This window comes from Carcharhinus amblyrhynchos, chromosome 1 (assembly GCF_965287045.1).
Source record: "Carcharhinus amblyrhynchos chromosome 1, sCarAmb.v2.hapA, whole genome shotgun sequence".
Lineage (NCBI taxonomy): Eukaryota > Metazoa > Chordata > Chondrichthyes > Carcharhiniformes > Carcharhinidae > Carcharhinus > Carcharhinus amblyrhynchos.
The window spans coordinates 151,232,758-151,809,473 of NC_137324.1; the positions used below are offsets into that span (position 1 = coordinate 151,232,758).

The 576,716-nt window shown below is 42.0% G+C and overlaps 1 protein-coding gene across 1 annotated transcript; it reads left to right on the top strand.

Moving 5' to 3' along the window:
• The first annotated feature begins 91,833 nt into the window (after positions 1-91,833).
• Positions 91,834-409,350, top strand: fat4 (FAT atypical cadherin 4). The gene is given in 19 exon segments (XM_080193732.1): positions 91,834-94,983; positions 102,994-105,882; positions 239,027-239,158; positions 247,399-247,660; positions 253,315-253,665; positions 263,025-263,944; positions 264,773-264,947; positions 312,824-313,004; positions 322,358-322,608; positions 327,531-331,898; positions 341,199-341,303; positions 359,930-360,237; positions 374,241-374,326; positions 385,746-385,925; positions 386,932-387,056; positions 392,793-393,010; positions 394,566-394,827; positions 406,460-407,290; positions 407,293-409,350. Coding segments are annotated over 19 exon segments (14,931 nt in total). The 5' UTR covers positions 91,834-92,751; the 3' UTR covers positions 408,348-409,350.
• The last annotated feature ends 167,366 nt before the right edge of the window (positions 409,351-576,716 follow it).

Below are 576,716 nucleotides of genomic sequence, written 5' to 3' on the forward strand. Positions count from 1 at the left end.
GTGGGTGGTGTTCTCTCGTACCTAGGAGCTGGCCTAACTGGGGGAGCCAGTAGTCCTAATAGTCTCGGGGACCATGTATATGGTGGCGGGGGTCTTGAGTGAAGTGTCCTGGCTGCCTGCAATTAAAACATGTCCCTCTATCTCTCCCCAGGGCTGCTAAGGTGGAGCTGTATTTCTCTGGTGTTGGTTATCCCCTCTACCCTCGTTTTTCCAAACTGAACCCTGGCTAGCCCTCATTGGAAACATTTTCACCTCCCTTTCTCACCGTGACATTGGGACTCCCTGAACTTCCTGTTCCCAGACTTGGGCTGTCGGAGAACCCATTCTTTCTTTGTGTGTGGTCTCTGCAGGGTCAAAATTAGGGCAGGCTTTCTTGCCTTGCTCTATGGTGTGCGAGACTAATGTCCTAGCCCATTTGGATTAAACAGCCTCATTTAATCTAGCCCGATCTAATTCCCCAAATACTCCCATGAAGTGGATCCATAAGTGACCGGCAAAGCCAGTCAGATGTTCCCCTTTCCTCTGTCTGTATTTATTTAACCCATCTACAGGATCCCCTTTATTAAACCCTACCACAGTCAATATCACTTCCTTAATTTCATTTAAGGTTCCTGAAACTGGTTCAGCCGATGGCTCAAACGTTGTGATCTTATTTGTGATTTTGGCCAATTGTGCCACCGTAAACAGGGTCGTATGTGTAACAGCTGGGTCCTGAGACTGTCCTACCTGATGTTCAATCGTCACTGGGTGCATCGGTAGTGGAGGTGAATCTGGGGGCGCAGTGACAATGACTTCCCTTAGGAAAGATGGTGGTGGACCCCAACCCTCGGTTTGCATAAAGTCTGGCCTTCTCCTTTAACTCTCCCCAATCCGCACTCTCTATCCCCTCTTCCTCTACTGTCCTGAAGGTACACATAAATCCATTTTGAACTGATAATAGGGATTCCAGCTGTAAAATTTCTCACTGGCATTTGGAGTGGTCAGCAGTTGCCTGTCTCTGTTCTTTACTGGATTGAAGTAGTGCTTTTATTGCCGCCTGCAGATTAATGCACTTGGCTTCCAATCGTGCTACCACCCACTCGGCTTTACCTTTGGCCAAGGCAGCACACTGGGTGTCTTGGTAGGCTCTCTCATACTGGGTTTGAAAATTGCCCAGATGTAATAAATTGCCTGGTTGATTCTCTTTAATTCATCTACGTCTCTGTCCTTTTCAGCTCTTATCTGCCCTATCCTCTCCTGCTGTTGTTCCTTTAGTTTCTTAATCTCCTCCTCTTCCTCCTGTGTCACTTCCATTCCTCCAGTTCCTTACGAACTGTGTTTAACTTCTTTTCTGTTCCTAGCAGCTGTCCTAAGCAGCTCACATTGGCAATTTCTTTCTCACTTTTAAGAACATAAGAACATAAGAAATAGGAGCAGGAGTAGGCCATCTCGCCCTTCGAGCCTGCCCCGCCATTCAATAAGATCATGGCTGATCTGTCGTGGCTCAGTTCCACATTCCCGCCCTCTCCCCATAACCCTTAATCCCCTCTCTTATCAAAAACCCATCAACCCGCGTCTTAAAAATATTTAGCGAGGCAGCCTCCACCACTTCAACGGGCAGAGAATTCCAGAGATTCACCACCCTTTGAGTGAAGAAGTTCCTCCTCAACTCCGTTCTACACCGCCCCCCCTTTATCTTGGGGCTGTGCCCCCTAGTCCTACTATCCTTTCTGAGCGGGAAGAGTGTCTCCACCTCTATCCTTTCCATCCCATTCATCATCTTATACATCTCAATGAGATCTCCCCTCATTCTTCTAAACTCTAACGAGTACAAGCCTAGTTTATTCAGCCTCTCCTCATAGCTCAACCCCCTCAACTCCGGCATCAGCCTAGTAAACCTCCTCTGCACTCCCTCCAAGGCCAAAATATCCTTGCGTAAGTACGGCGCCCAAAACTGCACACAGTACTCCAGCTGCGGCCTCACCAATGCCCTATACAGCCGCGGCAAGACCTCCCTACTTTTATATTCAATCCCCCTCGCTATGAAGGCCAGCATCCCATTCGCCTTCCTGACCACCTGCTGCACCTGCAAGCTGGGTTTTTGCGACTCATGCACAAGGACCCCGAGGTCCCTCTGCACCGTCGCCTGCTGCAGTTTTTCTCCACGTAAGTAATAATCCTTCCTACCATTATTCCTACCAAAGTGGACCACCTCGCACTTGCCAACATTAAATTCCATTTGCCAGTTCCTGGCCCATTTGCCCAGCCTATCTAGATCCTTCTATAGACTCTCCACACCCTCTGCACAATTTGCCGTTCCACCAATCTTTTGTCTGCCCGTTTTCCCTGAACTTTCCTTCGGTCATCCCAATACTTCTGCCCTAGGGATCCCAGTCCCGTCTCAGTATTGGCACAAGATTCTGCCCATAGAGGCTACCCTTTCTTCTTAATAAATTCCCTGATTTTTGTTTCCCATATGGGACACTTCTCTGTCTCTGTGCTGTTTCCTGCCATTCTATATTCAACGACAAGGAGTAGGGAGTTGATCGGATTGTGTGTATGGCTTTGGACTATGTTCCGGTCCTAATTCCTCTGGATTCTAATGTAAACGTATGGAGTTTACACTATCCTCCTCATTAGTAACAATAAACAATTTCCTGAAAGCAGTTATTTATCTAATAACGAGTTTACACCTGTTGGTTCTAAGTTTTAAATTATCATTTAATATAGATTCTGTGGGATTCGATATTGGAGCAACAAAGTTACTTCTTGTCGAAGTCCCAGCAGAGTCACCAATTGTTGTGCCTGCACAGTTTGTTTTAAGCCTCATACGGTGGTCAAATAACCGCGAGTTGACGTCTTGTTAGTACAACCAATATTTATTTAAGACACACAATCAATAATCACCCACCCGACCAACAGTAAGTTATTGTTACAGAAAATACTAGAGTTCAAGTCCAATACAAGACCTTGACTTAACTTTATGTGACTGGTAAGTACCCAAGCAGATATTGGCCTTTATCTGTGTGCTGGTCTTGGTAGTCGTCTGCATAGTCTGGTCCTTTGGTCTGGTCTGGCATTCTGGCTTTGGTCTTCCTTCCTTCTCAGTTGTGGTGGCTCTCCTTGTGCTGATGGTCGCTGGTGATGGTCACCACTGTTGTAGCTCATTGGTGAGGTCAGAGAGAGAGGGAGATTCTTGGTTGTGCAGCACCCTTTATAGCTCGTTGGGTTTTGTCCTCCTTTTGGCCATTGCCAATCAATCGATCAGGATTTGATCACCCTGATCGATAAAGTCTAATCGGATGCTGCCACACCAATCTCTGGGTGCATCCCAACGGCCATGTCTGCAGGTGCTGGGGGCACATAGAGTTCACACCTCCCTCCCAAGTATGGGGTTATGGCACCCTTCTGCCTGGTAAACAATTCAGTTTGACCAGAAAGTCTCTTTGTCCTGCAGATGACCCATATCCTGCGTATTCACCCATCTGGGTTGCAATCTCTGTCTTTTAGGCTGCAACCTGTTGTTTTAGTTCTTGCCCAATTGTTCCAGAGTGCTTTACAAATCGCCATTTTAGATGGCCCATTTGGCCACACTACTCAATCTCTTCTCATAAACCGTCTTTAAGTTCAGAATCATGATGAAAGAAACTATGGAAAATCATTACCAATGGATGACCTTATTCAATTCAACCTGTCCACTAACAAATGAGTTGATTCTAATCTTACTGGGATGTGCTAGGCATCCCCAGGGGAGTAATTTTTAAAGGCAGACACGTCATCATACTGGAAACTTTGTGACCTGATAATCTTTGACAACTTTATCACTCACACCTGGGTCAGTGACTGATTGGTCAGTCAGTTATAAATAATGACATTGAAGAAGAGCATTTGCCAAGTCAACACAAGAACATTGACTCTATATGAAGTTCCTAGCCATCCTTGGTCCAAAATTACACCTGACCTCTTTCATATCAAGAGCACTAATTTTATCATCATCGTTGACTACCAAGTATCCCATTATTCGATAATTGCACTATACATCCAGTGTACCTGTTGTCCACATTCAAAGTGCTATCTTGAGTTTATTTGCTGTGCCTAGGGAGATCATTAACGGTAATTGTTCCCAATTTATTGATAAGCGATTTCAAGAAATATTTGAGAAATAAAATATCGATCACACTACTGTGCCACCTCATTAGCCTAGCTAAATGAATGATCCGCACAAATGGAATTCTTAATTCTCAGATATAGGCACAAGAAAAATCTGCACATTTCAAAGTTACTTCTGAGAGTGACGCCTTCAATGCAAGTATTCTATCATTGACAATGCTCAATTTCAGCAGTACCAACTTGTCCATTCTTACCCATTTTACTTTGTCAGAAACTGGACAGCATCTTTTAAAACTGTAAAAAAAGACCAACAGGCACAATAAAAATGCAGGTATAGAATTGCCAAGTTTACAGCTGGAACAAGTTCACATCCATGATCCTACAGAAGACACATAGCAACTAGTCGATGTGGCAAGGATTTGTTCGGCAACAAGGTCCTATGTAGTCATTATGTAGAAAGATGCAACAGTGAGTCATAACCAAGGACAAATCAAATCTATTCCAGCTCCTCAACCACCACACAGTCCTAATGCATTGAGAGCAAGATCTTAAATGCAACCAGGAGCACCATCCAGGAATGATAACCCCACAAATCTCTGGGAGCAATTAAAGAAACCTCCAGGCAACATTACCATTACAGGATTTGGATGTATTTGGAGATTACCTCAGTGCTTTAGAGACTCAAAAACTCATTTGTTCTCTATGCTTATGTAATAGTAACTAAATATGACCATTTATTTTAAATAGTTATACTTCTTTAGAAGTGCAGGAAGTATCTTTAAAAAGAAAGGTAATATACCTTTAAAGGATAGGAGCATAACATCACTAGAAGGGAAATGTGTCATGCGATCCAAATTGGTTTCACTTTTGCCTTTAAGCAGAGTACACTCAGGCACCTCTGCTGCTGATGTGCCTTCAAGCTTTTTCCTTTTTTTTAATAAATGTTGCTACATGTCTCCTCCCATAAATGAAAACACAACATGTTATTCAATCCTTTATGAATGATTTGCACGATTATATCATTCAAAAACCACATGTTATATTCAACTACTAATTTAAACACCCTCCAAGCATTTCAGTTTAATGTGGCAAACAAAGACAGGAGTCAACCCTTAATTCTTTTAACAATCTCCCTTTATTTAACACTTTAAGCACCAACTCAAACTTAACTAGTTGCAACAGTTATTCTTTTACTGAGTTTTAACTCTTAACTAAACATTAACTCTAATTATTTAAATGAAAATAGATACCACCGGGTTTTGGGGAACCTTGGCTGGGTCTGTTCCCAGTATAGAATCTATCCTCGTAGTCTTCTCTGAAAATGTTCCTCTTGGCACATTGCTGTGAAGGTGAATCTCTAGAGTTGGAGCTAGAGACAAAAGACTGCACATGTCTTTTATCTACATATTGCTTCAGCCATTCCAGAAAGTTCTTGGGCATCCAATCAATTGTGTAACTGGAAACCAATCACATGACGCAAAGAGCCAATGAAATTTCTTGTAAACGACACCATGGTGCTTAGTTCAGTTTGCTCATGTCACCTATAAAACTCAATGCCATAGAGCCTAGCTCCAGCTAAACAACTCTCCGTATTTGATCAACATAGGAATTTTCAGGTCACAGTTCCCAGACCAGGTAATTTCTCACAGCAACTTTACGACCTACATCTGTTTTTAATTATAAGTTGACTAAAATCCCAGCATGCTTATCTCTCAGCCAGAATAGCCCTTTAAGGCCAATAGGATCTCTTGTGTCGGCCTGCTTTTGTTCTCTTTCACAGTCAAACCTTGCCCTTTTTGTACCAACTGCTTCAATTTCAGACCTGATTTACTCCTTGTCGATCACCACTTCAACTACCCACATATTTTGTATGTTCTTTTATTTCCATTATTTGTATTTTTCCTTACGTAACCATCATAGGCATCAAACTATTTCCTGTTATTCTTTTAAGGGTTCCATGGCCAGAATACTTCAGCCATTCATGCCGGTGGGATTCTCCAGTCCCGCCGGCAGTGCATCCTAGCCCGTGGGTTTCCTGTCAGCGTGTGGTGACCTTATTGGGAATTCCCATTGACAGTGGTGGGACCAGAGAATCCCGCTGAAAGCAAACAAGGCGCCTCCTCAGGCTACCGGTGGGAAATATGTGACTGGGAAGCTGGAGAATCTGACCCGATGTCTCTGCTTTCCGTCTCATTCCGCCTTTCTCATTTCTATGTTTTTTCTTCATTTTTTTTAGTTCAACACTTTAAAACATTAAACCGTTTGCAAGATGTGGACTGACCTTTTGTATGTCTTTAGCATGTTTAATTTTTGTTTTAGAGATTTAGTGTGGTATTTTAATTTTCACTATCTTCTGATATTCAAATACACAGGGTGTTCCATCAGAGAATAAATCTTTCTGGTTAAAGACTCACATATGATTTCATTAAATTAATATACAGGTGGTCGTATACAATACCAAGAGACATAATTAGTTTCATACCAGGACCAGAACTTGCTATTATCAAAACAGAAAATGCTGCAAATACTCACCAGGTCTGACAGCATCTGTGCAAAGAGAAACAGTGTAAATGGGTTCAGGTCGATGACCTTTTGTCAGAATGGGAAAAGGTAGACATGTAATCAGGTTTAAGCAAGTTCAGAGGCAGTGAAATGGGGAGATGGGGAAAAAATAAAGGGAAGGTCTGTGATAGATTGAAAGACAGGAGAGATTAATGACAAAAGGAATGAAGCTGCAAGGCAAAAAGGTGCGCTAATGGGACAAGAAGTGATCATTCTTCTGTACGCTTTAGGGTTAGTGTTTAGAACAAATTGAATGAAAGGCAGCAGTGCTTATAAAAGCATTGTTGATCATTTTATGACATAGGGTGGCATGGTGGCATAGTGGTTAGCACTGCTGCCTCACAGCAGCAGGGCCCTAATTCAATTTAGGCCTTGGGTGACTGTCTGTGGGGAGTCTGCACTTCTCTCTGGATCTGCGTGGGTTTCCTCCAGTTGTCCCAGTTTCCTTCCACAGAACAAAGATGTACAGGTTAGGTGGATTGGCCATTGTAAATTACCCATCAGTGTGGCAGATGTGCAGCTTAGATGAATTAGCCATGGTAAATGTGTGGGGTTATGGGGATAGAGTGAGGGGGAGGACCTGGGTCAGATGCTCTGTCAGAGAATCGGTGCAGACTTGATGGACGAAATGGCGTCTTCTGCACTGTAGGGATTCTATGATATAACATAAATACAGCAATATTTTCATTACTGGCAATTGCGACATTATGTATTTTATAATTGAAGGTTTCTATCCTGTAGCATCTATCAACTTTCTTAACACCAGTACAAATAGCATAATCAAACAAATTATATTAAATTTAAATGTTAACCAATGAGTTTTGAAAATTAGGCTCAAATAATATTGGTTGTTCAAAATGTTTCTGCAAAACATTACTACAAACCATGAATTAGAAGGAAGTAGCACTTAAAAACTAATGATAAATTGGTGTCAAATTTATCAACTACTTTGCTTAAATTTGAAAAAATGGGGCAATCATTTTTACCATCTACGAATCTCAATTTTTAAAGCTAAATGTAAATGTTTTAAAAAGATGTCTATCAGTGTATTTTATATGTTCAGAATTATCAGCAATGCAATACTGGACAGAAGGGTCAGATAGTGATTCCAGTGACCTATTCAGGAGCCTTGGTTTTCTCAAAGGGGTGGAGATGCCGGCGTTGGACTGGGGTAACACAGTAAAAAGTCTCACAACACCAGGTTAATGTCCAACAGGTTTATTTGGTAGCAAACACCACTAATTTTTGGAACGCTGTTCCTTCGTCAGGTGAGTGGAGAGTTCTGATCACAAACAGGGCATATAAAGGCACACACAGTATACAGGATACTAATTAGAGTGCGAGTCTTTGCAGCTAATAGCAGATTAGCCCATTTTGAAATCCATGGTCCACCCATTTTAAATCTGTTAGAAATACAGAAAATAGGAGCAGGAGTAGGCCATTCAGCCCTTTGAGCCTGCTCTGCCAGTCTTTTTGATCATGGCTGATCATCAAATTCAATATCCTTCTCCCGCATTCCCCCAATGTTCCTTGATTCCTTTAGCCCCAAGAGCTATATCTAATTTTTTCTTGAAATCACACAACATTTTAACTTAGAATCTTAGACTCTGACAGTTCAGAAACTGGCGCCCATTGAGTCTGCACTGACTCTCTGATAGAGTATCTTACCCTGGCCCTATCCCCATAACCCCATTTATTTACTCTTCTAACCCTCCAAGCTACATTTTTTGGGACACTAAGGGGCAATTTACCATGGCCAATCCACCTAAGCAGCACATCTTTGAAATGTGGGAGGAAACTGAAGCACCTGGAGGAAACCCACACTGACACAGGGAGAACGTGCAAACTCCAACAGTCACCCAAGGTGGGAATTGAACCTGGGTCCCTGACACTGTGAGACAGCAGTGCTAACCATTGTGACACCACGCTGACCCTAGCTACTTTCTGTGGTCACAAATTCACCACTGTCTGGGTGAAGAAATTTTTCCTCACCTCAGTATTAAAAGGTTTATCCCTTAATCTCAAACAATGATCCCTAGTTCTGAACTCCCTCACCATCGGGAACATTCTTTCTGAATCCACATGGAGAAGCTGAATCATATGGCTTCCTCCAGAGACTCTCAAGAGGGTGAGGCTGAAGTGGTTAAGCTGCTTCTGAAGAATGTGTAATTTAGTGCAATGGAAAGCAGACCGCTTTATTCTGGCAACCTACACAATGTTTATCATGACACTGATTGGCATCACCATCATTTGAATATCAGCAAGATCCCCATTAATTTATGTAGCCAAGTATCGCTTAAAAAAAATTTCTTTGCATTTCATGTTCCTGAAATAAAAGGATGGCATGGTGGCACAGTTGTTAGCACTGCTGCCTCACAGCGCCAGGGATCCGGTTTCAATTCCCGGCTTGGGTCACTGTCTGTGTGGAGTTTACATCTTCTCCCTGTGTCTGTGTGGGTTTTCTCCAGGTGCTCCAGTTTCTTCCCACAGCGCAAAGATGTGCAGGTTAGTTTGATTGACCATGCTAAATTGCCCCTCAGTGTCAGGGGGATTAGAAGGGTAATATAAGGAGTTACGGGGATAGAACCTGAGTGGGATTGTTGTCAGTGCTGGCTCAATGGACCAAATGGCCTCCTTCTGCACTGTAGGGACTCTATGATTCTTCATAATGTAACATGCTGTTAATGTAATTGAATATCATTTTAGCATCAAAACATTTAACTTTCATATTCTAAGTAGAATATTCATGTAAGTACCCATTTCTGATGAATGTATTGGTTCAACTTAACTTTGAATCAAAGGAGCATCAATTTTAGGAGAAAGGAGAGGTTTTCATAGTAATTTCATTGCAGTGTTGGTGTAAACTTACTTTTGAAACTGATAAATAAACTAAAAAAAAGGTTGTTCTTCAAATGTATTCCATACTAATGCGATTCATTTCAGCAATGACTATCAATGGATTATCACTATGTGTCTTCTCCTTCAAAACATGTGGGTTGACATCTGTAGCTAACTAAGAAAATGTTGTTCATCACCATTAAATAATGTAACCAGGGAACTGGAGGGAAGCAAACTTGTTCCTCAAAAAAAAATCAAATCGTTTGATTTCAACCACAAAATGTTGTAGCTGAAGTCTAAACCTGAAAAAATGAACTGAAGTTTTAAGTTGCGCAAAATTGACTTTGCCAAAGCACTCTATAGTGACCATTCAGTCTGTCCACTATTGTAATCAATCTTAATGTTTACTATGTTGTATAGAAATATAATCAATAGAAAATATAGACTTTCATTCAATAGCTGAGAAGCTGAAAGAAAATAGTGATTGAAATATAATTGCAGCGTTCTTTAATACTTCCAGCTAAGAATCAAATATGTTCAGCTATTATTGTGCTATGAAAAGTACAGCTGTTAGGAAATGTGATACCTAAATCCCTGTAAACCCATTCATGCCTGTGTGCCGAACTCAACAAAGCTGTAAAATGGTAGTAATCCACGGAAGATTGAATTTGAGTTGTTAATGTAAAAGTATCCTTGATCTTAAACCACCTACTCAGCTTGTAGGTCACCTTTCTTTTCATACCTGAGTATATCAAAGCCTTTTGACTGCAGATATCAAACACTGCTCTATTCCAAGGATAAACTGCAGATTAGATTCAGTGAAGCATTAAAAGTAAAACTGAACCTAAGTATCTAAGAAATGAAAAATTCCACTGCCCTGCCTTATTTTATACATTGATAAAAGTGGCCAACATAGACAAGAAGCATGCTGACGCTTGACAAGAATTTCAAAAGTAAGTAAAGTTCAATGGCCCATAATTGTATTTTCTCATGTGAAGATATGAACTAATTTACTTCACATTTTCAATACGTTATTAAGTGGCATAAAGTGGTGCAACTGGAGTAAACTATAAAAGGACAAATATCACATAACTTTAACCTTGGTGTTCAGTGACTGGTTCCAGAACTCCAAAATCCTGTTTCTCTTGTATGCATTTTTTTCAAAGCTGTTATTTGGTTCACTGCTAATAACAATAGAATTAGCATTTTCCCTGCCTCAGAACCTATATTTGTTGGATGCAGTGGGGACCTGAGAAATCAATACTAAACTGCTGCTGCTAGAGGTCAAACCTCTTGAACAAGTCAATACAGGCTGCTCCAAAGGCCTGTATGTGAAGAAGTATGAGCAGCAATGGGGAATTTTCCAACATGAAAAGAGAGAAGAATCACAGAAAATGCACTACTGCAGATACTCATTGATAGAACCCAACAGCACAGGATGTGTGGGTTGGAAAGTGATCTTCATAAGCTGCATTTGATCTGGCAAACATGTTCTGGTACAGCAAAAGAAGTACTTGTGTGCCTTACATGGCAGAATGTATAGAGAAATGCCATAGTAAAGAGCCAGTCAAGGGTACTTTTTATTATTTATCGATGTTGAAGTATCTCATGTTTAACTGTAAATTGAGATCAACAGAAGAAACAAAGAAGAAACAAAGAGCATTTTATGTAGTACTTTACACATCACAGTTCTTCGGTGTCTCAAGTTAACTTTGTTAGGCAAATTCAACAGTCTATTTGTGCACAAAATATAAAATAAGATAAATGACCACGTAATCAATTTTTTGCTGTTGTTTGAGGGACAGAAGCTCACAAGAACTACCTGCTTTGCTCCAAATATTTTTATTAGATCTTTTACATCCAACTGAACAAATAGATTAAACATAGGGATATGGGAGCCTTCCAACCCTGGTCTGACATTTGTTTAGATCATGTCCAATCTGTTTTTTAACTCCATTTACCTGCCTTCATTACATATCCTTTATTGTGTTTGCCAAACAAAATTCTACCTGAGTTGTTAAATTTTCTATTGACCTAGTCTCTAGATAGCTGCAGCACTTTGTGAGGGTTTCTTGACATAAACCCTAACGCTCAGACTGTACAGTCACCTGTGACCAACGTCAGTCTGGTGTCCAATTTGGAATAAAGAGGAAAGTCTCAGGTTGGTACCCTTCAGTTGTCTCAGTGGTAGACAATGAAGTGGGTTATTTAAGACACTGACCTACCAGTCCCTGCACATCCCATCTACACCATCAATAACAGTTTCTACCAAGGCCTCCCAAGATAATGGGGAAGAGCAGTAAAAACAATATGAGGGCAAAAGCAGAATGTGTTTGAGTGCTGGGCATTACCAATGAACTCTGCAGCAGTTGCAGCCTGAATGGGATCATTTTGGATGCTGCTAAGAACTACTGCTGTTGCCTGATATAAGGTAACAACTTTCTGATGTGTTACATCCTTATTCTTGTCACTGTTCATCCTTTGATATCAAAGAAAAAAAGCCAGAAAACCATCCTTTTTTTTAGAATGAATTCTTTGGTGAGTAATGTGACCTAATTTTTCGCAGAATGATCTTCCCCTGATGAGAGGTGGATCCCAGATACATATGAGTGGGAATCTTAATTTTTCAAATGACACATTTGACTTGATTGAATTTGATTAAATATTGCCACATGCATTGGCATGCAGTGAAAAGTGTTGTCTCTTGCACACTATACAGACCAAGCACACCGTTCATAGAGAAGGAAAGGAGAGGGTGCAGAATGTAACAATATAGTTATAGCTAAGATGTAAAAAAAATCAGCTTAATATAAGGTGAGTCCATTCAAAAGTCTGATGGCAGCAGGGAAGAAGTTGTTCTTAAGTCAGTTGTATCTCTTTCCCGACGGAAGAAGGTGGAACAGAGTATGTTCAGGGTGTGTGGGGTCCTTGATTATGCAGGCTGCTTTTCCAAAGCAGTGGGAAGTGTAGACAGGGTCAGTGGATGAGAGGTTCGTTTGTGTAATGGACTGGGCTTCGTTCACAACCCTTTGTAGTTTGTTGCAGTCTTGGATAAAGCAGGAGCCATATCAAGCTGCGATATAATCAGAAAGAATGCTTTCTATGATGCATCTATAAAAGTTGGTGTGAGTCATAGCTGACATGCTGAATTTCCTTGGTCGTATTGAGAAAGTAGAGGCATGATGCCACTTTCTCAGGTAACATTAATATTTATCATCAATGGCTAATTTTATAGTAAGAGGGACTTTCGCGTCTACTTTTTTTGCAATACTTTATGATCTTGAGCAAGTTTTCTCCACTTAGGGACATCTATTTGCTCAAGGTAATGCTCAAGAGTCGCTTTTGAACAGTCTTCACATTTCATTCTCTGACCATCATCAAATCGTTTCCCAGTCCTCGATTCCTCTCCTCACCACTCATTCGCCAAGTACTGTCAAACAACTGTCACATACTTGTTGGGAATATCATATTAAAAGCATTAAAGTGCTATAGTCTCAATTCAGTGAAGTGAATGGTGCTTTGAAGCACAGGCAGATTACAGAGTGACTGCATGATATGCCTTAAAAAATTACATATCTGTAGTGTTTAGGTGATCCACAAGATTATAGAGAGAAAGGGCCTATATCAGCTCACACTTGTGCGTGGCATTTTCAGATCAGATGGACATTGAAATAACATTTCCTGAAGAGAGAGGCCAAAGGGAGAAAGTGATGTTTCAGTATGAGTGTTCAGATGATGTCATCAAAAGTTCTGCGACAGGTTTCAGTGAGATTCTTTCCTTTCATTAGTTGTTACAGCTGTTAGCAGCCTGAACGAAAGATAGAACTCTTCCCAGCTGGAACTCTTTTACAGTTTGTTTTGCTTTCCTGCGGCTTAAGAGAGATGGGAGCATCATAGATGTGAACACCTTAAGTGAACAGTGTTAACTTTTGTCACAAAGTGGATGACATTGTTGCTGATGATCTCAATCTTGAGATTCATTCAACTATTGACAGTGGGACATATTTGTCTACAACAGCCCTGTATACTGTCAGAAGGTTGTGGATAAAGTAGTTTCAGAAATCCATCGACTATATGATGAAACTCTAATTTCAAAATGTTAAACACATCTTGATAGATGGTGTGTTCAGTTCACTGCTGGAATTAATGATATTACAAGGAAAACTTGGATCTCTATCCAAATTTTAACATTGAATTACTGCTTCTTTTGACTACCTGTGTTACCATAGACAGAAACATTTCAGGTTTGTTCAATGCTAACAATTATTGAATAAGATCAGTGTTGCAAGGACACTGCATAATGGTGTGGTTTATTCATCCATTGATTACACTGCTTGCCGTAAGTTCAACATCCCTAGTATTCGGAACTTTTTAATCATTTATTTACCCCTTGTGTGAACGTTTTTTTTCCAGGCAAAGTTATAGTGGATGTCATCCAATTGAAATTAGGAAAACAAAAATGAGAGACCCATGCCTTAGCTACTGATTGGTGTCTGCAGAAGTATAATGCCTGGACTGGTTGGAGGCTGATGAGAAAAAGGGTGATGTTTGTTATGCACTAGATTAATTGCCTGTTGTGCCAGCAGCTCAGCCCAGGTAAAGCCAGTCTTGTTGGCAGAGATCAGAGGTCTGAAGAAAAAAGGAGCAGAAATATTAAACGTGGTTATGTCGGTCACAAGGCACACAAGTACTGTTCCCTTAAAAATACTTGGATGCTTTTTCAAAGAATCATACATACAGTGCAAAAAGAGACCATTCTGCCCATCAAGTCTACACTGACCACAATCCCACCCAGGCCCTATCCCCACAACCCCATGCATTTAATCTAGCTAGTCACCCTGACATTAAAGGGCAATTTAGCATGGCCAATCCACCTAACCTTGGAGTATAGTGTTCAATTCTGGTCGCCACACTACCAGAAGGATGTGGAGGCTTTGGAGAGGGTACAGAAAAGATTTACCAGGATGTTGCTTAATATGGAGGGCATTAGCTATGAGGAGAGGTTGGAGAAACTTGGTTTGTTCTCGCTGGAGCGATGGAGGTTGAGGGGAGACCTGATAGAAGTCTATAAGATTATGAGGGGCATGGACAGAGTGGATAGTCAGAAGCTTTTTCCCAGGATGGAAGAGTCAATTACTAGGGGGCACAGATTTAAGGTGCGAGGGGCAAGGTTTAAAGGAGATGTATGAGGCAGATTTTTTACAGAGTAGTGGGCACCTGGAACTTATTGCTGAGGGAGGTAATCAAAGTGGATACGACAGTGACTTTTAAGGGACATCTTGGTAAGTACATCAATAGGATGGGAATCGAGGGATATGGTCCCCAAAAAGGTAGGGGGTTTTAGTTAAGTCGGGCAGCATGGTCGGTGCAGGCTTGGAGAGCCGAAGGGCTTGTTCCTGTGCTGTAATTTTCTTTGTTCTTTGTTGTTCTTTGATCTTTTGGGAGCCCATGTAAGCTTAATGATACAAGAAAGCCAGGAATGGTAGTTAGGAAGGCAAGTGCAATGTTAGCATTCATTTTGAGAGGACTAGGATACAAAAGCAGTAATGTACTACTGAGGTTTAATAAGATTCTGGTCAGTCCACATTTGGAGTGTTATGAGAAATTTTAGGCCTGGTATCTAAGATAGGATGTGCTGGCCCTGGAAAGGGTCCAGCAGAAGTTCACGAGAATGATCCCAGGAATGAAAAGCTTGACATTTGAGGCGTGTTTGAGGACTCTTGGGCTGTATTCGGTGGAATTTAGAAGAATTGGGTGGGATCTCATTAAAACTTACAGAGTACTGAAAGCCTGTCAAAAATGGACATGGGGAAGATGTTTCCATTAGTAGGAAAGACTAGGATCCGCCGGCACAGCCTCAGAATAAAGGATGACCCTTTAGAACTGAGATGACAAGGAATTTTTTCAGCCAGAGGGTGGTGAATCTATGGAATTCATTGCCACAGAAGATTGTAGAGGCCAGGTCATTGAGTATATTTAAGTCAGAGAGAGATAGGTTCTTGATTGGTCAGGGGATTGGTATGGGGAAAAGGTGGGAGATTGGGGTTGAGAAACTTAATGGCCATGATTAAATGGTGGAACAGACTCAATGCGCTGAATGGCCTAATTCTGCTCCAATATCATATGGTTTTAATGCAGTGATATAGCTTGATTCTTCATGTTCAGTCAATCATTGTAATGAGATACGAATAAGGGTTTGCGTAGGGGTTTACATAGCTGCCTTGTGAAGTATTAGCATCCTATAAAAAGCAAAATGTTCCACATTCATGGAATCCAAATCATCACAGGGCAAATGGCTGCAAGTTGGGTGGAATATTTTGGTTATATAGTATTAGTGTTTGTCTACACTAATCACTGCTTTAATAGGGAATGTCTTAGTAAGGAGGTAGCTCAGGAAGTTGAAAAACGGGGTGCAGTGCAGGCTGATCTAATGAGACCAGCACAAACAATGGCAGATATCACTGACTGTGCAAATGAAGGTGAGTGAAATGGCAGCAAGTGGTGCATCATATGATTTTTCTCCTCATAAATTCAATTTAAAGGAACACTGTGTACTGAACTGATAGTTTCACTGTCCAGACATGTACAGGAAGCAGGTCCGCACAATTCTTTGTACAGGAGGAAATCTTTGTGTGATGATAATGTCTTTAAGGGAAACACAGCAGAGTATGTGTCACCTGTCCTGGGTGACCAATAGGCCTCAGAATGTGGAATCACCCTATGGTGAGAAAGGCTCCTAGGCAGATACATTTTGGGAGCTAGTTATAGCCCTTACAGCTGCTATACAATTCTTATTAATAAATACACTTTGTGTTCACAAATGAAGTCTGTGAAAGTACATTTTTACCCTTTTTCTTACCTACTTGAGGTAACATCATAAGAAGCCATCTACTACATCACCAACTGAAAATAATCATTGGGAACAACTGGACAAGAAAAGGTGGTCTATGGAGGATCCCAGAATCATCAGTCAGTACTGTCCCAGAACAAAACTAGGGCTTCATAATGCAAAGGCTGTAATGGCTGCTCTGACAATTTGCATTTCCCTGGGCAGTGTAAGGATTCCTTGCCACGCACTGTCTGGAAGTAAAGCGAATGCAAGGGGTCAGAGGCAACAATCACAAGGGTTGCTTGTCTTTTTGAAAGGTTTTAATGTGACTTGTGGGCTTCCTGGGCACAAGGAGATTGACAGGCATGATAACTAAGCTAGCAATGGGCGTCTGAGTCATGGAGTTTACACTGGAGAAAAGACAATGCTTCAGAATTGCAAGTGGGCATTCGTATATAACCTATATTGGCACAGGCACCTTCCAGACTCCATGCAAATGTGCCTACATTTCCACTGACCCATCACAATTGGATTGGGTCATCTCTAGAGGACATCAACAAATATAATTTAGGGTTCTCTCTGTGCATCTATGTCAATGGTCTGAATTTTTATGCATAATAGCAGGATGACTTAGTGCTGACTGTTTTAGGGGACAAATTAAATAGTCCACACGTGTACATATAAGCACAGAAAGCCAGAAGTTGCTGCTACAGGAATGCTGTTATTCCACAGGGTGCAGTTTTAATCCACATCGATTGAGTCAACATTGAAATTACTGCAATGGTGAGAAATTCCATATTTGTTGTGTTTTACAAATAGTTTAAGTGGTTAGAACTGATGATGCAGGAGTAAATGGATTTCTTTAACCCCACTCTTATCTCAGTTCCTTTATTGCAGAAACCCTCACCCATGAATTTGTTGTTGTTCATCCAACAATAAGGATACTCCTGCCAAAACAATAAAAGAACTAACTTCACAAAGTAAATCAAAGAAAAGGTTTAATAAATCAACTTCATTACACCATCACATAGGCCACTTCCTGGGACACAAATGCCTCCCACAATCCCCATCTGCTTTCTATTTATACTGGGTCAGCTGACCGCCATACCACTTTTGATTGGTTACATTGTCTGGTCAGCTGACCCTCACAGCATGTTATCATTGGTTACATTATAACAATTATCTCTATCTTTGACAATTCCAATGTACTGCTCACTGGTCTCTCCCATTCTATCCTCCAGAAACTTAAGGGAATCTAAAACTATGCTGCCCATATCTTAATACTCAGCAAGTCCCATTCGTCTATCACCCTTGTGTTCACTAACATGTATTGTCTCCTGATCAAGTAATGTCTTCAGGTTAAAATTCTCATCCTTGTTTTCAGTCTCCTCCATGGCCTTGCTCTTCCATATCTCTGTAATCTCCCCGCAACCATCTCATAAATCTGCATTCCTGTGATCCTGCACTCTTGTGCATTTCCAATCAGAATCATACACCATTGGTGGCTATGCCTTCAGTAGGTTCAGCATCAAACTCTGGAATTCCTTCCCTACACCTTTCTGCTTCTCCACCTCACTTTCCTCCTTTTAAGACACCTTCAAAGCCTAACCCTTTGACCAAGCTTTTGGTCATCTGATTTATTGGCCCATAATTTCCAGTGGAGTGGCAACTGAGTCGAGTTGCCATTCCGCTAATAATTTCTTATCTTTAAATCTAAAATCCTATCTCACACCATCTTCCATCTCAGTCTGGGTGAGATCCATGAATGTTTTGTGCTCCCATGACCTATCATCAAGAGTAGCTCTGTCAAACGTAAATAGGCCATGCCCCCTTTTTTGGCAATAGTACATAAAATAAGTGGATAGATTTGTGGGGGTTGAGAGGACAGGGGTTCAGTCAGGAGAGGGGGTCTGTCAGGGGGTGTCAGTCAAGGAGGTCAGTTGAGATGGGCATCAGCAGGGGACATCATCTGAGTGGGGCGTCGGTGGTTAGTTAGGGGGATTTTGGGTAGTCAGAGGGGTCAGTTGGGGGTTGGGGAACAGTGTCTGGTAGTTAGTATGGGTCAGTTGAATGAGTAATTCAAGGGTTCAGTTGGGGGTAGTCAAGGGAATGTAAGTTGTTAGAGTTGGGTATCAGTTGGGAGATTGGGTAGTCGGGTGGGCATGGGGTGAGTAGTCAGGTTGGGTGTAGTCAGGAGTTCCTGCGTGGGTTAGGATAAGTGTCAGGGAAGGTGGAGGGTAGGTGTGGGGCCTTGTGCTGGTCAGAGGAATGTTGGGTGATGGGGTGGTAGTTGAAGGGTCCCAATGCAGGGTTGAGGGATCCTGTGGGTGTTGGAATGTTCCATAAGGAGATTGAGTGGTGAGAGGTTATTATGGAGTGCTGGAGGGATTAAAGTAGAGGGGCAGGGACTCAGAAGTGGTCAGTATAATAGTCCAGGTTAGAAATGGTTTAATTCTTCTAATTGTTCTGAGTAAGAAGTTTGCGATTTAAATTGCATTTTCAGCTGATTCTCATTGCAGGATTATTGTCCATCAGAAGTTTGAACTTTCAGAGAAATTGCTATGTCAGCTGGGAAATTCCAGAGAGATTCCCTAGTGCATATTTGGGATAACCTGCAGATATGACGCCCTGGAGCTTAGAAATTGTGAACCAAATATCTCCTTTGTGGCTCAGTGTCTTACTTTGTTTTATAATGGTCTTGTGAAGAACTTTGGGACATTTCGTTATGGCAAAGATGGAGTTCTCTGGACTCGTGTGCCCCGCTTCCGCTGTCTGCAAGAACAGATATTTTGGAGCTCTGTCAAAACTCTGTTCACAGCAGCAGGACCAGACAATCTCAGCTGTGGGTGAGGTCGGAGAATCCAGCCCACTATATAAACATAAGTTGTTGTTATGTCTCTTTCTGGTTTAAATTTAGTGAGGAATCTTTAATCTGACTATTAGCAGAGCCTCACTCTTGCTTATTATTATTTTCAATGATAGTACAGCAACTAATTTATCATGTCGAGTGAATATAACCAGTGAGCTACAAAATAGCTACATTAATCAAGTAATAAATATCCAGCACAGCTCAGTGGGAGGACTGAAAGTATGTGCCAGTATTCAACACATCATTAATTAAACATGAAAGCAGTATTTCATACCAGACCATTCCAGCTTAACACAAGGTTTATGTCATTCTTGGATCTGACATATTAGATATGAAGACTGTTAGTTCTCAGAAAAAAGCTATTTTAACGTTACATTCATGTTGAAGCTAGCAATGGTGTAAAAAGTATTAGAAAATTAAAGAAAGAAAAACTTACATATATAGTACCGTTCATGAGCTCTGGATGTTCCAAAGTGCTTTAGAGGGCAGCACACTGGCACATTGGTTAGCACTGCTAACTCACAGCTCCAGGGACCCGGATTCAATTCTAGCCATAGGTGACTGTGTAGAGTTTGCGTGCGTTTCCCCCAGGTGCTCCGGTTACCTCCCATGGTCCAAAGATGTGCGGGTTATGTTGATTGGCCATGCTAAATCGACCATTAGCGTCAGGGGGACCAGCTAGGGTAAATGTATGGGGTTATAGGGATAGGGACTCAGTTGGATTGTTATCAGTGCAGGTTCGATGAGCCAAATAGCCTCCCCCTGCACTGCAGGGATTCTATGACTTTACAACCAATGAAGTACTTGGAAGTGTAGTCACTGCTGTACTGTAGGAAACGTGGTAGTCAATTTAAACACAGCAAATTAGCACAAACAGCAAAGTGAATGGGTAATGATGCTGAATGAGGGTTAAATATTGGTCAACACATTGGGGATATCTCCTCTACTCTTCTTGCAAATTGTGTCATGACATCTTTTGTGTTCACCTTGGAAAGCAGATGGGGCCTTGTTTAACATGTCAGCCGCAAGAATCATTCCTGGTCTCATTCTGCATCAGCGGGCCGACACAATGCACATTTCTGCCGCCACATTTTTGAGCATTTTGTTTTTTTAACGGTTGCAGTGTGTAATAATTTTGATTCCAGTGGAAGAAAATAAACATGTCTGACAGATTCAAAAGCTTGGCACAACAATGGAAGGCAGCTCAAATCCAGCTGCTGCTACACTGGTACCGCGATAAACATCAGAAATACAGTCTGCATCCTGCTCCCTCCGTGGGAAACACCAAGAGAGATCTGCTTGTCTTAACACATTTACATAATAAAATGCAACTAGAGGAAATTATACAATGGAGCGCAATAGGGTAAAATAATATGTATAGTGACCTTCACATAAGTAATACCATATCGACATTTGATTTTAAGTTCTTGAAAGTCTCCTTAAGTTGAAATGATTTCAAATAGTTCCAGTGAAACGAAAGCTGTAACATGCCTGTAGACTGTTGTTAGTCCAATTATGAAATAATAATTTCTCCATTGATTCAAATAATATAGCAACAGCTTTTTAAAAGAAGAACTGTCATAACATCCTATAATTGTCTGGATCAATGTTTCAGGACTGATGAATATAGAGCTTTTCACTTTAAATTCAGGCTTCAGATGTGCTTTGACATGAAATATGTGTTATATTGATTAGCTTAGAACCATTGCATGTAGATCGGATTAATGCCAACAGTGCAGAATTCAGTCCATTGCCCCTTGACATTCAATGGTATTACCATCAATGAATCCCAACATCCTGAGGGTTACCATTGACCAGAATCTGAACTAGACAACCCATAAAAATATTGTGCCTACAAGAATAGGTCAAAAGATAGGAATCTTGCAGTAAGTATTTCACCCGTGACTTCCCAAAGTCTGCCCTCCACCTAAAAGGACAAGTTAGGAGTATGATGGAATACTCCCCCCTTGCCTGGATGAGTGCAGCTCCAACGACACTTCAGAAATTTGACACCATTCAGGACAAAGCAGCCTGCTCAATGGGCACCCAGTCCGCAAAGATTCACTCCCTTCACCACTGATGCACAGCGGCAGCAGTCTGTACCAGCTACAAGATGTGTGTGCCACCTACAAGAACTCAACCAAGCCTCCTTAGACAGCACTTTCCAAACCCACCACTATGTGGTTTGATTATATGGCAGGGGTGAGCCATGACTTCCGGATTTTGCTGCATTTTGAGCCTCCGCTACCATTTCCATGGAAAGCTCAAAATCCCCCATTGTTGCACAATTAGGACTTTCTCCCCATTAGTGCGATGTGCACATTATTGGCATGCCCGCATTCATTGGGAAAGCAGCGGAAAGCCAGCTTCCTGGGATATTGCAGTACATGTGGTGCAGGTACATCTACAGTGCTGTTAGAGTTCCAGGAATATGATGTTGGAACAATGAAGAATGGTGGATGAGAAAACCAGAGGAAACCCACACATGTCCAAAGATGTGCGGGTTAGGTGGATTGGCCATGCTGAGCTCGGGCATGACCCCAGTTGGCTGGACACACTTATTATGGTTCAGTTTGTCCTCCAGTGATACAGATAAGGAGAATGCTGATATTTAAGGTGGTGGTGAGATGTGGTAGGCATGGGGCTTGGATGGAAGCTGGAGTGTGACAAGCATAATAACTATTGGGGGAACATGGTGATTGTGGTGAAGGGGAGGGGGAGCCTGGTGTTGGCAAAGGCCAAGGTGGCTGAGTGAGCAATGGAGTTGGTTGTGCGAGAACTGTGCGAGGGGGTGCAGAGGGGAAGCTGGGATGGTTTACCTACCCTGTCTGAGTCAAGAAGATCATCCATCTGCTGTCCCTTCTCTTCTGAGGTGCACCTACACTGACCAGGGCTGCCACTGCATCCCAGACAGGGATGATGACCCTGCTGGAAGGGAATCTCCTGGAGCGGGGGTAGAGTGTGTCCCTACCCCGACTCCATCCAGCAACCTTGTGAGGATTCCCCCTGAAAAGTAAGGTGTGGGTATCTTGGCTGCCATCTCCCGCAGTCATTTTGGAATTAGTGCTGGGAAATGGTTTATGTGGAGTTGCCCAGTGCTTGCAACAGTTAAACTGTGGCAAGGCAGATGAATCAAAGGATATGGATTGCCAGAGTGGTGTGAAACTCGTAGGTATAAAAATTATTACTAATAATATGTCTATGGGAACACTGCAGCAAATTGCCAAGGCCCCTTCCAAACTGTGACCTCCACCATTTAGAAGGGGAAGGACAGCCGATGCATTGTTGCATCATCATTTGAAAATTCCCTTTGTTGTGCCTGCCGCACAGTCTGTTTTAACTATACGGTGGACAAAGAATTGTGAGTAGATTTCTTGTCAGTACAACAATATTTATTTACACACACAATTAACAATCACCCATCCAATCAACAATAAGTTATCTTATAGAAATACTAAAGTTCAAATCCAATACTAGACTTTGACTTAACTTTTATGTGACTGGCAAATACCCAGGCAGATATTGGCCTTTATCTGCATGTTGATCTCCTTAGTCCTCTGCATAGTCTGGTCCTTTGGTCTGGTCTCACGTTCTGGTTCTGGTCTTCCTTCCTTCTTGGGGTGTGGTGGCACTCCTCGTGCTGGCCGTTGCTGGCGATGGTCACCGTTGTTGCTCATTTGTGAGGTCAGGGAGAGAGAGAGAGAGAGGTTCTTCTGTTGCGCAGCACCTTTTATACCTCATTAGTTTTCACGCCCTTTTGAGCCATTGCAATTAATCGATCAGGACTTGATCAGCCTGATCAATAAAGTCCAATCTCTGGGTGTGTCCCCAATGGCCATGTCTGCTGGGGGCACGTAAGTCACACACCTCCCTCCCACATAAGAGGTTAAGGCACCCCTATGTCTGGTAAACAATCTAGTTTGACCAGAGAGTTTCCTTTGTCCTGGAGATGGCCCATACCCTGTGCACTCTGGCTCCTGCAGCTGTAGCCTGTCTTTCTTTAACCAATTTCTTTTGAGGCTGCAGCCTATCTGTTCCAGCGCTTGCCCAATTATGCTAGTGTGCTCTTGCAAACCACCATCTTAGGTGGCCCGTTTGGCCACAACTCTAAGACACACATTGTGACTTGGAACTAATCACCATTCTTCACCGTTCCAACATCAAATTCCTGGAACACTAACAGAACTGTAGATGTACCTGCACCACATGGCCTGCAATGTCTATCTCCACACAGACATGGGGATAGATAATGTGCAAAGTCCACACAGTCACCCAAGGCCAAAATTGAACCCGAGTTCCTGGCGCTGTAGGACAGCAGTGGTAATCACTGTGCCATTGTTTCACCCCAGTTATATCACATTTTGTACATGGACATTGCAATTAATATCTATTCAGTCTTATAATCAATTAAATTTTGGGGGAACAATTCAGTTACAGGGTTGAATGTTTTATTTGGGTTCTTGCTGCGGTACAAGCTTTCAGAGGTTAACCCATAATTCCAAATCAAATATATTGGTCTGATGAAAGATGTAATGTGAAATACTTCCTGCAGTAAAATGGCAATGGGTTATTGTTCCTTCGCTCTTGTGAGAGTAGGAGAAGTAGGAAGTGGTCTTGACTGTCAGCTGAACCGCTGATCATCAATTCCAGTGGGGCACGTGCCTGGGTCATGATTCCCTTGCGGGTTGAGGTAATTCATTTGAATGAGCTGAATAGGATCTGGGAAGTGCTGCCAGAATAGATGGGAATCTTTTCAACTTTCCTACTGGCTGCAATACTTAGAGTGTGATCAGGAGACTCGTGCCCCGAATCTTTAATTCAAGTCCAGCTTCTTGTGTAATCATGTAGCATGATTATAGTTTATTTTGCTGGAAAAATAAATGTCTGGAAAACTACGTCATGCCACAAAAACAGTAAGAAGTCTCACAACACCAGGTTAAAGTCCAACAGGTTTTTTATCACAACACATGATAACGCAGAGTTGCTGAGCAGAGACTGATAGCCAAGTTCTTGGGTTCTTGGGTTCATGTCACATTATCTGTAACCCCCATGATTTGACTGGGCTTGCAAAATCTCACTAACTGTCCAGTTTGGAGACAATACACATCTCTTTAGCCTGTGCTTAATGCTCTCTCCACTCACATTGTCCATACCTTTAAGATTTGATTACCTGTAAAGACTCACATTCCAATCATTATTTTGTAAATTGAGTTTGTGTCTTCATATGCCCTGTTTGTGAACAGAACTCCCACTCACCTGATGAAGGGGCAGCGCTCCAAAAGCTTGTGGCTGGTGCTATCAAATAAACCTGTTGGACTTTAACCTGGCGTTGTGAGACTTCTTACTCTGCTCACCAACACCGGCATCTCCACATCATGCCACAAAAACCTAGACTCTCTCTTGGGAACCATCCTTTCGAACTAACAAAAGAATACATCATAATATGCATAATATACAACTGGATAAACCCAAATAAGAAATAAAGGGAGGTTTTGCACCACTGTGATATATTGCTACATAGGAAAATATCACAAGACAAAAAATATATTGTCGAATAAGGTAAGAGTATTGAAGTACTCTCAGATCGCAAAGAAACTCTTACGCATAACATTGCCAGGGGTTGGTTTAGCTCAGTTGGCTGGACAGCTGGTTCATGATGCAGAACAACAGCATGGGTTCAATTTCCGTACTCATTGAGGTACATCATGAAGGCCTACCTCTTCTCAACTTTGCTCTTTACCTGACGCATGGTGATCCTCAGATTAGCCACCAGTCAGCTCTCCCCCTCAAAAGGGACAGCAGCCTTTGGTCATCTGGGACTATGGTGACATTAACATTATCCTTTTTTATTGAAAAGAAATTGAGAATTCCAAGTCATTAATATGTAGTTCCCTGGCATTAAGAAGAAAGGTAGGGTGGTTTGACATCCTGGCTGTATTTAGCAGGCAATTCAAAGAGATTGATGAGTATGTTTGTCAGTGTATATTAGTTATAGTTGTGTTAGTATTACCTAGCTAAATTCAGAAATTTACAGTTAAGATATTTGGAAATATACACATGCAGGAATACTATTTATTATATCATTAGCCTCAAAATCAACTTCTATCTACCAATTGCCAAACAAATCAGTGAGTTTATACATATAACTTTTGAAGGAACTGTTGATAAGCTGGAAATAATTGTTAAAGATGCTATTATAGGGGAGGCAATGGATGAAGATTTATTTGCTGCACCCAATGACAACATTGCAGTTGACACTGAAGTGATGCAGAAAGACTGAATAATCCAGCAGGGATTCATTTCCCTGGATCTCTGCTTAACTTGCTTCTGTCAATTTAGATTGACCTAAACTGCACTTTCATAAAACCTGCAATAACAGCTTTAACATAATCTTAAATTCACCAAAGATCCTTAGACAGCACCTTCCAAATCCACGACTAATTCCATTTGGAAGGACAAGGGCAGCAGATACCTGGGAACAACACCACCTGCAAGTTCCCTTCCAAACCACTCACCATGCTAATCTGGAAATATATTGCCGTTCCTTTGCAGTCACTGAGTCAAAATCCTGGTATTCCCTCCTTAAAGGCATTGTGGGTCAATCCACAGCACATGGACTGCAGAGATTCAAGAAGGCACCTTCTCAAGGGCCACTAGGGATGCGCAATAAATATTGGCCTAGCGATTTTTAAAAATTCAATCACGGGACATAGATTTAAGCGACATCTATGTCCCATGATTGAATCTTTTAAAATCTGCTATTTTCCTTTCGAAGTGAACTTTACAGATTATTTTGTGCATCAGGACAGCTGTAGACTGTTATGTTAATACAAAAGTAGCTGATTATTGTCGACAAAATGACCAAAAAGTTGAGTACATTGAGGACCTGCATTAGAATAGGTAGTTATCTAGTGAAGGAGACGTCTGAAGGGTGATGTTAGAATGCAATTCATTACTTCACTTCACTTCAAGGACGACCAGCACATATAACCACAAGCTGCAGCATCCTGAGTCATCAGAGAATTCAGTTTAAAGTTAATGATGGGGTCACTTTTAAAGCAGTAAAACTGTAATATTTACTTACAAGAGGGAACATGATGAAAAGGTATACACTAAGAAGTTGGAGAAGATTGACAGAACTGGATTGTCCATTACCCACTAATATGTCACAAACTGCATTTGTAGGTTATGGAATACTTGTCTCTCAATGACTTTTAGGCAGACAGGTCTTTAAGGACTTGCAATTAATGTAAGTATAACTGCAGCCAATTTACATTACGCGATGAATTTTCCCATTCTAGCCGCCATGGGAATCATAGTGGGTTTGGGCAGGCCATAGAATGGACTGTTGACCCTGGGCAGAATTATCCAGTATCGAAGTGAGCGCGGCTAGTAAATTCCATCCTAAATGTGTGACATTACATGTGGCAACCATCTACTGCCCTGATGCTTTCTTCCTTCATTTTTTGCAGGATAGTATTTGATGTAGCTGCAGTGTCCGTCAACTTATTGCTCACAAATGGCCAATGCATTGATGTGTGGACGTAATACTTTAATTCCTTTTCCCACTGAATAGCAATCAAAGTATAATTCAATTACCCAATTCAACCTTCAAAAAAAAAGCAGTAAAATCAGGTGAGGAGGGGTCAATGGTTCCTCTTTTCTCTCTCCTTGTTTGACCTTTCCAGTTCAGTGAGTGTTTAACTGTTTAAGCATCGTTAACATAAAAGGCACAATTAAATAGGTTTTCTTGGGTTTCAAAAAAGGACAGTTTTTATTGTACTTAACCCAGTCGAAGTAAAATACTAAAATGCATTCCAACTTTCACACAGACACAAACCTGATGATCATACACCTACATACAAATAGATTGCTGAAAGGGGTGGGTGAGACCCCACTAGGGACTTCTTCCTTCCATATCTCAGCTGCTTGTGTTGTACTGTAGAGAAAGCAGGTGCTTTGTTATATATTAAAAAGGGTTGCATTTTTGCTTTAAGATCAAGTGATTTGATGTTGATGTCATTAGGGTGTTGCCAAGAATGCTGTTTTACTTTCAGTTTATACTCTGCACAGGTCATGGCTTAGAATAAATCTGTCATTGTTACTTTGAATCCATGTGTGCAAACAACGTTTTCCTTTGGTTCAAAGCTGCGAGTCCTAATATAGTTCGGACACTACATGCTTAAACACGCAAGGGGTGGTTTTGTCAAATTAATGTCACCCAGTGATTCAAATACGGTCATGGTGAATGTATTCCAATGTAACTTAATCAGTTCATGTCTGAGGCTGCTCTAGGTTCCCATTTTCCAAGTGATTAGATTTAATTGCTTGTTGCCACCAAGTTGAGTACCCCAAGTGGTTGTCTTGATGCTTTGCAAATGGGACAGGACATGTTATTCACCCATAACTCTTCCGGTGATGCCCACCCAGGACAAGAAATCCCAACCCAATGTCAGCGGACCTTTAAATGGTCCTTCACATTTTCCATTCTGCCTGCGACAATTCCTGCAGCAGGTGAGACCGGAATATTTGCCCGATTGTCTTTGATAAATTTTTGCAGACTCACATCTCCATCTCAGTTAGCTGGAACGTGAGAGGTACAAATTGTTTGGCCATCTTTAGCTGAGAGTGAAGTCACACTCCAGCCAATGCATTCAAAATCATTATTTGATGTAAAGCATGTTTTCCTAACAATAACAATTCCTAACAATTGATGTGACTTGGATTCCATTTGCTTCCCCTCACCTAATGCCACTGCTTACATGTGCACTTTCATGCATTCTACTATTTTGTAAAGCTCACAATCTAAATCCTCTGAGCTATGTGCTGATTCTGGCAAATGTTGGTAGTAAACAGGGCAGTGGGAGGTGCTGATGAATTGCGCACACTGATATGTTGCTTTACCCACGTCTAGAACAGGAGCATATGTTGGAACACTGTTTCCAAGAGGTACCTTCAAACACAGCTTATTTTGCAAAATATTTTATTTTCTGATTGGACCACCACAATTTAAAAGCACAATTAGACAGAGATTGGAAAAGTCAGCAGAGAACTTTTTTTTCTGCGTTTCTGCAAGGGTTGTCCAGATCTCTTGCTATAATTTCAACAAGAAGTCAGTCAAACCTCTGCCACCAACCACATGCTATCCTTTCCAACCCTGACCTCCCATCTCACTCTTCATCTACCATAGCATAAGCAGCTGGAAACAATAGTTTAAAATGTAAATTTTATTTAATTTTTTTTGACGCTCAGTCAATCACTTCTCCTGATGTTAACTCACACTGAAATGAAGTTACTGTGAAGGTGGAAGTTTGGGTTGGGACTCAGAGAAATTCAGGCCATGATTACAAACAAGAACAGCAACTGAACAATTGCAGCAAATTACAAATGCTCTTATACTGGGAGCACGATCTTACTGGCCATTCACGCCATGCTCCTACTGCAGTGATGTTGAAGAATTTGGCGCCCAGCCAAATCTCCATTCACTGCAGCGGGATGAGAAAATCCCATTGGCATGAACAGCCGTAACATTCAGGCCTGGATTTTAGAAACATAAAAACATAGAAACATAGAAAAACTACAGCACAAACAGGCCCTTTGGCCCACAAGTTGCACCGAACTTGTCCCTACCTACTAGGCTTACCAATAACCCTCTATCTTACTAAGTTCCATGTACTTATCCAAAAGTGTCTTAAAAGACCCTATCAAATCCACCTCCACTACCACTGCTGGCAGCCGATTCCACGCACCCACCACCCTCTGAGTGAAGAACGTGCCCCTGACATCTCCTCTGTACCTACTCCCCAGCACCCTAAACCTGTGTTCTCTTGTGGCAACCATTTCAGCCCTGGGAAAAAGCCTCTGAGTATCCACTCGATCAATACCGCTCAACATCTTATCCACATCTATCAGGTCATCCCTCATCCTTCATCTCTCCAAGGAGAAAAGACCAAGCTCACTCAACCTATCTTCATAAGACCTTCGTGTCGTCCGCAAACTTACTAATCAACTAGTTACATTTACAAGGCAACAAAATACTTGTAAATCTCCTCTGCACCCTTTCTATGGTTTCCACATTCTTTCTGTAATGAGGCGACCAGAACTAAGCACAGTGCAACGCTTAATTACATGGAGTAGAACAAGAACAAAGAACAAAGAAAATTACAGCACAGGAACAGGCCCTTCAGCCCTCCAAGCCTGCACAATCATGCTGCCTGATTGAACTAAAATCCCCGACCCTTTCAGGGACCATATCCTTCCAATCCCATCCTATTCATGTATTTGTCAAGATGCCTCTTAAAAGTCACTAACATACCTGCTTCCACTATCTCTCCTGGCAGCAAGTTCCAGGCACTCTCTATGTAAAAAACTTGCTTTGTAAAAAATATCTCCTTTAAACCCTGCCTTTTGCACCTTAAACCAATGCCCCCTAGTAATTGACTCTGCCATCCTGGGAAAAAGCTTCTGACTATCCACTTTGTCCATGCCTCTCATTATCTTGCAGACTTCTATCAGGTTGCCCCTCAACCTCCGTTGTTCCAGTGAGAACAAGCTAAGTTTCTCCAACCTCTCCTCATTGATAATGTCCTCCAGACCAGGCAATCCTGGTAAATCTTTTCTCTACCTTCTCCAAAGCCTCCAAATCCTTCTAGTAGCGTGGCAACAAGAATTGAACACTATTCCAAGTGCGGCCTAACTAAGGTTCTATAAAGTTGCAACATGACTTGCCAATTTTTAAACCCAGTGACCCGGCCGATGAAGGCAAGCATGCCATTTGACTTCTTGACCACTTGCTCCGCCTGCGTTGTCACTTTCAGTGACCTGTGTACCTGTACAACCAGATCCCTCTGCCAATCAATACTCTTGAGGGTTCTGTCATTTACTGTATGTTTCCCATCTATATTAGACCTTCCAAATACATTACCTCACAATTGTCCGGATTAAACTCCATCAACCATCTCTCCTCCCGAATCTCCAACCAATCTATATTCTGCTGTATCATCTGATGGTGCTCATCGCTATCTGCAATTCCACTAACTTTTGTGTCGTCTGCAAACTTACTAATCAAACTAGTTACATTTTCCTCCAAAACATTTATATGTATTACAAACAGCAAAGCTCCCAGCACTGATCCCTGAGGAACACCACTTGTCACAGACCTCCATTCAGAAATGCACCCTTTCACTGCTACTCTCTGTGATCAAGCCAGTTCTGTACCCACCTTGCCAGCTCACCTCTGATTCCATATGACTTCATTTTCTGTACCAGTCTGCCATGATGTATCTTGTCAAAGGCCTTACTTAAGTCCACGTAGACAACATCCACTGCCCTCCGTCATCAATCATCTTAGTCACTTCCTCGAAAAACTTGATCAAGTTAATGAGACACGACCTCCCCTTCATAAAATCATGATGCTGCTTGCTAATACATCCACTTACTTCCAAGTGGGAGTAAATATTGTCTCGAAGAATCCTCTCCAATAATTTCCCTACCACTGATGTAAGGCTCACCGGCCTGTAATTGCCTGGATTATTCTTGCCCCCTTCTTAAACAAAGGAACAACATTGGCTATTCTCCAATCTTTTGAGACCTCCCCTGTAGCCAGTGAGGATACAAAGATTTCTCTCAAGAAATTTCCTCACTTGCCTCTCAGTATTTTGGGGTATATCCCAGCAGACCCTGGGGACTTGTTTACCTTAATGTTTCTCAAGAACCCCAATGCCTCCTCCTTTTTGATCTCAATGTGACTGAAACAATCTACACACCTTTCTTCAGACTCATCATCCACCAAGTCTTTCTCTTTTGTGAATACTGATGCAAAGTATTCATTTAATACCTCGCCCATTTCCTCTGGCTCTATGCATAGATTCCCTTCCCTACCCTTAAGTGGGCCAACCCCCTCCCTGGATATGCGCTTGCTGTTTATATATATCTAAAAAGCCTTGGGATTTTCCTTAATCCTGCTGGCCAATGGCTTTTCATGACCCCTTTAGCCTTCCTTACTCTTTGCTTAACTTTCTTTCAATTTCCCTTGTATTCCACACTTGCTTTGTGTATTCCCAGCCTCCTAGCCTTGACAAATGCTTCCTTTTTCTCTTTGGCTAGGCTCACAATATCTCTTGTTAACCAAGGTTCCTGAAACTTGCCATACTTAGCCTTTATCCTTACAGGAATGTGCCGGTACTGAATTCCTATCAACTTATACTTGAAAGCCTCCCAATGTCAGATGTTGATATGCCCTCAAAAATCTGCCTCCAGTCTATATTCTTCTGTTTCTGCCTAATATTGTTGCAATTAGCCTTCCCCTGATTTAACACCTTCACTTAAGGGCTACAATTATCTTTATCCACCACTACATTAAAGCTTACTGAATTGTGGTCACTGTTCCTAAACTGCTCCCCTACTGAAACATCGATCATCTGGCCAGTGTCATTCCCCAAACCAGGTCTAGTATGGCCCTTCCCTAGTTGGACTATCTACATACTGTTTCATGAAGCCCTCCTGGATGCTCCTGACAAACTCTGCCCCATCCACACCCCTAGCACTAAGTGAGTCCCAGTCAATACAGGGGAAGTTAAAATCTCCCACCACAACAACCCTGTTACTTCTACACCTTGCGAAAATCTGCCTATGTATCTGTTTCTCTATCTCCCACAGGTGTTGGGAGGCCTATAGTAAACCCCCAACATTGTGACTACATCCTTCCTATTCCTGAACTCTACCCATATTTCCTCACTGTATGAGCCCTCCGAGATGTCCTCCTGCAGTACAGCTGTGATATTCTCCTTAACCAATAGTGCAACTCTCCCACCCCTTTTACATCCCCTCTATCCTGCCTGAAACATCTGTATCCTGTTAAGCTGCCAATCCTGTCCTTTAGCAGAAAAAACATTCTCCTGGGTAAGCCCAACTGGACAATACTGACGTTTAACAAAATAGAATTGTAATTTAACAAAGAAACAAAACATTGGAACACCAATGTGGCTGACTGCTCCAATAGGACACAAACTTAAGGTAAAGAGTTACAGAGAATGAGATCAAGTCATAAGATTCAACTCTAGCAAAGAAATAAAGAAAACTCAAGGCAATGGGTCTAAGTGCAAAATATGTGGCAGGACTGGGGCACATAACGCCAATGCAACAATTCTTATTCCAAAAGTCTTTTGATAAATCTCGTGAAATTCTATACGGAATATAACTTGCTGCCCAAGTTGTACGCAAAATGTCCCAGAGACATAGGACTGAATTTTTACCCCAAGACAGAGATGGGTTTGCAATTAGGAGTGCCAGTGGGGTGGCCTCCTTCGGCCAATTTTCAGAAAGGTGACCTTTGAGACAGTGAAAGTACTCAGCTGCCAGTGGCAGGTAGCCAATTAGGCCAATTAATGTGGTAATTGAGAGCACTCCACACATCATCTAGGTTTGAGTGATGTCGGATGGCCCCCACACCACGCCTGCTCCACCCCTCACCACTTGTCCCCAGTTGTAGCTGGACCCATAGATGGAATGATGGTGGCCTCCTGGCACTAGGCCAGGGTTAGCCAGAGGCACATCCTCCAAATCAGTCCAGCAGAGGGCCACAGTTACAGCCACAGGTCATTTTGTGGAGGGGTCATGATGGCCTGACACCTTTGACCATAATGTAGCTAATCCATTTATACGCCTTTAGTGGCATCCTCCCTCCTGAAATGTCCTTGTGATTCCTCACTTACAGTGGCAGCACTTCCCTTTTCTGATGGGGACTGCCAACATCCCAAACCCTTGGATGCTCCCATTGTTCCTTCCATCTGTGGAGTCCACCCGCTGTAATTAATTAGTGGGGAGACCTGATTTTGTCTTTTTAATTGTTCACCTTCTTGAAAATGAAGTCAACCCAGTGTCAGGATTGAGAACCAGAACTAACATTCAGTCCAATTAAAATATTAGTTTCTGTACAGGTCTGAGAGATAACAAATTATTCCCAAACAAATCTGTTTCCCAAAATATAATTAGTGCGATTAAGTCAAAACATTCCAACAGAAATCCCCTATAAATACAAGAATATGATATACTCACAATCATTTTCCATCTTAAAATGCACTCCACTGCTGGAATTGCATTGATACATGAGAGAAGCTGAGTATCTATCCCTTTGAATTGTGCATGAAAGGGCACCATTCAATTACTATAGTTCATTCTAAAAATAACAGAATGCAATAGAAGAAGAATTTGTTGGGGAGTGATATTGCCAAAGCAACAGTTCTGAGATTGATAGGCTGGCGCGATGCATTGAAGGGCAATGATAATACACTTGGAAATTAAAATTTGTGCTGGCCTATCTTTTTGTTTGAAGCTATGGACAGATAGCCCAGAGTTATGAGGAGGCACACAGCCAAGACCTTTGCTAAGGAGCTGAATCCCAATAATTAGTCCAGATCTTTGTAGTTGTCTCATTTAATCTTTCAGAATTAATCAGTTCAACTGGCATAAGCTCCACTATTAAATCTGTCAAGTTTATAAGATTGAGCATTGAACTTGTCTTCTGGCTTCCAGTAATGAACGAGTTAGCTGCAATCAATGCCAGCTTCCACATATTTTAGTGCAGAACTCCCGTTTTTAAGGCGGTTTCCCAAGAAGCATTTAATTGGAATGTCTCAAGTAAGAACATTGAATCGTTTGTGACCAACAGTAACCTGTCAGAACAGTGCTGTTTGTAGACATTCCCATATCATATATATTAATGTGCTCACCAGTCTTCTCCACCTCCCACGCAACTCCTCATCAGACAGTAGGGTTGGAATTCTCCAATTTTACCTGCAGCTGGGATTCTCCGGTCCCGCAGCTGTGAATGGAAATTCAGCTGAAACCCAAGTTCTCCTTTCTCACTGGCAGCGAGGTGTATGAGATCTGAGAATTCCGGCCTACAGCTCTGTCCATTTTGATGGAAATGCAATGACCTTAAAATGGATTATTTAACAGTAATTGGCTTTATATCTTTTAAATAAATCTTTTGGAATGATTTTCTGGTTTTATGTGCCAAATACGTGATTCCAGTTTCATGCTCATAATTGCTGTTAAATTATCACTTTGTAAGCCAATTATTTTCTGCTATATTTTTGGTACAGTGCAAATGATGGCATACTGGAGAAATATAACTACTGTGTTTGCAGTATAGTTGTTATATATACAGAGGTAGGACATTCAGCAATGAACTATTTAATTAAATTACAGTTCATCTGTTCTTCAACTCAATTTGCCTATCTTTTGATCCAGATCCTTTGATATTCTTACCCAACAAAAATGTATCGCTCTTTGCCTTGAAAATTTCAGTTCTTGCGACACTGAAAGCCTTTTGGGGGAGTGGGTAAGAGATTTATATGTCCATTTGTGTGAAAGAGTGCTTCCTGATTTCACTCCTATATGTCATAGCTGTAATTTTATGTCTGTACTGTTCCAGGCAGGAGGGGGAATTCGTTTAAATTGCCCTGATTTCTCCTCTCACTGCCCAAACAGAAAGGTGTTTTTTTGATTTCCCCCCTTTATAAGTGGTGTACTTTCCCCAATCATTCACCTATTGGATCACTGGAATGATCCAATCCTCTGTCATTAACCTGACAGCAAACCCGAGATAAGGGTCGGAATTCTCTGATGTCGTATGCCCCGCACATGGGCCAACTAGAAAAGTTGCATGACATCAGGGAATCTATATCATTTCTCCGTAAAACTGGATTCAATAACAGTTTGGATATGTGAACATATTTCTAACATTGATGCCACTTCTCTGAGTTTCTGACAATCTTCCATTGAAGTTATAGCAGACCCATGATGCTGACCCCTGCAGAAATTCAGAGCCTCAGTGTCTCGGGTTATAGTTGAAGAAAGTCCACTTGGGTGAAGTACTGGGGAAAGGTTAGTGATTACTGAAACTATAACCTCGCCAAAGAATTTGTATTTGGGATGAAAAATGGAACACTGGCGGGAAAACAGCAAATATTTTCAATTGATAGTACACAAATTTTGAAGAAGTCTTCACAGCCTTTGGACATTTTGATCTGAGTTATTTTCCCTGGAATCACTCTTCCACTTAAACAATGAATTTTTAATCTTCTGTTTTTCTTTTTTCAGTTTCCTCTATTTCCTCCTGAATCTGGTGATCTGGCTATGACTGACAGGTTTCTTCCCAAGTAGGTCAGTCTGTGGGACATGAACTGGAGACCCTTTTGGTAACGGTAAGCTTGCTGGTAATCTGTGCCCGCTGTTACTGCTATCCACTCTGATTATATCTATACATTTTAATGAGTGAAATTAGAAGAATTAAAGGAGAAAAGTGTGGGCAGGCGCAACTAAAAAACATGAAAAATAGGAGCAGGAGTAGGCCATCTAGCCCTTCGAGCCTGCCCTGCCATTCAACAAGATCATGGCTGATCTGAAGTGGATCAGTTCCACTTTCCCGCTTTCTCCCCATAACCCTTAATTCCCCTATCAGAAACCTATCTACCCATGACCTAAATATATTCAGCGAGGTAGCCTCCACCACTTCAATGGGCAGAGAATTCCAGAGACTCACCACCCTTTGAGTGAAGAAGTTCCTCCTCAACTCCGATCTAAACCGCCCCCCCTTATTTTGAGGCTGTGCCCTCTAGTTCTACTATCCTATCTAAGCGGGAAGAATCTGTCTACCTCTACCTTATCCAACCCCTTCATTATCTTATATGTCTCTATAAGATCCCCCCTCAGCCTTCTAAACTCCAACGAGTACAGACCCAGTCTACTCAATCTCTCCTCATAGGCTAACCTCCTCATCTCTGGTATCAGCCTAGTGAACCTTCTCTGCACTCCCTCCAAGGCCAATATATCCTTCCGCAAATGCGGCGACCCAAATTGCACACAGTACTCCATAGGGCTGAATTTTATGTTCCAGATGGTGACCGTGCTGTCCTGCACACATGTGAAATCTACCATGATAACATTGACTCACTTAGCCAACATCAATGTGCTGCACTTCAATAATGTGGAAGATGATCTGGAGACAAAACCAGCTTGCCATTAAAAAAAAACAAGCTGTTAAACTCGTTAACAAGTCTATACTGTTAAGGAGCAGATCAGAAACTCCAAGCTATGTTATGAAGTTAGACTAGACATCAGCTATTTTTGATTTTAGCATTAGTGTGAGGATGAGATATTTCACTCCAGGTCTGGTTATATTGACCGTCTGTGAAACATTTATTTAAAAACAAACTTTATTTAACAATACAGTTTAACTATAACAACCAGAATTAGTGTAACTTTTATCAATGGTAACGTTACTTGTCTTGGAATTCATTCAAATTGGGTGTCCCCTCTCCCCCTCACTCCATTAAGACCATCTATTATATCTCCTAGATCATCCTCTGCTTACTTTTGTCTGCCATTTACACATTCTGATCTCTTAATAGACTGCTATTAGAACCCTTCTCAGCCTTTACCACCACCATTTGCATCCCCTTTGTTTTTTTGTCTATGACAAGTTTGTCAAATCCTTCACCCTTAGAGTATAATTCTAGTCCTATTTTCTTTGGCTTCAGCTCTGACAATGGGTCAACCAGACTTGAAATGTTGGCTCTATTCTCTCCCCACAGGTGCTGTCAGGCCTGTCGAGATTTTCCAGCATTTTCTATTTTTGTTTCAGGTTCCAGCATCCACAGAAATTTGCTTTTATATATGGTGGCTGTCTTACATCCAAAAATATATGTCTTTGATTCAAATATGATTCATGCCACATTTACAGCATCCTCACAAAATTACTTGCATCATTTCTTTTCATGAATTTCTGATATTTGTGCTTGGTTTCAGGGACAAACACATCAGACAGACCTGATGTCAACCCTTGGGAAATGTTTTACATTTTGAAGTTTATCTCATCAGTCACCACTGGTTTGAAATATTTCTGTTTACCTCAGCTGTCTTTGAAACATTCTGAAATATGAACAGACTTGGCATTGCATTAAGAACAGACAACCACTCCGTCACCCACCTGACATGCGTCCCCACCCAGTCTCTACAAAATGGCTGTGCCTGTTTGTAAGTCATCAGTAAAATATAAGGATAGGAATTCTGAAAGAATGTTCCAGCAGTTTTCAGTGGGCTAATTTCCTGGGTGGTTAGAATTGTCCAGTCTGATATCTCAGCCCAGAATGTAATATATTAGCCCTATGATATGCAGATGCTTGGAGCTATATTGAAAATATACCCCAGTGCGTTCTTTATTGACTATATTGAAAATATAAAATATATTATTTTGATTACCAAATATTCTTTTTGAACACATTTTTAAAATAATTCAGGGATATCATTCCATAATCAACCTTGCTATTACTTTCAGATCTGTTTGGAAACTGAATTAAAAATATGTGACAAAGGTAATTTTAACTAGTCAATACACCAGTACACACCAGGTCAACATCTGGGCTAAAATTCTGACTGTGTCACTGCATCATCAGAAATGGGGTGGAACAGACTTCTCTTTCTCTGCTATTGCTGTAGCCCATTAGTAAGTTGTATAAATATCGGTGGTGTTGATTCAGATACGTGAGGTTCGAAAAAGATGGTGGGAGACGCGGGATGGGGGGGGCACAGGTAATAGCACAGGGGTTTAGCCCCTAATGGGCCACGAAACAGAAGAAGGCCAGAAAATACCTGGGAGTGAGGGATAAGGGAGAGAGGTATTCTTGAGGGCCAGACTGGGTGGGCCAAACAAATGCTTGGAGGGGAGGTAATGATTTGCCAAAGCCGTCAGATATTTTGATTTGATTTATTATTGTCATATATATTAGTCTATTGTGAAAAGTAATTGTTTCTTGCACGTTATACAGACAAAGCATACCATTCATAGAGAAGGAAAGGTGAGAGTGCAGAAGGTACTGTTGCAGTCACAGTTAGGGTGTAGAGAAAGATCAACTTAATGGGAGGTAGGGCCATTCAAAAGTCTAATGGCAGCAGGGAAGAAGCTGTTCTTGAGTCGGTTGGTACATGTCATCAGACTTTTATATCTTTTCCCCAATGGAAGACAGTGAAAGAGAAAATGTCCGGGGTGCGTGGAGTCCTTAATTATGTTGGCTGCTTTTCTGAGGCAGTGGAGAGGGTAAACATTCTCAAGGGGTGGGAGGCTGGTTTGAGAGATTAACAGGGTTTCGTTCACAATCTTTTGTAGTTTTTGTGGTGTTGGACAGAGCAGGAGCCATATCAAGCTGTGATACAACCAGAAAGGATGCTTTCTATGGCGCATCTGTAAAAGTTGGTGAGAGTCATAGAGGACATGACAAATTTCTTTAGTCTTCTGAGAAAGTAGAGGCATTGGTGGGCTTTCTTAACTTTAGTGTCGGCGTGGAGGGACCAGGACAGTTATTGGTGATCTGGACATCTAAAAACTTGAAACTCTTGACCATTTCTACTTCACGCCATTGATGTAGACAGGGGCATGTCTTCCACTACGCTACCTGAAGTTTTTGACTATTTCCTTCATTTTGTTGACAGTGTGGAAGAGATTATCATCATCGCACCAGTTCACCAGATTCCATATAGGCCAAAATTCACTGCAGCAAGTGTGCTTTGGCTGAGCGTCAAACTCAGTTTTCTCACTGGCAGCACTGGCAGGGAGAATGAAAGCGGAGAGTTCCGGCCAGAACGCAATGTTAAGTAAAGGGGCAATGAGTGCACAGGTGTAGCTCCAGGCAATGAGAATGCTATCCAGATCCAGAATCAGACTTATTTCAGAATGGATCTATCTAATTTAAACACCAAGAGGGTGATTCTCCCATCCCGCTGTGCTAATTTATTAGCGCCGCAGGTCGGGAGATTTCAGCAGGCCCGGGTTAGCGCGATCCACATTAGGTTTCAACCCCGAGTGTCTCAGTGTCAGCTCTGTGCTGGAAATAGGTATGGAGCTGCATTAGGTATGGAGGGGGGGATTTTAATGTAATTTCAATGTGATTAGCGGGCCCAGAACTGAAGTCTCCAGACCCACTAGCATCTCCCCCCATCCCCCCTCCCACCCACTCCAGCGGGGATTGCAGTAATTCCCCACTTTTGGGGACCTAGCAGCTTGACCCCGCTGGAGTGAAGGGGGGCAATCAGAGCCCCCAGATGGTTGGGCACAGGGATGGGTGCATAGGGATCGGTGGGGAGGGAGGCCAATGATCAGAATGGGCTGGAGGTGTGTGGGTTCAGCCAGGCAGAAGTTTGGGGTGGGGTGGGGGGTGGTCAGCCTGCTGGATAGGGACTACAGGGATGGGGGGAATCGACTGGGGGCCAGGAATGTTCAGGGGGCAGAGAACCAGCTTTGCGGGGGTTGTGGGGCTGGCCAGCAGTCAAGCTGGCCAGCGGCCGGCAGCACAAGGCCACATGCTTGGCACTGACAGATCGGTGCATGCGCAGTGGCTTGCTCAGCGTGCTGGTTTCGGCCTCTCCAGTGAGAATAGGCTCCGTCCCCTGAAATGTAATGATATTCATGCTGGTAGCCTCTGCAGTGCACAGAGTGTGGGAAATTCTTCTCTGAGCTCCCACTGAAAAAAGCCAGCATGAATTACTCTAGTTTTCACAGGGATCCAACGCTTAGAATTTTTTTGGGAGAATTCTGGTCTACGCCAGAACTACTTCACTATTTCCACCATTTATAAAACAGGGGTCTTTTAAATGCATTTTGTAAAAATGTGTATTGAAACATTCAGCTAACATTACCATATCTTTCAACATGATACAAGCATGCTTTGAAATGGTTGTTAGATGAGGTGAATAAAGTTTTAATGATTTTACCAAGTTTCTGTCTCCTTAAATTCCCATGAAATAGAAAGAGTTTAGTTATAACTAACTCTAATGTTTCCCTCTTTAATCTTTGACAGGATCTTTTGATCTTTAGGAGAAAAAAATCCTAGCTTAATGCGAAACAGTAATTCCTAATTGGAGACGACTCACTCGGGTAACTTTTCAACGTTGAGGCTCTTGCTTTTATGAGAATTTGAGGCTATACATATCAGAGATAAAGGTAAGTGAACTCTTAAACTTATTGAGGGTACCCAAATTGGTGAAAATGTAAATGTAAGTCATCAAAAGTGCTATAGACCCTACTGGGACGATAAAGTTTCAGACAGACCTTAGTCTCGCCACTTATTACACTTGACAGGAAAAAAGGACTGAAAAAGAACTGTTAAAAGGAAACACTGTATTAAGATGATGTTGATAATTGCAAGGAAATGCTGTTTTGCCAGAATTGTGGTTTTAAATCAGAGTTAGGGAACTTTATTTTCAATAAAGAGACAGTGGGCCCGATTTTACCAAAAATTCGCATGCATTTAAATCGATTTAATGAACCGCGCGCCCAACTCTCCCACCAAATCCCATTTTATCTTCTTCTGGTCTGTTCTGGATCCGCGCTGTAAGCGACCTGCAAAATAAAAATCTGAAGCCAACTTTTATTTTGCAGGGGGACCTCTGAAGCGGCTTCACAGCCTGCAACGGCTCTCTGACCCTGATCGTTCTCTTTGGAGCAGAGGGGTGGGGGGGTGTCAGAGCATCCTCGGAGGGGAGGAAGGAGGGAGGCGGGTCAGAGCATCCTCTGGCGGTGGGGGGGAGGAGCGAGAGGGCTGATCGTTGTCTGGTGGTGGGGCGGAGGTCTGATCACTCATCGATGGGGGGAGATGGTGTTGGGGGGGGGGGGGGGGGGGGGCGGTGGATGGATCTCTGGTAGGGAGGCTGGGGGCAAGGGTGTCCGCTGCTACTCTGTGGGCGACTCCTCCTCCCCACCGGACTAACAAATCCTTCAAAAGGAATAAATGGTTTAACTTCCTTTTTTGCCTGCATGACGTGTGTGTTGGAGGGGGAGGGGCGGGGGGGTAGTTACTATTTGTAGGTAGAGAGGAGGATGCCCCATTTTATGAGGGGTTGGTGTTGTTATACTGGTCAACGGGTGCATCGTTTCTTGTTTTGTTGGGGGAAAGCGTGTATCTGAGCACAGAGATTTAATCTCTCAGAATATTGTGGCTGGCTCGCGAGCTTCTGAAAATGAAAATATTGCAGCCATTCTGGGAGGAGGGATTCGTTCCTCCAGTGGGGAGGAGGGGGTCGCCCGCAGAGTGGCAGCGGACCCTCCTGCACCCCCCCCCACCCCCACCAGAGATCCATCCACCCCCCCCCCCATCAGTGAGTGATCGAGCCACCCCTCCCCCCCCACCACCAGACAACGATCAGCCTCTCACCGCCCCCCAACAAGATTCATCTCACCTGCCTCCTGCCCCCCCCCCCCCCCCCCAGAGGATGATCTGTGTCAGAGAGCCACTCTCTCCTCCCCGCAGAGGATAGCCTGTGTCAGAGAGCCGCTCTCTCCCCCATACTCCAGAGGATGCTCTGACCCGCCTCCTCTTCCCCACCCCCAGAGGATGCTCTGACCTGCCTCCTCCTCCTCCTCCTCCCCCTCCCCACCCCCAGAGGATGCTCTGTCCTCCTGCACCCCGCCCCCCCCCCTCCTAGAGGATGATCTGTGTCAGAGATCCGCTCTCTCTCTCTGCTTTGTTTCTCTTTCCTGACATGGGCACGCTGCTTCAAACTTTTTCGAACTGCGTACGTAGCGTTCCGATCGTTCCGGCAGTGTTAAGCCCCACCCACAGCATGAATTGGACAGGAGAGGGCAAAAAGCGTGTGGATGGGCTGCGAAGAGGATTCCGGGCTCGGATCTGTATTATGCCCACATCCAGCCCTTAGAATCCAAATGGTAAAATCGGGCCCAATGTTAAGCAAAACTACAGCTCACTCGTTTGAAAATGTCTGTGTGAAACAATATAATCCAAAAGATATCAAAGCAAAATCAGTTGATATTTACAACTTCAACAAATTATGGGCCGGATTTTCCGACCGCTCTCACCCCAAAGCTGGAAAATCCCGCTGGAAGGTCAATGGACCTTTGCATGGTCATGTCCCGCCCGCTACGATTCCCGTGGCAGGCAGGATGGGAAAATTCTGTTTTATGAGTCAGCAAAGGCAGCAGAGTCCCAGAAATTGAAATGCAGTTGAAAACGATTAACCAGGATATTGTTAATAAAGACAATTTTTTATAGAGGTTCAATTGACTTCCAACATTTCTTGCTTCATCGATTGACAATGGGTTTTGCCTGAGGCCCTTTGGTAAATGAGACAATTTAAGAACTCATTCGCAATAGTGTTTACAAAAATTGAGAAACTGGAAGGCTCATAAGACCTGAATTTTACACTTGGTGTGTGTCTGAAGTCAATGATGTCGGGAGCAGATATGCTCCTGCCTGAGATCACATTGTTACAGTGATACTACGCTGGGTGCTCAATTAAGGGCCACCCTGAGTGACTCTCATTTGCTGATGGGGTCTGCACCCCACTGGGGTGGGGGAAATGCATGCCAGGTCCAATGGGCAGAGGTGTTTGAACACAGAAGATACAACTCCCTGAAGGTTGCCTGTGGTGTTGTGGGGCACTAAAGGAGCTGCCTGGAATGACACCAATAACTGCAGTCATGACCTCAGCCTCTGGTGCTCAAGGAAGGCAGGGGGACAAGCCAGCTAGGCACTCTGGCACTACACCCCCCCACCCCCAGCCCCACTTCTCAGAGTGCCTGGGAGTCTTGGTGGAGGTCAATAGCAAATGGCACACTCTCATGCCCAGCTGCTGCAAGTGAAGTTCCCTCCCACTTGGCCAAAAGGGCTGGGCAAAGGTCTCAGCTCAGGACGGTGAGCGTAACATGGTGTGCCTCATGACACTTCAGTGCTGCAGGATCAATGATTTCTACAGATGGCAAGAGCAAGTGCAGTGATGGCATGGACTTCTGTGGAGAAGTATATTTGGGTGCCTGTTCCCATGTGCACTCAGGGGTCTGAGTGTGTATGCCAATTAGCCTGTCCTGTCAAGACTGGAATGTCAGCATGATTGGCCTCAGTGCATTCGAGGGTGAAATGGCCCATTTTATGCCTGGGTGGAGGGAGCTGGAATGTATCTTCAGGGAGGTGAATAGTAATGAACTGTTTAATTTAATCAAAGAGGTTCAAAGTGGTCGGGCAGCACCTACAGCTCATTCAGGTTACAAAGGGGAATCCCCATAGCGAAACTTACATCTCCTATCAATCAGAGTACTTCAAAGGGGTCTGATCACACCTGGGGCTTCTGAAATCACCCAAGGGGAATCCCTTCCATAGAACAGAATGTTGCTGTGATTGCAAAGGCTTCCAAATGCTCAGGGGGTATGGTTATTCATGTGACCAGGACACTTCAAAAGTTTTACAGACACAGACAACAATAAAGATTTTTAACAGAAAGTTACCTGAAATCACCATGCTAAGACTGTTCTCTACACTTCTTAGGGCAAGAAGGGGAAGTACAGCCATGTTACCTGGGGAAGAATTCTGAAGTCAACCCCAGCCTGAACCCACCCAACCCCCCATAAAAAGTTTATTTATTTGTGCCACAAGTAGGCTCACATTAACACTACAATGAAATTGTGAAAGTCCCTTAGTCGCCACACTCCAGCGGGAGAATTTGGCATGGCCAATACACCTACCCCCATGTCCCCTGGGGGAACCCTCCCTCTGCAGCCTGGCAGCAGCAGAGGGCCACAGGGGCACAGTACTTTTCTTCTTGCCGTTTCTTGGAGTGTAATGTGCCTGGTCCACGCTTGTCAGGACCTGCAGTAATTGGTGCCTACCAGACTTCCCACTGGGGGGGTGGAGGGTGAGGGGAGGAGGAGGAACATACCGGGAGCCCTGAGCTTCCAGCTTCAAACCAGTAATTAGATTTAAATGAATATTATTGGATATTCATCAGAGTTTCACCAGCTCTGGGCAAGAAACTGATCAGGGCAGACTCGCAACGGGTTTGACTCCCAGTGGGAATCCTGTTTTGACCCTCACGCCCAATTCAATGGGCCTTCATGAATTCCACCTGCAGTTAGTGGCCCTGGAGTATCATCCCCGCCAGTTCCTCCACCCCTCTACCAGTGACTGCTGCATCTGATGATGCCACAGTGACTAAATGCCCAGCCATGAGGATGTACAGAGTCTCCCAAGCACAGTCTATTCAGGCTCCGGCAGCCAGAGGATAATCGCCACAGTTATCATGGGCACCAGGACAGCAAAGTTAGCAGGCTGCCTCCAGTGCCAGGGAGGGAGATGGGGCACTAAGGCACAGCACACGCAGATATAATTTGAAGACATCTTGAGCACAACAGGTGACATTACTTGATCTCATTATTTTGAAGTTTGCGTTACAAATTTGTGTATTCTATTTCTGTTATAAGGGATAGTTCTTATTACCCAGGAGCCATCCATCCAGTCATGCAGGAGCTATGAACATTCTTGGTACCCATGAGCGCCACAAGAATCCCTGTCCATTGCTCACAGATGATCTGAACGTTTATTGAGTCAAATCCCTTTAGTTTATGAAAGTTCCTGGCTCACCCGCTGGTGCCTTGATGATCACATAAGTGGAAAATTGTAGTCAACTTTCTATCTTTCTTTAAAATCCTCATCAAAATTAGGGATTTACAATAGGAACAGTTAATTATAAATGGATCTCCATGCCTGAATCAAACCTAAACTCAAAGCAGAAGGTATCAAGGTATTAGAATTAGTAAAGTAACGCCTAGATAATCTAGGTGGTATCAAGCAACAAAAACAAAATTTCAGCTGACACAACACTGGTACCTCATTTCTGGCAGACCATGTTTGGCAGCTTTAAGGTTAACATCTTGATTTCTTACACATGCTTGGCTCTGAGGAGAGCATAAAGCGATCCACAAAATGAGGAAAGAATCCAAAGTGTTCTTTTTGAATTTATGATGCAGGAACTGGACTTTCTATCTGGCACATCTTGAAATCCATAGTCTAATTGTGTAACTACCTGTTTAGTTACTCAAATCACCAACTATCTCATAAGCTCCGCAGGGAAGTATTAATTGATCCAAAGACAAATACTAGCTAGTCTACAGTGTCATTTATCTAACTAAGATATATTTAGCCTAGCAAAGAAATAGTTAAACTGTTACATTATGTTTTATATTTTTAACAGGTCATGTTGGTCAGTGTTCAAGCTAAGCTCCTCCCCCTAATAAAACACCATTTTAGCAAAAGCCAATAGACCGTCAGGACAAAATTATTAATACTCGAATGAAACAACAGGTCCTCTCTCTTGCTTCACCATTAAAAAGGGCCAATTCATACTTTCAAATTTCATGAGAGACAATGATCAATCGCTAGACTATTAATCCATAAACTCAGGTAATGTTCTGAGGACCTGGGTTTGAATCCTGCTCCGGCAGATGGGTGGAATTTGAATTCCATTACAAAAATCTGGAATTAAGAGTCTACTGATGACCATAAACTATTGTCAGAAAAACCCATCTGGTCCACTAATATCCTTTAGAGAAGGATATCTGATGTCCTTACTTGGTCTGGCCTACATGTGAATCCAGAGCTACAGCGATGTGGTTGACTCTCAACTGCCCTTGGGCAACTAGCGATGGGTAATAAATGCTGGCCAGCCACTGTCCATGATGCCCATGTCCCATGAATGAATAAAAACAAATTCATAGATAGATAGGCTACAGTTTTGTCCTCAGCCAGAACTACATAGAAATTCTTCAAGTTTTTTTTGGAATTATTGTCATGATTGCTCCTCTGCTCCCTTTTATGATCCCATGCATCTCACCGCTCTGTAACACTCTCCCACATAATTTCCTATACTCTTTAATAATGTAATCTCTGGCTTATATCTGTGAAGGAGTTTAGGGACTCCCTTCTCTTTGTCAGCACTGTGTGTGCTGGATCATTGCTTGTATCTTGCCAATTTGGTGCAGCTGAAATCTGACAATCAAAATGCCTCAGACCTCTTGCCAAGGATGTTGAGTGGATGGTTCAATTGCTAAACAAAACACCACATTGATCAGTCCTGATGGTCAACTGGGTGATGATTTCAAAGAACACTGAAGCCAGCAAAAAAACTGCAACATGAAACTAAAATCTCAGAATAACTGATAGTGTATCCAGCAATATCCATGTTAAAAACTCCCTAAACAGGAGGTGAATTGTGAACCAGAACCTTAGCAAACAGCATACACTACATTAATGTGCTTAACCAACAACTTAATAAAATCACTGACTTGGAGGATGGTTTTCATTCTAGGTGGACATTGGGCAGCAGATGGGAGGAGCAATTGAACCATCCACTCAACATCCTTGGCAAGAGGTCTGAGGCATTTTGATTGTCAGATTTCAGCTGCACCAAATTGGCAAGATACAAGCAATGATCCAGCAGACACAGTGCTGACAAAGGGAGTCCCTAAACTCCTTCACAGAAATGAACCAGAGATTACATTGTTAAAGAGTATAGGAAATTATGTGGGACAGTGTTACAGAGCGGTGAGATGCGTGGGTGTCTGTGTGGGTTTCCTCCTGGTGTTCTGGTTTCCTCCCACAGTCCAAAGATGTGGGGGTTAGACGGATTAGCCACGCTAAATTGCCCCTTAGTGTCGGGTGATTAGCTAGGGTAAATACATGAGGTTATGGGGATAGGGTCTGGGTGGGATTGTTGTCAGTACAGGCTTGATGGGCCAAATAGCCTCTTTCTGCCCTGTAAGATTCGATGATTCGATTCGAGATGGGTTATGAGTAAAGGATGTGAATACTGTAGTCAAATTAGGAAGAGTAATCATACTCCTTGTGACCCCACAAAAAACATTAAGACAATAACATTTTAATGGGTCCTTAAAGTCACTTTCAACAGTGTCTTTAAGGACCCATGAGTCATCGATTCTGTATCTAGGATCAATGACTAGATCAGATACATGGTCAGACCATAATTTGTGTCAATTAATGAGCCAATCATCTGGAACAGGCATGTGGTCAGACAGACCATTTCCAGGACCAGTAACAAATGGCGGTGAGCGGGAAGGGAAATTCTGTGCCACAATTTTTGGAGCGCTACGCACTCATTCTTTCAAGGTTAAGGCATTAAAATCATCCCCAGTAGAAATAATGCCCTATGAGGGAAAAATAATGCAGATGCTGGAAACCTGAAATATAGACAGGTAGCGCTGGAATTACTCAGCAGGTCACACAGCAGCTGTGCAGAGAGAACCAGTTAACAGTTCAGCCTGGTGATCCATCTTCACAACTGGAAAGTGTTGCAGATGTAAATCATCTTCAGCAATTACACAGGCTGAGAAAGAAAGAAATGGATAAATAACAAAAGAGCAGGTCTAGGAGTGATACGGTGGCACAATGGTTAGCACTGCTGCCTCACAGTTCCAGGGACCTGTATTTGATACCCAGCTTGGATCACTGTCTGGGTGGAGTTTGCACATTTTCCTCGTGTCTGTGTGAGTTTCCTTGGAGTGCTCCGGTTTCCTCCCACAGTCCAAAGATGTGCAGGTTAGTTGATTGGCCATGCTAAATCGCCCCTTAGAGTCCCAGGGTGTGTATGTTAGAGGGATTAACATGGTAAATACGTGGGATTTCGGGGATAAGGCCTGGGTGAGATTGTCGGTGCAAGCATGATGAGCCCAATGGCCTCTTTCTGCACTGTAGGGTTTCTGTGATTCCTGTGACAGGGTGGGAGGCAGGAGAGATGAATGAACAGTAAAATCAATACCTGAATCTGCTGTCCACAAGAAGTGTTTATAATCTGAAATTATTGAACTTGAATTTGATTTGATTTGTTATTGTCACATGTATTAGGAGATAGTGAAAAGTATTGTTTCTTGCACACTATACAGTCAAAGCATACCATTCATACAGAAGGAAAGAAGGTGCAGAATGTAGTGTTCCAGTAATAGCTAGGTGAAGAGAAAGATCAGCTTAATATATGGTAGGTCCATTCAAAAGTCTGACAGCAGCAGGGAAGAAGCTGTTCTTGAGTCGTTTGGTACCTGACCTCCGACTTTTGTACCTTTTCCCTGAGAGAAGAAGATAGGAGAGAGTACGTCTGTGGGGCATGGTGTACTTGATTATGCTGGCTGCTTTTCCAAGTCAGCGGGAGATGTAAACAGAGTCAATAGATGGGAGGCTGGTTTGCCTGATGGATGAACAGTTATGACCCTTCGTAGTTTCTTGTGGTCTTGGGCAGACAACAGCCATACTAAACTGTGAAACAACCAGAAAGAATGCTTTCTATGGTGCATCTGCAAAAAGTGACAGTCATAGTGGTCATTGCCAAACTTTCTTAGGCGCCTGTGAAAGTTGAGGTGTCGGTGGGCTTTCTTAACTATAGCGTTGAGTCTGAAAGGCTGCAAATTTACTAATTGAATGAGGTGCTGGTCCTCAGGATTTCACAGTGCTTCACTGGAACAGTGAGAGTGGCTGAGGATGGAGGGATCAGAGAAGCAGCAGGATAGGGGACCAGAATTGCATCTGCAGAATGAATGGAGGCGTTCAACAAAACGGTCACCCAATCTGCGTTGGGTCTCCTTACTGTAGAGGGCATTGCATCGTGTGCTGTTAAATGTGCTAAATTGAAAGCAGAAGAAGTAAGTTACTTTTTCACCTGGAAAGAGTATTTGGGCTCCTGGTTGGTGGGAAGGGAGCAGATGAAAGGGCAGCTACTGCACATCCAGCACTTGCATGGAAAGATTCTGTGGAAAGGACAGGGGGTGATGGAGAAATGGACCAGAGGCCCCTTGGGAATGCTAAAAGATGTAGGGAGGGGTAGAGATATTTGCTGGTATTGTATGATGATCTTAAAGTTTTGTTGCTGTAAAACAATAATTTTCTTTTGGATCTTGACTGCAGTAGTTATATAATTGCAGTATAAATCTCATGTTTCAAGATTGCTGTATACAAATCATGTGGTGTCATATCACGTGGTTTGAGATGTGAGCTTGTAAGTTGTTTCTGTCTGTTGTAATAACATCTGGCACAAAAAAAAGAAAACTTAGCTATACAAAATGGCCAACAGAAGGTTCTCCAGTAATGATGCATTAGCAGCGCCACCATCAGAGGTGGGAGTTTTTAACGTGTGTGAGGTGGCACTGTGGCACAGTGGAAATTGAGAATACAGTGGGTATTGCAGCAGGGTTGATGGGATGTGAAGATTCAACACTGCCGTGAAGAAGGAAAAGTAGATACCATGGTGGGGGCAGGGTGCAGGGGTGAAAAGATTACACTGCAATGAAATGGGGATGTGAGGACATCTCAGCAATAGGTAGTGTGTGTGGGTTAAGGTTCCACTTTGCTTATTTGATGACTTAACCCCTGACTTTGATGATGGGTTAATTTTAAGGTCTGTTGGTTTATTGAAATGGAAAATGCATTGGAGTGAATTTCTATCTTACTGTTTACAACATCATAGCAGCTTTTTATTTAAACTTCCAGTATAACAATACAAAATAATAACTGACAGAGGGCAGAAGTGATGTAATGAACCATAAGAGAAAAGCACCATCAATTTATGAATATCTGTCTGATGCTATGATGTCTAACTGCTTTTGACACTCTGGTGTGGGTTGATCTGCAAATAATAAAGAAACACAGTGATCTTCTGCCTTCATCATTTTGTTGTCATCAGGGACAGCAGGAGGCACAGTGATGGCTCATACATTTTGAAGCTGGAATATTCCAATGTATTAAGTAATGTCATCCTTTTATTTCGTATTAACCTCTTCTCTTCCTCATTTAGATGCTGCCCCTTGGAGACATAATTGGGAGACATGGGCCAGAATTTTACTGCCCCACCTGCCACAAGGAAATCAGATCGGGTGAGGGTCGGACCATGTAACTGTCTGTTGACCTCGGATTGGAATTTTACAGTTTTGAGGCAAGTGAGGCCGTAAAATCCTGCCCATGAGGTCAGGTACCACATACCTGTTGATGACATCCATTTCTACCTGACCAGACAAACTAGCAAGAGTAAATGAGGATATAAACTCCACGTTTGGCTGGCAGGCACCAATGAGTAATCAAGGAAATTATAGGAAAGGCACTAGTTTATATATACATAACAATTCTGTAGTTGATTTGATTTATTATTGTCACATGTATTAGCATACAGTGAGAGATATTGTTTCTTGCACACTGTACAGACAAAGCATACTGTACATAGAGAAGGAAAGGAGAGAATGCAGTAGTGTTGAACAGGTAGTGCCAGAGTACTGGTGCACAGCTAATATTGTTTCTAAACACAAAAGATAGAACAAAACCTGGAAACAATCGATTGGTCAACTTACTGGTTGAAAAGATACTGGAATCTATCCTCATGAAGTGGTAGAAGAGCATCTAATGAGAGAAAATACAACAAAAAGTAATCAGCATGGATTCAAAAATGGTAAGTCCTGCGTAACAAAACCAATAAAATTATTTGAAGGGGTAATGGACAGAGTAGACAAAGGCAATGTAATAACTGTCTTATACATCGATTTTCAAAAGGCCAATAATAAAATATCACACTAGGCTCATTAAAGTCAGGGGTCAAAGATGTGGATAGATAACAAATTGACTAGAAAATAGTAAGCAAAGAGGATGGGTAGTTGTGCAGATTGGAGGAAAATGAAAAGCTGTGTTTCACAAGAATCAATGCTAGAACCACTGTTAATCAAAACATACATTAATGATTTGGACTGAGGAATAAGTAACTTAATGGCAAAATTTGTAGATGTTACCAAACTGACAGGTCTATCCAACACAGGAAGAATGCAACATAATACAAGAATACATCAGAAAACTTGCAATCTGGACAATTAAGTAGAAAATGAACTTTAACTTAGATGATATACTTTGGTCAGAAAAATAAACATATCGCCTATACATGAGAAAATCAGGGACTGAATAGAGCTGACAGGCAAAAGGATCTAAGAATGCACTCACACGTTAGCTGAGCAAGTAAAAAATGTTGACCAAGCATTTTGATTTATTTCTATTGCTATATAATTCAAATGTGTTGCAGTTATTTTAAACTTGTGTAGGGACATGCGTCAGGTTCACTTATTAGTCACAAGTAGTCTTATATTAACACAGCAATGAAGTTACTGCAAAAATACTCTAGTCACCACGTTCTGGGGCCTGTTTGAGTATGCTGAGGGAGAATTTAGCATGGCCAATGCACCTAACCCGCACGTCTTTTGGACTGTGGGAGGAAAGCAGACCACCCGGAGGAAACCTACACGGACACGGGGAAAAGGTGCAGACTCCACACAGACAGCGACCTAAGTCAGGAATCGAACCCAGGTCGCTAGGGCTGAGGTAGCAGTGCTGACCATTATGCCACCATTCCACCCCTAGCTTCAAGAATTGCGTTGAATGTTGGTCTTCGGACTCTAAAAAGGACATGATAGCACTGAAGAACCAGAAAAAGGATTTACAAGAATGGTATAAGAACTGTGAGATTACAGCTATCGAGAAAGATGGAGCAGGTTGAGGCTTTCTTTTTAAAAAGGACAGATTTGAAGCAGAGGTAACATAGGTCTTTAAATACTTTCACAAATAAGAACACATGTGAATGCAACTGATGCAGGGGAAATAGGAAAAAGTGGGCTCAAAAGGCCAGATGGCTTTTTCTTATTCAATGCCTATTACATAAGGCAAATATTCATTTTTCTTTGAGTGAACCAGTAGCCACAGTTAAAAATTAATGATATTGTGTGTTGTAGATTTTTTGTAACACAGTTCATTTTGAATGTTTGTTTTAAGGTGATGGTATCCTGTGGGAGGGATGGCAGATTGTGATCGTCTCTTCTTGCCTATTAGCACTGAAATTGACAATAACAAGATTCCCTGCAATCTAAAATAAATGGCGCTATTTGTATTCAGCCTAGAGATTGGTGCTGCCTCCTCACTGACTCTTTTAATGAATAGGTCACTGAAAAAGCGGAGTGGATAACCCTGCCTTTACATAGCATATTGAACATACTGAATCTGATCATTTACACAGCATCTTCACATCCCTGGAGTAAGGCATGTGGTGGGTTGTATCAAATTACTGTCTGGTGAACGCACTGGCTTGTACAACAGGGACAGCAATCTTACGGGGGATTAAAACCAGGTTGTTTGCACAGATCTTACTCAATTTTTTTTTCTGTGATTCACAGTTGCTTTGAACCCAGCTGAGTGCAATTTTGCCTCTTTTCTTTCAGAGTAAAATGAAGCCGTCAAGTTTGCATTTTTACGGGGAAATAGATGTAGGCTGAGTTGAATAGGAAAACCAAATTAGCAGCTACGACATTAATCAATAGATTGCAAGCTTACTGCCTGAAGTGGACAACACCAGCTGCCAGGCAGTTTTGATTGAAAAATCTCCGATTGCAAAGCATATGGAACAATACGATTCCATCCCTGAAATTGTAAACAACAGTGAAATTAATTCATGTCAAAAGCACCAAGGATTTTGGGATTCACAGAAAGTCAGGATTCATTTTGTGAGGGAACTGAATTAGCTGTTAGGTGTCACAACAGCACCCTCCAGTGTGCCGTGATATGTAGTGGTGCCAAAGGACATACATGTCACTCATGTAAGATAGCTATACCATCTAGAACTTTCTGAATATTGTAGTAATTTAATTTTTTTGAAACTTTGGATGGGATTTTCTGGCCACGCTCTTCCCAGATGGAAAAATCCTGCCTGAGGTCAGTGGATCTTTGCATGGTCTATGTCATAGAATCCCTACAGTGCAGAAGGAGGTCATTTGGCCCATTGAGTTGGCACCGACCACAAGCCCACCCAGGCCCTAAACCCATAACCCGATGCATTTATCCTAGTTAGTCCTCCTGGCACGAAGAGACAATTTAGCATAGCTAATCTACCTAACTCGCACATCTTTGGACTGTGGGAAGAAACTAGGGCACCCAGAGGAAACCCACGCAGACACAGGGAGAATTTGCAAACTCCAGACAGAGACCCAAGTCGGGAATCGAACCTGGGTCTCTGGCACTGTGAGGCAGCAGTGCTAACCACTGTGGCACCGTGCCTGCCCACTACGATTCCGTCCTTTGATTTTCTTTTGATGAATGATTCTTTTTCTAAATATGCTGGGGATTTTTAATTTCTCCATATTTTAAAAACATTTTGGGAACATTGTCTTTTCAAGTTTTATTTCCAAGTGTAGCATTCTATTTCCAAGATCTTTCAATATTTTATTTCTTTTTCAAGCCTTTTTTTCCCACTATATTCATTTTTTCTTGTTCCACTATCAGGAAATAAGGGCACATTTCTTAAAAAAAATTAGGAATTACTACTCAATCTTATGTCATTGAACAATATTATTGCCTCTTGATGACTGAATGGATAAGGGCATGGCTTTGCAGGAGATTCAGCTGTGCAACACCACACAGCCCAAGGGTCAGCCTCTATTAAATTTGTTTCAGACAGGGAAAGGTCAAGAATATATATCTGGGTGCGCGTCTGTCTGTGTCTGTGTTTCTGACTTTAAAAATTTCTGATTACATTTTTCCAGAATAATTTTCCTACATATTCCTTGGTAGTGCTTTAATTATCTTATTCATGGTTATTTAAGTTTACTCTTTTGAAAAAGTCCCGCAATGTTATTCGCTTGCTTATTTTCTGCCATCTTCTCCATTTTTATGAATTCTTGTACAGCCTACAATGGTTTGCATTGTTTCCAAACCTTTCTCAGTTTTACATTAACATGGCAAACCCATGCGATATTCATTCTGAAGAGCTGTTCATGTGCAGTTCCACATCCAGAAAAGTATATGTAAAGAGCAATGTTGTCTTTTTCGCTGGCAGTGCACTGGATAAGTTGAATCTCAGGACACAAAACAGTCTGACCTTTCTGGATGATTAACTTGCTTGCTTCACCAGAGAAAAATCAAAGAATTTTTTGCCTCTTAATTTATTGTTTCTGATATCAACTTGACACATCTGTATCACATTGCCCCATCCACAATACTAACAGAGGCACAGACCATTTATTTTAGATAGGTTAATACCTCTATTGTGCAAAGTTAATCTACTCCAGTGGTTTGACTTTTAAAACATTTCTAGACAAAGATGATTGACCTCCAATAGCCACAAGCATCTTCCTTTGTGCTAAGTATGACGCTAGCCAGCTGAGAATGTTTTTCTCCTGATTCCCATTGATTTCAATTTTACTAAGGCCCCACAACGCCATCCTGAGGGAGGCATTGGGGGAGGGGGATAATATACTTTACAGGATGTAGATGAGTTTGCTTCATACCAATATTTCAAAGTGTAAAAACAAAAAAAGAATAATATTCTAATCAAACAACATTTAGAAATTAGCCTGGGTTTGCTTTCATTCCCAGGCTCAGCACTGTGGAACCAATGTGTACCTGGATCTTTAGGTCCAAGGATATTTGGATATAGATCTTCAGTGTTTATTGTCATGACTGGCCTGAACAGCCACATCTGGTGATGCCTCTACGGGCAGCTTGCTACAGCAGTCATCCGTGTTAGATGACTTGCCTTGCTGCTACTGGTTCTCAGCTAGTCTCAGAAATAGAAGTGTTATTAACATGACTTACAGCATGAAGGATGGATTGTCATTCCTGTGGTCTTACTGAAGCAATCCTACTTCTTCTAGTTCCACAAAACTGCATTTTGTACCAACCCAAAAATCAACCTCCCTGGAATTAACCATTGCCAGACTGAGAGAGGGTTGGCCCAATGCCTGCCATACCCATTGCTGACTAATTTCATTACTGGGTTCTTCTTTATTTACTTAATAGGTTTAATGTTTGTTTTAGGATTGTCTACCTTAAAAAAGTGTCTACAACTTCAGCCACACTTGTGCAGATTGGGTGCAGGTTATCACTGCAAAATCGGTACATTTCACACCTATTTTACACCTGAATAACACATGCTTCAAAATGAATTTCCAACTCACCAATTCTCTAAAGGAAAAGTTTGGTTGTTGACCCTAACCAGTAGTTTGTACAAAAAACCTCAGTGGGATAAATATTCAACACTGCAGTTTTACCATTAAAGCAGATTTTTTCACTGTAATATGCCTTTAAGGGATAGCAGCATGCCATCACTAGAGGCGAAGTACGGTGAAGTGATTCAAGTCCAAGTTCCACTTTGGGGTGTGAGCAGAACACAGCACACACAGCTCTGCTGCTGATGTCTTCAAACTTCCTATCTACATATATGTTCTTGTGTGCCGAGTTTCAATTAAAAAATCCACAATTTGTTTACCGAATCCCTTATGAGTGATTGTTATCTTTTTTATCATTATAAAAATATGACACTTGACACCTGTTTTACACATTAAAAGTAATGTTTGCAGATGAATTTCCAACTCACCAATCCTTTGATCTTTCACCCTAATCAGCACTTTGAATAAAATACCTCAGTCAGATAAATATTCCACACTACTGTTCTACTTTTAAAGCAGTTTCATTTTTCTTGACTGTGCTTATATTAAATTTATATTTCCCAGTCATTTGGTCAATGCTAACCTATGAAGAGTTCATAAATCTTTGATTAGGCGATACGCCATGTATTATTAATTTGCAATAAGCCCTAGATATAAAAGATTTAAAATTGTACAGCTGTGACAATTACATTCACCGTCTGTGGCTGACCTTTCCCGTTCCAAACCGTGACGAAAAGTAGAAACATCAGCGAGTAATGAGCAATCATAATTTAGACGTGCTGGAACAAATCATTCCAAAGAAAGAGTCCCTCATTTTAACCGTCCAATATATTATCAAAATCAATGTACAAATGTTCAAACATCTATAACATGGTATCAAATTATTTGTAGTAATGTGTCTGACGATTAAAATGAATGGATGTCCTTGTCTCATGATTTTATGGCATAATATGGTTTTCTAATAGATTATTAAAGGTATGAAATTGTGCCTCTGCTAACTCTCCCTAGATTTTTTTAAAGTGCACCAAGATGATCTCTCAGGATTAGGGGTTTTATCTGTTTGAGTTTGGTTAGGTTAGTTAGTATTGTTCCTATTTTGTTATAAATGTGGTTATATCATTCCTAATAGCATTTTCTGTGATCCTGTTCATCTGATCTGACCCCATAATTTGTCTACATATTCTTTCCTTCATCTCTCATCCACGATCCTTCACTCCCCCGGCTGCTAGCTGGTGATGGTCTGTGCTGGTGGGGGCATGGGGGTGTGGGGCCTGGGATTAGATTAGGAGTGGAGGAATGAAGTGATGAGGTCAACGTGGAGGCCTAGAGGGCGCCGAGGATGGTAGGGGAATGAGAGAGATGCTGCTGGTGTTGAGGAACGGGTGGGGTAGTTTGGAATGAGAGGGTAGGGAGGGCCGCATTGGAGACTGAGTGTGGAGGGCAGGGAGATGGGGGGTGTTGCAGTATAGGTGTGAACTGCCATGGGAAGGAGTGATGATGTGGATATGCCGGCGTTGGACTGGGGTAAACACAGTGAAAAGTCTGACAGTAAAAAGGTGTTGTCAGACTTTTTAATGGGAAGGAGTGTGCAGGAGTGAATGGAGATGGGGGAGTGTACAGGTGCCTGGTTCCTCAAGGGGATGGAGCACCTGGAGGGAGCTCTGACATAGCCCAGCAAAAGCTCACCCATTGATAGAGTGTAGTTCTGTGCACACCTCCGGCAGAAACAGGGCATTCTACTGGAACAGCTTCTCCGTGGCGTTCGCCTCCCTCCGTGCACAGGTCAACACAAATTTATCAGAGAGCACGGGAAATACTCCTCTAACTCATGTGCCACTCTGTTGAGGGCCTCCAGCACTTCTGTCTGATGTTCCCCTGCCTCTTGTAGCTTTCCCAGCATCTGGTGGATAACCCACCTCAGAGTCTCATCATCTAACTTGGACGTTTCAGATACCACTTCTCCAGCAGTCCTCTGAATACTGGGGAGCCTCGCTGATCCTGCATTCTCCTGCTGTGACATCTGTCCATGTACTGACCACCAGTCAGTCCCAGTCTGAACTACATCTAGCACGCACTGAGGGCGTATGTTTGCATTGGTGGAGGGTGCAGGTGACTCCTATGATGCCTCTTTGGTGCATTTTTTTTTCTTTACTTTGAATTGATTTATTATTGTCACATGTATTAGCATACATGGCTTGCGCGCTATACAGACAAAGCATGCCATCCACAAAGAAGGAAAGGAGAGGGTGCAGAATGTACTGTTACTGTCATAGCTAGGATGTAGAGAAAGATCAACTTAATGCATGGTAAGTCCATTCAAAAGTCTGATGGCAACAGAGAGAAAGATGTTCTTGAGTTGGTTGGTACGTAACCTCAGACTTTTGTATTTTTTTTCTGATGGAAGAAGGCGGAAGAGAGTATGTTCGGGATGCATGGCATCTCTTCCTGAATTTTCTGGGTCATCTGTGGGCTGAATAAACTGCTGAACTGGATTTCCTCTTGTTCCCATCTCCTCTTCCTGGAAGTGAGAGGTGGAAGCAACTGACTGCATGAGCTACCACCAACATGGAGGAACTCAGAATCCTTAGGTCTCTGCATGACATGTATGGATCCTTACTGGATGGAGCACTGCACCCCCACCTCCCCCAACCCAGACCTCTCCATTATGGAAGGCTCTGTCTGGTTCCTCCCCAGCCAGCTTGAGATGTTGCTCCTCGACTCCGTAAGGTTCTTGATGTGAGGCCCCCTCCCATCTTATCTCTCTCCTGTTGCACCTCAACTTCTCCTGTGCAAGGAGAGATGATGGGGTTGACAGCAATTAGGTTTCATGTATCCTTGTCTTGCTTCCGGTCTTAAAATAACCCATTGGATTGTGTGCCATCTGATTGATGAACTGCAGGTTTCCACAAAGGTCCAGGAGCAGAGCAGTAAAGCCATGTAGATAGATGAATAAGGCTCACAAAGTTATATCATCAATGGTGCATACTGATGCCCTCACCACTTCTCCCCCCACCGCCCCCGGCTGACACCCAGACTGCATCTGAGCTCATGTGTGGAAGGGTTAGGGACCCATGTGCAAACAAGATGGACTACGTTGGGCAATGAGGCATTATCTTATAACACTGAATCACTGTTTTACTCATGGGGCCATGTGGATGGTGCATTTGCTTCTGAGGAATATGTTCCCCTGTGCCATTCAGTGAGGTGAGCGTGAACAACTGAGGGTGCATTTACCCTGGCAGTGCAGATTATGTCATTCATCTGTTTGTGGCTCTGCAGGGCAATCCTCTGGTGAAGGCCCTGGACTATGATGTTCCTGGGGACTTCCTCCCATACTGGGTTGGTGTGATGGTTCCGTCTCCTCCTTCCATCCATTGGATAGAGGACAGCCCTTCTGACCTCCAAGAGAAGGATTTCCAAGGATACATCACTGAATCTGGTGGCCAGCGGTCCCTGTGACTGGCAGGCCATCACCCCCTTCAATGATGGGTACATGTGGTGCCTGGGCACCTTTTAAATAGAATGTCCAAATGTGATTTTGGGGCATGTGACATCTGGCCTGCCTCGCTGTAAAAACCACTGGTAAACCTCCAACTGCATAATTAATGAGGCTGGCATCATGCAACATGATTCAAGCTCTCACCAGCCTTTGTGGAGGGAAATGCTCCCAGTTCCTGCCACTGCCACAAGATTTGGAGCAGAATTTTCTGGTCCTCTCCCACTGGTTCATGACTGGGTGGACCTGTTGTAAACCAGGCTGGCAGAATGTCATGTCGGCGCAGTTTGAAAATATGCTTCAGACTTAAACGGTGAGGGGGGAGGTCTTTAATAATTTGTTAACGTATTGTCATGTATTTAAATCAGATTCATGCCCATTGTGGATGTGAACCTGATTATGTTGCTGGTGAGGGGCCGTGAAAATCAGAAGTCACGATCTTGCCAGTGAGCAGAGTTTCATCGGATCAACAGCCCCCACCAGCATCCTCGCTGTGGGGGAGCATCAAGATCACTTCCATGACTTACAAACAAGGGTTTGACAAAATTAACAATATGACTATTCTCCCCTCATCCCTGATTCCAGATACAGGTTGTCCCCGTCCCGGGATATGCCCCTATGCACCCAATTGGCTCTGCTTCCCACCTCAACACTCCACGGGGTCCAACCTGATCACATGGCGCTCAGGGTTCATTCCCTGCTTCCCACCTCAACACTCCACGGGGTCCAACCTGATCACATGGCGCTCAGGGTTCACTCCCTCTTCCCACTTCAATACTTCACAGAGTCCAACCCGATCACATGGCTCTCAGGGTTCACACTCCTTCTCCTCTCACTCCAGAATTCATCTATGGATGAAAACAAAAAGAACATCATTAACATAGGCAAGCAATTTACAAAGGACATCAGTAATACCCTAGGGATACTCCTCATAAATTAAGGTGATCTGAGAACCCAGAACATCTCAATTCTGTGGCATGCTCTTCTAGAAATGAGCTATCTGATTGAGGAGTTGTGAAAGGCAAACTCATCAATCCGGCGTCGAAGTCCTCCTCTGTAGCTACTGTATTCTTAGCCAAGAAACCGCTGGCTGCTCTGGTTCCACATTTACAACCAGGATCCTAGTAACCAATCCCGGTGAACCCAAATCTACTGCAGGAGTGGCCTGTTGATCCCCTGTATGAGGCATTACTCTCCTCCTTAGATGGTCTACATACTTCTTGACACAACAACTTCGTCTCTCTACGACATTGGAGACCGGTCCTGTTCTTTCCACAATCTTTCTAGCCACCAATGACGTTCCAGCTGCAAAATTTCAGACCTGGATTAAATCATCAACTTTGGGGGCAATCTTGCTGGCTCATTCCGCTGGTCGATTGGCATGGTGAGCCAGCAAAATCGGGCGAGAGGTGAAAAATTAGGTTCACACCTGGTTTCTCGCCTCTCACAATGTTACTGGTCCTGTTTTGCCAGTGAAATCAATTTCAGTATACATACTTAATTTAAATATAATTAGTGTGTCCTGGATGTTATCCTGGGAGCTCACCCAAAAAATGGGTACAATGCTCATTTGACACTTCGCACTTAGAATTGTTTTGGCAATATCTCCCTCTTTGTCTTTTTCCCGAGTTATGATTTCCCTTCTGGGAAGTTTGCCGAGCCTCCACCCTTCCATGTTCATAAGCAGCATCCCATTAGCAACTCGGCTGGCATGATCCCCGTGGTCATATTTGGCTGATATTGTTTGCCAATAAGAAACTGGCTATACACAAAAGTAGAGGCCAATAACTTGTCTGTTTAGTGATGATTTGAAGATTTGTATAGCATGTTCCACTCAGCCACTACAGGCTGGGTGGTAAGGTGCGGACTAAACATGATGAATACCATTGGATTTGACAAATATTTGGAACTCCTCCACTGTGAACGATGTGCCATTGTCTGACACTAAGACCTCTGGGATGCTAAAAATATTTGTTGATTTGTCAGTGGTGACAGTGATCATTGTGGGCTTCATCAATTTGATATACAATGATTTAGAATGGAAGAAACATATGACCAATAAATGGTCTGGCAAAGTTGATATGTATTCTTGCCAGGGCCTGCCTGGCCACTCTTAAGGATGCATATTTGCTGGTGGCAGCAAAGCCTATTCAGTTTCACAATTGGCCATTGACTGACCATTCTTTTGTTTGCTTTATTGATGCCTGACCACCAAACATAACTTTGGGTGAGTGCTTTCATCCTGCTTTGTCCTTTGTCATACAATTCCTGTAATAAAAGTAATCTCTTTTGAGGTAGGGTTATAACACGAGCCTGTGTAACACACCATCCTCACACGTTTTCTCCATTCTTCTGTGTTGATAGGGTTTAAGCAATTCTGACTTATCATACAGCCATGCTTGCATCACTATCTTCATAGCTTTTGTTCATACTGGGTCTCTTCATGTCCATGTCTTATATGTGTTTAGCTGAGTCTGGCAAAGTCTCTTTGAGGTGCAGCATCAGCAGAATGGGACCAATGGTGATGCTACTGTCTGCGGTAAGGGCAAATGACTGAGTGCATACACATTTGATATTTGTATCCCTGGGTGAAGCTGGAATGTATAACTGTACACTGCTAACAATAGAGCCTATCTCGACAACCTTGCGGAGGCAATTAGCAGTACTTGCTTAGCTTCTCAGAATAAACCCAACAATGGCTTGTGATCTTACACTATTGTGAAATGTCATCCATAAAAATGCTGATGAAAGTTTTTGACTGCATAAATGATTGCCTATTCTTTCTCTATTTTTTTCTGCAACTGATAACATTCTTGACACAAAGGCAATGGACCTTTCTACTCAAGCATCCTTTAGGACAAAATTGCTTCCACTCCACACAGTGATGCATCATAAGTTATTACCAATGGCTTGGCTGGATCAAAGTACACCAACAAGGTCAATGACTGCTGAGCTTGCTTAAATTTTGTGCCTTGCTTCTTTATGTTCTTCCCCCATCTCTAATGCTGATGTTTCTTTAACAATAGGTGAAGTGGGGCTCAAGTGGTAGATACATTTTGTAAAAATTTACCATAATAATTCACCATGCCCAGAAATGACTGCAACTCTGATACGTTTTTTGGCTGTGGAACTTGTTTAATGGCTTCAACTTTATCTTCCAAAGGATATAAAGTTTTGCATCTACCCTAAAACACAAATATGTAACTTAATTTGCCTGGAAGCTGCATTTCTCCCATTTCAACCTAATACCTGTTTCTTTAAATCATCTTAAAAACTTGCTCCAATGTTGACCTTTGTTCTTCAGATGAGGCTCCTGTAATTAGAACGTCATCAAGATAAACCACTACATTAGAGATGTCCTATAATAAACTTCCCATCTCATGCTGGAAAAGGGCACAGGCTGATGAGACTTCATAAGGTAAATGTGTATACTGATATAAAACCTTGGGGGTATTGGTAGAAACCAAGCTCTGTGAGTATTCATCCAACTCCAGCTGCTGGTAGGCATAACTGAGGTCTAACTTTTTTAAACCCCTGGCCAGTTTGGCATAGAGGTCCTTGATTCTCGGAATGGGGTATCTGTCTGTCTGAGCTCTCCTATTGATGGTTAATTTATAATTGCCACATATTCTTTACAGTAGGATCCAGTTTGAGGTTAGGGACTATGATGATGGCCCATTCAGAGAATTGTATGGGCTTCATAATACTTAAATCTTCCAGTCTTCTGAGCTCTTCGTCTTTCTTATGTAGCACATAAGACACTGGATGGGCTTGAAAAGATTTAGATGCTGCACCTGGATGCAGACAAATTTTGGCTTTAGCTCCTCTTATATGTCCTAGCTCATTTTGGAAGACCTCTGAATATTTACACAACAGCTCCTGAAAACCTCCATCTTGTAGCTTTAAAATTTCCAACTAATTTAATTTTAGCTGCTTGAGACATCCTTGACCCATTAGGCAAGGTCTGTGGCCTTCAGGAAAGGTAGCTGTGTCATTTGGTTCTTGGAGGATGCAGTAACAATTGTTGGCCCTAAAGTCTGCAATGTCTCTCCCATTTATGTAGACAATATGGCCCCTGACACATTCAATCTCAATGACTGGAGACCTTTAGGAAGGTAGTGAAATGCCTCCTCCCCTATGACTGGAGCCACAGACGCTGTATCGACTTCCATTCTGAGAAATCTGCCATTGTCAGGGCTATTTCTATAGGGGGCACTTTACTTAGCTGGACTTATATTAGGATGAATGACTCAGGTCCTTTGTGGGCTTCTCATCCAGTTTTTTTAAAGGGGTTAAGCTAACCATTGTGAATTTTTTTTCCTCCATGTTCTACCCTGACTGCTTCACTCTGCACCAGGCTTGCAAATGATCCTTCCTATTGCACCTGAAAGACACATAATTCCTGCATTGACAAGCTTCTGGACAGTGTTCTCCCTGACACCAAAAATAAGCTTCCACCCTATTTGCTGTCCTCCCTCGCTTGGGCTCTGCTGTGCCTGCATTTTGGCTGTTATTCATTTCAGCTGTTTCCTGCCACAAACAGTTCACCTTGTTGGACATGTCTTGCAATTCACTTACTCCCAGCTCAGTCCATTCAGTCACCTGAGCCAGCACTGCAGCTTTATTTAAAGAAATTTTGGTCTCAGCCAGTAACTTATTCTGTATGATGAGGCTGTTTATACAACAGAACAAATGGTCTCTTAACATTTCTTCTAAAGCTGGGCTGAATTTGCAATGCCTCGTTAATCCTTTCAATCTGGCCACAAAGTTTGAGATTGTCTCCCTGACTCTCAGATTGTTGAATGAAATTTGTACCTCAGCATAATGATTGCGGGAAGGGGTTGAAGTGATTTTGTACAAAGTCCACTATCTGCTCAAAAGACTTTGGTCGGAATTCTCCAGCCGTTCACACGCCACCACTGCTGCAAGTGAGGATGGAGAATTTGGCGCTCAGTCAAATCTCCATTCAGTGCAGCAGGACTGGAGAATCCCGCTGGCATGAATGACTGGAGAATTCCGACCTTTGTGTCTGGAGTTTCAGGTGATATAGACTGCTCACTAAGCTGTAAGTCTGTGAGCCACAGATTGTGAGCAGAATAATCTTTTGCTTTTCTTCAGCTGTTATTTCATTTGCTACAAAGAAGTAATACAGTATTTCTATATGCTGTCCTCAGTTTTCTACTTTGGGATCAAATGGTTCACTCTTTCCAATCAAAGGCATTTTAATTTGTGTATGTACTTTGCTTCTTCATAGTTTAGATGCTCAAGTCTCCTCGCCGTCCAGCTACACACTGCAATCCACAACGACTTTGAAACTCATCACTAGTGTAATGAAGTGAGGGCAACTTGCTGTCGCTCAAGATATAAAAGGGTTTATTGCCAATGATAAATAATTATTTATAAACAAAGGTCTGACAGAACTAACAATGTGACTATTCTGCACTCCGTCCTGGCTTCAACTTCAGATCCTCCCCAACTTGGGATATGCTCCTATGGACCTGATTGGCTCTGCTTCCCACCTCTACACTCCATGGGTTCCAACCCGATCATGTGGCCCTCGGCAATCACCCTCTTAAAGGGGCCACACTCCCACATCTTATATGTGTGATTGTTACTTTATTACTTTTATCTATTTCCATGCGGATTCCCTATTTATTTCATTGATAGCTGCATCACTTTTTTTCCCACTGTCATTACATTATCTCTCAATTGCAGTTACTTCACCTCCTCTTTTTTACTATTGTTTATGAATCTGTTTTATTCTGCAATATTTAATTCCCAGTCCTAATTTTTCTGAAGCCATGTCTCAGACATATCCCTACAATATCTGGTATCTCAAAATGCATTGCTGCCTCCAGTTTCCTGCTAATTTATTTATGGACAGATGGTTCAATGCATTTTGAATAGCAGTTCCTCCTATTTTATTTTTAGCCATCTTTAAATATCCTTACCCTATAACTCTCTTTAGTCACTGGTCAATTGTGTACCTTCTTGGTTAAATCCGTTTGTTTATATCTAGACTTGTTTCATTTCTTGTAGATAATTCTCTGAATACCGTCAGTTTAAAACCTTTGGCACCACCTATTTACTCTTTCTGATCAGAAACTGGTATGATGTTATTTCAGGTGGAGCCTGAGATTTCACCCTGTCCCAGTCAGCATCCAGTCAGTTACTTCAGGACATCTTCCAGAGCAGGCAGCTCGATTAGTTAGAAGCATAAAACCATCAATAAATTACAGCACAGAAGGAGGTCATTCAACCCATTGTGTTTGCGCTGACCAAAAAAGAGAGGAAAAAGAAACAAGCCACTCATTTTAATCCCAATTCTAGCACTTGGCCCATGGCTTTGGAGGTTATCGGCACAAATCCAGGTACCTTTTAAATAAGTTGAGCATTTCAGCTTCAATTTAGGCAGTGGATTCCAGATGCTCACCACCCTCTGGATGAAAATGTTTTTCTTCATATCTCCTCTAATCCTTCTACCAATCATCTTTAATCTATGTACCCTGGTAACTGTACCCTCAGCTGAGGGAAACAGGTATTTCTTGTCTACCTTTTCTAGGCTCTTCGTAATTTTATATACCACAATTAGTCACCCCCTCAGTCTCCTCTATTTTCAGGAAAACAACCACAGCCTATCCAATCTTTCTGCATAGGTAAGCCCAAATCTCTCTGCTGACTGAGTAGGTGGCTGCTCCATGCATTTGCTGTCTAAAGATTCCCATAGAGAAGTAAGAGATGGAGAGAGAATAAACAAAACATGATTGGGAGACAGAAGCAGAGATGCCAGAACCAGTAGCAGACAAAGGTGAAAATGGATAAGAGCAATCAACTTGAAATTTTGCTGTTAGATTATCAGGCCAAGAACACTTCTGCATTCCTAGGTAACTCCACCTCTATTTTAACAAACGTATTATCCAATTTAAAATAAATTGAGGTGAAACAGACATGATAAATCAACAGCCTAATTTACACCCAATCTAATGTTCTTAGAAAGTGATTTATGACCATCCCTTTACTTACTACTCTCTAGTGACAATGGAGGCAGAACCAGAATGCTGTTGTGGAATAGAACCTGCCTCTTTCCTCATGGAAGTCACAAGCCACCAGTACACTTACTGAAGCACTTAGGAATGTGGGGTATTAGATTTTAGTAGAAAAGTTGTTGAGATTTCCAGTGGAATAACCTCAAGATTTTCCAATACTAGATGGCTCTTCATAGTCAAGCACAAGCTAATATCATAAAATAGGGTGGCATGGTGGCACAGTAGTTAGTACTGTTTCCTCACAGTGCCAGGGACCCAAGTTCAATCCCTTGGATCACTGTCTGTATGGAGTCTGCACATTCTCCCCATCTCTGTGTGGGTTTCCTCTGAGTGCTCTGGTTTCCTCCCACAGTCCGAAATATGTGCTGGTTAGGTGCAATGGCCATGCTAAATACTCCCTCAGTGTACCTGAACAGGTGCCAGAGTGCAGTGACAAGGAGATGTTCACAGTAAGTTCATTGCAATGTTAATGTAAGTCTGCTTGTGACATTAATACTTAAACTTTAAAATAAATGTTAAAGAGAGCTGAAACCGCAATTTGCCTCATATTTCCTGTCTGTGCAACTCGCTGATTAGAGAATGTATGGAACCTATTTAACACAGATATGCCTGTTTAGGAGCTACAAATATTTAATCCCAAACTTTAATTTCATTTGAATGCTTGAAGTATAGGTCACTTGTGAAGATAAAAAATATATTTTCTTGAAACAAGCAGAGGGCAGGCCTTAGATGTTGCAATTCTAAATGCTGTTGCTTGCAATGTGTAAAACTGATAACATGGCTCCTCCTGCTGGAACAAGCAAGTGATTCTATAAGAGGCTAGTGTTTCTTTCACTGCAGTTCTAATCACAATTCAATGCATCTTATGAAACGGAATATTAATTCTTCAACCAAACTATAAAACAAGCAATCTCTGTACCTCCATAAAAATCAAATAGTGAACAAGCTTGTTTGAAAAAGGGTGTCAAATGAATGTTGTTTCATGACTGGTTTAAATAGTTCAGTATATTTGCATACATGCTCTCAAAATAATTGTGCTGGCTATACTTAGCAATTTGATATAAATGTTCCCCTTCTAATGACATTCAGAGCACAATATAATTAATAAAAGGGGTTATGATCAAACTATGAGATCAAACTTAATTGCTAGTTTTTGCAATTGTTGGTGGTTAAGGTTATTCGAACAATAAATCACTGAGGCAAGATTATTAGTGTAGTGCAGTCACCTAATGCAGTGATACTAGAGTAAAATTGTATTGGTAATTGCATTAATTGCAGTGGCAAGTTAAGAATGATCGAACTTAAGGTCACATAAAGCCTTACAAATCATTTATGAAGCACATGTTACAAAATAGTGCTTTAGGAAGAATTTTACTGGATTTTCTTTATATTAATTTGTTCATGGGATGTCGGCATTGCCAGTGTTTATTGTTAATTTCTAATTGCTCTTGAGAAGGTGATAGTGAGCTGCCCCTGTCCATGTAATGCTGATATTCCCACATCACTCAGATTGGACTCACAATATTTTAGGAAGGTGATGGCTTAGTGGTATTATTACTGGACTAGTAATTCCAGAGACCCAGGGTAATGCTCTAGGGACATGAGTTCAAATCCCAGCATGATAGATAATAAATTTTGAATTTGATCCGAGATGAGAAGTCTAAGAATGACTATGAAATCATTATTGATTGTTGCAAAAGCCCATCTGGTTCACTAATATCCTTTAGGGATGGAAATCTGCTGTCCTTAACTAGTCTGGCCTACATGAGACTCCAGGTCCTCTGAAATGTCCTAGAAGGTCACTCGGGGCAATAAGAGATGGACAATAAACACTGGTCCAGACAGTAACCCATGTCCCATGAAGGAATAAAAATGACGCAGTGATAATGAATAGTGATCATATCTCCAGGTCATTATTCTGTGAAGCCTAAAGGGGAACTTGTAGGTGATGATATTCCCATGCACTGGCTGTCTTATTCCTCTAGATGATAGACGTTGTGGGTTTGAAAGGTGCTGCCAATGGAGCCTTGGTGAGTTCTACTGTATCTTGTAAATAGTACATGCTGATGCCAATGATGTAGGAATGGATACCTAAGGAAGTGGATGGCGTGCCGATCAAGTGGATTGCATTTTTGTGGATGGTGCTGAGCTTCTTGAATATTTCTGAAGAGGGGAAAGTGAAGAGTATTCCATTCCACTCATCCCTTGTGCTTTGGAGATGGTGGAAAGACTTTGGGGACTCAGGGGTTGAGTCATGCACCAGGAGTTTCTTTTTAACACATTGTATTTGTGTGGCTAATCCAATAGATTTCTGGTCAATGATGCCACTCAGGATGTTGAAGGTAGGAGATTCTACAATGGTAATGCCTTTGAATGGTACTGACATTGAATGGTACTAGGGGTTTTTCAGAGATGCTTCATTGCAGTGTTAATGTAAGCCTACTTGTGATTAATAAATAAACTTTAAAAAAAACCTTTACTTTAAAGGTGGTTAGACCTCTTCTGTTGGATTTGGTTCTTTCCATGGTGTAAGTATTTTTTCTCACTTATCAGCTCAAGGCTGAATGTTGTCCAAGTCTTTCTGTTCTAGGGCATGGACTGCTTCATTAATTTGAAGATGAGGTTCCACTAGGATTGTGTGGTGGTCACTCCTACCAATACAGTCATGGACATATGTATCTGCAACATGTAGATTGGAAAGGACATTGAAGACTCCCACACAGTACATTCTGGGCCCGATTTTACCATAAAGTTGCGCCCGAAATCGTGGTAAATTTGGGCGTTGGGCCTTCAACGCCATCTGAATCCAAATCTGAGCAGATTGCAACTTTACGAACAACCAATTTGGGCGTGGATCCGGTCCGCCCCCGAATCGGGCGGACCAACAATTTAATTGCATTAACAAGCATTTAATCAATTTAATGAACCATGTGCCCAACTTTACCACCAAATCCCACTTTACCGTCTTTGGGTCCATTCTGGATTCACGCTGTAAGCAACCTGCAAAATAAAAAGCTGATTTTTATTCTGCAGGGGAACCTCCGAAGCCCATTCTCCTTGACCATCCTTCCCAGAGCCCCTGCTAACCACTCCGGCAGACCCACCCCTCCCGCCAGATTGGAACCCCCTGGGAGGCAGGACCTCCTTGTCAGAAGCCCCCCCCGAATCAGACCCCCCTGGGAGGCAGGCTCTCCCTTGGCACAGTACACCCCAAAGTACCTCGATAAATGGTCTCCCTCCACTATCCTTCTCAACCATCTTCAGTCCTTTGAAAGCCTGCAGCATCCTCCTGGCCACAGACTCGGAGCCACAGCTAAACTGACTGGGTTTCACACTGGTCCGCTGGTGTCCTGGAGGAGGAAGGGGCTCAAATGGATCTCTGGTTGGGGGGGGGGGGTAGGGGGAAGGAGGGGGCACAGATGGATCTCTGGCTTGGGGGTGCAGGGGGGGTCCACTGCCACTCTGTGGCTGATCCCTTCTCCTCACCGGAGGAACAAATCCCTCCTCCCAGAGTGAATGTGCGGCCATGCCATCCCAACAAACCTTCAGGATCAAGCGATTCCTCGCTAAGAAGATGAAGTCGATTCCACAGTGGATCCGCATGAAAACCGGCAACAAGATCAGGGACAACTCCAAGAGGAGACACCGGAGAAGGACTAAGCTGGGCCTGTAAAGGGATACACCATCATTGGTATACTACCAACCACAGATTACGCATAGAGGCGCACTGGAACGAGGATTCCGGGCTTGGATCCATATTACACCCGGATCCAGCCCTTAGGCTCCAATTGGTAAAATCGGGCCCACTGTGTCTTTGCTATGCTCGGTGCTACTTCCAAGTTCAAATGATGTTCAACATGCGGGTGTAACGTCTTAACAGTTGTGAGACAGTGCCAAGTCATAATCAGCAGGAGTTTCTGACTATGCCAAATGACCTTGTGGAGGTCAAGGTCAATATTGAGGAATCCCAGAGTCCCTTCTTGTTAACTGTACTGCCACCCCATGATGGGTCTGTGCTGGGCAGGACATGTTCAGAATGTTAATGGAGGATTCTGGGATGTTGGTGTGTGATAGGACTCAGTACTGAGTCAAACTGTTGCAATTCCAATTTTCGCATAAGTTCCCAGGTTTGCCCATTTAGTTTTATTCCTATTTGTTGCAATTTGATACAATTGAATGCCTTGCTTGGACCTTTCAGAGAGCAGGCAAGCGTTAACCACATTGCTGTGGTTCTGGAATCACACATAAGCCAGACAGTTGAAAGGTCTGACGAAGGTTCATCCAGACTTAACGAAGGTTCACCCATCCATAGTTCTATGATTCTATGAGACTTAACGTTGGCTCTATTCTCGTACCACTGATGCTGTCAGACCTGCTGAGATTTTCCAGCATTTTCTGTTTGTGTTTCAAATTCCAGCCTCCACAGCATTTTGCCTTTAGTTAAGGATGATCTATTTCCTTCCCTAAAAGATAGTAGTGAACCATACAGTCTTTAAGGATAATCTGGTAGCAACTTCACTGTTGGCTTTCCTAATATTAACTTTTACTAGCGGAGGGATGCAGAACCACCATGATTATGTTACAGAAACTAGTAATCCAGAGGCCAGGATCTTTGATAAATTAACAGGGATTATATAAGAGGACAGTTTGACATCACAGGCCATAGTTGACGGATAAATTATACTTCAATTGAAATGTTCACCTGCTAATATGTAATGAATTATACATGAGGATCATAGGGTTAGGCAGCTTTGAAGTATTAGTGCAGCAATAATCAATTATTTTAATATTCAATACTTTATTCCTTGCTGAGATATTTAACTAAATAGAGCCAACCATTATTAAAATAGCACCACTTTCTGGTTTGTGTATACACTAATGCCACCTCATCATATTGGTGATTTCGACAGAAACTGAACATTGTGTACCCATTGCAACCACATAGCTTCAAAAGTGTATTGGTGATACAGCATGGCAGTTATATTACTGGAGTAGTAATCCAAAGGCCTATATTAATGATCTAGAGATACGAATTCAAATCCCACAATGAAAAGTGGGGAATATAATTCAGTTAGTCCTTTGGTAGTACAGAATTTGAGTGTTGTTGAAAAAAAGACAAATTTGTTGCAATGTTTCATCTTGCAATCATCAGAACAATTTGCAAGAATACTAAATGCAAAAGGAACAATCTATACTTGAGACAAGAAACTGCTGATTGGTTGATAAGTGGTTTCTGATTTTTGAGCCATTATCATGGAAAATATACAGTTAACTAAAGGCTGACAGTTAACTGCCAAGCTTTATCTAAATTCAAACCAGGCAGTTGATTCTGATTAGTCAAGACTTTGCCCCGGGAAATGAACCAGAGAATGATTGTCACCTACTTGTTTAGCTGAAAAAGGCCTAACGCCTGTGTATATTCTTCCTGTATATGACAAACAGGGCCTTTTGCATTAATATGTGTAGCACCTAGCATGTGTAAGTGCGCCACACTGTGAGCCTAACAGATTATGTTATATGAGTTGTCAGTGTAATTCTTGGCACACACAGGATTGTTCAACAAATGTTGTCCAATCGTGAATCACATCTAATGTTGGACACTGTTTTGTGTTTTACAAGCATGGGCTGTTTGGGGTACGCTCAGTACCTTGTCTGCTGTGAACAGCCAAAGGGACATGAAGTTTGATACGAACAACTTTGGGATGGATGGCCTATATACTTAGTATCACACTGGTACTGGAATTCACATACCACATTACTCATTTATGTGAAAGGCAGAATGTATTTTGGTTGGCGGCAGCATCGTGGTAGTGGTAATTACCACTTAGAATCATAGAATCCCTACACTGCTGAAAGAGGCCAATTGGCCCATTGAGACTGCACCGACAACAATCCCACCTGGCCCTATCCCCCTAACTTTACACATTTACCCTGCTAGTCTCCCTAACACAATGGGGCAATTGAGTTTCGCCAATCAACCTAACGTGCATATCTTTGCACTGTGGGAGAAAACCGGAGCACAGGAGGAAACCCATGCACACGCACAGAGAATGTGCAAACACTACCCAGACAGTTACCTGAGGCTTGAAATGAACCCAGGTTCCCTGCGTTGTGAGGCAGTGATACTAACCACTATGCCATCATGCCCCCACTTGTTGTGGTACTTCTTAGTAGCAGTATGAAATGACCTATTACTCAGACCTTTCAGATACTTTATCTTTCTTGGGTATTTTGAGGTACACTAGGCACTGTTCAGGACTAAAGCTGATAGCTTTAGCCCTATTCATGTATTTTCCTGATATACAATAATCTGATCAGGGTAGCCAGTATTCCACTGGAAGGCTTTAGTGAGCTCCACTTCAGCATCAGGCTTGCATAGTTAGCAAGTAGCTTGAGACCTATTTACATGGTTGCCAAGAAGACCAATTCTGTACCATGTGGAACTATAAGAATGCCAATACGTATACTGACCAGTGAAGGTGGGCTTGCAATAGACGGTAGTAGGGAACCTCCTGGCAGATTTCTCGACCAGCACTTCAAGAAAATGAGCACATCTGAATGTTCCATTTCAAAAGCAAATTTGAGCGCAGGGTGGAGCCCATTAAGGTGCATTAGGAAATTTCTACATGTTGCTGCAGATTTAAAATTAGCAAACATCCACATGGGGACATATGAAATGGATAGGAGGTGGGTATCATTCCATTGAAGATGAATTTCTCATGGACCTGTCATCACTGGTCCTCGGGCAAGGACCACCCCACCCACCCTCGCAACTTTATCTTGATTCTGGATGGGATGCCCCAAATTCTTATGTTCCTGAGTGAAGAGAGTTGATCTTTATTCAGCAACCACGAGAAAGTTAATTTAAAAAAGATCCCTTTCCTCATGGATGCATTTTCCCAGTCCAAATGAATTTATGTTTTAGAAAGAACTCTCTTGAATTAAAGAAAGAGTGAGATTATTAGCCACCAGAGCACAAGAAGAAAATGTTAAACTGCAACACATATACACAGACATTAGAAATGAGAAGTAAGTTCAAAAACAGAAGTTAAGAAGAAAAACGAGTAAGTCTTTGGCTTGTCTATGAGGAATAGATGATGAAATGTCATTGTTGTTAAATTGGGTGATTCCAGTAGCGCTGACTTCAGTAGCTGAGTTTATTTAGACGTTCTTAGATCTGCAGGTCAGCTGAAAAGGGTTGCCTTGCTTCCTTTTTGATTATGGCTTTGCTGACTTGAATTGCTTTCAGCAGAGCGAGAAAGAGAAGGTGACTTTACCTTCTAGCACAGGAGTAACCAGTCAACGTTCTTCAACTGAGATTCTCACAGAATATACCAGCACAGTAGAACTAGAACACCAGATTAGTACGCAGAAACCAGAGCTGCAGATGGCTTTTAAGCCATTTTCTTGTGTATTCCTGAAAAGGAAAAACACCAACACAGCTGGGACATAACTCATAGGAGATGATCCTTGCTGAAATGGTAATCAGTTCTATTAACCCCAGAGGAGATTACGGTTCAGTTTGCATTGCATCTCTTCCTTTGAACTGTCTCTGATTGATGGAGCATGCAAATTCAATTGTCACTCTTGGGAATGAATAATATCCACATAGAGATTCCAGTAAGTGGTTACTTTGCAGTCTCAGCCAGTTTTTGCTTATTTGGATTTTTAAAAACATGTCTTATTTAAAAGCACAATATGTCCATTTGTAATTTGGGGCAGTGATCCATTGCCATGCCAAACACAACAAAGATGTTTGTGAAAGCTAGGTCTCAAGAAGATCCTATGACATCTATTTGGGTATCCATTGTGTTGCTAAAACTGAACTCAACTGCATGAATTGCTGACTTCATAATTTCAGTGATAACTGATTCACACGATGGTAGTAAGCTGAGGAAGTGTCATGAAAATATCAGGGAAATCCAGAAAAAAGGAAAATACTCTGTTGGTCATATATTTTAAACTTTGGGAATATGCGAGTCAGATAATTAAGGAGGGGACAAATTTACAGTGTGACTGGAACCAGTGCATTTGAGATGTTAATGAGCTTATCAGCACCACATAAGTTTACTTAAAGAATTAATAATCACACAAGTTTAAATATCACATAAGCTGCTATGAAAAAAAGGCTTCTCATAAGTCTTCATAGTTAAGTACAAAGGCCAATAGTCTAAGAAAATTCATTGAAGCAGGCATCTGTAACTGGAAAAAGGGAGTGATATACAGACACAAGCACAAGCTGGGACAATGATAGTCTGTAACAATGATCAATTAAATTTTCATGCTAATTGGATATTATAATTCAGTAAGTGTAAGGTGATTGTGATTGGTTTTAATATCTGGTGTAACTTTAATCAATAACTCTGAGTGGATAGAGATAACTTCAATATCATGATTGATATCTGCTAATTAATTGTAATTGAATTTGCAGCTATAATGGCTTGTGTATTTCTGAATTCTGCACTCTGGCTAGCTACATACTGTGACTTTCCAATGTCTGAGCTATATAGCTGGATTAAAACAGCTGTTTAAGACAACTCCGTGACTTGGTCTGGTTACTTGAAGGATAAAGTCATGATCAATTAAAAGGCTGACATTAAAACCTGTGACATTTACCTAAAGGATTCAAAGGAAGAGATGCAAAGTGTGAAGGGAAGGTATCATAGGTAAGCTCTAAAAGATAAAATGGGGAAATGAAAGTAATTAAGTCTGCGAGAGGACAACTCTACACAAATTAGGTCAGATAAGGGAAAGATCAAAGGAAAAGATGTACTGAAGGGGATACTGAAGTCTGTGGAGGAGAGCTTCTTTTGTTTTGGATCTTCACAAACAGCAGGAAGAGCTGTTTGGCTCCCAGCAAGCAGTGTGTGTGTGAAGAAGCCAGGTTTAAAATGCAAGCTGCTGATTTATTTCAGAAACTATCCCAAGAGATGTAAAGGCACTGTGTGGTAACAGTTAGTGCATTTTCATATGTCTTAAACACACTTGAGGATAGTTGTTTCAAGTTTCCCTCTGGGAATTTATCACATGGCATTTACCAGTAGTACATCCTCCCTGGCCTGCTCTACATGTGATTCCAGCAACATGGTTCACTCTTAAATGTCTTCCAAATTGACTGAGCAAGCCACTCAGTTGTATCAAGAAAGTAAATAAAGAGTGAAGTCGACAGATGACCCAGTATTGTCTGAGGTACCAGAAACCAACAATAGCAAATTTATAAAAACAAATACTGTGGATGCTGGAATCTGAAACCAGAAGAGAAAATGCTGGAAAATCTCAGCAGATCTGGCAGCACCTGTTAGGAGAGAAAAGAGCTGAACTTTTGAGTCCAGATGACCCTTTGTCAAAGCAAAAGGCATAGAAAATGGGAGATATTTATACTGCAGGGTGAGGGAAAGAAAGATGAGTCATAGCCACAGAAACCAAGGAAAAGGGCTGCTAATGGCTGTCGATGGAGAGATTGAAGGCTGTGAATAGCCAAACAGCTGTGAAGCTAAAATCTGAGGGTAAGCTGTGTCAGATAAAGAGATAAAGATGCCGGGGGGATGGAAATGGGACAGAGGTAAAATTTAGAAAAGGGGAAGCAAAGGGGGAGAAAAGTAAGGGAAGGGTGGATAAAGTAGAAGAAAGAGTGGTGGGGGAAGAAAAATAAAGGAAGACAATAAAGAAATAAAAGGTAGAGAACAGTACAAAATTAAATAAAATGAAAACAAAGGGGGGGGAGGTGAGGTACAGTTAATCATCTGAAGTTGTTGATTTTGATGTTGAAACCGGAAGGCTGAAAAGTACCTAGCCAGAAAATGAGATGCTGTTCCTCCAGGTTGCATTGAGCTTTACTGGAACATTGTAGCAGGCCAAGGACAGGCATGTGAGCATGGGAGCAGAATTGTGTGTTAAAATGGCAAGCAACCAGAAGGTCGGAGTCCTGATTGCACACGGACTGAAGGTGCTCAACAAATTGATCACCCAGTCTACGCTTAGTCTCACCGATATACAGGAGACCACATTGGGAGCAGCGAATGTAATATACCAAATTGAAAAAGGTGCAAATGAAATGCTGCTTAATCTGGAATGAGTGCTTTGGACCTTGGATGATAAAGCACAGAAGAGGTAAGGGGGCAGGTGTTACACCTTCTGCAATTGCATGGAAAAGGTGCCATGAGTGACGGGAGAGGTGTTGGGTATAGTGGAGGAGTGGACTAGGTTATCCCGGAGGAATGGTCTTTGCAGAATGCTGACAGAGTGAAGGGAAGATGTGTTTGGTGATGACATCAGGCTGGAGTTGGCAAAAATGGCAGAAGATTATGCTTTGCATGCGGAGACTAGTGGGATGAAATGTGAGAACAAAGGGGACTCTATCCTTGTCCTGGGAGGGAGGGAAGGGGCTAAGGGTCATGGTGTGGGAGATGGACTGCATGCTGTTGAGGGCCCTGTCGACAATTGTAGATGGGAATCCACAGTTGAGGAAAAAGGAGCACATATTAGAAACTTTAGAAAATGGCATCATCAGAATAAATGCAAGAGATGAAGGAGCTAAGAGAAAGGGATGGAGTCCTTACAGAATGTAGGGTGGGAAGAGTTGTAGTCCAGATAGCTGTGGAAGTCAGTGGGCTTATAATGGATATTGATAGATAGTCTATTGCCAGAAATGGAGACTGAAAGGTCAAGGAAGGGAAGTGTCTGAGATGGACCAAGTGAAGGCAACGAAGAGGTGAAAACTGGAAGCAGAGTTGATGAATTTTCAATGTCTAGACGGGAGCATGAAGTGGCACCAAAATGGTCATCAATTAAAGAAGTTGTGGGAGGGGACCTGGGTAGATTTGGAACAAGTAATGTTCCACATACTCCATAAAAAGACAAGTGTAGCTAGGACCCATGTGGGTACCCATTGCTACTCCTTTGATTTGGAGAAAGTGGGATGAGTTACAGAAGTTGTTAAGAGATAGAAAGAGTTCAGCCAAGCAGAGGAGTGGTGGTGGGTAGGAATTGTTCAAGTCGCTTTTCAAGAAACAAGCGAAGCACTCTCAGGCCATCCTGTTGTGAGATGGGGGTGTAGAAAGATTGCACATCCATGGTGAATAGGAGGTGGTTAGGGCCTGCGGACTGGAAGCTGTTAATATGAATCAGTGCATCAGAGGAACTCTGGATGTAGGTGCGGAGGGAATGGACCAGGGGAGTGAGGATGGAGTCAAGGTAAGAGGAAATAAGTTCTGTAGCGCAGGAGCATGCTGATACAATTGGCCGATCAGGACAGTTCTTTTTGTGGATTTTGGGAAGCAGGTAGAAGCAAACTGTCTGGGGTTGGAAACTGTGGGGGGAAGGCACCTGGAGGAAATGAGGTCAGTGACGGTGTTAGAGATAATGGTTTTATGTTCAGTGGTGTGATCATGATCCAAGAGGAGGTAGGAGGATGTATCTGAGAATTGGCGCACAGCCTCAGCGAGGTAGAGGTCAGTACACCAGGTGACAACAGCACCCCCTTTATCGGCAGGTTTTATGACAATGTCAGGGTTGGACCTGAGGGAGCGAAGAGCGGAAAGGTCAGGAAAGAGGTTGGAATGTATGAGGGGGGCAGAAAAATTGAGATGGCCAATGTCCCGTTGACAGTTTCCAATTAAAAGATCAAGGGCAGGTAACTGTCTCGGAGGGGGTGTCCAATTGGAGGCAGAATGTTGGAAGCAGGTGAAAGGATGTGTGGAACGGGGCCCAAAGAAGTGGGCACAGAGACAAAGGCAAAAGAAGAAGAGTTCAACATCATGTCAAGCCCAGAATTCATTGGGTGGGGACACAAGGGTATAAAGCTGATCTCTTTGCTGATATTATTTAATGGCAAATTTATCTCTATTGTCACTGCTTATTAACATCTTGGGTTTGTGCCAAAATTGGGAGTGCTGTCTCACAGACCAGCCAAGCAGCTGCCTGACATAGTAATATACACAGAATTAAACCTTACAGATAATGTCCCAGACATCACTATCATCATCCTTGGGTATGACCCATGCCATCAGCAGAATAGTTCCACAGAGGAGGCTGCACAATGGTATACAGTCAGGCGAGAGTTGTCCTGGAGTCTTCAACATTGACACTGGATCCTAGAAATCTCAGGGCAACAGGTCAAACATAGGCAGGGAAACCTCCTATTGATTGCCACATGCCACTCCACATCAGCTGATAAATCAGCAATACTCATGTAGCACTGAGACTGGAAAGGGCACAGAGTCAGAGGTAGCCCTCATGAAGAAGACACTAAGTTTGAGAGATGGCAGAGCTTCAAGCTCAGCGAACCAGACATGGCAGCTCAGCCAAGTTCACTGACATGGGTACAATCAGAAATCTCAGGCAGACAGCATAAAGTATTAAAGTTGTAATGGGAATTGAGAGTTGTTTTCATACAGAGTTTGTGTGGTAGGGATTTATTAATAAAATCAGGTTAAACTGTAAATCAACTCTTGACATTTGTTCATTTAATGACTAAAAGTACCTGGGTAAATGAGTTTTAGCATGAACTGGTCAAAATATCTAGGATTGCTGCCACAGCTGACAAGTGGCAAGTAACATTCGCACCTCACAAGGGCCAGACAATGACCAGCTCCAGCAAGAGCAAATCTAACCACCACCTCTTGACATTCAATGGATCACTTTTGCTGATCAAGATCCTGGAGGTTACCATTGAACAGAAACTGGATTAGCCATATAAATAATGTGGTTATGGGAACAGGTCAGAAGGTAGGAATCCTGCAGCAAGTAACACAAGTGTATTGTATTTAGACTTCCAGAAGGATTTGATAAGGTGGTATGTCAAAGGTTCCTGTGGAAAATAAAATTGCATGGTGTAGGAGTAACATAGAACATAGAACACTACAGCATAAACAGGCTCTTCGGCCCACAAGTTGTGCCGATCATATCCATACCTACCAGGCCATAGAACTATCTATAATTCTCAATCCCATTAAATCCCATGTACTCATCCAGAAGTCTTTTAAAAGACCCCAGCGAGTTTGCCTCTACCACCACCGACGGCAGCCAATTCCCTCAACATATTCATGGACAAAAGATGGCAAAGTAACAGGAAACAGACAGCTGCCATAAGTGGGTATTTTTCTGGTTGGTAGGGTGTAATGAGCGGTGTGCCATAGGGATTAATGCTGGGGCTTCAACTTTTTACAATTCACGTAAATGACTTGGAAGAAGAAATAGATGGTATGGTTGCTAAGTTTCCTGATGACACAAAGATAGGTAGGAAAGTAAGTTGTGAAGAGGACATAAGGAAGCTATAAAAGGATATTGATAGATTAAATCAGTGGACAAAGATCTGGCAAATGGAATATAACGTGGGAAAAGGTGGAAATGTTCATTCTGGCAGGAAAAATAAAAAGGAAGCTTGTTATCTAAATGGTGAGAGTTTGCAGAGCTCTAAGTTGCTGAGTGATCTGGGTGTCCTAATAAATGAATCACAAAAAGTGCAGCAAGTAATTAGGAAGGGTAATAGAATATTATCATTTGTGAGAGGAACTGATTACAAAAGTAGGGAAGTTATGCTTCAGTTGTGCAAGGCAGTATTGAGGCCATGTATGGAATATGTACAGTATTGGTCTCCATATTTAAGGAAAGATGTAAAAGTGTTAGAAGCAGTCTAGAGATGGTTTAATAGACTAATACCCAATAATATATGGTATGGTTTGCCTTGTGAGGAAAGGTTAGACAGGTTAGGCCTGTACCCACTGGAGTTTAGAAGAACGAGAGGTGACTTGATTGCAATCTTTAAAGATTCTGAGAGGTCTTGATAAGGATTGTTAATGGAGAGGACATTTTTTTTATTGGAGAATCCAGAACTAGTGGTCAATGTTTAGAAATAAAGGGTTGCTCATTTGGGACAGAGGTGAGGAGAAATGTTTTCTCTTAGAGGGGCATGTGTCCCTGGACCACTCTTCCTTCTTCAGGCAGTGGAAGCATTGATTTATTTTTAGTATTTTTAAGATAGAGCTAGATAGATCTTTATTAACAAGAGGGAAACATGCTATTGGAGTAGGCACAAATGTGGGGTTAAGGTTACAATCAGATCAGTCATCATCTAACTGAATGGTGAAACAGGTTTGAGGGGTTGATTGGCCTACTCCTAATTCATATGTACCTTCTGACTCTGTAAAGCTTGTCCTTTGTCTACAGGGCATTAGTCAGGACAGTGATGGAATATTCTCCACTCAAGAACCATCCAGGACAAAGCAGCCCACTTGATTGGTATACCGTCACTGAAGCACAGTAACAGCAATGTATACCACCCACAAGATACACTGCAGAAACTCATTAGTCAGCACATTGCAAACTCACAACCGCTCCCATCTAGAAATACAGGGGGAACAGATATATGGGAACACTACCGCCTGAAATTTCCTCTACAAGCACGTCATCCTCATTTAGAAATATATCATCACTTCTTCAGTGTCACTGGGTCAAAATCCTGGAACTCCACTGCTAACAGCATTGTGAATATACATTCATGAAGTGCAGCAGTTGAAGAAGGATGCTTACCAATAACTTCGCAAGACCAAATAGGTATGGGAAATAACTGCTGGCCTAGCCAGTGATGCCCACATCCTATGAATAGAAAATAAATCCTGTAATTACCATTTACTAACCACACCCCCCCCCCCCCCCCCCCCGGAGGATCGTAATGGCACAAATTATACTCTGGCTTGGGTGTTTAATGTCCTTTACCAAGAATAACTTGGCAGCACCACGACTAATGGAGATGGGCAAGTTCTGAAGGACACAGTTTCCAGATTGGGCTACAGGTAGATGGTAAGAGTAGCAACAAGAGGGTAAACCTACAAAACCTTATCTTCTCCAGTCTACCTGTTGCAGATGCATATTTTTGATAGTATTAGTAAGGAATGGCCACTGTACCATCCTTGTGGAGATGCCATCCCATCTTAACACTGAGGACAACCTCAATTCTGTTGTGTGCTATTGTCACTGAGCTAAGTTGAATAGGTATAGAATAGATCTGACAGCTCAAAACTGGACATCCAGGAAGTAGTGCAGACCATCAGGAGAAGCAGAATTGTATTCAACTACAATCTGTAATCTGATAGCCTGACATCTTCATTTTACCATTACCATCAATCCAGAACTCTGGTTCATTGAGGGGTGAAGAGCATGTCATGAGCAGTATCAGACACAACTAAATGAGCTGCCAACTTGTGAAGTGACAACACAGGACTATATGCATGCTATCAAGAGCTAAGCAACCCCATAACAAATGGATCAGGTCAAAGCTTTGCAATGCTGTCATATGGGCTGCATGGTAACACAGTGGATAACACTGCTGCTTCACAGCTCCAGGGACCAGCGTTCAATTCCGGCTTGGGTCACTGTCTGTGTGGAGTTTGCACATTCTCGTGTCTGCGTGGGTTTCCTCCCACATTCCAAAGAAGTGCAGGTTAGGTTGATTGGCTATGCTAAAATTGCCCCTTAATGTCCTGAGATACATAGGTTAGAGGGATTAGCAGGTAAATATGTTGGGATATAGGGGTAGAGCCGGGATGGAATTGTGGTCGGTGCAGACTCAAAGGGCTAAATGGCCTCTTCCTGCACTGTAGGGTTCCTATGGTTTCTATATCCTGTTGTGAATGATGGCAGGCTATTAAACAACTAACGGGAGGCAAGCCTCCACAAATCCTCCATCTGTAAAGCAGTACATCAGTGCAAAAGACATGGCTGGAGTATTTGCAAGTCTTCAGCCAGATGTCCCATGTGGATGATTCCTCCTGAAGTCTCAGCGTCACAGATGCCAGTGTTCAGCCAACTCAATTCACTCTCTGTGATCTCAAGAAGTAACTGAATTCATTTGATAAAGCAAGGTCTTGATGCATCCTAGTTTCACAAATAACAAATGGGGAATATTCTGTCTTTATCAATTTCATCAAGTTGCTGAATGTGTTTTACCTTCTGAGAATCACATTTCCAAGGGTGTAGGGTTTAATTGAGAAGCTTTGGAACCACGTCATTATTTTGCAAGTGCTGTTAACAGTTGGGCTATAGGTGTTTAATACGGCAACATAGTCACTTAAATCTGATTGGACACTGACCATTGTGATGTCTGATTGCACCAGCTATTTCTTAATAAATATATTGATGAATTCAATCCATCATATCTATGTCTCTAAATAATTTTGATTCAGCTTCCAGCTTGTCTTTGAAAGTTACATTAAAAGTCCCACTGGTTCTTAGTTCAAAAAACCTGGCCCGTTTTAACAATTTTCAACTTACAAACTCCATTCACACTACAGCCACTTGACCTTTAATGTCAGCTCCTTTTAAGTTGAATGCATTCTTACTGAAGGACTGGTTTCAGACTTCCTAAGCACCTGATGTTCTGACTCCTCAGAGGATCAGTTATTTTAAGCCAACAGCTTCTGATCTTGTTGGAAAATCTCAGCAGGTCTGATAACTTCTGTGGAATGAGAGTAAAGCCAACGTTTTGAGTGTAGATGACCCTACATCAGAGCTCAGAGGAAAGAATCAGCAGAGATTTATAATATGAGCATAGGGAAAGTTGGTGAAATTGGACAAAAACGTAAATGAGCATGCAGAAGGCTGAGAAGGTGTTGAAAGCGTCCATTAAGTGATCAGAACGTGTGAATGGCAAAACAAAGGTACAGCTTGGTAAAGAGCTGCCTAAAGAATGTGGCAGTTGACCTGAAGAAGGGGTGTGGGGGGTAGGTGGAAAAAAAGCAATAAAATGGAGAATGAGATGAAATAAAACAAATGGAAATGGAGTGGAGAGTTCTTGCTCTGAAGTGGTTGAATATTCAGTCTAGAAGGCTGTTGTGTCTAACTGTAAGTGCAGAAATGCTAGTCCTACATTTCTACAGTGCAGAAATGCTAGTCCTCCAGCTTGCGTTGGGGCTCATTAGAACATTGCAAAAGGCTAAAGACATGTGGGTAAATCTTTGCTCTTTCTTCCCAGCTCTGACGAAGGGTCATTTAGACGTGAAATGTTGGCTCTATTCTCTCTCCACAGGTGCTGTCAGACCTGAGATTTTCCAGCATTTGTCTATTTTTTGTTTCAGATTCCAGCATCTGCAGTATTTTGCTTTTAGGTCCTGATCTTCCTGAGCCAAGATATCATGCAGTAACTTTTCCTGTTGCTTCTTCTTCAACCATCGTTTCTCTGCCGTTGCCAGAGATGGTGGCACAGTGGTTAGCAGTGCTGCCAGACAGCACTAGGGACTTGGGTTCGATTCCCGGCTTGGATCACTGTGTTAAGTCTGCACATTCTCCCCGTGTCTGCGTGTGTTTCTTCTGAGTGCTCTGGTTTCCTCCCATAGTCCAAAAGATGTGCTGGTTAGCTGCACTGGCTGTGCTAAATCTCCCTCAGTGTACCTGAACATGTGCCAGTGTGTGGTAACTAGGGGGTTTGCAGTGTTAATGTAAGCCCACTTGTGACACTAACAAATACACTTTAAAATTTAAACATGGGCAGAGATCACAATGATCAACTGGATTGTGAGCCACACAAGGTATGATTCCTATGCAAATATTTCTCTCAACTGTACTTCCCAATTCCATAACTCTTTCCATCATGAAATAAGTGTGTTTTGTTCCTCTTTCCTTACCTCACTTAATAATTGTTTTAATTCCTACAATGTATGCTGGATTACATCAAGACCATGCAGTAATTTACTTTATTCTGAATTTCAGTTTCAAGTAGAGCTATAATCACAGCTAAATTTACAAATTCCTCTATGTTCAAATAGGAGAGTGGGTCTGACACGTCAACATCAGTTTTCTGTCTCAGGTGTAAAGTTGTAGAATCCTATGACCTATTAATACCACATGAGGGGGCTCAATACAAAAGGTTGGTTGTATAACTGGGCATGTCAAGTTATTTTCATCAATATTTTACAGTCGAGGTTACACAATACATTCCATTCAGTCTCTAAACAGAGTTAATAACCCTATGTCTTCCTGATGCAGATTGCATGGTACAATTTGCCCTCTTCCCAGAGAATTCATAAGCTGATCCTTCATGGTCAGATAATCTATAGGAAAAAAGTCACCAGCTGACATTTCACCAGGTCTGTGGGAATCCACCTATCCGCTCCACTTGCAGAGACATAGGCTACACATAAGGAGCATTGTCTTGATGCTTTCCCGCTATTTGAATTTCATACATGCCCTTTATTTTTTAAGCAGATAACATCCCGATGGTTTGGAGTTCTGAGAGGGAACTTCAACATATTTTCTACCACTCCATCACCAGTAGATCTCTCATATTTATGAAACTATATGAACGTTAATCAACCTTCTTAACCTACCTATACTCACACTAAGTGGATTTCATTATCAGTCAACTGTGTTAAATCTTCATTGTTAATCCAATCAGACATGTATAGTTCAAAAATGGAGACAGTCTTTTCACAGCTCTGTGTACTGAATTACATGGAATAAGAAGCTAATGAAGACAAAGGAAGAGCTGGATTTAGAATGTCAACAGTGATTTGTTGCAACATCCTAGGGATTACTATTGACCAGAACCTGAACTGGATTAACCATATAAATACTGTGGCTACAAGAGCAAGTCAGCAGTATGATGGAATACTTTCCACTTGCTGAACGAATGCAACTTCAACATTCATGAAACCCAACACCAACCAGTACAAAGCAGCCTGCTTGATTAGCACCCCATCCAAAACTTAATATTCACTCCCTCCAACACTGATGCACAGTGGCAGCAGTACACATTATATATAAAATTCACTGCAGTAACTCACCAAGGCTCCTTATCCACAACCTCGACCACCAAGAAGGACAAAGGCAATAGATCACCTACAAGTTCCTCTTCAAGTCACTCACCATCCTGAACTGGAACTGTATCACTGTCCCTTCACCGTGAATGAATCAACATTGCTTCCTAACAGCACTATGAAAACGCCTATGCCATATGGCCTGCAGCGGTTCAAAAAAATGGGCAACAAATGCTGGCCTTGCCAGCGATGCCTATATCTCATGAAAGAATGAAAAAAATTAAAGGAACTATTTATAATGTAAATTGTTATTGATGATCAGAACCTGGGTTAGGTTCCTGTGTACTATGCCCATTTTTGAAATCATACTTTGAAAAAGAGTGAATTGGATTTAGAAGAGAAGGTGTAAAGGAGATTTACTAGAATGGTACAATGGATGTGGGACTGAGTTATGTGGAGAGACTAGGAATTATTGCTGAGCACCAAGGGAAGAACCAAACTTTTCTAAAATAGAGCAGCAATGAGAGAGAATCCACAGTGAATGGGAAGGCATAATTAGTTTGATTTATTGTTGTCACATATATTAGTATACAATAAACAGTATTGTTTCTTGCATGCTATACAGATAAAGCATATTGTATACAGATAAGGAAAGAAGAGGATGAAGAACATGGTGTTACAATCATGGCTAGGGTGTAGAGAAAGATCAAACTTAATATAAGGTAGGTCCATTCAAAAGTCTCATGGCAGCAGGGAAGACGTTCTTGAGTCGGGTCATTCATGACCTCAGACTTTCGTATCTTTTTCCCAACAGAAAAAGGTGGAACAGAGAATGTCCAGAGTACATGGGGTCCTTGATTATGCTGACTGCTTTTCTGAAGCATTGGGAAATGTAAACCGATTCAATGGATGGGAGGCTGGTTTGCTTCATTCACAACCCTTTGTATTTTCTTGTGGTCCTGGAGTAGCAGCCATACCAAGCTGTGATACAACCAGAAAGAATGCTTTCTATGGTGCATCTGTAAAAGTTGGTGAGAATCGTGATGGACATGCCAAATTTCCTTAGCATCCTGAGAAAGTGGAGGCTTTGGTAGGCTTTCTTATTTATAGCATTGGCATGGAGGAACCTGGACAAATTATTGGTGATCTGGACACCTAGAAACTTGAAGCTCTTGACCATTTCCACTTCATCACCATTGATGTAGACGGGGACATGTCCTCCACTGCACTTCCTGAAGTCAATGACAATCTCCTTCATTTTACTGACATTGAGGGAGAGATGTTTACAGAGAGCAACAATGAAGAAAAATCCTGAGTCAGTACAGGGCACCAAGGGAGAAATCCTGCAAGTTTACAGAGTAGCACTGAGGGCGAATCCAGTCAGCATCGCACACTAATGTCCAGGCAGTTGGAAAAGGAACAACAGTGAGAGACAGAATCTCTAATCTGTGCCAAACACTCAGGAAGCAGCTGTCTAGCATAAGCACCAAAGGGCTGTCAGAATTCTGAAAGGGTAACGACACAGCAAGTATGCAGGTGGAGCTTTGAGAGTAGGTAAACCAGATGAGTAAACAGAAAGTAATTCATTTCTTTCCTGACAAGATCAGAAAGAGTGAAGGAGAGTAGACCTATAGGAATTTTGGGAGTGAAGCAGCAGAGAGCATGAGCATCAGGTTTGATTTATTATTGTCACATTTATTGGTATACAGTGAAAGGTATTGTTCCTTGTGTGCTATGCAGCCAAAGCATATCATTCATAGAGAAGAAAAGTAGAGGGGGCAGAATGTAGGGTTACAGTCATAGCTAGGGTGTAGAGAAAGATCAACTTAATGCAAAATACGTCTATTCAAAAGTCTGAGAGGAAGTCTGGTTGGTACTTGTCCTCAGACTTGTATCTTTTTCCTGATGAAGTGGAAGAGAGTATGTTCAATGGGCACGGGGTCCTTAATTATGCTGACTGCTTTTCCGAGGCAGCTGGAAGTGTAGACGGAGTCAATGGGTGGGAGGCTGGTTTGAGTGATGGACCGGGCTACGTTCATGACACTTTTTAGTTTCTTGCAGTCTTGGATAGAGTAGGAGCCATAGCAAGCTGTGATAGAATTAGAAAGAATGCTTTCAGTCGTGCATCTGTAGAAGTTAGTGACAATTGTGGCAGACATACCAAATTTCCCTTGTCTTCTAAGAAAGTCGAGGTGTTGGTGGGCTTTCTGAACTATAGCGCCACAGATCCTGGAGATGTGAAATAAAAACTGAAAGGGCTGGAAAAACTCAGCAGGTCTGGCAGCAATTGCAGGAAGTGTATCACCTGCCCTTTTATCTCCTCACTGGCCAAGACGCCAAACACTTCTCCCAGATGAAACAGTGATTTAATTGTACTTTTTTCAATTTAGTCTACTGTATTCACCACTCCCAATGTGGTCTCCTCTACATTGGGAAGACCAAATGTTGAATGGGTGATCACTTTGTGGAACACCTCCACTCAGTCCATAAGCATGACCCCTATCTTCTGGTCACTTTCATTTTAATTCAGCATCTTGCTCTCATACCCACATTTCTGTGCTTACCCTGTTACACTGTCCCAGTGAAGGCCAATGCAAAATGGAGGAAGAACACCTCATCTTCCAATTAGGAACTTTACAACTTCTGGACTCAGCACTGAGTTCAATAACTTCAGACCAGAACCGTGTCCTTTATGTTGGATACTTTCCCCAGTTCCTAGTCTGTATCTTGTTTTTGCTTTCAAAGAGTGCTGAGTCTTTAATACTAACATTACCACTGCCCATGTTTTATGTTCCATGACATCGCTACCATTTAATCTCCCTGCCCTCTGTTACCTTTTGTTCTGTCCATCCTCTTCCCATTTTCAACAGCATAAAATCCATCACATTCTCTCCAGTTCTGAAAAAGTGTCATATTGGACTTTAAACATTAACACTGTGCAGAGGTGATAGCACAGTGATAGTGTCACTAGGCTGGTAATCCATAGATCCAGGTTAATGTTCTGAGGAAATGTGTTTGAACTCCACCACGGCAAATGGTGGAATTTAAATTCAGTTAATAAACCTGGGAATTAAAAAACTAGTCCCGGTAACAGTAATAGCAAAACTGCTACAATGTCCACAAAACGCAATGAAATTGGACGGATCACCTGGCTGGCATTGACCTAGGCACCAGAAACAATGACACCATCACCATTCCTGGGTATGCCCCTTCCCATCAGCAGGATAGATCCAGCAGAGAAAGTAGCACAGTTGGGGGAGTTACCCTGGGAGTCTTCGACATTAGCTCTGGACCACATTAAGTTTCGTGGCATCAGGTCAAACATGGGCAAGGAAATCACCTGCTGATGACAGCGCAATGTACAAACTGCCCCCATCCACCAATCATCTGATTAATCAGTACTTCTCCATGTTGAACACCACTTGGGGAAAGCACTGAGAATGGCATGGGCAAAAAAACGTACTCTGCATACAGAACTTCAATATCCATCACCAAGAGTGGCTCATGAGCATCGAGCTGGCCAAGTCCTAAAGGACACAATTGCTGATCTGAGTCAGTGGCAGGTGGTGAGGGAACTAACATGGAAAGAACCTACTCAATTTCATCTTCACCTGTGCAGCTGCACTGTTCCATTACAGTATTAGTATGGCCTTTGTGCAGGCAAAGTTTCATCTTCACATTGAAAAGACTCTTAATTATGTTGTCTGGCATTACCATAATGCTAAATTCAAACAGATCTAGCAACTTAAAACAAGGCATCCATGAGGCATATAGAATGAAGGGCAACCCCAGGCACATCAAAAAAATGAGGCGTCAAACCTGCTGAAAGGGCAACATGGGGCTACTTATGTGTCAAAGAGCAAAGGCAACATGCAATAGACAAAGCTAAGTGATCCCACAACCAACTGATCAAATCTCAGCATTGCAGCCCTGTCACAGTGATGAATGGTGGTGGATAATTAAAACTAACTGGAAGAGGAGGTTCTAAATATCCCCATCCTCAATGGAGCCCAGCATATCAAGGGTGAAGCGTTTGCATCTCTCTTCAGCCAGGAATGCTAAATGGATGATCCTCAGTGTCCTCCTGAGGTCCCCAGCATCACAGATGTGGTCTTCTGCCAATTTGATTCACGCCACATGATGTCAAGAAATGACGGAAGGCACTGGGTACCACAAAGGTTGTGGGACCTGATTCCAGCAATGGTACTAAAGGCTTCTGCTCCAGAACTTGTTGCGCACCTTGCCAAGCTGTTCAAGTACAGCTACAATATGGCATCTATCTGGCAATGTACAAGTCTGCCCATATATGTCCTGTACACAAAACCACAGCCAAATCTAACCCAGCAAATGACTCAACTTTTGATCACCATCAACAAAGCGATGGAAGCGATCATTAACAATGCCATAAAGTGCCCTTTACTCAGAAACAACCTGATCACTGACACCCACTTTCAGTTCCACCAAGGCCACTCAGTTTGACCTTATTACAGCACCAGTCCAAACATGGTCAAAAGAGTTCAATTTAAGAGGTGAGGCAAGAATGACTGCCCTTGATATCAAGATAGCATTTGAACAGTTGTGGCATCGAGGAATTTGAGCAAAGTTGGAGTCAATGGGAATCGGGGGAAAACTCTCCGCTGGTCGGAATCATACAGCGCAGAATCGGCTCTTTGGCCCATTGAGTCTGCACCAAAACATTAGAAATCCCACCTAATCCCATCTGCCAGCATTTGGCCTATAGCCCTGAATGTTACGATGTGCCAAGTGCTCATCCAGATACACCGCCTCCACCGCCCTCCCAGGCAGCACATTCCGTAAAAGAAATTTTCCTCACACCCCGCCAAACCTCTTGCCCTTCACCATGAACCTACATCCTATGTCGCCTCATGACTAATCCTTCAACTAAGGGAATAACTGCTCCTTATTTTCTTCGTCCACGTTTCTTGTCATCTTGTACACCTCGATTAGGTCACCCCTCAGTCCTTTCTGCTCCAACAAAAACACCCCAAACCTATCCAACCTCACTTCATAACTCAGAGGTTCCACCCAGACAGCATCCTGGTAAATCTCCTCTGCACCTGCTTCAGTGCAATCACATCCTTCCAATAATGTGATGACCAGAACTGGACACAGTACTCTAGCTGTGGCCTTATCAAAGTCCTATTCAATTCCAATGTGACTTTCCTGTTTTTGTAATCTATGCCTCAATTGATTGAGTTATATGTAGCACAAAGAAAGGTGGTGTGGCTGTTGGAATTCAATCACCTTAGTCAAGGAGAACACCTCACGAGCTCAGGTTAGTGTTTAGGCCTAACCATCTTCAGCTATTTCATTAAAGACCTTCCCTCCATCATAAAGTGAGAAACAGGGATGTTAAATGATGATTGCATATTGTTCAACTCCTTTCATGACTCCAGATATTGAAAGAAACTATGCTCATATGCAGCAAGATCTGCACAACATTCAGGCTTGGCTGATAAGCAGCAAGTAACAATCGTGCCCCACAATGACCATCTCAATAAGAGATCTAGTCATCACCCCATGACATTCAATGGCATTACCATCGTCAAATCCTCCACGATCAACATGCTAGAGGTTACCATTGACCAGAAACTGAACTGGAACAGCAACCTTAATACTGTGGCCACAAGATCAAATAAAAGGCTTATAATTCTGCTGCGGGTAGTTCACTTTCTGACCTCCCAAAGCCTGTTCACCATCCACAAGGCACAAGTCAGGAGTGTGATAGAATACTGTCCCCTTGCCTGATTCAGTGCAGCTCCATCAACACCCAAAAGGTTCGACACCTTCCAGGACAAAGCAGCCTACTTGACTGGCACTCCATCCACTACCCCAACACTCACTCCTTGCACCATGACATAGTGACAGCAGTGTGTGCCATCTACAAGATGCACTGCAGCAATTCAGCAAGTCTTCTTCAACAGTGTTTTCCAAACCTGTGAACTTGATCACCTAGAATGATAAGGGCAGCTTCTGCATGCGGGCATCACTACTTACAAGCCCCCTTCCAAGCTGCATTCCATTCGGACTTGGAACTATATTGCCATTACTGTGGCTGGGTCAAAATTCTGGAACTCGCACCCAAACCACAGAGTGTACTTACACTATATGGACTGCAGTGGTTCAAGACCGCAGCTCACCACCACCTTCTCAAGGGATTTGGGATCGGCAATAAAAATGCTACCTAGTAACTTCCAGATCCGGTATATATATATATATATATATAGTTTCTCTATCCACAGAGGTTACAGGATCTGCTGACTTTCTGTTTTTATTCCAGGTCATTAATATTTTGTACAAGACACAGGTGTGAGATAATTCAAGTATCAGTCATTTGGGAAGGATGTTGGTGCGCACTGAATAGATCTGGAAAGTCTTTGCTTCTCCAAGCACCTTCTGCAGCTGTAAACAGAGGTGAAGCAACCAAATGAAAACAAAATCTGGATTTTTCATAAAGACCCTGTCCTGTGAAAATGAGAAAAATTGAGTGTAAAAGTCTTAACAGCATGGTATAAAGGAACTTCGTATTGCTTTCTACTCGTGAAACATTTTATGCACGTCACCCGGGACATTGGGGCCTTGAGCTCACATGATGCCGGATCTCCAGCCATGCTCCAACTTCTCGATTTTGTTAGTCTGCCCTTGCAGCCCAAACAGGTCATACCTGTCTAAAACGTTATCCATGAGAATTTTAAGATCCGGATTGCTCCAGACATTGGTTTGCTCAACTGTTTTCCCCGCGATACAGGTAGACTGTGTGCTTTGCAGCAGATTACAACCTGGAGAATTGGGAAAATACATTTCATTCAGCTGCTGTCCGGCTACTAAAGGTCCAGGTACGCAGCAAAAATTGCTCCAAATCATGGGACCGAAATATTCAGAGGGACGAAGTGCTGGATGTCTCTAAAGCGCTGTCCGCTGAACAAAACACTGGAGGACGCTGTTGTATTGCACAGAGCGAATTCTCAGCTTTGCTGAGAAATGTCCCAACCAGCAGAAAGGCATGGCATCCCGCTTGATTATTTTTGTAATATGGTACTGTAAGTGTCCGAAAGTTGCTGCTGCTGCTTTATAAAAATCTAAATTCTCTGCGATGGTTTATAACTTTTTTTTCAGTAGTCAAAATCTGGCCTTGATTAATCACCGTTCTAAAGTAGTGAAACTGACTCCCCTGTTAAACTAAGGGCGGGGGAGGGGGGTTCGATACTTTCGTCTTTAATATGCCCAAAGGAACGTATTCTGTAAAATTAACAGTTGAAGGGGGATTATTTGGGGGGTATTTTCCGGGCAAAACCGGGCTTGCGGACTTAAAATGGACAGGCAGTTGACAACTCCAACGAAACTGATTGTATGGGTCAGCTCGGACAGCTGAGAGAGTTTGACACCTTTCGTTGTTTGAACAACTATGTGAAGCATGTATATGCCCTGCTCACATTCAGCCATCTAGCTGTCAAACGCAGCAGGATAGCAGAAGTCGCTCGTAATAGTTATGTACATGTTACTCCGGTACATAATTGTAAACTCGTTTTAAAAGTACTATCCCTCCCCTTATGAAACTCTGCAAGCCCTGGACTTCAACATATTATGCACAGCTCGTTGCCACACCAGCCAGAGCCGCAAATCCCTGGAGTTATTCTTGGTAACCAGCTAACGGTTCCAAGCACACTTTAAGCTACACCCCTCTTCCTCCTCCTCCTCGTTTCTTACCCCTCACCTCGCAAGTCAGTTCAACCTAGCTTCCCTTGGGGAGGGTCCAGATGCCACTCATTGTGATTGACAGGGGCATTGACCACAGGGGGCTAGCCCTACGTGGGAGGGGGTGCGGCGGTCCGCCAGCAGCGGCCAATGAGAGGCACGGTGGCCCTGATTTTGGGGGGGAGAGCAGGCAGGCGGAGTCTTGCCGTGCTCCGGAGTTTGGTTGCGTTGGGGGCGAGTGGGAGAAAGCAAGATCCCGAGGAATGACCAAAGCGAGTCATGCCTTTGCTGGTGCCAGAGCGAAAGCAGCAGTGCGCTGAAACTGTATTCCAGCACCCTCTCCCACTGCAAGCTGCGAGTTAAAACATACAGGGGAAAAGAAAGGGGAAGAAACTATTAAAACAAAAGTTGGATTGGGTCAAAAAGTTTGCAGAAACTTTAGGAAAACAGCTTTGGAGAAACGTTAAGAAATCGCTTAAAGCATCTTTGGAGAAACTTTAGAAAATCGCTAAAAGCAGCTTTGGAGAACCGTTAGGAAAACGCTAAAAGCATCTTTGGAGAAACTTTATGAAGATAAGCTGTGGAGGAAAAATACATTAAATATATATATATAAATCGTGTTGGTGCTCGAACAAGCTAAACTAAAGGGTACCTTTGCTGGAATTTCCCCTCCCCGGCTCCACTCAGATTTGATGCATTTGGGAAAAAGTCTGTTAAGTTGGGAAGGTGGGCTCGCAACGCTCCTCTCACCATGGTACCGTTAGGTAGAGGCTGCCACTCGCTCGCCGTCTCGCTGCTGTTTCTGAGCTTTTGCTGGGACGCCGCGTCCGACCAGCTCCGCCAAGTGTTCCGGATCCGGGAGGAGCAGCCGCCGGGCACGGTGGTGGGCACCATCCCCACCCGGCCCGGCTTCACCTACCGCTTCAGCGAGCAGCACCCGCTCTTCGCCCTGAACGGCAGCACGGGGGTCATCTCCACCAGCGCGGTGATCGACCGCGAAGCGCTGCCCGGCGGCGACCTCATCAACATCGTGGTGCTGTCCAGCCAGCCCACCTACCCCACCGAGGTGCGCCTGGTGGTGCTGGACATCAACGACAACGCGCCCGTCTTCCCGGAGGCCAGCATCGTGGTGACTTTCCGGGAGGACGATGGCAGCGGCGGCGGTGGCGGCGGGCGGCAGGTCCTGCTGGACACGGCGACGGACGCGGACAGTGGCTCCAACGGGGTGGACCACCGCTCGTACCGCATCGTGCGGGGCAACGAGGAGGGCAGGTTCCGCCTGGACATCACGCTCAACCCGAGCGGCGAGGGCGCCTTCCTGCACCTGGTGAGCACCGGCGGCCTGGACCGGGAGAGGCAGCCCAGCTACCAGCTGCTGCTGGAGGTGGAGGACCGGGGCCAGCCCAAGCGCTCCGGTTACCTGCAGGTCAACGTCACGGTGCTGGACACCAACGACAACCCGCCGCGCTTCTCGGAGCCGCACTACCGGAGCAGCGTGCCCGAGGACCTGCCGGTGGGCTCCAGCGTGCTGCGGGTCAGCGCCAGCGACCCGGACCAGGGCGAGAACGGCGCCGTGCTCTACTCGCTGGACGAGGGCACGCCGTTCGCGCTGGAGGCCCGCAGCGGCCTGCTCACCGTGCGCGAGGCGCTCGACTACGAGAGCCGGCGCCAGTACTCGCTGGTCATCCGCGCCCGGGACGGCGGCAGCCCCCCGCTCAGCGGGCGGGCCGAGGCCACGGTGCGGCTGCTGGACGTCAACGACAACGACCCGGTGGTGCGGTTCCGCTACCAGCCGGCCGGCGCCCGGGCCGCGGCGGTGGACGAGAACGCGGCGGTGGGCACGGTGGTGGCCCTGCTGACGGTCAGCGACGCCGACTCGGCGGCGGCCAACGGCAACCTGAGCGTGTCGCTGCTGGGCGGCAACGAGCGCGGCCACTTCGCCGTGCGCCGCTCGCCGGTGCCGGGCCTCAGCCTGGTGCAGGTGGCGGCGCCGCTGGACCGCGAGCGGGTGCCCTCCTACAACCTGAGCGTGCGGGTGCAGGACTCGGGCCTGCCCCGCGGCCGCTCGGCCCTGGCCAGCCTGCTGGTCCTGGTCAACGACGTCAACGACCACCCGCCGCGCTTCCAGCGGGACTCGTACCGGGTGTCGGTGGCCGAGGACCTGCCGGTGGGCAGCTTCGTGGCCGGCCTCTCGGCCACCGACCCCGACGCCGGCCTCAACGCCCGCCTCCGCTACTCGCTGGTGTCCGGCGACCGCCGCGGCTGGTTCCGCCTGAGCGAGGAGAGCGGCCTGCTGACCAGCGCCGCCCGCCTGGACCGGGAGAGCGAGGCCCAGCTGACCCTCAACATCAGCGCCCGCGACCAGGGCCTGCAGCCCCGCACCTCCTACACCACCCTCAGCATCACCATCCGCGATGTCAACGACCAGGCCCCGGCCTTCCCGCGGCCCTCCTACCGCCTGGCCGTGCCCGAGCACTCCCCCGCCGGCACCCAGCTGGCCGTGCTCACCGCCCTCGACAAGGACCTGGGCCCCAACGGCACCGTCCGCTACCTCCTCGACCCCTCGGGCCCCGCGCACCACGCCCGCCTCTTCCGCCTCGACCCGCTGTCCGGCCGCCTCAGCCTGGCCGCCCAGCTGGACCGCGAGGAGCAGCCCGACTACACGCTGCTGGTGCAGGCCCGCGACAAGGGCAGCCCGCCCCTCTCCTCCGTGGTCCGGGTCACCGTCACCCTGCTCGACATCAACGACAACCCGCCCGCCTTCTACCCCGTGCAGTACTTCGCCCACATCAAGGAGAACGAGCCGCCCGGCACCCACATCACCACCGTCTCCGCCACCGACCCCGACCTGGGCGCTAACGGCACCCTCAGCTACTCCATCACCGCCGGCGACACGCACAGCTTCCAGATCCACAGGGACACCGGCCTCATCACCACCAGGCTCTCACTGGACCGAGAGGAGAAGACAACTTACCAGCTCCAGGTACCTCCGGAGTTAAAATTGCACTTCCCTTTTGGTACCACATGAGAAACTGCTGCCGGAAGTCAGCAGGTCTGACAGCATCTGTGGGGAGAGAATAGAGGAACAAGTCTCACAACACCAGGTTAAAGTCCGACAGGTTTATGTGGTAGCAAACACCACTAGCTTTGGGGGCTTTGCCCCTTCCTCAGATGAATGGGGAGTTCTGATCACAAACAAGACATGTAAAGGCACACACTCAGCGCAGAGTTGCTGAGCAGAGACTGAAAGCCACGTTTTGCACACAGGAGGACAGCCTCAACCGGGATCTTAGATTCACTTCACACTACTTGTAACGCCCACAACTTCCCTGGGCTTGCAAAATCTCACTTACTGTCCTGTGTGGAGATAACACATAAGAACATAAGAAATAGGAGCAGGAGTAGGCCATCCAGCCCTTCGAGCCTGCCCCGCCATTCAATAAGATCATGGCTGATCTCTTTAACACACATCTCTTTAACCTATGTTTAATGCTAAAACCACTCACATTGTCTACACCTTTAAGACTTGATTAGCTGTAAAGACTTGCATTCTAATCAGTATTCTGTAAACTGAGTGCGTGCCTTTATATGCCCTGTTTGTGATCAGAACTCCCCATTCACCTGTAGAAGGGGCAAAGCCCCAAAAGCTAATGACATTTGCTACCAAATAAACCTGTTGGACTTTAACCTGGTGTTGTGAGACTTCTCACTGTGTTTACCCCAGTCCAACACTGGCATCTCTCTACATAGATGTTTGAGTTTATTTATTGGTGTCACGAGTAGGCTTACATTAGTAGGACAATGAAGGTTAGGTGCATTGGCTATGTCAAATGCTCTCTCAGCATACTCGTGCTAAATGCTTGCTCTCTGGGGGATGTACCTGAACAGGTGCTGGAATGTGGTGACTAGGGGATCTTCATAAATAACTTCATTGCAGTGTTAATGTAACCCTACTTATGACAGTAATAATAAACAAAAATAATAATTACTGTGGAGTGGCACAGTGGTTAACACTGTTGCTGCACAGCGCCAGGGACCTGTGTGAAGTGTGCATGTTCTCCCTGTGTTTGCATGGGTTTTCTCCGGATGCTCTGGTTTTCTTCCATACTCCAACGATGTGAGGGTTAGGTGGATTGGCCATGATAAATTACCTGTTAGTGTCAGGGAGATTAGCAGGGTAAATCCATGGGGTGATGGGGATAGGACCTGGGTGCGATTATTGTCAGTGCAGGCTCGATAGGCTGAATAGCCTGTCGTCTTCCTTACTGTAGATTTTCTTTCCTTACTATGATTTACAGTACTTTGCCTTTATTTATTTTTGGTACTTTAATTCTAATCAAAAAAGCCAATTCAAATTAAGTCCAGTCAAGGTCCTCACATAAGGGACAAACCAGATCTAAGCTGACAAGACAAGACATTGCATTCCATCTTGGGCTCAATCAAACAAGATCCAAGCTGACCGAATGAGGCATCGCACTTCTTTCCTTGGCTTGACCTAATGCTGCATATTAGCCAAAAGACTGAAATGGCTTTCAAACATTGCATCAGGTAAAGCTTGGATTTAAAATCATTGGATACCCTGATCCTTTACTCTACCCTAACATGGACAAACCACCATTTCAGGCATCTGCACACCCCAAGTTCAATTGCTTAGCCTTGTTCCCTGCCTGATTATACTTTCACTCCTGCCATTTCCAACTTAGATACAGGATTATAGTAACTTAACAGTGGTTCGTCTGATTGTACTCATGTATGACACTAGGGTCAGTGTGAGTTGACATTTCCCCAGACTGGGAAAAATCCACTTTCAAGGACGTACAGCTGTTGTCCCTCCTTCTCTCCTCCCCGCCCCCAACCATTTTTGGAAAAGCTCCAAACATATTTTCAAGGTATGTTTATCTGAACATGTGCAGAACACTTTTTCATGGAGATTGGCCAGAACCAGGCATTACATTTTTCACTGAATGTTACATCTTGTGCCAGAAACTGCTTCAGTCAGAGATAAAACTGATCTAGTTGGGGGATGAAGGACAGTCATGAAGAAGGGATTTTGGAATTCGGAGATGATTTCAGTATTATTAATCTTACTTTTGGAGGACTTAGTTTGCTCACTGTCTTGCTTATACCAGATATTGATTTTGGGCCCTTTCCTAAGCTGCTGATACGCAGCTTCCACAAAGAGCTGTCATAATCGTTCTCTTCATTTTCACTCACACGCTGCAGTGAAGCATCTTATCTGGCTGGGATAATATTAAGAACCCTAGCAGGCTGTGAGAAACAGTATTAGTGTAACAATGTTCTCAATCAATGGAACATGATTCACATTATTGTCGGGAAAAAAATAACTTTGAAAGAAAATCAAGATCACAAAAAAACATTTATTTTTGGGAGATGTACACCATACTTTGCCAGCAGTTCCTTCCTCAGTGATAACTCTGGGTCATGTACTATTGGAGAGGGTCAGCTGACAGCATATTTCAGACTGCCACAAATGTTGAGATTGGCCTGTTGCCAGGAATTATGTTGCCTGCTTATTACTGAGCTGATTTTCCCATCTCTTCTCCAGTGAGGTGCTCCACTTGGTATCCTTCATTTGGAATGACCAAAGTTAGGTGCTCAGAGATTAGTGAAAAGATGAACTTCCAACCCATCACTCATACCACACTGCTGGTGCTCCTATGCTCAAACTGCATTGTTCCTTACTCTTACAGTTTTAATATGTCAGTGTAGAATTTTGCCTGATTGTATTTTCTGCACCAAACATTTTAAGAAATTGAGATAATAAATGAAAAGTTTTTTGACTACCCTTGTTGGTTATGATCTTGTTTAATATTGTGCATTCTTACCCTGCTTTTTTGTTCCTTTTTTCTGGAAAGCAGTTTTCTGTACTAAGATACAATGCTATAGTCTGCGGTAATGCTCTGGCATCTCATCCAAATTTACCAATTTTTCCAGCTCTTTGTTGAGGGATATGAAATTAGCTGGTTCATCACAGGCTAAGGATGAAGTTGTTTGCATAACTCAGTAACAAAATAGACACAAACACATGAAAAGATGTTAAGTTTTTTTGAGCATATAGTTAACTTAAGTAGGACTTGATTTATTTTCACACCACATTGAATCTGGATCTAATTATGATATACCAGTCCTGATATTCTAATCTTGGAAAGCAAGATTTTTCACAGTAGAGTTGTGGCAAAGCATTTGCCACATTCTTCCACAAATTTAACGTATAGGATTTCATCTCGTCTTTTTGCAGCATTAAGTTCATAAAAATTTGTTTCCAGAAGGGGGTTTCCATTTTCTTCCAAGCTGCTGAATTCAAAGACAGTGCTACGTGGAAGCATGGAATGAAATCAGGCACTTTTTCGCCAGGGCACTGAAAGAATGTTGCCAAGCCTCAGTTACAAAACTCCCAATATCAAGCTTTAAATTATATTGAAGGAGATCTGGAGTGATTTTATTTCCCTTTGGAATGCAGGAAATTACATGGCACCAACAGTTCTAAATAGGAAATTTAAGGAAATAAAAGAGAGAAATTTTATGCATTAAGAATGTCTATAATCAACATCACTTATATTTTTACCTTAGATAATGCATATTATTTGGAGTAAATGTATGTAAAATCTCAGATATAAGAGCAAAACATATAATTAACGCAATCACAAAAGATAACAATAATATTTTGTTAAGCAAAAAAATCAAGAAATATAACTTATTTTCTATTCTCTTGCGTATAGTTGTTTGATTTGGGCACCAGTCGATAGGTTAACTGACCAGATTTTTCACGTTCCTTAGAATATATGAATACATCCCAGTTATCAATTAATATCGGATTACTGGTTGAAGATAAATTAATATTGCTAGATTATATTCAATTTCCCTATTGCTTAGATTGCTGATGACATAATTATGAGTACAGACTACCTAATATTTTAAAATACTTTTTTTGTCAAAAGCAAGTAACAGGTGTGGACATTGTTGAAAACTTTCAACTGAGCCTTGAAATCAAACTCTATGATAACATCTTTTCAGTACTTAGCATGTTGGCATGAAAATCCTTTGCTGCTTTAATAGAGAAACTGAAAACATCTTTGTTAAAATAACAATGAAATATCCAAATGTATTTATTATTTAGTACTCGTATCACAAAATGCAATTTCAAACCATTGGTTTCCGTAGGCCTCCTTAACATTTGTAAGATTTTCCCCCATTTAGAAATAGAGGGTGAAACTCTGTTTTTCACTGATTTTGGTGAAAAAGTCAGTGTGCATTCAAGGTTGGACAGTGCCTTGGTTTTAGGAAGTGTGCCAAAAGAGTAAATAATTTACCCTGAGAACCTTTTTTTTTGTTCTAGAAACAATTGAAAGTAATTTATAATTATATTTGTCTAACTTGTCTAGAAAGTTTGTAGTTATCAGTTTCTGGGACCATGCACGTGTTTGGAGATGGATATGGCCTTGAGCTCTCCCAATTCCATTGTAATATTAGACAGGTTTGGACTGACATTTCCTATTCTATTTCTAACATGAGCGAAGTGAACATATAAGGTACAGCTACTATGATGTTATGCATGCTGCTGTGCTTCAAATTGCACGTACAGAACTGTTCCCAATCTCAAACAATTGTAAAATTTGTAGTAATTAAGAATTGCTTTATATGGAGATCACACAGCATTTCTTTTCCATTGGCAAGACCAACATTTATTGCCCATCCCTCACTTGAAAAGGTGACGATGATCTGCTTTCTTCAACTGCTGCAGTTCATGCATTGCATATGCATCCGTAATGCTGTTAGGGAGAGAATTCTAGGATTTTGACCCAGCAACAGTGTAGGTACGACAATATAGTTCCAAGCTAGGGTGACATGTATCATGGAGAGAGACTAGCATATGGTAGTGTTCCATGTGTCTGTTGTACTTGTTCTGCTAGGTGGTAGAAGTTGTAGATGTGTAAAGTGTTGTTGAGGGAGCCTTGGTGAGTATATATTCTTCTCCCTTGTACCCTCTTTTATGAATCTCTTTATTCTCTTTAAGCTCAAAAAGTAATTTTGACTTTATTACTAGCGTTAAATAATTATTTTTATCTTTATGCTTTCCAATTTTTAAACACCTTCCCTAAACTGAAAATGGCAGATAACATAATAGTGAGAATAAAGTATGTGTACATGACAGACTAGGCTTGAGGGACCAAATGGCTTACTCCTGTTTATATTTTTTATTTTCTTATATATAGGCTGATTGATTGGGTACTAAATTGTCCCTAAATTGGACCTCCCTGATCCTCGCACATTAGGCGTAGACTAAAATCATGAATAGGTCACTGAGACAGTGGGACGGCGGCGCGGGCTCGTTGGGCCGAAGGGCCTGTTTCCCGTGCTGTGTTGTTCTTTGTATATAGGATCGTTAAGTTGGTCACAGCACAAAAGGAGGCCATTTGGCCCATCATGTCTGTAGTTATCCTCTAAAGGAGTTCAGTCCAGTATCCAGTGCCTTCCCCTGTCTTTTCCACTTAGCCCTAAATGTTTCCTTTTTAAATAATAATCAAATTTTTTTAAAACCTCTGTTGACCTTGACAGCATTGCACTCTCAGGAAGTGCATTCCAAATTCTAACCACTCGCTACATGAACATGTTCTCCCTTCTGACACCATTACTTCTTTTGCCAATTATCTTAAAGCTGTGCTGCCTAATTTCTGATCCTTCGACCAATAGGAACAGTTTCTTCCTATCTGTTCTGTCCAGACTCCTCATGATTTTGAATACCTCTATCTATCCATATATAAACAAGTTTTGGGCTACAGTTTTAGGAAAGATGACATGGAAATAATTTTTCACTGCCTAATCAGTTCCCTGAGCCTTTTTGAAATTGCATTTTCTCAGCTACACTGCATTTTGCCACAAGTAGATGGGCAACAAGTTTGTTCCACAATTTTCCCCTACTTCACCCTACTTGTTGCTGATACCCTTATCCAATCTTTTGTTACCTCCACGATTAACTGTTTTAATGCTGTCCTATCTGGCTTCCAATCTTTCACCTTCCATTAACTTGAGATCATCCAAAACTCAAATACCCCCAACCCGCACATTTTATATACACTCACCACCTCTGTACTTACTGACAAATGTTGGCTCCCATTCTTCAATGCCTTCGTTTTATAACTCAGTGGCATTTTATAAGTCTTTGAAACCTTCTCCAGCTGTACAAATCCTCAAGGATCTTTGCATTCCTCCAACTCTGGCCTCTTGAATATCTCCTTTCACTGTGGTGGCCAGGCCTTCAGATGCCTAGGCCCTATACTTTGGAATTTGCTCCCCAAACCTCTCAGATTCCACCACTTTCTGTACTTTTATGATGTTTCTTAAAATATACGAATTTAATGAAGCTTTTAGTCACCTGTCTAAATACCTCCTTCTTTGACCTTGTGTCAATCTTTGCCTTATTAAGCTTATGTGAAGTCTTGAGATTTATTTTGCTATCTGAAGCCATTATATAAAGTTGTTGTTGCCGTTGCAGGAAAGTGCCAAAGAAAGGACAGGGGTATTTTTCATTTGGGAAAAGAGTCACTTTCATCTCTTTCATATATCACGCTATCTTGTCTTATCATGACTAGTTTCATTGTAGCACTGATGGAGTGTTGGAGGGCTGACTCGGATTCTTCAAGCAGCAGATTAGTAATATATCAATTCAGACAGAGAAAGAAATATATGAAAGTAAGGGTGATGAATGGAATATGTAAGGTAATCTGTTGAAAGATTAACTGCTGAGATGATTATTTTTGCACAACTGAATAATGTCCCCATTTAGTTATACTGCATGGAGCCAAGGATAAGGGAGGACACAAATTAAATCTCTTATGAAGAGGTAATGTGACCATCAATTTAAAAATGACCCAAAGGAGACTCAGCAGTATAATGAGTTAGACCCTGGTTTTTCACTTTTGACACTTGGGTTCCCATCAGGTTCAAATTGACAGCACATTTGACACTTCTCACCAAGACAAAACAGAAATTGGGGAGAATTCAGACACTTTCTCATCTCTGGCAATATGCATATCCCTGCCACGATCAAATTTTAATTGACAGGAATCATTAAAAAAAAATTATGCCATCTTTCATACAATTGATGTTTGCCTGCTAACTGTAAAAATTAGGTGAAATGAGTTAATCTAGTTCCAAATAGATATGGGACTAAGTCAAAAACAGTCCCTAATTCAGAATTTATCAACAATGTTGATAACAATCCAAAGATGTGTGGGTTAGATTGATTGGCTATGCTAAATTGACCTTGGGGTCGGGGGATTATGGAAATAGGGCTTGAGTGGGATTGTGGTCTGAGCAGACTCAATGGGCCGAATGGCCTCCTTTTGTACTGTAGGGATTCTATAAATGTCACTTGCTTAGTGTGGAAGTTTGAAATATTGTCACACTTGCTTTTTTGAGGTTGTGGCAGACACGATGCTGGGGCAGAATAAAATAAACTTTTCTCTGCATCCTGCTGTGCTATCTCTGACCAGGAAGTCTAACGTTGGGTGAAATGGAATCAGTTCCTTGCACATTAGCATGCAGAGCCTTCCAGTGGGAATAGGGGTGGAAGAGGGTATGGTAATGGGTTGGAGTAGAAATACACCAGCAGGCTTTCAGAATGTGTCGATCTGTTCTTCTTGGTTCATTTCAGTACTACATACGCTGTTCCAGATGTATACATTTTGGACCTCCGGGAAATCCTGATGCATTGTAGTGGAATGAGAAACCTGATGTCATGTCAGATTATACAGAAAATGGATTACTTCATGAATTCCAGTTAATAGCTTCATTTAATAGATTGAGTCAAATATGAGTTGATTATCTTAGTTTTTTTATTACTAGTTACAAATCATCAATTATAAAATTGTTTCACATGAATTAATCTTTGTCATTTAGTCATGAATCACAATATATGCTTGTAATTTTAAATGTGCTCTTCTAATTTTTTTTGTATGATTTTTGGTTGCAGGTTGTTGCCACTGATGGTGGAAATCTCCGCTCCCAGAATCCAGCTATTGTAACCATCACAGTTATCGACACACAGGACAACCCTCCATCATTCAGCCAGAGCAGCTATAGTTTTGTTATTTTTGAAAACATTGCCATTGGTTCTCTTGTTGGCACCGTATCCGCATCTTCGCTTGATCTTAATACGAACATTACTTACCTTATTACTTCAGGAGACCAGAAGGGCATGTTTACCATTGATGGATCGACGGGTCAAATTAATACTGCCAGCGCCATAGACAGGGAAGAACTAGCGTTTTATCAGTTAAAAGTTGTGGCAAGTGGTGGCACTGTGACTGGAGAGACCTTAGTGAATATCACTGTCAAGGATCTGAATGATAATTCTCCACGTTTCCCCCATGCAGTTGAAAATATTAATGCAGTTGAAAACTGGAGTTCGGGACACACAATTTTCCAGGCTGACGTAAAGGATCCTGACGAAGGTATTAATGGCATGGTTTCATATTCCTTGAGGCAGAATCCTAAAGGCCTCTTCCACATTGATGAGAAAACGGGAATCATAACTTTAAATGGACCTCTTGACATAAACACAGGCTCATATCAGGTGGAGGCAGTAGCATCTGACATGGGTGTTCCCCAGCGTGCATCTAGCTTAATTTTGACTGTCTACGTGCATGATGTGAATGACAACTCTCCAGTATTTGACCAGCTTTCATATGAAGTCACAATTTCTGAAGCAGAACCTGTGAACTCTAGGTTCTTTAAAGTCCAGGCTTTGGACAAAGATTCAGGAGTGAATGGGGAGATCACATATGATATTGCACAAGGAAACAGAGAGAATAAGTTTGGTATTTTTCCTGATGGGCAGCTATATATAAAGGCGGAATTGGATCGTGAATCTCAAAGTCATTATGTCCTGATGATTATTGCTGCAGATAGAGCAGTGGAGCCTCTGAGTGCAACTGTGAATGTGACAGTAATACTAGAAGATGTAAATGACAATAGACCTTTATTCAACAACACAAATTATGTATTCCATTTTGAAGAGGAACAGAAAGCTGGTTCATCAGTTGGTTATGTCAATGCTGTTGACAATGATTTTGGATTTAATGGTGAAGTGAAATATTCTCTTGAAATGCCCCAACTCGATTTTGACCTGAATACAGTGACAGGGGAAATTACCAGTATACACCAATTTGACCGAGAGGCTTTAATGTGGCAACGTGGGGCTGCAGTTTTCACCTTTAAAGTAATTGCATCAGACCAAGGATTGCCAAAACCTCTCCAAGATCATGCCACTGTACAAATATACATCAGCGATACGAATGATAATGTACCCAGATTCACAAAAGACCTGTATCAAGCCACAATATCTGAATCAGCAGGAAATTTAACACAGGTGATTCGTGTTAGTGCTTCGGATGTTGACGAGGGAAATAATGCATTGGTAAATTATTCTATCATTAAAGGGAATGAAGAAGAGCAGTTTACAATTCAAAGTACCACAGGACAGGTGACATTGGTAGGAAAGCTGGACTATGAAGCTACAGCATCCTATTCTTTTACTCTTCTAGCAGTGGACTTGGGGAATGTACCTTTGAGCTCCACATGTACTTTAATCATCAGTGTGCTAGATGAAAACGACAATACTCCTTCATTTCCTAAGTCTGTAATGTACATTGATGCATTGGAAAATATGAGAGTTGGAGAGCTTGTAGAATCTGCAGCTGCCACTGATTCAGATTCAGGGGATAATGCTGAGATCCATTATAGCATTACAGGAAGTAACAACCATGGAACATTTAGCATTAGTCATAATACAGGTAGCATCTTCCTTGCAAAGAAAATGGACTTTGAAACCCAATCTGTTTACCATCTGAACATAACAGCAAAAGATAATGGAAGGCCTCCAAGATCCTCAACAATGTCGGTAGTGATTCAAGTGAGAGATTTTAATGATAATCCACCTAGTTTCTCTCCTGGAGATATTTTTAAATCGATAGTGGAAAATATTCCAGTTGGTACATCTGTATTGACAATAACTGCCCAGGACCCCGATGCTGATATTAATGGAGCGTTACAATATTGCATAGCCCAACAAATACCAAGAGGAAACCATTTTATAATTGATGCGTCCGATGGGACACTGCGAACCAACGCTGAGATTGACCGCGAATTTTCTAATCTATTTGAACTCACCATTAAAGCCATTGATCAAGCAGTTCCACTAGATTTCAGACGTTTTGCTTTAAAGAACGTAACCATCTTAGTGACAGATCAAAATGATAATGCTCCTGTATTTATATCGCAAAATGCTTTAGTTGCTGATAGTGCTCTTGTGATGGGTTCCATTCTCACAACTATCAAGGCTATAGATCTAGACGAAGGACCAAATGGAAAAGTTGAGTATGAACTAATCAATGGAGACAGTGACACCTTCATGATGGATCGATATAATGGAGATATTAGAGTAGTAGCGCCTTTAGTTCCTTCCAGACTCACATATCATCTTGTTGTGTCAGCTGTAGACTTTGGACCAGAGAGAAGGACAACCAGCACTGAGCTGACTGTTATTCTTCAGGGTCTAGATGGACCTGTCTTTACTCAGCCAAAATACATCACAATTTTACGTGAAGGAGAGCCTGTGGGCACCAGTGTGATCTCTTTAGAAGCTTCAAATCCAAAAGATTCTTCAGCATTATTGGAGTATTACATTGTTTCAGTCCGTTGTGGGGGGCGATCTGTTGGACGGCTTTTCACAATAGGGCACCACAGTGGTGTCATCCAAACGGCTGCTGTACTGGATCGAGAGCGAGGTCCAAATCTATACCTTGTGGATGTTTATGCAGTTGAGAAGTCTTCTACGTTTCCCAGAACACAAAAAGCAGAGGTAAGTGGATGTTGCTTAAATTATAAAGTATAGGCATAATGGGTTATTCTGTGCTGACATTTCTATTATTCTGTTTGCCTGCCTTAGTGACAAAATAGATTTTCTACATATTGAAATAATTGGACTAATAGACATCATTTTAAGCCTCATGATAGAGGAGGCACTTTGGTTCTTTAACAGCATATCTTTTCATATTGTAAGTCTGTCTTTTAACAATTGGAGGAACACGTTAGCCAGCACTATGTGAGAATGTTTTACATCTAAGGCTTAATGTAATGAAATATTATAATTACGTTTCATTTTTGATACCCTTACTCTTTGAATTAAGGTTTTGTAAAACTGTTTACTGTATTCCACTTTCTCAGTGTCCTGAAATGTTCAACTACAAAACTATTTGTTTGCATGCTTGCAGCTAATCTGCTTTGAATAATTTAACCATCTGTAAGACAGAAGATTTTGTCTGCCAGTGAACATTTCCATTCACTCCATCAGGTTGCTATCTTTTTTGGATTGTCCTTTCTTTATCAATGCAAAAGGTTTAGCAGAGGAGCATCTTAACTGTTATTCTGCATGTGAGTGCCCTGCTTCTGCAAATTGAAAATGGTGATATAAATAACTGGTAACCAAGGTTTGACATGGTGAAGAATATGAATTTAATTTTATCCCATGAGTCAATTAATCCCTATAACCTACAAATGGCAAATCCACAAGTGAATCATCCATGTTGCATAAATCTAGTTCTCGCTGTCCACTGTTGTATGTTGTATTTTCATCCTAGAGTGAAAAAATAAACAGAACCTTTCAAACACATTAATGGGTTGCTTTTAGGTCTATTGAATGAAGGCAATGAAATAGCTTAGTGACACCAAAAAGTTTGTGGTGGCATGCAAGGACAATGTGGCATCAGAGCAAATAGCATGAAGTTGTGAAGGAATTTACATTTAGGAAATGTGTACACAATATAGTACAAGTAATGCAATGTAGGGAAGCAGATGTCTGATGATGGAGAACAAACAATGGCGCAGGAGGAGTGCTGCCAGACTTTTGACAGGAAGAGGTCTGAAGCTCATGAATCTAGTTTGTACTGTTAGGCATAGTGTGTTTGAGAGTTGTGAATGGCATTTCAACTTGTAAAAGCAAATCAGCCATCTGAATCCTGATTCTGCTTTATAAGGTGAATAGACACTTAATTAGTTTACATTATGGCAGCTAGTTTTTCCCATGTGATTCTACGTCAGAACACAAGTGTTGTTCCTGACAAAGTTATTGCAATGTAATAGAATAATTAAACTACGGGAATTTTACTATTGTAATATTCTTGTATATTTATAAATGTATGTAATGATTTCAGTCAGATATTGAGGAAGCATTTTCAAAAGCTTTATTTTCTATTGTGCAATATAAAGCTCTTAAAAGTGAGTGCTTTTTCCATAGACTGCCTCATGTCACGTCTGTCACATATTGTTATCTCAATGCCATAACGAGAGTTCTTGCTTTTTTCTGAGATGTGATTTCAATCACAATCCAACATCATCTTGTCAGCAACTATTAAGCTTAGAATAAAATATTATAACTGAGTTGTGCATGCAGGATCTCTATTATTAAGATGGTGGATGGCTACAATATTGTGAAAGTGCACTTTGAAGTGATGGTGGAAGGGGCATTTAATACAACCCATTAAGTACAGCGAGACGCATCGTGTGACAGCTCCACTGCACTCAATGGGTATAAACACCGCATTTCAGCTCATGTTGGGGGAACACCACAGAAAGTAACTTAACAAGTTTTGTTGACGCTTATTAGCTTCTTATCAGAACCCAATGAATTGATCAGAAACATGAGAACTATACCTCCTGTTATAGTTTGACCCAGATTTTTCATTATCCCTGGACTTTCTTTTTATTTTTTCGTGGATGTGGGTGCCGTTGGCTAGGCCAACATTTATTGCCCGTCCCTAGTTGCCCTTCGTACGGTGACATAAGCCACCTTCTTTAATTGGATAGAGTGTCACTCAAACAGATTACTTTGTCCTGGATCCTATTTGATTTGGCACGGAGGCACAGTGGTTAGCGCTGCTACCTCACCAGGGACCCCGGTTTGATTCCCGGCTTGGGCACTGTCTGTGTGGAGTCTGCACATTCTCCCTGTGTCTGTGTGGGTTTCCTGTCACAATCCAAAAGATGTGCTGGTTTGGTGCATTGGCCATGCTAAATTCTCCTTCAGTGTGCCTGAAAAGGTGCCGGACCATGGTGACTAGATTACTTTTCACAGTAATTTCATTGCAATGTAATAAACTTAGACTTTAAAATTTTCTCTTTGCTTCCCACATTGCTCTTCCCATTTCCCCCTACCACTTTGTTCATAACAGCTGAATAAATGAGAAAAGTATGAGCATTTAACAAAGGCCAAAATTTTCCAACCATTCCTATTGGAAGGTTTTTTCAATCCTACTGATGGCAATCTCCCATAGCCCTGATGATGGAGGGTGCAGGACATGCTAAACCTTGCAGACATCGGCGGGGCAAGAAGATCCCATTCCTGGCCAATGGGAGACCGTCTCTGGAAAATACGCGATGGGAGAGCCAAAAAAATCCCAACAAGGCATTGGTGTTGTAGTTTCAACTTGGCTTCACAGGACCTATAGACAATAATGGGGCAATTAGGTGGAGCTAGCAGGCAGAAATACTTGGAAATTTCACAAGCAAGAAGCTTACATCTGTATGAGCATGCTAATACAATTTAAACCATTTAATAGAAATTCTGAATTAATGATATTCAAATGAGAGATTTTTACATTATTTAAGTATTCTTATATTCTTTGGGGGCCTGGAGGAAAATACTTGGTGATGACTTTAATGATACAATTTGAAATTATTCAGTCAGCTAGGGTGAATCATGGCAAATGAACACCTGTTTAGGAGCTTGTCACTGGAAATTAGTTTGTGGGAAAAATCTCCTTGCAAGATCCCATATCAACAACAACCCCAGCAGGAATTAAGGAATCATCATGGAAAGTAATGGGAAGGAAAAATAAAACCCAATCAATTATAATTATGTAAATAATCAAGAAAAAGAAATGAAAGAGAGAGAATGACATAAAATGTAGCTTGTATTCCATGCAAATATTATAAATGTATCTTGAGAGGTCAAGCAATGATTTTGGCTTGGAAGAACAAACAAAATTACGTAAAATTTTGTGTAAATAGTGATTATTATTGTAAATTAACTCATTTGGCTAGTGTTATAACCTTGTTGTGACTACTAGCATTTTGTTTAAAGTACAGAAAGTTTGAAATCCTAGTTACCCACTAAGAGAATAAAGTCACAAGATTCTGCAGTTTTAAACAAAAGTAAAATAATATGCAATATCTATATATTCTTGACATTTTGAATGGCCATGAGGTAAATGTGACTTAACATACTGTCAGTTGCACTGCATATTGTCTTGGTAACTACCATTTAAATTCTACAGATTTCCAAGCAACCCACCCAGACATCAATGACCACTTCAGAATCACAAAATCTTGATAAAACTCTGCCTCCCTCATGACAAATTTCAACTGCTCATTTTCAAAGACCTAGCCTCTGAATTCCCTCAAGCTACTCCAACACGGACTGCTTCAATGACTTTTCATTTCCTGATGCAGCGATGTCTCCTGGGCCTGTGCTCCACGTGATTCACAAAGTTACACTCTGACCTCTAATTGCTGGTGCAACTCCAACTCTCCCACATACTTAGCTTCACTAAGCTGACACTGCCCTCTCTGAGCTCCAGCTTCCTGACTGCACCAATCTATAAATGGCTCCTAGAGCTTCTCTGAGCCACAATTGCCTGGCATAGTACCAGTGACTTTCCATCAGCTTGTCATGGCTTCAGTGAGCCCTAACTGCCTGGAGCCTGCTAACAGTCCTTAGGGCTTCTCTGCGAACTGCAAACCACACAAGGTCTAAACTGTAAGTAATCTCCTTTCCTAGCAAACATGGAGAAACCAGAGCGGCTTCTTTGACGCCACATAGCATTTCAGGGTTCACTGAATGCTTTTAAACTATTTTAACTCTTAACTCCCAAGACAATACATGGCTCTGGATTGCAGCCAGTTAAGATAACATGTCTCCAGCTTTCTAACTAAGTAAACTTTTTTTTTAGGATCTTTCTTTTCTAGTTGTTAACCCTTTAAGTTAACATGGATCCAACCTTTTAAGTGTCATAGATTGCTGCTTTAGTTGCATGTATCCCATTTCTATAGTTAAATTTTAACCTTCCAGAACTAAACATTACCTCTAAAGTATTAACATAAATCACGAACTAGATCTTTGTAATACTAGAAACTCACTGGTTTTAACTTAAATGGCATTGTGTTTGATTTTACTTTCCATGAAGTCAGAAGATGGAGTGTAGAACAGGCAACCAATCAAATCCTATCAGCTTGCTACTGAGTGAGTTAAGTTAAAATTACTCCAATATCACAGCTATATTTATAGCTTTCATTTTCAGTGAGGTGTGCAGTATTTTTATAGTGTGTCAATCAGGCAATTCATTACTTCAACAAATTTGCTGCGTGACTGAAATGGGTGAAATACTTACATGTTTACACTGTAGTGGAACTGCAGTAACATCAAAAACAGCAGCTCCCAAATTACCTGCAAGCATTGCCACGGGACACTGAAAATACACAATAAAGGTTCTTGCCATTAATTTCTGCAGAGTTTCTTCTAATCATCTGCTTTAACTTTGCCAAAGGATTCCAGGGAACCCCAGAGAAATAACAGAAATGGCACCTGGTGGGCTACATTTCAATATTCACAAACTCCTATCCTCCAGAAATTCTTGGTATTTCAAATCCCTTGAGTGTACTGTAGAAGAAAATTGATAGTGAAAAGCTCTGAAACTGCAAAGTAAAACGGACTCTTGCATCTAGCTTGTAGGGAGTACTTTACCTAAGAATTATTTTTGGTTGTAATGGCCTTTTAATAAACATATTTACAGGTACAGTACCTCAACTCCACTGTCCAAAAACTGGAGTTAACTGAAAGCTGGACTCTTCTATAATCTTCCGTAAATCAACTTTAATTGAGTAAATTTAAAAACAAAGTTTATCTGGACAATTTGGCTAGGCCCTGCATTGGTGTGGTTTGGCGCCTGACTAATTATCTGCTTGGCGCTCTATGCCATGTCCCAAGTGACCCTTGACCCTAGCTAGCCTGGCTTGACTCAAACTGCATACAGCTTGAAGTATCTGACCTGAAATCCAGCAATATCGGAAATTTGGCGCAACCTCAATATCAAGGTTGCTGGGTTGAGGTAATGTACCTGTACCAGTATTTGTGGCACTAATCTTAAATGTGGTTGTGACTAAATTCAGATGTGTGCAAAAGGGAATCCATACACCTGCAAATGTACAAATATCAGGGAAAAGATGCATAGGAATAGTACAAAAATACAGAGTTCATTTTGATAGAGAGCAACTGACACGTAGCAGCAACACAAAGCTGCCATTGGCTGCTATTCTTTTATACAAAGAGTAGGAGAGACAACGAGATAATCAGGAAGCGTGGGATTAAAATGCTGGAAACCCTCCAAGGTTTGGTAACATCTGGGTAAACAATGGTTAGTTTTTTGCGTCGATGATTTTTGATATGTGGCATTCACAATTGATCAGTATTGATTTGAAACACTTGAGAAGGAAGAGGTCTCAAGTTTCATGCGCAAATGATGAATAATTGGGGCTCAAAATGTGGCCACAAGTTTGATTGCATCTGTTGTGTAACTGTCAGGTGAAAGTTGAGTAGAACCTGGTTCCCTGTGATGAGGAAACCAAGGAATTCTGATTGGGATGGGGAGATAATGTAGATATTCTGTCTGCTTCCCCATCTCATGTTGTTGTCTCTGGAGGAGCTCCTGGGCCACCTTAGAAACTTCTACTCAGTATTCTACTGTTAGGCCAATGGAGCATATCTGTAGGAGGCTGTGGGGGACAAATCTTGTGCCTTATTGGCTTCCTGCACCATTCAATTTAGACAGAGAGCCATTTCAACATTTGGGGCATGGCCTCTCACAGATGCAAATCACCTCATCATGTTCATGATCCCCACCTCTGCAAATTGGGATGGTTCAGTTTACCTGGAAGTCAATGGGCTTAGGAGTCACTCCACCATACTTGTAGAGCTGGGCCTTCAGAATTGTGACCACTTAGAGTAAGCAAGGATGCTATCACTCCTGGTTTCAGCACAGTGAGAATGCAGCGTAATTTTGGTCATGCTGGATAACTTGTAAAAAGATTGAAAAGCAATAATTATGCAAAGTGTTTTCCAATTTGTCAGCTGCTTCTGTTTATATGGTCAAATTTTCTTCCTAGCAGCCATTAGTCATTAGGATGTTATCCGGCTTGGCATGTACACCAGTCACAGGGAATTCCAGAAGTGGTCAATAATTTAAAACTTTGGCATCTGCTGTGAGTACTGAAGTTGAGAGAAGATAATGTACCCAGAAAGTCAGCTGTTACTCATGTTTACATTTTACCTGCTACCAATGACATAGACTGGAAGACACGCAGATGCGATCATCAGAGTAGGTACAGACTGTTACAAAGCTCGTGGTGAAATAGACAACTGCTACTTAATTTCACATGAAAAATGATGAGTTTGGTTAAAGAAGAGGATGACAGGCGACATGTATATCTGTACTCCCAACAATAGGCAGCACTTAAAGCTGTAGGTGAAACAAAATATGTTTTGAAATTAAATGTCCCCGATGCCTTTTTTTCATAAGAAAAGGTGTTGACGGACCCTAAATTCCTTGGTGACACTGTGGTTGAGTTGGAAAATTTATGCTGTTCACCAGCAGAGGGAGTTACACACAAGTTTCTTTGGGTAAGTTAATTTAAATATTTTGGTTGCAGCTTTGGTGTAATAAATGCAGTAACGTGTGAGTTTCTGATTTCATGCCACCCTACACCTCTTGCTATCAACCAGGAAACTGCTGAGCAACAGCATAATCTTTAACAGCGTGCTTTTTGCTTGTTTTGGTGCCATCTATGTCCACTAGACACCACACCAGCAGGCACAGCTCTTATACATTGCACAAGACAGGAAATGCACAGCCTTAGACCTCTTCTTCCTTAAGGTGGGCATCATCATCAATTGTGCTGACTGCAGAGAGCTATTACTGGCACTGCTTCTCAGCTCTCTCTCTCACTCAGCACTGATTGACAATGCAGAAAAAAATGAAAGCAGGAGCAGTAAAGTTATCCTGTCACCAAACAGTCCCTTTTCTCAAACCATTACATTCTGTATTTCTGAATGACTCCTTATACACATGTTCATCAGCTTTTATTAAAATAGTGTTAAAATTCACCCTCCATTCTATGTCTCTTCCCCCTCCTCCCAAGTCTTTACCCTTATGTTATTAAATACACATCCTCCTGCACCTCCATGCAAAGTCTCTATTTTTAAAAGGGATACTATCTTTGGTGGTGTGCAGAGTTTGTTTTGGGGTTGCTTCGGATCTGTTGACTCAACTTATTTCGTCGGAGTGGTCACTTCTTGTTTCCTTTACTAATGATTCTGCAGGTGTGACGTCCTGCTGAAGATTCGAGTAGGCAGTCCACCTCATTAATGGTTTCCCATTCATTGAAATCAAGGCATTCCTGTTTCTTCAGATGATACTTGGTTCTGTCTGAACCAGGTACCATCTTGGTTGTTGTAACTTCTCCATTGAGGTCCCATCTTACTGCTGGTCACTAATCCCACACTATCTCACTCTTTCAAGAAATGGAAAGTTATTAGCCTTGTATTATTGGTTGAAAGTGCAGGCTTGACCTGCTCTGTAACTTTATTCCTATTGTCATGACCATAGTTTACTCCCATGATGTTTGGTAAACATGCAGAATAGAAAAGGCAGTTGTGTTCTTCGCCTCAGTTTACATGGAATGAAACCAGTCTGCAACAGTACAGAGTGATAACTGAGCAGTGCTAGCTCAGCGTCTTCATTTTTTTCTGAGGAGATCTTTAATGATCTGTACCACTCTCTCAGCTTCTCCGTTTGCAGCACTGTGGGTGGACTGACACCACAGGGACAGGAGTAATTTAAGAAGGTGGCTTACCACCTTCTGATGGGCAAATAAGGATGGCCTACGAATACTAGCCTTGCCACTGATGTCCATATCCTATACATAGGAAACATCTGCTCTCTGATGCCTCTGGCAGTGATGAGTGAGAATGTATGTGGTTTTCATGAAAAATATGCTGATAGCCCATCCTATTGGCATATATCAATGGTTGATTGGTGGTTCCCTCATTGCTATGTGCATGCTTCTGTGAGAGCTTACAGCCTGTGGAATTTACCTATCATGTAGAGGTCTGAGGCTCTGTACCTCTGGTGCCTGGGGAGGAGCTACGATAGAAGTTCTTCAACTTCCCAGTGAAAGTGGGCATCTGTCACCTTTAGGATAGTAAAAAGTCTGACAACACCAGGTTTTAGTCCAACCTATTTATTTGATAATATTCTCACAAGCTTTCGAGGGGACAGCCTCTTCGTCAGGTGACGAAGAGGCTGTCCCCTCGAAAGCTTGTGAGAATATTATCAAATAAATAGGTTGGACTAAAACCTGGTGTTGTCAGACTTTTTACTGTGTTTACGCCAGTCCAACGCCGGCATACCCACATCATGACCTTTAGGATACCCAGTCTAGTTAAGTTGCACCAATCCCCTGTGTCAGCTTGGACAGAAACAACTCAGTCAAACATGAGATAAAAACAGAAGATGCTGGAAAAATTCAGGAGGTCTGGCAGCATCTGAAAAACTGAGTTAACATTTTGAGTCCAATATGAGTCTTCAGTCAAACATGAGGGCTGTTGGCTACTTTAATGGCAACAGAGGAGATGTTAGAGGAGCAAGTGTGCGAATTGTTGTGATGAAGTTGAAGATGTCCAACATCATCCTTCAAGTGATATAGCCACCAGATACTTCTTGGAGAAGTCTTCTTCGGATCTGTATGACTTGTACACGAGTGACATCTGGAGAGTTGCTATCCAAAGTCATGTTGCCTGATTTTCAGCACGGTTGCATGTCCAAGCAGAGAAGAACAGGTGCATATCAAGTTTTGTGAATTGATTTGAAGTTATCTTCAATGGCACTATGGCTATATGATTAAAGATTGATAATTCCTTTTTTGACATGAGGTTGGTGAGCATTCCAGACTTTGTGGCTGATTTTGTTGGTGCTTTTCACTTTCACCTGCGCTCGACAGATGACTGGCGTATTGTTCTGACACTCTGGCAAGTTCATTCACTTCTTTTCAGACATTCAAAGAGACAGATGCTCAGGATGTAGCATATATTTCCCTCTCTCATCCCCCTTCCCCTCTGTCTCGGGTGTGTAGATATGATGTATTTGTCATCAGTCAATCTGAAGATTTACTGTTAGAGCTTGTGTTCGCCCAGATGGGTTGTAATACTTTCAAAAAAAAATTCTTCTTACAGCTTAAACATCACCTTCAAAGAATGTCAGGTTCCTAGGGTCAGCTTACAACTCCTAGGTTCTCACATGCTGATGGATTCTCCATGTTTTTGAAAAGGATGATCAACTAAACTGATTTTCAGGGGAACCTGGTTATCAATTTAAACCTCAATACATAGTGGCTTAAGTGATTTTACACACTACACTGTCCTTAAGTCTGGGATTCAAATTTAAATGTAACTTTATTTATTGGTGAGACAATGTAATGGTTGGAGTGAGGAGTTCACAACAAGAACCTTAATTGTGGTCAGTGGAAAGATGCCATCAGACCAACTGAGTTTCTCCAGCATTTTCTGTTCCTGTTTTGGAATCCAGCATCCACGGTATTTTGCTTTTACATTGACAAGAACTCCTGCTCACCTGACGAAGGGGCAGCGCTCTGAAAGCTAATGGCTTTTGCTACGAAATAAACCTGTTGGACTTTAACCTGGCGTTGTGACACTTCTTACTGTATTCAAATTTGAAACCCTATTGACAGGTTGAAAGTTGCTTTTCTCTTTGTGGATATATATTTGAAGTGTGCCTGAACAATGTCAATTTATTTTCTTGTGATATTGGTTCACAGTACAAAGTTGCTCCTAATTTAGAATCATAGAATTCTTACAGTACAGAGAAGGAGGCCATTTCACCCATCGAGCCTGCACCCACCAAGGCCCTATCCCTGTAACCCCACACATTTACCCTGCTAATCCCCTGACACTAACAGACAATTTAACACGGCCAATCCACCTAATCCGTGCATCTTTGGACTGTGGGAGGAAATTGGGGCACCTGGAGGAAACCCATACAGACACGGGAGAACATGCAAATTCCACACAGACAGTGACCCAAGCCATGAATTGAACCCGGGTCTCTGGCGCTGTGAGCCAGCAGTGCTAACTATTGTGCCACTGTGCAGCCCCATTGGCTAGAACTGACTCGACTTCTGGCTCAAATTTTGGTTACACTGCCTCATTCCTTTAGGAACATTTGATGACTTCAAGGAAGTTGGAAAAGTTTTAGTAGTTTGGTACTGCACCATAATGAGAGTAAAAATTCACCAAAACAGCAATATTGCATGAAAAACAACCACAAAAATACTCTGATGGATATACTTTTGCAGATTATATTTATTTTTGTAGGTTAGTCTGACATTATGGTTTCAATGTTATCCTTGGAATACAAAATAGTTCTTGAAACTTGACTAATGTGCTATAAAATTACAATTCAAAAATAATAAAATAATGAGTTATGAAGTACTAAGAACGAGATAAAGCTGCACAATCTTGAAAATCTTTTTAAGTTGTGTTTTATGACATTTCCGAAAACTAGCATACACATCCTTGCACATAGATGGATGTGCAGAGTAATTAAGTGAGATCAATGTTCTATTCTTGCTTGTTGCCAGTTGCAAAAATGAGGCTATTATTTGCACTGTAATTTGAATAAGGAACAAAAATGAATGTGCGGTGGGGCAAAGTGATTTAAAGATTGACTGTAATCATACAAGTGATGATGACTAAAGCCCCCATATTTTTTTCAAACTTATTGAGGACTCGTGCATTTTGGGGGATGTATTTTTTAATAAGATTTATACATCATGTTATATCCAGATATACGTAAAGAATTCAATCAAAGCCAAATCAACTGCCTTTCAGGCCAATAGTTTCCCACATTTTAAACAAAAACAGCAAATGTTGGAAAATCTTAGCAGATCTGACAGCATCTGTGGAGAGAGAATAGAGCCAACATTTCAAATCTGGATGACCCTTGATCAGAGCCTGTGTGTCAGAGCCTTGGCTTTGATGAAGAATCATCCAGATTCAATGTTGACTCCATTTTCTCTCCACAGATGCTGTCAAACCTGCTGAGATTTTCCAGAATTTTCAGTTCCCATCATCCACAGTTTTTTGCTTTTATCCCATATTTTAAAGTTACTTGACTTGCTTTTTTAAGAGTATTGGTGTTAATCAAAGATGAAAATACCAACTGTTATTTGTAGAGTAATGCAAATCAAGGAATGCATTTTAATTCAGAGCATGTTTCTAACAGGAAACTGCTATGGTAACCTTATTCTCTGCATGGCAGAAGCAACAATTTTAACTGGCAAACCTTATTGAAATACCAAATGCCCATTTCCCATCCTAAATGCATGTAAAGAGGGTGCAGACTAGATGCCAGCAGGTGAAGAATGGATGCCCCTTGGCTACCTGCCAGTAAGCCGTATTGAGGGACGTTTGGAAAGGTCTAAAGAGAAGACGGGGGCATGAATCCGTGAGAGAACCTTCTATGTTTACCTGAAGGGTCTCCCTGTCTATAGTTCTATCAGGTGGAGGCTATAGGCACCAGTTAAAATGCCATTGAGGTCCAATGAGTGTCACAAGTACCAAATTAGTATTTATGTGTGAAGTTCCTGCCTGATTTCCGTCTGCAAACTCTTCTGTCACTAAAACCAGCTGGTTAAAATTAGCAGGTACGGTGCAGCAAATGGGAATGGTCAATTTACCTCCTTGCCCACTCCGTTTGTGCTGAATGGGGAGAGTAATGCCTCCTTCCCATTGATCATTTTCAGCTTGTTCTGAGTAACGAAGGCAGGAGTTTCTATTAATGATACTCCCAGTTTTTTGAGCATTTGAGAACAATGTGATCTTTTCAAGCAAAAAAAAACAAAGTGGAGTAAATTTGACACTGAAGGGTTGGTTTGTGTTTCAGGTTGACAGAGCTGTACGCAGCAAATAATGAAGGCTGCTATGGGCAGACTGAAAGGATGCAGATGGCCAAAGCTGATAAAAAGTAATCAAATTGCTATTGTTTTCTTAGATCAGACTCTACTGCCCCTCCAGTCTGTCTTGCCCACCTCAGGAACTTAAAACGGAGACTCAGTGAATAATAAACCACAAGAGCTTTCTTTGATAGTTTAAATGGTTTTGTGGTCAGAAAGACTTGCCAACAAATCACATGGATGAAAATAAGCCTTGTCACAAGTCAAAATGGAAACAAAAGATTTTTTTTAGGAAAAATAAAGTCTATGTTTCTCATTTTTTATTTTCAAGTGAGGATTAGACCAATATATTAAATGTAGTATTATTATAGAATTTAAGGAAGCATTGGGCCCTTGTTTGGGTAATGCAGATTGGTTTCTGTCAAGTGTCAAACCTACAGACTATAACATCAAGGATATTGAGAAGAGTAGGACCAGATTCCTTTGGCATCAATATCTAGAATAGCTTTCTTCCAAGCAAGCTAGTCTTTGCATCTTCCAGCAAAGCGCCTTCTGTAAAGAAGAAGGTTTGCATTGTGCTGAAGAAGACGCGCACGTCACATCACTGGACAAAATGTCTCAAAACCAAATGATATGAATCTGAATGCAGCTCAACATTTGCGCATGAGACTAATCCTAAAGAAAATAATGTGCTGAAAGCAGAATTCTTTATCCCCAGGGGCTGACTACAGTGATTCAATGGAGAGTACATGCCAGTCAGTAATTGAATAGCTTGGTTTTGGGGAATAAAAGCTGGGTATATCATCATTCTGTGGTAATTGGCCAGAAACTTGAAACTAAGACATGAAACAGTCTTACCCAATGCTTTACAGAAGCCCTTTCTGTAGCTGAAAAAACACCAAAGTTAGGCAAAGTCTGTTTATGCTGCAACCTTTTAATCTTTTCGGAGTAGAATCAAAGTGAAATAGGAATTTAGGTTTCTTGTGGCTTTGCCATAAGTTACCAAGTGTGCATGTTATGCACAGTATCAATTTGGGATAAAAAATGATTTTTCTAGATTTTACTAGTTTCATTCAGTATTACGAGGATTTTGGAGAAGGCCAGATTGTTTTTTTTTCAATTGCATGGACTTTTTTTTATTGCAAGATGGGGGCTTAAGGTTGATTGTTTAAGAACAATATTAATGGGAAAGAATTAAGAAACGTCGTTGCTAATATATGCCACTAAGCTCGAGTTTTAAAGTCGGTTTCCACGTAACATGATCTGTACTGAGGAAAAGGCCATTTGGCCCTTTGAGCTTGCTTGCAATTCACTATGATTCCACATTGATATGGATGAGATGGTGATCGTGCGCTGTGGGTAATCTTGGGGAAGGGTAAGACTATGATTCATTAATGCAGGAAGACCCTGTGTCTGAATAATGTGCTGTAGCATTCCTTCACTTTAACAGTTGCTCTCATGTAAGAAGAAACTGGCAAGATTGGTTATGTGAGGAGGATATAGAGTCCCTATGATTTTCATCACTGTCTCTGAGCTGTCTCCTTTTATTTCAACTGAACAAAGGTGGCAAATATGAATGAAAAAGGAAAGAATAATGAGTAAAAGTGCGGCTATTCACAAGCAAGAAAAAGAAACTTGAGTTGTTTGAAATTGCTTATTTTAAAAAAAAGTTGCACATCATTTTCCATTTATTTTCTAACTCAATGAAAATCCTTTTGGGATGACTATTGAAACAAAACTTGCTGCTGTTTCAACTGTTTATTTTTGTTCCACACCAATTCACAGTACATTAATCTTTCTGGTTGACTTTTACATTTGTTTTAGGTTTCTTCATCCTCCTTAGTTTCCTCCACTGTTGCCTCCTGCCGCCACACTTCCTTCTTCAGGGTGGGACTTTATGTGCCACGTACTTCATCATGGCCACCATCAATGCCAGTTCATGCTCCTGCTCGTTTTTCCTTCCCCTGCCCCAAGGTAAATCATTTCACCAGTATAAAAGCATTCTATTTAACTGCTGAGGTGAGAACTCCCAAAAGAGGCTGAAATAAGGGCTGTTGGAAAGACTGTGGAACCTGGAACTGGATTTCAGGCCTGAGGGTATGGCTGTAAAGTTGTACTTGCGCAACATGATGAGATTATGTTTCTCTGTACAATAATGGAATGAATGTAATTCAATAGATTGTAGCTCCAGTAGAGAGAGGAAATTTGTCGGTGAAAGTAAAATTCCTAATTAGCCTGAATTCTGCCCACATTTTGGAAAGTAATACCCTCGAGTGCACCTCTAAAAATTGTGTTATGACATCTTCAGAACTCCACTATGACTTCATACTTTAGCAAAGGCTTAGTAATAGTCTTCACTCTTTAATTGTTTCATTGTGTTACTTTTTACTTGAGCTCAGTGCTCTGGTTATAGCTCAGTTGGAGATGCATGTAAACAAAGTGTAGATACTTTGGAGTATTCCATGGGTTCGGCCTCTGTCGTTGATAACATATTTCAGGAATTTGAAGGTTTGATTCTTGGAAACATCATTCATATTCAGCAAACAATATATTCATACAAGAGAGAATAATCTGCTAATGCCTCTTAGTCACACGTGAATTGAAAAGCAATGGTAGATTAATATTGATCATTTCCAACTGTACCAAAGAATACTTACACCTGCAATTTTGGACTTCAGAGTAGGAAGAGACAGGTAAGATCACTATGCTTGCTATGACTTTAAACAGTGAATAAAAGAAGAGCAGTATACTTTTTAATATAGTTGGATTGAGGTCTGGTTAAATTATATTTTCCCATATCACTAATAGTTCACTAACCTCCTTCAGGGAAGGAAATCTGCTGTCCTTACCTGGTCTGGCCTACATGTGATTCCAGAGCCGCAGCAATGTGGTTGACTCTCAACTGCCCTCCAAGGGCAACTAGGGATGGGCAATAAATGCTGGTGTGGGTATGCCGGCGTTGGACTGGCGTAAACACAGTAAAAAGTCTGACAACACCAGGTTTTAGTCCAACCTATTTATTTGATAATATACTCGCAAGCTTTCGGGTTAGCCCCTTCACCTGACGAAGGGGCTAACCCGAAAGCTTGCGAGTATATTATCAAATAAATAGGTTGGACTAAAACCTGGTGTTGTCAGACATTTTACAATAAATGCTGGCCCAGCCAGCGATGCCCATGTCCCACAAATTAATAAAAATATATTTATTAATTGCTGAATTTATGTTTGCCTCCCAATTCAGACATACCACTTCAGGTTTAATAAAATCGCAACTTGAACACTGCAACAAGTCAGAGAAGGTTAATATTGAAATGATTACAGTGCTAATCAATACGGGGTTAAACTATCATATCCATTACATAAGGCTTCTTGTTGGTCTTTAGCTTGACAGCGTACTCATAACCAGCGATCCTTTTAAGCATTATGTGTTAAAACTTCAATGTGCCAGATTGGGCATCCCCTCCAGTTGACTTGACCATAGTTGCTTAATGATTTCCATATCCTGTTTCCCAGAAAAAGAATTAGCCAAAGAAGCCTCCCTCTCACAGACGCTCCCATCCTTTCAGAAGATATTCATAGCAGAGCCAACACAGAATTTGAAATAGATGATCTCCTGTTATCAAAAGCAAGAATGTTTTCCTGCTGAACAAGAAACCATAGGTTTTCACTCCAGTTTCTTCATTATATCCAAGAAATTGAGAAATATTTGCCCATTTTCAAATCAAAGGAAATGGAGTCAGTTCCTATGTTGAGACTTATATTTCTAAGAACGATGGTTTGTGTAATGCAAAACATGATTTTCCTACTGCTGGACAGATTTTTGGTGTTCTGGGCTCTCAATCCCCCCACCCCTTGCGAAAGATTCATATCTCACAACTTAGGTTACATATATGTATAATCAGACTAATGTCAATGGCCATCTTCATTGTTTCCAATTCTGTCTTTTATAGTGAAGCATTTCAGTTGAATCTGCTGACACATTTACTTTGGCCTGTCTAGTAGTATAGATAGTCATATGTATTAAGAGTTCCTCTTCAGCTGATTTCCCAAAATGAGGATGACGGTGGAAGTGTTGCTACTGGCTTGGAAAGCTCATCTCTGAAACAAGTGCCATTGAAGATGTTTGACGGCCTAATTTCACAGAATTGCCAGTGTTGTGTGCATAAGAAAACTGAAACGTCGTTCCAAGCCTTAAGCCGAGAGAGTTAATCAGTACCAATACACTAGAAAAAACTGGGCTGAGCAGAAAGGACATTAAAGCTGGAACAAGATGTTGATGGCACAAAAAATAAGAAATAAACCTATAAGTGAGATAAATGAAGAACAAATGTCATACTCAAGGACATGATATAGTGGGAAGACAGCAAAATATATGTCCAGAGAAAAGAAGAAAGTAACGTCAATCAAATTGATCAATTTAAATAAAATCAGAATCTGTAAGGAATCAAAAATATACTTATCAAATATTGAGAGCTTTAGACCAATTTGTTGGAATTTTTTTTAATTAAATTTTCCTTTTTGAAGAATTGACTGGGGAAATTATAGTTTTACCAGCAAGTATCATAACATTTTATTGTTCTGATTACTCAGGAACTGAAGCTTTGTAAATTTACTGCTATTTTTTATAAAACAAAATGTAGGGTTGTGCCAATGTGAATTTTATATTTTGTTACCAAAAATAAAAAGGCTTATACTGGCCATTCAACAATGTTGCATGCCAAATTCCTTTTGGGAAGTTTATTTTTAAATCATGGGCAACTTTACTTTCTAACGTATTTCTGACTGTCAAGCCTCATTAGCAATCTGTGAGTCCACATATGGTTAGTGTACGCTGTTACTGCTTGGTGCATATTTTCTTCTCTGCAGGTCACCTGTCTATCAGGCATTGGTATGTGTGACTACTAAAATAAGGCACCTATGGGGAAAATCAGCTTAGAACTGCTTTTTTTAAAACTGAAATGTTTCTCTTTGATTTTCATTGTTGAGTTTAAATATCCTCTGTGAATTTCAGAATGTGATTTTTTTTTTGGCTGGAATAGAATTAACTTGCACAGAGATTTTGTGAATGTCTTCTCCTAAGGAACAAGGTTCATGATGGGATGAAGGATTCTTCTGTAAGGTTCCCATGTGAAGTGTGTTGGTCAGTTTCACCTTTAGCTGCTCGAGGCGTAAAGCTGTTCTAACTTGGGACTCTTGGCGCTAAAGCACACTCATGAGATCACGTGGGCAGGCAGTGTAGGAAATGAAAGTGCAGTAGAAAGTGTTCTTCTGGGCTTGTTGGATTTAAGAGATATTACTGAAGGATATAGAGGGAGCATTGAATCACATCTGCCCTGCGCAATCTTTGATCTGGATGTACTTCTTCCTGCACAAAACCTGACCAAGAGGTCCAACTGTAATCCATATAATAATGCTGAGAGTCAGAGGAACATTTTGTAAGGAAGGCTAAAATCCCAAAGTGCCATTCTTAGCTTTGTTTGCATATCATCCAGTCACTTCCGTCACATATTTGCTGAGCAATACTTATTCAGGTTACTATGCTTTTGAAATATATTTTAAACTATCAAACCTTGGCATTGCGGGATTGATCATGATGAACAACTATTGTACTGATTGTATCGAACCTTATTTTCAAAAAAGACAATACAGGCGCATTGAACTGTTAACATGTGATTCATGAAGCTTAGGGATAGAGATTTGATCATTTCCTTTCAATCAGACACTTGTCTGAACAGTGGTGTTGAGGAGGGCCATGTTCCTCATTGTGAGGGTAAATAATCATAGAAAGTGAGTCATTGCTCACTGCAAGTCCTGTTCTGCCTAAGTATGTGACTGGGTCACCCCCTTGGCTACGCAAAGAGGGAAGAGAGACAGATTTTGTTTGCACTCTCTCTCAAAAAAAAGACAAGGGATGTTTCTGCGAGGTAATGATATTGGAATTAGTAACAATGTATGGTAACAAAATGTAATGTAGTTAAGCAGTTACATGGAGAAACCACAGTGGGTATAATTGTGATTAAAGGTCTCTGTGTTATTTAATGTTGGGATAGTGGCAAGTAAAGCTCCGTCTAATATTTATATTTGGCAAAGGAGTAACTTGCTTCTAACTTGTAAATTCTTGTTGCAAAATTCAGTCTTAAGTTTCTGCCCCCTCCAAAGCAACTTCCTGTCTGCTGTTTTTTATTTTTCCTTCCTTTTGAGTCACTTCTCCTTGGAGAAAATACTTTGCCCATAGATTTATATCCTCCATAGTTCCACCTATAAATCTTTGTTTTATGCACTGGCGGGAAACCTTATTGTTCACTTCCTCCCCAGTTCCTCCCTCTACAAATCCACAAATCTTTATCTTCAACAAAAAGTACAGCAATAATCCACATTGAAATAACTTGATGTAAGCTGTGTTCAGTTTTAAAACAAACGGAGAATGAAGAAAGTCTGTTGAAGTGCGGGTTGGGGGGGGTAGTTATCCTTGGTGCTACACTACCTGTTCAGTTATGCAATGTATTATAAAACACCGTATACATTACCTGTAACTAAAGACTGATGATTGAGTCAAGTAGATTTGAAAAGCATGTTGGTGCTGAATATTTGTAGATAGTCATGAACCTTGGAGTAAAATTTCAATTAAAGTAAACCAAGTATTCTTGCTGCTAGTTGTATATGGAATGTTAGTGCAGTCTGATGACGGGAACTGTGTATGTTAGAGGAGGGTAATATTTAAAGGTAGTGGTTCATGAGTAGAAAGGAAATGTGCTAATAGTTTATGGGATGGAGTATAACATGCATAAAACATTTCAAAATAATAGGTTGACATTATGTGCTCGAATCCTATCCTATCCTTTTACTCTTTGCACATTGGCTCCAACCCACCACTGGGGCAATTTGGAAAAAAAGCAACACTGGTAATTGCTGACATTCACTCCCAAGTTCATCAAGCAGTGGTCATCAGTCAGCAAAGAGCACGAATATAGCCCAGAGCCCTAATGCTCAATTTAAAGAACACCTAATTTTAGCTCTCCAAAAGCTGTGGCTTTTTTTGCTTGGAGCTGTACAGAGCAAACCTTTAGGCAGTTACTACTTCAAGCCCTGAAAATTAGGTGGAAATTGAATAGTTCCAAAGAACTGAGTGGAGCATCAAGTGAACAGCAAAGCCCACCCACAACACACAATTACAATTCTAATTTAAAAACTGTACAGCAACATAAATATAACATCTCATTTCAATTGCAAAGCCTCCGGGAGATGGAATTGTTTTCTGATTTAATTCTCGGGTGAGAGAAAAATCAAGCACCCGACTGTACTTGGCTGCTGCCAGCTAGTCAGGCACCTTTAATGATGACCCACCTCCATAATTGTTTTGATTAACAGGGTGGTCACAGAAGAATTTTTGCCCAGTTCATGGTGTATGTAAGTAAGATCTCTGGTCCAAAATTTTCACATTGACACATATGATTCAAGTTTATTCCCTCATGTCTGAAACACCTTTTTAAAAATAATGTTGTCCTGCACTTAAAAAAAAAAGGTGATGGCAGATGGATTTTTTTTGCATGACCTCAGTGAAAACATCCCTTTGTAAGTTTTATGGTTTAGCCTTCCCTCTTGGTGATAATGCAAAATATTTTTTTTTCCTCCATTCCATGCTGCTAGCTGCAACTTTGAAAAATGGCTGCCGTTTTGCCAGAAGTCCCTTGTCATCCATTAGACGTTAATTTATAGTGGTAACTGGCAGAATTGCAGAAGTGCTACTTTATTCGCTCAGGACTAAATCCCAGGCTGCACTGATTGTTCACATCTTTAGTGTTGCGTCCAGCAGCTATCATGCAGCAGCTAAAAATGAAGGGTTACCAATGTGAGACAAAAGCTACATCATTGTTTCCCATCTGTCATCCCTGATAAAGATATGGTCAGAATGCATTTACAGTTTCTTGTGGGAATTAAAATGAAAAATGAGTTTAAAAATATTAACTAGTCTTATATGGCAGACATTTTTTTGTATGCATTTGTATTTTTAAAATTAGTTTTAAGTTTCAAAAAGAACAAAAGAATACAGAGCGATAGATATGAATGGTTTTAGACTTGAAGGATTCTGACTAAGTAAAGGAGGTTGAGAACCGAGGCTATTGATTTTGAGTTAGGGAGACTCTGTGAGGCATAATCATAAAGACTGAGACTTGATTCTTAGATTCCTGATGTATTCCCCATCCTCCATATTTTTACCGGTGCGAGATAAGAGTGAGGACTTCTGTGGGTTGCAATCCTGCATTGCCAACCTGGCTGGCTCAATTACAGGATATGTATGTCCTAGTCATCCACAATTTTCATGGAGTTGGACCAGCTCTTAACAGACTTGTGGTTCGGGGCCCCTCAAAGGTGTTGCGAATTATACTCTGGGTGAGGGACCCTTTTAAAAGTTAAGTTCTAAAGGCCTTACATGTGCAACCTCCCCCCCCCCCCTCATGTGAAACCATATCCACCTATCAGCCTATAAGTGCTCATCACTTTATATAGCAAGATATGCCCATCAAACTACTCCCCAGTGTTACATCAAACTCTCTATGCTGACATATGCCCCTGTACTCACCCTTATGCCACATCTACTCTCCATACCAAACAATAGTTGTTCCATTCCCATTCACTCACTATACACACTACAGAGCTAATGAACTCCAGAGTAATAGTAGGATGTATGACAAAGTATTAGAAAGCACTCCTTCATTCATAACTTTCTACTTTCTTAAAAATCAACTCCTTTCACTGCAGTCCTATAAAAGTCTCAATCATCCAACACATTTGAAGTATTAAAATCTGAAACTGCAAGTACTTTAATTCTTCATCTTGTGTAAATAAATGTTGTGCAATTGACAGAATAGATCAGAGAGCAAGAGTTAATCGTGTAACGTTTTCCTGGGGCAAAACTTTCCATAGTCTAATGAATTTTTGGGCTCCCAGCTAAACCTCATTATGCAGTCTTGTCTGTGAGGGGGCATTGGAAGTATATGAAAGAGCATAGGTTGGCAAGAAAAAAACATGGGTGGTGTGAGGAATGAGGTCTAGAGGTCTGCTCTTTTATTTTTCTGTCAGGGCACTGAGGTGGGCCTTTCAACAGTCTGAACTGGCACTTGCTAGTACCCATAGCTACCTTTGAACACTTTCTGGCGGCAACAGGACTTAACTCCAGTTAGTGACACAGAGGTACAGTGGCTTGCATTGCTGCCTCGCACGGCCAGGGACCAGGATTCAATGCTGGGTGATTGTCTGTGTGGAGTTTGAACATTCTCCCTGTGTTTGCATGGATTTCCTCCAGGTGCTCCGGTTTCCTCCCACAGTCCAAAGATGTGCAGGTTAGGTAGATTGGCCCTGGTAAAATTGTTCTTTAGTGTCCCAAGATATTTAGATTAGATGTATTAGCCATGGTAAATACGTTATGGGGACAAGGTGGTGGAGAGGGCCTGGATAGGATACTCTGTCAGAGAGTCGGTGCAGACTTCTGCACTGGAGAGATTCGATGATTGCACCCACCCCCTTCCCCCAGGATGAAAATCTAATTTTTGATGGCACTTTTTCAAGAGACAGATGAGTGGATGTGCTGAACCAGTAAATTTCCTGACTCCCACTACCTGCCTCTAGGATAAAAATCCAGCTCATTATGTCAGGGTAAGCTTACTGGAGAAGGACAATAAGTGCTAAGCATTTGCATTTTATTTTGAAAGCAGTACTTTAAGGGTTCTCTGCAGAATTCAGAAGGGCATCCCCCTTTGGTTTAATAAAAGTCAGGCAGACATGCCCATGACGACCGTCAGGGATATTCCCTTGGAGAATGTTGCATGTCAAGAGTTGGTATTGAGTTGGACCTCTTCCAGGGCAATTGTTTTTTTTTAAGTAACTCAGTTTGTGTTGAGACCTTTCTATGTTCTTCTTTAAAAGAATGCGTTGGTAAGAAACAACTGCAGCGATAGAGAGCATGAGAGACAAAGATCATAGTTAAGTTATGATCTTAAGCCAACGTGTGCTGCTTTAGAGTCAACTGAGTAAAACCATTTCATGATACTATTCGTGATAGAAACAGCTGCTACAGATTAAGTCAGTTGAAGTTGGTAACTTTACAGGTTACTGGTTATATGTAGTACTAACTGTTCTCTCTTTGTTAATGACTACTTTTCTGTCTGCATTCTGCCCAGTGCTAACTTTTATTCTGCAAACAGCAAGCAGAATACTTCTGATTAATGGGCAATCGTACCCTTATTAAAAAATAAAGCAGAAGCTTATATGTGAAGAGTTTTTCTTGGTCGATATGTAACGAATGTGGTTGTTTATACAGTTGCTGCCAATGATTTCAAGGTCTCTTAAAATGTCAGCTGCAATCATCTCAACTTACTTACCTTTGCTATGTGGATAATTCAAAATACCCATGAGTATGAGAAAAAGACAAAAGAAGAATTTTAGTACATTATCTCCGGAGGTTATCTATGCAGAAGTTTTATTGTGATCTACCACAGGCAATGTGTCTCGGTGTCATGTCAGCACACTTAAAGGGCTGGTGGGGGTGGGGGGGAAGAATTTGTTCATGTAGCACCATTTTGAATGTTGGTTCCAAAGTGATTCTGCCCCCAGGGGATAGTAGTCTATTCAGCACTGTTAAGCTTGTTCTGTCATTCAGTTGTATAATGGCTGATTTACCAGCATTAACTCCTTATCCTTTGATAACCTGTATAAACATAATCTATATTGCAATTGTCCATAGCCTTTTGGGGGGGGATGGGATGAGGTGAGGTCATGGTGGGGGTGGCAGGGGATATGGGGAATCATGGGGGGAAGGTAGTTGCCTGCAGGGATGTGAGAGGGCAGAGAACTCCAGATTTCCACAGTGTTGTGTGGAAAGAAAATGCGCCCGTCTGAATATCTGGCTATCATTTTAAGATTATTTGCTTTTTTTTTCCCCTACCAGTCAAAATATTTTCTCTGGGCTGAATTTTTGCTCCAATCTCAGATGCGAAGAGTTGGGAAAATTCCCAGGCAAAATTTCTTGTGTGGCTGGGTTTTCACTCTGAACGGTGGGGCTAACTGGAGTTGGGCCCTCTGCCGCCGGAGACAGTGCAGAGGCAACCTCAGGTGCTGCTGGTTTGTCGGGGGGGTGTCGTCTTGTTTAAGTGGTCCACCTCAGTGCTGTGGAGCTGAGTTATAATGTCCCAGTTATAACAAGAACAATAACGCACTCTACCACTCACCTACACAACCACAACATACTCCCCATACCCTATTCATGACAACTCATGGTGCTTCATACCCCCAATGCCAGCTTATAACTCTCTATCGACACACCATGTTCCCTCATGTCAACTTGTACTCCTCTATCTACCCTCCCCATGGCCCCAGAGGTACTGTGTGCCAATCGATACACCATCTACCCACCCTATCACCCTCATAGCCTCTAGATGACAGGGTGTCTGACTACCTGACTACTCTACTGCGCAATTTGCCTGAAAACTCCCGACTGCATAACTAATGAGCTCAGCATCATATGACACAGTGGATTTACCCACCAGGCTCTGTGGGGGAAGTTCCACTGATTCCTGTCCTCACCACAGGACTTCGGCCCCGACTAGAAAATCTTGAGCTCAATCTGTGTACACGTATAAATAACCAACATCCATTATTTTCTGCTGTACACTTTGAGGGGGGGGTTGCAAACTGAGGGAGTGCATTCTGTACTATTGTGAATTACAATAGCTTTGGATGACAACTAGTTGTGATTTAGAATCCCAAACTGTGTGTTAGCTATTACTGTGGTACTTTGTGTGGTTATTGGGGGAGGTGTGAATGATCTTTTATGCTCAGAATCACCTACAAAAGAAAATACAGTTATATTTTCTTGACTGCAGAGCTGTGACTTGCTAAGTGCTCTCTGCCAAATGTTGTCTCTTGGGAAATGGGGCCTCCTTGTTGAGAATAGTATCAAAATGTGTATTATATTGTTCTGATTTTACATAAGAAAAGTTACTTTAATAATGATACCCAAAATGATTTGGAAAAACATTGCAATGGTTGGTATACTGCCAAAAAAGACTAGCACTCTTAAATCATATTGCTTTTTAATCAGTGTTTTTTCTTGGGCTGTTACAGCTTTAATTTGTTCAACGTGTGCCTAATTAATATGGGTTATAAATAATCTGTTCAAGTTTATGCTTCCCATAAAGTTGGTCAGTTTTTTTATAAACAACAAGAGAGACACGTTGCTGAAGCTTTTTGTCCCACACTCATCAGGACAAACACAGGAATGCCAAGTTTTAGACAATCACAATAATTCACAGAAAAGAGGAGGGGTGCTGTTGGTCGACCATGATTGGCAAGGCAAAGCAATGAGGAGGCAAGTCTTATAGTTCCCCATTGTTTTCTCCATGGCAATGCCTCAGCCATTGTCGACCAGACAGCACCCCTCTTCTCGCATGAATTATTGTGATCGTTTAAAACTTGGCATTCTTGTGTTTGCCCTGATGAATATAAGACAGAAAGCTTTGACAGCATGTCTCTCTTTTCAAGTTCCATATTACCAAATAACTTTTATTTTTCACACAACATGTGTAAGTACTTGAGCACAACATTTCTATTACTTAGCATGGTTTCTAGTTGTTGGATAACATGGATTCAAGAAATAAACAGCCAGAAAAAGTCTCTTTCCAACTACAGTTCTGAGATTTACCCAGTTGGTCCACCGGGGGAGGGGACGGGGACTGCCTGGGCTGGGCTGGGCTGGATTGTAACTCAGCAGGTTTAAAGGCAATGTGGGCATACAAGATCCAGTGAGCATTGTGCCTGCACCCACTGCAATGAAAGGGAGCTGCTTGGCAGCCAGCCCTCCATCCCTCCCTCCATCCATCCCTCCCTCCATCCCATTGAGGCCCTTAAGTAGTTACTTAAAAACCACTTGAGGGTCTCACTCCACATTGCCAGTAGTAAACGTACAGCGGGAGCAGGTCCATGCTGGTACATCCCTTTTGGGAAAGGGAGTGTGGGGCGGGGGTAGGGTGTGGGGGCACCTTCTCTATCCATTGAAGACCATTCTCCCTTTTACTGGTCTCTGGAACCAGGCTTTCCATCCCTCACCCCTCCCTTGCCCCCTTACCAGGGCCTCCCAGCACTGACAGACATACCTGTTCAGTATGGTGGGACTGTCTGTAGTCCCAGAAGTGATGAACACTGGGTGGAGGTGACACACTGGGGTTGCAGAATGGCTGGCCAGCTGGTTGGCTGGCAGCTCTCTAAGGCAGGATTTCCTCCTGTGAGAGGGGCAGAGGTCTTGCCTCCAGCTGCTTAACACAGCTCCCAGCATCAAAAAGCTGTGGGTCAACCATTAGTATCGTGGGTGGGCTACTCCTCGACTTTTTAGCGGGGTGACAGGGACTACAGCACCCCATTGCGTTCAGCCCAAAAATGACAGTAGTACAAACACTGATTTTTAGACCAGTATTACCTTAGAATGATACAGTGTCATCAGATTGAACTTACACTGTGTTACTTTTGACTGAATTATTAATTTTGGAGAGCTTCTAGCAGTGCTTTTGAATCCTATACTGTATATAAGTGGCTAATTGTTTGCAGATGGAGAACTTCACTTGCAGTTATTTGTGAGTTCATTAAATTCAAATGTCTGCAAGAAGTTAACAACAGAAATTCCCTTTGATAATACATTTTTTAATTTTTAGAAGGTCTTTAGACTATTAGTCGTTTGACCTTCATATGGGTTGCAGTTATGTGCCATTGCGTGATTATTTGTTGACGATTGTCTGTCACTGCTTGGCCAGATTGATTCTCATAACATTTCTAACATAACATTTTTGTCCATCTGACAATAAAATTGCTTCATATTGGTGTAAATTGTTCAGTGTATGGTCAAATGGGACTCCTTTCCATTGTAGAGCCCCCAGGGTGGGAATACATCAGGTATCATCCCTGATGCCAACCCACCAAATGTTCAGTCCCGCCCACTTCTTCCCTCGCATCCAGCAGGGGCAGAAGATTCCAGCTTGGTGATCAGTTCTGTGCCCCTGGTCACCTTGCATCTTGGCAAGCTGATTTGGACATGCAGATCTTGACACAGTACTCAAGATGCCATTTGATCAGAGCACTAAGAAGTTTAATCGTGTCTGTTCAACTGTTTTGGCTATGTAGTTTAACAACATGTTGGTTTTGTTGATTGCTGCCTTTATTTGTCAGAAATATCTGTTCAGATTCCTTGTTCCCTTTGAACTTCACCTTTGGGTATTTTGATGCCTTTCATGGAGTACATGCATCACTCATTTCATATTCTATTTGTAATATTTTTACATTTCTCTACATTAAATTTCAGCTGTTGTTCTGTACTTATTTAGATTCAAATATAAAAAGACCATTGATTAGAAGTAGCTTGTTGTCGAGTAAACTCTGAGGACTTTGCATTTTTCTCTTGCTGTTAGCTAAGCTATGTTGGGAAACTACTTGAGTTGCTCCTGCAATACAGACATTATTTCAGTGGAAATGCAACAGAAAGAAATGGGCAGTTCTTGAGAAATTTCATGACCATAAGTTTTTGAAAAGAATCCTAGCAGCTGATGTAGCTCACACTACGACACTGCAGATCATGCTCTGATCAAGAAGACCGTTCTCTTTGATTCTGCATGACACATTCCATCAATTTAATTTGAAAGCAATGATATTTCCTGGGCTCTAAATCTGATACTTTGATCTGGAGTCTGAATGTTTGATTTTAGGGTTTAAAATATTTATAGCTGATTAGATTGTGACACAACTTGTCAAAGTTAACCTTTCGCAGGCCCTTCCAGAGACTGTTTCAGTTTGTAATAGAACATCACTTAGGAGAATCACAGCTCATTATTTCAGTTTACCAGGTATCAGTCTGTCATTTTAATTTAGCCTCACTTTAATTCTTATCAGTTCTGTTTGTGGGTTGTATCATTTTTGTGGTGGTGATTTACGAAAAGATGTGCTATCTGTGGTAATAGTTGATGTGAGCCCCACATAAACTGTACAGATGTTTTGTCTGCATCCTTTATATAAAAAAAAGTTTTCAAATGTTTTTGCAAAAATACCAGCAAAAGCCCCGCAGCACTAATTCTAGTGACACTAATTCTTGACACCTGTATGTGAAACAAGATTGTCACAGGAAAGGCTAACAGCAGGAAATATGTACAGAGTGCATGTTTAATTCAGTTGAAATGTTGTGCAAAATTCACCATGAATATGTTCATTTTAAACATGTACTGATTGATTTACTAGAAATCCAATGCTGAGCTAAAACTAGCTCAAACTGGAGTATAAATTAGTGACATAAAATTCCAATTAACATGTGCCCGCTGTTTTCTGACTACGATAAAAGTTGGATTGGAGAGGAGTTTTCAATATTATTGGAGCCATTTTCAAGCTCATATGTTGAAAGGAAATATATTGTTGGAAATTAGGATTGCACCTGGACTATTATTTTAAGCCGGACAGCAATAGTGTTTACAGAAATCCCAGCTATGTGACTGATAACATACTGCTTTTGTATTTCAGTCGCACTCTGGAATACTATGGGCAAGATTTTCCAGCCCTCCCGTGGCATGTTTTCTGACTGCAGAGCGACTTGCAATTGGCTGCTGGCAGGAGTTTCTGGTCCTGTCGATGTCTATGTTGTTTTGCGTGACTCGCTCATCCCACCCGCTGTGGGGAATCACCTTCAGTGGGACCAGAAGATCCTGCCACTGGGAAGGGCTGGAAAATCCCACCCAATGACTATCACTTGTTTGACAATGTTATCTTTATTAGAAATCTGTTTAACTGCATCCAACATATGGCCATCCATGAGTGCCCAGCCTTATTTCTATTTGGACAGATTTTTCAAAAGGTATTATCAAAAATAAAGTAAGGCAGTACATGGGAGGTAAGGATTATCAATCTTTAAAAAGTGTAAATTTCAGAAAGGTTTACCAGTGTCACAGTTAAACACTTAATAGTGTTGGTAAGAAGCTAATTATGACTTTTGCAAGAAACAAGAAAGAAACACTGGGCCTACTTCAGCTCAATGTGAGAATCATGTGAGAGGTACAAGGCAAGCGACAAACCTCTCCGTCCTTGCGAGCATGAGATCCAGTTTGTTTTAGTTCTGATGCCTCTGATTTGCTGCCTCCAGTGTTCTGTGGCACAGCAACCTCAAACGCACTGTGCATTCAGGCCACTCACATGAGCAAGCTCGAGCAGGGCAGGACTGGAGCATCAAGCTCCAATGACAGCGGTGTGAATAGTGAAAGACAGAACTGGAAAACATGCAACTGTGATTGGAGGAGCGTGAATGCGGGAGAGAAAATGAATTTGTGTTTGGAGGAGCAGAGGACTTGAGTGCAGAGGAGTGGGAGCTGTGTCCAGAAGTGAGTAGTGGGTAACAAGAAAAGCATCAATTGAGATGCTGGCTTGGGCTTTAGAGCACTGGAATGGTCTAAGCTTCAGAGGTGATGGTGCTCCGGAATCACTAGTGAAGCATAGGGACTGGGGAGATGTTGCCTGGAACCAGTTGACCTGTGAATATGGAGGGTTGGCGGGGGGGGGGATGCGGCTGTGGTTTATGCAAATGAGTGGTCACAAAGTATCTGGTTGCCATCTCTGAATCAGAGGAGACCTGAGAGAGTTTTACACTTCAGCAGCTTTCCAGGACTCACGCTGGAGCCAAAGTCTCAGAAATGCCCACAGCAGCTAAAGGTCACAAACCCAGTCTGCATGGCAATAGTGCTCAAATAAACATGCACAGTAAAAGGTGAGATTGACTAGTGATTTTATTATTAATGAGAAGCTCATTAACGGGCAAACTTATGATGACGATTGGATTATTGATCATATATGCAGAGCGTGGCCAACCAATCTTTAAGCATAGGCTGAGCCAAGTATAACAGCCTCTGACAGCACCTTCCAAACCCTCAACTTCTACCATCTAGAAGGGTAAGGACAGCAGATGCATGGAAACACCACTACCTACAAGCTTCCCTCTGAGCCACTTGCCATTCAGACTTGGAACTACATTGCCATTCCTTCTCTGTCACTGGGTTAAAATCCTGGAACTCTCTCCCTGTGGATGTACCTACGTCTCGTGGACTGCAGTCATTCAAAAAAGCAGCCATCCTTGTCGAGCAATTAAGAGTAGTCAATAAAAATGTTGGTCTAACAGGTGATGCCTACATCCTGTGAAAAAATTTTTTAACTTCAGGTTAATTAAAGCTGTCTAGGAACGTTAATAGGTAGTGGAAGAGTGCTCAGATTAAGTGAGTTTCATTTCAGTTTTGAGCACGATGATGGATTTTTAAAGTTCTTATGATCCAAGCTGATACTTTCAGTCTGTGCACATCCCTTGCTCCTTTTACATCTCATAATCTCCTCTGAAAGTGTGAACTCCTGTGTCAGGAAAGGAAGCTAACAGCCAAGGTGTAAGGTGTGAGGGGAGGTAGAGTGGGAGAGGTAAATTGGGATGTGTGAGGAGAGGGAGAACGGAACATGTGTGATACAATAGATTGGAAAATGTGAAGCGAGCACGAGTGGGATGTATGGATAGACACGGTATAGGACCAGTAAGAAGAGAGGTTATTTGTGATGTGCGGGAATAGAAGTATAACATGACCTGATCAAGAAGTGATGGTTTGGCAATCCTGAGAGTGGGGTTGGAGGTGGAATGGGAGCTTCAAGGGAACTAGAATAGGACTTGTGTGAGGACAGCAATGTTTTCTCAAAGATGAGCGTGTGCCTGGCTGTGCAGCAATCTGAATCATGCCGCACATTGAAATAAACAGGTCTCTCACCACTTGGTGACATTTCAGTGACTTTTAAAATGCAAACTGCCCATGGACCCAACTGTGTGCTCAGGAGGTTGTAGCCCACCTGTTACAAAGAAATTTAGAAGGAATAATTGTCAATTTGGTGGGAATGTAATTTTGAGTAACAGGAAATTGCCACCCAGAATGGAAGGAAATGTGACCAACACTCAGGAGTCAAGGTGAGTGAGTTTCAGGAGTATCTCACATTCAGGAAGTGAGAGGGCCCAAGGTTGGAAAGACCTAAACTTTACCTGTACTCTTACCCCCCCCGATCACATATGGAAATCGTAATCAATGTTTTTTAAAAATCTATCTGTTTGGACCTCCTTGTAAGAACCTTCCTCATATCTTAATCTGGAGAGAAAACAACATGGTTTCCTACTCAGACCACCACCACCACCAGCACCCCCCACCCCTAATTGTCGAAATTGCTTTCCCTACCCCCACCCGCAACTGTTGAAATTGCTTTTTGGTCAACAATATATTCCAGTGCTTTGGAGACAAAGGACGGTTGAAGATAGAACAGTAACTTACAGCAAGAGGATGGAAATTTTGATGAATGGAGTTGATGAGGGTTTTAAAAGGGAGGGGGAACCATTTATAATATCAGCTTATAAATATGATGGAAAATTGGTTATTACTGGTTCAATAGAAATGTTGAGATAACATCTTGTGGACAAAATAGGCTTAAAAAATAAATAAGGATAATGGAACAAATAGGGAACGATGTTGGTTCAAGGCTTGGTTGAGGGATTCTGGAGGAAGATTTAGCATGGTGAGGAAGGAGAAATGCAGCAGGGATAGCTGGATGGTCTCAGTTTTTGTGATAAAGAAGTCTATAAGATGACCAAATTTATTTCTGGAGATAAGGGAAGAAGAAGTTGGTTTAGAGTGGAAAAATGAAACTGAGTGTTACATTTGCTTCCTAGGGTGATTTTGGAGTAATGGGTAGTTTTAGCAGAGGAAAGTGAGGCCCAATAACACTTGATGTAGCCTAAGTAGATCTGGTGATGAATGGTTAAACGTGTTGGGTGTCAGAAACATCCAAGTGTATATCTCTTTGACTTAAAGAAATGAAGATGAGGCTATATTTAAGGAGAATGACTGATGAAAATTACTGATTTTTTTTGGGTATGAGGGAGTTAATGGTCGAGCACAAAGAAATGGGTCTACAAATTCATGGGTGCTAAGGTGTTGTGGTGACACCCTGTAATCACTTATGGTTTTTAAAAAAAAGTCACTTGGGTGTGAGTTTTGTCAGGAAAATTATGGAGGGATTTGAGCTTAGAATGAGTAAGAAGGTATGGGAAGTGCAGGATAACAGAAAATAGTTGGAGTTGGCCTTATCAAGAACGTAGAATTAGAAAGTCTTCATCCCTTGGACTTCACTTTCTGTCACTGTGTAATTGTTGGATGCTAACAACTAACTTGCAGCAAATATTTACTTATTTCAAGTGTATACATCTATAAAAAACCATTTACGTTTGGCTTCAGTGAAAAGTAAACTGGAAAATAAGAATCGAATAGGCTTTAGGAGGTTGGAAACATCTCCTTTTATAGAATAGTGTGAGTTTAGCATAAATTTATTCTAACTGATTTTCTGAGGAATGCAAGTCTCTGACAATAACGGTGTAATCTCAGAAACTCTCCACTATGTAGCATTTGTTTTTCAGAATCTCAACATAACCACAAGTAGTACCATTCAGAGGTTCTTGTCATAAGTTCAAGAGACCAGTGCTCCAACAAGTGAGTTTTGACATGTTATGTACCTCAGAAAATATCAGAGTCTTCACCAAATATAAATATTAAATATGCTTTAAATGGCCATTGAATAGAAACAAGAGCCCTTCCCGAGTACAGGAGCTTTGAAACCAAAGACAGTTCTGGTTATCGTCATACAGGATCCTGTGACCAACAAGAGGATACAGAGGAGATTTACGTAGATGTTCCTGGAACTGGAGGATTATAGCTACAGGAAAGGACAGGATAGGTTGGATTTGTTTTATTTGAAACGGAGGTGCATAAAATGAAGGGAATCCTTGAGAGAGTGGATAGGTAAAGCCTGTTTGCCTCAGTAGAGACATAATGACCAGGAGCAAATATGTGAAGTAATTGGTAGAAGGTTTTGAGTTGAATTCTTTTCACCCCGAGGGTGGTGGGGGTGTAAAACTCACTGTGAAATGGTGGTAGGGGTAGAAACCCACAACACATTTAAAAAGTACATGAATGAGTGCTTGCAGTTCTATAACTCACAAGGCTACGGACCAAGAGTTTGGAGGAAGGATAAGTCTGGATATCCCTTTCTCAGCTGGCACAGCTAAAAGGTCACCTTCTATTACAGAGCAATAAAGGAGATAACCCGCTACCCCACTGTCCTCCATCAGCCAGAGAAGTAAACATTGCCAGGCTGCACACTTGGCACTGGCCTCCACATGACCATGAGTAAATCCCAGTGATAGCAGAAGGAGTCCCTTTAATTGGTCATTAGTTGGCCACTTAACAAATCTCACATGATCCTTGGGTAGGTGGGTGGGCCTTTCAAAGTTTCACCCTGCAATGGGTAACAATTGTAGCAGCAGCGGAGGTAGGCAGGCAAAGGCTGGTTTCATTCTCATGGCATGGTGCTCAATTTTATGAATATCACTACATAGTCCCGGGGGGCTGTAAAATCCTGGCTCTTCATCCAGGTTGACATCTAGCATGGGTGTACGGTGGCACAGTGGCTAGCACTGATGCCTCGTAGTGCCTGGGAGCCAGGTTCAATTCCAGCCTCGGGTCACTGACTCTAGAGTTTGCGTGTTCTCCCTGTGCCTGTGTGGGTTTCCTCTGGGTGCTCTGGTTTCCTCCCACAGTTTAGCGATGTGCTGGTTAGGTTAATTGGCCATGGTAAACAGTCCTTCAGTGTTGGGGGAGTAGCAGGGTAATTACCTGGGGCTATGGGCATAGGGCCTGGGTGGGACTGTTATTGGTACAGACTCGATGTGCCAAATGACCTCCTTTTGCATCGTAGAGATTCTACGATTTTTCTAAGTTCTGTGTCAACATCAAAGTCTCTCAGTACATTCCCTTTCATGCTTTCTGGAGCACAACTCTACTCTTCTGGCCAACAAGGTGGTCCACCATCTGTTTCAGGACCTGTGCCTGATCAAAAACATCTTACTGGGGTGACAATACATAGCCCTGCTTTTTAAATGAAAACATTTCAAAACTTCACAACATGGTAACAAAAAGAGTTAACGGAATTTATTTTAAAAAATGACTGATTAATTGGGTTTGGAAGTTTTTTGGAAAGAAGCAACTCACCAGTTTCCAAACCACAAGAAACCCTATGCACTCCTTCAGTCTCTCAGCAGGTAGTCAGCTCTTAGCCTCTTAAAATGTTCAGAGCTAAAAGCCAACATAAATCTGCTAAGCACATTTGAAATGCTCTTGAAAACCTATATTCCTAATGGTGAGTACTGGGACCAAATAACGTTCCACAAATTGTTTTTTATATCCCATTTGGAATATCAATAATGTTGTGCAGTGCGTTTGGTTGCCAGGCAGGTCTTCCGTGAGAAAGTCTGATACATGAAGCATGGGTCTCTCTGTCTGCCAGCGAATCTCTAATGCCCATGCATAAACTGCGTAGCCCTCGTATCTGCTCATGTCTATCTTGGTTCTGCAAAAGTGAAAGAAAACATTTCACTGGTCTTGTTGAGTTTGGGAACTTACTGAGTTACAGTTGGTAATTATGTTAGTTTTTTTACTCAACTGAAAGGACTCCGGAAATTCATATTCATTTGTGCAGTAACTTTTGTTGCTATATTGATGTGCAGCTAATGATAAAGCTTCAAAGGAAAACTAATGAATAAATAGATTAAAAAGCAAATGTTAGAAACTGAGCTCAGTTCCCAAATTTTCAGTAGCATGGCAGTTAATTTAGTGACCATAATGGCAAAGGAATACAGACACAACTTGACAGCCAGTTCATCCATACAAATGGCATTTCTGCCTAGATTGAGTGAACAGCCATGTCAAATGCTGTGCATTGAAACAGTAGCCAATCTTAATTTGTTCAGGGGGTGTGGGCATCGCTGGCTGGGCAAGCATTTATTGCCCATCCTTAATTGTCCTTGAATTGAGTGATTTGACAAGTCACACATTATTTTGTGATGAATGCACAGAAAGCAGTAATTGTTACAGCCTAATACAGCCATTCTGAGGCATTCCACAAGTGACCTTGAAAAGTAGCTATGGGAATCGTAGAAGAAATTTAGAATGACAAGCACAGGAAGTGTGGGGTTGAAAAAAATCTGGGAGCAAATGGACAAGTGTCTCTGCATGTTCGAGACTCCCAAGAGCAAAAACATTTTGAAACTTTCCTCTGGACTTTCAAGTTATGCTAAATTGTTTTCAGAGCGACAGAATTTGTATCTTTTGCAACTAATATGCAAAAGTATAGATTTGTTGGGACTGTAGAATATATTGAGATACATACTGGCCGGATCTTCCCAAAAATGCACAAAGTATTTGAGAATGCAAAGCTCACAGTTCGTGCAGCTGGCCTTTCTTGCTGTGTTGAATAGCAAGCACACTGTGCAGTTTCAAAGGGGAAATGAAGTTCAGACAGTCAGCTGGAGGGGTGGGGCCGAAGAAAGCTGGCAATGCCGGAGATCTTGAAAGGGCTCCCCAAAAGCTGATTGAAATGAAAGGTCTCCCCATGGACACCAAATCCCCTTCTGGACACAGGCAACCCCTCTCCGCACACGCTGAAGGGAAACTGTGCCCCCTGTGGATAAAGGGTCCCCTGCAATGAAACTCCCTAGAGGATCACTTGGCAGTGCCAAGGGGCACTGCCAGAGTGCCAGGAGGCAATGTTTGGTCATGTTCCTCACCAACTGGGGGCTATATTTGACTGTGCACCTCTGGCATGATCATCTTGACTAGCCTTTGTTTTTGAAAACCAGCAGGAGTGTTAGGACTAGGGGATTTTCACAGTGACATTTTTGCACTGTTAATGTAAGCCTTCTTGTGACACTAATAAATAAGTTTTTAAAAAACTTAATGTTCACTGGTGTGACATCACTCTGACTGGGTGGAAAGCTAGGATAAGACGATAAAACATAGGACAGAATTGGGTTACTCAGCCCATCGAGTCTGCTCCGCCATTCAGTTATGGCTGATATTTTTCTCAGCCCCATTCTCCTGCCTTTTCCCCATAACCCCTAATCCCCTTATTAATCAAGAACCTATATCTCTGTCTTAAAGACATTCAAATACTTGGCCTCCATAGCCTTCTGCCGCAAAGAGTTCCACAGATTCACCCCTCTGGCTGAAGAAATTATGTCCAATCTATCCAGACCTCGCAGTATCCTGTAAGTTTCAGTAAGATCTCCCCTCATCCTTCTAAATTCCAATGAGTACAGACCCAGAGTCCTCGACCATCCTCAATTTATGCAAATTAGGCTCACATCATTCACGAGTGTGAACCCGATTATATAACAAGCAAGGGCAGGGGAAAGTCTCATTCTGAGACCTTGCTGGCTCGGATCCTGTTTTTGGCCTCTCACGAGATTTAGCGACCATTATAGGATTCCACGGGGCCATTAGATCGCAGCTACTGTCTGTGCCTTACCTGTTCAAAGCTCTAATTGGACCAATCTAGTTTTTGGTGGATTCCATTTGCTCCTTGATTTGATTATATTTTAAACTCTTCAATCTTGCATCAAATACAGGCACAACAATATGTCCATGCCATGATGGAAGAGATAAATTGTTGTCATCATGACTGAGGCAAAGGCCAGTGGCAGGGCTGAATCCGTTGGAGATAACGGCATGGTCATACCTAATTATCTTTCTCACATTTCAGTTCTCCATCAGCCCAGTATTGTTTCTGATTTTTAAGCTGCAGTTGGTGTAAGCTTCCATTCCATTCTCTTTACTACAACTCTTGTGCTTTTTCACCTTTGAAATACACAAGAACTGCAACACTAGAACTGGCAGAAACACATGGAAGACAGGAATTAAGCATGTTTAGTTGATGTTTGTATGAATATAACAATGTTTCATTTTGAAATTTGGATGAGAATGTTCATTGTATTGTGTGTTCATTATCTGAGCATTGTGATCTGGTGGATGTTGTGGTGGGCAGTAACAGAGAAAGTCAAAGTGTGGGACTGTTGGAGAATAGGAAATTGGGATTGCTTTCATGATATTGTCATTGGATCAGTTGCTCATGGAGAGGACCAGACAGAAAGGGGCTCTGATGGTTGCCTCTTCCCTGTTGCTTACTTCCCTCCTGCACTACCATTTCTGTTTTGTCTCCTATTGCTCCTCCTCCCCCTCTGGTCACTGTGTAGCTGATGTCAAGAGTTATACCCTCATGATGATGAGATTGTATAAGATGTAACAGACCATGACAAATCTTGAACACACTCTGCTGAATGCTTCACGGTGTATCTGGGTGTATCCCAGTGTATCTGGGATTTGTCCCTTTTATTTGGAAGACCTTTATATGTTTTAATTTCTAAATTTTAGCATTCTGACATTGGCTGTTCTATGAAGATGGTGTTTGCTCAGAGGTGGACGTAGGCACAGTATAAGGTCAGAGTCAGCTGTTGCCCATTCAGAAAATTATGCTTCGATTGAAAACCCCTAAAACAGCTGGATTTAAGGAAAGGTCTAGATAACTTTTCCTGAGCCCATTGTGTACATTGACTTGTAACAACATATCATGAAAGGTAATTAAAACAATTCATTCTTGATGCTTATGGTTAAATTATGTTTAAAGTACCTGTATTTGGATGTTAAATTACTTTAACAGTTTCCCTACTATATTCAACTGCAATTCAGGTCAAAGCAGACTGATAAAGCAGTTCACAAACACATTGCTACTTGGTGAAACTGGAATAAAGGCATAGCCAATTGCAACCCAAACCTTCAATCTGATAGCGAACAATCACTTGTGATTGAAGTAGTAAGTGGCATTAGAAGAGAGTAGAAGAAAAGAGGATCCAGAGGTTGAGGGGAAATCAATGATCAGGCAGATTCATCTTCCAGGATAAACCATGATCATGCAGATGGTTCACCCAGGCTATGGTAGAGTCAATCATCAGGGTAGCTGATGAGGTTTAACTGTTGTATTGCCTGATGCAATTTTTCAAAGTCATCTCAGCCATCCTTTTGGCTGAGATGCAGCATCAGTTCGAGCCCAGGAAAGGGTGCAATGCTTTATCTTGTCAGTTTGAATCTTGTTTGTCTGTTTTGTGGGGACCATGAATTGGATTCAATTTGAATTTTTTTTGGATGGAATGCAAATTAAATAATATAGTGGTTCAGTGCATCATCTAACAGTGGCAATTTTAATCCTTCCTACCCTGTGGAAAATGAGTTGGCAGGCTGGTAACATGGCTAGAGTGACTTATCCCTGTTTACCCTGCTGTTAAAATTTTAAATAATTATTTAGTGAATTTTTTTGGAGGGCAAGTAAGCATTTACAGCCCTCGACTTTAAATCAGGAAGATCGGGCTGCTGCTTTAAAACATGTGTTCTTAATTGTTTCATATGTGATACTAATGAACATGTAAATATTCATTAGTATTCTTTGCAAATATACTTGCATATTTGTCTACTAGAAAATAGAAGTCGTGCAAATCGCAAACCTTAAGTAAATTGACTGTACAACAGAAGCCTTTTGCTTGATATCTGCCTATTTCTAATGTGCCCCCCTCACCAATCCCCTTGCGACCAACCCCTCTACTGACCCCAAGAGCTTTGATGGATTTAAATCTTTTATTTCTCTTCCCTTTCGATCCAAATTGGTTGGGAAAGATTTAACAAAGATTTGTCCTAATACTTGTTGGATTAGTGTAAAATGTTACCCCTGTTGTTGTGACAATTTTGTGTTCGTCCATGAGAGATCCAAACTGAGGATGTATGAAAGACCTTTTTTGTTTATTGACTTGGGTTAGTAATGTGTGAAGTTGCCTGATGTAAATCAACCTCTGCTTCCATGAATGCTTTGCCACGAGAGTGATATAGTCCTTTTATAGACTAAAGAGACCTTTATAAAGGTTTCACTAGGAGTCTATGAATAATCCTTTAGCTAGAGTGCCTTGGCATTCATCAGCTTGTTAATGATGGAATTCAGTATCTCATTTAAATTATTAACCTTTATACAATTTTATATTAAGCACCTCAAACATTGCTCCACTTTCATCAGACTTGTCTGGTACTATGTGAATAACTGTACAATGGTCAATGACTATGTCAGAACTATTTTTTAAAACAGTTGGGGTCACTTCCTAATCTTTTATCACAAATGCCATACAATTATTTGAAGAATCCTTAGTCTTAAAATGCTCAGGTATGTGCGAAAACACTTAATATGCTTGTATGAAGTGTTTTATCCACTATTTTAGTGAAGATATCAACCATTATGTGGATTAACTTTTCTATTAATATAACAGACAAAATCAATTCTGCAGCAGCAATCTTTCTCATTCACCCGATATTTGGTTAGTTTCTTCATTTTTCTCAGGTTACGTTAACCATGATAAAAGCTTAATAGTTATGCGAGCACTTGCTGCAGTTTAGTCAGGTTCAAAAAAAAATTCTGTGTTGCTGTTTTTGGTGCAACTTGCTGAATATGAGTCAGTTGCAAAGAGTTGATGCAGACAATTTAATAGTAGGATGTTAGCAGATCAGCTGCCTATTTTACATCTCTCCAAGTTTCATTTCCATTGTCTTCAGTGGAAGGGAAGTCTGGAGAGATCTTTAATGGGTGACTAATCAATATTTTTCATTTTACCCTATCATCAAAATATTAAAGTCCCCTATAGGAGTTTTATTTGGTGATGTGCTGTACCTGCCTAAGAGATAACTGAATTGCAAACTGGTGCAAACTTCTACCCATTGCATATAAATTATGCACAACTAATATGAATAGACAGTATAAAAACACTGGAAGACAATGTCTCATTCTCTTACAGTCCCATAATCTTTATTGTGAACCATCATCTAAACAAAAAAGAGCAAAAAGTCTGCTCTTTTTGTCTTGCAGCTTTCTGTAAGCCATTCTTTATTTTTTTCCCCCTTTTGAGCCCTAACATCTCTTTGTGTTTAAAGTCAGTAGTTCAACTGGATGCTTGTGATTTGTATGGGACTAATCTTGAGAGAGAGTAATGAGCATTTTTCATTTAGCGAGCTGTTGACAAGGCATTTAAACTAATGCTCTTAGAGGGTCATTAGCCTTTTCAGAGTTATTCGGATAGTTAGTGGAAACACTAAAACCCTGTGTCTTCAAGCCCTGATTAGTGACACTTTGATAAAGTCATCTGAAGTTCCTTGGACTGAATTTTCTACCTTTTCTGCTGTTTCTATGGTCACTGTGAAACGACCTGTATTCAGGCTTTTATGCAATCTTTTTAAATGCAACTCGTTTAAGAGTTTTGTGTAATTCTGTGCCTAAAATTTCCCACTTGGCCTCAAAAAGTGTATTTATGAACAGCAACAACAGCATTTTTTTCCCTCCCCCTTCAGTTTTCTTAAAGTGACAGGGATTGACTAAACAGAGCCTTTTAAGTTGACAAAAGGTTCAGGAAATCTTTACACATTTTATTGCCGAAAGTTTCACAAGGGCCAAAGGAAACAAAGACGTTTCTCTTCCACTTGATTTGATAGGAAGGCGAGGATGAAGTTTGGGGCCGAGATATATCTTAACATTCCCTGAATTTTTCTAAGCAGAAAAAATACTATGGCTAATCAGTCACAATCAAATCATTCATGGCTATCTCAGATAGAAGGGATTAATGCATTATGTATTGGATAACGAGCAGACTCAACATTTGAAACACGTGAGAACTCAGTAAAAAAAATGACTGCTGGGAGTTGTTTCACAGGAGATGCAGAGTCAGGTCATTGACTTGATTTTCATGGGAAGACTGACTAAGGACTGGGAGCTTTCAGAGTGTGAGTAGCGCAGTATTGACAGCTGCAGTTTTGGGAGGGGAGTGTGCAGCATTGTGACATGCTTTGTTGAGAAAAAACAAGAGATGGTTTGAACAAAGATGTGAATGGAAACACTGGGTTCTGTGTCCCATCACTGACTGACTCCAACTTGTTACTGCTTGGTAAATCATTACTTCTCCAATATAAATTATTACATAGCAGGGGCAGTCACAAAACAAACAAATGTTTATCTGTTTGTACAAAAACAAATGCTCCTCTGCATACTTAGAGAACTGCTGGAGTTCTAGCTGCTTCTTTTGTAGCAAGGTATTGTTGGAAGAAATACTTGTTTAAAGTTTACAGCTTGCTTTGGAAACTACCTATTTTCACAGATCGTGTTGACTGGAACTTTTCTTGGCTATGAAGAAAGAAAGCTTTCTCAAGTTTTGTTCATATTAATTTATGTAGATTTTTAAAGTTTTGCTGCATAACTCATACCCTTTGTGATAGAATGTTGTTTCAAGAAAGTCTCGATTTTTGCTTGACCTTGAAGAGAAAGGTTGTTGACATGGTCCCTTATTTTGGCTTTGAAATTGGAACTATGAAAACATCCATTGGCGCACAACTAACTCCTCTGTTCAAAATAGATTCAAATGTGGATGCAGCAGCATTGCTGATCTCAAAGGGACAGAATTACCAAAAAAAGTCTGTAAATATGACACTTAAGGAAAGTTACTTTTTTTTTAATTTCACAGATATGGGCTTTACTAGCAAGGTTGGCATTTATTGCCCAAACCTAGTTCCTCCCGACTAGCTAATACAGAAGTGCCACAATGCTGTTAGATCTGGGGTTCCAAGGTTTTGACTCGATGATGATGAAGGAGTTCCAATATCTTCTTAAGTTAGGAAGATATGCAATTTGGAGGGGAACTTGAAAGCAGAGGTGTTCCCATTTACCTGCACCTCATTTCCTTCTAAGCAGCATCCACATAGTTTCTAGTTTGACTTACTTGTGCTTTTGCAATTATTTAACTATTACTGGGATAAATAAAAACAAGTGAAATATTTGCAGCAATTTATCCTTCATTATCTGATACCAAGTTTGTCTAGCATCCTGAGATCGTTAATCTGCTTTTGCTTGGTTACTTTATGTTAACCATGGAAAGGATGTTCTTCAACCCTTCTGCTCACCTAGGTGAGCAACTGCACAAGCAACATTGCAAAGATATCTTTTCAGGTGTGTAAGTAGACAATATGCAAGAATATAATCTCAGCAGAATTTCTAGCTTTATCTTGGTTGTAGGAATGATTGCACTCTACTTTTGAGAACATAGCACTTCTGAAAATATTCATAAGACTTAAGTTATTTCATAATTCACTATTTAACCAACTAACAACTACAGATTTACCAAAGCAAATGTTTCTGTATTTTTGTTTGTTGAACAGTACTGCTAATAGGGCTCCAGTTTTAGTCAGAAGTATTATCAGTATCTGATGATTAAAATCAACAGCAGTTGATTCTCCTCCAGGAGTCCGGAAAATTCCCAAATGGGCTTGTCCGCCACAGCAGAAAGTTCCAGGAAAGGTGGTATTTTCATTTTGGGACAAGAAGTGCAAGCTGCAGTTGGGTCAACTGACCTGGGAAGAAGTTCAGAGGCTGCCACAGTGAGCTGGTTAAAAGACTCACCTTGGTATTTTGGGTCTTTGTCCCAGCTGTAATGAAAATAAGTAAGGGCCTCTAGCCCTCACTCCCTGCACAATTCCCATACCCACATCCATGACACCTCATGCAATCCCATCTAACCCTATGGTCCCTCCCAAATTATGCCCCACACCAAGGCTTATTATGCATTCTTAGCTGAGAGCCGAGAATCCATTAGATTATTGAAACAGCTGAGCTGGGAAGACATTTCTTGATTGACATTTCAGGCTTTCTGATCTATTCTGTCAATTACACCACGTTTAGTTATACAAGATAAAAGGGGTTCCAAGTGCTTGCAGTTTTTGCTATTATTGCTTTAAAATGTCTAGATGATTGATACTTTTATTGCTGTGTAGTAAAAAGGAGATTTTTTTAAAGAAAGTGAACAATACATGACTTTTTAAAATCTTTCTTTACATATACTATTGTCACTGTAGAGTTCATTGGTCTTTACAGTGTGTAGTAGGTGAATGGGTATAGAAGTGCCATAGCTTTCCATGGGGGAGGGGCACATGAGAGCAGCGGGAAGTCTGGTTGAGGGCTGTACCTTGGCAAGAGAACATGAGAGGTTGTGGGGTGGGGGGGGGGGGGACGACATACCTTGGCATGGAGGGGTGCCATGAGGACTGCTTTAGAACTTACCTTTCAAAAGATTCTCTCGTATGGTTCTGAAAAGACTGGCCTGACACCATGAAAACTGTGGAGGAGTAGGTCAGGTCTATCTCTCAGTGGAGCCTGCCAAGTTTGCGAGCCATACTGATGTGCACTGATCTTGCATAGCTGTCATAAGGAGAGATGTAATAGCAGCCTGTTAAAGTGCTTCCTGTCTGTTTGTGCTTTCATTCTCAACCTGGGTATTACTGGCAATAAAAAGGATTGGGTTGCTAGGCCATGTCAATGCTTGCACATGTACTTCCTGATTTGCTCCTGCAAGGTTGATTTTAAGCTAGAAATAAACAGGGTTCCCAAGTTTAACTTGCTGTAAGATGCTGGAGTTGTTATGTAAGATATTTTCACTTGTTTGAGCAAAAGGTTCAAATCAATTTTTAGTTTGTGTTCATATTTAAATTGTGGAAATGTGTCTGTGCAAAGGAATGGACAACAGTATTCTTGAGGTTTTTCAGCAACACCATGAGTAAAGCACTATTGAAGTTCAATTTCATCATAAATAAGCACATGATGTGTCTGAGGTTAATCCACTGGTGTGATCTTCCTGGAGGTGGCTAATTAAAAGCTCACTGTACAATTAAGGATTGTAAGCAGGTGGGAAAACCAAACAGAGTGCCTGAGGCTATGAGCGGCAGGTGCTAATATAGTAGAATCCTGAGGTCACCTCATGGTAGAGTTGCCCCCTGAAGATTTTTGAATTTGTTAAAATAAAGCATGACCACAGCTGCCAGACCATCAAAGGTAGAACACTCCACTGGATAGCCTGTGCCCTTGGCCTTTGCTCCTCTCAGATTCAGGGATTTACACCAGCCCTGCTCTGCACATTATCCTGCCCCATCCATGCATCATGTTGATCAACAGCTAACATGGGTGCGCAAACTGATGACATTTTTGGCAGGCAACTTCATATCTTAAATCAGGCACCCTCCATTCTGCAGCGGACAATCTTCCTGTACCTAACTTCTGGTAAATTAAAATGGTTAGGTCAGAATGAATTACTGACATCACCTTAAAATTCATCTCTACCTTTACCATTTCCATCAAGTTTGTGTGTGTGTGTGTGTGTGTGTGTGTGTGTGTGTGTGGGGGGGGGGGGGGGGCGGCGGGGTGGTGGTGGCGGCGGCGGATGTTAAAATGCCCCTTGATCTTTTTGATTTATGTTACCTCTGTTTCCACGCACACAATTTGTTTAGGCATGTTTGTTGTAGGTGTATAGTAGCAGTATCATATCAGTTTCATCAGTCCCATTTTTGATTTATTTGATTTGATTAATTGTTGTCACATGTATATCGGTATTCAGTGAAAAGTATTGTTGCTTGCGCGTGAAACAGATAAAGTATATCGTTCATAGACTACGTAGGGAGAAGGAGAGGGTACAGAATGTAGTGTTACAGTCATAGGTTGGTTTCCTGCATGCTTCCAATTATACAGAAAATACAAAAATTCTATTTTTCAGTATTATACTGTAGAAAGTATGTCTTTCTAAACTGAAAAGTGCAGATGGTACCTCAGGAGTTAATAAGTAACTGGTGCAATAATTGTTTTGTTCTTTATAGAATTTGTAAAAACAATGCAGTGCAAAATCCTGTTTCTATTTATGTAGAAGCACTATTTGATAATCTTAGTTATTATTTCCTTCCTTTATGTGACGGTAGGTTGACAATAAATGTGAGAAAAATAGTGGAAAATGGTTCTTAGACAAATATCTCTTAAAAATAATTGGGAACAGTAACAAGGATTGTATCAGAGCTGATGTTTCACTCAGTTAGTTGATTAGCTGCTTTGTCTCGTGTTAGTTTTGCAAGTATCTTAATGTGGAGCAAGATATTCTGAAATACACAACGTATTAAAACAAAATTGCATGCTCAGTCAGATTCTGCTAATTCCAAGTGTGCCAGGAGGATGCATAAATTACATGTTTTCATTGTGTCTGCAGAATGTAAACATTTTAAAGTCTGTATGAAGTCTGGTACTTAGAGGCTGCATGCGGATAGAAATTTTCTGTTAGAGATTTTCCTTGATTGACATCAAGAATTTACCTCCACTCATTCATGGTGCCTCAGTGGGTGAAATTTCTAAAGATTATTCAAATTGCATTCTGCGACGTATACAAATTATAACAAGGGAACGCCAATTAACCATTCCCAACACTTGCAGAAATTCAACACTGCTTAAAACTCTGCAAACTACAATACTGTGAAAGCAAGATGGACTTTGTTTTTGCCTCATGTGGACTGCATATTCTGTACCTTGTTGCAAGTCGGCAAATGTTACAGATCTGGAAGTGTTGCTAAATGTACTGGCTAGAGAAGCAGGTGAACTTGAACACCTTTGTGGAATAGAGAACTAGGTTTCCATTTCTTTTCCAGTTAGGATCACAGTATTACATTGCAGAATTATCCAAACGTGAGTGCAGGAAACCTTTCAGGACCCATCAGTGAACCATCTTAATTAGCAATTTATTAAGAGATCATTGATTATTGCAGACTGACTTACTAATGGAGTCAGTCACCTCGTTTTCTATCTTTCCTTTGCCAGGCATGTTTTGAGTCAGTTCAATCCGAAAGAGATCTCAATTGCAAGCATCTTTCTAATGTTTAGGGATACATGGTGCTTAAGATTAATTGACTTCAATAAACAAACATGCATAGTATTAACTCTTCAAAATAAATGACCATATTTGTGCTGGAATTATGAAGTAGTGCAGGTTTCAGTTAAACCACTCATCAAAAATTAAATCAATTAATTAAAAATGAAAGGATTAAACTGAGTAACCATACAGCAGATTAACAACATTCCTCCTTCCTCAAGGCATACCTCTTAAATGTTTGTATTTATCTTGCTTACTAGTGGGAACTTTGGATGAGAAGGAAGTATTTAAGGAGGAGGAGTTGATAAATCATGCGTCATAAATCAATAGTAAGAACTTTCTGCTAAGCATACTGGCAGACTGTGTACCATTTTGTATTATATATGCAGATTGATAACCTTTATCTGAAACCTTTGGGGTCAATTATATTTTGGTTTTCAGATGTTTTTGGTTTTTGGACCTACCATCTACACAGTAAGCAAAAGACTACAGGCATTAGAATAGCCGATGCCTTGGAAAGCTAGTGTTGACAAATATTAGCTTGTTTCTCCTTTTGTTGACTTTCAGACACCCTACTTCTTACCTGCTAATCCTAATTATGACTGTAAAATAATATTACATTTCTTTCCTAATGTAGAAGTAAGAATGTGCAAACTCCACACAGACAGTGACTCGAGCTGGGAATTGAACCCCGGTCCCTGGAGCTGTGAAGCAGCAGTGCTAAACACTGTGCTACTGTGCCACCCTGTTCCTATAGTGAGGTTTTTCCATCAACAGGTCACCAGCCTGTCGCAAGAGGCTTATAGCTTGAGGGACAACACTCCACGTCAAGCATGTTGACCGCCTGACTCTTCTGCTCTTATTGCCTGACATTGGCATGTTGGAAGGATTTCACCTGCTACTTAACCTGTTGGCTGCATTATGAATGCACTTTCCATGTCTACCAAGTCCTGTCACGAGACTCAAATCTGGAGCTTTCGATTCAGAAGGAGCAACACTATCCACCAAGCAACAAGACCTCAAGTAGTGCTTGAGGAAGAAAAAAACATGAATTATGACTGAAATTCTCTGTCCTGGCTTGCAGTTGGGACTTTCTGGTGCTGCTGAGAGTGAATAGAGTTTTGGCGGGGGCACCAAATTTTCCATTCTTGCTGGCAACAGGTCATGCCACAGATGAGACTGGAGAATCTGCCTTGTGTCATTTTGTGTTATTCAGCCTTTTATTTGCTGTGTTTAAAAAACCACACCATAATGGAACATAACAGCACATACATCTTTGGATCTGGGAGTGTACCATTGGACTGTTCAGCTTTTTGGGCCTTGTTAAAGGATCATCTTTTACTCATTTATGACAATGAGGCAGTAATCGCTAACATCCAGCAATGCTATTCCTCTGTTTTAAATTTATTTTCTTTTTTATTGCGAATAAAGAAACCTCATCAGCATGCAAACTTTAAAGATAAAAAGCAGAACAGAAAGTGGAGGAAATAAATGAAAACATGATGCCAGAAAAGTACAGCAAGCCCATCAGCAGATGAATACAACAAGAAAGCAGCAGATTATTTCAGTTAATGGTAACGTGTCTTTTATTTCTTCAGATGCTCATAGACCTATTCCACATTTCCATCATTTTCTGTTTTTGTTTTTAAAATTGAAAGCACTTAGCTGCCTTGACAAGGAAGCCTCACCATCAGTGTTCCAATTCATAATTCTGCTAATCTTTAACACTCTTTATTTATCTATTTTTGTTGGGCTTTAGTTTGAAAGCTGTTTCCCAATTCTGCCCCCTTTTGAGTTAGCTGGTCTTGGCTAGGGTATACAATTCCATGAGCACCAGCTGCCATTTGGTACCTTGCCAATGCAGTAGACCTCCATGAGTAAGCAGTGATTGTCAGCAAGTCATTCCATCACAACAGAACCCAGAGCTGTCCTTATCCTATTCGGACACACATTCACTTTCCCACTGGCTATGGATGAGGAATGGAAACACAGCTGAGTCCTCCCTATTGGACTCAAGACACAAACGCCAATTGTGGTGCAATTACTGTTGTTCTGGCTGAGATCACCGGATGGGATCAATTCTTGGACACGTTTTGTATGTCCTCCCACAATACTTTTGTAAATGAATAACTTGAAACTTTTTTTAAAACCGATCACAGAAGTGCAGAGGAGGTTTACTAGGCTGATACCGGAGTTGAGGGGGTTGAGCTATGAGGAGAGGCTGAATAAACTGGGCTTGTACTCGTTAGAGTTTAGAAGAATGAGGGGAGATCTCATTGAGACGTATAAGATAATGAATGGGATGGATAGGATAGAGGTGGAGAGACTCTTCCCGCTCAAAAAAGACAGTAGGACTAGGGGGCACAGCCTCAAGATAAAAGGGGGGCGGTTTAGAACGGAGTTGAGGAGGAACTTCTTCACTCAAAGGGTGGTGAATCTCTGGAATTCTCTGCCCGTTGAAGTGGTGGAGGCTGCCTCGCTAAATATTTTTAAGACGCGGGTTGATGGGTTTTTGATAAGAGAGGGGATTAAGGGTTATGGGGAGAGGGCGGGAAAGCGGAACTGAGCAGCAACAGATCAGCCATGATCTTATTGAATGGCAGGGCAGGCTCGAAGGGCTAGATGGCCTACTCCTGCTCCTATTTCTTATGTTCTTATGTTCTAATCATGTGAGGCTTAATATACGCAACTAGAATTTCACAGTTACTGAATCAGTTAATGACCATAATTACTGATGAAAGCTCAACTCACTCATACTTTTGGCATATAAGTTTTCCTGGATGAGCAACCTTGTTAAGGTATCAAATGTTTCCCACAAACCAAAATACCAGAGCATCCTTCAAAACCAACTGAAATAATTTGACGCTTCTCATGTCTGAGTAGGCTGATATAATGTGCGGTGATATGGTTTTCAACCATAGAGACCAGGAAGTGACAGTTTCATTCTCTATCTATTTTCAGTTAGTTAATCCCATTAGCTCCAGATTGGGGTGCACTGGAAGTGTTTGCAGGAGCTATGGGGGGAGGGAGAAGGAAAAGAATTAGCCAGAGTTCTTCTTTGTAATTGCTGATTTGCTTGAGCGGACCTGAGGTGAGCCAGAATTAGGCCTAGCAATATCGCCTTGGTGTGCCATAAGTTATTATACAAGGCACATGAAAAGTGGACATTTGAGTAAGGTTCCAGAAAGTCATTGCCACATTCACAGTGGTACCTGGTAATAGCTCCACATACTTCCATTGCATGGTCAATAATCAGTTGGAAATTCTTATTTCTTGATGGCCAATCTCAATCATGTTCATGTGGGAATTATCATAAATTTAATATTAATTTGCTGTTCCTTAATTTATCAACTTAATTGATCTTGGTAACTTTCAAGTGCCGTTTGAAATGTGAATGTACAAATGGATAAGATTCAGAGTTGATGATTTATTTTGTCCCAAGCTGCTAATTTCAGAACGAAATGCAAATTTAATATAGATGCAGATCATTCATCTTGTCATTACGGATAGAACAATGAAGGAGATGGGATTTTCTTTGTGATGGTTTTGTATGCTTCAAAAAAAACAGCATCTGCTTCGCATTTCAGTGAGAGAGACAAAGGAATCTGGGGGACATGATGGTTCGCAATAAAAGGGGGGAAATGGACTGCATTGAAATGTTCCTTAAAGTGGATCGATTCCTCCTAATCTGCATATTGTAACTGCTCAGATATTATGATGCTGGCTACAGATGGCCTATTTTCTGTGCAGACTCCACCCAGTGGATAACTGGATGATAAGTATGACTAATATCAAGCAAAGTCCTAATAAAATAAAGATGGGTGCCTGAAGGCTTCAGAATTAAATTGAAATGCGGATAAATGGGGAAAAAAGAATAAAAACACTTGCAATTTAATTTTTAGCCAACATGTGCCTTCTGTGTTCCAATTTTTAATTCCCCAGTGGTGCTAGTATATTCACCTTTGCAAACAGTGATTCTCAGATGTTGAAAAAGGCAGAATTTTATGAGAGATGAACACTGATGTCATGGTTGGCTGCAAACATGGTAGAACTCATCCGGTACTGATCTTAAATGCAAAATACATGCTTCCCCTCAGCAAAGAGGAATTGCACAGCATTGTTTTCTTGCCAAACCTTCTGCTTGCCAGTCCCATGTGCTGCCATGTTTTTCTCCTGTATGAAAATCATGGTTCCCTTGGTTGTTGAGGTTTTGTCTGGTAATATGGGCATTATCTTAGAACCAGTCGATGCTTATCCAGCTTTCCCTTTCAATCCCTTTGTCTGACTCTCCCTTTTTGATAAAGAGTCTTAAGAGAGCGGAGAAAACTCATTGCAAACAAAATTGGATATAAAACAACTACCCAATAATTTTTTGGCACTTCCTTATCTCAAATAGCTGCTTCAGGGGTTCATTAATTCATTAACAATTGCAGGTTAATTTAATGTAGTCACCATATTGAGTTGTATGTTATTGTCAAGTATGATTAACCTGCAATATGCATATTAGTTTCTCCTATTGTTTTGCTAAGTGTGTAGAATAATGGGAATAAATTGCTTGTCTCAGAGGACTGGACTGTAATAAACAGAGTACAATACCACACCTTTAGAAAAATGCCTGTCAAAAGCTAATGTGAACAAGGCTTCCAAAATTTCAAATGTTGGTGCAAGCCAGATGAAATACATCTTCTGATGATTCTGACTGACTTCAAATACAAGTCTAGTTTGAACTGAGAAGCAACAATTAGAACCTCAGGTGCAAATGACAGCCCTGTATCGGACGGTTTATTAATTCTGAGCATGGCCCTGAGATTAGGCATAAACAGAAGCTAAGAATCTGGAACACATAAGCATCTAGACTTTCAAGTCGTAGATTCGAAAAGAGTAAAGTAACTTGCTTAAAGTGCCACTAATAGACAGGAATCAGCTTGAAACTCACACTGCCAGAGGCACCTCCAAATTCCAGTAGAATGGTTTGAATTATAGACTCAAAAAAACAAACCAAATGGTCAGAATCCAAGACACGCAAAGGCCACAATAATATCAGTTCAATCCAATTTTTTAAAAAAGTAAGAACAAAATGTGGAATCAAAATGTGAATAGATTTAAAGAGACTGCAGAGCTTGATAGTAAGGCAATTCCACTGGAGAACAGACCTAACAGCTGACAAAGGTTTGCAGCAACAAAAATATTATTGCTCTGGTAATACCACATACCACAAGAAAACCAAAAAGATTTCCAAAATCAGTCAGTTTTGATAAAAGTCTGCTGAAGAGCATACCTTTATGTGCATGATCCAATGCAGTGAGGACAGTTTGGTGACAGAATATGTCCACTGAACAATCAGAAAAGCTACACATCCAGTGTAACTTTTATTAATTTTAACTCTGAAAGAATTTAGAAATCAGAAGTTAATCGTAGATAAACCTCTGGATTAGAATTTGCATATCAAGTTTTAGTGAAATCATTCATGTGGCATTTTCCTTTAATTATTTTAACTATCTTCTGGGCATTGTGTGCATGTAAACCAGTTGGGCAGTGGAACAGCTTGCACTCAATCTACACAGACATTGACCTCCCTGCTCTATTCATGGCACCCATGTTTTAGATATCGCAGCTTACACATCTACATTTGAGTGTGCTCCATGCTGAATATACGCACAAAGGTGCACCCACACCAAGATACCAAAATTGAACTACAGATTCTGGCAATACCGGAGTTGTCCATACTTAAAGATAGCATGCTGAAACAAGATGAGCCCTGCAGAAGTATCATTTAAAGGACCAGACACTCTAGCTGTAGATAAGTAAAATTTATTGAATACCTTCCACTGGAAAATATTTGCCAGTACTCAGGAGTGTTATAGAAGCGTTTTGTCATCTTTGCTGCCAGAGTGTTGCTGCATCTTTAAAGGGATGGCAGAGAAGTAGGTGACCTGTTCTCTCTCTCTCACGTTGCAAAAGGTACGTTGCATCAATAACAGTGGGCTGGATTTTCAAGACTTCCCACACAATCTTCTGAGAGGTGGCCTCCTAATTGACTGCTTCCATGCTCGTCACCCAGTTAAGGAGAATGAACCGGTCCATTGATGCTGCTGGCCCAATCAGAGGCTTGGTAACTTAGGCTCTTTGATATCCCCCTAGGGAGATGAGTGTTACTGAGGTATGTTGGAGATCACAAGGGCACCTCAACACGAAGGCAACTCACTGGCTAACACAAAACGGTCACATGGAAGACCCTCTGAAGATGGTACAGACATTGGCATGGAGTAGAAACCCTTCTGCAGGTTTGGGTACAGGCACTTTTGTGGTCTTTCCTCCACTGATCTGCATTCGGGCATGTGGCCTCCAGTGTTAATGGTCCCTTGCTACCCCTGATTTGTTGGTGGTCTCCACACAAGGCAGAAGAGCTGCTCTGCTTGTGGGAAAGTTCCAGCGACATTACAAAAATGGTTCCTGATGGGGGCCTTAACCACTCTAATTGGTTGCATGCCTCATTGTAGTACACAACCAATCCTGCTATCAGCCTAACTCTGAGAATGTTTCCCAGCCTGCATCTTGGCTCCAACCCCATCTCCATGGATTGGCAGGTTGCTGGGGAGGTGGAGCAAAAGCTATGCAAAGAGCAAGCTCTGTGTGGTGCCCTTTGTCATGGAGCCAGGTACTCCCTGCTGCTTTCTGGAGAAGTGGCAAATGAAACATTCCGTATATCTGGGCTCCCTCAATCCTTGTGCTCAGCTGACTCACCATCTGCTGATCCCAACTTGATACTCAACTTGAAGGCCTGTCCAGTATCCAGATTTGAGTTGATGATTGCAATTGTCAGTTCAAGTGGCAAAGCCCCTTCATCAGTCATGTACTGTTGCTTTCTCTCTTTCACCAGGAACTAATGTGGCTGGGCAAGTGGCAGTCCTTGAGTGTCTGAAAACAGGAAATTGGGAGGGGTAGGTTGGGGTGAGGAAAGGTCGTGGGTGGAAAGCAAGTGGTCCATGATCACACCATCTGCAATTTTCTCATCATGTTGGTTAACAGGCTGAGGTTGTACTGAGGAGTTGAGAAAAGATGTAATGCAGGAAGATGCCACGACCTTGGCGTTCCCAGTGATGTTGTGGGGCCCATCGCAGTCAGCTGTGTCACGATGCTGAAAACCATCTCTATAGGGATCAAGAGATGTAATCATCCTTGTCTCTGTTGGTTTTGCTCTGTTTGTTCCATTATTACTACCTTGCCCTGCAATGGAGAGGACAGAATGTCAGTTATTGTGTAGCGTTGTGCTTGGTGATGTGCCTGCCAATAGCTGGAGGCTATTGCAGGCTGTGAAAAGTACATATGAGGCATTTTGTGGATATGTGGTTGAGTTGGAGTACTTGGATGTTAGGCTGAGTACAGAGTGCTCATGAGTGTTGCTGGGTGAATGATGTAGATGTGGTGCACTGTGTGGCATGAACGGTTGTTAGAGCAGAGGTTACGTGAAGATTCATTCACTGACATTGACTCCTGCATGATGTCATTTAATGAGGGCCTGTGCTGCCAGTCCCTCTGTATTAACTGCAGCAGTTGACTTGCTGATTGTCTTCTGACACTTCCTTCTGAGGGCAGTTCTTGAGGGTCCCTCCCCATGGAAGAATGGCATCTCTGCTCCTGCTCATCTGCAACGCGAATATCTCCAGTACTGAATCCATCTGGATTCTCCTGCGGTCCAGGTTTTCATTCGTCAGGAATTTCCACTTTGGCAGTCTTTTTCCCTCACCTTCCCTCTAAGTGGCAGGCTGCTCGCACCACATGGTTAGTAAAAACATTGCTGGTATTGCCATCAATCCGTAGACCAGGTTTGCAGAATTGAGAAGACCAATGTTGAATGCCAGATTTCTGTGTTGAAATCATTTGGATGTGGTGGGTAGACCAGTATTGTGTCTATCTATTTCGATTTGAATGGGCATTGGCAGGCATGCCACAAACTACATGCCCTCAAAACTTTATGCCTGGGTCTTCAAGAGAGATGAGGAAAGTGCAAAAATTGGAAGATGTGCCAAAATTCTGCAGTATAGCAAACATGACCCTGAATTTCTGTGCTGATCACCTCCTTCAGTGCTTTCCACCATTTCTGAGTTTTCTCTGAAATCTTTTGCTAAAGTTAATGACAGATGATTGGATGAACTCCTGTGGAAGTTCAGAGCCCATGCATTTCCATTTCATAGTACAAAAGTGGACAACACGGAAAATGATGTTAACACAAAGACAACACTTGGTACAAAGTCTGGGTGAAAAGCTACTTTGTTAATTGGGTTACGAAGACAAGAATGAAATAGTATGTCTGAGTTTCACTATTACTGTGCATCCTCATGACCAATATCTCACACCAGTTTGCTGAGGTTCAGTGTGTCTATTGGATAGTTTAAACACAGCTTTTAAGTGTTAAAATTTTGGTTAAGTAAGAGATAAAATATCTGGGAAGTTGTAAGCATCGATCAAAGAATCAGGGACATAACATTTTAACCCTATCTTTAACCCACGTTCTGGCATCATATTAGGTCAACAGTATAACAAAACTATTGTCCATGGTGTCAGTAGACCGTCATCATTATTCTACATTCATAAAATCAAATGATAGGTATGTTTGATTATTATAATTCGCATTGAGCATACCAAACTTTTATTTTGTTTATTGAGATAATGCTGACAACTGCATGAAACTCCTCGATGGCACTGTTAAGTGCAGATTCTCTGGTGTTCATGGAAATTTAGGTTTGCTTCACTGAAGTTTTAAATCAGTTAAAGAAGGCATTCAATTGGAAACATGTACAGCTCTGAAGATATCTTTGGAACAGTACCATAGCAGCTGTGTTGTAAATGGAAATATATTAAATGTGAAGATTCATATCACATTGCGGTACCTCGTCGAACAAAATAATACTGAACAAAATAAATATCTGCACGCAGGTATGGAAGTAATAGGATATCACAGCAGATGTTACCTATTAAGACTTATACTTGGGGAAGTTGGGCTCCTGGTCAGAATTAATTATTCAGTTATGTAATTGGAATTTCAAATACAGAACTGCTCAGATTTTATGGACAGTGACAAAGCAATTAATAAACAGTGCGCACAAGCAATTTCTGTGGTGTGAGTTCCATCTTTGCCAGTGTCAGTTTGAATCAGTGACCAAGTCAGGGGGATCTCCAGATGTCCAGCAACTTTGATATCATTAGGCAGGGTAAGCAGACAATCACATTAAAGTATTCTCATAGGTAACAGACCAGAAAGTAAAATTACAGAGCATAAAATAAACGTTGGAACACATGGGATTAAATTAGAAGCTAAAATATAATAAGCAAACTTTGTTCCTGAAATAAAAATGTGAATTTTTTTAACATCATTAAGAAATTTGATAGTCCACAAATATAAAATTAATTTTCCAGAGTAGGTGAGGTTTTTCAGCAGTAATTATGAACTTAGGTTGTTGTTAAAGATCCAGTTGCATTTCATTTAACAAGATATAACTTTTTCAAGGGTTTTAACACTACACTAATATGTAAAAGGCAAATTCTCATCTGTTCGCTGGTTTCTACTAATTACAGGATAAGGGGACTTTAACAGCATCCTATTGCGAAGCACAGAATCGCTGACAGCAGTTTCTGGATTTCAGCATTTAACTGAACATATGTAGATTCCGGACAGTCAGTTGATGCTGTCAGTTTCAGACAAGTAATGATAGTTAACTCGGATAGTTTTGCTGTCATTTTGCTGTAAATTCCAGACCAAATACTTCTTTCCCCTCATAAAACCCATCTTGCCATTTAATACTGTATGTTTTTTAAAATACGTGCTATATGTTTGCCTTGAGTGACAGTGCAAACTGGACAATAGAGCATTGGCAGTCTGTATTAGACACTGCCTAGGTTTCTTTTCCATTGTGGACCTTAGAACGCTTTTTATTGTTCAAGATAAATTTTATCTCAAATCTATTCTACTTGGTTACCTGTCTTAAACCCATTTTGCTTCTTTGTACTGTTAACCCTCTTGTCTCTGATCTATCATTCATCTAGCACTTAATTTCTTTATCTTTTATTCAGCATGTATTAGTAACTGACCCATCTCATTGGCCACCATCCACACCCCTTCACTCAGCACCACCATACCTTATCTGTTATTATGAATGTATGGCAGCAGCAAACAAAAACTCAAGCAGGCAAATTGGTTTCTGCCTTGAGTCCAAAAGAGGCTTGTTGTGAATCGGCAGCTGATTTTTCACCGTGCCAGTATGTACTGTCCATTGATTTGGAAAATAGGAACCAAGGCTGCATGGTGGTACAGTGGTTAGCACTGCTGCCTCACATAGCCAGGGGCCTGGGTTCGATTCCCAGCTCAGGTCACTATCTGTGTGGAGTCTGCACATTCCTCCCATGTCTGCATGGGTTTCCTCCCGGGTGCTGCAGTTTTACCTCCCACAATCTGAAAGATATGCTGTTTAGGTACATTGGCCGTGTTAAGTTCTCCCTCAGTGTGCCTGAACAGGCACCGGAATGTGGTGACTAGGGGATTCTTACAGTAACTTCATTGTGAGTGTTAATGTAAGCCTACTTGTGACACTTATAAATAAATTTTAAAAGAAGGTTTTTAATATTAAACCAAGTAAAAGTGACAAGCGAGAGGATGAAATGAGTTTTCAAAAAAGGGTTTGAGCTTCAGTGGATCAGGTACGATGAAAAAAACAGCTCTGAATTCACTAATGAGCCTGTTTCACGCTGCTGATGCAGACCAATGTTACCCCCCCCCTCCAAATTTCTACACTATTTCATTCTGTAGTGTAATGGTGCACTAAGTGAGTTAGTAGCATAACAATATATTTTGAATTCCTTATTTAACTAATCCTTGATTAATGTAAGCCTTGATATATACGTTTCACTTTTGTACGTTTTGATTTCTTTATGTTGTATTAGTACAAGGAGAGTGACTTATACTGTTACTTACTAAACTAAGAAATATGCACAGAATTAAGCAAATTATTCACCAGAGTTTGTGGTGATTCTAAGAGCAGAGCTTTGTAATTGTTAGCTACACATTTGGGGAACGTTTTTTATCTTAAATCTTCCAATTATACAATTTGTCGTTAGCTGGCAATGGATAATCATTTAGTCCATTGCACTGTTAACTCAATAAACCTGCTTAACCTTTGATGGAAAGGTGCAAGCAAATAGAGTATCTGTTAGAAAACATATTTAAGGTTCACAGCTGTTTCAACGTTACATTTTTGCATCAAGATCTGCTAACCTATCACCACAAATCTGTTGCACTTACTTACCTTCTTCATAGCACCTTTGCACTTAATCTATATCTGGTTGTAATTTTACACTCCTATCTATTTACAATGCATCTAGTTTGGTGTCATAGTTTGAATGCGTAGTTCAGCTTACAATATAACTTACACAGATCTCTGCCCTTAGAGAATGTCACATGATTCAAAGCACTAGTGAGCATTACTGTCTGCTAGCTAATGGAACATTTTGATTGATTTCTGAGAGCTGCTGTGGTTTGTTTACACTGGTTAGGATCAACAAAATGACATGGAGATGGGGACATGTCAATGGTGTCGAGGTATCTTGTACCAAAGCTCAGTGACGTGGAATTGACATTTATGACCCCGGTTAACCATACAGTCAGTTGCCAGGCCAGCTGCTGTGTTGGGAGAGTTTTGGGGAAGGAAGGGTGACTCAGTTCGGGATGTTGGCACATAAATCCCAGTAACCAGAAACAGAATGGTACTGGGTTAGGCCGGCACATTTGCCAAGCCGCTTTGTTGAGGCATGATGAAAGAGAGAAATAAAATTAAAAACAGCATTTTAGACCAAAAAATACTGCAAAATGTTCAGGGATGTGGAGTTGGTTTTTTTGTTACTTCCTGGCCTTTCTACCATGGAATTTCATGAGTCAGCTACATAGTCCATATGATGTAAATTTGCAACCGTAGCATAAACTGGGCCTTTACTGTGGTAATGCGAACCCTCCTTAAACTTGGTTTGTTGGAGAAAGTCTTTGGATGTTACTATGAGTCATTTTTGATGTAGTCAGCATCTTTAGAATTGTGGCTACCCTCATATTTGAGCAATGATTATGATTTCTGGAAGAATATATGAAATAAGTCATGAGTGACTGCAGACGTTCCTTTATTACTTCCGCGGATTATTTTGAGAATTTACATTTTGTAGTCAAAATGATGTGGCAACGAACACTTGGCACAGTAGGAAATCTGATCAGTTTGGCTAAGGAAGTCAAAAGCAAAAAGAAGAACACTACTTTTAAGTTATCATTTCCTTCTCAAGGTCTGTAGCAGTCTCCAAACTCCTCTCAGTTGCTTGTATGTTAGGCATATCACTTGACCGCGAATTGTTTGCAGTACCATTCTGCACTGGCCACTGGAAAGTGCATAAGGTTCCAGAAGTTTTTTTTCCCACCATTTTTCCTACAATATGGAAAAACTGCCAGGATATGGTGCATTGAAAGCTCTTGACTCAAGACTTGGTGGAGTGCCTGTCACTTTCTTGCCTCCTTCCAATTCAGTCAAGGACAGATAAGTTTGAAGATGGCTTTCGCACCCAGAGGCCAGTTGAGGCCCTTGTGCAGCCAAACAATGAGCAACTGCCTGGTAAAAGCTGGCAGTTCTCTATTTGTGGGGGTACTCCAGTGTGAGCATCCTGTGGCACAGCGAGGGCCCTCCAGCTGTCCCCTCAAGAAAACCCCCTCTTCCACTTTCCTCAAAAACCACGTTCTTTCACTTGACTCTGCCTGACTTGATCAGCAATCCCCAAACACTTGGCTCCATTTTGAGGCCACCTTAATGTGGTTGGTGCTGACAGTAACTGGGGCATTTTTGGGACTGGAGCTGCCAGGCTGCTATTTCGCCAGCAGTTCTTTAAGATTTTTGTCCTTAAAGGGATAGAAGCCCCGATGCTAGGTAACATAATGGGCACAGGTGCTCCTGGAAGTGACCACGTCTGGGTTGCCCTCATCTTTTTTGTTGGTGGACAGGTCTGTCACAAGGGGTCAGCGCGGTGAGTAGAAACATGAAGAACCAGAACAGCAAAGAAATGCACAATGCCCCACTACTCATCATATGTTTTACCAAAATTGTCATTCCCCTGTAAACTTTAGACTCATGTAATTACATCACCTTTAAATTAGGATCTGAAATAGCACTGAGCAATAGAATAATAGAAGGAATAATTTGTTGATGTCTGCATTGCTAGGTGGGAGCATGCACCAGAACCTCTCAAGAATACTTCTTTAAGGTTGCATAGTGTTTTGATTGATTAAGAATAGCTTATTTGTGTCTGTGTTAACAAATTCAGAAATAATTAATTAGCATTTAAGTCCAAAGATTAATTTTTGATTCTTGAAGAGCTTGTGTGTACGATTTATTGTGTAAATGATACAAGGACAGTCTACAGATTGAGAGCTTGTTTTTTTTAAACATTGATCGTTGAGTGCCAAAGTAGCACAGAGAGGAGGACTTTGGTAGCTTCATCAAGATGTGACACTGGTTGGAACAATGAGGTAATTTATTGCCAGCTGGAGACACCACTTTATCACCCCAGCTTGGTGTTCTTGTAATAGTTTTACACTGCTGCTGATCAGATCCCCATACAGCCTCGTAAAAATTGTCTCTATAAAGGTTGTCATTTCCCAGCATTGATATTTCTGCTTGGTCTGTGTTAAATGCTCTGAGAATACAGAACATTTATTGTGTCTCAGATTTCTGCTTTCAGGCATTAATAAGTGTCTCCCCCCCCCCCCCCCATTTAATTTCACTGAAATGCATCTCAGTTTCCTTCGATATTTCCCTCTTTCCTTTATGTATTTCACTCAGGAACAGATATATAAATACTGAAAGCTAGTTCAGAATGATACCAATAACCATGTTACTTTACTAGATGAAAACACTGGACTTTATATTTGATTCAGGAGTTTTCATTATTTTGCTCAGATTCATAGCTGTGTGCCTTAATGAACTCCAGTGACTAGCCAAACTTCATATAGAGCAATGATATTGTCATATGATAACAAAGTGGTGTGATTAGTTAGAATGTTACAAATTTTCCCAATTGTGAGCAGGGACACAAACAAAATAGGGCATACAGAAAAAATGGAAGAATGAAGGCTAATTGTTAATTTGTTTCCCTCTGCCAAACATAAGGAAGGATTTCCTTTGCGCAATATGTAAAAATATTGTAAACCCCTTCATAAAGATTGTAAGTATTATAATCTGGTGATATGTGACAGTGGAAATCTGTATACCTGATGCAGTATAATTTTACAAAAAAAGCTACGTGTATGTTAGTTGCTGCTATTGTACTTAAACATTGATATGAGATTTTGAGGCAGTTATATGATAATGTAATGGAGCTTGTCGCTGTTTTGGGAAAATAGAGAAAATTTCAGTGGAGCATTGGTTCATGAACTTAAAGCTCTGATTGGAGCCAGACTGTGAAGTAATATTTCTCAGAAAGTTTCTCTACAATAACCTTATGAATGAGGGCAAAGTGCTATGGGCAAAGGTTGTCATATAAAATATTACCAGGACTTGAATTCATAATATCATAGAAGGGAAACACCAAGTGTTTGACCCTGGCAGTCATTGGCTGTTTCTAAAGCATATAACCAATTGCAAAAGTTTACCAGCATCTCTTTTCATAGAAGTTAGGATCATGTAACTTTTCAGAGCAATATAATTGTTCTTCATTTTTTTTTAAAATTTGATTTTATTTCATAGCCACTAGGTCCAAACTGAGTCACCTAGAAACACAAACCAGAGAATACCTAGTAAAGTCCTTAGACCACGTTTTCAAAAAGACACAGAATCGCACATAATGCAGCTGCAGCTATTGATTGACAGAACAGTGTCCTTAAAGCAGTAGTCCTGCTGTTTTAAACTTGTTTTCTCTGCTGTCGGCAATGTATAGCAAGCGGTCTCTGCTGTGTGTCCAACAAACCTAAAGTGGGATAATAAAAGCTGTCTCGCCATTGAGTCGATCTTTTGAAAGATTTGAAAGGGAAGTAGAAAGCAGCTGTGATAGTGTTCACACAAACCTAGCATGGTGGTCTGCCAGTAGAACCAACAGGATACTAACTAAACAAGAAAAATCAGCAACATTTGCAATCCTGATCAGTGATATGGACAAGTAAACTGAGTTCTTTCTACCAAATTATTAACTTCTGATATAGTGGATTGATGCTGCATTTCCCTTAAATTGTATCACAAAAGCATACAATTTGCAAGTTATCACCAGGGACTGGACCTACAATTATAGGAGCCAGAGTTCATGTCCTATCGATGTGTTTACTCACAAAGGGCACTGCCCCACAACTTGGGGGCTGTCTCTTAAAATTGACGCAGCTGTGGATTGGTGTGAGATTATGTGTCAGACATTGTTTGTAAAAAGCTATAAATTAATGAAGTGGCAGAGCTGGGAATTTCCTGCCTGTAGTGTTACTGGCAACTCCTCAGCATATTTCTAGGATTATAGTTTTCGTCCACAGTGGTAACAGAAATGCTTTTGAAGTCGGTTAATCTTTGCCTTTGACAAATCATCGGTTGTTTCTAAGTGGATCGTTAGAAAAGCACGAAAAACAATGCAACTTCAAAAGATACAGAAGTAACAGACATTCCTTTTTGTAATCACAGGTCAGTGAAAGGAAAATGAAAAAAAAAATCAGAATGTGATTTGGGAAAAGGGAGAAATTCTGATTGCAAACTGAGGTATCAGAACGTCAGTGATTTCTTTGTGACTTTCTGCCATTGTTCATCTGTGTGGTGGCGAGGAAGATTTGAACTACTTTGCAAAGAATGACAATCCCATGAAAGTTTTGAAATCAAAATCACAATTTTAAACAGATTTTAGAGTCTTTTGTGTCACAGTATCTGGGACAATCCTATTTTCAAATTTCGTACTTGATCACAAGTCTGATGCTTCAGATGATGCCATGAAAAGACATTGCTGTGGAAACAGCTTCAGTGATTCGAGCTTGTTATCTGGTGTCCTTGACTGTTATCTCAATCTGACTGCCACTGCCTTCTTTCCCCCGCAGAACAGCATGACATTTTTAAGCACCAACCATGTTGTCGCTGACTTTGATGGTTGATTACTCCTAAAGATCATACTCACTCTATTCAAGATTTTCTTTTGTTTGCCTGTAGTTTATCAGAATGTTTAGTTTTGAATAGTTTAGCTCTGTTGGAAGGTTGCACTTTTAAGACCCCTGTTACACTGATGAACTTCAGATGGATTGAGTTGCTGTATTTGATTCAAACCAACGCAAGCATCCAGCAGCTGCAATTTGTCATCCTGACCAAACTCAACATTTGAAGCATTAATTCAAGGAATAGTATCCTTTTTGCAGGCCCATGCAAGTTTTATGTCAGGCTAATACTGTACAAATAAGATTGATATGACCTCTCTAGACTAACACATTAGCTCAGCTGGACAGATTCCCATCTGTTTTTGTTTATTTCTCTTTCCAGCTTCATTTTTGCTTTGTTTTGGATTGATGTTGCTTTCGCAACAGAGGAGACTCCTGCACTTAAAAATCATGATTAGCCTAAACATTGTGCTTGTAATCACATGGCCAAGTCATTATGGAATGGCTCACTGCCTCACTCAGGAGAGGCTTTGAGGAGCTTTTATAGCCCTCAGTTTAATGATGTGGGGAAACCAGCGCATTTGACTTTGGAAAGACTTAAGAAAATATCCATCACTATAGGGAGATAAGGTTAGAATTAAATTCATTTCCAAAACAAAGGTACTTTGCAATATACGGTTGGCCAGTCCTATTAAAGAAATAGACCATCTGATATTGACAGAGACTACCTCTCAAAACATACATGCACAGTTTGTTGTTAGTTTCCTTGCTATATTGCTGGATGGTCAGTGAATAAATATGATCTGTGGAAGAATAGGAATCTTTCCATCAAAAGTCTCTTTCCAGTAGCACATCTAAGCACTATAGGTGGTCTATCATCAAGCACACTCAGTGCTCGCACGGCCTACTGATTGGGAAATCAGAAGCTCATGTTCCTTGATTTTCTGTCCAGTAGTATAAATGAACTTTTGCCAGGATGTGTTGCAGTGCCAGCTGTTCCCAATGTGGCCTGCGCAGTGTGCTCGACTGAGAAGAGCACCTTTGTGAATGTTCTGGGAATGTCGGAGGCCTATAAAGGAGTGCTATCCTGCTGTCACGTAGCCCATCTGAGTATTGCACCACCAAAATCTATAACTTTGACCATGCAGATCCAGGTTGCAAATTCGTATATCAGTGTGCAGACCAAACATAATCAAGGACCCCACGCACCACGGACATTCCCTCTTCCACCTTCTTCTATCAGAAAAAAGATACAAAAGTCTGAGCACATGTACAAACCTGACTCAAAATCAGCTTCTTCCCTGCTGCCATCAGACTTTTGAATGGACCAACCTCACATTAAGTTGATCTTTCTTTCTGTGCACCCTAGCTGTAACACTACGTTCTGCACTCTCTCCTCTATGTATGGTATGTTTTGTCTGTTTAGCACACGAGAAACAATACTTTTCACTGTATACTAATACACACGACAATAATATTTTTGAGGTGTAATGGTGAGTTTTTCTAGATTTGTCAGAGAATGTTGCTGCATCCTTACGGGAGTGGTAGAGGATTAGTTGACCTGTCCACAGGCTCTACAGGTAAGAAGGCAGCAGTGGCAGTGCCTCTGGGTTAGGGACAGAGGTTCTGAAGAGAACAAAGTCTGCAGTGTCCTATGTCAAGTTGGAACCAGATTCCTGTATGCCATTTGACAGCTAGTAACAGGGGGCTGTCTGGCAGGCCAGCCAAATACCCAGCTCTGAAGAAGTTAAGTTCTTTGAAGAAGGGTCATACGGACTTGAAGTATTATTTGATACTCGCCAATATACTCCTATATGCCACCTCATCGAGTTCCCAATCTGTGTTCTCTGCTGGAGAGCTCACGTGTGATCTCTCCCCGTGGTAGGCTGGCAAATGAATCATTGTGGCCTTGTTGCAGCTCACTTATGCCCAGTGACTCATCATGTGTTGACCCCAACTCTATACTTGCCTCCAAGCAATGCACAGTGCTCGTAGCTGTGAGCATTTGATCAAGTAATGGGGCCTCTTCATCAGTGCTGTATTTTTGCTCTTTCATTTCCTCCTCTGACTGGGCAGGCAGCAGTTCTTAGGTGTCTGAAAGCAGGGGAAGATTGGTGATAGGGCAGGATTGGTGATAAGTATGAGATTCCAGGTCTCCCTATTTGCAGCTTGTTCACCATGCCAGATAGCGGGATGAGGGAGTGGTGGGAGTTGAGAAGGGGCATAAAAGAGTAATATACTGCTACTGTCAATGTTCTTGTTGACACAAAATACTACAGGCTCTATAATGCTGAGAGCAATAGCCACTGTAGAACTAAGAGTTGCAGGGAATGGTGTCTGGTATCGTCGATGCAGACTTGATGAGTCGAGTGGCCTCCTTCTGCACTGTAGAGATTTTTTGACCTGATGGAAAGTGCCCTCATATCTTTCTGGCTTTGTTTTTTTCCTTTCTATTGTGTGCCAACTTGTCCGACAAGAGAGTGTAGAATATCTGTCACTGTGAGGCAGTGAGTTTGGGTGATGTACCTGCCATGGCTGAACAGTTATAGACCGCTAGCTAAAGTGAGAGGTACGTGTGGCTAACAGCTTGACAGGTGTGTGAGGGTGAGGTGGAATATCTGGATGGTGGTGAGAATTCCAGTGAGTGCTGCTGGGTGTTTGGTGCATGAGTGACTGGTGTTTTCATGGGAAGGTGATTTTGACATCCTGCATGAGGATAATAAACCGCTTGTAAAATAGGAGCATCAGATTTGCTAGCACCAAGAGCTGTACCTTCGTGATGTTGAGTTTGTGAGGCATATAGGAGACTATTCACTTTGCCAAGTATTGAAAGGTACCTTCAGGTAGATCCAGGAGCAGAAGTGTTGTTTGATCATGGCAGTGGTGTGGTCTATCGCATTTTGTGTGGCAACATTCCCTTTATTGTGTGCATGGGTTGTACATGTGGATAGCAGTTCCACACTGGAATCCTGCGGCACGTTGTTGGCACCCAGAAACTCACCCTTGGGTTTCCCACATTGGTTCAAATGCAGGTGGTACTGCAGACTGGAGACATCATCATTGCCGTTGTGATATGGGGCGTTGACCTAAATGACTTATTGCATATGGATACAAAATAGCTGGGTGTTGAGGGAGTGGTTGCTGCCCACCTCAGTAGTTAACTGCGGTATCTGCAAAGCAGTGTGTGTGAAGCCACTGGCCCCTCTGCACGATGAAGCCTCTGAAACTGAAGGCCATGTACTTCTGTTTCTGCCTGGCAAGAGAGAATGAAATATAGTCAGCTCTCCAAAGAGCCTCTGTGACCTATACAGTAGTGAATGGCAAACTGTTAGTTATTGCAGAAATGTCTAAATCCACCCTGGTAGGAACCTGTTGCATTAAAGTTCATTGTCATGGTGATCTTTGCAGCCACTGATGATATGCTGTCCTCTGAGGTTGCAGTTATGGCCTCAGCAGGTGGCAGATTTCAGCGAGGATGCCCTTACTAAAGTGTAAATGTCCTGCATCTGTTCTTCTCTGAGGATGAAGGAGGAAGGTTTTCCCTGAACATCTGAGGTGGTTATGGGCTCCTGCTGAGACCCCTCCTAACCAGTACTTCCCCCAAAAAACTACCCTGCTCTTTGTGGTAGTATTCTTCCCGTTCTTTTATATTCCAAGGGGAAGATCTACTTCACCATGTCTGGAAGCAATTGGTTTGTGTAGAAGCCATGAAGTTCACTTCCTGTGGACTTGTGTGAAGCACTCTAGGCAGCACCAAACACTGGTAGACCATAGCAGCAGCCAATAGAAATCAATCGGCAGTAAACCTGAAATTAATTGATGATCTCTTTAAATAGTGCAAGTAATGTGGTCCTTCAGCGTGCACAATAAAGAGAGAACGTTAGATCAAGTGTTGACCTCCAAAATGGCAGCATGATGTCATGATCTGCCGACCCTGCGTAACTTTGGACGCATAGTGCGCATGAGTTAACATGATCACCAATGTAACATCCCCTGGATTTGCTCCAGAGTTTCTCACAGTAACTTAATTGCAATGTTAAGCCTACTTGTGACACTAAATAAACTTAAAAACTAGAGGTACTGCGGATGTCAGTTTGGACCTGTAAGGGAAAATTTGAGTTTTGTGCCACAAAATAAAGTTTGTCCCTCTCTTTCACCATGTCTAGTTTTGGATTTGGCATTAAGTGACAACCCTAGTCAAAGTTTAAAGGCGCTGGCCCACAGTCAATTTCCTGTTATGTTGAAGCACATGTTATTGTCATTTGATCATATTTAGATTGTTTTGTTATCCGTAAAGCAAAATGTGTAACAATTGTCACCTAAAAATAGAAGGGATTGCATTCATATGGTGAGTTTCCTGACCTCTGTCTCAAAGTGGTTCTCAGCTAAAGGATAATTTTGAAATGTTGAAACATGGAACAGTCAATTTGTGTATAGTAAGATCCCACAAACCATCATATAAGATAAGTGCACCCAGATTATTGTTTTTTTCTATTAATGCTGCCTAAGGGATAAATGTCAGCCAGAATGGCTGAATGCACCCGCATTTCTTTGACTAGTGCTGTGGGCCCAGCTGAGAGGGCATATAGGGCATTAACACTATATTAGTAATAAATGGATGATCTTGTTGATTCGTGTGGAATAGGAATAACTTTGTTTCTATGCACTCATATACAATGTTCTGAGTATTCCGCTTACCCTGAGGAATGCTTGGTTTTCACTAGAGCAATGTAAAAGTATTACATTCCTATAGCATTGATATCTATCGCCTTCATGAGCAGAAACAGGTGGAAATAAAAGTTTGACTCCGTTATCTCGTGTGTGAAGCCAACCTGGCAAGAATGTTCTCCAGTCATATGAAGTGGTCCTCATCGACATGGGGGAACTTATTATAAGGCTATTTCCAGTACCCACATTTCAATTTGAAATTGTGATTGGGAGCCAGTGAGACTGTTGGCAAATTTGGTTACATTTTGATTTGATTTGATTTATTATTGTCACATACATTAGTATAAAATGAAAAGTATGTTTTCTCACATGCTGTACAGACAAAGCATACCGTTCATAGAGAAGACCATGTAGAATGTAGTGCTACAGTCATAGCTAGGGTGTAAAGAAAGATCAGTTCAGTGTGAGGTAGGTCCATTCAAAAGCCTGATGGCAGCAGGGAAGAAGCTGTTCTTGAGTCAGTTGATACACGACCTCAGACTTTGATATCTTTTTCTCGATGGAAGAAAGTATGTCTGGGGTGCATGGGGCCCTTAATTATATAGGCTGCTTTTGCAAGGCAGCGGGAGTCAATGGATGGGAGGCTGGTTTCTGTGATGGATTGGGCTGCATTCATGACCTTTTGTAGTTTCTTGTAGTCTTGGGCAGAGCAAGAACCATACCAAGCTGTGACACAACTAGAAAGAATGCCCCAAAATACTGTGGATGCTGGAATCTGAAACAAAAACAGAAAATGCTGGAAAACTTCAAAATGAGCTCTCTCGTGCCCTGAAGAAGAAACGTACGGACTCAAAATGTTAACTCTGCTTTCTTTCCAAGACCTGTTGAGTTGTTGCAGTATTCTCTGTTTTTGTTTCCATTAAGCAGTGTCTGCTTTATTTTCTGTCACAAAGTGTCATTTTCTAATCACGTTGAATGGGAATCACAAAGCAGAGAGGGTTACGTGTATTAAACTGGTACTTAACTTGCAAGTTCTAAACCTTGATTCTAAACTCAGCATGCGAATGATTTAAAGAAAAGATATATCAGTTTTATTGTTCAGTAATTATTTCCAGAGATCTGCCAATGAGTCTAAGGGATGCCACTTGCATCTGCAACTGTGTGAGCTGTTCTTTGCTCATTGAATATCGGTGGGAGCTCTATTGTGTAAGCAAACCAAAGGAAGAAGGGTTTGTGGTTTCAGTATATGTTTAAAGCATATCAGCGACCACTTATTTACCAGTATTATGCCAATAACTGAACTTCCTTTTTACATAAGTGACTGAGGGGAATTCCCTATGTTTCTGATGTGGCTTATTTTAGCCCAACTAAGTTTTAAAATTATTTCAGATTTGTAAGCTTTCTACCAGTAACATGGTTTGAGGATTATTTTGTAATGTGTGAAGATAGAGAGATATGCCAACAGCAGTTTGTGACCAGATTTTACACAATAAGAATCTTTCTTGAGTGTCCTCTGAATTAAGAGAGCTGTGTTTGGAAAAAAAAATCTGCTCTCTCAAATTCTTGTCCTGATACTCTCTGACTAAAGATCACATAAAGCTAAGGGAGACATTCTCACAACTTACTTGCAGTGTGTTTTTTCTGTTTTGGTACAGATGCTTGAGTCTTGTTGTCTTTTGGAAAAGATCAACAGTGAATGTTGCTTTCCTGTTGGAAAAGATTGATCTTATTTTCATTTCAGGTGTCCATGGTAATTGTAGAGATTTTAAATTTGAGTTGAACACCTCAGTGCAGTTTACCTTCAACTGCTACAAGTGTTAAATCCTGCCATTATGAGCAATGACTGTTCTGTAGCCATTGGTCATTTGATCTGATCAGAGATTGCCTGATCTTTTAGTGCAGCACTGGAAACCTTCACAGTTGGACATTTTGATGTTATACATTTGTTCATCATCATTGTTATGTGTGCCCAAATCCAGGTCCTTGGCTCATAGTAGCTGCTCCATATCTCTCTATCCTGTGCCATCTTTTCATTTGCCAGTAACTTCCTTCAGTTTTCAAGCTATACAAAATTAATATTCTCTTCTTCCATCTTCCCTTTTTTCCTTGAAATCCTCCCTTCATTACATCTTGTACAACTCAATATTGTCTTAAAATGTGTCCTCCCCAGTCTTTTGTTTCCCCAATTATGTTCAACAAATGTCTTTGTTCATTCACTCTCCTCAGCACTCCATTTTTTATATCACCTGTCTAGCTGATCCTTTCCATTCTCCCCAAAACCCACATTTCAGAGTTATTTAGCAAGATAGTTTCCCTCTTCCATAAAGTCCACATCTCCCATCCGTACAAAACAACATCTTTGTTGTGTTGTAAAGAGATTAAATGGTTTAAATACATGGTATAACCTCTAGGATTCAGAATAAGGGTTAAAATTTCATGCTGCAAACCCAAGGATGCAAATTTTTAGCTTAAAAATCTGCAAGTAGGATTTTGTGAGCCAGGCAACCAATTTTGTTGTAAATGCATAGTGTTGGTAAGTGTTCCTGATTACTACAATGAGCAAATTAACTTTGAAAATAACAGCTTCCTGATTCTTTCCTCTGCAAAGCATAGACTATAAGCACAGACAGTATGTTGTGAAATTAGCTTTTTTTTGAAACACCAAAAATATCAGTTCTTGCATTGTATCTAGTTCTAACTCTTCTATGAGGATTGAGCCACAATTGATACAGTCCAATATTCATGTCTGATACATTTCATAGCTATAATTCCTGAAGGGAATGTATGGTGACTTTTACACAGATGCTGCCTCTTCTTCTGTCATACAGTCCTTGAACAATTTGTGGCTAAATGATAGCAGTTTTACTTATTTTCTGCTGCATTTTTAAACCTTGTGTCTATCCACGACTTCTTTCTAAAGGTTGTAACTTAACATTTCTTTCCTTTAGGTATTCCTGTTATTTCTCTCTTGTTTTCCTGTCTTTTTATGATACATGATCTACATGCTGTTTACTGCCTCTTTGCTTCCACCTTCTCCTGATGGTTGGGGTTCCCTGATGCCACAGAATGCTCGGCCATTTCAGCCTCTGTCAGTGTCTCTCCGTCCTTATGCTTATGATTTTCTTTTTTTTTGCACAGAAATGAATTAAGGGAAAACTGGCCGCAAAATAATTAGCACAAGACAAAGTTGTAACAAAAATGTTAGCAAATAGAAAGTGAGAAAGGGCTTTAACTTAATGATGGAAAGAAGAGAATAATAAAGATTGCATGTAATATTATTGAAGAAACAGAACAAACATACTGAGAGACAAAAAGTTAAAGTGATAAAGAAACAGCAGCTAAAGTTCATGAGAACAAAGAAAGAACTTTTAAAAATGCCTCAGAAGGAACAATGGTAAAGAGATTTAAAATGATGAGAAATAAATAAGGAAATAAATAAAGGAAATGCATATTTAAAATAAAAGAGAAATTGACTGAAGTGAGGACCTACAATACACTTTATGCAATGCTGAATAGACAAAATAAACATACTATTCCTTATGTCAGTAAACTTTGTGACACAGTGGGTATTGGCGAGAGGCCTGCAGAAATATCTCTGAAAGTATACTTGTCAATACTAAATTAATGCTGATATGTCATGAACAAGTGGAATTTTTCTTACTTTTCTGTTCTGGATTCTCCGTCCTGATTTTTTTTGGATAGTGGAATATTTCTGTTCAACAGCAAATGCTGATCTTCTGGGTAATTTACATGAGAACTTACTCAGTCACGTAGTATGGAAGAACTGAGTGAACGGAATTAGCTGAAACCAAACCACTCCAGGTTAAACCTGTTTCCGTTGAGATCAATTTACCTTTATCATACTGTCAGGCTCTTTGTTACTGCAAGCCATTTACAGCAAAGGTACCCTCCATATTAGCAAATAGGGAACACGCATCAAAATTAAAATAATTCAAAATCTTCAAAGCTGATAATATTCATTTTTTTGGACTGGTTAACTGATCAACATACCTTGGGTACAGGGCTTTGCAGTTAGATATCTCTGCCGTGACCTTGCTATGATAACATTTAAAATAGTTAATGTTTTTTGCCATCCTAAGTAAGGGTTAGCCTTTGCTGTTGTTGCAGTGGATTTGCGACTGCTTACTCATCTGATGAGTGATTTTGTTCCAATTTCACAGCAACCTGGAAACTGTAAATTTTGTTTTAGTGCCTCTTGCTCATTGCATAAAACAAAGCATTATCAGTTATGAAGATTTTTAACGATTTTAATTTTGATGTGTGTTCCCCATTTGCTAATATGGAGGGTACCTTCGCTGTAAATGGCTTGCAAAGAGCTTGGCATATGATAAAGGTAAATTGATCTCAATGGAGACAGGTTTAACCTGGAGTGGTTCGGTTTCAACTAAATCCGTTCACTCGGTTCTTCCATACTACGTGACTGAGTAAGGTTCTCATGTAAATTACCCAGAAGGTCAGCATTTGCTGTTGAACAGAAATATTCTACTATCCAAAAAAAACCAGGACAGAAAAAAGATAAGAAAAATTTAATCAAAGCTAAATAACTCAGAAATAACAGAAAATTGATTCTGGGAACAATGAGCTCCAAAATGTGGGTTTCAGAATTATTCATTCTCTGAATTTTGGATCAATTATGTTTGCTGCACCCACATATTTCACTTTGAAGCTGTTATAAGTTTTTATACATACGTGATGAGCCTGATAGCTAATCAGTTTTTAGTTAATTTGCTTTTGAATTACTTTACCAAACCTAGCAAAGGAGCTTATCTGATTCATTTTCCTAACTCCACATTTTTGAGGATAATTGTTCACATTGTTTAGTTGCATGGCTGAGCAATACTCCTAAGTGCCAATATTAACTAAAGCCGGATTAGACTCATGTTTGGTTTGAAAAACTTTTGACATGAGATAGATAGTTGCCAAAATTCACAAATTTGGGGCATATTGTTTATGATCTCCTTTGTTGACAGTCAAGTTAACAGGACAGTCAGTATTTGAACATTTCCCTGCAAAATCAGTATTTCTCACTGATGAGCATCACTACAAGTTCGAGATGACTTTAGTGTGAGATTATGATTCTACTATGTCACAGAGCCAGAAACTAATCTCTCTCAAATTTGCCATTTAGAAACTAAGAAATCTAAATTTATTCTCATTCAAAAGAAAGTTGAATCAGTTTCTGATCCAAAAGAGTAAGAGGTTAGGAAAAAGATTTAAATTGATTTGAAAATAACAGGGTCCCAAATAGTAAATAGATGCTTCTTGTTGCAGATTTTATATCAAACAGTATAAACTATCGAGGAAATCTCCTTCATTCTGTCTAGGGCAGCACAGTGGTTGCCCTCACATGCCAGGGACCCGGGTTCAACTCTGGCCTTGGGTCACTGTCTGTGTGGAGTTTGCACATTCTCTCTGTGTCTGTGTGGATTTCCACTGGGTGCTCCAGTTTTCTCCCATACTCCAGAGATGGATGGATTAGGTGGATTGGCTATGCTGAATTGCCCTTAGTGTCAGGGGAACTAGCAGAGTAAATACGTGGGGTTGCGGGGTTGGGCCTGGGTGGGATTGTTGTCAGTGTAGGCTTGATGGGCCGAATGGCCTTGTTCTGCACTGTAGGGATTCTATGATTTTATTCTATGACTGTATGACAATAAACAGAATTCTCCCATCTATGACTTAAGTCCTGTGTCGGGGATGGGAACGTGGAGTATTTCTTGTTGCAGAGGCCGGTGAGAAATCATGCTATATCTTCCGCCCCCTACCTCATTAATAATACAACTGTGTTTTGCGCCATGTTACTCGGTGAGGCAGGCATGGTTGCGTTTAGTTTGCCATTGTACCCAAGTGCTATGTTGAAAAGGTGCTCAACATCATTGACCGCAGTTTTGAAGAAAGAAGTTGGACCTCCTGAGGAAGCAGATGGATCTCCAGGAACATTCTGAGGCTGGAAAATGGACCTCCTCAATAACACCAAATCTGGAAGTCCACCTGTTGATGCTTCCTGCGCCCACTGCCATATTGTTCTGAGGTCCAGGGTTGCTGGTGGTCTCCATTCTGAACTGGAAGGTAGCCCCAGACATTGTTCAAGTGGGACTCAGCATCTGCTTGCCATGTTGTGTGTTTTGGACCGCCGTGCTTTCCTGCTGGCATGTTGGAGAATCGGGCGGGGTGGAAGATTCCAGTCGTGCTTCAACCTGCATCCCATTAGTAGGGTGTAAATCAGTTTCAAGCCTGCCTCTAGCGGGTTTCCTGGTTCACTATGATGGGCAACAGTAAAAGGTACCGCAGGAAATTCACGCTGGTGTGAAACCTTTTTGGTGTCCTGCCAAATTCCTCCCTTGGGTTATTGAACCCCTTGGTGTGGAGGAATTCCGCCAACTGGTTTGAGAATGCACAAGTTCATTTAATGTAGGACCTCTTGCAGTTCACAGAGGAAAAAAACCATTTATTCTTTGTATACAAAAATAACTAGACAAAGAGATTCAGATGTAATGGAACAAAATTCCTCAATGCCCCAATGTGTTATGGTCCAAAAAGAACTAACACATTTAACCAATTGAACCTGTCACAATAATTGTGCATGATTTCTGAGAAGCAAACAGCATTTTTGAAATGAAAAGGGGAAGGAGGAGCATCTTCCTGATGGTCCAGCATGTTGGTCATCAATTGAAAGGAAAGCTCTTTGCAAGGTAGCTTACTTGAAATTAACCTCCTTTTGTGAAATAATACTTGCCTGGGTACTTTCAAAGTTCAACCGTTTGCCAAAAAATGTTCTGAAAATTGAGAGAGTTGCATTGTTATCTGTGAGAAGGGAGAATGCTAATCATTTCCTGATCTCATGAGTCTAGACAAATTACTGCCTAATTGTAACTGAAGTAGATTACACATAAGAACATAAGACACCATTGGTAATCTCCTTGGAAAACATGTGGCTTCATAATTGCTTCAGTTTTCCAGTTGTTTTAATTTCATTTGTGCCTATAGGCCCCCTTGACACATGAAGCAAATTTTCATTCTCATGTCAATTTGTGCCTTGCCCAAATGTTCTACTCTGTTCATTTTGAGTTAGATTTTCAGAGCAGAGTTAATGATTCCTTTAAGTTCATGACACAGTTCAACCTGATAACCCAATAAGTACTTCAGTACTTACCGCTTAAGGTGATAGAGAATACTGATATACTTACATAAATAATAATGGCGCCATCCAAGCACATGCTTTCCTTTGTTGGATGAAACTCATCAGTATATTTCAGGGAAGATCAACTTCATTGCCCCATCTCCAGTCATCCTCATCCTGTTGTTTGTACAAAGCTTAATGCTTTGTCACATGGACTGGCTGCGCCTCCACTCAACAATTTCCATATAGTTGAAATAATCCATCACATGATCGCCTGAAATTTGTGAAGTTGGAGTTACTAAAGATGACATTACTTGCAATCAAGAAACTGGGCAGAAACTTAGTATTCCCTTGGATTCATTTGTTATTTAAACAATAAACATTTTGAATTGAGATGTTAATATCTAGAAAATTAGAATTTCCTAGCCATAATTAGTTTTTGGATTGTAATTCTTCATGTGCAATCAGAGTGAAGAATAAGGTTATCAAGGAAATCCCAAGTTAGAACAGTTCATTCATTCCATAAGGTTGAGTAATCATTTCATTCATATCTGAGAGGTTATTGCTGTGTTTGGCTTTCTGATGAGTTTACATAAAGCGCCAGTTTTGGTGTAGTAATAATAACTTCAGAATTGAGCAAATCGGCCAAGAACTTGTCATGAAGAAGAGAAATACCATGAATCGTCTTCGGCACAAACTGCCGGCATTATGCCACTCTGCTGTTAGCTTTGCAAAAATGAATCTTGGTTTTAACCTCCCGTCAACGTCTGTGTTTTCACATGAATTATTCATTAACTGGATTACAGGCAATTCTTTTAATTAAAGGCCACATTTTAACAATAGGATTATTGTTAATGATTGCCAATCAATCTCCTTTGTGCAAAAGATTTTTTTAAGAAGTAAATGCTGAGTCTCATTCCTTCAAACTGTGAATTGTTTTATGGACTTTTAAAAATGCCAAACGTTATTTTTATTCCTTTTCTGTCTTTGAACCTGATATTTTTTTCAAAAGTAAAATAGAGGAACTTTTTTCATTCCTTTGTTTATTTCTCTTTCTGTACCTGATTTAGTATTGAATTTGGCCAGTTAATTCCTGAGCCCTTGCTGGGTTTATTTTCCAATTTGTAAATCTCAATGTTACACTGTTGCTCTCATTGTTTCATCAAGTTCCTGTTTTCCTCTGTGCACTCTTAACAAGTCCAACTAAGATGCCCTGTTGCAGCAAAACCTGGCCCATTTTAAGTTTCTGAAAGATAAACTTCCCTTGCACAATCAAATTGATTTTTATTCATATTGTAGCAACATGATTTTTATAATTGTTGGAATGCCTATTTGCAGGCAAGTTCTTGTAGCCTTCATGTTTGATAAATCTAGTTTGACAGAAGTTGAGCATTTTGGGTAGTGCGTAATTCATTCACTGTGCCAAGTTGACATTTGACATAGGAAAGTAACTGCTTGATAAAATTACTTTAGTGTTGCTTAATGCACAAAAACTTCAAGAAGAAAGATTTTTCAAAACCAGCCCTATAGTTTTAGCAGTCATAATAGACCATTGGACCATCAATGGTTAACCATCAATGGTTACTTCGTCTTCTCCATGTCATTAGGTGGGTTATGGCAATTGCTGATCAGACCAGTAGGTGGAGCACTCTGCAATCATAGAAAGAATAAATCCCAAGAGGAAGGTAAAAAGCACCTTTATCCTACAGAAAACAATTCAGAGGTGCTGACCACATAACGGTATTAAAAGTGAGCTTGGTGTTCACACCCAGTCTATCAAATGTCTTTAGTTGCAGGCGAAATTATGTCCAGCTATGGTAGACTTATAAAAGGAAAGTAATGAAAGGCTGTGAACTCTGTCTGCATCTGTTCATAGAAACAACTTGCATTAATTTGAAGCTTATGGCTTGTCTGCTATACATTTCAGAAAATATGCTAAACTGTGAGAGACAGTGGGGGTAGTTCAGGTTTGGATGTGGACAATAGTTTTGCAACCTGCTCCACTTTTCTTTCCATGGACAGTATCAATTTTAAAAATGAACCTCATCTCCGGGGAGAAATGGATAGGATGGAGAGATAGAATTGCCAACCTTCTAGCTTTGCCCTGGAGCCTCCAGGAATGACATATTTCCCCTGGGCACAAGTGCAGCAATCCATGAGGAAAATAATAGAATCAGAAGATACACTAATAAATATGAATAGTCTTGGGTATCTTGTGCACTTGTTGTCAATGCCAAATACTCTTTCTGTAACACTGCCAACGTAATATTGCTACAAAATAGTGTATCCTATGATTGACCATGGCCATCACCAGTAGAAGATTTGTTAGAATGTACATATGTAAAATTTTTCCTTTTAATTATTCTTTGGTTGTTGTGATGTTTTTGTAGATAGCTTTGCAATATGTGTAATAGTTTTTCATTTTGTGTAATAGTGTTGAGTTACAGCTTTACTTTTAGAATATACAGTGGCTACTGTTTGATTACTTTTCCAGCATGAAGTGAAATAGCACTGAAAAAGCTTTGTTCCTCTTATTTATCATTGACATCCTTTCATCTAATACCGGTAATAAGATCTACTCCAACATTTAGTTGGATTGCGCAAAAATCGAATAATAATTTGCAACACAATCAAGGGGGAAATTATTTTACACGGAGCACCGCTACTGCACCAACTTCTGAGTAGTGTTTTATGCTGACAACCAATTGTTAAGACTAAGTATCTAAAACAATGCTGCATAACAATTTGCAGTGCTATGTTTGAAGCTTTCAACAGATACATCCTGTTGAAGAACTAGCCTGTCTTGTGTTGACCTCTAATTTACCAGTACATAAAATCACAGCATGTTATATATAACACAGTTGTCATCCTGGATTGGCACTGTTGTGTAGAACCTCCTTCAACTGTTACTGTTTGGCACAACTAACTTTTTTCTTTCAGCTTCTCAGTGATCAGTATGTAGGTTTCTGAGTTTTGAGATGAGATCAGCCAGGGTCTCAGGTATATTTTAGTCTTTCTGCACAATGTAGAAACTTAACATTGTGAGTTCATAGACAGTATGGTTACGGTTATTCATTCATTTATACTCAAGTGTTAAGTGAAACATTTCCGAGTGTTAAGTAAATAGACTTTGATCATAGATTCTAAAAATCTGATCGTAAGTAGAATTGTTGCATCATTATAAAATGATTCCAACACAACATGTGACCTTTACAGAAGGGATAGAAAGGGGGAGCAGTTTTTAATTATTGTTACTTTTGGAACAGAATAAAAATAACGTAGCATCTAACCAACGTGGCAGTGAAAGTTTGTATGCAGTTATCCTACTCAGTTGGAGAATGACAGGGATGGCAAGTGCTATTGTAGCTTTTGATTTTGACTCAGTATCATCAGTAAACAAATGGAAATGTTTACATCAGTTCAATTCTGAGCTCCTTTTGAACACCTTTTTATTGTATGCCTCGATGTCCAGACAGGAAACGCAGCCAAGGGTATGCACAGGAAGATCACTTCAAACGAACACAAGCAAACATTAAATCAATTGATGTAATTACTTCAGGTAATGGTAATAACGGCTGTTCTGCTTTTTTCTTTGAAGCTGTTATGTCAGCTGCAATTTCTCATAGCATCAGTGTACGTCTTGCACAAAATTATCTCCAGGTATGTCAGTTTGGGTTTTCATTTGGAAGAAGTAATTCAGCTCAATTCCAACAATGTTTACTCATTAAAATGGTGCTTAAAATTACTTGCAATGGTTTAAGTAGGGTGACATTTTTAAGGATTAATGAATAGTATTATTGATCAGTATGTACTCACTAAAGTCACTGGTGTATAAATTAATTATAAGTGCAACAAGTTTTTCGTGTGCCCTACTCTTAAATTATGCATAGCTATCCATATTTGAAAGGTATATAACAAGGCTTTTTTTTTGATAAACCTCACTTCTCATTTTAATAAAGCTATGAAATATGAGTTTTTTGAATGACACATTCTGAATGTGGCTCCCCACTGGGAGTGAGAAACTGGTGAATTTGCTGTCTAATTGATGTTATCTCTTGTTATAGTTGAGCAATTAGCTGTTGGTGACTATCACCTGGCAGGTTTTGTCTTTAAGTTGATAAACCAAGGGAAAGGGTCGAGACCCATAATGCAGGCACCACCAAGATTGAGAAGGGCAAATGAACATGAGGTAAATCAGATTGTGGCACTTGGGTGATAGCTTCGCTGTTGGAAGTCCTGCAGATCATGCAGGGCAGTAAAGACTAAAGAACTGGAAGTTGCTCCATGTGTCGGGCTGGGACACAACAATCAGTCAAGCAGTGGTTAATTTGAGCTAAGCCAATTTCTATTCATGAGAAGAGATATTTGCAAGGTAACATTTTCTTTTTGTTGCAGTTTAAAATAATGTGATGATAACAGCTTGTGGCAAGGCATGTCCCTGATTATGGTTAAGTATACATGTAACTAGAGATGAAGAAGAGAAATATTAGAGTAAGCCCTTTTTTTAGAATAAAGATGCCCATAAATTGATAGAAATTACTCCTTTGTTCTCAACCTCAGACTTAAGGTAAGCAATTAGGCAACTTCATGGGCAACTTACCTAATAATAAGCAACCTAGAGTGCCCTGCTTTGCTGGCAGCGGCTTTCAGCTATGTCTCCTGTGGAACCCCTCTGTAAACAGTTGTCCATTTGCAAATACATCCTTCAACCATTACCCTCTATTTCCTGCCATTTGAGCAAGTTTTGTACCCAGTTTACTATATTCCCCTGGATCCCATGTTTTGTTTTAACCAGTCCACCATTTGGGACTTTTTTTAAGTCTTGCTAAAATCCACGCAGGCCACATAAACTGCACTACCATCATTAATCCTCCTTGTTACTTCCTCAAAAAGTTCAATTGAGTTAGTCAGGCACAACTTTCCCTTTAAACCATTCCATGTTGACCGTTCTTGATTATTCTAAGTGACAGTTTATCCTGTCTCTCAGAATTGATTCCAGTAACTTGCCCACTACCAAAGTTAAGCTACACGGCCTGTAATTATTTGGTCCATCTCTTGCTCCTTTTTAAACAAAGTTACAGTGTTAGCAGACCTCAATCTACCATACTTGTATGAGGTGGAGATTGGAATTGTTGGTCAGAGCTTCCACTATTTCCTCCTTGGCTTCTTTTAACAGCCTGGGGTACATTTCATCCAACCTGTGATTTATCCACTTTCAAGAATGCTAATCCCATTAATATTCCTCTCACCCTATGTTTATCACTTATACTTCATACTGCTCTTCCTTAACTACAATGTCTGCATTGTTTCCATCTTTTGTGAAGACAGGCATAATGGGGAGAATTTTTCTCATCCTGCCTGCCACGGGAATCGCAGTGGGCGGTGGCCACACAAGAACCTTTGCCTCCTTAAGTGTGATGACCATGCAAAGATCGGTCGACCTTGGGTGATATTTTCTGGTTTTGGGGCGAGCATAGCCAGAAGACCCTGCCCAGAGTTTTCCTTAAGAACCATACGCACACCTTCCGTCTCCACACATAGTTGCCTCTTTGATCTTTAATGGGCCTAATAATATATTCCTTAATAATTTACTTAAGTATTGTTAAATCATTATTGTTCTCATCTCTATTTTTTTCTGTTAACATCTAAATTGTGACAGAATCGTCACTTAGCTGTGAATTACTCAGCCTACACTGACTAAATGTAGTAGGAAGAAATATTAGTGTCTGATGTGAGTTTAAATAAAATGAAGAAAATATTGAAACAAAGACTAATGTATCACATAATTAAGACTCCCTATTTTAGATAGTTATTACCATTTAAATTTGCTCACTAGTTGACACAAAGAACTCATCCAATAATACATTTCAGCCATTGATCTTTACTCTAAATGGAGTCTTCGGCTGTGGCCTTAAATGTATTATTATACATGAAGGTAGGGAGGAAACGTGACTCTAGTTGCACAATGTCACAGTTCTAGCCTGGCTGCACTGTGTATTGTCTGACATGACGATTCTGTGTCTTAACTACTCCCCAGACAGCAGAGTTATTTACTTGAAAACAAATGACAGGAAAGCAGCACCATTCACTGTAACTGATTCACAGACTGTGTCCATGCATTCCCAAATACAGGTGCTGCAGCTTGGTTAGCATCTCTCTCTCACAACCCCCACCACTTCCTCCATCTCCTACCTTTTGATGGGGCACTAGACAAGAATGTGACTCCACAAATTATCTTTTGTTGCATTATCTGTAATCTTTGTTTTGTCTGTTTTAATTTCCTCAGTTTAATTCTTTATTTAGAGACTTGCAGTTCCCTTCTTCCCTTCTGATTCACTCCTTGGTCTCCATCTCTTTTCCATTCCATTCACTGAGCAAACAATAAAAATGACATAACATTTAAAAAATGTATTTCAAATTCAGAAACTGTATAGACTAAATCTATGTTATTAGGCATAGTAACATTTCTTGCAATGACAGGAAGTAGGAAGGGTGTACTCTGCAACATGACAAATATGTCTCACCCTTTGCTTCTTAGCTGAAAACATGCCAAACAGCTTTCAGTGTTAATTAAAATAAAAAGTTGTTTAAGTGTGCATGTAAATTCCCCTGGAAAAATACTAACAGCAAACCTGCTTTATGATCACAATGAATTACAAAGATATTGCAAAGCAATAATTCCTCCCAGTCCCCTCACTTCATTTATTGAGTCAAATATAGCAAGTTCATTTTACATTCTGGAGTCCCGCCAAAGGTAATATGATACCAAAAGTACAGTAATAATGAGATATTTACATTTATTCATGAGAATATTCCCCATCTTGTGAACTTCACTATTAACAGCAAACATTAGAACACTTTTATTTTATAACTATAGTAATAATACTTAAAGTCTCTGTTTTGTTTATGAAATTTTAACTTATTTGAGGTTCACCTTAATTTATAGATCTTTTATACCACAAGAAGTTTAAATAGAATAGCTGAGAGCAAAGTTATTTGCTAATAAATCAAGTTTTGTAAAGTGGCAGCTATATATGCTTACGAATATCGCAGCTGTGAGTGCTCTGAGCCCTATACCTTTGATTATCAGCTACGCTTTTGCTTTTGTCTCATGCCAATCAGAAAGATGCTGTGATGCATGACCACTGTTAAAGATTTAGCTCCAATCTTTTCTTAAATCAATTCTTAGGATGTGGATATTGCTGGCAAGGCAGACATTTATTGCCCAAACTTAGGCTGGAATTTTTCAGCCTTTCATGCTGGTGGGATCTTCCTGTCCTGCAGATGCAAACTGAGATTTCAGTGGCTCACTGGCTCCACTGTGGGCACGAATGGTGTGGCCACAAATTCCAGCCCAACTTTCTCTGAGGAAGTAGTGCTGGGTCTTCTTGAAGTGCTAGTGGCTTGTTGACACAATGACATAATCTCTCCCTCAATGTCAACAAAACAAAGGAGATTGTCATCAACTTCAGGAAGCATAAAGGAGAACATATCCCTGTCTACATCAATGGGGATGAAGTAAAAAGGGTCGAGAGTTTCAAGTTTTTAGGTGTGCAGATCACCAATAACCTGTCCTGGTTCCCGCCCCCCCCCCATGCCGATACTATAGTTGAAAAAGTCCACCAATGCCTCTAACTTTCTCAGAAGACTAAGGAAATTTGACATGCCAGCTACGTCTCTCACCAACTTTTATAGATGCACCATAGCAAGCATTCTTTCTGGTTGTATCACAGCATGGGTATGGCTCTTGCTCTGCCCAAGACCGCAAAGAGCTACAAAAAGTCATGAATGTAGCCCAGTCCATTATGCAAACCAGCCTCCCATCCATTGACTCTGCCTACACTTCCCACTGCCTCAGCAAAGCAGCCAGCATAATTAAGGACCTCATGCACCCTGGACATTCTCTCTTGCACCTTCTTCTGTCGGGAAAAAGATACAAAAAGCTGAGATAACGTACCAACCAACTTGAGAGTGACTATTGGACTAGTGAAATGGACTACTATTTAAATGGCGATAAATTACAACATGCTACTGTGCAGAGGGACCTGGGGGTCCTTGCGCATGAATCGCAAAAACTCAGTTTGCAGGTGCAGCAGGTGATCAAGAAAGCAAATGGAATGTTGGCCTTTATCGCGAGGGGGACGGAATATAAAAGCAGGGAGGTCTTGCTGCAATTGTACAAGGTACTGGTGAGGCCGCAACGAGAGTACTGTGTGCAATTTTGGTCCCCTTATTTGCGAAAGGATATATTGGCCTTGGAGAGAGTACAGAGAAGGTTCACCAGGTTGTTACTGGAGATGAGGGGGTTAGCTTATGAGGAGAGATTGAGTAGATTAGGCCTGTACTCATTGGAGTTTAGAAGGCTGAGGGGTGATCTTATGGAGACGTATAAGATAATGAAGAGGCTAGATTCGGTAGAGGCAGAGAGATTCTTTCCACTTAGAAAGGAAAGAAGAACTAGAGGACACAGCCTCAAAATAAGGGGAAGTCAGTTTAGAACAGAGTTGAGGAGGAACTTCTTCTCAGAGGGTAGTGAATCTCTGGAATTCTCTGCGCACTGAAGCAGTGGAGGCTACCTCATTGAATATGTTTAAGTCACAGGTAGATAGATTTCTGATCGATAAGGGAATTAAGGGTTATGGGGAGCAGGCGGGTAAGTGGAATTGAACCACTTTCAGATCAGCCATGATCTTATTGAATGGTGTGGCAGGCTCGAGGGGCTAGATGGCCTACTCCTGCTCCTTTATCTTATGTTCTTATGAGAGCAACTTCTTCCCTGCTGCTGTCAGACTTCTGAATGGACCTACCTCGCATTAAACTGATCTTTCTCTACACCCTAGCTATGACTGTAACACTACATTCTGCGCTCTCTCATTTCCTTCTCTATGAATGGTATGATTTGAAATACAGCATGCAAGAATCAATACTTTCCACTGTAGGTTGATACATGTGGCAATAAATCAAATCAAATATATTTGCCTACAAGTAATGGCTTCAGAAGTATTTTTGATTTACATGCCAAAGTCCTGTTCACTTAAACGGGGAAAGGAAGACTTGCATTTTGGTAGCATTTCCAAACTTTGGGACATTCCATAGAACCTCATAGTGAGTAAAATTTTTAGTAGCATAGTTATAGTGTAGAGAAAAGAAGGAACCAACTTTCACATAACATGGACCACCACCACCACCAACCACCTCCAAATAACATTGGAATAAATAGCCAGATAATCTGTTTTAGGAGTATTGGTTGAAGTATAAAAGTTGATCAAGAGACCAGAATCTCCCCCTACCCCCGGCTCTTTACTGAATAGAGCCACCCAATTGTTTAAATTCACCAGAGATGACGAATAACACCTTGTTTTAAGATGGGATTTGAACAATTCAACAGTACTTTACAACTGCTCCAAAGTGTCAGCCTAGAAACATAGAATATAGAAGCAGGAATAGGCCATTCAGCTCTTCAAGCCTGCTGTGCCATTATTTTGACCATGGCTGATTATCAAATTCAGTATCTTGATCCTACCTCCCCCCTCCATATCTCTTGATCTCTTTAGCTCAAGAGCTAATTTTTAGATTTATTCCTGACCTTCTCTTTGATTTTTTTGCCTTATGTTTCATTTGTCAATTTCTTTCTTGGAGATTTTTTTTGCTTTTTGGGATATTTTTAAAGCTATAACACTGTATAAATGGATACATTAAAGATTATTTTCCATAAACTCTGCAATGCACAAATTCTACATGGGATTTGATACATCGGCAATTGGCCGCAAAATATGGACACAGATAATTTTGCCACTTTTGTGTCAGCAAGTAATGCTTATGCAGCAATTTCTGCCAAGCATTCATGCTCAGCAACCTCTTTGTTTGTTTGTAGCTTGATGTTATTAAACAAAATGAAAAGTGGCACGCAACTGTAAGTATATCCCTCCTGTTCAGCCAAAGCACTCGCAACACTGAACACCGTGCTTTTATTGTGCCAATCTGTGTGTGTTTGTGTGTGTGTGGTGGTGGGGGGGGGGGGTGCGCGGTGGTGGGGTTTTTTAAAATTGAGATATGGTGTTAAAATGAGAAGTCCATTTATGTGAACCTCACACACAGTCGTAACTACTGCTATGCTGTTTATTTTTTCCCAGAGCATCCAAACAAGTTACATGCAGAATTCATTTGTAAATGTTCCATAGTAAGTAACAAATTATTTGGTCTACCCGTTCATTATATAATGGAGTTAGAGGATAACTATGGCAGATTAGTTGACCCCTATTTTGTGGAAAAATGGTGAAGTCATCAGTGCCCCTGTTGTAAAACAGTAAATCAAACTGCAACTGCACATGCATGAGTCATACAATCATTTACAGCACAAAAGGAGGCCATTGAGTTGACTGTCCATAGAGCAATCCAGTTTGTTCCATTTCCCTACTCTTGCCTTTCCTGAAAACCTTAAATCTGTGTCCCTAGCCCTTGGTACCATCAGCTTTTCCTTGTCAGTTATATCCAAACTGTCATAACCTTGTACACCTCTGTCATAATCTCATCTTAGTCTCCTTTGGGCAGCACTGCTGCCTCATTGTGGTTAACACTGCTGCCTCAGTCATAGCACCTGGCACCTGGCTTAGGCCACTGCCTGTGCGGAGTCTGCATATTCTCTCTGTGACTGCATGGGTTTCCTTCAGGTGCTCTGGTTTCATCCCAGAGTGCAAAAGACATGCTGGTTAGGTGCATTGGCCACTAAATTCTTCCTCAGTGTTTCTGAAATTGCGCCAGAGTGTGGTGACTAAGGGATTTTCACAGTAACTTCATTGCAGTGTTAATGTAAGCCTATTTGTGACACAAATAAATAAACTTTTCTCCAAGGAGAACACCTCAGTTTCTCCAACTTAACTTAGTAGCTAAAATTGGCACCGTTCTAGTGAATCTCTTCTGCGGCCTCTTGAGAATCTTTGCATGCTTAAGTGTGATGATCAGAATTGGCTGCAGTATCCTAGTTGTTATCTAACTCGAGCTTTTTAAAGATTCAGCATAATTGCTCTGCTTTTGTACTCAGTGCTTCAATTTATAAAACCCAAGATCTCATGTGCTTTGCTAACCATTCTCTCATATATCCTGCCAGCTTCAGAGACCTTTGGACAAGCTCCACACTTGTCCCTGAACATGCTTTCATACTGTGCCATCAAGTTTTATAACATTTCTCTCTACCCCTTCTGCCAAAATGCACCACATCACGTTTCCTAGTATTAAACCCAATTTGCCACTTGTCCAGACATTTTGCTTGCCTGTCTGTCCTGTTGCAGTGGATTTGTATCACTCTCATTGTTTGTCATTCCTTCAAGATTGGTATTGATAAGTTTTGGAACATAGAATAATATTTCAATATAATGTCTGTATTACATTTACTTATTGCATATTCACACTTACTGGCCCTTGGGAAACACCACTATTTATCATCCTCCCATCTGAAACATAACTATTTACCGTGGCCCTCTTTCCAGCCTTTCAACCAATGTTTATGGAAGCTGGCACTGACCCTCCTATTCCATGAGCTTCAGTTTTGTTAACCAGCCTTTTATGTGGTACTTCGTTAAACACTTTCTTAAGTACCATACGGATAATATCAATTGCATTCCCTTCATCAATCTGTTGTTACCTCATCAAAACAATCAATGAGATTAGTCAAGCACAATCTGTCTTTTACAAATCCATGCTGGTTTTCCTTCATTAAGTCAAACCTTCCCAACTGCATATTGGTTTCTCCTCCTAATCATTGTTTCTAAAGTTTTATCCACCTCTTACATTAAACCAACTAGCTTGTAATTAGTATGTCTGCCTTTTCATCCTTTTTTGAATAAGGGTGACAAATTTGCTACTGTCCAATCCTTGGGCACCTCCCCTGAATCTAGGGAGATTGAAAGATTACAGCAAGTCCTTCCACTGTCTCCACCCTACTTCCTTCAACTTGGGATACAACCCATCTGGACCAAGTGACATGCATCCTAAACATAGCCAGCCTTTCTAGTACATCCTGACTGTCAACATTCACCCCACCCATTACCTCTAACATCTCCTTCTGATACTTTGTCAGCATCCTCTTCCTTAGGAAACACAAATAAAAGTGTTCTTTAGCATTCTAATGACCATGTATCACCCTTTTTTCCTTATAGACCTATTCTACCATTTACTATCTGCTTACTATTTATAGAAGAGTCTCGGATTCCCCTTCATGTTGACTATCATTCTATTTTCATATTTTCTCACTTCCATTCTTATTTTTCTCTCCACTTCCCCTCTTAGCTATTTGTATTCATCTTGGTTCTTGTTTGAAGAATTAATCTGACATGTATCATCCACATCCTTTTTTGTTTGATCATATTCTGTATCTTCCTCATTATCCAAGAAGACCTGGCTTTGATTCCCTAACATTTCAGCCTTGCTGGAATGTACCTAATCTGTATGAGAAACATCTTCTGAAAAGGCCTCCCAATGATATGTTACAAATTTTCCTGTCAGGCTTTGGTTCCATTTTACCCTGGATAGGTCCTGTTTCATCCCACTTAGACGTTCTGCTTTAGATTGTTCCTTGCTCTTCTGCATTACTAGTCTAAACGTTTCAATGTAAAGTCCCTGCAGTGCAGAAGGAGGATATTTGGCTCATTGTGTCAGCACCGACAACAATCCCACCCAGGTCCTATCCCTGTAACTCCATACATTTACCATCTCCTGTCACTAAGGGGCAATTTAGCATGGCCAATACCCCTAACCTCCATGTCTTTGTGGAAGAAAATCGGAGCACCCAGAGGAAATCCACGCTGACATGGGGAAAACATGCAAACTCCATCATCTTATGATGATCATACTTATTCAAATGTTCCCCCACAAGTCCACTGGATCCACCGCGTACTCTAGATCCAGCACTGCGGCCTTCCGAGGAGGTTCTCCTGAACATATTTCAGAAATTCCTTCCCCTCTACTCTAACATTATTCCTATTGGTATTTGGATAACTAGAATCCCCAATATTACCACTCTCTACTTATATATTTCTGCTTTCTCTGCAGATTTGCTCTGTTGTCTCTCTTTCTTCCTATCTCTCTCTCATACACTATTTAGGGGCTGATAAAATAAACCCCCCCCGCCCCAGTCTTCATATTTCTGATGTTGCTCATGTGCGTCACTGGCAAAAATCTATAGGATCCTACAAGTTCCTGCTTTTTAACTTATTTTCTAGCTTCTGAAGAATTTGACCATAGGACCTCAATATCTGCCTCCTCTATGTCATCTGGTTCACCCTCTTCCTCTTGCAGAATATTCTGCATCCTCTCTGTTCTTTACCCTGGCAAACACAGTAAGAAGTCTCACAACACCAGGTTAAAGTCCAACAGGTTTATTTGGTAGCAAAAGCCACTAGTTTTCAGAGTGCTGGCTGCTCCTTTGTCAGGTGAGTGTTTGGACTTTAGCCTGGTGTTGTGAGACTTCTTGCTGTGTTTACCCCAGTCTAATGCCAGCATCTCCACACTATGACTTTACCTTGGCACCAGGAAGGCTACACACCATGTGAGACTAAATGGAAATGATTGTCTATCTTCGTGACTATTGAAGATCCGCATTTCTACTTTTTGCTGTTCCCTCCTGTGCAGTCTCTTGCTTTTTTTTTGTCATGCTGTGATATGCACTTATTGAAAGTGTCATTACTCCCAGCAATCTACAACGCTAAGTACCTTTTTGAATATGGTACACATCCTAAAGACAGGATAGTGTCGAGGCCAAACTGTCCTCTGGTGCTTCATCAGTGATCTTCCCTTCATCATTAGGTCAGATGATTGCATGATATTCAGCAGCATTCAAGACTGCTCAGATACGGAATCATTCATTGCTTATATGCAGTAAGACTTGGACAATATTCATGCTTGGACTGATGCATGGCAAGTGACATTTCCATCACACAAGTGCCAGGCAATGGTCATCTCCAACAAGAGAGAATCTATCCATTTCCTCTTGACATTTAGTGGCATTACCCTTGCTGAATCACACACTGTCATTGTCCTAGGGGTTACCATTGATCAGAAACTGAACTGGACTGGCCATATAAATATTGTGGCTACCAGAGCAGGTCAGAAGATGGGAATTTGGCAGTGAGTAACTCTGGTCTTGACTCCTCACAGCTTGTTCAACTCAGGCATGTGATGGAATACTCTCCACTTGCCTGGATGATTGGAGCTCTGACAACACTTGAGAAACTCAACATTACCCAGGACAAGTCAGTCCATTTAATTGGCACCTCATCCACCCTCTTAAATAGTCACTCTGCCACCGATGCAGTGGCAGCAATGTGTACCATGTACACGATGCACTGCAGCAACTCAGCAAGGCTCCTTATCTGGCACCTTCCAAGCCCACGAGCTCTATCATCTAAAAGGCCAAGGGCAGCAAAATGCATGGGGACACCATCGCTTGCAAATTCACACCCACCCAAGCTACACCATCCTAACTTGGAAAGGTTTTGCTGTTCCTTCTCTGTTGCTGGGTCAAGATACTGGGACTCTCTAACAGTATTTGGGTGTTCCTACACTACATGGACTGCAGCAGTTAAAGAAGGCAGCTCACCACCACTTTCTCAAGACCAATTCGGGATGGGTGCTAGCTGACTAGCAATATCCACACTCTGAAATATTTTTTTTAAAAACTACCTGCCTCTTCCTGCCCGCAAATGGCCATCACCTACTGTCCTGAATTTTCTCTGCCTTGTTGGTAGTCACCTGAAATTTATGATCCTGGAAACTCTCACCCTCTCTAAGACTCCATAATTATTTTAGCTGCTTCTCAAATGAACTGAAGAAGCTGCAGATGCCCATGCATGATTTAAATAAACCCATGTGCCTTCTTTCGTAATCTGGTTAGTACCTTGTATAAACTATTAATTTTAGTTAATGACCCTATCATAGAATAATCCTGACAGTGCAGAAGGAGGCCATTTGGACCATCAGGCCTGCACCAACAACAATCCCATCTAGGTCCTATTCCTGTAACCTCACGTATTTACCCTGTTAATCCCCTTGACACTACATTTATAATGGCCAATCCACCTAACCTGCACATCTTTGGGCTGTGGGAGGAAACTGGAGCATCTGGAGGAAGTCCACAAACACAGGGAAAATGCAGACTCTGCACAGACAGTGACCCAAGGCTGGAATTGAACCCAGGTTCTTGGCTAACCACTCTGCCATCATGCTGCCTCTCTAGACCTGTACTGTGCTAATACTCCTATTAATTTAGTTCTTATTCTTATTCAATTGATATTTTAACTTTCTAGCTCTGAGTTTGGAGGGCAAAAGAGAAATACTTATTAACCTATCATATACCTGTTTTATGTAGTGTCACACTTTGATTTTTTTGTAACTCAATTGGTTGTCTTTGAAGGCACCAACTCTTTTGCCCTCGCAGCAGTCTGGCTGTGCTCATGTTCTTGAACCTGTTCTTTTATCCTATCATTTGTCTCACTGTTGTCTCACCCTTGGCCTCATTCCTTTATCTTCACGGCAGTCTTGCCATCTTTAAAACAGAAAACGAAGTTACTGTTGAAATTTCCCTATTCCTTCCAAAGCTTTGCTGCACTGTTAATACTCAGAGGGCCTCGGCATTGAAACAGATTTGAAAGGTGCAGTACAGAACATACAAGATAAGGTTAGATCTTGTCCATTCCAATATAAGTAACTTCTTAGTCATAGACCAAACTACCACTGCAGCACTGGAAGTTATTTCTTACAAATGTGGAGTGTTGTTCCATTAGAGTTAGTCATTGGAAATTTAAAAAATAATATATTTTCTTTCTCAATCTGTTTCTCGTAATTCTATCTTTCTTTCCATCTGCTTATTTTCCCTTCCGTTGGCATTGAATTTAAATATTTTAACTTCTACTTCCTAGTTCAGATTCTGTGCACCTCATTACAAATTCTAATTGATTAAGATGCTACAGTGTTGCCCATCCTGCCCATGCTATTTTGGATTCACTTTTAAGATCCAATGCAAAAAGCCATAGAAAGTCTGTGTGCAAGTGTGAGTGGGATTAATGGCTGCTGCATGTCATTCGCTGCTGACCACAAAGTACATACATGGAAATCAAATTATTTTACACCACAGATGGACAAACTCTTAAACCATTCCCAGTATATCTGTAACTGCTTTGAACAAAGCCTGCCAAATCAATTAGAGTGGTCTCCCCAATACTTAAATGTAACTGCCAACTCTTCAGCCTTAGGCTCCATAGTCCTGGTATTGCAGCCCAGCTCCGTGTTGCAGTTACTGCCATATACTGTATCTGAATTTCAAGTATTTGGCCAACCAGCAAATCTAAATCTTTTCTTGCTTGCTGAACCTTATTAAACAGCGTACAATCATTCTGTTAGCACTGATGTGTGTTCGCGAGCGTTTCTCAATACTTGCCATTTGTCTGCAGATCTCTATCAGAGGTAATCCTTTTCATCGGAACAGTCTGCTTTCCTAGAGAACTCAGTGTCACTTACAGACTGGTACAATCTAATTACCTTCATTATGGGCCACTAAAGAAGGGAATAAATCACTGCAATATCGAGCCTATGGATAATGGTAGGTGTATTGTTTCCAATGGGATGAGTAATTTAAAGAAATGAGAAAAGTAATGTGTAGTTTTGACTCCCAGCAATAATATAATTTTGGTTTGGGTAGTGTGATACCAAGTGTGTTCGCAAACAAATTTTAGCGATTTACCATTGATGATACCTTGAGTTGCAGCCTGAAGCAAATGAATATTTGAGAAGAAAGTCATGCACAAAGGTGTTCCTTTGTAAAGAATGTCCATCATCATTGAGTCACAGTTATTTTAGATTAGACCATTTTTAGTGTGGAAATTGAACTTTGCGTTTCCTTGTGTTTCTTTTTACTTCACCACAACAATGGCCCGGATCTTCTGAGTAGCTGCAATGATGAGAGAATTGTGACTGTATTCAGTGATTTCCCTGATTTGATTTTGATTTGATGTGTTATTGTCACTTGTATTATTATAGTGAAAAGTATTGTTTCTTACGTGCTATACAGAGCAAACTGTACATAAGGAAAGGAGAGAGTGCAGAATGTACTATTACAGCCATAGCTACAGTGTAGGGAAAGATCAACTTAGTACAAGGGACGTCCGTTCAAAAGTCTGATGACAGCAGGGAAGAAGCTGTTCTTAAGTCAGTTGGTACGTGATCTCAGACTTTGTATCTTTCCCAATGGAAGAAGGTGGAAGAGAGTATGTCCGACGTGCATGGGATCCTTAATTATGCTGGCTGCTTTTCCGATGCAATGGGAAGGGTAGACAAAGTCAATGGACGGGTAGCAAGTTTGCATGATGGACTGGGCTTCATTCATGACTCCTTGTAGTTTCTTACGGTCTTGGACAGAGCAGGAGCCATACCAAGCTATGATACAACCAGAAAGAGTACTTTCAGTTGTGCATTTGTAAAGACTGGTAAGAGTCGTAGCAGACATACCAAATTTCCTTAGTCTCCTGAAAAACTAGATTTCTGAAAAGTAGACTTGATGGCCGTTGCGCATTTCTACCAAGCTCTTCGTATTCTGGCTGTAACAGAAATGTGCAGCACAGCAAGCTGATGTATTCAAGTTGCTGAAGCATTAAAGTAACACTAAATGCAGAGAAAGTTATGATTTGTTCTTTCAAATGCAACTCAGTCTTTAATGATGTGACAAATTATGATTAATACTGAATAACTTCCCTTTTTAAAGGCCACCACCATCTCAAAGTTGAGTTGAATGTCCCCCCATTTCTCTCGTCTCCCCTCCCAACCCCTCACCAAACACCACAGCCTCCCCCCCGCCCCCCCGAAACATTGATCCCTAACAGACATGGGGAATACACCAACCCTTGACTCAGAGAGAAAATCGCCACATGTCACTAAATGTCCGAGTCTCTCACCCCCCCAAACCAATTAATCTTCACTGGCATCAGGTGCCCCAACACCCTTCAAAGTGAGCGATACCCTATTCCCTCGATCAGGCATTGCCCCTTCAGACCCCACCTTGGCAATGCTAACCTGACCATCATGACTGGTTTTCCGTTTTTGGAAACCAGTAGTGTTTGCCGCCAGGTTTCCACTGCTGCTGAGGGTCAGAGAATCCGGCAGCAGAGAGAATATGGGGATTCTCCCTGCTGCCGGATTCTCCCAAAGGGGATTCTCCCTGGCACTAAATGTGGTATGGCCCCTCACCTGCAAGTCTCCGGCCCCAGTATAAATTGCACATGTGAGCACGGGGCCTGACAATCACGCTTAGGGTTCATGGACAGAAATAGGTCATGCAGCTCAACCAGTCACTGAATGCTTATGCTCCATTCAAGTCTCCACCTATCTTCCCTCATCTGAGTCTATTGTTGTAGCCCTCTATTTACTTCTCCCTCAGTGCTTGTTTAGCTTTCCCTCAAATGTATCTCTCCTATTTGCTGCACTCACTCTCTGTGGTAGCGCGTTACAGTCTTGCCTCTCTGAATGAAGTTTTTTTTATTCTGAATTTCTGATTGGATTTCTTCATCATTATATGACATTAATGGCTATTAGTTATGTTGTTCTCCACAAGAGCAAATATTTTCTTTGTGTTCACTCCATTAAAACCTTTCATAATCCTAAAAAGCTCTGTTGGGTCACTCTTTAGCTTTCTTTTCTTAAAGGAAGAGAGAAACCGACCTGTCAATCTTTTCCTGATTTGTGTCACCCCCTACCCTCCACTCCTGCCCCTGTCAAAATTTAGCCCGAAAGTCTGTGTAAGGATTCTTGAATTGGTTTGATTCAGGAGACAGGCTGTTGCTTGTTCTGCTTACGTAACTCCGAGATTCTCTGTGCTAAAATGGATCATGCAAAAGTCCATGAAAAATCTATGGGCAGCTGTAAGCTTAATGAACAAAGAGCACTGTTCATTTGCAAAATGCAGGCCATTGTTGTTGTTAATGTTTAACAAACAATAGAAGGATCATGCTGTAGAAAAGATAATAAATAGCATTTTATGATCATGGTAAAACAAGGTAGCAACTTATTGGAAGTGGATATGGACGATCCAATGAGCTGGTACTATCTTTTCGGCTTTGGTGTCTCAGGGGATGAAAAATGTAAAGATCCCATACAAAATGACAATGGGGTAGATTCAGTTGAGACCCAGTTAGGTGTTCCAGCACTCATATCCTTCATATTGATGAACAGAGTCCAGACAAAATATTAAATTATATTAAAAGAAATAACAATCCTGGTGACTCTTTGAATAGGATTAATGCACAATACAACGTACAATGGCTTGATTGACAGAAGCATTTGTTTGAACAGAGTATTAGTGCAGCACGGATAAACGCAAATCCTAACTTGTGGAACTCATTTCAGACGATGATCTTCTTTCACATGCAAAGTTTAAAGGGAATCTGCATGTAGCCAGTACATGCTGGGAACAACTGCAATATCTGATGAAACTTCTCCACGTAACTTGAGTTTGTATGAATGTTTCACAAATCTTCTGAGTTGTTGGGCATACAAGACAGTGGGGATTGTTCTATTCTCATTGGCCATGCCGCTGATCTTATTCAACATTGTTCTGTAACTGTGGCTTAGATTTATTGTTCCAGCCTTAAGCAATAAATTAAAAATGTAAGGCACATAGTTCACTAAGCCACAGACTTGACTGGATATTTTGCCTCAAGTTTTTTGACCCTTGCATAGCTGTTGTACAAATTTAATGGCCAATAATTCTGGACTTTTATTACTGAAACACATAAATATTTGGCAAATAATTGGCAAGAGCATGTGGAATGTGTTTTCAATAAATGCAGGGAGAAGAAGAATAACATATTGTAGTCCCAGTGTTGTGAATCACACGTGTTAACAGTTGTCTGCCATTAGTGCTGCAGCCCTCACTCTTTATGTGTTTTTCTTATGTGGTTTGTTAATTGACCTTACTGGATAAAATTTGTATAAATGAAGTGAAAACTTAACATTTATCTGAAATGTACAAGGTATCCAAAATGTGCAAGGAGACTGATGGCCCCCGCTGTAATTAAATGGCGAGACATTTAATTAAAACTGTGGGATTGTTACTGCTGACAACCAATACAGCCTGTTGCAATGATGCTACTACGTTTCAACAAAAATCCAAACGGTAAATTATTTGAGTAAGACTTTCATGCATCAGGTACAGATTAAGGGATGACCATGGGGTAAATTGCAAAAGTGTTTACAGATTGAACTAAAATCAATAAATAAATTAATATACTTTAGTAAATGAAGTCTCATCCAGCCAGAATTCTTTATTTAATGCTCAGATGATGTATATCTCTTCTTCCACACACTCTGATATTTCTTCCAAATTATTGTCATTAACTCTGGATCAATTAGCTGCATGAAATCAGAGAAAAAACTCCAAAGAATATATAAAGATGAATGTAAAACATAAAGCAAATTAATATGCATTTTTAGGATACTACAATGTGGGGTAACTCTTTGTTTGGTTACCCTGCTTCTTGATGGTAGATGTCACAGATTTGGTGAAAATGTCCCCACTTGAATTCCAAGTTTTTAGTGAGAATTTTCATTCATCATGTTTGAAAGTAAATTTTGACAGCCTGTGGTGATTTGCCTCATTGAGTAATGGAAATTGACTGCTGGTGGAATACAGAACTGTGCCATTAAATGTACCTGCTGAGTGGAACCGTAAATGAGATTGATGATGTCTGTGCAGTTAACTGGAGTCTTGATTGCCTTTTGCAATTGAAGAAGCTAATAGTGGTAGGGGCTAAGTTTAAAATAAAGGTTTTTAGAACTATTTTTTTTAAAAATTTTTTCTCATCTTTAACTTAATTATAACTTACTGTTTTGGTCATTTGTTTTCTCAAAATGATGTTTTTGGTTTTGATGCAATCATTCTTGCACCGAATGTACATCAGGAGGGACGAGAAAGTGTCCATTGTGTTTCAGAGTACTGCACTGCTAAATGTTCATCATATTTGAAATCCTAATTCATTCAAATATATTCATTAAAAAACTACTGAACAGTAATGATTACCTCAAATGTGACACAACATTTAGGAAAGGCATCAGTGAGAAAACGGCAAGTATGAGAATAGCTATTTATGATAATTCTCCAAATGAATATCCAGCCCAGGATACAGCTCAAGGTCCGCTCTTGCTTCAATCTGCAGATCACAATCTGCCATATGCTTCATCCAAACTAAAACCCCAGCGTATAGATTTTTTTATATTCATGCATGTGCAGCACTGAAGCAGTCTGTTCTCAAATGCAAGAAGACCTGGAACACAATTCAGGCTTGGGTTGATAAGTGGCATCAGACAATTACTATCTCCACAGGAAATTCAATGGCAATACCATTGCTGAATCCCTCACTGTCAACATCCTGGGGGTTACTGTTGACCAGAAACTCAACTGTATTGAACTGGACCAGTTATATAAATACTGTTGCTACCAGAGCAGATCAGAGGCTGGGAACCTTTTGGTAAGTAGCTCACCTGACTCCCCAAAGCCTGGCACCATCTACAAGGCACAAGTCAGAAGCATGGCAGAATGCTTTCCACTTGCCTGGTTATGAATAGCTCTAATAAAACTCAAAAAGCTCAACAGTGTTCAGGGCAAAGCAACCCACTTGATTGACATCCAATCCATCACCTTTAACATATACTTCCCCACTGATGCACAGTGGCAGCAGTATGTGCCATTTGCAAGATGCACTGCAGCAGCTCACCAAGTCTGCTTTGATAGCACCTTCCAAATCTGTGCTCTCTACCACATAGAAGGACAAGGGCAGCAGGATGTGTAGGAATACCACCATTTCCTCTCCAAGCTACACACCAACTTGATTTGAAACTATATGGTTGCTCCTTCACTGTAACTAGGTCAAAATCCTAGAATTATCTCCCTAACAGCAGTATGGGTGTACCTACAACATATGGTTGTAGCAGTTCAAGAAGGCAGCTCATCACCATCTGCTCCAGGGTAATTAGGAATATGCAATAAATCCTGGCCTAGCCAGCAATATCTACAGAGATTGTGGAAAAATAAATAAAACAAAAGATGTTGAATGACCCTTGCTGAAAACACCAGCAGATTATTGGCAGCATGCATCTCGGTATGCTTAGATGTGAAATTACGCCCTCGTGCATACTACTCCATGCAGAATTTGTGACCATGAGCGTAGATGCATTAAAGGGGAAGCTAGATAATCATTCAAGGAAGAAATGAATAGAAGAATATTTTGATGGTGTTAGACAAAACAGGAAGAGGCTCATGTGGAGCATAGAAACTGGTGTGGACTTATTCAGATAAATGATCAGTTTCTGTACTGCAAATGCTATCTAATACAATGCCATTTTCCAAGCAAATTAAAAATATTATGAAACAAGCACGATTGTTCATTTTATGAGTATTCAATTTCTATGAATTGAGCTTCAGAATGCACATAATTGATGAGATTTTTAGTGCCCCCAAGCCCCGTGCACCCTCCAATCACGGTGTATCTTGTGGAGACAGCCCACCATTGGCTCTTCTGGTCCCACCACTGTCAAAGGGTTTTCCCGTTCAGGGTTTGCACCCTCCACTGCCAGGGAACCCATGGCTGGAGCTTTCCATCGACGAGACCGGAAGTTCCCACTGGTGGGATCGGCTGGAAATTTTGCCATTGTTTTGTATATTTTTGAAGGGTATCTTAGTTAAAACCTACAGAACTATGTGCCAGAGATCAAGTAAAACAATCCGTGAAGTCAATAAATGGAAAGGATTTTTAAATGTTTGTATTTATTACTATACATATATAGTATAGATGTTTAAATAGCATAGATAGAAAGATGATTTCGTTTGAAACCTCCCCCCCCCTCCGCCTTGTTATTACTTCCCTCCTGTATGACTGAGACCGTCTACCACAAACACATATGGCAGTTGCATCAATTTCACATGGGCACTCTTCAACCCATCCTTGATGTCCAGTGGCAAGATTGGATCACATACCTCAATCCTACAACAAGCTCTGACGACAAGTATTGAGGTAATTCTTCTGAGAACCCAACTGTGCAGGGTCAGGCATTTAAATAACTATCTTTATTAATGTCACAAGTAGGTTTACATTAACACCACAATGAAGTTACTGTGAAAATCCCCGAGTTTCCACACTTCAGCACCTATTGAGGCACGCTGAGGGAGAATTTATTGTGGCCAATGCACCTAACCAGCACGTGTTTCAGACTGTGAGAAGAAACCAGAGCACCTGGAGGAAACCCACGCAGACATGGGGAGAAAGTGCAGTTTCCGTACAGACAAGCCAGGAATTGAACCTGGGTCCCTAGCACTGTGAGGCAGCACTGCTAACCACTGTGCCGCCATGCCGCCCAGATTAGATTTAATTAGAATGAAGGACCATTGCATTCCCAGACAGCTGCTGTATGGAGAGCTAGCATCTGGCAACAGAAACCGGGTCAGCTGCATATGCGCTACAAAGATGTACTTAAGAGAAGTCTGAAGAGGTTCTGCACCAATCTTAATGAGCTGATGAATTAACATGAAAAGGGACTCGCTGGAGAGCCCTGAATCCTCGTGCTTCTGTCACTTTTGAAAAGGATCAACATCATTGTCTTATTGCAGCCTGTGAACAACATCATGAAGCTACATCTGTACATGTCAAATTATGAGCTCCAATGCCCCAAATGTTTCTGACTCTTTGTCCCCAGACTGGGATTACATAACCATCTCCATTTTTATTGTTGATGGGTCTGCACATCCATCGTCTTCGTTGAACCCAAAGGACTACCATCAACATATATGACATATAATTGGGAGCAGGAGATGTCTTGTGATTGGTGCAGTCTTCTGAGAGGAAACCAAGGCAAATTCGGCTTGTCCACTTTTTCAGGTTAAACCATTAGGTGGAGGATGATCAGGAAAGGCAGCTCAAGATTTTTTTCTGAGCTGCTTCGAAATTAGCATTACAGAACACTCTAGCTGCATGTTGAAGATTACTGGTATCAGTAAAACTGAGGATATACTCCCTTCACCTGTATTTAAATATTATTTGCTGGCTGGTTACCGAAGAATAAAAGAAAAATGTAGAGACAAACTGTTTTATAGTTCTGGACTTTGGCTATATCTTAATCCAATGGTCCACTAATGTAATGTTGCATCAAAACAAGACACATTTTTGAGAATGGAATGGATTAATCATCCTTGTTGATGTTAATCATCTATCTGCATGACATATCAATAAGGATAAACTTAATGCAAACAATTTGCAAAATGCTAAGCCAAGTGAGGTGAAGCAAAATGTTTGGAAAAAAGTCTCAAAGATTCTTAGCCATAGGGAAAACCGCATACCATGTTGTAAAGATATACATATATAAATAACGTTTAAAAATAGAGTACCATGAGTGAATCCTTCAGAGATAAACAATTATCACTTTCTTCATGGGACATTGTATATCTGGTGTGCCTCAGATCAGTCTGCCAGCTTTTGATAAATCCTTCAGTCAGAACTGGTTTTGCTATTTTCGTGAGGAAGTTTTTAACTAAGTGTCAATATGTAAAATAAAAATATTACATAAAATAATTAAACAGCCCTAAATATCATTGTTGAATATTATTTTTGTCAGTTTACAAAATGCCCTATTTTTCAACCATTTTTTAGAACTCCAATGACCTAAGAGTTTACAGCAAAGCAACCTCATTAATTTGGCACATCTAAAATGATTTGCATTGGGTTATCCTTATTTATATATAATAACAAAGAATTATAAACAAGACTGATCCATTCATTCATCATTCAACACAAGCCAACTTTATTTAAAATTACATCAATTGTAATTTTCCTTCTTAATGTGCAATATCTCATTTCCAGTATGACATCATGACAGCTAATTACATCAAGTGTGTAGCATCCTGGATACTGGAAGAAGCTGACGGTGACATAGTGGTTAGCACTGCTGCCTCACGCTACCAGGGGTTCGGGTTCAATTCTGGCCTGGGGTCATTGTGTGGAGTCTGCAGTTCTCCCCCCTGTCTACATGGGTTTCCTTGAGGTGCTCCGGTTTCCTCCTACAGTCTGAAAAACACGCTGGTTAGGTGCATTGGCCATGCAAAATTCTCCCTCAGTGTACCTGAACAGATGTCGGAGTGTGGTGACTCGGGGATTTTCACAGTAACCTCATTGCAGTGTTAATGTAAGCCTACTTGTGACACTAATAAATAAACGTTAAAACTTTAAAAACTTAAACTTTACATTTTAAAAACTTAACATTAAGCAATCCTCTTGCACTGATAGGAAATGACAAAAGTCAGAAAAGAAAGAAAAGGCACAATCTGAAGAAAAAGATTAGTAGTTAACATCTAAGCTGACATGAGATAATGCTTTCAAAAGTGATGAGCGATGGTAGAGTTCATTCCAAACAGCCTCAGTTGGAGATGCGAGTTGGCAAGGACCTTTAGTCCCTGCTGCAGCATCTTTCTTTTCAAACGAGAAGCAAAAAAATAAATAAAAGTATAAGTTCTCCCAAGTCAGTTGGTAGCTACCTCCACAGAATGATGAGTAGGGAAACCATGGAGACAAGTGGAGAGGCACAGAGATGACAGTTGACAAAAATTGTTGGAGACACACAAAAAGAAAGTGGAAGATAGGCTATAGGAAATATAACACTATTTAGAAAAAAAAGTAAGCCAGAAAGAGTTTCTAATTACTGTCTGTAGGCATGACTGATCAATGATTTGCCTAGAAAAAATTGTATTGGCAGACTAGCATCTGTTTTAATAACAATTGTTTTGTAGAAAATAAGGAAACGGTGTTGGACTTGGCATTCCCAAGTGGAAATCGGGTAATAGGACTCGAAGAACTCCAAACCAGTTGAGGACATTCTAGCTCTCTTGTTTGTTGGTGTTTCGAATCACTAAAGAACAAATAACTTTGCTATCAATTTTCATCCCCACATAAGGTTTATAAGGAAGCGGTGTCCTTTAAATTAAAGCAATCAATTATTACTGCATGAAGCACAGATTATGTAATTAGCCTGCTGACCTGGTGGTTATGTTCAGGGAAAAGAATTCCTGCAAATTAAAAAAAAGGTAAGCCGAATGTTCAGTGCTCTGTCATGAGTATGATTTGCTTTGCAAATTCTGTAAGAGAATGGGGGTGTATTTTTACTTCCTAAGAGTCTTACCCATTTCCTTGGCAATGTAAAAAGGTGTATTTCACCTTGTTACAGGATGAGCAGAATTAGGACGCTACCTGGGTAAACATAAGAACATAAGAACATAAGAAATAGGAGCAGGAGTAGGCCATCTAGCCCTTCGAGCCTGCCCCGCCATTCAATAAGATCATGGCTGATCTGTTGTGGCTCAGTTCCACTTTCCCGCCCTCTCCCCATAACCCTTAATCCCCTCTCTTATCAAGAACCCATCAACCCGCTTCTTAAAAATATTTAGCGAGGCAGCCTCCACCATTTCAACGGGCAGAGAATTCCAGAGATTCACCACCCTTTGAGTGAAGAAGTTCCTCCTCAACTCCGTTCTAAACCGCCTCCCCTTTATCTTGAGGCTGTGCCCCCTAGTCCTACTGTCTTTTTTGAGCGGGAAGAGTCTCTCCACCTCTATCCTATCCATCCCATTCATCATCATATACGTCTCAATGAGATCTCCCCTCATTCTTCTAAACTCTAACGAGTACAAGCCTAGTTTATTCAGCCTCTCCTCATAGCTCAATCCCCTCAACTCCGGTATCAGCCTAGTAAACCTCCTCTGCACTCCCTCCAGGGCCAAAATATCCTTGCGCAGGTGCGGCGCCCAAAACTGCACACAGTACTCCAGCTGCGGCCTCACCAATGCCCTATACAGCTGCAGCAAGACCTCCCTACTTTTATATTCAATCCCCTTCGCTATGAAGGCCAGGATCCCATTCGCCTTCCTGACCACCTGCTGCACCTGCAAGCTGGGTTTTTGCGACTCATGCACAAGGACCCCGAGGTCCCTCTGCACCGTCGCCTGCTGCAGTTTTTCGCCACGTAAGTAATAGTCCTTCCTACCATTCTTCCTACCAAAGTGGACCACCTCACACTTGCCAACATTAAATTCCATTTGCCATTTCCTGGCCCATTCGCCCAGCCTATCTAGATCCTTCTGCAGACTCTCCACACCCTCCGCACAATTTGCCTTTCCCCCAGTCTTGGTGTCATCAGCAAATTTCGACACCCTGCACTCGGTTCCCTCCTCCAGATCATCTATATAAATGGTAAATAGCTGAGGCCCCAGCACCGACCCCTGGGGCACCCCACTAGTCACCAACCGCCAATCCGAATAGCACCCATTGACCCCCACTCTCTGCCTCCTATTTGACAACCAATCCTCTATCCACGCTAACACCCTACCCCCAACTCCATGTCCCCTGACCTTCTGCAATAACCTCTTGTGAGGTACCTTGTCAAACGCCTTCTGAAAATCCAGAAAGACCACATCCACCGGCTCTCCTCTATCCACTGCCCTAGACACATCCTCATAGAACTCCAGTAAATTTGTCAGACACGACTTCCCTTTAATGAAACCGTGTTGCGTCCGCCCTATCAAGCAATTCCCTTCAAGATGCCTCGCAATTTTCTCCTTAATGACGGATTCTAACATTTTACCTACCACAGACGTTAAACTAACCGGCCTATAATTCCCCGCCTTTTGCCTGGCACCCTTCTTAAACAACGGCGTAACATTAGCCGTTTTCCAATCTTCCGGCACTTCCCCGGAATCCAGCGACGTCTGGAAAATAACCACCAAGGCATCCGCTATAACCTCCGCCATTTCTTTCAGAACCCTCGGATGCATTCCATCCGGTCCTGGGGACTTGTCCACAATCAGCCCCTCCAGTCTGTCGAGCACCACCTCTCTGGTAACAGTAATGTCATTAAGACCCTCCATTCCTACCACCTTTCCATCGCTAACACCCGGCAAATTATTCACATCCTCCTCCGTGAAGACAGAAACAAAAAAGTTATTCAAGACCTTAGCCATATCCCCATCCCCTACCACTAGCTCCCCTTTCTCATCCTCTAAAGGACCAACGTTCACCCTAGCCAGCCTCTTCCTTTTTATATATTTATAAAAACTCTTGCTATCCTTTTTTATATTAAGTGCTAGCCCAGCCTCATAGCTTCTCCTACCCTCCTTTATCAACTTCTTTGTCAATCTTTGTTGACATTTAAACCTTTCCCAATCCTCTTCTCGCCCACTGCTCTTAGCTACTCTAAATTCCTCCGCTTTTAATTTAACACTTTCCTTCACCTCCTTCGTTATCCACGGCTTATTACCTCTCTTCCTACTGTCCTTTTTAACCATCGGAATAAATTTCTGCTGAGCACCAAGAAAGATCTCCTTAAAGATCCTCCACTGCTCCTCAGCAGACCTACCTTCCAATGCACTCCCCCAGTCCACATTCGCCAATTCTTCTCTCATCCTACCATACTCCCCTCTATTCAAACAAAGGACGCGTGTCCGGGAACCCACTTTCTCCTCCTCCATCTGCACCAGAAACTCCACCATACAATGATCACTCTCTCCAAGAGGATCCTTCACCGCAAGGTCCCTAATTCTACCCGCCTCATTACATAGCACCAGATCCAAGATAGCTCGCTCCCTCGTCGGCTCCAACACACACTGTTCAAGGAAATTATCCCGGCAGCATTCCAAGAACTCCTCGAGCCCACCTCGTCCAACATGGGTCGACCAATCAATATGCAGATTGAAATCTCCCATAACTACTGCCGTCCCATTCCTGCACGCCGCACTTATTTGCGTGTTAACAGCCCGCCCCACCTCCAGATCATTACTCGGGGGCCTATAGACGACACCCACCAGCGTCTTCCTCCCTTTGCTGTTCCTAATCTCCACCCACAACGATTCTACGTTCTGCTCTTTGGCTCCGATATCATCCCTTGCTACCACCTTGATACTATCCTTAATCAGCAGAGCTACGCCACCCCCTCTTTCCTCCTGCCTATCCTTCCTAAACACTTGATAGCCCTGTACATTCATCTCCCAGTCCCTGTCACCTTGCAGCCACGTCTCTGTAATGGCCACCAGATCGTATCCATTTGTGTCGATCTGCGCCACCAGCTCATCCACTTTATTCCGAATGCTTCGTGCATTCAGATAAAGCGCTTTCATCCCAGCCTTCACCTGGACCCTATTTGCCGTAACGCCACCAATTGGGACATCCTTGGCCTCTTCCCTTACCTGTACCCTATCCTTAACTTTAGACCTCGTAGCGTCACCTACCCTCGCACCCTCCCCCCCCCCCCCAATTAGTTTAAAGCCCTGTCTACAGTCCTCTTTACTCGATTCGCCAACACTCTGGTCCCAGCACGATTCAGACCAACCCCATCCCGTCCGAACAAGTCCCACCTACCCCAATACTGGTGCCAATGCCCCATAAATTCGAACCCATTCCTCCCACACCAATCCCTGAGCCACCCATTCACTTCCTTTATCCTGTCAACCCTACGCCCGTCTGCACTCAGTTCAGGCAGTAGCCCAGAGACGACCACCTTCAGCATTTTCTAAAGCAGCTTTAAAATGAAATATCTACTTTTTAGATAAAATTAGATGAAGTACATGTTTCTTTCAATAAAATAGCTTGTAATGCGTTACCTCTTTCCCTACTCTGTTGAAGCCCACATTCATACCTTATAGTTGTTCACTGTATTCGTTCAGTGATTGCAACTTTTCTTATGTCTAGTTCTTCATTCGCTGTAATACTATCAGTGCATGTATTTTCATAAAAATATGCCTTGAGATTGAATTGGCAAGAACTATAATGTGTCTCCCTTCTGGGCTAATAAAACCTGGAAAAAGAATCTTTAATCATGATCAGCAATATGAAGCAAAGATATATTTGAGACATCCTGGAACAATCCCAGCAGCATAATGTAATTATGTCTTGGAACAATTACCTAAGTAGATAACAAAATGCAGGATACTGTGAGACAGAATGTATGCTGTCAGGTAGTTTTGAGAAGCTTTGGCAGGCCTTCCCCCCTGCCCCCGCCCACCAAATGAAAAGTACCCCATCCAATAAATAACATCTTTTGCAGAAGTTACATTGTTGACAGATCTTGTGCAGACATTCCGTAAAGGAACTGGACCATTGTGCAGTAAAGCATTTATTTCATAGTGTTCCATATAGAAAGAAAGTTTCCTTTGGTTGTCTTTTTTTATTCATTAATGGGATATGGGCCTGCACTTATTGTCCATCTCTAGTTGCCTTTCAACTGAATGACTTGCCATTTCAGACGCCACTTAAGAGTCAGTCACATGCCATGCATCACATAGGCAAACCAGGTAAGGATGGCAATTTTTTTCCATAAAGAACATGAGTGAACTAGATGGGTTTATTGTGGCAGGCGACAATGGTTATCACTAGACTTTAAATTCCAGATCAATATTGAATTCAAATTTGCCGTGGTGGAATTCAAACCCAGATCCCCAGAGCAATATTTTTTATTTGTCTATGAGATGTGGGCGTCGCTGGCTAGGCTAGCATTTATTACCCATCCCGGAGGGCATTTAAGTGTCAATCACATTGCTATGTATCTGGGGTCACATGTAGGCCAGACCAAGTTACGGGCAACATATTTCCTTACCTAAAGGACCTTAGGGAACCAATTGGGTTTTTACGACAATTGACATGGTCGTCACTGGATTTTTAATTCCAGATTTTTATTGAAATTCAAATTTCACTATCTGCCATGGTGAGATTCAAATCCAGATCTCCAGAGCATCACCTTGGGTGTCTGGATTACTAGTCCAGCAGCAATACCACGATACCATTGCCTCCCCTTGTGTCATAAACCTAACAGAAAGATTCCCAATGTTTACCACTTAGAACAAAATTGTATAAGAATATCTAAAGAATGACAGCTTCTGCAAAAACAGAATTCAGAGATATTCTTCCTAGTCTGCTTACAACATTATGGACACATGATGACCAGAGGAACCTTCCCACATGGTACTATATTGTTGAGATATCATTAGGTGGAAATTGCATCATGAAGTAACAAAGGCACTGACATAAAATTCTATCCTTGCTGTTCTAATACAAACATTAATCATTTTCCAATAAATAACCATACTGTTTGAGTAAGAGAGCTTCACACAGGCACAGAGGCAAACATTAAGACAGAGGGGAGGAGGGAGTGTCACAGTGACAATGGAGGAGAATTGCAGAATGCTTTGAAACAAGTGAGATGGGTTGCAAGAAACCAGCTTTGGGAAAGTGTTTCAGAAGAGCAAGAGTATAATAACTATATAAAAGCAAATTACTGCAGATGCTGGAATCTGAAACCAAAAACGAAAATGCTGGAAAATCTCAGAACGCCTGGCAGCATCTGTAAGGAGAGAAAAGAGCTGACGTTTTGGATCCAGATGACCCTTTGTCAAAGCTAAAAGCATATAATGTGGGAAATACTTATACTTCCGGGTGAGGGAATGAAAGATAAGTCATAACCACAGAAACCAGGGGGAAAGACTGCTAATGGATGTCCACAGAGAGAATAAAGGGTGTGAATGGCCAAACAGCAGAGAAGCTAAAGTGAGAGGGTAAGCTCTGACAGATGAAGATGTTGGGGGGGGGGTGGTGAATGGATGGGACAGAGGTAAAATTTAGAAAAGGGGAAGCAGAGGGGGAGAAAAGGGAAGGGGGATAAAGTAGGGGGAAAAAGTTGGAGGGAGGAAGAAAAATAAAGAAAGACAATAAAAAAAAGATAGAGAACAATGAAAAATTTAATCAATTAGAATGAAAATAAAGGGGTAGAGGTAGGGTAGAGCAAATCATCTGAAGTTGTTGAATTCGATGTTGAGACCGGGAGGTCTGAATAACTGTATACTCTGCTTTTGTTGGTAGTGTAGAAAAAAGCAGGGAATGAGCATCTGGAGATAGCGGAACAACATCTTCATGTTGGAATGTATGGTTGGGGATAATCACGGATGTATAGTAGAGAAGAGCAGAGAAGAATTTAAAAATTAGGTAAGGAACTTTAAAATCAACAATTGGAAGAAGGAATTCATGGAGAAATTGCTATGTTAGAGTTTGCGGAAGAAGGCTCAAGTCTTTAACTGCAGAATATGTAGGATAGAAGCAGGAGGAATGGATAAGCAGAGTATTAGAAAAACTTTATTTAGAAATGACCTGTTCAAGCATCAACATCCTTACTGTGTTCTTTTTTGTTTAGAAGCATTTTAGACTATCTTATTCTCTCTCCTGATACCCCATAATCCCCTGTCCACCCCAATGCCACTTCATTTACACCATGTCCTCTCATATCCCACATGACATGTCCATGCTCCCAGTCATCCCCAAGGGTCTCCATGCTCCCATGTACCTCTATAGCCACTCACCCAGTATCTACCACAGGCCATGTGATAAGCAAAATAAAGTTCTAAGAATCTAATACAACTGTCACCCATACACAGTTGACCCAAGAAATTCCATTTATAAAACTCATTCAAGGCTTTTAAATCTCTTCAAGTGACTAATGTCTGTTAGAAACAAACTTTTATTCAGACCCTGCATCAAAGGCAGTGAATCCTTTAATGGACTCTTTAAGCTATCGATCAAACTGTGAACTCAGAACCCCATCCCTAAAATAATTATAGCTTTTGAAACTTGGCCAAGAATTCATATTGGCATAATAACAGCCCTTGAGAAATGTCAATAAAAATCTCCATTAAAGCTGTGGAACAGGTGACCTTTATTGACCAGATGTCAATCAAAGCAGTCCAGTAAACATTTTTTTAAGTCTGACTGCTTTTTCAATTTTAAAGAACAGATACTTGAAAAAACTTCAGTTCATTGCAGCTTTACACACTTTATTTGCCCTTCAGGAGTGTTTAATACTATTGCAGAATCATAACAGCAGTAATTTTGGTTCAAGAGATTTAGGGTGGCCAAAGGATGAGTCTGCAGAAATCTGACCCAAAGTTATAGGTCATCCTGATCTAAGGTCGAGAATGCTAAGGAATCTCACAAACAGCAGTGGAGATAAAAATAGCTCCCTGCTACTAAGTCCCAAATGAACAAACAAATGTACCACATTGTTGTAGACATGGAAAGAAAGATGTTGCCTTTTTTTTAATCCCAAGGTGTGTGGTTAATTTGAATAATCAGCGGCACACTTTGTGTGCTTAAATAAAGGGGATTATTTATTCACATGTTCACTCTGAAAATATAACCCTTTGGCACTCATGTACACATATATACACACACACACTTGCGCGTATATACATATACACATGTATACATACATGAATACACACACGTGCACTTGAGGAAAATACAATTAAAGGGAATAGTGCACTTTACAGGTGATGAACAAATGAATGGTTTGTAAGTCATGTGATTGGCTTGTTTTGGTGCATGCCCGGTGAAGAAAAGATTTTTTTTCACTCTTGGAAGTGTAGATGGGTAAGTTCAATAACCAAAGTTGATTCCCTCGAAGGGATAGATTTTCAGAAGTCACAAAGTTAGCTGCCTGTAGTCTTTATTACTGAGATGTCAGTCTTTTGTACTGTTTGGCTTGAAAAGGAACAGGCTTCAAGACCTTATGATGCTGCCATCTCTAGTTTTAAGATGTAGATGATGTTGCCTTTATTGTTGCTAGTTCTTGCTATGTTCTTTGCAGATTGACTGATTTCTCACTGCTTCTTGGTGCGCCAAGATTTGTTACCTGTGGTCAGATAACAAATGCGTAATGCAACTGCCTGATCAATACTTCTATTGTCTGCCCAGAGTGATTTGAAATTAGAAGCCATTGCTACGAAGTAGAGGATGAATGGTGACCCATTCAAACTTACTTATAATGAACTGGTTTACTTCCAATTTTCTTTTTAAGATTTGAGCTTGGAGACAGTGAGACTAGCAGTCCAAAGATCTAGAGTTTTGGCTAAATTCTTAGACAATAGGAGGTGTGAATTCCACAAATTGGTTTGTTGTGGTATGTCCATTGAAGAAGACATCCCTCCTCCATTATCATTTCATGAATTATGCAGAGATTTGAGGTCATTCTAAGGCTGTGCAGAAATTGCAAAAATTACCTGACTCTTAACAGCCTTACAATGTCCATTTCAGAAAGAAAAGACAGTTCCAAAAATTCTACACTGAACACAACCTATGTTTAAAGTGATGATAATGACATGCCTTTACTGGGTGGAACAAGATGAACTTGGATTCATTTGATTCGTTATTCTCCAGGCTTGTTTCTCAGCTGTATGGATGTTCATAGCTCTGCTGCTCATTCTGGCTTTTAACACATGCACTTAAAACTTTTCACCCTTAAAATACAGATCTAAGGTGAGCTCACATATTTCTATATTTTCTGGAGTACGATTTGTCATAAGCATCCACCCAAAATGCAAATTGCTTTTGACACCAACAAGCAGAACCATACCATACAATTAATTTTAATATTTATTGAAACAACAGTAAGAAAAAATGGCTTGAAACCAGTCATTGAAAAAATTAGGGAGTAAAAATAATTTGTTGCCTTTAAAGCCAAGCTCCCAATTGCTGTGAGTTTACATTAATAGAACTTTTTACTAGGTTGAAGGTGCTATATAAATGCGGGTAGTTTTTGTTAACAAAAAATATTCATTTCAGTGTAAATATGGTAATTATCTGAAATTTCTCATTTTGAAAACAAATAAACTGTTCCTTGTGAGACACATGGTGGGAATTTGATTGTATATGGTACAGGTTGTATGCTGTCATTGAGTTCCCTGTTCCTGGTTCTGTGCCAGCTTGGCAAAAGATCGAACCAGTGAACATGTTCGATGTGTGCAGACAGTGTAAATGACAGACAACCCCTCTGTTGATGATTTTACACACGAACTGCAGCAAAAGTGTTTATTTTTGTCTCTTGGTGCTCATTTTTGGAAAAATGTAAATTTGCATTGAGAAAGCATCCACTGTCCGTGAATAAGAGAAGGTTTGCTCTGGTTGACACTAGAACATATCCAAAAACATGGGTCAGAAATTTTTGGCTGCTGGCTATGACCGTAAGATCAAGTGCTGGTGTCTCTTCACCTTCAGTGTCTTGTATCTGTTCTCTAATGATGGGTAACGCTCCAGTTCTTAGGTACCTGAAATGAAGAAGGAGACAGTTGTGGTAAGGGGTAAAGAGAAATTAAGAAATGTGGCCTTACATCAGCTGCAGTTTGAGAGTCAGATGAGATTGATGGTTGAGGGAAGAGTGGGATGAGAAGAGGAGGATTAGGTATGTAAATGCCCTCAGTTCAATCCCTCCAGCCCCTTTCCCATGATGGGACTGGCTCTTCACTCCCTCACCTGTTCAGCAATTGCTGAAAACATCACAGCCCTGATTGACTGACTTTTGAACAAACTCCCACCATGCTTTACAACCATAACGCACCTCCCCTTTAAGAGGTGTGGGATGCCTTTAAGTAATACTAATGACTTATGATATTGGGCCCTCTCCTGATGTATGGGGCTATTGAAAGCAGGAGAACCAACCATAGAATCCTGACGGTGAAGGAGGCAATTCGGCTCATCAAGTCTGAACTGTCTCTCTGAAAGAGCATCTCACCCAAGCCCACCTCCCTGTCCCCATAACCCTGGCCAATCCACTTAATACGCACATCTTTGGACTGTGGTGGCTTACCAGAACACCTGGAGAAATCCGTGCAGATGCAGGGAGAACATGCAAACTTCACAGTCACCCAACGCCAGCATCGAACCCGGATTCCTGGCACTGAAGCAGCAATGCTAACCACAGTGCCACTGTGCCTTACCGGATGCATGTGGCAATCGTTTAACAGAGCGGGCAGCATCAATTTAGTGTGCTGCTCGTAATGCAATGAGTAGACATGGGTTATTCATGTAAGGTTATTGCCATACCCATTTTCAGGTGTTCCCCAATTTCTCCCTGTTTTTCAAGCAATATTCAGGAAAGCTGATCATAAGTCACCCCCTAGGGAGCTCTCCAATGATCACTGTTGAAACTGCTATTTGAGCTTTGTTATAAGCCCATCATTTAATTGCTGTTCCTACAAGTATCTCTAACTTATAACATTTATAAACAGGAGTCTTTGCTTATCTGGTATTTTCAGGTGTTAAGCAGAATTGTCTATAAGCACATTTAATGAAATATTGAACACAGTGACTCAAATTGGAGTCTTACATTGAAAAAAATCAATCTGTAGCACAGGAAGCAAAGTATTTTTGCTTCAAGACACTTGGATGAAAAAATTAAGTTTATACTTTGGGATGTTACAGAGATACTATGGAACAATAAGGAAATCTTGCTGGGATACAAGCGAGATCGGTGATGTCACTGATTACCAAAAGCAACAAATTCAACTCTGTTTGGAGGGGAAATTGTCTTATAATTGCTTTTACATGGGTGTCACACTGTGAAAAACTGCCCTTTGTCATCACTTGTGAAGAGGAGAAAGCTATAGTCATACAGATAATACAATGGGAGGCATCAAGGGTCTAAATAAATGAGCAACCTACAATTCTGCTACAACTGTCTTAATAGTTTCTCATTTTAAGAAAAATGGTGTCCCTTTCATGCTGTCTGACATAAACTGTCAAAATTCAAATTGGCACATTATGCCCCATTATTGTCTGAACAGAGCCACATACAATCTACCGACAGCTTATTTATAACCGCGTTATAGATGTCAGTGCAGGATGGGATGAAAAATATCAAATGGAAGGGTTTTTTTGTCTCGCTGATGTACAAAAGCTATGGTGTGAAAGAAAGGCAAGGCCAATGAGATTAATGATGACCTTCCACCCTGCCAAACCTTACATGGGTGAGTGCATCATTAGATGGATTTAAATTGGCATTCTTAGATATGTGTGGAAGAAATGGAACGTATTTTGTAAATGCCCCCTGTGAGAAAACATATTGTAGATGGTATAAGTAAGATGCTGTTCCTGACTATTTGAGGTATTGCAACAAATTCTTCTGTCTGACTATCCAGGCAACCCATTTAAAATAGATTTTATTTCTTGCTAAACTTCTTGTCCGACTGGTCTCCAATTTTTTACAGCTAAGTAAAAAGTTTAGTTGTGATCACTTGTTGAACTGACATTTTGGGGTTTATTTTCCTTATTGCCAAAGGTTAGCCTTGAAAGAAAGTAACTCAAAACTGACTTCATTCTACAATGCATCAACAGTGACTCATCTCCAATATGGGTAAATTTTGTCTAAAATACTTCATGCATGGAAATCTTTAGTTGCTGTCAGTTCAGGGAATGAAGAACTTGTAAAGCAAGCCTGTGCCTAAACCAGTCATATTTTGCAGGACTAAATGACCAGATGTCCCAGATGGTGGGATTATCAGTGTTAGTGACTTTTGTTAAATGTTTTCAGAGCAAGTGTATGTCTTACTTTTAATGTTTCTTCATATCAAAACAAATTTTAACTTTAAAGTTAATGATAACTGTGATTTTTCTACAGCTTTATGTATTTGAATCTAATCATTTTCTGTCTTTCTGTAACAAGAAAAATGCCTCATGATTTCAGTCATTTATTTTAGTGAAAAGCAATAAATAGCGGATGGCTACTTAATGATCATACACATTTGCAATATCCATTTAGCCTTTCAAAATTGATGGATTTTTAGCTATCTATTTTCTCTATTCCTTCAACCCATCCCCCTCCCATTGAAGTCATTAGCTTGAAACCTAGACAATGAAATTGCAGGATTGCACTTCAAAAATTTGAATTGCTAGACTTGACTATCAGTTTTAAGTAACAATGGGCTGTAACTTCCAAGGTCAAAGACGTATCTGAGGGGGTGCTGGGGAACCCCACTGGAGGATCCCAGGTAAGGTTTGTATGGCAATTGCCGAGGAAGTGCAAACCTCTGGGCAATTTCCCTGCAATGGGAACCGCTCCAAAATGTGATTTAAATTGTAAATTTTGGATAATTCTGACTGTGTTACACTAATAATTACCAAGAAACAATTAGAAGAGTTAAAGGGAAGTAAGTCTGCCTACTAAACAATTGACCTGTCCATCCTCATGCTGGCTTGGCAAGTATCCACACCATATTGAGATAATCACAGCTGAGTTGAGTTGATTATGTAGCCAGAATGCCTTACACTCCCTTTACAAACCAAATCTCCAATGGAGAGTTTGAATCTGAGTTGGTGGTCTCTCATGGTGGTCAAAGGCAGCATTAGATGGCCACTCTGAAGACTTCATTCGGGAGTTTTGATACTGACTTCCAAATCCTGGGAGAAGATCGTCCAGAATTGCTGCACCCAGTGTAACCAAATAAAAAAATGGTGCAGCCTCATTCAAAAGTGGACGCACTTCAGAGACGAGAGAGAAAAGGCAAGGAGAAGAAATTCCAGGCCACCAACTTGTCCAAGACTCAACTGTCTTCAGTACCCTGTCCTATTTGCAGCCAAATCTTCTGGACACAGGCCAACCTTACCAGTCACCCACATTCCCACCCGAACCCTAACAAATATCCCGGGATAATGAATATGGATGCTCACTTTCACCTCGCAAGACGAACAAGAAGTAATATCATAACTGCACAATGACTAATTGCGATTTCTAGGGCTGTATTTTCTTAAAGCATTTTGATGAAGTTTCATGCCAGTCTTTTTATTACTCTTTTAAAATTTAGCTGACTGTGTTATTCATTACGTGCAACAGTGATGGTGCAATCCATTTAGTGTCCCCAGCAGGAAATGGTGTGCCAACACTCTATGTAATAAACATTGCCCAGCTTTTCACCTCGTTCAACATGTTAAGTACTCGATGCAAATCCAGTTGCCCTATTCTGTGTCTCTGGACAGTAATTGAAAGTTCAGGCAAAGAACCTTCCAACTGACATTTTAATACTACAGTACTACATTTATGATATGCTTTGTAGTGGGATGTATGATTTCTCTATTGGCCCTTGTTGTGAGGAGTGTTAGATATATAAAGTGCTATCTTGCATTGATGGAAATCAGTTCCAGTAGTTACTCAGATCCAAGTGACCAAGACAGAATTATACATTTGTGTCAAGAGTGATTTGACTCTTGATTGATATTTCAGCACTGAGGAGGGCTTCAGTGGAACGGATGATTTATCTGGAGGCCATAACTCTGCTGTTACATGTCACTAATGTATGTGAAATATAGAGACAAAATAACTCCTGGAATTTTCTTTAGAGTCACACAGTACATGTGATAACACAACCTGCTGAGAAACTTCAGATAGCTGTATGCATGCTATTTAAAACCCAATTGTCAAGAGACATTCGCCAGAATGCAACACACTTGGTGGGTTTTATAAAGCTGAACAAAAATAATATTGCCTTCTTATCACCATCCCCATCAATTTTGCACAATTGGTACACTACAAAGCGTGTCAAGAAGGTAATGTTTTCATTAGGTGGTGATGGGGGGGTTGGGGGGAGGGGGAAATCAGATGACTGATTACATAAATTCCTTGTTTTAAAGTAACCACTAGTTTTTGCCATATGTGCCATAACTAAACCAACATTGTGGTGTCTTTCCACTTGATAGTATTTTGCCTCCAACTATCAGTCACAGAGAACTAATAGAACTTAGCTTTCAGGCTTTCAAACAGCTAGCATTTTTACTTAACATTGGGTGATGATGCATTGTGTTTCCCCATTGCTGGATAACAGACTGTTCTTTTCAGTCATTGCCTCAGCAAAGGTCCAGACAGAATCTTTAGAATAATTGCTTTCTGACATCCTGTAAAGCATGAACATATAAACCCACAGTCCATTTTTGTGGTTTAATTAAAATGTGTAACTACTAGCTGAAATCATTTTACCCATGCATTTGTCAGATTTTGTGTTTATAAGGCTGCTTAACCTGTGATAAATCCAGTTTTGGGTTTAGATATATTGACTAAATTATAGATTTTTTTTCTTTTTTTCCAATCCCCCAACATGCCACTCCCTCCCCATCCCTCCGCCCGCCCTGCCGTCCACTCCACATCTTAATAAATCTTGCACCTTGCTGTGTTTGCATTTGAGACCTCCAAGGTATGCTGTTAGCTATACAAAATAGACAGCTCAGCAAGTTTATTTTTTTCTTATTCCAGATAGCTTAAACAAAATATGCATTATTCCACTTTCTGGCAATTGCAATGATTTATTGTATTATTACACTGAAACCAGCTGACCAATACACCAATAAAATGCATGTGAGATTTCAAGCTAGGATAAAAAATATATTTAAAAGCGATCAGCAGAAAATGACTTGCTGTGGGCAACCAGCTTGCAACACAGACTGTCTAGACAGTATCAGTAATGAGGCATTAATGAGAAATGAAATAAAAGAAACCACGGTGGGAATTTTAACCTAAAAATTGAGAATGTTTGGATTTGGTCGGGGATACAAGTCTGAGAAATCTGTTTTCCAACCTGAACCATTTCACAGGCCTATGATCATCTCCCAGCCCCTCAACCATGTGATTTCTGCACTCCCCTGACCCCAAACTATGGGCCACTTCCACTTTCCGCTTTGAGGCTTCAGAGCAGCCCCCCCCACACACACACAACCAGCATCATGTTCTACCCACATTAATCAACATCCACCTTCCTTGTGGCACGGTGACACAGTGGTTAGCACTGTTGCCTCACAGTGCCAGGGACTCAGGTTCGATTCCTGCCTTGGGTCACAGTGTGGAGTTTGCGAATTCTCCCTGTGTCTGCGTAGGTCTCCTCTGGATGTTCCAGTTTCCTCCCACAGTCCAAAAGACAGGCTGGTTAGGTACATTGACCTGAGCAGGCGCCGGAGAGTGGCAACTAGGGGAATTTCACAATAACTTCATTGCAATGTAAATGTAAGCCTTACTTGTGACTAATAGATAATTTTTTTTTTGTCTGACCACAAATTCTGTAATTCCCACCCCTGTCCTGTGGTCATCAACTTCTTGCCCCCTCTTGCATCCTGCCCCTTCTTCCTCCTGGTTGAATATCTCAAATTGAACCCTGTAACCCCTCTGCAATCAGCACCCCCACCCTAATCCCAGCCTCGATGGAGCTGCTTCTGTGAGTTTTCCCCACTGGCATCCAGCTGGTTGAAGTGCAATCTTGTCCAGCTGGCCTCAGCGCATTGGACCAGACAGTGAGGAATTGCAAACTGCAGGTTCCTTTCGATTTTCTAACCAACCACGTTTCTGTGGTTCTGGTAAGCAAAACTCCCCCATGTGTTATGCCTTCTTTTTCCATTGTACTGAGCAGATAATATTAACATTCCATTGTTAATTTGTTTGGTGTCATTAATCTGCTATGTTGGGACGGCACACTGGTTAGCACTGCTGCCACACAGTGCCAGGGACCCAGGTTCAATTCTGGCCTTGGATGACTGTGTGGAGTTTGCACCTTCTCCCCATGGCTGCGTGGTTTCCTTTGGGTGCTCTGGTTTCCTCCCAGACTTCAAAGAAGTGCAGTTTACACAGATTGCCCCTTATTATCCCAAGGTATATAGGTCAGGGAGATTAGCAGACTAAACATGTAGGATTATAGCCGGGGTAGGATTCTCAGTTAGGGAGTCGGTGCAGTCTTGATGGGCCAAATGGCCTCCTTCTGCATTGTAGGGATTCTGTGGTCCACATTGGTTTCCATAATTAGGTGTTTTGCAGTAGCAGGATTTACCTATGCAATTTTGGTTCATGTCATAGATTGTTGCATTTCTATCATGTACATTTTTTAGGAATGTGTTCTTCCCTTCATTGTGCCAAGGCCAAAGTAAGTTTAGCAGCGACATCTGTATGTTTCTGTCTGCAGATAATTCAGCTATCAGTTCAGAATTTTATTACTAGGAAGGGTGCCATTAAGGAAGAATAAAATAATTATCGAATCTAATTATTGGATTTGTCCACAAATGAGTTGAGCTGAAATACAAGAAAAGAGTATAACAACATCACAGTAAAGATTCTTTGACGTTCATGTGAGATTTCCCACTTAATTATTTACTGGTACCATGAGCAGAATTTTTTTCTTTGGTTGGTGACAAGATGTTGAGATCAAATGTGAGTCCCAACACTGCACCCACACTGTGTAAGGAGTAGTATTGCAACATTGAGTTTTGTTAGGTTGACCAGTTACGCTTTAACAGCCAATGTATGGGTCTGTATGGAACTCACCAGGGTCACCAAGGTGAGAGCTGGAAAGCCTTGAAAATGAAACTGTAAAGCTGCTTGTCTGACTATGGAAAAGACTTATGCTCACAGAACTTACTCTGAAAACATACTTTGTAGGTAATTTCTGGCATTTGGATGTCTATTTTGATCTGCGCTTCCTTGCTCTGAGCTTTCACTGCAGTGGGGAACAGCTGTGACTTGGATCTCAGGTCCAACTTTATTTTATTTTCTTCATTTGTCTGTACCTGACTTGACCTCAAATTTGCCACTTTAATTCATTTTTTTCTCTTCAATCCCTGTGCTGCCATTTACACTGATCTCCAGTCTGCTTGGTAAGGACAGCTGCTTTGCTTGCTGTGATCCTAGATGGGAATGATTTAATAAACATTTGAGTAAATTATGAAAAATATAGGAAATGGAGTATCCAAAGCACTGAGTGTCTTTTTGTTTTAGATCAATAAACAACTCATTATCGATCCAGCTATTTCACCAGCATCAGCAGGATTAGAGTGCTTATTGTGACATTCAGTTTAATGTTCTCAGCACACACTTTGGTGGTACTGTCACATAAGATTATGTTACCTTAAACTTGAACGTTCAAATAAAAATTGAACCAGATATTATCTTGAAAGACTTGCATGTATTCTGTGTACATCCATGTGTACTCAGCCGATGACTTTCTGGGACTAGCTAATGGAATGCAGATTTCTTCATAGAGTCACAGAGGTTTACAGCATGGAAAAAGGCCCTTCGGCCCAACTTGTCCATGCCACCTTTTTTTAAGCCCCTAAGCTAACCTCAATTGCCCACATTTGGCCCATATCCCTTTATACCCATCTTATCCATGTAACTATTTAAATGCTTTTTAAAAAACAAAATTGTATCCACCTCTACTACTACCTCTGACAGCTTGTTCCAGACATTCACCACCCTCTGTGTGAAACAGTTGCCCCTCTGGACTCTTTTGTATCTCCCTCCCCTTCACCTTAAACCTATTCCCTCTAGTTTTAGACTCCCCTACCTTTGGGAAAAGATAATGACTATCTAGCTGATCTGTGTCCCTTATTTTGTAGACCTCTATAAGATCACCCCTCAGTCTCCTAAGCTCCAGAGAAAAAGTTCCAGTCTTTCCAGCCTCTCCTTATAACTCAACCGTCAATTCCCAATAGCATCCTAGTAAATCTCTTTCTGCACTCTTTCTAGTTTAACAATATTCTTGCTACAATAGGGTGACCAGAACTGCACACAGTATTCCATGTGTGGCCTTACCAATATCTTGTACAACTTCAACAAGACATCCCAACTCCTGTATTCAGTGTTCTGACTGATGAAACCAAGAATACCGAATGCCACCTTCACCACTCTATGCAGCTGTGACCCCACTTTCAAGGAGCTGTGAGCATGTACCCCTAGATCTTTTTGTTCTCCCGAATGCCCTACCATTAACTGAGTAAATTAATTGTCATTTTTCACTTTCAGCAACTTACAATGAAAGAAATGAGAATCGCAATATGCATTAGTGTTAGATGGCCTGTTACAACTAAATCTACCCCATTTAGTAAATTCATATTTTATCCAAAATGTTCAGTGTGGCAATGATCCATGTGCCCTAAGGTCATTTGATGCCAATGATATTGCAGTAAGGTTACAAAATAAACTTAAAATATCCAACATGAATTTACAGTGGTATAGATGAAGTTCACCAAACAGTGAAAAATAATGGTAACGGGACTAGGAATGTTAAAAGACAATCTTTAAGTCTTTGTGCCTTAATACGCAGAGCATTTGTAATAAAATGGATTAATTAATTGAGCAAATATATGTAAACAGGTAAACAATAAATGGCCTAATATTCAGTCCTCCCTCTCCCACTCCTATGTTCCCACCACCCCCAGCAGAATTGGGGGTGGCTGTAAGAGTTTATTTGTTGGAAGAAAAATTGCTTTTGCAAAAAGACATGAACGTACAGTTCTTGTAAGTATTTCCTTTGGCATAACAAATTGATCTTCAGAAAATATTTTTATCAATCCAATAGTGAGGCTTCTTTGTTGCATTTGAACAAGGCACTGTCTTTGTTAATGGAGATGGAGAAGAACCAAAACAGATGAGCATCCATTCTGTAATGTGCAACTGCACTGATCTTTTCAGAGTGCAGTGTTGTTGCATCCAGTGTTTCACATGCAAACAAAGGAGGATTACCAAATACTTCTGATGAAGATGATGCCCCTTTTAAGCAGTTCCTGCCTAGCAACTGTCAGCATTTTAAATTTGACTGGATCCTGACTATTCTGTCAATCCTGGTCTATGTTTGCTAGTAATGAATTCATAATGATTGGGGAGAGTTTAAACTGAAGTGGCGGGGGGGTGGGAATCTATGCAAGGAGTCAGAGCAGAGGGAACATGGACAAGAACATAAAACAGAAGTGGGAATAAGAGAAGTGATAGAGAAATTAAGAGTTAGAATTAAACAGTGCCACAGTGGAAAATAATGGTAACGGGACTAGGAATGTTAAAAGGACAAGCCTTAAATCTTTGTACCTTAATACGCAGAGCACTTGCAATAAAATGGATTAATTAATCATGCAAATTTATGTAAATGATATAGTCAGGTTATGGAGATATTATTGCAGGATAACCAAGGAGGGAAACCGAACATACACGGGTCTTCAGTATTTAGGAAGAGACAAATAAGGAAAAGGTGGTAGAGTTGCATTGCTGGTTAAAGAAGAAACTAATGCAATAGTAAGCAAGGATATTAGCTCTGATGATGTGGAATCTGTATGGGTAGAGCTGAGAAACACTAAGGGGCAAAAATTGTTAGTGGGGGTTGTATATAGACTCCCAAACTGTAATGTTGATGTTGGGAATGGCGTTAAACAAGAAATCAGAGATGCTGCAATAAAGGAATGTCTGCAATTGTGGGTCAGTTTAATCTGCATATAGATTGGATAAATCAAATTCGCAACAATACCATAGAGGAGGAATTTCTCGAGTGTAAACTAGATGGTTTTCTGGACCTATACATTGAGAAACCAACAAAAGAATGACCATCCTAGACTAGGTGTGGTGTAATGAAAAAGGAATCATTTGCAATCTAGTTGTGCAAGACCACTTGGGATGAACGACCATAATGTGATCGAATTTCTCATCAAGATGGAGAGTGATGTAGTTGATTCTGAGACTAGGGTCCTGAATCTAAATAAAGGAAACTACGATGGCATAAGACATGAGTCAGCAATGATGAGTTGGGAACATTACTTAAAGGGATGATGGTGGATAGGCAATGACAACCATTGAAAGAGTGCATGGGTGAACTACTGCCATTGTTCATTCCTTTCTGGCGCAGAAAATAAATAAGAGGGAAATAGCCAAACCATGGCTTACAAGGGAAATTAGAGATGGTATTAGATTGAAGGAAGAGGCATTCAAAGATCAATTAAGAAGGGGAAAATAGAGTACAAGAGTAAGCTTGCGGGGAGCACAAAAATTGTGATTGTAAAAGCTTCTATAGGTACGTGAAGAGAAAAAGATTGGTAAATAAAATGTTGGTCCCTCACAATCTCAAATAGGGGGACTTACAATGGGAAACAAAGAAATGGCTGACCAACTGAATGCATACTTTGTGTCCTCATTTGTGAAGACAGAATCAATGTACTAGAAATGTTGGTAAACAGAGTGTTTATTGAGAAGGAAAGCAGTTTGGGCAGCATGGTGGCACAGTGGTTAGCACTGCTGCCTCACAGTACCAGGGGGCCGGGTTCAATTCCAGCCTTGGGCACTGTCTGTGGAGTTTACACTTTCTCCCCGTGTCAGCGTGGTTTTCCTCTGAGTGCTCCAGTGATCTACCACGGTCCAAAGATGTGTGGATTAAGTTGATTGGTCATGCTAAATTGACCTTTGTGTCATAGAGATTAACAGGGTAAATGTGTGGGTTTACGGGAATAGGGCCTGGGTGGGATTGTGTTTGGTACAGTCTCAATGGACTGAATGGCCTCCTCCTATACTGTAGGGATTCAATGAGTATTAGTCAGGAAATGGTGCTGTTCCTATTTTCTATGTTTCTGTACATGAGTATCTGTATGCTTGATATCTAGCTTATCATATTACACATCATTTTTTATACTTCAAGCAATTAGAAAGATAGTATACAAGAGAGAATTCATATCAAGAATCCATTATTTTAAAAGACAAGAAGATTTTCTCTGAAACATTTCCTTAGATGTAACGGGATAATGGGTGGGATTTTATGGCCTCGTTCAACCCGAGTTTGGAAAATTCTGCTCGAGGTCAATGAAGCTTCCCATTGTATGCCCCTCCCTTGCCCCGATTCCCAGGGCAGGCAGGTCAGTAGAAATCCAGCAAATGTGTCATGAGTTGTATACGTTTTCTGTAATATAATCCAGGATATTCTAATGAGGATAAAATGATTTTTAAGCCTCACAACATAGGCCAATGACTTACCAAATTAAAATAATGGTCAAATCTTATTGGTGGCAATCATATTTATTTTTAAATATAAAGTGGAATTTAATACCAACCCTCAACCCCGAACCCCCAGCGTGTGTTTAGTGAGACATTTATGGCATGTAGGCATTTAATTGGTTGGCATTGTGGTTGGTGGCTATCCCAGCTCTGTCCACTTTAACTCTCAGGAAGTTTATGGACTGCCTCAATTTGCTGGTAATAACCCAGCAATGGGTGGGGGCGCTCGTCATATGAGAAGCTCAAAACGCAATCCTGTTGAGGTTGTTTGCAGTTTTGCAACAGTGAGGAACGGAATCCCTACCTTAAAGGCACTACCATCAGGAAAAGGAATCCCATCAAGTCCCAACTCTCCCTTCATTACTGTCAATCCCCCTTCTTGCTCAACCCCACCATACCATTGGTCACCTGTAGCTTGGACCCCTTTATGGTCTTTGGCCATGGCTGGGTGCATTACCTCCTCCTTGGTGATGATGCCAGGCAACGCCCAGTTGCTAGCCTCTGGCTTGCAGCTCTCAAGTCTGAATTTCTGCCTTTAGAACACTTGATCTTAGGGACCCGCCACTGTCTGTTCTGAATGGTATTTAATTCTGCAGGCCTTCCTGAAAGGAGGTGACAAGAGAGACCGTCAATTCCATAGTCAAGACCCTATTGCCTACGTTTGGTGGCGCACATCAAGTCTGTCATTAATGCATATACATGAGCAGTAGATAGTTTATGTTTGAGTCATTTGCTTATATTTGCCCAATGAAATATACAGCTGAAGCAGTATGTGAAACTATATGCTTGACCCACCAGGCCCCAGAGTGCTTGGAACAACATGACTATAAATCTTTCATGCAATGATTTGACAGAGCATTTAAACATTTGAGTAAGTTATGAAAAATATGGGAAATGGAGTACCCAAAGCACTGAGTGTCTTTGTTTTAAATCTATAAACAATTAAAATCTGATATATACACTCAGATCCAGCTATATTATTAGCATTAGAAGGATTATTGTGACATTTATTTTAAAATTCTTTGTCAAGACAGGAACACATTTTGGTGGTACTTCCACATAAATTTTTATTACCTTCAACTCTCTTTTAAAAATAAAAATTGATCCTAATTTTATCTTGAAGGTTTTGCATGATATACACAGAACGTGTGCATATCCATATGTATTCAGTAGGTGACATTCTATGACTTGGTAATGGATGCTTATCGGAGTTAAAGGACAAGATGCTTTCACACTATCAGTTTATCATTGGGAAAGGTGGCAATCTGGTGCCTCACCCCATGCTCGCTCTGACCCACTGATCTCGGTGATGTCCTCATCCCAACAGCAATACTGGTTAAAAGGTTACTGGTTAACTCCTTTAAAGTAGAGAATTTCTGACAAATTTAACAATATTTCATGCATAATTATAATTAAAAATTGAAAAAAAAATGTGGGTTATGCCATAGAAGGTGTGCTCACTTTGCATGGTAAAATTCATAAAATAAAGTAAAATAATAATGGAAGAAATCATCTTTCGCATCAAAGATAAAATGCTGTGAATGAACTCAAGAAAACAAACCACTTCGATCTTTATAAGCTGATCAAACCAGAAATTCTAATTGTGTTGTAATTTATTTGACAATTTACTCTTTTTTAAGTGATTAGAATTCTGTTCTCACCAAGGCAAGTTGTTCTTTTAATTCCACTTACGGTTCTGTGTGCACAGTTCTTATAACCAGCTTTGCAATATATACGTAATTAACTGTCAATTATTATTTAGGATAATTTTTAAAAAAATGCTTTTCCAGAAGTAAAGATGCCAGGGTTTCAAACCCCAAAGCTTTGGTTGCTCATTAAAACAAAACATCAGTCTTGGTTAATTTTGAGTGTATGGAGAAAGGGTAGCACAGTGGTTAGCACTGCTGCCTCACGACATTAGGGACCCGAGTTGGTTCTGACCTCAGGTCACTATCTGTGTGGAGTTTGCATGTTCTCCCTGTGTCTGTGTGAGTTTCCCCTGGGTGCTCCGATTTCTTCCCACATGCCAAAGATATGTGGGTTAGGTTGATTGGCAGTGTCTTTGTCAGTGACTGGGGTCTGGGTGGGATTGTTGTTAGTGGATGCTCAATGGGCTGATATGCCACCTCCTGTAGGGATTCTATCCTAAGATTAGGATGAGTGAGATAGATCATGCTTTGTATGAAGGTACAAAATTGGATTCAACTAGGACAGCACAACCTGGGCATCAGAAGACGAAGATCATTATTGGTACTAGATCATGGCGTGCAATGGCATATTACCAAGAATGTCTAATTACATCTGGCACTTGGACTGTCTGCTTACTATAGGAGCTAGGTAAACCTTTGGAAGGTCTACAAACATAGCAGTAGTTATGATACTTTTAAATTGTTGCTAAAACCTTATTAACTTATGGTTATGCATCATCTTTGTTTTAAACAGTGTCCATGTGGAAAATTGTACTAATTACAAAAGATTGCAATCGCTACTGGACAATATCCCAATTTATTAATAATAAATGCAACCTAAAACAGGAAACAAATGCCAGTATTATTTTGTTTTGTTTCCTGATTGGGTAGTTTGCATAGTTCAGAATTGTGACTGCTATTCTCCCAACTTGGAAAATTTAATCTTGTTAGTAAGTGGTTCTGGTTGATCGAAAATATGGATGGAATAAGGAAATACGTTATTCCCTCCAGTGACAACATTATTTTCTTTGACTCTGCTTTCCAATATCCAGGGGTTGAACAAAAAACAATTACCGTCAATGGCAGCACTGCTGCTGTCATTGCTCTTTTTTTGTTGGACATAAGGTTTTGTTCAGATAAAATAGTTAAGGCTTGAACTCATCCTCTGAGCTACTTCCAACATCCTAAACTTGATTACTTGATGTTTGCTTGATTACATTTGTGACTCAAGATCTCGCATTTCAGTTGAAATGCTGATGGCAGGGAAATAATTGTACTGCTTGTCAAGCCAAAAATGGACAGCATATGAACCAAATCATGTAATACTTTAGTGAGCCAAGTTAAGATAACAGTGTAAGTGACACAGCATATCAATCATTCCTGCATTTAAATTAGTGCTTACTGGAATTATGTCAAGATGAATTTTCAAGTCACTCATTATTGTGTTTACCTTGGGCCTTAATGTATTCAGCTGCATTTCACTGTGCAATGACGCAAGAAAGTTTCTATTTGCCTAATCTTCACAGGATATCTGTTCTGAAATGTTCCCTGGGGGGAAAAATCCTATGTGGATTTAGAAGTCACTTATCAGCTCAATTGGTTAGTTAAAAGGGTGCTGTAACCAGACAACATCTACAGTGCTAGGTCTGCTCCAGTATGATAACAAACCTGTGAAAGATACCTTTCATGAACAGAATGTCTGTTGGTTAGCTTAGTTATTTCAGAAGAAAATGATCATGGGAATCACTGTCAGGATGCTGTAGTTGATGCATGAAAGAGGAATCCAAATTATTTATAGAATAAAGATTTTCATTTATTCCAAACCTATTTGTACTTATTTCATGCAGGATGATTTAAAACAATATAGTTACCACTTTTCAAAATGTGCGCTTATTATCCTCAAACCTGTGAGCTGGGAATGAGTAGAACACCAGGGTGTTCTCCCCACTCAGCTTTCCTCCAGGTTAAAATCCAGGTCTAAATGTCTAATAAGTGCACAAATAAATAAAGGGCTATAAAAGGTATTAGCATAAAAATATCAACTCTGCATCACATAACCTGAGTCACACTAAGGAAAGCATTGCAGTTTTTAAATTTAGAATGTTTAATTGGCAAACAGTGGTAGAGAAAGTGTACACTTATGACTCACAGCACAGTGAGTTTCCTAATTGCTGCCATGTGGAGAGTTTACAGGGTTTTCAAGAGTAGATGTGAGTCAGAAAGGTGTGCAGTACATTTGGGACTGAAACGGTGGAAAAAGACAACATCAAAATCTTAAAATGTTTGCTTTTAAAACCTCACTTGCATGCTCATGCATTGACTTAGACTGGAACATTACCGCTGTTCACACCGGCGGGATTTTCCCATCGCGCTGCAGTGAACAGGGATTTGGCTGGGCACCAAATTCTCCAAACTCGCTACAGCAGGAGTGTGGTATGAATAGCCGGTAAGATCGCGACCCCGGTATTCTGTCTTTGTAATATTACAGTGAGAAACTGGCAAAATCCTGGAGGAATTGTGTTTTTGCCAGATGCTGAGAGAAACTTGCAGGACATCTTGGTCTGCAGTATATTGTACTGTACCTTCTCTACAACTGCATGCAGGTTAATAGAATGAGATTGCGCTAGTTGATTGTTTTTGCAAGCTGTACTTAAAACATGCTGCAGCAAACACCATGCTCGACAGAGGGGATCTTTTGTAAGTTTTAATGAGGGCCATGTAATGTGTGCTGTGCCTGCAATTGAGTGAACAGCAACTGTTAAAATGATGAACTAATGCAGGAAACATGACATTTTCACATACGGCTCTTGATGAGTGGTTTGGGTATAGAAGCATCCAGCAGACATTAAAATGCCACACAAAGGAGGAATGCTGAAAGGGAATGGACCATAAAAAAAAACAGCATTTAAAGTGAAAAGCTGTAGCATACTGCAAAAAAGGTGCTTGCTTTGCAAAACTATTGCTAATAAAATATATTTCATTTTTTTGTGTTGTACTAAGGCACTGTACAAAAGTATGCTTTGACCAAAATGTCCAAATACTGGAAAGCAATTGTTACTTTCCATCTGTTTTGACCAGTCATCACTCATTGTAAGTTTTTAACGTGAACCTTCTCTGAACCAGTCACCCAAATGGTACGAATTTGCCTTGAAGTATGAATAACATTTAATGAATATATAGTTTTACTTCCTATGTAACGACATTGACTGCATTTCAAAAATAGGTTTTAAAGTGCTTTCAAACATCCAGAAATTGTGAAAGGAACTAAATAAATACGAGTTCATTTTTTTTTGTAAATTGAAAAATTAAGAAGTGCGTAGGACTATACAATGTATCATGAGGAAGATAGCACAATTCGATACGGTGGATGTGGGAATCATAGTGTGAAATTATGGTGCAATTTTGTGGGCCCGTTGCTGTGGGCACAAATCCCATTATGGCTGCTAACACTCATGAGAGGGCCATAACGGAATTTGCGATGACGAGATCGGTTTGAGATCTTCCCCACCTCCTCTGGTGACATAATCAGGCGTGAATCTAATTACCATCAATCTAAATATTCCTAAATGGCTTTACACTGTTGCTTCCGGGGTGATCATATCATAGTCATAGAATCGGAAAGTCACTACTGATTTTCAAGAACAGAAACCAGTCATGATGACCATACCATGGATTTGGAGGTGAGTATAGCCGCCAGATGGTGAGGAAAATGGGTGGGCAATTGGCACTGCCAGATATTGGGCAAGGGTGAGGCCTCTGGGGACTCCCATTATGTGTGGGAGGTTGCTGGCTGGCAGTGGTGGGGAAGGAGGTTTGTGGTTGTTTAGCAATGTGAGCGGTTATGCCTGCATTGCAGTGAGGGAAAAAGTTAAGGGGGAAGGGGGGTGACCCTGCATTACTAAGTGGTGGGTGGGGAATTCTGATGTTCCAATGCCAGTAGTGATTGTAGGGAGGGGAGGGGTCAGGTGATTCTGATGCCTCACGGGTGGAGCGGGGAACTCGTTCATTTGGGGGAAAGTTGCCCCTCTGTGACCAAGAGTTGGGGGTGTTTCCCCTTGTCTGCCAGGAGTCCCAATGTCTGGGGATGGGGGGAGGAATCTTTAAGTTGAGATCAAGTCAGAATCTGATACTTGGCCCTTCCTTTGGAAAATTCCACCCTACGTTTGTGGTCACAATCAGTGTGCCGCGAGACGCTGTTAGCATAATAAGGTTTCACGCAGTGTTAAATGGCAGTACATCATGATTTTGTAGACTGAGAAATTTTAGTTTGCATTCGCCTCAGGAAACTGAAAAACAGAGATTTCAATAAATCGCATTCTGAGACTCGTATTTTTAGATTCATCCAGTCAGTGCCTAATGTTTTGTGGCAGCAAATTGGTGCATGAATGTAGTTCCCCTGCTCATAAAAATAGCAAAGCCTGCAAAGCAGAGCATAGTGGAAAATACAACTGCACAAGGTAAAATCAGAAAAAATCCTTTGTTTTCATTTATGTGAAAACACTTTGGAAGAGGGACAAACTTAAATGCTTTACATTGTAAAACAATGTACTGTCTGAATGAATTTCTAACTCCATCAAGCTATCATAGAAATGTTTCTACATGAAAGCAACAATGTTTTCTTTCAAAAAGAACATCTTTGAAAAGTTTGTAATAAACTTATGAGCCTGTATCTTACACTTGCCTAGGTGTAGAATGACATCCTGCAGTGTGTGGAATTGGCAATAATGTCCTGCCTATCACCTTCCCACCCGCCCCACGGGTATTTTAATTGCAGCCGGGGAAATGTCAGGTGACCCACTTGCTAGTAGGCCAATTGAAACACTTAAATGCCCAATTAAGGCCGCCTTCCTGCCACTGCTAGAATTCTTCCTGCAGTGGGAGAGGCCTTGACCAGGCCTCGAGGCATCCAGCAAGGCCATTTGGCATAGTGAATGGATCTGAAGATGAGGATGTGAGATGACTGTTGGTCAGGCACCCCTGTACCCGTTGGAGGCCCCACCCTGAATGTGAATCTTCTCCACATTCCCCCATAATCTTGACCTGTCAATGCGTGCCCCTTGTACCTCACTCAACCCCTCGCTACAATCTGCAAGCCTGACCCTGATGAGACCCCAGGCTCACCTCTCAAGCTGTGCTCGCTGAACACTTAATTCTTTGAGTGCTGCTGGAGCCCCACCAGTGGCCACTGCTTGGGGTGGCACTGCAAGGACAAGAGTTGATGCCCAGACATTTGGTCGGCAGCTCTCTGAAGCAGGGATTTCTCTTGGAAGAAGGCAGAAGACCCCCTTAAAGTCAATTCAGTGTCTGTGAGGTGAGCCGGCCAAGTGCAGGCAGGCTTGCCTCCTACTTTTATGTCAGGACAGGAACACTGCCTTCAATATAAAAGTCAGACAATGATTTTTCACCATCTGGGCTGTTATCATTGGAGTTGCCAGTCAGCTAATCTTTTTTCATTCCGGAAGTCAAGAATTTAAAACGTGTCATTTATGGGGGTGAGAATGGGAGGGGGGAAGCATTGTGTATGTATATATATGTGCGGGGAATAAGGTGACTTCACATAGGCTTCAGTTCCTATTCTGCAGGATGTCCCACCTAGAGAGCTGCCAGTCGCTCCAGTTGGCCAGCAGCTCTTTAGCCACATCAGAGTGGTGGCCAGTGCTAGAATTGCAGGCAGTCCCATAATGCCAAAGGGAGCAGGTAACCAGCTCCAGTTTCACGGTGAAAGGCATCAGGACTGGCTTCTTGAGGACAAGGGGAAGGGTATAAGGGAGGCATGTCTCCGATAGGCACAGAGGGAAACCCCCAAAGGAAGTGGTTCTCCCCCCCCCCCCCCCCCCCATCCCCCCCACCCCAACGTCTTGCCTTATACCAACTAAAGCTGCTGAACTTTTGACATGGTTTGTCTTTCCCTTCACCATAGTGAAATACAGTGGTAGTGGGATGAGGCCCTTAAATGGACATTTGAACTCCTCCGTTTCCCATTAAATTTCAGACAAATTGGGGGCAGGTGGGTAGACAATGGGCAGGCCACCTGCTAAATTTTCTAACAACCCATGACTTCAAACCTACCAACGGCAGAGTGTAAAATCCAGTTCATAAGAAGTGGATTACACCATTCATTCCTTTAGTCTGTTCCACCGTTAAATTAGATCATACTGACCATTGCCTCAATCCTGTGAATTCAACACTGCTTCTCACAACTTGATACCCTAAAAAAGGCAGGCCCGTTGTGCCTGTAATTGGGGCAGTAGCAAAGGGAAAAGGCCTCCTTTTGTTTTGCAGCTGATTTCGCTCAACCAGATTTTTGCAGAGTTAGGATAACTTCAGAAGTCTTTTTATAAAAAAAAGTGGAATATTTAGAAATAGCATGATTAAAACAATCTGGTAAACTTCTGATCTCACTTTTATTAGCAGTGAGATGAATGCTCATCTTATGCTTGATTATGAAAATGCATTTTATATAAAAAAAAGACCCAGATGCAGAGGCCCCAGCCCCATTTCCAACAGATACAGCTTTTGCAATTTTTTGTATAGTGGGTTGACCACTTGAGGCAATTGAGTTTTATGAATAGGAGTTTTTTCAGTATCCTACTAGTCTTAATCCCCCAACACTTAGGCGCAGTTTAGCATAGCCAATCCACCTAACCCACATATCTTTGGACTCACCCATACACAGGGAGAACTGCACATACACACGCGTGTATGAGTGAGAGCTTTCATATAATGTTAGACGTTTAATTTTTTTTCATCTCCACATGGTTCCTGAGACCTTCCATAGTGGATATTGGATGAGCTGCTAAGGAGGTGTTATGGGTACTTGTGAAGTGGCATGGAAGAAACATGGAATGTGTGAGGTGGTATGGAGGGGGAATGGGATGGATGGGAGAAGACTAGAGGGCCTTAACAGCCTTTTGTAAAACTGATCCCCAAGTGTCAGTGAAGCAAGGCACTGCTTCTAAGCAGCCAGATTCTGCACTTCCTGGCTCTGTGGCAGCCTCCAAACTGCCTCCAGAGGTGGTAGACCTGGCTCTAATATAGCTCCGTCACATCCTAAAGGAACAATTGGAAAATTTCTTGGCTGGGAGATGACCTTTTAATCGCCACACTGTCTGCTCCTAAGTCATAAAAATATATTTGAGTTTGTTCATTCTAACCATAGTTGAACAACTTTTCCAGTTGTGTAACTTTTCATAATTTATAAATATTTACTAGGTTCACTTCATATTAAAAAAAATGCAGCAATCAGCTTTCCTATGTTTTCCAAGTTCACTGTTTGTTTGGCTTTTGGGCTGAACTGTTTTAAATTTGACTTGGCTGGGAAAGCTGAAGTTGTAAAACACATAGGATTTATAATACATTAAGTGGAATATTTAGAAATAGCATGACTAAAACAATCTGGTAAACTTCTGATCTCACTTTTATTAGCAGTGAGATGAATGCTCATCTTATGCTTGATTATGAAAATGCATTTTCTTACTGCCTGGTGGTCTTTGATGTTGGAACATTTCGTAACCTCATGGGAAAACCCTTGTGTCAAAGTCTTGTCAAGATAGAGAGACGACAGCTGTTGTCTTTATGATGATCATGAAGTATGGAATTTGCCACAGTGTGAAGACCAGAACCACTCTCTGAAGACGATGGTTTTCAAGTGTTTGCCAGATATGAACTGCGCAGTCACTGCAATATGAGAAAACAGAAAAGCCAGTCAGCTTTGTTTAAATCTTAAATTTATTCTTCCCATTTATCTTCCAAGCTCTGTAAATAAAAAGGCGTCAGAAAAAAATGGCTGTTTAGGCTTTGAGCTTGGGTTTGGCATTGCACGGGGTCTATCAACTTTACATGGGAACTCAGTATACATTTGTTATATCAGTAAAGATGTTAAACAAAAGAAAAGTTTTAAAAAATGACCCAGCAATTTGTATAAATTAAGCAGTAAAGTGACATTAGCTACCAAAATCCAAGAATATCTGGAGTAATGTCCCACCATATCGTGCAACATTTCATGGCTACAATTTTCAGCACATGCCCAGCAGCTCTATAGAAGAGGCTAGAATCTGAGCATTGTATTGATATTAAATCATTGGATTAGGTTCAAGTTAAAACTGGGCACAGTCCATTAAGCATTGCTGGTGTAACATTTGGTTTCAGATTAGCATTTACGATCTTCAGGCTTTTTTAATACTGCATCGCAAAGCTGTCGTTGGTTATAGCCTATGATCCACCCAGTAGCTACTGGCGTTTCACTGCAATGTAACTTCTGGGTGATAAGGTACCATCGTATACAGAGGATTGCCTTTTGAGTGCTTTGTATGAAAAAAACAAAAGGCTGTTCTCTCAGACAGCTGTTGAGTCCTGACTGGATGCAAAATTAGCCTGAGCAGGTTTGAATCCAGCTTCCAGTAGCTGTGAGATCATATCTCTTGACTGTCCTCAAATCCAGCACTAATCTAACAAGCTTTCATTATAAGAATATAGAAATTCAGAACAAGATCAGTCCATTCAGTCCATCCAGCTGTCATTTAAATCCATGCTTAGGAATCTGTAGAACCCATTTTCATCTCTCTGCTGCCTTATGGGGATAAAAATGATGACAGAAAAAAAGAATCAGCATATTAGTGTGGGGCTAAAGGAAACAGGTGTCCTTCTAAAGTTTGGAATCAAGGGTCATAGTCAGGATAATATAAAGAATCTGAACATTCCATCAGCTTTCTACCGTACTTGATCCAGATTCCCTGATGCTGTCAGTGGGTGTAAAATGGGAATAGAACAGTTGGCCTAACAGTTCAGTTCCGACACAAATCCTACCAGGACTATAGCCACTGGCTCCATTATAGGTCTGAAAGCACAAGGCAACCTTCACAGCTCCAGCTACAGAATTGAATGCTAAAAACAACATTCATTCATCTTGCAGAATCTAGTTGCTGACTTGAATCCACATAGAGTATGCATGTTAAGAAACGCTCCTGTGTTGGTTACTATACTGGCTGAAATATTCACATATTGTAGAGTGTCTAATTAGAAAAGGAGGAGCTTTAATTCACTCACCCTGGGCCAAAACTGGGGTGGGGATGATTGGGGGGGCGGGGGGGGGGGGGGCGGCGGGGGGCGCTGCGGTGGTGGTGTGGCACCAGTTAAAATGGACTGCAACACTTAACACTTCCTTTCCTAATCTGGCTAATTGTAATTTTGAGTAATGGCTGATGAAGACACCCACTTAAAGACAGATCCTCTTTAAATATGTAGATCAGTTCTAATGGCCTCATTGAAGATCCAGACTGGAAAAAAACAGAAAAAAGGGGGAACTAAGAATACAGGTCAAAACTGGTCTTGTGTCCCTTAAAATGGAACACCAGTGAAATCTGAGAAATAAGAATACCAGTCTGAACTGTATTTTTCCCACTAGAGTCCTTGATAGGCTATTTTATCCTTTTGCCTGAGCAAAGACGCAATGGCAGTCTCCCTTCCAGGCCATACTAAATGGACTGGGCTTGCGGAGAAGTTTTTTACGTTTTTTTGTTTTCTGTCGGAATCGGGAGGAGCATAAACATTCTTCTGAGTCCCACAAGAAAACCTTGGGCCCAACCCTGAACAGGATTTCCCTCCAAGAAGAAGGAGCTATTTTATTAGTGCTGCTCTTCTCCCCATTGTCCTGGACATTCTTTCTTTTCAGATGACAATCCAATTCCTTCTTGAATGCCTCGATTGAACTTGTCTCCACCAGACATGCAACCTGTTCAACCTTTCTTCACAAGATAAGCCTTTCATCCCACCAATGAATTGAGCGAACCTTCTCTGAACTGCTTCTAATGCAGTTATATCCTTTTTTATCTGGAAATCAAAACTGTACACAGTATTCCAGATGTGCTCTAACCAAAGGCTGTACAACTGCAAAGAACCTCCCTACTTTTATGCTCTATTCCCCTTGCAATAAACACCAACACATTTTTGCACCTTTCCATTTTTGTCTCAGTTAAAGTTAAAATGCTTTAAGATATCGTGATCCATGAATGAATTCACTGTGTTTGCCTAATGGATTTTGACAGCCTTGCAATAAATAGATCCTAATTTAAAACAATCACAATCTCCAGCAAGAGTACCGAGAAAATTATTTGAACCAAAAACTGACGTCCTTAGCTTCTGATAGGCTACATCCTAGGGTCTCAAAAGAAATAGCAGCTGAAATAGTAAATGAGTTGGTTTTAATTTTCCAAAATGCTCTAGATTCAGAAAGAATCCACTCAGATTGGGAAATAGCAAATGCAACTCTGCTATCCAAGAAAGGAGGAAAACAGAAAACAGCAAACTACAGACCAGTTAGTTTAACATCTGTCATATGGAAAATGCTGGAATCTATTATTAAGGAGGTTATGGCAAGGCACTTAGATAATCTGAATGCTATCAGGCAGAGTTAACATGATTTTGTGAAGGAGAAAACAAGATTGACTAATTTATTAGAGTTCTTTGAGGAAGTAACAAGCAGCATGGATAAAGGGGAACCTGTGGATGTGGTTTGCTTAGATTTCTAGAAGGCATTTAACAAGATGCCATTATCAAAGGTTACTGCGCAAAATAAGACTCATCATGGTGTTGGTTGTAACATATTAGCATGGAGACTGTATTGATTAGCTAACAGGCAACAGAGTGTAAGTATAAATGGCTCATTTTCAGGTCAGCAAGATGTAATGAGTGGAGTGCCACAATATTTACAATCTGTATAAATTATGTGAATAACAGGATCGAAGCTTTCGTTGAGACATTTTCTGATAGAGATAGGTATGAAAGTGAGTTGTGAAGAAGACACAAGGAGCCTGCAAAGGGTTATAGGTAGGTAAGTGAGTGGGCAAAAAATTGGCATATGGATTATAATGTGAGAAAATATGAACTTGTCCACGTGACAGGAAGAATAAAAAAGCAGCGTATTATTTAAAGGGTATCCTGGTACATGAAGCAGGTACAACAAGTGATCAGGAAGGCAAATGGAATGTTTTCTTTATTGCAAGTTAAATGGAATACAAAAGCAGGGATTTTCTGCTACAGTTGTTTAGGGTATTGGTGAGACTACTCCAAAGTACAATGCCAAAACAGAAAATGCTGGAAAATCTCAGCAGGTCTGACAACATCTTTGTAGAAAGATTGGAGCTAATGTTTTGCATCAGGATGACCCCTTAACAGAGCCCTGACACAGCTCTGATGATGGGCCATCCAGACTCAAAATGTTAGCTCTATTCTCTCTTCACAGGTGCTGCTAGACCTGCCGATTTTCCAGCATTTTCTGTTTTTGTTTCTGATTCCAGCATCTGCAGTAATTTGCTTTTATCTAGAGTATATTGTACAGTGTTGATCTCCTTATTTAAGACATAACATAATTTCATTAGCATTCACCCAACTGATTCCTCAGAGGGTGAGGGGTGGGGAGAGATGGGGGCGGGGGCAGATGGAGCTGTTGGAGATATCCTCTGATGAAAGGTTGAGCCTATATTTTTAGAGTTTAAAAGAACAAGAGGTAATCTTACTGAAACATAAAAGATTCTGAGCGAGTTTGAAAGGGTGGATACTGAAAGAATGTTTTCCATTGTGAAAAGACCAGAACTAAGGGGCACAGTTTTAATAAGGGGTCTTCTCATTTAAGACAGAGATGAGGAAAAGTTTATTCCCTTTGAGGTTCAAGGGTCTCTGAAACTCTCTTCCCTAGAGTGTGGTGGAGACAGGGTCTTTGAATATTTTTAAGGCTGAATTTGATAGATTCTTGATTGACATGGGAGTCAAAGGATTTGTGGGGCAGGAAGAAAAGTAGAGTTGAGCACAGTGAGATTGACCATGATCTTATTGAATGGTGGAGCAGACTTGAGGGATTGAATGGCATCCATTTTGTATGTTCATTTATCGCCACCTCCAGAGGTTTGTTAACAGATTTTTTTGTTTGATTTTCAGGTGGAAATAACACTGCAAGATATTAACGACAATCCTCCAGTGTTTCCTGCTGATGCACTGGATGTCGTCATTGAAGAAAACATCGGAGATGGTTTTCGAATATTACAACTGTCAGCTACAGATGCAGATGAGGTAGGTGTTGCATCCCTTGATTTAAGATCTGTTTTCCACAAAGCGTTTCAGCCCCATATTGATACTTTTTTAACCATCGTTTTCATCGAGTCGCTTGTGAAAATTTGGTTGGGAATTGAGAACCCAACTGCAGAATATCATCAAAGTTTAAAAAAAAGTAGGAAAGGATCATAGAATCCATATAGTGCAATAGGAGGCCATTTGGCCCATCAGTATTGCACCAATAATCAGGTCCCATCTCTGTAACCCCATCTATTTCCTCTGCTAATCCCCTGACACTAAGGGACAATTTACCATAGCTAATCCACCTAAACTGCACATCTTTGGAGTAAGGAAGTAAACCGGAGCACCTGGAGGAAACCCATACAGACACATGCAAACTCCACACAGGCAGTGACCCAAGGCTGGAATCAAACCAGACCCCTGGTGCCACAGAGCTGTCTAGAAGACCAGATAGATCCTGACGTGATGGTTTGGTGACATAGCTTGGGTTTACGAATGTCTGACTTCCTCTGGAGTTGGCAATGAATCTAAGATGCATTAAGACCTAAAAGTGAGAAAAAAATACAGAGGGCATTTGAATGTTTAATTTTTTTTATAGTGGTTCTAGTATTCAAAAAATTTGTGTTTTTTTTTTAATTTTCTTTCAGTTTTAACACAGTCTATCCTTCAGGCTCAAAATTAAGGGAAATTGTCTCTCAGTAAATAGTGAATGTAGAATGTTGTCAATATCCGTTCACTTCACGAAGAAGTCCCAGAATGTTGTGGTTTGGAATTACATTCCAAGTTTCTGGAATTCCTCATTTATTAAATATTATGCAGTATTCAACTGACAGCTAGTAAACTTGGCTTCAGTCCACTCCATTTCTAATGTTTAGGGGAATGCTAGTGCTATCACACTGTACAGATATCAGTTCTAACATCACAATGCAATTCTGCAGTTTATTCTTACTGTTACAAAATTACAAATCTCACTTTATGAATGCTATAGCAGGGGGACAATGACAATACTACATACCAGAGAAACAGATGAACGCATTATAATTTGCTGCTGACTCTCTTCCTTCGAGAGCTAGCTAACCAAATGAAGCCACAGTGTTATGTGCATATGGTGGTGAAACTAAGAATGAAGTGTCGTAAATCCCAAAGCAAAGAAAGTAATATATCAAAAATTACATTCATTTAGCTTTCTTATTCTGTCCTCCCTCCAAACTTCTCTCCTGAAAATGCTGATTTCTGCTTGCATGCACTTCCTTGAATCACAGCTGCTCTGCCTACTTTGTCCAAATGGCTATTCTACTTGTGCAAGCCTTATTGTCATTCAGCTTTTCAACTTGATTTTGATTGGCTGGCTTTCTTTATGAGAGGGTTGGAGGATCCAGAATGTGGGTTCCTTTACTTCTATTTCCTGAACACAGCCTGCCTGTCTAGTGAACCCCCTGCAGTCAGCCAGCTTCCCATTATCTCCACCTTACAATTTACTGCCTCATTCCCCCAAATCCACATGCATGAGTGATCGGGATTCTTTGTCAACATACAATATTGAGTGTCTTTTGCATACACAACTGAATCATTTATTTTGTGTGCAAAATGGCACGATGGTTAGCACTAGTGCCTCACAGCACTAGGGAGCTGGGTTCGATTCTGGCCTCAGGTCACTGTCTGTGTGGAGTTTGCATGTTTCCCCTGTGGCTTTGTACTAATATTACGTAATACTTTTACTGGCGCATACAAATGACATATACAACAACATTTTCTGGTTGTGCCTGCTCTGAGGCCAGAAATTCCCATCTGGGGTCAGTGAACCTTTGAACGGCCTGTCAAATTGCTGTCCTGGCCATGACAATTCCTGCAGCAGACAGGATGGAAAATTCACCCCTTGGTTCTCGTGGTTCTGCAGTGACTGTGGGATATCACATATCCGTGTATAACTATTGACTTAAAATTCTTCACACCATGATTTTGAAATGAATTAAAGTAATGGCGAGAGAAATTCCATACAGACACCTGATTCTGATATTTCTCTTTTTAACCTGGGATATGCATCATTTCTAGAGGCAAAGGAGAAGTCAGAGGTGGAGGCCCATGATGTTCTGTCTCCACCGTTTGATACAACTATTGAATTTCCTGGACTTCCCCATTGTTCTGGATGGGGTAGGAGGCTGGGGGCGTGGGTGCAGTTAATGAGGATAGGATGCATATGTCTACGATACGTGCAGGGAAAGGGTGGGTGTACAAATAAAGGGAACAGGAGGCAAATTTTACTCCTGTCTCATTTTCCAGAAGGTTTTTGAATAGCAGCACCTGAAAAAAAGCTGCATCTAACTTTTTAGCTGCACCACCACCAAACACCTCCCCCCCCCCCCCCCCGCCCCCAATCCCCTCATCCCCCAATCCCTGCAAATCAGATTGGCACCATCTGAAAGCACCAAGCAAAAAGACAGCCTAAAAGGGCAAGTGCCCATCATTTTGAACAGGATTATTTTGGATCATCAGGGCTGCTGAGCACCTTCTGGCTGGTGTTTTTTGATCTCAGCTGAAGGCCCAGTGCTGATGGTCATTATTACTGCAGCAGGCACTGGCTTCCTGGCTGCACTTCTGAATGCAGAGCCTGCTCAGAGGAGCTAGGGCCCTCACTGAGGGCATTTTAATAACTGAGAATGCAAATATTGATATTTGAATCCAGTCTACAGTCATAACGTATATGAGGTGCACAGCTGAGTCTAACTAGTAGACAGACTGAGGAGAAAAACATGGAACTGTTTTGTAGTCTCTCATGAGTATCCCATGGAGTAAATTTCAGGCCCATCAATATTAACTAATTGGTTATTTTTACGTCCCTAAATTTCATCCAATATCGACCAAGATCAATTTTAACGGATTCTGATTATTGATCCATGGAAGAGAGAAATTTCCAGTCACCTGTAGTACTAAATTTGTTCAAACATTGATTGTGTTTTTAGCTAATACTTTCAGTGCAGTGGCTCTTTCTTTTTAATCTACTCCCTCACTTCATGTTATTTTCCTTGCACTAAAATGCGTTCCCTCCACCTTAATACAGAGCCCCCCACTTACTTACAATGCAAAGCTGCTTATATAGCTGGTGTTCATTATGAAAAAAAGATGAAACAACCACATCCACGTTGAACCATTCAAGACTGTGGTAAATACAAACTCCTTGCTCAGATCTTTCAATGCTGATGGAATGACAAGGGAGGATTTGAATAAACAGAGGCACCTGTACATACAAGCCCTTGAATATAATGCTGCCGAGTGAAAATACCGTTAAAGTACAGAAGAGCAATTACAACTGGCATGAAAATGTTCAACTGCACATGTTACTTGTTAGAAATAGAACTTTATAATGGTGAGGCTTACTTTTTAGATATGCTGTGGTAGGTAAATTTACTGCATGATACCATCTGTACATTGCTGACTGTTTTTCTTTTAAAGACAATCCGAATACCGTGGTTCAACTGATGTGAAAATTCAGATTCAGGTTTTGTTTTGCTTTCATCAGTATCACACCACCTCTGCTGTTCTCATCACTCTAATGAGGTTTGGCACTTTCCTCTTCTTCAAATGAACAGGCACTTTTTTTTCAAATAGGCTTCTGTGTGTTTTTTATTTTCGATGTAAACAGGACAGTGAATATCCAGCTTTCTGGATCTTTGTTCTCTGACAGCTTTCAGAGGATTTCTTTTGGTCTACATTGTGAGGTTCAGAGCACAAAATCATCAATGAACGATTCACGCTGCTCCTTTGGTGGTTTGTCAAATTGAAGTTCACTTCCGTCAGCCAGTAGAAAGGCTGCTAATCCCAAAAGCCAATGACACTGCATCTAAATCAGTAGCATTTGAGCAAAGAAATGGCAGACTGATCAAACCTAAGACATTCCGCAAACAAAGTAAGAGATTGCACTGAAATACGTATACCCCACACCAGCTGTATACTGATGCCACAGATCACTTGATTGTTTTAGAACAAATATTTAAAATGATCTTCCCTGAACATAGGTCCCTCACCTTCCTCAACACTGTTCTCTGCCCAGTTTTCAACCTACACACGTCATCCAACTTCTCTATCTCCTATCCTCACTGAATTTCAGAGTTTATTGTATCCGTACCCATAGGCATCTATCAACTTTGCCAGTTCCCATGGACTTGTTGAGCTCAAGGATCAGAATTTTCTTGTGTCAGGGATCCTGAGAGGCAGAATGGCACAGGCATGCAGCTGCCAGACAATTACATACGCAGAAGTGAGAGCCACAGCCAATCATGCAGCAGGAGCAAGCAGGACGTCACCAGCCCCACCATCATCTCATGCAGTCGAGGATCTGAGGGCTATATTTGAAAGATGTCTGGACTGGCATCCACCCTGTCACCCCTGTCATCCTGCAGCATCGGTCTGGCTGTTTATGAGGAGTTTGTAACCTTTGGATCTGCTGGAATTTACACAATGATGTTTTATAAGGAGATGAACATATCTTTCTAGGCTCATTCTGGCTAGAATCCACATGCAGTGGTGTCACCATTCTGAGTGGTACATTGCTTCGTTACCTTTGCCCTGCCTGTGATTATCCTTGACCCACTCTCCATCACCCTTGATGAATTATAATTCATCCTAGAGCTTCTCTCTGTCACCATTGGTCAGCACCTTCTCCACCTTTGCTGCCACCTTCAAGGATCTGTGGACTTGCACACCCAGGTCCCTCTGTGCGTCTATACTTTTGATGGTTCTGCCATTTATTGTATAGCTCCCCCCTACATTAGTCCTACCAAAATGCATCACTTCGCATTTATCTGGATTAAATTCCATCTGCCACTTCTCTGCCCAATTTTCCAGCCTATGTCCTGCTGTATTCTCCGACAATGTTCATCGCTATCCGCAGTCCAGCCATCTTCGTGTCATCCGCAAACTTACTGATCACACCGGTTACACTTTCTTCCAAATCGTTTGTCTATCTCACAAATAGCAGAGGTCCCAGTACAGAGCCCTGCAGAACACCACTGGTCACAGCACAACGTCCCCACCTCTACCCTCCACCTGCCGCCCGTCACCCTCAATTTTCCATCCATTTTCTTTGACCTTCCTTCTGTTATCCTTGACTCTCAGGAGTTCACTGATGACCTTCACTATATAACCTGCAATATCCCCACAATCAAACTCGTCCTACCCTTTGTAGATATTGACCTTCCCTGTGTAGTCCACTTCCCCCTCCTGCGCCCCCCCACCCCCGCCATGAGCCTTTTTTGGGCTGTCACTTCCCTCCTTCGTTCAGCTATGCCTCCTTCTCCTTTCACAGCTACTGCCTGAGCTCAATGCATCGATACCTTCTCTCCCCTGACTCAGTAAAGCTCCCCATACTGGAAACGTGGTTCCTACTCATTCCAAGTCCACCTGGAAGACTATCTCACCTGCTATTTTAATCAGCTGTGAATCTGAGGGCAAGTGTTTCCTTTTTGCTGTTGTTTACTAATTGAGGCTTCCTAATGGTGGGATGAGAGTGGGTTATTTGGATACCAAAGTAGAATTTATTGTGAAGGATAAAGTTCACAATTTTATCCCCTGCCATAAGCTCTCCTACCTTGTCACTGATTTCATATTCTGCCCAGACTACATACTCAGGCTGAATCAGTCCCTCTAAACTTTTGTTGCTATGGGATAAAAGGAGAGCTGGCTAGATGGGCAGAGAACTGGCTTGGCCACAGAAGACAGTGTAGCAGTGGAAGGGTCTTTTTCCGGCTGGAGGTCTGTGACCAGTGGTGTTCTGCAGGGCTCTGTACTGGGACCTCTGCTATTTGTGAGTTAGACAAACGATTTGGAAGAAAGTGTAACCGGTGTGATCAGTAAGTTTGCGGATGACACGAAGATGGCTGGACTGCGGATAGCGATGAACATTGTCGGAGAATACAGCAGGACATAGGCCGGAAAATTGGGCAGAGAAGTGGCAGATGGAATTTAATCCAGATAAATGCGAAGTGATGCATTTTGGTAGGACTAATGTAGAGGGGAGCTATACAATAAATGGCAGAACCATCAAAAGTATAGACGCACAGAGGGACCTGGGTGTGCAAGTCCATAGATCCTTGAAGGTGGCAGCACAGGTGGAGAAGGTGATGAAGAAGGCATATGGCATGCTTGCCTTTATAGGATGAGGCATAGAGTATAAAAATTGGCGTCTGATGTTACAGCTGTACAGAACGTTGGTCAGGCCACATTTGGAGTACTGCGTCCAGTTCTGGTCACCGCACTACCAGAAGGATGTGGAGTCTTTAGAAAGAGTGCAGAGAAGGTTTACCAGGATGTTTTCTGGTATAGTGGGTCTTAGCTATGAGAAGAGATTGGGTAAACTGGGGTTGTTCTCCCTGGAAAGACGGAGAATGAGGGGACACCTAGGAGAGGTGTATAAAATTATGGATAGGATGAACAGTGGGAAGCTTTTTCCCAGGTCGGAGATGACAAGCACGAGGGGTCACAGTTCAAAGTGAGGGGGGGGAGGTTTAACTCAGATATCAGAGGGATGTATTTTACACAGAGGGTGGTGCAGGCCTGGAATGCACTGCCATGCAGGGTGGTGGAGACGGACATGCTGGGATCGTTTAAGACTTACCTGGATAGTCACATGAGCAGATTGGGAATGGAGGAATACAGAAGAATGGTCTAGTTGGACTAATGAGTGGCGCAGGCTTGGAGGGCCTAAGGGCCTGTTTCCTGTGCTGTGTTGTTCTTTGTTGGGGCTAGAAATGAACTTTAAGCCCCATGTCAATTTAGCATCAAGGTTACATATTTCTTGTCATACGATGCTTCAGCCTTACCATCAGCAAAATTCTGCTTCATGATTTGATTGTTCAGTTGCTTTGCTGATGTGTTTTAGGTTTTTTCACCAGTTTATCTTGTTGAACAAAAGTCAACACATTTATCTCAGTAATGTGTTACACCGCTTTTGAATGATTGGAGAAGCATACATGTTGGTGCACACAAGTTTATGACATCCTAGTTTTTACATCAAGGTATTCTCTTTAGTCCCCACTTCATTTTATTGTATGACTACATGTGTAGGCAGCCATAATCACAAGGAGATAATTTAGTAGTTTATATACTTAGGAACAATTAAAATGCAATTGATCTAATCCAATAGTTCAAACCACCATGATGATATTGACTTATTTTTGACTTAGCTTGCAGACTGAAAACTGTTCTGATATTATGTATGGATCTAATGGCTTTTGATCAGATTTTGTACCACGCGCAAGATGTGTCAGCTCGGACAATGAGGCCTGAATCTCTTTCATTGTGGCTAGTGAAGGATTGGGATAAAACGTACCCTGTCAGTTTCATAGCCTGTTTTGCTGGTTTGGGAATTAGCATCTATTAGGATGAGCTTGCAGCAGTATCACACCATCGAGAAGGGAGCTAGACATTAATGAGGATGAAGTTGTGACTGTACTACAGTGGCGGCAGAACCAGACGACAAGGGGACAGATTTAAAGGGCACAAGAGAGATTGAAGAGTTGACAGGAGGATTATTTTGGGTGTTTGAACTCAGCAGAAGCTTAATAAAATAAGTTTTTTTTAACCTAGAGGAGAGTGAAAGGTGCCCAATACTGCACTCTCTTCCTTCAAAAATGGAATCAGTCAACCTTTCAATTTCGCAGCAAGAACTACTGCTAGACTTTCATTACTGACTTTGAGATCAGCAGTATTAACAGAAAATGACAAGGAAATAGTGTGCATTGCTGTGCAGTGCCTTCCCACTGGTGCCTTTTCTCCTGCTGTCATCTACATTTGCTAGGCAGTGAACAGACTGCCAACAACTTGCCCTCATGTGACAGGATACAGGAAGTATCTAGCTTAAGGTCGAAATTTGGCGATTGTCTTTCTCCCAGATTTTCCTTGGTTTTGCCAATGCTGTACTACCTGCAATTGAGCAGTATAGGTTGGGGATATTCAGACTTTACCATTTGGTGCATTCCATTTCCTGATTGCAAGAATACAATCAAAAGGAGGAATTAAGGCATCATTACTGCAAACTCAGGAATAAGTTGCAGTTACTATCTGAAACGCTCTGTATCTAATATGAAAATATATCAATAAACTTCAGTCCTAAATGTGAAAGGGAAGCTTGATATTTAACTAAAAAAATGTTTCAGCTGTGTTTCATTTGGCGTGATGCATGAAGATCAGAGGTTTATTACTGCTGAATTTGCAATTTGTGTACTTATTTTTCCTCAACTTAGGGTCCAAATGCCCTTGTGACATACACAATTATCAGCGGGGCGGACAACAGTTTCCGCATTGATCCAGAATCCGGAGATCTTCTAGCCACTAAGCGTTTGGACCGAGAGCGTCGTTCCAAATATTCCCTATTGGTTCGAGCCGATGATGGGCTGCAATCCTCAGATATGCGAATCAACATCACCGTCAGTGATATTAATGATCACACGCCTAAGTTCTCCAAAGATGTATATTCATTTGATATACCCGAGGACGCTACACCAGGTAAAAAGAGAAACTACAGCAAATCTCACAGTATTAACAATGAATAATAATATTAGTAGAATAAATACAAACAAATATCCATGTTGTCTGATTGGCTAACTTAGGAGCAGTTCCCATGATTCTGTTCTCACTTTAATATTCTTCAGTTCTCTGCCCAAAGGCAGCTACTTGCTCTTTATTCACCAACCATGGCAAAGCATTGTGATTTTTTTACCATGGGTAAGGCGAAGAATCTACCTCAGCCAGAATGAGGAAAGATCGAACCTAATAAGCCCAACTGCTGTTGGCAATAATCTGATCCTCATGCTAGCCAACTGGCCCATCTCACTCTTTAAAGGAAATCCTATTTTTATTCCAATGTAAGGCCATTTTAACCAATTATCACATTTAAGTAGCCTATTGAGTAACCATCATAAAATGCCATGCTTCCTGGCTACGTGTATTGTCTAGGCATAAGATGGTAACGTACTGGCATCATGCTGAACATGGCTGCAGTTAACTCGGGTCAAGTTCCATTATTTATATGTAATTGTTAGTTACTTGTCTGCAAAACAAGAGGCCAAGTGCTAAGGGATACCATATGTTATAAACTATCCCAAGCTGATCTGCACTGTATCTTCTCTGTCTCTGGCCTGGATTGTGCTGTCAGCTGCCCTTGAGCAGAAATGCATAGTAAACAAGCTCTGAGGCTTAACTAGAATGTCCTGTATAAATATATCTTGATAAATAAATACGTAGAAGTGTTTTGAAATAATGCCTACCATAAATAATGAGTGAAATGTTTCAATTTTACATTCTTTGAAGAAAGGTCATGGACCTGGATTGTCCTCAGCGGTGTTCTCTTGGGAGGTTTTGGGAGCGAGATCACAGGAAGGGGTCAACCAATCGCAGTGGAATTTTGTTGCAGCAGGTCTGCATGACAAAAACCCTTTGGATCCCAAAAGCTGTACTTATTCCATCACATTGCCGTTCCTTCACAATCTAGAGTCAAAATCCTAGAATTTCTTCCCTAATGGCATTGTGGGTCAACCCACAGATCATGGACTGCAGCGATTCAAGAAGGTGGCTCAGCACCACCTTCTCAAGTGCAACTAGGGATGGGCAATAAGTGCTGGCTAGCCAGTATCACCCATGTCCCACGAATGAATTAAAAAAAATCTTGCCAGAGGTAATTGTAAATAAATGCCCCAGTATTTATGGGGATGGAATGGAGGCAGGTATAATCGGCTAGGAAACCCAGAAATGTTGGAAATGTAGATATCTTGCCAAATATACTAAGATCTTATTAGAACTTTTGAACTCCCTTTGCCATCTGACAGTCAGCTATATTGCAGGCTGCCAGATGAGAAAACCTGAAGTACACAGCCACAGCCATGGATCACTGGAGGCAAACACTGGCAATTTGAGAAGGTCGGAAATTGGCAAGGGGACTCGAGCACACCAGAGATTGTAACAACAGAGAGGTCATTGGAAAGGGTGAGAGATTGCAGAGGTGTATAGATAGTGGAGGAAAAAGATCACACTGGAGAGATTGTGAGGAAGAAGAGATTTTAGAGGGAAAGATTGCATGGAAGAAACTTGCAGAGAGGGATCGGAGGAGGGAGAGAATTTGGGAGAAAGATCACAGGGAGAAGCTGATGAATCATAGAGAGGAATAGATTTGGTGAGAATTCCATTGGATCCCAAAAGCTGAGGCACTGAGTCTCACTGAGAATTCTACATTTTGTGTTATTTGTTTGGCCCAACACATGTTGTTAAAGTGGGTGTGTTTGCAGCTGCCTAGGGTTGAGTTTAACCTTTTCCTCTCCTGCCTGTCATGGGATGAAGGGGGGGCGGCATGTTGTTGCGAAGTGAAACTTATTCTGATGTTTCTGCTGCATCCCCAAGAAAGTAACAATTGACAGAGCAGAACAGCTCGAACGAAGTTTGCAGACTTTATCTCCATTTATTTATCTCCCTTTCCTTGGGAGAGTCTTAGCATTAGTTTCACTATTTTGTGAGATATAGATAGGATGGAACGGTGCATGGCCAAAGTGGAAAAGTCAACATGACCAAAAGATTTACAAGGTTAGTTATTAAAAGAAGATATGAACATTTTAGGACCCGGTTGTTTACTGGTGTTTACAGTGCAAGACGGTGATAACCAAACTGAATATTTACAAGTGTATATCAAAGTCCTAAACAGCTTCTGATTAATCAATTGTATTACATGCTATAAATATTAACAACTGAAGGCTTCCTAGTTCTACAATATTATTGAATAGATCTTTTGGAAAAGCAAAGTGTGCTTATTAAGCAATGAAAAATCAGAAGCTACAAAGGCATACCCAGCCCAGTTGCTGCAAAATGCTCTTCACTAACATATAAGGACTTGTGCCAAAATTAAGAGAGCTGTCCCATAAATATTTTGAGAAACTACTTGACAGAGTCCCAGAATCATACCTTACAGCCATGCTGGCCCAGATTCCGCCATCTCAGCCTCTGACCATGTTCTGTCCTACCAGTAGGACAGACCCACAAGAGTTGGCAGTATAGTGGTATACAATCCTCAACATTGATTTAGGACCCCATGAAATCTCATTACATCAAATCAATATGAGCAAGCAAACCTCCTGCTGGTTGCCACCTACTGCCCTCCCTCAGCTGATAAATCTTCCATTTTAAATACCAATTGGAAGAAGCACATAGGGTCAGCAACTGTATAGAATGTACTCTGGGTAGGGGAGTTCAGGGTTCATTACCAAAAGTGGCTCAGTAGCACCACTACTGATCAAGCTGGCCAAGTCCTGAAGGACATTGCTACCACACTGGGCCTGTGGAAGGTGGAGAAGGAACCAACTTGATGGAAAACCCTACTTGAACTCATCCCCACTAAGTTATCTGTAGAAGATGCATCTCTCCATGATAGCAACAAAGCCCACCTTCACATGAGAACATCCTCCACCATCTTGTATGACATTTACGCCGTGCTAAATAGTATAAGTTCAGAATAGACCTGAATGAGGTGCTGTGACTAACAACAGTGGCAAAGTTGAATTACATTAAAATCTGTTACCTCATAGCATGGCATGTCCCCCTGTCTGCGTGGCTTTCCTTCGAGTTCTCCGGTTTTCTGCCACAGTCAAAAGATTTGTGGTTTAGGTTGATTGGCCATGTTAAATTGACCCTAGTGTCGGGATAACATATGTGGAGTTGTGTGAATGGGCCTGGGTGGTATTGTGAGCGATGCAGACTCGATTGGCTGAGTGGCCTCCTTCTGCACTGTAGGAATTCTATGATTCTTTGCACAAAGGGTTTTGTATTTTTGGAGTTTTCTACCCCAGAGATGTTTAGTTATTGAAACAGAGATCAATAGATTTTTATGCAGTAAGTGAATTAAGGGATATGGGCATAATGTAGGAAGATGGAATTGAGGTAAATGATTAGCCATTGTGGTAGTGAATCGCAGAGCAGGCTTGAAGGGTCAAATGCCCTACATCTGCTTCCTATTTCTTGTGCTCTTATGTCAAGAAGCGCTTAAACACTCTGGTTACAGTAATGATGACAGACCTATCTGTAGTACTGAACACTTGTTCTCAAGAACCAGCCACGCTCTAGCAACCTAGTCTAGCTCAGCTGCAATACTGCTGGTATTTACTTGGCAGAGTGGTATATTGCCAAGGAATAGCCTATCCAAAAAGAGGGAGGACAAGTCCAGTCCAGCATATGAACAACTCCTTTCAGTCTTCAGCTGAGTGGTGAAAGATGTCATTGATGCTTTCAAGCAGCCATTACTCCAATAACCTGCTGCTCCTAATTAGTTTGGTTCTGTCAGGAACAGTCAGTTCCTGTCCTCATTACACCCTTAATCCAAACAAGTACAAAAGGACTGAGGGTTTTAGTTAAGTCGGGCAGCATGGTCGGTGCAGGCTTGGCGGGCCGAAGGGTCTTTTTTTTTTGCTCTGAATTCTAGAGGAAAGGTGAGATTGACTGCAGTTGAGAACAGGGTAGTATTTGGTCAAGTGTGCCAATAGGAAGCCCTCATGAAATTAGTCATTGGAAATTTAGGAGCAAACTTTGTACCAGTGAAGTCATATCTTGCACAAAGTAAGGTGGTTGTGGTTATTGGAGATCAGTAATTTCAGGACATTGCTGCAGGAGTCCTTTGGACAGTGTGCTTGGTCCAGCCAACTTCAGCTGCTTCAGCATTGACCTTATATCCGTCATAAGCTCAGAATGGAGGTGCTTGCTGATCATTACAATGTTTCGTTCCATTTCCAACTCTTCTGGTAATGAACCAGCCCATGCTTGCATGCAGCAAGACCTGGACAACATTCAACCTTGGGCTGATAAGTAACATTCATGTCATGCAAAAGCTCAGCAATAACTGTCTCCAATAGAAGAGATAAAATTAGAAAATGCTGAAAAAACTCAGCAAATCTGGCAGCATCTGTGGCAAGCGAAACAGACATTTTGAGTCTGTATGACTAAAACTGATATTGAGCTTAAAACATTAATTCTATTTGTCTCTCCAAAGATGCTGCCAAATTTGCTGAGTTTTCCCAGAATTTTCTGTTTTATTTCCAATTTCCAGCATCCACAGCATTTTGCTTGTATTTTAGTGTCCAATAACACAAAATGTAACCATCTCTCATTGACATTCAGAGACATTACTATTATTGAGCCCCCTACAATTGACATCCTTGTGGGGCTGTGGGTGATTATTACTGAACAGAAATTGACTGGATCAGATAAATAATTACTGTAGCTAGAGAAGGTCAGAAGCTGATATTTTGTGGTGTATAACTCACCTCCTGACTTCCCAATGACTTTTCAGTATCTATAAAGAGAAATTTGGAGTGCAATGAATACTTAAAACCTGCCTGGATGAGTGCAACTCCATCAAAAAGCAAGGGGACAATACCGCCAGGTATAAAGCAGTTGCTTTATTGACACATCATCCAGCATCTTGAACACATCCACCTTTGGTGAACCCTAGCTACAGCATGTACCATTCACAAGATACACTGTAGCAACTCACAAAGGCTTCTTTGACAGCATTTCCCAAACTTGCAATTCTATCACCTAGAACAGGAAGAGTAGAAGGCAACACCATCATTTCCAAGTCACACACCCAGCTTTGATTTGGAAATATATTATTGTTCGTTTATTGTTGCTGGGCTAACATCCTGAAACTGTCTCCCTAACAGCATTGTAGGGCTATCTTCACCACATGGATTATAGCTGTACAAGAAGGTGGTTAGGAATGGGCAATAATTACTGGCTTTGCTAACGATAATTAATTCTGTAAAATGTATTATGCAAAATGCTTTGTACAAATTTGACAAATGCCGTGTAGAAACTGCTCATTTTAATTAGTGTGCACCATAATCTTGTGGGCTTTGGCATTTTGATTTTAATGCTTCATAAATGGCACAGATGAAAATTGTTTTGGAACAGGGCAGCTACAAGAGTAGTGATAGAAACAAGATGTTACTGATGCTATTGAAATGAAAATTGTTCATTGAAGGTAAGTCGTTCCTTTCTTTTTCAAAAAGAAAATAAGGAAATATTTAGAAATGAGAGAAGGTTTGATTTTTTTTAATGAAGAATCACAATGCTACATTTTTAAAAATGTTGTTAGAGATTTTAAAAACTTTATTTAAACATTTTAGGTTCCATTGTGGCAGCCACCTTGGCCAATGATGCAGATTCTGGCACAAATGGGGAAATCACATACATGGTAGAAGAGGATGATGAAGATGGGATGTTTTTCCTCAATTCTGTGACCGGTGTTTTCAATCTGACTCGAACCCTGGATTATGAGAAGCAACCGTATTACATTCTGACTGTGCGGGCAGAAGATGGCGGCGGACAGTTCAGCACAGTGAGAGTTTACTTCAATGTGCTGGATGTGAACGATAATCCTCCCATTTTCAACCCTTCAACTTACAGCACTTCAGTGATGGAAAACCTTCCTCTTGGAGTGAGCATCCTAACCGTTAAAGCAACTGATGCAGATGATGGTACGTATGATAGAAAAGTTACGGATAAATTACGGCTGTACTAATGCCAGTCAGTATTGCAATAAGTGCTTCATCTCTCAATGACATTCAGTCGATTTCCAGAGATTCACGTTCTTTTTCCTGTTGAAAATGGCTGGGGTAATTGTACATTGAGAATAATGCTTCTATAGCTATTTGGACAAATTTCCATGAGGCTGAGGATTGGCATTTGTAATTTGCTACCTACCCATTCACCCTAAGTTCCTTCAGAATTAACCTGAGTTATGATTTGCAATATAGCAAGGCATAAGTATGAATTAATAGATTTTTTTAAACTCTTTCAAATTGCACCTCTGTATTTTTTCAAAAGAAGCCAGATCTTTTTACTTCTGTCTCAATTCAGTCAGATTGGGTGGGTGGGGGGTGGTTGGGTCGGGTCAGGAATAGCTGAGTGGTTAGGGCGTAATTGGATTGGGTTGTGGATAGTCAAGAGGGCGGGGTGGTAATCAGAAATAGTCAGATTGAGTCGGAATGGGGTAGTCAGATCAGGTTGGTAGTCAGATTGGATTGGGGTGGGGGGGGAGCGTAGTTGGATTGGGTCAGGGGTAGCTGAGTGAATAGGGGATTCTAGGATTGGGTCAGAGGTGTAGTTGGGGGCAGGGTGTGTGGTTATTGTGGGTTCAGTTGTGAAGATCCCTCGCTGTTAGAGAAGGCTTTATCTGTCTAACGTTTCCTGGGTAACTGTTCAGGTATGTAAATCAAAAATGTCTATGTCAGAGATGTTTGCTGAGTTGTGGAGGGTCTGGGGGAGTAGAGGAATTGAGCATCAGAACTTCCCAGGCAATCCCCATGTTGGTCAGCATGTCAGGACTTCCACAAAGTCCTGTTGCGCATTTACATCATATATCTGGTCCCTAACATTCGAGAGGCAAGATTTAGGTTAAATTTTGAACATCTTTTAAATCTCATCCACTCTGAATGCACTAATATTTAGAGGGTTAAAACTCCCTTCCGGTTCTCTGACAAATTTAGCCTGAGATCCTATTAATATTCAAATTATTCTCGATTGTTAACGCATCTCCAGTAACCTAGTTTCAGAGCTCATGTTTAACTCAACACCTGAATCTCTGCAAGGAAGGAACAAAGGTCTAAGCAAAGTTACTGACATTGAGAGAGATCCAAGAGCAGCAGAAACAGTGTCAGTTACTGTTGTTCTTAGCATTCCTTGAGGAATGTTTGGTTTGACACAGATGTTGAAGGGCAGCTGGAAGAGCTCTTGTGTTTCTGGTTAAACATAAGGCGCCTGGCTTAAGCACTTGTTGTTGTAGCTGTGTTGTTGCAGTCATGATTGTACAAATGTAAACATTTGATATGATTTTCCTATCTGTGAGAGAGCCACAAACAATGCAGATTAGATCAGTTGTAATAAATTGCACCATTATAGTAAGGGATGCATTATTAATGGGGTCCACCATACCATATTATCATTTGAAGCTTTGTCGAATGCCTATCACTGGTAACATGATTACACGTCACTTGATCTCACTGCATAGTTCAAATTGTTCCCAAAGTAACCAAATAAAAGTCTGCAGCATTTTCTTCCTATTTAACTCCCACACATAAACACTTTGTTAAGTCCTGCAGTTTTGAGTTTGCCAATGAAAATATTGGCAGCTTGGGCCCCAAGTCAAAATAGTATTGTTGAAAAAGAAGTCCAAAGTCTATTTCTTTTCCTTGTTTTTGAAAATATCAGGGTGTGGAATCCTGTGTCTGAATAATGAAACAAATTAAGAGTTTGTTCGAAGCAAAATAATAACCCACTTAACTTATTATTAACTGCATAATTTGAAGAAAGTAATGTATTAAATTACATACTTTAATTGCCTACAACAGCATATCTGCTAGCTTTTACACATCCCAGTCTCTGCCAATACGTGCAGCTTTTGTGCCATTAGTTCATACTGAGCTATTGTACTGGCTCTAAAAGCCCTTCTTGCATCTTAAGCATGGCTACACTCTAAATCGGTTCTGTTGTGATTTATGTGTGACAGTGGAAAGATAACAATCAGAAAGGTCATTGATGGGTTGCTGTTTATTTGTGGATATTGGAACTCTAACTGGAAAAAGTTGGTTTGCGCATTCAAATCTAATGACCCAGTTAGTCTAATTAGTCAGTGTTAAATGCAGCATTAGCCTTAAGATAAGAAACAATGATCGATTGGCAAAGGGCACAGTAACCCGCAAAGTACACGTTTAAAAATAATTCCATGTTGACTTGCATCATTATAATGCTCATAAAATTGTTACATCCCATCTACATGGCCAGTTGTGAATGGAGGTAACTCAGGGATGGATGCAATTTCAAAGTAAAGCTTAACCCCCGTATTGTGACTTAGAATCTTTATTTGATACTCGTGTAAATGAGTGCCCAATATGCCATTGGAGTAAGCCTTTGATTTTCCACGCACTTATCTCTTGGCAACAACATACCACATTTGCACCATTGCCTAGAGCAGTGCTAATACTGAGAACTAATACCATATTTATATTGCAATTTCTACTTGAAGTAGTTCCACAATATACTTGAACTCGATTTGCTCTGAATTGATCTAATTTGACCATAGAAGAACTAAAACGTCAGCAGTAATAGGGAAATAGCTGCACATATGCAGCTGTTGATAAGCCACTGAAGGTAATTTTGACTTTGTCAAGTGCCTCAAGACGTTTTGCTACATTAAAGTCACTTTATACCTGTGTGTGCAATATGAAATGTATAAAGAGAGAACCTGCAGCCTATTTTGCATCTCATCTCTCCCATTGTTTTTAATTCTAGTGAAGTGAGAGGTAAAACAGGCTCACATTCAGCTATCAGACTTGAGGAGCCCATAGTAACTGGCTGCTGCAGAGGCATTTATGTTTGCCATCAATGACATGGGGAAAAAAGCACTGTAAGGGTACGTGTAATTCCAAAGGCATTGGCTGTGCTTTGTATGGCGGCATGGTTACTGGAAAGTTGAGCCGTATAAAGTACAATGTCAGGCTTACAGTTGGAGCTATGCCTTTCAATTAAGGGTGAATCTTCATTGTCACTTCCTGGCCAATAATCTGGCAGAGTGGATCACAACCCTTTGCCGAAGTCATTTGATTTTCATTCCACCATATTATAGAATTCATTGAGCAGGTGATCTGCTCTACCAGATTATCGCGCATGTACCCCTGTAGAGTTTACTTTTACCCTGCAGTGTGCTCGCACCTCTGGCGGATATTTTACATTCACCTCTTGACATTGAATATCACATTTGATTGTTTTGATCATACGTGGTAATAGGTTAAAAACCAGACCATCATCTCCCTTGGTTGACATTTTCACCTCAATTTTATTATTTTAAATGGTTTCAAATTATACATTTAAGAGTGGAAAAAAATAGAAGCATTTCACCCATCAGCACTTTAAAAAGATTGAGTATTCTATATAAAGCCATTATCGTCTGTAGAGACAGGAAGGAAAAGAGCTCTTCAATACGATGCAGCAAAATAAAAAGTAAAGTCAAGAATCAGGTTTCAACTAATAAAGGAACTGGTAAGTGTCTTTAATATATGTGCTAAAAGGCTGGAAGGAGGCCAGAATTTTCCGACTATATACACCAGTGGGGTTTTCCCATCCCGCTGCAGTGAATGGAGATCTGGCTTGTCACCAAAATCCTCATCTTCATGCAGCGGGAGCGTGGCGTGAATGGACAAAAAAATCGTGCCCATTAGATTTATCTCAGTCAGGCACGGAAGTGCATTGGAATGATGAAAAGGGGAGTGAAAGAACTTGAAAATAGATGAACTGAAGTAGAATACATGAGAAATCAGGCAGAAAAGTAGGGAGACAAGTAACGTCTCAGATTCTAAAGTTTTTGTTCAGTCTATCAGACTGCAATCTGGTCAAGAGGAAGATGAGATGCTGCTACTAAAGTTTGCATTGGTTTTGGAAGAAAGTAGGAGAGCAAAAGCAGATGTGGGAAAGAGAGAGAGAACTAAAGTGGTTGGTGAGTCACTGACTTCAGAATTATGCTTGTGCAGAAGTTCTCAAAGTTTTCATCTGAATTGAATTTGGTTCCCATAATGCAGAAGAAAACATGGTGAGCAGAGAACATAAGAAACAAACTGGAGTAAGTGCATGTAAATTGCTGCTTCATGTTGGAAAAGTGGTCCCTGCTCAGTAGTGGGTGAAGAGGCAAGTAGCTAACAAAACATAGACAAGTAAAAAAAAAAGATGTTAGGCAGATAGTTGGGACAGGGTAATCTTTTCCAATATGAATATTTTAATGAGGCTTCTGCCATTGTTTAGGCCATTTAAAATTTGCATTGGGCAACATGATAGCAATAAGATTCTGTTTAAGCGTTTGTCTAACAACAGTTTCATTCCCACGGAAAATGGAGTGATAGTGAAATGGAGATCTCTCCACATTGGTTAATAAGATTTGCTTCCAACTAATTCATCCATGTAGTTAGCTTGCCTTGATTTACCAGTGGATAAATATGTGTTGATATATGTAGCATTGTGGAGGGAATTTGGCTGTAATTCAGATCACAACTAGATAGAAAGCTGAATCTCTGTTCTTAGAAATGTTGGGCGGGATTTTTTATGAAACCCTGCCACAAAAGGTGACCCACGATTGATCATTGTCAATGGGGTTTCACATTGAATGTACCCCTTGCCGCCATGCAAGCCATGGCAGGGTGCGCTCTCAGTGGGACTGCAAGATCCTGCTGACATGAATGACCAGAAAGTTCTGGCTGTTGTCTCTTTTTTGCCTTGTAAAATTGCCAACACTAGTAACTGTGACATGAATGATGACTTTTAAACTTAAATTAAAATGCTTTTTAGTTTTTACTACTTTTTTAGGCATAATCATTAAAATAATAAACTCCTGAAAATCAGCAATGGCCAAAATTATGACAAGCTTACAGCAGAAAGTGGTTTTTCATCTTATCTGTAATTATGGTGTAACCCTGATTAACTTTCATATGTACTAGCATTGAAGGGATGTCTCAGTTTAACTGGTACACCATCAGTTTTCTGGAATATTTAGATAAATTCGTACCTTGTGGTCAGATTTTGTCTCGGCGTGAAGGGAGGTTTCTCTGATTGAAAACTGAGGTCTGAATTTTAATGTGGCTGGATGGTAGTTAGTGTTTGTTAGAATAAGGGAATTTGATATCCAAAGTTATAAACTTGGGAATCCCTATAACTGGAGCATAGTACTCAGTACCAAAGGGTCGGATGATGTATTTTGAATCCTGACTGCTCTCAGTTCCTATGTGGAATGAAAGCTGCAGTGGAGAGGAAAGATCAGGCTGTGTGGTCAAGCTCTGTTAATACTTTGTGCCTCTCAATCACCAACCAAGAAAGGAAATGTTGAGGAAAAATCTCAGAACACCGTTTCCCCCCTCCCCTCTCTCAGCAGAGAAAGGCCTTTAGAGTTCAAGGGACTAATGAATATAGATAGCTTACTTGAAAATTTACACCCGAAGTGCTTAAATCACCAGCTGTGTCACCTCCACTGCAGTACTGCCATTTTGACCTGTGTATCACAGAGATCCATCATGGCTAGCTAGGAAAATAATTTAACTCTCGGAACTGAAAACTGTTGAATCTTCCAATATCATTTAATAAATAATCTCCCTACCTCACCAACTAATGTAGCAGATTTTGTTTTTTGCCATGTGGTTGCGTGGTGCAAAAGTAAAGTAAATATCAAATTTTGCAGTAAAACATTTTGGTGGCAGTCATGACCTTTAATAGCCCCAAGAACATGACCATTACTTCTGGTTACAAAATAAACAACTATAAATAATGTGCTGGATCTCAGATTACACATGTGGTACAACTGCTGAAAAAACACATTTGACGCGACTGGACGAGTCCTATTGTCATTCAAGCCTGCGATTCAGATTTACAACCCCCTTGTGGCATCAGTTCTGGACTTTACAAGACTGCTGAGTAAAGAACTGTATAACAGTAATCTCAGAGTAGCAAAATTCATACACAACCTGCTTATTATTATCATTGAATTGGCTCTGCTGAATCCCACTCAAGGAAGATATGTAACCTTCAAATGCAAAAGTGAGGTATCTAAAAGGAAATCCTAGTTGTAACCATTAGTGTTTTAAATGGAGATGCACAAAGGAAAGAAGGCAGGGAAAGGTCAGCTAAACTCTGGAAGGTGATTTTATGCTATTTTATTAGTCGGCCAATTATTGGAGCAGAAAGCAAGAAAAACGATAACTGTGATTCCTCTGGAAATGCCTTATCTTTCCTGTCACAATGTGTTTGTGTGGCCCAAATCTGATCTCAGTTTGTTTACTCCATCAGAAGATTTTGATGTTGGCTTGATTTTTTTTTCGTTGCACTGTTTGATTGTGCAGTGTTGGAGATTAAACCCAATGTGTCAACCAAGTGATACTTTAGCAGCATGTATGTGAAGTGGACTGGGAAAGCAGATACCCAGAGAGGTTTGATCTGCCGCTGTTTAAATGCCTGTTAGTTGTAATTTTGCCAGACCTTTAGAAGGAATTTGATGTTGTACAGTATTGGTGAGAGTAATAATTATTCCTTAATCACTCAGGGCAGCTGCATAATGAAGCATGTTCACTTACAGCATTTGAGTGGATGCTGATGGGTAATTCTTCTGAAGTGTTTCTTTTTAGTGTGGCTGCTGTTTAGTGGAAAGGGGAGAAGAAAGAACATTTTCAATTCCAATCTGACTTTTGAAGAAAAGCTGATTGTAGCCTTTGGAATGCCAGCATTGATTTTCCAGACTTGTGGTATACATAGTGCACACTGTAAGTCATGGGATGTGGTGCAATCACTTGTTCTGTCAAAATGCTGCAATCTTTGCTTTTACAATAAATGTGGGTGATGGAGAATTTAAAACCATGCCGTTGCAATATTTTAATTTAAGTGCGTACCAGTAAAGTATATAATTTGATATATGTGCCTGTTATGATCAGTTTAGCGTACGCTCAATTCTGTTAGGTGTGTGAGTTTAGCCAAATGCTTGAGTTCAGACACGTTTTATAATAGCTCTAAACATGGCATTACTAATTCTGCAATTCCATCATGCACACAGTACAAGTGGCCAAATTAGAAATTACATGCTTTTTGCTTGCATTAAAAATCAAAACTGTTCTTCCACAATGTAACTTCTGTTCTGATATAATGAAGGAGAAGCGATGTTTTTTATTCCAATTAGGCACTAAGAAAAGGGTACAACTAACAGCTTGTTCATATGTTAGAATGCATGCAACTGATACAGTGAGGGATGGCATGATATCATATCCCATGACAAAACCCAAGGATTTCTACTACTACGAGTACCATAATTTACTGCAGGTAATACAATCTTACGTAAAATTATCTAGGAGCAGTGACCATTGCAATTTATAAGTGAATTTGAATAGCCACAACCCATTTGCTGCAACAAATCACTCGTCCTAATTACAATTAATTTGTTGTAGTCTAATATTGGTGGTGTAGTGTCATATCAGTGATCTAATAACTAAAGCCTTGATGTTTATGCTGAGTGATGTTAGCAGCTTTGATGGATCCAAATCAAATTCCTCTGTCCATTAGAATAGTAGACAAAAGGATTTGATACAGACTCAGATAACACCACAGAGAATAATTTCTAGATTTATATCTCATAATGTTACACAACATTAGCATAGGTAAAAATTCCAAGAAGTTTTGTGCATATGTTTTCAGATAAAAATCAACACCAAGTCAAGGAATTGGTATTACTATGGCTGACTGAAAGCTTAGGTCAAAGAGAGAGGTTTTAGAAATCTCTAATTAAAGGAAGGGAAGAAGTTTAGGAATGGAATTCCAGAGTTTTGGAATTCAAGATCCATTACTGCAGATCAGCTGGCATGTTATTGCATTTATTTTTAGTTACAAATGTTAGTGTATTTGAACTTTCTGGGTAGGAACCCCCTTCTCCCCCTCCCCGTTCTCCACTTCATGTTTGGTGGTGGCAAGGATCTTTTGGTTCTATTCCTGTCAACAGGATTTCCCGTTGAATGCACTCTGTTACCGGGCAACCCGGGGATATCTGTTGGCGGGACCAGATGATCGCACTAGCAGGAATGGCTGGAAAGTTTCAGCTACAGTGGTAGTATGTAATACATGAACTAATTACAAACAAGTTTTTATGTTGTTTCATGACCAACTATGAATTATTTTTAAAAAAATTCATCCTTAAAGTGACAGTGTCAGAAAGTTTCTATGTAATTTCAGCATAGCTAACCATTTGAACACAGTATGTATGAATCATTTCTTTCCCTATGAACTGTTTTAATGAAAAACATCCTAAAATTTTCATGCAGTATTGTATTTTTGTGGTGATACAGTTAATAAGTAGAGGTAAAGTATAAATACATTGACTGCAGATGTGCCTTTTGCAGGGGCAGCATGGTAGCACAGCGGTTAGCACTGCTGCCTCTCAGCGCCAGGACCCAGGTTCAATTCCCAGCTTGGGTCACTGTGTGTGGAGTTTACAAGTTCCCCTCGTGTTTGCATGGGTTTCCTCCGGGTGTGAAAGACATGCTGGTTAGATGCATTGACGCAAACAGGCGCTGGACTGTGGCGACTAGAAGAATTTCACAGTAACTTCATTGCAGTATTAATGTTAGTCTTATTTGTGACTAATAAATAAACTTTACCTTTCTTCAAAGAAAGAGATGACAAAACAAAAATTAAATGTCACCACTTATTTTCATACAAGAGTTACAGCGTTACTGAGCAATCAGCTATTTGTGAAGACATTTTTGAGAAACTTAATAAAGTACAATATAAATATATGCTTGTCATTTTTTTCAATTTTAAAAATCACATTGAACATGAGCAGATGAACAGTCAGCATCTGAAACAGACGATTCCAGTGTAATCCTGTACCAGAACTTAGATTTTGTTTTATTTGTTTTGTTCCATCAGTGTAATCTCATTTGATTTAAAGTGGACGACAATTTGTACTAGAAGGTCACGTGGCGCAGTAGTTAGTGTCCCTGCCTCAGCCAGAAGCTCTGGATTCAAGTCCCACCCCAGGACTTAATGGCCAAGGAAGGCACATTCATAACGTGGTCAGACAGGTTGAATATCAAACTGCAAAATCCTTCCAACGCCAGTAGCAGGTGATAAGAGTGGGATAGACTCCTGTTTAGCAATGCTTAATGTGAAGTGGCACTCCTCAAGCTATAAGCCACCAATTAAGCCGGTAACTTGTTTAAGGAAAACCTCAGAATGGGAGGTGTAGGAAGAGAAACATCAGGCTGTATTTCCATTTTTAAAATTTGAGTGTACTCATTATATTTTCTGGCCTTTTTATTTCCAGGACCCAGTTCCCAGTTGGCGTACACCATTGCATCTGGAGATTCACTGCAACATTTTGATATAGATAATAATGGCATCCTGCATATTAAGCAACAGCTGGATCGGGAAAGCCAATCATTCTACAACCTGCTGATAAGGGCTCATGATTTATCTCTTCCCCTAGCAAGTAGACTTACAAGCACTGCACAAGTCTCTGTTATTCTGCTGGATGTCAATGATAGCCCACCGAAGTTTATTTCATCTAAGATAGCCTACATGCAGGAAAACTCTCCAATGAACACTGTCGTCTATAAAGCCCAAGCCACTGACCCTGACAGTGGACCGAACAGTTATGTTGAGTACACGCTAAGGCGCTCAGGAAACAAATTCAATATTGGGACAATAAATGGGGAGTTGCGACTGGCAGGTGAACTTGACAGGGAAGAAGTCTCGAATTATACATTGACTGTGATTGCTACAGACAAGGGCGAACCTCCTCTCTCATCGACAATGGATGTTACTGTGATTGTGCTTGATGTGAATGATAACACACCTGTCTTTCAACAATCTCTCTATGAAGTTGAGATTAGTGAAAATACCCTTAGTGGCATTGATCTCATTCAAGTTACTGCAACTGATTTAGATGAAGGAGCTAATGGTCAGATCCGTTATCATATCGCCCAGGGCAATCACAACAATGATTTTCGAATTGACTCTGTTACTGGTATTGTATCAGTAGCTAAACAACTTGATCGTGAAACGAGACCTTCATATTCTCTGATTGTCCAAGCAACTGATCGTGGAAGCAGCCCACAAACTGCAACAGCAATAGTAAAGGTTGATCTCACAGATGTGAATGATTTTATACCAATCTTTGAATTATCACCCTACACAGTGCACGTGCAGGAAAATGCACAGAATCTGCCAAAGTCTGTTTTACAGGTTAGTGAAATCAAGAATTTATTGTGGTCTGCAATAATACTTCTTCCATTTAGCTATAAGATCAATATTATAATTAAATCTGATTACTATGTTGCATCCATGTGTTAGTCAACCTCTATATTATGTTTCTCCTAATGCTGAAAATGTAGCAAATCATACTGGTCTGGGCTTTGCTCTGGAGATGTAGGTGATGCTGTTAAGTGGTCATGAACACGTTGGGCAGATTTCTCAAATGGCTAGAACTTAACTGATTGCCATAGGTCCTGATGTTGATTGGAAGGAGGTCAACTGTCCCCATCCCCACCTCTTTCCCCACAGTCAGTTTGTGGTGGGGGATTACTGGGTAACTTATTGGATCTGAAAGAAAGACTGCTTTGCCCTAAAGGCACATATTTCATGAATTCAGTCCCTCCTGCTTGTTTTAAGCTGCTATGTTTCCTGAAACTTGGGATACCCAGTCACCTATGACTAAAATAAAATAACTGCTAAAATGAAGACATGGGGCCTCAATTATTTAAATATTTATCTAAATATTTAAACTTAATAATCCATTTCCTATGAGCAAACAGGTCTCCAGTTCCTCGTTCCAGCTTCGTTAAAACTAAAACTGGGCAGAATCAAGGAGAGTTTAGCTCCTGCCACAGATTTTTTGCTTTTTAACCTCTAACGCAACTTCAGCCCAACAGTTTGAGGTGTTGAAATTCAGCCCTTTTTTTGTAAGTACAGTGATATAATTAACTGAATGTTTTATGTGAGCTCTCACCAGTGCTTCTTCGAATATTACTGTGACATCATTGGATTTACATATCCTCTGGATTTATGCTATAGGTTGTAGCTCGTGATGATGACCAAGGGCTGAATGGCCAGCTGACTTACACAATTGTTGGTGGGAATGCAGAAGAAGCTGTTACTTTGACACCCAGTGGGCTGCTAAGCCTGGTCATGAACCTGGATCGTGAAACAACAGCACAATTTGTCCTGACAGTCATTGCTACAGATGCAGGTAAAAGCAAGTCTCATCTGTATTCCAAAGTTGTTCAGTGGGTTGGTGTTGGTGGCACAGTGGGTAGTCCTGCTGCCTCACAGTGCCAGGGACCGAGGTTCGATTCCGGCCTTGGGTCACTGTCTGGGTGGAATCTGCTCGTTCTTCCCGTGTCTCTGGTTTCCTCCAACAGTCCGAAAGACATGCTGGTCAGGTGGATTGGCCATGCTAAACACTCCCTCAGTGTTCCAGAGTGTGGTGACTAGGGGAATTAGACAGTAACCTCATTGCAGTGTTAATGTGAATCTATTGATGACACCAATAAATAAACCTGTCACACATTTTGAATGTGCTGCTTATGAGGTTAAGCATCATCCTTAATGAAAGTACAGATTGAAAACCAGGCACAGAATACTGAATACTCCCAGCATTTTGTTTTTATTTCAGCTTTCCAACATCTGCAGTTGAAAAAGTCATTGCGTTGTTAAATTCATTAAGGGATATGATATATTATTTACAGAGAAATTGTTTCTCGGGTTAATAACTAGTTATAATATAATCATAGGTCCTTTCTTTTGCCCATTTTAAATTCTCTGTCACCTGACCTTCCTCATATCCAGTCCCCAAGTTCTTTCAGTTTGTCTCTGAGGCTTCAGATAGGTGATCTGCTACAATATGTTTCAGTTACCAATAGCTTGAAATTGCCTGATTACAGTGGAAGCTGACTGATATTCATGGAAGTGTAGAATGACACAGCACTGAGGTAGACCCAATAAGTGACAGAAAATTTAATGATTACAAAAAAATGTAATGACCATGATAGGAGCTGGTCTTTTTCCATTGAATGCTTAGTTATATTTTCAATCCCCCTAAAGGAAATGAGATGAAATTTCTTCAGATTTACAAGAGAAACTCAAATGGATAGTAATTATAGGAAAGAATTTTTGAGTAGGTTGGAATATTCCCAAAATATTAACAAATTGTAGTTGGATGGATTGAGCTACTTTTCTTGCAAGCTGAACAAACCATAGTATTTTAAAATTACAAATGAACAAAAGAGCACGAGTAGCCATTTGGCCCTTCGAGCCTGCTCTGACATGCGGTCAGATCACGGCTGGTCTAATTGTAACCTCAACTCCACGTTCTTTCTTATGTCTGATAACCTTTCACTCCTTGCTTATCAAGAGTCTGTCGACCTCTGTTAATTATCCTGTCTTAATTATAATCTTGCAAAGGTAGGTTACTGCCACTCACGGACCAGCTGGTTAGAGTCTTTGACAGGCGAAGGTTGATTGCAACCTCTGACAGTCCATTGTAATCTTTGGCAGGTAACCACTAGTGAATTCAGTCTGCTCCTTATGTGTACAGTCTCCAATAGCCAGTTACAATTGCTGACAGTTAATCAAGCTCTGGGAATACCAGTTCCAGCCAATGATAATAAGTATGTTATAACTTACAGCAAGTTTCCTGTAGCCAATTACAATCTCTCTTAGCACTTGCAGCACTGATAGTCTGGCATCATGCTTGAATTTGGCAGAATGCACAATGACCAATGCATGATTACCTTGCATAATTACAGCAAGCCTCTCTTGCCTCAGTCATTTTCAATAAATGTTAGTGGCTGAAAAATAGTTTTTAATCAAGCAGCTGCTTTTTTTCTAATGGGTGATGTAAATTCTTATTGGTCAAAATGCATTTCAACAAAGTATAAAATCAGAGTCTGTGAGACTAGACAACTTCCATGGTGTCTATGTATATGAGAGTTAGTGTTTATTATGAGTATAATCGTAAGCTCCATTTTTCAGGGGTTACTGCCATCCCTAATTTATGTAAAGTTGATAAGTTGATCCTCTTCCCATTGCGGAACCTGACAGGTCATGGGATCAGTAAACATCTGATCTGGCAACTGGACAGAGGCCCTTCAAATCCCGTCTTCATATTTTTGCTAACCAAATATGTTTGTGTTCCAGATTCAGCAGTGTTTTATTTATTGGCTGAATCCTAAAATAATGCAGCAGTACAGTCTGTCAACTATATTTCGACTATCTTATTATAAAATAACCATAGTCTGTTACATTTAATTCCTTAAGATGCTTATTTGTCCAGAGAGTATTTAGTAATAGATGTTGAAGGATGAGTTCCAGCTGTGGTAGGATTCAGTGTACACGAAGCAAGATGATGGCTACAGTTATACATGTCTTGGCTGTATAGTTTCTTTACATATTATGTCATCAATTTCCCACTCTAAACTAGGCATCTCTACAAATAGCAAAAAGCCAAAACCAGGACAGTCTGTCTTGTGGTAGATACCCAATTTTATTTTGTTTGTTCAGTATGATTGCAGCAAAAAAAGTTTTTCTTTCAAAAGTGTTAGGTGACATTAGCTAGAAGAAAGTACTAAACAAGAAAAGGGTCAAAGAAATTGACACATCTAGTATACTATTCCTCCGTATTATACAGTACATTCTGCTGCGGACTCAACCTCATCTACTGTAAATGAAGAGCAAAAGAACAAAGAAAATTACAGCACAGGAGCAAACCCTTCAGCCCTCCAAGTCTGCACCGACCACACTACCCTACTGAACAAAAATCCCCTACCCTTCCAGGGATCATATCCCTCCATTCCCATCCTATTCATATATTTGTCGAGATGTCCCTTAAAAGTCACTATCGTATCTGCTTCCATTACCTCCCCCGCAGTGAGTTTCAGACACCCATCACCCTCTGTAAAAAAAAAATTTGTCTTGTACATCTCCTTTAAACCTTGCCCCTCGCGCATTAAACCTAAGCCCCCTAGTAATTGACTGTTCCACCCTGGGGAAAAAGCTTCTGATCACCCACTCTGTCCATACCCCTCATAATCTTGTAGACTTCTATCAGGTCACCCCTCAACCTTCATCGTTCCAGTGAGAACAAACCAAGTTTCTCCAACCTCCTCTCATAGCGAATGCCCTCCATACCAGGCAACATCCAGGTAAATCTTTTCTGTACCCTGAATGAAGTTTTATAGAATGTCTCCCTGTTCTCCCAAAGATAACAGGGTAAAATTCCATTTGATGTCCCGCTATTTACTGCTGGTTGACTGCACTCCACAGCCAATACATCTCCTGGCCCCCGCAGCACAGGAAGCAGCAAATCTAATTCATTTAGGTCCTGTTCGGATGTAGTACACCTCCTCTGCAAATGCACATGAGCTACCTCACCATATGTAACATAAGAACATAAGAAATAGGAGCAGGAGTAGGCCATCTAGCCCTTCGAGCCTACTGTGTATACAATGCAGCTTTCGTGTCTTTAAAACCTTATCTTCTCTATTTAATTTTCACAATTGTCAATGCTTTTTTATCTTGCAGTTCACAATAATTTCATTTCTCACATATTGTTTAGACAGTTGTTTCAACTAGAATAACATGCTGATACTTCGGAGTGAGAAACAAGACTTTGCAAATGCAATTTGTCTTTGAGACTATCTGAAGGGAGTACATCAGACATCGTGCATTGCTAAGAAATCACAGATATATGCTTGTTTGACAAAAAGTTGAACATAGGCCAGAATGTTAGGAAGTTAATTATTCTGAGTTTTAAAATTAAAACGTATTGTTATTTTTAGAAGCCTTGTGCAATAAGGAGGTTGACAATAACATGTGAATTCTGCTTCCCAAGTATTGTGAGAAAGCTTTGCACATTACAGATTTTTTCCCAAATTTTACATTAGAAGAGCATAGCTTTCTTTTTCTTCAGTGCATTGAAGACATGGGGCGAGATTCTCCATCTCATCCGTACCCACCTCACTGCCAGCGAGTATGGAGAATTTGACATTCAAGCAAAGTTCTGTTCAGCCAAAACTCCATTCACTGGAGTGAATCCCAGCAGATGGGGTTGGAGATTTTCAGCTGTAAGGTTTTCCTGCAGATGTTAGAACGTAGGCCTGGCTAGACTTGCAAACCATGTCGTTGTTAATTTTCAAATAGGATAGAAAAGGTATTTTGCTCAGTTTTGCGTAATTTCCTGCCCGTGCACATGCATTATTTTTAAAGGCTTGAATTTATCCAGTACTTTCTCCATTAATAGTGCATTAAAATTCAGAAAAACAGTGATTTATCAGTAGTCATCCAATATTTTAATGCTATATTAATGTAGAAAAAACCTTAACTACACTTCAGGGACCCACAATTAAAGTATTGCACCAATTCATCATTGAAAGTAACAAAAAATAATGAATCCTTCATAGTTTGCAATGTACTAATTATGTTGCAGGCCTGAATCTTTGAAATATGCAACTTTTGAGGAGGTGTTGAGTTAAAGACAGGCTGATATTCATGCACAGGTTATTAAAAGAAATTTCATTTAGAGCTTGCTCGGACTCTGATATTATTGCATATTTGAGATTATTTCTGTAACTTATGTGAGAATTGACTGCCAACTTTAGCCCGAAAACTGAAGCAGTTATTGCTGCTGGAAGTGTGTTCAGCTGTGCTTGTTTAAGAGACGGTGCTAACTGGAGTGTTGAGTTCCAGTCCGGCATTGCTGGGATCAGATCGGTCGTATATGTTGATTGATATCATTATCTGCCTATTCTGCACATCTCGAACAGATGACCCATGCACATAAACTAACACCAAAATTCCACCCAAGGGAGCTCACACTAGATATCTGTGCACGTGCCACAGACACCATTTTGAAGTCAGCACCAAAAAGAAAACAGGTGCTCAGGAGTCTAATTTTGCAGCCAAAGCTTTTGGGAAACTATAATTTAGAACCTAATTATCTAGATTATTTTTATTAAAAGTGATCTTTTAGCTGTAATTGTGATATTTTATCTTTTAAACCTAGCAACAAAAATCTCTCCAGTGACATTTAATCCCAGGTGGCTATATATAACTAGTAGCTGGAATTTCTGACATTGCATAGATGTTCGGCGCTACTATTTTTTTAGTTTGACTGACTTGTTTAAACTCCACAGGGAATTTCAGTAAATCCTTTTTTTTTTCATTTATTTTTAAAGTGAAGTTAAATATAATGCCAGACTTACCATGTTTGTGTCCAGGGAATTTAAACTCTGTCATCAGGGCTGCAGGATGACTCAGTTTAACTTGCACACACTGTGGAAATGGGATGAATATTTTGACCTGGACGTCCTTGGGACTAGAAAATAGAGAGAGCCTTATCATCCCCGTTCCCCTCTCACCCTTGTATCTTACTCAGTTGTGGGGGTGGGAGGGGTGGGAATTGGCCAGGAATCTGACTCAGATCCCATATTTGCCAGGATTTCACCCAATTTTTTGTGGTCCTTTAAATTCCACCAAGCATCAAGCTTGTCTGTCCTCCCTACATCGAGAGGATGTGACTGGGTTAGATTACTGGGATTGTCACCACTCATGTTCACTGCAACCTTCTGCATTACTCACCTAGAGCTCTTAGGAAAAAAGCCCTGAACTGTTCTTTCATGTGTTGCTGGGCCTCAACCTGCTGTTGGATGGTTCTACTTCACCTTCCTTCTTTGTGGCAGGCTGTGCTGATGCACCAGCCCTAGCTATACAAAATCCTCTAGGATTTGCGACAGGCGTTCCTACCCATTACTTTGGGAGGGTGGGAATTCCACTCTGTTGCATTTGTGCCACTGGATCAGATTCCCAGGAATTTAAGTGTTCTTTTATTGTTTGGCTTTAAGGGTCTGTATATAGTAAAATGCGAGATGTGGCTAGTTCTGGCAGATGTAATTTCAAAGCACAAGCCTTACAGGGAAGCTGCTCAAGCAATAATTCGTTATTTTCAACCTGTAATTTTGTGAGGCCAAAAGAAGCAAGAGTGTCCCTCTGAGGCCCTCAAATATCCCCCAGCCTGTGTGATATCCCCCAGTCTCTTTCAGAGAAGAAAGAAGCAGCATCAAGATATTAAGACATGCAATTCTTTTTTAAAAAAACAGGGAGAAGTGAGTAAAGCTTCAGAAAAAGTGTGATCCAAATGAATTGTTTTAGAGAAACAAATAAACTAAAAGGTGAAGATCTACCATTAACTCGGTTTTATTTGTTAGCTTGTAGAGTACTGAAAGGTATTAGTTTCTAGAAAGACGTGAAATATTTCCTGAAGTATCAGTATGAAGATAGGAGTGTGAAGATGGTGTACCAACTCCTCTTGGCAGAACATTGTATGAAGTTCTAGAAACAAGCTGTAAAGTCATTAAAAGGTAAACCATCACATGGAAACATTTTCACATTAGCAAAAAGCTATCTCGAACAATATTTATACAATAGAAGATTTCTATTTACTGCAGGAAATAAGCACACTCATTATTTACATTTCCATCATGCAACAAACAGGAAACTGTCCATTAAAACATCTGTTGATAATGAACAGCTGTTATTGCATTTGTAAACTTATATTGATAATTAACGCACTGCACAGATTAGACTACTTTTGAATATCAGCAGTTTGGAATGCAAGTTTCATTTGTCTCATGTCGATCTTATCCATCTTTGTTGACTGTATTAAGCGGACGGCAGGGTGGCACAGTGATTAGTTGTGCGGCCTTACACCCGGGTTCAATTCCCAGCTTGGATCACTGTCTGTGTGGAGTCTGCATGTTCTCACCAAGTCTGCATGAGTTTCCTTCAGGTGCTCCGGTTTCCTCCCAGAGTCTGAAAGACATGTTGGTTAGGTGCATTGACCATGCTAAATTCTCCCTCCACAATAGGGAAATTTCACAGTAATTTCATTGAGTAATTAATGTAAACTTTATTTGTGAGTAATAAATAAACTTCTCTTTAACTACTCCATGCACCCAAACAGGCGCCAGAGTATGGCAACTAGGGGATTTTCACAGTAACTTCATTGCAGTATTAATGTAAGCCTACTTGTGACACCAGTAAGTAAACTAAGACTTTAAATAATAGGGAACTCATGTCAGACTCGTGCCTAATATTGAACTCATGTTAGGTCATTAATTTCACCCATATTGTCACAATAGTTTTAGCCTGGTATATTGCTAAACCGGTATAGGAGGAGCGTTAGAATTAGGTTTTCAGAGGAAAAAATTATAGATGTTGCATAATTTGTGCTGAATTTAAGCTGTCTGTATAAATTTCTCCACTTCCCTGATTTATGACTGAAGATCCTACCAATTGGGGAAAATAGGTAAAATTTCTTTCAACTTGGTTCAAATTTTCCCTCCTGATTCAGCTGCGTAGAGTTGGGAAAGTTCTCAACCCCCGAAGCTGACTTGAGAGAAACTTCCCCAAATAGCCAGATTTTTGCTCAGGGGATGAGGGGTGGGTGGGTGGGAGGGAGGTGGAAGGTGAGGGCGGGTGCGTGGTGCATGCTGGAGTTGGGCTCATAATGCCTCTGGAAACAACGTGGAGGAAGCCATAGGTGCTGCTGACTGCGAGTGTAGACTGGTTAGTAGGCTTACCATAGTGCTTTAGGGCTTTGTCCTGAAATTGTAATGAAAATTCTACGTCCCTATAGCCATCACTGCATCCACCCCTACTACCCACACACTTCCATCCATGCCACCTCATGCCCTTCTACCCAGTCATATGGGTCTTTTAGCCCCCGTGCCAATTTAGCGCATGGAATTACAGTGGAAGACTAGAGTAACTTCAGTTTCAGAGTTTTTTAGTCCATGTTTATGTTATCCAAAGAGGTTTCTTTTCCTGAAAAGTACTTTTTTGTAATTGACTTTGATCACGTTCAGGAACCAGAGTTGTAAATATTTCCAAATATCAGGCATCATTTTATATCACATATTGTTGGCCTGATTTTCATCTAAAGGTATATGCCAGTTCTGAGTTGGTTTGCACTGATTTGAAAGCTCCTTTGCATTGCTGGTACAAGTAATACTCAATGTTCTGTTATAAGCTCATTTGCATTAACATTCACATCTTCAGATCCAGTCCAAAGATGTGCAGGTTAGGTGGATTGGCCATGTTAAATTGCCCCTTAGTGTCAGGGGAACTAGCTAGGGTAAATGCATGGAATTATGTGAATAGGGCCTGGGTAGGATTATGTTCGGTGCGTACTTGATGGGCCGAATGGCCTCCTTCTTCACTGTAGCATTCTATGATTCTATTCTATGACGCAAACTTATTTGCATTTAGAAATGACACCACTGTGACAATGGGAAAATTAAGTGTTTATCAAAAGCAATGGTAGTGTCATAAATTAAATGGAGGTGCTTAAAAATTCAGAAAGTTTTTGGGGAGCATTAAACATAGCTGTTTTTACTAAATCTGGAAGAGGAGGGGATTGGTGCACCACAAGCTACAAAGAAGGTAAGAAACTCAGCTGAATCTTCAGACCGGTGACAGCACTAAACTACAAGCTGCGTTATCATGGTTTAAGATCGAGATGTGAATCTGAAATCAACAAAGCAGATAATTTGTAGGTTTGAGTAGAATTGCAAGATTGTCCAAAAATAGTAGGCTTAACATCCTCCATGGAAAGGATCTACCATAGCTAGCTCGTTTAGTTTGCACGTAATACCAGTACTATACTTTCTGATAGCTGTTGAGACTTGAAGTGGCAAGTCAAAAACAAAACAGAATAATTAGAGAAATGTTAGGCAGATCTCTGCAATGACTTAAGAATTGGATCCCAATCCCATTTGGTGACCGTTTAAATACCTTGTTAGAAGATTGGGTCCACTTATTTATCTTCTCAGATTCAGAAGCTTCAGTCACTCCCACAAGTCATCTGAGCATCTCACTGTGATGAATGTAAACTGATTATATACAAAGTGCCATCCACAACCTCAGTGCTCTCCAACCAATGAGTGCTTTGGAACAGTAGACTCTGTTGTAATGGAGGAAATGCAGTGGCAAATTTTACACAAAAATATCCCACAAACTGCATCATCTGTTTGAAATGGTGTTGGTTGAGTGATAAATAATGTTTAAGGCATAGTGAGGAGAACAATCCCTTCCACTCTTTTGTTATTCACTGTAGCACCACCAAATCCTTTGCAACACTTTGCTTTTAGTATATAATCAATTTAGTTGTTTACAGTGGTGTCATTCCTAGATGCAAACGAGTTTCGTTGTGAGTGATTATGCGACTGTGAAGGCCAAATAACTTAGTACTGTATCTTTGAGAAGCCTTTCCACTCTGGCTCTTGAACCTGATCAAAGTCAATAACAAAAAAGAAAAATGAATTTATTTGAAATCCCGTAGGAATACTAAGAAACAATTGAAGTGCCCAATCTCACCATTTTCACAGATGGTTTCCTCTTGGAAGAAGATGAATGGATACTCCACATTTTTCATATTTTGGTGGTGTTTTTCTTCATCAAAACTTTCAAGTTACTTTGTATTCCATGCACCTGGGGAGGGAGGGAAATAGGCCAACTGAACAAAATTTGCAAAATAGAGACTATGGGTGGGATTTTACGGCCTTGCTCATTCTGTAAGCTGCCCAAGGTTACACTTTCCAGGGTCCACCCCTTGCCCACTATGATTAAAATGGCAGGCAGGATGGTAAAATTCCAGCCAGTGTGTTTGGGTTCTGAGGAAACATTGAACTTGAGGGAGCACATTCAAGGCACGCATCTTTGATCTTCTATTTCAGTTTTGTACACAAGACTAAATCTTTGTTTTACTTTCTTCCTTTGAACATGAGAGTCATTGTTCCTCATTTTTTCTTGAAAATACTTTGACCATTTCCTTATATTTGTACTCAGTCAAATGTAAGACAGTGCCATTCTTTCCACAATACTTTGGTTGAAAGTGTCTCGTGGAAGCAAAACCATTTCCTGTGTTTTAAATTCAGCTGTCTAATCAGGCTACCAAGGAGGAATGTTGAAAGCTCTTTCTGATATATTATTCATTACTATGCAACCCAAGGATTGCATTAGCATTTACCCCCTTGTTTACACAAGGACTTTAACTGCTTGTTTTGAATTCATTCAGCTGAATTTCAAATAAGAGCAACTGGAATGGGAAGGCACACTGATAAAGTGTGAGATGTGTGTACCAGCTTTTTATTGTTCATTCTTGATTAATACTATAAATCTAAGCCTCTAACCTTAATATCCCAAAGAATTGCTCCTCATTGTTTCACAATCAAATCTCAAAAAACTGTCCATTTGACAGCATTTTCCTACAAATACATCTTGTTTTAAGATTAAGGAAAACATTGGAAATGTTTTTGTAGTGCTTCATGATATGAGTGTTTAGACTAAGACTACTAAAATGGCAGATTTGTGGATCAGATTGTAAACAAATTAAAATTGAAACGTGATGTATAGGATTCATATTAAAAGCCTAAAAGATATGCAGCTTTCTTGCTGGACTCTTTTGGGTTTGACTTAGACCAGGAGGTTCAGAAGCCACATACCAAAGCTTTCCAAAGACCCAGGACAGAGCATGTGCCACAAAGCTCTCCCCCTGCCCCCTCCTCCCATTACTCAGCCTCCATGGGAGAAAGCTGTACTGATTTCATTAAATTTGGCACACTAATACTGTCAGTACACAGACCTCATCCAACCACACAGATCCATTCATTCATCATTTGATCATAGCATCAAAACTGGCTTTGTTACGTGGCAACGCAGTCACATCAGTAAACATCATATAAGTCCAACTGATTGCTTGTCATTTCAAGTAATAAACCAAAGAAATGTGTTTAACCACCACATTATTTAAAAGAGAATTTATTTTCCTTAGGAACTGTTTAACCTTCACATAGTTGTGGTGATAGTTGTGGTAGATTGGTGTAGCACAATGTTACCAAATAACTTTTTCAGAACCACAAGTCTTAGCAGTAGCTTGCTTAAAGGCATTTTTTCCAGCATGATGGATTAGAGAGCAATGGAATCTATTTGTGCTTCAGTTGCTCCCATAGTAGAAATTTGCCAAGTGACCTTTTCACTTCTGTTTGGTGGGATTATCCCACCTCATCATAGCTTTCCCCTGTTTTCTGTAAAAACAAGATATAGGGTTGGCTTTTCAACCTTGAGGCAGGCAGCGAAAGTTGGAAAGATTCCTTCAGGAGGAAGTGTCCGCAAGGATGGGATTTTCATTGTGGGGGTGGGGTGAGGCAAGGTGTGCCAGTCAAGGGGAAAGCTCAGAGTCAGCTACAGGGACTGCCAGGTATGGAGGTGAGTTGTTTAAAAGGCCCGCCGTATCAGTATGGGACTGTCTCAGTTTATAATAGAGAGATAAGAGACCTCCAGCCCTCACTTCCCAGATACTCCTCATGCCCCCACCCACTCCTATGCTCATCTACCTACTAAACATTGCATAGAACCAATGAGCCCTATCGTGATAACATGATGTACAAAAAAGTTTCTAAAAATAAGTCATTCATTGATAACTGGCTGAGAGTCCAGAATTTATTGGCCTGTTGAAATACCTGAACTATAGCGAAAACATTGCTTAATTAACAACTTTTGTCCTCTGATCTATACTGTCAATTGCACAATGTTTACTGACACAAGATAGAGATTTCAAGTGCTTGCAGTTTCTGCAGTTTATGTTAAAAGGCGTATATGATTGTCACTTTTATTAGTCTGTAGTTAAAAGTTTTGAAAAATAAATTTTTTATCACATCCTACTGTCATTATATGGTTCATTGATTCTATGCAGTATATAGTGGGTGCATGGTCATGAAAGTGCCATAGCTTAGCATGGGGGCCATGAGGGACTATAGGGGTTGTTAGGAGCAGCAGACCTTTGCATGGGACACATGCTGGGCCATAGGCATTGTTTGGGATAGTATACATTGCTGTGGGGGCATGATAGGTGTCATACCGAGCATGGGAGTCATGAGAGGTCATAAAGATTGTTTGGGATGCATACTTTGGCCTGGGCACGTAAGGAGGACCTTTTGAACTTACTTCTTGAAGTGTTCCCTTGTAAAGACTGTTATTCACAACACTTCTGAGGTGAAGTGACCTATAACTCTCTGAAAGCTGTCCCAACACCACAAAAATGCCCATAGTGGAACCAGCCACGTCGAAGAACAAGATGCAGACTCTCAATGTGAGCCACACCACATCCTCAAAGGCCGCTCATGAAAAGTGAAAACCATGGGAATGGGGGCAGGAATCCTGGAAGCTGGAACCACTCACCATTTTTAAAGGGCTCCCAAGTCATCCCTGTTTGGCAACACTCTATCCTATGGTATGAATTCTAATCTTGGTGATATCTACAGGGAAGTGGGCAACAAATGGAGATCAAAATATCATGACATTGTCTTCCTGGAGCCATAAGAACAAGGAGTGGAGGCATACTGTAAGGATGATTTTGACCTTGCCCACAAGGTGGAAACCAAATAGATGAGCAGTTAAAATCTATTCAACTTTCCCACTGAAGGACTATTTTTTTCCACAGCTTTCCATTTTAACCTTTTAGCAGGCAGGATATACAGTGGTTCCTTTTTTAAATATACAAGTCAGGCCTAGAGCGTTAATCCAGGCCCCACAAAAATTTTCTACCACTTACCTTTGTCTGAAGTAGAGTGAAAGCATCTCTGAGGAAATTCTTAGCCTTAGTTTCTTTAATATTGTAAAATGTTCATTAAAAATAAATCAGTTGTGATCAGGCACTTTTTAATAATGGAGGAAATAATCATTAATATTGTCATGTTCATACTGCAGTGCAAGGCCTTGATGTGCTAATTTGGTTTCCAGTTCTCTAGGAGATTTGCTAGATTTTGAGTAGTCCAAATTTAAGCCCCTTTCAGCTTTGTTGTGCAGTTTGTTTGCACCCATACTCACATTAAAAATGCAATGTTCAGACGGGACCATATGTTATCTCCAGACACTGACAGATATAGGGGATTACACTAGGTTAAATGAATACCTTTTTGTGGTTATTGCAAATGGTCAGTGCACAGCAGGTGCTAGCAATGACAAACAGATGGCTGCTTCAAATGAACTGACCATTTTTTTAGTGTGGAAATGAGCCAGAGGAGCCACCTGCTTCAATTAGTAAAATTACTGCTATTCAAATTAGCTACAGGTGGGATGTGAAGAGTTGACATTTTAAATCCCATTGTAAAATTAATTTCTGCAGAACAGATCAGTGAGGGCAATGTTCAGCCTTGGGGTTAACTATGTTAAATTGCAGAATACAATGAAATTAATTACTCTTTGTCTCCAAAAAAGATAGCTAAGCATGCTTAACACCAATTTGATCTCTTTCTAAAAACAAGTGGGCCAGGTACAGCACATTTGCCACATTGATGGGAAACGTTGTATTATATAACATTTCAAATTGTGCCATTAATGGAACATCAGCCCTTACCCTGCCTGGCTAGATTGTTGACTTGGATGTTCATCTCAGTGTTGCTGTGGACTTTGCTGTGCGGAGGTTGACTTAGCAATATAGCTGTACTCTAAAACATTAATGATGTGAAATATTTTGCAAAGGTGATTAGCAATTATATAAATGCAAGAGCTCTCTTTCTAATCTCTCCATAGCAGATGGGATGCTGTGATATCACAGGAGAAGCCGTTTCTCTTTGTAAAATTACATATTTATGGATTTTGTTCCATCTTCGACAGAACAAAAATTGAAAAAGAATGACATTGAAATGGTATGCCTTAAAACAGACCTAACTTGCACACATTTAAAGACAGGCATTTTTATAGTTCCAGGAAAACTGGATTGAAGATTGATGGGAGTTACGATTCATCTGCTGCCAATAAGGCTCCTGTTTGAAATGTATTTGGGGAGTCAAAATCCAGTTCCTACTGTACGTGGGCTCTCAGTTCAAAAATGTTCCTGGTACAGTACTGATTGCCACAAGAGAGGTGACAGGATGACTAATAAGGGAAACTCAGTAAGTTGTCAGTCTTGCATTAGAAGTTACTGTTGTGAACTTGGGGCTGAGGTGCAATGTCTGGATAGAGTGTGCTATACTCTACATCTGGTTCACCAGTAATGTTTGATGGTGCCACACCCTGCCTGAACTATGAAGAATACTATATTCCAGCATAAATGTTCTTCCCATAGATAAGTATTTTTTTCATTAAGAAATTCATAAAATCCAATCCTTCTTCAAAAGCATTCTTTCATTGTGCTGTCGTGGAAATGAAGTGCCGATTTTTGTTGCTTCGACATCTTCTTGGGAAGATTAGTCAAAATAGCTCCTTATGAAATGCAGCAAGTGTGGTTACAAACCAAAGATAACCAATTAAATGAGTCTTTAATCCACCAAAAGCCTGACTGGCAGATGGATGCAAGTCCAATAAATTTCCTCAGAAGTTGTGTGAAGACTGTGGGTTGTATAGAAGTTCTTTTGTAGAGGAGAATAACTGGAATTCCTCCCAGCTAGTCAGCAGTAAATATATTGTATTCTTTGGTTGTCTTAATTGTGGAAAAGAATTGTAGATTAGCACTTCTATAATAGAAAAGTTATGAAAGTCGCAAGTTAGTACAATAGATACATAGGAGGGTAGTTTTAATTTTTGGGAGAACAATTATCAGAGTGCCCCAGTTTGAGGTTGTGACCTTATTTAAATTGAACGGTGAGCTTTGGGTGTCAAGCAATCCAGTTCATCACTTTCAGGCTGAACCAGTACCTGATAGCCCAGAAGTCGCCAGGCAAACAGCAAGGTTAACCTGACTGTGCGGGTAAAGGTTGAGCGGATGCTGGGGATTATGGAAAGGAGGAAGCACATAGTCGCAAGGTTTCAGTATGCATATTAAAAAAGGCCAGCCACCCAAATGGTGGGTGGGGTGGTTGGGGGAGGAGGTGCGGTGATGTGGGGGGCTACTGTTTCAGGTAGTTTAGATGGCTAGCGTGTGAATGATGCCAACAATGTGGATTCAATCCCTATAGCGGCTGTGGTAGTGCACTGAGGCCCTTCTTTCCTTGCCCTACAATTGTCGAGTGGCACCTATTGGACTGCAAGTTGCCAAAAATGTCTCTCTGTTGGAAAGATATGCCTGTGGTCCTTTGGGCCTCTGGGTAGATGCACCCAAATTTGGAAGTATTTCAGCTGCTTAGGGGTCAACCTCTCTGCAACTATCAGCAGACCAATCATTAACATTAATGAGCTGGCAAGCCCATTTTGAGGGCATTACCACCCTGTTAAGACAAATTTATGTAGTTAAGATCAGTCATGTGGTGTGCTATTTTCTGGTAATTTGCAGTGAAATCTGGGCCAGATTTGGGCTGAAATTGCATTGAAATTGTGGTGTCAGCAAAGTTAGTATTTTTGCATGGAATTCTTTTGTATTCTGTCTGAATGAACGTTACCATTATTTTAACTGAAGCATTAGCTTTCCACACGATCGGCTTGAATAACACAGTATTGTAGAATTGCATTTTAGATCTTGTGATTGTCATTGATTGTCATTAGCCAGAAAACCCGAAAACAACTGCTTATATTTATGTAATGCTTTCAGCGTGTTGGAATGTCCCAGGTTGCTTAGAACAACTCACATTTAGTCTGTATATGTTGCTCAGTGAAGATATGGGCTGTTGTCACATGTTTCAAGGATTTGGCACATTTCCAAGTTGAGATGATTAGCAACTTTTTAAAAATTCTTTAACGGATGTGGGCATCGTTGGCTAGCTCAGTATTTATTGCCAAGCCCTCGTTATTCTTGAGAAGGTGGAGGCCTTCTTGAACCGCTGCAATCCATGTGGTGTAGGTACACCCATGATGCTTCTAGGGAGGGAGTTCCAAGTTCTTGACCCAGCAACTGTGAAGGAGCAATGATATAGTTCCAAATCAGGGTGCTGATTCTCCCTGTGTTAATGCCTCCTATACATCTGCATTTTTAAAAATCAACAAATAATTTGAATAGATTGACTTTGAATTAGGAGGTGTGAACTGTAATAATTTAATTGTTTTGCCTATGATGCGTCCTGTATGCAGAATTCAAACTCCATATGTCACTATTTTTCATTCACACCTGTATTTCTGCAACAATGATGTATGGAACAGATACATATACAAATCCTTGTTATAATTGTCAGCTCCCAAATATTCCTCCAGTACTGATGTTCTCTGCCATCCCATTGGCTCAGCCTAGTTTTGACCTCCACAATCTTGCCAGTTCTGTGTTTTCTTCCGACCATATCTGCTCAGCAAGCGCACTCCTCTAGGCTCTAAACATATGGAAGAAGGGAGAAACTTCAGTTCAAAGTCTTCTTTCCATCCACCTGTGTATGCTGATTATTCCTCTGCATGCCAAGAAATACCAGCTGGGCATTCGTTATGTGGTGAGGTTGGATCGCTGTGTTTCCCTTCCATTTTTAGGCAGTTTTTATTCAGACAGGACAGGATTTTCTGGGCCCTTGGATCAATTGGTAGGAAGGTGTTGGGTCTCCAGGTTTGTCGGGAAAATAGTGGACAGCTTGTCGATGCATTCGCACCAGGGAAGTTTGCTGGTGGCAGGATCAGATGCAGATCAGCAGCTGCTGAATGAAGGCAACAGCCAATTTAAATAATATTGCTTCTATTAAGGTTAATTATCTTGGCCCGCTGGCATTTTGTCAGTAATGGGGGGATCCCACACCATGTGGGGAAGATGCCAACTTCACATATCCAGCTTCCCTGTGGCTGCCCATGGGACCACTCGAACTGGAGGCTCCATGTTCCAAAGTGTATTCCACAGGCACGGAATCCACACCCATGGCCCACTGGTTCACCTCGAAGACCTTGCTTGCTTGCTTGGTTCCTCTGAATTTTAATTTTATACTTCTCTTTGGGGTCCAGAACTGCCTCTGCAGCACCCATTTCTCCTGGTGAGGCTGATGAGGTGTTGGAATAGCCAGCCCTGTGATTGGACCAGATGTCTGCCATCTGTTTTTATAAGGATGACAAAGCCAGAGGTGCGCAGCTAATAGGCTGCCTCCAATAACATGGCTAAGACTGACCAGTGCCAACATGTGGCTTAGAACCCACCCTGTGTTGAGGGGTCCCAAACACTGCAGTAAATTCCTGTCTATCTTAGCTAACAAATTTTGATAGCAGTCAATTGAATCAAAGTGACTATAATCGCAGGGGCTTACATTGGGCCCTGTTGTGCCCATTTCTTGGATGCTATATCACTAACGTTCTAAAAAGGTGACGAGAAGCACATGCACACTTACTCACAAAAATGTACAGGACACTGACAAGGTAAAGGAATGTATGCGTATATGTCTAACAATCACTGGCAACATGTAGAGCAGCAAGATGATGACACAAATCATTGTGCAACGCTAATGTGAAACCACCGCTGTAATTTTGCAATTCCACGCTTCAGCAAAGTCCTACCTTAACCTTCCACAGCTGAACATGACATTGAGCAGAACAAAAGAGCCTCACCAACATTATTTAAAGGGGTCATGAAACACTTGCAAGTTAGTTGATGTTGTAGGTGCTTTTGGAGGTTTCCTCTGCTTGCATGGTCAGTTATCTGCAATAAATTACAGCATAGATTCAGTTAATAAAGGACTTCCACACTATTCCTTGCAGCTGCAAGGTACCTAGATTAACTGAGCACCGTGAACTCATGAAATTTTTCTCCCTACCAGCGCATGCAACTCATGAACAGTACATGTGGTGCTCGCTGCACTTGACAATCACATTAAACTGCAGGTGGCAGAAAGTTAACATGCTGCTTGCAGCACAGTGAATGGGTACAGATTAATTACATGCCATCCTCCCCATGCCCACTTTCAAGGGTTATCCAATTTAACCCCAGTTATCTCTTCCACAGCTTCTGGCTCACTGAGCCTAAGCGTAAAAATTATCATAATTTCTTCCAGGGAAAGCAGCAAGTTTATTATTATCTTTTCACACTGCTTGCATCCAGTTACAAATTAAGTAATAAAGTTGAACCATGAAGGATTGTGCTATTATTCATGGTGATTAATCCTCAGGCTAGAACTTTAGCACCTCAAACAAATATATGCTTAAAATATTTTATCACTGAGAGAAGCAGCAAAATGGTAACTCATTATTGGGCAACAGCACATTTTTTTAAAAACCCAAAAGCTGTGCCACAATGTATAAAATGGCAGTATACTGTGAAAGTAAAGGCAATTGTAAATGTCAGCAGTGGTGGAAAAATATAAGAGCAAATACTGAAATATTTTTCCCTGTGTTTTAAATTACATGCATGTCTAGTTCAATTTTAAAACCACTGAACATATCTCTATTTAGAATGTGCCAGAATTTTCTGTTGCTTTTATTCTATCCCAGTCTCTCTTATTAATTTATTCCTTCATCTTTTCATTGAATGTCGTGCACTGATGATACCACAAAACCTATTTTTGGACCACCTATTTAGAATATCCACAGCTTTGTTAAGATGTCCACCAGTGAGGCCCTAAAGCTACAAAGCACAAATTGGGAACAGAGGAGAATATGCCTTAGTGAACTTTGTGGGTATGCCACTTATAGTCAGTTGTTTGGTCAACCATTTTACAATGCACTACTTATATGTTTTTTAAATGTCAATTCATATTAGCAAACCTAAACAATTAATATTAACTTAATATGAACACAGATGTTTTGCATCATAAATACTGAGAACGTTGGAAGTTGTTTGAGAAAAATCAATTTAATTCATCATTGTACAAGATCATCAATCAGAAGGGAAACTTCGGGCACAGTTGAGAGGTTAGCTGCAAATTAATGTCAACAAATTTGAAACAAAACTATGTAATTTTAGTTCAAGTTTAATCTGAATTCCAAAATATCAAATAGGCAGTTGCAAATTACCTTACAAAGCTCATTTTCAAAGTTAATTATTATCTGAATGAAAATAACGTAAAAGGGACCAAATTGTTATAACATACAGAAAGTGGTGCATTGTCATGCATAGCATGGTAACTTGAATTTCATATTAAATGAAAGTTCTGAGTCCCAAAGTAGCCATGCAAAATTGCATGCCAAAAGCGAATACAAGACTAGAGCCATTCATGTTCTTCAGTGTACATAGCGGAGAGCATATTCCACATGGGGTCGTTCTTGTTCACAATAGTAGGCGTTGTGGTTTCAAGAACACTATTGTAGAAAAGGTTCTTGATGAAAAACACATTGGCGGCACAAAGTTTAAAAAAAACTTTCCTTTTTTTGCTTGATGCGAGGAGTAGGATTTTAAGGATGGCGAACGATTGGTTCTCTCTACTGAGAATTTGGGCCTAATGTGCAAGCACCAATTCTCAAACTCCCACTGCTATTTAACACTCATTTGAGCATTGATTGGCAGTGGACGAGACTTCCATCCTCCCTTGAAAAGACCCACCCATGAGTGATGTCAGCCAATCAGATTGGCTGACAGCTCTTCAACCTAGTGAGGCAAAGTGCTTCAGTGGCCAGAAGCGGCACTACAGTGCTCTACCGGGGCCTAAGTACCAGGACCTTTAAATAACTAAGTCCTGTGGGTCCAGGAGAGTACAGGACAGCCTGGGAGGGAGGTGACACCCCAACTGAGGGAACCTTCAGATTGAGGCCCAAGATGGGGAAAAGTGCAAATATTACTTTCCCACCTACCTACACCCCACTCCCACCAGCTGAGAAATTGAAACTGGGTGGGATATGGTCCTTAAATGGCCACTTAAGGATCTTATAGGTGAATGGGCTGGTCTCCTGCCCAACACCCAAGCATGAAATTGCATCTGAGTTAGTGGGTGGGTTCCAGTGGGGAATCCCACCCATTCAATATTACGCTCCCCCTCCCGCCACAGAACCCACCTCAGGGGAGCGTGAATTTCTGCCCACAGTTTGCTTCAAAGAGAACCCTAAATGATTTAGCTGGTAAAATAGCCACCCTATTTCAAACTAAGAGATATCCTGAGTAAAAACCCAGGTTTCAAGCTGGTCATTGGTGAGATAATTATTCTGGCAGATTCTGGGTTCAAATCCCACTCTGGGAGTTGGGCACTAAAATTAAGACTGACTTTCCAGTAAAGTCCTGCACTGTTGGTGCTGTTTCAGATAAGACTTTAAACTGAAGCTTCACTAATGCCTGCTTGGCTGGATGGAAAATGTCCCATGGCACTATTTTGGAGCAAGGGAGCTATCTCCAGTGCTGTGGCTAATAATCATCCCTCAGTCACAAAAACAGATTATCGGATCATTATCACATTGCTGCTTTTGAGAGCATGCAGTAAGCAGTTTGGCTGCCGCATTTCCTAAATTACAACACTGACAAACATCAAAAGTAACTCATTGAGGTGAAGTGCCTTGAATTGCTGGTGACTGTGGCTGGTGCTAGTCTTTTTCCAGTAGAGTTGCTGACTAATTTCAACACCTCTGGATTAAAAAGGGGAACAAAAATCAGTTAGCCAAGTTTTCTGTTCCTGTTTGCTGTCCTGTGAGTCTGTTATCTACATGTGGGCATTGGATGATGACAGGATTAAGTTTATTTGTGATGATCCCATTATGAAATGTCCTGACAATCACTGTACAAGTTTCCACAGGAGCAACAACCATCTCAGTATTCCTGAACCCCCAGCAAGAGTTGACAGTTTAAGGGAGGTAATGGGAGAAATTTTTAAATATTAAAGGTAATACTTATGCTCAGAGTCTAGGGGTGAGTTAAATTGATGACAAATGATACCATTTAATTATAAAACTTCCTATAAAATTCTATCTGCGCTAAATAGCTACAGTTCAGCATCTCAAATCAAGCTGATGAGTAATAGGCTTTTGAAAATGCTTTAGACTTGTGAAGAACAACTTGCAAAATAGCCATGATTTTTTTACATGCAGCAAGTCAGTAAGATTTGATTCTCTCAGGACAGTTTGGTTTTTACTTAGCCCCTGTTCAACATGCATATACAGATCCGAACAATGGCCACTACATCATTCAGAGACATGCAGCCAAGACAAATCATTTCCAATCAATCTTTTTCTTCCATCACTGTGTAAGCTTGATAGCGAAAAGGTTTGGTTCTTGTTTCCTGTTAATCAAGCACAAATCAAAAATATCAATTCAACATAATACAACTTTTCAGCTGAAATGACATCGTATCCCTTTTACTCTGTTCACAATTGCATTTTGTGTGCATCTGAATCCATTGTGTGTTGTCGAGATGTTTTCTTTGGTAAGATTCCCACATGAACAAACTCCATATGAAAAACTGGCTGAAATCAATGCCATATAATGATGCATTGTGCTGAATGCTGGTGGTTATTATTGACACGCAAGGTGGCAAACGCATAAAGCTTTTGAAATCCGGGTCCATTTTAACTCCTCGGTGACTGGAATGGTGGCATGGGGGTGAAAGATTCAAAGGTATGAAAAATAAGCCAGTTTTTAAACACTGCAAGTGTGTGTGTGGTGAAGAATTTATTTGATTTAAAAGAGTAAGGGTCAATTCTTAATATAGTTAACAAATTAAAATGCTGAGTGTATTCAGTTCCTCAATTCTGCCATATAATATTCAACTATATAAATTTACTGAATATCATTTTTACAGATGTTCTGTGATCAGAACCACATGCACATTTTTAAAATGGCAAGCAAAATGTAGAGCTCAAGGATTTAAAACTAGAGAGAAGAATTGCCTGGGAGAAACCAATTTATGCTAATAAGACCTTGACTAAACTAATAATAGTGGTTGATAATCTAAGAACATACTTGCAGCATATAGTTTGTGTGGAATGTTTTTGTTGGAACTGGCTATTGAAATGACTTCTGTCCACATTAATACACAGTAAGGTTTCTCTCAGAGATGTACTCTTTGAGTCCACAGAACATGGGCAGTCAGAGGCAATTTAACAGGACAGTTACATATTTAAGAGTTCACCTAATATTTGCAAAGCAAGACAGTCAAGTTCAGTGATTATTATGGCCTGAAATTGAACATTCCAAAAAATGATCAGCTTTAAATGTACATTTTATAATGTAATTTTATGTACATAACAATGATTACTGGTGACTTCATTGAAGAGTATGCTTGGAAGGATTATGTGGGCTTATAGAACATAGAACATTACAGCGCAGAACAGGCCCTTCGGCCCATGATGTTGCACCGACCAGTTAAAAAACAATGACCCACTCACCTAAACCAATCCCTTTTTGTCCATAAACCTATCCACGGATCTCTTAAACACCCCCAAACTAGGCGCATTTACAACCGCAGCAGGCAGGGCATTCTAATCCCTCACCACCCTCTGGGTAAAGAACCTACACCTGACATCTGTCCTATAACTACCCCCCCTTAATTTAAAGCCATGCCCCCTCGTGCTAGCTTTCTCCATCTGAGGAAAAAGGCTATCACTGTCCACCCTATCTAAACCTCTAATCATCTTATATGTTTCAATAAGATCCCCTCTTAGCCGCCTTCTTTCCAGCAAAAACAACCCCAAATCCCTCAGTCTCTCCTCATAGGACCTCCCCTCCATACCAGGCAACATCCTGGTAAACCTCCTCTGCACCCTCTCCAAAGCCTCCACATCCTTCCTGTAATGTGGGGACCAGAACTGCACACAGTACTCCAAGTGCGGCCGCACCAGAGTTGTGTACAGTTGCAACATGACGCTGCAACTCCTAAATTCAATCCCCCTACCAATAAACACCAAGACACCGTATGCCTTCTTAACAACCCTATCTACTTGACTCCCAACTTTCAGGGATCTATGTACACATACACCTAGATCCCTCTGTTCATCCACACTATTCAAAGTCCTCCCGTTAGCCCTATACTCAACACATCTGTTATTCCTACCAAAGTGAATTATGGTTCTATTATTGCATTGAACTGGTTTAAGAAGTGATTCTATATGTTCATTTCCTGCTGTTAAAGTCACCCCACTGGGATAGTGTTAACAATGCTGGACGAGGTAACAGCAGCTTACTGCAGCTGCCAACCTGAGTGGCTAATTCATTCCACCAATTATAACTTGGCAAGTTACAGAAGCAATACAAATAGAATAATGAAAAAAATTAAACATTTGTCTATTAGGACATCCCAATCAGTTGACTGGAACTGATGCACTGACCCAAGTACACATATGACTCTTTGTAATTTACCTCCTCTCTTAGAAATGTGTTTGTGTAGCAGGTCTGTCAGAATTTTAGGATCTTTGAAGTTGTACACACATCAATATTTATCATGGAAATTGTGCTGTGTGTAAAAAAAAAATTTGTTTGGACTCACGTTTGTGACACTGAATTATAAATTTCTTTCTCCACTGATTAACATTTGTCAGGTCACTGCCCATTTTGTAGCCAAATGAGCCGCTTGCAGAATTATTCATACAGTCAGAATACTCAGAACCCTGCTTGGCCATGGAACTAACCTTCCACACCTCAAACACAGTCCCTGATTTGCAAGCAGTTGTGGACAGCCAAAAGACTTTATTTATCCCAGAATCCTTGATGAGGTTCATAAAATTAGTTGGCTGCTGAATGCTGGGCCAGTTTAATTATGTGCATCTGACCACTCAGCAAAATTTGTAAATGTTTGTTAATGAATAAGCTGGAAAAAAGTTTGCCTATTTGATCAAAGTATGAAGAATGTTTCATTTGGCAGTGGATAGCTTTGATCCACTAACAGCTGAGGGTAGTTTACAAAGCTGAAGCATAATTTCAAATCTTAAATCGAATTGGAAATTTTAGAAATTATTTCTGCACTGCTGTTGCAAAATGCTCTTTGTTATTTTGTTTAAATAGTTTACGAGATAGTTAATGTAGTCTGGGAGAAATCGGCTACTTTGCAGTAGGCTCCAGTGGTTGGAAATAAAGTATTTCATAAACCCAAGAAATCATAAGGCGCGTTTATCTGTTGAAGTCGGTAGATAAACGGGCACAATCCTGGAGGGGGTGGCGAATGCTTGTGCTACAACTGCTCTCCTTGTAAGGTGACATCCTGCAAATTATCTTTGATGCTTGGGATATTGTTTTCTGTCAAGCTGTTTGAAATGTGTTTAAAATTTTTCTGTCAATTCGTATCTTTCTTTCTTTATCTCTGTAGATATTTAAATTCCATGAGTCTTTGTAGCTATCCAATTTTATGTTACCCTTACCAGAGGAGAACTCTTTGCAAAAAGGAGAACCAATAGAAACATCAGACTCATTGAGTGCTCTGCGCCCTCCCATTGGCACCCACGTGTGTGAACAGGCAGGACAAACATTGCATTGGCAGATGTTTAGTGTGGTAGAGCCTCTTTTTCCCAGTGGACGATGAAACAGATGACCTGATGGCACACCTAATATATTTGAATATCTGGCTAACCATGATGTTGGATATTTTCTGAGAACATCCCTGTCATAGTCCATCAAGCTCATAGTGGTAGCAAATGCAAAGTAGGTATATCAAGGAGGGCAAGCACCAGCACAATCTTGTTTGCACTCTTCAAGACCATGTCAAACATTATGCAGGCAATGCTCCACCTGGCAACACACATGCTATCCTGTTATGTTCTTTCTAAATACTTAGAAAATCTTATTCTTACTGTGTTGTTCCTTTAATTGTATGCAACTCTTTAAATGAATACTTCAGCGCAATGTTCTATTTCCACCATTGTTTGTCTTGCTGCACACAACCAAAACTGCACTTGGAGAACTACATAATTGTGATAATAAGCTGATATTGAAAATTAGTTGCAAATACCAGTGACAAGTTTGCCATCACACTTTTGCTGGTTGGCTCAAAGTTAAAATACAGCATGTTAGAAGTGAAGGGCAAAATATTAACAAAACCTCCAATGAGAAACTGCTAAGGACTTTGAAAATGACCAGTGCTCTATGATTGGTCAGAAAATATGCCTGTTATAAAATGATGGCACAGCTGATTATTCAGAACACTCTGAAAATCTGTTTTATTTCCCCCCCCCCACCTGGAAATTGCTAATATTCAAAGTATCTCAACAGATATGCCACGGGTATATTAACCTTTAGCCCTCTCTGTTCCAGTTTAAAAAAAAAATTTTTTACCACAGAGGTTGGTAGTTCGAGTCTGGAAATTTCCCAACTCAGCAGATCTGCTTCAGTTTAAAGGATGGAGTCAGGTTTGCTGACCCCAGAGGTAGATCCTGGTGGCCACATGGAAATTGACTTTCTCAATCGCAATAGATCAGTTTCTCTGTTATTACGTTGAATACATGGAAAAATACCTCTCATATTACGAATAGTTAAAAGTAGTCTTCTAGACTACATAATTCATCCTATATCTTTTTTCTTGATCCTCTGGTTCTGTCTTTTGATGTCAGTGCTTAAGGAGATTTGACTGTTTATTCTGTGTTCACCAAGTTCCCAGGTAACCCATTGATTTCACTGTGTGTGCCATTGAAAATCAAAATTGATCCAACTAATGGCAACATGCTGTGAGATGCTTCATTCCAGAAAATTCTTAGCCAATGTCTCTAGCTTACCAGGCGAATAATAGATTCCGGATGGTACAGTGAAACACCTCTGTCCTTACAAAAAACTGCATTTGTTGGAGCTTTTACAACACATGGAGATACCTCAGCACGTGCTTCACTTCAGGCTCACAGCTGGGGTAAAGCTCCCTAATTCAGCGCACTTTGCCATTGACGATTGAAGTTTAATTTATCACACACCATTTTTATAGACGATTTTAAAATTCTGTGGCAGGCACGCATGGATGTCTTGAAAATTGCTCAATCTCCTAGAATTTGATTCACAATAAGTGGCTTGATCCATGAGTTCACTTGTAATGTGTAACATGCTGAGTCTTTGTATTTTTCTATGTATTTTTGTGAATACGACAGAACTCAGTCCGAGGAAATTGAAGTGCAAACTTATGGCGCTTGATTTTTAGCCACCGCTGAGGCTAGGAGCAGGGGCTCTGGTCATCAGTCTCAAAAGAAAAATCACATCGAGTGACTGTTTTCTACATGGTGCAGTCTTCTGAGCCCCATTTGAGTCGGACTGGGGCAAGAGGAGATCAGAAGCCTGCAGAGAAATTCCTACCTATGGTCTCAATCCTAGAGCTCTATCATTCCTATGTTGGCTGTGGATATTGACTTCATATAGAATCATCAAACCATTCAGAATGATAACTGAATTATTAGCATCTTTACAAATACTAGAGATGGTGAATGACACATCAGCAATGTACAATATACATCATGCAAAATTTGAGACTGGTACAGATGACTGAATTATCACAAACAGATAATTAAGGAACTGTAAATCATTGATATCAGAACACATTCTCAGAGTTCATATGTTTGATTTTGATTTGATTTATTATTGTCATTAGCATACAATGAAAAATATTGTTTTTTGCGTGCTATACAGACAAAGTATACCGTTCATAGAGAAGGAAACGAGAGTGCAAAATGTAGTATTACTATCACAGCTAGGGTGTAGAGAAAGATCAACTTAATGCAAGGTAAGTCCATTCAAAAGTCTGATGGCAGCAGGGAAGAAGCTGTTCTTGAGTCGGTTGGTAGGTAACCTCAGACTTTTGTATTCTTATCCCAATGGAAGAAGGCAGAAGAGAGAATGTCTGGGACGCGGTCCTTAATTATGCTGGCTGCCTTGCCGAGGCAGTGAGAAGTATAGACAGAGTTAATAGATGGGAAATTGGTTTGCATGATAGATTGGGCTACATTCACAACCTTTTGTAATTTCTTGCGGTCTTGGGCAGAGCAGGAGCCATACTAAGCTGTGATATAATCAGATAGAATGCTTTCTATGCTGCATCTGTAGAAGTTGGTGAGAGTCGTAGCTGACATGCCAAATTTCCTCAGTCTTCTGAGAAAATAGAGGCATTGATGAGCTTTCTTAACTATAGTGTCGGCATGGGGGACCAGGACAGATTGTTCGAAGCTCTCGACCTTTTGTACTTCATCCCCGTTGATGTAGACAGGGGCATGTTCTCCTTTACTCTTCCTGAAGTCGATGACAATCTCCTTCATTTTGTTGACATTGAGGGAGAGATTATTGTTGCCCTACTAGTTCACCAGATTCTCTATCTCATTCCTGCACTGTCTCGTCATTATTTGAGATCTGACCCACTACAGTGGTGTCATCAGCAAACTTGAAAATTGAATTGGAGGGGAATTTGGCCATGTAGTCATAGGTGTATAAGGAGGATACTAGGGGGCTGAGAACACAACCTTATGGGGTACGGATGTTGAGGAAGATCATGGAGGAGGTGTTGTTGCTGATCCTTACTGATATATAGAATTATATAAAATGATTATATAGAATGCATCAAATCTAAACCAGTGCAATGAAGATCAGAATGCCAGATATAAAACACAGGATGGCTGCCAGTAGACAGTCCAAAAGTTCTCGTATCACTGCAAGCTAAAGAGTGAAATTTAATCAGCAGAACCCTTTTCATTTTCTATATTAAACCATTTTTTAATTTTTGGCATTATTCATGTCAGAATAGGGCTAAATCATACAAGATCTCAATGAATGTAAATTGTAGAAAAAAATGAATTTTAAATTAATATTTAACTAATCATGGTCAATGTAGTTTGCTTTCTTAAATATCAACTTGTCTAACCTGGTGGGTGTGCCATTTGCTTAGTTTATAATCTGCAAGTACTGGAGTTAACAAAATCTACAAATGAGAGAAGGTATCAAATTGTACGCAGCTGGTATTTGTACAAGAGTAATAAGACTGAGATTTGACTCATGTTTGTAACATACCATGCTGGGCAACTGTGAGGAAATGAAAATCACTAGGAATTTTCTATACTTGTGGTAGAAAAATAAACATCAGTGCAATAGTTACACAGGTCATCATCCACTCTGATTTGTATGAGCTGAGCAACCAAATCTGAGAGTTTGGTCAAACTTCTTCTGGCACTGTTACAATATTGTAGCACACACTGCCACTGTTTTTTGTGTACTGTAACGCTTCCAACAGAAACAGAACCCATTACAGATGAAGACCTCTTTTTGGCTGTCACAATAAAGCTTTAGTTATAAAGGAGAAACTAGCAGAAAGATCAGCATCTTCTGGTAAAATTTAAGAGTTAATTTTCTGGGAGAGGTTTTTTTGGAGTATGTCTGTTGATGGTCAGAACCTCTGCCTACCCCATGACGAAAGAAAATAATGTGCATTTATATCATGTCTTGCACTTTCTGAACTGCTTTAGAATCCATATACACAGGGGCACTTGACCCCTGCCTCAGATATTGGGTGAAAAGACTCTTATTGCAAGCAAGTGCTCACTCATTATTTTCCAACACAAATTGAAAGAAAAACATTTTTTTGGTGGATATATATTTTCTGTTCTTGCTTGATTATCATTTACAACAGTCATAGTTTACTGAATTCAGCGTGTAGGTCACAACAGTCAAACCCTTGCAGTTTCCTGAAAGCCGTCAATCATTCTGTAGTCAATTGCTTGCAGCAAACTGCCATTTTCACTTTTAAAATCCCTCCTTCAAAAGTCTTTAGCATGGCAGGACATCAAGAAATCACAGGTACCTCTGTATCCAGTTGGGAGTTGGCGGCAAGGGCAGAAGGATTGCTTTCAGAAGCATCCATTTTTCCAGATGCTGGATCCCTCAGTCAAGCTTTCCTGGGAAGGAAGGGGAATGGGGAAACTTGTTGCATATTAAATATGCTACTTTTCTGATTTTCTTTACGGTCAGCCATGCATCTGACATATGAAAAATTTAATAAACATGTTTGACCACCCAATCTTCAGAGAAACCCACAAAAGTAGAATTCCTGCATGTCTTGACAAGAGGTGCAGAGCCTCCCTTCGGGAACAAAACCCCCTTAACTAAATCCAGACATCAAATGTGTAGATTGGCTTGAGCAAAAGGTTAGCACCCTCTAGTTATGGAGACCCTCTAGGCTGGACTCCAATTAACTAAAAGCACAAATCTTAACAGCACAGAACACTGATCATTTTTCAGATGCTTATACAGCTAGAGACAACTTGCATGTTAGGACTCAAATTTATCTGAGCTGACCAAGAAGATTCAGGAACCCCTCCAGTTTAATCCGAGGTTTTATTATTGAGCCAACCTGACTGTTTATTTTGATGATTTACGCTGCTGCATTTCCCTAGTATACAGCTGCTCAGGTTTTGGATTGCAGGAACTAGTGGGGACAGCTGACTCAGCTCCAATTCTCTTATCACCTGATATATTATTCTGTTCCTTCAGTGATTGATTAATACAGCGTCAACCCCTTTTTAAGTGAACAGCAGTTGTTAGGAGCACCCTACAGGCAGAACTCAGCATCCCACAAGTCAACACAAAATGTACACCATCCATTTAGCCACAGCATGGCCCCATTGACCAGTGATTCCATAAATTGGAAATTGTGGAGCTTCAGCAGTGGCTGTTTGTCTCCCTGAATAATAGTCATTACCAAAACTTGGATGTATGAGTTCATGCTCCCATATCAGACCTCTGAATATTGCCTCTGAAGCGTCTCAAGTCGCAGAATTTCTTCTTTAACTTTATAATAGATCTTCCCCTTCTGTTCATGCTGCCAGGGATGGTGGTGCAGGCAGAAGCAATAGGGGCTTTTAATGGGCTTTTAGATAAGCGCATGAATATGCAAGGAATAGAGGGATTTGGACGAAGGGCAGACAGAAGGGATTAGTTTAACTTTGGTATCATGTTCGGCACAATATCTCGGGCCAAAAGGCCTGCTCCTGTTCTGTACTGTTCTGTGTTTGGACCTATGCACAATAGCTTGTGATCTGCCAGCCACTTCTATGTTCTGTACATTCAGTCCAATCCTGCACATGGTGAACACTCATTAATAACTGCTTGACACAGATCTTCACAGGAGGGAGATTGAAAAACCTATCCAGCGTAAAGCTAACTCCCGCTTGAGGATGCTTAGTAACAGGTCAGTGGAAGCCAAAGCTGTTGCTCTCTGTAACTACCCTCCATATTCCAGAAAATCAGAAGCATTTTCTGCTGAACAACCTGAGAGTATCTGTTCCCATCAAGAATTACAGGAAAGAATGACTGGGGGAGACCATTTTTCAATTAATTTCAAAATCTGGATTCTTAAGAACATAAGAAATAGGAGCAGGAGTAAGCCATCTAGCCCTTCGAGCCTGCCCCGCCATTCAATAAGATCATGGCTGATCTGTCGTGGCTCAGTTCCACTTTTCTGCCCTCTCCCCATAACCCTTAATCCCCTCGCTTATCAAAAACCCATCAACCCGCGTCTTAAAAATATTGAGCGAGGCAGCCTCCACCACCTCAACGGGCAGAGAATTCCAGAGATTCACCACCCTTTGAGTGAAGAAGTTCCTTCTCAACTCTGTTCTAAACCGCCTCCCCTTTATGTTGAGGCTGTGCCCCCTAGTCCTACTGTCCTTTCTGAGCGGGAAGAGTCTCTCCACCTCTATCCTATCCATCCCATTCATCATCTTATATGTCTCAATGAGATCTCCCCTCATTCTTCTAAACTCTAACGAGTACAAGCCTAGTTTATTCAGCCTCTCCTCATAGCTCAACCCCCTCAACTCCGGCATCCTTGATCTCCCCCAGAATGAACTACATACTTCTCTGCTATCTGGGATTCCTCGTCTCAGACCGAACCACAGATACCACCTCAACCGAAGACCAGCCTATGATACCCTGGATATATGTGGTTCACCCCACCAAAGCAGGCAAATGTGAGGATGGCAAACTATGGGTACACTCCAATAAGAGTATCACCTATGGATGTAATAACCAAAGAGTGGTGTATAGGAAAGATAACGGGAGCTCTGATTACTGCTCCCTAAGGATGACCCTCACTAGTGACTGGTGGGCATACAGTAACCGTGGGTGCATGGAGCTAGCCTGTCTAGCCTATGGTCCAAAAAAAGGGCTGGAATTGGGAAAGAAGATTATTCAGAACGAGTATATCTGCTATGAAATTAAGAATGGGTTAAGACTAACTGTTAGCACACCCATCTCCACTTGTCCCGAAACCACTCCAGGGCCCCAAAATGGGTTGATACTAAAACACACAGGAAAAATCTTGTACGACAACATCCACCACAAATTAGTACCTGTGGTGGTAGATATTGCTGGGACCCAACTGCCAGAATGGTGCTCTCCCCAGCTGAAGAGATTATACCTCCACTTAACTCGCAGACTGTCAGGACAGAAGGTAGGAATGGATGAGAGACAAGAAAGATCCAAGAGGGAGTTAGTCAATGACATGGCCACAGCATACGGGGCAGGGGTAGCAACTATCAATGCCCTTGATTTAGCTGACCTGGACAATAAACTTAGGGTTTTGACCCAACAGGTTAAACAGACACTAAGTTCTATCAATGACGACAATCAGCAAGATGCTGAAGGGGAAGTGATTGGGAATGCAGCCAGCAGCCACATGGTAGCTATATTAGAAGGACATGCCAAGACAATCAATCAAATTATTAGGGAAAAAATAGAGGGTGACGACCGACAACAAAACCGGACTTTATGTAGTGCATATGGACAGTGGATGATAGAACAGCTAAGGGAAAACCTTGAGCAGGTATGTAGTGGACAGGTTCCATCTTGGATTAGTGACGAACAGATGGAACATCTATTTACGGGTAAGAAACACCCCGGGTTATCTGGTTGCCAGATGTGACAGTTGACCAAAGTCTGGTTCAACGATGACTGCAAAGGGACTCCAGGGAAAGCCCTGGGAATGATATTAGGGCTCCCCATAATCACTGACGACCAGGTTGGACTGAGGGTCTTTGAAGTGGAAAATATAGGAACTATCCATGAGGATATCTGGATAGGGTACGATGGCATTTTACCATACGCGGTGGAAAAAGAAGGGAGACTCATAGGCACTACTCTGGACAGATGTCAGCAAACTGATGAAATAATTGCATGTCCGTACCCAGTTTATTTAAATGAGCATGCACTGTGTGGCTTCAGAACAAACAGGCATTTTGAGGGGAATTGCTTGTTAGAGCAGACGCAGCACGGTTTCGTTAAGGGGAAGTCGTGTCTGACAAATTTATTGGAGTTCTATGAGGATGTGTCTAGGGCGGTGGATGGAGGAGAGCCGGTGGATGTGGTCTTTCTTGATTTTCAGAAGGCGTTTGACAAGGTTCCTCACAAGAGGTTATTGCAGAAGGTAAGGGGGCATGGAGTTGGGGGTAAGCTGTTAGCGTGGATAGAGGATTGGCTGTCAAATAGGAGGCAGAGAGTGGGGGTCAATGGGTGCTATTCGGATTGGCGGTTGGTGACTAGTGGAGTGCCCCAGGGGTCGGTGCTGGGGCCTCAGCTATTTACCATTTATATAGATGATCTGGAGGAGGGAACCGAGTGTATGGTGTCGAAATTTGCTGATGACACCAAGAGTGGTGGAACGGCAAATTGCGTGGAGGGTGTGGAGAGTTTGCAGAAGGATATAGATAGGCTGGGCGAATGGACCAGGAACTGGCGAATGGAATTTAATGTTGGCAAGTGCGAGGTGGTCCACTTTGATAGGAATAATGGTAGGAAGGACTATTACTTACGTGGCGAAAAACTGCAGCAGGCGACGGTGCAGAGGGACCTTGGGGTCCTTGTGCATGAGTCGCAAAAACCCAGCCTGCAGGTGCAGCAGGTGGTCAGGAAGGCAAATGGGATGCTGGCCTTCATAGCGAGGGGGATTGAATATAAAAGTAGGGAGGTCTTGCTGCAGCTGTATAGGGCATTGGTGAGGCCGCAGCTGGAGTACTGTGTGCAGTTTTGGGCGCCGCACCTGCGCAAGGATATTTTGGCCTTGGAGGGAGTGCAGAGGAGGTTTACTAGGCTGAATAAAATCAATAATGCTTCATTTCAGTAATGCAGCTAGGAGACAGGACTCAGAAGATGGTATAAAATATAAGATCAAAACTCAAACTGTCAACTTAAACTTCGAGTGTCAACCTTGAACACACTTTGGGTCCCAATATTTCTGATTCAGTGCAGAATCTGGTCTCCCAGTATTCTGTGGAGCTATGACTCATGGCATTTCTGTTAACTGGATCCCACCACAAAGACCAGTTTGACTCTGTCTGGCCAGAAGTGCTTTAGGGTTGGCCAGGAGCAATTAGGAAATTTGTGGCTGCTGGTAGGAGCATCAGTCCACCCATTCTTGATGACTAAATTACTCCCTTGCTTTTGTTATCAGAGCTGCATTCTTTTGCCAAAACCACCTTTTACTCAGGGATCATCCTGCAGAGCATAAGTAATCTATGATTTATTTTTTCCAGTCTCAATCATTTCCTTAAACCGCTTTATCCCGCCTCTTTTATTCCCACTCCAGCAGTAGGTATAGCGAACTCATGAGTTTTTTATCACTTAGATTGAAACTAGCTGTTTAGGTGCTTCCATATTCCCATTCAGCAATAAAGATAAATCTTCCTCACACTTCTCCTGCCCTCGCCCTGAACCCACATCAACTACCCCGTGCATGTCTGCTGTAAGTTCACATTGTCTTTGACACCATCTCATGCTCCCTTGACCGTATTCCTAGTGAAATATTCCAAGGCGGCATGGCGGCACCTTGGTTAGCACTGCTGCCTTGCAGCGCCTAGGACCCGGGTTCGATTCCCAGCTTGGGTCACACTCTTGTGTTGAGTTTGCACGTTCTCCTCGTATCTGCGTGGGTTTCCTCTGGGTGCTCCAGTTTCCTCCCACAATCCAAAGATGTGCGAGTTAGGTGCAACTTACCACGGCCAATCAATCTAAGTGTCAGGGGGATTAGCAGCGTAAATACGTGGGACTGTGGACGTAGGGGCTGGGTAGGATTGTGTTCGGTGCAGACTGAATGGCCTCCTTCTGCACCGTAGGGATTCTATAAATGCTGACCAATTGACTTCCCTCTCCTTAGGTAGCATCCCAAGATATGGCATGTAGTTGAGAAATAGAATTTTCTATTAAGATATTAAAAATGGGACATCTTCAAGAGCAGATATTTTCCCAGGTGCTTAGAGGTAGGAGGGATGGGGAAAAAAACTAGAAAAAACACCTTGGGGTGGTTTGCTGGTATATTTCCACCTCTGGCAGCTTTTCCCAGGAATGAGTTGTTGGAAAAGTTGAAAATCCTCACAATTGAGGTGGGATGGCAATTCAAATCATTTAAGAGAGATTTTCCCAGTGGAATCTCTCTTTCCCTACAGGAGAGCAATGTACACCATGAGACTCCCAACAATCTGGCTTTCTCATGCTAGTTTGCTGCAGTCACACCAGAAAAGGAAGAATGTGCACAATTAGTTTCTTAATAGTCAACGCTTTACTTTCAGTGCGCTGCCTTTGTAGCCAGAGTTGATAACAAAGCAGTAATTCTCTCCGCACTCACCACCCACCACCCTAATCTCAGCATCTGAGATGGATAAACCTTCCTGCTATCCAGCCAAATCAAGTTCCTCTATCTTGGCAGGGGTCAGTAAAAGAGTGTTTAGCATTCCTCCCTCAGTTTTCACTTTACATGTTTCTAGTGGGTCTTTTTATCCATCAAGCATAGGGAAAAGGGAGTTAGGCTGTAAATGCTGATGAGGAAAACCGCTTACTGCCTGACTACCACTTTGTCCCATGATGGGTTATTGTGTCCGCATGTCCTTCCCAAGATTGCGCACTCAAGGGAGGTGGATGACATGGAGAGTAGATGCAGATACCTGTGACTCACATGCATTCACTACTCCTGAAGCAGCTAGTGTGTGGGGCACAGTTTACATTTCTGACTGTAACCTTTACTCTCCCTCCGTGGTTGCTGGATGGATATTTTAGCTTTGAGGTATCCTATTCCTCAATGATATGTCACTAATTGGAAGCTGGAGTCTTCTGTTTTGCATGGCTCCTCTCCTTGACTCTTTCACTTATAGGGAGACATTCCAAGAGCCTTGGAAGTCCAAAAGCAGGGCTAGCTGCCATTTAAAAGTGCCAGCTCCTTCAGTAAGATAATCAAATATGGCATTCCCACACTGATTCCTGTATCCGTCGTGCCACTCCAGATCTGCTCTGGATTTCTGTCAACTTAAGTTCCAATGGCAGAATCCTCAATGCAACAACTAAATTCTGCCTAGTGGCTTTGGCCTTCTCCGTAATTAGTTGGGAAAATTTTCTATTCATCCCGTACTGAGTATCAGACAAACAGTTTGACAATTTATGAGCAAGTAATGAACTTGTAGAAAGAGTTGTAAGTTAAATACAATATGTTCAGACTCGCTATATTATGCAAAATTGTCATGAACCAATCTAATCATGATTCACAGCAGGGAGTTGGAAAGATTTTCTCAAGATATTAGCAGTAACTTAGTGTGTCTGGAATTGACTTCCTCTTAGATTAACTCTTTCATGATGTGCTCAAGTGAGAATGTTCCTTCAGGTCGAAGAGGTACAAAAACCACTTAACGTCATCAGGCAGCAATGTGAGTACTCAAGTAATAGCTTGCTTGACAGTTTAAAATATAACAGCTTCAATTAATTATTTCAGAGAGGACTAGACTAGTTGGCCAACTCTAGTTGCATAGTGGCCACAAGTTGTTTTTATTTGCTGAGATTATGTTACTATGGTACTGAAGTGAAAACTAAGTACAGTTAACCATCATGTCTTAAGATAGAGGGGCATGAAACCAGACATAGTTTATAATCACTCCAACACGTAAAGATACTCATGCAAGATTCTGTTTATAATCTGAGAAAAAGAACAGATTTACTTCCAAACACATCTGTTATAAATATTGTTCAAAGTTAATTGGAACCATACACCAATGGTTTTAACTGAACTTTTAAGTAGTCCCCATAATGTAGCACATTAGGGGAAAAAAGTTAATCTAAACATTGTGTTTTTAAATTCTTCATACAAAATCACCAATGCTGTGCAAAATATATGGTTTTTAAGGGACTGCCTGCACCCCGGCAAGTTGACAATTCATATGTCGAAAAAATGCTAGTCAGCACGATTTTGCTTTTGATAATTTGTGGCATTATCTCCCAGGGAGATTGATTAGCTCTGGAATTGCCAAAATTAGTCCAATACAGCATATGTGCTGCCAACATTTGTGTGTGTGTGTGTGTGTGTGTGTGTGTGTGTGTGTGTGTGTGTGTGTGTGTGTGTGTGTGTGTGTGTGTGTGTCATTTTTATGGTGCTGTATAATGTTGTTGTTTAAAACAGACTCTGCAACTCCTGAATGCTCTGCTATATCTTTCCAAAAATGGAATGTGGGAATACAGTAAATAAGATAGTTATGATCAGCTTCAGTGATAGGCATTCATGGTAATTTAAAGTTTTTATACATACCCAACAATGAGAATGAGGTCACTACACGTAGGCAACTCTATGTAGATTCATTCATTGCCAGATGTAATTTTAAGATTTTTGTTGGCCAGTTTCACTTGACCTTGTGAAGTCTGTCCCTCTGTGCATAAGCACACACATGTTATTGTACCCATAATTGAATCTGATGACAGCCATAATCACTCTCCAACATATATGAGATTTGGTGCTATGTTGGATAAATGCAAAAATGAAGTCCAGTTAGAATTTCTGTTGATCCTAATTTGATAAACATTCAAATTAAAGTTACTATGACACAGTTGGTCCTGCCAGAGGGAATGGCCAATTATAACATAATTTCTTTAGTTCCAGATTGGGATAATTTGACGCCGTCATTTTAGAATCAATAATGAACCAATTATGACACATCGCTGGCTTAGAAAACACAAAAGTCTAAATAATATAAATTGGCAATGGATCTACTTCTTTTCATTTTTAACATTTCTTTTGATGGACAATCTGCTGGAATAAGTTTCATCAGATATGTTCAAAAAGCAGAAGAGGGATAAACCTGACAACTATAGGCCTGTTAATTTAACACTGGTAGTGGAACAACATTTAGAGATATTAAATCGGGACAAAATTGATTGACCTTTAATAAATAAAAGTCAGCCTAGATTTGTTTTAGGGAAACTAAGTTTGCCCTACTTGATTAAGTTTTTTGATGAATTGATGAAGACAGTTGATGAGGGTGCTGTGGTTTATGTTGTGCATTGGACTTTCAAAATGTGTTTGATAGAACACAGCATAATAGACTTGCTAATATAATTGAAGTCCTTGGAACTAAAAGGGCAGTGGCTGCATGAATATCAAATTGGTTAAGGGTCAGAAAGCAAAGAGTAACGTTGAACAACTTTTCAATCTATGGGAAAGTCCAGAGTGGTGTTCCCTGGGGGTTGGTGTTTGACCACTGTTGATATATATTGAATTTGGGTGTACAGGGCAGTATTTCAAAGTTCACAGATGACACAGAAGTTAAAAATCCAGTGGAGACTAGGTCAAATGATAACAAGACTTCAGGAGATATAGCCTGGTGAAATGGGCTGACACTTGGCAGATTAAATTTAATGTTGAGAGATGTGAAGTGATTTATTTTGGTACTAAGAATGAGAAGAGGCACATGGTACCGTTGTAAAATGGGGGTGGGGAGCAATGCAAGAACAAGAGAACTGGGGTATACATTGACAAAATTTTGAAGGTGGTAAGGCATATTGAGAAAGTTGTTTAAAAGGCAAATGGGATCCTTGGCTTTTTCAATAGCAGTATAGAAAATAGGAGCAAGGTAGTTATCCAAAACCTCTATAAAACATTGGTTAGATACCAAATGGAGTATTGTGGGGAATTCTGAGCACCTCACTTAAGAAGGATTACAAGGCCCCAGAAAGGATGTAGAGAAGATTTATTGTATTGAAAGACTTATGTGGCAAGACTTGTGAAGCTGGTTGGTACTCAATTCAGTAGAGGAAATCAAAAGGGAAATTTCATAGAGGTGATCAAAATCATAAGGATGGAGCAAATATGGAGAAACATTTCCCAGTGGGAGAAGATTAAGTTAATTGGCAAAACCTCAGAGGTGGTTTAAGGCCTTTTTTTTGCACTATATGAGAGATGTGGGGGTGATTCTAGCGCAGCGGGCTAGGAGAATCGCATGATAGCTGATTCATGAGTTTCCCGCGGGCATTCACATCGCATTTGCGTCACACAGGCTCGGCTTTGAAATCGACTGGGGGAACGGGACTAGTATTTAAATAATACTTAACATACTACTTAAATGCTATTAATGGACCTGAGACTGAATTCTCCAGGCCCGCTAGCATCTCCCAGCCCGCCAGAGTGTTTCGCTCCACCAGGGATTGCAGTAGCTCTCCACGTTTGGGGAGCTAGCAGCCTAACCCTGCTGGAGTGAATGGGGGGCAATTGGGGCCCCGGCAGTGGGGGTGGCATGCTGGAGATCGGGCCAGAGATTGTTGGGGCTGGCACACGAATGGATGGGGCTGTGGAGGGGGTGGGGGCAGCAATGCGGGGGTCCTGGGATGCCCAGTGATTGAGCTGGCCAGAAAACTAGAGGCTGACACTTCAGCGCCACTGCACACGCGTAGAGGTCCATTGATTTCAGCTTCTCCAGCCAGAATAGCCCCACCCCCTGAAATGTAATGTTATTCATGTTGGGGACCTCTGCATTGCACAGAGTGTGGGGGATTCTAGTCTGAACTCTCAAAAAAAACAGCATGAATTACTGCAGTTTTCCCGCAAATTTAATACTTTGAATTTTTTTGTGAAAATTGCCCCGTGGAAGTTGATTGAGAAAAAAAATTCAACAAATACAAAAAATTGCCATGAGGAAAGAACAGGTGATTGGGAAAATTAGTAAGTCTTTCAAAGAATGGGTTCCCTTTGTGTTGTTATTCTATTCTTAGAAGAAATAATGAACTCTGGACAACTCTACAGCAGCTAACATTGGTTAACTGATTTGCCTCAGTGAAGTCTTAATGGGGTAGACTGTTGCCTGGGTCTGTTTTCAGGCCTAGTCTCAGTGCTGCTCGACCAAAGTCCGCATGTTCTGCAAAACCTAAGGAAAGCGGGTTCAAGGCTCAACAACACACTCGAGATGTGCTGCTGAAACTGGTCATGCCCATAGGCATCTCAGTTAAATCTACGTGGGCCACTTGCTGTAATCCTCAGCTGTGCACCAAAATGGGGGTTTTGGAGCAAGTCATGGGAGAAGGGGCATCAACAGAACACCTATTCCTCCAGATTCATGAACATTTTAAAAAATTTCACCAACATGTCACTTTTGATCACAGGCTGGTAGATTTTTTGATGGACTACGAAGGTGTGACGACTCTATTTTACATACTGAAGGAGTCTTTCAGAATCTAGGTTGAAGGATTAAAAAACATGATGCCACAGATTTAGCTGATGCCTGTTCTGATAGGGAGCAGTCAGCCCAAGAGGCAAGCTGCACTTGATTTCTGCCTGAAGCAGGCGCAAACCATTCTCAATCTCATGGGAGGCAAAAGCCTAATGATATTATTGCTAGACTATTAATCCAGAAACTCAGGTAATGTTCTGGAACCCGGGTTCGAACCCGACATGGCAGGTGATAGAATTTGAATTCAATAAAAAATATCTGGAATTAAGAATCTGATGACCATGAAAACCATTGTCAATTGTTGGAAAAATCCATCTGGATCACTAATGTTCTTTAGGGAAGGAAATCTGCCTTCCTTACCTAGCCTGACCTACATGTGGTTCTGCAGCCACAGATTCTCAACTGCCCTCCAAGGGTAACTCATGATGGGCAATAAATACTGGCCAGCCAGCGATGCCTATGACCTACAAATGAATAAAAAAAAATCCTATCCCAGTGACATTCATCATCTTGATCACTATGCATCATGCCTACATTCATAATTTTAAGGTCTGCAAATATTTATACCAATGCATCTACTTCACAAAACAATGTTTTTATTTTGAAACCCATCAGTGGATAAGTTGTATAGACAACTCTGGTCCAATGTGACCTTTAGTAGTAAGGACACAAATAGCAACCCAGATATAGCTGTAAATCAGGCTGTCCTGGGCCTGCACCCACTGATTATCAGGGTTACCAGGGGAGCAGAATATGGAACTGAATAATACGTTTGCTGCTTCATAGGGCATATAATGGGGTGTGTTGATGTTAGGCCCATTTCTGATGTAACCATGCTGGTTTCCGATAATATGGTCAAAGAGTTGGGAACCCGCCTGGGTCATTTAAATTTCAATTGACAAACCAATTAAGGTCATTAACAACCCAACCCATGACTATAATACATGCAGAAGGTAACAATACACCTTTAAGATCAAATTCAATACAGGTGGGAAATCTGTTTATTCATGGGCAAGATTGCCTGGGCAGGTTTTAAAACTGCAGCTGAGAGCAGTCTCAGCTTTGCAGCGCAAATTCTACCAACTGCAGGGACTGCTCATGTGAATGAGCAGTAAAACCATTTGGAGACATCTTCATTCAGAAAATTCTCCTCTAATTCGTGAGATCCATTGTGATTGAATATTTTTCTGTCCATTACCCAGGGGTAGATGCTATCTGAGACACTTAAGGATTGTGGTCTCAGTTGGAGAGACAACTTCCAATGAGGAGGAGAGAGGAATTAAGAGGAGGTTGAGGAGGAGAAAGGAGAGAGCAAGAAGGATACTCAAGGGAGGATCAGGATGTTGTGGTTCTTTAGGAAGGGGATAAAGCAGCACCAGGGTCAAAAGGCCTCCCCTCTTCATGCAGAATAAAACATAGAACATTACAGCGCAGTACAGGCCCTTCGGCCCTCGATGTTGCGCCGACCAATGGAACCAATCTAATGACCCTCCAACCTAAACTATTCCAATGTTATCCATGTGCCTATCCACTGACCATTTGAATGCCCTTAAAGTTGGCGAGTCCACAACTGCTGCAGGCAGGGCATTCCACGACCTTACTACCCTCTGAGTAAAGAACCTACCTCTGACATCCATCCTATAATTACTACCCCTTAATTTAAAGCTATGTCCCCTTGTGTTAGCCATCATCATCCAAGGTAAAAGGCTCTCACTGTCCACCCTATCCAATCCTCTGATCACCTTGTATACCTCAATTAGGTCACCTTGGAACCACCTTCTCTCTAATGAAAATAACCTCAAATCCCTCAGCCTTTCCTCATAAGACCTTCCCACCATACCAGGCAACATCCTGGTAAACCTTCTCTGCACCCTTTCCAATGCCTCCACATCTTTCTTACAATGCGGCAACCAGAACTGTACGCAATACTCCAAGTGCGGCCGCACCAGAGTTTTGTACAGTTGTAACATGACCTCACGGCTCCAAAATTCAATCCCTCTACCAATAAAAGCTAACACACCATACACCTTCTTAACAACCTTATCAACCTGGGTACCAACTTTCAGGGATCTATGCACATGTACCCCGAGATCTCTCTGCTCGTCAACACTACTAAGAGTCCTTCCATTAGCCCTATATTCTGTACTCCTGTTACTCTTACCAAAGTGAATCACCTCACACTTTTCCGTATTAAACTCCATCTGCCACCTCTCGGCTCAGCTCTGCAGCTTATCTATGTCCCTCTGCAAACTGTAACATCCATCCTCACTGTCTACAACTCCTCCGACTTTGGTGATGTCAGCAAATTTACTAATCCATCCTTCTACACCCTCATCTAGGTCATTTATGAAAATGACAAACCACAGTGGCCCCAAAACAGATCCTTGAGGCACACCACTTGTAACTGAACTCCAGGTTGAATATTTCCTATCAACCACCACCCTCTGTCTTCTATCAGCTAGCCAATTCCTGATCCAAACTGCTAAATCACCCTCAATCCCATGCATCTGCATTTTCTGCAGTAGCCTACCATGGGGAACCTTATCAAACGCTTTGCTAAAATCCATATACACCACGTCAACTGCCTTACTCTTATCCACCTCTTTGGTCACCTTTTCAAAAAACTCGATAAGGTTTGTGAGGCACGACCTACCCTTCACAAAACCGTGTTGACTATCCCTGATCAATTTATTTCCCTCTAGATGATTATAAATCCTATCCCTTATAATTCTTTCCAAAATTTTGCCCACAACAGAAGTAAGGCTCACTGGTCTATAATTCCCAGGATGGTCTCTACTCCCCTTCTTGAACAAGGGGACAACATTTGCTATCCTCCAGTCTTCCGGCACTATACATGAAGCCAATGACAACATGAAGATCAAAGCCAAAGTCTCTGCATTCTCCTCCCTAGCCTCCCAGAGAATCCTAGGGTAAATCCCATCTGGCCCAGGGGACTTATCTATTTTCATACTCTCAAGAATTGCCAACACCACCTCCTTATGCACCTCAATCCTGTCAAGTCTACTACCTGGTATTGCAGTATTCTCCTCGACTACACTGACTTTTTCCTGCGTGAATACTGACGAAAAATATTCATTCAGTGCCTCTCCTATCTCTTCACGCTCCAAGCACAACTTCCCACTGCTGTCTCTGACTGGCCTAATCTTGCCCTAACTGATCTTTTATTATTGACATACCTGTAGAAAGCTTTAGGATTTTCCTTGATCCTATCCGCCAAAGTCTTCTCATGTCCTCTTCTAGCTCCTCTTAACTCTCTCTTTAGCTCCTTCCTGGCTAATTTATAACTCTCCAGTGCCCTAACTGAGCCTTCACGTCTCATCTTTACATAAGCCTCTTTCTTCCTCTTCACCAGAGATTCAACTTCCTTAGTACACCACGGTTCCCTCGCTCAACCACTTCCTCCCTGCCTCACAGGTACATATTTATCAAGGACTCGCAGTAGCTGCTCCTTGAATAAGCTCCACATTTCAGATGTTCCCAGCCCCTGTAATTTCCTACTCGACCCTATATCCAAAGCCAGTTTGGATAGCCCCAAAGCAACAGCAGGTTTCTGCAGGGTTGAGGGAACCATTGATTGCACACATCTATTAAGGTTCCTGTGGGACAGCCGTGTAGCTTCATAAGCAGAAAGAGCAGCCATTGCACCCATGTGCAGCTGGTGAGCGAGCATTAAGGGTGGGTCATGCAGGTGTATGCCAGGTATCCAGGCAGCAGTCACGATGTACACATTCTTAGAAATTCACGGATTACAGACCTTTACCTGCCCGGATAACTTGTGGGGATGGCTACTAAGTGATAAAGGAAATACACTCAAAAGATGGCTCGTGCCACCTCTGAGGTGCCAAGATCTGAAGCAGAGAGGAGGTACAATGATAGCCCTGCCAACACCAGTGCCATAGTGCAGCAAACCATCACTCTCTGAGACATGCACTTCTGACGCCTGGATAGATTTTGAGGTGCATTACGATTCTCCCCCTCAGTACGTCCCTGATGGCTGTGGTTTGCTGTGTAGTCAATGACATCGTCATTCTAAGAGGAGTTGCCCTGGAGGAAGATGACAGGCCAGTCCTGAGGACAGTGGAGATGAGGGACAATGGTGATACTCCTGAAGATGGCCCTAGCCATGATCGAATAGATGGCTGTGCCACCAGGAATGCCTTCATACAATAAATGTTTCTATGGTGCAACTTACCACTGCTACAGAAGGAGTTTGGTGACATGTTGCCCTCATTTGTAATGAGAGAACCCTTTAGCCTTCATATCTAAACATCCTCCTTTACCCCACACAAGAATACAATTCCATCTCCCCTCTCTCACCATCCAAATTTTTCTGTTCCCCTCAACTTTCAGACACAAGTCATACAGCCGCAGTAAATCAGTAAGAACATCAGTAGGAGGAAATCTGAGTTTTGTGTTTATCCTTGAGCTTCAAAGGCATAACAACATCAGTAAATAATAAGCTCATCCATGGGCCCCTGTTTATGACTTATGTAGATTTTCACTACCATGTTTGAGTGCTCCATTGTAGTGCTCCCCCCTTGTGGCAGCACTGGAGAAAAGCGTCTAATTTGCCACCTTCCTTGGCCTGGATGACTTCAGTTGGCATCTTCTGTGCAGCTGTGGCCTTGAGCAATTGGAGAATCTTGCCGAGACTCACGAGTCATTAGTTGCTGCTGGAGACATTGCTTGAGACCTGTGCAATGGCTGCTGGATGGAGGGGATACTGCCTCCCATCAGAAATGCCACGAGAGGAACTTCCTGGTGGAGGCAATTGCTGTTCACCTCCTGCTGCTAGGACCAGTTGGTCTTCTGTGCCAACTGGTGAGGTCCCTAGAGGTTGCTGGATGATCAAGCTCCAAGTTGTGTCGCCCTTGTTCTGGGCTCAGTGCCAGGACAATGGTACGAAGGCAATACACTTGGTTTGCCCCTCCAGGGTAATTGCCAGTCTGTTCTTGGTGCTCCAGAGAGTGGGTGACTGCAGTGCACGTGCTCTGGCTGGATCCCTCCACACTGTGTGCCAGAGCAGGCAGCCCCTCTAGTTTACCCCCCAGATGTACATGGACCTTGTGCTGAACATCCTACCACCTGATGACTGATTCCACAGGCTGATCATCTGACTTGGAATCAGTCTTTGGATCACCTCGTTACTCCTCTGACTGCCTGAGGCCTGCTCCACCACACACTCTGACAGGTGCACATGCAAATGTGAAGCATCCCTTGTCCTGAATGCTGAACCCTGCTGAAGCGCCAGCATTGGTGAAGCTGCTGGGTGCAGAGAGAGGGTGTGACACTGCACCCTCTGAGGGTTCCTCCTCAGAGGAGGAGCAAAGTTGCTGGATGGCCTCTGGACAGCTTGCAGGGAAGAGGCTGTCCCTGTGACAGAGAGAAATCAGTGAGGGGGTTTCTGGTATCAATTGACACATCTGTCCTATCACACAACACATAAACTGTTTCAGAGTCTGACATAAGTGAATGAACTCCACACACACAATGAATCTTTGAACGATGATCTGACGTTTCTGATCATGAAGCTTGTCAAAGTTACAACGTGTTAACTCTATTCACCATAATGCATAATTCCTAATCTCCAGTAAAGCCCCACTGGCTTTCCCCTCCTACTAGTAAATCTGAAACTTCAGCCATCTCACCAAAACCAGGCCTTGCTTCAGTCTCAGCCCTGCTTATAGTAATAGACGAGTCAAGCTGCAGGAGGTCCAGCATTTGCTCCTCATTCTTAGTCAGGACTTCCAGATTGAGTAGACCCAGACTGCACAGAGTCTCTTGAGGGCTTCATGAGTTTATTTCTCCTGAAAATATTTGACAAGAAATTTCATCAAAAATTTGAAACTATCATATTAGGCACCTTAAAAACCCATTATCAGATCAAGATGTATCAACCTGAACCTATGCTCATGTGTCATAAGATGATCCAACCAAACACCAGCATAAAACCACACCATGGCTTGAAATGCACAAAGGCCTGGTCGAGGGCCGTTGTGTCCTTGTGGAACCATGCAGTTTTTGATGAACGGTTAACCATAACCACCTCCTGCATTTCCTAATGAGACCTATGTAACACTGGACCCAGATTGCTCATACTGATGCCATACTCAGCCTGGCTGACCTCGCAAGTTAATTGTAGCCTATTGAGCTATTGGGACCAAATCCTCCTTAACCCGTCAACACCATTCACTCCTTTGGCCATCTCCTCTTACAAGCGCAAGTCTGCCTGGGCTTCATTCTCTTCCCTGTGCTTGGCATGAACTGGTCATGTCAATCATGTACGCAGGAGAGCGTCAAGGATGACCTCACTATATCTAGTGCTAACTTTGCTGTTTCTAGAACATCCCTCCCCTTGCTGTGATGATGAATGGAAATATGTAATAAATGTACAACTCCTCCTCACTACCAAAAGATGGGAGACTTCTTGTTTTTTTTTAAAAATAGTGCCACCTATGAAGGTCGACAGGTTGGCAGAGATTAGCTAAAATTTAATTGGATTTACCTGGCCAAGTTCACAAATCTTCACTGTATAGCATGTGAACTCAATTGACTGGCCACCTGATACTGTCCCATGCCAGCGGACCCTTTGAACTGCTGGCCGTGACCTTATTCTGGGTCTTGGCCTGCAGCTTCCGAAACTGGGCATTCCATCCTCCATTACTCATTGAGTGGGATGACAATCCATTATCCGCCCTTGCCGCTAATTGGTGGCAGTTTGCACATCATCAGACACGCACCAACCGCGGATCTGTAAGTTGGAATGCTGACACTTTTGGGTACGGAACCCACTATCAGTGCGCAAGCATGTTATTCAGCCAGTGGCAGTGGGGTATTCTGGTCTGCAGGTCTATGGAAGAGCTGTCTCCTAATAACAGATGCTGGTATCGTTGCTGCTAATGGAGAGGCCACATGGCGATACTTTAGTTGCCACATTACCAGAACACTTGGGTGAAGCATATAAGTAGGTTGTGGGTGTTTTCGATCCAGCACAGGCTCTGAGTCAGTTAAGATTTTCCCCAGTGTTGAACAGTCTGGGTTCCTACATGAATAATGGTCACTTGGGTCAGCTGCTGGTTTCATATTTCAGCCAAAGGCATCTTCAAGAAAGGAGAAAAAAAGAAAAGGCATAGTAAAAAGACTGTTGTGGAATGAGAGTAATAAAAATACCATAATATTGCCCTTTATCTGTGTTGATACTGATCTGAAACCTGAACAGACAGCAGTGGGAGAATTTTCTGTTTAGTAGTGGTTTACATAAGTGTCTGCTCAGACATCAACAAACTTGAATCCAAAGGCAAACAGAATGAAGTCTGGTAGACAATCACAACACTGAGAAACCCAAGCTCAGAGTGGAAGTGTAGCTTTGAACAAGAAAGTGATCATTCCAACAACTAAAGTTACATAATTAGCGTAGTGCCCAGGGTACCTCTGCTCAGAGTAGTTGAAACGGTCGCCGGAAGCATTGTAAAAAAGGCATCCATTCCTTTGGATGTATGTACTCTTGTAATAATCTCTAAACCAAATGAACAGCAGGCGTCTTTGTTCTCCAGAGTTTAGGAAGAACTGTGAGCCATGCTGACTGTGTGCATTCAATTAGTCAACTTAAAGGCATTGGCATAGTTTTTCTGATTGGCAGTTGCATTTGAACAGATTTAATATATTTTGAGGCCAGGCTATTGCCAGATTGATTTTTCCAGCAACTGTGTCCAGTGGTAATGGTTACCACAAGAATCATTAAAATTTAATTAAACCAGTAAGTATGTGGAACAAAATGTTCTAAATTCCAACTTTCAAACTCAAATTTCAATTTTAAGCAACCAATCTGGACTTGACAGTACTAGGGTCAGAGCGTTATAGAATTCTATTCAGATGCATTTTCCAAGGTGCCAACTGCACAATAAATCTGCAGTTACCTCTAAATTGCCCCTTAATTGCCACAAAGTGTAATGCTCAGGCCATAGTCACCTCTCTCTATTTTAATTCTTTCGTCTTCGTAATAGTTAACAGGTGAGAAAGATTTTCATGTGCAGCTGTTCATAGAAAGGTCCAGAGTTATTTTGAGGTAGCACAGTTGTGGTACTTTTCTCTCCCTCACTCTTTCGTTTGCTAATGATAATTAAAATGTCAGCACAAGTACAAAGAGAGGAAACTTTATACTCACAAACTTAAGCACTGGTATTAGCAAATAAAAAATGCATTATATAAAGTTTAATATGCTATACACAAACATTCTCAATTAAAATTCCTAGAGCCTAATTGATTGCTGTGGAGCTGCATCATGTTACACAGATCGTGCTGGGAAAAGATGTAAAGGATTGGCAGAGTAAATTTTTATTTAAAGGAAAGAATCATGATAATGTCGTTATTAGTAAAGCAGAAATAAAGCATTCGAAAGTTGATTCATCCTAAAATGATGTAAATATTCGACGGCCAACAAAATTAGACATTCCAGTAACTATTAGGGAAGCAGTTTGGAATTGCTTCTATAGCCGTCATTTAAATATTTCAGAGCTGAAGCAATACATATTCCAATAATTACAAAATATTTGCAGCATGAAAAGTTAATTTTCAATTTCTTTCATGTATGTGGTTTGATACTCTTAACCTGTGTTGAAGCCATATCATTTGACTTAAGATTTGTACGTCAGCAGCTAGAATAATTCTTATTTTAGAGGAGTGACACTGTTTTGTGTAAAAGTTATTCCTTTGACTAGTTTCCAGGACTATTCTAAGTTGAAATTATACGTCACACTTCAGAAATTGCCTGTAACTTTGGCTTTTCTTTCTGATGTATTAAAGTGTCTGGAGAAAGTATAGTAATATAATTACAAATACCTGACTGGTTTTGTTGATGTATTCTTCCTTTCTGTCTCCGCTCTTCCTCTCTCTCTGCAGGATCTCCAGTTCTTACTGGCACAGGCACCATCACCTTGATTGTCGATGACATCAATGACAATACTCCGACATTTGCTTTCAAAACCTACCATGCCACCATCCCTGAAGATGTATCGACAGGGACTGATGTCTTGCTTGTAAACGCCACTGATGTTGATGAAGGTTCAAATGCAGTCATTAGGTAAAGGCATTTTGTTTGATGCATATTTTCTGCATTTAATGGCACAGCATATTCAAGAGTAACCCTTTGATATACCTTGAGGTTTATTTAGCACAATGGCCAAGAAATTGATTTGTACCACCTTGTTTGTGAGGCACGAAACTACTGCTTAAAGGTCCAATGTGGTGGTCGGTGTGCATATATGCACCCAAAGTTTTAAAGTTTAAAGTTTATTTATTAGTGGCGCAAGTACATTAACACTGCAATGAAGTTACTGTGAAAATCCCCTAGTTGCCACAGTCCAGCGGCTATTTGAGTACACTGAGGGAGGACTTAGTATGGACAATGCATGTCATTTGGACTGTGGGAGGAAACCAGAGCAGCTGGAGGAAACCCATGTAGACATGGAGCGAACGTGCAGACTCTGCACAGACAGTGACCCAATCATGGAACTGAACCTGGGTCCTTGGCACTGTGAGGCAACAGTACTAACCTCTATGTCATCGTACCGCTCTGTCCCATGTCAGTTGTGTTTTCATCTCTCACTAATACAGCGACCACGTAAAATATTTTGTCAATGATGCATCTTCTGATATAAAATGTACTCTGTGTGGCTTCAAGTGGCAACTTATTGTGGGGAATCTACTCCAAGGTTCTTATTGTGCCATGTGAGTGCATTCCCTAATCTGCACAAACATCCCGCTATGCGACTCTCTAATTCCCGATTTAGCCAAACAAAAGTAATGATGATGCAAAGTGGTGGTGACATGTTGTCCACAGCACCACTCAACAGGGGTTGGTATATTTTTCACAGAATGCAGAATTTCCTAAGCTTCTTTGTGCTGTTCGGGGCAATTTAATAAATTAATCTGTTCAGTGAAGTTTTCCTGCCTCTGTAAATAATGCCCCATGCAAGAGATTCACAGTTGGTAGGTGGAAGCAGGGTTCACTTGCACATTGTTTTGTATAATTTCCCATGTCTCCCTTTGATATGGTGTCGCATTTTTCCTTTGAAGAAATTAATTTGGCTGAACTTGAAAAAATTACTGGAGTACTTAGTTTTGGGGATATTGAAGCAGGTGACTGTGCAACCTACGAATGGACTGAAAACGAGCCCTGCGTCCAACACAATTAACAATTACTTTGTGAGCTCTTTGTGTTTTTCATTATCTGTTATATATTAAAATCGCTTGTGGGGTGGGATGGGGATATGTGGTATTCCATTTCAGAATGTTTCAATGAGAAAATGTATTGCAAATGTCGCCTGCAATATTTGCTTCACCTGTAGATGGCAATAACCTATTTCCTTTGTAAAACTGTCATTGTGACATCAGGTGGCTTATAGCAAGAGTTGAAACTGTAAATTACTGCTTCTCTAATGCCCCTACTACTGCTTCCGAGTGAAGAAATAGTGACTTTGTCATAGATTATATAGATTATTATGAAGCAACCAATGGAAAAATTCTAATCACCCTACTCCATTCTTGCAAATCTCAAAAAAGCATTCAAGGTAAAGTTCTAAAGCTTATTTAATGATGTTGCAAATGGGCTTACATTAACACTACAACAGAATTGCTGTGACAATCCCTTAGTCTGGCACCTGTTTGGGTACACTGAGGAAGAATTTAGCATAGCCAATGTACCTAACCAGCACATCTTTCAGACTGCAGGAGGAAACTCAGGCAGACATGGGGAGAAAGTGCAGCTTCTGCACAGTGACCCAAGCCTAGATTTGAACCAGGCTCCCTGGAGCTGAGAGACAGCAGTGCTAACCACTCTGCCAAGATAATACATAATTAAAATCACAGCTCCTTAGCCCCGCAACATTGCTCCCTATAATGATGCAAAATTTCCTGGAATGATTGCTGCAGGAATTAGTGGTTGTTAATGCAGAATCTTACATTTATATTCTGGCAGCAAGTTACATCCAGCACAGAACTCGGTTATTTGATTGAGCAGCCCATATTTCCTCAGATTGACTTATCCACGTGGAAATTCTAAAACCCCTGTCTTGCCCAACCTTCCTCACTCAGGCTGGGTGAGATAGGAGCAGCAAACCCCCAGCGATATGAGCAAAGAGTAACTGGGGTATAAGGAAGAAAGGAAAGTCCCTTTTTTACGACACTAGCAGGGAAGGGTTGGATCAGACCTGGGTGGAGGCGAGGCGGTGTACGTATCCATTGGGGGATGAGGCATGCATGTGCAGAGTGTCATATGCAAGACTAGGTCTGTGTGTTTAAATAATTACTCTGGAGTTAGAAGTGATTTTTTTTTCCCTTCTAACATTTTCAGCATTAACTATCAGGGTAAAACTAACAGAACCATCTGAAGTTAGCAACTTAAGTCACTTCTGTTGGCTGGTTCTCAGCCCAGCGGAAATGTTCAGAGGAAGTTAGCAATTCTGAACAATTGTCAGCTAAACTCATATGCAGAAACTTCTGAGACGGATTCCCCATCATTACAGTACCACCTAAATGTGACACTGAGAAACCAGGAAATTACAGATTATATCCACAAGAACCTTTTGCCACTCTTCATGCCCAATTTTTCTGTGAATTTTATTCGCGTTCGCCAAAGTGTAAAATCAGCACAAAACTAAAAAAGTCAGTGGAAATAATCAGGCCTAAGCAAATCATGAACGTGTGTTATCTTCCATCGTTAAATCATTCATACGTATTATTAATGTTATTAAAGTTAACCACAAGCCTTTATTTATGTACTTTAAGTATAACATGATTTAAGTAAATGCGGTTGTACAAGTTTTTCTGTTTTAGTGTAACAAATTCTAATACCATTAAAAAATGGTTTTAGTGAAAGAAAAACTACAATGCAGCTCTCACTGCATTGAGTGAGAAATCTAAATATAAAGACATACACATATAAAATATATATATTTTTATTATATATGTATATATGAAAGCCAAAAATAGTGACTTTTGAGTCCTGCTTTGCTTAAGATTCATTGGAATTAACTTGGGAATGATGCAAATGATCGATAAAACTCATATGTAGCAATTTTTCAGCATTAATCAGCTAAATTTCCTGATGAAAAGTTCATGCAAATCCACGTTTGCATCATAGTTAAGCCAAACTTTCCAGGAGATTCCTGGATATTTGCTTCTTTGAGAGTAGAATAAGCGAACAGCCAATTCCTCCACTGTATTTCTTTGCTTCAAAAAGCCCCATCAACCATCAAAGAGCTTAAGATGTTGAATAAACTGTTGTGGTCGTGCAATTGTTTGCCATGTGAGAAAAGAAATGGGCCATAGGGGGAAAAGGACTAAAAGCAAATTATTGCAAATGCTGGAATCTGAAATAAAAATAGAAAATGCTGGAAAGCCTCAGCAGTTCTGACAGCATCTGTGGAGAGAGAATAGAGCTAGCGTTTCAAGTCTGGATGACTCTTTGTCAGAGAAAAGGATTGTTCGTTCACCTCTATCTTGCCACACCCTACTAAGACAAAGTCTATGTTACTATTCCCTGCAGAGCTGGCTCCCTTGCCTTTCTGTCCCCCATGTCCTTTGTCTCATTTCACCTCTCCTCCCTTGTTCAAACTTCTCTTCCTTATGCTCTTTCCTCACCTTTCATTCTACCCTCCTCATCTCTTTTTGCCCTCTTCTCGCCTCTCCTCCTCTCAGTGCTTTTCCATCTCCTCTTCATCCTCCAATATCTTGATTAATTCAGTACCCCCACTCTGTCAATCTGCTTAACCAGAGTATTCTTCTAATTTTGGCTCCCTATGATTGACATCCCAGGAGATCAGTGGGTTTGAAAAGAGAAACAAGGCACATAAATGGCACAGTCAGTTTAAATATGTCTGCCAGCTCTGTCAAATGGATTGTAATCAAGTTTAGAATAATGGGGTGAAAGTTTCACATTGTCCAGTAGCTTGGAGAGTCTAAAGTGAAATGTGTCTAAGAAGTTTCAGCCAAGTTTATGATGGACACAAGCCACATCACCGCAAAACTGCACTTAACTTGGCAACAATTGGTAGGGTTAGAGACATTGTAGACAGGCTTACATAAAATTGAGAAGTACTGAACAATAATGGGTGATTCATTTCCACTTTAATTCTAGAAATTTTTGGGTGCAAGGAATACATATTTGGCATTAATGAGGAGTTGTTGGCAGGAGTATTACATTAACAGCTAGCAGGATTGTGACATTGGTTTCCTGCTTTAGTAAAACACATACTGATAAGATATCCTTGAATCGTAACCAAATTAAATAAACTGAAGTGAAATGCAGGCAGCCTCTTGCCTCTGGTAAAAGGATGCCACTAACCTTGCTTGAAGCCAGATTAGCAATCCTGTCACTATAATCTACTTCATATTCCTTCAGTGTATTATGGGTGTGTTGAGTTGGAGTGGAGTTGAGTAACCCATAGGACGAGTTTGGATACCAGGTAGATTGTTTCACGTTTTGTTGTATTATGCCCATTGTCATTGATTCACAGTGCTTCTGGTTTTGCTCAGTTCAAGGGCCTATTTTAGGTAATAGAAGACAACTGGAATGGCATAACAAAAACAGAGAAAGCTGAAAAAAACCCAACAGATCTGTCAGCATCCGTCGGGAGAGAAAATAAAGTTAACATTTTGAGTCCACATGTCCTTTCTTTAGAACTAAAGAGAGGGAAAATGTGTTGGATTATAAACTGTACAGGAGGAGTGAAACAGCTAGAATAGTGATTAATGGGAAAGATTGCAACAAAGATTTAAGGTTTTAAAGTTTATTTATTAGTCACCAGTAAGGCTTACATTAACACTGCAATGAAGTTTCTGTGAAACTCCCCTGGTCGCCACATTCTGGCACTTGTACGGGTCAATGCACCTAACCAGCACGTCTTTCAGAATGTGGGAGCAAACCAGAGCACCTGGAGGAAACCCATGCAGACATGGGGAGAACATGCAAACTCTACACAGACAGTGACCTAAGCCAGGAATCAAACCCAAGTCCCAGGTACTGTGAAGCAACAGTGCTAACCAACAGTGCTAATTTCTCACCTGAGCCAGCACTTAGCAAAATAACAGAACATTCCACCCAATATTTCATCTAACAGTTTTGCACCAAATTTTTCTTTTTTGTTGCTAATTTTAGCTCTCCTTCTTCACTCAAAGGGTGATGAATCTCTGGAATTCTCTGCCCGTTGAAGTGGTGGAGGCTACCTCGCTAAATATTTTTAAGACGCGGGTTGATGGGTTTTTGATAAGAGAGGGGATTAAGGGTTATGGGGAGAGGGCGGGAATGTGGAACTGAGCCACGACAGATCAGCCATGATCTTATTGAATGGCGGGGCAGGCTCGAAGGGCTAGATGGCCTACTCCTGCTCCTATTTCTTATGTTCTTATGCTTTCTGGTTGAGCTTCCGTGGGTTCTAAGCACCCCCTGAGAACTCACTCAAAAGTGACCATTCTTCATTTGGGAGCCTTGGTGTGTTAAAAGCTATTCAGCCACAAGTCCAGTTTTGTCCATTCAAAGACATGCTTCCAATGATTAGGAATGGGAGCAGTGGCCCACTTACCTTTCCCGACCCAAAGATTTTGGTACCCTGATAGCTGTGTTCAACTTACTGAACACACAGGGGACTGCACAGTGGTTAGTACTGCTTCATTATAGCGCCAGGGGCACAGGTTCGATTCCCAGCTTGGGTCGCTGTCCATGTGGAGTTTACACATTCTCCCTGTATCTGCGTGCGTTTCCTCTGGGTGCTCCGGTTCCCTCCCACACTTCGAAAGACATGCAGGTTAGGTGGATTGGCCATGCTAAATTGCCCTTCAATGTCAGGGGGATTAGCTAGAGTAAATGCATGGGGTTATGGTAATAGGGCCTGGGTAGCATTGTGGTTGGTGTAGACTTGATGGGCCAAATGGCCTCCTCTGCTCTATAAGATTCTGTGATTCTATGATATCAGTTGCAGAGCGTGCCTTGTTTGCATGGGTTCAGCTATGCACTGAGTAAACTTACTGGAGGAGAATTGTAACTCAACTGTCTGCTTTTCAGCTGTAAATTTGGCATAAGGCCTCCAAATGTTGTGTTGATATGTCGAGTTCCTTTGGTATTATGCTGTATGCCATATTACTGTGGGTAACATGTAGTCATCCAGCACATCTGCCTGATGTAGCCATTAAACTCAAGCAAAATGAAAATCTTTAAGTAATGTGAAATTCAGGTGTAAATGGCTGGAACTTAACCTGTTCATTCTGTGCCAAGTTTTACTAGGCACTGAGTAACCTCAACATCAGAATGTAAAGGCAGAAGGTTGCCAGAAAACAGCCAAACAATAACTAAGTGCATAAAAATATCTCCAGCTCACTGCCTGTCCAGACAAGAATACTGTGCCCTCTCTCAAAACTCGCCCGTCCCCATCCCGAACCGAACCCCACCCTTCCCCATCCCCAAGGCTGAGTTGATGCAAGATTTGACATCTGCGGTTCTTCAGTAGTATGATATAATACCCAATCTCTATTTCAACCCAAGTCTGAGGTCTGCAAGGGCAGAGCAAGCAACTTGCCAATGTTATGCCCGATTTTGGTGGCAGTTGAATTTTTTTGGTGTCATAGTTATTCGGCGAGTTTATATTTGGCAAGATTATAATTTTCCTTTCCATTCAGCGTGGGGCTTTATGTTAGAAAATTAACAGGAACCTCTAACAAGATACTAATTGAATTAGAACAAAAACTATAGTCACTGAAAAGAAAACAGTATACTGTGGAAATGCACAATCCCGAAATAACTTCTATCAAATACGAAGGGATTTGCTAGCATTTCCAGCAATTTCTATTTTTATAACTAAGATCATTAATTAAATGCAGGATGAGCTAGACAGCTTTTGAAGCTGCAACAGTGGCTTTGGAATGTGTCAAAAGCTTTTATTTGCATTTGAGGATTTAAGAGAAAAGGAGTAGAAGCGAAAGCTCTCGGGTGTATTATTACAAGATTAGAGATAAGGACTAGGGATTCTGCTGCATGATCCCACTGATTCAGTCTGCGATCAGGATTTACCACCCCTGTCAGGATTGCCATGTCTGCTCATAAGTTGTGGCATGTCATAGTACTGGGTCTCCGATGAATTTCACTCATGCCCAACAGTTACTACCAGTTCCTGGGACCATCTTGAGGAAAATGAAGGCCTATCTGCGAAGTGGTCTCGTCAATCTTTTCCCACATGAAGGAAACAGGTTTAGCAGTGATCTCCATTGCTTCTATTCAAGCTCCCACTTAGTTTGTGCAAGCATTATCATTTCTATAGTTTTTTTCCCTAGAGAAATGTGTTTGCTGCTAAGCCTTCAAAAAATACCAGTCTTCCTATCTAAGGGGACCTTCTCTCTGTTTAAGTGCACAGTCACTTCTTGTGGTGTTGTGATGGCAGTCCTGTGGAAACTCCACCAGGATTTTGTGACTAGGCAATGGTGGATTCCCTTTGGCGGGCAAGAGCCCCACTGGGTGCTTGCCATGCATTTAAAAGTAACCACCCAACTTAGTTTCCTGCCTGAACATTGTCAGTGACAGAACAATGCCATCATCTCTGCAACAATCCTTTATGAGCAAATTTCCGTTCAGGGACAACTTTTTAATTTGATACTGATTCAAGAGATCAGACCACTGATCTGCCTCTGTGTAACCTCCTGACTGCAGGCTCGCAGCCCACACTGATCATATAATCTAGGTTGATACATTAATGTGATGTTCATGGAACACTGCACTGTCAGAGATGCTGTCTTTCAATTGACACTTTAAACCAAGGCTCTGTCTGCTCTCGCAGGTGACTGGAAAATATACTATGGCACTATTTCAACAAAGAGCAAAAGTGTTTTCCCCAACCTCCCTCAACCGACAAAATCAAAACAGATATTCTGTTCACTATCACATTCCTGTTCATGCAAATGAGAGTTTGCTGTGTGCAATTGGCTGCTCTGTTTCTGACATTACAACACTACAAAATTATTTTATTGGTTGTAAAGTACCTGAAGATGTCCTGAGTTTGTGAAAGGTGCCATGTAAATGCAAGAATTTCTATCTTAATGTGTAGAAAATAATTCCAAATAATCTATTGAATATACATTATTGTCCACGATTAGAAAGATTCAAATGTTAAAATGCAATGGAGGATGTGAACAAAGTAACTTAATTGCAGTGTTAATGTAAGCCTACTTGTGAGACTAATAATAAAAAAAACCTTATTTATGTGTAAGCCCAAGTGGCCATTATTCAGCAAGGTTTGGTTAACTCCGAATTAAAGGCAGGATAAAAGTAAAATCATGAAATGGCTTTTAACTGAATTTAGTACCACCAGTTTTGAAACATCCTATGGATTTCACCTTCTACTTTATAATAATTCAGTGAAGCCTTTATAATTTTACAGGAGGTTCACCTAAACTATAATATGCTTCAAAATTCCTGATATTGATTTCAGTAAAATGGTATGTTTTGTTTAACTTTGGTTATGTCTTTCATTAAGGGTTAACGCACACCTTGCTTCCCAATCAAAGCACTACTAGTTGATTGCCTACGTTTAACCTTCATGCCAAGGCATTTAACATTAGCCATTCTGTTTTCCTATGCTTACTTAGTTATTTGCTTTAAATCAGTAAAGCACATGCTCACAAACAGGTCTGCTTTCTTAGGAAATGATGTGCAGAATTTTCATGGTCAATTTAAGACTCACTTGGCTCCAAGTCACAGTTTTGGAATCAATGTTTTATGGTATTTAGCATCTGGAGATTTATACATTTTTAGGCTTTGGTGTGGATGTGCAGAGAGTGGCTGGAGTCAGTGCAAGTTAAACTAATCCTTCAATGAGGTGTGTAAAACACAGCTCATCTGCTATAAACGTAAAAGTAGTCAGTGACTATTATCCTGTGTACTTAACTGAAGTAAACACACAAATGTGTTCAACACATTTAGAGTTAAATGGTTGCAGTAATTAGCTTGAATTCTAAAGAAGAGAGCAGGTCCAACGTACTTGTTCACCCAATGTGGTCCTGAGCTATATAGTGCCAGAAGATCCTCCATTTCTAGTCTCTGCTAAATTAGTAGATCCAGGAAAACAATTGGCCTGAATTAGAGGGCAGATGACTTTAATCCTGAAGCAGTGACCCAAACTGAAGAGTTTTGTGTAAATATTGGATAAAAACCATTGAAGTAGCCTTGCTTATATTTGCTATCTGGGCTTTTCCATGGTGAACTGTCACTTGTGTAGTTACAAGAAGAACCTGGACTTGCCAAGTCTTGTTCTAGCATAGCAAAATGGTACATAAACCAGTTAATTTTACCTTGACATCATTTATTTCGCAAGTTCACTTTACTGAAGCTGCTAAGTGTGAATTAATCCCAGTGCATTTACTGAGTTTATTTTATTGTCCTTCCTCTAACAGCTACAGCCTGGTTGGTGGTAACTCCCAATTTTCCATTAATCCATCTACTGGACAAATTATTTCAAGTGCTCTGCTGAACAGAGAGAACAAAGAAATGTACAGTCTTATAGTGGTAGCTACGGATGGAGGCATACCTCAAGCCATGTCGAGTTCAGCCACTGTGTTTTTAACAGTTTCAGACATCAACGACAACCCTCCCAGATTTCGTCATTTCCCATATGTTACCCACATTCCAGCACCCACAGATGCAGGTGAGCAACTTGGTCAAAAGCGTGCCAAAGACAAAGGAAGACATTTTGGAAGCTCCAGTATAGCAAGTGGCCTCTTCAGAGACATTGAAAGAATGAAAGAGTGTCCTGGCCAGAAGCAGGGTGGGAGGAAATACAATCAAGGTGGTTGTGGGCATCAATTCATTGATGAACAGCCTATTCCCCAGCAGTGGAGTTAGGAAAGCTGGAAAGGGGGGTGGGGGGGCAGTGTCAAAGATGGACCAGGTAGTTAGTCAAAGTAGTTTGTTACCATTTCTCTGAATTAAGGCAAAATGAAAGCAAACCAGAAATGTTCAAATTAACAGATATTAAACAAAACAAAGGGCAGATTACGAGAAAACACTGTAGAAAGTTGGCTATCCGTTCAGTAATGAAAAAGCAACTAAGTGCATATTGTAAGGATCAATCACGAGCAGTGTTCAGTTAATTGACTTTGAAAGAATTTGACCATCGGGAAATAAGGTACTGCGTAAAAACATTTGTAATCTGCTATATTTTGATATATTAGTGCATGCTGCAACATATTACATATCTCATGTGGTCATGTTTTTAAAAATTACTTTATGGGCAAAGAATGGGTAATGTGATTTGTGCTTTAAATCTCTTTGGCATGACAAAGCAAGTTTAATGTGTACCATCCCTCTTTAGTAATTTGTGTTTCTTTATTAGAGATTAAAAAGAATTTAAATTGTTGGCTACCAGCCAAATTAATTTACTGTAATCTATTGCCACTATAAATCAGTGATATTATTATGGCATTTCCTTCAGCCAAACAAAATCATTTTAACTGTGAATCTAGTTTGAATTCTTCATTTTTTCGTAGGTCATTAGCTCAAAAGGACAATTTTAAAGCATCAGTACCATTTTCTGCTACTTATAATACGTATTAAGTCCTCGTTATTCTGCTTAAGAACTGTAAGGAAAAATATATACTAACCTGTAATGCTTCCTGGGAATTTACTATTGGTTGTCATCTAATGATATTTTATAGAAAGAACTTGGAATGATATTATGCTTTTCATGACTTCAGAATTCCTGAAATCACAGTCAACAAAGCACTTTCAAAATATAGTCACTACAGTAATGTAGGAAACCCATGGCAGCAAGTCGATGCACAGTCTTTCCTTTTAGTGGCTGATGTTGGCCACAAAACCAGAAAAATCCCCCCCTTTTCTTTGCATAATGCCATGGAATCATTGACATATACCTGAAAGAGCAGAGAGAACCTGAATTTAACCTCTCATCCTGAAGATTACTCTCATGCAATACCACCATCCTGGGTTCCGTGCTTTAGTCTCTGGAATGAGACTTGAAGCCATGGCAACAAAAGCAACATACAGAGGATGCTGGAAAATTAAAATAAAAACAAAAAATGCTGTAAAACCCAGCAGATCTGGCAGCACCTCTTGGGAGAGAACAGAGTTAATGTTTGAAGTCTATATGACTCTTCTTCAGAGCTGATGAGATGAAAAAGTGATAGATTTTGTGTTGTTTGAAGAGGGTGGGAAAAATGACATTTGGGTTTTTTTAAAAAGGGGGTGCTGATAGAGGAGAGAGTTCATGGACTGAAGTTCTTGAACGCCATAACGTTTTGATTCAGGATTGGGTGTGCTACTACTGAGCCAAGGCTGACACCTTTTAGTGATTACATAATAATTATTTAATTTTTCAATGTGGAAATCATCAAGAGCACTGAATACTCTATCTGTTAACTTAGTAAATGGAAAATTCAATGTAGAGTGAACTTCATGGTATGTGCAGGGGACAATCTGATTTTTACAACAGAAACTTCATTTTGGGTTCAGCTGAGCAAATAGAACTGAATTTTGCCCCTCGCATGCTGATTCTAATATTGGGATGAATTTTGAGTAAGGAGCCCAGAAGGATCAGTGGATGGATGTTGGTTGTGATCTTCCCCATGCGACCAATTGTGGAGCCTCCTTTGGGAGCCCCATCCAATTAAAGATAGCAGCTGGATTCCAGTGTTGAGCTGTCCAATCAGCCGCTAACTGTCTTCGCAGTGTAAAGTCTTCTTCAGTAGGAGGGAAGCAGGCCACACATCAGTGAAAACATCAGGCTACCTGGAGCTAGACCCCCTTTGGGAATTACTGCCAGCAAACAAATATAATCCTTCAAATGAGACACCTCCAGGTGCCCAGGAAAATTCCAGCCATAGGCTGTTCATGTTCGTTCCAGTATGATACTGTGAATCTGCTGCCACTGAATGAGATTGTGCACTTCAACTACACATTTTACTCTTTATTATATTCTCATTTAACTAGTAATCTCAGAATCATAGAATTATTACAGCACAGAAGGAGGCCATTTGGCCCATCATGTCTGCACCAGCCCTCAAATGAGGATTGTGGCGTAGTGACTTTCCCCTGTCTTTCCACTGTACCCATGCTCATTGTTTCTATTTAAATAATCATCTAATGTTCTCTTGAATGCTTTGGTTCAACCTGCCTCTACTGCACTTCCAAGCACAGCATTCCAGACCTGAACCACTCACTGTGTGGGAAAGATTTTTCTAACATCACGTTTGCTCCTTTTGCAAATCACTTTGTCGCTGCCCTCTCATTCTTCATCCATTACAAATGGGAACAGTTTCTCCCTATCTACTCTTCCAGCCTCCTCATGCTTTTGAACATCTCAATCACATCTCCTCTTAGCTTTCTTCTCTTCAAGGAAAACAGTCACAACCTCTCTAATCTATCGTCATAATTGTAGTTTCTCATTCCTGGAACCATTCTTGTGAATCTCCTCTGCGCACTCTCCAGTGTAATCAAATCCTTCCTATAGGATGATGCCCAGAACTGTACACAACACTCCAGCTGAGGTCCAACTAGTGTCTTCTTTAAGTTCAGCATAATCTCCTTGTTCTTGTATTCTATGCCACTATTAATAACGTCCAGAATAATATATGCTTTATTAAGTGCTGTCCACCTGTCCTGCCAGCTTCAATGATCTATGCATAGATACGCTCAGGTCCTTTTGCTCCTGCACCCAATTAAGAATTGTACTCCAAACTACATCCATGTTCTCCCTACCAAAATGCATCACCTCATACTTCATCTGCCTCCTACCTTCACCAACTTCTGCATGTCCTTTTGAAGTTCTGTTCACAGTTTGCAATGCTTCCAAGTTTTGTGTCATCTGCAAACTTTGAAATTGTCCTTGCACATCAAGATTTAGGTCGATAATATATATGGGGGAAAGTAAGGGTCCCAGTACCAACCCCTGGAAACTCTGTTACAAACCTTCCTCCAGCCCGAAAAATATCCAATGGCCATTTCTCTTGTTTCCTTTCACTCAACTGATTTTGTGTCTACGTTGCAACTGTCCCTTTTATTCCAGCAGCTATAACTTCTCTCTCAATTCTTGTGTGGCACTGAATCAACTGCAGTAATGTACAATAAGAAGACAGCAAACTTATTCAGTGTCCCATTTCAGCTCTACATTTCAGCATTGCTTTTGTTTACTTGAGATTACACAACAACAGAATACAAAAACAGAGATGATACAAAATGAATATTAGCTGTAATTTAGCCTTTAGGTTTATATGTCGTAAAATTCACTTGGCCATTAATTGTAGGATAAATAAATATAAACATTTCACTAAATTTATCTATTAATCACTCCTATTTGTGCATTATTCTTCAACATATACCCCTTTTCCTTCTGTCCTAAAGCCACAGGAATATATAGGACAGCAAAGGCTATTGTGGTTCACCTGAGCAATTCCAACATCTAGGAAATATATCCCACTGTACTGGCTGTCAGCATTCTCACAGACTATTTTTCAATGCGTGCTAGTTAGTGAAGCTTGTTTTTTTTTACCAGTTTGTATGGTATGAGTTATCAGATTTTATCTAGCTTTAAAACTGGTCACATAAGAAGCCTGAAAGCATGCTTAATTTTCTACTGTAGTCAGAAATCTAGTACACTATACTTAACTCTTGTATACTAACAACAAGTCTTAACATGGTTCTCAAAGAACTTTGTACTTATTTGCATCGTAGGGCTGTTCTTTATGGCATTGTGTCTCTTATTACTGTGCACGTTAATTGAAGTTTTGCAATCAAAAGCAGAACCTAAAATAAACAAGAATATTTAGGATTCATCACCACTGCAGTATCCTTTTAAAAGAAATTATTATTATTTCCATGTTCCACAACAAACAGGCTGCTCCTCACTTGTGAATTTAACATGCTTCATTTAACGATCACTTTGTTAATTAAAAATATGCTGGTTTTTTACAGAAAAGAGACACCGCACTGATCACATTGTCACAGTCATCATTTGTTTATGGTAGTATTTGGGAGTAAGCAAGTCGGCTGGATTTATTCTGCTCACAATGGCTTCAGAGCTTGAACTCTGTATTCTGAAAATGTCAACCCATGTTTCATATGCTGATAGATCTCCTTTTCATTTCAACTTTTGTTCAATGAGCATTGTCCAAATGGTTTTACAAATTTGTTGATTGTTTAAAAAATAATTTTGGTCTCCAAGGACTTTGGGTGTCTATTTTGTTTAAAGCCAAGTTTGAAACCTCAGTCAGCAGTCAGACCACGACCCCAGTCAGTGCAAGAATTAATTGACTATTTCTAAGCCCTATTCTTTTGATCTGGGGCATTCTTCACTGGTATGCTATAGTGAACTTGAATGTGCTGAAAATCATTATATATTGACAATAATTGTTAATCCTTTTCATTGAGTGTCTCTGATCCAGAAAAAAAAACTGATGAGGGCTATTAAGACGTACATCATTTTCTAATACAGCTTGTACAAAATAACTGATAGGATTGCTATATCTTTGTAATTTAATTTTCTTTAACAGAACTACTTGAATTGTGTGTGCATTAACAGACTCCTAAAGTGTATCCTCCTTCTTCTGTATGCAGGTTCATTCGTGTTTGCTGTGACAGTTTCTGATGATGATGAAGGCCCCAATGCAGAACTCCAGTATTCCTTGACGGGAAGAAATGTGGAAAAGTTCCAGATTGATCCAAGTCGTGGTGCTATCATGGCTGCTCAGAAGTTAACTGGAGGCACTGATATAACTGTGACTGTTAATGTTAAAGACAACGGAATGTATCCAATGTCAGACTCCACCACTGTGACAGTGAGGTTTGGAAATGAGGCTGATTTTCCTCAAATAAATGCTGGGCAACAGTCTTTTATATTTCCAGAAGACCAGAAGATTGATACCTATGTCACAACAGTGTCAGCCTCTTCAACAAGGAGTCATATAAGGGGGGCATTATCTTACTATGTCGCCAGCGGTAACCTCGGTGATGTCTTCCATATTGATCAGCTGACAGGGAAACTTGTTCTCACAAAACCATTAGATTTTGAAGCTGTTCAGAATTATGTGCTGTGGATTGAAGCCAGAGATATGGGGTATCCTCCCTATTCTTCCTATAAACAATTGGATATCACTGTGCTAGATGTCAATGACAATGCACCAGTTTTTAATCAGAATCCTTTTGTGGCGAATATAATGGAGAATACCTTCTCACACAAAGTAGCCACTGTTGTAGCAGAAGATAAGGACAGTGGTCCTAATGGTCAGATAGAATATGCCATAGTGGATGGTAACAAAGGCAATAATTTCAACATCAACAGAGAAACCGGTGAGATCAGAAACACTAGACCATTGGACAGAGAAAAGAATGCCCAGTACACGTTAACTGTAAAAGCAACAGATAAAGGAGCTTCTGCAAGGAGCTCTTCATGTCATGTCATTATCAACGTTTTGGATGAGAATGACAATGCTCCAAGATTCTCACAGATATTTAGTGCTCAAGTGTCTGAAAATGCTGCTATTGGCTACACGGTCACACGTGTTACCACTTCAGATGAGGACACTGGAATGAATGCTGTTAGTCGGTACTCTATAAGAGATGTAAACCTTCCCTTCTCCATAAATTCAAAGACTGGAGATATCACAGTTAGCAGGCCTCTGAATCGGGAGGATGTGGAACGCTACATAGTCAAAGTTTATGCCCATGATTCTGGATGGACAGTGAATACAGACATTACTGTTTTTGTCACAGATGTAAATGATAACGCCCCACGATTTACTCATCCATCTTACTATCTAGATTACCCAGAATTCACAGAGATTGGCTCCACAGTTACTCAGGTAGTAGCTACAGATCCTGACAGTGGCCTTAATGGTCAAGTATTTTACTTCATAAAATCACAGACTGAATTCTTCAGAATCAATTCCACCACAGGAGAGATCTACACCAAACAATATTTAAAATATCATAATTCCACAGGTTCTAAAAATCGGAATATCAACAGGCACAGTTTTATTGTAACGGCCTCAGACAGAGGTAGAACTCCCATGATGAGTGAAACCACTGTCATTATCAACATTGTGGACAGTAATGACAATGCACCACAGTTTGAATCTGAAAAATACTTTACTCCTATTACTAAGAATGTCCAGGTTGGTACAAGATTGATTAAAGTCACCGCTGTGGATGACAAAGATTATAACCTAAATTCAGAAATAGAATATCACATTACTGGTGGAAATAGTTCAAATCAATTTGCACTGAACAAAAATACTGGTTGGCTGTCTGTTGCTTCCTCTCTGAGAGCCTATGGGAATAAAGTGTTTTTAATCAGAATCTCAGCAACGGATAGAGGTAATCCCCCACTTTCCGCAACATGTACTGTTCGCATTTTAGTCACAGAAGAGAATTTGCACACACCTCAGTTCTCTCAGAGCCAGATCAGCATCACAGTTCCTGAAAGCCTCGCCACTGGAACAGTCATCAGAACAGTTTCAGCCAGAGATGACGATGCTGATATGAATGGGTTAATCAGATATAACATTTCTAAAGGAAATGAGGCAGGTGTGTTCTCTATTATTAATTCAACTGGTGCTCTATCTCTAGCTGGACACCTGGATTACGAGTCACAGCAAAAACATGAACTGACCATAAGCGCTGAAGATGGCGGATGGGTGAAAAGAACTGGCTACCTGAACATCACTATTCATGTCACTGATTCAAATGATAATGCACCACTGTTCAATCCAAATGAGTACTTCCCAGTTATATCAGAAAATGCCCCGAGTGGTACAACAGTAGTTCAGTTAAATGCCACCGACGCAGATTCTGGAGCTAATGCTGTGATAGCCTATGCAATTAAGACAACTGACAGTGATCTTTTTGTCATTGATCCAAACACTGGAGTCATCACAACTCAAGGATTTTTGGACTTTGAAATGAAGCAGAGTTATCATTTGTATGTGAAAGCCTTTAATGTACCAGATGAGGAGGAGCACTTTAGCTTTGCCAATGTTTATGTGCAGCTCAGTGGTGTCAATGAGTACGTCCCACGTTTTGTGTCTAGACAGTACGCCTTTGAGATCTCAGAGGCTGCTTCAAAAGGCACCACAGTTGGTGAAGTATTTGCAGGTGATCGAGATCTTGGGAATGATGGCACTGTCAGCTACCTACTGGTTGGTAAAAGCAAAACGAAAGGGTTCAGGATTGACAAAAAGACTGGACAAATATATGTGTCAGGGCAGCTTGATCGGGAAAAGGAGGAACAAATTTCCCTGCAGGTTCTGGCTAAGAATGCTGGAAGCATCCGTGGATTTGATGTTGATGAAGTTTTTGTGAATATCACTATACTGGATGCCAATGATCCTCCTATTTTCACTTCGGAGGAGTACTCTGTACAGATTAATGAAGGGGCTGCACCCGGAGCTCATGTCATTTTTGTAAGTGCCTTTGACTCTGACTCTGTCCCCAGTTGGAGCAGATTCACTTATCACATTGGAGCTGGAAATGAAGAGGGTGCCTTTTCTATCGACTCTCAGTCTGGCCAGGTTTCAGTGGCAGCAGAACTGGACCGTGAGTCCATTCCCATATACAATCTGTCTATATTAGCTGTTGATTCAGGGGTGCCTTCAGCCACAGGTAGCACCTGTTTACTTGTCAACCTGGAAGATATTAATGACAATGGACCTACCTTAACATCCATGAGTGGAGTGGTTATAGAGAACCAACGTGCAGGGGCTATAGTGATGACACTTAATGCCACTGATCCCGACCTTCCACCAAACCAAGGTCCTTTCACCTACCATTTGCTCAGCACAGGCCCTGCAACCAGCTACTTCAGTCTTAGCTCTGGAGGGATTCTTACGACAACCAGAGAAATTGACAGAGAACAAATCAGTGATTTCTACTTGTCAGTAGTTACCCGTGATTCTGGCACACCACAGATGTCTTCCACAGGAACTGTGCATGTCACAATACATGATCAGAATGACAATCCATCAGAGCCCAGAACAGTAGAGATATTTGTTAATTATTTTGGGAATCTGTTTCCAGGTGGGATTTTGGCCAGCGTGAAGCCCCAGGATCCGGATATATTGGATACCTTCCGTTGTAATCTAACAACGGAGCATGCAACTCATTTTAACATCCCCGTACAAACATGTGATCTAAATTCCCAACCGAGATCAACAGATGGAAAATTTGATTTGATTGTCCATAGTAGTGATGGGCTGCACGGTACTGTAAACAGCAATGTCCATGTTTTCTTCTCTGGATTCAACAATGTAACCATAGACAACAGTGTTCTTCTTCGTCTGAATATTGCAACTGTCAAAGATTTTCTTACCAACTACTACCTTCACTTCCTGCGCATTGTTAAGTCTCACCTTTCCGGAATGGCAACTGCAGTGCAGATCTACGGTTTTTATGAACTGAATGGGAAAACCTATTTAATGGTAGCCATAATGGCAAAACGAACTGGCAATCAATATCTCAGCCCCAGTGGGGTATCCACTTTTTTTGAGAGCATTAAGGAAACCGTGTTCAGACAGAGTGGGGTGCGAATAGATTCCGTGGACCATGACCCTTGCACTCATGACCCATGTCAGAATGGTGGAAGCTGCGTGAAAAGGCTTGCCGTTGGCTCATCATTGCAAAGAGAGGAAAGTGTCCCGGTGGTCATTGTCGCCAACACGCCTCTGGAACCATTCATCTGCCGTTGTCTGCCAGGGTATTCTGGGCATGCCTGCGAAACCGACATAGATGAGTGTCTTCCATCCCCTTGCCACAATGGTGGAACTTGCCACAATTTAATAAGTAGATTTTCATGTACCTGCCCTGAAGGGTTCATGGGAACCGCTTGTGAAAGGGACATCAATGAATGCCAATCCAATCCCTGCAAAAATGGTGGAACTTGCCAGAACTTTCCAGGAGGTTTCAAATGTGCTTGTAAAGCTGGATATACAGGTATTCCTCTTTTAATCATTTATTCAGTGATTGTTATTATGAAATACATACATTACTTTGGATCTAATTTTATTCATTAAGATTCTTGGATATTTTGTGTTTTAAATAATAACACTGAGAACTAACGTACCATTATACTGTGGCAAGGGATGCAGTGATACAAGTCCACAGAGACAGATGTCCACGTGGTTACTAGGTCCACATGATGTTTTTCTCTTTTAATCCACAGGTGCTTCGGTCCGCCTTGTTGCCCAACAAGGGGCATACACGCGATGGGTCGTACGAGGGCTGCTCTTGGATGTTTCGAGAGTAGCCTAGTACTTCACGTCGTTAGTGTACGCTTAAACTGGACCAGATGCTGAGTAACACGACAGCTCAGTGACAATCACTGTTTGCTGTGCAGATGCATGGATTTGGGCCAGTGTCTGTGGGAGTTTGCACATTCTCCCCGTGCTTGCGTGGGTTTTCTCCAGGTGCTCCGGTTTCCTTCCACACCCCAAAGATTTGTTCTTAGGCTGATTGGTGTAACAAATTGCCCCTAAATTAGTCTCCCCTCAATGTGGAATGCCATAAGCATAGACAAGGGTCATGGGTGGAGAGGGGACTCATAATGTTAAAATGGCGGCGTGGGCTCATTGGGCCGAAGGGCATGTTTCCCATGCTGTGTTGTTCTTTGTTAATTCCTCTGAAAAGTCAGCAAGTGAATGTGCCAAAGCAAGGTGTTTTCCTCAAGCTGCTGAAGGAAAATTAGAAAAATCACCAATGTTGCCCACCCTTACAGACTAGGTTAGGGTGGTCACAATGGCAATCACAGAATGTCAGTTGCAAGCTTACTACTAATTCTCCTTTCTGAAGACTGGCCATAGAATCCATACAGTGAAGAAGGAGGCCATATGGCCCATCAAGTCTGCATCGACTCTCCAACAGAGCATTTTACCCAGGCCTGCTGTTGAAATGCAGAAATTGCAGCTGCCATTGGGTGATAGATTGTTCACCATTCCCCACAGAGTGAGTTTCCATTTACAGTAGTTCATTCCATCAGCAAAGATCCTAGTAAACAGGAAGGAAGCATGGTCATCTCAGATTGCTCTTGCATTCCTTTGATGGCTGGTTATAAAATAGCACTATCAGAGAGTTGGAGTCAATTTGTACTGCACAGTAAAAAGATCGAATGATCTCAACAATATCTAAACATGTTTCTAATGCAGCAATGATTAAATAGCCTTTAATTAAATTGCAGAGAATAAAAGCTTCTGGTGTAAGGAATAACATCTTAGCATGCGTAGAAGTTTGGCTGGCTAACAGGAAACAGAGTAGGCACAAGTGGGTCATTTTCTGGTTAGTAGAATGTGACGAGTGGTAGCCAGAGGGATCAGTGCTGTGGCCCCAACTCTTCACAATTTATATAAATGATTTGGATGGTATGGTCGCTAAATTTGCTGATGACACAAAGAAAGGTAGGTAAGTAAATTATGAGGAGAACATAAGGAGGCTGCAAAAAGATATAGATAGGTGAGTGGTCAAAGATCTGGCAATTGGAATATAATGTGGCAAAATGTGAGGTGATCCCTTTTGACAGGACGAATAACAAAGGAGCATATTATCTAAGTAGCGAGAGATTGCAGAACTCTGGGTGTCCTCATGCATGAATCGCAAAAAGATTAATATGGAGGTGCCACAAGTGTTTAGCAAAGCTAGTAGAAAGTTATCGCTTATTGCTAAGGGAATTGAATCCAAGAGTAGGGGGATTATACTTCAGCTATACAGCTTATTTGGTGAGACCACACCTGAGTAATGTGTTTAGTATTAGTTTCCATATTTAAGGAAAGATGTAAATGCATTAGAAGCAAGTCAGAGAAGGTTTACTAGATTAATAACTGGAATAGGTAGGTTGTCTTGTAAGAAAAGGCTGGACAGGCTAGGCTTGTATCTGCTGGAGTTGAGAAGAGTAAGATGTGACTTGATTGAAAAGTATGGGATCCTGAGCGGACTCGACAGGGTGAATGTGGAAAGGATATTTCCTCTTGTGGGAGAATCTAGAACCCAAGTCACCATTTCAAAATAAAGGGTTGCCCATTTAGGACAGAGATGAGGAAAAACGTTTGGAATTCTCTTCCTTAAAATGTGGTTGACACAGTGTCCCCAAATATCTTTAGACCAGATGTAGATAGATTCTTGATAAGCAAGGGGGTGGAAGATTATTAGTGGTAGCCAGGAATGTGAAGTTGAGATCAAAACCAGTTCATCCATAATCTAATTGAATGGTGGAGCAAGCTCCAGGGATGGTTGGCCTATTCCTGCTCCTAGTTCATATGTAATATGTAAGTCATGTTGATTTAACTACCCTAGTCAATTTTAAATGTTAGGTTCAATATTTGTTTTTTGTTGTGAAGCTACTAGTGATTGATAGTAAGGAATTGATTCTTCAAACTGTTTATATCAACATGAGGTGAGGTGAGAGTGACAGCCCTTGACATCAAGATCGCATTTGACCAAGTGTGGCATTAAGGAACCCTAGCAGAACTGGAATCAATGAGTATCGGGGGGAAAACATTCCACTAGTTGGAGTCATACCTGGCGCATAGGAAGATGGTTGTGGTTGTGGAGGGTCAGTCATCTCAGCTGCAGGACATCTCTGCACTCAGGGTGGTGCTCTAGGCTCAACAATCTTCAGCTGCTTTATCAATGACCTTCCCTCCATCATAAGGTCAGAAGTGGGAATGTTCGCCAATGATTGCACAATGTTCAGCACCATTCATGACTTCTCAGATAGTGAAGCAGTCCATGTTCAAATGCAACAAGATCTGGAAAATATCCAGGCTTGGGCTCACAAGTGGCAAGTAACATTCACATTCTACAAATGCCAGGCAATTACTGTCACCAGTAAGAGATATTCTAACCCTTGGCATTCCATGGTGTTAACATCACTGAATTCCACCATTGTCAACATCTTTGGGGAATGACCAGAAACTCAACTAGACTCACCACATTAATGCAGTTAAGTTACATGAGCAGGTCAGAGACTAAGAATACTGAGACAAGTAACTCACCCCCTGACTCTCCAAAGCCTATCCACCATGTACAATAAGTCTCACAGCACCAGGTTAAAGTCCAACTGGTTTATTTGGTATCACGAGCTTTCGGAGCACTGCTCCTGCATCAGGTGAGTGGAGAGTTGGGTTCATTGGGTTCGCAAACACAACATTTATAGACAGAAACTTAACTGCAAGATAATGGTTGGAATGTGAGTCTTTAACAGATAAGACTAACATCAACCTTACGACTAGCATTCCAACTATTATCTTGTAAATGAGTATCTGTCTATATATGCCGTGTTTGTGAATCCAACTCTTCACCCACCTGATGAAGGAGCAGCACTCTGAAAGCTCATGACACAAATAAACCTGTTCAACTTTAACCTGGTGTTGTGAGACTTCTTACTTTGCAAATCCCAGTCCAATGCCAACATCTCCACATCATGACCATCTATAAGGCACAAGTCAGGAGTGTGATGGAACATTCCCCACTTGACTGGATGGGTGGAGCTCCAACAGCACTCAAGAAGCTTGACACCATTAGGGACAAAGCAGCCCACTTGATTGGCACCATATCTACAAACATCTACTTCCTCCACCATCGATGCTCAGTAACAGCAGTGTGTACTATCTACAAGATGCACTGCAGCAATTCACCAAAGATCCTTAGACAGCAACTTTGAAAACCATGACCACTTACAGCTAGAAGGATAAGGGCAGCAGATACATGGGAACATCATCACCTGCAAGTTCCCCTCCAAGCCACTCACCATCCTGACTTGGAAATATATCGCCATTCCTTAGCAGTCGCTGGGTCAAAATGCTGGAATTTCCTCCCTAACAGCATTGTGGGTCAAACCCATATGGATTTCAGGGATTCAAGAAGGCAGCTCACCATCACCACCTTAAGGGCAGTTAGGGACAGGCAATAAATGCTGGCCAGCCAGCGATGCCCATGTCCCACGAATGATTAAAAAATAACTTTTTTTATACCTGTCAAGTCATTTTGGAATCCTGCTGACTTTTATTGAGCACCTCAATATTTTCAAAAAACTTAAATAAGCAAGTAGATGTCAATGTTTTATTTTAACCTGTAGTCTTAACCTCCGGAAAAATAATATTTTTTAAAAGTGATGAAACTCTTGGAAAAACTTGAGATCTGAACTCTCTAGACATCCCACAATAGACAGTAAACTCCATAGTTAATATTATAATTAGTGTAAAACAAGGTGTCTTGCTGTTGTATTGTTCTCTCCAAAACTCCATTCATACACTTTCAGTAGAAGAATGCATTTGACAATGGGAAGTTGTTATAATTTTATGTCGGAAAGCCATCGTTGTTGTGTGCAATTTTCCAATCTTTCTCTAAGGGCTGAAGATTACAGAAAAATGGTAAAATTGCATTTTTGTGCCAACATGACAGATCAAGTAATCATGCATTTACATCAGCTAAATCTAAGAATCTTCTAATTATTTATATTACCTCTTGGAGATATATGTGATGATTGATTCATTCAAAAGAAATCACTCTTCTAATAATGGGAAGTATTCATGTGTAATGGACATATCAGATTTTTGTATTTAACCTGAAGTGTAGCAACCATCAACTATAAATAGAAACAATGTGTCTTTCATCGATGTTTCAGCAAATCTACCTCTAACTATGATGGATTATATTTTGCCAGCTGCTTTGTGCCTCATTTCCATTAACTTATTCTACTTTTTTAGGCTGAGAATGACCAAAAGAGATTACTTCAGCCCGATGTAATGTTAAAGTTTAAACCCGTATGTCCAAGAGTTAAGTTAGCTAATGATGATTAAGGACATTTTGTCCTCTGTTTAAAAAAGAGTATTCTCTTCAAAGTAAATATGCTTTAACATACAGGAGTTGCATGTTCTTTTTTCTGCCCAACCTTTCCTTGAACTATTCATTTCCGGTTTCATATGGCTTATTACAGTAAAGGAATGCACTTCCATTAAATTGTTTCTTTTCAAATTAAGAATTCAGATTTATGTATTTGAATAAATAAACTTTAGCACAGCGCATATTGGGCCAGAAATTACTGTCAAAATAACAGTGAGGTTAACAATGCCCACTAATGCACAAATTGAACAGCAACTTCAGGTGTCAGGAAATGCAGTTAAATGTGAAAACCTGGAAGTTGCTGTCTGAGATGTGCTTCTCTGCCAGTAGCTTCACAAGAACCAGCATATCGCTGTCTAAATCGCCATTGAAATCCATTCAATGCCATGATGCTCCTGTACCTACACCCAAACTAATCTCGCTCAAGAAGTTATTGCTTGTCCGTTTAAGCTCAAGTGCAAATTTTCCCATGCAATATGCTTTACTTTCTGCCAAACAACCTCACAAGCACTATTACAAATGTGGATTCTCATTCCTTTAACTTTTAACTGTTAGTGTAGACATGTTTTTCTGTTTTCTTGTTTCCTCAATCAAATCTTTTGTTCCTTTCTCTATTTCACTTTTTGTACCAGATTTGACATTGAATTGACTATTCTAAATTACAATTCCTGGTTCAAACTTTAGAAACTTCAATCTGATTAAAGAGATATACAGTTGGTTGCCTGTTTCATAAGTGCCAGAAGCCTATCACGCTCAGCCACTTGCAGGGCAAAGTTTCATGGAACTTAAATAGGCAAGGGTAAATCTTTCCTTTAGTGGCCACCTTCTTCCCATGAGCAGCAAATCTCTGATTGGCTGGGCAGGGCTTCCATCCCGGGGCCTTTGATCCCTGTGAAAAGAGGCAACATGGGTCTCTCATTGGCTCACAAGCTGGTCGAGACCCCTGCCAGCCCCATAAAATTCCTTCCCCCTTTGACTATTTGTTGCCAACTGCATCTATTCCTGTGTATCTCCATATATTTTGTTGAGTTTGCATTCCAGTTGTACTTAAATTGTTTCTTTTCAAATTAAGAATTCGGATTTATATGTTATGATGATGTATGGACAGAATAAGATTGTAGTATGCCATACAATTTGTCAAAAACATCCAGCTATATAATGTTATTTACACATGCACTTCCTGTCAAAAGACACATTCCTGTTGTTTCCATTTGTTTCACATAATTTCCATTATAACCTGTCTGTCATCATTAAACTCTTAATCCTAAAAGTAAAGGCAGAAAATTGCTTGAAATACAGAGCAAGTACATTAGCATATGTACCTGGGAAAGGCAGCATTTTACATTTCTGTTGTGTATGTGTACTATTTCATTATCTTGCCTTGGAATGATTCCTTGAAGCTTAATCTTCAAGACGGGCGGCTCTGTTCCTTAAATACCACTCGGACCTCCCAGCTGGATATTTAAGACAATTAATACTATTCTTCATAGTGCCATCTATGTAGGAACTGCAATAGGAAGATCCAAAATCTGGCTTTGGATTATTCTTTTATAGTCCTGTTTGTGGCTGCTACCTCCCCACTCCCACATCCAAAAATGACCATATTCCCCATTACATTTTCTCATCCAAGGAACTCTGTTAAACAGTTTTCTCCAGCTGTGAATATAAATTAAAATAAGTATTTATTTGAATTAAAACACATACCTTCATTGCTGAGGAAACCTCTTAAAAGTGCTAACCTTACCTCTGCCTTCTCCCTCCAGCAGACCATTAACACTGTTGTCCAATCATGGAAAAGATGGGAGCGGGAGTATTCATTAGAGTGCATCCCAAGCAGTGAACTGGGGCAATCTATATTGCATTTGGAATAAATACTCAGCTTCTTGTCAGATCGTGCAGATGTTGTTAAGCTATTGCAATACATTGTAATAAATCACATTTAGCATTTGATCAACTTTATATACCTATTACATTATACAGCAAAACATGTATCCTTCAATTCACTGAAAAAAGTGAGATTTATTAGTCTGTAATTTAAATTCAAGCATACATGATGCGTTGAATCTATTGTTACAATCACATTAAAGATAGTTAACATTTAAAGAGAAATTTTAACACTCAGTGATTAACTGGAAGAAATTATGCCACAAGTTTCTACCTGTTAAACCAAGTGAATTTAACTATTCAGAAGTAAATAAAGTAAACACTAAATAAACATTGTCTTTGGTGAACATGTACTGTACATCAAAAAATTTAATAAAACAAAACCACATATACTTTGTACTAAAATTCACCCTTTGTATTTATGACATCTCCAGAAAATCCTTAGCTACTTATCAAGCTTTTGAATTTTCTTTCACTTCCTGTGACCAAACCAAGTGACGCACTTCTCAGGACTATCTTTTCTCCTCCGCATTCCTCCTATACTCCACATATGAGCTTTCTTGGAGTCCTTTCATTAGCCTTCAACCAAGCAATCCTACACTGCTTCTTAAATACCTCCCAATCTTGGACATTCCAGTTCAAGCTTATGCTTTGCCCTTCACTACCCTCTTGCTTAATGCCTCCACCTCAGAAATGCCCTTAATGATAGCCCTTTCGCTTCTAGTCTACAGTTATTTTCCAGTTCTTAGCATATTCTGTCTTTGCCTGTTGAACTTAGGACTCATGCCAACCAACGTGGGTGCTTTTGTGTCATGGATTTATAATTGTTTCAAATAAGCAATGTAAACTTATATGGATTTACTGAAATAAAGATTAACAAAGAGCCTACAGATACTTTTAACAGCACTCAATGATAGACACAAATCTTAGAAGGCATGTTAATATTACCATTTCAACTATCTAAAGAAGAATTGAATAGAATGGGCTTGCCTATTATGATATGCCTGAGGCATGACAATTTTTGCTCTTGATTAAAAAAAAATTCCTGTACTGGTTGGAGTTGGGGGAATGACAAGGAATGAAAACTTCTGGTATAACAAGCCGAACAACTAGCATTGGTGCATTCAAAGCCAAGTCTCAAAAATGGCACACTCTGCATTCTTCTGACTTTACAGCAATTTAGTGTCTGACCTGACAGTTATGGACCTTACAGGACCCATTCACTTCTCTTGAGCACTGTTATGAAGCAGAAGGAGACCATTTAGCCCAACATGTCAACTGGCTCTCCAAATAAGCATTGTAACTTAGTGCCCATTCCCCCAACTTTTCCTTATATTCTTGCACATTGTTTAAATTCAGATAATCATCTAATACTCTCTTGAGTGCCTTGATTGAACCCATCTCCACCACACTTAAAGGCAGTGTGTTTCAGACCTGAACCACACGATGTGTTTTTCTCACATCATGTTTGCTTCTTTTTCAAATCACTTTAAGTTTGTGCCTCCTTGGTCTCAATTCTTTTATGAAAGGGAACAGTCTCTCCCTATCTACTCAGTCCAGCCCCCTCATGATTTTGAACACATCTATCAAATTTCCAGTTAGCTATCTTCTCTCCAAAGAGAACAGTCCCATCCTCTCCAATCTATCCTTGTAAATAAGTTTCTCATCCCTGGAACTGTTCTTGTTAAATTTCTTCTGCATTCACATCCTTCCTATGGAATGGAACCCAGAACTGTACATAGTAGTCCAACTAAGATCTAGCTAGTGTCTTGTATAAGTTCAGCATAAATTTTTCCTTATTTTGGAAGTGGGGTTTGTAATCCACTCCCCTATAAAATCCACCGTTGTGTGTTTTTCATTTTACATCCATACACCCCATAGTTTACTCAGACATGAGTTGTTCAGCCTCTTACCTGTATCTTAATATCAACTTTCTTGGTTCCATTTCTGTTAATACCCTTGGAACCAGTGTGATGACACAAGAAACAAATGGATACAAATTTATTTTTATACAGTTTTTGGAGGAGGATCAATAAATAACACTAAACTCATATATTTGGAACAACTACATCTAATTGGCTCTGATTGGGATGGTTAATACTAAATTAATAATTTGGAAGATGATGTTTACTCTAGATATGCCCTGGAAGAAAGATGAACAATATTGTTGATTATCACCTAGTGTGAACTACGTACTTGAACACAAGTATAAAGATGAGAAGAGTTCACAACACAATTGCATTATTCTATTCACTTCCCAACATGCACAAGTGCCTAAATGAGGGAAAGATAAATAAAATAAAGACTGGGATTTTCCGGCCCTGGTGTGGCAGGTGCAGCAAGCCAGCCAAAAGTTCTGTGGGACGGGAAGATCCCACAGGGGAGAGGCTGGAAAATCCCAGCCAAAGTTTTGAAAGTCTCATTATTCTAAAAATGGCATGCATATGTTAAATTGGTGAACTCTTCAGTGGGATAAGCTATGTACATTACATTTGTGTTTTGCTTTATTTGTTGCAGGTAAAACATGTGATGCCACTATTAACTACTGCGAGTGTAACCCTTGTTTTAACGAAGGAACATGCCAGAATCAAGCAACCGGTTATTATTGCCACTGTCCATTTGGTAAGGAATAACACTATGAACATGTATGCATGTATAGTATATAGAAGGTATGGTCTTTTTATACACATTCCTTAAGATGTGGATATTTACATTAAACAGATCCTAAAAGACAAATTGAGCTGAATATGTGGAATGGCCTTTTCTCATAAAATGCATAAATGAGTATGCATAAAATGGATATCCATTTATATTGGCTTTTGGTAAATCAAAATCATTTATAATCAACATAACGTGCCCTAATTATCTGCCTAAAACATCGTACATTGATTGTATTTGAGTAAGATTTAGTTTGATAAAACCGTTCTGTTGGTTTGAATGATGTAGCTTCATTTCAATTCACAGTTCAGGCTGATTCATGTATAATTATGAATAAGTAGTTGAAGTTTTGTTGTTTTACATTTTAAAGCCATATTACTTCCCCCTCACTGTGTTATTACAGTTTATTGCAGAGCTCTGAGCAGTTTCAGGAAGCATTGGTTATGTATAATACATAAACTTGCTCCAAGTTTAATTTGCAATATTTTATTCAACGTACAAAAACAAACAAGATTTATGCTTTGCATGAGTTGAACAACTGCCAGGTTGATTTACTAGCTCATACAGGAGTAACTAAACAGGAAAAGTACTTCATTGGCTGTAAAGCATATAGGGATACCCTGTGATGGCAAAACATGCTATATAAATGAATTGATTTGTTTCTTTTTTTCATTCTTGGCCCTATACGTGAAGGTTCTTGCATAATTTAAAGCATATTAATAACTGCGATTTTCAGAATGATCTATCAGAGTTGTGGCTCAGACTGTATTTGCAGTGGTCTGAAGTCATATCTGGACTGTAACCAGAGAAAATTGTGGATGACACGAGTAGAAATTGTTTTAAGATTTCATTCTACAGTTGTCAGAAAGACACTGTCTCCTTCCTCCTCCCTTCGGTTTATTCTGACATTCTATTTCTTTTCCACCCCCTATTTCATGTTCTTGATTTTCTCCCCAACCCTAGTCACACAAACATATTTCTCCCATCTCCAGTCCAACCCTACTTCGACTATTCCTTTCTTTCCCTCAATTTACCCTGTATCCATAGACCAGAATTTACTCTGATATCTCACCTCTCTTTCCAGCGTAAATTCGCATTCTTCTCCTACCTTCTCAGGTTCATGCTGGTACTGTTCTTCCTCTTCATCACCAATTCCAAGTCACACTTCGAAGGGCAGGAAATCACTTACAAAATCAGTGAATATGGACTGGGAAGTCAGTAGAGAATGGTTCCATGGTGGGTGTTGGGATGAGATGAACTTGGCGATAGCTAATGTTCACTTAAGGGCCTCCTTTCAGGTCGCTGATATTCAGTAGCACTCAATATCTGATCAAGGGACCCAGCACCCACTGGGCTGCTGAAGCTTGTCTCCTGCCCTTGCCTCTGATTCCTTCCCTCTCCTGCAACCCCCATTCTGCCCTCACTCACCTTGACTTAGAACATAGAACATTACAGCGCAGTACAGGCCCTTCGGCCCTCGATGTTGCGCCGATCAGTGGAACCAATCTAATGACCCTCTAACCTAAACTATTCCAATGTTATCCATATGCCTATCCACTGACCATTTGAATGCCCTTAAAGTTGGCGAGTCCACAGCTGCTGCAGGCAGGTCATTCCATGCCCTTACTACCCTCTGAGTAAAGAACCTACCTCTGATGTCCATCCTATAATTACCACCCCTCAATTTAAAGCTATGTCCCCTCGTATTAGCCATCACCATCTGAGGAAAAAGGCTCTCATTGTCCACCCTATCTAACCTTCTGATCATCTTGTATGCCTCAATTAGGTCACCTCTTAACCTTCTCTCTAATGAAAATAACCTCAAGTCCCTCAGCCTTTCCTCGTAAGACCTTCCCATCATACCAGGCAACATCCTGGTAAACCTCCTCTGCACCCTTTCCAATGCCTCCACATCTTTCTTATAATGCGGCGACCAGAGCTGTATGCAATACTCCAAGTGCGGCCGCGCCAGAGTTTTGTACAGTTGCAACATGACCTCACAGCTCTGAAATTCAATCCCTCTACTAATAAAAGCTAACATGCCATATGCCTTCTTAACAACCTTATCAACCTGGGTGCCAATTTCAGGGATCTATGCACATGTACACCGAGATCTCTCTGCTCGTCGACACTACCAAGAGTACTTCCATTAACCCTATATTCTGTACTCCTGTTACTCTTACCAAAGTGAATCACCTCACACTTTTCCGTATTAAACTCCATTTGCCACCTCTCAGCCCAGCTCTGCAGCTTATCTATGCCCCTCTGCAAACTGTAACATCCATCCTCACTGCCTACAACGCCTCTGACTTTGGTGTCGTCAGCAAATTTACTAACCCATTCTTCTACACTCTCATCTAGGTCGTTTATAAAAATGACAAACAGCAATGGCCCCAAAACAGATCCCTGGGGTACGCCACTTGTAACTGAACTCCAGGTTGAATATTTCCCACCCTCTGTCTTCTATCAGCTAGCCAATTCCTGATCCAAACTGCTAAATCACCCTCAATCCCATGCATCTGCATTTTCTGCAGTAGCCTACCATGGGGAACCTTATCAAATGCTTTGCTAAAATCCATATACACCACGTCAACTGCCTTACCCTTATCCACCTCTTTGGTCACCTTTTCAAAAAACTTGATAAGGTTTGTGAGGCACGACCTACCCTTCACAAAACCGTGTTGACTATCCCGAATCAATTTATTTCTCTTTAGATGATTATAAATCCTATCCCTTATAATTCTTTCCAAAATTTTGTCCACAACAGAAGTAAGGCTCACCGGTCTATAATCCCAGGATGGTCTCTACTCCCCTTCTTGAACAAGGCGACTTGGGGTCCTTTATTTGAAGCTGGGTCCATGGTGGGTGATTATTTGCCCTCTGGGTCCTTAATCTAAGGGAAGGTCTGATACTGACCACTTAAGTGCCTAATTGGCACTTAATTCCAATGTGCCTTCACCAAGAATAGTGATGCAGAGCTCCCACTGATCCTTCAAACATAATGCAGACATTAAATTGCACCCATTAGATTTAGAACGCCACATGTACCCTTCAGAGTTCTTCACAGTTTATTTTCAAATGGACTGGCAGTTCATGAAAGTAAGTCTGGAATTCCTTCCCCACCCCTATTCACTCTGAATGATAGAAAATTGGGCCCAAAATCATATGGTCCAGAACATACTCTGCTGGAGGCCAGTAATTAAATTTGGTTCTCGTAAGGGAAGTGAGTTTGATGTCAAAGCAAAGCAGCACAGTGGTCATGATGTCAGACACGACGCTAATTTGCATTCAGCATTGAGTGAGTGCAGGGAAGCACAGTATTAAGTTTACTGAAGGAGACTTCATTCATATCAGTATAACTGGGCCATTTTCTGTGACTCAACATGCAAAGCCCAGACAGCTTTGACTGGAACAGCATTACACTGTGGTCTGATCAGAACAGGAATTTCAGGCTTTGTCACAAGCCAGCTCAGCTCAGCACTCCAAAGATACTCACTCTCCCAATGTAAATTACAATTGGAAGTACAGTCTCCACAACATCTGGAAAAATGTTCCTAATCATTCTGTTTGCTAACTTGTACAAAAACTATTGCCATCATGCATTAAAATGAAGTCCTTAAGGTTGAAATCATTGCCAGTATATGTTATGGCAGACCACCAGCAAGAAATTAAGGTGATTCAAACCACATTGGATACTGCTACATATTAAATGCTGAGAGCTGTACTCTTTACTGTCATTTTATTCAAGACAAATCACAATTATCCCGTCACCTTATTGGTATTTGTACAAAACGTTTGTATAAACTAGCTTATAGTGCAGCACTTAGCCTGTTTATAATGGCAACTCATCACATTAAATGTTGGAATATAAACTAGATACTCCAGATAGTTTATACAAACTGATTCCAGGAGGTTAAATATGAACATATGAATTAGGAGCAGGAGTAGGCCATTCAGCCCCTCGAGCCTCTTTCTCCATTCAATCCGATCTGTGGCCTCAACTCCACTTCCTGCCTACCCTTTGACTCCTTTGTAGTCAACAATCCATCAGCCTCTGCCTTAAAAAAATATCTAATGTCCCTATCTCCCCCACTGTCTGGGGAAGAGAATTCACAGGGTCACAAATGTCTCCTGGTCTCCATCTTAAATAGGAGACCACTTAATTTAAAACTGTGTCCCCGAGTTCTTGTCTCTCCCACAAGGGGAGACATCCTATCAGCATCCATTCTACCAAGTCCCCTCAGGATCTTATATGTTTTAATAAGATCACATTTCAAACCTTCTAAGCTCCATTGGTTATGGATCCAACTTGTCCAATCTTTCCGCATAACTCACTCATTCCAGAAATCAGTCAAGCAAACCTTCTTTGAATTGGTAATGAAACTATGTCTTTTCTTAAATAAAGAAACCAAAACTGTACACAGTACTTCAGATTGTACCAACACCCTGTGCAAACATAGCAAAACTATTTACTTCTATATTCCATCCCATTCCCATTCGCATTCCCATGAGTGGCAACACTCCATTTGCTTTCCCAATCACTTGCCATACTTGCACACATTAACTTTTTGTGATTCATGTACAGAGGTACCAGGACATCCAGATCCTTCTGTATCGTAGAGATCTGCAAGCTCTCTCCATTTAAACAATATACTACTTTTCTACTCTTCCTGCCAAAGTGGACAAGTTCACGCCTACCCACATCGTAGTCCATCTCCCAAGCTTTTGCCTACCCAATTAACCTAGTTGAATCCCTTTGCAGACTCCTTGTGTCCTTTTCACAATTTTCTAGCCTGTCTATCTTTGTAACATCAGCAAATTCAACAATTATACATAGATTATAAATAGGCAAGACTCCAAAACTATGGCGTTCCCCTCATTAGAAGAAGCCAATCTGAAAAGGACCCATTTATGCCTTCTCCCTCCTTTTAGCAACTAATCCTCTATCCATGCCAATATGTTACTGTCTACACTCTCTTTACCACCCTAGTTATAGGGCTTGCCAGAATAATGGTCCCAGTCCCAACCTGTTGGACAGCTGCAAAGACTGAGGATCCTTTACTTATAAATTCACAATCCTCTTATCTGCATCACACCCTGTTGTCCATGACACTGACCAAATCAGACAATCTTATCCTAAAGTGTGTGACCACCTCTTGGAACAAAATGTCCAGATAGCTTTCCGCTCCCTGATATGACACACTGTCTGCAGGTCAGCCTCCAACTCAGTGACTCTGTGCTGAATTTCCATGAGCCACAGACACTTAGTGAAGGCGTGTTTGTTCTGGATCGACCACGACCTCCCACCTTCTACAATCACAACACATTATGTGCCCTGCCATTTTTATTATGTGTTAATTTGCTTGATTAATTTGTAATCAATAAATCCTGTTACTCTCAATAAGAATTACTACTGCTAGTAAACCTTACTACTAATAAAAGCTTACAATTACAAATAAATTATATGACCTTTGAGCGATTAATAACCAAAATACTCACCAACTAATCACTGACCTGGGTTCCTGTGACGCCATCTGTTTTATTAAACAGATATGATTGGCAAAATGTGCTGTGAGACCTCAAACATACACATTTATTGGAAGGTGACCCTTTAAGATACTGCATTTCAGAACATATGTTGAGCCTGAATATATTGCGGATTAAACAAAAAACTTTAGAAGTACTGGTAATCCTATAGGGCAACACAGTGGCACAGTGGTTAGCACTGCTGATTCACAGCGCCAGGGACCCGGGTTCAATTCCTAGCTTGAGTCACTGTCTGTGCGGAATCTGTATGTTCTCCCCCTGTCTGCTGGGTTTCCTTCAGGTGCTCTGGTTCCTCCCACAGTCCAAAAGGTGCTAGATGGATGCATTGACATTGATAAATTCTCCCTCAGTGTACCTGAACTGGTGCCAGTGTGGCAACTAGGGGATTTTCACAGTAATTTCATTACAGTGTTAATGTAAGCCTTGTGACACTAATGAAAAAACTTTATGTTGTCATAATAAGTCATAGGGTCCAAAGAAGAAGTTCTGTGCACTCCCCTTTCACCTTAAAGATCTAGGTTTCAATCTTGACTACACATATGGGTGAAATTCACTTCTCCAACAGCCCAGTGTGAAATGTATATGGGCAATTTCCACCAGATTCTAACTGGTGATAGTTCACTATACAAAAAACCTTTATCATTTTGTCATTACACTGGCAAATTTACTTAGAAATGCCAAAATTATGGATAGCTTGGGAAGTGGACATATTGGGTAAGATTTGAACTAATTCAAAACACATCCACTTACACAGAGTTAGCATTAGGCCAATTAGCACTGTTCTGAAGTGTGGATTAACTTGTGTTGCTTTTTTTCATTTGTTCATGGGACATGGGTGTTGCTGGCTAGCCAGCATTATTGCCCCTCCCTAGTTGCCCTTGAAGGGTAGTTGAGAGTCAACCACATTGCTGTGGCTCGGGTGACAGATTTCCTTCTACAAAGGATATTAGTGGACCAGATGCATTTTTCTGACAATTGACAATGGTTTCACGGTCATCAATAGATTCTTAATTCCAGATTTTTTTATTGAATTCAAATTCCACCATCTGCCGTGGTGGGATTCGAACCTGGGTCCTCAGCACGTTAACTGAGTTTCTGGATTAATAGTCTAGTGATAATACCACTACGCCATTACCTCCTTTTGTGAAGGCTACTATGGTTAGCATCTAATCCAAGTACAAGCAATATTGGTACTGAAGTGCCCCATTACAAAGCACTGATGTACTTTATCTTGATGAGCATGCAAAAAAAGTCTAAGCTGTCATAGGACCTTGTGCCATTCTCAATTTCTTTATTAATTATGTAAGGAATACATACATGACAGGCAGAATGCATTAAGGTCTGTTGCCCAAGAGTTTTTGAATCATTAGAGCAAAACTTTAATCATCACCAAAAAAATGTAGTCTATAGCAAGTGATTTGTTGCATGATGTACCATGACAAGTGGCTGCGCTGAAAGGAATCAGCATAATGTATAATCCAAAAAGCTCAATTTAGTCTAGAAAGTATCTGAGAAAATGTCCATGCTGACCCCTGAGTAAACCTGAGTAATAATAAATCACCAAGCTTACATTACAGTCATTGCACATTCCAATCCTTATTTAATATTTTATAATGCGTAAGGTGAATGTGGGTGCAAATGGGGCGGATCATCTTCAGAACTGAAATAGAGGCAGAGGCTACATTCCCCAAGTTTATTCCCCATTTCTGACCCATGTGTATTAGCAGGAAATTCACAATCTTGTTCATTTTAAAATAATGATCATTGATTGTAATAATCATTACTTACAAAAACAGATGATACAAGTAACCAGGGATTTGGATGCCATTATATATTGCTCATTTTCTTGGACATTATTATTCCATGTTACTCCTCTCGTCAACAAAATAACTTACATTTATATAGCAATTTCATTGTGAGAAATGCCCCAAGAAGTATAGAAATTGGATTAAGGAAAACCCTCATTTTTTTGTGAGAAAATGGTTTAAACAGCCTGAGTGGAGTCATTAGGCAGATAAATTGTGCAAACCTTCTACACATCACAAATAGCAATTCTACAATCTCAAAATACTTACATAACTTGCATCTGCTCCATTCAGGTATCAGCTGCCTCATTTCTTTAAATGAGAGTCAACTTTGACTTCAGTGGTAATACAACATGGGCAACAGCAAATTTACAGACCATTTCATTCCCCACGCAATTGTTCTTTCGTGGAATCACTGCAGAGGGCAGTCGAACAGAGTGTAAAACAACTGCTAATACTCAATTGCCAATTTGATCATCGCCTGAACGGAGAATTACCACTGAAATGCACACACTGCTATGATACTGATGAGGTTATTAGTCACAATCTCACAGCATTGCACACAGGTATCAGGTGCAGTATTCAGTTCAAGTTGGTTTTAGAGGGTGAACTTATGCCAAGCTGTAAAAGAGGAAATGAGGGAGAGGCAAGAGGAGGACAGCTGGAATGAGATGGGAGGGAGAGGGACAAAGCTATTGTGGATAGGAACAGTCAAACAGGATAGAAAGAAGAATTGCAAGGATGTCGAGTGCAGTGAGTTGGGATAATGAAAAAGAGTGGGAAAAACCTGTATAAGGAGGTGTTGGCCCAAAGTTATCTGCTACTGGTGTGTAAGGTTTACAGACTAGAAAGGACCATTAACACATAAAGGAACTGAAATACCTTTAAGGAGTGGAAGTAGCTCAAAAGGTTTATCGGCAGGAAAGAGAAAGAAACAAACATGAAGAGGGTTCTTTTTAATCAGAAGGGTATGTTACCAACCTCAAAACATGCTTCAGAAAGGCTTAGCAACATGGAAGGGTTTGATGCTTGACAGCCAGGGGCTGTGAATAGGATTCGAAGAACTAGGGTTTTTGGGGGTTTGGAAGTTGGTAATCAGGAAAGATAAAGTTGACTTGGATGCATTCTATCAAAGGTCCAGTTAAAATTGAACGGCCTTTGAGATTCACCACCATGTATCTTTAGTTTCAAGGTAGAAGTCTGCATTTGAAAGCTTTCTTTCAAACTTTCATTGCACAGCGGTCTTCTTTAGAATTTCTCAGCATGTTCTGACCAAGGGTAACACTATTAGGATTCCAGGCAGTTTGGTAGATGGCCGAGAGGGCCTCAACAGTTCTTCCTTTTGTTATAAAATGCCAAATAAAATCATAACCACAGATTTTGAGTTTGTTGTTGTGATTGCTGCCACCTCGTGAAGTAGATAATTTAAAACAGCAGGGCCAAAGGAATAGACAGCTGTGTTCTGCCCTTTTCACTACCGCAGTGTGCATGCAAAACTTTCATGCAAGAATTTCCAGAAACATTTGAGACAGTTAAATATTACTTTTTGGCAGCCCATGCACTGGAGTGTCACAAGTACGATGTATACTATTACAGTTTCCACATGAGAGGAGGCTGGGACGGGACAGAGTTTTCTCTTAACTTTTCTGAATCCAAATTTCAGAGATGAAACATTGCAATACTTAAATATTCTCTTAATTATTGGAAAAGAAGAGTAAATATTTTGCTATATCAGTACAATATGCAAGAGTGCTGTGTAATGTTCCATGATAATACAGTTTTCATTATCCATGGTGACACAGTTTTCGTTGTCCATGGTGATACAGTTGGCATTGTCCATGGTAACAGTTGGCATTGTCCATGGTAACACAGCTGGCATTGCCCTCCTGTTGTCTGGCAGAGATCAGACTACTCTACGCAAAACAAAATTTGAACTTGGAAATCACTTGCTGTTTTTATGACTCAGTGGGTGAATGTGGAAGCAAAAAGACCAGTCGTTAGTACGCAACTTCTTGCGTTATGTCATACTGATTAAAAACAGATGGCATTGTCCATGCTAATGCAGTTGGTATTATCCATGGTGATACAGTTGGCATTGTCCATGGTGATACAGTTGACATTGTCCATGGTAACACAGTTGACATCCTTCATGGTAATATAGTTGGCATTGTCATGGTAATATAATTTTCATTGTCCATGGTGATACAGTTGGCATTGTCCATGGTGATACAGTTGGCATTGTCCATGGTGATACAGTTGGCATTGTCCATGGTGGTACAGTTGGCATTGTCCATGGTGATACAGTTGGCATTGTCCATGGTGATACAGTTGGCATTGTCCATGGTGATACAGTTGACATTGTCCATGGTGATACAGTTGACATTGTCCATGGTAACACAGTTGACATTGTCCATGGTAACACAGTTGACATTGTCCATGGTAACACAGTTGACATTGTCCATGGTAACACAGTTGACATTGTCCATGGTAACACAGTTGACATTGTCCATGGTAACACAGTTGACATCGTCCATGGTAATATAGTTGCCATTGTCTATGGCAAAACAGTCGCCATTGTCGGTGGTAACGCAGTCGCCATTGTCGGTGGTAACGCAGTTGGCATCATTATATATCAGAGCTTATCAAAAAAAAGAGAATTTTGCTGCACACAATTTTTTGAGGGATTGAAACCATTAATAGGAAACTCCCAACAATAGTATTTCAAGATTCAAGTTGAAAAGCTTTATCCTATTTTTCTTCTGGAATCTGACATTTTTAAACGATTTTTATTCAAACAGTGGTATATTAATAAGATGATGAAGGAATTGACTAGAGTGAATTACTGTGGATGAGAACTGAATTAATATCAGTAGAAGTCACAGACCAGGATGTTTTAGCAATCTTAACATTTCAAATTTAGGCCCGGATTTTTGCTGCCAGGTGGGTTGTACAGAGTCAGGACATGTCCTGCCTCAGCAGACCTGACCCAAGAGAAAGAGGCCAAGAAGTTGTGACTTCTAACGCCTGCCTTTTCACATTCCATACCCTCTATGCAAACCTTTGCCTCTGTACCCACTTCCAAAAGGATCCACACACCCAATGCTCTCTACCCAACTTTCATGGCCCCTCATGACCTGTATGCCTCTTTATGCTCTACCAGCCCCTACATACGCCTCAACCCATCCTACAGCCCTTCTTGCCTCTATGTCAACCCATGTCCTCCATTCATCCCCATGGATCTTTACAGCCCCTAAGCCAGCTCAGCCATGGTAAGCCAAGCCACGCTCCAAACATTATTCTTTATCCTTATCCCCTTCATGTCAATGTCAACTGTATCCACTTTGGGCGTACATTAAGAGACATGCTGACAAAAAATAGTTAGTTATTTGTTTATTGATGACATCACTACTTAAATAAACACTGATAAAAACTTTTAATACATTTAAATTATTTAAATTGATCTCTTATGAAAACAAACATCTTCATTCTATTATCACTTGATCTATTGACCAAACTGCACATTCAACATGCACCCCATGATGATAATGATAGATTATAAAATCCTTCATACACACAAATCTCAAAATAACTCTTAGGCTTATATCAACAGACAAGTAAAATAGGAAGCTTTTTTTTAAAACCACTATTTTTTTTATTTGAATCCCAATGTTAACAATCCCAATGATCTTTGGCAATTCCAAAATGTTTGGATGGTTCAGCATGACAGTTCTATGACAACTTAATGCGTTAATGCACTTTTTATACACATTCATGTCTACTTTTAACAATCCCAAAGGACACTATACTTCTACCAAAGAGCACCTTACCTCTTTAAAAGAGTACCCTGTGTTGTACCTTTAATTCTCAGATACTTTTGACCAGTCTGCTTACTCAACGGTTTTACTCCGGTGCCTTTATTTGCAAGAAGGACAAAGAACAAACACAAGTAAAAGTTTAATAATAATAACACTATTAACCCTTAAACTACCTGCATAAAACAAGAGGATATCCCAGATTCAAGTATAATATCCACAAAGATGGTTTGGTTAAACTGCAGGCCCAATTCTGAGTCCTTCTGGTCTGTCGTCACGAAGGTGAGTCTCAATGGCAGCTTCTTCCTTCCTTTGTCCTTTGGTCAGTCTACTGGATGGTCACGGTCACCTCCCTCGTCAAGTCTTTGCTGCTGGTGTGTCTGAGTTGCGTACCTTTATCCCCCTGCTTGCCTGCCTTTGCAGAAACTTCTCTGGCTTCCAGTCAATGAGGTCTTCGGAGGGGGTCCCAATGTCCAGTGCGTTTCTTGATGTCTGCCTGACAGGACACCAGGGCCCGCTCCCAGGTGTCCACCTCCATGGCGTTGCTTACATCTAACCTGTTGCTAGATAAGGAAACTGCAGGAATTCTAGGTGACAGAAAGTCTGGCTTGATCTGGGCTTCTAACAATAGGCCGGTGCATTTCAATGGGGTGCGATGATCTCCTGCTGAGTCTCAGTAGAGTGCAATATCCTTAATGGGTGATAGGTGGGCCAGGCCCAGATATGTCCCTTGTCCTTGTTTATTTGGCTTCCATCAAGTCTGGCCTGCCCAAGGTGTTTGATTTTAATATCTCCAATTCTTTAATTTAGGATATCCAATTTAATCAGCCTTAAAACTAGACCCTGATTATATTACCACACCTTCCATCCAAATAAATGTACAAGGTTTTGTTCTGTTCCAATCAGATTTAATTTGCACATTACCAGTTCCAGACACCTATCTCACCCAAAATCATGAGCAGCGGCAGCACCAATTATGTGGGCAACTAACTGCGTAAACCGTGGATGTGCAATTTTGAACCCATCCTGACCACCCCCCGCCCCATCTCTGAAATGATAGAGGAAAAGATTTTGGCATCCGCTGACAGTGCAGATGGAGAACCTCTGTCTGCGTAAAAGTTCAGGCTTGTATGTTTGCAGTTCTTTCACGTGGTCAGACTCAGTATCTTATCCAAAGTGCTGCTCCAGTGAGAACTGACCAAAGAAAATTGTGGGATCGAGAATACCTCTGGGTGCTATATGTACGAATATTATATCTTTGTTCATGAGGATTTCCTCTGCTTGAAATTGTAAACACATGCTTTTAGAGTAAGTCTGTAATTTTGCTGGGAATGCCAAGCAGATACATCTATAAAATCTCTGTGCATAGCAACCAGAACAATTCCTAGCAACCTTATTTGCTTTTGCAAAATCAGTGGAATTCAGATGAAGGGCATTAAAGTTAATGATAATCCTTTCCCAGTGTTTAATTTTTTAAAGTGTTCTGAGACTGAGACTGAGACTAGCACTAATATTTCTCTGCTTTTTCCGAAATAAATCACTCATTAGATCTCATTCTCTGCAGTCTGTCTTGTACAGTTTAAAGAATCTTTACATAGTCTGATGCAAGTATAAATGTCTTGTTCCTCACACCTCACAAATAGTAACAAAAGAGCTGTAAAAAATCAGTTGAGGCCAGTGGCCTTGGTACTATAGGTGCCAAATTAGGGAGAAAAACTATGCACATGCTGGTTGCACTTACTTGCAGCATGATTCACTTGAATGCTGCTGTTGATTGCATAAGTGTGGGTGTAACATGCTTGTGTCAGAAGTACATAGAGTAGACAAATAGTGACATAGATCAGTATCTAACGCTAATTTGACATCCGAAACACAGCATCTGAGTTACTGTAGTTCAGTGGTTTTCAACTGATGTGCCACAGTGCACTGTTGTGCCGCGGCCCGTTGCTGGGTTGTGGGCCAGGCTCCTGGCCCTGGCATGGTGAGGTTGTGATGTGGGTATGCCGGCGTTGGACTGGCGTAAACACAGTAAAAAGTCTGACAACACCAGGTTTTAGTCCAACCTATTTATTTGATAATATACTCGCAAGCTTTCGAGGGGTTACCCTCTTCGTCAGGTGACTCCATTCACCTGACGAAGAGGGTAACCCCTCGAAAGCTTGCGAGTATATTATCAAATAAATAGGTTGGACTAAAACCTGGTGTTGTCAGACTTTTTACTATGGTGAGGTTGTGCAGTGGTGGAGCTGGATGTATTGTTGTGGGGACAGAGAGGAGTTGGGCATGGAGATGTTCTTCTCCAGTGCAGCTGGATTTGTGGTTTTGAACAGTCAAGTGGGGATGAGCATTGACCTGTTCTTATATGTGTTGACGTGGTGTTAGCTGCAGATGCCAGTTTGTGAAGCCAGCTGGAGCTGTAGCAGAGCACCGTCTCAACCATGCAACTGCTACATCTCATCTCCAATCTGGATTTTTGACCCCGATTCCGGTTTGTCTGGTTGCATTGGGATTGATTCATGGTTGTTGTGCCTTTGTGTGCAGTTTTGGTCGCCGCACTTACGCAAGGATATTTTGGCCTTGGAGGGAGTGCAGAGGAGGTTTACTAGGCTGATACCGGAGTTGAGGGGGTTGAGCTATGAGGAGAGGCTGAATAAACTAGGCTTGTACTCGTTAGAGTTTAGAAGAATAAGGGGAGATTTCATTGAGGCGTATAAGATGATGAATGGGAGGGATAGGATAGAGGTGGAGAGGCTCTTCCCGCTCAGAAAGGACAGTAGGACTCGGGGGCATAGTCTCAAGATAAAGGGGGGGCGGTTTAGAATGGAGTTGAGGAGGAACTTCTTCACTCAAAGGGTGGTGAATCTCTGGAATTTTCTGCCCGTTGAGGTGGTGGAGGCTGCCTCGCTAAATATTTTTAAGACGCGGGTTTTTGATAAGCGAGGGGATTAAGGGTTATGGGGAGAGGGCGGGAATGTGGAACTGAGACACGACAGATCAGCCATGATCTCATTGAATGGCGGGGCAGGCTCGAAGGGCTAGATGGCCTACTCCTGCTCCTATTTCTTATGTTCTTATGTTTGCCTGCTGCACTTTGGATTGCATCTGGTATTTTGTTTTCTGGAGTCTTTCTCTTGTAGCAGGAGGCCCCTGCTGGATCGGTGCAGAGGCACTGGGCAACGCTCATGAACAGTTCCCACGTTGGTCAGGAATTGGTACGGTCTGACAGTTGTGTTTGTGCGGATGTGCCACTGGCTTGAGGGGAGGGTCAATAGAGGATATAGATTGGGGAGGTGGGAGTGTGGGCTTGTTTGTAACCATTGCTATCAGGATTTTTTTTTGAACTACGAGAGCAATACTCTCATTATTTACAGGCATGTGGTTCTGGTGTGTCTCCGTATATGTCCCCTGCATTGATTGGGGATTGGCTGGTGGGTTGACTTCTCCTTTTGCTAATATCCATTGTCAGCTTGCAGACATTGAAGAATGCCCCGGGTGCAGCTTGTCAGAGTTCCCTGTGCTTTGTTGTGCAGTATCCCCCCTTTGCTTTGTGAAGGTTAAACAAAAAAGTTGGGAATGTGGGCGATGCTTTTACTTCTTTGCTGTAGATGTGGATGTTGTTTAGCTGAATTGGGAGGCACACCTGGGTGCACCAACCAGGAATTTTGGTGAGAATCTGCACAGCTTCGTTGGGCAGTATCCCCAGTCTGTCTGTTACAGGGTGGTTCAAGTCTTGTTACCCACACACCCTACTCAAGGTATGTGGGAGATGCAGGGGTTACATTGGGTTTGCCGAGGCAGGTGGGGTGGTGGCGGCGGTCGTTAGGAGTGGTCGTTCCTCAGGTGGAGGGTTTAATCTGCAGAACATTACTGTTCTGAGTCTGCTACGGAAATTGTTTGCAGATTGGTGAACGTGTGCACAGACTGACCTGTGTTAGTTAAATACAGTGAATGTAGAGACTGTACACAATTTGCCTCGGAATTATGTTTCAGTTAACGGGTGAACCGTGAAGGGTTTCTGTGTGGCAGATGGATGCCGTGTCTCTGGCAGTGGGGGTAGGCTTCCAGTTCTGGAGTTCCGTGGGGAATATGGCATTTGTGAGCATTGATTTGGCTGGGGCGGGGGCAGTGGATATGCCGTGGAATTGCTTGTCTCGTGGAGGTGTGCCATGTTACTGAAAAGGTTCAGAATCACTATAGTTAACACCCCTTTTTAAATACACATAGTTGAACTTACAGTCAGCAACAAGATACCCCTCCCATCAGCGCTAATTAAAGGCATCATTACCTAACTTACAGGTGATTGCCTGTTGGAGGAGTTTATAAATGTTGGTGAAATCTGTAGGGGTTGGCACTGGATGTTGTGAAGGTGTTTGTTATTGATGCTGAGTAAACTACTGCTTCCCTTTGAACAAAATCACAATACTGTGGATGATGGAAATGTGAAATTAAAATTAAACATGCTAGATAAACTCAGCAGGTCTGGTATTTGTAGAGCAAGAAACAGAGTTAAAATTTCACATCCATATGACCATTCTACAGGACTAATTATTAAATGAAATAAAATAGTAATTTTTCATATTCCTTCGTATTAATCCACAAATGCAGAAGAGATAAGAAAAGCATTAACAACCTGATGTAAAAACTCAACATGCTGACAGTGGAAGGCCAAGCAGTGTATGAAAAGAGAAAAATGGGATAAGTTTTGAGGTAGCTCCCTTCATCAAGGATGGATTAGTCACACACTTCCAGCATTTTCTGTTTTTATTTCACTACGGCAGAGGATCACAATTCCTTTATCCAAACATGTACATGAAGTAGCCCCTCCTCTGCTAGACTAGTTCCAGAAGCTGGTTTTGTTAATCTATTTTGGGTTGGAATTTGCTTCATCTGACTTCCACCAAACGTTATGCTGGTGTACCTTCAACTTGTCAATGGCAACCTGCGCTGAAATTTCCTGAGAATATCATCAGCATATATTCTAACATAAAAACTGATGTAAAACTGGCAGATATCAGCAGAAACAATCAAAGTCGAAGGGATGTGCATAAGTAAAATCATCAGCCGCTTTTAAATCCTTCTTTACCTCACTGATGTTATGAAACTTAGTTTGAAACTGTCAAACCATCATTTGTGCAATTAGGCACAACAGATTTAAGAAATTGCAATCTTAGGAGTGTTTCTGTTTTTAATGTGACTGGTTCTGAGCATTCATTTTGATATAAAAATCACAATGTGGGTTTTGGGGAGGAGAAATAATAGAAATTCATTATAAGAACTGGCGGCAAGGTAACACAGTGCTTAGCACTGCTGCCTCACAGCACAAGGGTCCCGGGTTCAATTCCCAGCTTGGGTCACTGTCTATATGGAGTTTGCATGTTCTCCCCATGTCTGCGTGGCTTTCTTCCAGGTGCTGCTGTTTCCTCCCATATGCTGAAAGACATGCTGGTTAGGTGCATTGATCCAAACAAGCGCCGGACTGTTGCGACTAGGGGAATTTCATGGTAACTTCATTGCAGTGTTAATGTAAGCCTTACTTCTGACTAATAAATAAACTTTAAACTTTACTTTAGAACTATTGACTTTGACTCCTGCTCAAAACTAAAGTTTTGGCTGTCAAAATTAACATCTATGCAAGAAACTTTGGTCTCATACATTAAACTTTTAAAGTTTATTTAATAGTGTCACAAGTACATTTACATTAACACTGTAATGAAATTACTGTGAAAATTCCCCAGTCACCACACTCTGGCAGCTGTTCCAGTGCACTAAGGGAGAACTTAGCATGGCCAATGCACCTAACGAACATGTCTTTCAGACAGTGGGAGGAAACTGAAGCATCTGGAGGAAATCCATGCAGAGACGGGGAGAATGTGCAGGGCCCAAATTTATCATCGCGTTGCGCCCGTTTTCGGGTGCAAAAACTCGGCAAAATCGGCGTGAGGCAAGTGCACAGTATGCGCCTGCCTCTGCGCCGGTTCCCCCTTTTACCAAGGCCCAGAAATGGCTGTGGTCGGGAACGTGCACGAAACGGGCACAACAGCCATTTAAATATATTTGCATGCGTTTAAATTGAATTAATGGGCTGCATGCCCAACATTACTTGCGCTTCCCGCTTTGCCATCACATTTGCCCATCCAGAATTGGCGCGAAACAGACCTGCTCCACAAAAGTCCGATTCACATGCTCCAGCTAGTGAGGAAGTAGGTGCTGAGCATCTGCTGGCTCTCTGCTTGAGATCAGTGGGAGGGGAGGGGAGTCCACTGCCATTCTGCCTGAGATTAGTGGGGGGAAAAGGGGGGATCTGCTGCCACTCTGCCTGAGAGTTGAGGAGGAACTTCTTCACTCAAAGGGTGGTGATTCTATGGAATTTTCTGCCCGTTGAAGTGGTGGAGGCTACCTTGCTAAATATATTTAAGTCACGGGTAGATAGGTTTCTGATAGAGAGGGGAATTAAGGGTTATGGGGAGAAAGCGGGAAAGCGGAACTGATCCACTTCAGATCAGCCATGATCTTATTGAATGGCGGGGCAGCCTCCAAGGGCTAGATGGCCTACTCCTGCTCCTATTTCTTATGTTCTTATCTTCTTATGAGATCAGTGGAAGGAGTCTGGTGCCACTCTGCCTGAGATCAGTGTGGGGGGGGGGGTCTGCTACCACTCTGTCTGAGATCAGGTGGGGAGGGTGGAAGAAGGGGGTTAGTAATGTTGTGGGGGTGGAGCAATGTCTGTGGGGACCAGGAGGAGGCTCCGGCCCAAGAGGGAAATGGCAGGGAAGCCACATTCTATCTTTTTTTTTCTGCGCATGTGCAATTGGAGGTGCCAATCGGAGCTGCAGGGTTTTGGGTCTGATAAGCCCTGCCCCAGGCTTCTGCAGCATGATTGTAAATTGTTGATACTTTTTCAGGCAGAGTGCGTATGGGGGCGCCTGAGAACAGGTCTAAAAGTCAGATCTGAAACACTCCCAGTTTCAAGTCCGCCCAACACTTAGAATTAAAATGGTAAAATAGGGCCTGCAAACTCTGCACGGACAGTGACCCGAGCCAGGAATTGAACCCCAGTCCCTGGCACTGACAGAATTGCTAACCACTGTGCCATCATGCTGCCCCATGGGAGAGGTGCTTTAGTTGCATTAAAAATGGTGATAAAGATAGATGACATTATTTTGTGACTTCCAAAGTTTGTGCAAAGCTTCCAGTAATACAGTTCCTTGGACAAGATCTTACTGGCTGTTCATGCCATGCTCCCACTGCAGCAAAGTCGAATAATTTGGCACCCAACCAAATCTCCGCTCACTGTAGCGGGATGAGAAAATCCCGCCAGCATGAACAGCCATAACGTTCCGGCCCTTGTTTTTTTTTGAATAATTGGAATAAAATCTATTAATAAATGAAGACAAAGCTGAATATTTTAATTATTTTGTTCTTTCAGGTGTCTTTGGGAAATACTGTGAGCTGAACAGTTATGGATTTGAAGAGCTATCTTACATGGAGTTTCCTAGTTTGGATCCAAACAATAACTACATCTATATCAAATTTTCCACCATTAAAGAAAACTCCTTGTTAATGTATAACTATGACAATCAGACAGGAAACAAGGCCGAGTTCCTGGCACTGGAAATAGTGGAAGGCAAGATGAAATTCTCTTTCAACCTTGGAAGTGGGGCACACAGGCTGATGACAACCAAGAGGGTCTCGGATGGACAGTTTCACACTGTGGTTGCTAGACGGGCTGGACTGGTAAGTAGCAAACTCACTGAACTGAGTTCCCTGGTGAAACCCTGGAGTTTAAGTTGTTTTTATCGAACCATAATGTACCTTGAATCAGAATTAATTATTTTGAACATTTTTCTTTTGTGAACTCACAGACATATACATTGCATTACACATATTTGGACCTCAGTTGTGTGATCTCAAATGCACTCCAACCAAGAGAAAAATAACTTGCAATAATGGTGCTGTGTCACTCATTAAACCACTTGCTAGGAGCTACAAAAACACTTATTGCTATTGTCTTGTGGAGCTTGAAGCGCTGATGGACAAGGCAATGCCCAGAAATGTCCCTTCATTTATAAGGCTTAGAACCTGGTGTATAGTGTGAGATGATAGGCTAGAGAAAAGAACAACCAAACTATATGGAGGTCCTGGAAGTATGAAAAGCAATCACAAGCAATGATCAGGGTCATCTCCAAGACGTGCTGCACTTGGGAAAATATGCGAAACAAAGTGTCCAATTTGAATAAAAGTGCCAAAGGTTAAGTACCAAGTAACACTGCTGGTATATTTGACATGACACTCAATTACTTTATATTGCTAATGTAGATTGAATGCCAGTTAACTTGTTTGAATACCTCTCTTGTGCTTATCGAAGGAGGCAGACCAGAAGTTGTGGCCATAATCTGCTCCTTCACAGTATCCAAAATACTATTCACCAAACATTCCTCTTTTATGTGCTATTCTGCTCGTTACTCTTTTTTCAAATGCAATTAAATCTAAACCATATGATTATTATGCAATGTCTACTTATAATCTGTTATATCTAATACAGGAAGAACACCACAAATTCTAGGCACAGAACAATATTCCATAATCTGAACCCATTTTTAAAGTTTAGGTTGCAAGTTTAACTTTTAAGCTGCCAACAAGTCTAAGGAGCTTCCTATCTCAGCTCAGGTGATAGTTTATTGAAAATCATTCCAATATTACAGTGACTAAGCTACTCAAGCATCATGAATAGCGTCTTATTGAAGGGCACAAGTCTGGCATCTGATGGAATAATTCTAGTGGTCTGGATGAGTGCAACTCCCAAAAACATGCAAGAAGCTCAACACCATGCAAGAGAATGACACCCCACTCACCAGGTTAAACATTCACTCCTTCCAGCATTATCACAGTAAAAATGCTGTTCCTACTGCATAGGGAATGTAAATTAATGTATTATTTGAAGGGGCAGTGCTCCAAAAGCTCGTGCTACTGAATAAACCTATCAGATTTTGACCTAGTGCTGTGAGACTTCTTACTGTGTCTACCTCAGTCCAACACCGACATTTCCATATCATAAAACCTATCACTTTAACCATACTTTGGTCAGCTATCCTAAGGTGACACCTTTTTTGGCTTGGTGTTCACTTGTCATAGCGTCATAGAGTTTTACAGTATGGAAACAGGCCCTTTGACTCAACTTGTCCATGCCGTCTTTTTTTTAAAACCCTTAAGCTAATCCTAATTGCCTGCATTTGGTCCCTATCCCTCTATACCCATCGTACCCATGTAACTATCTAAATGCTTTTTAAAAGGTAAAATTGTACCCACCTCTACTACTACCTCTGGTAGCTTGTTCCAGACACTCACCATAGCAAAGCACATTGCAAGTCCATATTTTCAAAACTATGAGAGAGTTGTGCAATAAAGCTACCATAAACACAATAATTTACCCACCACAGATGTGCTACATGTGGCTTAAGAAGTAAGAAACAGGAAAAGGCCAAGTAACCCCTTGCCATTCAGTGCACTTGTGACTGATCTTCTGTCTCAACTCCATTTCCTCACACCTCTTAATTCCTCTGAGATCATAGAAGCCTCTTAATTCCTCTGAAATCATAGTGCAGAAGGAGGCCATTCAACCCATTGAGCCTGCATCAACAACAATCCCTGTAACCCTACATATTTACCCTGCTAATTTCCACTACTGAGGGGCAATTTAGCATGGCCAGTGCACCTAACTTGCACATCTTTAGACTGTGGAAGGAAACTAGAGCGCCCAGAGGAAACCCACGCAGGTACGGGGAGGACATGCAAACTTCACACAATCACCCAATGCTGGAATTGAACCTGGGTCCCTGGCACTGTGAGGCAGTAATACTGTGCCATCGTGCTGCCCACCTCAGATCAAAAATCTATCACCGTCTTGAGTATATTCAACAATGGAGCATCCAGAATCCTCTGGAATAGAGAATCCAAAAGATTCACAATTCACCAAGAAAAGAAATTTCTCCTCATCTCAGTCCTGAATAATTGATTTCTCATCCTGAGGCTATGCCCATGTGGTCTAGATACCCAACCAGGGTGACAACCTCTGTGTCCAGCCAGTCAAACCCCTACACAGCTGTATATAGTTCAGTGAGATTACCTGTCACGTTTCTAAATGCTGTAGAGTGTAGACCCAATTAACTGACCTTCAAAACATAAGATAACCCTCTCAATGCAGGAACCAATATATTGAACCTTCCACTGTTCCAACTATGCAACAGTGATCTTCCTAAGGGCTCTGCTTATTTTTCCACACCTCTCAGTCTTCCAGAACTCTACTTTTTAATTTCAAGTTGTGAAGTTTTCTTTCTCCCTCTTGGTTTACATCCCCGAATCTTTCTTCAGTCACCTCCTTCAGCAAGTTTTCTTGCCTTAGAATGTGACCACTCCAACCTTGTTGCCTTTTTGATGATATTCAATACCCTGTACAATTGTTCCAAAACTTCCTTGTTCTTAAACTCCAGTCCCCTGACAATAAAAACCATCTTGCCATTTGCTTCCTTAATTGCTTGTTGTATTTGCATGTAAATGTAAAGGTACACCCAAGTCCGTTTGAACATCAACATTTAGAAGTTTTAAAACACTATTTAAAAAAATTACTTTCCTATTATTACCAAAGTGATCTGCACAACTTCACACTCCATCTGCCGTCTTGTTGCCCATTTAATTAACTTGCCCATAGTATTCTGCAGCCCCTATGTTTTCCCCCACAGATTACATTGCCATCTTGTTTTGTATCATCAGCAAACTTGGATGCGTTACCCTCTATCTCTGTTCAAATCACTATACAAGTTGTAAATAGCTGGGGTTCCAGTACTGATCCTTGCAGCATTCCATTAGTTATAATCTACCAACTTGAAAATGCCCCATTTATCCTGAAATCTTTCTGCTCATTAACCAATCCTCCTGTATCCATGTTCCATCCCAACTCCATGAATCCTTATCGGCATACTGACCTTTTGTGTGGACCTTTTTGAATGCCTTTGGGAAATCCAAATATATTGTATTTATTGACAAACTTTTTTACAAAATGCAGTAGATACTGTGTGACAAACTTGGTCAAACTGTCTGGCATCACAATGGTGTGATTTTTAGAACAAGCAAGCCCAGGAAACTAGGATTTTAATGAGAGCTTTTAAGAAGAGTAAATGCAATATTTCTGAGCTCTTTCACATTTACAAAAGGCAGGTCATGCCTGACAATAATATTGGAATATTTTAAGAATGTAACAGTACTTTTTTCTGCTGTTCATGAGATGTGGATATCATTAACAAAGCCAGCATTTGTTGCCCATTTTTAATGGCTCTCTTGATATGATGTAGTACATAAGGTGTAGGTACACCCAAAGTGCTGTTGGGAACAGAGTTGCAGATTTTTGATCCAGCAACAGTGGGTACTGATCAAGAAAGACACTGATGGTGTCAGGCTTTTTGAGTGTTGATGCAGCCACACTCATCCAGGCACGTAGTAAGTATTCTATCATTCTCCCAACTTGTGCCTTGTAGATGGTAGACAGGCTTTGGGGAGTCAGCAGATGATTTGTTCACTGCAGAATTCCTAGCTTCTGACCTCCTATTGTCACCACATATTTTATATGGCTAATCCAGTTAATTTTCTGGTCAGTGCTGATGATAGGGAATTCATTGATGGTTGAATGTTACAGGAAGATAGTTATTGCCTGGCACTTGTGTGGCATGAATGTTACTTCCCAAGCATGAACGTTGTCCAGATTTTCTGCATGAAGGCACAGACTGTTTCACTTTGAGGAATCCTGAATAGAGCCAAACATTGTGCAGTCATCAGCGAACATCCCATTTCTGAACTTATGGTGGAAAGAAGGTTATTGGTGCAGCAACTGAAGGTGATTAAGCCAAGGATAGTACCCTTAGGAACTTCTGCAGTGATGTCCTGGAATGAGATGATAGGCCTCTAACAACCACAACCATCTTCCTTTAATGGAGGTATGACTTCGACCATTGAAAAGCTTTTTTACTGATTCCCATTGACTTCAGTTTTCTCCTTAATTGCACAGTCAATTAAATGCTGCCTTCATGTCAAGAGCAGTCAATCTCATTTCACAGTTAGAATGCAGCTCTTTTGTCCATGTTTGAAGCAAGGCTGAAATGAGGTCTGGAGCTTGGTGGTTCTGGTGGAACCAAGACTGAGCATCAGTGCATCGGTTCTTATTAGCAAGTGCCACTTGATAACACTGTCACCATCTCCTTCAATCACTTTGCACATGATTAAGAACATAAGAACATAAGAAATAGGAGCAGGAGTAGGCCATCTAGCCCTTCGAGCCTGCCCCGCCATTCAATAAGATCATGGCTGATCTGTCGTGGCTCAGTTCCACATTCCCGCCCTCTCCCCATAACCCTTAATCCCCTCTCTTATCAAAAACCCATCAACCCGCGTCTTAAAAATATTTAGCGAGGTAGCCTCCACCACTTCAACGGGCAGAGAATTCCAGAGATTCACCACCCTTTGAGTGAAGAAATTCTTCCTCAACTCCGTTCTAAACCGCCCCCCCTTTATCTTGAGGCTGTGCCCCCTAGTCCTACTGTCCTTTCTGAGCGGGAAGAGTCTCTCCACCTCTATCCTATCCATTCCCATTCGTCATCTTATACGTCTCAATGAGATCTCCCCTCATTCTTCTAAACTCTAACGAGTACAAGCCTAGTTTATTCAGCCTCTCCTCATAGCTCAACCCCCTCAACTCCAGCATCAGCCTAGTAAACCTCCTCTGCACTCCCTCCAAGGCCAAAATATCCTTGCGTAAGTACGGCGCCCAATACTGCACACAGTACTCCAGCTGCGGCCTCGCCAATGCCCTATACAGCCGCAGCAAGACCTCCCTACTTTTATATTCAATCCCCCTCGCTATGAAGGCCAGCATCCCATTCGCCTTCCTGACCGCCTGCTGCACCTGCAAGCTGGGTTTTTGCGACTCATGCACAAGGACCCCGAGGTCCCTCTGCACCGCCGCCTGCTGCAGTTTTTCTCCACGTAAGTAATAATCCTTCCTACCATTATTCCTACCAAAGTGGACCACCTCGCACTTGCCAACATTAAATTCCATTTGCCATTTCCTGGCCCATTTGCCCAGCCTATCTAGATCCTTCTGTAGACTCTCCATACCCTCCGCACAATTTGCCGTTCCACCAATCTTGGTGTCATCAGCAAATTTCAACACCATACACTCGGTTCCCTCCTCCAGATCATCTAAATAAATGGTAAATAGCTGAGGCCCCAGCACCGACCCCTGGGGCAAGAATAGACTGATGGGCAATTATTGGCCAGATTGGATTTGTCGTGCTTTTTGTGGGCAGGACGTACATGGGCAATCTTCCACATTGTTGGATGGATGGCAGCATGGATCGCTGTACTAAAACAGCTCAACTAAGAAGGCTGTTGCTGAAAAGGGCCCACAGCTTTGGCTATATCCAGTGCCGTCAGCCATTTCTTGATATCACTAGGACTGAAACCAGTTGTCTGAAGATTGCTGCTGGGGACAACAGGAGGATCATTCACTCTCTGCTTCTGGATGAAGATGGATTGTAATGTTGCAGCCTTGTCTTTTGTACTGATGTGCTGGGCTTTTCCCATCATTGAGGATAGGGATATTTGTGGAACCTCCTCCTCTCACGAACTGTTTAATTTCTGGGATGTTAAACCTGGACAAGAAAATTTGGATCTGATTCATCTGTTGTGAAATTGCTTAGCTCTGATTATTACATGCTGCTTCCAAGATGTTATAGCTTCACTAGTTTGGCATCTAATTTTTATTTATGCCTGGTGCTTTTCCTGTAAGAGGCTTATTTGCTGCATATTTCAGACCTTGACTTTTAGAAAGCAATTAATGAAGAATTTTATAGTAAAGACAAGTTCTTTTAGGATAAAGAAAGAATTTGTAAACTAGATAATAAAGCGGCCAAATAATGAGAAGCAAAGCAAACAATCAAAGGTATTCATTCTAATTGGACAGCTCTATCTCTAATATCAATGTTGGGACTTCTGCCGTATTAAGGATAGAACAGCTATGTTTCCACACAATATCAAGTTATGTAGGAGCCAGATATTTAGAGAAAAGGATAATATTCAAAGAGATTGTGAAAGATAATACCTAAGCAGATGAATTACTATTTGAATATTTAGAATTGTTAGGTAATGCATGTTAATGATGCAAGTATGAACTGTGATTCCAGAATGGAGGTATTTTGCTAATTAAGGTTGGCCAGGAAATAAACTACTATGTAACTGTGGACTTGGGGAATAGTATGGGGACAGAATTTAATGCACTCTTCCATGTGTGTTTGGCGGCAGGTGGCATTTAACCTGCTGGAAGGGGACCCTGCTGCCTCCACCCTGATTAGATCTGCAATTAATGCTCACTTAACCAGATCAGCCACAGTCATACCAAATGACAGAGCAGGCTCCAAAGGCCAAATGACTTACTCCGGATCCTATGTTCCTGTAACCTAGCGGTGTTTTGTTGCTTGCAGGGTTGCAGGAGGAATCATGTGTTTAAAGGTACTTAGTGCCTGATTGAGGGGCCTGGCATCAGGAAAAAGGCAGTCTGCTGTGAAGTTACCTCCCACATCTTGTCCCCCATCCCCATTTCAGCATCACTGACCTATGGTCTGGGATACAGCAATAATGCTTGACCTTGGGTGGCTGTCCTAACAGCAGCAGCCACCACATCCCGAGTAGAGTTGCAGGCCTCTGATTGGTCAGCAGCTCCCAACGGGCATGGCTTCCATTAAAAAATATGTTTGAGGAATTTGAAGTCAATTACAAACTGAATGTAGTGGAATAGGGATTGTGGGACAGGGCTCAGAAGGTGGTTCGCAGCAAGAGCAGAGAACTCCTTCTCTTCTGTTGAGAGAATTGAGGGTTTGTACCCTAACTGGCTCTTCATGCTTTTTCATGGCTGCATATCAATTCTTCAAGGAGTCTTTCAAAGCTACAGCTTCTTTGCATGCTATTTCTGCCTGTTGTGTTTGCTGGCTGTACATTATGCCATCTTAAAATGGAATGCTGCCAGGATAGTTTCCTGGAACAGCGTGTGTTGGAGCCGACGAGGGAGCGAGCTATCTTGGATCTGGTGTTATGTAATGAGGCGGGTAGAATTAGGGACCTTGCGGTGAAGGATCCTCTTGGGGAGAGTGATCATTGTATGGTGGAGTTTCTGGTGCAGATGGAGGAGGAGAAAGTGGGTTCCCGGACGCGCGTCCTTTGTTTGAACAGAGGGGAGTACGGTAGGATGAGAGAAGAATTGGCGAATGTGGACTGGGGGAGTGCGTTGGAAGGAAGGTCTGCTGAGGAGCAGTGGAGGATCTTTAAGGAGATCTTTCTTGGTGCTCAGCAGAAATTTATTCCGATGGTCAAAAAGGACAGTAGGAGGAGAGGTAATAAGCCATGGATAACGAAGGAGGTGAAGGAAAGTGTTAAATTAAAAGTGGAGGCGTTTAGAGTAGCTAAGAGTAGTGGGCAAGAAGAGGATTGGGAGAGGTTTAAATGTCAACAAAGATTGACAAAGAAGTTGATAAAGAAGGGTAGGAGAAACTATGAAGCTGAGCTAGCGCTTAATATAAAAAAGGATAGCAAGAGTTTTTATAAATAAAAAGGAAGAGGCTGGCTAGGGTGAACGTTGGTCCCTTAGAGGATGAGAAGGGGGACTTAGTGGTAGGGGATGGGGATATGGCTAAGGTCTTGAATAACTTTTTTGTTTCGGTCTTCACAGAGGAGGACGTGAATAATTTGCCGGGTGTTAGAGATGGAAAGGTGGTAGGACTGGAGGGTCTTAATGACATTACTGTTACTAGAGAGGCGGTGCTCGACAGACTGGAGGGGCTGATTGTGGACAAGTCGCCAGGACCGGATGGAATGCATCCAAGGGTTCTGAAAGAAATGGCGGAGGTGATAGTGGATGCCTTGGTGGTTATTTTCCAGAGGTCGCTGGATTCCGGGGAAGTGCCGGAAGATTGGAAAACGGCTAACGTTACGCCGTTGTTTAAGAAGGGTGTCAGGCAAAAGGCAGGGAATTATAGGCCGGTTAGTTTAACGTCTGTTGTAGGTAAAATGTTAGAATCCGTCATCAAGGAGGAAATAGTGAGGCATCTTGAGGGGAATTGCTTGATAGAGCAGACGCAGCACGGTTTCATTAAAGGGAAGTCGTGCCTGACAAATTTACTGGAGTTCTATGAGGATGTGTCTAGGGCGGTGGATAGAGGAGAGCCGGTGGATGTGGTCTTTCTTGATTTTCAGAAGGTGTTTGACAAGGTACCTCACAAGAGGTTATTGCAGAAGGTCAGGGGACATGGAGTTGGGGGTAGGGTGTTAGCGTGGATAGAGGATTGGTTGTCAAATAGGAGGCAGAGAGTGGGGGTCAATGGGTGCTATTCGGATTGGCGGATGGTGACTAGTGGAGTGCCCCAGGGGTCGGTGCTGGGGCCTCAGCTATTTACCATTTATATAGATGATCTGGAGGAGGAAACCGAGTGTAGGATGTCGAAATTTGCTGATGACACCAAGATTGGTGGAACGGCAAATTGTGCGGAGGGTGTGGAGAGTCTGCAGAAGGATCTAGATAGGCTGGGTGAATGGGCCAGGAAATGGCAAATGGAATTTAATGTTGGCAAGTGCGAGGTGGTCCACTTTGGTAGGAATAATGGTAGAAGGATTATTACTTACGTGGCGAAAAACTGCAGCAGGCGACGGTGCAAGGACCTCGGGGTCCTTGTGCATGAGTCGCAAAAACCCAGCTTGCAGGTGCAGCAGGTGGTCAGGAAGGCGAAAGGGGTGCTGGCCTTCATAGTGAGGGGGATTGAATATAAAAGTAGGGAGGTCTTGCTGCGGCTGTATAGGGCATTGGTGAGGCCGCAGCTGGAGTACTGTGTGCAGTTTTGGGCGCCGTACTTACGCAAGGATATTTTGGCCTTGGAGGGAGTGCAGAGGAGGTTTACTAGGCTGATGCCGGAGTTGAGGGGGTTGAGCTATGAGGAGAGGCTGAATAAATTAGGCTTGTACTCGTTAGAGTTTAGAAGAATGAGGGGAGATCTCATTGAGACGTATAAGATGATGAATGGGATGGATAGGATAGAGGTGGAGAGACTCTTCCCGCTCAGAAAGGATAGTAGGACTAGGGGGCACAGCCTCAAGATAAAGGGGGGGCGGTTTAGAACGGAGTTGAGGAAGAATTTCTTCACTCAAAGGGTGGTGAATCTCTGGAATTCTCTGCCCGTTGAAGTGGTGGAGGCTACCTCGCTAAATATTTTTAAGACGCGGGTTGATGGGTTTTTGATAAGAGAGGGGATTAAGGGTTATGGGGAGAGGGCGGGAATGTGGAACTGAGCCACGACAGATCAGCCATGATCTTATTGAATGGCGGGGCAGGCTCGAAGGGCTAGATGGCCTACTCCTGCTCCTATTTCTTATGTTCTTAACCCCAATCTTATTTTTGAGGGCTTCATTTTTGGATGCCATGTTGAGCCAGTGCACACAGATCTGTGAAGATCATGTTGCATGACGAACCAGTGTTTATCTGATACTTTTTCACTTGTAACATCATTGTAACAGTCACAAACCATTTGTCACCTATAGACTTGATTGAATAACCTGTTGTGTATAGTTCATTACACTCTTTCTGCTAAAATTTCTCCACGGGCATCGGTATAGGCTTGTTTTGCTTCTTTCTAGCCAAACACATTTGTGCGTAATTAATCTGATTTTTGCAGTTAAAATACTGTTTTCGCTATGCTGGGTAATCCTTTTCCTGTATATGCTGTCCTCCACAGTATTTGTGTCCTGTCCTTTGCAATTACTCTGCTCTTTTTGCTTGGGATCCACTTTGGTAGGAATAATGGTAGGAAGGACTATTACTTATGTGGCGAAAAACCGCAGCAGGCGACGGTGCAGAGGGGCCTCGGGGTCCTTGTGCATGAGTCACAAAAACCCAGCCTGCAGGTGCAGCAGGTGGTCAGGAAGGCGAATGGGATGCTGGCCTTCATAGCGAGGGGGATTGAATATAAAAGTAGGGAGGTCTTGCTGCGGCTGTATAGGGCATTGGTGAGGCCGCAGCTGGAGTACTGTGTGCAGTATTGGGCACCGTACTTACGCAAGGATATTTTGGCCTTGGAGGGAGTGCAGAGGAGGTTTACTAGGCTGATGCCAGAGTTGAGGGGGTTGAGCTATGAGGAGAGGCTGAATAAACTAGGCTTGTACTCGTTAGAGTTTAGAAGAATGAGGGGAGCTCTCATTGAGACATATAAGATGATGAATGGGATGGATAGGATAGAGGTGGAGAGACTCTTCCCGCTCAGAAAGGACAGTAGGACTAGGGGGCACAGCCTCAAGATAAAGGGGGGGCGGTTTAGAACGGAGTTGAGGAGGAACTTCTTCACTCAAAGGGTGGTGAATCTCTGGAATTCTCTGCCCGTTGAGGTGGTGGAGGCTGCCTCGCTAAATATTTTTAAGACGCGGGTTGATGGGTTTTTGATAAGAGAGGGGATTAAGGGTTATGGGGAGAGGGCGGGAATGTGGAACTGAGCCACGACACATCAGCCATGAGCTTATTGAATGGCGGGGCAGGCTCGAAGGGCTAGATGGCCTACTCCTGCTCCTAGTTCTTATGTTCTCAACATAATGTAGTTCTTGATCTACTGTGCTATACGTATATTCTAGCTGACATTTCGTGATTTCTACATTTTGACACACATTTATAGCATCAGTTTTTCATTGTTCAGTAGACTTACTCTCACCAACTGGTCCTGCATGCCTAAGATTAATCTAGCTTTAATCAGATAATCTTTCAGCAATGTGAATTCGCATGATTCTGCAAGCTACGTTACTGCCATCACATAATGTTTAATGGTTTCTTGCACACTTTGTACTTGTGTTGAAGTCATAGAGTTCATATAGAACACTCACTCAGGGTTCAAAGCATTTATTCAAGATTTTCAAAATCTCTGTCTTTTTTCTCTGTTCCTTAGTTAGTTTTAGCGTGCTATACACATTTATAGAAGTCTATCTCCAGCAGTGTTAGGAGTGTGGCAGTTGTCATCAGTTCAGGCTTGTTAATTAAGTCTGTTGTCATCTCGTAGCTGTGCTCGTAAATGGAGAACTGACAATTATGCCCATTTCATGTCACAAGAACATAAGAACATAAGAAATAGGAGCAGGAGTAGGCCATCTAGCCCTTTGAGCCTGCCCCGCCATTCAATAAGATCATGGCTGATCTGAAGTGGCTCAGTTCCACTTTCCCACTTTTTCCCCATAACCCTTAATCCCCTTGCCTACCAAAAACTTATCTACCCGTGTCTTAAATATATTTAGCGAGGTAGCCTCCACCACTTCAACGGGCAGAGAATTCCAGAGATTCACCACCCTTTGAGTGAAGAAGTTCCTCCTCAACTCTGTTCTAAACTGCCCCCCCCCCTTATCTTGAGGCTGTGCCCTTTAGTCCTGTTGTCCTTTCTGAACGGGAAGAACCTCTCCACCTCTACCCTATCCATCCCTTTCATCATCTTATACGTCGCAATAAGATCCTCCCTCATCCTTCTAAACTCTAACGAGTACAAGCCCAGTCTATTCAGCCTCTCCTCATAGCTCAACCCCCTCAACTCCAGACTGGAGTTGGGATTGAAAACTGTGCATTTACTTGTTTTTTTTTGTTGCAGACTTTTTCTGGTTTTCTTTTGTCATTCTGTGTTTGCTATTCCTTTGTCCTTGTTTCAGCAATTTTTTTTTCAGATCTGAACCTTTGTGCTTTCCCTGCAGCCTTTGCAGGATTCAAAAATCTGTTTAATCTTCACTTCCAGACACCGTGTTCATGTTTCAGGACAGCGCAGCTTTTTTACTGTCTTTTCAGTGACATCCTTTATTGAACTGACTAGAAATGGTCCCGCCTATAGTGAGCTTGCCTCATGGAAGAGTCACATACCTATGGCAAGTCAGACGTGACTTCAGACTGATTACATTTCACAACCCAAACATCAAATGTCTCACCAATGATCTGTTCATCAAATGCCACAAGCTGAATTTCAGTTTGTTACACTATGTACATGGATTTGAAAGTCTGCTTTCATATTGAATGTAATTTGCAGAAAGTACATAACAGCCTTGAAGATACAAATGTACAAAAAAACTAATGAACCTTTACTACTAAATTTGACTTTACACTGCTGAGACCCTAAATCAGTAACAGGCTGTCATTCAAGGTGACATTTACATTGCTCCATCTTAGTTAGAGAACACTTAATATGTTCCTGCGCTGAAAGAATTAAAAGAAATTTGGGGTGTAAAAAACAGTTACAATAATAGAATGTCTGTTATTCGGTACGCAGGCTTGTTCGAGCTAACAAAATGTGTCAGCACATGGTATGTAATGGGAAATAAATTGTAGAGCTTGCACAGGGAACTTGTGAACTTTCAGTTATAAGTGGTGAGAGAAATCAGTTTTAAGCGTAGAACATTCTTGCAATCTGTATATAACATAAAACTGTCATGGTGATAGCTTTCACTGTATATGCAATTCTTTAAATGCTGGACAAACACAACTAACGGCTTTGGTTGAAGAGCAGTTTCTTGAAGAAAAGGCCAGCTGATTTCAATTAAATCTTCAGCACACGCTATGTTCTCTACCAGAACGGGATAGGCTGCTTACATTGAACCAGATGACCTTTTAGTCTTTATAGTCAGTAGGTCCCAAATGTGCAGTGTTTGGAGTAGGTTTTATTTTCAGAGAGCTGTGTATTTATTGGCCAAAGGGAACTGTTCCAGTTTCTCAATCAGAGAATGACATTATTTAACATTGACAATATTCCAACGCAGAATCAAATCTGCATCAATTCTAGTAATCCTTAAAGGAACACAAAAATGATCAAGATATAAGTGTTAAAAAACATGCTTTACTTACAAATGGCACAGCCACAGTGACAATATCTGGGCTGCCATTTTCCGATCCCACCCACAGCGGAATCCATCCAGTCGTTACTGAAAGTATGACGACACAGCAAAACATCTGTTCACTTTTAAGGTGGGGACCAGAAAATCCCAGCCCCAGTATTTACAGAGGTATTGCTTGAACTGCAGTATGAAACCATAAATATCATGAAGAGTTGAAGTTTTATTAAGGGACATTAAGAAACTGTTCAAGTTCTACCTTTTTAGTGTCACCAGTTTTATTTCAGCTGAGTAACAAACCCTTCTCACCTTTCATTATTTTAGAAATAATTTTTAAATGCACATTTTATAATATAATTTTAGTACTTTTAAATCAGTTGTAAAGCTGAACAGAAAGTATAGGCTATTTCATTACATGTTTTTCACATGAATGCATGCAATTTTTAAAATGTAACGATTTGACTTACTGAAATGAATTGCTGGTTGGATTGCTCTTTAATAGTTCTGTGAAATGGGCTTATAGTGAATCGGTATTGCTATTACACCGGACAGAATTTTCATCATCTGCAGTGTGAAACAGGCTGCTCATTCGCTAAGAGCCAGTTTTGCATTGCTAGCATAGACTAATTTCACCCCTGTTGTTTCAAATTTTCCATGCATAATTAACTAGAAATGATATGAAAATTCAAAGCAGTTTAAGCCTTTTGACATTGCAAACATCAAAACCTCTGGAATGGCTTCTGTGGGTAATGGTTACGAATGTTATCAAGCGACATAAAGCTAACCTCCATGCATGACTTTTTTTTGACCAGGCGGCGTCTCTCACAGTGGACTCGTGTTCCGAAGATCGAGAAACTGGTTACTGTACAGCAACCAGCTTGACATCAGCAACTGATTGGTAAGAATTTCTATTGTAGGTCCCTGCAAGCTCAGATCATTCTTCTTGTTAGAACACAGGGTGAAGCTGCAGGGACCTGGTGGCTAGCCATATAATCACTGTGCTCTCGATGTTACTTACAAAGACTCTCTTTTCATCCAAGGTTAGCAACTGTACCTGTGACAGAGAAATTGGCCACTCTTCCTTCAGGGAAGGGAAGGGTATGTGGGTGGGGCTCAATAATGGGTAACAAACTAGCAAGACTGGGGACATGAATGTCCTATTTGAACAATATGGCCTCATTTCAATAAATGTGTGCAGAATTCCAAATGGCCAGATTGAACCACAGGTCAGTGGTGAAGTTCAGAATATGGCGGCTCAGGAGACATTGGATGGAAGGAATACCTCCACGTTCTATTTGCATTTTCTCTTGATTGAACATGGGGGCATGTCAGAATTTCCTCTTCATGGGAAAGGGTAGGAATGCCAATGCTGGGGAATACCTGGATACCGACACTGGGTGGTTTGAGAAACCCAAGGATCCTTTAAGGAGCATCATGTGAACATTCCTGCTCCTCCTCAGCCCAGAAGGAGTTTAAAATCAGGAAAAGTTTTAACTTACTTGGACCCTGTTTTGGTCAGGTGCCTTCTTTGGCATTTTTGCTGCTGCTGAGCTTAAGTTTATTTAGTGTCACAAGTAGGTTTACATTAACACTGCAATGAACTTGCTGTGAAAAGCCCCCAGTTGCCATGTTCTGGCGCCTGTTCGGGTACACTGAGGGAAAATTTAGCATGACCAATGCACTTAACCAGCACATCTTTCAGACTGTGCAAGAAAACCGAAGCATCCAGCGGAAACCCATGCAGACAGGGGGAGAATGTGTAGATTCCACACAGATAGTGACCCACGCCAGGAATTGAACCCGGGTCCCTAACACTGTGCAGCAACGTTGCTAACCACTGTGCCACCATGTGGTCCTGTAACACATAGCATTGGATCTCTATCCCCCACCCACCCACATAGCAACACAAGTAGCATTATCAAGCTGCAAATTTGAATCTTAGGGTAGAATTTTATGGTTCCTTCGCAGCGGGAGAGAGTTATGAAAGGCAATGAGCCACTTAAAACTCCATTGACTTCGGCAGGACTGGACAGTCCTGGGAAGGGGTCTGTCAAATTCCATCCTTAAATAACCCTGGTCTGCTCTTGGTGGTAACCTCATTCAGGATCTGATTCTCTGCTGTCGATATTACAGTGGCGGGAAATGTGGAGGGATACAAGCAAGATCTCAGTGTTTAGGATTTTAAACGCCAGTCCCAGCTTTTTGCAGCCTAGTCCAGATGGGGTAGCTGGCAGGTGTTAAAGACTGGTTGTTAGGTCAGCACAACGAGCTTGTAGATATGTTTAGCACCGTGGGAATTAGTACTCATGGTACAGCACTTGGAATTACTAAACTACTTATTCGTTCCTTATTGGGTTTTGAGAGTCATGCAAAGCAAAACCATATTTTTTTAGTGCTTTTTTATAATACATTTAAAAATGAATTTTGTCTGTAATCTGGGAACTTCTTAAAAGAGAAAAACATTTGGGATACCACTAGAAAGTGAGGATAAACATTTGCTTTCCCGCAATAGGCAGACCGTCAAATTATCTGGAACGCTCCAAGTTCATTTTCCTGCCGGCTCGTTATGATGTGAAACCTAGGTTTCCATCCAGTTCAGTTTGATGATGGCAAAGTATTCTATCTCTGACAGCTGTTGAGAGTTATAAATCAAATAATGTTTGACAGTCAAAATTCTGTTCCTAGTCGACCCACGCTAATAACATAAAACTGCTTCTAACTTCTCACTAATTGATGGTAATTCAACTATTTCATTAAAAATCAGCCTGATGATTATTTTGTCAATAGGGCAGTTTGAAGTGTGATATGGTACAATGGAGGGATCAACTTTGAGACACATTGTGAGACAGGTGTAGGAGAGAGTTGTCTATTATATCAAGGCCTGTGTGTGTAGCACTTAATGGCCACAAATCCTTTGTTTTGAGGTGGGAAGACCGACAAAATTCCTTGGCTGGCCTATCCACTTCCTGCCCTAACCTATCTTTTAAGGGGGACAGGTAATGCCTAGGTGGCTTATCCACCGCCACCCCAATTGAGTGGGCCAATTAATGGCCACTGAAGGGACATGTTCTGACCAGCCACAGTTTTCAGGCTTGGGCCTCAGATGGGAAAAAAAGGAGCTCTTTCCTTTCACAATCGTTGACCACCAGCACCCACCCCCTCACGACAATGGGCAGTCACCCAGTGTTCTGTACCTTCCTAACCTTTAGAATCAAATCCACTATCACTCACCCAGCGCTGCAATCCTCACCTGCACACTCCTATGCCTTCCCCTTGTATCTCCATCACCAGATCCCTGCACTTACTAAGTCCAAGGGCTCCTGCCACTTTGAATCTACGTATAGTCCCCGCAATGGCCACTGCTCCTAGTGCTGCTGCAGGGACTGAAGATCTGCTGCTCAACCAGCTTCTTCAGAATTGAGGAACAGACTTTTTTTTGAGGCTGCTAACCTTTTCCCTCTGGGTTGTTGATCTCTGTAAAAAGTCTGACAACACCAGGTTTTAATCCAACCGATTTATTTGATAGTAAACTCACTAGCTTTCGAGGGGATTCCCTTTTCTTCAGGTGAATGGAGAGTTCTGGCCTCAGACAGAGCATATAAAGCACGGACAGTTTACAGATTACTGATTAGAATGCAAATCTTTACACCTAACCTGCTGTTCAAGTCCTAAAGTGGCTGACAATGTGTGTGGAAGGAGCACTGATCACAGGTTAAAGAGATGTGTATTGTCTCCAAGACAGTACAGTAAGTGAGGTTTTGCAAACCCAGGCAAGTCACTGGGGTTACAGATAGTGCGACATGTATTGCCGCACTATCTGTAATCCCCGTGACTTGCCTGGGTTTGCAAAACATGTATTGTCGCACTATCTGTAACCCCAGTGACTTGCCTGGGTTTGCAAAACCTCACTTACTGTACTGTCTGGAGACAATACACATCTCTTTAACCTGTGATCAGTGCTCCTTCCACACACATTGTCAGCCACTTTAGGACTTGAACAGCAGGTTAGGTGTAAAGATTTGCATTCTAATCAGTAATCTGTAAACTGTCTGTGCTTTATATGCTCTGTCTGAGGCCAGAACTCTCCATTCACCTGAAGAAGAGGGAATCCCCTCGAAAGCTAGTGAGTTTACTATCAAATAAATCGGTTGGACTAAAACCTGGTGTTGTCAGACTTTTTACTGTGTTTACCCCAGTCCAACGCCGGCATATCCACATTGTGACTATTGTTGATCTCCTGCATGGTCTGGTGACGTCAGGTAGGCTGGAGAGAGTGATGCAAGTGTGCTGGACTGGCATTTAGATATGTTGCCAGAACTTTGAACCCACCAGCTAACAGACGAATCAGCTGCCTGCCCATCAGGTGACTCAGAAGGATAGTATCTGTGCAGAATTAGTGACATTCTAAATGCAGAATCTTGTAGGGAAACCCACCATTCTGGCTAGCAGGAAAGACACTGTGGGAACTGCCCACCACCATACTTAGACCCTGATTTTACTGGCACAGCCACCCCGAAATTGGGGCGGTCGAGGCTCGCAGAACAGCATCTCCTGTTGGCCTCGGGTGCAATCTTACGAGCTTCAGATGTCAATGCTATTAAAATCAGGTCCTTGGTCTCAAAATGGGAGAATTCGAAAGGTTCTTAAAAATACAAAGGGATCAGGAGCCAATGCAAATCAATGAGCGCAGAAGTGCTGGGTCAACAGGATTTGGTGCAAGTCAGGATACAAACAGTAATAGCTTGCATTAGAGCAATAACCAGTTAACTGTTACAAAGTCCAATGACTACAGAATAAGTCCATGGTTGTTCTATTGTGAAGACACTTGGTTTGTTTTGGTGCATTTATGTGTGTTGCAGCAAAGACCTTTTTTGCTGCAGTGCTTCTATCCAAATAATTGTATTGCAATGTACCTCATTGTATATTGCTTCATTGAATCTGACCCTTGCTGTAATTTCTCATCAACTTCATTAACATTAATTCTACCTACACCAATTTCAGGAAATCTTGACTTCAATAATTATTTACATTTACATTGTTTTTCCAATCGCTGTCTGAAGATAATGCTCTATGTTGGTATGAGGTTCTGTGAATGTTGGCAACTGTCTGGTATCTTGATCAATTGACTTTCTCATGAGTAAGCTCAGACTGCCCATATCTCTACAGTAATTAGTAATGACTTGCAATTTGTGTGTGTTTACTTTGTTCACCTACTTGGGTGACTGTAGAACCCGCACTCATTTTTACAGCTGACACAACAGTTAAACAGTGTGACATTCACTGTCATTTTTGATATCAATACTGCATCAGGCAAGTTCATGAGCTGGTGTTGACTGAACAGTAAAATAAAAACAGTATACACCAGTGATGGGTGACAACTCTACAAATATCTAAGAACAGTCAGAGCACTGTCAAAACTGTTGACAGTTGATCTTTTCCTATTCTGCTAAGAAAGAGTTAATGTATGAAGTTCTGTTTCAACAAATTGAATCATATGTTAAGCACATTCCACTGTGTAATTTTCTAGGATACAGCTCACACTACTTGTGGGTAAGCTGCCTGGAGAGTTAATTGAGCATGATTCTAGAGCCACTTGACTCTTTACACACCAATACTTCAGCTGTACAGTATGTTGCTTTTAAAGGTGGAATATGATTTCTGAAAGCCTCCAGAAAAAAATTGCAAAACACAAGTTGCAGTTTAACGTATCTTTATCTTGTCATAAGCCTTTAATATTCATAACTTTATTACTCATGGGTCAGCAAATCACGAGGTCAAGTCCAGCTATGCAGACTTGAGCAAAAGAGTCTGGACAGTTACTCAGTACAGTACTGAGAGAGTGCAACATTGTTGATGGTGCTGTCTTTTAGGTAAGACTTTTAAGATGAGGCAGCATTTGTCTTCTTGGGTAGATCTAAAATTTCAATGGTTTGTCTGCGAAGAGGAGGGGGAGTCTTCCCCCTGCTGTCCCGATCAATACTTATCTCTTATCCAGCAGATTATCTGATCATTATCAAATTACTGTTTTTGGAACCGTGTGTGAAAATTGGCCTTTGTGTTTGATAGTAATTAATATACATTATTGGCCTTTAAGATCTTTTGGTCCTGAGGTTCTGAAAGGGAATTTACAAATGCAAACTCTTTCTTTAATAATTTTTGTTGGCGGAGAACAGCCTCTTTTTGCAATGTTCAGATGTATATCAAATCTTTTTGGAGCAGGCCATTTTGCGGCACATGCCAATTGTTAGACCGGAATTTTACCGTCCCACCCATCACAGAAATCGAAGCAGGCGAGAGGTGGACATCGAAATATTCATTGATTTCAGACAGGTTTTGGGACAAGCAAGGCTGTAAAATAACACGCCCCCCCCGCCCCCCCCCCCCCCCCCCGCAGACTTTTTCCAGCAGTCTCCAACTCTAAATATTTTTGAGCTGCAATTTGCTGGAACTGCATGCTGATACATGCGTGATGCACCTGGGACCTTAGTGAGCAGAGGACCGACAGAGGTTTATCTCCTTGATGAGTTTTGACAATTAAGAGATGGAGGAAGAACAGAGAAAGCAGGTGAAGTTAGTGCGAATTAGAGTTAGATGACAAGAGGGAAAAAGTGGGCCAAAAGGAAAAGTAAGAAAAACATTTTAAAATGTTGCATGCTGGTAAGTATTTCGACATGCAGAAAATTAATTGAACAGCAAATTCCCAGAGATCATTAGCATTATTTTCCCAGCAAGATTTAACCTCTTGCATTTCTTTCTAAAACAAAGGACAAGAAGAAATACTTGCATTTAAATAATGTCAAGGTTACTTCTCGTGTTATTTTGAATGTAGCAGCTATTGTCATGTCAGCAGAGTTAGACCTGATGGCTAATGATATTTGAATTTTGACATTGGCTATTATTTCACTGAATATTCACAGTTCTACAAATGATAGGAAGCTATCTACAGTATTTTTTACAGTCCAAATTAGAATATCACATACACATACAAATACCAATGTGGCATTACAACCTAAAGCTCAGTTCTTGAACATTTAACGGAGCTGCATTTCTGCCATTCAAAAATCCTGAGGGGGGGGAAGAGCAGAGATTCCTTGTTTAATTTGTGTAAGGTCTTGGATAACATCCTAATCACATGGTGCATGAAAATCAATGCCAGGAAGATACTCAGATTGAACTGCTGCCAAAAATTCAAAATTCACTGACCAGGAAATTCCTGGGGTTCTCCTAACCTCACATTGGAAATTCATCAAGAAATCTGCAGAACCTTCCTGCCTCCGGAGAAATCTAAATGGCAGCTTACTGCTATTTGAATAACTTCTTTCGCTCCACCAATTTGCTGTCAAGTAAAGAGTGAGAGATCGAGGAGATCTCCTGTGAAATCAATTTGATGACGTGTTTATTCTGTAGCAAAGGTCCCCAAACTAAAAGTGGTGCCATTCCAGGAATACATTTAACAAACTACTGCACCCTCCACCCATCAATGATAGCGTTCTGAAGGATGAACCTTGTGGCTATTTCTATGCTGGTGGGATACATTGCTTGCACCGCGTGTACTGTCTTGGATGTGCAATCATTAGCAAATGTGTTCCAGTGGCGGCAGTCACCAGAGACAAGCTGGAGATAATTCTGCAGTGTATGGATCTATGGGGCTGGAAGCCAAATGGTCATACTTCTTCCTGGAGGGGATCTTAACAGTAATGGCTGGAATAGCAGTCACAAAACAAGGCTCCTGCAAAGGAAAGGCTGATTCGCATGAAGGTTTCTGGAGGGATACTGGATTTAGCAATGTTGCTGCTAGTGTGCATCTGCTAGTGCTGCTCCAGGTCTCATTCAGTGTTCTCTATAGCAGCAGGGCAGCTTCAATATACGCAGAACATGCAATGATTAACCTTAACAAATGTCTCAGCGCATCTTAGGCATACATTTTAGTGACTGTTTTGCAGGCGAGGGTTATCTTTTCCTAATAATGCCCAATTTATTGTGCCATAACCACCTTCCCACAAATCGAGCTTTATCCAATTCTGTGACCCTGGTACTATTACCTCTGCATACATTATATTAGTCTTGACGTTGAAACGTTCTTTTTCTACACAAAAAATACTGGGCAGAACTTTCAACTTTCTGGGGCTGCAGAGCTAATGATATGTGGACCAGTTAGTTGATGTGGTGATGAAGTGATATGTGGACCAGCTGGGTGTTATACACAATGCTTGTTTTGCTTTTGCTTTGGGAAGAAAATTGGCCAGAGTTTGACTCGACACTTACCAAAGTTGAGAGTTCCAGCCCCTGTGAATGAGACAAAGCAGGGTAGGGTGTCTACATAGTACATGAATCCCTGGAGGAGGGCTCATCAAAAACATTGGTAAAAGCTCCACTTCATAATAATACGCATCATACAAATTCAAAGAAATAGCACATAGTCAACTTGATATCTAACGTGGTATTTAATAGAGGTAGTAACTGTCTCATCTGCTGACTAGAGAAACAGTAAGAGCTCTATGAACTACGTGGCACTCAGGCACTTAATTAGACAATAGCAGGCCTTCCTGAGATCAAGGACACCAGGGGCACAAGTCCAGCCTGCCAAGAGCTGCCAGCCAATCTAATAGCATCAGCTCTATTGAACGGCAGAGTTACCCGGGCGATGGTGGCTGCTGCCACGCTGATACCCAGTGAGGCAGAGCATCGTTGCTGGATCTCAGAATGCAGGTGAGCGATAGTGGGAAGGATGTCATGGGCAATAAATGGATCCCTCCCATCCGCACACCATATCCTGGTGATGAGACACTGGGTGCCTTTGATCTAGGGACCACTTCACCTCCCAGAAGCCCTCAAGCAAACTGAACAGGGTTTACTTGTTGTGCTTCCTGCATGGGAAGTCCTCTGCAACTCCCTCTCCGCACCACCCCCCCCCCCCCCCCCCCCAACCCCCGCCTAGGTTAACATCAGCAGTGGTGGAATGACACCCTTTGTCTGGGCACTAATTACTTATCAATCAATTGGCAGTAGGGCAGAAAGACCTGCAACATGGATTTAATCAGGGCAGAGGCAGGAAGGCAAAGGGATACCTAACTGTCACCCTGCCACCTGATAAACATTTGCCAAAGACAGAGCATTACGTTCTGCCCTTGGTGTGCAAGCTTTAAATTGTGAGGAAAGATTAAATAAAGTTGTATTGTCTGCAATTTAGAAGGTTCAAATGATTATTTGATCAAAATAAAGTGATACAAATACGGTCAATTGGAAGAAACTTTTTTCTATCATATGAGGATTCCAGAACAATACTGTAAAAATTAAAGCCCAGGCCTCTCAGGACTGAAGTTAGGAAACTTTCTTCATGTAAAGACTGGAAGAAGTTCGATCAGTAGTTTATCTTAAAACTGAAGTTGATAGATTTTTTATTAGCTACAAGTATTAAGGACTATGGGGCAAAGATGGGTTCATGAAGCTAGTTAACAGGTTAGTCAATATCTTATTTAATGAAGAAACAGACTGGGGGGAGCTAAATGATCAGTGCCTGTTTTATAAAATAATATTGCCCAATGTGACTTACATCTCTACAAATGCAATGTTAAGGTCTTGAAATTAGATACAAGTCTAAAGGGATCAAGGGATATGAGGGGGAAGGGGAGATCAGGACATTGAAATTGATGATCAGCCTTGAATGGCAGAGCACGCTTGACGTGCCGAATGGCCTACTCCTGCTTCTAGTTTCTATGAATAGGAAACAATTGCACCAGCTTGTGAGTATTTACAGTGGAATCACTCGTGATATGCTGCACCATATAGTCATCTAGCCACACCCTGGGTCTCCCAAGTTTCCATTGCAATATAATTTGATAGATGGCACTGTGTATTGCATTGTTATGTTTCATAGAATTTACCTCACAGAAATAGGCCATGTGGCCCAACAGGTCAATTCCAATGTTTCTAACCACTCACTAAAAATTAAGTTTCTCTGGAGCTCTTTATTGGGCTTATTACTGACTATTTTATGGCCTGTAATTTTGATGTTCCCTGCAGGTGGAAGCATTGTCTTTACATTTATGTTTTCCTAGTAAGCCCTTTCATCTTATAAACCTTTAAAGGTCATGGCTGGGAGTTTCCAATCCCGTCATGGCAGGTCCCGTCACAGAGGATACGCTGCCCAGCCAAAAGTCCAATGTCTTCCAACAGAACCAGATGTTCCCGGCAGTGGACAGGACTGGAAAGTTCTGTCTTTTCTAAAGAAAACAATCCCAGCTGATCAATCTTTCATAATATGTCTAAACTCAATTCTGGTGTTACCCTAATTAATATATTTTGAACTTTATCACGTGCCTCCATATCCTTTCAATAATGTGGAGACTAGATCTGTTCTTCGAACTCCAACTGTGGTTTAATCAAGTTTATACAGATTTATGATTACTTTTTTTTTATTATATGCCTGTAAGAGTTAACTCCACTGCCTTATTTTTGTCTTTATTAATCTATGTTGCTAGGAATTTGTGTACTGATAGTCCCAGGTCCTGTTTCCCTACCACATTTAAATACTTCACAGGAAATATGTGGTGGGCCTCCTTCTTCCAATCAAAGTGAACCATTTGACACTGAGCTTATAATGTAGTTCACTTGCAATTGCATCACCATGCTGGAAGTTTATTGATGTCTTCCTTTTTTCATATAGTGCTCCTCTGTATTACTACTCCACCCATTTTGATGATGTTTGCACGTTTTAAAATTATGCTTCCAATTCAAAATTTCAAAATATTCATGTAAATGGTGAACAAATGTGATCCCAGTACCGTTCCTTGTCAAACACTAGTCCTCGTCTTTTATCACATTGAGTAATTTTCTTTAACCCCAGCTCTCTAACTTCTGTTTTGCAGCCAGGTTGGTATCCCTTCAACTATTTATTCCCTGACTCCGCCATGATCATGAGCCAACTATGTAGCATCTGAAGAAGGTCTTTTGAAAAGGCAAATATGTTACAGCGAATTACCTTTGTCTGTCCTTCCTGCTACTTCTTCAAAGAATTCAAATAGGTTGATCAAGCATGACCTTCCCTTTTGAAATCTGTACTGACTATTCTTTATCATACCCTGATGATTTTCTATCACATCTTTAAAAAAAAATTATCTTTCTTACCACCAACAATAAGCTAATTGATGTATGGTTCAGTTGACTTGTTATGGCTTCCTTTTATGATATAGGAATCAAATTACACAGTCCTCTGGGACAATCCTTTTTTTATATATATATGTGCAATAGAATCTGTGCTATTGCTTGCTACCATGACTTTTAATGAATGGATGCCATCCATTCAGACCTATCAAAGTTCAAGTTGTTTATTCAGATCGCCCCCTTTCCCATCCGAAGTGTCTTACATCTCTTCTGATCTCATCTTGCCCACCACGTCAGTCCCCCAGTAAACACAAGGTGAAGTAGCTCTACATTTCTACAATATCACTCTGATTAGTAGTGAGTTTATCATGTATATTCCTCCAAACCTACTTTTATCCTAAGTTTTCTTTTGTTATTTAAGTATCCATTTTATATTTTTTAGAATTGAATTTTGTAGTTTCTCTCTACCTTCCTAATGTTCTTAACCTATACCTTTTCCTTCAATTTTACTCTTTTTATCAATTCATGTTTTATTACTTAGAAGTTTTGTTCTTGATTTTCATTGGCTTATAGGCTGTATTGATCATTGTTGTAAATGTATCCTACTGCTGTTCAGTTTATCCTCTCATCAGCAAATATTTCTAGTTTATTTTCCCCAGTTCCATTCCTCCCCCCTTAAAATCTGTTTGGCTTTTTGGTCTTTCTTTACTTCTGTCTTTGTCAGTTGTTATGTTAACCCTTATTATGTTGTGATCATCATTACCTTACTGTTCCGCTAAACCTACTTGTTTTATCCATTCTCAGTGATTTTCCATTATGTTTCTATATGTGAAATGTTAGCACCTCAAAATGAAGCGTGGAGCAGACTCAAAGGGCCAAATGACCTATTCCTGCTTTTATGTTCTATGTTTCTATGTTTGTCAACTGTCCTTGACAAGTGTTGGCATTTGTATGGCTGTGCCACAGGAGCAGCCTTTCCAATCACTTCCCATAACCGTTGCATGGTTGTGATTTGCTGGGGAAACTGAAGCGAAAAGAGGGGGATTTTGTACCCCTCAAGTCCTGAAAGGATATGAGCTAGAGATGTTAGAGCTGTATGTTAGTGCATCCATTCAGATAAGCCATGTCCATGTTAGAATTTCATATGCTCCAGATGAACTTATGTTTTCAGTTTTTTTTACAGTGTAACTTGATTCTTGGTTTTTGTGTTGCAGGACTTTAGAAGTACAACCCAACAGATTAACAGTAGGAGGAATCCGATCAATTGAACCGATCCTTCAAAGGAAAGGCCAGGTGGTCACTCATGATTTTGTGGGATGTGTGATGGAGTTTGCTGTTAATGGTCGACCATTGGAACCCAGTCAAGCTCTGGCAAACTATGGAATTCTGGACAGGTCTGATGTTGAGATTTTTTAAAATATGTTCTTTCAAATCAAGACTGTGTACTCTTATGGTGTTTTGTTAAGACTGTTTTAACTACTGCCTTAATAGGTTTATGTTTCTGTTAAAATAGCAGAGAGGAATGCTATACCATTGTGTTGTGGTTTTTCCCATTAACACCTCCAATAGTATTTTATAGGTTTTGTTACTGGTAATTTTGTGAATTTGAATAAAGTAAATAGAACTTAAAATTTTTTTTTGTTAAATTCACTTTTGCAGATATTAATATTACAATTTGTGCTGTGTTCTGGCAGCCCTATTTTAATTGGTGCAATTGAAATATTGAAGTTTGAGTCTTTAAACTAAATATTTAAGAACAGTGAAATAGCAAGTTTTACTTTTTATCTTTTGTTTTTATAACTTTTTTTATTTTTAACGTTTTCTCCTTTTCTGCCCCACTTTTTAAAATAAACCTGCAATCCGTAATACGTAATTGAGTCTCACTGCCATTATTAAGCAATGTATTTTGGATTTGGCAAGGTTCATAACACAACAAGTACGAAAAATTATTGTTTGAAATCCAGTTATGTCAGGGACAAAAATCTATTTTTTTAAAGTAACATAGTATTTTTATATTGTAGACATTGCTTTGAATGTGACCTCCCAACCATTAAGAGTTGTGCGCCAAATTATTAGAGAAAAATCAAGGAATTCAATCAAAAGAGCCAGTCTGTTTCTCATAACACTGACCTGTTTGCTGCTGCTTCCCTTGGCAACAGACTCCATGAAGTTTTCCACTGATGGAGAAGTGAAAGTCCTATCTTGATATGTTTCGAGAAAATTTCAGCATTCCATGGCATTGACATGGTAGCAGTAATGTCACTGTGCCTCTATTGAAGCCATGCCCTCAGTATATATTTGCTGATTGGGATTTGCCATCGTTATAATGTTAATTTTAAACAAATTTAGCTGTGCTACCTACTTGATTAACTTACTATATGAAAATGTATTTAATTTCAGATGTGTCCGAGTGGAAGGAGTTTGTCAAAATAACCCATGCCAACATGACAGCACATGCGTGGATTACTGGTCATGGCAGCAATGTGATTGCAAGCACGGATTTACAGGAAAATACTGTGAAAAATGTAAGGTTTAAAGTTTAAAAATATTATGCAAGCATAATGTATAATGTTCCATTAAGAAAAGTATTGAAAGAGAGGAAAAGGTGGGGTCCTTAATGGGATAAGAAGTCTTACAATAGCAGGTTAAAGTCCAACAGGTTTATTTGGTAGCAAAAGCCACTAGCTTTCGGAGTGCTGCTGCTTCATCAGGTGAATAGGATTTCAATTCATAAACAGGGCATATAAAGACCTAAACTCGGTTTACAAAATAATGGATGGAATGCGAGTCTTTACAGGTATTCGAGTCTAAAAGGCACAGACAGTGTGAGTGGAGAGAGTGTTAAGCGCAAGTTAAAGAGATGTATATTGTCTCCAGCCAGGACAGTTAGTGAGATTTTGCAAGTCCAGGCAAACCGTGGGGGTTACAGATAGTGTGACACAAACACAAGGTCCTGGTTGAGGCCATTCTCGTGTGTGGAATTTGGTTATTAGTCTCTGCTCAGCGACTCTGCGCGGTCGTGAAGGCCGCCTTGGAGAACGCTTACCCGAAGATCAGTGGCCGAATGCTGTGACTGCTGAAGTGTTCCCCAACAGAAAGAGAACACTCTTGCATAGTGATTGTTGAACAGTGTTCATTCATCCATTGTCGTGGCGTCTGCATGGTCTCCCCAATGTACCATGCCTCGGGACATCCTTTCCTGCAGTGTATCAGGTAGACAACATTGGCCGAGTTGCAAGTGTATGTACCTGGTGGATGGTGCTCTCATGTGAGATGATGGCATCCATGTCGATGATCTGGCACATCTTGCAGAGGTTGCTGTGGCAGGGTTGTGTGGTGTCATGGTCACTGTTCTCCTGAAGGCTGGATAGTTTGCTGTGGACAGTGGTCTGTTTGAAGTTGTACGGTTGTTTGAAGGCAAGAAGTGGGGGTGTGGGGATGACCCTGGCAAGATGTTCGTCTTCATTAATGCCATGTTGAAGGCTCCGGAGAGGATGTCATAGCTTCTCCGTTCCGAGGAAGTGCTGGATGACGAAGAGTACTCTGTCCGCTGTGTCGTGTGTTTGTCTTCTGAGGAGGTCGGTGCAGTTTTTCACTATGGCACGTTGGAACTGTCGATCGATTGAGTCGAGTGCCATATCCAGTTCTTATGAGGGCATCTTTCAGCGTCTGGAGGTGTCTGTTGCGATCCTCCTCATCTGAGCAGATCCTGCGTATATGGAGGGCTTGTCCATAGGGGATGACTTCTTTAACATGTTTAGGGAAGAAGCTGGAGAATTGGAGCATCGTAAAGTTAGCCTTGGGCTTGTGGTACAGTGAAGTGCTGAGGTGACCATCTTTGATGGAGATGCTTGTGTCTAAGAATGCAACCAATTCTGGAGAGTAGATGAAATCGAAGTTCTCAGCTAAGGGTTTGACTTCTGCACCACCGTCAAAATAGACCCCATCGGTCTTGCAGCAGACACAGAGAAATTCATGAGCTGAATGAGGCTGCGGGAGTTCTTCCACAAATCCCAAAAGGCCAACAACGAACACACAATGAGACAGCCAGTGAATCAGACAGAGAGATCTGCATTGCAGTAACTGAGGAGGAAAGAGTCGAATTGGACTCCTCCGGAAGGTCACTGTTCTCAACTTGACATGTATGCCCAAGCCGTCAGGAGGTGTGTCAATGCCAGATTCATCAGCTGTACTCACAAGACAGCCCCGAACATCACCCAAGCACAACCAATGCCATCCACGCTTTCAAGACCAACTGCAACATTGTCATCAAATCAGCAGACAAAGAAGGGGCCATCGTCATACTGAACAGAACGGATACTGCAAAGAATTGTACCGACAACTGAACAACAAGGAACACTACAGACTGTTACCCGCAGATCCAACCAAAGAACACACCTGTCAACTCAGACTGATCAAGACCTTTGATCCGAACCTTCAGAGCACCCTCTGTGCTCTCATCCCACGGACTCCCAGCATTGGAGATCTTTACTGCCTCCCGAAGGCAAACACACCTGGCAATTCCATCATTTTGGGCAATGGGACCCTATGTGAGAGCCTCTCCAGCTACGCCGAGGGCATCCTGAAACCCATTGTACAAAGAACCCCCAACTTTTGTTGCAACACTACAGAATTCCTACAGAAACTCAGCATACATGGGGAAGCAGTTGAACCAGGAGCAGTCCTCGTCACAATGGATGTCTCGGCACTCTACACCAGCATCTCCCATGACAAAGGCATTGCCGCAACTGCCTCAGTACTCAACGCCAACAACTGCCAATCTCCAGTTGCAATTTTACAACTCATCCGCTTCATCCTGGACCACAATATCTTCACCTTCAACAACTAGTTCTTCATCCAGATACACGAAGCAGCTATGGGGACCAAATGCACACCTCAATATGCCAACATCTTTATGCACAAGTTCAAACAAGACCTCTTCACCGCATAGCACCTTCAGCCACTGCTATATCCTAAACACATTGATGATACTTTCTTCCTTTGGACTCATGGTGAACAGCACTGAAATAACTATATGATGACATCAACAAGTTCCATCCCATCATCAGACTCACCATGGACTACTCTCCAGAATCGGTTGCATTCTTGGACACATGCATCTCCATGAAGGACAGTCACCTCAACATTTCATTGTACCACAAGCCCACGGATAACCTCACAATGCTCCACTTCTCCAGCTTCCACCCTAACCATGTTTAAGAAGCCATCCGCTATGGACAAGCCTTCCGTATACAGGATCTGCTCAGATGAGGACGATTGCAGCAGACACCTCCAGATGCTAAAAGATGCCCTCATAAGAACAGGATATGGCGCTCGAGTCATCAATTGATAGTTGCGACGCGCCACAGTGAAAAACTGCACCGACCTCATCAGAAGACAAACACGGAACGCGACGAACAGAGTACCCTTCATCATCCAGTACTTCCCCGGAGCGGAGAAGCTACAACATCTTCTCCGGAGCCTTCAACATGTCATTGATGAAGATGAACATCTTGCCAAGGCCATCCCCACTTCTCGCCTTCAAACAACTGCACAAACAGACCATTGTCCGCAGCAAACTACCAGACTTCAGGAGAACAGTGACCACAAAACCACAGTGCCCTGCCATAGCAACCTCTGCAAGACATGCTGGATCATTGACACGGATGCCATTATCTCAAGTGAGAACACCATCCACCAGGTACGCGGTACATATACTTGCAACTCAGCCAATGTTGCCTACCTGATATGCTGCAGGAAAGGATGTCCTGAGGCATGACACATTGGGGAGACCATGCCAACGCTACAACAACGGATGAATGAACACCCCTCGACAATCACCAGGCAAGAGTGTTCTCTTCCTGCTGGAGAACACTTCAGCGGTCACGGGCACTCGGCCTCTGATCTTCGGGTAAGCGTTCTCCGAGGCAGCCTTCACGACAACGCAGAGTCGCTAAGCAGAGACCGATAGCCAAGTTCCGCACACATGAGGACAGTCTCACCGCCATGACTTGCCTGAGCTTGCAAAATCTCAGTAATTGTCCTGTCTAGAGAGAATACACATCTCTTTAACCTATGCTTAACCCTCTCTCCACTCACATTGTCTGTACCTTTAAGACTTGATTACCTGTAAAGACTCGCATTCCAATCATTATTTTGTAAATTGAGTTTGTGTCTTTATATGCCCTGTTTGTGAACAGAACTCCCACTTACCTGACGAAGGGGCAGCGCTCTGAAAGCTAGTGGCTTTTGCTACCAAATAAACTTGTTGGACTTTAACCTGGTGTTGTGAGACTTCTAACTGTGTTTACGCCAGACCAACACCGACATCTCCAAATCCTTAATGGGAGCAGGAAGGTTTTTCATGACATAGCAGATGAGATTTTTAGTAGCAGGAAGAATATAACTATTTAATAAAACTTGGTGTTCTGCACATCAATCTGAGTTGCTGGTCTGAATTAGAAATGAAGAAGCTGCTCGTTATTGCAAAGTTGGGTGTTTTCACTGATGGACAGTTAAACTCTTAATACGTTATCAACTGAAAAGAAAATGTATTGGGGATGGATCAAGCTTCAGTTTTACAGCATAAGGCACTGGATGTCGAGTAGGCTGGTCTCAATATCCCAGGAGGCTGGGGACCTTCCCACTGGGTGTTTCACTGTGAACTGACACGTTTATTATCACATGCCCTACTACAGTTGAACCTAACAATTGGTACGAATTGACCCAGTAATGCAAAACGTTTGGAGATGTATGATTGGCCACTGTGAGGCCCCACTGTTTCTACTAACTCTATAGGATGACAATAATAAGCTAAAACGTTTCATCACCGTTGTATATTTTTGTTCAGTGGTTCTAGATTACACAAAATGAAAGCTTTGATTCAGATTCAACAAATAAATGCAGAATGTACATAATGTGGGAGCCATTGTGAGAACTATGATCATGTAAAGCTATCAAGAGTAACACTAGGTTACAATATCATTTTCATCACATTGCGAAGTATTTGTTTTTAATTATTTATCTTCTATGCTGCAAAGTATTCAGTCTTGTCAAAGTATGCAGTATATCAGGCTGAAAATGAGGACAGGTGACCAGTCTAGTGGTTCACTCATTCCCTTCAGAGACTAACTATTAAACAGTACTGAGAGTGGAATTTTCCAACACCTTCCCCTCCTCCGGCTTCCCCATTACGGGCTTACCTGCAGTGGAGGTGCTTGCCATTATCTTCCAGGATTTTCCAGTCCCACCAAAATCAATGGCAATTTGCATGGCTCATGCAGCCCATTGCTGGGGAACCTGGGGGTCAACTTCGGCAGGAGCAGAAAATCCTGCCCTGACTCTCCCTTCAGGTTTCTTTCTTCACAAAGTAAATCGATTGGCAGTGAAGTATGAGTATAATTTTCAGCACAGAAAGAGGCTGTTGAACCCATCATAACTGTGCTAGTACCTGCTCAACACTATAGCTAATTAGTCCGATTTTCCTTCCACATACCCTTTTTATTTTGTGCTTTCAAGAATTTAATTCCCTTGCAAATGTCAATGCTTGAATCAGAAGTCATTCAAAGTAATATGTTTATTATTTCAGTAATTTGAATTAACTAATCTCTTCTAAATATCCCCTTTATTTATTCATATGATCTCTTCCCAATTCACCTATCAATAGAAATGACCCTTCACTGTTTGTCATTTCAAACCCTCTGAAATCATGCAACATTTTTGTGAGATGATCCTTTAACTTTCCCTGCTCTAATGAAAAAACAAATTAATATTGACTGTTACTTTGCATCATTTGGCATTTTTAAATATAATTACCAATTCCACATCATTGACAACTAACCAATTATAATTCCCTCTGCCACCGACAACAGTGGCAGCAGTGTGTACCATCTACAAAATGCACTGTGGCAATTGACCAGGTCTTCCAAACCCACGACAAGGGCAGCAGATACAGGGGAATACCACTAACTGGAAATTTCCCTCTGGGTCACTCACCGTCCTGACTTGGAAATGTAGCACCATTCCTTCATTGCCGCTGGGTCAGAATCCTGAAACTTTTTGCCTAGCAGCACTGTGGATGTACCTACACCACAGGGACTGAAGCGGAGGAAGGCTGCTCACTTCAACCTTCTTGAAGGCAATAAATGCTGGCCTAGCCAGCAACGCTGACATCTACATCGATAATAAAAAGTTGACTTTGTAAACTCTTTCAAATGTTTTAAAGTTGATATTCATTCTGATCACAAATGTGATTCTTCTAGTGGTCAGCGTGGACACTGCATTGTCACTGGATGGTAGGGGACGCCTGGACTATATGATTAATCAGAATCAGAAGCGGGACTATTTAGTAAAGCAGAGGTTGAAAGGGCAGCCTCCAGATCCTGTGAGTGCAAACAGCCTGGACATAAAGTTCAGAACAAGAAGCAAAAATGGCATTTTAATTCACATCCAGGAAAACAGCAATTATACTACTGTGAAGGTAAGATTAAAGCTAGTTTTAGATGATTTGATTAGACTGCATGCACTGCTATGGTTTTAATCATTGTTCCCATCACCCATATCCTTTCTTCATGAAGTATTGGTCACACTGCTGGGAGGTTTTAACTAGTGCTAGGCATTGTGCCAAAAATATCCTTCATCTTAACTCTTGCCAGCGTTTTGTAGGGTAAATGATGGACTCCCCAGTCTTAACTCCATAAGCCGTGATTGTACAAAGTGATCAAGAATGGGAGAACAATGCATTTTGTTTCTGGATAAACATAGCTAAACAACTAAAAAGCAAACAAACAATCCTGCAAAAACTATGCCTGATGCTTAAAACAAAACAATGTTTAGTAGTTGAAATATCAAATGAGCAAGCTCATTTACAATAGATCCTTTCATATTCAGGAGTGGTTCATTAAAAACAGGGAATCTAAATAAAAACAGAAAATGCTAGAAATATATATATCTATCTGCAACTGAAAAGAGGGCAGATTAATCTTTGGTGGAAACCTAATGAAGGATTGTGCATCTTCAACATCGCTTCTCTGTAAAAGTTTTTTCCAAATGTATTTATGTTCCATCGCAATTTTCAAAATATCTTCTTCACTTTTGGAGTTTTCGAACGTAACACATCTCATACCCTTACTATTGGAGCATTCACCCTCAGTATGATGGATAGAGTATAGATCTTCAGTTGCTATTACTGGAACTAGTTATCTTTCATGGAGCTATCTGTAATGAAAGATCATGTAAAACAAAGTAAAATAATAATACAAATTTTTATAATTAAAAATAGACTTGCTCTTTCTTGCAGACAAAGAACAAAAATGTTACAGCTGTTTTTGTCCATAAATCTTTCTGAATAAGACGGTTTCATTTTTCAATGGCAAAGTTCATATTATGCACAAAGTACTGCATGTACACTTGAAGTAACCCAAGGAGTTAAATGGCCCTTCAGATATATGTAAATGATACGGCCATCCGCGCAGTCAGATGGTTATTAATGAAGACAGGCTGGTGTACAAAGGGAACCTGATATTAGAACATTCAGGGAGGTTGCATACCATCACTTTGTGTCAGGCAAAAGTAAATGATGAAATTTGACGTATTTGTTTTTCTATAGAGTGATCTGACCCAACACTACTTAAAAACTGCATGTCGCAAATCTTATGAAGACTTCTGCATATTTGACATAGCAGCTTGACTTAATAGGCGTTCTTTTTTTTCTTAAATTGAAAATGGCATAAATCCAAATGGTCAAAGCATTTATTCGCTTTTGAAGAATTTAACTGTATTTCATATTGCAGTTGTATAATACATATGGTTCTAATACTGTGGATATTTATTATATTATGGGAGAATCATTTAAAAGGATTTGCTATGTGAGCAAGGATCTCAATGTAGAATTAACTGGTGAACCTGATATCCTAATGAGCGCCAAAATGATCACATGAATTCAGCAGCTTTTACTTTGAGTCTGTCTCTGCCATCATTTGTTTCTCGTATAATGAGCTAACAGTTAGAAGTTTTTTTTAATTCTTTTCCTATAGGTGAAAAATGGGAAAATACATTACATCTCTGATGCTGGGGTTGGTGGCAAAGTAGAAAGGAATATTCCGGAGATTTCTGTATCAGATGGTCAGTGGCATACTATCGTGATTGAGAAAAATGGATCCATTACCACCTTTTCAGTTGACAGGATTCATACCAGAGAAATTCGTCATAACACCCAGGATTTTGGAGGGATGAATGTCCTCACTGTTTCCCTTGGGGGCGTACCTCCTGGGCCAAATCACCAAAGCATTGATCGAGGTTGGTAGTTACATACCTGAGTTACTAGACTACTTGCATGCATCTTCTGGTTTAGCATGAAAATGTATCTCAACTCATTTTTCATTCGCTGAGTTCTCAGGACTGAGGATGAATTGTGAAAACATTTGGATGGATAGATACAAAATTCTGCTTGGTACTTACAAGGACCAGGGACTCTTTAAGCAGAATTTTCCCTCAGGAGATAAAAGCTGGACCCTGGAAGAATATGAAGAGGGAGTTTGAAAATGTCTTTACACAGTGAATTTTGGAATAGAGCCTCCCTTGCCATAGAGGGAGGTTGAGGCAGAGACCATTTCATCAGAGATAATGTAAGGAGTTTTAGGGAAGGAATACCACAGGGTTGTACCAAGCCAGTTGAAGATTTAGTCACAAAGGATGAGGTGTACAAACGACAAAAGTTGAAGAACTGGAGACCAGAAGTTACAGTCAGTGGAAGGGTGAGACCATAAAAAGGACTTCGAACATGAGAACTTTTAATTTGAGGGCTGGAGGACTAGGAGACTGAGCAGGAATTAGTGCAGGAAAGGACAAATAATTAGAGTTATGGATGAACTGAAAGGTGATGGCAGGGAGGATGACTAGGAAGGAATTGGAATAACAGTTAGTTGTGTGGTATTATACCTACGAATCCTTGATGCTAACAATACAGAGCAGGAACTATAGTAGGGTGCAATTCTACTGACTGCCTGCAGCACATGCCAGTATGATTTTTTTCCAGAAGTGATGGCCAATTAATGCACTGAATAGGCTTACGCAAGTTATATAAGTAATGCATATTTCAATCACTAATGCCTTAGCACTCAGTATTAGAATTGGTGTTGCACTTCTGGTATTTAGGATTGTCAGCCATGGTCAACGCTCAGGCAACTAGGAATGGACAATGAATGCTGGCCAGCCAGCGATGCTCACATCCCACAAATGAATTTTTTAAAAAACTGGGCAGGCTTGGGTCAGGCAAAGTGAAAAAAGGGAAGAAATCCTTTGTGGGTACTCTGGGTCCAGTGAATGCATCCTGTAAGATTATCTCTCAATTTAACTCTTCCACCCTCCCTCTTTACCCTTCTTACTGACCTCAGACTTCCTTGGACATCTCAGCATTGTAGGGTGGGTATCCGCAAGAAAAGAATTGCCTTGTTTAGTGCGGTCGGCTGTTACCCAGTTCACTTGGTAATACTGGAGATCACAAACAAGTTCAACATAAGACAGCAACACCACTCTCCAGGAGGTGCCGCAGCTATTATGTTTACCTCATCCAGACATTGCTATGTGCAAATTGTTTTTTTTTGTCTGTTAAACAAAAAATCAGAGTTTTCTAGCCCACCGGGGAGTTGGCACCCCATTGGCAGGACCAGCTCCAGAAGATCCTGCCAGTGACCAAAGTCAATGGCAACAGTGGGTGGTTAGGTGATGGGAAGGCCACCCACCAGATTTTATGTCCCCATTCCCCCACCCAACACCTTCAAACCCATGAGCGGGGGAGCGTAAGATCCAGCTCTTTTCTACGAAGTGGAACCTTCACCACTCGAGCAGGGATTATGTTCAATGAAATGGACAATTATCAATGAACTACCAGGGAACATTGTATTCAGGGTCATATGGAATATTGAAACAATCTCCTGTCTACTTCGAAAAGCAGTAATTACCACACTGTCAGACCCTTATGTCATGTCAAAATTCATAGTTTATTAAATATACTTATAAAAATAATTGCACAAAAGCTATAAAGGCTACATGTTGAAAGTACAATGCCAGACTTACCTGATAAATGTTATATGGAAGATGACTCACGTGGAGCTCCTCTTAAAGGCCTCACTGTGTTAAGGCAGTACAAAGCAGGGAACTGAAAACCAGAAAAGGGCCATAAATTATCCCAGTTAACCTCTATACAATATAATGGCGGGGCTTATATCGTCTGTTTACTGTTGACACCTGCTGGTCATTTAAGTCACATCTTGTTCGATTCCGGCACATCTGTTAATGTTTTTGAACAATATACAACCTGAACAACTTTTAGAACAAAGCTTCCTTGATGGTTCAGCCATTTAGGATTTGATGTATTCATCTGTATTTTTGCATTATGTAACGCTTGCCGACAATTGAAACCATTCCTATGTCTGACTGGTGGAAGTTGGAGACTGGAGGCTTAATTTTCCTCATCAGTGGATTTAGCACACTACAACTGTTGTTCAACCTGCTGCTATTATACTCCCAAGAAGCAAGCCAGCTTTTTTTTTAATTGAGGAGCTCGAGACGCCATTTGTGTTTTTGATAGGCAGTGTAGATCAGTGGAGAGGACAAAGTACAGTGCTGCTGTTGAAGGGAGGCCGTTGCTCAAAGTATTGCCTGAGGCGGGGGCTTCTTCACAAGATTAAAGGTGTCTAAATTGGACATTCCTCAAAAATGGATGCGTATTACAATATGCTTTTAAAGCCTCCTTCCTCCCTTCTCCCGCAATGCTTCAGGCACAGTCAACATGTCAGCATTGTACTGCCTGTTGATTTGCTTGGTTAGCGCATGCAGTCAGTGCTAAATGCACCATTGAGTGGCTGCACGAGTCAGCGCTGGGCTCCGGTTCATAGAGACTAGCACAACTTAAAGCCCACCATCATTACTTCAAGCCAATCTGCACTTAAGGGAACTGCAGTGTGGTTGGAATAGATGATGGAAAATTTTGTGGAATGGAACCAGGACAGGAAGAGGAAACAACAATGGCACCATGGGGTGAAAGTGTTTTCAAGGACCTGTGATGCTGCACTGGAGACCCTTAGTGTAGGTGATGGAGAAAAGGAGAGATGTGATCTATCCATAGCAATGAATAAAAAATATCCTATCAAGCACAACTCACACGTAACATCAATAGTTTCACCTCCTCCTAACACATTTATCACTGTAGCAAGCTTCACACCTACACCTCACACCTTGCACACATGGCAAGCTATTCAATCAGTACTCATATTATCTAAATACATTCCCCACAATCACTGACGCACTTTTAGGACAAGATGGTGAATATCCAGAGACAGCAAAGATTAATGAGGTGCGTAGGACTGGTAAAGTTGTTTTGCTCCAATGGAGGAGAGGGTGGTCATCATCATTGTAGCAGCCAGCTATGAGGCCATGGCAAGCAGCGAGCCTGAAACCACTGAAGATGAGGGAATCTTCATAGATGATTCTCCTTCTCACATCCCACTTCCTAATCGTCCCATTACGTCTTCTAGTTGACCAGCTGCAGAGGTGTAAGCGTGCAGCTCTGGCTTTTGTGGCAACCTCTTATTACAGCAGTGTTCTTGTGCCTTTTGCTTTTGCGTTAAAACTGTAAGATATGCAAGAACTGCAACTCTAACTATGGTGGAAGAGAAAGTAGTGATGCCAAAGAAATGCAGTCATTCACTCATATACTCAGTGCCACCAGCTCAGATCCTGACACTGTGCATACTTTCACGGATAGCTTTGAGAGGGGGACCCTGCACATGGTGAGACAGTGGGCAGCAGCCAGGGTAGGGTATATGAGTAGTGCTTGGTGCTAGTTTGCTGGAGGGTGAAGTTGCTCAGAAATCCTGCTGCAGCAGAGTCAGTTATGGACTTCGATGGACAGCATTCAGAAGGAGGTTAAAGGTGCACATAATGAAACATTTGGTGCATTGACAGGCCTGGCAGAAAGCCTGCATGCAAGATGTAGGAGCATAGAGGAGTCGGCACCAATTTGTCAGACGGTTTTTCACAGAATTTGGAGCCCAACTGTTTGGCTGTGGAAATAATAGCCAACTCCACGATATAGCTTCTGGTGGTCAATATCTCAGCTTCCATCCACAGCACGAACAAGAATAACTCTTTCACTGTCTCAGTCAGCTTGTACTCCAAGGATAATGTCTACACTGATGTCTGGCAGTCAGTAGTTTCTGCAAACTCAGGGCAAAATCATTCAGCATATACCAAACTGCTCCCTGTGGACATTAGCAACTTGGAAAAAAAACTCTAGAAACCAAAAAACATTTCCACAATCGCAGCATCAGTCAGTAGAAATCAATCAGCAACTAACCTAAAAGGGCTTGATGATTCCTTTACATAGCACTGCTGGGGTGTTCGGCTGTGCATGTTTAAGTGATGGCATTAGCTGGAGCACTCAGCTCCAAAATGGCAGCACTGCTGTTATATCAGTGTCCATTCTTCAAACTGTAGTTGGAAACTCCCACCAGAATACCAATGCGCTTACCAAAATGACACCCATCATGGCTCAGTCCGTGCACACTGCAGATGCCATTTTAATGCCTAATTGCTACTCGTAGCACTGAAAAAACAGGCTCTTCAGTTGAAATGTTACTATCTGTACACCAGCAAAGAATGGAACAACTATTAGGATTCAAGGGACGGAGCAAAGCACGGCCTTCTCATGAGGAATGCAGTGGGCCTAGATTCCAAACAGTGACCTGCTGCCAGTATCCCCCCATTGTTCACTTAACTGCCAGAGCTAAGAAGGTGACAGGACACAGTGCGCTGTTGCAAATATGTTTCCCCAGTAAATAACTTTCACACACCCCCCACTTTCCTGAAAGTGTTCCTTTACTTCCAGCTGAACACATAGGAAATGAGTGGAAAACACATCCAATCGTTGTTTCATTGCCAGCACCTGTGACTAATCCTATTAAGAATTCTTTGTGAAATCCAGGTTGCATTCTATTTGATTGGATGCAGAGTGCCATCAAACTCTTTATTTTTCTTAAAGGGAAATGGACCACGACCAGAAAGAAATAATGCTACCTCGATTCCTTCCTGCTGCTATACATTAGTCGTGGGGAATGGCTAAATATCAGCAAGCAACTGAGTTCATTTTGATGCCAAAAGGGAACCGTAATGGCAAGACTCATTTGGCAGCAGGTTCAAATCTTAATCAGCTCAAGGTCTCCTTTATGAGCTGTATGCACATCTGTCTGACAGCTGGCACAGCTCAGCAATTGTTTCATGAGCAAAGCACAGCCTTCTCATTGCTGAGGAATCACAGGGAAGTAGCTCCTCTGCATCTGGAGGTAGGGAGGTATAGGTAATGGTGGGAGCCAGAGGTTGTGAAGTCTGCCACCTACAGGTCATCTTCCTGAATCTACTTCCTCTCCCACCTCAAAGCGGGGGAGGTCTAATAATGATTCCATTGATTCTTGAGGCCCACTCCATGAGGTTAACATAAAACAGAAACCTTAAAATACAAAAAAAGGTTTCTTGTATATTCTTTCAACACATTTAAGGAACTTCCAAAAAGTTAAAGCAACAATGAAAAAATTTTTTAAACTTGTAAATAAATTAAAGGAAATTGCAAAAAACTCTTTTAAAACCTGAAAAGTGATATAAAAATCGAAGTGGTAAACTTGAAGGAGTTCCATTTAGGCTGCTTCAGATCCCTTATGGCCTCTCTGCAAGTACGGTCAGTTTGGTGTGCCCACAATGAATTTGTGAATAGTAAAGAATGAATTGAATCCTCTCCAATTGCCTCTTCCTATGGACCAGTCTTTTCTGCTGCTGGGCAATGAGGCTTCAGTTTTCACAAGTCAAGGTTTAAAATGGTGAGCAGGTCCCAACTGTCTGATGCCGGATGCCATCCCCAGGCTATCTAATTTTCGGTAATGCCTTTAAAGGGTGCGAGCTGCTTCCTGTCAAAAGTCTGTATCCAGCACTACCGCCCTGGCTGGCTCCATTCTGGAGAGAGGCATGTTCTGCTCCTCTGCAATTGTAATGCAGCTGTAATGTGGGTTTATAAAGAATTGTGGTTCATAGCTCCTCAGAGGAGTCATGAATCCTAGTCTGAATAAGGGGACCTTGCAAAAGGAAGCACAGAAGGTCCTCCCCATGCCAAGCTATGCACTTCCACCCACCCCATATGACCTTCATGCCCCCCCCCCCCCACCCCGGCCATCTGCTTCTGCTATAAATGGTCTGGATGATTGACACTTCTGTTGGCGTGTAGTGAAATGACACTTTTTCAACAAAGTAGAAAATTATGAATGACTTTTTTGAAAAGAAGGGGTTTTTTTTAATATATTTTACTACCACTATAGGGTTCTTTGGTTCCATGCAGTGCATAATGAATCAATGGCATGGAAGTCCCGTAGCTTTGCATAGGAGGCATAAATAGGGCAATGGTTTGGAGGGTGAGGACTGGAGGACTTTTGTGTTTTTATTTTAACTGGGATAAAGTCCCACAGCACCAAATGGGCCTTGTAAACTCACCACCTTCACACCCAGCCGCCCCAGTGGCTGCTTCCAAACTGTTTTTCTGGGACAGATGGCCCTACACCAGCCCGCATCAGGGCCCCAGCAATTATGATTCCACCTTTACGGGCACTTCCTCTTGAGACAGATGGGCTGTGAATATTTCCGGCTCCAACCACTCACCTCAAGGTTGAAAATCCAGGTCAAAGTTGCAGAAGTGTAGTTCTGCATGAAATCTATTCCACCCATCTTGATTCATGCACACACAGAGTGAAATGTTCAATGGCCAAAGATGTCTGCCCTCTACAGTGACAGAGTTTTTTTTGCTGGTTGCTTCTACATTGGAACACCACATCTGACTGCCCCTTTCCACCCCACCACTACCAGCACCGCCACTCAGCCGTTTTCTGTCAATCATCCTTGTTACACTCAAAATTGAGTGGTCCAATGGAACAACATACAACATAGAACAATACAGCACAGTACAGGCCCTTTGGCTCTCAATGTTGTGCCGAGCTATGTCCAAACCCAAGGTCAAGGTATCCCACTCCCTATAATTCTGGAGTGTTCCATGTGCCTATCCAATAACCGCTTGAAAGTTCCTGAAGTGTCTGACTCCACTATCACAGCAGGCAGTACATTCCACAACCCAACCACACTCTGAGTGAAGAATCTACCTCGGACATCCCTCCTATATCTCCCACCATGAACCTTATAGATATGCCCCCTAGTAACAGCTACATCCACCTGAGGAAATTGTCTCTGCACATCTACTCTATCTATCCCCCCCATCATTCTTATAAACCTCTATTAAGTCGCCTCTCATCCTCCTCCGCTCTAAAGAGAAAAGCCCCAGCTCCCTCAACCTTTCCTCATAAGACCTACCCACCAAACCAGGTAGCATCCTGGTAAATCACCTCTGCACTCTCTCCAATGCTTCCACATCCTCCTTATAGTGAGGTGACTAGAACTGAACACAATATTCCAAATGTGGTCTCACCAACGTCTGGTATTGTTGCAGCATAACCCCACAGCTCGTAAACTCAAACCCCGGTCAATAAACGCTAACACATTGTAAGTTTCTTCACGGCTCTATCCACTCGAGTGGCAACCTTCAGAGATCTGTGGATATGAATCCCAAGATCTCTCTGTTCCTCCACATTCGTCAGAACCCTGCTGTTGACCCTGTAATCCGCATTCAAGTCTGTCCTACCAAAATGAATCACCTCGCACTTATCAGGGTTAAAATCCATCTGCTACTTTTCGGCCCAGCTCTCATCATATCAATGTCTCTTTGCAGCCTGCAAGAGCCCTCCACCTCATCCACTACTCCACCAATCGTCGTGTCATCAGCAAATTTACTAACCTACCCTTCAGCCCCCCCTTCCAAGTCATTGATAAAAATCACAAATAGCAGAGGATCCAGCACTGACCCCTGTGGTACACCGCTGGTAACTGGCCTCCAGTCTGAAAATTTTCCTTCCACCACCACTCTCTGTCTTCTATGAGACAGCCAGTTACTTAACCAATCGGCCAAATTTCCTTCTATCCCACACCTCCTTATCTTCTTCATGAGTCTTCCGTGGGAATCCTTATCAAACACCTTACTAAAGTCTGTGTGTACGACATCAACTGCTCTACCTTCGTCTACACGCTTAGTTACCTCCTCAAAGAATTCAATCAAATTTGTGAGGCAGGACTTACCCCTCATGAAACCGTGTTGACTATCCCGGATCAAACTGCATCTTTCCAAATGGTCATAAATCCGATCTCTCAGGACCCTTTCCATTAACTTGCCGACCACCGAAGTAAGACTAGTTGGCCTATAATTACCAGGGTCATTCCTAGTTCCTTTCTTGAAGAGAGGATCAACATTCACCACTCTCCAGTCCTTTGGCACAATCCCCGTGGACAGTGAGGACCCAAAGATCAAAGCTGAACGCTCCGCAATCTCATCTGCCTCCCAAAGTATCCTAGGATGTATCCCATCTGGCCCAGGGGACTTATTGACCCTCAGGTTTTTCAGAATTGCTAATACATCTTCCCTCAGGACATCTACCTCCTCCATCCTATCAGCCTGTATCACGCACTCATCCTCAAAAACATGGCCCCTCTCCTTAGTGAGCACTGAAGAAAAGTATTCATTCAACACCTCACCTATCTCTTCTGACTCCATGCACAAGTTCCCACTACTATCCTTGACTGGCCCTAACCTCACCATGGTCGTTGTTTTATTTCTCACAAAGAAGTAAAAAGCCTTGGGGTTTTCTTTTATCCGGCCCGCGAAGGACTTATCATGCCCCCTCCTAACTCTCCTAAGCCCTTTCTTTAACTCATTCCTAGCTACCTTGTAACCCCCAAGCGACCCAACTGAACCTTGTTTTTCCATCCTGCGTATGCTTCCTTCTTGCTCTTAACAAGAGATTCAGCCTCCTTTGTGAACCATGGGTCCCTCACTCGGCCATTTACTCCCTGCCTGCCAGGGACAGACCTAAGAAGGACATGCAGTATTTGTTCCTTCAAAAAGCTCCACTTTTCATTTATGCCCATACCTGACAGTTTCTGTTCCCGTCTTATGCTCAACATTCAGACTCTCATATAAAATGCTTAAAAACCCTTTGAAGGACCAGTCTTTTTCACATGCATTCTCACAGACAGCCAGACTCCATTTGAAACAATAGGAGTTGGCTTCCACCTTAAATTCAGAATTGATTAATACAAAAGAAAGGCCCTGATGGTAATTTTAATGTAATGTTGTGATACAAAATGGGTGACAGCAAATCGGCAGTCTGTTTTGCATCTCTCTCACTTTTGGTCATAAAAATCAGGGGAGATGTTAAATATCTGATTTGCTACCATCCCTTTTACACTTTTCTACAAAAATGTTTCCCTGTTACTCCCAGAACAAAACCTCTACTGTCAGTGTAAATGGAACAGGAGTACAGTTAGTATTGGCATATTTAATATGCAGCTGCCAACCTATTTACCAACAATTCTATCTCTCTTTGTTTCAATTTTCCAAGCACACTTTTTCCCACTTAGGAAGGATTATTAGACTGATTATCGATCACATCATTAAAGCTCCTTCCATGATCGATAAGTCGTGGAATATGACTTGAACCCAAAGCTCTGACTTGGGGGCAAGGGCACGACCTACCGAACCACAAGACCCCCAATTCCCCTGGCACATTATGAGGACACACTGAGAGCAGCGTTACAATATTGTAGTCATACACAGATGCACACAAGACCCAAGATATAATAATCTCACAGAGCTTCATACATGCATGTCAGCCTCCATTTGCCTCCATTCAGCCTCCATGTCTCACGTATTAATTACTGTTTAGCAAACATGAAAAATGACCCCTGGATGAAAGTGTTATTGGGATGTTACACCTTTTTCCTCCCAAGAACAAGTCTACAAGTGTGGATGCAAGCTGCTTTTGTTAGGGCTAATTATTCACCAAATAGCATCAGATTAGCATATGAGCCACCTTTCAGGCCTAAATCCAGTGTTAATTATATGCACCAGTAATTAGTTTACCATTGTTCTCCCTGGGACAAAAATTTCTACACAAACATGATTAAAAGAAAGAACAGGAAAAGTCCTAAAAATCTGGAAACTAATGTAGAAAATGCTAGGGTTACAAACAATAGGTTGATCAGCAACTGGAAACATAGACAAAAGCTTTGTAAGTTTAACAGTCTTAAACTGGCTCAGGGTCTGGGAAATGTATAGACTAGATGGACCAGCAGGTTTTGTTCTGTCCATCATAAGGAGTTATAAAGGAAAAGGAGTGAAAACTGATGAATAATCAACATAGTTAATTAACAATTAACCTCAATGGAGCAATGATTAGCATCAACAGCCAAGAAGGAAGTCAAAACAGCACTAAAACGGAGGGAATGAAATGGGTGTGGAGGGAAAACAGGCAGGGAAATGGGGAAGACAGTGAAGCTGCCAAAATCAGCATTCATGCCTGATTGCAGATTTGCAAAGCATATTTTCTTTGAGGGAACCCTTTTTATTTAGTGAGTGATACCTTCTGTTGTCTTTCTCCTATTAATATATTCTTTGATCATTCTTGTGGACATACAAATTGTTCTGTTATAAATAAATGAAATACTTCTTTCACTAAATGTTTTGAGTATTAAACGTTTCCATAGCAGCTATTGTATATTAATGGCATACTTCCAACAGCTGTTTTTATTTTATTTTAAAATGCAACATTTTTGTGTCTTATTGCATAAGCTTAGACGGTATAAGTTACCAGATATTTAATTTTTATTAAGTGGCTTTTTTCTCTTTGGGGCTATAGTGTAGTCTCTGGAGTAGGCCTCTGGGAGGTGATTAGGGACTGAGTGCAGTATTAACATGTTAGTTGCAGTATTAACTGTTATGTGTAAATGTTGTGAATCTGTGATTATCACAGAAATAAATACAGGGGATAGCTGCATTCCAACCTGTATTACTCATGGTTTAATGGATGCATTGAGGAAGTCACTGTGCAGCACTATTTAACATGCAAATTGTATTTGCGGTCCTGACATGAGTTGACTTCTGTTGAAATCTTTAATCTAGGATCCTGCCTATTTCCAGCAGGAATGCTGGTTGTCAAATTTGAGCCCTGGGTAATGGGACAAAATCAGGGCTGTAATCTCAGGCCAGTTGGAGGTCATGGTCACTGTCACACTTTTAAACATTTATCAGTGGTATAGAATCATACAGTGCAGAAGAGACCTTTCTGTCTACCAAATATGCACTGATATGTGAGAAACACCTGAACTCCCACCTAATCCCATTTACCAGTGCTTGGTCCATAGCTTTAAAGGATGTGAAGCATCCAGCCTCCACCATCCTCCCAGGCAGTGCATTCTGTGTAAAATGGTTTTTTTCTGACATCCCCCCAAACTTCCTGCCCCTCACCTTGAACTTGTGTCCCCTCTGACCCATCAAGTAAGGGGAGAATGGCTTGTCTACTCTGTCTATGCCCCTCATAATCTTGTACACCTCAATCAGGTCACCCCTCAGTCTTCTCTGCTCCAACAAAAACAACCCAAGCCTATCCAACCTCTTCATAATTTAACTGTTCCCTCCCAGGCATCTGGCGATACGAGCAGCAAAAGAAGGAACCAAGCCTCAAGATTAAGATGGCAATTAAATAACTCACACGTTTGAATATTTGTGGTGGCACAGTTGAAACATCTCTTCCTATCATGGATGGTTGGTATAGGACATGTTTATTTAGTACAGAAAACATGCCGGTCAGCTACTGTAAAGCTCAGGGTCACCAGCACAGGAAATCTAAGACTGGTAATTCTTTGGCAAACAGGGGGAAAAAAGAGTTTAGTAATTTTGTACAAATTTGACTGGAAATTATTTGTGACAGATTATCTTTTTATTGTTTTCCAGATTTTGATGGCTGTATCTCCTATATAACTTACAATGGAGAAACACTGCCTTTCACTGGACAGCACAGGGATGTTACAATATCGAAAAGCAGCCCTTCTGTTAAAATAGGATGTAGAGGTCCTAATGTATGTTCGACCGACACATGCTCAGGTGGGCTAATGTGTGTGAACCAGTGGTATGCTTATGATTGTGTCCCACCTGGAGAATGTGCTTCCAGTCCTTGTCAGAATGGAGGGAGCTGTGAGCCTCTTCCAAAATCTGGATTTACCTGCGCATGTCCTGAACTCTACACCGGTAAAACATGTGAGACTGTAGTGGTGTGTGTCGGTGTTCAGTGTCCCCAAGGAACAGTCTGCAAAGCTGGAGTGAATAAAGGATACACCTGCAGTCCAAAGCCACAAGTGGAGGAGCTTTCTTTGCCTCTCTGGGCTGTGCCTGCGATAGTTGGCAGTTGTGCCACATTCCTTGCTCTAATTGTTCTCGGTCTGATCGTGTGTAACCAGTGCAGAGGTAGAAAGGCAAAAATACAAAACGATGGGAAGACAAAAAAGAAGAAAGAGAAGAAGAAAAAAGGCAGCGAGAATGAAGGATTTGACGATCCAGATAACCTCCCTCCGTATGATGAGGAACTGACTGTGAGGAAGCAACCTGAAGGAGTTCCAAAACCTGATATAATTGAAAGGGAAAATCCATACTTGATCTTTGATGAGACAGATATCCCACACGCAACAGATACATTGCCAAGTGGGCAACCATGTATCGGGCCTGAAACAGAGCTTGAACATTATGACATAGAAAATGCCAGCAGTATTGCTCCATCAGATGCAGACATCATCACTATAAACATTTCCGTAGTCACACCCCTAAATTTTCCATTCAAAGACACAGTCCACTGGGTTTTGCCCGACAATCTCCTCTCCCACTAGGAGCCAGCAGTTTAAGCTATCAGCCTTCCTATAGTCAAGGACTGAGAACGACCCCACTGAGTCACAGCAATTGCCAGAATCCTAACCCACTCTCTCGTCATAGTCCTGCCCCATTCTCAAAGCCAGGATCTTTTTACCGCAATAGTCCAGCAAGAGATTTGCACCTTTCGAGGAGGGAAGGGAGCCCTATTGATATACATTCGGATATTTGCCAGCCTGGCATATTTAATTACGCTTCACGACTTGGAAGGAGAAGCAAAAGCCCCCAGACCATGACAGGTCATAGTCATGGCTCAAGGCCAGGCAGCCGTCTAAAACAGCCTATTGAGCAGATCCCTCTGGAGACCACACCTCCAGTAGGATTGTCCATCGAAGAGGTTGAAAGACTCAATACTCCTCGCCCTAGAAACCCAAGTATCTGTAGTGCAGATCATGGACGCTCATCCTCAGATGATGACTGTAGAAGACCTCTTTCCAGAATGAGGAACCCAGCTGATGGTACGCCTGCCCCTGAATCATCTTCAGATAGTGACTCACATGAGTCCTTCACTTGCTCTGAGTTTGAGTATGACAGGGACAAACCTGCAGTGTACACTTCACGCATGCCAAAATTGTCTCAAGTCAATGAATCTGATGCAGATGACGAAGACAATTATGGTGGCAAACTGAAGCCACGGAGATATCATGGTCGAAGGGCTGAAGGAAGCTCTGCAGGCCTGCAGTCAAGTCACGAAGACTATAAGACACAACCCAAGCTCGGGCCACATGGAGCTGTGACAGGAGCTTTTAACTGGGACAATCTATTAAATTGGGGTCCTGGTTTTGGGAATTATGTGGATGTGTTCAAAGATCTCGCGTCACTTCCAGAAAATGCAACAACAGAGGCAAAAGAGGAAGCATTAAACAATGTTGCACAAAGTGCAGCTCCTTCTAACGATGCAGAAGCAGAAGAATATGTATAGATATAATTTATATAGACTGTTAATTTTAATACATTAACTGCAATCCACTGTCAATGGACAGCTGTGTAATGGAACCCACTCAGAATCACACCCTGCCTCTCATCAGTATTGCCACATGCAGTGGCCCATAATTTTCTGCTGAAGAAGAATTTGGTTCTTAAATGAACGTTGTCTTTCAGGGTTCCATTGTGTTTGCAGGAGAAGAAGAACTGTTACATAAAAGCACAGTGATGTTTGTGTTCCGCAGTTGCGGAATATTTTTCCTGACTTTTCTTTTTCAGAACTGAAAACATGTGTGTTTGATCTGTTTGAGCACAGTGTGTTTATTATTCAGCCACTGGCACTGTAACAGCACACAAGTTGGCCAGCAATTTAAACAGTTGTGCCAATGTTGGGAGAGTGCTTCAGAACTGCCCTGGTGTAGATTTTTTTTCTCCGCCTCCCCCCCTCCTTCCTCCCCCCAGCCCTGCCCTCACATGCCCACGATAAGTTAGTTTTTTTTTCCAATGGGTGCAATTTATTCTGTCGTAAGTAAATATATGAGTACCCAATAGAACTATGTGAACTGTTCAGTCTAGGAAAAAGATTCATTTTGTAATGTTATCATTAGAAAGTATTGTTCTCACTTGCTCGATAAGCAGTGTTACCCTTCACTGTTTGGTATGGGGCCAATATGAGGGAAAACTTAAAAAATATCTGGCCTAGTTTGGCATAGAGCTAACCTTCGAAATTCTGGTGCAAACTTTCAATTGTTTTCTATGTCCTATTTCCAGGATTCTTACTTTTATACCATTTTAGTAACCTTAAAAAAGACAGCTCTGTTTGTTACTGATGATATTTTCTTACAAAGTTTTTTAAAAAATGGTTCATGTTTCTTACTTTCGGGGAAGGTAAGATTGAGTAATTTCTGCATTTGTTACTTATGTAACACCAGTATTTTTTTCATTTTTGATATAAGTGTAACATACTGTATCCTTTGTACACATAAATGCCAAATATAGAAATAAACTATTTATTTACAAAAAAACTCTTCAAATGACATCTTGGTTTTTAAGTAACCTTCTAATCCATTTGCCTCAGCTAAGTGAAATCTGGGGACTCTCATTCATCAGATTGTCCTTTCGCTCTGAACTTTGATCCAGCAAAGATTGAAACTACTCCATCTGTACCCCTCACAATTTTGCATACTGCAATCATGCCTCCCTCAATCTTCTCTGTTCCAAGGGAAACAGCCCCAAGCTCTCTAATACCTCCTTGTAGCTACATTTCTCCAGCCCAGGCAACATTGTAATAAATCTTCTGCTCACTCTCCAAAACATTGTGTCCTTTCTTAATGCGACCAAAAACTGCGCACAGTACTCCAGTTGTGCCCTCACCAGCGTCTTGTGCAGTTTCATCATGACGTGTATTCACACATCAAGATCTCTCACCTCATCTACCCTTTCAGTATATTCCCATTTATTGTGCATTTCCTTCTACTGTTCAAGCTCCCTGAATACATTATCACTTAGTAGAGTTGAACTCCAACTGCTACTTTATTGCCCACTCCACCAACCCACCTATATCATTTTGAAGACTTACAGCTATCCTCTTGCACTATCCACTACATGGCCAATTTTTGTGTCGTCTGCAAATTTCCCAGTTATGCCCCCGATGTTCAAGTCCAAGTTGTTGATGTATAAAACAAACAGCAGGGATACCAATGCTGAGTCCTGCGGAACACCACTTGAAACAGCTTCCTGTTCACAAAGGCAGCTATCGACCATCACCTTTTGTTTCCTGTTACTAAGCCAACTTTGGATCCAATTTGCCACAATACCCTGTATCCTATTGGATTATACATTTTCGATAATTTGCCATATGGGATCTTGTCAAATGCCTCACTAAAATCCATGTAGACAACATCCACTGCATTACTCTCATCAATCCTCCTTGTCACTTCCTCAAAGAATTCTATCAAATTTGTAAGGCATGACTTCCCGTAACAAAGACATGCTGACTTTTCCTGACTAGTCCATGTCTTTCTAAGTGACAGTTTATCCAATCTCTTAGGATTAATTCTATCAATTTGCCCACCGCCACATTAAGACGAGCTGGCCTATAATTGTTTGGCATTTCCTTCATATCTTTTTTAAAGGAAGGAACTACATTTGCATTTGGGTGACTGTATGGGGTTTGCATCTGCTGTTCCAGGTGCGGCAGTTTCCTTCCACAATCCAAAGAGGTTAGGTGGATTGGTCATACTAAATTGCCTCCTTGTGTCCAAAAATGTGTAGGTTAGGTGGATTAACTATGGTATTCACATAGGGTTACAGGGATGGGGCGAGGGGAGGGCCTGGACGAGATGGTCTATCAGAGAGTTAGTGCAAACAATGGGCTAAATGACTTCCTCCTACACTGTAGGGATTCTGTAGTTGGGACTACATCCATTGTAGTTTGGAAGAATGAGAAGTGATCTTATTGAAATGGAAAACATCCTAGGGGACTTCATAGGTGGATACTAGGAAGACGTTTCGTCCTGTGGAGGAGACTAGACCGAGACAATGTAGTTTAACAATAAGAGATCACCCTTTTAAGATGGTGATTAGGAGAGTTTTTTTTCTCTCTGAAGGTTGTAAGAATGTGGAATTGTCTTCCCCTGAAAGTAGTGGAAGCTTGGGTTACTGAATATTTTCAAGCTGTTTCAATTTCCATTCACAGTTTGAGTGGTCATAAGAACATAAGAAATAGGAGCAGGAGTAGGCCATCTAGCCCTTTGAGCCTGCCCCGCCATTCAATAAGATCATGGCTGATCTGAAGTGGCTCAGTTCCACTTTCCCGCTTTTTCCCCATAACCCTTAATTCCCTTGTCTGTCAAAAACCTATCTACCTGTGTCTTAAATATATTTAGCGAGGTAGCCTCCACCACTTCAACGGGCAGAGAATTCCAGAGATTCACCACCCTTTGAGTGAAGTAGTTCCTCCTCAACTCCGTTCTAAACTGCCCCCCCCCCCCACTTATCTTGAGGCTGTGCCCTCTAGTCCTGCTGTCCTTTCTGAGCAGGAAGAATCTCTCTACCTCTACCCTATCCATCCCTTTCATTATCTTATACGTCTCTGTAAGATCCTCCCTCATCCTTCTAAACTCCAACGATTACAGACCCAGTCTATTTAGCCTCTCTTCATAGTCCAACACCCTTATCTCCGGTATCAGCCTAGTGAACCTCCTCTGCACTCCCTCCAAGGCCAAAATATCCTTGCGCAAGTGCGGTGACCAAAACTGCACTCAGTACTCTAGCTGCGGCCTCACCAGTGCCCTGTACAGTTGCAACAAGACCTCCCTGCTTTTATATTCTATCCCCCTCGCTATAAAGGCCAGCATCCCATTCGCCTTCTTGATCACCTGCTGCACCTGCAGACTGGGTTTTTGCGATTCATGCACAAGGACCCCCAGGTCCCTCTGCACTGTAGCATGCTGCAGCTTTTTGCCTTTTAAATAGTAATCCCTCCTACTATTATTCCTGCCAAAGTGGATAACCTCACACTTGCTAACATTGTACTCCATCTGCCAGGTCCTCCCCCACTCGCTCAGCCTATCCAGATCCCTCTGCAGACTTTCCACACCCTCCGCACAACTTTTGGTCAACTTTTGACAGCTCTAGTCTCACCTCAAGGACAGAATTTTTATTCCTGAGGCCTGAATAACAGGATCTTTATTCTGGGGGGTGGGTAGGTGGAACAAGTGCATGCTGGACCCAGACCCACCACCCCAGAAATTGTTTCAAGATAACCACTTGGGCTGCTGAATGTGACGCTGCCTGGTTCAAAGGCCCACTTCATTCCTGTGGGACTTTGTCCTTGTTATGTGATTGAATAATAGGTCCTCTAGCCATCACCCTCCCTAACTCCACCAGCCACTCCCCACACCTAACCCTTGCCAATTCATACAAATCCATGTAACTACCCACCTCTCATCGGTCTTGATACTCTCCATAGGTCTCGTATCCTCCATGCCAAGCTACATCCCTCTGCCCAATCCTATGGTCCTCATATCCTCTATGCCAAGTTATGCCCCTATTCATACCAATGGTCCTTTTGTCCATTATGCCACCTTAGTCCCAACCCATAGTCTCCACACACACTACCATTTGCACTTATCCCCCCATGCCAACTCACATAGTAGCCTTCATGAGCAGACTTCAGCCATGCTGAGATGAGATAAAATTAAGTTCTGAGTAACTATTACAGACTTGACTACATTAAATAAAATTCTCATTGATAAGAGCTGATTCAATACATATAGATTTCTTCAAGTACTTAATGCCTAACAAAAGCAAACAATTGTATTAAGAGCCCCAAATCAAAGACTGATAATCTCTTAATAACTCCGTGGAGCTGTCAAACTGTGAACTCATATCCACCCAATGTGATAATAGGTTGTTGAAGCATCTCCAGCATCTGTTGTGCTATATTTTGATTTGATTTATTGTCACGTGTTATAGTATACAGTGAAAAGTATATACACTATACAGACCATACATACAGAAGGAAAGGTGAGAGTGCAGAATGTAGTGTTACAGTCATATCTAGAGTGTAGAGAAAGATCAACTTAATACGAGTAGGTCCATTCAAAAGTCTGATGACAGCAGGGAAGAAGCTGCTCTTAAGTCAGTTGGTACATATCCTCAGACTTTTGTATCTTTTTCCCAACGGAAAAAGGTGGCAGAGAGTATGGAATGCGTGGGGTTCTTGATTATGCTGGCTGCTTTTCCAAGGCACTAGGAAGTGTGGACAGTGTCAATGGATGGGAGACTGGTTTGCTTAATGGACTGGGCTTCGTTCATGACTCTTTGTAATTTATTGCGGTCTTGGGCAGAGCAGGAGCCATTCCAAACTGTTACCCAACCAGAAAAAATGTTTTCTATAGTGCGTCTGTAAAAGTTGGTGGGAGTTGTAGCGAACATCAAATTTCTTTGACCTGAGAAAGTAGAGGTTTTGATGGGCTTTCTTAATTATAGTATTGGATGGAAGGACCAGGACAAGTTGTTGATGATCTGGACACCTAGAAAACTAAAGCTCTCGACCATTTCCACTTCATCCCCATTGATTTAGACAGGGTCATGTCCTCCACTACACGTCCTGAAGTCGATAACAATCTCCTTCGTTTTGTTGACAGTAAGGGAGAGATTTTTGTCATTGCACCAATTCACCAGATTCTCTATCTCATTCCTGTACTCTGTCTCGCCATTGTTTGATATCTGACCCACTATGGTGATATCATCAGCAAACTTGAAAATCAGGTTGGAGGGGAATTTGGCGACACAGTCATAGGTATATATAAAGTATCTATCAAAGCTAAGTGGCAATTTAGCATAGCCAATCCGCCTAACCTGCACATCTTTGGACTGTGGGAGGAAACCCATGCAGACATGGAGAGAATGTGCAAACTGCACACAGCCACCTGAGACCGGAATTGAACCTGGGTCCCTGGTGCTATGAGGCAGCAGTGTTAACATTGTGTCAGTGTGCTGCCCAATATGGGCATTAGCATGGGCGCAAGAAGTGGCATGGATGTGGCATGGGAAGTGTATGAGGGGCGGCTAGTGTGCCTTGTATTTTTCATTACAACTGGGACAAACATAGCACTGAGGTGGTCCTTTTAAACAGCCCCACTTTGGTACCCAGCAGATCCTGTGGCTGCCTCTGAACTTTACTCCTGGGTTGGCTGGCCCCACCACAGCTCACACCCACCTCCGCAGAATAAAAATCTTATTTGTCCTTCACTTGCTCCTAAGGTGGACGGGCCAAGCCAGGAATTTTCCTGACTCCCACTACCTGCCCTGAGGATGAAAATCCAGTCTATGGACTCTGAAATTGCGTTTTTGGTAATTTCAATCATGATAACACTTGTAAATTCAACAGATAGTTTCCGTCTTGGCATGTCCATTTACAGGGGAGTACTCCATCCACAGGTCTTCAAGTAGGGCCTTTAATTTGTGTAGAAATTGCAGACGTCGCTTGACCCTCAACAGCCATCTTAACAATCTCATTAGTGTCCATTTTTTAAAAAGTAAAAGACAGTTCCAAAAACATACATACTGATTTAATATTATAAACACGTTTAGAATTATAAATAGGATATATCTTTGCTAGATATAGCAGAAGGAAGAAATCTTTATCAATCTACTTACAAAGTTGCTGAATAGAAAGTCATTGAATCCCAACAGGGCAGAAAGGCCATCAAATCTGCACCAATTCTCCAGAAGAGCATCCTTCCCAGACTCTCCCCTCCACCATGCACCTGTAACCGCATGCATTTCCAATGGCTAATCAATCTAACTTACCTTGGGACTCTAAGGGGCAATTTAGCTTGGCCAGTTCATATATTCTGCACATCTTTGGACTGTGGGAGGAAACTGGAGCCCCAGAGGAAATCCACACAGACACAGGGAGAACATACTAATTCTACATGTACGACTGATTACCCAAAGCCAGAATCGAATGCGGGGTCCATGGCACATGTGTGGCAGCAGTGCTAACTATTGTGCGACATGCAGCCTGAAACACACAGTTTCTTTCCCATTGGAAGTTTCGGCAGCCTATTGTGCAAAAAGGCACAATATTTGATAAAGATTTTGAATTGATTTTCCAATCTGTCAAAATCAGTATCAAACAAAATACAGGAAGTAAAGTTCTGCTCACTCAAACTGGTATAGTTATATAATTAGAAGAGTAATTTTTTTCCCCCAATAGAGAGATTATTAGTATTCCAATACCACTGTTTCAATATTCTTAGGTATTTTTAAAGGCAATGCAATTGATTATCTGAGACTAGGATTAATAATTCTTGTCGGATAACATAATGCATGCATAGTGATGACATTAGGCATGGATGTAACTCTTGCTTGACAGTGACAAGAATCAATCTTTGTACAGTACCTGTCAATAATAAAATGTTGCAAGGTGCTTCACAGGGACATTATAAAACAAAATGTGGCAGCAAACCACATAAATGGATAATAGGTCACATAACTAAAATCTTGGTCAAAGACATGGATTTTAAGAAGTGCCTTCAGTCAGTGAGAAATGTAGAAAGGTAGAGAGGTGTACAGAAGGCCTTGTAAAGCAAGGCCACCAATAGTGAAGCAATTACAATCAGAAATGTTCAAGAATCAGAGGAGTTCAGATATCTCTGAAGATTCTGGGGCCAGAGCAGATTACTATGATAGGGAGGGATTTGAAAAGAAAGGTAAGAATTTTAAACTCAAAATTGCACTTTACTGAGAGCTAATAAAAGCAAGCACAGTGTTGTAGGTGACCATGACTTGGTACAAGTTGACATAAAAATGGGAGTGAGAGGGTAGCAGGGTTTTGGATGACCTCAAGTTTATGGCGGTTTGAATGTGGGGTCCAGCCTGGAATATGTTGGAATCATTATGTCTAGAGGTAAGATAGGGTGATGGATTATTGTAGGTACTATTCTGTGCTTACTACTGATGCCAACTAGATTGTATTCTGTCTGAATTTACTGGTAGTAAATAGATGATGTTGTTCATCCATCATCATTGATGAGGACCTCGACACCATTAGTCATTTTGAGGTTGGTTGCAGTGCGTCCAAAGATGACCGATCTGGCCAATTCGGGCATGGAATGTCCTGGCACATATTGGACAGACTTGTGTAGACACTGTAGTTGTTGCGCTGGTGGCTCTGGACTTGCGCAGCTTGCACTTAAGTTGTGCTTCAGCAATACACCTTGCTTCGTGAGCTTGACAGCCTTTGTGGATGAGGCAGCACGGGGTAGGGTGGTTTTGTGCCAGCGTTTCCCAGGTCATCGTGTCAATGTCAGGCGACTTCAGGGAGGCCTTGAGTGTGTCTTTGAAATGTTTCTTCTGCCCTCCATGCGAGCATCTTCCAACAGAGAGTTCCCCAAAAAGGAGCTGCTTGGACATGCACTCGTTTGGCATACGGATGGCATGACCTGCCCACCAGGTCTGCGCTCTCATCAACAGTGTGTAGACTGATGGTAGACTTGCTCTAGAGGGAACTTCAACGTCTGGTACTTTGTCTTGCCATCGGATGTGTAATGTTTTGCAAAGACAGGTCATGTGGAAATGATTGAGCTGTCTTGCATGCCTTCAATACACAGTCCACGTTTCACAGGCATACAGGAGGGTAGTGAGTACCGCGGCGCTGTAGACCTTCAGTTTTGTTGCTGAGCTGATTCCTCAATGTTCCCATACAGTGGAGTGCAATCTACCAAAAGCAGAATTTGCCTTTGCTATTCTGCAATTAACTTCTGTATCAATAGTCACTGCTTGGGAGAGGGTGCTGCCAAGATAAGTGAACTGGTCCACTGCCTGTAGTTTCTACCCTTTGATTGTGATCATGGGTTCTGTGTACGGTGCACGAGGAGCAGGCTGGTACATGACTTCAGTCTTTTTAATGTTGATGGTGAGTCCAAAGTTGTCACAAGCTGTGGAAAATTTGTCCATATTAACTTGCATCTTTGTCTCTGAGCCAGTATACAGGGTGCAGTCATCAGCAAAGAGGAAGTCTCTCAGAACAGTCTCCTTCACTTTGGTGATAGCTTGAAGTCTCCTCAAGCTGAAGAGCTTCCCATTCACTCTGTACTTGAGGCTGATTCCAGCAACACTGTGCTGGAAGGCATCATTCAGCATGGCAGTAAACATCATGCTGAACAGTGTGGGTGCGAGCACACAGCCCTGTTTGACGCCACTGGTGTCTGGGAATGCCTCAGAGGATTCTCCGCCATCCAGTACTCTGGCCATCATGGAACTGGCGTACCATCTGATTGAATTTGAGGGGTGCAGCCGAACTTTGACATGATCCTGCACAGGCCTTGTCAGCTTACAGTGTCAAAGGCTTTCGCGAGGTCAACAAAGGTTGTGTAGAGCTCACAATTCTGCTCCTGACACTTCTCCTGAATTTGGCGCGCAGCAAAAATCATGTCAGTAGTCCCACAGCCTTTGCAGAAGCCACACTGTGACTCTGGAAGCAGGCCCAGCTCCATATGAGTGACCAGACGATTTAGCAGGACTCTTGCAAGGGTTTTTCCTGTGATGGAGAGCAGCGAGATTCCTCGGTGATTGTCGCATACTTGCCGATTGCACTTCCTCTTGTAGAGGTGTACGATGGAAGCATCTTTAAGTTCCTGAGGAATGGATCCTTGCTTTCAAAAGGACTGGAACAACTTGGTGAGCTTCTTGATAAATACAGGACCAGCAGCTTTATAGATCTCTGCGGGTATGGCATCTGCCCCTGGGGCTTTGCCACTGGATAGCTGGCTGACAGCTTTCGTGACTTTGGCTACTACCGGTGGATCATCCATGGCGCTGTTGATATCAACCTGCGGAAATCTTATCTATCGCCTCATTGTTAATAGATGACGGTTGGTTGAGGACGGCTTCAAAGGGTTCAGCCCATCTCTGCAGGATCTGAGCCTTCTCTGTAATGACAGTTGTACTATCTGTACTCAGGAGGTGGAACTCCTGAGAGATTGAGGTCTGTAGAGGGTGTTGAGGGCTTCATAGAACCATCTCAAGTTTCTTTCACCGTATCCCTGTGTTTCATCTGCCTTGGAGCTCAGCCAGGCATCCTGTATTTTATGCAGTTTATTCTGGACTGTCCTGCGAGCACTGGTAAAAGCATTTTTCTTGGCAGCTGATGATGGGTCGTTCTGACAGGCCGATGAAGACGGTGCTTTTCAACAGATAGAGCCTGTATCTCCTCATCATTCTCATCGAACCAATCATGCTGCTTGCGGGTGAAGGGCCCGAGCATCTTCAGCGCAGATGTATGGACAGCAACCCTGAAGCGTTCCCAGTCATCCTCAGCAATGCCTGCGAGGTGTAGGTCAGCAAGCTTGATTTCTAAGTCTTCAGCCAGTGCCGAAGCTATGCTGGGGTTCTTTAACTTGGCCGCATTGATTCTTTTCATAACCTTGCTTCCTTGTGGTTGCCTCTTGGGTCTGATGCAGAGCCTCATTTTGGAGACAATGAGCCCGTGATCTGTCCAGCATTCAGCAACACACATGGCCTTGGTCACTCTGGCATTCTGCCTGACTTTTCTCCTGTCAATGACATAGTCAATAAGATGCCAATGCTTAGAGCAGATATGCATCCAGGAGGTCTTGTTACGGGGGCAGACAGAAGGTTGTGTTGATGATGAGGAAGTTGTGTGCTGCACAGGTCTTCATTAAGAGTAGGCTGTTACCGTTACACTTGCCCACTCCATGCCTCCCAATGACTCCCTGCCAGATTGCAGAGTCACACCCTACTCTTGCATTGAAATCACCAAGCAAGATCAGCTTGTCAGTACTGCTCACTGCTGATAGTAGGGCGTCTAGTTCTTCGTAGAACTTGTCTTTCATCTCGTCCTTGTTTTCATTATGGGGGCAAATGCGCTGATCAGGGTGGCTTGACTTCTGTAGCGGAAGCTGTAATGTCATAATGTTCACACCCTTGGGTACACTATCAAGTTTCCGAACAAAGTGATTCCTGATGGCGAATCCAACTCCAGCATCACGTCGCTGATCGCTAGCGCGACCTCTCCAGAAAAAAGTGTATCCACCTCCAGTTTCAGTCAACTGACCTACATTGGCAAGACGAGTTTCGCTCAGGGCTGCAATGTCAATGTTGTATCTTGCAAGCTCTCTGGCAACTAAGGCTGTTCTTCTCTCTGGTCTGTCTGCTGTAGGGTTGTCCAAAGGCGTGTGTATGTTCCAAGTGCCAGTGGTGAGCGGTGTCACCTTGTGTTTCATTTTGTTTGTTCTAGAGGTAAGATAGGGTGATAGATTATTGCAGGCACTATTCTGTGCTTACTACTGATGCCAACTAGATTGTATTCTGTCTGAACTCACTGGTGGTAATAGATGATAATGTTGGAACAAAGGCATGTATGGAAATAGAAAAAGTTGTTCTTAATTCTACGCATCTTCATGTTATTCAGTGTTTAGGAAGTACAGACAGAAAGGAAAAGGTGATGGAGTTGCATTATTGATCCAAGATGATATTGATACAATATCGAGGAAAGATATTGGCGTGGATGATGTGGAATCTGGGTTGAGTTAAGAAATAACAAGGGGCAAAAAATATTGATGGGTGGTAATGTTGGGAAAAGCATTAGACAGGAAATCAGAGATGCATGCATTGAAGGAACATCTGTGATTATGGGTGACTTTAAACTGCTATTCAAAAGCCCACTATTCAAAAAGGGAGGTGGAGACAAGACAGGGAACTATAGACCAGTTAGCCTAATGTTGGCACTGGGGAAATTGCTGGAGTCTATTATCAAGGATTCCATAACTCAGCATTTGGAAGGCAGTGGTATAATCAGACAAAGTCAGCATGGATTTACAAAAGGGAAATCATGCTTGACAATCCTATTAGAATTCTTTGAGGATGTAATGAGTAGAGTTGGCTGAGGAGAACCAGTGGATATGGTTTATCTAGATTTTCAGAAGGCTTTCGACAAGCTCTCACATAGCAGACTACTATGTAAAGTTAAAGCGCATGGGATTGCAGGTAATGTCTTGAGACGAATAGAAAGCTGGTTAGCAGATAAAAAGCCAAGAGTTTGGCGTAAGTGGGTCTTTTTCTGACTGACAGTCAGTGACTAGTGGGGTTCAGCGGGGATCTATGCTAGGACCCCAACTGTTCACATTATGTATTAATGATTTGGAAGAGGGAACTGAATGTATTATCTCCAAGTTTGCAGATAACACAAAGTTGGGTGGGAGGGTGAGCTGCAAGGTGGATGCAGAGATGCTTCAGCATGATTTAGACAGACTGAGTGTGTGGGCATATGCATGATAGATGCAGTTTAATGTGGATAAATGTGAGTTTATCCACTTTGGTAGCAATAGTAGGAAGACAGATTATTACTTGAATGGGTGTAAATTGAGAGAAGTGGATACTTAACCAGACCTTGACATCCTTGAGTATCAGTCATTGAAAATAGTGCACAGGTACAGCAGACAGTAAAGAAGGCAAATGGTATGTTGGCCTTCATCACAAGAGGATTTGAGTATAGAGATGAAGATGTTTTGCTGCAATCGTATAGGGTATTGGTGAAGCCACACCTGGAATATTGTGTGCAGCTTTGGTATCCTTATTTGAGGAAGGATCTCCTTGCTGTAGAGGGAGTGCAGTAAATGTTTGCCAGGCTGATTCCTGGGATGGCAGGTCTGTCATATGAGGAGAGATTAAATCGGTTGGGATTATATTCACTGGAGTTTAGAAGAGTGAGAGAGGATCTCATAGAAACTTATAAAATTCTAACAGGATTAGACAGGGTAGATTCAGAAAAAATGTTCCCAATAGTGAGTGAACTAGGGGCCATAGTTTAGGGAAAAGGGTTAAACCTTTTAGAACTGAGGTGAGGAGAAATTTCTTTATCCAGAGAGTGGTGAATGTGTGGAATTCACTACCACAGAAACTAGTTGAGACCAAAACGTCAGATTTCAAGAAGAAATTAGATAAAGCTATTTTGGCTAAAGGGATCAAAGGATATGGGGAGAAGGGGGGAATCAGGATATTGAATTTGATGATCAGCCATGATCAAAGTGAATGGCAGAGCAGGCTTGAAGGGCCGAATGGCCTACTGCTACTTCTAGTTTCTATGTTTACCATACCCAACTTGATTCAGTTCTGATCAAATTACATACTAAGAATGCAAATATTATGGCTTTCCAAATAGATGGTGTTTTCGTATTCTGAATCTGTTAAATATCATGACCTGCATTAGTTTATCTTGCCCTTTTAACAGTTCTTTGCTCCTTACATTGAGACTCTCATCACTAAAGCAGACAAGAGCATTAATGTACGAGACATTGAGCCACAAACTGGAAGCTTAAACTCAGTAGAGAGTATGTGTCCCAGATGGGCTGTGGTTGTAAAGTACACCCTTTGGCACTGACCCATATGATACTTTGCCTGCATTAAATCAAACATAAGTGCTCCCTTAGTTAGATCAGTATGTCAGCACCTACTTATGCCAAGCATTTTAAAGACTCTACAAAATGCAATATTGCATTCGCAATTCCTGACATTCACAGGAGCTATGTAAGATGTTTGTTTTCTGAGCATAAAACCACAATTCAACAAATTTACAACCAATACATGATACAAAATGAGAGGGCAGTTTAATGCAGGAATCTAGCCAATCCCAAATAGGCATTATTAAACACTCATTGGCCGTGTTGAAACTCATCCTCTGCTTGGATCGGTCAGTTTTTAATGGCATTTACCGTAGTCCATTCACTTTCTAAACAGACCAAATATTGGGGTTCACTCAGAAAGATTCCTCATCGAGTAAGCCAGTTCAGGACTGGGTGGTTGTACTTTATGTCCACATTGTATAAGAGACATAAGCTGACCTACAAAAAGTACAACTGTTGTCCTCCTATATCCAAGATGGCACAGGAGTGTGGTGACTTGTTGCAAATTGTGCCCAAAATACTCTCTAATTCTAACTTACTCTCATTCTATGCTTTTAAAACTTTACTGTCCCTCTATGCCGATACTATAGTTAAGAAAGCCCACCAACGCATCTACTTTCTCAGAAGGCTCAGGAAATTTGGCACATACACTATGATTCTCAAAAAGCTTTACAGAAGCACCATAGAAAGCATCCTTTCTGGTTGGATCACAGCTTGGTATATCTCCTGCTCTGTCCAAGACCACAAGAAGCCATGAAGGGCTGTGAACAAAGCTCAGTCCATCATGCAAACCATTGACTCTGTCTATACTTCCCACTGCCTTGGGAAATCAGCCAGTGTAATTAAGGACCCCCACGCACCTTGGACATACTCCCACCTTCTTCCATTGAGAAAAAGTTACAAAAGTTTGAGGTCACGTACCAACCAACTCAAGAACTGCTTTTTCTCTGCTGCCATCAGACTTTGAATGGACCTATCTCGCATTAAGTTGATCTTCCTTTACATATTAGCTATGACTGTGACACTACATTCTGCACTCTGTCCTTTCCTTCTCTATGAATGCTTTGTCTGTATAATATGCAAGAAACAATATTTTTCACTGTACACTAATACATGTGACAAATCAAATCAAATTCTTCAATGTAAGTGTGATGGGTTAGGATGGCACATTGCCACTTCCATTGATTAAGCTTTTTCAGCTTTACGAAATTAACTCAGCAGCTTTACAAGAGTAAGTGTTCCTCTGCTTGAGGATCATATATGAATGGCTGGTTTATATATGGATGTCTTGATTAGGAGATCTCTGTTTCTGGGATTTCTTTCCCATCAGCTGTGGTTTCTCCACTCCATACTCCCAATCCCTGACATGACCATGTCTTGCCCCTTTGTTATATCCCTCATAACCCACATACGCCAAGCACCTTCATCTGCATTTCTGCATCCACCGGGAAAGAAAACCTTTTCCCAAGCCTCTTACAACTGCAATCTCAAACTCCAGTAGCTTCTGACCCACCATTTGCCATGCTTGCCATGTTGATTTGTTCAACCACATTTTCACCTCCATCTTCAATATACTCAGCCAAAGCAAAATCTTCATCATTGCCGTCTTCTGTTATCCTCACCTCTGCTGCTCTATGTTTACTCACAAATTCAAAAGGTACAGACTTGTGTGTAGCTCATGCACACCGTGTTTATCCATTTTTCAGCAGATAAGGGCTAATCAGCCACTTCTAAAACTGCCCAGTGCACTGGAACATCCTGGAAGTCCCAGGTAACAATTGATTTTTTGAAGTTCGCTCCCTGCTCTTTCCTCATCTCTGACAGAAATTTTGAGTTGTTCATGAATATTCTTTCAGCTCCCCTTCCTTAGAAGTCAACTCCACCAGCCTCTGCCCTAACAAACCTCTATTCCCATCTTACCTGTTTAGAACTCCCATGTTTTGTTTCCCAATGCCCTCCCAATGCAGATTTCAGACATTAGACCTGCCTCATGCTCCCTTAATCCCATTTCTACTAAACTCCTGACCAACAACTTGCCTTCCTTTCCATATGTTGGCTGACATTATAAAATGATGAGCCTTTCTAAAACACTGGTTCAGACTCAACTGGAGTATTTGTGTCCAATTCTAGGAAGCACAGTTCGAGAAGGATATGAAGGCTTTGGAGAGGATGTAGAAAAAGATTTGCAAGAATGGTTTCAGGATGAGAGCTTTCAGTCACATGGACAGACTGATGAAACTGAGGTTGTTTTCCTTAAAGAGAAGTTTGAGAGGAGATTTGATAGAGGTATTAAAAATTATGAGGGATTGGGGCAGAATAGATAGGGAGAAACTCCTCCCATTTTGGGGGAAGGGTTGTGAACCAGAAAACACTGTTTAAGATAGTGGTGGGTAACCTGCAGAACAGGGGCCATATGTGGGTTCTGAGTGCACGTGGATTTTGTTGACCATTGACCATGTGCAGGGTTGCCACCCTTCACTGGTTTCTGCCTGCGTGGCTTTCTTTATACCGGTATGACTAAAGTGATACACACATAAAGCGAGCTGAGGCACATCTGATTACACACACTGACTGTAAGAGCTATGCACTCTGTCTTCATCCAATTAAAGTGTAAATATCTCTTTTGTTTTTACTATTAGAAGCTTCTATTAGTGGCCAAATGATTAAGCATTGGAATGCACTGTCTGAGAGTATGGTGGAGGCAGCTTCAACTGTGGCTTTCAAAATGGAGTTCGATCATTATCAGAAGAAAAAAATTTGCAGAGCTGCGGGATAAGGCAGGGGAGTGGGACTAGCTAAATAACTCTTACAGAGAGCTGACAAGCACACAATGGATCGAATGGCCTCCTTCTGTGCTGGACCTAATCATTTTATCATTCTGTTGCATATATTTGCATTTCTCCATGCATAGTTCCCAGCTTTTTTCAAACAATCATCATCTGCTCTCCTCAAAAAATCTAGCCTCAATTTCTCTGACCTTGCTAAATGCCATCTCACCTCAAACTTCCTTTCCTTTCCAGTTTCTGGATTTGTGTTCACCCCCCTTCTGCAAACTGCTGCTGAATCCTTGGAATCAGATTTTCACCTTTCTCCCTGCACTCAAATAGCTCTAAGCAAAATCGCTAATATATCTTCTGTACATTGTCCCTTCTCATCCTATAGCTGTGCAGTCAGCAAATTGGTCATTTGCTCCAATTTTTCTCTCCTATTGTCCAGCTCAGTAGATTTGCTGCTTCTTGTTCTCAATCTGCGTATCTATTGCAGCTTATCAACGCCACACTCAACCCTAAAGCCTCAATGTTGTCAGACTACTTTCCAACAACTCATCTTGGATGATCGAGCTGAAGACTTGGAGGGCCTTTGCCATCATCTTCAGGCCCAGCGCACACATTGTGCTGATTCCCGCTCCTTCTCTGGCTACCCTTTCAAACTAAATCAGATTGCAGCCAAGTCATACACTTCACGCAAAGCTGAACATCTAACCCCCATATTCTGCCATTTCAAAGTTTATGTTTACCTGGTTCCCTCCCTCTCTCAAACAGTCGATTACTAGCATATTCATTCATGACTTTATTACCTTGAAACTCAGTTATTCCAGTGCTCCCATTTTATTGCATGAACAACAGTTACAAGATACCAGCAATCTCAGTCTTGTGGTTCTAGAATGACTAATAAACCCACCCAAATGACACTGAGCAACCCTGAGAGACTCCCTCATGGTTGTTAAAGTTTAAACTTTTTTTTATTAGTGTCATAAATAGGTTTACATTAACACTGCAATGCAATTACTGTGAAAATCGCCTAGTCACCACTCTCCGGCACTTGTTTGGGTACACTGAGGAACAATTTGGCATAGCCAATGTACCTAATCAGCATGTCTTTCAGATTGTGGGAAGAAACACACACAAACACAGGGAGAATGTGTAGACTCCACATAGACAGTGACCCAAGCTGGGAATCAAACCCAGGTCCCTGGTGCTGTGAGGTAGTGGTCATGTGAGGTAGCAGTGCTAACCACTGTGCAGTACTCTTGAATGTTAGTACACCTTCCCTAATTATTGCCTTTCCAAAGCTCCAAGGGGATTATTCCAAGAAAAATACATGCCAGTCTAAACAAAATAATTAAATGTTAATATCATTACATTCCAAAAACACTAAAGCCTTTCTGGTAGAAACTGAACACTGGGATGATGAATTGTAAAATACCAAAGCTATTCCATGAGTGAGTCTGGAACAATGTGTAGGCAGCAATTTACTGAATTAGGCACAATAAATATTCAATTTATTAGACATTTTTGTAGAGAAGCAAATTATGGGATTGAGCATTGGGAGTGGGAGGCACCAAGACAAATGGACAGATAATACATGGACACACTGATTTCAAAAGCTTTACTTTTCTCAGGTCTGAAATTCTGTTTTCTTTCCCCCTGCAATTTTAATCTTTCAAACATTATTTTCACCCATCGCGTGCAATTATTGCAACTCAGCCACTTGTCTGTTTATTAGGTGAAGTGACAGATGTAAGCTTGAGTTAATCATGCCTGGCCATGTAGCACCTCAGGGAAGGGTCAGACTGTTTCTGAGTGAGCCCATGCAGCCACAGTTCAGATTTCACTTTAAATTCTGAAAACGTTAAGGATGAGCTTGAACCTAAATTCCTGGGAACTGGGTTAGCTGAGACTTGCCAAACCAGCTCTGGTTTAGATTTGACAGGGAGTTTTCAAGCAAATTGAAAGAGGATTTGCACATTTTCAATTGAAAAATTATTTCCGGACTTAAGGACATGCATTGATGTATAAAAATAGCAAATGCTGGAAATGTACAGGAGGGTAAATTCCTTTGCTTTTCCCCCTGTGTCCTGAGTTCAGTGGAAACCCCAAATGACAAGTGACCATCTATGCCATTTCACCAGAGTTTCTGTTTAAGGTGCAGTAGGAAACCAGCAAAAGTCCAAATTCTGGTGAAGGTGTGGCACAGAGGTTAGCACTGCTGCCTCACAGTGCTAGGGACTAGGTTCAATTCCAGTGGGTCACTGTCTGTGTGGAGTTTGTACATTCCCCCCATGTCTGTGTGGGCTTCCTCCAAGTGCTCTTGTTTCCTCCCACAGTCCAAAGATGTGCAGGTTAGGTGGATTAGCCATGTGTAGATTAAGAGGATGAGCAGGGTAAATACATGGAGCTATGGAGATAGTGCGAGGGGGGGTGGGTCTGAGTAAGAAGCTCTACTGGAGAGTCAGTACCCACCTGATGGGTGGGTGGTCTCCTTCTGTACTGTAGGGATTCTATGATGATGGTGATATTCATTCAATGTGCTAACATTTCATTTCTTTTCACAGGCGTTGACCTGCGTTTTGTTTTTATTTCAGATTTTCAGTGTTTGGCTTTTCTCCTTATAATTTTATCCACCGATTTCCTTTTTCATGCCTGTTGGGCAATACAGGCAGGCGCTGTCCATTAGTCAATGCCCCAAGAGAGTAGCAATGGGTCACCTTCCTCTTGTATCCTTTCTGGCAATGCTGCTCTTTTTGGATGGACTTTTCCATGAATGGTAATTTTAGTTATGCACAAGCGTTGGTTTGTCAGATCTAACAGTCTGTTTTGATTTATTATTATCACATGTATTGTTGAATTGTGAAAAGTATTGTTTCTTGCGCTGTACAATTAAAGCACACAATTCATAGAGAAGGAAAGGAGAGGGTACGCAATGTAATGTTACAGTCATAGAACATAAGAACATAAGAACATAAGAAATAGGAGCAGGAGTAGGCCATCCAGCCCTTCGAGCCTGCCCCGCCATTCAATAAGATCATGGCTGATCTGTCGCTGCTCAGTTCCACTTTCCCGCCCTCTCCCCATAACCCTTAATCCCCTCTCCTATCAAAAACCCATCAACCCGCGTCTTAAAAATATTTAGCGAGGTAGCCTCCACCACTTCAACGGGCAGAGAATTCCAGAGATTCACCACCCTTTGAGTGAAGAAGTTCCTCCTCAACTCCGTTCTAAACCGCCCCCCTTTTATCTTGAGGCTGTGCCCCCTAGTCCGATTGTCTTTTTTGAGCGGGAAGTCTTTCCACCTCTATCCTATCCATCCCATTCATCATCTTATACGTCTCAATGAGATCTCCTCTCATTCTTCTAAACTCTAACGAGTACAAGCCCAGTTTATTCAGCCTCTCCTCATAGCTCAACCCCCTCAACTCCGGTATCAGCCTAGTAAACCTCCTCTGCACTCCCTCCAAGGCCAAAATATCTTTGCGCAGGTGCGGCGCCCAAAAATGCACACAGTACTCCAGTTGCGGCCTCACCAATGCCCTATACAGCTGCAGCAAGACCTCCCTACTTTTATATTCAATCCCCCTCGCTATGAAGGCCAGCATCCCATTCGCCTTCCTGACCACCTGCTGCACCTGCAAGCTGGGTTTTTGCGACTCATGCACAAGGACCCCGAGGTCCCTCTGCACCGTCGCCTGCTGCAGTTTTTCGCCTCGTAAGTAATAGTCCTTTCTACCATTTTTCCTACCAAAGTGGACCACCTCACACTTGCCAACATTAAATTCCATTTGCCATTTCCTGGCCCATTCGCCCAGCCTATCTAGATCCTTCTGCAGACTCTCCACACCCTCCGCACAATTTGCCGTTCCCCCAATCTTGGTGTCATCAGCAAATTTCAACACCATACACTCGGTTCCCTCCTCCAGATCATCTATATAAATGGTAAAAAGCTGAGGCCCCAGCACCGACCCCTGGGGCACTCCACTAGTCACCATCCGCCAATCCGAATAGCACCCATTGACTCCCACTCTCTGCCTCCTATTTGACAACCAATCCTCTATCCACGCTAACACCCTACCCCCAACTCCATGTCCCTCGACCTTCTGCAATAACCTCTTGTGAGGCACTTTGTCAAACGCCTTCTGAAAATCTAGAAAGACCACATCCACCGGCTCTCCTCTATCCACCGCCCTAGACACATCCTCATAGAACTCCAGTAAATTTGTCAGACACGACTTCCCTTTAATGAAACCGTGCTGCGTCTGCTCTATCAAGCAATTCCCTTCAAGATGCCTCGCAATTTCCTCCTTAATGACAGATTCTAACATTTTACCTACCACAGATGTTAAACTAACCGGCCTATAATTCCCCGCCTTTTGCCTGGCACCCTTCTTAAACAACGGCGTAACATTAGCCGTTTTCCAATCATCCGGCACTTCCCCGGAATCCAGCGACGTTTGGAAAATAACCACCAAGGCATCCACTATCACCTCCGCCATTTCTTTCAGAACCCTCGGATGCATTCCATCCGGTCCTGGGGACTTGTCCACAATCAGCCCCTCCAGTCTGTCGAGCACCGCCTTTCTAGTAACAGTAATGTCATTAAGACCCTCCAGTCCTACCACCTTTCTATCGCTAACACCCGGCAAATAGCTAGGGTGTAGAGAAAGATCAACTTAATATCAGAGAATGAAATATTGTGTCATTCGAGAGTTTATAAGAGTTGGAGTAGAGTTTTAAAAGCACAGAATAAAAAATGGAATTAGTGGGACAGCTCGCATGAAGTTGCCTCACTCCGGCGCCATCTTGAAAAGTTTCAGCTAATAGTATTATTACAGGAAATAATATCAAAATGGTGGAAGCTGGGTCCGGAGCAATTACATTGATGCAAAATTCTCTTAAACAAATCCACAGTTACTCTGTTGCCACTGTGTTTCGAATTTCTGGATATTCCATCACCCTAGGCAAGATACAGGAATATGCTTGCCGAATGGAACTTCACACCTCTTTTTTTGTAGCACATGTGGAAGAAAAGAATGTCCAAATGCCAAAGTTATTGACCACAAAAATTAAACACATTTGATTTATTACAGGCAGACTGTGATTGAGGTATAAGCTCGTTGGCTGCGACTATTAAACAGGTCACTCGGGAAGCAGGCTGCTATTCTGCCTCTCTGAGCCAAATCGTCATAATTTTGTGCATGGTGTACTATTTCGCGTCGAGAAAAATGGTCTGTGGTCTTGACTGAGAACAATTTTAGAATAATTTCTTCTGGGACGCTCAAGATCATTTAACTCTGTCTTTTAAGGCAAGAAATAAATCTGTGCAACATTACTCCAATCTTGATCCTACTTGGAAACTTCTGACTTTATTAGGCCACTACAAACCACCAGGATTTCTTGGATACATAATACCGGGAGGAAAATTAGTTAGGCTGTTATATGGTCATGCTTAACTGTGGGAGACATTGAGGACTATTAAGCTGATCAGGTCTTCAAAGGAAGTTTTAAGAGGTTATGTAAGAGGCTCTTACTCATACTCATACTGGCCTGGAGTTCCCATGCTTACTTCATTGTAGTGTTATTTACTGTAATTAGTATAAGAGATAATGTGGTGCAAGCTTACTGATGATGAAGACGGCCGATTATTCCTGAAGGGCAACTTACTCATGACATGAGTTGCTGCCCAGTTTCTTGGGTTGAAAGATTATGCCATCTTTAAGTTTATTTATTATTGTCACAAGTAGGCTTACATTAACACTACAATAAAGTTACTGTGAAAATCCCCTAGTTGCCATACTCATAAGAACATAAGAAATAGGAGCAGGAGTAGGCCATCTAGCTCTTCGAGCCTGCCCCGCCATTCAATAAGATCATGGCTAATCTGAAGTGGATCAGTTCCACTTCCCCGCTTTCTCCCCATAACGTTTAATTCCCCCGTCTATCAGAAATCTATCTACCCGTGACTTAAATATATTCAGCGAGGTAGCCTCCACCACTTCAACGGGCAGAGATTTCCAGAGATTCATCACCCTTTGAGTGAAGAAGTTCATCCTCAACTCCGTTCTAAACTGTCCCCCCACCCCCACTTATTTTGAGGCTGTGCCCTCTAGTTCTGCTTTCATAAGAACATAAGAACATAAGAACATAAGAAATAGGAGCAGGAGTAGGCCATCTGGCCCTTCGAGCCTGCCCCGCCATTCAATAAGATCATGGCTGATCTGTCGTGGCTCAGTTCCACTTTCCCGCCCTCTCCCCATAACCCTTAATCCCCTCTCTTATCAAAAACCCATCAACCCGCGTCTTAAAAATATTTAGCGAGGCAGCCTCCACCACTTCAACGGGCAGAGAATTCCAGAGATTCACCACCCTTTGAGTGAAGAAGTTCCTCCTCAACTCCGTTCTGAACTGCCCCCCCTTTATCTTGAGGCTGTGCCCCCTAGTCCTACTGTCTTTTTTGAGCGGGAAGAGTCTTTCCACCTCTATCCTATCCATCCCATTCATCATCTTATACGTCTCAATGAGATCTCCCCTCATTCTTCTAAACTCCAACGAGTACAAGCCTAGTTTATTCAGCCTCTCCTCATAGCTTTTCTAAGCGGGAAGAATCTCTCTACCTCTACCCTATCTAGCCCCTTCATTATCTTGTAAGTCTCTGTAAGATCCTCCCTCATCCTTCTAAACTCTAACAAGTACAGACCCAGTCTACTCAATCTCTCTTCATAAGCTAACCCCCTCATCTCCGGTATCAGCCTGGTGAACCTTCTCTGTACTCCCTCCAAGGCCAACATATCCTTTCGCAAATAAGGGGACCAAAACTGCACACAGTACTCCAGTTGCGGCCTCACCAGTGCCCTGTACAGTTGCAGCAAGACCTCCCTGCTTTTATATTCTATCTCCCTCGCTATAAAGGCCAACATCCCATTCACCTTCTTAATCACCTGCTGCACCTGCAGACTGGGTTTTTGTGACTCGTGCACAAGGACCCCCAGGTCCCTCTGCACTGTAGCATGCTGCAGCTTTTCACCCTTTAAATAATAATCCCTCCTACTATTATTTCTACCAAAGTGGATAACCTCACATTTGCTAACATTATATTCCAACTGCCAGGTCCTCGCCCACTCACTCAGCCTATCCAGATCTCTCTGCAGACTTTCCGTGCCCTCCACACAATTCGCTTTTCCACTCATCTTCATGTCATCAGCAACTTTTGTTACCCTACACTCAGCTCCCTCTTCCAGATCGTCTATGTAAACGGTAAACAGTTAAGGCCTCAGCACCGATCCCTGCGGCACTCCAGTCGTCACCAACTGCCAACCAGAAAAACACCCATTGATTCCAACTTTCTGCTTCCTGTTAGATAACCAATCCTCAATCCACGCTAACACTTTACCCCCAACTCCGTGTACCCTAACCTTCTGCAGCAACCTTTTGTGAGGCACCTTATCGATCACCTTTTGGAAACCTAAAAACACCACATCTACCACTTCCCCTCTATCTCCTGCACTAGTCACATCTTCATAGAAATCCAATAAATTCGTTAAACACGACTTCCCCTTAATGAATCCGTGCTGCGTCTGCTTGATCAAACCGTTCTTTTCTAGGTGCCTTGTTATTCCTTCTTTGATGATGGATCCTAGCATTTTTCCAACTATGGATGTTAAACTAACCGGTCTATAATTCCCTGCCTTTTGTCTGCTACCTTTTTTAAACGGCAGCGTAACAATAGCTGTTTTCCAATCCTCCAGCACTTCCCCAGAGTCCAGCGAATTTTGATAAATAATTACTAAGACATCCACTATTATTTCTGCCATTTCTTTCAGAACCCTGGGATGCATTCCATCCGGTCCCTGGGACTTGTCTACCTTCAGTCCTGTTAATCTATCAAGCACTACCTCCCCAGTGAGAGTAATTGTATTAAAGACCTCATCTCCTACCATCTTTCTATCTTTAATATTTGGTAAGCTATTTGTGTCCTCCTCTGTGAAGACCGACACAAAAAACTTATTTAAAGTCTCAGCCATTTCCTCGTTACCCACTGCTACATTCCCCCTCTCACCCTCCAAGGGTCCAATATTCACTCAAGCCAGTCTCTTCTTCTTTATATATTTGTAAAAACTTTTACTGTCTTTTTTTATATTCAGACCTAGTTTAACTTCATACTCTATCTTTCCTTTAGAGCTAGTTTAGCTTCGTAACATTTCTGTTTGGGTACACTGAGGGAGAATTCAGCATGGCCAGTGTACCTAACGAGCATGTCTTTTGGACTGTGGGAGGAAACTGGAGCACCCGGAGGAAAGCCATGCAGACACAAGGACGTGCAGACTCCGCACAGACAGTGGCCCAAGCCAGGAGTCGAACCTGGGTCTCTAGCGCTGTGAGCAGTGCTAACCACTGTGCCACTGAAGTTGACTGGTGCCTTTCTGAATTAATTTGCATGTGGCTAAATTCCAGTTGATTTCAGGACCAGGCTTTATTGCTGGGCTCGTATATATTTATTTGTAATAAAAAAGTGACTCTTTTGTATAAACAGCAGTGAGTTCTTTGGCCAACGTGTTTTGTGAACTATTGTTAAGCGACTGCATTCTGCACAACTTATGTTAATTCCCATTAAATTAAAAGAGAAACATGAGCAGCCTGATAATTCTTCTCATTCCTGTATTTAAGCTGGCGACTATAGTTTTTGTAAACTAGAAGATATGACTTCTGCTTGTAAATTTTCCAAGCAGGACAAGTATTTGTTTGGCAAACAAACTGGATGATCAATAAACGGTGAACACGCTTTAAAACTTTCAATTCTCTTACAATGTAAAATAATATTGTCATATAAAACTCCATTGCTGAATTACCCTGTATAGAATCCGATCATCATGCACGGGTTTTTTATAAACATTAGTCCTGCCATTGTTTTTAGTGGGAGCTGTATTCTGAATATGTTTTTATTTATTCAATAATCCAAACTGATAGCAAGATGTTATACTGTGCATGATAAGATGCATACACAGTAAACTTCAATAATTGCTGTCAGACAGTTGCTAGTTGGCACAATTATTCCTGGCTAATTGCTCAGTCTGATTTGGGAATGGCCAGCTATTTTCACAGCAGCAAGAGTGTTCCGTTCATTTATCCCATACGGCAGGAAAGAAATCTGGCCCTTTTGAATTTGCTCCAGCAAATTGGTCATGCACCCACTGCTGATGACAATCAAAAGGCAATTATTATCTCATTGAAGACATGGATCCTGATATCAATAACTGGGAAAGTGGAAAGAGTATAGGGAAGATCAAAAATAGTCAAAGAACCCGATAGAGCTGGCCACATGGAGATCTTACTGTGCTTAACAGCCAACTTAACTTTTTGACTCAGTTTGCTGCCCAGTAGCTGACCAAACTGTACAGTCTAGCCAGCTGCCAGAAGAATGGACTGGTAGGAGGGGATAGAAGCGGAGGATCCTTTGGGACGGTTCCTGAAAATCAGGAAGAGGAAAGTCAGCTATTGGTGAGAAGAAATAACAACACAACAGGGTGAGGATGGGAAGTTAACGATGTGGAAGGGAGAGTGAATGACAGAGAGGAGGCTGAAGGCTTGCTTGAGTGGGTCTGCTACCCCTCCAGGACTGGTAGAAAAAGCATTTACCTAGCGGAGCCTTCAGTTCTCAGTCCTATTTCTGGGTTTCTCGAGTCCTGGAATAGATCTGATTGCACTAGAGAGGGTGCAGAGAAGATTTACAAGGATGTGCTTGGATGAGACAACTTCAGATGGGCGGCACAGTGGTTAGCATTGCTGCCTCACAGCTTCAGGGACTTGGGTTCAATTCTGGTCTTGGGTGACTGTCTGTGTGAAGTTTGCACATTCTCCTTGTCTGTGTGGGTGAACTCCGGACCCTCCGATTTCCCCCAGTACTCCAAAGATGTGCAGGTTAGGTTGATTTACCATCTCAGTAGCCAAGGTGTGAGGGTGTGGGGGATTAGTGAGATAAATACCTGGAGTTAGGGGAAAGGGCATGGATGGGTTGGGTGAGATGCTGAGTTGGTGCATATTCAATGGGTCAAATGGGTCAAATGCCTGTTTCTGCACTGTAGGGATTCTATCCTGTTCTAAGTTGTGAGAAACAAATGGATTGATTGGAGTTGTTTTCCGTAGAACCAAGATCATTGAGGGGAGAGCTAACTGAAGTGTATAAAATTATGTATAAAATTATGAAGAGTCCAATTAGACTGGATAGGGCTGTCCAATTCCCCTTGGTTGAGGATTCCATAACCAGGTGCACAAGTTTAGGGTTAGAGGTATAAGATTTAAAAGGGATTTGAAAGGAAACATTTTTATCCAGAGCTGTGGGAATATGGAACCAATGTCAGAAAGGGTGGTAGAACCAAAACATCTAAAACAGTATTTGGACTTGTACTCAATGTGCCACAACCAACAATGACCAGCATGTTACCGTCTCTCTCCCACCTGGCGGGATGTTACTGTCCTGCCGAGCTGAATGGAGATTTTAATGGCTCGCCGTACTGACAGAGGGAGGCGCACCAATGCCGGGTGCCAGGTTCTGGGGGTGGGGGGGGTGTGGGGGTAGTTAAAATCCTGGCCAATGCTCCTGTCTATAAGCTGGATGGTGGAATTGGCCTGGCGGGAGGCTGGGGGTGGGGGGAAGGTGGGGATGGGGGCTGGGGGGTGAGGTGGTGTTGGGTGTTGGGGGGTTGTTGGTTAAAATCCTGGCCAATGTTCCTGTTTATAAGCTGGGTGGTGGGATTGGCCTGGCGGGGGGCTGGTGGCGAGGAGGGGGGTGGGGGGGTTGCTGGTGGGGGGCGGGGGAGGGATGTTGGGGGTTGGGGGGAGTTGGTTAAATTCCTGGCCAGTATTCCTGTTTATAAACTGGGTGGTGGGATTGGCCTGGCCAATCACTTATCGCCCTCTGAGGACACAATGGGTCAAATGATCTCCATTTGTGAGGTGACTTTCTAAGATTCAAGTAGCAGTGAATATTAAATTTGTCTCTTAAATGGGTCATGCTGATCATAGGATCCCTACAATGCAAAAGGAGGCCATTTGGCCCATTGACCCTGTACCGACAACAAATCCCACCCAGATTCTATCCCTGTAACCTCAAGTACTTACCCCACTGATCCCCTGATACTAAAAGGTGATTTAGCGTGGCCAATCTGCCTGAAGCTAAAGTTTATTTATTAGTCACAAGTAGGCTTACATAAACACTGCAATGAAGTTATTGTGAAAATCCCCTAGTCAGCACACTCCAGCGCCTGTTCAGGTACATTGACAGAGAATTTATCATGGCCAATGTAGCGAACCAGCACATCTTTCAGACTGTAGGAGGAAACCAGAGCATCCAGAGGAAATCCACGCAGACACGGGGAGAATGTGCAGATCCCATACAGACAGTGACTGAAGGCAGGATTGAACTCGGATCCCTGGCTTTGTGCAGCAACATTGCTAAGCACTGTACCACCGTGCCAGTAGTAATTAGCGTGATAGTAGTTTGACGCTGCCCCTGCTGATTATGGTGGGGGGTTGGGGTTGTAAATATTCAGGCCTCAGTAAAACAGGAGATTTAGCACAGTGCCCACATTATGTTGCCTGGAGTCTGTAGAGATAAATGTGTTGCAATCAGTAAGCTTTCTGTAGTGAAAGGTGCAAGCCAGTGCTAATCAGTTCATTATAAATACTAAAATATATCTGTTTCAAATCACATTCTTTAAAAAGAATTTTTCATCCATTATTCAATATATCCAGCATCAGATTCTATACAAAGGTCCCAGATTCAAGTCATATTGTCAAGGATTTTTATCAAATAGCTACATCATAGAAACTGAGTGGCATCTTGGTGGCCACTGCACTGCCTTCAGTACCTGGATTAAGTCCAACCCAGATTGATAGCATGAAAGATCTTCTGCCTGCCAAATCCAGTTACAGCTTCCAATCTGAGGCCAGTAATTGCAGTTTGGCTATCATTCTGTTCACAATGTTTGGCTGAGGCTTCAATTCTGTCACCCAGGACAGAGGCTGCCCACGTGCAATACTCCAATCTCAGCACTGATGAGCGCATCCACATGATCTCAACTTCTCAAAGGATTGAAGGCAGGTTTAAAAAGGAAACTCCCCAGCCCATGTTGTAAACTTGGTTTGATGCCACACTCCATTTAAACTCAACTCTGGGCCAAACGGAATCTCATTAACCAGGAGCCTCACACGCTTTCTCTATACTGTTGAGTCAGTTCCTGATTCTGCATTGAAACTGAAGCTTGAGCATTGAGGTTAAACTGAAACCTCTTTGCACCAATGTTGCAGTTGTCCATTCTCCGACGGCTAAATCAAGACACTTTCACCACCTCCCTCGGAGCAGCAGCCCAATTGTCTCATCCCATCTCTCACTGAAATCCCCAGCAGCGCAGCCTCTTCAGAACCCGTGTAACCAATCTACCACCAAGGACACTGTTGACCCATCAACAATCACCTCTCCACAGCACATTCCGCATGGAAACTCTGACCTTATTGCACATGATTATATTAACATTTTGGGAGAGTAGATTTTAAAGTAAAGTTAAAGTTTATTACACGAGTAGGCTTACATTAACACTGTGATGAAGTTACAGTGAAAATCCCCTTGTTGCCTTACTCAGGCGCCTGTTTGGATACACTGAGGGGGAACTTACCGTGGCCAATGCACCTAATCAGCACAAACCGGAGCACCCGGAGAAAACACACACAGACACAGGAAGAACATGCAGACTCCACACAGGCAACGAGCCAAGCCAGGAATCAAACCCGGATCCCTAGCACTCTGAGGCAACAGTGCTAACCATTGTGCCGCCCTCTGAAATAGATATACTTGGATCGAGTGGGATATTACCATTTTTGAGATCTCAAATTCAAACTCAATCCTCTTCAAACCCGCCCACTTCCAGTTTTAACAGAGGTGGGACAAGGGGAGACTGTGAGGGCTTGGCAACTAAACCACTGCCCGCTGGCCAGTTGCTGAGACAGTGGGTGGGATTTTATGGCCTCACTCATTCTGATACTGTAAAATCCTGCCTGAGGTCAACAGACCTTTCCATTGTCCCCCCTCGATTCCCACGGTGTGCGGGAGTGGTAAAATTCCAGCGAGCAGGTCTTACATATTTCCTCCATTTTAAGTTTGGCCCTGACCAGCTGAGTTTCCCAGAATTCGGGAAACAACACAGTTAAAGGCAGGCAAGTTCTTCAATACCCAATGGGTAAGAGGCATTTGAGCACCATTTATCAATAGGAGTACTTCAGGCTGATCCAGTTGGCTGAATCTGTCCTATTATCAGGTTAAGGCAGCATGTCACCCTAAGCTTAAACTTTCCCTCCATATAAAATCTCTAACCCAAATTTATGAGCTTGCAATCTCACAGGAACTTTATATTCCCATTGTCTCATCACAGTCAAAATCCTCTCTAATCACCACCCTTTTATCCCTCATCACTCATATGCCCCCCCATTGCAGACATAAAGGATGATCTTACCAAAAAAAATTATAAGTGCTGAACGAGCATGAAAACGTGAGGGAATTGTGCCCATTTTTTCAGTGAGCTTTCAGGCACTATCCTATGCCACTTGGTGCAAAAAAAGAAGCAAAATGTGATTCACGCCAGTAGAGGGAATGGATGGTGTCTATCCTTGCCGGAAAGTCAGCTGCTCACAGCCAGAGGATGCTATTGTACATATGCAGATCTCACAGTGTTCTGTGCAACAGAACAGAGAAATCTGTCAGTCCCCCAAGCCTCTGGATATTGCCCTGATACACCCCACCCCCAGCCAATCACTACCCTGTTATCCGCCTGATCCAATGCCACTCCACCCCTGCCACCATGGGCCAATTACCACACAGTCCCCTCACCCCAGTTGTGCAAGCCCCCTCAGACCAGTCAATCGCCATCCTGGCTGTTCCCCAATTGCTAATTGCACAGCCCCCACTTCCCCTTGTCCCCATCCTCACCATAGGCTTGCCCACTCTCCTTATGTCTCACTCCTATCATGGCCCACCCTTTGGCACTGCTCTGTGCCGACTAGGCACAACCAGGGTTCCAGGCTGGCAGTGCCAGACTGGCACTGCCCAAGGGGCACTCCCCTTGTCCCTACCACTCAGAGGGCATCAATGGCCCCTGGTCCCACTGGCGAGGCCATCTCAACAGGTCCCCATTAGTCAGGGACCACATGTGATCCTTGCCAGTGAGAACTTCCACCGACAAGGCCATTAAGCCAAGTGAGCCCAACAATTTAAATCAGGAATTAATTATAATCAGCCCTGCGCTAATCACATCTGCAATCCAAGGCCGCTGAGATTGTAAGTGGCAAGAAACAAGGTGCGAACCCGGTTTTTCACCTCTCTTGTGATGAGCCAGTAAGATGGCCCCCATAACCTTTAACTCATGCATACTATGTCTGTGTGTTGGTTGTTCCTTTGAGTGATGTTCCTTGTCTGGAGAGTATTGTTCCTGCGGCACTTGCTGCAATGGGAACTGTTGCTGTTCTATCATGGTTATTTGGGAAATGTGGCCCTCCAGGATTGATGATAATTCGATACTCAGTAGAACTGGTGAGATCCCTTCTTCCTGGACAGGTGACTGTGGTGAAGGAACAGCTTCACTACCTATTTGTGTATACCAGAGATTGTGCTGGTATCACTTCCACCATGTACGATCGAGATGACGATTTCTCAAAGCTTGTCCCTCATTTCCATGTGGGCTGACTCTTGTTGAGAGTATTGAATGTCTGAATCCTGACTAGCTCTCCAATGCACAGCTATGCTCATGGTTTGAGAGTCTTGTCAAATTGAAATTTACCTTCCTGCTGTTTGACCTTGATTTATTTTCACTCATGCCGCTAACTACTTCAGGTTTTCTGTAGATTTTCTGCAAATGGAAGAGAAGATTGTGTGCAGCATGATGTTAGTTTTTGGACTGGACTTCTTTCCCTAAAGGACATTAGTGAACCAGATGAGTTTTTCTGACAATTGAAATGGTTTCATGGTTATCAGTAGATTCTTAATTTCAGATACTTTTTATTGAATTGAAATTCCACCATCTGCCGTGGCAGGATTCAAACCCATAATATTAGCTGAGCTTTTCAGGATTAATAGTCATGCGATAATACCACAAAGCCATTCCCTCCCCTGAAGCGATGGATCCAGACACAGTGCATCACAATCCCTGTGGCCATTTTCAGGGGTCATCAGGTTTTGCAGCTACAGTAAGGTTATAGAATCATAGAATCACTACAGAGCAGAAGAAGGCCATTGGGCCCATCAAGCCTGCACCGACAACAATCCCACCCAAGCCCTATTCCTGTAACCCCACATATTTATCCTGCACTGAGGGACAATTTAGCATGGTCAATCAACCTGACCTGCACATCTTTGGATTGTGGGAGGAAACCGAAGCAACCGGAGGAAACCCATGCAGACACGGGGAGAATGTGCAAACTTCACACAGTCAATCACCCGTGGCCAAAATTGAACCTGGGTCCCACTGCTGACCACAGTACCATTGTGCCATCCTATCTGGAGTGTACGTGCTGATGTGATTCCCACACTGGCAATTTTACTGCACTCCAATGTTGTGTAATCATTATCCATTTTTATGAGGAAATATTTGTCCACCTGGTGAACGTGGGCTACAGTTTGGTGTTTTAACATTTGTAGCACACATAAATGGCTTGATGCGACACAGATGCCATGTGCTCACATGTGCATTTCATCAGCTCTTGAGTCTGCTCCTGTTATCTGATTTAACGCAGACCCCTGTAAACTCTAAGATAAAAGCAAATGACTGCTCAGTGCACAGTAACAAAGTGTTGACTTTACAGTGATGTTGGCACATGTATTGTGTGAAAACATACAGATTGTCAGCAATTGCACGAAGCTAAAATGCTTAACAATGAAATCCTGTTTTAAAAGGTTCCCCCTCCATATTTGCCAGACAATTACCATTCATAATTTTTGATGTTTTTTTTTAATTCACTGTGGTAACAAATGTCATCAAATGGAACATTTCTCATAGTTTCCAAGCCAGTATCGTGAACGGGGTCCCTCAGTTTAAGTTGAAAAATAAAGTGCTTTTCCACTGTACAAACAGTGGTCTCTATACTTTGGGAATGGCGGAGAAGGTTCAGGGGAAACAACTGAGGTAGGAGAGGCAGAACTCCTGCACAATTTAACGGCAGGACCTTGTCATTATTTTTCTTTGGTTTCCTGCCGGGCACTTGACCAAATTGATGGTCCAGTGGGAAAACCAGCGGCAGGAGGCTACAGCCAAAGACCTGTTGTGGATGGTCCCCAGTGATCACAGAACAGTCTGCAGATCAAGGTTTGCAGGGATGGCGGGGTGAGGTTGTTGTTGTATCTAATAGCTGGAGGTGACTCTGTGTGGCTCTAACAACAGGAACTGTTTATTAAACTGTGATAATTATTTACACTCTCAGGATCTGACAGAAACATTGCACAGTTCTGCTCTCATCTGTGGATCCAACTGAACTCATCGTAGCATGCCCTTGTTCCCAATTGGCCTGGCTTCCTGCGCTTCTGTTCCATGGGTCCAGCCTGATCAGGCGTCCCGCAAAGGACTGCCCCTTAAAGGGGCCACGATACCACATCGTAGAGCAGGGGTGGAGAAAGACTATCAGAGGAGGGAGATTGAAGACATCTTTGAGGGATTGGGTTGGGAAGAACATTCCAGTTCCTCCCGGTCCATATTGTGTGGTGTAAAAGGCACTGAACATCTTCCCCTGAGTTTTCAGGGTCCTACAGAATTATAGCCGGCCGTGGTTATATTTGAATTAGCCTTTTAAGGTGCTGTGGGATCCTGATTTAAAACTTTTCATGAGATTTTCTGCCTCTTTGAAACTCACATGACATGGAACCTGCTACAGTAAAGATAACAAGTTAGTCAGGGCAGTAAAAGCAACAAATACATTTTTTATGTTTATTTATTGGTGTCACAATTAGGTTTACATTAACACTGCAATGGAGTTATTGTGAAAATCCCCCAGGTGCTGCACTCCAGCACCTGTTTGGGTACACTGAGGGAGAATTTAGCATGGCCAATGCACCTAACCAGCACGCCTTTCAGACTGTGGGAGAAAACCGGAGCACCCAGAGGAAACCCACACAGACATGGGTAAAATGTGAAACTCTGCACAGACAGTGACCCAAGCCCGGAACTGAACCCAGGACCCTGGTGCTGTGAGGCAGCAGTGCCAATCACTGTGCCACCAGCAGGTCAGGCAATATCTGTGTAGAGAAAAGCAGAATGACCTGTTTTCGTTTCATATTGCCCAACCTGCTGAATATTTCCAGCATTCCTCTGCTTTTATTTCATCCATTTCAACACCCACAGAAGCTTTTGTATTTGTGTGAATGGAGAAGTGTTTATCGTGTTTGGGACATATTCCTGGGTTTTGGGATTTAGATATTCCCAACCTCCTCTTGGGGGGCAGCTAATGTCACAGCCAATATCTTGATCGAGGAACTCCAAGGCAAGACGCAATCATACCTTCACGTGTTCCTTCACAAAATTACACTCCCATATTGAGCTTGATTTCTTTGTAAAGAGAATTTATTCAGAAGATACAAATAATTGAAAAATTTACATTATGGTTTGTGACAGCCATTTCTGAGTCGGTCTGTGTTAGGGCTCTGAGATCTAACACTTCCATACTCAGCGTCAAACTTCCATTTCCTTGCTAACTACAGCAATGAGATAGCTCAGCAGGAGGCAGTTTAAAGCTGAAATACCAGCCCTGATATTAATGTTGAGGCATGTTGGAGTGGATGGGAAAAAGACTTAGGGGGTCCAATGCCAAGTGCAAAATTCAAAGGATTTCAGAGCATCTGCTTTTTAATACAGTCTGCTTTTAGAGAGATTAGGTGTAGGAAGGGAATTCCAGCTGGAGACTAGGGAGCAACTAAAACTTGGATGCTCAGAATTAAATAAGTGTAAATATCTTGGGATGGCACAGTGACACAGTTAGTACTGCTGCCTCACAACATCAGGCACCCAGGTTCAATACCTGGTTTGGGTAACTGTCTATCTGGAGTCTGCATGTTCTCCCTGTGTCGGCGTGGAATCCCCCAGGTGCTCCAATTTCCTCCCATAGTCTGAAAGACATGCTGGTTAGGTGCTTTGGCCAGGCTAATTTCTACCTCAGTGTACCTGGCAGCTCCAGCCTGGTCCCCTGGCACTGCCCAAGGGGCAAAGTGCCGGTGGACTAGATCCAATGCCCAGAGGCACCTTGACAATGCCCATTGGGCATGGGGCAGGGCCAAATGGGGATGGGGCCTAGGGGTTGGGTCCTGATGGGGGCAGGGACTAGGGGGTGATTGGAGGTAAGTGTGGGGTGTCCAGCTGCCATGCTGCATAGGGATCAGTGATGGAAGGAGGGAGGACAGTGAGTGTGATGGGCTGGGGGGATGTGTCAGCTGGGGGGAGGTGGGGGATCAGCCTAGGGGGCAGGGGGGAACTGTTGAGGGGAGAGTTTGGGTAGGGGGAGAGACAGATTGGGCCAGCCAGGGTGGAGGTGTGGGGGGAGGAGCAGGGGGTTGGGGCCAGGCCTGGGAATGGTCAGGGGCCAGCAATGGGGCCACGGGGAGTAGTGGGAGCAGAGAGCCGGTGTCAAAGGGTTCACGGGACTTGCCAGTGATTGAGCTGGCCAGCAATCAGGAGGCCAGCACAATAGCGGGGCTATTGTGCATGCGCCAATCTCGACACTGATAGACCAACACACTCATGGCCTGCTCAGCACACTGACTGCAGCCCCTCCAGCGGGGATAGGCCCCGCTCCCTGAAATGTAATGAGATTCATGCTTGAGGCCTCTGCAGTGCACAGAATGTGGGAGATTCTTCTCTGAACTCCCACTGAGAAAAAAACGTGAATTACTCCAGTTTTCACACAAATTTGACACTTAGAATTTTTGGGGGAGAATTCCGGCCTCTGTGTTTTAGGGAAATTTCAGTGCTATTTAAGTCTTCACCATTTCAAAGCAATGTTTTGTGACTTACTCTAACCAGACAACTCTGCGAAAACGGGAATGTGGAAATTTATTACGAATGTCATCCTCTGTTGACAATAGTTCCCTGAAATAAATGTCAGTTACTAAAGTTATTGCCTGATTAAAATAAATACAATAAAAACGGTTGTCACCTGATTCATAAGAATGGCAGACCACACTGTCTTTGGATAAATAGACAGTCAATTGAATCTGAAAATGTAGTACAGCTGTCTGTAAGCTCTACATGAGGGCATGTGAATGTACACAGATATTTCCTTTTGTGTATTTGCACTGGTTTTAAAGGAGTTGATTTGTCATACAGCTGCTAAAGGGAGGACCTGTGGAGAGCATACTTAACATAGTGGAATGTCTGTTTGTCTAAGTTATGTTGGATAAGGTAGGAGTGAAAGTAGATGGATACAAAAGGTCTACAGTTCTCAGTCTTCATTTTCACGTGGATTATGATTGAATTTGAACTTCAGAGTGTGACAGTGATCCTCTGACATGTTTTGGTGCGGACTGAAACACGCATAAACCATCTGAGATGCTAAAGAGCACAAAACAGACTTTGTGATATTGAAGTGCTTTTAAAAATGAGATGCACTGGGGTCCACGGATCCTCTAAGTGAATGAAGAATGGGAATCACTTCTATTCGGAATTCTGTAAAGTGTTTCATTCAGAGGCTGCCTAGTATTAATGCGATCTGGGCCTCCTGTCCCTACATTCTGCTTATGTTCAAGGTAAATGTCAGTTTCCATAAGGAGACTGAATTTCTTAGGAACCAAAACCTGAAACCCTCTGCATGCTTTGGGGTGATACAACATCGCAGATCACTAACCCTTGATCATGGTGTTTATGTCAGTCGCCTGAGGTACTCTCATGTCTGTCTCAAAAGTTTCAGTTTGAGAATTATACCAAATACTGATGGTCGATACTTAAAAGTACTGAAGCAATCCAGGAGGGGGGAAAGTGCATTTTCCCAGAACTGGATGTCTTTCACAGCTTATTAAATGATTAGGCTTTGAAATGAAATAGTCTTCTGCGTGGATGATCAGATTTCCAGATGACCTTAGAAAATCTAAAAGCCAGTTCCAGAATCTGAATGGAACTAATGATTGCAAGGCAGCACGGTGGCTCAGTGGTTAGCACTGCTGCCTCACAGCTACTAGGAACCTGGGTTCAATTCCAGCCTTGGATCACTGTCTGAGTGGAGCTTACACATTCTCCCCATGTCTGCATGGGTTTCCGCCAGCTGCTCCAGTTTCCTCCCACACGCCAAAGGGTTAGGTTGATCGGCCATGCTAAATTGTCTCATAGTTTCTGGGGGATTAGCAGGATAAATAAATGGCCTGGGTGGGATTGTTGATGGTGCAGCCTCAATGGGCTTCTGCACTGTTGGGATTCTATGGATTCTAAGAATCCACACTTCTGGTGTCATTTACAGGTCTCCAACAACAGATCAAATAAGATCACAGATATGAAGGAGCTAATTTTCTGAGTTGGTGCTGTTGGCAGAGAGCCTGGTATATTGGCTCTGTATTTCAGAAATCACGGGCACGCTGCCCATGTTCGCTGCCCATGGATGAAAAATCGAGTACATCATGGTCACGATTTCACAATCTGTTCATCAAGCAGGCAAAGTTCCCGCTGACATTGTGAACTCAGAAGGTTGGCCTTCTATTCATGATATTTATGCATGATGTACTAGTATTCAACTTGATACATATCATCAGAGTCTCGCATTTGCATAGTCCTTAAAGAATGTACTTTTGAAACTTCTCCCACAGGCAGCTTGTTTTGAAGTCTCCATTATGAAGTTCAGGAAAGAGTATTTCCATTAGGGAAAAACAAAATATTGCAGACGTTGGAAATCTGAACTCAAAAGAGAAAATGCTAGAAATGTTAAGCAGTGTAGCGTACTTCTGAATGAAAATCCAACAAAGTGCCTGAAAGTCCTGAATGATGTTAATATGAGGATACTGGAAGACCTCTTTAGGAATATTTACAGAACACAATTTATACCTGAGGATCTTATGCTCCCAAAAAAACCCCTAGGTCGTTCTTTTTTTCATTCATTCATGAGACATGGGCGTCACTGGCTAGGCCAGCATTTATTGCCCATCCCTCGTTGCCCCTGAGAAAGTGGTGGTGAGCCGCCTTCTTGAATCACTGCAGTCCACGTGCTGTGGGTTGACCCACAATGCCATTAGGGAGGGAATTCCAGGATTTTGACCGAGTGACTGTCTAGGCCAATGCCAGGTAGTCTATCCAGTTTCATTTCTTTGTAGCAATTGATATACCATAAGTGGCTTGCTAGGCCATTTCAGTGGGCAGTTGAGAGTCAACCACATTACTGTGGCTCTGGAGTCATAATGTAGGCCAGACCAAGTAAGGACAGCAAATTTCCTTCCCTAAAGGACATTAGAGAACCAGATGTGTTCTTCTGACAATCAACAATGGTTTTATGATCATCAGTAGATTCTTAATTCCAGATATTTTTTACTGAATTCAAATGTCACCATCTGCTGTGGGGGGATTTGAACCTGGGTCCCCAGAACATTAGCTAAATTTCTGGATTAATAGTCTAGCGATAGTACTGTTGGGTCATCGCTCCCCATCCTCTCAAGAGCACAATAAGCCTCATTAGCCTTGTGATGAAAATAATTCGAATAATCACTTTAGAAAATAACAATGAAGTTATAGAAATAGGATTAGTGGAAAGCCAATGAGGGTTCAGATAGGAGAAAGGAACAAGAGAGGGTATCTTTAACTTCAGAACAACCATTGAAAGATGCCTAGAAGTACAAAAACCTGCTACTCACACCCTCAAAAACTCTAATAAAGTTGACAAGCACAATTTCCCTTTTGTGAAACCATGTTGACTTTGTCCGATCATCTGACTTTCTGAGTGCATTGTTAAGACTTCCGTAATAGATTCCAGAACTTTCCCAATGACTAATGTCAGGCTAACTGGCCTGTAGCTTCCTCTTTCCATTGTTGGTCTTCCCATTGCTCCAGTATATGTGTCATCATGCCCACTCTCCCTGATTGGTTGGGAAACCTGGAAGCAGGCTGCTAAGTGGTTTGACGTGGGAAAGAGCAACTGCAAGGTGCAGGAATCAGATAGTTGAGTTTTGAGCCCTGAATTGGATCCACCTTTCTGTCAGGGATCAAGATGACCAGATTCTGTGGATTGTTTTTCTTCTCCTTTGCACCTCTTGTACTAATACCTCAAGTGTTGCATAAGAAAAACCTTCTCTTTTTCTCCTGCTGTTCTTTTTTGTCTGCTTCTCCTTGTAGACACTTCCTCCACAAAAAGTCAGCAATAGCTTCTGTATGAGCACATCTCCCTTTTAATAGGAACAGATGCATTTAAGGTGTGCGTACTAGCTGAAACACATGGTAGCCATGCATGGTATTTGGCCCCCCTATAGACTGTGCAGTCTCTCAGCAGAACCAGTTATGCTTGGCTGCACTCTCCAATCATTCAAATTAGGAGGGAGCTCAGAGTTTGTGTTCGACCTACCTCAATGGGACTCGGCACTGTCTAATTGTGAGTCGTGACCTTCCATGCCTGAAAACAACAGATCAAATTTTTCCCCCATTTGTTCTGGTTGAGGAGCCTAAGACAAAGGGGCATAGCCTAAAAATCCAAAGCCAGCTATTTCAGGAGTGAAATCATGAGAAATATTTCCACACAGAGGGTGGTAGAAGTTCAGAGCCCTCATCCAGAACTGACAAATGAAGCTCGATCAATTGTTGAATTTAAATCCGAGGTTGCCAGAATTTTGTTACTGAAACAATAACAAAAAGGGATACATAAAAACGTAAGGAATACGCAGCAAAATTATAAGGTTCTGGGAACCTGGGTATCAAACACCACCATGGCAGATGGTGGAATTTGAATTCAGTAAAAAAAGAACTGGAATTAAGAATCTACTGATGGCCATGAAACAATTGTCAACTGTTGGAAAAACCCACCTGATTTCCTAATGTCCTTTAGGAAAAAAAATCTGCCATTCTTATCTGGTCTGGCCTATGTGTGCCTCCAGAGCCCAGCAATGTGATTCACTCTCAACTGGGAATGGACAATAAATACTGGCCAGCCATGTCCCATGAATGAATAAAAGAAAGTTAGCTCACAGGTGAACCATGGTCTTATTAAATGTTGTGATGCAGACTCAAGGGGATGAAAGGGTCTACTACTGTTTCTGTATTCTTATATCAAATACAAATAATTAACTTCAACATTGCAATTTCTGCTGCACCAGGAATGGTGGGAATTCAGCAGGACAGCAGATTGCAGGCTCATATCTTTTCATCCACTACAATTTCTATGATTTATGGTTATCTCATTGGCTTTCATACAGCGAGGAATCAGCATACTGCTCCCACACCTTCCAGTCATATCAAAAATGTGTCATAATGGATTCAAACACTTAATCCTTTACCCTCCCCCACCCCCGCCGCACCACCCCCACTCCCCCCTCACAACACAACATAACTCCTGCTTAAGAAATGGATGTTTCTTCAGGCAGGTAAACTTCCTGTAATGTTTCCAAACAATCTTTTCCTTTGCCAAATGACTTTAGAAGTATAAATTCCACAATCTACATCTCTAAACTTCCTGATTTGTTAGCATACTTCCTGCTATAATTTCCTGGCGAGAAACGTAACTATATAACTACTGTATTATTTTGTAATCAAAACAGCAAATCAGCAAAGAAAGTAGAAAAGTCCAGAGCTAATTCTTTCAGCCTGAACTCACAAACAATCTGCAACCTTAATAGTGACTGCAAAAATAATCACACTCTGGAAAGGTCACCTTACAATGGGTGTTTCTCTTGACAGATATGAGGATACATAATAGGCACTTTCATGCCTTCCACCTTACTGGCCAGTGACAGAATCCAGATGAGGCACTTTTTTTTATTCACGGGATGTGGGCATCGCTCGCTGGGCCAGCATTTATTGCCCATCCCTGAGGGCACTTAAGAGTCAACCATATTGTTGTGTGTCTGGAGCCACACGTTATTCTGATAAAAATAGGCCTAATTCACATTATGTTTACTGCAGACATCTATGTTAATTTAGGCCAAACCAGGTAAGGACAGCAAATTTTCTAATGCATGAGTGAGCCAGATGGGTTCTTAGACAATCGATAGTGGTGTCATGGTCATCAGTAAACTTCTAATTCTAGATTTTTACTGAATTCAAATTTCACCATCTGCCGTGGTGGGATTCAAACCAGATCCCCGGACTATTACCTGGGTCCATGGATTACTAGTCCAGCAACAATACTGCTATGCCAGTGTCTCCCTTATTCTGGTAAACAATTAGCTGAGCAAAAATTAAGTGTGATGTATCCTTTGCATAATGTACCAAAACGGAAGTATTTTCACCATGGTACGCACACATTCAGAGATCATTCATGCATTTATGCAAATGACAGTAAGAAGTCTCACAATACCAGGTTAAAGTCCAACCAGGTGATGTGAGATTTCTTACTGTGTCTATCCCAGTCCAACACCGGCATCTCCACTTCATGCAAATTGACAGGGCATAGAAATTTCTCATGATCAATCTTTTGGAATGAATACGTACAGAGATACAAAGGACTAGAATCTAATGCCGAAGAACGGTAATTTTTTACCTCCAAAGAGAAAAGTCAAGTCTGTAGAGCAGTGTAGAGATTCAGGTGAAATCAAGCAGGTTGTATTAAAAAGGGACAGAAAGTTAAATGATGGTGAAGGTGGAGGGGTGGGATGGTGGAGGTGGCCCTGGAAATAAAGGAGATGACAAAGGCAATGAGGGGAAAGTTCTTAGTGGCAGATAGACAGAATGGATAGTCAGCGGTTTTTTCCCAGGGCAGAAGGGTAAATTGCAAAGTGGCACAGATTCAAGGTGAGAGGGGGAGAGTTTAAGGGAGATGTGTGGGGGAACGTTTTTCATGTAGAGAGTGGTGGGTACCTGGAACGTGCTGCCAGAGGAGTTGGTAGAAGCAGGCACATAAGCAGCATTTAACAGGCATCTGGATAGTTACACGAATTTCTATGTGGAGTTTGCACATTCTCCTCACATCTGTGTGGGTTTCCTCCGGGTGCTCCGGTTTCCTCCCACAGTCCAAAGATGTACAAGTTAGGTGGATTGGCCATGCTAAATTGTCAGGGGGACCAGCTAGGGTAAATGAATGCGATTATGGGGAAAGGGCCTGAGTGGGATTGTGGTCAGTGCAGACTCAATGGGTCAAATAGTCTCCTTCTGCACTGAAGAATTCTATGAATAGGGAGGGAATAGAGGGGTACAGGCCAGGTAAAGGCAGGAGGACTTTTTTGTAGTTTAGTTAGGGCATGATGATCAACACAGGCTTGGAGGGGTGAAAGGCCTGCTCCTGTGCTGTACTTTTCTTTGTTCTTCCTAGTCTATCAGGATGTAGAATCAGTTTGAAGAAATAGTAAATGGCAGAAAACACCGGGTTAATAGGCCCCTTTACAGCAATAGTGTTGGATAGAGTATAAATCAGAAAACTAGAGCAGCATGTAACAAAGATAATGCAGGAATCGTGTGGGACTTTCATATTCACATGGATTGGGCAAACCAAATTGGTAAAAGAAAGCTTGGAGCTGGGCCACCATTCCAAATGCCACCCCGGTGCAAAGGAATTCACCCGGGATGCCCCTCCCCCACGCCTCCCGAAGCACTGACCTCATGGCACTGCCCCTGGCAATGCTTATCTGGGCTGCACTCCCCCAAGCTCCCCTGGGAGGTCTGCTCACCAGTCACATGCCTTAGGAGACCCGTCATGATTCACACCGGTCTGTCCTCATGCTGTGAATAGCTTTTTCCGACGGGGACAGCTGTCGGGGCCCGATAATTTTATGTTAATGCATTCAAGTGATGTTCCCAATGTTCAACATTAGGAGTTGTGCCCCTTCACTGGTGGGGGGAGGGGACAGTCACATCACTTACTTACGTTGATCTGGAATGCGACCTTGCAGTTCTCCAGTGATTTTCTGTTCCTGTCACCGAACCCGCCTGATGAAAATGGGAGTGGAAAACCCTGGCCTCGGTTACCATGATTCTTTGTACACAGTGCGAGCAAACAGTTTTAATAAAACTATACTGCCTATCTCAATTCACTTTAGTCTCAGTAAAAATCACCAGTACAGGCATTAGGGCAAGAAGAGGAGGTAGGAGAGACAGTGCATTGTGGTATTGTCATTGAACTACTAATCCAGAGACCCAGGACAAGATTTGGGCTCAAATAATATCATGGCGGATAGTCAAATTTGAATTCAATAAAAACCTGGAATTAAAAGTCTAATGATGACCATAAAACCATTGTCAATTGTTGTAAAAACCCAGCTAGTTCACCTTTAGGGAAGGAAAGTATTTTCGGAAATTAGATTAAAGGGTTTCATGGTGGATACTACTGGCAAACATGGAGTGAAATATTTAGTAATTTCCCATAAATATACATTCCCTTGGCTAACTAGGGCAGTTAAAGATAATATTAGATTCAAAAAAGATATTGACAATGTTGCCACAAAAAGTAACATGCCTAATGTTTGGAAGGATAAAATCAGCAAAGGTGACCGCCAAATTAACACAGAAGGAGAAGAGAAGAAATGAGAGTAAATTAGCAAGAAATATAATACTGGCTGCGAGAGCTCTGACAGATATGTGAAAAGGAAGAAATAAGTGAAGGTAGACATAAGTTCCTTGGAGTCAGAGACACATTAGAAATTATAATGGTGAATCAAGAAATGACAGAGATGTAAAAGAAACATTTTATGTCTGCCTACATAGTAGAAGATTTAAAAAATCATATTGAAAATTGCAAGTAACTAGTTTGACAAGGGAAAACAGGCAGTGCTAACACAGAGTAAGACAAACTGCTTTAAGAGGGAGGAAGTGAGGAGGGAGAAATGCTCTGAGCATGAGGCCATACCTGCGCAAGGTCTTCAGGGAGAAATTCTCCCACCTGAACCTCATGAAAGATCAGTACATGTAATATCTCTACTTTACTGATGGGGCTCTCATTAAAATCTGCTAATTGTTACAGACCAATTTGCAGACTCAGAGCAGTGTGAGGACGGCATCGCACTGGCTGTGGAGTCACCATGACCATGGTCATAAATTTTCACATGCAACTCCTTCCAGCTGGAGCATGTTGTCCATTGTTGTGGAGGTCATTGAGGCTCTTGTAGACAAAGAAAGCTGAGTACGTTCATTCTTACTTGCTAGAGAGAAGCAGGGTGGCCAAGCATATGGTTTCATAGGTAATATCAGCTTCTTCTTGTGCCCAGTGTTATTGACCAAGTGCATGTCACTTCGTGGGCAGCGTATGTCAATTCTGAGATGTAACACAACCAGAAGGATTTCACTCCCTTCAATGTCCAGCTTGTGTGTGGCCAGTCTGGCACCCTGGGAGATGGACAGCAACAACTGCCAAGCTGAGACTGTCTGCAGCTGACGAAGTGGGATGTGAGAAGGAGGACTGGGTAAGAGCTTATCTTCATCTTTAATGCTTTCAGGCCCTGTTGCTGATAATGCTGTCAGTCACTCTAATGATGGTGAGCACCATCTTCTCCATTGGGATGGAGACATTTCGACATGCTTGGCCCCACCAATTAAATGTTAATGTTTATGTGCTACTTTACCCTGCAAGAAAGAGACAAGTGTTTCAGGTTGTGTGGTACAATCTGTTCGGATGATCTGTTTGACATAGCTGAAAAGCTAGAAATAGGTGTAAACTGTGAGATGTAGATGTGAGGCTTCAGCAGTGCTAACTGTGAGGGTGAGGTGAAGCTGTGAATGTAAGATAAGAATCATGGTTGATAGAGGTGACTGGTAGGTAATGAAGTGGTGGGAAGGGTATGAATTGAGCAGTGTATGATGTTATTGATTCAATAGTAATGATATAGCATCTGGAGGTGAACTGACTGACTTTGACCATTTGCGTAAGATCATTCAACCTCTTGCAACACCACACCTGGATCATGCTGGTATTGACCTCCCATTGTTTTTGCTTTTTGGAGCACTGTAGAGAGGGGAACTTTCTCCTCCTATCCAATTTCTGCATCGAGATCTCTGATACTGCATCAGAAATCTTAATGTTGTCTACCCTGTTGCACTGTCTTTCATTGTTCTTCCTTGATCAGTCCCTCTGCCCATTTCCACTGCCAATGGCAATCAGAATGCACCTACCCTTTAGGAGCTGCATGCTGTCTTCAAGTAGTGCAGGCTAGCTGTAAGCGAAACTCACCTCATATGAACTTGTCTCACCAGCTGTACATACAGGCACTCAACAGCAAGTTTAACATTGAGTGCACGCTATGATCCTAGTAAGGAGAAAAAAAGCATAAGTGCTGCCTGTATTAGAAGGAATGGGTGTGGCTTAATCATGCCTCTTGATTCTCTGCTGATGTAACTGATTTATGTCCTCTTAGATCAGTGAAATGAATGGGCGAGGAAGTGGCAGATGGCGCATGATGTGGGGAAATATGAACTTATCCAGTTTGGTGAGAAAAATGGAAAAGCAGAATGTTTTTAAAAGTTGAAAGTTAAAAGTTGAAAGACAAGTACATTTTGGTATTCAAAGGGACATGAGTGCCTTGTACACAAATTGCAGAAGCAGTCCATATCCAAAAGTAGCAAGAGCTGGACAATGTTCAGCGTTGGGCTGAGAAGTGACAAGTAACATTCCACGCATGTGTCAGGCAATGATCTTCCAGAGAGAGTCTAACCTTCAACCCTTGACATTCAATGGCATTACCATTGCTGAATCCCCATTATCAATATCCTGGCTTACCATTGACCAGAGATTGAACTGGACTAGCCAGTTGAATACTGTGACTAGAAGAGCAGGTAAGAAGCACCATGCATACTGGACATACTGTCTTCCACCTTCTTTCGTCAGGAAAAAGATAAAAAAGTCTGAAAGCATGTACCAACAGACTCGAAAAGCTTCTTCTCTGCTGCCATCAGGCTTTTGAATGGGCCTATCATATATTAAGCTGATCTTTCTCTACACCCTAGCTATGACTGCAACACTATATTCTGCACCTTCTCCTTTCCATCTCCCCTATGTACTATATGAATGGTATGTTTTGTCTGTTTAGTGCATAAAAAATAATACTTTTCACTGTATTCTAATACATATGACAATAATACATCAAATGAAAATCACATCCTGACTCACCAAAGCCTGTCCATCATCTACAAGGTACAAATCATGAGTGTGATGGAATACTCTCCACTTGCCTAACAGAATACAGATCCAACAAGAAGCTCGACACCATTCAGGACACTGCAGCCTGCTTGATTGGCACCCCGTCCACAAACATTCACGTTTTCTATTATCAACGCACAGTGGCAGCCATGCGTACTGTTTACAAGATGCACTGCAAGGCCCCTTAGGCAGCATTTGCCCCAGCTATGACCACTACCACGTTGATGTAGAAAGACAAAGACAGCGGATACATGGGAACATCATCACTCAGAAATTTCCCTCCAAGTCACTTACTGACCTGACATGGAAATACATCAACATTCCTTCACTGTCACTGGGTCAGACTCCTGAAACTCCATCCTTTACAGCATGGTGGATGTACCTACACCACAGGGACCGCAGCAATTCATGAACGGAGCTCACCACCACCTTCTTAAGGACAAATAAGAGTGGGGAATGAATGTTCGCCCAGCCAGCGATGCCCACATCCTGTAAATTCACTAAAATGTTTTTACAAATTTTCATGAAGGTGCAGCAAGCAATTAGGAAGGCAAATGACTGTTAGCCTTTATTGTTGAGTACAAGAGTACTTGTTGCAATTATTTTGGGTTCTGGTGAGACCACACCTAGAGAGTAAATACCTTTCGGTCTTTATATACTCGGCTTGATGAAGGTACAATGAGGGGTCACTTGATAGATTCCTGGGATGAGGGGTTTGTTCTATGAGAAGGTATTGGGTGGAAGTTTCCAATCCCACCCGCCCGCAGGAATCATAGCAGGTGAGACACGGACCATGCAAATGTCCATTGATCTCGGGTGGGAGTTTCCGGTCTTGGGGTGAGCATAGCCAGAAAATTCCACCCATTGAGTCAAATAGAACTTTTACTGGAGTAAAAATTAGAGGCTTCCTAATTGAAGTATATAAAACGGTAAGAGGGAATGAAAGGGAAGATGCTGAGAGACTGTTCCCCTTGTTGGAAAGTCTAGAGTTAGATTTCATAGTCTTAGAATAACAGGTCAGTCATTTTGGATAGAGATGAGGAGAAATCTTTTCACTCAGCTAGTTGTGCATCTTTTGAATTCTCGAATGCGGTAGGCTGTGGATTCTCTGTTGAGGAATATATTCAAGGCTGCAATCGATTGATATTAGGAATTAAGTGAATGAGGAGTATGGGTATAGAGCAACAGCTGATGTAGCAGTGCAGCCGTGACTATAATGAATGGAAGAATAAGATTGAAGAACTGTGTAACCTACTCCAGCACAGACATGATGGGCTGAATGGCCTCTTTCTATACTGTTACCTCCCTATGGTTCTAGGGTACTCTTGCATTTAATTTTTATGCTCTTGTATTCTTATGAAACAAAGCTTTCAATTTCCTAATCTGTTTGTGACTTGATCCAATACAGATCAAGTCACAAACAGTGAAATATAAAAATGGACCCACTATTTGCAAGGATGCAGAAAGGTGGTGGGAAATGCCAGCGATAGGGAATTCCTATAGATTTCACTGGCAGGTCCTCATTATCATTCTTTCCTCTGTTTCTCACCTGCTAACGTGACAAGTGGACAGCCTGGTTAGCTGCATGGTGGGAAAACATTCTTTTTTTCCAGGACACTTACGGATATCTCTGGAAGTCGGTAATGTTTGAGACTTGAAGGGGGATATTGGCCCTCGCAGGAGGATGGGTAATTATTGATTGAGGCATGGAGAAGTTAGTCTTTGTGGAGTTGGTGATGAGGTCGGTGATCAAATGAAGGGAAAGAGTCTGCAATTAGCAGGGTGGGGATACAGAAGGCTTTCTTGAGGTGCCCAGAGTACATACCTGCTCCATCTAGCCGATAGGATGTGCTGAAAAAGGTGAAGCTGACAGTTCCCACTTCCCTTTCACTGCATTTCCTGACCCCTCAGACAGTAGCATGGTAACTGTAAAATTTAAATTGAGCTCCCAATTTTACTTTGGAACGAGGGATGGGCAATAAACGCTGGCCAGCCAGCGATGCCAGTTTCCCATGAATGAATAAAAAAGGTAAATTTTGAAGTGTTAATGCATGGCGTTTCTACAGCAGGACACTCTGACTCCTAAAATTTAATAAGTTTAAAGATTATTTATTAGTGTCACGGGCAGGCTTACATTAGCACTGCAATGAAGTTATTGTGAAAATCCCCAAGTCACCACAATCTAGCACCTGTTCAGGTACACTGAGGGAGAATTTAACACGGCCAATGCACTTAACCAGCACATCTTCCGGACTGTGGGAAAAACCCGAGCACCTAGAGGAAACCCATACAGAGATGGGTGAATATGCAGACTTCACACAGACAGTGACCCAAGCTGGGAATTGAACCCAGGTCCCTGGCGATTGGAGGCAGCAGTGCTGACCATTGTGCCACCATGCTGCCCATTTGCTACTGTAAAAACAGTCAGGAGCATGCGCTCCTTCATTTTTCATGCGTTCTTCATTTTTTCATTTTTAACCTTTGCCTGAGCCTCTCCTGCCATTGCACAGGATTAATATCAAAGTGAATGTGTCTCCTTAGCAAGGAAGAATACTAATCATTACCCATATCAGAGAAATAAAATCCTAACAGAATTTGCCATTCTATGACCCGCTGGAAACTAACATTGTGAATCATGATTCTTAATAATAAGCATTGGCGTGATGGCCCAGGAGTAGATGGAATGGATTCTAATTCTTTCACATTCGGCAAGAAGCAATGAATTTTCAACCAGTGATCAATGATGTGAATTCCAGAATAATGTTTGGTTTCTTACAGGGCTCACTATAAGATGGATGTGATTGCACTGAAGAGGGTGCAGAAAAGGGCACTAGAATTTTTAACTGGGGTGGAGCATTTGTGCTATGAAGAAAGGCTGGATAGAATCTTTACAGTGCAGAAAGAGGCCAATCGGACCATTAAGCCTGCATTGATAACAATCCCAGCCAGATCCAGCATGACCCCACGTACTTACCCTGCTGACATTAAGGAGCAATTTAGCATAGCTAATCAACATAACTCACACATCTTTGGACTGTGGAAGGAAACCAGGGGACCCGAAGGAAACCCAGGCAGGCATGGGGGGAATGTGCAAACTCCGGACAGATACCTGAGGCCACAATTGAACTAACCACTGTGCCACTCATGGGCCGTGTTGATTTCTTTAGAGCAGTGAAGACTGAGAGGAAACCGGATTGAGATTATGTGGGATATAGACAGGATGGATAGGAAGCAGCTGTTCCCCTTAGTTCAAGGGTCAATAATGATGGGGCATAATTTTAAGGTGAGGGGCAGAAGCTTGGAGTGGAATTTGGGAAAGTTTTTTTCACCTCAAGAATGCTGGGAGGCTGGAATGCACTGTCTGGGAGGGTAATGAAGGCAGGAAACCTAACAACTTTTAAAACTATGTGGGTGAGCTCTTGAAATGTATTAACATTCAAGGCTATGGGCCAAGTGCTGGTAAACGGGGTTATTGTTGATTTAGTATAGTTTTGTCAGTGCAGACTCCATGAGCTGAAGGGCCTCTTCTATATGGTGTGACCCTATAATTTCATGGCCTTCTCTTGAGTTTGAGTACTCATATCTCTTTTGAATATAGTCAGCTGGGGTTAGGATTATGCATCAGCATAACAAACAGCCATGAGGTTGAAAAGCATTTCAATGGTCTGTGGAGACTGAGAGAGAGAAATCATTATTTTATTGGTAATATTTCACTGAAAAATACAGCAATTAAAACAACTCTGGAAGGTCGTGGGTGGGATTCTCTAGTTGTGCTTGTGTCAAAACTAGAGAATCCTACCCAAGGTCCCTCTCCCTCCGCCACCCACCTCCCCTCCCCCCAATGCAACAATTCAGATGGGATGGGAGAATTTCCCTGCCCATATTCTTTATTTCCCTTTTTTGTTATAGTGCAGTACAGGCCCTTCGGCCCTTGATGTTGCGCCGACCTGTGAAACCAATCTAAAGCTCATGGCTTTACACTATTCCAATATCATCCATACATTTATCCAATGACCATTTAAATGCTCTTAATATTGGTGAGTCCACTACTGTTGTAGGCAGGGCATTCCATGCTCTTACTACTCTCTGAGTAAAGAACCTACCTCAGACAACTGTTCTATATCTATCACTCCTCAATTTAAAGCTATGTCCCCTTGTGCTAGGAATCAGCAAATGTGGCAGAGCTATTGTTGGAGTTGGCTTTTATGTCTCCAATGATCTCTGGTAATGCATTCAATCTGACAAGCTGTGGTGTGATGAAAGCTGGTGATCGGTAAATAACTGATTGAAGTTGTGGATAAGGAAGGGGATTTCACAAGAGGGTTGGATGTCAAGACTGTATAAAGCTACAAGTTTTGACACTAACACTCACAGCCTGTCCCTTGTTGCGATGTATCCGCTTTGTGTGGCAGTTGTGGCCCACCTCAAGTATAAACAATACACTTTAGAAAAATACCTATAGGACCAGCTTGGAAGATTGTGGAAGATGAAGCCTGGCCTAGAGTAAAATAAAGAAATGACTGAAAGGAATTAGATAGAAAGAAAATAAAGCAAAAGCTTGAGAGAAATAGAATGCACTCTTTCAGCAGATCCATGAAAGGTTTCAAGATAATGTGTGAAAGGGGAAACCACCAACAACAGGAGAGGAAAGGAAAAAGTGGTATGAATGTAGGGTGAAAGTGCTTAAATACATTTGGAGCTTACCTGTGGATAGGGGGTAAGGAGGACGACCAGGTATGAAAAATGCTTGTTCAATCCCACCTCAGTTTCCAGCCTGAGCTGGAACAAATGGTAATAGCTCATCTAAACTCTAGATGGTCCAAATCCCTGGCAGCATGGTGGCGTAGTGGTTCGCACTGCTGCCTCACAGCTCCAGAGACCGTGGTTCAATTCTGGCCTCCCAGCCTGTGTGGAGTTTGCACGTGCTCCGTGTCTGCGTGGGTTTTCTCCGGGTGCTCCAGTTTCCTCCCACAGTCCAAAGGATGTGCGGGTCAGATGGATTAGCCAAGGGAAATGTGTCAGCTAACCGAGATAGGGCAGGAGAAAGGGCCTAGTCAAATTACTCTGTCAGAGAGTTGTGTGTAGAGTTGATAGGCCGAATGGCCTCTTCTGCACTGTAGGGATTCTATGATTCTATGTAAAGTACTCCAGGTAGGAAGTGCCAGCATATTCTGTGTATAGAAACATTTTTGAGGTAAGATTGTAACTTGCTCCAAACACATTCCCTCAGAGATAAAATCATGACCTTGAGACCAATCACTACTTTCATAACATATAACTAATTCTACCACCATGATGATCAACCCCATTTGAAACCTGGCAAAGGCAGTCAAAGTCATCCCTAGTGATTTGTGTCATGTTCAGACATCTAGCCTGAATATTAAATTGAGGCCTAGGAATTAAAAACTCTCCAAACCTTGATATCTGAATCTTTTGCTAGTATCGGCCCCACACTCTGAATTATCCTGCATTCAGTAAAAATCAGTGCCTTAGTGACAAGAATGCACTATGCTAATAACCTCAGAGCAAGTGAGAGTTAAATAAAAAAAAGGCTTGCGGTCTTACTTGAATAGTTTATGTTCAATGCTGAACCTTTTTAGTGCATTAGAGTGCCTGTTAGGAACTGATGTAATGTAACCTGAAGTGAAATCAGAATGTTTTCCCTCAGTATTGTCACAAATCGGGGAGAAGCAGAGCACAGTGTGTGTTTGTTTAGTCAGGTTATCCTGAGTGGCCTCTGGTTACACACAACATCATAACTGTATGCTTCCAAAGCATCACAAAAATAATTTCCACATGTCCACTTGCAAGGAAAGCAGTTCAAAGTTGCATACACTATGCGGTATCATTTATCAAAAACACTTTGGAAAACAATGCGTGTCTTTGTAAACACGGTTCAGCCAGCTACATTGAAATGGAGCTAAAAGTATGATAGAAAGAATGCTAGGGGCAAATGTACATTATAAACTGTTTTATCTGTGAGTAACAAAAAAAATTATCATCAATGTATCATAAAATGTATGCGAATTAATTCTGAAGTGACTGATGTAAACAGGCATGAGGGAGACACAAAGCATTTACAATGGACTATGCTCCATTAACAACTATTGGGTTGGAGACACTTTGATCTTCTCATTGGAGGGCAGCTGAAAGGACTCTAAAGGCACAGAACAAAAAAAAATAGCCTAATCAACATTTCACATGCTCACTATTATTAGACTGTTAATGGAGGAATCATTAAAACAAATTGTTTCCATGTAAAGCTTTGTGTGTATGTGCATACCTAGATTACATGGTTACGTGTAGATCGGTACGATTTAGTTTCTGCATTAATTACACTTGATCGTATTAAAACATAGCCTTGTGTGTACAACCCAGTTAAACTTTGAGCACTTCCTGCTTAACCAATTTCAGCTTAATCTAGGATCTAATAATTAGGTGAATTTTTAGGGATCCTTCTCCATTCCATTTATGTGTAATGGAAACATCTGTTTTGTGTTACAAAGCAAGTACCACACTCAGAAAACACTTCATCTCCTCAAAAAATCGATTTAGGTTGGCTGAATCCTAATGTTTGCAGCATTACCGTACTGCACATTACTTATTGCAGCTGCTAGCTTCGGAATCTCATTGTCATTTTTTATAGTTTAAAGACAGGAGAGGAATGCATCCCTCTGTGATTGCTAACATAGTGCTTCCTTTAAACATCAACTTTGACTATTTCCTCCTCATGTCCTTAGTTTAACCTCAACATCCGCACGTTTGGGATTTTTTTTTCAAAGCTTCATTGCAGAACATCAACATCTCCCCCCGATCAAATATTGATACTTGACTGCCATTTGATGGGTGTGTGCTGGGTATCAGGTGAGAAAGGTGTTCACCGTGCTGGAATCAACTTTCATGACTCATGTGCTCTAGGGGCAGACAGAGTACTATCTTTCATTGAGTGTTGAAGGGCAAGGGTTGTTCATTAGCTGAACCCCACAGAAGGCAGCATAGTTTTTATTCATTCATGGAACATGGGCATCGCTGGCTGGGCCAGCATTTATTGCCCATCCCTAGTTGCTCTTGGAGAGCAGTTGAGAGTCAACCACATTGCTGTGGCTCTGGAGTCACAGTAGGCCAGACCAGGTAAGGATGCCAGATTTTATTCCCTGAAGGACATTAGTTGGGTTTTTCCCACAATCGACAATGGTTTCACGGTCATCAGCAGATTCTTAATTCCAGACATTTTTTACTGAATTCAAATTCCACCATCTGCCATAGCAGGGATTCAATCTCGGATACCCAGAACATTAGCTGAGTTTCTGGATTAATAGTCTAGTGATAATACCACTAAACCATCACCTCCCTCCATTTTCAACAGAGGAGATAGTGAAAAAGCAAGGAAAAGCAAAAAAAAAGATAAAGCTTGAGGTTGGTTTCTACAGCCCTTCCTTCCAGGCATATTTTCAGAGTGGATGGCTAGCCCACCACCTCCCTGCTGACCCCCAACCATATTAAGGTAGGTGGGTGGGCAGCCGCCTAGATCAGTGCCCACCATTTTTTGATAAATAATTAATGGACAGTTAACAAGCCAATTGATCCAAATGTTATGCCGCCCATGGCATCATACAGTGTGTAGACTCAAGGGTTAATACCAGAAGAACCTGATGCTGATATGTCTATGACGTAATGACACATGACTAAGTAACAGAGGTATGGAGGAAGAAATCCAATCTTGTGTAGAGTTCCTAAGCTGTATGTAAAACTGTAAATAAATAAGAATGGTTTTATCAAACTAGTCTTGAATAGCTTACTTACAGAAAATCGACAAACGCTGAAGAAACCCATCTAGTCACCGAACACACAAGCAGCCATGGTGGCAGTGGACAGATGGTAAAAGACCCAGAAAAACTCCAAGAAAATAGTGCAGAGCTGTCAAGCCTACAGATTCTCAAAAGAAAGGTGAAATGGGCAGATTGAAGACTCATCAAAAATGTTGGAGCAGCTTCACAGGTGCAGCAGATGTAAGGGGAGACAGAGGCTCAATTAGAATTTGGATTTGATTCAACTAAGTAAATCAGTCAAGGGTGAAATCTATCTGATGGCATCGGTGGATGAGAGTCTTGCCAAATTAATTAAAAGTACCCTGTTCACCAAACTGGATGCTAATAGTAGATTTTAGCACTTGCCTCAAGGCAAAAAATCCAGACCACTAACTATTTTAATAAGACCATTTTGTTGTTATTGTTTTAAGAGGTTACTCTTTGGAATTGTACCTTTTCCATAAAAATGCCAGAGATCAATGTCTCTAACCTTAAAAGGCATGAAAGGAGTAATAAGCCATGTAGACAACATATTTGAAGGTGCCACTCGAAAATTCAGTGCTTCTGACTGAGACTGATGACATATGTTTCAGTAACTGAGTATGTTCCTGGGAAATACCAGATGACAACAGATGCATCATCAGGAATACCAACTGAAGGAACAAAAATAGAAAATGTGAACTCATCAAGAAGTTGGAAGCATCACAATACTCATTGCCAAACACCTACTGGCTACTGCAAAGAAGCTGCAGGAGATAAAACAAGCATAACAGCAAGATGATTCATGTGTCCAGATAAAAGAATGCTGTCTGGAAGGAAAGCCAGATTATGCTCCTAATAACCCACTACTATGGCAATACTTCAAGCAGAGAAAGCACGTCCCAATCAATTGATGATCTCCTAGTTTTTAAAGACAGGATAGTCAGCTGATGTTCTTCAAAAAATTCATCAAGGCCACCTAGGGATAGCAAAATGTCAAGCAAGAAACCAGCAATCTGCCTCGTGACCAAGCCGGGTATCAAACCCAGGGCTCTGGCACTGTGAGGCAGCAGTGCCAACCCATTGTGCCACTTTGTTACGCTTGTCACTTTTCTCCACCATGCCTGCCCCCACCACACCCTAGGCTGCTCCATCCTTCCCCACCCTAAAGGCCTGGGAGTCAGGTCTTCACCAGTCTCCACTTGCAACCTTGTGGACCTCGTTGCATTCATGGTTGCACAGTGGTTAGCATTGCTGCCTCACAGTGCCAGAGTCCCGGGTTTGATTCCCGGCTTGGGTTACTGTCTGTGCAAAGTCTGCATGCTCTCCCCATGTCTGTGCGGGTTTCCTCCGGATGCTTCAGTTTCCTCCCACAGTCTGAAAGACACGCTGGTTAGGTGCATTGACCTGAACAGGTGCCAGACTGTGGCGATTAGGGGAATTTCACAGTAACTTCATTTCAGTGTTACTGTAAGCTTACTTGTGACTAATAAATAAACTTTAACTTTAAACTTTCCCTGTGGTAGTTTTGGGTACACTGAGGGAGAATTTAGCATGATCAATGCATCTAACCAGCACATCTTTGGATTGTGGGAGGAAACCCAAGCAGACACAGAAGAACGTGTAAACTCTGCACAAAATGTGACCTGAGCCAGGAATCGAACCCAGGTCCCTGGCACTGGGAGGTTGCAGTGTTAACCACTGTGCCATCATGCTGTCCCTGTTCAGCTTCAAGAATCATGATGATAGACTCATAGAATGGTGACAGTACAGGAGAAGGAGGTTTGGCTGTAGTGTTTGTGCCAACTCTCTGTAAGAGAAACACAGCCAATTCCACTGAACCACCATTTTTCTGTCGTCCTTCAAATTCTTTTTGTCCTGCTGTATAGATTTCAGTTTGTATATGCAAATATATGAATTCGGAGCAGAGGTAGACCATCCAACCCCTCAAGCTTGCTCAGCTATTTAAAAAGATCATTGTGTTGAGTTCCACATTTCCATCTACCCTGATAACCTTTGATCCCCTTGCCCAACAATAATCTCTCTACCTCTACCTTAAAAGTATTCAGTGACCCCACCTCTGTCACCTTCTGAGATATAGAGTTCCAAAGTCACACAGCCCTCTAAGAGAAAAAGAATTCTCCTTATTTCTGTCCTATAAGGGTGACTCCTAATTTTAAAACATTGACCTCTAGTTCTGGATTAATTCACAAGAGGATACATTTTTTCCATGTCAACTTGATACCCTTCAGGATCTTATCTACTTCAATCAAGTCACCTCTCAGCCTTCTAAACTTCAGCGGAAACAAGTCTAGCCTTTCAAGCCTATCCTCATAAGACAACTGCCCCTTCCAAGTATCAATCTAGTAAACCACCTCTGTATTGCCTCCAACACATTTAGATCCTTCCTTAATTATGGAGACCAAAAATACGCACAGTATTTGAGATGTGGCCTCACCAATGCCCTGTATAAGTGAAGCAGGACATCCTTACTTGTGTGTCTTTATACAAGTGACATGGGCTGCGATTCTCCCAAAAAAAATTCAAGTGGCAAATTCACGTAAAAACAGAAGTAACTCCTGTTGGTTTTTTCAGAGGGATTTTCAAAATGAGTTCCCAAACACTCTCAGCACTGCAGGGTGCCCTAGCGTGAAGCATTTTGAAAAGTGGTGGGCGGGACCCATTCCCACTGGAGAGGCCAGCAGTATAACGCTGAACAGCCACTGTGCATGTGCTAATCTGCCATAGTGGAGATCGGCGCATACATTAGAGGGCCCGGAGACAACAGGTCTGGGTCCTCTAATGATATTTAAATGAAGATTTCAATATGGAGATTAGCTGTGCTGACGACCCTGGAAATCTGGCACCCAGAGATGCCTGAGGGCCGTGGCACCCAATGGGTAGCTACCAGAGCAGTGCAGTGGGCTAGGAGAACCGCTGCTATGATTTTTGTTTTTTAAAGCTCATTATTTTTTTATGAAAAATAGTTGATTGTAATTTCTTGTGATTTGGCAGACTATGGACTATTTAACCATGTCTAGACACTGTCACTCCTCTGATAAGCCCTAGTAGTGTTAAAAATATGGCTACAGCTCCCATGAGTGAATTCCCAACAAAACCAATCAAGAACGTGATCACTTTACTAGCACTGGGCCTGTTGTCACACTTCAGCAATAAAAAACCCTCCTGAATATTGTGTTGGGGAACTGAATGTAAGTGTTAAGATTGAAAGCTGAAGGGGAGACTCCTTGCATTGAAGTAACTGTACTCATATTCCCAGTAAAGTACACAGGGAAGGTACTTCTTTGCTATTAGATCACTGTTAGAGGATTGGAACAATTCTAAGTTTAAAGTTAATTTATTAGTGACACAAGTAGGCTTACATTAACATTGCAATCTAGTTACTGTGAAAACTTCCTAGTCGCCACACTCCGAGTTCTGTTCAGGTACACTGAGGGAGAACTTAGCATGGCCAATGCACCTAACCAGCACTTCTTTCAGACTGTGGGAGGAAACCTGAGCACCCGGAGGAAGCTCACGCAGACATGGGGTGAACATGCAAACAGACAGCCATCCAAGTCAGGAGTTGAATCTGGGTCCTTGGCACTGTGAGGCAGCAATGCTAACCACTGTGCCACTTGGCGGCCCATTAATTCTGAATTAAGTCCTTTGGGAGTAGAATTCCTCTGACTATGAAAGACCTAAATGAATCCCGTGAGTGGGATCCCTTAGTGGGAGTGTTGATTAGACAGACAGGCAGGTTGTTTAACATTGCACCCCGCTGGTGTCATTACGATGCAGATTGTGCAGCGGCCCTCCCTCCCTCCCTCCTTCCCTGATTGGGATGCCCCTTCAGGCCGTTCCCCTATAAAAAATACTAAGGTGCCAGACTGGCAGAGCCAAGATGCCAGGGTGACATGCCAGGCTGGGAATGCCCAAGAGACACCCCTTCTTCCCCTCGGTCTCCCCAGGGGACCTCAATGGCTTCTGGTTGTACCTGTGAGGCCAACACAACTGTTCCCCATTCATGGGGAGCAAGATTTCCTCACCAGAAAGAACCTCTCCCGGCAAGGCGATAAAGGTAAGTGAGCCCAGACAACTAAGCACCAGGCTCACTAAAGACATGCAAATAAATATTACCGTGCATTATTTAATTTATTCAGCCTCTTGCCCATTTCTGGCGAGAAGCTGACTTTGCTGGAAATCTGGCTCTCTTAAGATTGCAAGAGTTGACAAATCAGGCGATTTCTCATCTCTTGTGTGATTTTACTGGTTTGACCCACCCATTGATGGGTGGGGGAGTCAGTAAAATTCTGGCCAAACTGTCTATCAGTGACGCCTAATAATGTAGAGAAATTTTATCAACAATGCCTCTATCGTATTCTTGGAATTCAATAGGAGAATTGCTAGAGAAACGCTAATCATCTTCTTGAAGCCAGCTCCACAAGCATTCAGGAAAAACTGCTGCAAAACCAATTTCAATGGACTAGATATCGTGTCTGAATGGCTGCAAAGTGTCTCCCCAGCTTCCCAACTTTCAAAAAGAGAAGGCTTCAAAGACACTCTGAAGATCTTCTTGAAACACAACAGCATTGACATTCTTAACTAGAAGTTGCAAGCCTGAATTCAAGTCATTGGCATTCAAGTGTTGTCTTCATTGACACTCTCTTCTTGCTGTTCCTGAATTTGCAGGGCAGCTTCATACTTCTTGGATATCTGATAGGAAGAAATCACGGGAGAAAGGAAAATGCAAATGGATGATGGACACTAAGAAAATGCACAAATTGTACAATTGGCTTCTGTATGTGGTGTGGAATGATTTAATTTATAAATTAGTTTTTGCACCTGTAGTCTGAGTTGAATTTCATATTTGCTTCACAGCTAAGAGGCTACTATAATAGTCAGTGACACAGGAAAGGTAAGATGCAACATTGTGAGTAAAGGAAGAATTGGCTTTGTGTTTAATGATATTGCAGTCCTATGATTTACCCCATCAAAAAGGGTCTGTCTCATTTGGTCCTCTCTTCTATTCCCTCCCTTTTCTGTTCCTCGTAGTCTTGCTCCTAGTCCTGAGCTGCTTCCTATCTGACTGGCAGCTTGGGTGGTCCTCATGATGGTGAGATTTGGCAGACTGCGCGCTCCCTCGCCAATATGGTTTCTGGTCAAACAAGCCTCAAAAATGTGCACACTCACTGCAGGCATCAATTTGACCACCAAAGGACCACCTGTAACACTCAAACCATGGGCTGTTATCTGTCTGAATGAGTCTGCTTGGATGTTTTCCATGGTTGCGAGATTACTTAGGGAAGCAGATACTCCGGTAACATTTGTTTTTGAAATATTCCACATTATGGACACTCATTTGGATCCTGGGGATAACACAATGGGTTGGGGTGGGGGGGAAACAAAGATAATCATAACAAAAATAATCGCCTATAGCCCAGGAGGAAATAAATAAATCTCAGCCACAGCATAAGCCGACCCATAGCTATTGATCTTGATGCCCAGTGTCACTGGGGAAAAAGTATCAACCCTAAGGAGAAAGAAACACAATCTAGTGTGCACATATAGGACAAGGGCACGGCTGGGGTCAATTGCAATGTCTACACAGTTAAATAAGTGTGTGTGTGTTTACGGACCTACATGTGAACAATAGCCACTCAGGGAATGGTATTCGAGAGCTGTCTGAGCAGTGGTGCCAGATTCCTGTGGGAGTTGCTGCTTTCAGGACTGCCGAGATAATTGGATAAAAGTCCGAGGGGAAAAGAAATAAACATAAACATGAAAAAAATGTAATCCGATACGGATGTCAGAAATTAATTAGATGGTATACGAGTCCATTGCTTTCTTTCATCTTTATTCCAATTAGTTTTGATTCAAGGTTTAGTTAATAATTGCGCTGGTGATCAGATAAATCCAATGATCTCATGTTCCCAGTATTCAGCCCATGCTAAAAGGTACTGGGGGTGGGTGGGGGGAGGGGTGCGGAGGTTAGATTGTAGTCCTGTTGACTCATTCTCCTCTTGGGCACTAAGAAAGTGGGATCATTGAATTTATCTCCATAATTTATTTTAATATATTAATAAATCATTCCTAGAATTGTACGGTGTCATTGAGCTGCCCCTGCTTCCCTTAGCTTTGTGCTCAGTAACACAAGTTCAGAGGCAGATTTGAGTGCTGATTGTGTGCTTGACAACCTCAAGAATGGGGAGGAGCATAGTGTATCATTGTTTTGATTCTAACCACATTGCTAGCGTTTTATTTTTGGAATTTGGATTGAGATGAAATTTTGCGAAGATTCTGTGCAGATGTAATACTTTGGTATTTTTTTCCTGCATTTTTAATAAAAACAATGTCAGTTTTGTAAAACTCCAGAAAGCACTGAAGATAATTTAAGGAAAAGAAAATTTGCTGGCGGCTTTATTTACAGAACAGCCAATGCTCGGGTTTCAGAAGACCTTCGGAACCTCCAGGCCTGTTCTTTTGCAGAAACGGGGAGTCTGAATAAGGGATTCGTGCAATAAATAATGTACAGGGGAATCCAATTAAAATTCCAGCATTTGTCACATTCTGCAAAAAGCAAAGGAGAAAATTTACAGTTGTGCATAAACCTCAGCTTATGGATCCAGTTATGCCTGAGTGAGTTCAGGTAGTGAGCAATGAACCATTGAACCATCTTATAGGTTTGTACTGTGTTAGCTGATCATAGCTGTATTGATATTCAACATGCTGCAGTTGGCTTCTGAGCTCCCCACCCTCCCCAGTTAGAGAACAAAAAGTTAACAAAGGATTGTGATATGAGAACCTCTTGTGGTGACCCACATGCGTTGGGAAAAGCCTGTATTTTCCTTTTGTGCAATCTCTTCTTTAAGCCCAAAGTCAAACAGCGGATATTCCAAGAGGTAGAGTAATGGATATGACACTATGAGATTCCAAGAAATTTCTGCTTGAGCTGACGTTGCTACAAGGATGAAAATTGAAGTGAATAGAAAGCTAATTGCACTGGTGTTGGGTTCCAGCCTGTCTTGAAAACAGAATTTGTGTGAGCGGAGCTAACTGAGGTCTCATGAACAGACTAGCTTCTGTTTGGCAGTAAGAAGAAAATGCAACTGCAGATGCTGCTGGTGAGGCAAAGCATGTGCAAACTGAATGTTTGTATCAGAGGACTGGAGGGAACCAAATGTGTTGGTTGGTCAGTTAAAAAGGAACTTTAAATAGCTACATCATCAAGACCGCTCTGACCCCAATGACAGAGGATTCAAGGACTTGTGCCTTGTCAATGGTAACCATATCCGGGATTTCAGGTGGAATACTATTGCTGGTGAGTGTAACACAAGCGCCAAGATCCTACATAGTGGAGGCTGAGGAGAAAGGGCTGATGCTGAAATGTTACCACCATTCACGCTGGTTTGCTTTCTCCATCCCACTGCAGTGAATGGAGATCTGCCTGGATGCCAAATTCTCCAACCTCGCAGTGGGAGCGAGGTTCGAACAGCCGGTAAGATCGTACCCTGAGATTGCACATGCTGCTACGTTTGGGCAGGAAGTGATGGAAGTGAGAAGAGGTAGTTTGGTGAAGAAGGAAGGATGATACTCCTAAGCTTTTGTAACTGTTTCACCCTGTAGAAATTATCTTTTGCTGTAGCGCAGTGGAGGAATCATAGAAATCCTACAGTGCAGAAAGAGGCCATCTGGCCCATCAAGTCTGCACCGACCACAATCCGACCCAGGTCCTACCCATTTACCCGCTAACCCCTCTAACCTACGCATCTCAGGACACTAAGGGGCAATTTTTAGCATGGCCAATCAACCTAACCCGCACATCTTTGGACTGTGGGAGGAAACCGGATCACCTGGAAGAAACCCACACAGACACAAGGAGAATGAGTAAACTCCACACAGACAGTGACCCAAGCCGGGAATTGAACCCAGGTCCCTGGAGCCGTGAAGCAGCAGTGCTAACCACTGTGCTACTGTGCTGCCCGTGATGAGCTGTTAGTGAGTATCCGATGAATGTCCAGCAAGTGGTCAAGGTCTATTTTGCAAAGCTATAAAATATACTGGAGTTTGTGATGAGGTTAATAAATATCTAAAAGAAAACATATAATTAAGTAATTAATTGCAGCTTATAAGTATGGTGGGCTGTGTGATGTGTCAAGGCATGTGGGAGCTCATAGATGCTATCCATGGTGTTACCAGAGAAAACTCATCAACACTAAGTGTCTGTGGCTTGAGGAGCTTCAGCTCAGCCATTGAGCTGGAGGCAGAGCTGCAGACACTGCAACACATCAGAGAGGGCGAGAGTTACCTGGATGCTTTGTTTCAGGGGCTGCTCGTACCCCTAAGGATAGAATCTTCTAGGTGGGAAAGTGATCAGAGGTAGGAGGGTGTGACTGCAGCTGAGGTAGGAAAGGGGACCGAGAGGACAGGAGTGTCAGCCTCTGCAATTGTCCAGCAGTTTTGCGGTGTTTTCAACTTGTTTGGGTGAGAGTGGGAACTGCAGTGTCGATGAGCTGACTAACTGCACTGTACAGGATGCCATTCAAGTGGGGGGAGCAGATATGAAGTTATTGGTAGGAGGAGATGGTGCAGTGAGGAGGATTGATGCTGTTCTCTGTAGCAAAGAGTGAGAGTGTAGATGGGTGTGTTGCCTGCCTGCTGCCAGGGTTTATATTATTTACATCAGATTGGAGAGGATCTTGCAGTTGGAAGGGGAGAATCCCACTGTCATAGTCCATGTAGGTACCAACAACATAGCTAGAATGAGGAAAGAAGTTCTGTGTAGAATATTTGAGGAGCCAGACACTAAGTTAAACAACAGAATCTCCGAGGTTATAATCTCTAGATAACCTGAGCCATGTGCAAATTGTCAAAAGGTACATAAAATTCGAGAGATGAATATGTAGCTCAGAAACTGGTGCGTAAGGTGTTGGTTTCAGTTTGCGTGGCACTGGTATCAGTACTGGGAAAATGGGAGGCTGTACCATTGGCATGTCCTACATCTGTGCTGGGACTAGCGTTCTCGCAAACCATATAACTATGGAAGTAGAGAAGGCTTTAAATTAAACAGTGGTAAAAGAATAGGGCAGCATTACAAGGCGGCTATTTATGTAATAATGCCCAGAGTGTGGACAGAGTGAACAAGCATAATAAACAGCAGCAAATAGGATTAAAAGGAGAAAAAAAGCACAAAAAGCAAAATTGATGGCTCTTTACTTGAACATGCATCGTATTCAGCACAAAATAAATGAGTTCAATGCACAAATTGTGGTTATTGGATATGATCTTCTAACCATCACAAAGATGTGATCACAAGGAAATCAAAGCTGGGAACTAAATGTGCAGCGGTATGTGACTATACATAAGGAGAATCAGGAAGGAAAGAGTGGTGGGATAGCATTGTTAGTGTGAGATAGAATAAGCATAATATCGAGAACTGATCTTAGATCAGAAGATGTAGAATCCATATGAGTGGAGGTAAGAAATAACAAGGAGAAGAACACACTGGTGGGAGTGATCTAAATGTCCCTTAACAGTAGCTATATTGTAGGATGGAGCATAATTCAGGAAATAATGAGAGCATGTAAAAAAAAGGCAGTACCTTAATCATGGGTGACTTTAATCTTCATGTGGATTTGGAAAATCAAATTGTTAGAGGAAGGATTCATAAGACTGATTTCTGGACATTTTCCTGTAATAATAGGTTGTGGGTCCAATCAAGAATCAGACCATTTTGGATCTGGTAATGTGTTCTGAGGCATTATAAAGGATGCAATAGCAGAACATTTAGGCATACACAATACAATCAAGCAGAGTCAGCATGGTATCATGCAGGAGAAATCATGCCTGACAAATGTATTATTATTCTGTAAGGTGGTAATGAGCAGGATAGCTAAAGGGGAACCAGTAGATGTAATACACTTGGGTTTCTAATGGTGTTTTGGGCGCATTAAGCCCTACCCACGGGCTTGTGCAGCACAATTCAGAATGGCTGATTTCTTTTCAGGCACTGTGCGTATGGGGGCACCTGAGAATGGGGCTAAAAGTTGGATCTGAAACACTCCCAGATTCAAGTACTCCCAGCACTTAAAATGAAAATGGTAAAATCGGGCCCAAAGTGTTGAGATAAGAGGGGTATTTTTAGGATGGCAACTTGTGACTATAATATGCCACAAGGATTAGTGCAGGGGCCACAACAGCTACAATATATGTTCATGATTTGGACAAGGAAAATGAAGGTATTATTTCTAAGTTTGCAGGTGACACAAAAATAGGTGGGAAGGCAAGCAGTGAGGATGGCACAAAGAGTCTACAGAGGGACATTGACAAGCTAATTGAGTGGAAAAAAACTTGGCAGATGGAATATAATGTAAGAAAACGTGAAGTTATTCACATTGGTAGGAAGAAGAAAGGAGTGAAAGTCATTTAAATGGAGAAAGACTGCAGAAAGCTGCAGCACAGGGAGATTTGGGAGTACTCAAGCATAAATCACAATAACCGAGTGTGGAAGTTCAGCAGGTAATAGGGAAGGTAAATTGAATGTTGGCCTTTATTTCGAAGGGCATGGAGTATAAAATAGGGAAGTCTTACTAAAGCCAAACAGGGTAATAGACCACACCTGGAATACATATGTACAGCTTTGGTCCACTTATCTAAGGAACAATATATTGGCATTGCAGGCAGTCCAGAAAAGATTCACTAGGTTGATTCCAGGTGTGGAAGGATTTTCTTATGAGGATAAGTTCAATTGGTTGGGCCTGTACTCATTGGAGTTCAGAAGAATGAGATGCGATCTTATTGAGACATAACAGATTCTCAGGGGGCTTAAAAAGTTAGATGCTAAGAAATTGTTTCCCCTTCTGGGACGGTCTAGGATGAGAGGGCATAATCTCAAAGTAAGGAGTCACTCATTTAAGACAGGGATGAAGAGGAATTTCTTCTCTCAGATCTACCAGCTTCAATTTAACATTACAGTCAACCACATTGCCAGCAGCAAGCAAGAAGGTAAGTTTTTCAGTTCAACTAAATGTCGGCTCCCCAAGTGCCGCCCCCCCCACTCCAAACCAACTGACTTCCAGAGCAGCATTCATGTCTTATATCAACTTGGGTTTAATAGGGAGTCAAGGGTAAAGAAAATGCAGTATGAAAGACAAAATTCAAACTTTCCACATGGAGCCTCAACAACACACTGTGAAGAGCTCCACATGAACAAAAATGTTTAAAAGTCCATTTATGCGCTTTTGCTATCTTGCGAACTGTAAATAAAGTAGGTAAATGTGGCTGCAAATTCACATACCAAATGGAACCCCTTCAATTCTCCAGAAAACAAAGTGATTGTATGCAAGTCTAACATCACTGATCATAAACAGAGATGTATGCAAACTTTACTTACATTATCCAATGTCTGGACAAATTAACAAAGTCTTTGTTACATGAACTGGATATCTTAATCCTTGCTTATGTTTTATTTTTCAGTTACTATGTGAATGTAAGTAAGAATCAGAGAAACTCTCACCCCATTTCTGATTAATCCCTCTTTGGCAATAAAGAAAGGAATAAAACATACTGTGCTGCTCTGATTAGTTACCTGTTGGCCAGTCCTGTTATTGAATCAAGCCAAATCTAATTTGTACACCTTTTGGCTCCCTTCTGAAGGCAAACGAGCATAGACTTTCCTGTGTTTCTGACAAAACCTTAAAAATTGGCCTTTTAACATGTTTTGTTCTTTTGTGGTTCCATAATACAGGAAACTGAGGGTTCTACTTTCCTCTAGGTTGCTTCTCTGGATCTATGATATTATGTTAACTTCAATACCATACTCAAGTATAAACTATAACCAAATCCTTTCCTGTCAAAATGGTTAAAAGCCCCAGAAAGCGACATGAAAGCCTATGGCTTTTTAAGAAAAGTGTTATTGATGCAGTGCCCTGTATTTTTTTTTGCTGTTATTTCTCCATGTGAACAGTATTGCTGGATAATAGGACGTGAAGGTAAATAAGATATGATTTATCCTCCTTGAGTTGGCTAGTCTGGGAAATGGGAAATGTTAAAAAGTGGGACTCTGTTCATTCATAAAGAGCCCAGAATCTCTGATTACATATGGATGGAATTAAGGCATAAGCAGGGCAATGGTAAAATTCTCAGAGCGTATTATAAGCCACCAGAGAGTGGAGATGAGGTAGGCAGAGAGATTTGTAGATAGTTTCTAGAGCCGGTTATGAATAAAGAGACAATAATATTGGGTGATAAACTGTCTAGAATAGACTGGGGTGAAGACAATGGCACTACATTTCTATTGCAGCCCTGGTACGTTTACTGGAAGCACAACAACATTCTGGGAATTAAGCCAAGACCCAGATCCAACAGCTCCCAATCTCCATTCGAAATTGCTGTGGAAGTGGAGACTGTTTGGCTGGGGGTGACGGATAGGGAATTCCCAAGTTTGTTTTGGTCAGGACATTATTCAACAGTTGTGTCGCCTGCTGCTGTTTTTGTACTGGACACAACTCAACGGGCCAATTTTCTGCTGGAAGTTACAATTCTGACAGACTGAAAAAAAACATAAAGATGCTCGTGGATAATATAAAAAAGAAATGTGATAGCTTCTACAAGCATATTCAAATTCAAAGTATAATTAATTGTTCAGAATAGTTCAGGAATAAAGGCAAGGATATAGCAGTGGTGGACAGCTGTGTATTGGGAATATGAGACTGACAGCACAATAAGATTCAATTTACCCACAGCTAAAGCAATCAAACAATAATCACATTGCCTTTAGCTTTTTTTCTGCTGCGAATATTTATCCAATTTTTTGGTCTAATAATGCCAAGATTTCTGTTGAAGCCCTGAACTTTGGCAAGGTTTCTATGTTCCAATAACTTTTAGCATAAAGATATTTTTCTAATCTCTCTTCAAATGTTCTTACTGACAAATTTAAATTTATGACTCCTTGGAGTAAACTCTTGGATAAAAAGTTTGGTGAACCATTTAAAGGTCTGTTGACCACAGGTGAGAATCTTAAAAAACTTAAATTAAATCTCTTTTTACCCTTCTTTAATGTCAGTATTAGGAACCAGATCAGAAAGCCCAAGGTATGTTATGAAGTTAGATGAGACCTCAACGATTTATTCTAATTTGACATTAATGTGAACATAAGAAGTTTCACTCTAAGTGTGATTCTATTGACACGCTAGGAAGCTTTTATTAAAACAAACTTTATTTAACAATACAGTTTACTATAATGAATAAATTAGCTTAACTTTTACCAATTGAAATATTTAAATGTGACAAATTACAATTTTTAGCTACTAAACTATCTCCATTAGTATCAATTTAAGCAATATTCCTCATAAACTTCCTCTCAAAGTCAGTTGGCAAACAATACAGGCTTATGTATTTTTAATTCTTAACCGTCCTAGATCCACTGAATGCTCCTGGAGAAAGCTACAGAGAGACACTTGTCTTTTGACAGCTTCAAAACAGCAACCTCTAGAGAGAGAGGGAAAGATACCTCTTGCTTCTTTCAGACCCAAGCAGAATCTGGCTGCTCTTCTCTGTAAACTTAGCTCCTCTCCTACTCATGACTCTGTCTCTGTCAAACAATCTAATTAAATCCTACTCTGAAAACCCAAGGGGAAAAACCAAAAATAAAATAAAATTTAAAACAAACATCCCGATATCTAGGATCAATTCTTCTCCTGCATTCTTAGCATGGAGCTGCCTGTTTTTCCAGACAGATTAACACCGTAAACAGAGCTAAATTTTAAACATACTCCTCAAAAAAACATGATATAAATACATTTCTTCAGTATCTTCCCAGCAGAATCTCAGCTTTCTGCTAGGATCTATAGTTACCTGGCAGCATTCTGACAAATCCATTCTTTGTGCTCTCAATCAGGTTAAAATTTCAGGGCTTAAATTCAACTAGCAATGACAGCGACTAGGTTTTAACTATATTTTTCTATTGTTTGATGTGAAACAGAGCAATCAGAAACAAGGATTGTGGAAATAATAATGTGGGTTCTTTATTTGAAGATAAGACTATATAAAGATAACTGGGAGGCTGTTGTATACTCATCTGATCTCAGCTACTGCACTTGCAGATTGACTACTAGTCATAAGGCTAATACATCACATCCTCTTGAATTAGCAATGATTGACACCAGTTTAAGATATGCTCCCTTAAAAGTACATGTCACCATGTAACAACATCCCCTTTTTTCTAAACTATATGGTTACCCTTTAAGGATCTACACAAAAGGAAAACAAAATGACATTGGGGACGATTTTACGAGAAAAATTTTAATGCCCAACTAGTGTGAACATGGGAGAAATTCAGATCTGTTTTCAGATTTCAGATCTGAGGAGGCCCCATCAAGGAGTCCTGCTTACCCCTCCCCTCCAAGGCAGCGCTGCAGATCAGTGTGGGAAGCCCCATTAAGGAGTCCTGCTCACCACTCCCCTCCAGGCAGCGCTGCAGATCAGTGTGGGAGGCCCCATTAAGGAGTCCTGCTCACCATTCCCCACCAGGCAGCGCTGCAGATCAGCGTGGGAGGCCCCATTAAGGAGTCCTGCTCACCATTCCCCACCAGGCAGCGCTGCAGATCAGTGTGGGAGGCACCTTTAAGTAGTCCTGCTCACCATTCCCCTCCAGGCAGCGCTGCAGATCAGTGTGGGAGGCCCCATTAAGGAGTCCTGCTCACCATTCCCCTCCGGGCAGCGCTGCAGATCAGTGTGGGAGGCCCCATTAAGGAGTCCTGCTCACCATTCCCCTCCAGGCAGCGCTGCAGATCAGTGTGGGAGGCACCTTTAAGGAGTCCTGTTTACTCGTCCCCTCCAGTGCAATTCTCAGTGGCATTGTCTTGCCACAGAATGTAGTCAGGGACTCCAATGAATGCTGGTGTGACGGGGTGGGGGGAGGAGTGCACCATGTGCTGACTGACACTGAACCAGATGAAGCAGCTGCTGCTCCAGGCCGGGGTGCAGAGGTTCAGACATGGACTGTCTGGAATCTGCTGTCACCGGGCACACTTCTGGTGCTGATTTACAGTCTGTCCCTGCCCTGTGACATGGACCGGCAACACATGCCTGTAACGGATGCTGCAGTTGCACACATGGCAATGGTTCAAGGGTGCGCATTGCCCAGGGCTGCACACCGACCTGTACAATCCGTGCCTGCATTTGTCATGATGGGAATCTCACACAACCCTAATTGGGCCACACATGGCACCACGGATGGTGTAGTGTTGCCAGCTCCCACATATGGGGGTCCTGGCCCAAGTGAAGGTTGGGGTGGTGCTGGGTCTCTGCAGCCTATGATAATAATCCATCATTCTACGCTGTTTCCAAACCCCATTGTGCAGATAGATTGCAGTTTGCTCGATCTGGAGCTGGCCATTATGTGGCAGCAGCAGGGGCGAAGGAGGAGGGGGTGACTCAGGATGTGGTGGGCATGAAGAAACTGCGATTTTACGAGAAAAATGTTAATGTCCAGCTAGTGTGAACATGGGAGAAATTCAGGTCTGTTTTCAGATTTCAGATCTGAGGAGGCCCCATCAAGGAGTCTTGCTTCCCCCTCCCCTCCAGGGCAGCGCTGCAGCCCAGTGTGGGAGACCCCCATCAAGGAGCAGCCACTACCAGTCCCTCATGAAGGAGGATAGGGGGCTGCAGCTGAGGGCCAGGAGGTGGGTAACCATTCTCTTGAGAAGGTACACAGAAGGCGGAGGGTGTCGAGGCCAAGGAGGTACAGGCCCTACAATTCATTCAGGGCCCTCTCAGAGATGTGCCATCACCGACTGTGGCTCTCCAAGACTGCAGTGCAACACTTTTGTGAGATGCTCGAACATCTGGCACCTCAGGGGAGGAATGGCTGCCCGCTCTCTGTTGACGTGAAGGTTACGTCTGTCCTCAATTTCTATGCCTCTGGCTCATTTCAGGAACCGAGTGCTGACCTAGCTGGGATCCCCCAGGCCTCTGTGCACAGATGTGTGTGGCAGGTCACGGATACCCTTGGTGCCCGGGCAGGGCAGTACTTTAATTTTGATGTGGGCCGTGCACAGCTGGAGGCCCGAGCTCTCGGCTTTGCTACCATCGTTGGGATTCCCAATATCCAGGGAGCAGTGGATGGGATACACATCGCCGTGCTGGCCCCATGTGCAAGACTGCAGCAATTTTTGAACAGGAAGGGGCTCCATTCCTGAATGTTCAAATTGTCTGTGATCATCCCATGCGGATCACGCAGGACGATGCACACCATCCAGGGAGTGTCCATGACAGCTTTGTGATCCGGCAGTCCTGGGCTCTTTGATGGCCAGCTCAGGCTCCTGGGATGGCTACTGGGTGACAAAGGATACTCAGTAAGATCGTGGCTGATGACACCTATGCGGAGGTCCCAGACAGTGTAGAGACCCGCTACAACAAGGTCCCTGCAGCCACCCGGTCCATCGTTGAGCGGTGCATTGGCCTGATGAAGATGTGGTTTTGGTGCTTGGACCGCTCTGGGGGAGCCCTCCAGTGTGACCCTGTGCCTGCTTCACACATCATCATTGTTTGCAGCGCTCTGCACAACATTGTCCAGTAGCGGGGAAACCAGCTGGAGCAGGGGGAGGAGGAGCGGCGATGCAGCGAGGTGGACATCTCTTCATATGAATAGCCAGAGGAAAGAGGGCGGGTGGCGATGGCAAGTGTCCGGCAGGGAAGGACAGTGAGGGACACCTTGCAGCCCGCTTCACCTAGCTGGTGCTGTGCAGTGAGGGGGCTGCAACCAACACACACCCACCACACCCCAGGAGCAAGTGCAGCTGCTATTCCCCCCTCCAAACTGACCTGGGCCCTTAAACCACCACATCACCGTTCCCCTGCTCCTGTCATCCCACCACCATATCCCCCAGAAACATCCGACCCTATTAGTGTGTCTGGGCTGGCAATGGTTGTGAGTCTTGGTTGAAGGCTGGAAGACGATGACGACTCGCTGTTGTACACACTGGGATCCTGCCCCTGGTGTCACTCAAGTCTGACTCCTACCTGTACTCCGAATGCACGCTGCCACCCTGACCCACGTAGCTGTAAGGGTTGGGGACACATGTTTTTTGGCCAATGAGAGTTGGGGGGGAGTGGTGGGAATGGAGAGGTGCGCTTGCACCATGGGTCTGGTGGATGTTGGGGAAGGTAGGGCAGGCACTCTGAAACATGTGGCTGAGTCTCCAAGGCTCAACAGACAGCACCTCTACGCATGGGAATCGGGAACTCTCAGCCCTGTGGGGAGGGGGCTGGTGGGAGGGGGAGGGGGAGAATCAGAGGCACATACTGCGAGGAGCAATTAAAAGTTTGTGTACTTAAAGTTGGTGATAAATTAACCTTGATTACTGGTGACCTTCACCCATACCCTCTTGTGAACTACAACTTTCTAACTTTGTGCTCACTACTGCTTCTTCTTGGTGCTATCCCAGGATGCACATCAGAGGTGGAAGTGCCCAGCTGTGGTGTACGCCCCATTGCCTGTGATGCCTTTGGCAGATGTCCCCTGGGTGGCTGGGAGCTGGAGGACCCCGGCTGAATTGCGGATGGCATTGTTTCGGTGCCACCCTGTTCAACTCACTGGTCCAGAGATGCCCCGGTATGAGGAGGGGGGGTATCGGGTGTCCGGGATCTCCAGGGTGGAAGTTCCCAGCATGGGCTCAAGCCCTTCCTCCCTCCTTGGGGTGCCCAGAGGTCCTGGGGGCACTCCATGGGACGCCAGGATCACTGGACTGAGCTCCAAAAGCTCTGGTGGGACCTGGCTCTGCCAGTCCTGGAGGCCCAGATACGTCTGTCCCATGGTCTGTGGTCCCTCAGCCCTAGCCCTCTGAGACTGAGCCAAACTCCAGAGCCCCTCTGCTTCAGCGTTCTGTGAGCGAGCCAGGCTCTGGAGCCCCTCAGCAGTAGCCCTCTGGGCCTGGGCTAAGTTGTTGAGATTCACAGCCACAACCTACTGTGTCTCCAGAATGCCACAAGAGTCCCAGCCATGGTCAGCAGTGTCTCCCACATGCCCCTGACTCCCATGGCCACCAAATCCTGTGCCTCCTGGATGCCAGGCACACACTCGTCCATGGCCTGTTGTGTCTCCAGGATGGCCTGGACCCTGTCACCTTTGAGGACAGTCTTCTAAGCCAGACTTTCCACTGCAGTCACCACCCTTGCAGTGTTGGCCTGGGTCTCACGCTGTGTTAGCACCACCTCCTGCAACAGCACTCTGGGTGACTCCCCTAAACAGCCTTGCAGTCGCAGTCCAATGTTTCCAATGCAGTGGAAACGTTCCCTCTGAGATGTCATCCAAGGGGTCATGGGCAGTTTGTTCCAAAACAGTGGGGTGGAGGGCCGGATTCCTCTGGGTCCAGAGCTGCAACAAAGAACACACATTAGGGAGAGGGAGGCAAAACATTCCATGCTGCATTGCATTTACTTCGAGGAGGACCTAGGTTGAGGGTGTGCTTCTGCTCACTTGCATGCTGGATGCCAACCTGGCTGCTGGTGACCAGCTCCTTGATGCTGGTCAGCTACCACAGGTCAGGCACATCACATCAACCTGTGTCATCTCACGTACATTGTGAATATTCTTTTCCTGTGGGAACATAAGGTGGATAGCAAGCATTGACATATTGTAGTGCATGGTGCACAATGTGTGCCCATGTCTCAGGCATTATGTTGGCAGTTTTGGGGAAAGCGGTCACCACTGAGGGTGTTCGTTGAGGGGTGAGGAGAAGGGGTTAGATTCTGTTCCTGGGGGAAGGGTCATTTGTTGCTTGTCCTTCAGGTGTCTAAGCAGGATTGGAGATCCGTGCCAAGCATGTGCGGGGTTCCAAGTAGGGTGCTCACTCACCCTTGCTGCTCGAAGAAGTTTGGTTTTTTTTGCGACACTGCCTGCCAGAACCCAGTGTCAGGCTCCTGGCATTCACCGCTTCTGCCACCTCCTCCCACAATGCTGTGGCAGATGCACCCCTTGGGTGAGGGCCCTGACCGGGGAAGATCCGCTCACGCCTCTCCTCCATGGCATCTAGCAGGTGCTCCTGGTCGGCCTCTGTGACTCTGGGAGCTGGTTTGCTCGCAGACATCTTTGCGGTGTGGCTGGTTGTGTGTCCATTCCTGCAGCTCTGGCTTATTAGGGGATTGCAGGTGCAGTGAGTGTGACCAGTCAAGGGCCCGTTGGCAACAAATACTTGTGAGAGATTTTGAAGGCTGCTTTCAAACTGAGAATCGTGCATCCATCAGGCTGCTGATTGGCTGCCATTCAAAAGGCTGCTGTGTCCGGGGGAGGAGGGGGTGCAATACTCAAGGCTCCCATTCAAGAGAGGGAATGATCACAAGCTGGGGTTGTGCATGACAGCATATGCTCTCTGCAGGGCAGCAGTGATGACAGGATGTTCAAGGGATGGAGGGATTGGCTACCCGCATTATCAGGAATCATGGCGGCATGGGGTGAGCGGGCAGCCATGTCTGTGTGTGGGGGAAGATGGGGTCAGTGATATCTGTACGGGTGAGGAGGACCAGTGATTTCCTAATGGGTTAAGGGGCCAGTGATGCCTGTGGGAGGGCTGTGGGTGTCCAGCAATGAGGCCAGTGATGTCTGTGGGGTTTGGATGGTAGTGATTTGGATGCTGGGAGGTCTTTTCAGCATTCTCCCAGTGATGTGCGCATGCGCGGGTTCCCGCTCATCCTGCAGATTTCAGGCTCTTTGGCGTGAAAGGCCCTGCCCCTGAGCTTTTAATGATGTTCACGACTGGGGCCTCTGCAGTGCATGGAGTGCAGAGGTTCAGATCTGGAGCTGCATTGAAGAAACATTCGTGATCGAAACTAGTTTTCCCACCAATTCAGCACTTTTGGGAAAACCGCCCCCAGAGTTTCCAGTGATGCTCCTTACGATGTGTAGCCCTTGTCATTGTCTTGACAAAATCATGGATGTTGTCTTTGCACACAACTAGATTTGCAATCATTGGGCTTGTGGTGTCCACAACATAAAGTATGATGACAAGTTTATGTAACAACACTTGAGTATAACAGACCTACAGGTGAATCTCTGAACCATTATTTGCATGATTTTGGAGTGGTTGGTTGAATGAGCACTTGCCACTTCTGTGAATACATATATTTCAGTGTATCAAATGGAAGGATGTCTGAATCTGCACATGTATCCAGTTTTACATATAGATTATGCATATTCTGCACCTCTGGGCATGTAATTTTTTTGTATTCATTCATGGAATGTGTGTGTCGCTCACATTTATTGCTCATCCCTGAGGAATTGCTATGGCTCTGGAGTTACATGTAGGCCAGACCAGGTAAGGATGGCAGATTTCCTTCCCATTACTGAACGAGATGGGTTTTTACAACAATCAATAATGGTTTTCATGGTCATCATTAGACTTTTAATTCCAGATTTGTTTTTATTGAATTCAAATTTTACCATCTGCTGTGCTGGGATTCAAATCCCCAGAGCATTACCCTGGGTCTCTGGATTATTAGTCTGATAATACCACTACGCCACTGTTTTCCTTATCTGGATGGTGGCAATATATTCTTCGATGTTCACTCTGCTGAATGTCTGCTTACTTTGTGTTGATGGTCTAGCCATCCTCATCATCTGTGTACTTGGTTTGACATTTTGTGGATCTTGACACTGTTTGGTACATGCTCCTGGCTACCTGGAAGGCTACAACTGTGTGGTTTTAGGTTGTGTCTTCTCTTGACATTGAACTACTTGTTTTGGTCATTGCTTTCTACACTGACATTTCCAGTGTCCTTTCGTGCCCCATGCTTTGCATATAGGCTTAAAAACTGGAACATGTCTGGGTGTGTGTATGAGGCTGCACTGCCTCGCATAGCTTACTTGGCTTACCTGCATTGGCTGTCATTCCAATGGTCGATGAATTATGCATAACCTGTCATTCTCTGTCTACCCTTTCGTATGGCTTAATACTTGTGTCGGCTTGTAATAGTGCTTGCAGGTTGGTCTAAGAGATCTTTTTGTAATTTTTCCATAGGGGTAGATGCTATCACAAGCTTGGTTATTCTGATGCCATCTCAGCTACCATGAAGTTGCAATATGCTGCATTCAAAGGAGGACACCATAGATCATTGCAATTTTTACTACCATGCCAGGAATATACAAAAGGGCACTCCTATCCAGGCATATGAAATTCAGCATGTTCTATTTGATGATGTGACCTAATCTTGCAATTATGTCTTTGTCTATATATGCTGTGCTTGTGAAACCTACATCTCCACTCCCCTGATAAGGAGCAGTTTGTGATTCCATATAAGCCAGTTGGACTTTAACCGGGTGTTGTGAGATTTCTTACTGTGCACCATTTTAAGCCTTGTTCTAATGTGAGAGTCAATGATTTTTTTGTATTGGTGGTCCTGTGTGGCGGGGTTATAAACTCAGAGTGCGGCCGTTATTTACAATGAACAATCCTGATTTTGGAACACATAGGAGCTGCTTGATTGATGGGGGTTATCTATGTGTTAATGACAGCTATCACAGTCTATCCTTGTGTAAATGATGCATCAGCTGAACCTACTGCAAATTTTCTGTCAACAAAGTGATGAGGATTACCACTTGAGAGATGTGTGGTTACATGTGTACAGTCAACTGTGTGTAGAGCACGGGAAATGCTGCAACTCTCTAGAAACTAACATTATATTTATTCAGGTGCATCTGATCTGCATCAAACTTGCTAATTTGGATAGCTGTGGTGAGTTGTGCATTGGAGATTTGTCTTCTATTTGTATGATTTGCAAGTTGATATACGGGCCAGAGTTACCATTTGGGTCTTGAAATGAATGAGCTGCAAAAAAATAAATAATTTTACATGGCTGGAACCTTCTCTGTATCTGTAAACGTGGGGCTTGATTTTCTGATTTCTGGCAGAGTGAGAGAGGTGGAAAGGGGAATGCCTGATCTGTTCCCTCCCACACCACCCTTTCAGTACAGTGAACCAAGTGGCTGCTCAGTGGGGAAGTTGACCATTTAGTGTTGGGGGAGGGGGATGGAGAAAGGCTGTCTCTATCCCCAATCTGGAATGTAGGGCACAGCACTCAAAGGGAGAGAAATATTCTGAAATAATACAAGAACACAGGGGTAATGATTATTCCATGCAATGTAAAGAATAAAATAGAGTTAGAATTCTATGTGGCATTTTATGTTGCCATTTAAGTCATGGATAATGTTCATAGAGTCATTGAATCCTTATAGTACAGAAGATGGCCATTCAGCCCATCGAGTTTGTACTGACCATGATCCCACCCAGGCCCTATTCCCATAACCACATACATTTACCTTGCTAATCCTCTTAACACTAGGGTCAATTTAGCATGACCAATCAACCTAACCTGGACTGTGGGAGGAAATCGGAGCACCCAGAAGAAACCAACGCAGACGTGGGGAGACAGTGCAAGTTCCATACAGTGACCTGAGGCCAGAATTGAACCTGGGTTCCTGGCACTGTGAGGTAGCAGTGCTAACCATTATGCCACCATGCAGCCCACATTAAATCTGTACCCTCTTGTGAATGGAACAGTTTCCTCCATCTACTCTGTCCAGCCTCTTTATGATTTTGAACATGCTTACAAATCTCCTCTTAACCTTCTCTCCGAGGAGAATACTCCCAATCCCTCCAATCTATAGTCATATCTGAAGTTCCTCATTCCTGGAAATATTCTTGTAAATCTCTTATGGACTCTCTCCATGCCTTTGCGTCCTTCCAATAAATTGGTAGCAAGAACTGTACACAATATTCTTGCTGAAATCTAACTAGTGTCTTGTATAAGTTCAGCATAACCTCCTTGCCTTTGTCCTATATGCCCCGATTGATAAAACTCAAGATACTGTATGTTCCTGTCCTGCCACCTTCAATGATCTGTGCACATATACACCCATGTTCCTGATCGCCTGCACCCACTTAAGAACTGTACCTTTATTTATATTGCCTCTCCATTTCCTCTTACCAAAATGCATCACTTCACACTTCTCTGCATTAAACTTCATCTGCCACCTATCTGCCAACTCCAGCAACTTGTCCATGTGCTTTTGAAGTTTGACACTGTCATTCTAATAGTTTATAATCTACTCTCCTTAAGACTTCTGCAATAGCATAAGTTAAACTAAACCATCTTATCTGAGAGCTAGGTGACCCTTCAAATAACATTAGTGGTTTGGAAGGAAGCGAGGTGGGGGGCAGGGGGAAGGAGGGCAGTGTCTAGTTGAAATGCATGCTTCTTGGTGAGTGACAAGGGAATGCATTCAGTGGACGTGCTGTTCAGGTTTGGAATACTTGCTTCGAATGAACCAGAGCAACTGTTTGATGTCACAATTTGACCAATTAGAAGTTTCTAGTGGAGGCACAGTCTCTGTGCAAGTGCCATTCTCAGCATGGGCACTGTGTGATTCATGCCAGAGGTATGTCACACTCAGAGGATCCCAGACCTCCGTAGCTCTGACTTCAGCAATGCAATAGAGCTGAATATTTTGGCCTTTGATGGGGATGGCACAGTGGTACAATGGTTAGCACTGTTGCCTCACAGCGCCAGGGACCTGGGTTCAATTCCCAGCTTGGGTCACTGTCTGTGTGGAGTCCGCATGTTCTCTCAGTGTCTGCGTGTGTTTCCTCCGGGTGCTCTGGTTTCTTCCCTCAGTCTGAAAGACGTGCTGGTTAGGTGTGTTGGCCATGTTAAATTCACCTTCAGTTTATCCAAACAGGCGCCAGAGTGTGGTGACTAGGGGATTTTCACTGTAACTTCATTGCAGCATTAATATAAGGTTACTTATGAAGCTAATAAATAAAAACATTCTTTCTGCTTAGAGTTGGGATTACACTGAAAGTTGCAATGGTGCTAAATTATGATGCATTTCAACTCACAAATGAGCAGACAAAACTGTAAAGCAATTGGGAATTTAATCTGGAGAATACAAGCTGGGGATCTTTTTAGACAGAACTGTGCTATGTTCTGACATAAGGCAATGGCTCAGATTTCAGATTATTTTTTACGATAGGTCAATTAAAGTTTTTCTATGAGAAATGCCTTGAGTGATGAAAACCACAATTAGTACAATGGTGAAAATGGAATACCTGAGCGTGATTATGGGAAAGTAATCTGACTGAGTGGGGTCTGATCATAAACGGTGGAAGCAGGATTCAAATGGTTTTTGACTTCCATCTGAACTCGGAGTCGAGAATATAATCTTGAAATCACTCCAGGCCATCAGTTCTTTGTTCGTCTCCTACGTGGAGGCTAATAGCAGGAATACTCTGAGTAAGTTATATACGGGAACAACCACAGTAAAGGATTGATCATTCTGACATTATACCCACGTACATTTATTGATAGGTAATCAGCTCATTATTGGGAGCAATGTACATCAGCAATGAGTGTTTAACTTGTAGCCTTAGTGCTAGAAAATGATCCAAGACCAATCTGATCAATCAATGGTTGAATTGTGGGTCTGGTGGGGCTGGGAGGAGGTCAAGGAAATGTTGCTGACTGTTATGTTGTGGGCTAGGTTTGAAGCAGGAATCTGAGAGTGGGAGGTCTATGGGGTATTTCCATGATCTAGTGTTTCCAGTGCATTGAGACACTGTCAGGGATTGCATTCAGGAATTCATGGATGATTATGGATGATTTTCTATCCATTAGTATTAGTAGGTGGGGGTCAGTTAAGCGAGTTGCCTGGATGGCTAGAATGTGGCGCAGAATGATGCCTTTGAACATAAGAACTAAGAGCAAGAGTAGGCCATTTGGCCCCTCGAGCCTGCTCCACCAATCAATAAGATCATGGCTGATCTTTTCATGAGCTCAACTCCATCTACCAGCCTGCTCACTATTACCCTTAATTCCTTTACTGTTTAAAAATGCATCTATCCTTGCCTTAAAGATATTCAATGAGGTAGCCTCAGCTGCTCCACTGGGCAGGGAATTCCACAGATTCACAACCCTTTGTGTGAAGAAATTCTTCCTCAACTCAGTCCTAAATCTGCTCCTGTTTATTTTGAGGCCATGCCCCCCGTAGTTCTTGTTTCCCCCACAAGTGAAAACAACTTCCCTGCTTCTATCTTATCTATTCTCTTCATAATCTTATGCTTCTATAAGATCGCTCCTCATTCTTCTGAATTTCAATGAGTATAGCCCCAGTTTACTCAGTCTCTCCTCATAAGAGAAACCATCTCAACTCCGGAATCAACCTAGTGAATCTCCTCTTCACCACCTTCAGTGCCAGTATATCCTTTCTCAAGTAAGGAGACCAAAACTGTACACAGTACTCCAGGTGTGGCCTCTCCAGCACCTTATACAGCTGCAACATAACCTCGCTCTTTTTAAACTCCATTCCTCTAGCAATGAAGGACAAAATTCCATTTGCCTTTTTAATTACCTGCTGCATCTGCAAATCAACTCCTTGAGATTCCTGCGCAAGGACACCCAGGTCCCTCTGCACAGCAGCATGCTGCAATTTTTTACCATTTAAATAATCATCCATTTTGCTGTTATTCCTACCAAAAAGGATGACCTCACATTTATCAATATTGTACTCCATCTGCCTGACCCTCACCCACTCACTTAGATATAGCATGGGTTTAATTCCTGTACAAACTCTGGAGGTCCATGGAGGCCAGCCTCTTTGCTTTACCCCATTCTGGTTGTGTCATCCCTTTGCCAAGCTATATAACCACTTAGACTCATGGAACCAAAGGAAACAGCGTGGAAAGAGGTCATTCATCCCCCCATGTCTGTGTTGGCCAAAAAAGAGAAAAAAAACTAGTCACTCATTTTAATCTCCTTTCACAGCACCTGGTCACTAGCCTTGTAGGTTACAGCACCTCAGGTGCAGATACAGGTACCTTTTAACTGGTTTTAGCTTTTCAATCTCAGACATCAATTTGGGCAGTGAATTCCAGGCACCCACCATCTCCTGGATGAAAATATTTTCTCTCATGTCCCCTTTAATCCTCTCCTTCCACAAATATCCACTCCCTTCACCACTGATGCTTGGAAGCAGCAGTGTGTGCACTATCTACAAAATGCACTGTAGCAATTCACCAAAGATCCTTAGACAACACCTTCCAAACCTACAACCACTTCCATCTAGAAGGACAAGGGCAGCAGATACATGGAAACACCACCACCTGCAAGATCCCCCCCAAGGCACACACCATCCTGACATGGAAATGTATCACCATTCCTTTGCAGTTGAAAATCCTGGAATTCCTTCCCTAACGACATTGTGGGTCAACCCACAGAACATGAACTGCAGCAATTCAAGAAGGCAGTTTCACCATCACCTTCTCAAGGGCAACAAGGGATGGACAATAAATGCTGGCCAGCCAGCGACGCCCATGTCCCACAAATGAATAAAAGAAAAATTCTTCTACCAATCACCTTAAAATTGTGTCCCCTGGTAATTCACCCCTTCATGAAACAAATCTTCCCTGTTCATCTTGTCTCGGAACCTCATAATTTTGTACATCTCAATTAGATCACCCCTCAGCCTCCTCTGGCCTGAGAAAAACACCTTTCCATTGCCCCAATTTTAAAGTCCTGGCAGCAAGACTGTTAAAATGCTGCTGATTGTCCCTGGTGGAGAATGACCAATTACCAACTTTACCAATTAGCAAACAGAGAAATCACTCTCTGTGCATTCATAATTTCCCAAGATAAACATCCTGTGTGCTTTATCCTGTGGTGAAAATATTGGATCACAAAAACTCCATCTATTCGAACATTCTTGAAAAGGAAAGCTACACAAACTGGCCATTATTAACTTGGACTGTGTTATGCATTGAAATCAAAAGTCAACAGGTCAATATTGAAGCCTGGCCTCATTCTGTAATCCACTTTTAATTAATCATTTTTAATAGTGACAGCAGTACATACATGCACTTTATAAATGGGATGGTTTAGTACATTGCAGGGGTGCGCTGGTTTACACTGTGGGAGAATATCATGGTAATGCTGGATAGCTTTAGTCCATTTCTGTCTGTTTCTGTGTTACAAACAAACCTGTGGGGGAAGATTTCTCTCTTCAAGTCTGAGGACTTGGCAGGGTGAAAGCACTTAGCACACATTCATGAACAAGCTGCTCATGATTTTCCACTCATTAAAATTAATAGAAGAAAAATTGTGAGCAGCTTGTCCTCAAGTTTACAATAAGCACTTCCATCTTGCCAAGTCCGTACACATAGGTACTGAAGGGGAAAATATGTGCTCTGGTTGCGTTAAATCACTGAGCAGCTAAGCGCTTCAATGGATGGTCGTCTTTTCGGACTGACTGCCGCAATGGGTCATCGCACTAGGATCTTCACTTCCCTAAAGCATAAGAAGCACCTCCCAGTTACTGTTTGTGCTATTACAAGGAGGTCATAGTAACCTAATAATCTCCTTCACATGATCTTTCACTATTCCCAAGCAAGTATTGGTAATTCATCTAACTACGTATGCCACAGAAAGTTCTAGAAATTGTACTGTTTCCCCATAGAGGATGTAAATAGCCTAAGTGAAGATTGATTGTATTTTTCCAAGCTTTTTCTGAATCTTTTTATTTCCTCTATTCACGTAGTGCTGAGGAACCTGTGTGCCAATTGTTATGGCACGGCTAATGTTTAACAACATCATCTGTAACGGTACAATGGGCTTTCCCGTCACCCTTCATCTTTAATTGTGTTTTCTGGAGGGTCAATATAGGTAGATTTCCCTGTCATTAGGATCCTTACACATATCTCCACAGGGAAAATTATTCTCATCTCCATTTATCAGAAAAATGGTGCCTTCTCATTTGGAAAGGAGCCACCACAAAGTTGTGTGCCTGGCTTCAAGGTGACTGCAGACAATCTCTTTGATAGGGAAGTTGGTGCCACTGGCTGTCAAGATAACATCTGTTCTTAGCTTCATGCTTCAATATTATTCCAGGTTTTCACTGCAGACATTAGCAACATAAGGCAGTCAGTTATTCATAGAGGCATTATTAGCCCAAGGATGGAATTTCACAAGCAAAATGAGAGGTTAATGTAATTTTACAATGAAGATAGGTCTAAGACATGATAGATTGCATCTATTTGTTGCTTCGTGCTCTATTGCATGTTGCTAATACACTTATAACTTGGAAAGAATTAGATTCCCAGCCTGTTCATCTTTTCTTTATAAGTTCACCTGCTCAAATCTGGTATCATCCTTGTGAACCTTCTGTTTGCAAAACCTCTGTTTTATTTTTATAATATAGAGGCTGGAGCTGTGCACAATGCTTCCAAGTGTGACGTAACCAAGGTTTGACACAAGCTTAACAAGACTTCTCAGATCATCATTCCTATTCAGCTTGAAATGAACACTAGAACTTGTTTTATTTCATGGCTTTATACAACTGCATTGCTTCTTTCAGTAATCTGTGCACTATACATCTAGACTAATTCAATCTGCTAATGGATTGGGGTGAAATCTTGCATAGTGCACAATTTTACCTTGAAAATCAGTGTCATTGTGTTACCATTTAAAGGAGGGCAGCCAGTCGAAACAAATGGGCAAGTGGAACCTGAAAAGTTAAAGGAACAGTATCCACCATCCTGTACTCTTAAAGACGTTGGACTTTAACCTCTAAACTCCCCAGTGTTTGGGCTGGGGAGAAGAGGAATCCACTTCAGAACTTCCCAGGTAAAATTTCCATGGCAATTTTCTAGAAGTGCAAACATCCCCTGAACACCGGAAACGGTCTGAAGATGCAATTTAAATTGCAAACTTTGGCTAATCCCGATTGGGTTGCACCAATAGTCATCCAGAAAATGTTAGAAGAATTTAAATACCTTCTAATTTCTGGGTAACTATTGTACAGAGCAACACTGAAATACCCCTCTCCCCAACCAACACCTCCGTGGGACTCCCAGCATTTCCCCTCCACTGTACCCCCAAGGATTTCCCCTCACCCCTTCAACTACCATACCCATGGGACTACCCTACCGCTCTTCAAGGGGTCTCCCACTAGCCCCCCCACACAGGACTCATCCCCCACACCGCAAACCCCACTCTCACCCCCGCCCACCCCATGCACGACCCGACCCGAGGGCCAGCTACCTTAATTTAATGCAAAATCCTGTCATGAACATTCCCTGTAGTGCAGCATGTTCCTTGAGTTGCTGCATTTTCTGTGGTAACTGTACCAATGCAAAAACATTTGGAAAGCAGTCGCATATGTGACTGCTGGAGACCTCGCTCTAAGCCATCACCTGCAGCCAAGCTAATTTACATGTTTCCCTCATAACTGCATTAATACTAAATCTTCTGAAAGCCTTCTACCTTTAAATATAGATCCTGTGAGATCAACTGCCATGGTTGATGTAAAGTAGCTACTGGGGCAGCTGGTTCCTCCACTGTCTGCTCCTGTCACCTGTTCCCGCTGTTTCAAGCTTTGATTTGATTCAGTTTACTCCCCTCCACCTCCTTCACTAACTCCACCCCCCCAAACGCCTACATTCTCCACTTTGACTTTTTGAGTGGCACAGTGGTTAGCACAGCTGCCTCACAGCGCCATGGACCCGGGTTCAAATCCCAGCCTTGAGTCACTGTCTGTGTGGAGTCTGCACATTTTCCCTGTATCTGTGTGGGTTTTCCTCCAGGTGCTCTAGTTTCCTCCCACAGTCCAAAGATGTGCGATTACTTAGATTGGCTATGCTAAATTGTCTCTTAGTTTCAGGGGAATTAGCAGAGTAAATGTGTTCGGTAATGGGGATAGGGCCCGGCTGGGATTGCGGTAGTTGCAGACTCAATGGGCCAAATGGCCTCCTTCCACACTGTGGGGATTCTATGATTCTATAATGTGTGTAGTTGCCCTCGAGAAGGGAAGTGTGCAGCTTAAAATGCCAAATGTTTGGGTGCATTGCACTCTTGTTTTCATTTCTATGGGGTTTTTAGAGATACAGGTTTTAACTGTATTAAAATGGCACCCAGGCTTTAGGTGTCTGATAGTCAGGAACTGGAAATCATATTGTTGCCAACAAGTGAACACTTATTGACTATTAAATTATTTATGGAGGTGGACTTCAGCAGGCCTCCATTAGAACCTTCTTCCCAGAGGTTCGAGTTACATGTGATCTGATATCGCTGATGGGGTGATTTCAGCCCATGTTCACCATCAGAGAGAAGAGCAACACAGACTGAAAATCCAGAGAGAATCAGGAGATACATTTCTCTCCAGAGAGATTCCATTCTGCAATTTTCCTCGCCCCTTGCTGGTGACATTGCCAGGTTCACACCCACTTCTGTATAAATCTTAATTTAATTAACAGCTGCCCCCTCCGCCATGTTTCTCACCTCATTGTATGATCAAACCTTGTCGATGTGCTGTCATGTCAGCAAGGTTTACAACAGGTTCACCCAGGCGTGAACCTGTCATGGGGATCACTCTGCCAAAGGCACAAAGGTCAATACAGGCCCCTTTGGAGAGGAACATACTTGGGCACTGCCCCTGATACTGACCCCTGACACTATCCTGGCACAGTGCCAGCCTGGGATGCCAACCTGGCAGTGCTAACCTGTGGCTGAGGTGGACCCTAGTGGGAGTCTTAATGGGAGCGGGGGTGGGGTGTGGTCATGTATATGTCATAGGGATGGAGGGGGAGAAGCATGTGCACTGAAGGGTGTGAGGAAATGTGGGCGATGATTGAGAGGTAGGCAGAGAGAGGGAGATGCCGGCAATGCAATGATTGGGGTGGGGGTGGATGCGGGTAATGATCGGCTGGGAGGGGGTGGTAAGAGAGAGATGCCAATGATGGTCTGGGAGTGGCGATGATTGTTTTGGGGGGGAAGAGACCAATGATGGGGGGATGGGGGTAAGGGCCCATCAGGGTGCAAGGGGGCAGAGAAGTCCTGACTCTAATCAGGGAGGGGCTGGGGTGGAGGGGAGTCCCTGACACCTCCATAGTGGGCTGGGGCAGAGGTTTATTCTTGTTATGATTGGGGCGCCCTTTAAAGATGGTTCTTGCCAGCATGTAGAGACCCTGCCCCACATGATAGCATGAAACATGTATCCTTGAATTTTTTGGCAATGTTGTAAAATCTGTGGAGAGAACTGGCTTGTTTATCTGGAGGGCATAAAAGCTTTTATACTCCAACTCCCTGAAGCCTTTCATCCTACTCATTAACATTAACTATTTATACCACCTACTCCTCCTACCCCCTGACCCCAACATTCTCTTGTGCTGGTGTCTTCAATCTTTGACCGCATTGTAGGTTCTCTTTGAGGACGTATAAGATATACACTCTTCACAATCTTCTCTTTGGCAGGCACCGACTTCCACAATCAAGGATTTCTGCTCCTGGTCCACGGTATAAAGGTGATAAACAGAGATTTTCCTGTTTTTCCGAATGTTCTGACTTGAAAGAATTCAGTTTATCCACTCTTTGGAAGTATTTTGCAGCTGCAGTGGGTTGACAAGCTTCTACTGCTACAAGAAACTGTCATGAAATACCTCATCCATAAGCGAATCAGATGGATAAAGAGAGGACAAAGAATATTCTGAAGAAAAAATTATGCTTATTCTGCTAAATATGTAGGAATTTTTTTGTAGGTCATGGTTCAAATTATAAACTCTCTTCAGGTAATTCTGCAGGCCTGAACATCCCTTAATCTTCCTCAGAATGGCTGCTATCACCAGCGGCAGCAGTGAAAGAAATATACAGAGGCAGAGAAATGACACCTCCTTGTTTGTGTATGGTGTCAGGAGGAGCTGTAACAAACACTTACGTAGTTTTTTGATCTCCAGATTTAATTCCGATTCAATACTTGCAGGAGTATTCGACAACAGTTTCAGTGTCAATACTAAGAATTTGCATCAAATAAAAAAGAAATCTTGATTTAAGAATCTATTAATGACCATGAAACCATTGTTGATTGTCGGAAAAACCCATCTGGTTCATTAATGTCCTATACGGAAGGAAATCTGCTGTCCTTACCTGTCCTGGCCTACATGTGACTCCGGATCTATAGCAATATGGTTGACTCTCAACTGCCCTCGAGTAACGAGGGGTGGGCAATAAATGCTGGCCAGTCAGCGATGCCCATGTCCTATGAATGAATAAACAAAAAAATTGCCTTCTTCATTAGTTTGCAAATTCCCCCTCAGCAGAGGTAACTGGGTTAATGGTGTCTTCAAAGGATGAAGCAAGTTTCAAGACTTCCTCCTATAACAAATCATTGATAACAGTGGCATCAGGACTGATTCTCCCATCCCAATGCACATGTTCTTTGGCATGTTGGGTTGGGAGATGTGTGTGTTGGCCATTTTGTGGGATCCAGGCATGCGTTCCTGATGCATGCGTGTCTCTCACAAATGGAGAGCAAATGCAGTCAGACCGCACTGGAAACTGGCAGGAAGACAGGAAAGTGAGTTAATTCTGTTTTTAATCTTCCTTAAATGTTATTATCAGGCCTAGGGCTGAATACTCCTACCATGTCAGAAGCATTTCACTCCAGCAGGGTTTAGAGTTGCTTCCCGCTTACAAGGAACTAGCAGGAGACCCCGCTGGAGTGAAGTCGGGGGGCAATCAGGGTGCCCTGGGGGTCAGATAGCGGGGAGGTGGTGCCTCCTGGGTATGAGCACCCTGTCAGTGCCAGCCTGTGCCCTCGGCACTGCCCAAGGAGCAAAATGCTCATGTCCGGGGGGCACCTATGCACTGCCCGCTGGACATTGGGCAGTGCCAAAGGGGCAGAACTTAAAGGATGGGGCACAGGGGCAGGGCCTATTGTGGGTAGGTCTTAGGATCAGGATGGAGGATCCCATTGCCACTCAGCAGATAGGATCAGTCGGGGCTGGAGGGAGGCTAGCAATCGGGGCTGGCTGGGGATGGCGGGGTGGGGGTGGGGGTTGGCCTGGAGACTGCGGTGCACTGGAACAGAGGTGGGGGTCAGGGCTGGCCAGCAAATGGACGAGGGGCCCCGATCAGGCCGTGGGGGTGTCGCAAGGGGTAGCAGTGCAAGGATCAAGGGCTGGCCAGCAATCAAGCTGGCCAACAAGCCACATGCATGGAGGTGTGGAACTGTCAGACACTGGCGTGAATAGGCCCCGTTCCCCTGAGCTTTTAATGATATTTACAAATGTTATCCCTGCAGTGCACAGATTCGAGTCTGAACTCCCACTGAAAAAACAATCATGATTTACACTAGTTTTCCCGCCAAAAGAATTTTTTTGAGAGAATTGGGCCCTTGGTTTCATCCTGTTCCACTCTTTCCCAAAAGAGCAACATAAGGTTCAGAATGTCAGTTTGCAGCTGGTCATTTTCATGGTGAATCTGTCTCCTACTTCATCTAGCCTCTCCCTGAAGGAAAATTAAGATCAATGATGTCCTCCAGGTGTTGCAGGGAAGCGGGTTTTGTCTGCAAAGATTGATTCACAGTGTCCTGGGTCAACCTGGGCTTCTTCTGTTACTGGTAAAGAAACAAAAATGCAAATCTATCCAATCTTCTCTCCTCAACAAAGAACAATGTTGATTAAGAATGACACGTGGAGTATTGGTGAGCTCGATATCATTATAGTGAAATGTGGCAGTCACCTCTCCTCACATCTTCAGCAGAAAAGATCTTATGCTGTGAAGTTGGATGGTAGTTACCTGGACATAGACGGCTGCTCATTGGTACAACATCAATCAGGGGTGAAATTGTTGAATATGGAAGGGGATTTTAAGATTCTATGTAGAATTGAAGAGTGTAATGAGGGGCCTGTCATAACAAGTGAACTGTTTCCACTTTGAATGGCAGCACCATCAAGTAATCAGAAAATGCTCAACAGCTCATATAGTTGGCAGTACATTTTTCTGAATCACACCTTCGTTCAGTTTCTGTGAAAGCTCGCGAAGAAAAACAGAGATTTTCTACCACCATCCTTTCACAGCTGAATAAGAATACCCACAGGGCCAATGGAAGAAGAGGCTGCAGTCACCACAATATACGATGTTGTGTTGCGGTGCGCCAATGCATTCAAGAAGACCAGACGCTCTTTTACGGATTGAGAGGGCGTGATTCATTCCACATCCCAGAACGATTGTTGGCCCTTCCATAGGAGATCCCTCAAGGGTTCCATGAGTGTAACTAAGTAAAAGGTGAACTTTTTCACCTGGTTTATTATCCCTAGGAAATGTTGAATATTGATAGAATTCAGTAATGGCAGTTGTTTTTTGAAGATTAACCATAATACCGTGTTGCTGGATGATGAATCCAAAGAATTTTATGTTGGTCCTGGTATACATTTGCCATTCAATGCTAGGCCTGCTTTCTGGAGAGCCATGAGGACCTCTTTCACCCTATGGTCATGTTTGACTCTTAGAACCATGGAGTCATACAGCACATTACCAGGTCCTTCAGACCACCATGTCTATGACGACCATCAAATACCTAACTATAGTAATCCCATTTACCAGCAGTTGGTCCATAGCCTACTATGCCTTTGCAATTTAAGTGCTCTTCCAGATGCTGCTTAAATGTGCAAAAGGACCTGCCCCCTGCATCCTCTCAGACAGCACGTTCCATATTTGCTCCACCCTCTGGATAAAAACATTTTTCCTCAAATCCCCTCTGAACTATTTATTCCTCACTTTAAACTTCTGCCCTCTGGTCTTAGATATCTGTGTCATGGGGAAAAGATTCTTACGATCTACTCTACCTATGTTTCTCATAAGTTTGTACACCTCTATTAGATCCCCCCTCAGCCTCCTCTGCTCTGGTCTAGTCTCTCCTCATAGCTGAAACTTGGAGAACCCTGTATGAGCATATCATTTGTCTGATAGATAATGCCTTACCTGCCCTCCAGGATTATTGACCTGATACATTAGAATATCACAGGGGCAGATGAAAGGGAGGCCGTTAAAGCAAAATTGACCATGGACATGACAAAGGTCATCAGGAACCTAGATTAGAGGTATCTTCCAGAATCTACTGTTTGCATTGAACTTCATGAGAAGGATGTTATTAGTGAGCTTGGCTAAACTATTTTCTACCAATACTATTCGGTGGACTTGCTGGATGATGTGTTCGAAGACTTTTATCCACACAAATCCAGAGGTGGCCATTAGTCTTGGTGACCAGGCTTGAACACCAGAGGGTACGCTGTGTAACTGGGAAAGTAATGCCTCTATATGACATAAGGTGAATTTCCTCATTAATCTTTGGCAATGGGTGGCCTGACACTCTCTAAACAGTGAACAAACACACTAGTATGGCATCAGGGAGCAGGAAACCATGGTATTCATTGTTCAGCTTCCCCTTGCAAAAACAGTGGAAGTTCCTGGTGGATTGTGCCCCTCGTGTCAAATGGAAAAATCTCATCGACTTTCCATATGATGCCTAATTGTACACATGCATTCCTGCTAAATAGGGCAATGCTTTGGTTGCGAATGACTTAGAAGGTTTCTCAGATCTGTCATTTGTTTTGGCATAGTGTGGTGGTAATCTGACCCTTAACATGTAGGTTTGCTTGTCTGGTCCCCTGGAGATTATATTGGAAGACTGAAGAGGAATTGTATGAAGGTACATGAGGTGATCAGCCAGTATAGATCCATAGAATCATAGAATCCTTAGTGTAGAAGGAGGCCATTTGGCCCATCGAGTCTGCAACGACTACAATCCCACCCAGGCCCTATTCCTGCAACCCCACATATTTACCCTGCTAATTCCCCCTGACACTAAGGGGCAATTTAGATGGCCAATTAACCTGACACAATTGAAGTGTGGGTGGAAACCAGAGCAACTGGAGGAAACCCAGAGCAGACACGGGGAAAATGTGCAAATTTCATGTAGACTGTCACCAGAGGCTGGAATTGAACTCAGGTCTCTGGTGCTATGAGGCAGCAGTGCTAACCACTGTGACACTGTGCTGCCCTGCACCTGTGACCAGTTTGAAGTGTGTTGGGAACCCTCTGACCTTTAAACTAATGGACCAAATGTCCTTGGAATGCCGGCAAGCTTTACTTAGAAGTGTGAGATTGCCGTTATTTTCTGGCGGGGTCATTTCTTCCCCCATTTGTTGGAAACTCTAATTGAGCAGAGGCACTGGTATTGATGATCTGATCCACACCTGGACCCACAAAAGAGGGGACAGAATTGACCTGGATATTTTGTGGAAATGTTTTCAAGGTCTATCTTCCATGAGCAATCTCTGCATAGGTTTCTGAGCCTTGAAAATGGGTGAGGTAGGGGCAGTGACTGTTCTTATAATGCTGCCTTTGCCATCAGTCCATGGTGAGTGTGTTGCCAAGATACTTGGCACCTTGCTGAACCAGGATCATGGGGGTTGTCCTGAACTGTGGGTGTTCATCCTATGGCGCCAACAACGGACTAAATTCATGCCATCAATGCTACCATATTGTGCCGGGCTAGGATTCTAACAAGAAAGAGCTGTAGTGTATCAAGGTATCAATTTAAAAGCTGCAGCAGGATTCTCTGGCTGTTCCTGCCAGTCCTGCTAATGGCATCCCCATACTGCAGGTTCCCCAGCAGTGCAGGGTGCATACAATAGTAAAACCAGTTGACAGTGGCGGGACCAGAAGATCTCTCTGCTGGCCAATGACATGTTGTCTCCACTGTTAAAAGGGCGGGAGGGGGTGGAAAACCTCACCCCTAGTTTGTCTACGCCATGGTGTGTACTGAGTGAGTTACAGGGAAGGTACACCTTGTCTCAAAGACGCCTGTCTTCTTCCTAGTACCTAGCAAATGATTGCCTGATGTCATTACTTCATCATCATGTGCCCCATAGATTAGCATATTGGTTCTGTTAATTCTTCATTCCACAGTCAGGACTGAAGAGCTCGTCTCTTGAACCAGCCATGCCCATAAAAAGCTCTGGTGAAAATCAGAAAGCCCGGGAATGTGGCTGGTATTCTGGGAATCGGGACCAGCTTGCCATGTTTAAAAGGCTCCTGAGCCATCCCAACTCGGGTAGAATGTAGGCTGAAAGTTCAGCCAAGTGCTGTGCGCGCACCAGTTACTTCCGTTGAGTATTTACCTGATACCAGTCTTGGACTAGTGTATCAAGAATATTTTATTTCATAGGATTGATCTACTTGATGAGCCCAGTGCCCCAAAAGGTTCTAAGGCACTGCTCAATAATAATAAATGTTAAATACCAAGAGATATTACTCTTGGATCAGGGAATCTGCAATCTGCAAAGTTCGTATTCGATACCTGATTCGGTCATTCATTTAGAATTTGCTAAACTCACAGCAAACCCTTAACAAAAACATACTTTACACAACACTGAATTTAGTTCTAAAAGTCTGTCTCTAGACAAAACTTCACTGTGGATTGAAAGCCCATTTAAGAAAAATGGATAACCGCAGGGATTAATGTTTTGGCTGGCTGAGGAGGTTGTATTAAAGTGTTATGCTTGGATCAGGAATTCTATACAATAGGAGTAAATGGGAAGTGGTGTACTCCATTGGAATGCCACACAGTTACATTTGGAATCACCGTGACTACTTTAGTTGCCTGTGCAGTATAGCGCATTTCAGTTGAAGCTCTTTGTTTGATTTTGTCTCCTCACATATAAAAAGCACTGGGCTGAAATTCCTTTGGCTCTGGTCCACTTGCATGTGTGTAATTGAGCAGAACACACCGCCTAATAAAAGTAAAGACTGCCAACCTTTGTCCTAAATTCCAGAGACAGCATGGCTGGTACAGTCATGTAAGGGTGCATCAGTGCATCCTACCCTACCTGTGAGTCTGCCACAACAGATGTAGTGCAGAAAAGGCCGAAAGATGCCAAAAGGGGTTCAAGTCTGAATCTCACATAGGAATTATTTGGGTATCCCTGCAAAAGAATTGTTAGAAACATTGAAAATAGAAGCAGGGGTAGGCCATTCGACCCTTCAAGCCTACTCCGCCATTCATTTTGATCATGGCTGATCACCAAATTCAATATCCTGACCCCACCATCCCCCCCATCTCTTGATCCCTTTGGCCCCAAGAGCTATATCTAATTTCCTCTTGAAATCACACAACGTTTTGACTTCAAGTACTTTCCGTAGTTGTGAATTCCATAAGCTCACCACTCTCTGGGTGAACAAATTTCTCCTCACCTCCATCCTAAAAGGTTTTACCCCTTATCCTCAAACTATGACCCCTAGTTCAGGGCTTCCTCACCTTTGGGAACGATCTTTCTGAAGCTACCTTGTCTAATCCCGTTTTATAGGTTCTCCTCCATGATCCATTAGCTGTTTCCAGTGGCATTCAAGAGAGGATGTCATACGGTGCAGTGGAGAGCATCCTTCTTCTGAGCCAGAAGCTTTGGGTTTGAGACCTCACTTCCCCAGGCTCAATGGCCAAGGAAGGTGTGTTAATAATCTGACAAAACAGGCTATCAACATTTCAAACCCTTCCAATGAGGATTTTGGCCTCGACGTCCTTGAGGAAAATATTGAGGCATATGACAATGTTTAATATTGCTACCACAAACTAAAAAAACACTTTCAGCTGTTGCAGCTTACTGAGCTGGATTTTCCATTGGATGGGCATTAACAACTCATTACTGATGATAAATCCATCGTATATTTCCTACTGCTGCGCTAGATTAGCAATATTCTGCTGTGCCAGTAGTAAGGATCCCATTAATGGAAAGGAACAAGTGGTAAATTTAGTCAGTATGGGCTGTTTTTTTTTGAAAAATTACCATACCCTTCAGGCAACGACTGTTGAATGCTATTCAAATGCAAGGCTGGAGTCCTGTTTGTATTGCAGAGGGAGAGAAATTGGAAAACAAGCAACTACTGCATCGGCTCACTGCTGATTAGCCTATTCTACCCTCATTAGCAAAAACCATCGCCATCAGGGGTAAAATGGTTTTGTCCAGAGGCTGCTAGTAATGCCAAGTGAAGCTTTTAAAACAATTGAATGGGACATTTGGATCTGGGCCAAACCATGTAAGCTATGGTTGCACACCATTGTTAGTATTTCCCAACGTCCATGTGCACTCAGGGAGCCTTTGTTGAACAAAAAGGTTTGCATTTTGAGATGTTAATTTGTCTTTCTGGTGTTAAAAACGGAAGATAACAAATGGTTGAAGTATCCCTGGCAAGGAATATAAATTAAGGTCTCCCACCTCAACAACTTGTTGCTGAAAATTGTCAGACAAAAATTATGTTTATTAAAGATCATTATTTATGGCCCACCCACTCAATTATGCTCTAGCTAATCTCAACTGAGCTCTATGTACAACCATCCCCAACAGGTACTGTTTATCTGAACTAAGCTGCAAATAACGTCATCCCTTTTCAAATCTAATGTGAGGATTACAGCATGTTGCAGCGTATAAAATACTTAACATCAAACAGTTAAGAACTTGCTTCATGCAGCAAATGACCTCCTGATACAGAGACAATTATATATAAACCCGAGCTCTCATAAAATGGAGCTGGATTTTCCAACAAAACACATGTGCTCATATAGAAACTGTCCTTATCAGCGTTTCTACTTTTTTTTGTTATTCCACAACTCCCCTCTCTAAACAAACCATTACCAGGAGATTATTGGTCTTTAGTATCCCACTTTTATATGAAGTAATGTGACTTCTGATCCCTAGCAGAAACCTAATCCGAGCACACCGCTATTTCTCTACCCTTACCCTCCATGACGCCTTGTGTATCTTGTGATTTTGTGTGTGTTTTGCTTGCAGCCAAATTAATAACAAATGCTCGTAAGCGTTGCAAAACCATAGGGATCTCTCAGCTCTGCCTCCTTCCAGAGGGTACGGATAGAACTGCATGCCAGTGCTTGGGAGAAAATGAAAATACAAAAGAGATCAGGGGCAGAAACAACAGTCATTTGCAATAGGAATATTCAGTTACCTGATAATTAAGCAGCTTCGATTAAATTAAAATGCCTTATCCTTCTGGGCAACAGAATGACAAGCAAGAAACGCTCACCCATTTTCATAATATCTTTGTAGCCTTTCTGCGGCCTCTCCTTTCTCTGGCAGCCACGATGCCTCTAGCAGTGTGTTTTTTTTTCGCTAAAAAGAATAAGATTTCACTGTTGGCAGCACATGAATTTAATAAGTGAAGAGTGCCAGAATTGTATTGGACGTTACTTTGCCTTTCTGCTTTCTGTTTTACTGTGTACTATATTTCAAGCTTGCTGTGTTATCTGCAAAGCCTTGCGCACTGTGTGGCATTTTTCATTGTGGTCTCGTTAGACATTTCTGCATATTGCAATTCTGTGGGCCCCAAAAAGTCTCTCACTTCTTCGTGAATCCTTGATTACTCCAAAGCTTTGAATAGTCGCTAAGTCGTATTTATTGCTGATTTCCCCATTGGATGCTGACTTTCCGTGGTAGACCTTCCAGAATGTATGAAAGAGAAACATCCTTCAAGATTTCCAGATGGTGCATCCGTTTTATTGACTGGTTGGACAGGCACTGTTTTCAGACTACTGTACAACTATTGTGTGTGTGTAAGGAATTAGAGGAAAACTTGGGAATTGTCAGCCTCATGTTATCCAAGCCTTGCTGATCCCCAACGGTTAGTCAGTGTGCTCACTTTATTACTAGCATCTTCAGGTCCTCAGTAGAGCAACTATTGACATCAGTCCTGCAGCAGTGTGCAGTGCCGTTTGCAATATCAACCATCCTTTTCTCAGAAGAATACTTAAGCTCTGACCAGCACCACAACTGCAGGAGACGGAATCAAAGGATCTCAATTGTTTTGGATTCTATGGATTGCAATCCAAGCACCTATCCATCAATCAACAGGTAAATTTCCCTGCCTATTAATGTGCAGTTGGTATATAATTCCAACTGGCTGGTTGCATGCATGACTTTTATTCTTGCTAATTCTGAAATAGGCAAGCTCATAACATCAGGTTAAAGTCCAACAGCTTTATTTGGAATCACAAGCTTTCGGAGCGCTGCTCCTTCATCGAGTAATGTTCCTTTATCACCGCTCACCTGATGAAGGAGCAGTGCTCCAAAAGCTCATGATTCCAAATAAACCTGTTGGACTTTAACCTGGTCATAGAGTTATAAAGGTTTATGGCATGGAAACAGACCCTTTTGGCCCAACTTGTCCATGACGTCCTTTTTCTTTAAACCTCTAAGTTAGTCCCAATTGCCTGCATTTGACCCATATCCTTCTTTACCCATCATACCTATGTAACTGTCTTTTTAAGACAAAATTGTACCTGCCTCTACTACTACCTCTGGTAGCTTGTTCCAGACACTCACCACCCTCTGCGTGAAAAAATTGCCTCTCTGGACACTTTCGAATCTCTCCCCTTTCACCTTAAACCTATGCTCTCTAGTTTTAGACTCCCCTACCTTTGCGAAAAGGTGTTGACTTTCTAGCTGATCTATGCCCCTCATTATTTTATAGACCTTGATGAGATTACCCCTCAGCCTTCTACGCTCCAGAGGAAAAAGTCCCAGTCTTTCAAGCCTCTCCTTATAACTCAAACTATCAAGTCCCAGTAGCATCCTAGTAAATCTCTTCTGCACTCTTTCTAGTTTAGTGATATCATTTCTATAATAGGGTGACTAGAACTGTACATAGTATTCCAAGTGTGGCCTTACCAATGTCTTGTACAAACTTCAACAAGACGTCCCAACTCCTGTATTCAATGTTCTGACCAATGGAACCAAGCATGCTGAATGCCTTTTTCATCACTCTGTCTACCTGTGACTCCACTTTCAAGGAGCTATGAACATGTACCCCTATATTTCTTTGTCCTGTAACTTTCCCCAATGCCCTACCATTAACTGAGAAAGTCCTGCCCTGGTTCAATCTATCAAAATGCATCACTTCGCATTTATCTAAATTAAACTCCATCTGTCATTCATCAGCCCACTGGCCCAATTGACCAAGATCCCGTTGCAATTCGAGATAACCTTCTTTACTGTCCACTATGCCACCAATCTTGGTGTCATCGGCAAACTATATTCTCATCCAAATCGTTAATATAAATGATAAGTAACAGTGGACCCAGCACCGATCCCTGAGGCACACTGCTGGTCACAGGTCTCCAATTTGAAAAACAACCTCTGCAACTACCCGCTGGCTTCTGTCATCAAGCCAGTTTTGTATCCATTTAGCTACCTCACCCCGGATCCTGTGAGCTTTAACATTATGCAACAACCTATCATGAGATGGCATTACCACTACCTATCTGCCCTGTCTGAAATTTTAGAGTGGTCAGGGAGGCTTGGGCAAACTGAGGCCCATAATTGGTCAAGTCGGGAGTCTGATGGAAGAGAATCCTGATTGGCATGGTGAATCGATGGTAGGCCTCATTTTCCACCATTCCCTCATGATCCCACGTGATTTGTTTTTCTGGAGGATAAGCCCTCAGCATAACAGATTCTGAGGGGATGAATTACCCCGAGAGATCTCCAGCTATTCCAATCATAACTTTGGCAGAAAAGATTTGAAAATGGTCCAAACTCCGTCGCAACATTTTTCCAGAGATTTAGCAGCTCCTTCACCAAAGCCATAAAGGAAAGTGTCAGAATCCTCCCACAAGTTAGGCCCCTCTGTTTTTGTGCTCTTTTCTATTAAAACACTGTCAGAATCACTTGAACAGGTCATTGAAGTTATGGTATGAGGTACAAGCTTATGATGCTGATATCAAATCTTCAAAACCAAGCACAGGAATGTTTAAGGCGATTCTTGTTGACAGGATCCCTCAAAACATATAGAGGCTTTGATACAGTATAACATATCAGTTTCTTTGAAAAGGCCACTGTAAATACTTAGTGAGCCTTTGAAGTGGATACCCTCCTGCATTAGAGGGTGCAGAAAATCAGGTCACATTAAAGTTCACCTCCTTATAGCACCAGCTGTAGTCCCTCCATGAAGCATGGGTATCCTACCCTCACCAGTTATCAAAAGTAATATTGTTGATGTGTGCACCTCCTGCTGCAAGACAAACGGCAATTGGATCAATGCAAACACAGTGGCCAGAATTTCACCGTCTCACCCACCCCAGAATTGTGGCGAACGAGGCTCGCAGAACGGCATTCTCCGTTGGCCTGAGGCAGACGAGGTGGTAAAATTCCGGCAATATGGGTGATAGGTTGGAAAAATGGCTCCTAAATCATTAAGAAGGCAATAATAACCGCAGCACACATTAAATTATCAGGAACAGTGACTTGCCTGTTATTACCCCAGTACGCACAAAGTCTTATTTTGAATACTCCACAAACAGTGTCTGCATTTGATCTGTTTACCCCCAGCTTTACTGTTTCTTCCCCTGTATTACCAGCGCACAAAGAAGTGTATATTTGGAATTTGGAAAATGAAATTCAGATGTCAAGGCTTCACAAGGGAAATATGACAGTGCAGTTCTTGGAAAGTCTGCAAATACTTAGCTGCTTGTTGCAGTTGAACAACATTACACCACTGTGCGGTATTACAGTCAGCCTGTCAGGATGCAACAGTAATTTAAAATAGTTTACACTTTATTTTCCCTAATTACACAGACGCATGAGCAAAATTAAATGTTTCAATTTGCATCTTCCAAATGAAAGCACATGAAATTTGTGCCCACGAGTGGAGTGTATATACTTGCAGCTTTTTTTTAAATGGGGTAGGGGTATTGCCACTGACATGGGTGTAATGACGATCCCTCCCCTTCCCTGTTCAATTTGAAGCACCTTACTAATTATAGCAGTATCATTGCCAATGCTGGAGGATGTGGTGAACATAATGGACTTAGTTTCAACATTTACCACTCCACTTACGGTGCTACTCATCTCTCTTTATCTTATCTAATATCCCATTTTGTATTCGCCTAGCCCTCAATATGGTCTTTGTCTTCCACTAACTAGAGTCCCATCTAGGTACTCGCCTGTTGGCTCTCTGTCATTTCAATGCTAACAATCTCCATTAATTCTTCAGTGTATATATGCCTGATCAGAGGGCAGAACTTTCCCACCCCACCTGCCACAGGAATCACAGTGGCGGGACATGAACCATGCAAAGGTCCGTTGACCTCGAGTGGGATTTTCTGGCATTGGGGTGAGCGCAACCAAAAAATCCCGCCTACAGTCAATGATTTAGGTCCACCTTGTTGGTCAGCAAGGGCACACACACGGTGGGTCGTGCGAGGGCTGCTCTTGGATGTTGCTTCGAGAGCTGCCTAGTGCTTCACGTCGTTAGTGTACGCTTAAACTGGACCAATTGACGGGCAACATGACAGCTCAGTGACTATCACTGTTTGCTGTGCAGTTACAGGGACCCGGGTTGGATCTCCGACTTGGGTCAGTGTCTGTGGGAGTTTGCACATTCTCCCCGTGCTTGCATGGGTTTTCTCCGGGTGCTCCGGTTTCCTCCCACACCCCAAAAACGTACTTTTAGGCAGATTGGAGTAATAAATTGTCCCTAAATTGGATCTCCCTTAATCTGTGCACATATAATTCTCTAAATTTGTACCCCTTTATTGTGGAGTCCCTGAGATGTAGACAAAAATCATAGGTAGAAGAAGGATTGGAATGAGGCACTCACTGAGTGTTAAAATGGGCGTTGCGGGCTTGTGGGGCCGAAGGGCCTGTGCTGTGTTGTTCTTTGTTCTTGTTCTTTGATTAGGTTTCTTTGGAAACCAACCAGCTAACGCTGATATCAAATCTTCAAAACCAAGCAGAGGGATATTTAAGGAGATTCCTGTTGACAGGGTCCCTTAAAACAGAATCTCTTTTTGCTTGGTTTTAAAGATTTGATATCAGCATTGGCTTTGACAAAGGGTTATCCAGACTCGAAACGTCAGCTCTTTTCTCTCCTTACAGATGCTGCCAGTCCTGCTGAGATTTTCCAGCATTTTCTCTTTTGGTTTCAGATTCCAACATCCGCAGTAATTTGCTTTTAATTAGGTTTCTATTCCTGCTAGGTCAGTGGTGGTGATGGAATAAGCATGAATGTGGCTCCAGTTGAAGCAACAATGGTGTGAAACCTAAGGTTTAACCTCTAACCTCAGGTACACCCTAGATCCCACTTTGGCAAGTCTGTAAAACTAGTTATGTCAACCACTGTTATAGGTTAAGCTGCACCAGCATCAGGAAGTGGGTCACCAGAATTTTCAAGTCCTATCCATAGACTACAGGAGGGTGAAAAGTTTGTCCAGTGATTTTGGTCTGTAGCACACTTGTCTGGGAACCTGCTGCAGGTAAAGCATCAGCTGTGTTATTTAATGACAGGCACTGAAGTTCATAGCGACTCATTCATTGGGGAATCAATTGGGGTTGGACCTTACAGACTTTCAACTGTGGATCTGTTATTCAATGGAAAATAAGAAGCTTGTGAGTCACTTAGTTTAGTCACTAGAGTGGTTTGGCAAAAGTGCGTGATGATAGTTCTGGTTGGAATTGAGGATCATACTGACTTCTGCCACCAGCCCTGTCAGATTGTGTAGGATCAGCGAGAGGTCTTTGCCACAAGGGAACTTATTTTCTGCAGGTGGCTTCACATTGTGCTGTAAGTGTCACAGGTTAGTGAGGGCAGGGGCAGGGAGAGCACTTGGCCCATAGGCCTGAATGTTACAATGTGCCAAGTGCGCATCTGGATACTTTTTAAAGGATGTGAAGCAACCCACTTCTACTATCCCCCCAGGCAGCATATTTCAGACTGTCACCACTCTCTGGGTAAAAAAAAATTCTCACATCCCCCCACACCTCCTGCTCCTCATCTTGAATCTATGTCCCCTTTCCACTCTGTCATGTCCCTCCAAATCAGGCCACCCATCAGTCTTCGCTGCTCCAATGAAAATAACCCAAGTCTACCCAGCATCACTTCATAACTTAAGTGTTCCATCCCAGGCCACATCCTCTCCTCTGCACCCACTCCAGTACAATCACATCATTACATCAGACTTTAAGCCTGGTTTCACCTGGCATCATTGCTGATTATGACTTTAGTGGGCAATACTGATTTGGCACCAGCAGATCAGTTTGGAGCTCAATGCTCCAGTTAAATTCAATTTTAACCTCGCACAAGTCCAATTTTTCTTTCTGTAGTTGGTTCAGGGTACAAATCTGCACAGGTAGAGTTGCTGAAGGACTTTCAAGGCTTTTGAACACACAGTTGCTTCCAGACATGGATGAACGAGTCGGGAATTCCTTTGTAATATAGCATGACTTGAAGAGTGAACAGAAGTTGCATAAAACAGAGCAGCTGCTGGAAGAGGAAGGAGTCAAGAAAGTCAAATAAAGAGGCTGCACTCTTGTGCAGTGGCACTAACTGTGCCACTGAATGTAATGTCTGGTTCCTCCTGGTGATGATTGCAACATTTCGTATTTTACCATGCGTAAGGGAGGTCGCTGAAGCTCTCTATTCAAGAAGAACTAAATACTCCTCATTCTTTCTTGCCAGTCGCAAGCAGGCAGAGTGAACATGCAACCACCCTAGTATTGCAAGGTGCCATGAACTGCACACAATTCACTTTGCAGGTACCACTTTGCAACTCATTCCTAAATGGAACAGAGAAAGACTCCTCTCTGTTGATCCTCAGAATAAGGAATCAACTGATGTGGCAGACAAAAGAAACACCGATACAAAATAGTTTGTTTAACTCAATCTTTATTCAGGCTTTAAAAAAAACATGAACTATTCTTTCCTGAATTTGCAGGAATGCAGATTACTTTCAAAATACTCAATAAACAATTGAACTGCCTTTTCTTATTCAACACTTGCCAAAATACTAATTATTTGCTCCAATCAAGGTTTGAATTCCAATGCTATCCATTGCAAAGCTGGTTGATCAGGCTCCCTTCTGGCCAAGCCATTTTCTTTTCCAAGTCCTGGACTCAGGGTAGCTTCCCTTGTGCATTGGTTGTTCCTGCAGGTCAATGCTGCCAATGTCTCTGATGCCACTTCCTTTATCCAGCTTCTGCTTACGCTGAGTCATGATATACATGTACATGGGGCCTGAGTTTGATTGTCTCATTGAGACTTAAACTCATGAACAGAAATGGACACAATACTCCTGTTCAACCATATTAAATTAATCAAGATCCCATTGCCCTCTGAAACACTCCTATCTCACCAGTCATTAGCCAATTATGAAATCTGATGGCCTCTTTGTTTATTGTTCTTCCTGTTTTCATGCCTGTACATAGTTGATCTCTTTTCCCATCATGCTCTTGCAGACATTTCACTGTTAACCCATAAGTCCGTAAGTCCAACCTCCCTCGATATCCAACGAGTGAGCATAGATATTGAATCTTGCAAGTCATAATCCAATATCCTGACAGCAATCTTGAGGCTTCATTCTGCAGCAGTCAGCGCTGCCAGCTGCATTTAATCCTACCCTGGCAGACACAAGGAACAGGACTACTGGGTGGCAAGGACTTTCTTCTGACATCTCTCATGACTCCAATGTGCAATGTGCATTGGTGCCACACAAACAATGAAAGTCATGCTGCCACACAGAATGTGATAGGGCATACTTTTGTCTCACTGGTCAATGTTATTGCTGCTTGGAGCACTCTGGAGGAACCCTGCAGTACTTGGCATGTGAAAACTTTTGGTAATCTGATGTACACAGCACTATCTTGCTTTAATGAAGGGTCAGACCAGTAATATGGTGAGTAGCTGTGGAACCAGGAGCAAGAGGTGGAGAAGGCAAGTGTTAGACTTTCAGCAACATTACCAAACTGAATAACTATACTTTCAGGTCTTACACACTAAAATTAATATTTGATGTAGTCTGAAGAATGAAACTAAATGATCTCCCAATTGCAGACTTCCTTCTGAAACATTGGGGGTATTTCTAATTTAATTTGCCAGCAGACTTCACATGGGCAGGGTGTAAAACCAGCATTGTGCCCAATCTCATCACTTTCCGACTGGAAGATTTAGGTCCCATTTTACATCAATCTCAAGGCCCGAGCTTCAAGGTTTTCTGTTGGTAGTTTCCTCGTATATGTCAACAAACATTTTCACACATTTAATGATCATTTTGGTTCATTTAAGTTCCACATGCAGCTGACAAATGCAACAAATCCTCAGTGTAGGAAAGATTAGCAAAGGACCTGGAATGCTCAGAATACTTCATGTACCATTGCATGGGGGTTAGCACTGCACCAGGGAACTGGGTTCAATTTCGGCATCGAGTCACTGTCTGTGTAAGGTTTTCACTGTCTCCCTGTCTCTGCATGGGTTTCCTCCCACAATCCAAGGATGTGTCGGTTAGGGTGATTGGCCATGTTAAATTGACCCTATTGTCTGTGAGATTAATAAGGTAAATGTCTGAGGGAATAGGGCCCTGGGTGGGATTACAGTAGCTACAGACTCGATGGGCTGAATGGCTTTGCTCTGTACTGTAGGGATTCTATGATTCTATGATGTACTATTCTTCAATGAAGTCTTGTAGTGCGGGTCTCGAATGCATCACAAGTGAATTTATAGAAAAGAATCTCATTCATGAGAGGGCAGGTCTAAACCACTGAAAAATTTACTTTTTTGTCTGAATCAAAGCAAACCAAAATTTAAAGAAGAACGTCCTAGTTAAGTGTTGCCAATGGTAAAAGGCCTTAGGAACAGTCTTTCCTTTAATGATTTGTCTTAAAAGAGTTGACATTTATGACTTTGACATCCCCATGCAGTCAACCTTTTAAATTTCCTCTGTCTTTCATGGTTACCTGTGTATTTTCTGACTGTCATCACTTCTGATCCTGCTCCTCTGCCCCCATGTTATTAATTGAAGTCCATGTGCTAGGGAGAGGCATGTCGCAGAGTCAACACTTGTTCAGTATTTCAAAGAGGAATACTCTTCATCAAGAAACATTTCACAAACCTTCTGTCTTTTCTGAGTGCTCACACACGACTGACAGAAAGCTGTAAATATGAATTAAAAGCTGAAATTGCCTGCTCAAATTGTTTTTGGAGGTTTATTTCCGAGTCTTGCTCTTGCTTTAATTTAAATTAAAATTATAAAGAAAACTGGGCAGTATTTTCCACAGGCAGGATGAAAAATCATTTGTCAATTTGCTATCTGCTCAATTTACATTGCTGGTTTAAGCTTGTATCCATACATAAAAACTCACCCAAAAAACAGAACCGCAGCTCTCCCATTTTCAAGCTAACTGGACACTTGGGCCGGAACTCTGCCACCTTGCCCGCTATGAAACTGGAGCGGGCAAGGGTCCAACAACAGAAACCCCCATTGACCTCAGGCGGGAATTTCCAGTCTTGCCTGAGTGAGATCGTAAAATCCTACCTTTAGAATTTTTCACGTAAAATTTCACCGCAGGTCTTTGTTCAACATCATTCTCTATGGGACCGAGAGGGTTTAATCTAACAAAGTTCCATTTCCCTTGTATAGCTTTTACAGACCATTCTGTTGAAAAGGGAACCATTTTAACCAGGCTTTCTTGAGTTAAGATAGAATAAGTTTATTAACTACTAAAAAGGTAAGGAGAAATGATAGAGCACACGCATCTTCATTCATCTGGATTAGAAGTAAGAATTGAGTCCAACTGTAAGTAAATATAAATAAAAACTTATTTGGAAAAGTCCTTGATTTGTGAGGAGTACATGATAACTTACAAATTGATTCCAGTACAGCTGACTTTAGTTGATGAGTAGTTGGTTCTTCGTTTCAGGTGTTTTATGGTTTGGTAGAGATATTTCAGCTCTTTTTCCCAGCTGTGATCCTTTTTTGCAGAGTTGACTTACACAGTCAGAGAGAGAGAGTTTTAGGTGTTCCTGTAAAAGATGACTATTTCCTGTCTGCAGGAGACCTGCTTCTGATACTGAATCACACACTTTCAGTGTGGAAAACTTACAGCTAATTTTCCTCATTGTACACACATGCACACACACACACACACACGCGCACATGCACACTCATACATAGATCGATAGGGCAGACAAAGACAGGCAAGACTTGGGCAGCTCTCTCAGCTAGCTTTTAACCCCCTCTTTTTATATTTCAACTGGAACCTGGAATACACTTGTCTGTCTCAATAACGACACCCTTGATTTTTGAGATGAGATAGTCATTATGTTTAACGAAGATGATAAACTGTCTTTGAATGCTTTCAGGAGTACCTTGTCTGGATGCACAGGGATGGGTTCCACTGTTCCTTAGAGAAATACCTTGCAGCCATTCCTGTCAGTGACTAACTGTACGTTCTCAGTCATCCTCGGGCCATTTTAAAATATGAAACTCAGTTCTTCTGAAATCCCGATACTTCCATTTAGATATTCCACAGTTTTTTTCTCCATCATCATAACAAGTCATTGAGTAAACAAAAGTTCAGTTTTCCTGCGTTTTTTGCAAATTAACTTTTAAAATCTTTCAACCCTGCTGTACAGTATGGAAAAACTATTGGAGCTCAAATTTCTGTTAGTCCACATTGACCAAATGAGAGTATCGATTCTCCATCTTGACAGAGAAAGTGAAGTCAACTGCTTGAATGGCTTTATGGGGAGATGTCAATAATTGGCAGAACAGATTGGTGGACAGACTGCTCATAAGTCACTGATCACTCAGAAGATTTTCCAACCTATCTCATAAACTTTCTCAAATTATAAGGCATAGTGACCCAGGTCTACGTGCTGAGGGATGTACTAAAGGGTGGCACAGTGGCACAATGGTTAGCACTGCTGCCTTACAGCACCAGGGATCCGGGTTCGATTCCCAGATTGGGTCACTATTCATGTGGAGTCTGTACGTTCTCTATGTGTCTGCGTGAGTTTCCTCTGGGTGCTCCGGTTTCCTCCCACAGTCCGAAAGATGTGCTGGTTTGGTGGATTGACCATGTCAAATTCTCCCTCGGTGTACCCGAACAGGTGCTGGAATGTGGCAACTTGGGGGTTTTCACAGTAACTTCAATACAGTGTTAATGTAAGCCTACTTGTGACACTAATAAATGAAATTAAAGCCTGGGGCAATTGCTGCGGAGACACAATGGGGAAGGTCTCTGTCTAAGACCTTTCAACAACAAAGAACCAAGGGGAACAGAACCTCCTCGGGCTGAATGACTCAGTGAATGCACACAGTGGATATTACCTGTTTCTCAGTTGTACTGAAGCACCTCGGAGTGCAACTTGTTCTATGCAAATAACTTTGCAACATTTGTGAGACCATTGTAAAATGTCTGAAACATTTCCTTTTCTGTACTGAAGCATCTCAGAGCGTTACTTGATGTATGTGAAGAACCTGAATTATTATTGCTTTTTGTGTGATGGTCATTTTGTAATGTTCTTGTAGATTCCTAATGAATAAAGTATACTTCTGGAAAAGGAAAGGCATTTTGGCTCGTGGCATATTTGACATCAGTATAGGTATTGTTATTTGACAATCTGAGAATTCACGTTTTGCGGAGCTTCTTTATCAACAAACTCAGATGCTGGGACATGGTTACTAAGACACTTCCTGACTGAAATGCTGCAAACAAGTCTCAATCCATCGAAGCAAATTGTTTGCCCTACATGGATGAAGAAATAACTTCAGCTCACTGGCCGATTGTGGTTTTTTTTTCATATGCACACCTGATGAATGCAGAATATTTTTTAATATTCTGAAAAGATCTGAACTCAACAATTCTGAACTGGGATACCAAATTTCATTCAAATTAATGATTTTCATAGAATCCTAACAGTGCTGAAGGAGGACATTTGCCCATCAAGCCTGCACTGACAAGAATCCGATCCAGGTCCTATTCTCATAACCACATGTATTTACCATGTTTATCCCCAGGACAATTTAGCATCGCCAATCCACCTAGACTGCACACCTTTAAATTGTGGGAGGAAACTGGAGCGCTTGGGGGAAGCCCACATAGATAGAGGGACAACGTGCAAACTCCACGTAGTCACCTGAGGCCAGAATTGAACCTGGGTCTCTGGCGCAGTAAGGCAGCAAAGCTAACCTCTGTGGCATCACGTTGCCCCATTTTGACTGAGAAAATAGTGGAAGATTGCTCTTACTCTTAAGATTGGCATAACAGAGAGGCATCGACCCAGGACTGTTAGAAGGGCAGGAATCTTTTTTTTATGGTGGAGGTTATTAGAAAATGGAATGCTTCACTGCAAGTGTCTCACTTAAAAAAGAGAAATTGGATAAGTATTTGAAAAGGAAAAATATGAAAGGATATGTGAGAAGGGAAAGGCAATAAGATTAGAATAGATAATTTGTGTTAAAGAGTTTGTATTGGCATAGGTTTGATGAGCTTGGGGACCTTCTTCTGCGCTCAAATATTTATGATTTCATGCAGAGAGCCTCCAGCTAAAATATATAGATATCTGGCTTCAAATGGTATTCTGTGTATTATTTTATCCTTGAGCTTGGCAGAGTGAAGATTAAGCGATCATTTTTGAACGCGAATGTGTGTTTATATGCGATTTTGTGTGAATACACAGTAATAGAGTGGCTAAAAAAATAATATTCCAATTCCTTAAATATTATTCTAACGTAAAAAGACTTACATTTATATAGCGCCTTTCACAACCTCAAGGGCTGCCATAGCTGACACCATAATCAAGGTAAGAATATTTTTGAAGTGTAGTCACCGGCGTAATGTTGAAAATGCAGCAGCCAATTTGCACACAGCAAGATCCCACATGCAATAACGTAACTGTTTTCTGATAATCTGTTAGAGCACTGCTGAATGAGGCAGGACATCAGGGAACCCCACGCATCCCCTCCCCATCCCCCGCGCTTCTTTGATTTGGTGCCATGGGATTGTCCACCTGAGAGGGCTGATGGGCTGGCAGTATAATATTTCATCTAAAAAGTGGTGTCTCTGAAGCTGCAGTCTTCTCTCAGTTTTACACTGAGGTGTCTGCCAAGATGTTTCTGAAAGAGACCTTTTAAAAAATTCATTCATGGGACATGGGCGTCGCTGGCTGGGCCAGCATTTCTTGTCCATCCCTGGTTGCCCTTGGAGGGCAGTTGAGAGTCCCTCATATTGCTGTGGCCACTTGAACCTGGCAGCATTTCAGATCTGACTTTCAGACCCGTCCTCAGGCACCCCCTGCCTGAAAAAATGTCAACGATTCCGAATTGCGATGCAGAAGCCTGTGGGCAGGGCTGAATGCACCCGAAATCCTCAGCTCTGATCGGCACCTCCAACTATGCCTGGGTAGAAAGATAAATGATAGAATGGGGCTCCCCTGCCACATTGCTCCTGGGCCGGATAATGTCTCCCCTGGCCCCCACAGACATTGCCCCATTACTGACCCCCTTATCTCCCCACCCCCTCCGCCACCCAGACCGATCAGGGGCCTGTCCTCCCGTTTCTCCCCACTGATCTCAAACAGAGTGGCAGTGGACCACCCTTGCCCCTCACTGAGCCCAAGGAGAGTGTCAGCAGGTCCCTCGTCCTCCTCATTGATCACAGACAAAGTGGCAGCGGAACCCCCTTTCCCATCACTGAACTCAGGCAGAGTGGCAGCCAAACTGCCCTTTTCTCTCACTGATCACAGGAAGAATGGCAGCAGGTCCCACTTCCCCCTCAATGATCACAGGCAGAGTGACAGCAGACCCGCCCCCCCTTACCAACTGCAATGCAGCCCCCCCTGATCTCAAGCAGAGAATCGATGGGTGTTCAGCAGTTATCTCCTCATTAATTGGAGCGCCCGTATCAGACTTTCGTGTAACATGTCTGTTTCACGCCGATTTTGGATGGGCGAATGTGGTGGTAAGGGGAAGTGCTGGTAAGGTTAGGCGTGCAGCCCATTAAATCAATTTAAATGCACGCAAATACATTTAAATGGTTGTCACGCCCATTTTGGGCGCTGTTCCAATCGGGGCCACTTTTGGGCCTTGGTAATGGGGGAACAGGCATGGAGGTGGGTGTAGATCGTGCTACTCACCTCATGCCCAACTTTACCAAGCTTTCGTGCCTGAAAATTTTACCAACTTGGTGGTAAAATTGGGCCCCATAGCTGATATGAAACAGGAGTAGGGTTTACCAATCCTCGAACCTGCAAGGCCATTCAATCAGACCAAGGATGATGCATGGACCTATCCCATTTATTTACCTTTGTTCTAATATGTCACGATACCTTCAACCAAGAAAATTCTATCAATGTCAGTAAATTGACCCAATATCCACAGCCTTTTAATCAGTGAGCTCTATGTTTCCAATATTCTTCGTGTTAGAAAATGCCAACCTAATTCACTCCAAAATGGACTGTTCTCCTTTCAAATTGCAGGTGCTCATGATCTGGCTTCCTCCAACAGAGAAGACAATTTCACTGCATCCTATTAATTCCCTTTGTCACCTTAACACCACAATCGGATCATTTCATCGCCATCTAAGGTCAAGGGAACACAAATCATGTTTAGACTACCAATCCTCACAATATAACTCTTTAAGACCTGTTCTGGTGAATGTATGCTGTACTCTCTTCAAAGTCAATACCTCTCTTCTGAAGTTTGATGCCTAAAATTGAAAGTGGTACATTGGATGAGAACTGATAAGCAATGCTTCCTGTAATCTATATGGGCAGTGTAGCCAAGCAGCAACCTGAAAGCCCTCATGGAGACTGTACTTTAAGATGCCACACAATTGAGCCTGCAAGAAAACATGTAAAAGGTTTGTCGACTTAAGTAAATCATCCACACGCTCTAAAAATAGAGAATGAATGTTGCTAGCAAAGTCTCTATACAGCTGAAGCATCACTTCCTTACATTTGAATTCCAACACGTCTGTGATAGAGGTTAACATTCCATTAGCCTTTTTGATTACTTTTTTTATCCCTGTGCACCGGTTTTTAGTGATTTATGTATAAAGACTACAAAACCCCTCCACTCCTCCACAGCTCCTGGTCTCTCAGCATTAAGAAAATATTCCAATTTGTCTTCCTTGGATCCCCAAATTGAATTCCTTTTGCCTCAGCTTTACTTGTTTGCTTTGTAATTTCAAGCTCCCATCCACACAAATTGCTATGCATCCTAACTTGGTGTCACCTGTAAGCTTGCTATTCCTTCAGCAAGGTCATTAATATATATAACGAAATGCTGAGCTCCTGGTGGTATAAAACCTTGAGGAACACTCCTTGTTTCATCCTGCTAAACAAAGAACAAACCTTCCCGCTCTGTTTCCAGTCCCTAAGCTAATCAGAATCATGGAGTCACACAGTGCAGAATTGAGTACATCAAGTCTGCATCCAGGCTCTTTCCCCATAACCTCATGCGTTTACCCTAGCTAATCCCCCTGACACTAAGGGATAATTTAGCACAGTCAATCTACCTAACCCGCACAACTTTGGACTGTGGGAGGAAACCAGAGTACCCAGGGGTGGCCTCTTCCCACCCGAAAGACTGGCAGCATAGTGCTGAGTGAGCCATGTGCTTGCGCTGATCTGTCATTGGGGAGATTGGCATATGCACATTGACACCCCCACCCCACCCCCAAAGCTGGCATCATGATGAGAAGGACCAGTGTGCTTGCCATGGTGTTTTGGACCATTCTTTTAGTCACCCTATTCATCTTCTCTCACCAGTTTTAAAAATGCAAGATGGAGTGTTCGCTGCATGTCTAAAGATGATGGTTGAACGATTTGAAGTGGTAGGATCTGGTTTGTTCAAAAGATTTCTATCACTTTTCCCGTCTAATGAACATTTCCTCTGATACAGGGAGGGAGACCTGATGCCGGCGTGAGACTTTTTACAGGGAGGGAGACTCAGGGATTGAACAACTTTAAGGATAAACCTAAGTCCAGCAGCGACAGAGATGTGGAATCAGGTTCCCTCTGCACACACTTTTGGGATTGGAAGAGGCTTAATGTTCAGGGTAAGAATGTGCAAAAGAATATGGAGAGGGATGAATAATTTTCAAAGAAGCCACTTATTTTTCCAGTCTTCTCTCACATGGTTCATGACAACGTGTGTTTCAGTGGGCACTGGAAGCATGCCAATATCTCACCCATGACTATTCCTTAGTTATGAGTCGCAACAGTGAGTGAAACCCAGCTATTTTATATCAACATATTCAGCTCAGTTAATGTTCTAGGGACCTGGGTTCAAATCCCATCACAGCAGATAGTGGAATTTGAATTCAATAAAAAATATCTGGAGTTAAGAATCTGCTGATGACCACAAAACCATTGTCAATTGTCGGAAAAACCCATCCGGTTCACTAATGTCCTTTAGGGAAAGAAATCTGCCATTCTTACCTGGTCTGGCCTACATGGGCCACACGATGTGGTTGACTCTCAATTACTGTCAGGCAACTAGGGATGAGCAATAGATGCTGGCCAGCCAATGATGCCCATGTCCCATGAATGAATTAAAAAAAATCTATTAGAAGGGGTCACTGGGCAGCAATAAGGAATGGGAATCCTGGCTGATTTATTTTGTTTCCCATTTGTAACTCAGCATAATAAAACAACAAAAACAATCATCTTTTCTGGCTGCAATCAGCATCTGCTGGAGACCAGGGCAGCACAGTGGCACAGTGCTCAGCACTGCTGCCTCATAAGGGCAGGGACTTGGGTTTGATTCCTGGCTTGGGTCACTGCCTGTGTGGAGTCTGCACTTTCTCCATGCGTCTGCGTGGGTTTACTCCGGGTGCTGCAGTTTCCTCTCATAGACCAAAAGATGTAGGCACATTATCCAGGCTAAATTCTCCCTCAGTGTACCCGAACTGGCACCAGAGTGTGACAAATCAGGGATTTTCATAGCAACGTCATTGCTGTGTGAATGTAAACCTAGTTGTGACACTACTAAATAAAGTTTAGAACACTTGAGCAGCACTACCCGGCATGTAGGACAGCCCTGGTTTGTGGATATAAGAATAACACACAATGTCAATGTGTACACATCCAGTAAATTGGGGGTGGGGGTGGGGTGCTCCAGCATAAGCCTGCTGATCCTTCTCTCACAGTTTGGCGCTGTAGCCATGATGAGTTGTCTTGTATGTCACCGAAGCCAAACACAAGCATAACGTACAGCAGCACAACTTTGTAACGCTGAAACTGAGATTCCTCCAAAGGTTTTGGTTTGTTTCAGTGTAACCACACTTTCAGCACATGCTAAGAAACAGCTGTTAGCCTTCCCAGTGTGGGACAGAACAACAAACCATGTAAAGTCTAACGAAGGGGATGCCATCACTCTGCCACTCAAGAAATGAATGGTGACATGTTCCGCAAATAAAATGCAGTCTAGAGGGGTAAACCTTTAATGAGAACATCTCGGCTTTCAGGGGGTGAAATTAGCTGCGGTTAGATTCCAAATTCCTTTAATAAAAGGTGTAGCAATTTTTTTCTCTAAGTGCTTGCCAATTTGTCGTAAAGTGATTTGGAAAATATCTGTTTTATCTCAGTTTAAGTCATGCTCCATTACCTTCCTGGTTTTTTTTTAATGCCAGTTTCTTGCATAGCTAACCTGCAGATTGGGTGCAACACAACCTTCTGACCTGTCACAAGTAAGCATATTAGCATATATTAACCATAATGTGAGAACATGAATTCTGCAGCTTTATGATTTTCTGATTAAAGTCCCCATCAACTAGGGCAAGGTAGTTATTATTTTATAGGAATACGTTCCAGTGCTTTCACCATTAGAAATGAAGAGACATATTTACGATCTCAATTTCAAATCTGTCTTTCATCATGGGGGAGTTTTCTTCAGCACTACCAGCTGTGGGGCCATGCATTTGTTCCCATCACGGTGAATGTGAGTCTTTAGATTGAATTATTTCACTGGCTGAGGCAGTACCTCAGGAGTCAATGATGTATTTTCCCAGCTTGCTCCGCTGCTTGAGTAGCACAGCGGGCCGGGAATTTTAAGCAGGAGGGAAGAAGCGGGATTCGTAACCAGCGTCTGGCCAGGAAAAATTCCCGCCTGTTGGGCGTTTCGTCTTTTTGGGGAAAATCACACCCAAGCTGTTTTTTTTTGTAATAGCAATGCATTCACCCATGAGTGAAAAGGCTGGAAAATCTCAGCAGATGTGCCAACATCTGTAAGGAGAGAAAAGTGCCGACATTTCAAGACCAGATGACCCTTTGTCAGAGATCAGGGATTTTCCAGCATTTTCTCTTTTGATTTCAGATTCCAGCATCCTCAGTAATTTGCTTTCATTCATCCATGAGTAATGATCCTTAGATGGCAACACCTCCACTGGTTACCATGGAGCAGTTCACTAAGCTAAAGGTGCTATTTAAATGCAAGCGGTTGTAGTTATTATTGAATAGAAGCCCTGTGAGAGCCAGAAGTCCCTTGTGACCTTGCACAAAACTAACTGATGCATTCAATTGATAGAATTAAAAGGCTTATTGCTTCTTTTTCTAATTCTTCTTTCTCTTATTCCCTTACAGTGAGGTGTTGGTTTATGCTGAGGTTGGCAGCTTTCCTTATTTCAGGCAGTGAGGGACTGGAATCTCTCTGCCGTCACTGTCAGAACATGTGGGAGCCAGACCCAACTAGTCAACCAAGTGGCTGAATCCATTGGAGTTCTACGTCCCACCCATTTGCATGGGAGTCCATGTGAGTAATGCTGTAGCGTGGGCATCGCTGCTAGACACAGGGACAATGCAGTACTCACTTGTGGGAAAATTTCTGATGAACAGCTGAAAAGGCTTTAAATCGGCCACATTTATCGGCACAAATTTAATAGGAACCGAAGCTTGAAACTTGGGAGCATGCCAGGCCATGAACCCAACCTGGAACAACACTCATGTGAGTCCCACTTCTGCAGCAAATGTGCAATGTCCCTGTCTATTCCTCCACACTGTGGGCTCAGCAAATATTCCTGATGCATGACACTGATCCACTCTGGTATTGCTGGATCCCACCTCATTTCTATTCTTTATCAGTCCTTAGCCATTGCATTCTGTCACTAGTCCACTACAGACCTGAAGGAATTCAGGAATGAAGAACATCAGCAGTCTGTTTTACCACTGACTCCTTACCAAGAACTATTTCCTCTATATCAAAAGGCTGTGGATATAAAGGCGGCACGGTGGCACAGTGATTAGCACTGCTGCCTCACACTGCCAGGGACACGGGTTTGATTCTCAGCTTGGGTGACTGTGTGGAGTCTGCACGTTCTCCCTGTGTCTGCATGGGTTTCCTCCAGGAGCTCTGGTTTCATCCCACAGTCCAAAAGACATGCTGGTTAGGTGCATTGGCCATGCTAAATTCTCCCTCAGCGTACCCGAACAGACGCAGAAATGTGTCGACTAGATTTTCACAGTAACTTCAGTGCAGTGTTAATGCAAGCCTACTTGTGACACTAATAAATAAACTTAAAACTTCAGCATTTTGAAAAGTTGCAAGGTGCTGGAGATCTCTTCTTGCCTCCACAAGCCAACTGTGGGCTGCTGTTGGCTAAGTCTAGTTCCCTTTGCAATTGGCTCCTACCATGGCCCACAGTCGTAACTCTGGGCCTCAGTAGGGGTAGCCCTGACAAGGAAGCTGCATCAGAGCGACCTGATTAATGCTTGTGGGATTGTCCTTTGGATTGGGCCATCTGATAATCATTTCTTACCTTCCTTTCACCGGTTCCATATTTGACCTGGAAAGGGCCTGGCCCTAACAGATGGTATCACAACTGAGGGGAAAAAAGAGTTCAGCTTAAATCCTTACCTTGATCAGAGCAACACTTTCAAAAACATTATATAGTGTTGACTTCTACAATAAGGAAATGGCTTAATATGGCACTTATCCAAACATTGACCATGAATTCCATTGGTATTACCCTGAGGGTAAAATAACAATTTAGATTCAAACTTTGTTATTTCCTGGGCACCCTGCAGGGACAATATGTTTGGACACTGAGCACGAGGGAAAAAATAGACACAGAGAAAGGCTTGGAGATTTTATAATGACGATATAAGGTCAACTGCAATCTTGCAGTTTGAAATTGAAGGGACAAGTCCTTTGATACATTGCTTAGGTTCACTCTCTTCTGTAAACTAAGAGTATTCATAATATTTTTCATCAGAACAGAAGAACTGGTCCTTCACGGTATTTTCAGCCAGATGTTTCATTCCTTCCTAATTGTTGTCTTCCCTTCAGATGAAGAAATGAAAAACCGATGGAAGTAATGTCAAAATGGTTTTCTTAATCAAAATAACACTCGTTTTGCACTCAGAAAGAATCTGGAAACAAAGCTCGGGATGACCCCATCACCCAGTCCTCACTCATTCTTTGACTGAGAACTAAATTAATAATTTAAAAAGGCACTTTGACAAAATTGCACTCATTTTTCTTCCCTTTGGTAATCAAAATGATGGGTTTTTGGTTTTTCATAGAATCCCTACAGTGCAGAAAGAGGCCATTCGGCCCATCACATCTGCAACTACTCTCCATTAGAGCACATTGCCCAGATGCACCCCCTGCCCTATCCCCTAACCTCATGCATTTCCTTCACCAATCTCCCTGAACCTACACATCTACCTTGTTCCCTCAGTAGCTGTTTTGCTCCTCACACTCCAGCTCTCACCCAAATACCTCACCTGCCACACCCCTTCACCATCTTAAATTCAACACTCCCAATGACAGTCTCCCTCTCTGTGTTACTGCAGGACAAGCTCAACCACAACAAGCATGAGTGCGCACAGTCAGCTGGAGTCACACCCGAGCTAAGAACTCTCACACATTTTGAGGAGGGAGTCCTCGAGCTGACCGGGGAGGGGGAAGAGCATCGCCTGTGCTGGTGGTGAAGTGGGAGCAGCAGAGAAACATAAGAATCTTCAACAAAAATGCTGTCATTCCTCAAGTGTCAAGAGTGTAATCATTGTTCCCTCTGTATCGCCTGTGATACACTGATGCCATCTCCCTTCTCTTGCAGGCCGGCCAGTGGAACAGGCTGCACCATTCTCATGCACCCTGGACACAACGGACTCCAGCAGTTCAGAAGGGGCTTCTCCAAACTCTCTGTTGAAGAAGTGTCACAGCTGTCACCTGACACCAACGCGGATACTCACACCTCGGGGGGATCACTAAGTAGACAGGCCTGTAGGTCACTCACCTGTGAGCACCTCACAGATGAAGATCGACAGCAGGTGGAGGCAGGGACATTCCAGGGAACTGGCATCTGGAGGGATGCCAGATCCCAGGACTCTGCTGATCCCCTACCTGATGAAAAGCTCCAGAGCCCGGATGTCCCACAGCTGCTGGAGCTGCAAAGGCAGAGTCATAAATATCAGGAGGGAATGTCTCCTCGGATTGCAAGACTGATTGGAGGAGGTCCATTGCCTTCTACAGTCACTGCAGCTCACTGAGGCCAATACTGTAAGGTTGGCATCCGCAGCGGAGAACTTGGTGCAGGATGTACAGAGCGTGGCAGGAGATGTCTGTACCACAGTGCAATGTTTCAACTGGAGGTGCAGGCACTGGTGGCAATTCGCGTATGTCAGGACCAGAGGATGGCGAGGCTCCTGGCTCACACTGCAGCTGCTGCCTCTCCATTCCATAGAGGAGCATAGGGATACCTGGGAACACCAGGGAAAAGGATTGGCAGGAGTACACCCAGGGTCCTCCAGCCAAGGAATCCTGGGTGTTTCCAGTCCATCTGACATCCCCCTCCCTGTGAGCAACACACCTCCAGCCCCTGACACTGAGGAAGGAAGCTGTCAAACATCTGTGTTGCCCAAAAATAGGCCTGGATCCTGCGGGTCCTGGCACACACACACCCACACACCCCCCCCCGCCCCCCCACCCTCCCCAGGGGACACCTGCTAAGGTCATCTCAGGCAATAGGGCATGGAAGTCAGCAGTTATCCCAATCTCACCTGCGGATCCTGGGGATGCACTGAGATGCAGTGGGAGGGTAAGGAAGATTAAGTAACCAGCATGAGTGAACATAGGCACTAATGTAGATAGGTCACCATTTTGACGTGAACATTTGGCAATGAATTTCACTTTGTTCTCTCACAGAGACTCTACTCTGTCTGTTCATGCCATCAAGCTTGGCAGTTCCAGTTGTACTAAGTTGTGCTTATGTGAAAGTGATGATGGTCCCTGCTATTTTTGAATTATGGGTCTATTGCGCATGAAAGGACCATGAAATGAGCGTCACTGCTGAGTTACCCTGTGTTCCCATACATCTACATAGCATTCCATCACTAAACTGTTACTGGTTATTTTGAGGCACCTACCTTGGCTTCTGTTAAGTCTGAAATCTTTCCCACCTACAACTTGCAACCTTCACCTACACCCCATTTCTTCCAAAGACTTTTTTCAGTTGCTGCCGACTCCTTTCACATAACAACTTTCACATAATCACACACATGCCAACAGCTCCTGTACTCTTTTTCTTCTTCAGTGAAGTACTGTTGACTCCACCAGCGCTGAATACCTTATTGAACTTCTCTGAGGCTCTGTAATATCATTTATTTATAAACCAGATTCTGTGACAGAAGCAGAAAATGAAACATCTCCAGGATCAATGATTAGGGGTCAGTATAATGCTATGTGCACCCAACCTTCAGGTTTTCTTTAAGACAACTTTTGAGTAAAGAGGCAACTGCAAAACTTAGATGACTATGAAAATTGTGAGGCCACTGGTACTTTCACTAGCTGGGACAAAATTCTTCAGCAATTCCTTGAGACATCTTTGGTCAGGTTTGACAGGGTTAACTTTGAGACTGCTGCTCAAATGTGCACATTTATACACATGGGGAGACAATGATCTAGTGGTATCATTGCTAGACTATTAATCCAGAAAGTCAGCTAATGCTCTGGGAGTCCATGTTCGAATCCCACCATGGCAGATGGAGCGGCATGGTGGCACAGTTGTTAGCACTGCTGCCACACAGTGCCAGGAACCCGGGTTGGATTCACAGTTTGGATCACTGTATATGTGGAGTTTGCATGTTCTCCCCACGTCTGTGTGGGTTTCCTCTGGGTGCTTCAGTTTCCATCCACAGTCTGAAGGACATGCTGGTTAGGTACATTGAGCCAAATAGGTGCTGGAGTGTGGTGACTAGGAGAATTCCACAGTAACCTAATAAACTTTACTTGTGAATAAATAAATAAACTTTATTTTATTTTGAAAGAAATCTGGAATTAAGAATCTATTGATGACCATGAAACCATTGTCGATTGTTGGAAAAAACCCATTTGGTTCACTAACGTCCTTTAGTCTGCCATCCTTACCTGGTCTGGCCTACATGTGACTCCTGAGCCACAGCAACGTGATTGACTCCCAACTGCCCTCGGGCAACTAGGATGGGCAATAATTGCTGACCAACCAGCAACATCCATGTCCCACAAATGAATAAAAAAGAAATTTGACAATTACAAAATAGGTGCACAGAACAAGAGGCAGGATTCTCTGGCACTCACCCTCAAACCAGAGATTTCTGCACAACTTCAATGGATCTTTACATGGTCCGCCCCCACCCGCTGGAATTCCAACAAGGGCGGGTTGGGAGAATTCTGGCCAAGATCTCTATGCAGTGTGACTATTTGAATAGGTGTTTAAAATGGCAGCTAGCGATGGAGGCTAGACTGGCACTCCAAGGGGCACTTGTCTTTTCATTTGTGCAGGTGATGTTGTTGGCAAAATCTTATTTACTATCCATTCCTTATTGCCCTTAAAAAAATGATGATGGACTTTCAAGGAACAATATATTGAAACTTACAGCCCCAAAGAGACCATTTGGCCTGCTGTATCTGTGCTGATCTTTGAAAGAACCAAACATGTTTGGTCCCATAAGATCCCACTGGTGGGAGGAGCCAATGGAATCTATTTCCATCACCTTTCCAAGTAAAGGATGATGACCACTCTCTGAGTGAAAAAAAAATTGCTCTCATCCCCCTGCCCCCACCAGCTTCTATTCCATTTCCCAATTATTTTGAATCTATAATCTGAAGTTATTGACCTATTCACCAGAGGTTGGGGGTGGGGTGGGGAGCGGGAGAGGTAAAAAACATTTCTCCAACTTTTCTCAACAAAACCTCATCATATTAAAACTTGTATTAGGTTACCTCTTAATTCTTTTTGTTCAACTGACAGCAGTTCTTGCATTTCCAATTTCTGTTCTGACAGAAGTACCTTATACACGGGAATACAAAAGCATGAGCATACAAAATCTCTGCTCATTTATATTTTTCATAATTATTCAATTTATAGTACATTTTCTTTCCATATTTGCCCTCCCAAAGGACATCATTTCATCCAGTTCCATATTAAATTCCATCTCTGCCCACTTCACTAGCCGGTATGTACCATCCTAAAGCCTATATCCTCATTTGCTCTGCTTTGTCAAGCTTTATATCATCTGCAAATTCCCTTATGTTTTATATTCACTTGGCCTGGCAGGACCTTCTCTTGTCTGAAAAACAGCATCTCTGACAGTGTAACACTCCCTCTGTCAGCCTAGACTTTTGTGCCCATGCTCCTGGGGTGGGAGTTAATCCCACAACCCTCTGCCTCAGAGGCGAAGGTGCCACCAACTGAGTCAACACCTAAACTTATCACAGATTTCTCTCCATATGTCACATCCAAATGCACAGAGCTCAACCTCCAAGGAGAAATAAATCACAACTAAATTTCCTGCTTGTATAATTCTGTTAAAAATGTGATAAGCTGTTTACATCCATTGAAACCCTTGCTCTCTTTTTGTGCTTTGATGCATTGTTTCTGTATGGAAGCAGTGGATTAAAATCAGACTCATGGAGAAACCTCAGAGCCTGTAAATAAGGTGGCTGCTTGTGCATTTGTATTTGTTTTATAGACTGATGTTTAAGACCAACACAGGAGAGGAAATCAGTCAACGGGTCTGGTGAGGGGGATCCCATGGTCCGAAAGCAAAGTAATTCCTTCAGCTCTTTGATGCCAATGAGCATAATGTACTGATGTTCCCTCCTACAAGCACCATCTAATAAAACGTGTAATAGCTTCACAAAATGCGACATACTTTTGAATTTAAAGGTAACTTCATATACTACTTTGAATAGATGGATCAAAGTTCTGACTATAGTTAAACCAGCACTAAGCTGATTTTTCTGTGATCGCTTAAAAAATTGCTTAGTTGCCATCGACATTGCCTCTGCTTCTATTTTGGACTGCATGCGCGATTTGTTTGAATGTGCAGGCTCTTAAAATTACTTTGCACAGGCTGGGCGTATGATTATTTAAAAGGGTCAGGTTGTGTGTGGCCCACACAGGAACTTGCAGGTTGCTGTACAGCCATATGGTCATGCAACTTTGAGGAAACATTAGTTACTGTAATTTTTTTTGCATATAATTCCTTCTATTTGTCATTGGGAAAAGACCCAGCTACATATTAAATGTAAAGTTACTCGTGCAGCATAGTTAATTTAGCAAGCTCTCACTCACTGATTAGCAGAACATGACATTCTGTAAAGCCTCATGTGGAGGTTACATCCATTGTACGCGAGGAGGCATCGGAAAAACCATTCAATTTGATATAAAATGGCCCACAAAAAGGCATTACTGTGTTATGTCTATGGTAGTAAAGATTATTGATGAGAGTGGAGGGCAGAGGAGCAGAAAGCAAATTTAACACAAGTCAGAACAATTTGGGATGATCAATAAAGTGGGAAGACAAAATCCCCACAAAGCTTCACATCAACAAGACTCAAGAACAAAGAACAAAGAACAGTACAGCACAGGAACAGGCCCTTTGGCCCACTAAGTCTGTACAATCACAGATGCCTCTCGAATCTAATATTTTCTTGTCTCTGTGTGGTGTATACTCCTCTATACGTTGCTTCTTCATTTATCTATCCAGATGCCTCTTGAACTTTGTCAGAATCTGCTTCCACCGCCTCCTCTGCAGTGACATTCACCAATCTCTGTGGGAAAAACTTGCCCCTTACATCTCTTTTAAGCTTTCCCCCTCTTACTTTCAACCTGTGCCCCTGAGTAATTGATCCTTCGATCCTAGGAAAACAACTCTGACTATCCACTCTATCCAAGCCTGTCATAATCTTGTAAACCTCTATCAGGTTCCCCCTCATCCTCCGACACGCCAATGAAAACAATTCAAGTTTGTTCAGCCTTTTTCCATTGTCCATAACCTCCAAACCAGGCAACATCCTGGTAAATCTCTTTTCCCCCCTTTTGAATGCATTAACATCTTTCCGGTAGCGTGGTGACCAGAATTGTATACAGTACTCCAAATGCGGCTTTAACCAAAGTCTTATACAGCTGCAACATGATTTTCCAATTCCTATGCTCAGTGCTTGAACTGATGAAGGCCAGCATGCCATATGTCTTCTTGACCACCTTGTCCACCTGAATTGCCACCTTCAGGGAATTGTAGATCTGTACACTTAGATCCCTCTGTATGCTAATATTTCTAACACCTCTACCATTGTATACTGTATACTTTCCTTCTGCAGTAGACCTCCCAAATTATATCACCTCACATTTGTCTGGGTTAAATTCCATCCATCATTTTCTGACCCAGATCTCCAGCCAATTTTTATCCTGCTGTATCTTCTGACAATCCTCCTCACTATCTGCTACTCCCCCAATTTTTGTATCATCTGCAAATTTATGAATCAGACCACCTAGTTCAAGTTAAGCGACGCTGACCTATACAAGATACTATCAATCTAAAGAGATCCATCAAAGATGCAAAAAGGCAGGATCGGACCAAGCTAGAGTCCCAGGCTAGCCATACCAACGCCTGTTGACTATGGCAAGGTCTGCAAGATATAATAGGCTACAAGATGAAGACATGTAAAAACGCCAGCTCAAACGCACCCCTCCTTGATGAGCTCAATACATTCAATGCCCGTTTTGAGCAAGAGGTCAGCAAGAGTACACCCCCCACACTGGAAGCCCTGGATGAACCTGTTCATGGGGTCACCATTGCAGATGTCATACTTCTATTTATTGACTATAGCTCAGCCTTCAACACTATTATTCCCACAAAACTCATCTCCAAACTTCATGGCCTGGGTCTTGGCTCCTCCTTTTGTGACTGGATCCTGAACTTCCTAACTCCTAGGCCAGAATCAGTAAGGATAGGCAACAGCATCTCCTCCACGATCATCCTCAACACCGGTGCCTCACAAGGCTGTGTCCTCAGCCCTTACTATACTCCTTATACACCTACGACTGTGTGGCCAAATTCCCCTCCAATTCGATTTTCAAGTTCGCTGACGACATCACCATAGTGGATTGGATTGCAAACAGTGATGAGATAGAGTACAAGAATGAGATAGGGAATCTGGTGAACTGGTGCGGCAACAATAATCTCCCCCTCAATGTCAACAAAATGAAGGAGATTGTCATCATTTTCAGGAGCGTGGAGGAGGACATGCCCCTGTCTACATCAACAGGGATTAAGTAGATCACCAACAATCTGTCCTGATCCTCCCCATGGAGAAGCTATAGGTAAGTAAGCCCACCAGAAGAAGACTAAGGAAATTTGGCATGTCTACAACTGTCACCAACTTTTATAGATGCACCATAGAAAGCATTCTTTATGGTTGTAACACAGCTTGGTATGGCTCCTGCTCTGCCCAAGACCGCAAGAAACTTCAAAAGGTTGTGAATGTAGCTCAATCCATCACACAAACCAGCCATCCATTCATTGACTCTGTCTACACTTCCCACTTTCTTAGCAAAGCAGTCAGCATAATTAAGGACCTCGCACACCCCAGACATTCTCTCTTCCACCTTCTTCTGTTGGAAAAAGATACGAAAGCCTGAGGTCACGTACCAACTGACTCAAGAATAGCTTCTTCCCTGCTGCTGTCAACCTTTGAATGGACCTATCTTGCATTAAGTTGATCTTTCTCTAGACCCTAGCTGTGACTGTAACACTACATTCTGTACTCTCTTGTTTCCTTCTATATGAACAATATGCTTTGTCTGTATCGTGCACAAGAAACAATACTTTTCACTATATGTTAATACATTGACAATAATAAATCAAATCAAATCAAAATCAAATCAAATATTTTCCTCCAAATCATTTGTCTTTATATTACAAACAACAGAGGTCCCAGCATTGATTCTTGTGGAACGTTGTTTGACATAGACCTCCAGTTAGAAAAGTACCCTTCCACTGCTACTCTCTGCTTTCAATGCCCAAGCCAGTTTTGTATCCGTTTTACCAGCTCATCTCGGATCCTATATGACTTCACCTTCTGTATCAGCCTACCATGAGGAACCTTATTGAAAGCTTTACTAAAGTCCATGTATACAACATCCCACTGACCTACCCTGGTCAATTTCATTGCCACTTCCTCAAAGAACTCAATCAAGTGTGTGGGACACAACCTCCCTTTCACAAAACCATGCTGCCTGTCACTAATAAGCCTATTCTCTTCCAGATGTGAGTGCATCCTGTCCCTAAGTTGGTCCAAAGAGCGACAGGATTTTCCAGTCCTTCCCACCAACGGGATCTTCCAATTCCACCAAAAGCGACCCACCTCCCACTCCTATGGTAGGTTCCCTAATGGCAGAATGGCATTGCTGCTTCACCAAGGGACTCAGGTGGTGATCCCGGCCTTGGGTGACTGTCTGTGTGGACTCTGCATGTTTTCCCCATGTCTGCATGGGTTTTCTTTGGGTGCTCCAGTTTCCTCCCACACTCCAAAGATGTGCAGGCTAGTGGATTGGCCATGCTAAATTGTCCCTTAGGTGTGTAGGTTAAAGGAATTAGTGGGGTAAATATGAGGGGTTAAGGTTTTCGCCTGAGTGGGATTGTTGTCCCTCTCCCACAAGCACCATCGAACAAAATGTGCAATAGGTTGGCAAAATATGACATGCTTTTGAATTTAAAGTAACTTTATATACTACTTTGAATAGTTGTGACTGTAGTTAAACCAGCACTAAACTGACTTTTCTGTGATTGTTTAAAAATTGTTTGGTTGCCATTGACATTGCCTCTGCTTTTTTTTTTGACTGCATGGGTGATTTGTTTAAGTGTGCAGGCTCTTAAAATAACTTTGCACAACCTGAGTACATGGTTGCTTAAAAGGGTCAGGTTGTGTCAGTGCAGACCTGATGGGCTGAATGACCTCCTTCTGCATTGCAGGGATTCTATCCTATGACACTATGGGCCCAATTTTACCAAAACGTGAAGTCGGATGTGAGGCCATTAACGCGATCGGCACCCACATCCGTGCAGATTGCCACTTTACCAAAACCTGGGAATGGCAGTGATTCGATTTGCGCCCAAACCAGCTGCAACAATGATTTAAATGCATTTGCATGCATTTAAATTTAATTAATGAACAGTCCGCCCAACTTTATCAGGATTTCCCCTCTTACCGCTGTGTTTGCCAATCCGGAACTATGCCTCACTGGACCTGCTAAATAAAAGTCTGAATCGGGCGCTCCGGCTACTGAAGAGTGCGTTCAGTGCTTCCAATGGCTCGCTGACCCAGATCAGTGGTGAGGGGGATGAGGGAGGTGGGTCAGATGTTCCTCTCGGGGGTGGGGGAGGGAGGCGTGAGTGAAGCCAAACCATTCTGTTGGAGAGAGATGAGTGAGACAACATCGTTTTTGGGGGAGGGGAGGGTGGGGGAGATGGGTAAGATCTATCTCAGGTGGGGGGGTGGAGATGGATCTTTGGCGGGGGAGGAGGCAGATGGATCTCTAGTGGGGGGGAGGTGCAGACGGATCTCTGGTGGGGATGCAGATATATCGCTGATGGAGTCTGGGGGTCCACTGTCACTGCGTGGGCTATCAGTGACAAGGGTGTTTATCGGTTTGTGTAGGCGGGGGGTGGGTGGATAAAGGGGACAGTGATATGTGTGGGTAGTGGGGAGGGTGGATAAGAGGGACAGTTATGTGAGGGGGGGGGGGCCATTGCTCCTGCTTTTCGCTCCCGAGCCACCTACTGGAGTCCGGGAGCGATTTGACACAGGCGCGCTTTTTCCAATTTTTTCCAACTGTGCACGCGCAGTTCAGAGCTCCGATCGTTCTGGCTGTGCTAAGCCCCACCCACAGTGTGAATGGGACCGGGGATGTTTTTTCAGGCTGAGTGCGTATGGGAGCGCCTGAAAGCAGATTTCTAAATGCATTACGCCCAGATTGAGCACTTAGAATGAAAATGGTAAAATCGGGCCCTGTGCAAGATGGTGTAAACACAGACAGCTGATGGTGAGCCACCTTCTCCATGGAAAACACGACATGGGGGCCCGAAAATCCCATCCGATGTGATTGAATTAGAATGGGAACCCCTGCTCTTAGTTTTCATGACACATCTAACAGTAAAACTAGTGGGCAATGTTAATTTCCACTGGGAGCTCCAAAGTATCTCATGGAAACAAAGAATTCAATAATGGCCAGTGGGTAAGCTTTTAATGATCCATGGATTACAGAGTAACATCTATGTGGCATTGTCACCATTCAGAAAACATGCGGCCTGCTTCTGGGACTTTTGCAAAGGAATATGGATGGTGTTAGCATTCAAAATCAGATCAAAGGATGGAATAAATTCCAGTCAGCTTTGATATAATGGAAAGTAGGACTGAAAGCCAGTGATGGGGAACCCATCCCTGCCAGTTGGTAGCAATTATCCACAATTAGATTAAACTTAACATTGTTACTGACGTCTTTAGATAATTCTTTTTAACCAGAAGATTAACCCTGAGATATAGCTAGCATTACAGTATTATTAATGCTTGGCTGCTTTCCACAGCCCACAGTTATCACAGTGGGTGGGATGTTGTAAGTTAACTACTTGATTGACAGCTCAAAGAGGTCATTAAAGGATTAGCTGCCTTTGATGTGAGGTTATGGAAACAAGTCTGTTTGTTTTCTCATGCCTACTGAAGGAATGATCTATTTATAACTTTAAACATTGACAGTGTTTATATGGAAGCTTATGGCACTGTTTTTTGTTTAAAATGGAGACCGATGCACTATTAAGTTGACCACCAAAGGTCAGGTTAACTTTGCATGTTCCACATATATGATCTGAAGCTTCCAGAAGGTTCTGAATTGCATCAACCTGTGCAGGGGCCATTCTCCTAGAATGGTATTAAGACAAATATTATCTATAGAATTCATCCTTGCTATTTTTTCAGGATTTACTCAGAACACAAGTCTAGGCTCCACAGGCAGAATCTTCTGGTCATGTCAGCAGCAGGTTGCTTGGTGGGTAGGGGAAGTTAATTGGACATGAGGGCAAAAAATGTTTCCGGTGGTGGGATGAACTTTAGGAATGAAATTCTCGGCACTGTAAAGGCGGGTTAAAGGCAACGTGTGCTTCCCATAGAAGGCCTTTTATGTGGATTTGCAAGTCATGCATGTTCATTAAAAGGGCACTTTACCTCACTCAGGATCACACAAAGCTTCCTCTTCAAAACTACACACAGGTTATAAACAGTAAGGGAAAGATACAAAGAATTCAGCTCTCCCTCCTTGCTTTGTCTGTGAAAATTTTGTTAAGGATAATTACTTGAGGGGAGTTAAATGTTTTGAATCATCTTTTGTGAATGGAAATGTTTTTATTTATGAATCTGTAATGGATAGAGTCATAGAAGTTTACAACACAGATACAGGCCCTTTGGCCCAACTTGTCCATGCCACCCTTTTTTTAAACCCCTAAGCTAGTTGCCTGTGTTTGGCCCATATCCCTCTATAGTCATCTTACCCACGTAAGTGTCTAAACGCTTTTTAAAAGATAGAATTGTACCCGCCTCTACTACCACTTCTGGCAGCTTGTTCCAGACACACATCACCCTCTGTGTGAAAAAATTGTTCTTCTGGACCCTTTTGTACCTCTGCCCTCTCACCTTAAACCTATGCCCTCTAGTTTTAGACACCCTACCTTTGGGAAAAGATATTGATTATCAAGCTCTTCTATGCCCCTCATCATTTTATAGACCTCTATAACATCATCCCTATGCCTCCGACGCTCCAGAGAAAAATGTCCCAGTCTATCCAGCCTCTCCTTATAACTCAATCCATCAAGTCCCGGTAGCATCCTAGTAAATCTTTTCTGCACTCTTTCTAGTTTAATAATATCCTTTCTATAATAGAGTGACCAGAACTGTACACAGTATTCCAAGTGTGGCCTTACCAATGTCTTGTACAACTTCAACAAGACGTCCCAACTCCTGTATTCAATGTTCTGACTGATGAAATCAAGTATGCCGAATATCTTCTTCACCACTCTTTCCACCTGTGACTTCACTTTCAAGGAGCTATGAACCTGTACCCCAAGATCTCTTTGTTCTATACATCTCCCTAATGCCCTATGATTAACTGAGCAAATCCTGCCCTGGTTCGATTTACCAAAATGCATCACCTTACATTTACCTAAATTAAACTCCATCTGCCATTTGTCTTTCGATCTTTCAAACTTTATTTTATTTCCTCTCAGCATGGATCCTGAGGTCTGCCTTGGTGCATGCTGAGTGAGTTGGAATGGAGTGCTTGACGGCAAAGTGAAGGGGACACGAGTTGACATAAATTAGCACAATCGTGGCATCGGGCTATAAAGGTCCTTTGAGTGGTGAGAGACAAGTGTTGGAATGGAAGGTGGGAGGGATCTTTGGGGGCTGGGTGGAGGGCATGAGTTGGCGTGGAGTATATGATGGGGCCATTGAGGGTGGGGACAGGCATTGGCATAAGTTGTCATGTATTGACGTAGGATCGGGGGGAGGGTGATTGGGTATGAGAGTAAGGGTAAAGGAGCCAGCATTTAATAACACAGCTTGGACAAAATCCCAAGAAACTGAGACTGTTCCTTTAAAGGGCTCACCTTGGCAATCAGCAATCCCTGTGGTCGCTTCCAATCTGATGGTGGAATGTCCGACTCCATCCACTACCCACCTGCTCCCCCCGCCACCCCTCCCCCTGACCCCCCCCACCCCCTCCCCGCCCCCCCACCCCTCCCCCCTCCCCCCACCCCTCCCCCCCACCCCTCCCCCCACCCCTCCCCACCACCCCCACCCCTCCCCCCCCTCCCCCCACCCCTCCCCACCACCCCCCACCCCTCCCCCCACCCCTCCCCCCATCCCTCCCCACCACCTCCCCACCCCTCCCCCCCCCCCACCTGCCACCCTTCCCGGAATGAAGATCCTGTCACCTGGAACACTGTTTCCTGAGGCAGGTGTGGCAAAATATCCCGACTGTGGCTACCTCTCTCGGGATTGAAGATCCCCGTCACAGAATTCACCCACAGTAATTGGAAATCCCCAAAGAACGAAAATCCAAATGAAATATATAATTCTGGGAAAGAAGGAAAATTCAAGCCAAGTCCAGAGAGAGAGAATGTGTGTGTTCAGCCTCTGAGGAGGAAAATCCTTGCAGATTTTTAACCTTAAATTACTAATTTCACACATAAGATTTGTGACTTTTTTTTACAAAATTGTTTTCTCATTTATCATGGCTGTTATGCAATCAGTGTTATTTCATGCTGACTTGGGAAATGAAATAACGGTCAAAAGTATTTTGGAGACATTTATTTGGTAATTTGCCTTGTTAGTTCAACTTTGGTGGATTTGAAGGATTTGTGTGGGTGGATTGGATGATGTTGTTGTGTCTGCTTATTTGATTTTAGCAAATTAAATTGATTTATAATGTTTCTGTGGCCAGCTAATGGGTCATTCCGTCAATATCAATGTCATTAATGTTCTCCTTACACTCTACAGAGTTATACTGCCAGTGGATTCATTATAATCAAGGCCTAATTAGATGTATAATTACACTAATATTTAATTCTTAATCGTTTAGCTTAAAGCAACAAATTGTAGTAACAATAAATCACTGAGCGTTCTTTCCAATCATGGGGGCCCACTGCCCTCTCCTATTCACTATAAATGGCAGTCATCTTTGGACTGCTCACCCCACTGACTGTCATTCTTGCCTGAAGCTCACAATGGATTGACAACAATCAGCATCCCTGTCAAACTTGATCACAACCTGAACGGTAGCCCATTCTTTCCAACAAGGTTGCACTAGATAGCCGCCAAGGGTATGAACCCTGGTAGATTTCCCTGCTCCAAACATAGGGAGGCCAAATGTAAGGCTGTTGAGTAGCCATTGGCATGGATCAGCTAACTAACCCAGCACAGAACAGGTCTGTAGTTTTATGGTTACCAGTGACAATCAACTTTGTGTGATGTTGTGGTAGGACTTCCGACTCTAGAGTTACATGGTTACTGCTGCATTAGCTTTTGCTGAATCATCACTCATTTTGCCAAATACTGGCATTAACGTTATTTATCAGCAGATAGGGAGGACACGTATTTTTAATGAGGAACTACGCATGAGAGTGTAAGATAGATGAGAGATTTTGTATGGAGGAAGCACACATTTAAATGTATGCAGTATTGTTATAATTCAAACATTTGGAGATGTGAACATAATGGACAGGAAAAGATCAGCTGGTCTATCAAGCCTGGCCCACACTCATAGTGACCAGACATTCTTTCATGTACACTCATGCACCCGGTCCCAACATCCTGTAGCCACGCAAGTTCAGAGTAACACCTTCTGGGAAATTTATCTCTGTTCACTCTTCCTGGTGACTGAGACCAGTCTAGGAGATCAGATTGACCATGGCCTGGATTTCATGCATGTCATTCGCGTGTGATTGGCAGGCCCAAGTGTGGAAATGGTATTCACTTCTAGCTGCAATTGTAACTGATGCATGATTCCACACTGGCTGGCCAATTGAGGCGCAGGCAGAATGAAACACGTTTGGATATTGGTGGAGCACAGCCTGCAAGGGTGTGAGCATTGTGGGCACTAGGTCCCCTCTGCGCAGGCAGAGCAAAAGCAGTTCCTTGAAGGCTGCCAGACAATGTCAAGAACCCCGAGGGAGCTGTCCAAGAAAGAATGGAATAGTCTGTATTTTGAAGGTGTTATGGCCTCAGTACCTGCTGGACATGACAGACGGGTGAGATGGCAATGTTGGTGAGAACTTTGTATCCCCCTCTCCACTTTCTTCTTGGATGAGTGCCTGTGCATTCTAGTGGAGACAGAGTGCCCAGCATGACATACTTATGCCATGAGATGGCAAGAAGAGGGCAGTACACCAGATAAAGAAGACATGGACGGAGGCAGCAGCCCAGGTGAATGGGTATGATATGATGTGGTACAAATAGAGCTAGTGATGCAACATGTTCAGTGATTTTCTCTGCTCTGCAAGGTGAGTGCTGAGTTGACATGGAACTGTAGTTACCGCCATGCCCACCCCGGAATCAGGGTGGATACGACTGGCAGAATGGAAGTCTCCCTTGGTCTCGGGCAGGATTTTATGAGCTTTGCCCGAGTGAGGTCATAAATACTGGCTGAGATTTCTTGAATGGCGGCCATTGAGGGTGTGAGAAATAGCACATATACCAGTGCCAGCCAAGGCTGGGAGATTAGCCCATTAGCCTTGGGTGCATAGAAACAGGAAGTGAGCTAACCTGGCAGGCACCTCAACCTGGTTCCCTGATGCCGACAGAGCGGCCGCTGCTACGATATTGCAAGTAGAGTGGACTAATGAATGCATTTCTGTCTGTACAGGAGAAGAGAAGCCATATTATGTAGGAGCACACGCACAAACTGGTGAGGGGATAGCCAATCTGCTTATTCTCAGCAAGTCTGAGATGGATGCCCTGGAATAAGAGTGTGAACATGAAGTAAGGTCCTCAGATCACAGAGAGGCAGGGGTCTCAGAGATAGGTAAGATTCTGGTAGATAGGTAAGAATTTGGGGTAATATTTAAAAAATGTAGGGCTGTGTCGTCTCCAAAGATATGTTCAAACCAAGAGTGTGCATTGCTTGTTCAGTCACATTGCCTCAGTGAGGCAGTTGTCCACGGTGTCAACAAACCATCTTGTGTGCATGGTGACTGTGTGATGATAATATCTATGGACATACTGGCCAGGATTTTCCCTGATATTGGCACTGGCCAATGTGGAGCAGGAGAAATGGAGCTGAGGCAGTTGTCTCTGAAATGGAGCACAGCACTTAAGAGAAAAAACATGGTCATGATTCCACGATGAATTACTGGCAAGGTGGCCTCTGATTCACCCAGCCTGCCAGCAACTCAGAAATGTAATAATAAGGGCACCATTTTTAAAGATCGTTCCAGCACAGAGCAAATCCTCTTGGCATTGCTTGGACACTGCCTCATGGCACTACCCTAGCTTCCCCTGGCACTACGCAGAACTGCTCCGACACTGCTCGGGCAGTGTTAGGGGATCTCTGGGTGGAGCTGGGGATAAGGGTGAAGGCTGGGGGTAAGCCACGACAGTGCCACAGGTTTGTGTCCAGACAGTGCCAGGAGGGTGTCTGGGCAGTAACTGGGCGTGGTATTCTCCCCCTTGATCATTGCACTAACCTGGGAAGTCTGCTCGCCAGATGTACGCTTCTGGAGACCAGCCATTCTGCTATTATGTCATCACAGATGGGTTTTCTCCCAGGGGCGGGTATGATTCTAGCGTAGGGTCCTGATAATGATATGTTAGTTTATTACAATGATTTTCCCAGTGTTCCATGCCCCATCACTGACAGGGAGGGGACAATTGTATCATGTGTTTACACCGATGTAAAATGCAACATTTCAGTTATTGTGATATTTTCTGCTCTTGTCCCTGAAACTGCCCAATGCAAGTGGCACACACAGCTCTGTTGCAGATGTCTTTAAACTTTCTATCCATGTATATATGTTCGTGTGTGCCTAGTTTAAATAAATGAAGCCACAAGTGTTTACTCAATCCCTTATGAATGATTGGAGCCTTTATATCATTATTAAAATGTGACAAGCATAGAATAATGGATAGTTGTCATCAGTTACTCAGGCACTGCACTCAGTCTGATTGGAGTTTGCCTTCTGTTTGGTCACATTCACATTCTGGACCCCAGCCTGTTCCTCTGTTCTGCAGTTAATGCACAGGTTTGATTAAATATAAGAGGTGTGCGTATTTAGTAGGTTTAGTGGGGGCCTGGAGACACGCAATTCTTGCATGTTGAAAATTTCTAACCAACCAGCTTTCAATCGCAGGTGTAGACAGCAGAATTTTGCAGGACAATCTCACCAAACATCAAGCACTCCGCAAGAAGGGGTGGGGCAGAGAGGTAATGTGGGAGGAGGGAGAACAACAAGGAGGGGGCAGGTGACTTAGCAAGTGGAAAGGGCCCGGGATGTGGGGGAGGGATGAATGACATGTCGGGGGGACAACATAATGGAGGAATTGGCATGGGAGCATGGAATGGGGGAATGGCTGCCATGGGAAGGAAGGGTGGGATGCGGGATAGGTTTAGATACTCAACAAAATGACAAAGGAAACAGGCGAGTGTGGAAATAAAATGCGCAGGACTCTCTGAGGAGAGAAATCCAGCTCTGCTAGGAAGAACAAAAAGTGAAGCCTGATGGAAAGAAACAGCTGAATAAAAGATTAAAAGCCCATTGAGTGAAACAGAGTCAGATCAGGAAGTGGTGAAAGAAAGCTTCCTCTCTGAGACCCCCATCTACAGACCACTTGTATTGAAATTAAAAGAATGTCTCAGTCTGGGAAATAGTCACATTGCTGAAGCTAACTCCAGGAAGCAAAACACAGAATATAGACCAAGATATCACAATAGAATCAGATGAGGACTAGTGGAGCCTGGTGATACGTTGTCACAAAAAGCCTTTTGACGGCAGCCTAATGATTGAATGTAACTAATAGAACACTTACATGCAACTGTCCTGTGGCAAAATCCAAAGGTTTAATGTTCTTCTCAACAGGTTACTTTGTAAAATAATAAACATGTGCATAAACACTAATAAAGATACACGGGTTAAGTTGATTGGCCGCGCTAAATTGCCATTTAGTGTCAGAAGGACTAGTGGAGTAAATACGTGAGGCGATGGGGATAGGGTCTGAATGGGATTGTGGTCTGCACTGTAGGGCTTCTATGATTCTATGTGTTAAGCACATATTCAAGTATGTCTACTGCCTGTCCAAGGACCAAGCTCCACCCCTACAGTCCAAGACAGAGGGACCCAATCTCAGAACACCTTCAATGAACAATTTGATTCTGATTGTGATTCATCTGCATGAACTAAAAATAATAGAATAAAAGGAGCAGAACAGGTCAACCAAAGAAACCTTGAAAATACTCAGAAGGGAGTTCCTGCCCAGATTGGTAGATGGCTTGGTTTAAATCTTTAAACGCTTTCATTAAAATTGATCTTGCTTGTTCTTCAAGAGAAATCTATTTACATTGAGAGTTGTGAAGCAGTGGAATTTATTTCTAGGATTGGTGGTCGAGGCTTAAGTTATCTCAACACACAAGTTTACCTTGGGTAAGTGGGTGGAGCAAAATGACTAGCAATACTATGGGAACAAGTTGAATAAATGTAAATATTTGCTTGCAAGGAGGATAAATGCCAAGCGCATTGTTTCATTGATATGGAACTTCCACCCACCCCTTTAACAAGGCTGGAATGTCAACCTAGATTACAGTGGGTGGCATGGTGGCAGAGTGGAGAGCAGGTTCAATTCCTGCTTTGGGTCACTGTCTATATGGAGTTTGCATGTTCTCCCCGTGGCTATGTGGGTTTCCTCCGGGTGCTCCAGTTTCCCTCCACATTCCAATAATGTGTGACTGAAGTTGATAGACCATGCTAAGTTGCTCCTTAGTGTCAGGGTAAATTGGCAGGGCAAATATATGGGGTTATGGGGATAGGGCCTACGTGGGATTGTTGTTGGTGCAGGCCCAATGTGCTGAATGGCCTCCTTTTGCACTGTAAGGGTGATGATTCAACGATGCTCCAGCATGTGAAGAGGCATTTCACTCTGCTTAATAATTGTCATTGGTGGAGCAGATGGTGACTGGCAAATTCAGTAGTGGAACAGCAGAATTTGTATAGCAACTTTTTGATATTGGTGTTTAGCTGCATAGCTGTCCTTTAGCTGCTGTACCAGTTCCTCACATAAAACAACAAACACCATTACCCTCACTGTTACTCCAACAGCAAAACCTATGTAAAAATTGCAATACAATTGAAATATGTGCCTCTTCTTACTCTGATCGTGTCAATCCAATACAAACATATGAATCGAGAGAAGGTGTAGGCCAAACTACCCCTTGAAGCTGCTCTGCCTTTCAATAAGGTTATGGCTGATCTGATTGTAACACCCCTGCCTACTCTTTCACTCCCTCATTTATCAAGAATTTATCCACATCTGCCTCACAAATATTCAAAGACTCTGCTTCCAAAGGTTCACTAACCTCTGAGAGAAAGTAATTCCCCTCATCTCTGTCTTAAATAGTCCAAAAGGCATTTTGGTTAGATGCATTGGCCAGTCTAAATTCTCTCTCAATGTACCTGAACAGCTGCCGGAGTGTGGCGACTAGGGGATTTTCACAGTAACTTCATTGCAGTATTAATGTAAGCTGACCTGTGACACTAATAAATGAACTTTAAACTTTAAATAGGTAAACCTTATTTTTAAACAGTAACCCCTATTTCTAGATTCCCTGACAAGAGGAAACATCTCCACATCCATCCTGTTAAGGCACCTGAGGGTCTCAAATGTTTCAGTCAAGTCACCTCTTAATCTTCTAACTCCAGTGGATACAAACCTGTTCAACCTTTATTCATGAGATAACTTGCCCATTCCTGCTATTGGTCCAGTAAACCTTCTCTTAACTGCTTCCAATACATTTGCATTTTCCCTTAAATAAGGAAACTAATATTGTACACAGTACTCCAGATACGGCCTCACCAATGCTCTGTATAACTGAAGCCTAACGTCTCTACTTTTATATTTAATTCCTCTCACAATAAACACTAATATTCTATTAGCTTTTCTAATTACTTGCTGCACCTGCACGCTGGCCTTTTGTGATTCATGTACAAAGACACCCAATTCCCTCTGCACCCCAGAGCTCTGCAACCTTTCACCATTTAGATAATATACTTTGTTTCCAATCTTTCTGCCAACATGGAAAATTTAACACTTAACCACATTGTGCTGCATTTGTCAGCTTTTTGCCCATTTGCTTAACTTACCTATATCCCCTTGCAGCATCACTGTTACCTCTTCACAATTCACTTTCCTACTCATCTTTGTGGCATCAGCAAATTTAGCCACCTCTTTGGTCCTTTCATCCAAGTTGTTTATGTAAATTGTAAAAAGTTGAGGCCCTAGCACTTGTTGCTGTGGAACACCACTTGTCACATCTTACCAACTACAAAAAGTCCCCTTTTGTGCCTACTCTCTGTTTCTCATTAGCTAGCCAATCTTCAATCCATGCCAATATGTTACCCCCTACACCATGATCTATCATTTCAGGAGTTTTGATGTGACATCCTATCAAATGTCTTCTGGAAATCTAATTACAGTACATCCACCAGTTCCCCTTTATCCACATTACATGTGACTTCTTCAACAAACTCCAATAAATTAGTTAAACATAATTTCCCATTCATAAAGCTGTGTTGACTCTGCTGATTGCCTTGAATTTTTCTCAGTGCCCTGCTATAATGTCTTTAATAAAAGTTTCCAACATTTTCCCTATGACAGACGTTAAGCTATCTGGCCTATAGTTTCCTGTTTTCTGTCTCCCTCCCTTTTACATTAAAAGAGTTACATTTGCTATCTTTCAACCTAATGGAACCTTCCTGGAATTTTGAGAACCTTGGAATGTTTAAACCAATGGATCAACTATGTCAGTAGCCAATTCTTTCAAGAGTCTAACCTGAGGAAACTGAGCAAATGCATGTTTTACCATGCAATCATTTCTCATCTAGTCAACACACACAGGAATGGGCAACAAATGCTGGCCTGCCCAGTGATGCCCATGACCCAAGAAATGAAAAAAAGTACTGTTTTGCACCTCATTACCTTGTACATGGATGGCATGGTGAGACAGTGGTTAGCACTGCTTCCTCACAGTGCCAAGGATCCAAGTTCAATTCCAGTCTCGGGTGACTGTCTATGCCGAGTTTACACATTCGCCCCGTGTCTGCGTGAGTTTCCTCTGGGTGCTCCAGTTTCTTCCCACAGTCCAAAGACGTTTGGGTTAGGTGGACTGGCCATGATAAATTGCCCCAAGATGTGTTGGTTAGGGGGATTAGTGAGATGAATGTATAGCTTATGGGTATGGGGCTGGGTGGTGGGCCTGGGTTGATGCTCCGTCAGAGAATCAGTATAGGTCCGATGGACCAAATGGCCTTCTTCTGCACTGTAGGAATTCTAAAACACGAGCAACAATAAGGAGTGCATTCCTTTTCTACTTGCAAGCATCTGCCTCACCTCAGCTGTTGTTAATGAAGCAAATAAGCTCCAGTCTCTGAGGCAAAATGAGGGTCCAACAGGATGAAGTGTGGGGCCGCCAGATAAAGAATAACATTATCTCTTTGAGGTTGAGTTACAGGATGCACATATTTTCTGCACAACTTCTTTGCTTAATCCTGTTATGTGTGATCTCAATAGTCTCTGCATTCTGAAACTAACCCAAACCTCACAGTAGAGATTGTGTGACATTAGTTGCTCCAAAGAAATGAGTGGAAGATATATAAAATAAAGTGAGGCAATATTATAGCCAATTATTTGGTGTTTGATTGTATCTACTTTGAAAGGTAGGTGGTCTTTAAAATGCAACCCTAGTCATCCAGGGGGACTGGCCTAGTGCACATTGCCATTGCATTGGGGGTTCAGTTACGCTCTGCACAGATGTTTTAGTAAATTGCATACACCACTTCATGAATCTAAACTGCACAATTTTGTCCATGATCAGTAAGATCACACCTCAGTTTACAAATTCAATTCCTTAATGCAAGGTTCTTAATTTATTTTTAAATTAAATGGCTTGTTTTCCCCATAAGTTTATAGGTCCATTGTTTTTTATTTTCTGAAACCATCCTGTCGACCCATTGTAAATACGATTTGCTAATGTGCGGAGTATTTCTAATACACCGTATGATGAAAACAGTATTACTGTGGAGATTCTACATGCGATGTAGGCAAAAGATTATCCTGAAAAAATGTGAGTATGCAAGGTTTGCTGATTAAAGATATTAATCTAACGTCAGATGAATAATATCTTTTCAACTGCAGTCATTTGGTGAAAAATGGGGCAGTTGTTCACGATTGAGTTGCAGGATGTATTTTGTCAGTGCAGTTTTCATTACATTTCGAAGTAAAATGGGCCCTTTTCCAAATTCTAATAACAACGTAAACCCCTTGTGGATGCAATTGATCTCAGGTTTGGAGCAATTCAATTGCAAATTTAAAGTGGATACCTTGTCCAATCCAGAAGGGACACAATTGTGAACATAAAAACAACCATGGAGCAGAAGTTTCTCTCAAAGACAGAGCAGTTTCACTCTGCTAATTTGCATTGATAAGTGTAGGGATTTTATATTGAACTTGCTGTTGAGTTGGTATTGAACAGAGACCATCATTGCTTGTGGATTGCTGCATTTACCCATGGTACAGTTCATTTGAAGATTGCAAATAATTGAGTGATGCAATAACTAACTGGTATCCGTGGAATCTTCCCAGCAGCAACCCAGGACCTCCACCTTCTAAAGCATCATTCACCTGTCATCCATTGATGTGTCTGGAAGCATTATTGCTGTTAGATAATACAGAATGCAATGCACAATGACAATTTTGAATATTTTCTTTATTACACGCTTGGGATCATTTTAAGAGGTCAAGACTTTGGAATTGTTTGCACTTAGCATACCTCATTGAATATCTCATTTTTATTGATGGACAGTTTTGTAACATACACCCACTCTCCTGTGGCATTTACAACCCAACAGTGCCATCAGTCCTGGCTGTTTAGCTGGAGTAAAAATCCATCCAATTCTCTGCCACATGGCATGTTGCCATTTGACCGTGTGAGGGTTTAGGAGTCATGACTGCCACCAGGAACCTTTGGGCTAAATTTGACTGCCCCCACCCCCCCACCCCCCAGGAGGGGAAGAGAGAGGAGGGGAAGAGAGGACGGCAAAATTGCAGGGGGAACCATGTTGGATTAGTTCCGCCACCATGTTCTCCCATTGGAGAATCTTACAGACAGCAGGATTAGATTCAGACAGCCCGCCATCCTAAGGAGTAGATAAAAGCCCAATTATGAGCCATCTAACAATCTGAAGGCTGCAAAACCCCCCCCATCAGGTGAAGAGGTTCTCAATGAAATGGAGGTGGCCTCCAGCACTGTAATGGAGTGGCACGGTGGCACAATGGTAGGCACTATTGCCTCACAGCGCCAGGGTCACAGGTTCAATTCCTAGCTTGGGTCACTGTCTGTGTGGAGTTTGCACATTCTCTTCATGCGTGCATGGGTTTCCTCCAGGTGCTCCAGTTTCCTCCCACAGCCTGAAAGACATGCTAGTTAGCATTGACCTGAACAGGCACCAGAGTGTTGTAACTAGGGGAATTTCACAGTAACTTCATTGCAGTGTTAAGGTAAGCCTTACTTGTGACTAATAAATAAACTTTACTTTAGCAGGAGCCCAGAGGGAAAGTTTTATAAAGCAGGGAAGATGGTCCCAGCAATTTACCAGGAGCAATTCCCCTTCTGACGCTCAGCTGTGTATTTTTTTTGAGGATAATTTTTTGCCTATATCTCCTTTGGCTGTAGAGCCCCTAACTACCTCAGCCGTGACCACTACTCCTAGTGGCACTGCTGATGTTGGGCAATCTGTCCAATTGGTAAAAATCAATGGTTTGGAGGTGTAAGAAGGATGGAACATGCTATAAACAGATTCCAGTATAGCACCTTGGAGTATTTCTTGGACAAATGGAGGCAGAGTATGACTCCTTATTCCTTTAGGAAATTGGCATTATCAAAAGCCCACTGTCTACCTATCTGCTGACTCTTATTTGCTGTGTTGTTAAGCTCACATGAAGGTATTGCACTTATAAAAACAATTCTGAGTGAAACTGGTCTTGGACAGCACCACAAAATGTGAATCAGCAGTCTATCATTTCACCCTATATTGTTCCTCATTGAATTCAATGGAAAAGAATGTCAGGTCGAGTTTTAAATGGACTTTTCATTTTTGCCCATTGTGCACTATGATCCAAGACAAGTTTCCCCATGCTAGAAGCAGTGCTGTGTAAGAAATGGCCCATGGCACTCAGTGTGAGAGATTATATGATTTAGTGATCATCACATTACTTAACCACAGGCTCTGCCTGCACTGCTATTTTGCGAGTGCTGAGCATTTTATCCTGATCTTTTAAATCCTGCTGATCTGGGTGAGTGTCTGCTCAGACTTTGCACAACCTTCTTTCTCTTTCAGCCCCATAAACTTCCAGTGCCCATAAGCCAAACCAAGCCACCTATTACAGAGAGAGTCAGCTCAGATGCTAGAATTTGTACTGACTACTGCTGTTTTTAAAAGCCTCTTTAAAAAAATACGCTGATGTCTGTTTGGAATAAAAATGTGGAGGGCTGCATGGTAACACCCTCATTGCTACTTAATTGGCTTTAACAAGCTTTTCAAAAAAAATCAGGCTGAAAATGTCAGCACGATCTTCCCTTGAGTGGAGAACTCTTAACACAGTGACAGATGGTAACTGTCTTTCTTCCATTCTCTGCCATGTTTTGCCACCTACATTTGTAGGAAGCCACAATATCAGCAAAGAATGGAGCCTTTGAAGTGAACATGGTCAAATTGTTTATCTAGATAGCTGACAAGCTGAAGAATTGATATCGCCTGTTTTGTTTTAAACAGGGTCTAATTGTTCAGTTGAATTGTAGAATTGAAATTACTGTCAGCGATGTTATTCTGCAAATCTTTTAGTGCAATTATATCAAATTCCCCTCTCTGCTATTTTAACAGATGTGTTGATCCATTAACTGTTCATATGACAACAACTTTGACAGTGTATGAGTAATCTTCATTGAAACAAAACTGTTTCCTAAGTTTATTGCTATAACCAAAGGACTGAGCCCTCTTGTTATAAAAAAGCTCTTACAACATGAATTAGACTACCCGCGGAAAGATATTGGGCCGCATCTTCTGGCCGTTCACACTGGCAGTGGTCTCTGGTCCCACTGCTGTGAATGGAAATTTGGCTCAGTGTCAAATTCTCCGTCCTCACTTGCAACATCAACGGGGCACAAACAGCTGGAAAATCCTGGCCATTATATGAGTGAGATAGCAGACCATCAGGTTAAAACTATTGATCTTCTTTCTGGGTGGAGAATTTCTTTGGTCCTTCTGAGATGACTCAATGGCACTGTAGTTAGCACTGCTGCCTTACTGCGCCAGGGACCCGGGTTCAATTCCAGCCTCGGGTGGCTGTCTGTGTGGAGTTTTTACACTGTCTCCGTGCCTGCATATGTTTCCTCCCTGATGACATCCAAAGATGTGTGGGTTGATTTGTCATGCTAAATTGATACTTATTATCGGGGGATTAGAAGCGTAAACATTTGGGGTTACAGGGATAGGTCCTGGGTGAGATGGTTGTTGGTGCAGGCTTAATGGACCGAATGGTCTCCTTCTGCACTGTAGGGATTCTATGATTATGAAATGCGATCAAAGGTCCTTTACATTATCTGGGAATTCTATATTTTTCACAAAGGATTGATCTGTAAAAGGTATTACATTTTGGAAATGGCTAATAAACGTAATGTCTGGCCCATCCCTTCCTCAATGTTCTCTAGCTTTGTCCAAAGGGGGATCCATCCGTGTAGCCTTCCTTGCACTGAGCTTTATATTGATTCCTACAGGAACAAGAGCCATGGCTGTAAAGTGTGTACTTGATTTTTCTGCCCCATTTTTTGGCCTGCAGTGCAACAGGCCTATACAAAACAAAGGACCTGGGCGAGGACCTGGCAGATGGAGTATAATGTTAGCAAGTGCGAGGTTATCCACTTTGGCAGGAATAATAGTAGGAGGGATTACTATTTAAAGGGCGAAAAGCTGCAGCATGCTACGGTGCAGAGGGACCTGGGGGTCCTTGTGCATGAGTCACAAAAACCCAGTCTGCAGGTGCAGCAGGTGATCAAGAAGGCGAATGGGATGCTGGCCTTTATAGCGAGGGGGATAGAATATAAAAGCAGGGAGGTCTTGCTGCAACTGTACAGTGTACTGGTGAGGCTGCAGCTGGAGTACTGTGTGCAGTTTTGGTCGCCGCACTTGCGCAAGGATATTTTGGCCTTGGAGGGAGTGCAGTGGAGGTTCACTAGGCTGATACCTGAGATGAGGGGGTTGGACTATGAAGAGAGACTAGATAGATTGGTTCTTACTTGTTTGAGTTTAGAAGGATGAGGGGGGATCTTATAGAGATGTATAAGATAATGAAAGGGATGGATAGGGTAGAGGTAGAGAGATTCTTCCCGCTCAGAAAGGACAGCAGGACTAGTGGGCACAGCCTCAAGATAAGGGGAGGGTAGTTTAGAACGGAGTTGAGGAGGAACTTCTTCACTCAAAGAGTGGTGAATCTCTGGAATTCTCTGCCCGTTGAAGTGGTGGAGGCTACCTCGCTAAATATATTTAAGACACGGGTAGATAGGTTTTTGACAGACAAGGGAATTAAGGGTTATGGGGAGAAAGCGGGAAAGTGGAACTAAGCCACTTCAGATCAGCCACGATCTTATTGAATGGCGGGGCAGGCTCAAAGGGCTAGATGGCCTACTCCTGCTCCTATTTCTTATGTTCTTACGTAAAAACATGTGGCCACTTTGAGGTCTAAATATGTTCAGTACTCCTCAGTGACACTGTATTGTTACTACTCAGGCGAGGAGAACGTGATCAATGGCACTTTCGTTTCACAAATGTATTTGAACAATCACAAATACGCTCAAAATATTGTTTTGTGCTTGGCTGTTTTCTGTTTCTAGACTTAAAGCCATAGGTAACATTTTCTACCGATTTGGAGGTCATCAACTTAACAATCCAGGACTTAGTTAGAAGATGACTCTTATTAACACAAGGCTGATGTGTAAACCTCATGTGGCCTAATATTGGTATACATGTGGAAAGGGGAAAAGATCATTTGATTTGGCACAGTCTTGCAAACCTACTCTATACAATGCGCTCTATTATTTTCATGTAGGGTTTGACAACAAATCATTTATTAGATAAATATGAATGAAAAAGGATTATTTGGTAACAAGGCCATCTCAATTCCATTATTAGACTCATGGAATATTCTTGGCCGTGGGTTAAATGTTTAAACACCCAGGGTAGAACACATTCATTTGTCCGCTTTCTGACAATGACATTTCATTGTGCGAGCAGGTACGTTTTCTCTGAGGGATATGGAAAGTATGAGTTCATTGTATATAAAATGTTGCAGAACATTTTATTTGAAGGCTGTGGAATGTTAAAAGTGGAGCCGTGGTTTTTAAAACATTGAAAAGAAGCCAACGCAGGGCTAATGAAACTGGATACTGCATCTTTAAAATAGTCAAAACTGAGACTGTCACTGGTTTAAAAAAAAGTTTGAAATGGGCCCATTTTGCAATGCAGTCGCATTTTCTGATATGATTAAAATTTCAAGCATAAAATGAAATAAGCCCACCGCAAGAACACTTCAAATGTACAGAAGTGTGAGTAGATGGTGCTGAGCTGAGATATACTCAGGGCTTTAATAATGAAGCGGCTGACTAGTACTATCAGTTATTTTGGCTCAAACCCAAGATGAGAATGCCTGTTCAGCTCCTGTACAATAAAAGAAAGCCAGTCTAGGTAATCTATTTTGACAGAAAGCAGACGGAGCAATTCCAGCCCTACTTATTGCCATTCCTTGAGCTTTTTAAAATATGGAAATTTATAGAATTTTTTTTGATCTCTTTTAGATGGAGAAGAAATTGTGTGCAATTTATCTTCTTTTGGGGGAGAAAAAAGTAGTTCGTTCTTTGGACACATTAGTCAGACTGTTTATACAATGCTGTCATTTGCAAGTGTGAAATGACACAGAGATCATAGTACTAGTCAAGGATTCCAAAAGTAAAGTTAATCTCTTTATTAGATTAATGTATGCGCATTGATATACAGGCATTTCAGCTGAGACAGCAACAACAGATGAGTGCATTTGAGGTCTTTATGAAGTAGTTATGAATCATAGCGCACAAGGAATATTCTTATCAGTGGTGATTGTACCTGAAGCAATATCAAAAGTGCCAGCTGTTCTATTCCATTGGGAATTCCAGTTATTTTCCAGATCTTTGTTTCCCCTTTACTCTGGTATTTTCTCCTGAGAATGGTGACTCATGCTCAGGGACTATCCCACAGTGTGAGTTGCTTTTCAATGCCTCTCTCCAATGGTCATTCTTCATCCATACACCTTGACAGTGAGTACTACCAGACTATTTCATCGTGGATCGTGATCAGGAATATAGGAGGCAAGGCTGATTTTACCTCTGGCAAGCCTTCCTATATTGAGGCCAGTTGTAGGACTCCCTCGGCACCACGGTTAATTGATATTAAATAATTCAGCATGGAACAGAGGTTGAATGTGAGACCCTCTTTAGTCTGATGACCTGGTGCAACACTCCCAGATAATTTGTGCATGAAACCATCTTGCTGAAGTTATAACAATGTTCCACTGTCAACGGGACAGTTAGGCAACTTGTGAGTAATGAAACGTCTGGCCCGGCGCGAGGACCAGAAAAAAGATGAAGCAAAGCAACTCTCATGAGTCCCATTTATAACAAACACATTTTTCATTTGGTGGCGGATTATCCTCAGTAAAGATTTTATCATCTGAGATCTCTTCAGACAAGTCATAATTTTCCCAGCCTGGGAGCTGTGATGAATGAATTGGCCCCAAATTTGTACAGGATACAATATGGAAACATAAATCGAACACATGTTGGGATACATTTTCACAGTTATTGTTGTTGTTGTTGCTGTTCTACTTTTGGTGCTGACACAAAAAGCTGACCTCAGTGGAAAGAAAAATTGAGTGGGACTGTAGCAGGCAATCAATGGCCAATTTTCCATGATCGCTGAAAATGACATTCTACCCCCACCGATTATCTAGAATTACACGATTACAGAAACAGGATAATATTAAAAACCAAGGCCAATTTGCCCTTTCTCAGCATGCGACTATTATTATTATCATTTTGTTTGCCCCTATGGTTAGATCAGTAACTCTAACACTGAGTGGAGACATCAGTTACAGAAACCGGTGTCGAGGTTATGAGATTGTTTATTTTATTGCCACAGAACAACAGCAGCTTGCATTTAATGGTTCCTTTAACATGTAAAAACAACCCATAGTGCTTCATAAAGATATTATCAAATGCAAGTTGACAGTGAGCCACGTAAGGAGATATTAGGACATGTTATCAAAAGCTTGGGCAAGGATATAGATTTTAACAAGGGTCTTAAAGGGGAAAAGAGTGGAGGGGAGGCAGAAATGTTCTAAGCACCCTGTTATCACCTCACGAATAACAGATTCCAGCATTTTTCCAATGACTGATCTCAGGCTAACTGGTCTATCATTCCCCATTTTCTTTCTCCCTCCTTGCTTGAATAGCCAGGATTATTTATTACTTGGATGCCATATCTAAGCAATTCTGGAATTTAATTTGCATTTTGACATCACTAAGAAGGAACCATCGTAATATAATAATAACTTAGGTTAAAAAAGAACTTGACATCGTTTAACTTTGGACTTACTGATTAATGGAAGAACAAGTTCACCCTGTTTGCCAATTCAATTCACTCCACGTGATATCAAGAAATGGCTGAAGGCACTGGATACTGCAAAGACAATGGGCCCTGACACATTCCAGCAATAGTACTGAAACTTGTGCTCCAGAACTTGCTGCACCCTTAGCCAAGCTGTCAGTTCACTTCAGTTCTGACACAGATTTTCCAGCATTTTTTTTGTTGTAAAAACCAACCTGATTCAATAATTTTAATTTAATTTTATTCTCGATTTTTAAAATTTTCTTTTGGGAAGGAAAACCACTATTCTTACCTACATGTAACGCCCCATCTTATAGTCAGCACCAACTTACTCTTAAATGCCCTGTCAAATGGACTAGCAAGCCACTCAGTTGTATCAAACTGCTTGGAAGTCCAAAAGCAATGAAACCAGATGAACCACCCAGCATTGACTTAGGCATCAGAAGGAACAAAGACACATCCAGCAATACTGACATGACAAATTTCTCCACACTAATACCTGGGGGGCTCGTATCAAAATTGAGAGAGCTGTCTCATGTACCTTATGGATAATGTCCCAGGCACCACCATCATCATCCCTGGATATATTGCACCAACAGTCCTAGTCAAGGAACTTAACCATCCAGGGTAAAGCAACCCACTTCATTGGCATCCGGTCCACAACATTCACTCGTACCACCACCTCGTAGTGGCACCCAGTTGAGTCCAGTTGACTTTCTGGTCAGTGGTAACTCCCAGAATGTTGATCGTGGTTATTGCAATGCCACTGAATACCAAGGGTGATGATTAGATTCTCAGTCGTAAGACATCACTGCAGGAGTTCCTCAGGTTAGTGTCCAACCACCTTCAGCTGCTTCATCAATAATTGTCCTGCCAATATAAAGTCAGAATTGGAGATATTCACTGATGATTGCACAATGTTCTGCAGAACTTCTGATTCCTCAGATACTGAAGCAGCCAATGTCCAAATACAACAAGGCCTGGACAACGGCCTGACAAGTGGTGAAGAATTCACACCATATAAGTTCCAGGCAATGTCCACCTCCAAGAAGAGAGAATCTAACCATCACCCTTGACATGCATTGGCATTACCATCACTACAATCAACATTCTGGGGATTACCATTGACCAGAAAGTCAACTGGACTCAACTGGATTTGACACAACTGCTGGTTAGAAGCTTGGAATTCTGTGGTGTGTAATTAACCTCCTGACTCCTCAAAGCATCTCTACCATCTACAAGGCAGAAGTCATTGCAGGACCAGAAGTGGACACCTGTCTGCCCTGAGGAGGTGGGCAGCTAATTAATATATGTAAAGGCCCTGTTACGGTTAATTTTACCCTGCTTTCAGCATTTTGTTGATGCCAGTGTGAGATCCCACTGTATGGAGAGAGCACCAGCTGAATGGAAGCAGACGCGGGAGGACGGGGCGGGAGGGGGGTTTAGAAGGCCTCACAGTCTAAAGAGGAGGCCAAGGGCAGGGAGGGCATCACCCTTGGCTACAACGACCACTCTAGAGAGGTTTGTTTCCCTTCCAACTCTCAGCTCTGTGAACTTTTAAAATTCTTTTCTCACTTACCTGCTGTATGTAGCCCTGTGGTCTCCTACATTTCCTAGTAGTGACCACCATTCCCAGTAGCACTGCTGAAGTTTAGAGCTCTTGGACCTGTAACTGAGACCCCCTGTGGTAAATTTGCCAATTGGTTCCCATTGCCAGCAAGTGTGGGGTCTTGACCTGCTTTTTATCTTGACTTTGGAGTCCCCTTTGACTGGTAAAATTCTGTCCATGAACTCTGTTTTGTTCTTCATAAATGTTGCCAGAACTGTTTTTTTTATTTATAGAAATATATTTTTCACTGCAAGCAAATAGACATGCTGTTCTTTTTACTTACTCACCAGGCTTTTCCTTTGTGACTAAGTGCAAATCCCTATTTCCACATCTATTGTTTAATCTAAATGCCACAAGGCTGCCAAAAGATCTGTGTTATTTAATGTCGTACAGAGAAGTTGTGTGACCGCAGTTGCTGATAATTCATGGTCACTGACTTCTGTCAGGGACCTGCTGCCAGCAGCAACTCTGGTTGGAACGGCCAAGCAGCTTAGTATCGCCTGTCACATTCCCCAGGCGTAGTTCACTGAAGGGAAAGGCTGGAATCCTAACAGGTTGCTGCCCTGAATGACGGCACTTTCAGGCAGATGATTTTAACCACTGCTGACCCACTGCTCCCTGGATCTAATTTTCTGTTGATCAGCAGCGTGACCGGTCTAATGGCAGCTATTGCATCTTCCGAGAATTCAGGCTACACTGATAACATCCCAGCAACCACAATCCTTGTTTTGGTTCAATCTATGGCCTTCAGGGCTGCAGCTTCTTTCTCCATGGAAGCCCCGTGACTGGTCCTCATAATCTTCCATGTGGGGACCTGCTGGAGATCCTATGTAGCTGCCACTTACTTTATGGCCACTTTGGGATTATTAGCCATTTTACCACTTCCAGTTGATTAGATATCTACTGGTAGCTAAGGCGTGTTGGGAAACATGGGTTGGAATTTTTCCAGCCTGCTCATCATGGGAATTGGAGAGGGCGAGGGGTGGAGCATGGGAAGGTCCATTGACCCTGGGGTGGGATTTTACAGTTTTGGGACGAGTGAGGCCGTAAATTCCTGCCCGTAACGTTAAATATTTAAGGTAGCTAGAGTGGGTGCAGCAGGATCAAGGATCATGATTGACTTTTACTTCCCATCACCTTCACATGCTTCATAGGGAAGGTTTCCAAGACATTGGTGGAAATGAGATGCAGACTCAAAATTCACATCTGCCACACGCAATGGAAGATTGTCCTCGGGACATGCACCAGGATATAATCATAGAATCATAGATTCCCTACAGGCAGAAGGAGGCCATTCAGCCCATTGAGTCTGCACCCAACGCAATCCCACCCAGGCCCTATTCCTATAACCCCACATATTTACCTTGATAATCCCCTCATACTAAGGGTCAGTTTAGCATGGCCAATTAACCTAACCAGCACCTCTTTGTGGGTGGAAATCAGAGCATTGGGAGAAACCCACGCAGACACAGGAGGAATGTACAAACTCCACATTGACAGTACCCTAAGGCTGAAATTGAACCAGGGTCCCTGACGCTAATCATTGTGCCACTTGCCAGTGGCATTCACCTATCTTGTGCTGGTCAATGTCCCTATTTTGACCTTTTCTTTTACGTAGGATGACATAGGAAATATAAGAGAGCAATAGGAAGTTCGATCTAACCAATCCATATTGGTGTTTCGGTTCCATTTGAACCTCCTTCCATCTTCCCATGTCGAAATCCATTATTGTAACCCTCAACGTCCCTGAAACACATCAAACTGTTTACTTCAAACATTCCCTGTTGTGAGTTCCACATTGTCACCACCCTGTAGGTAAGGAAGTTTCCTCTGAACTGCCAGTTAGATCTCTTGGGACTATCGTACATTGATGGCCTCTATCTAGTTATGGTCTACCCCACAAGAAGAAGGTTTTTTTCTGTGTACACTCTGCCAGAATCTAATTTGAAAGACCTCTGCTAGGAACTCTCAGCCTTCTCTTTCAAGGCAAAAATAATCCAACCTGTCAATTGTTTGCTGATATCTTTAACCACACATTGCTGGTGCCACCCTGTAAATCTCTGCTGCACCCTCACCAGTGACTTTACATCCTTTTTAAAGGATGTAGGTCAGCTCATAGGTAAATATACCCGATAACAAGAACGCAGGCAGGGTATGCTGTAGGAGATTAAGATTATTATGGCTATGTGAGAAGGGGAAAAATCCGACACCAATAACTTACCACTGGCTGTAACATTTTTTCTGTAAATTTAGTGAGAATGTGTTTTGTCAACATTGCGGGAGACACATTATGTGTGCTTTCAGATTATAAAGAATTAATCAAACAGATTTTCTGTGTTGGAATCAAATAATGAGGTAGGTTTATTGACCCTACTTCCTGAATTATAAAAAAAAGTGAGGTAAATTGTAACCCACACTCATGTGTCACACAAACATAGGGGATTTTTGCAATAACTTCATTGCAGTATTAATGTCAGCCTACTTGTGACACCATCAGATAAACTTAAAAAGAAGTTCCCTGGGCCCCCCCACACACTATAACATCAACAAGGTATTGTGTTGTGTCAGGATCTACTAGATGGAAAATTTAAGCACACTCTCACACTGGAATTCAGGTAAACAGCACAACGACTGTATATTTATTGTCACAATCTCTCTCAAATAAGTGAGGCACTTCAACATAATAAGGAAATACAACAAAACAAAACACTTGGCTCCTTCTTGAGCATTAACTTTACATTCATCATCTTCCCGATATACTTAACCCGATAGCTAAGCTATCTACAGATGTCATCAAACAACAACAAACATAAAGAATGGGATTCTCCCAAAAAATTCTAAGTGCTGAATTTGTGTAAAACCTGGAGTAAATCCCGCTGATATTTTCAGTAGGGTTTTGAAAATGGATCTCCCACATTCTGCACTGCAGAGTACAGTAGCGTGAATCACAGTGAAAAGTTGTGGGTGGGGGCTGTTTCCCCTGAAGAGGCTGAAATCAGTGTGCTGAGTGGGCCACCGTGTAAGTGCTGATCGTTGGGAGATTGCCAAACAAGTCCTCCCAGCATTGAGATCACTGGCCTCAACCCCCTGCCATGGAAATCACGAATCTCTCAGCCTCCCCATCTCTAATGGACCCGGACATCACTGGCTCCCCCATCCCCCACCCACCTGGACATCACTGGCTCCCCATCCCCCACCCGCCTGGACATTGCTGGCCTCCCCATCCCCCACCGGCCTGGACATTGCTGGCCTCCCCCATCCCCCACCCACCTGGACATCACTGGCCTTCCCATCCCCCACTGACCCGGACATTGCTGGCCTCCCCATCCCCCACTGACCCGGACATTGCTGGCCTCCCCATCCCCCACTGACCCGGACATTGCTGGCCTCCCCATCCCCCACTGACCCGGACATTGCTGGCCTCCCCATCCCCCACTGACCCGGACATTGCTGGCCTCCCCATCCCCGACTGACCCGGACATTGCTGGCCTCCCCATCCCCCACCCACCTGGACATCACTGGCTCCCCATCCCCCACTGACCCAGACATTGCTGGCCTCCCCATCCCCCACTGACCCAGACATTGCTGGCCTCCCCATCCCCCACTGACCCGGACATTGCTGGCCTCCCCATCCCCCACTGACCCAGACATCGCTGGCCTCCCCATCCCCCACCGGCCTGGACATCGCTGGCCTCCCCATCCCCCACCGGCCTGGACATCGCTGGCCTCCCCATCCCCCACCGGCCTGGACATCGCTGGCCTCCCCATCCCCCACCGGCCTGGACATCGCTGGCCTCCCCCATCCCCCACCGGCCTGGGCATTGCTGGCCTCCTCAACCCCCACTGACCCGGACATTGCTGGCCTCCCCCATCCCCCACTGACCCGGACATTGCTGGCCTCCCCCATCCCCCACTGACCCAGACATTGCTGGCCTCCCCATCCCCCACTGACCCGGACATTGCTGGCCTCCCCATCCCCCACTGACCCAGACATTGCTGGCCTCCCCATTCCCCACTGACCCAGACATTGCTGGCCTCCCCATCCCCCACTGACCCAGACATTGCTGGCCTCCCCATTCCCCACTGACCCAGACATTGCTGGCCTCCCCATCCCCTACTGACCCGGACATCGCTGGCCTCCCCATCCCCCACCGACCAGGACATCACTGGCATCCCCATCCCTCACTGACCCAGACATTGCTGGCCTCCCCATCCCCCACTGACCCGGACATTGCTGGTCTCCCCATCTGCCACTGACCTGGACATCGCTGGCCTCCCCATCCCCCACTGACCCGGGCATTGCTGGCCTCCCCCATCCCCCACTGAACTGCCCATCGCTGGCCTCCCCCATCCCCCACTGACCCGGGCATTGCTGGCCTCCCCCATCCCCCACTGACCCGGGCATTGCTGGCCTCCCCATCCCTCACTGACCCGGACATTGCTGGCCTCCCCATCCCCCACCGACCTGGACATCGCAGACCTCCCCATCCCCCACTGACCCGGACATCGCTGGCCTCCCCATCCCCCACTGAACTGCCCATCACTGGTCTCCCCATCCCCCACTGAACTGCCTATCACTGGTCTCCCCATCCCCCACTGAACTGCCCATCACTGGTCTCCCCATCCGCCACTGAACCGGACATTGCAGACCTCCCCATCCCCCACTGACCTGGACATTGGTGGATTCCTCATCTCCCCCAACTCCCCATTCTAATGTCCTTTAGGGAAGGAAATCTGCCATCCTTACCTGTTCTGGCCTACATGTGACTCCAGAGCCACAGCAATGTGGTTGACTCTCAACTGCCCTCAGGCAACTAGGGATGGGCAATAAATACTGACCAGCCAGCGATACCACGTCCCGCAAATGAATTAAGAAAAATCACCCTGGCCTCCCTGTTCACCCACAGAACAGTGGCCTCACTGCTGCCTTTCACACAGAGAGTACTGTGCCACCATGCACACCCCCTGCCTGTGAGCATTCCCCCTTGGTGAGTGAGACTCTTGAGCATTATACACCACCCCACCGCCCCCTGCCCCCCACCCCCTACCCACCCTGGATACAGTACCAGTTGAGTTCACCCAATCAGCACCTTTGGAGATGGTTCCCGCTCTATTGAAACCAGCTTGCCTGTAAATTATTCACAATAAAATTTAACTAACGGGCTCATGACTGGGCCAAACCGACTGCACTTGGATTCTTTTAACAAGGCAGAACTGTATATAAACTGTAAGTATGGACACACAGCCAGTCACTCCATAAAAGGCACTTCGGCACAAGGTAAGCCCAGTGAAGTGGTAGGGGAGGCCTTGGGGAGAGAGATAGCAATGTGAATTGGCCCATTGTGCAGCAGACTTGTGCCCCTGTCACTCACCACTGAAAAGCACCAAAATCAACAAGCTTTGGATGGTCCTCCCAATATTCTTATTGTAATTTGTGAAGTCAAGTGGCTGGGTAAGTGTAGTACTACACAGAGCCCATATTAATAAACAAGTTTCATATCTAAATGATCCACACAACTGGTCTCTATTTATATGTGGGGCTGTCTGAATGTGTACAAGTGTTATCAGTGAGTGCAGTGTGAGTTCATACACACTGCAGCACAAGACAAGCCCAACTTTGAATCAGAAAATCAAAGAGCCTGTCATTCAGTTGATCTGAATAAGCAGCATGGAGCTTGATGGTTGGTAAGACCTGATGTTCACCTTTGCTTTCCCTGGCAACAGCCCTGTGTAGCCCAGTAACCCCGTGCTGTCATGGATCACAAATTAACTCGATGCCACAGTCGTCAAAACGGAAAACGGTGGTTTCTATCCATTGTTGCTATATCATGTTCGTTCTTTATTAGGCAGGTGACTTAGGAAAATAAGAAGCTGTAGTCAGAGACCACTGGAGCAGAAATGTGCCATAAAATTGACAATATCATTTCAGATGGCACACAACTTTGAGAAATTGAACTGCAGAACGCATTCTTTCATTATCTTGGTGCAAGCTTCGGCTGATAAAAAACAGAGTAAGGGATAACTTTTAAATCTGATTAAAAATAGCAAAAAGCAATTTTACACAGACTTTGTCTAGCCAAACTTTCCTTCAGGAGAAGTTGACTTTGGTGTGCAATAGCAGACACGGAGGTCAACTTACTCCTTAACTGCATAACTGCATCTTCTTTACTAAAGTGAAACTATTCACTATAAAATTAAAGGCAAATCTGACATATTTTACGATAGAACACATATGCTAGCATCATAAATAATATCCTGTTCAAAATATTACAAGACCCAGGGTTTCTGAGGGTTCTGTTGTACTGAAAGATGCAAGGCCCTCAGAACTAATTCGAAAATCCCCCTCCCTAGCATTGTTTCGTGCTTAAAGGGTTTAGCCAAATCTGCAGTAATACTTTCAGGTATTCTTAATTAATAAAAACTGAACTCAGATGGAAACTGGTGGAAGCATTGGACAGCTGTCTAATTCTTCTTTCGTAGAAGGGCTGTAAGGAAACAAACTTGTTTCTTTAAATTATTATATGAATTGTACTTTACATTCATTATTGAAGAGTGAAATTTATTGCAAATCCTACCCCCTCTCCTGATAATCAGGAATTACAAGCCAACAGATTTGAAAACTAGAAAGGCTCAAGAAAGGGTCCTTTCCATAGAAGGATCATAGAATCCCTACCGTGCAGAAGGAGGCCATTCAATCCATCAACCCTGCACCAACAACAATCCTACCCACGTCCTATCCCTGTAACCCCATGTATTTAGCCTGCATTCCCCTCATACCAAGGGGTAATTTAACATGGCCAATGTACCTAACCTCCACATCTTTGGAATGTGGGAGGAAAACCACGCAGACATGAGGAGAACGTGCAAACTCCAAACGTCTTAACAAAGAGTGCATTGTGCATGGCAGATACCTTCCAACAGCTTTTTAACACAGTGTAAATAATGGTTTAATTGTGTTGTTTGACAACTGGGGGAGGCAATAAACAAATACCATAACAAAGCGCTGTTTGTGTTCTCTGACAGTCACATCCTAGCCTGGAAAGACTCTGATGTGATCAGGAATCTGTTTCCATGGTGCTAGGATATAGAATACAATATATGACAGTGAATGATGGAGACTATTAAGACAGAACTTCTGGAAGTGCAGTCAAAATTCATTTTACATGTGTTGGTCGTGAAACAGCAGCAGCTCCAAAGAAATATCGAAATGACTTTCAACTGTCAGAAATATATTGGGTCCCTGTAGGTTCTGGATGTCTGTCAAACTCTGTTTCAACCTGTCTCAGCAAATACATAAGAATTTGTTTGAATGCTTTTAGGGGTGGCACAGTGGTTAGCACTGCTGCCACACAGCGCCAAGGACCTGGATTCAATTCCCAGTTTGGGTCACTGTTAGTGTGGAGTTTGCAGACTCTTCCTGTGTCTACATGGGTTTCCTCCGGGTGCCCCGGTTTCCTCCCACAGTCCGAAGACGTGCAGGTTAGGTGAATTGGCCATGCTAAATTCTCCCTTAGTATACCTGAACAGGTGCCAGACTGTGAAACTAGGGGATTTTCGCAGTAACTTCATTGCGGTGTTCATGTAAGCCTACTTGTGATAAATAAATAAATAAACATTTTACATTTTCAAGGAAGATTAGGTGCTAGACAAAAGGTGGATATTCAAGATAGGGGCTCAAGGAATTTGGGTTAGTATGTTAGCATGAATGGAAAATTGGTTAACAGGCAGCAAACAAATAGTAGGGAAAAATAGACCTTTTTCAAATTGCAGGACTGTGGGCGAAATTCTCCCCTCAGCATTTTCCTCAACAACGGGAGGCAATGTGCTGTTTGCTGGCAGCTGGATCCTCTGCTACTGCTGCTATCAATGGGAATTCCCACTGAAGTCACCCTGCCACCGGGAAACGTGCAGCAGTAGGTGCGCTGCCAGTGGGATCAGAGAATCCCACTGGCATGAAAAGCTGCAGAATTCTGGCCTATAACTGGTTGGGTGTGTCAGGAGGATCAATGTTGGGACCTCCAATATTGCAATCTATATTAATGACTGAGGCAAAGAAATCAAGAGCAATTATTCAGACAATCTGACAATACAAATTCAGGTGGGAATGTTAGGTATGAGGAGGATACAGCGAAGTATAGACAAGTTAAGTGACTGGGCAACATGGTGGCTGATAGATTATAACATGGATAAGTGTGAGGTTATTCACCTTGTTCATGAGAATGAAAATATATATATGCACATTTAAAAAAGAATGAAAGTTCTAATTGTTGACATTCAGAGTCATTTTGCTGCACTTGTACAAGGAACACAGAAAGTTCACATATTAGTGGAGTATGTAATGAGGGAGGAAAATGGTAACTTGGCTTTATTACAGGAGGATGGAATACAAGAATAAGGAATTCTTGTTATAATCGCATGGGCTCTGATGAAACCACATCTGGATTATTGTACAGTTTTGGTCTCTATATCTAATAAAGGATATACTTCCATTCCAAGTGTTGTAGTGAAGGTTCACCAGATCGGTTCTTGGGGTAAGAAGGCTGCCTATGTGAGAGGCTGAGTAAATTGGGCCTATGCTCACTGGAGTTTTGAAGAATGTGAGAAGATTTCATTGAAATGTACAAGATCCTGAAGGGGCTTGATAAGGTGGGCACTGAGGGGATGTTTCCCCTGGTTGTTGAGTCTAGAAAATAGGGGTACAGTCTCAAGATCAGCGGTCGACCATTTAGGCCTGAGATGATGAACCATTTCCGAACTTGTCGGCCAAGATTTTCCGGTCTCCTAGCCATGTGTTTTCCACTGGTGGGAAGTGGCGGATTGTTTACTAGCAGCTGGAGTCTCTAGTCCCACTGCTGTCAATGGAAATTCCCACTGACTTCACCCATGCCGACAGGAAATCCACAGGCAAGAATACATTGCAAGTGAAATCAGAGGATCTCGCCGGTGTGAACAGCCAAAGAGTTCCAGCCAGAATCTTTGGAACTGTTTACCCCAGAGGTCTTTGTTATATTCATGAGAATATTCACATTTGAAGTTGGGTGACTTTTGGCCTCTCTGGGAAATCAAGGAATATGTGGAGCGAGTGGGTAAGTCAAGTTGAGGGAGGAAACCAGGCATGTTTATATGGAATAGCAGAGCAGGCTCAAAGGGCCATATGGTCTGCTCCTATTCCTTATATTCTCATGTACAAAATCAAATCTTACTGTTGAAGATATCGGTGAATATATGGGCGGCATGGTTAGCACTGCTGCTCACAGCACCAGAGACCCGCGTTCGATTCCAGCCTTGTGTCTGTGTGGAGTCTGCACGTTCTTCCTGTCTCTGCATCCTTTTCCTCCCACAGTCCAAAGATATTCAGGTTAGATGGGTTGGCCTTGCTAAATTTCCCTTTAGTATCCAAAAACATCTAGGTTAGATGGATCAGCCATTGTATATGTGTGGAGTTACAAGGATAGGTGGGGGAAGGGCCTGGGTAAGGCACGTTGTCAGAGATTCACTGCAGAGGGGCTGAACGGCCTCCTTCCGCACTGTAGGGATTGTGTGATTCTATGAAATATATGGCATTATAATATATGTATGGGGCACACAGATTCTGCAACATTCTTGCGATAAATCACTTTTCCTAATATCCATGAGTAAACAAACTCAAAATTACTTTGTAAAGTTTGAGGAAGTTCCAAGTGTAGTACATAAAGAAATACAGTGTAATACAAGCTCTCTTTGAACAAGAGGATTAAGCGATGGTTCGGATAAGGTCATAAAAATATTTCCTTTATTAGGGAATCGAGAACAAGGGGTCGTAATCATAAGATAAGAGCTAGACCATTCAGGAGCGAAATCAGGAAATGCTTTTTCACCCAAATAGTTGTACAAATCCAGAACTGTCACTTGTAAAAGACTGTCGATTGTCATACAAAAGGAACTTTCAAGATTAGAATCAATAGATTTTTGTTCACTAAGAGCATCAAGGAACGGTAGAGCAAAGGCAGCTAAATAGAGTTAAGATGCAGATCAGCCATGATCTATAGAGGGGCTGAATGATTTACTCTTGTTCCCATTTTCTGTCAAATTTTATAATGAGACTGATAAAGTGGATGAATAATGGTGAATCAGAAAATGTCAGGTTAACTTAATGGCTGAAACACTGCAAAGTAACAAGGTGATTTTTGCAAATGAGAATACTAAGCGATTTTTCTTTATTTTGTTAGTTTTTCTGAAGTTTTTGTATCAGGTGTCGCATAAAGTCATAATCAGCAAGACTGTATTTAATTGGCAACAATTAAATTGTTTGAAAACAGTGGCACATGGTAAATGGACGATTCTTTGACATTAGAACAGTAATGTGAATTCAGGTGATGAGTGACATTTTGTGATAGAATCTCCACCAGGCTGATTTATCATGGAAGAATCATAGAATGCCTACAGTGTAGAAGGAGGCCATTCAGCCCATTAAACCTGCGCCAGCAACAATCCTACACAGTATCCGCTTATTTCCCCTGTTAACCTCCCTGACACTAAGGAGCAATTTAGCGTGGCTAATCCACCTAACCGACACATCTTTGGACTGTGGGGGAACACCGAGCAGCTGGAGGAAACCCATGCAGACACGAGGAAAATGTGCACATTCCACACAATCAGTTGAGGCTGGAGTTGAATCCAGGTGCCTGGTGCCGTGAGGCAGCAATGCTAACTGTGTCACTGCATGGCACCATGATGGGAGTCTATCCATTTAAATTATATTTGAGGCATTGGGAAAATGTTTCATTTTGAATGATTGGGATTTTCTTAGGCGAGGAAATCCAGAGCAGAATCCTGTTGAGGCAGTCAGGGTCTTGTCTACTGGCTGCAAAACCAGTGAGAAATCCATATGGGCTATTTTGGGAAAGACTGCCAAACCACAAGGCAATCAAGCAAAGGCGAGGCCAAAAATGGGCCTACCCAAAATCCCAGAGTCACATCCACTGAGAACTGTCTGTCAATCACAGGCAGGCAGCTGTGATGATCAGCAGTGCTCGTGGGGAAGGATACGCTGCTGCAGGAGGAACAGGATCCTGAAGTAACCCAGGCAACTGTTAAGTAACGTAGGCAGGGAGTTTGTACAGTGGGGTCATGGAGTAAGGGTATTGGGGGGTGGGGGGGGGGTCAGCAGCAAAGGCAAAGGCAGAGCCCCCTCTCCCATCACGCTCTTCCTGATGTCCAGTATCTCAATCAGGCAATGAATGCCTTTGATCAAGGGAATCCCAGCACTCTGCAGCTGCACAGTTTTACCTGTCATGCATGCCACATGTCAACAGGTTTGCCCTCCATTGGTTAACATCTACTGAGGCTCTTAAGTGATCTTTAATCAGCTACTTGAGGGCCTCCAGAGGCAGTAGGGCAGGAAGATCAACGATGGGGCTTCCCACCAGAATTTAATTCTAGTGCAGACAGCAGGATTCTAGCATACCACCAGCCTGTCTAATTTCATGCCCTTCCTGCCTCCAAGCTCTCCCTCAGCGAGAGCAGAAGCTTCTGTCCACGGTGTGAGAAAGCCTCCTCTCAAAATTTAAGAATTGTGTTGAATCAGATGAAGAGTATTCAGCTGTCACCTCCCTCAATATTATATTTTGACATTGCCACAAGGAACGTTTCTTCAAAAATGTTAAAGAAAGTTGCTTAAAATTGCATGAGAGTTGTAGGGTGTAGGTGAGAACTGATACTACAGTGCAGTCAATGTCAACTATCTGTTGGACTCATCATAGCCTGAGACATTTTTTATTTGCAGAATGGTTTGTGAACTCTTAAGATCTGGCAACCAATCAGTCAGGTTTAAGCGCTAGAAAGCCAACACGCCAAGAGTAATAACAAATGATCCACAGTATGTTATGTCTTGTAACATTGCACATTTTGGCAGGAATACGAAGAAATCTCCCTCTATAATTATCAATCTAATATGAAACTACAGCCTCTAATATAACACAAATTGCTTCAGGTTCCTTTTCAGAGAAAACATGTTAAGTTCAGTTAATCAATTTTCTCATCTGAAAGGAGCATGGGTCACCTCCAGCTCCAATTCTTCTTTAAACAGTCTCTTCACATTTGCTCAATGCAATAATTTGTTACCATTGGTCCCCAAGTGAGGCCCTCAAATTTATTAATCTGGGCAAGATCCATCAATTTGTTACCGTGTAGCTGGGACATCCCCCAGTTGTATGGGCCAGGGGAGGAGGGATGAGCTGGCTCCCTTTCTTTATTCACTTCATTCTGCTTGCTGCGGCAAGATTAGTCTGAAAAGGATTCCTCCTTCATGGATATCTTTTCCCAGCCCCAATATTTTAGAAGGAGCCAGCTAAACCAGGCTTTCTTGAGTTAAAGTTACATTGAGTGGGATTTTATAGCTTCATTCGCCCTAAAACTGTAAAATCCCACCCAAGGTCAACAAATTTTCCCATTGCCTGCCCCTCACCCACTCTGACTCCTGTGATGGGCAGAGTGGTAAAATTCCACCCAGTGAGTTTATTAACTATTAAAGACAATAAAATGATAAAACACATGCACATACAATCATACAGACTAGAAGTGAGAATTGAGTCCAAAGTAACTCAGTGAAAAAAAGACATATGAAGCACTCCTTGAATCCTGAGGAATAAATTGAGTATTGCGGCCGTTTCAATTCGAGAGTCTAGTCGTGCTGAGTTAAGCAAATGAGCTGTTGCTTTCAAGATTCCAGTGTTCTGTAGTTTCCTGGGTTTCTTTATGCTGACTTGGTTTACTTCAACAGTTAGAGAGCAAGATATACCTTCAAATTACTTTTGCAACAGTGCTGTTGCTGGATGGCTTTTTACTTCTGTTTCACACTCTCTGACACCCCAGCACTAGTACACATACACACACAAATACACATACATATATAGACACACACACATGCACATGCATAAATACGAATACACACACACAAATACACATTTACACACAATTACACACACAAATACACATACATGAATACACACACACACACACACACACACACACACACACACACACACACACACACACAAACAGTGAAATCAAACGTGTGGTCTGAGACATGTGGCCTTAGACTGACCAGTTGAAACTGCTCTGTGCATGAGAGGTTTTAATCGAGGGAATATCTGCAAGGGCACAGAGGAGTGAAGTGTTAATTATAGTGTTCAACTGTTCTCTTTTTGATTACTTGTGTCTGGGAACTGATCTATCCCCATGTTTGACTGGTTAAGCCTAAGTGTGAAATCTGAGTGAAGTAGACTATAGAAGCCAAAAGAAGCCAGTTCGCAGAAGTATTTGAAAAGACTGTTGCAGTCTGACAAACTCATGTTATCTCTGCATTGATTTAACTGATATAAAATATACAACACTACCAAAGTGAGCTCTGGCTCAAAGTGAGTGGATTTGCTGTGGAAATTAGATGCAGGAAAGGCAGCAATCCAACTGGCTCAGCCTCCCTGAGTACAGGAAAGGGAAAAACCTTCCAGAGTACCACCTCTTGAAAGCTATTTGCTTGAGAAAGAGGCCAATAAAGAGGTTTCAACAGTCAGTTCAGAACAGGCAAAGAACAAGAAACACAGCGTGGCGGGGTAGTTTCAGAAAGAAGGAAGATATACAGATTGAAGACAATAACTGGGAAAGTTCAGGGACAAAGTACTGGTGGTAGCAAAATTGTTTCCGGGTAATTTTTCAAAGCTTTCAGAGGTAACGCAAAAAATTGGCCATCCTGGCTTTACAAAAGGCAAGATTAATTACACCAATATGAATCGCCAAGTAATCAGTGAGCCAATTAGATCTAATTTGTGTTCATAAATTACATTAATTAAAAGGTAAATGTTCCCCCCACATAAGTCAAGAAACCACAAATCCTGTTATTACAGTTTCATAATTCAGAAGGGATGTTCACTATGTCATGACGGAAAGAAATGCTTACATTCATTCAACTGATTTGGAATAAGACTTCCCTTGTATTCTAACATAGAAAACGTCCCTTTGTAAAATGTAGCTTCTAAATTTGGAAAACAAAATTCTGCATGAATGAACCAAGCTAATTTGTTATAATTTCAATATACAAAAAAGTTGATTATTGCATGGCGAATAACAGTTGGTGTGGAGCTGAAGTGCCAGGGTTGGTTCGAAATGCGTTTCAACTGGGGTACGACTTCTTATTTAAAGAAAACAAAGTACTAACAATAAACCAGTTGCAGACTTTCCACTGTAATTTGAGAGCCAATGTCAAAAGTCCAGCCAGCAGTCCAGTGCACGCACAGGCACCATGAAGCAAGGGACTGTGAATTCTCTCAAGTATTGCTTTGTGTGTGAGACTCAGCAACAAAGATCAAGGCTGAACCAACAAAAGGCAATCGATTATTGTAGATTGAAAACCTGCATTCATTATCAAGCTTTTACACAACAAAGGGAAAAGAAACAGGAACTCTCTGCATTTGGTCAGGGGTTAGGCACAGTGTTACTTCAGTGCAAGTATGCAGTTGATGTTTGAGGCAGATTGGCATCCTGGTGCATCACTTCTGGTAGCCATTTGGGCTACCTATTTGCCAGATTTAGTAATTTGCCAAAAGTGTTTGCAAACTGATACACAGGATCATTAGTGAACCCTTTCCATCTTTCTGTCCACTTTGGCTTCTAAAGCCAGTAATAGCATCCATATGGTGCAATGTTTCAAATTTCAGCCTTGTTTTGCCATGTGGAGATCTAAGTTTCATTACTATGGTATTAAATGTCAGCTCCATTCTCCACATAGTAAAATCTGACATATTCCAGCCAGTTGTTTTACCATGTGCAGATTAGAGTTGACATTTTCTATCATAGTTGGGATCTCCACATATTCAAACCAGGTAGCTGACCTGATTTTTCACATTTAGAAATTTAGTGGAACGGAAATTTTGGTAGCTAAGACCTGCTGGACTGTTGTGGATTTCGATCAGGGTTTTTGCAGCGATATACAATGCATTCATATTGACGTAACACGCAACTACCCAATATAACCAAGTTTCAAATGGTTCAAACACAGCCTGTTTAAATGAAGTCTCAGTGAAGACAAGTCTGATTGATAGCAGAGTTCAGAAAAACAAAGATATTAACAAAACATAGCACACCTACAGCTAATAGCACTCCCTTCACACACACATCAGTGCAGTATAAATAATATGAAGGTGACCAAGAGAGCAGGTGCAATCATAACTATTTTTCAATGGAAAATGAACACATATAACCTGCCTGAGCACTGAAGGATCCTCTGATAATAGTGGTCAGGTGTGGCGGTAGAAAGGCCTTAAGCTGGAAATAGAGAATAGTGGTTATTGAAAGCTCTTTTGGACTGGAGGAAAGTTTATATTGGAGTTCCTCATGTTAAGACCTGGGCCAATAACTCAAAGATGTTTTATGAAGATAATGTAGGTCTTAGGCTTTTACATTTGAATTTGGCATAGGTGAGCATAAGGTGTTTCATCCAGATATGATTCAGGTGAACTGCTAGGAAGCTTTTATCAAACAAAGTTTACTTAAGAACACAGTTAAAATATAATAAAAAGATTTAACATCACTTTTACCAATTACAAGAATCAAACATGTATAAACCTTAACAGTTAGCTATCTATGTTGTTCCAAGTAAAACAACACCCCAGAGACACGCACCCCTTTATGGACTTGGTACAAGAAGCAAGTATGCTCATGTGATGCTGGATTTTCAACTTTTTGACTCCTGCTGTGAATTGGTTCTTCGAATGTTGAATTAAAACTCTGAGGCCTTGTAATCCTGGAAATTTCCAAAATACCTCTGGAAAGAGAGCAAGAGAGAGAGAGAGTGAGTGACGGAGACACTGCCTGCTTTCACCAACTTTTAACACTCAGACAGCAGAATTTGCAATTCCCAAGAGAGGAAGACAAGGGACACTACTTTCTGTCTCAAAACTAAACAGCTTCTGATAAAAATGGAACTAAAACTTTGGAATTTTCTGTGGAAAAAACTGCCCCAGGGCATCACCTAATCTGTCAATCATCCCAAATCAAACTCCACTCAGCAATCCCCAAAGGATCATAAAATCCCAGGACATTGCATTAGTTCAGTTTAAAAATAAACATGATGTCCATTCTAATGCTTCAGTAACAATTAAAGGCCAATAAATTGCTTGGAGCTGCTTGGGAAAAAACTGCAAAGAAACAAGATTAAAATACATTCCTTAAAGGCACATTATTGTAATACTCAGGACTGCCGCTCTTCCTGATAGATATAAATGACCTTGGTGTACAGAGCACAATGTTAACATTTTCAGACAGTGCAAAACCTGGAAGTACAGTGAACTGAAGGAGGATAGCGGGCATCTAAGAGAGCATTGGACGAATACATGGTCATTACGGAGAAAAGACAGAGGAATGGAACTAAATCACGATCTAAATTGGAGGGCAGACAGAATGGGCCAAATGGCCTCCTTCTGTGCCATAACCATTTTGTGATTATGTGTGTAGAGCATCAAAAAGACATGGACAAGTTGGTAAAATGGGCAAACAAATGGCAGATGAAATTTAGCACAGCGATGTGTGAAGTGATTCAATTTGAGAGGAAGAATGCAGAGAGCCAATATAACATAAATGATACAATGCTAAAGGAATGCAGGAGCAGAGGAGCCTGACTGTATATGTACATAAGTCATTGAAGGACAGGTTGAGAGCATGCTTAGTAAGGCACACAGTGTCCTATGCTTTACTTTTAGGGGCATTGAGTACAAATGCAAGACAGTTATATAAAACTTGTATATAAAACTGGTTCAGCCTTAACTGGAGTATCATGGCCAGTTCTGGGCGCCACACTTTAGGAAGCATGTGAAGGCATTAGAGAGAGTTTGAAAAGATTCAAAGGATTGAAGAACTTCGATTACACAAATAAATCAGAGAAGTTGGGTCTGTTCATTTTGGAGAAGAAAAGATGGGGATTTGATAGAGGCTTTCAAAATCAGAAGAGATTTGGATAGAGTAGACACAGAAATCAAACCTACAAGTGGTAAGATTGAGAACCACAAGGCATAGATTGCAAAAGAAGCAATGGCGACTTGAGGAGAAACCTTTTCACGCAGTGAGTGGTTAGCATCTGGAATGCACTGCGTGGGAGTGTAAGAAAGAAAGAAAGAAACATAAGAAAGAAATAGGAGCAGGAGTAGGCCATCTAGCCCTTCGAGCCTGCCCCGCCATTCTATAAGATCATGGCTGATCTGAAGTGGATCAGTTCCACTTTCCCACTTTCTCCCCATAACCCTTAATTCCCCTGTCTATCAGAAACCTATCTACCTGTGACTTAAATATATTCAGCGAGGTAGCCTCCACCACTTCAACGGGCAGAGGATTCCAGAGATTCACCACCCTTTGGGTGAAGAAGTTCCTCCTCAACTCCGTTCTAAACTGCCCCTCCCTTACCTTGAGGCTGTGCCCTCTAGTCCTGCTGTCCTTTCTAAGCGGGAAGAATCTCTCTACCTCTACCCTATCCATCCCCTTCATTATCTTATATGTCTCTATAAGATCCCCCTTCATCGTTCTAAACTCCAACCAGTACAGACCCAGTCTATTTAGTCTCTCTTCATAGCCCAACCCCCTCATCTCCGGTATCAGCCTAGTGAACCTCCTCTGCACCCCCTCCAAGGCAAAAATATCCTTGCGCAAGTGCGGTGACCAAAACTGCACACAGTACTCCAGCTGCAGCCTCACCAGTGCCCTGTACAGTTGCAACAAGACCTCCCTGCTTTTATATTCTATCCCCCTCGCTGTAAAGGCCAACATTCCATTCGCCTTCTTGATCACCTGCTGCACCTGCAGACTGGGTTTTTGCGACTCATGCACAAGGACCCCCAGGTCCCTCTGCACCGTAGCATGCTGCAGCTTTTCGCCTTCTAAATAATAATCCCTCCTATTATTATTTCTGCCAAAGTGTATAACCTCACACTTGCTAACATTATACTCCACCTGCCAGGACCTCGCCCGCACGCTCAGCCTATCCAGATCTCTCTGCAGACTTTCCACACCCTCCACGCAATTTGCTTTTCCATCTTCATGTCATCAGCAAATTTTGTCACCCTACGCTCAGTCCCCTATATAAATGGTAAATAGTTGAGGCCCCAGCACCGATCCCTGTGGCACTCCACTAGTCACCAACCGCCAACCAGAATAGCACCCATTGATACCAACTGTCTGCTTCATATTAGACAGCCAATCCTTTATCCACGCTAACACCTTACCCCCAACTCTGTGCACCCTAACCCTCTGTAGCAACCTTTTGTGAGTATGGTGGAGACAGGTACAATTCTAGAAGGAATTGGATTATTCGAAAAGGAATAATTTATAGGGTTACATGGGGATGTTTGGGTGAAGGGAGAGAATGGTTGAGGCATTGGAGAAGTGTAGAAATGTGGGTAAAGACACCGGAATGGGACAGAGAGTATAACAAAAAATGTGCATCAATGAATAAGGTCAGTGCAGGGAATTGACGGAAAATGGAACTGAAAGTCTTTTTCTGAATGCATGAAGCATCTTAGATGAACTGATGGCACAAATAGATTTAAATCTAATTGCCATTGCGGAGATGTGGTTGCAAGGTAATTAATGTTGAAAAATAACTATTTCAGGGCACGCAATATTTGGAAAGACAGACAAAATGGCAAAGAAGGTGGGGTAGCTCTGACAATAAAGGACTTTAAGGAGATGGGATCCAACTTCAGAAGATCAAGAAGTATAATCAGCGTGGGCAGAAACTAGAAATAGTGAGAGTCAGAAATTGCTGTTGAGAGCGGGTTATAGGCTCTCTAACACTAGTTATATCATTGGACAGAGCATTCAACAAGAAATCAATGGGGCTTGTAAGAAAAGCAATATAATTATTGTAAGAAACTTCAATCTTCATTTAGACCAGGACAATCAAATTAGAAAGAGTGGTCTAGAAGATGAGTCTGTGGAATGCTTTTGTGACAGTTTCTTGGACCAATACATTCTGGAACCAACTGGGGATAAAAGTATCTTAGATCCAGTGTAGTGTAATGAAGCAGGGTTGATTAGTGGTGTTGCAGTAAAAAATCCACTGGGAAATGTTGACCATAATTCCATTGAATTCATGGTTAAATTTGCAAGTGACACATTCCAATCACAAACAAGGATCTTAAGCTTAAATAAATCCAGTGACGTAGGTCTGAGGGGAGAACTAGCAAGATAAATTGGGCAAATAGGCTAAAAGGGATAGCTGGAAATGAACAACAGAAAACATTTCAGCAGCACGGTGGCACAGTGGTTGGCACTGCTGCCTTACAATTCCAGGGACCTGGGTTCGATTCACAGCTTGGGTCACTGTCTGTGCGGAGTCTGCCCATTCTCCCCGTGTCTGTGTGGGTTTCCTCTGGATGCTCCAGTTTCCTCCCAAAGTCCAAAAGACGTGCCAGTTAGGTGCATTGGCCATGCTAAATTGCCCCGTAGTGTCCTGGAATGCATAGGTCAGAGGGATTCGAGGGATAAATATGTGGGGTTACAAGGCCAGGGCCTGGGTGGGATTGTTGTCGGTGCAGACTCAATGGACTGAATGGCTTCCTTTTGCATTGTAGGGATTCTATGATTTCTATGATTTAAAGAATTGATTCAAAATGTCCAAAAAAAATACTCCATGGGGAAACAAAAATCTCAGCATGACAGATCCACCTGTGACTTACTCAGGAAATTAGGGATAGTATAAAATTACAATGTTGCAAAAAGCAGTAACAAATGTTAGGATTGCAAATGTTCGAGAAACCCGAAAGAGTAGCAGGAAGTTGATAAAAAGGAAATAGAATATGAGAGTAAACAAGCTAGTAATATGAAACAGATTATAAGATCTTTTATCAATGTAAAAATGGGAAGAGAGTAGTTATAGTTAATATTGGTCTGTTAGAATCAGAGACAGGAGTATTTATCATGGGGAATGAAGAAATTACAGAGGAATTGAACAAGTTTTGTCTGCTTTCACAATAAAAGACACAAATAGATGGTAAAATAAGGTATAAAAAGAGTGAAGAACTGTGGGAAGTTAATGTTAACAGAGGAAGATTCTTGGAGAAATTTAAAGGACTAAAATGTGACAAATCCCTTGTCCAACATTTTCGTGAGGCAGCCAATTTCAAATTTTTTCTCTTCAAGGGGCCAATGAGCAAATTTCGGAAAGATAAAGGCCAGGACTCTCCCAAAAAAACTCTAAGTGTTGAATTTGCGTAAGAACTGGAGTAACTCCCGCTGGTCTTTTCAGCAGGATTTTTAAAATGAATTTCCCACACTCTGCACCGCAGGGAGAATCATGCTGAAAATCTGGGGACGGGGCCTCTCCCCACTGGAGAGGCCAGCAGCAGAGCACTGAGCGGGCCACTGTGCATGTGCTGATCTGTCAGAGCAGAGATCGGTGCATGCACAGTGGCTCCGCACTGCCAGCCTCTCAATCTCTTGTCAGCCCCCCGCATCATTGGCCGTGTGACCCCCCCCACCCACTCCGACCACTGGCCTTCCGGAACTCTGTCAACGTTCCCCCTCTGCCTGCCAACCCTAATTTCACCGACACCCACCCCTGGCAGTCACAGCATCTGTTCCCCCCCCCACAACTCTCCCCCCGCCACGGGCAACCCCAACCACCCCAGCAGCCACCCTCCCCCACCCCAAAGCTCAGCCCGATCATCCGCTTCCATCCCTCTGCCACTGATTCTGATTACAGAGTGGCAGCAAGACCATGGTAGCACAGTGGTTAGCACTGCTGCTTCACAGCTCCAGGGATCTGGGTTTGATTCCTGGCTCGGGTCACTATCTGTGTGGAGTTTGCACATTCTTCTTGTGTTTGCGTGGGTTTCCTCCGAGTACTCCGGTTTCCTCCCACAGTCCAAAGATGTGCAGGTTAGATTGATTGGCCATGCTTAAATTGCCCCTTATTGTCCTCAGATGTGTAGGTTAGAGGGATTAATGGGTAACATACGTAGGGATATGGGGGTAGGGCCTGGGTGGGATTGTGGTCGGTGCAGACTCTATGGTCTTTCTGTACTATAGGGTTTCTATGTTTCTCTCTATGTTTCTCCCATCTTCACCAATGTCCTCCTCATCCGACCCCCCAATAGGTCCCATCCCACTTTGGCCCTGCACCCTTGGCATTGTCTAGTGGGCAGTACCAAAGTGCCCCACAGGGCATTGTCACTTAGTCTCTTGGGCAATGCCAGGGATCCTGGTCTCCATGGCCTCCCTTCACTCCAGCTGGGTCGGGCTGTTAGCTCTCTGCTTGTGAGGAGTTGTTGGGGAGAGGCTAGTGGACCCGGTGACTTACGTCCTGGGCCCACTAATAAGATGGAATTCGGAATTTAAATTTGGAAATCAACTCCCCACTGATTTCCAACATAGAGCTAATGACGCCTGGCCCTGGAGACAGGTGGAGGCCTGGTGCCTTGCAGGGAGCCTGCTAAATGGTCTCCTGGCCTGTTGCATTGCTAGAGTAGTGCAGCAGGCTGGGAGAATCATCCCAAGGTCTGGCACAATATTAAACAGGAATTTCAAATGAAAAGTACTGAAGTATGAAAAGCAACAGCTTGCTGAACAGGAAAACAATGTTAAAGCAATGAATTTTAATAAAATCAGTAATAAATAAAGTTGACCATTAGAAGATGTGGTGAGAGTGTGAGTTGTCTGGTGCTCACTCTCAATCACTGTGTGAGCGGGTGAGATTGTATATTGATGTGTAACAGTGAGGTTGAATGGGATCTTTAAAACCTCATACACTCTCACATATTCTCCCCTCTCACTCTGTCTGTCATACACACTCCCCTCATCACAAGCCTATCAGCAGCAAATGCACAGAGAAACCAGTCTGTGTTTGGATGAACAACCCTGCAGCACTTTTCAAGTACAAGTTAGTTGAGTTTTGAAGAGATTTGGCTGGCTGAGTCCAGAGGCCTCTGGGGGCCATACCCTGGCCCTTGGGCCATGAAATGAACAAGTCTGCCTACATCCCAATGCTCTAAAGGAGATAGCTACAGAAGTAGTAGGTATGCTGGCTGTGGTTTTTGAGAAATGATTGGATACAGAAATAGTCCCATCAGATTGGAAATGGACAAATGTTATTCCACTTTTCAGGAAAGGAGGGAAACATAAAAACAAGGACCCACATGGCAGTGATACAAAAAAATGCTAGAATTCATTATTAAGTGTTAAAATGCACTTAGGAAGGCAAATTATGATTAAAACAAGTCAACATAGTTTCACCAAAGGGAAATCCTGTTTAACAAATTTATTGGCGTTTTTGAAAATATAAATAGTAAGGTAGATAAGGAAGATGCCCTGGTCCCCCCATGCTGACACTATAGTTGACAAAGCCCACCTCTACTTTCTCAGGGGGCTAAGAAAATTTTGCATGTTTTCTATGCCTCTCACCAACTTTTACAGAAACACACTAGAAAACATTCTTTCAGCTTATATCACAGCTTGGTATGGCTCCTGCTCTGCCCAAGACCATCATAAACTTCTAAAGGTCGTGAATGCAGCCCAGTCCATCACGCAAACCAGCCTTCCATCCACTGACACTTCCCACGGCCTCAGAAAAGCAGCCAGCATAATTAGGGACTCCATGCATCCCGGACATATTCTCTTCCCACCTTTTTCCATTGGGATAAAGATACAAAAGTCTGAGGTCACGTACCAACCAACTCAAAAGAGCAGCATATTGCCTGCTGCCGTCAGACTTTTGAATGGACCTACCTCACACTAAGTTGATCTTTCTCTCCACCCTAGCTATGACTGTAGCATTACATTCTACACTCTCCCCTTTCCTTCTCTATGAACGGTATGCTTTGTCTGTATGGTGCACAAGAAACAATACTTTTCACCTAATACTAATACATGTGACAATAATAGATCAAATCAAATCAAACTGTGCAGTATGGAGTTACTGTATGGAGGGTAGGGGTGGGGAATCTTGATCATTCTCTGGGAGGGGGGACAGGTGGGGAGGTTCAATCATTCTCTGGGGGTGCGGGGGAGAGTTAATTCTATCCCATCACATTTCTAATTCTGATCATTCCTTTTATAAATGCTACTTAGATGATATTTCACTTGTCATGAATGTTGTTTTTCTCCCCTACACCAGCAAGTCGAGAAGTAGAAATTATCTTCTTACCATTTCCCAAATTATCTTCTAAACTTGGAAATGCAGCTCTTAGAATTTAATGCAAGTTGGCTGTTGCTAAACACAGTTCCAAAGGTTGTTGAATCAAGCAATGGTTATTTGTACACACCTATATGTTTCATTACACAGCTTCAATAAAGGCCTGGATATGTACCTCAGTGAATTTTGCAAGTACAGGCAACAGAGAGTAGTGCACTTAATTAGTGAAACTGTCAAAGTACTCAGCTGTGAGTATGTGAAATATACTGGAGGGAGGCCAGGTAGATCTCTGGTGGGGTGGGTAGGTGGAGGGGGGTCTGCTGTCACTCTGCGGGTGATCGGTGGGTGAAGGGGAGCAGAGAGTCGTGATCATAATGAGTAGCGGGGGGCGGGGGGGATGGGGTAGTGGATAAGTAGGAAAGTTATGTTGTAGGGGTGAGGAGTGATGTCTGTGGGGGCTATCGCTCCCAGGGTGCTTTACCTGCTTTTTGTGGCTTGGGAGCGACGTGACAGTGACACGATTTTCAATTTCTTTTCCCAATTGCGTATGCGCAGTTCAGAACTCCAATTGTTTTGGGTATGCTAAACACCACTTGCAGTGCAATTCAGACCCATAATTTTTTTTCAGGCTAAGTGAGTATGGGAGCTCCTGAAAGCAGATTTCCAAGTCGGATCTGAATTGCGCCCAGATTCAGCACTTAGAATGAAAGTGGTAAAATCGGGCCCTATGATTTTTCTATGGTCCACTGCTTGACCACTCCAATTCCTGTGGTGAGCCAAATGGGAAAATGTGCCCCTGGTTTACATTTACTCTTCAATCCCCTTTAAGATTGAATATATCTTGATCAGATCCCCTCTAGTCCTTCTAAACTCCAGCAAATAAAAGCCCAAACTGTTTGATCTCTCCTCATCCGTCAATTCTTTCATCCTCAGAACTAATCTGGTGAACCTTCTCTGAACTGCCTCCAACGCCATCACATCTTTCTTCAAATGAGACCAAAATTGGACACAATATTCCAAATGTGGTCTCATCAACATTCTATACAATTGCAACAACACTTCTCTACTCTTATACTCCAGTCCTTTTGCAATAAATGCCAACATCTCATTTTCTTTCTTTACTACATGTTGCTCCTGCATGCTGTCTTTCTGAAATTCATGAACATAGATACCCAGGTCCCTCTGCCCAGATGCATTTTGAATCTGTTTTTCATTTCAGAAATAAGTTTTCTTTATATTTTTTCTGAAAAATGGATAACCTCACACTTATCTACATTAAACTCCATCTGCCAAATTTTGCCCATTCTCCTAGTCTACCCATATCCATCTTTAAAATCTTTATATCCTCTTCACTGCCTGCTTTCCCATTCATTTTAGTATCATCCACAAAGTTTGCTACGTTACACTCTGTCCCTGCTTGCAGATCTTTT